This window comes from Panthera tigris, chromosome B4 (assembly GCF_018350195.1).
Source record: "Panthera tigris isolate Pti1 chromosome B4, P.tigris_Pti1_mat1.1, whole genome shotgun sequence".
NCBI lineage: Eukaryota > Metazoa > Chordata > Mammalia > Carnivora > Felidae > Panthera > Panthera tigris.
Window position 1 is genome coordinate 40,120,227 of NC_056666.1, and position 568,819 is coordinate 40,689,045.

General features: G+C 45.9%; 3 protein-coding genes across 3 annotated transcripts; 1 reads left to right on the top strand and 2 right to left on the bottom strand.

Moving 5' to 3' along the window:
• Window positions 1-47,593: 47,593 nt before the first annotated feature.
• On the bottom strand, window positions 47,594-366,036 carry ANO2 (anoctamin 2). Its single transcript, XM_042993671.1, has 23 exons — window positions 365,997-366,036; window positions 364,905-365,128; window positions 363,368-363,694; window positions 304,383-304,481; window positions 284,346-284,497; window positions 281,361-281,415; window positions 278,843-278,894; window positions 265,320-265,375; window positions 264,127-264,168; window positions 256,801-256,865; window positions 210,065-210,199; window positions 203,580-203,740; window positions 198,631-198,713; window positions 192,286-192,396; window positions 120,269-120,343; window positions 109,534-109,729; window positions 91,747-91,858; window positions 79,374-79,519; window positions 60,710-60,862; window positions 60,296-60,348; window positions 58,216-58,397; window positions 50,387-50,492; window positions 47,594-48,474 (listed from the first exon to the last, which is right to left on the bottom strand). Exons 1-23 carry the CDS (start codon window positions 366,034-366,036, stop codon window positions 48,205-48,207), a joined length of 2,895 nt encoding a protein of 964 aa, XP_042849605.1. The 3' UTR covers window positions 47,594-48,204.
• On the top strand, window positions 339,174-339,562 carry LOC102950397 (60S ribosomal protein L34-like). Its single transcript, XM_042990903.1, is given in 2 exon segments — window positions 339,174-339,252; window positions 339,255-339,562. Coding segments are annotated over 2 exon segments (387 nt in total).
• Window positions 366,037-390,868: 24,832 nt separating the features above from the next.
• VWF (von Willebrand factor) lies at window positions 390,869-528,731 on the bottom strand. Its single transcript, XM_007089645.3, has 52 exons — window positions 528,572-528,731; window positions 527,407-527,461; window positions 525,546-525,710; window positions 516,021-516,123; window positions 515,517-515,725; window positions 507,008-507,132; window positions 493,078-493,294; window positions 491,284-491,406; window positions 490,290-490,401; window positions 489,473-489,519; window positions 480,722-480,858; window positions 480,165-480,303; window positions 478,957-479,057; window positions 475,278-475,473; window positions 474,428-474,643; window positions 470,475-470,715; window positions 464,307-464,401; window positions 460,307-460,467; window positions 452,506-452,609; window positions 451,075-451,213; window positions 448,574-448,708; window positions 446,250-446,396; window positions 443,460-443,600; window positions 443,145-443,258; window positions 441,781-441,937; window positions 440,855-441,013; window positions 440,042-440,177; window positions 436,140-437,518; window positions 433,893-434,009; window positions 433,657-433,797; window positions 433,241-433,384; window positions 431,808-431,972; window positions 430,835-430,878; window positions 430,355-430,532; window positions 425,888-426,108; window positions 424,276-424,468; window positions 423,737-424,078; window positions 421,172-421,371; window positions 414,724-414,826; window positions 414,223-414,297; window positions 412,910-413,014; window positions 411,436-411,641; window positions 408,730-408,879; window positions 404,309-404,419; window positions 403,229-403,409; window positions 402,477-402,517; window positions 401,853-401,969; window positions 395,234-395,332; window positions 394,429-394,557; window positions 393,873-393,912; window positions 391,624-391,721; window positions 390,869-391,191 (listed from the first exon to the last, which is right to left on the bottom strand). Exons 2-52 carry the CDS (start codon window positions 527,459-527,461, stop codon window positions 391,003-391,005), a joined length of 8,442 nt encoding a protein of 2,813 aa, XP_007089707.2. The 5' UTR covers window positions 528,572-528,731; the 3' UTR covers window positions 390,869-391,002.
• Between the last annotated feature and the right edge of the window lie 40,088 nt (window positions 528,732-568,819).

Here is a 568,819-nt window from a genome sequence, read left to right on the forward strand (position 1 = left end):
TGGTCCTCAAGGTAATTAACAGTGTGGTCTCTGGAGCCAGGCAGCTGCAACTCTGACACGAACTCCATCCTGTACTAGCTGTGCAACAGGGGCAAACTAACTCTTCTGATCCCTCCTTTCCACACCTGTAAAATGGAGGGAAAGGTACCCAATAACACAGGATAGTTGTTACAGTGAAAAGTTAGTGAGTTACTGTTGCAGGTAAAGCACTTAGCACAGGGCTGGGCACTTCACAAGTGCCCACTACAGGATAGCTAATGTTTTTATTAAGAGAGTGATGGGGAACACCTGGCTCAGTTGGTTAAGCATCTGACTCTTGGTTTCGGCTCAGGTCATGATCTCACAGTTCATGAGTTCAAGCTCTGCATTGGGCTCTGCACTACAGTGCAGAGCCTACTTGGGATTCTCCCTGTATCTCTCTCTCTCTCTCTCTCTCTCTCTCTCTCTCTGCCCCTCCCCTCTCTCTCTCTCAGAATAAACTTTAAAAATAAGGGTGTGATAGGGAGAATCAGGGAAAACTCATAGTGCGGACAGACCCTGTCCCTGCTCCAGGGGATCTACCCATTCCCCTTCCTTAGGCCCCATTGAAAACTGCACCCTCTGCTCTTCTGCCCTGGGGAACAGCCACACCTCTTGTCTCCCAGTCTCTATCAGGCCCAGTGTGTGAGGTTATATGCCCCAAAAAGGCCAGATGACAAACACTGAGTATTCCAGACAGGCTGTAATCCCCAGCCCATCCCTGCTTGACGAGAGCTCACTGCAAAACCTGACCCATCAACCACTAGAAAGGCAGGCCCGCTGCTTCTTCCAAGAAGTCTTTCTGGCTTTTACTCTCTTTCGTTGAATTCTGGTCATAGCCTGTATCTGCTCTAACCCTGGACCCAGTTTATTCAAGAGTTGTCCCTTACTGTCATGTATAGTGTTTCTGAAACTGTGCATTAAAATCAAATATTCACAAGCATGATCATAGACTTACATGGCCTAGGTGAGCATTTTCCTAAGGATCTAAAAAAGAATGTAACATCTTGATTACACCTCACCTTTTTTTGCAATATTTTGCAATATGCTACCCATATTTTGAACATATTTGCTAATTTGTTTCCTTTACAATGCTACATGCACAATGAAATGTCAATATGAAAAAAAAAAAAATGGTGTCTTAGGGACTAGACACCAGTCTAGGTATTTGGGATATATCTTTCATGGGTGGAGACAGATAATAAAAAGGGCACATAATAAATAAGTCAGTGTGTTAGATGGTGCTGTCATGGGGAGTGGGAGAGAGAAAGCAGAACAGAGTAAAAAGAGGTCCCAGAAGGCAGGGGAGGGTGGGCAGGAGGGTCCAGAAGCCTCATTGATATGCCGAGCTCTGAGCAAAGACTTGCAAGGTTGGTGAGGGTGAGCTCCCTGCGGAAGGTCAGGGGAGGAGCATTCTGGGTAGAAGGCCTACAATGGGAACACATCTGGCTTCCACTGGAACACTGTGCGTCGTCTTAATCGGGGTGAGCTCCTAAGGGTCGTTTCTTTGCTCTTCCTTGAACATGCCCCACGATGCCTCTCTGTCTCATCTGTTATGTTTGGGAGACTCACGTGTCCTTCCCCTAATCTCCGCGGCTCTATTTTTACAAAGCAGTAAGTTCAAAATTGAATTAAATATGTAAAATAACTGCACAAACTCTGAAGCAGAGGGTGCGGCGGACCCTGAACTGCGGGCTGGCACGCTGCGCCCCCACGTGGAAGCTTGCGAGGTTTGGCCCCTAGGCGTGGAAGCTCCAGTCTGGCACTCGGAAGGAAGTCCGTGGGTTATCAGTGCACGGTGACCAAACGTGCATGCTGAGTACAAGAGAAATTTATGAAAGTCAAGGACTTCTTGCTGCATTAAAGAACGGCAGGGCAGAAACAGGGTGTGGGGGAGGGGTGCTCGATGCTGGTGGAATGTGGGCCACACCCACGCTCCTCTCAGAGTCAGGGAGGACTTTCCTGTCCTTGAACCAGAGAGCAGACAGTCCCCCTGAGGCAGCTGTGTGTGTGTGGGGCGGGGTGCTGGGGTTCTGGGAGGGGGTGTGGTGCCAAGGAGGGTGCCCTGCTGGATGGCCCGCGATGCAAAAGTGCACTTTGTACTTCTTGGCAGAGGTCCTTGTGTTTACTGGATAGGCATGGCTTTCTTCTCCACCAGCATGCTCAGGGCCAAGACCTTCTGGGGCACCCAGGCCGCAGTTCCCAGAGGCTTAAGGACAGGCTGTGGGACATGTGGACGTCTGGGCTGGTGAGCCTGGGAATCGGGGAGGGGGTGTCTGTGCAGGGAATCTGGCCCACCCCAGTCATAAATGCCATCCTCTTAGGGACATGCAGGAGTATTTTATTGTTTCATTGAAAACTGAGCCCCCAGTGCAGCTGTTCCTCCCAGGAATTCCAGGGGGCAGGGATGGTGCGGGAAGTGGGGAGAGGGCTCACTTGTCAAATACATGAGATCTTGTTACTGGGGTTGGGGGAAATTGGATGCGGTTCCAGGGCTCAAATCTTTCTTGCCCCACACACCAGGGCGCTGGCTCCACTAAAGGCGATCAAGGCACAAGGGCCGTGTGTTTATTCCCCATCAGGCGAGCAAATGGTTTCTGAGCCAATTCTGACAGCCTGTTTTCAAATAGGAAAAGGGTTTTAAGAAAAAAAAAAAACTCTTTGTTTAGAGACCAAAACCTGGTCCCTGTTAGAGGTGACAGTTCAGGCTATGCTGCAGACAGGACCTTCCCCTGCCGGTTGGCTCACGGAAGGTCTTGCACTAGCTGGTCTGTCTGCCTGGAATGCTCTTTCCTTGGATTTCCACTTGCCATTGCCTTCTTGTCTTTCAGATGGCAACTTTAAAGGTCACCTTTCCAAGGATACCTTCCCTGCGCTCCGTCTCTGTCCTGCCGTACCCCCTCCTGGCACCTGTCTCCGCCTGGTATTCTTGTGCCCACGAGAATACAAGCACCTTGAGAACAGGGTCTGTCTCTTCTTTCTGCTGCGACATTATTAGCACCTGTAAGAATACCCAGCACATGGCAGACATTCAAGAAATATACTTTATTATGTGAAATAAGCATTTTGTTTCGATGAAGAGATGGAGAGAATATAACACGGTAGAGCAGAGGAGAAGATAAGGAGAGGGACTTGAATCAGGAACGAAAAATAATACTGATTTTTTTTTTCTTCAAAGGTCACCTGCTCCTTGAGATCAGATGCCCTTTTGATTCCTGCCAGGCTGCTCAGAGGCACCGGATGGTGTCCTGATGTCATCTTCACTTGATGGTGACATCAAGACCCCAGTTTTGTCTCCCTTTGTCAATCACACCCCTATCCTATAGGGTCCTGAAATCCCTTTCTCATTTCTAAAATGCTTTCCTGAAACCTAATGACTTTAACTTCCTCCCTCACTTTGGAATGGGTTGTCATTTCACATTACAAAAGCTAAAAAAAGAAAAAAAGGAAACAAAAACCCCACTTCCAGTCCCTCCAAACACACCTGGATTCTCCTGGAGCCAGCAGTAGTTGTGTGACCTTGATCAAATCACTTCCCTCTCTGGGCCTCAGTTTTCTCTTAAGGAAGGGGAAGTTAGAAAGTAGTGAGTTTCTGATGCCCATGCCCAGATAACATCCACAAAGAGGGCTGCTTCTTCAATGAAAGCCTCACTTCCTAGCATCTCAGCATCTCTGGGAATTATAGGAAGCAGAGGACATCCTTCCTGGTGCCCGGACCCCCTGCCTACTACCCCCTGCATCTGTCTTTCCTTGGACACACAACGCATCATGAGGACCCAATATATTTGACAAGAAACAAGAAGCAGAGTTGCCTCCCTGCAAAAATGGCCCCAGTTCTCCACACCCTACCCTGTATCCAACTCCTTTGCAATGCGAGTTCATATTTTTCTCATCTAGACGTGGTGCCTGTGTTCCTTAAATCTGGACTGGCTTTGTGGCCGCTTTGGCCAAAACAATGCCCTAGAAGTATCGATCAGTAAATCTGGAGCATTTTCAAGAGGCTTTGCACAATTCCTTTCTCCTTCCTGGACTCCTGGAGCTGCCATGCTAGGCTAGCCTATTGGAGGGTGGGACACATGAATGACCCCATGCCACCATCAGAAGAACTGACTAGCCAAGCCCGGCAAACATCAGCCAAGATTAGCCAAGCCCGATTCTGATCAGCAGAATCATGCACCTGACCCACAGACTTGTGAGTGATGATAAATGGTCCTTGCACGGTGGCTGATAGATGATACACCGAGACTCATCCCCCACAGCATCCCAACTCTCCCTAGTGTTGCACCCTTGGCCATCCTTGTACATGAGCTTCCCTTTCTGCCTCTGCAATGACTGCTTTATTTCTTAAAAATACAATTTCCCACCCCAGAGTTCAGCTTTATGTATAAAGGCATACAGACAACTGTCTACATGATGTAATTTTATTTTTCAAGGTCTCGGAAAAACTGAGTGGCATAGAGTATCAGCCACTTGGACCAGCCATGGTATCTGAAGCTATGGTCTGAGGAATCCGTCTCTTGAATTACCATAGAGATTTTGCACATCATGTAGATGAACACACAGCCCACCTCGGTCTCAGTGGCAGGAGCTCGCAGGTGAGGAGGGAATGAGATGCAGGAATTACTACTTCTGTGGTTGGGAAGGGCTCCTGTCAGGGCTGTAGATTTGGCTGGGTGTCCCAGTAAAGGCCTCCATAGGGTCACTGGAACTAAGCAGGCCGAAAAAGCAGGAGTGCTCATAGCTTTGCTGTGGATTGACCCTGTTTTGGTACAAGCATTCCATTTCCCTTCTGAGTTTAATTACCATTTGTTAGAAGTCTAACCTAAAGCAGGTAGATACTGGGCTAAGCCCAGGAGATGACAAAAATAAATAAAGCAGAGTCCTTGGCCTTAAGGAGCTTGCTAGTTCATAATCAGAAAAGCCCTAGGAGTATATGCCAATATATCACTAGGTTCAGATTTAGTTCTTCCTTCTAAAAGTCTGGCGATAAAGCCAAATCAATGATCAGCAATTAGGAAGATCAATTAGTAGGACATTTGTATTACTTTTGAGTTTAGAGTTCTTTAAATTATACTCAAACTGCATTTCTCTATGCATATGCTATTAATACTCAGAGGCAAACTCTTGATTTCCAGCCCTCTCCCAAAACCCATCTCCCACATCTTTACCCACCTCTGTAAGTGATTCCTCTGTTCATCTACTTGCTCAGGCCAAAAATAGAGGGGCATCATGTATAAACAAAGCAAAACCATATATATTTGTGTATAAAATCTATTATTCTTCCTTTTGCACTGTATCTTATCCACTGTAAGTGCCATAATTCTTGGCTCCTTGGTGGCTCAGTCAGTTAGGCATCTTACTCTTGATACCTGCTCAGGTTGTGATCTCATGGTGGTGAGATCGAACCTGGAGTCGGGCTCTGCACTGAGCGTGGAGCCTGATTGGGATTCTCTCTCTTTCTCTCTCTGTCCCTCTCCTGCTCTCTCAGAGGAAATAAATAAATGTAAAAAAATAAAAATGAATAAATGCTATAACTCTACCCTCACAATGTACACCAAAGCCAGCCACTCCCCACTATCTCCACCACTACCACCCTGGTACAAGCCATCAACACCTGTCCCCTGGACTTCCGCACAAATCTAACTGGTCTTCCTACTTCCATCTTCTCTTACTCTTACCTCCATCCTTACTTACTCTTGTAACCAGAGGGCCAAAAGATCCCATTCAAACAAAAGTCCAACTATGTTAGTTCTCAACTCAAAACCCCCCAGTGACTTCCAACCACACTTACAATAAAATCCAAACTTCTCATCAGAGCCTACCAGTTCCCAGATAACCTGGCCCTGACTACCTCTCTTACCACATCCCCCCATCATTCTCCCCCTAGAGCCAGCCCTGCTCTAGTCACTTGGGCAGTACTGCTTTTCCTTACGTCTGCCAAATATTCCTACCTCAGGGCCTTTGCACTACCTGTTCCCTCTGCCTGGGACCCTGCTGACCCAGCTTTCTTCATGGACTGTTTTTTATGACATTTCCATCTCTACTCAATTTCTACCTCTTCAGAAAGAACTCCCTTGATCACCAGCGCTAAAACCCACCATCCCCACTACCCATTCCTCTTCTGCAATGCCCTTCATTTGCTATCCCTTTGAACAGTGTTTACCACCATATTAATGTTGTATTTGTACTTGTTTACTTCCTGATTGGATGCTGAATGTGGGCCACCTGGCACAGCGGTCCCAACTGCCTTGCGTCTCTCCATATCCCAGCACCATGAATAGTACCTTGTCCTTCCTAACTGCACGATAGGCATTTATGGAATGGATGCCCATGGGTTCACATTCATTCTTTTAATCTTTCTAGATGTTTTGATTTGTGAAATAGTCATTAACTGAATGGGCAAGTCTCCAGCATAACTCAAACATTACTCTTGGAATTCAGAAGGTGTGAATTAAATCCCATTGCCTCTCTGTTTGTTTTTCTTTCTTCAAATCATGCCTTCCTCCCTCCCTTCCTAAGAGACACTGTCATTACTTCCATTTTACCAAGGAGGTAAGTCAGCCTTAGTCTTTGCTTCCTCAATAGGGCGAGCCTCTAGAAGACAAATTCTGTCCCAAAATTGTGGCCAGAGAAAGTCACTCTGAGACTCCCTTCTAAGGCACCACTTTGTGTCCTCAACACCTGCAACACGGGAAGGGCCCCTTGCCCAGGAGCTGCCTCTGTCCAGCTATCCCCGCCCCTCATAGGGCGGGCTGAGACTTGCTTGTGTCTGGGAACAAGCACCAGGCATGTGGGTCTCTGGTTTCTAGGAGCACTGCCAGTCTCCAGGAGCCCCAAGGCTATGCTCTCCAGCGCCTTCCTGTCAGGGGCAAATAACCAGTTGTTAATGTCTTCCTGGGCGTATGCGCTTGATGTCGTCACAAGGATCTCTGCAATTGGCACAGGCTGGGGTGCAGACACCCAAGGCCTTCAAGCTGATAGCTGCATGGGGTCATTTTCAATTAGAGGATGAGTTAGAAAAGAACAAAAAGTCTAGTGTGGAATCTCCTCCTGAAGTCTGCCTGCCTGAGGCCTGGGGACTCCCAGGTGGAGGACGAACAGCCCAAGCCAGCAGTGTGGCCCACGAAGGAAGCGGGGGACACAGCTTGTGCAATCCTGCCCTGGCACGGGCTGCGCTTCCAAACAGGAAAAGAAAGCACAGGTGCCTCCATAGGCTAGCTGTCTCCTGGACAGCCTCCCGTTTTCCAAGTCCTCCTTCCAACGACAGACTCCACACAGCACAGGGCAGTGGGCAAGAACTCTGGAGTCATACAGAATCGAATTTGAACCCTGGTTTTGCTACCTGCTAGCTGTGCAACCTTGGGCAAATTCCTTGACCTTGCTGTATTAGCCAGGACTCCAGCAGGAAGCAAAGGAACAGTCAAATTGGATAATTTGAAGAGAATTGTATTAAGGGATGAGAGATGGTGCAGCATGCCTGGGCTGGGAACAGTGGGGCACCGTCCAGGGCGGACCGGACGAGTGTGAGCATGTGAAGGGACACCGAACAACTCAGAAATCAGACAATATCTTAAAGCAATAGCTTTTCAAATTAAGGTCAACATAGAAAATCCATGGTAAGGGGTGCCTGGGTGGTTCAATCAGTTAAGCATCTGACTCTTGATTTGGGCTCAGGTCATGATCTCATGGTTTGTGAGTTGGAGCCCCATGTTGGGCTCTGTGCTGACAGTGCAGAGCCAGCTTGGGATTCTCTCTCTTCCTCTCTCTCTGCCCCTCCCCCAGTTGTACGTGCACATGCTCTCTCTCTATCTCTCTCAAAAATAAGTAAATGAGCATTTTTAAAAAACCCATAGTGAACAAAATATCAAAATCCCTAAATAAAACCAAGCTCCAGCGATGCCATGCTGAGCCATGATGAAAGACCAAGGCAGAAGGAAATGTGCACACCTATAGATACATGTCTCTGTGTATTTATAATGGTTAAGTTTTCCCAGAGCATATTGTTTTTAAAATACTGAAAATTAAAAGTAAGTAGATATAACTCAGCATTCTTTGAAACTTAAATATTTTATTCACATCAAACCAGATTGCATCATATTTTTACTTCCCTGGCTTAAAATGAAAGCAACTTCATCAGTAATGTTTTCAGAGCCTACTTGTTGATTTATGTCATTTTCAATTCAGAGAATTACTGTGTTTGACAGTATCTGCTAAACAAGTGACTATTTTAAATAACTTTCAGTTAATTTCAGCTCACCAAAATGTCTCTTGCAGGGCAACACTAACTGGGATGGCTTAAAATAAAATTCTCAGGGGGAACCTGGGTGGCTCAGTTGGTTAAACATCCAACTCTTGATTTTGGCTCAGGTCATGATCTCATGGTTTGTGTGAATTTGAGCCCCACATTGGGCTCTGCACTGACAGTGTGGAGATTGCTTGAGATTCTCTCTCTCTCTCTCTCTCTCTCCCTCCCCCATTTGCTCGCATGCGTGCTCACTCTCTCTCTCTCTCAAAATAAATAAATAAATATTTAAAAAAAAGTTCAAGGCCACTGTTCCAAATTTGGAAAAGACTGCACTATGCAAAATGTTTGAATCAGTTTTAGAAGATCCAAATACAATGCCAATACAAATTTCATATTGTCAATGATTGATATATTATGTTAGTTAAAACTATCCCAGATGAAATTTCTATAATGCTCATATCATCAGTATGTTTAAGAACTAAACCAATGACTTCCTTTTGTAAATCAGATCCTGTTATGGAAAATTACTTTTTATAGTTAAAAATTTGAAATCCAAAGATTCATTGTAGATAACTTTCATATCTCCATTTCAAATATAGAAGTAAGACATCTAAAATTTTAAGTTCTATTTAATATGCACTGACCTCATCCTAACTGATAGTCTGATCTGTGATGCATACATTTCCAATTTCCTTAGTTCTTATTTCCTTTCTTCCTAAATTCAGAAAGCATGTTTATATGTGCTGATAAAGTCTTATATTCGTCAAACATATATCCCAAGTCATTTCCTCTTATTTGTTGTAACTCACAACTCTCAATTAAAAATAAGATAAGCCAAGAAATAGATTTTCGAAATATTAATGATGAGCTTCTTCCATTCAAACTTGGGAAATAAAATTAGAATACATTCAGTGTGGTGTATAAATAAAATATTTAAAATATATGAAAATAACATGAGTTTTGATACATCCACTTCTCAATTTTTCAGTATTTTTCAGCTAATGTTCTAGAAAAAATAACCATTAAAAACAATATAAAAGTATGTATATAAGGGCCCTTAGTTCTCCTGAGACCTCAGGCTCCAATGTGGCTGTGTAGGACACGACCATGCCCATCCCCTGGCCTGGAGGGGAAAGTTAGGAGGGGCTTCCTGGAAGCTGCAGATAGAGTGGACAGGACTAATTGACAGGAGCTGGGACCTCAACAAGGAAAAGCGAGGAAAGCATCCCAACCTCCTTCTCCTCTGACATCTCCTGCCGGTGTTCTGCATGGACTGGACCCAACTACGTGCTGGTGGGCAAGGGAGCCCATTGGTGTGGTCCTTGTGTGCCCCTGTGGGTCAGCCCTGTAGCATAGGATGGAGAAGAGGTTGGAAGGGGCATGTGGAAAGTCTATAGGACATTCTTTCCTTCTCAGTGTATTTGCTCCAAAATACAAGGTTTTCATATGGGAAAAATAAGAATGTGTATAAATTGCCCAAGTTTTGGCAGCCCCAATCCTTGAGCCAATATTAGAGCTGTAGTGGAAGTAACCACTGCTGGCAGCAGAGCAAGGAACTTCCAGATCACAGAGGGGTAGTGGTAGGGTCCTGAGGCCACACGGGACTACATAGCAGGACTGGCCCCAGAGGATCAGCCTTGCCTTTGGAGAAACACAGTGATTGGATGGCCTCTGTTTCCTCCACAGAGTCTGATGGTGATAGAACATACCTATCTTACAGGATTTTGATAGATAATGCATGTGAAAGCATTTTGTAAACTCTGAAACCTGCTGATTTTTCAGTTAGGGTAGAAGGGCTGATGCTTTTTTCATCCTCAAAACAAAAAAACACATAAAAGCCATGTGGACATATTGTCTTCTTTACTGTGAAATCAGATGCAGAAAATATTTCCCTTACTTTAGGATGCCATGTGAATTGTCCATGTTTGACAGAATACTAGCATCCAGAAGTAAGGAATTAAAAGATTCCAGTACCAACTTTCTCCTGTGTTACTGAGATGTTTTGAATCCGTGCCCCCTCGTTGTTCCTCAACCTCCCTGCATGCCAAGGAGGAGCTTTGGTGCTCAAGTAAGTGTTTTATGCTTTGGAGAAGAGAAGTGAGTGAGTCACCTTGACAATTCAAGGCTTTGTCAGCCTGAGTGGCCTGTTCTAAGAGGAATATGTATTCTATGGTAGAGTTCAAAAATAATGAGGAAGTGGGCACATCTAAAATGTTCCAAAATTGGAATGGCACAGAAGATTATTTTCGATGGCCTATTCTCCTGGAGGCAAAATGAGTTGGAAAGATCACATAATTGGACCCCCGAGGCGGAGCCCAATCCCAGTCTCCCTGGACAGGATCAGAGGAGAGTAGAAAGTACATGCCTGCCCCCACCCCCTGTTTACAGATGAAAGATGGGATGCACAGCTGCGATGTGACCTCAGGGCCCAGCACCATGGCCACAGGCACACCTATACATAGGAATACCCAGCAAGCTGAGGGGGGGGGTGGCAATAGGGATGGGATCGTGTGATAGCCAGAGGACCCCTCAGGGGTCTGTCCAGTCCTGCCGTGCTTGGCTCTGACCCTGAGCCAGCCACCTCACCCCTCAGCCTCATTCTTCAGTTGTGTGATGAGGGAATAGGGGTGGGCCAGGGTTACTATAGTCTGGGTGTTTGGAAGAATACCTGGGAGTTTTTAAAAATACATTCTCTTGGACTTTTGCCCCTAGAGATTCTGAGTCAGTAGACTTGTAGCACAATCCCAGAGTCTATAATTTTTCAGATACCTACAGTGGCTTTGAGAAGAAGCCAAACTTGGGAACCATGAGTCCCCATGGTCCCCTGGATCCCACCAGCCCTTTTAGTGTGTGGGTAGAAGCTATAGAGACAGTAGGTTTGGAGCATAATGTCATGGAAAGCATGGAGGGAGAGAGCTTCCCTGGCTAGGGATGGGGCAGGGATGACTACAGTAGGTGCAAAGGCCCGGACCTCTTTTAGCCTACGTTGAGTCCTGGGTGGGTTTTACTGTTATCACCATGTGAAATCAGCACACTTTCCTGACTATTTCCTTGCCTCAGATACCACAATTTCCCATATCACCCCCATAAAATCCAACCTTAATTGATCTAAAAAGGTTATAATAATAGCAAACCCCAAACACTACATTTACCTTCTTGATCTTTGCTGGCGATTCCTCTGCATCCTGAAAATAACTTGCAAGGCACTGTGCCCGGTTCTAGATTCCTCCTCAGACTGGCTGTTTGGTAGATAAGCAGGTGCCTCCAGGGGCCGCATCTTTTCACGAGGAGTGGTCAGCCGGCCACACAGTAAGAGCTGGCAGTAGAGGAGCCAACAGGAGACTGGTCCAAGTGACTAGTGCCACAGAGGCAAGCAGAGACCCAGATAGTGGGTCTGGGTGTTGGGGGTATGGCAATGGAATGACCCTACCAGGCAGGGCAGGCCATGGGCCTGAAGCTGGGGTAGGGGCTGGATGCCACAGAGCCCCCAGAGGCACTAAGATGGCTTAAACATGAAGCCTGAGGCACACATGAGCTGGGCTGTATCCCAGAGAGAAGGTAGGGACAGAACCTCCAAGCAGCAGGCAGTGCTAGGTGGTCCACAGTCCCAGGTGCTCCACCCAGAGCCCTGGGCAATGGCTGGACACTAGGTTCCAAGGCTGGGCAGGAATGTAGGGGAGGATGGGGGGGGACTAGTAAGAGGGGCTACCCATCACCAGTCTTACCTTATGCCAGCTACTATGCCACATTCCTTTAGACCTTATGACACTCGGAAGTCATCTGATCCCCATTTTACAGGGGGGGAAACTGAGACTTATAGAGTGTCAAGGACATGGCTGATGGGTGGCAGAGTTGGTATTTAACCCGGTTCTGTGTGACTACCAAGCCTGTGCTCTTTGCCAGGAGGCCAATCAGAAGCCGGGAAGAGGAGGCCGGTTGAAACCAGTCCATGGAATGTGCCCCAGAAAGAGTCGGTGTGAGGGGTGAGGACCACGCAGGTGCTCACTGGATCCCCACAGCCTTCCAGACCCTGGGCAAGGTTGGTTACACCGAAGGCTGGGAGGTTGGGTGAGGGGCCGGGTTGGCACTGGCTCTCTATTCTCTCTCCAGCAACCTTGGTGGGTAGGTCACCAAGGGAACGGAGGTCAGAGCCAGGGTGAGGGCATAGGACAATAGATTCATCCAGCCCAACCAGTCTGCAAGAAAACTGAGGCCCAAGAGCTGCCCAAGACTCCACCTGGCATCCGTCAACAACCCAGTGTCTGCAGGGAATTTTATAGTAAAGACAAGTGTGGTCTGCAATGAACCTAGATACAAGGAGGTTTCTGGAAAAGAGCAATCATGACAATGTTGTTGAGAGGTGATCAAGGCCTCCAAGTTGGAGAAGGACATGCCTGGCAAATAGACAGAGGGAAGACATTTTGGATTGGGGCAAGAATGGTGTGTGGGATGGCTCGGAGCTGGTGCAACACCTGTGCTGAATTCGGGCAGAGTGGTTCAAATCCCAGGCTGCCACTTGACCAGTGGGGTGGCCATGGGCCAATCCATGAGTTATCCGGGTCTCCACTTGCCTCCCATAATGATGGCAGGAATAACACAAACCTCTAGAGATTGTGGTTTTGAGGAATAAGATCACGTGTGTAAAGCATTCAGCAGAGTGCTCAGCCTGTGCTGGGGCACCAGGAACGGAGTTACACCTGGGTAATTGCTGATGGTACCAAAATTCCTGGTAGCTAAAATGGGAGGAGAGAGGAGGCACGATGATGCTGAGGGGGGAGTTGACGTGAGGTCACCTCAAGACTCAGCTGACCATAACTGATATCACAGACGAGGGGCCTGGGGGCTGCCCCACAGAACACAGAGGGAGCAGAGCACAGGGCTGGTGGCCAGGTTTGCAGAACTTGGTTTTAAAACCCAAGAGCACATGGTTGATGGTGCTGCCTGGGGTTGTGGCTGCTCTGTGCTGAGGGGCTTGGGATACCCACCTGCCTAGGCTCCTTGGACAGCTTCCAGAATGCCAGGCAGCCAGACGTGAGGTCATGTGTTTACTATAGGGAGCGTGCAGCTGGGGTGGAGAGGAGGGAAGGGAGGGGGCAGCAAGGCAGGAGCCGGCTGCTCCTGTGTTTCTGTTGAGAGAAACTGGATCAGAGGCCCTTACGCAAAGCATGCATTGGTGGAGGGGTGGGAGGGAAGGGTCCTGCATCCCTGCCCTCCCCACCCCTACCCTTGTTTCCTTTACACTGTCCTGGGCCCGGAGCTTGGTGGCAGGTGTTGGTACAGGTCTGACAGGCACCCCTTAAGAGCACAGCCTGCTCAGGTCACCTTTCAGTCACTGCCCCAACACCTCAGGCAATTGAAACTCCCCAGGAAATGGCTCTGGTGGAGAGGAGAATGTGAGCCCTCACCCACAAAAGCCACTGGATGGGGTTATAAAGGGAGGTTAATGAAGTCAGAGCACTGGAAGGGCTTCAGAGGCCATCTGACCCAGGCCTCACACTTCACAAATGGGGAAACTGAGGCCCAGAGAAAGGAAGTAGACTTCTCCAACAACATGAGAAATTAGAGGTTGTCAAAGGCTGAAAAATGCTACCCCTCCTCCCAGAAGATATGCACGTCCTAAGATATGGAACCTGTGAATGTTGCCTGATAATGAGCCAGGGGAGTCTTTGCAGAAGTGATCAAAACAAAGATTTTGAGATGGAGAGATTATACTGGATTCCCTGGATAGACCCTAAATGCAATTACATATATCCTGATAAGAGAGAGGCAGAGGGAGACTTGATAGAGCCCATGTCAGGGAGAAGGCGATGTGAAGATGAGCAGAGAGAGAGAGAAGATGCTGACCCTAAAGAGGAGAGGGATGTACCTGCAAATCACCAGACCCTGGAAGACCCCAGAACAGATTCTCCCCCACAGCCTCCAGAAGGAGGCAGCCTTGCAGACACATTGATTTGGGCCTGGCGAAACTGATTCCGGACCTCTGGGCCCAGAACTGGGAGACCACACATTTCTGTTGTCTTAAGCCCCTGAGTTGTGATTTGTTACAGCAGCCACCAGAAACGAGTGAACTAAAGTGACCAGGCTCCACCCCTGGGACCGTACTTTTGCCTATCGTCGGCTGCAAGGACAGAGGAGGGATGATGGGGGCCGGGGAGGCGGGGGACCCAGTTTTCATCAGGAGCTCTCCCCAGTCCTGCTGTGTGCCAAGGAATAGGGACAGAGACACACTACTTGGGCAGGCAGGCCAGCAAGCGTGTTCACTCTGTCCTGCGTGTGAGCAGAAAACCAGCCAGAGCAGGATGGAGGCAGGGCCCCAGACCAGCCTCCTGCTGCTAACCAGGCTTTAATGCTGTCTAAACACAATTTGGGATATTTACAGTTGAAATTGCTACTGTGTGGCACTGAGCATTTGGAGTCTCACTCGCCGTCTCCCTGCAGCCCAAGAGGGAGCTCCTGGGATTGATTAGGAGGAGAGCCATTTGGGGAAAGAAGTGTTAGAGCTGGGTAGCATTCCCTCCCTGCAGGCCGAGGTGGTCATGAAAGAGTCTTGCTTCTGCAGAGCAAGACAGGCCAGAAGGCTGGGCCCAAACTCCAATGCAGAGCCACTGTGCATTCCACTAGAGAAAAAGGCAGCAGCTCATCTGAAAATCCGGGAGGTGGGTGCAGATGATTGGGAATCCAGTCTGCTCTGGCAGCCTGGAGACCCACGGCTTTGGGTGAGGTGCTGGGCCTCCTGGAGGTTGTAACAGTTAAATGGGGAAGTGTCTGTGAAAGGGCTTTTGTGAGCTGCTAGAGGTCCCGACTCCCAGGGATTGTTAATTCTAACCCCTTAGCTCTACTGGTTTTCTTAATCGGGTCCTACTGCACCCTGGTCAAGAAGGCCCAATTGGAGGAGGGAAGGCTGTGATGCCACAGTACGCCTGACCCAGGGCCAGTCCATCCCACCCCTGAAAAATAGCAGAGCAAACATTACCATAGGGCACACACATACACATTTTCAAGGACCTGGGGGATGGGACAAGCTTGGGTTCTTGAAAGCCCTCAGTCTGGCAGGGGACACTAAATGCGTACATGGGAAATGACCTTAAAAGAAGGCAACACATCTAAAAGTGCCAAGTGACACAGCCCAGACAGATGCAAAAATGCTGAAAGCCCACGTAGCTGGAACCCAGGGACAAGGCTGGCCTGAGGTGTACCTGGCACTCCCCTGCAGCCTGGTACTAAGAGCTTCGAGGCCCAGTGCCAGACCCCCGTGCATGCCAAGGAGTGGGAAGAGGATGGGGCCATCTGGGAGAAGTGTGGCTTGGGGCAAAAGGCAGGAAGGGCATCTTCCCTTGTGTTACTGGGGTGACATGGAAAAAAGGAGATTCTGGGTCAGGAACACTGTGGTCCCATGAGCCTGGCAGAGGCTGGCAGTACCCAGGACAGGGATTCTGGTAGGAGGACCTGTGAACATAGCAGTAGGTGGGTGGGAGGGAGTAAGTAGGCTGAGCCTTGTCCAGGAGGAGCCTTGTCAGGGGAACAAGGGCTCTCCTGAAGTGCCACCTCACCGGGACAGAGTTCCGTGTAAGTGCCACTGAGAGTCGGAAGCCCAGCCACAGGCATAAGGTCTGGACATGACCAAAATTCCATGTTCTAGGACCTACACAGAGAGTGAAAGCTGGGGTCTCATAGAGGCAAGTCCGAGTTCTGCCACAGCGATCAGGCAGAACCCCCAGTACAGGCTGTTTAGGAGCAGGAGGTCTCTGGACAGGTGGACTTGCCGGGCTGTGAGTGTGCAGCACTAAGTAGAGAAGAGAGAGCCAATCACCTTCCTCGGATGGTGGTAGCCTGTGACTGTGCACAGCTCCCACCACTGCTGTTTTCATTTATTCCTCTATGTCCTCGATCCGCAATCCTCTCGCCACCCCCTTGATGCGTTTGATACAAATCCTTAATAGAAATGGACTCTAAAACACATTTTAAATACATTGTGTTTGTGTGTTTAATCTACACAAATGACATCATGCTGTGGACTTTCCGCCGTTTCCTCTCTTTTTTAACTTAAAAGTACGTTTTTAAGATCTGCCCATGCTGCTAAGTCTTAGTGTTCCATGGAGCACCCCCACCCCTTTTCACTTAGCCGGACCCCTGGGGATGAGTCCTAGCCTACACCTGACTGTGCTCATGTCCTGTCGTGACCGGGCTTCAGTCACTACGTAAAGGCAGACTCTCTTAAACATTCCAGGTTTGTCTCCAGAACCTCGGCACCAGCAGCACAGGCAGGAAGCCAGACTGGTCCTCACCCTTGTCCTTACCATCATTGTTGACACTCTGATGAAAGCAAGTTCAGGGTTTTGTGGTAGTTAAGAGTCTGGGTTCAGATCTTCATTCCATCACTTACTAGTTATATGACCTTGGGTAAGACACTTCTCTATGCCTCTGTTTTTGCTTCTGTAAGATGGGGATAGTGATACCATTACTTCATGGCATTAATATGAGGAGTAAATGAGCTAGTAAAAGTGTGGTGCATATTTAAGTGTTTAGTAATTACTACATTACTAGTACACTACTTGCTGCTATTAGTATTAGAACTTCTAGTGAGATTTATCATCTCTTTATATACTTGTTGGCCACTTGCGTTTCCCCCTATTGTGGATTGCCTATTCATACTTTTTCCCCCCATTATTCCATTGGGAACCTATGTATTTCCTGCTTATTTGAGTTTGCTGAACATCCTAGATTTTTTATTTTTGTAAACACCTCCCAATTTGTTACTGATTTATTATCCTTGACAGTGATGTCTTTTGTTGAACAAAAATTCTGATAAAAGTCAGATGTATCATTTTTTAAATTTTTTTGTGGTTTGTGCTTTTGGAGTTTCATTTAATAAATACTTTCCTACAGGAAAATTGAAAATATATTATTTCTTTCTTTTATTGTGTTATAATTTTACTTTTCATATGTAGATCATTAGTCTTTCAAAAAATCACATTTATGCTTGGTAAGGTAGGTATAGAATTTATTTTCCTCCAATATAATTCTTTTCTTCATGATTTTGTAGTTATTCATACATATATATTCAGGAAAGGAATATATATGAATATAATGAGTGTTTTTAGCACCGATTTCTATTGCATTGATCTCCTTGGTATCCCTGCACCAAAATCACCTTGCTTTTATCATTACATCATGATAGGTTCATAGTATTTTCATATTTTATGAGTAAGATGACTATCCTTAGTTTCTCTTTACGAAGTTTAATCAGCAATTTGTGAATCTATATTCTTTGATACACATTTGGAACAAGTTTATGTCTCCAAAAAAAATCCTTATGATATTTAAATTGGAATTAAAATGACTTTGTAGATTTCTCTGGAGAGAATTGAAATATTTACAATGTTAGATTGACCATTCATTAATAAGATACATTTCTTCATTTATTTCTGCTTCATTTTTATTTTCTATTTCCTTTAATTCTTTGGGTTTACTCAATTTCTCTTTTTCTACCTTCTTGAGTTGGAAACTTAGCTCATTTGTTTTTGTTCTTTCTTGCTTTGTGATCAATGTATTTAAAGCTGTAAAATTCTCTCAAAGAAGTGATTTAGTTGTGCCCTACATATTTTGACACATGGCACTTTTATTCTGTTCAGTTAAGTACTTCATACTTTCCCCTCTGATTTCCTCTTTAACCAAAGCGTTATTCAATAGCATGCTCTTTAGTTTCCAGGCATACGGATTTTTAAAAACTATCCTTTTGTTATGAAGTCTTCACTATATAGCATTATAGTCAGAGTATGGTTTGTGCAATGCTTGTTCTTGGGAATTTATTGAGGCTCCTTTTGTCACTCAAGTTTAATGCTGACTTTTGTGAATATTCCATGTGTTCTTGAAAAGCGTGTGCAGTTTATATTTATTAGGTGTGAAATATATATGTATTAGTTCAGGCTTATTCATTGCATAGTTGTATAATTCATATCTAGCATATCTTTTCTTTTCTTTTTTTGTCAGTTTCGTTGATTAGTTTCATGATGGAATGTGTTAAAATCACCAGCTACAATAAATGATTGATCTATTTATCTCAAAAGTTAAGTCTCAGTTTTTATTTTATATGTTACAAGGCTTTATTATTAGGCTCATACATGTTTGTGCTCACTGTATTATCTTTGTCTATTCATTTTACTGATGTATAGTATTTTTCTTTGTCCCTTTGGATGAAGTTTACCTCAAAATGCATTTTGTCTGAAAAAACTTGGTTATGTGTTTGGTACATATTTTCTTGGTATATGTATTTCCATAACTTTGTTTTTATATATTGAGTATATGCAAAGGATACTTTTAACACAAATAAAAGTGTGTCAAAATCAGTAAATATGAACATCAGCCACTGTTCAGCTCAAGTGGTAGAACATTAGCCCCTGTGTGCTTCTTCCTGATCCCATCATGTTCCCTTTACCCCCAGAGGTAACCTGAATTTTTGTCTGCCATTTCTTCACTTTTCTTTTTTTTAATGTTTATTTATTCATTTTGAGACAGAGAGAAAGAACACACCAGCAGGGGAGGGGGAGAGAGAGAGAGTGACAGAGAATCCCAAGCAGACTTCATGCCGTCAGCACAGAGCCTAATGTGGGGCTTGAACTGATGAACTGTGAGATCATGACCTGAGCCAAAGCCGAGTTGGTTGCTTAATCAACTGAGCCAACCCAGGTGCCCCTTCACTTTTCTTTATGTTTTCACACATTCGTATATCCCTACATAGTAAATCATCCCATTTTTCATGCTTTCTAACTTTGTATGAATGAAATAATATGGCATATATCTTTCTGTGACTTTTTTTTTGGGGGGGGGACAGAGAGAGACAGAGCATGAACGGGGGAGGGTCAGAGAGAGAGGGAGACACAGAATCGGAAACAGGCTCCAGGCTCCGAGCCATCAGCCCAGGGCCTGACGCGGGGCTCGAACTCACGGACCGCGAGATCGTGACCTGGCTGAAGTCGGACGCTTAACCGACTGCGCCACCCAGGCGCCCCTCTGTGACTTTTTTTTTTAACTCAACATTACTTTTGTGACTCATCCATGATGATGTGCAAAATACTAATTCGTTAATTTTCACTTTTTGATAGTATTCCACATTCACAATATGATTTATATATAATATATGCATATAAAATATAGATCAAAATTTATGTACTTATGTTCTTAATACTTTCTAGTTTTTAGTTTTTTATTGCTATGTCAAGCATTGCTGCCATGAATATTCTCTCTCTCTGTCTCTCTCTCTCTCTCTCCTGATATATAAATGCAAGAGTTCTATCTTGATTGTGAATTGTTGGGCTGGTTAGGGTTTGGATTGGAATTGCTAGGTATGCAATTCAACAAAGATATGCATATCCTCAAAATTATGTAAATATTAGAATTCCTCACCCTAATATCCACATATTTTGACATATCTTTTCTGATCCTTTTTTTTTTCTTTCTATGCTTTCTTTTGCAAAATTTCTTTTGGAAAATTTCTGAGACATTAGTCCTCTCTTTAGCTGTTTAATTTGCTGTTTAGTTCATCCATTGAGTTCTGTTTTAATTGTTACATTTTTTAGTTTCTACAAGTTCTGTTTGATTCATTTTAAAATTTCTTTGGCTTCTTTGATAGTCTTGGTCCTTACTAATTTTTTCAAGCCTCGATTTTATCTCCTAAAGTGTAGCAAAGGTATTTATTTTATTTCTATATCTGATTATGCCAATATCCAAAGCATTAACGGGTGTGCTCTTTTTTCTGGGTCTACAGATTAATAAAGGGAGAGGATATCAGTTTGCTCTGTGAAATTACAACAGAGGAATACACACACTTCTGGAATGGGGTTCTAGCTATGGAGGTGGAAGGGCTAATCCCAGCAGCCAAGCTTGAATAGAGACCCAAGTCCCCAAGTCAGAATTTCCTGTCCCTCTCTCTTTCTATCTACTCCCCCTCCATGATATGTACCTTGAAAAGCACAAAATGGGCAGGTCATTTATCTCATGCCACTGGGCCATGGCGTTCTCATCTTCTGATGGATAACCCAGGAAGAAATGATATTAATACAGTGTGGGATTAATATCCTTTTCTATTTGTAGCCACATGTGGAAGAAGTTTGTCACCTTCATGCTGAATGCATCCTACCAGTATCCTTAGAGCCACATAGAGAAATATTACATTCTTAACCTCCACTTGCGAAGGCAGACAGGCAGCAGACAGAATCAGAGCTGGGAGAGAAGAGGATTTTGTAGAGGGGAGCCCATCCTAAATGAGAATCATAAGCAAACCTTATTAACTACCCAACAGTTACTTCTCCTTTATCCCTCCCGAAGAAACCCTGACATTTCTCAGGTATCCACTTCCAGAAGACAGAGACTTCAGGGGAGGCTGTGTTGGTTTCTTCATTCTTAAGGAGAGAAGCAAGAAAGAGCTGGCCATTGTTCTTCCATTGGACATTATCATGTGTGGATGAGATGCCTGGGACTGCCATAGCCAACTTGTGACCTTGAGGGGAATCAGCCTGAAGATGAAGCCACCCTGTGGAAGAGGACAGAGGAAGAGAACCACAGGAGTGAGGAACCAGAGCCCTGACCTATTAAGCTGGCTCTGCTTGTGTCTTCTCATATGAGATATGAATGAGATATCTCATTTAAGATATGATTGCTTAAAACTTGAATCAAGGTCATCCATAATTTGTAACCAAAACATCCTAAATGAATCCAAGGTAAGAGAGAGCATTTCAAAACTATAGTCACAGAATAGAAAAGAGCTAGGAGGGTGTCTAATGCCCCCCAAACCTCTCATGGAAGAAGGCTGAGACCTGGGTCCATGCTAACTCCTGTAAGGGCAGTGACTGGAAATTCAGGCCTCTTTGTCCTGAATCACAGCCATTTTATCAATGACTGACTGGCCAACTAGCATTTGCCACAGTTCCCAAGAAGTAGACACCTATTTATTCCTGTTCCAAATCCCATTTTTATTGGAATTTACCCTATTCCATGTGATTCTGATGGGATTGTCAATCCAGAGGCACCATCAGAGGGAGAAACATGTGGCCTATGCTAGCCAACAAGACTTTGTTCTTACTCTGACCAGTATGTTTGGGGATGAACATGTGACCCCAAGTCTGGCCAGTCAGAATACTTTTCAAGCATTGTTGAACTGTTGCATGTTCTAGGAGGGACACGGGCCAAACCCTTTTCCCTCCCCTCAGGATTTTAGGAGACACCTGAGATTCTTTACATGACTGTCTTTTAGACCTGAAATGAAATGCCACTTTGCTGACACTCCAAGATAAAGGAATCTAACCAAGTAGTGGATCTCCTCATGCTGCTCTATTTTCTTCATGGTTTTTTCCATTATCTAGTTTTTTTTTTTTTAATTTATTGTTTGGTCTCCTTTTACATTCTCTCACACCCCCCACCATCATCAAGAATTTGGTAATTTCATGAAAGCAAGAACCTTGTTTGTATTGTTCTTTGCTGTATTTTCAGTGCCCAGAACAGAGCCTGGCACAAAATAGATGTTCAATAAATGTTCATTGTGGTAGACAGTAGTATTCTCTAAAATATTTGCTCCCTTCAGTACCAGATCCTTCCCTGTGGGTCCCTTTATGAGGTTTATCCCTATAGGAATGTATTTCCCACCACCGCTGATACCATACTTGACCTATTTTGGCCAATAGAAACCATTATTGGTATTTGACTAATGCAGGCTGAAGTGATATATACTACCACGGAGCAGAAGCTTAAAGAACTAATGGACAGTTTTATTACTGCTTTTTTACTCCTTCACAAGACCAAGAAAGATGGCACATTCTCAATGTGACCCAGTAATGAAGTCTGTGTCTTTCTTACCCTATGAAGGATGTATAACTTGAGTAACAAATAAACTTTTGTAAATTTAAGACACTGAGATTTGGAAAGTAGTTGTTACTGCAGCAAAATCTAGGTAAAACTGATTAATACATTAGTTAAATCAATTAATAAGCTAATAAATTATTTTTCCTTGAACTAGTTTTTATACAGTATTTATTTTATCTTATACAGTAAAAGTTACATTTTTGGCTTCCAGTTCTATGACTTTTAGCCCTTGAAAAAATTTGTGTAACCACATCACAATCAGGTTACAAAACAATCCCATAACTTCCTCAACCCCCGTAAACTTCTTCCATGGTCACAGTCTCTCCAACTCAAACCTCAGAAACTACTGACCTGTTCTTCATCACTATCATTTTTTCTTTTCAAGAATATCATATTAAGGCAATCACACAGTAAGTAATGTTTTGATACTGTCTCTTTCACTCAGCATAATGCTTTTGACATTGATCCAAGTTGTTGCATGTATAAATAGTGCATTCCTTTTTATTGCTGAGTAGTATTTCATTGTGTGGATACACCAGTTATCTGTTTATCCAGCTGAGCAAACATTTGAATTGAAGGATGTTTGACTCCTTCCAATTTTTGATGGTTATGAATAGAGCTGCTATAAGCATTCATGTACAAGAGTGGGATTGCTGGACCCTATGATAAGGACATGTTTAATGTTATAAGAAACTACCAAAGTATTTTCCAGAGTACCTATACTATTTGCATTCCAGCCAGCAAACGTATGAGAGCTGTTCATACATCTTACCAGTTGTCCCACATCTCCATCAGCACTTATCATTGTCAGTATTTTTATTTTAGCTATTCTAATATGTATGCAGTGGTATCTAATTATGGTTTTTATTTGCATTTTTCTAATGGCTAAAGGTATGGAACATCTTTTCATGTGCTTATATTCCACCTGTATCTCCTCTTTGCTGTCTGTTCAAGTCTTCTGCGCATTTTCTTTTTTTAAATCATTTTATTTGCTGTATTTATCATAAATGTGCTCTTTAATCCCCATTCTCTATATCTCCCATCCCCCCCACACACACACACCTCCCCTCTGCTAATCATCAGTTTTTTCTCTACACTGAAGAGTCTATTTCTTGGTTTGCCTCTCTCTCTCTCTCCTTTTTTTTCCTTTTCTCGTTTGCTTTGTTTCTTAAGTTTCACATGTGAGTGACTTAATATGGTATCTGTCTTTCTCTGACTGACTTATTTCACTTACCATTATACTTTCTAGCTCTATGTTATTATAAATGGCAAGATTTCATTCTTTTTATGGCTGAATAATATTCCTATATATATATATATATATAGAGAGAGAGAGAGAGAGAGAGAGAGGCAAACCTCCACACTCCAAAGTGTGAGGAGAGACATCATCTTATCCATCATTGTACCTTCAGGGCCAAGGATAGTATTTTCTCATTATGTATCTATGCTTTTATTACTTGGTCCTTGCCTTTATAGACAAGCCATTCAAGTTGGAGACAGGGGAGGGAACTTTCAGGCCTCAGAAGCTCCAAATTAGGGATATTCTGTTTTTTTTTTTTAATATATGAAATTTATTGTCAAATTGGTTTCCATACAGCACCCAGTGCTCATCCCAAAAGTGCCCTCCTCAATACCCATCACCCACCCTACCCTCCCTCCCACCCCCCATCAACCCTCAGTTTGTTCTCAGTTTTTAACAGTCTCTTATGCTTTGGCTCTCTCCCACTCTAACCTCTTTTTTTTTTTCCCCCTTCCCCTCCCCCATGGGTTTCTGTTAAGTTTCTCAGGATCCACATAAGAGTGAAACCATATGGTATCTGTTTTCTCTGTATGGCTTATTTCACTTAGCATCACACTCTCCAGTTCCATCCATGTTGCTACAAAAGGCCATATTTCATTTTTTCTCATTGCCACGTAGTATTCCATTGTGTATATAAACCACAATTTCTTTATCCATTCATCAGTTGATGGACATTTAGGCTCTTTCCGTAATTTGGCTATTGTTGAGAGTGCTGCTATAAACATTGGGGTTCAAGTGCCCCTATGCATCAGTACTCCTGTATCCCTTGGATAAATTCCTAGCAGTGCTATTGCTGGGTCATAGGGTAGGTCTATTTTTAATTTTCTGAGGAACCTCCACACTGCTTTCCAGAGCGGCTGCACCAATTTGCATTCCCACCAACAGTGCAAGAGGGTTCCTGTTTCTCCACATCCTCTCCAGCATCTATAGTCTCCTGATATGTTCATTTTGGCCACTCTCACTGGCGTGAGGTGGTATCTGAGTGTGGTTTTGATTTGTATTTCCCTGATAAGGAGCGACGTTGAACATCTTTTCATGTGCCTGTTGGCCATCCGGATGTCTTCTTTAGAAAAGTGTCTATTCATGTTTTCTGCCCATTTCTTCACTGGGTTATTTGTTTTTCGGGTGTGGAGTTTGATGAGCTCTTTATAGATTTTGGATACTAGCCCTTTGTCCAATGTGTCATTTGCAAATATCTTTTCCCATTCCGTTGGTTGCCTTTTAGTTTTGTTGGTTGTTTCCTTTGCTGTGCAGAAGCTTTTTATCTTATAAGGTCCCAGTAATTCACTTTTGCTTTTAATTCCCTTGCCTTTGGGGATGTGCCGAGTAAGAGATTGCTACAGCTGAGGTCAGAGAGGTCTTTTCCTGCTTTCTCCTCTAAGGTTTTGATGGTTTCCTGTCTCACATTCAGGTCCTTTATCCATTTTGAGTTTATTTTTGTGAATGGTGTGAGAAAGTGGTCTAGTTTCAACCTTCTGCATGTTGCTGTCCAGTTCTCCCAGCACCATTTGTTAAAAAGACTGTCTTTTTTCCATTGGATGTTCTTTCCTGCTTTGTCAAAGATGAGTTGGCCATACGTTTGTGGGTCTAGTTCTGGGGTTTCTATTCTATTCCATTGGTCTATGGGTCTGTTTTTATGCCAATACCATGCTGTCTTGATGATGACAGCTTTGTAGTAGAGGCTAAAGTCTGGGATTGTGATGCCTCCTGCTTTGGTCTTCTTCTTCAAAATTACTTTGGCTATTCGGGGCCTTTTGTGGTTCCATATGAATGTTAGGATTGCTTGTTCTAGTTTCGAGAAGAATGCTGGTGCAATTTTGATTGGGATTGCATTGAATGTGTAGATAGCTTTGGGTAGTATTGACATTTTGACAATATTTATTCTTCCAATCCATGAGCAGGGAATGTCTTTCCATTTCTTTATATCTTCTTCAATTACCTGCATAAGCTTTCTATAGTTTTCAGCATACAGATCTTTTACATCTTTGGTTAGATTTATTCCTAGGTATTTTATGCTTCTTGGTGCAATTGTGAATGGGATCAGTTTCTTCATTTGTCTTTCTGTTGCTTCATTGTTAGTGTATAAGAATCTTGATCAATTCTTAACACTCCACTCTGCCATCTGTTTTATGTCCTCTGACCTAACCTATCTCATTAAAATGAAAGAACAGCAAAGTGGCTCTCCAGGTGTTTTTAGACCAAGGAGTCTTGCCAATGTGGCTAGAGAATTAACAAAGTTTTCTGGGCTACTCTGAAGCTCCTATCTCTTTATGTGGGGACCTGACAATTTACTAATTTTCAGCTGATGGTACTTTATTTTGTTTTTCTTAGTAGAGTGAAGTTTTTGGAGATAAAAAAGAAGCTCAAATCTTCTGTGAATAACAGATGGGGAAAGATGAGAAAGTTCAGGAAGGTAATCCGTGCCAGTGTGGTCCCAGGTGGAAGGAGGATGCCAGGGCTGGGAGATTAGGTGTAGGAATAAGGAGCCCATTGACCCAGCCAATCACCTGTGAGAGGAGACAGCTCCAGGTGACTTCACTGTGGTGTGGGGAAGACTAGTTTCAGATGATAGGTAGCTAGTCTCCCTTCCTACTGACACCAGGTAACCCAGTTTTATGGCAGGAACAAAGGATCAGAGTTTGACATGGAAGAAAGTGTTCCTGAAATTAATATTGATAGTTTACTGCTGGGTCAGGAACATAAACACATTTATGCATGCTTGTGTATATATACACACACACACGCAAGACCCAACACAACATATATCTGTCTCTTCCAAATGGTTTAGAGAAGAGTTTTGAGTGAGGTGGTATAGAGAAGGGTCTGGAGCCATGGATCACTCTGGCAGTCTGTTAAGCCCATAGCCACTTCTCAGAATAATGTTTTTTAAAAACTTAGAATACCATAAAACACATACTATTACAAATTAAACCAATGGTATTGAAACACAGATATCAAAATATGACAAAAACATGATGAAATGCCTTTAGTAATGCAATAAATAACAACATACTGCAGTAATTCCAAAAACTACCATTATTCCAAAGCAGTAATGAGTACGATGGTATTTCATGACATCTGTAACAACTAGGACATGATATGAAACTATGCATTCTGTTGGTGACAAAGTCACTAGAACCACTATTAGTAATGTGATTTGGCACCTATACTCAAAATGGATGTGCTACAATTCAGTTAGAGGTTAGTAAAATAAACATATATTTTTTTCCCATCCAAGCTCTTGGGTGAATTCTATCCAAACATATCTTGGAAGTCACTGAATCTTGGATAAGAACCCTTCTTTCAGAGATAGGCCACTGACTTAAAAGAAAGAGATGTAGCATCTTCTTGGGATCCCATCCTGCCCTGTCGATTCAGATCTAAATGACCCAGTTACTCGGTGTTTGACTCAAAGAAGCAAACTGTGTACCTGCTTTGTTGTTCTGCCCCATTGTGCCAGGGAACCAGACTGGGCTTTGAATATGCATAATCTGGGGTAGTGCTTGTCACTTCTCCCAGATCATCACAGAAGGCCTAGTGGCACAGATGGGGCCTGCTCTGTGCCCTCCAACTCAGCAGCCTGGAGCCATCTCAGCAAGAGCAATGGCACCAATTCCTGCCCTCACCCCTTTCTCCAGCCCATGCCCGAATCTATGTGCCCCACCTACTCATGCATCCTTGAAGCTGCATGTCCATCTGAAGACCACCACACCCCTGAAGTGACATGAGAAAAAAAAGGGGGAGGGAACCAAGTCAGTAAGCCTAATGTGTGTGGGGCAGTATGGCAAGCACTTTGCATACATACCCTGTCAACACAGCCCTGTGACATGGGTGATATTACCCCATCTTGCAGATGAGAACACAGAGACCCTGAGAGGTTAAGTGAGTTGCATCATTTGAGGCCCAGATTGGTGGAAGCCTCATTTCCCAACATAATGCACAGAGTCCCCAGATTGAGATCACACCATCTCTTTGAAATAGTTCATTTCTCCCATGGGTAACTCTGATCCCACATAGTTTTTCCTTATACTGAGCTTTAGTCTGAGGGTTGGTTGGTACTAATTATTAATTTTATTTAATGACAGACTGTTCATTTATTCATTCATTTAACAATGTCATTGAGTTCCTACCAGTTGTAGGCACTAGAGATGCAGCAGAAAGAAAAACAAATCCTTTCCCTCTTGAAATTCACATTCCAGTAAAGAGAAAAGCTATCAAAATAAGTAAATATCAGGTATATCAGATTATTGAGAGAACTCTGGAGAATGACACGGGAGATACAGGTGATCACGATGGGCTCCTCGGAGGAAAGGAAATTCCAGCCAAGGTTAGTCCCAAGAGTAAGGTGACGACTCACATGCAGGGGAGCATCCACACTGGAATGCCTGGCACACATCAGTAGAGCTTAGCATGGCAGGAGTGGAGTGAACAGGAAGAAAATGTGGCAGGAGCGTTGCTGATGTTCAGCTAACATATACCGATATGGCAGTACTGATGATGAAGATACTGAAAACCTTCTAACCTGGTTGGTAAACAACCTCACTTCCAAACTCTCAAGTACCACCTCAGCGTTACTCTAGCCCCATAGACCTGCCCTCCCTCTTGGAACTCCTCGAATCCAGCAACTAGGGGATAATGCCTGGCAGAGCAGGGAATCATCAGGCCCTTCCTCCAGTCCTGTGGTGGGCACCAGCTCAGACTGGTCAGTGCCCACATGGGCACCCTTTTGTGCCATTTAATAGTCTGAATATCACCCTGTGACACAAAGTTGAAGAAAGAGCAGGGTCCAGATCAGGTAGTTAAGACTTTATTTACTTTGGATGGGAAGGGAGCCCCCTTTGTAGTTCTGAGCAGAGGAAAGGCATGGGCAGTTGACAGGTTTAAATACCTGACCTGACTGCAAGGTGGAGAATGCTGAAAACAGATTGTTAAGAAAGCAAGGTCTGAGGCAGGGAGCCCAGGAGACTATGGTCACAATCCTGCAGAGGTGGCAATAGTTTGGTGTGGTGCAGCTGGCAAGAAGTGGTCTGATTCCAGACATAGTTTTAAAGATCTGACAAATGTGGGTCATGAAAGAGGGAGAGGGGGTAAGGATGATGCCAAAGGTTTTGATCCGAGCAGCTGGAAGAATGGAGTTTCCATCACCAGAGATGAGGAAGACTGTGGGTGGCACTCGGATGAAAGACTGACTCTTTGGACTAAGACACCAGGGGGTTGAGACCACGAAAGGTTTTTAACCTGAGCAATTGGAAAGCAGAATCTCTATATATTGGGATGGAAATCCTGCAAGAGGAATCTGGTTTGGGAGATAGTAAGTGTGAGATAATATTAGATATTCATATAATCCAATATGCAGTTAGAGATCGATGTTTGCAATTTGCATTTAAAACCCAACACTACATAAGAAATAATGATGTAAGGGTAGGGAAAGGGAAAAGTAAGATCCAAGGAGTAAACTCTGGGACAGATGTAAAACAAACAAAACAAAACTAAGGAAAGAAACAGTGAAGCAGGGGGAAGATCCAGAGGGAGGGGTGCCCTGTAGCCCCGTGAGGAACAGCATCAAGGAGAATGTAACCATCTGTAGCAGGTGCTGTGGGTTCTCAACAAGATAAAGACTGAGAATATCTCTGGATGGCGCAGCATGGAGGTGTTTGGAAGTGGCAACAAAAGCCAGATGGTGAGGGCTCAAGGGGGAATAGGAGAACATTCCTCCCAGTGGAGACCACTGAGATTTAAAAGTCTTTTGAGGAATTTTGCTCTAAAGGAGAGCAGGTAAATGGAACAGTAATTGGAGGGAGACGTTTTTCTGTTTTTGTCTTAATATGGGAGATATTACAGCTTGTTTGTGCTGATGGGAATGATCCCAGAGAAATAGGTGCAGGAGGGGCCCGGACAGGAGAGTGCTGGAGGGCAGATGTGCAAGCTCAAGGCCAGCAGGCTGGAGGGCAGAGGTCCGCCTCTAATGGCTCCTACCTTCTCAGTGAGAGAGAGAGGGTGAGGAGGGATCCACTGACGATCTGCAGGGAGAAAAGAGACAATGAAATAGTTACCCAGCAAAGCGGGAGAGTGAATGGCCTGGGAGAAGATGTCACCAAGCAGCAAGAAGCATTGCCACCCTCCATAGGCTTGGGAGGACTGAACCATTCCGTTTCCAGTTTCTTTGAGGAGACCATTTGAGTCTCATACAGAAAGAACGGAGGGTGAAGCAGAGAGCTTCCCAGGTGGTGTCCAGAGCTCCTTGAAGACAAGGACAGGCCGTGCCTCTAGCACCTCCACAGGCTGAGGGCACAATGTAGAGCAGCACTCACTGCTGCTGCTGATGGTTGATGACCCCCTGTCCTAAAGTACCTCAGCCACCAATTGCCAGTGTCTGCAACCCTGATTTAAAGCTTCCTTTTTATCTGAACATTTTATGATTATAATAAAGCACACCTTCAAGAAGGTACATAAATCTGAAGCACATGAAACCACCACTCAAGTCAAAGGCATAGAACATTCCAGGCACTGAGAAGACTCCTTCCTGGCCTCAGAAGCTTCTCTCTTGCTCTCCCAGTCAGTGACTTCCAAAATAACCCATACTCTTGTTTTTTATAAATTTTTTTTGCCTGTTTTCGAACCCTGTATAAATGGATTCATACTTTGAATATTTTTTACATATGGCTTTTTTTGCTCAATATTATGTCTGCAAGATTCGTGTTGTTGCTTATAGTAGAGTTTGTATTTTTTCTCTGCTGCATTGTATCCATTGTATGTGAATTTATCACAGTCTATTTATAGTCCATGTACTATTGATGGGCATGAAATTTGTTTCCAGTTTGGGGCTATTACAAATAATGTTGTTATGAGCATTCTTTTATAGTTTTTCTTTTCACAAGTATATGCATATCTGCCAGTTATATTTGTAGGTGTGGACCCTGGTGGGTCCTTGGGAATGTGTGTGTTAGCTTTCAGACAAACAGCACACAATTTCCCAAAGTAGTTACACCAATTTGGGTTATACAGCTACAGTAATTCCTTCTCTTGAGCCTTAGATATTTTTCCAGTCTTTAGAAGCTCCTTCTTAGATCCCTTTTATTTCTTTTTTTTAATGTTTATTTATTTATGAGAGAGAGAGAGAGAGGCAGAGCACGAACAGGGGAGGGGCAGAGAAAAAGGGAGACACAGAATCAGAAGCAGGCTCCAGGCTCCAAGCTGTCAGCACAGAGTCTGACGTGGGGCTTGAACTGATGAACCGTGAGATCATGACCAGAGCCAAAGTTGGACACTTAACTGACTGAGCCACCCAGGTGCCCTTCCTTTTGTTTCTTCTTAAGAAGAGAAACGATTTAAGTCTGGGAAGTGAACATCGTATACATGCTTACCTGGGACCAGGAATAGAATATTGATGGTTCTGGGTGACAGTGGGGAGAAGCTCAGGATCAGCTGTGGTTGGGATGGGGAAGTGAGAGGGCATTAGAGTGAAGCTGTCATGATCGGCCAAGGCTGGCCCTGTACAGAAGCAAGCAGACCCTCTTCTGGGTCTGGAGGGCCTGCAGCATCCAAGGACATGGAGCCCTAGCACACTCACCGCACCCCCATTACCCTCTCACCCACTCGTGTGCTTTATATCCCTTCTCCTTATGATCCACTCTGATTCATTACCAATGTTATGCCTTTTGGAGGGGCGGGGGGGGGCAGGGATGGCTCAAATGTTTTTTGGAAAGCTGCATAATGCAAATAGTGTCTTAAATTATGAAGCTGTATTAAATTTTTTGTAATCAAGGATCTGGCAAAAAATCAAAGATTATAGAATCTCCTTCAGTGACAGGCCAGGATCTCCCATGAGTAGGTCTGTAGGAGAGCAAGTCGGGTGAGCACATGATCTCTCTAGGTTATTGTGAGTCCGAAGGGAAAAGAGAGTGGGAAGGAGCAGGAGATTGGCACATGAAGGAAACAGAGAGAGTCAGAATACCTTAAGGAACAAATTCAATCATTTCAACTTAAGCTCCAACTCTGTAGATCTCCGTGTAAATCCCGTTGTATGTCCTTGGCTCTAGAATGGAGTCCCAGAAAATGCTATTCAGGGATTATCTGACTGATTTCCTTACAGGATAGAAGAGCTAAGAAAGCACCAGCTGCTGTAATAAGTAAATCCCAACATGTCAGTAGCTTGACACAATAAGGTATACTTCTGCCTCCCATAACAGTCCAGTGTAAGTGTCCTGATTAGAAAGATTCCAGCTCAGGGACTCAGACTCCTTCTGTTTGTGGCTCTGCATCCAACATGTGGATGGAGATAGCAGTGGAGAAGGCACACTCTCTCTTGTAAAAGACTTTCAGGTCATTCACATTCATCCACTAGTGAGAATTGGTTATCTAGCCACACCAGAATGCAATAGGAAACATGGACATCTGGTCTATCGTGGCCATCTCTGGGACAAACTCATAGCTTTTGTCTGATTTATGCAGATCCACTTCATTATGTCAAATGTCCTTTTCTCTATTCTATGTTTTAGTATCAGGGCCCAGATCATGTCTGATACTTTTCTGAGCCACCAGCCCCCAGCATACTGGAGGAACTCTGTAACTGATGAATGATTGATTGATTGCTTTTAGCCCCTTCTAGAGTTTTACAAAGGACCAAGCCCTAATTCTTATTTTGTTTGTTGTCTACTTACACCTCCTACTTCCTGAACAACCATAACCTCCCCACCCCTTTTTCTATCTGTAGAAAAACAATCATTCTCCTTGACTCAGTTCAAATGGTGCCTCAACAGCTAATCCTTCCCCGTCTACCAAAGTTTTTTGTTCACAAATTTAGCACTTGACACTGCTTCTTGAGAATGTTGTGCTCTCAAGTGCATCTAACAAATTGCCCTTCTAAATTCTAGTATTTCCATGCCTCTGAATCCCTCTTAACACTTTGTTCTGAAACAGGCAAGGAGAAAATTCTCAGTGTAAGCTTGCCAACTAGTGGGTCAACAAGATGAGATTCTCACACTCCCCCAAAATATCCCCTGGACCAACTGCCTTGTACCTGCCTGTATCAGCACATAACTCAATAAAAGCTGAACTCTTTTACACAGTCAGGCAGTGCAGACAGCAATATTAGAATGCAGCTTCACCTCTACCTCACTCCCCTTATCTCCTCCTTGTCATCACAAGTGAAACTCACAAAAAAACATCTGAGCAGAGAGAAAATTTGGAAGAAAGGAATATATGATCCCTGTGGCATGAGCTTAAGTGTGTGTAAATGTTGTGGTAGGGAAAAAGGCAGAATCCTAGGGAAAGTGCCTTCCACACCCAGTCTGCTGAGTGTCAGAGGGAATCAGCTGGCCCCAGGATCAGTTGTCTCTGAGGTTGGGGAGAAGGCAAAGAGCACACATCAGATCCTCTCCCCAGGGGTCTTCTTATCTAGGCAGGGTTGGGTCATATAGTTTCCTGGCTAAAACCATGAGGCAATGTGCTTTGGGAGAGGAAACATTGGATATGGTGGTCAAGGAGGCCAGCTCTCTACTTACTGTAATGAGGTAGGCCCTTACACTTCATCTGTGAAATGGACATGATAACTTTCTGCCACCATCAGATCCACAGAGGCATGGAAAAGCAGCTTCCATGATCCAGTGATCAAACTTGCCAACAAAGGGCTTTACACTAAGTATAACCAATAAGTATATTCCAAACAAATATCCCAGAGTATTATAATCAACTCTCCCAAGACCTCAGCATCCTGAAGCCACAGATTACAAACACTGAAAGGAACTTGTAAAGTTGGGCTAGCCACCTTCTTCTAGAACTACCTTCTCATTTTCTAGATGACCTATGTTTCATTCCTAAACACTCAGATCAATTGCTGGAAACTGACTAAGCCCTGGACAATAAGCTGTAAACCTAAGTTATAGAGTGGGGCTTCCAGAAAGCTCCTAAGAAAAGTAAGCCCTTTTAATCCTTTTTTACTTAGGATACAGTGATGGCTGGAGCAGAGGCCATTGCAGCTCTGAGATGACCTTGAGGAGAGAAGCCTGCATGAGTCCTCTGGATCCTGCAAAGGAAGCCTTGTGTTTGTTCTGGCCATCTGCCAGCCATGCCCCTCCCCTTGCAACAAGGAATGTCCTCTTCTGGACCACTTTGCTAATATTCAAGACCCCAGAATTTTCAGACTAAATCATCCCAAGCCCACTCCCAGGGCAATGTGTCCTCTTCTGTGGATCTGTCCTCCCAAGCATGGAATATGTCACCAGTGTTGGCACCCCTAAGTGTCTGGATGCATGGTGGTCAAGAAGGCCTCTCTGAGGAAGTAATGATTGAACAGTGACTTGAATAAAGTAAGGGGACAAGGAATGTGAGAACCTCAGGCACAGGAACCTCAAGTACAGAGGCTTTAGGTGAGAAAAGACTCATGTGTTTCATGAAGCTGTGGGACCTGACTCTCTGGAAAGTGGCACCACAACGTTCACCTCAGAACCCATGAAAGCCAGTCTGTGCCACCAGGGTGTACCTCATGGCAGCTGTGTAATTCCATCTCCTAAAAACAATTTGAGTCAGGTAAATTCTGAATTTAAGTTCTACATAAATTAGTCTTTTGCCCCTTTCAAATGTTCTGTACACCATTCTCACATTTACCAAGGCTGTAATGACACCAGCTTGTGGTTGGCCACCTCTGGCCATGGGCAATATGGCACCAGAAGGCTGGTCTGTATTATCTGTTCCAGTTGCCATTCTCATTCTTGGAACATGGTTTCCTTTCATCTTGGACTAATTTCTTCCAGGCCCTGGGCTCTTTTGCCCATTTGGTCTTTGACATACCCGTCTGGGATGAGTTTGATATGGTTCCTGGCCTGGAGGCAGGGGGATGAAGGAGGTGACCTCCAGAGGAATCCACAAGCCACAGGAATTATCAGTGTGTGTCTGAGTCATGTCACCACCAACTAGGCCAGAGTTTGGCCCATTTTAGCATTTGAGAGTTCTTTCTCAGCAGGAGGGAGAGAAGGGAAGGAAATGAATTAAGAGTAGGCAGGGAGAATTGTGTGAGCGCTGTCCTCTCCTGCAAAAGATTTATTGCACGGAGAAGATAGCAGGTGTTCATTAAACTAGGTTTCTTTGTGTTTAAATCTATTATCTGGTGTTGAGAAAACACAAGTTGCTTTCAATGCAAATGCATCTTAGCCACTCAAGTCGCCCTTGGAAAGGATGCCAGCTGACTCAGAGTACATTCACCAGGATATAATAAAGGCAGAGACTCTTCAGGGCTTTGGGGATGTGATGCAGGGCCAGCTGTGATTAATACACGTCCTGAGATTGGATTAGAAATGATAATTAACTCTTCCTTTAGGAAGAGACTAGGATTTGGGGAGGCACAGGAGGGACACGAAGAATTGGAGACATAAAAAACCTTGACTTCACTACAGTCTCTTCAGGAAATCTGGAAGGTCCAATGTTTCTTGATAAGATTTCCACAGAGAAGCCAACTTGATAGACGCCAAAGGTTTTCCCGTCTTGGATTTCACTTACGTTCTGGAGCGAAGGCAAAGGTAGGCAGCTACCCGCTTGTTTCCTTTGGAATGAACTCAGGCAAATTCCTCAGGGTTTGTTTATGTTGGCTGTCTGCAGGGACTTAAGAGCCTAGAGGCAAGAGAGGGCAACCTCCACTCAGAGTATCTGAGCAAATTCCAGTGATCTTAAGCTTCTGGAAGGAAGTTTCTGGGTGGGGTGGGGTGGGGTGGGGTGGGGTGGAGGGCAAATGGAAAGTGAGGAGACTTCCAGGACTAGACACCCAGGAATTGGTACTTCTTTGCAGAGATATTCAAACATTTTATACTTGGAACAGTCTGGACAACTACAGAGTGCTGAAGTCCCTTGGCGTGACAAGCATCGCTCCTTTATTTACTTCCAGGATCATAGGGAGGACCAGGAGGCCTCCAGGGAGTAGCTGAGGTGGCCTGGAGGTACCCTTGGGGGAACTTTGGGTCAGGAGCAGGCAGAGGCTATTTATAATCTCGTAGAAAATTATATGAATATTTTAGTCCTCAGTCTGGACTTGCTTGTGTGTCAGTGAAGTATGGGCTCTGCTCCTCTGCAATGTGGCTGTGGAGAGTGCAGCAATGAGACATGGAAAGGGAAGGGAAGTGGTGGGTTATTGTTGCTTTCCAATGAAATCCTCCTTGCTGACCACCTTCTAAATACCTACTCCAGTCCCACATTGCTTCTTACCTGCCACCCTCCTTCCTTACAGCAACCAACCTTCACTGAGTGCAGACTATGTGTCCAGAGACTATGCAAGGCTTTGGATCCTAGAGATATTAACATGTGCCCTTTTTCCTTCAGGGAAGTCAAGCCCACGGGTGAGTTGTACCTATCCTAACACCAGGCCCACTGCTGCACAAGCACATTTGTAGTGGTTTTGTGACAGAAGAGTGAGGAGTTGGGGACTGGAGAGAGGTCTGTCTGAAAAACAGTGTAGAGAAAAAGCTGACCCTTTGGTGTGGGCACCCTTGAATGGGAACCAAAGGTCAGGTGTAAAACCATGGGTTTTCTGGCAGCACACCAGAAATGAGCATTCCAGATGTAGCAAAAGCCTAGGAAAAGAACATGGGAATATATAAGAGACCACAACAGATTGGTTTGGCAAAAGTAGAAAGTTTATATAATTAAATAATGGGTGGGGGGTGGGGGGAAGGCTGGAGAAAAAACCTAATGGCAGCATGGCAGAAGAAATAGCATAGTCTTTAAGAGACACCTGGTTGGCACCTGGGTGGCTTAGCCAGTTGAGTTCTGCTCAGGTCATGAACTCACAGTTAGTGAGTTCAACCCACATTGGGCTCGCTGCTGTCAGCATGGAGCCCGCTTTGGATCTTCTGTCCCTTTCTCTCTCTTCCCCTCCCTTGTTCATGCTATCTCTCTTTCAAAAATAAACAAATATTAAAAAAAAAAAAAAGACCTGGGTTTACTTGTGGCTCATGAATGTATTAGCTAGGTGTCCTTAAGTTAATTAGAGAGTGTCTTAGGGCACCAGGTTTTTTATCCATTAATGGGATCATTGTTATGGGTCTTTGTGAGGATTACAAATAATGACTCCAATGTGCCCGGTCCAAAATAGTCTTAATGAGTGGTTGTTCCATATGTGCATATCCATCCCCCTCACTTTCCCTAAACCCCTTTGGATCCCAGACCCACCATGTGTACGTAATCCCCCTTGCAGAGTAAAGGAGGTAATTGTAAAGTGTTTGTGGAGGGAGGTGGTGGAATGGTAAGCCTGGGCCAGGTGGCCACGACCATGGTGGGCCAGGAGTCTCCTGACCTGTCCTAAGAAGTGTCATGGAAGGGCATGCCCAGGGACGAGGGATGAGGTTGATGTAAGCTTGCAGGAGGATCCCTGGGCATGAGAACTGAGGGAAGGGCAGAGAGCTCAGCCTGGTGAGAATGGCATAGGTGAAGAGAAAGGTCAGGCCCTGTCTGGGCACCCCATAGAATCATGGGGCATGTGGAGGGTCAGGCAGCTGGGAGCCACAGCCTGTCTGACCATTGCTCCTGCTCAAACAGTACGGATCACGTAACTTGAGGAGTCCAGTTAGATACTCAGTGAAGCTTTGCAGCCTCTGTTGTTGTAGTAGTTGAATGAATTGATAATCCTCGTGTTGTCCATTACCTGACACCCCCTGCATGTACTTTCTCACCCCTCTCACCCTCCCTACTTTAATCCCCTTGTGTATATAATAACAGCTTCAAATCTCTCTTCAGAGTGGGTAATCTATAAAGAAATAGACATATCTTCTCTTTTTAAAAATCTCTTTACCAGTGAGACATGCTTTTATCTGATCCCTTGCTTTCCAAATGGCATGCCACTGCCCACATGCCTCACCTATAAGGGGCAGAGAAATGGCTACATAATATCTTTCCAATATAAACTCTGATGTGAGTGAGCACTCTTCAATGTGCATCTGATTCTTCATTTCTGACCTTACTGAAAATAGATTCAAGAATGCAGACTTGCACTGATAGACGGTAGACACTTTTCAGAAAGCCCATTCTTGGTTGCCAGTTCTCTGAAAGTCCTTTGGGATTTTCTGATTTCGTGATCCTGGAAAATAATTGCCTCCATGTGGCATCCTGAACAGGAGATAGTGTAACGAGAGTCACCATGTTGGATTCTAGATGTGCCGTGATGCTATGAAGTAATCATCCAAAGATCAGTAGAAAAGCCAGTTTTCTTCTGAGGGGATTTCAGTCTTGATGATGAAGCATTTCAATCCAGAAGTCTACCCTGCTCCCACAATAAACTCTCTTTTCTTTGGTAGACGTTTATAAGGAACCACTCAAGGAAACCACAAAAACCATGAAAAATTAGTTTAGATTAATGCATTTTCTGAAAATCATGGCCTAGCGACTGAAGCTTATACTTGGGTATCACTTGATATGTTTCTAATGGAGTTGGTGCAATGTTTTCAGAAAACCACGACATACTTATTCGACGTCAAAGCAAGGCATTTGTTTTAAAAGCCAAGGCACATTAACAGGAGTGGGGAATAAAGACAATAATTCTTTAGTGCATCCTGGCTAGTGACATTGCATTTGAGGTCTCCCTCAATAGTTTACTCATCTGGAAACCCAGCCTGGAATGGAGTTTAGCAAACGTGCTGATGTCAAGAATGCTAACCAGCCAGTGCCGGGTACTCTGCAGAGATCATCCCAGCACGCAAATACTCCATTTCCTGGCATCTGTGCCACCCTCTTGGAACCTGGACATTAGGTTTATTGTTGGCCACAATAGTCTTTACCAATGGGTTTTATACTGGGCATATATTTGTCTTAGTCATTGATGATGATGTTTTTCTTCTTAGAAATGTAGGTGTTTGTTACAATATCACTCCTTGATATAAATCTCATGATCTGCAGTCCTGAGAAGGATGCAGGGCAGGTATCATTTCTATGCTCCAGATGGAGAAAGAGCTCAGAGAAGTTGGAGTTCGCCCCACTAAGAGAGTGGGCTCTAGAACCAAGTCTGGCTCCAAAACAGAGTGCATTTTCCATTAGAGTACATTGTCTCAGCATCATATGAGTCTCTGTCCCCCAAAAGGCTTTACCCAAACACAGACAACTGAGAAATGTGCCTTCTTGCTTCTCACCAATGAGTGGTTTGGAGGGGTGGCAGACTGCAATTCATTCCAGCTTGGCCACTTCCTCACTTTGTACTCTCTAGCAGAGGCAACACTTCTTTGAGCCTTGAATTCTGCATCTGTGTGTGACAGAGTGCCAGAATCCCCTGCCGTGACCCCACATACCATCTCTGCCAGGTAAGATTAGAGGCTCTAGATTCAGTGAAGGCTGACACAAAGATTTCCTTCTGTGTGACAAGGGATTCCACAGAGTGGAAGGAGACTAGAAGCTTCTGTAGCCTTAGAGAGGCAAACCCTTAGATTCAGCTTGGGCTAGAGGCAAGATTTTTCAACCCTCCAAGACCCCCAACTGAAAATCCCAAATTGGCATTTATCAGAGTGGATCAGTGTGGCAAGAAAGACCCCAGGGCCTTAGACGGGATGTCCCTGTGTGGAAGTGGTGTTCTCGGTGGTGAACTTGACTTAATGCCAAGATCCAGCCATTCCTGGGGAAGGGCCGAGCCTGGTACATATGTGATGAGGCTGAAAGCCCTTGGGGATCCAGCCCCCTGTGGCACAGTGAGGCCATACCTTGTAGCAAGTGTAGGCCATGACTTTGTTATGATCAGAAATCTGTTCAGCCAGGGTGCCCATGTTGAGAGGCAAATTCTCCAATGGCGCCCTTTGTGCACGTTAGCCAAAGAGGAGAGAATACACCTCTGTCATCCCTTTAAGGGGTCCCTGAAAGCCCCCTTGGGGTGGAGTATGCTCTGGGAACTTGGAGGAATCAAAGGTAAGTGGCCTCAGGAAGGAGATATCGATGGTCTCTCATTCTAGCTTTATTAAAAATTATGTGGGCACTCAAGTGATTAATGGGGAAAACAGAGACATGCAACTGAGTGTGGCAGTGTGACTCACCTGGTTAAGTGTAAGATGGGGAATAAAAACACTTTGAAGGAGGTTGTAAAGATTAAGCAAGGTGATGAGTGTACAGTTCTTATCACGACTGGCTCCTAGTGAATGCTCCTTGGGTGGTGATTATCATTACTGTCACTATGAGTACTGTCACTATGATTATGTGACTCCACGGGCCTCAGGCAGAGCACCCGGGGCCAATGGACTTCTGAGGGAGGTGTCATGATGCCGAAGAAACACAGGCTGGAGTTTGAACCCCAGGATTAAAGCCCCCATAGCTTCAGTTTCAGAGGCCAGTGATAAGAGGCAACTTTAGAGTGAGATTCCTTCCAAGGGAGCCCAGGATCTATGGAAAGACTTCTGAAATGTATGGAAAAGTGTTTCATATCTTAGAGCTTATATATGAAAGAAACTTGAGAGAAGCGTTCCCAAATTTGGCAATAGTCTTAACATTCAGATGAAATCACCAATAAGCTGTGGAACTGAAAACAACTTTCTAGGTTCTTATTTTCTATCAGAAATAAAAAGCATGGTCCAAGGCGCTTTAAGGGCCATAGGCTTCCATGCAGATATGCCAAGTCCAAGAACCACACCACTCACAACCAGTCACAAAAATGGCACAGGAATGGCATTAAGAAACCCCACTTAGAAAGATATTAATCTCTTGGGTAAGCCCCGAGTTCTTGAGGAATGTGCACTTTGCCAAGAAGCACAAGAAGGGCCTGAAGAAGGTTCAGGACAACAATGCCAAGGCCAAGAGTGCATGTGTCGAGGCTATCAAGGCCCGCAACAAGATCAAAGAGGTCAAGCCCAAGATCCCAAAGGGAGGAACCACAAGTTTGCCTATATCGCTCATCCCATGCTGGGGAAACGTGGTCATGCCTGCATCGCCAAGGGTCTCAGGCTCTGTGGCCCAAAGTCTAAGGCCAAGGCTCAAACCAAGACAGCTCTGGCTCCAGCTCCTGCTGTGGCTCAGGCTCCCAAAGGTGCACAGGACCACCCCCACCTCCGCTGCCCCTCCGCCACCAAAGGCTCCAGCATAGAGGCTTCTGTCTGCCAGCGTGAGGACAGAGGGACTGGCATGACCCCTTGGCTTCTATCTGCAGGGGTTGGTGTCCTCCTGTCCCATTGGTACAAATACACCTGTGTGTGGCAGGATCTGTCTAAAAAAAAAAAAAGCAAAAGCAAATGTTGATTGACTTTGCTAGGGGAAAGAGTGAATTACCTTTCTCTTTCCTAATTGAAAACCTTGTTATGAAAAGCAATCAAAAAGCACATGACTAAAGATGTTGAGGGAGCAGTACTGTAATATAAAGGCAAGCAAGTCAGTTCATTAATAAAAAATAAAACCATTTGTCATAGATTTTGTCATGTTTCTGGTTTAGACTAAAATTTGTATTTTGGAACTTTTCTTTTCATGCTAAATATTCACTTTTGTACCTGATTTTATTTTATAATTTTGAGTATGTTTTCTTGAAGAGGATCCCTAAAATTGTAGAAGCTTCTGGGCCCACAAAACCAGGATCTGCCCAATGTTAATCACACTACTTTTAACATAACGATATTGAAAAGTACTCTACATATGCTGCACATCGACGCAGAGAGGAGTTTCAGGGAGCTTTCTGGAAGGAGGTGGAACCATTGAGAAGACAGATAAAGAAGGAAAACCTTGCTCTGTGAAAAGATACTGAGTGATCAAAAGAGACAGGTGGAGTACAGTGAAGTCAGAGGTGAGGCAGTTGAGAAAATTTAAAGGGTTAAGGCAGACACTGAGAAAAGTTTCTGAGTGTAGTAGGAATGAGGCCCATAGAAAAGGGTGGAAGAGGCCTATTTTAGGGGCCTCATCTGTTTCTCAACTAGCAGCTTCACTCAGACCAAGCAGATGTGGTTCTTGATAGAAGTTGACACATGCTCTCTGAAGAATTAGATGCAGGCCAACCAGAGTCCATCATGCTGGGAGAAAACTAGGAGCAGGTTATTATGTGGGACCCTTGTCAAAAGTCTGCCTCCTTCCCTTAGGGCCTATGGCTTCATTCCCCTAATTGAGGAAGACATCTTGGCTTGGAAGCCTCAGTCCTCAGCTCCTTACTCTGTTAGACAGACAGGAAGTGAGACAAAGGTGGGGCAATAAAACATGAAGGTTCCTGAACTCATATGTAGAGCTGTCTTTTTGAATTCCCATCTGGCTTTCACCTTGCACTTCCTTTCTGCAGATAAAGCTGCATGTGCCATGGGAAGTGCAGAAGAATAAGTGGGTTCAACTGCCTGTGAGTCCTGGTGAGGCATCTGTCTTCTAGCCTGGTTTGGAAGGGGTCTGGTTCTTGGGGCACTGCCATTTCCTGCTGTACAGAACAGGGAAGGGGAGCAAGAGGTTAGCCAGATGTGTAAATAGGGCTGCATTCTGAAGAAACATCTGCTCTGTCTTCCAGAACTTGCGGCTAAGCCTTCAAGGGTGGGTTCTGCTCTCTGGCGCCCTCTGCTGTGGCTGAGCAGAACGGATACTACTGTGGGTTGGGACAAGAGTAGAAATTCCAAGAAACTCTTCCCTGGGCTGAATTGGGTTAGGTTATCCAAGACACAGATGGCCAGGGCTTGGGTTGTGAAAGGCGAGTAGAATGGTAACACGGAAGATAAGACTGACTATGCTCTTCATGTTTGCCGTACCATGGTGATCCTGTAGAACTGTACATGTCAACACATGGATGTGAATGGATGTTAGTGCTTGTCCAGTCCAACCTCTTCATTTACTAGCAAGGAGCATATCTTGGAAAATACATGCAGCAGGTAAAGGTCTGGCCATCAGTAGAACAGGAAATTCAGAAGAGTAGGTATGGGGGGATGAGGAGACATCTTCACCTCTCCCAGATTATCCATGAAGGATCATACAAGTGAGAGCTTGGAAACTGCTAGAATAATATGTTTGAGATTATAGGTGGGTTGCTTCTGAGGGGAGGAGGCAAAAAATAACATGGTACTCCAGGAAGGGCATGCTTCTGAAATATGGAGGATCAGGACTAGAAGAAACATGCTGAGAAAAAGATGGTGGCCATGAAGATAAAACACTGGAAAGGTGATCCAAACCTTCAGTGTTTCCTTAAAGTAATCAAAACAGTTGGAATGGCTACACTAGACTCTGTTCCTGTACTAGAAGAGTACCTTCCAGAGCCGAGAAAGAAGTGATATGCAGACTGAATGTGGCCACAACATTTCAGGCCTGTTAAATAATGAAACCCGCATCAAGGCACATTCCGGTGAAATTTTTGAATTCCAAGAATACATTTTAAAACCCTATATGCACGAAGGCAGGAGGAAAAAAGAAAGGTACAAAGGAATATCGATCAGGCTTATGCCAGAGGTTTTCCCTCTGAAACCCTGGAAGACCATGAATTAATTGCCACAGCCATAATGTTTTGCAAGAAAGGATGGTGACCCAAGAAAGGTAAATCCAGCCAAATCACCCTTCCAACAAAAGCAAATGCTCCATGTCTTTGGTCAGGTCCCCTGGGATGGGAACTGCATACCTGGCCTGCAGGAGGTTGACTGGGAAGTGTGTTCCAGAAGCACACCTGCCGAAGTGGTGGGCAGGGGGAGGGGTGAGGTAAGCAGACCAGGGCAGCCAGAAGAGCTGAGCTGCAATACATTTTGGCCAATTCCATATGGAGCTCTGGAGCTGAGGAAGCCCTTTAGAATTATCTCGAATTGAGCCAAGGGGGGGCCTCCTCCACCTACAGAGATGAGAGGCTGCCCCCAGCAGAAAAGTGGCCCTGGTCCAGGCAGCCTCCTTTCACTTAGAGCAGTTGTGAGAGGGGCTTCAAACTGTGACCATCAGAAGCTAGGGAGTGAGCACCTCAATCCTGAAGGGATCTGGGTAGAATCTTTAACACCACATTGTTAAAAAAAACATATTACCTGAAGGTATACTCTGGACACCTAAGGGAAGACTGTGGCAATATAAAAAGACAGGAGCATTTTCCTAAATTATTTTTAACCTCAAACCCTATTTGGCTACATATTTCAAACAACCATGGGGCACACTGGTCCCTGAGTTTTCCCAACTCATTCTTGTCCTTACTTCTAGAATGCCTTCCACAGCCAGGTGGAATCTCCTACCACAATTTATGTCCGCTTAGAAAAGCACCTGGTAAGTTTCTCTCCCGTGTTTCTTAACAAGGATTCATCTGTTTACAAGGTTAGAACGTTATTTTGGGTGCATTAGCAAACCCAAAGGCTTTCATTCGCCTGGCAGAAAAGCAAAGTTCCATATGGCAAAACAACAGCCATTTTATTGAGTTAATGATGATTTTCTGCACCTTTAAAATCCTTGCCGAGAATAGCACCTTTCCCCCACCCCCAAGCAGTATTGTCCTAGACAGGGCTGCTCTGGAAAGGCTATGAGAGGGGAGAGAGGGAAGGGAAGTCCACCTTTTATTCCATGCTCTTTTCTTTACAATGAGTACATCAAGGAAATAGCCATCAAGATTATTTATGTAGGGGCACCTGGGTGGCTCACTCAGTTAAGCATCTAACTCTTGATTTCAGCTCCAGTCATGATGTCACAATTGTGAGATTAAGCCCAGCGTCAGTCTCCATGCTGACAGCGTGGAGCCTGCTTGGGATTCTTTCTCTCCCTCCCTCTCTCTCTCTGCCCCTCCCCTGTTCACTATCTCTCTCTCAAAATAAATAAACATTTTTTTAAAAAGATTATTTCAGTAAATCAGCCATCAAGCGGATTCCATTTCTTTTTATTCTTAGTAAGGAAAAAACTGATGAACCCAATGGTAAATACTGTTTGCTGCCATGACCTCCATCTAGAGCTTATGGCTGTTTCTCTTGGAGTTAAAAATTCAGATGATTTAAACTATTTTATTTACATTTTACATTTTTTTTTTTGCATTTTCTAAATCTTCAATGAGTATATGTCACTTTTATACTAAACAAAATAGATGCTATTCCAGATCAATGTAAGTGACCACACATGAGACCACAAATGAAGTCAAAGTAAACTCAGACATTAACTGTTATTATTTCTAGAGAAAAGGTGTAGGAAAAGGAGTGATATTTTTTTCATTTCTTCAGTGTTACAGATGTTTGCTCATAATTAATTTTCTTTTGTATTTTACAGTGAAATGTCAAAGTTTATAATTTCCTTAAAGAGCAGAGGGTGGGGGGTGCTGTTTGGCTCAGTCGGTTAAGCATCCAACTTCATCTCATGTCATAATCTCACATGAGTTCAAGCCCCGAGTCAGGCTCTGTGCTGACAGCTCAGAGCCTGGAGCCTGCTTCTGATTCTGTGTCTCCCTCTCTCTCTCTGCCCCTCCCCCACTTGTGCTCTGTCTCACTGTCAGAAATGAATAAATGTTTAAAAAAATAAAAAAAGCAGAGGGTAGGTTTCATTGTTTGTTTTAAATTAGGACTGGGGATGACTGGGTGGCTCAGCTGGTTAAGGGTCTGACTCTTGATTTTGGCTCAGGTCATGATCTCATGGTTCATGGGATTGAGTTCCAAGTTGGGCTCTGTGTTGAGTGTGGAGCTTACTTGGGATTCTCTCTCTCCCTCTCTCTGTTGCTTCCCTGCTTGCGCACTCTCTCTCACTCTACCTCTTTCTCTCTCTCTCTCTCTCTCTCAAAATAAGTAAGTAAACATTAAAAATAAATAAATTAGGATGCACCTACCATCTCTCTACCCAGACTAACAAATCCTTTGGAAAGTTCTTAGCCTACATCCCAGTTGCTGCCCTGTTGGGCAGGCACTTCTGGTGGTCACGCTGGTAAGGCAGGTGCTGAGATGATCTTAGCCTGGGGATGGGGGCAAATCACAAAATTCCTAATTCATTTGTAGTGAGAGAGAGGGAGAAAGTGGAGTCCTTTCAGGGTGGAAATGTATATCTGGGCAGATGGAATCTCCCTTCCTCTCCATCTAGATCTCCCTGGGAGGTGCTGTCTGGCCTAATCACTAGAGTGTGGGCTTTGGCCACCACAGGCTTCCACACCCAATCTGCAATCCCTTAACAGGAAGGGGTGGGGCAGGAAACAAAACAAAAACGCCCATTATGCAATGGAAATTAAAATGGAGCCTCTACCCCTGCTACCAATCCCCTCTACCTTGCTTGACTTTTTTTCTCCATAGCACTTATTACCCCCTAAGACACTATACAGTTTATTTTCATTGTTTATTGTGTCATCCTGACTCACCTACAAGAAGGCAGGAATCATTGTGTTGAGTGATGTATCCCAAGTGCCCAATATGGAGCCTAGTACATGGTAGTTGTTCGGTACATACTTTTGAATAACATTCAAGACAACTGAGGGGCGCCTGGGTGACTCAGTCAATCGAGTGACCGACTTCAGCTCAGGTCATGATCTCAAGGTCCACGAGTCTGAGCCCCGCGTCGGGCTCGTGGTTACAGTTTGGAGCCTGGAGCCTGCTTAGGATTCTGTCTCCCCCTCTCTCTCTGCCCCTCCTCCACTCTCTCTTTCTCAAAAATAAATAAACATTAAAAAATTGACAACAAACTTATGGGATAAAGGGATTGATAAGCTACATTAAGCAGAAGAAGAAAGCAAGATAGCATATACTGCATATTTGCAACCAAAAATACAGATGCGCTTGAGAGGGAATGACAGTCTGGAAGGAAACACAGCAATTGTTGATGTTGATTACAAATTTGAGGACTGTGAGTGATTTCATTTTCTTCTTCTTTGTGTGTGTGTGTGTGTGTGTGTGTGTGTGTGTGTGTTTGAGAACAGGGGAGAGAGAGTGTGCATGGCAGAGAAGCAGGGGGAGAGAGAGAGAGAGAGAGAGAGACAGAGAGAGAGAGAGAGAGAGAGAGAGAGAGAGAGAATCCTAAGCAGGCTCTATGCCCAGTGTGGAGCCCAATTCGAGGCTTGATCCCACAATCCTGGGATCATCACCTGAGCCAAAATCAAGAGTTGGATGCTTAACCTACTGAGCCACCCAGGTGCCCCTTGTTTTTTAGATCATCTGACTCTTGGTGTGCAAGTTCCACCTCTCTGATCACACAAAAGTGTGTACTTGAAAAAAGGAAAAGAGGTGGGGTCCTGAGCCAGCCACAGTCCATGCAATGTGGGTGTCTTGGTGCTGGAGGTGGCCCCTGACCATCAGAATGGACCATCACTGCTTGCAGGAAATACCAACCCCACCCACACCCATAGGAGTCCTGGGGACATCCTCCTCCTTTTTATGGGCCTGGAATCTCCCTGTCATTTGTGCCCCTGAAGTGAAATTTTTCTCTTATTGGCCACTTCCCTCCCCGCTGAGTTAGCTGAAGCCTGTTGTAAGATGATGCAGTGTTTTGGTAATACTGTAGTTTGAATCTAGGCTAACATGGTAAGTTTGAACATTAAAGCGTGAAGTGGTTAAAATTTATTGTAGGACTACTGGTATGTGAGCGGCGTGGGACAGGATTGTCTGCTGCTCCTTCTAAAGCTGTATCTATGCCCTGGAGTCCCCATGAAAGAAGGAGCTACTTTCCAGAGCAAGAGTTGGCAGGGCAGTGCAATCCTGCACGTGGCCAGGAGGACACAGAAGCCATGGGGAGCGGCAAGGATGACCAGCCCGGCACCCCAGGCCCTTGAATTACCAGGTGTGCTGAAACATGAGAACACTCATGTCTTCTCTGGAGTGTGGCCCTCCTCAAAGCTTCTATGCAGACACTGAGAATGACCTGGGAGGAACTGGGGCCGGGTCCCGAGGAAGAGGACGGTGCAACAGGTTTCTGGACAGTGTGTGGGGCTGAAGTGTGCAAAGGACGGTGATGAATGGTGTTTGGCCTTTGCTTCCAACTCTACTTGAAAATCTGGCCCCCCAGCTCTGGGAGGAAAGATGTAACCTCAGAACCATCTCGGGTCTGTCACTGATTTGTATATAAAATGGTAAGCCCCTTACCTCTCCAGCTTTCACATTTCCTGCCTCCTTTATCCCTTGTATTTCTCCAGAGCCCTTATTACTAGCTAAAATCCTGTCTCTCCCCAGAAAGTGAGCTCCATGAGTCAGATATTTTATCTCTTCTACTCTGCTTATCTCTCATCTCAGAGACCATCTGGGAAGCAGTTGGTCCTCAATAAATATTGGTATGAAGTGACAGAAAGAGAGAGAGCCACAGACAAGGAGACGCATCTTTATAAAGAATGTTTTGATTTATTTTATTACTTTAAATCTGAACCTGCATAAAGTGATGGTTAGTTCACAAGCTCAAAGCATCCCCATGACATGGAGACAAGCTCAGGTTGGGACCTCTGCCACTCACCATCAAGTCCTGTGGCCACAGCCATCAGCCCTGTGACTTAATTTGTACCCACTGAGGCTGTGACAGTCCCAGCTGCAAGCGACTCAGAGGGGTCTGCTTGGGGAGCTGGTGGGAAGGGGAGAGGGATCGCTCAGGAGGGGGGCTTGCTCCTCTCACAGACTGTGACCACGTGAGAGGGGACACCTGAGGAAACGCAAGGAAGGTGCATGGCGCCTGGGAGCTCTGGGGTAGAGATACCCAGTTCTTGCACCGGGTGACTCAAAATGGGGTGCTGATCCCCCAAAAGGATACAAAGAGGACCTAAAAGGAACTTAAGCTTGAAGTTTCTGAGAAGCAGCTCCAGTTCTCTTCCTGCTTGTGCTTGCTCGCTCGCTCGCTCTAACCCCTCTTTCTTTGCACAAATGCACCTTTGCAAAGACCCCCCTGAGGCCGGGCCCTGGCAGACGCCAGCCAGCCCTCCCATGCAGGTGCACAGGCATGCTCCGTGAGGTCCCCTGCCACTGTGGCAGCCCCCGTGGTGGGGTCGACTCGCTCACACGTTGGTGTGCTGTGAGGCAGAAGATGCAATGCTGCCTGGCTGGCTTCGGCCCGAGGGTGCCGAGCTGGCCGCCCGGCTCCTGCTCCGACGCCCCCCTCCCAGGCTCCTTGGGGCTGGCTCATCCGTCAGCTTGAGTTTCTCGTGCTCCTCCTTCAGGAAGAAGTCCACCAACAGGCCCTTTTCTTTCTTGATCTGGTCGCTGATGTCCGTGGGGATATCTGGGATCATCCAATCCACGAGGACACTCAGGAACATCACGAGGTTCTGCCAAAAAGAAAGGAGAAGGGTTGCGAGGAGAGGCCCAGCCCAGTGGGTCAGAGTGAGGGTCTCAGCAGCGGGGCTGGCAGTGTGATGCCATGGTGGCAGTGGTGGAGAGCACAGATCCAGGGGCAGGATACCTCCGTGTTCCTCTGGCTCTTCTGCTTACTGGCAGGTGGTCTTAACCAATGAGCAGAAGTGTCTGTCCCGCAGGGTGCCCATGGAGAAAGTGGAACAGTAACAGCACCTGCCTCCCAGAGTTGTTGCAAGGATTAAGTAAGTCAATACCTTGCACTCAGTGGAGCTTGAGAAGTGTCACCTATTGCTTTTTCCCCTCCAGTTCTTCCCGCCTGGCTTCTCAGCCTCCAGGTCCCCTGCTCCAGAGCCTTCTAGGAAATGGGCACAGAGCCTGCTGGCCTCTCCAGGGCTTCTGCTGGGCCAGCGGCTCCTCTCTTGCTTCCTGCTTGCCTTCTGTCCTCCATATCAGAGCCAGTCCTTTGGTTTCTGTGCTGAATTCTGGTTTCAGCAAACCTCACACTCATCCTGCTCTCTCTTCCTGCTAAGGTAAGTCACACTGGCCCAGCTAGGGTCCCTGCCCCTAGCTTCCCCTTCTCCTTTCTAAGCTTCTGTGCACACTTGGAATTGGCTTCCTTCTTCCACCTGTGGAGCCCCATCCCTTCCCTTGGAAACACAGGTAAGACAGGACTACCTTACCCTGCAGCATTTTCCACTGAAGCGGTAAATATATCACAACAGTGCCAGCATGGCCCGATCCCCACCCAGTTCCCAGGCCATGCTCTGCCCAGTATGCTGCTCCAGTGGTGGCCTTCTCTGCCTGCCAATCACGTGCTTGCTCTGAGATCTGGGCACAAGATCATAAGGGTATGGCTGTCTTCCAGGCTCCAAACCTAGTCCCACCTTGACCTTGAACCTCGCTTGCACCCAGGGGCCCAGAGGAGGGCCCCGGGACCAGCTGCTGTTTCCAGAGGCTCCTGGGTGCATTCGTGCTCTAAAGCTGCTTCAAGTCACACTCTTCTCTTAAGCCAACTTTCACATTGCCAACAAATGTTACAGGTGAGCTGTGGGAAAGCCAGGGGACACCTGCAGGGGGGCATCGGAGTGGTTTTTCTAACAGACCGCCCCATCTCCCCAGAGGAAGAATGGCTATCTTCTTTAGGTGAAAGACTAGCCGAGGGGCTTCTCCACTTCCTGGGCCAGGGGCAAAGCCAGATATCTTAGAGCCCTCCAGAGATCTGCCTTCAGGGAATACAAAAGCCTGAGGGAGTGGAAGAGAAAAGGATCTTGAAGGCCGGCAGGACCCCAAGTGGGAGCTGGGGCCACGCACTTGGCGGATCTCTGCCGTGCAACCGGAGCTGCGGCCATTGTCAGAGATAGCAATCACGGGGCTCGAGTTTGCTATTCACCGAGGCATGGCCGGATGGCTCTGGGGCCCTCTCCGCCAGATGTCTCAGGGGCTGAGGCACTCTAACAAAGGAGGGAGCCAGCCGAGAGCTAGAAGAATGATTCAGAACTTGAGCCCTTTCTTGGGCTGCAGAGACCAGGCGGGACTGTTTGTCTGCATCGGGGATGAGATTCTGGTTTCCACTGCTCTTCTCACTTCCTGTCTTGTCTTACGTCTGAACGGGACTCTATCTCCACCCTGCAACTTACTCCACATCTGTCTTGTAACCTTACTCTGTGCTCTATTCTCTTGCTGCAAATCCATCCATGAATGGAAGCCCTCTCAAGAGTGCTTCCTGCTTCCTCTGGGGAGGCACTCACTTCTGCCTGCCACATGCAGACATCCCTAGGTCACAGCGCCATTAAAACCTGCAGATGAGGAGCAGGTGAAGAGCCATGTGGTCTTTACCCCTGCAGCCTGGATTCTAACTGGCTACTCTTTATCTGAACAACTCACCTGGAAGATTATGACAAAAGCCAGACGGGCAGACAGAATGGACCAGTACTGTTTGGAAAACTCATATGGGTTCGGGGCCCACGGCGGCTCTCGGTAATCCTTAAACCTGCCCAGAGAGAAATGTGGTGTTAAGATTGGGATAAGGTAGAGGGTGCTTCTCCAGGGGGAAACCTCAAGGTTGAGAGCAGCAGGCAAGCCCTTGCCTCCCCAATTTGGGAAGTAGCAGGAAGCAGGGAGGAACAAATGTCTGTGGAACTTAAGCCATGTGGACAGATCATAACGTGGTCAGTAGAAGAGAATACTGACCAACCGTGGAATAAACCAACAAGTGTCCATGGAATAAAAGTACCAAAGTCCAAAACAACCAGTCTTGGCCTTGATATGTCTTTTTCCAACACTCTCTCCAACAGCCCCCACAGCTTCCTCTGGTGTCTGGATTCTTCTTCCAGAGGAGCCCAAGGCAGTGGATCCATGTTGGCTCCATGAGCTTGAGAAGGGAGGGGAGATGCCCAGAAACCTTGGACAGTTCTCTGCAGTCCAGGGGCTCAGGGAGAACACAAGCACCTGTGGACAATCCTAGGCTTCCTTTCTGGCTAGCTGTTTCAGGACCACAGCCATAGAGGGGCTGGCCTTGCTTGGTAGCTGCATTCTTGCACCCCAAGGAAGGCTGACTCAGACCAAGCTCAAGGCTGAGTGAATTTGTGGGGGGGTGGCAGTAATAGTTGCTATTGGTCAGTATCTTCTTCTACTGACCATATTTATGATCTGTCCATGTGGATTAAGAAACAAAATGTCAGGAGTACCTTAGTGGCTCAGTCAGTTAAGCATCCAACTCTTGATTTCAGCTCAGGTCATGATCTCATGGTCAGTTGTGAGGCAGAACCTGGCATTGGGTTCTGAGCTGGGCAGGGAGCCTGCTTGAGATTCTCTCCCCCCCCCCCATCCCCCCAACGCGTGTGCACGCACATGCTCTCTCTCTCTCTCTCTCAAAAAAAGGAAAAGAAAAGAAAAAGAAAGGAAAGGAAAGAAAAGAAACACAATGTCAGTGCGTGATGTAAACTCGTGCCTCTTTCTCAGACCCGTGGAACCATCTAGGGCTTTTCCTCACCGCTGCCTTTTCACCCCCATTCTGTGATGACTCATGTTAAAAATGGCTCATTTTTTCAGACTCACTTTTTTCTAAGCCTGGAAAAGTGACAAGAGCTGGTACCAGAAGAATTATAACGCTTCGTGGAACTGTTTTCTCCCTGGAATTCAATAGATCTTTAACGTTGAGTAAAAGCAAAACAAGCCCCGGGCTGGGGGAAGGAGTAGGGTGGCATGAGGCCACCAAGTGGGGTGCATGGCTGCCAAGGAAGGCAGGGGCAGGCAGGGTACTCTGCCCGAGGAGGGGCCACAAAGGAACATGCAGAATGTGCCAATCCCTGAGCAAGGAGCTTTACTGGAAGTTTTCCCCATTGGATCTCCACCACAACATCCTTGGGCAGGCACTGATATCCACATGACACAGGAGGAAACTGAGGCTCAGGGAAAGTCAATTACTTGCCAAGGTCTCTCTCATGGCCAGCAAGAAGCAGAGTCAAGGTGAGACCCCAAGTCTGGCTGAAGGCAGGCCTTTTCTCTATTGTCACAAAGCACCTCACCAACAGCTGCGGTTTGAGGCGGGGGATTCAGAAATGGGTGCTTTCTGTCCCTTCCCTGCCCTGAACAAGCCAGCTGCCCTAAAAGATCCAGGAAAAAGCACGGTGGCTTCCCACTGTCCAAGGAGAGATGCAAGAAGAAGAGAAGGAAAAAAAGAGGAAGAGGAAAAGAGATACACACACACACACACACACACACACACACACACACACACCCCAGAAAGAAAAAGGCACAGCGGCAGAGTCAGCAACAGAGACAGAGGCTGATACTAAGCAGTCAACTAGGGTTGGGCAGGAGGCCAGGAGCTGCCCCTTCCCCACCCCCACTTCCCACAGCTGATCACAGCTGTTGCAGGCTCACTTTGCCATCCGGATGAAAAGCAAAGCTAACTGCAGCCCAGCAAAACACCACAGGATTCAGCATATCCATCCATGGCTGAGGACAGAAGCACGGCCAACCCCAGATTATGCTTGTTGACGGGAGACAGGGAGAGCATGGCTTAAAGGACAGGGACACTTTGGAGTGGGAAAAACCCCGGCTCGCCCGCCCTCCTGCTGCTCCCCCCACCAAAGGATCTCACGGCAAAAGGGGATTTCTCTACTCTTCCCAAGACCTCAGGAGGTGGGACATATGCCCATTTTGTACCACAGGCACATCCCTCCCCAGGTCCAGCCCATCCCTCCTGCTACAATCAAAGTCTGTTTGTCTTGTTCTCTAGCTCCATCTAGGAAGGGACAGCTGCTCACTGGCCTTGGTGTAGGGGCCACTGCTCACCCCTCTTTTTCCCAGTCTGAAAAGAATCCCTAAATAATCTAATTCTGGTCCCACTTCTGCTCCTCACTCACCACAGCTTTTGGAAATGTCACTTTGCCCTCCTCGAGTGTCCAAGACGTTTTTAAAAGCTAACAAGTACATCCATTTAATCAAAGATCTGAGGAAAGACTAACACAGATATTTCCAGAAAGCTTTACTTGGAAATACCCCTACGCCAATGGGCTAGAGGGAGCCCTGTTGGGAATGACAGGACAAACTACCCACAGACAAGAACAAGACACAATTTAATGAGTTCTGCATCTGTTCACGTTTCCCTTTCCAAAGCTAACTTTAAAAAAAAAAACTGTGACCTACATTACTAAGAAATACATTACATTAATTTTACATTAATGCACACATAAGTACATGTCAAGGCAATAAAAACTACACAAAACATGCTTACCCTGGCTGTGTGCACTGATATTTTCTGATTCTATCCTATCCTATCTTATCCTATTCTAGTCTTTCAAATGCTGACCATGATCTGCTAAGATGATTTCATAACCTGCTAATGAACAATGACTCATAGTTTGAAAAATATGATTTCAGTAAGCCTCTGCCACCAGGTAAATGATTGGTTGTTTACATTCCAATAGAAGTTCAGATTTCATAATTGTTTAAAGTGGCATCCTAAGAAGTCAAGCTTATCAAATGTTTTCCCTGAGCAAGAAGAAGACGCTAATTAAACAAGGAGATAATTAAGACTAGAAATGGCCACAAAAAATGGACTTAACTGCGTCCACAGCAGTGACGGTTGTCTGCTAGGTCTGTTTGGCTTCTAAGCCCAGGGCACGGCACTGGCAAAGGCATGGGCTTTGGAGTCACCAGGTGAGGGCTTGATGTCTTCTCTACCACTTTAGTTCTATGTCCTCTAAAAAGTTACCTGATGTGCTGATGGCCATGATGCTGGTCTATGGAGTAGCCTCAATGCTCCAGCTCCCAGGTGGCACGTAATGAGGAGGAAAGGTCAATGAGGAGCACCCGACAGCACCTGGCCTATCAGGTACATGCCCAATACACACTAGCTATTCTTTCTCCCTCCACTGAAGGCACATTATGGAATACGCCTCTTTCTTTAAGAGGACAGAGCACATGTGCCCCTCTTCCCGGCTCCCCCTGGCATTCCAGGGGGATTTCTGAGCACTCGGGCGCAGATGCTCCAAGTTTCCCATCGTGCTGATATGAATGAGAAAGTCAGCCACTGCCACATCTGCAAGGGGCTTCTCTCAGGATCTCTGTCCAGGGAAATGGCACAAAATAGGTAAGCCTCAGGCCTGTGGGAAGTAGAACTTCTGCTCTGTTCCCATCAGCTCAAAGGCCTTCCCAAACCAGATACTTCACCCCGGTTGAGGGAGTACGTCTCCCAAAGTCCCTGTGAGTGGCCAAGCACTGGGTGACCTCCATAGCGGGTCATCTCCTGCACCTGCTGGCTGGGACTTAAGCTCGGAAGTATGATTTTAGGAGCCATTCCTTTCTCACCCTCACCCCTCCAAGGCTCTCCTTATTCTGAGCCTTAACATTGTTTTTGAGAGTTCCCTGGAGTCTCATAATAATGAGAGGCTTGTAATTACAAACAACTAGAGTGTCTAATGAGCTAGTGTGCCCTGGGAGTGGCTCTGTCACTTACTAACTGTAAGACCCCATGAAACGTATTTCCTACCTCTGAACCTCAGCATTCTGATCTGTTAAGTGGGGCTAGTGAAATGTGCTGAGTACAGAGAAGTGCTCCAGCTCTCTCCCACCAGCCACAAATAAATGAACACATGTGCGCGTACATTAAATGTTAAAGGAAAGCACAGTGAAAATTAAGTAAGACAATGCATGTGAATGTGATTTCTGGAGGCTTCCACAGAGAATAAACAGGATGGTTTCGACAATGACTGGGGTGGGGGCTAAGGAGAGAGTCTTTTCCTTTTGTGTATATACCTATGTATACAGAATTACTTCTATGATAGCAAAAAAGTTCATAATTTCAAAAGAATATAATTAACGGTGATATTCTGTTCCGTGCATTTTTATACTAAGCTTTCAGGACCTAAATTATAGTGTTAACTGAGACAGACTCACACACAGTAAGTGAAACTGGTACAAAAATCATTATATCTTAGCTTTAAGTTACTTTAAGATTATATCGAGATTGTTCTAACGCTATGAAAAATCACATTGAGTTGTATTTATACACTACCTAAAGAAAGAAGGTTCCCATGAATTCAAAATGTATTTCACTATTATAAAACAAAGCCATGAAACACCCTAAAGGTTCTATGAGTTCACTTGATGATGATGCATGGAGAAATGTCTGAGAAAGACTCACACAAAGGTGTGACTGAGATTACTGTTGGAAAAGTGCCCAGGACTGGGCAGAGGTTAGGGTGGAGGTAGGACAGAGTTAGAGATGTTGCTTGTAATGTTTAGAGTTTTTATAGACTCTATAGAACAGATTAATATATTACATGTATCATGAAATACTAATTTTTTAGGAACAGAAAAGAATCTTTGGAGATTATTAATTCCAAGTTCCCATTTTTATAGATGGGGAAACTGAGATGTGGAGAAGGAAGAGAGACTCCTGGCTCAGATGTCCCCCCACCATCCTCACTTGCAGGAGTGACCAGTGACCATGACACCTGCCACAATTCATCATAATACAAAATCACCGTGGGCAGGAAGAGGACATACCGAAGTAACAGAGGAGTTAGACATCAACACTCAGGAATGGCTTTTTCCAAAAATGAGGTTTTAGTTACACTATGAATCAATTAGTAAATACATCTCTCAACTCCAACCACGGTATGTTAATTGTTTTAATAGTCCCGATGGAAATTAATGTCATATTAATGCTAAACACAATTACATACAATATTTTCATACCATCTGAGCTACTTCAAACTGCCTTCCGAAACTGGCCTTTGACAAGGGAAAACACTATAGGCAATTAGGAACTAATGAGAACCACGTTAATCCAGTGGTTGATAAAGATCAGGAAAGGCAACACCCGGAAAAGCTGAGTCTCCCTCTGGTTTCAGCGAGGAACAGATGAGAGGCAGCCATGTACTGAAGAGAACTTGCCTCTTCAAAGACTTTTCACATGACTTTGGGATATGAAAGAACTCGGGCCCTGCAAAGAAACCTAGCAGGGGCCACCAAGGATGCTGTTTCTGGATGTTCAGCACCTCTAAGCAGACCCATTGGGTTGGCCATGCCCAAGTAGGCTCCCCAAGCTCCCGGACCCAGATCCCCAGCCAGGCTCTCTCCCATACTGACCCTCTGCTCCCTTCCAGTGGAGCCAGAAGCCTGAGCCACCACCCACCGTACAGGACATGGTAGCCCTTCAACCCTGTCGATAGCCACTAATCATGCCTGCTTCCTGACGTCGCCGGACTGTTTCTGGAGCAGCCCCCTGCTGGAGCAGCTAGAGGCCTGAAGAAAATGTTGCTCCAAAAATGCTGGGAATGCATCTCAAATGGGCAGCTGGAGACTTGTCCTAACTTTTACTGCTATTTTTAAGATACCTCTATCCCTGGCGAGGCTGGGCTGGAGCCCGAGACCTCAGTTTTATTTGACCACATTTATCTCCAGAGGTCACTGAAAGCTAAGAATAAGAAGGGTCATAGAGTTCCCAACACTATTTGCCAGAAAACCAGGGCAAACTTTTCATTTCCCACCACGGAAGCAGTTTTAAACATTGGCTTTGGGGCTAGCTCTAGGGTTGTCTCTGTTTCTCACAATCTCTCTCTCCTTCTCTCCTTGTCTCTCATCCTCTCTCCCTCCCTCTCTTCCTCCCCATCCTGCCCCCCCAACTCTCCTTCATTTCTATTTTGTACAGCCACTGACGACTCCTGGCTTACAAAGACATCAGCAGGTTAAGCCACCACTCCCAAACTCCTGGGCCAGACAAGTTCACATAGCATGCAGTGAGTAGAGCATTCCGAGGCAGAGATTTCCATCAACAATTATTACCCATCTAGGAAAGGTAGCCCTAAAGTACACCTATGTGATATGCTGTATCTAGATAATATGCTGACGCCACTCTCTGGACACCTGCTTACACTGTAGAGTAGAGCATCTCTTTATTGCACATGTAACCCACTGCTCTTCACACTGCAGCCAGAGAGAACACTAATGAGAAGTAGGATCTCATCCCTGCTCCCTGTGGCTCCCCACTGCCCTAAGATGAAGTCCACACACCTCCATATGCCCACCACATTCTTCACGGTCTGGCTTCTGTTTTTTCTTCCCACCTCACCTCTCAGAGCCTATCCTCTACTCGAGCTCCCACCACCGAGCACTGAGTAGCCCATCTACCGGGATACATCATTCTCCCTACCATTATTTTAATTGATGTGATTGGAATAAAATTCATCATATTTACCATAAAATTGGATTCTCTTAGCATCTTCCCCATCCCTGTCAATGGACCCACCATGCCCGGTCCTCTGACTTCAGCCCAATCTTGGGAGGTATCTTTGCCTTGGGCTCCCTCTTCTGTCCCTTGTCACCAATGCTGTCAGGTATTCTAGTAAACAGCTCATCTTCTCACTTCCCCTTCCGCCACTCTGGTCTATGTTCACCAAGGTTCATGGCTGGTGACGGCAGCAACTCAGCCACCCTCCTGGAGTTATCCCAATTCTAGTCCATCCTTCTCTCTGAGACTAGATTAATTCTCCTACACATACACTTTATCTATCATTCCTGGCTCTAAAAAGGTAACTTCCTATTACATCATGTTACAATGCCTGCAGTATTTCAAGACTTCCCATTACCTACTTCATCTACCTATTCAAATTCAACAATGCTTTGGCTTATACTATCCTAGGAGTTTTGATATATTGTATTTCCTATATTATTCCTTACTGTGATCTTCTAAGCACTCTCCTTGCTAATTACATCACCTAGCCCCTAAGTGTTCATCTAACACCCCAAATTCATCCCCACCCCATGACTTAGCCCATGCCGACTCCCCACCTAGCATACTCTTTCTGTCTTAAGACTCCTCAGGCCCTACAGGAAGCCTACCCTTCCCATTCTAGCCCCCACCGATCTTTCTCTCTTCTGAACACCCACAGTGCTCATGTTCCACACTAGATATAATCCCTGAATAGCCTGCTATGTCTTATCCACTCTGTTTATTTCTTCCAACCAGCCCATAAACCTCTTCATGGTAAGGACAAGGCTATATACTTCTTTGCTCCATAGTGTCTAGCAAAAGGCACTCAAACATTTATTGATGCACTGAAATTGATTTATAGTTATTCGGAAGGTTCAGGGCAGGGGAAAGATGGAGAGGAGAGTGATATCAATCTAGATCTTCCAGATAATTACTTGGATATACCACATCCGGTCATCTGCTGCCCTCCTCCTCCCGAGTTCTTTACCTGCAGAACTGAACTTCCTGGTCAAACTGTGAGTTTTCTGGTTGTGTTCCCTCCTTCAGCTGGCTGACGTTGAAAAAGGAGAGGGTGTGGTTGACAAAGCCGTGCAGGGTCCCGTTGTGACTATAGGCATACTGGTACACGAGACGGGGGATGAAGTCAGAGGTGATGGCAATGACAAAAGCCTGCAGGACAGAGCACACGCACTTGAGGAGTGGTCAGGACGGATGCTATCAGGTGGAACAGGGTCCTTCTGGCTGACAGACTGCTGCCCCTTGGGTTCCCCATCCAGAGGCACTGCTCTGGCTGATACAGAAGTCCTTATCTCTGAGCTCCCGCGGCTTTTCCATCTTTGCTATGTGTAAGGGAATCCACAGACAGTGGCTGTCAGGAGGGTGAATTACAATCCCTGATGCAAAGGATGCTAAGCCAGTGTGGATCATTTGGTTCTGGAGAGAATGAGCCACCTCTGGTCTGAATTGACACTGGTGTTAGCCAAGTCAAAGCAGAGTAGAAGATATTCTGAGAAAATTACTGACGTTGATTAGAGTGTCACTTAAGTGCAATGTGCAAGGACACTGAATGGCCATGTACATCTGCCTCTGAGTGACACCAGAAAACCAGGAATACCAAGGATATGGGTCCACAGTTCCCCCAATTTGACCATTGCCTCTTGACACTTTTCAGCACAGCATGTAACGCAAGTTGTTCTTTCAACCAAAGAAAGCAGCGAGTCTTGCCCGATCGAACCACACGTACCTAACATACTATCTGGCATATTTAAGTGTTCTATAAATGTCTACGGAGCAAACTAAACACCAAGTGAGTGATTGCATGTTTGAATGTGGAGGTACTTTCTGCAAAGAAAACCTTAAATCTTTTTGGCAGGTGTTTATACTGTATTCTGCACTAACAATTAAAGCCCTTTTAAAAATGTAGTTTAGGCGTTGTTTTCTAAATGTATACATGAGTGCGGATGGCCATACCATATTTGAGAATGAGTAATGTGCTTACAATCACCACAGCTACAACTTACTGAGCACTTGCTACATGTCCTTTCATCTTCCCATTTAATTTCCAGAATGATCCTATTTGGTGGGTAATCTTATGCTCTCTCATGTTTACAGATAGGTAAAGAAGACAGAAACCCAGGGAAGTAAGATTTCTTGTCATTCTGTCATATGATAGAAAGTACCTAGAACGCAGGGCCTCTTTTCCAGTAGACACAACCCCAAAGGGGCTACTGATCTGTTTTCAAATTGCACCTCATTTCTCAGCCACAAGATGTGCGCTTCCTACATTGAACATTCACAGTGCAGTGAGCTGATTCTCTCTGCCTTTCCTCCTGCCTCTCCAGGCCTTTAATGTGTTCTTAATAGGCAACCAAGTCACAGAATCAATGTTTCTCTCCCAGGGGAAAATGGGTGGTGGCTTTCTTGGGAGGTGCCAAGCTGGGGGTCTTTTCTTGGGAGGTAGGACAGGAGGCCCTGCCTAGCCACCATCCATACAAAAGGCAGAAGCAAAAGTTGCTATTGGCTTGGGCCCATCAGGATTTCCTCTGAAATGTGGACATGTCTGGCAAGGCAGTTAAAGAGGTCACAACAGGTAGGACCCCTCTTCTTGCATGTCCTATCTTAACCTACGCGGTGCCAGAGTCCATGGGAATAATTAGGACTTCGCATTGACAGCTTGGAGGAACCGTAATTAGGAACCACTGCCCGGGCAATGCTCCAGGTATTGTTTAGCTCAGGAGGAGAAAAAGAAAGGAAAGAGATGGATAGATATGCGGAATTCTTTCCTCATTATTCTTGGCTCCGAGGAAAGATCAGATTTTGACTCTTAAGGCCACGGTATGCACTCTGGTGGGTAATTACCTTCCTTTCTCTCTGTGAAATTAACGATATGGTAGCGCGGCTCTGGCCAATGGCACCACGTATGCACTACTAACCAGGGGGCTGCCTTTAACAAAGCTCCAGAAGGAAAAGGCTGGGAGGTAACGAGGGCTGGTATGCTGCTCTGAAGACCTCAGCTCCTGTGGAAAGCCCTTCCCACAGGGCTAGGGTGTCACGAATTTAACACTTACGTTGCTGATAACAGAGAACTTGCCGATTCCAGAGAGAATGTCAAACCAAATCCCTGTAAGACAGAAAGAAGGGCATCTGGCTCATTCCCACTCTTGGCCTGGTGACAACAAGGCTGCAGCTCAGGGTGATGCTCCACAGGCACATTACCAGTGGAGGTTTGCTAGGTCCCCCAGAAATGGGCTTGCCTACAAAGCCTTAGGTGTCCCCCTCCACCGTCTGGAAAGCAGGGGGACAAGTAGGGGTGGATAAAGGTCTCCCAGAGCCTGAAGATATGAGGATGAGGACCTCCAAGGGCTTCCCCCAGCCCTCTTGATTCCAGACGTGGTGTGATGGTGGTGGCAGGTCATGGCAGGGAGACTGAGGGGACAGACAGAGGCAGAGGGCCTGCCATGGTCTCTAAGCAGGGGACATACCAATATCTTTGGTTCTCACGGCATCTGGCCGTCTCAGCTCAGTCACAAACTTCTTTGCATCAAGCCGCACTTCAATGACATTGTTGAGGAGGGCAAACACAGGTGCCAGAGGGAAGGAGGCCACAAAGAGGGTGACAAAGCCAAACTGGATGACTACGAGAGAGAAGAGGAGGAGAAGCATCGCTGGGAAGTAAGAGCTAGATAAACTTTGCCTTGCAGCTATGGCCCCTTGGCTTTTTCTTATGGGGTCTCTTTCCCACCTTGATCTCCCAGGCTCCCTTTTTCTCCTGCCCACAGTCATGGGTCTTTCTCTCTCAGTATCTGCAGGCCCACCAGCCAAGGCTGTCACCCAGGAGCAAAGCTCTGCATTAGGCACAGTGAGAAGACGTGAGAAAAGGAATCTTTCCTTTCCATCACTCTATGTCCAGTCACTAATCCTGGTCCTCTAACTCACAGGTTGATCACCTTTCTCAGCAAGGGTCCAGAGAGTAAATATTTTTGTATTTGCAGGCCACATAGTCTTGTCACAATGACTTAACTCCGCCATTGTAGAGTGAAAGCAGCTAGAGACAAAACGTAGACAAATGGGCTTCCAATAAAACTTTATTTACAAAGGCAGTACATAAACTGAGCTGGATTTGGCCCATGGGACATAGTTTGCCATCCCCTGATGTAACATAAAAAAAATCACCTCCCAAATTTGGCCTCTTCTTTCCATACCCATTGTCCCTGCCTTTATTTAGAAAGTTTATTCATTCATCACACATTTATTGAGAGCTCACTGAGGGTCAGGCACCTTGCCAAGTATTTAAGGAGGCGAAGGTCTGGTCCTACTTTCAGGGAGCTGGGTGTTAAAGCAGAAGAGAGAAATGTACACAAAGATGTGCTGCAAGATTTTATGTGTGCCAAGAGAGCCTCCATATCAAACACCTAAGCTTAGTCCTGAAAGGTGGGCCTGGATTAAAGAGAGCATCCCAAGCCATGGAAGCAGTGTGAGCAAAGGAAAGGAGGCAGGTTGTGCCAATCAGATGGCCATGTGGAGCCCAGCTCCTCATCCCTTCCACCTGGACAATTTCAACAGCCTCCTAACTGCTTCCCTTGTCACCAGTCTTCCCAGAACCTCCAGCAGTCTGATCCTGTCACTTACCTCCTCCCGAAAATGTCTGCTGGCTCCCTTGTGTTCACTGGGTATAGGCCAAATTACTCATGTTGGGATGCAAGTACCTTATAATCTGCTCCCGACCACCCTCCAGCCCTGTCTCTCAACATCTCCCCCCAGCCATCATGGCTGTGGCTTCTGGCACTGAGCTTCTGCCCCTCCGGATCCTCTCTGATCCTGTCAGGTGCTCCTATACACTTGTGGACAAGCACTCGTTCACCAGCTAGCAATGTCCATGCACCCTCGAGACAGTTCAAATACCATCTCTTTGGAGAAGCCTGCTCCTCCTGCTCTATCCTTGCGCCACCACCTTTGTGCCTGCCTCTGTTATGGCCATCGTCATGTACTATTGTGATTGATCTACTCACATGTCTTCCTTTCCCACTAGAAAGGCAAGGGCTCTGTCCAACCCTAGGGGCTCAGCACCCACAGTCCTGAGCCCCAGGAAAACCAGTCTAATAGGACACCCGTACATACCAAGGGCAAGTTATTTACTTTTCTGTGTCTTAGTAACTTCAACTATAAATTGAGGATGATAATACCCACCTAGGTTGTCACAAAGGTAAATGATACTGTACAAATAAAGTGCTTAGAACAATGTCTGGCACCTAATAATTGTTCAGTAATATTACCTGTTACGTATATTTTTACTCTTGTTGGAATAAATATCAATACTTACAGATGGCTGCCATGTATATTGCACACTTACATGTTAAACAGACACAAACTTTTTTTAAAAAATGTTTATTTATTTATTTTTGAGAGAGAGAGAACACAAGCAGGTAAGGAGCAGAAAGAGAGAGAGGGAAACAGAATCTGAAGTAGGCTCCAGGCTCTGAGCTGTCAGCGAAGATCGTGGAACAGGGCTCGAACCCACGAACTGTGAGATCATGACCTGAGCTTAAGTAGGACGCTTAACCGACTGAGCCACCCACGTGCCCCTAAACAGACACAAATTTAAGCACTAACTGAGAGTCAGGAGGCCTAACCTCTAGCCCTGGATATGTTTCTCACTAGCCGTATGTCTCTGGGCAATTTACTCTATTTCAATGGACTTCAGTATCCCCATTGATAAATTCCAAAGAGACTGGCTTAAATTCCTTTCAGGTCTGATTTGTAACAATGCTGTGGTTCTCATTCTCTCGGACAAGCTTCAAGATTCTAGAATATCCAAATAAAGAATGAAAAACAGGATCCAAACTAAAAAAATAATAAAAAAAAGAAAAAAATAAACGTTCACAGAGGGATATGCCTAAACTCGGTCGAAGTTTCGAGAAAGAGAACATGCGTGGAACTTCACCCAGCACACCTGCTTTTGATTTGGCAGCTTGATCGGACCCACAGTTGTGGTTTATTGCTCTTGCTGATACAAGTCTGTCACTGCCATGGCCCTTGATGCCCAGTGGATTCTCAGCTGGCCCTGGGAGACCGGCAGGTGCCAGTTGGTGGCAAGATGCACCAGAAGGCTCGGATTTGTTAAGGTTGGGCCCTTGGAAGGATGACTGCCAAGCTGGCTGGCCAAAGGGGTTGGGGTGGTGGGGAGGGAAAGAGGAATCTTCAAAAACAAGCTCTGGGAGCCAGTTCAAAATGCAGGGTCTATGGCATCTTTTAAATCAGGCTTTGCTGAGGAATTCGCTTTAGAGTTGGGGGTGGGGGTGGGGGCAGAGAGAGTGGAATTAACAAGGAAAGCAAAACAGATGTTAGACTAGTTTTCTAAAACCTGTAAAATGCATGTCTGTATTTAAGTGCATATATATGAACCTGTCTTTATTTATGGACTTCTAAATTGGTCTTCTTGATTCTAATGAGCTCAGTTCTACAGGGCAAATGTTCTTCGTCTTGTAAGTGACTTCCTCTCACAGAACTGTGTAAACTCTCCAAAGCCCCAACAAGGGCCAGGCAAGGAGACTGACAGGAAAAGGAAGGGGCAGGTTACTTCTGAGTGACTATAAATGTAGACAGCCTGCCCTCACCATACTCCTAGCAGCAGCACTACACATCCAGTGTCTTCTGGGCTATAGGAAAATAGGACTCTCTACTTACTCTCCTTTCCTTCACGTCATCTCCAGAGGCAGATATGAGACCTCTCCCAGGGGTTGCCCTGACAGTTTGCTTTCTTACCTTCATAAGCTCTCCAGACACACAGGCTCCCTTCGATTTCTCTTCTGTTGGCACAAAGGACTGCCAGTGGCAGCTCAGTGCTATCAGTGCTCATGAATTACCTCAAGCCCATGATATGGTTCTTGTCTTTCTCCTTGCCATGTAAGCCTGTGTGTCCAGCACTGGATAGCCTCAAGGGGTTGGGCTCAGCACAGGCCAGTGGAGCTGTCCCCCTTCCAGTGTTACCTGGGGTACTTAGGCTGAGAGAAGCCACTCTCTGTAGATGCTCCATTTCTGCAGGTGCTGCCTGCTTGGATGGGGCATACTACACATATCTAGGAATCAACCCAAAGAGGCAGAAACAAATAGGAAGCTTTGGTTTATCTCGGGGAGAAAAAAATATATCAAACTATAGCCTTCTAGCATACAAATTCCAAATCCAAGACTTTTTTCTTTTTAGTCAAAGGCCTAACTGCTGTATCAGATGGGCGTCCTTCTGGGTTCACTTCAGAGGACACGATGATACCGGCCTTCACCAACACCAAGATTTGCTTCTAAAAACAGCCAGCCTCCACTGGGAGAAGAACAACGCCAGGAACCCTCATTGCACTACATAATAGAAGCCAGCTTGGCTTGACCAACAACAGATTAAACCTGGCCAAGCCAATTACGGAGGAATCCATAAGTTGATTTTCAACTAAATCTTTACAAAGCCTGCTGTGAAGTGCTCCAGAAATGCTGAGCTGGAAGCAGAAAGATTGGAAACATTCCGAGGCCCAAACTCCATCAGTTTTCTCATCTCAGTCTCTAGGACCTTTTAAAATAACCACCAGCCCTATACTACCTAGTGCTGGAGACAATTAAAATCTTGGCCTTGGTTACCTGGGCTTAGGTTAAAATAACAAGGAGGAGTGTATTAAATTAAACAAGATGGCTTCCAGCAAGGACATTCCAGGACAATGTGCTTAAAGAAGAAAAATAGTACATTAGGTAGAATAGATTGGCCAGGATTGGTGGAAAAGCTCTTGATGGAACATAGTTTTTACTCATTTATTTAAAATTCTTCAGTGAAAATATCCACCCTCCCCTTACACATGCGCACATGTGTACACACACACACACACACACACACACACACACACACACACAGATCCTTGTCATGGCATTCAAAACCCTTTGTGATCTAACCCTAATTTATTTTTACACACACATCTCCTCACCCATGCTCTGTGCTCAGCATTAACACTTAGCTGGTATGCTTGAAGACCAACTTTGCCTGCTTTCCAACCATTTCAAAACCATTTGTACTTCTTCAAACTCACCATGTTTTCCATGTCTCTGAGCCTTCGTACATCCTGCTACTCTCTGTAATTATCCTTCTCTTTTTGTCTGCTGAATGAATCACCATCTACATTTCAGATCCAACTCACATCTAACCTTCTCTATGGAGACTCTCCTACACCCCAGTCCTACCTCCTCACCCACCTCCTCACTCCATAAAGTCTTGTTCTATTTGTCTGTCTAACTTGCTCCCTAGATGGGAAACCCCTTGAGACCATGGCCATATCTGATTCATTTCTGAGTCCCCACAATTTTGTGTGGTGCCTATCCCACAACAGATGTTCAGAGATTATTTATTTCATAAATACAAACTTCCCTTTTTTACCAGCTGTAAACACAAAACAGATACAAAAAGAGGCAGCTTCTAAACTGTGGGAATGGAAGTCACTGCACTTAGTGATGGTGAGGTGAGATGGGGCATAAATGCTAACACCTCCACACAGCAGTTTTTAGTGCTATAAACTTGCACAGGGGACTTTGAGGAAAGTGGTGTAAAACCAGTCAGTTAGGAGAGTCTAAATCTAATGAAAATAATTATAGCATTTTCCCCCTCAACTCTCGATAGCTTAGTAAAAGCAACACAGTCTGCTTAAGGGGATTAAAACCTGGGGGCTTGAGAATTTTCCCTTTTATGAACCACTAACAAGAAGCAATGCAAGGAAATTATCGAGGGACACACTGATGTGAGCTTGTCTTCTCACTCAGGAAGCAGTTACTAAAAACTACAAACAGCCCATTAACATAAGCGCTTACGTGAAAACACAGTAAGGGTACGTCATCACTGTTGATTTCATCAGCCCCTATTTCAAGGCTGCAACCCAGTGATGCCCTCCTCCTGAGGGCAAGGGAAGCCAACTGTGCTCAGCACTGAGAGTATCTGTTGTAAAAAAGAATTGCAAATGTTGGTTGATGATTAAATAGAAAGAGATGCTGAGAAGGGCGTGAGCTGGTTCTCAGCCTGGGCCTGTACTGCTTAGGAAAACAGTTAAAAGCCCTGAAAGAATATAAGAAGGTTCTCAATGCCCATCATTCACCATTCATTCACCCATCCAGCAATCATTTATTGAGCACATTCTATACATTGGGCACCATGTTTGTTGCTAGGAAACAAAGATGAACAGATTACTATGTCATCCTTCCAAGAGCTCACAGTATGCAGTGGAGAAGCTGGCCATGAAAACAAACACTGCTGGTGTCACAGAGTTGAACTCCAATGGCAGCATTAATAGAGCACCAGGGCAGGAATAACTCACATTCACCAGCAGATCCACGAAGGCTTCACAGATTCACAACCACTGGGCTTGACTTGAAGAACAAAGTAAAAGAGGCATTTGAAGGTTGGCTATACGGTTGGTAGTTAAGATCTATCCTGAAAATCCACAGATCTGGGGCGCCTGGGTGGCTCAGTCAGTTAAGGGTCCAACTTCAGCTCAGGTCATGATCTCACGGTTGGTGAGTTCAAGCCCCACATCGGGCTCTGTGCTGACAGCTCAGAGGCTGGAACCTACTTGGATTCTGTGTCTCCCTCTCTCTCTTTGCTCCTTCCCCACTCACACTGTCTCTCTCTCTCAAAAATAAATAAACATTAAAAAAATTGTTTAAAAAAAAAGAAAATCCACAGATCCAAGTTTACAAATGAACTACTTAGGAAATAAAGACAGTCAGTGGAATTCCTTTGCAGTATGTATGGAGTCACTTGGGGTTTATACAGTGGATCAGGCTCAATTCAGAAACTCTGGAAGTCATAACAGGAAGGAACAGGTTTGAAGCAACAGCTTAAATATTAAGAGTTTACTGCATACAGATCAATGCAACATTGGGACAGATCAGCAAGGCATATTTTCTTTTCTTTGTGATTAAGGGAGACCCAATCCCCACTTTGCCTTCACCCCCACACAAATTCTGAAATACTAGTTTCTTCAGATGGGGAAAGAAGATCCAGTGACTTTTGAGAGTCCTGCTCTTCAACAATTCAGAGTCTAGCTATAACAGCAGAACTCTGGGTGATAGTATGATGCAGGCCAGTCCATTAGCAGCTCTCTTCCCTCCTTGGGAGCAGAGGCTAGGGTCAAGGGAGCCTTCAGAGATGAAGTGTGCTGACGACCACAGAAAAGGGCAGGAGAATGTGACTCTCAGCCACAGGGGGCTTAAAGGCCTGGACACTATGGTCTTCTGGAAAAATCTGCCCATTGTTCCCCTTCCATATCCTTTAAGCAAAACTCCAAGCGCTCAGACTTCATGGAGCTTCAACCAACATTTCTTAAACATCTACCATGTGTAGGCACCATGCTCTCTGGTTCATAAAATAATATTTAGTGTCAAGTATTATTATTATTTCCATTTTTCAAGTAAGAAAACTGAGTCTCAGATGAAATAATTTTCCCAGGGCCACTTACCTAGCAATTGATTAAGATGGGAAACAAAGATAGTTTCTGATGCCAACATAATTCAATATCCTTTCCTCACACAAAAATGTAAATATTAGGCCCTGTGTCCACTCTCACATCTCTTAGGTTTCCTTTATTGGATCTTCTCCAATCTGATTTCTAATATTCTTGTCAGACAATGAACCAGCATCTGTGCTGATATTTTCACTCTCCAAAGCACCTTCACTCACATGTCTTGTATGACTGGTGCACTAGAGCTGTCCCTGCTGTTGTCCGTGTCATTACTCCTGTCTGGCCTGAATTTGTGCCCCCTCAAAAAAATGACATCAGTGGATCTAGTTCAGCATCTTAAAACAAGAGAGAACTGAGTTGGTGAGATCTACTGATTTATTTCTGATTTTCAAAGAACAGCCTTGTGAATTTCCAATAAATGTTTATTGTGAACAAATGAATGACCTGGCTTACTCATGCTTGTTTACTTTATCCACCTGCAAAACGGGAATGTGAAGGCCAGTTACTCATTCCTTCCTCTCATCCATCCATCCATCCATCTGTCAATCCTCCCATATACCTTTTTGGGCCATGGAAACACAGTCAGTGAGGCAGAAGGGCAATGAAACTAGGCATGATTGGAAAGAAGTTCCCAAGTAACAAATGAATAAGAACCTTTTTCCTTTATTCTTTTCCCCTTTCATCTTCCCAAAGGGCTGTAAAAAAGTCAACAAAAGGAACACATAGTGAGGTTTATGGAATTTTAGAAAAAAGGAAGTGACAGAGAAAGGAGGGAGAAACAAATATGCAAACTCTAAGGACCTATTATGGGGCCACAGCTGAGCAACAGAGTTCACTCTGAGCTTCCTGGGTGTTCCAGAAAGAAGAGAAATGATAAAGTGATGGTGTTCTCCGTAAGATTTAACCTTAAAGACTGCCTTCCATTCATTCATTCACTCATTTCATAAGCACTGACTGGGCATCTTCTGTTCACCAGAAGCCTTCTGTAGTACACTTAGGGGTATCATATCCAAATATACTCTTGTCTTTTCTTTTAAGTATGTATGGAGAGAGGGACTCCTAGTACAGAAAGTGACAATCAATGTACACTTCAAAGAGAGAGAGAGAGAGAGAGAGAGAGAGAGAGAGAGAGACAGAGAGAGAGAGAGAGAGAGAGAGAGAGAGAGAGAGAACATGAACTGTGACTCACCCTACTTCCCAGAAATACTGGAATGACACCCTGGATACTGCCTGAACTGTGTTTAAATGCCATTTGGAGAAGATGGCAGGTGCCTGATTGTCCAGTGAGATGACTCAGTTTGTATAAACAGGATGGTTCAGGGAAAGGAATTTCCTGATTCTCTGAGCCATTGCCTCGTAGCACACAATCTTGGAGTTCTGTGACAAAATGATCGAGCTTCAGTGCTGATGCTTGTACAGATACTCTGGAATATTTCATCACTTACAGCTAAGGCACCCCTGGGACTAGTTTTATATATCCAGCCCGTTAGAAACTTGGAAATTACCCAGTGTGGTCTCTATTATCCATGACCAAAGAATATCAGAATATGGAAGGGATCCTGGGTGTCACCGAAGTCACTGCTCTATTGGAAGCTTTCTACTCTTTCTTTAGTAAGGGGCTACCTTTACCTGGTCATTTCCAGGGGAGGATACTCAGGGAGGTATGGAGCCAGCTCTTCCCATTGCTCGTTATTCTCTGTCTCAGTTGCAAGTCACTGAGACTTCGGGCCATTTGTTACAAAGCTTTATCATAGCTGTAGCTGACTATTACATAGAATATTTTGCCTGAACTACACAGATGATTAACAAGTCTACCAATTTGTATGGCCTTAGGAAGCCTGCCTTTGGGAGGATACCATTCCCTAATCATAAGCACTTGAAAATAAGGATTCTTGGCCCCTGGTTGGGGGAAGTCAGGGGTAGATTGTGCCAGCTAAATCAACACAGCCAGAGGGGCTGGAGAGCTCTGATGAACAATGATGTCTGTGGAGTCCAATTGTCACTCTGTCTTCAAGGTCCAACACTACAGAATCACCTCTTTCATTCTATATTCCTCTTCTTTCCTTTTCAAACATTCATTGAGCACCTACTGTATGCCAGGCCTGGTGGTTAGGTGCTATGAATGAATAAAACACAAATCCTGACCTCAAGAAGCTCCCTTCACAGTTTCATGAATATGAACATAGGCCACTGGTCTTCAATTGTATCACTTATTTATCTGATATACTGGCAATAAACTTGATCGAGAGATTCTTTGGGAACTTATAGAATTAAATTTGGGCCCACGTTCTTAAATGCCAAAGCTACTCTACACAAGTGGAACTATGGCAAGTAACAGAGAACTAACGTTGCCTGCAGCCTTAAAGCAACTCAGGAATTTCCTCCCATTGGCCCTGAGGAAAACTCCACAATGGGGCTGTGAGGGGCCTGTGGCCAAAAAGCTTTGAAGCCCCATTTTGGGGTTGGGGACAGTGATGATTAATGTCACAGCCTGCTCCTGGGCCAGCATTCTTTCCTCCCCTCAGAGATGGGGGTGGGCGACTACCCTTGAAGTCCTTTTTAGTAAGCTCTTCAGGAAAAGGGTTTGATATTGGAGATTCCCTCGAAAGCTTGCTGTTCTCCTCACAGGTTTCTCCAGCTTAATCCCTCACTCTCAGGTTTCTCTTTGTCTGGGGCTGGCCCATCCCCACCACCAGTGCCGCCCAGAGGTAGCTCCCTACCGCCAGTGCCCCCTCCACAGGCTGACTCTCAGCAAGCCCCCCATGCCACCCCCCAACTCCCAGCTTCCCCTTCACCTCATGGCCCCTCCCCCATGCCTGCTGGGCCCCGGTTCCAGTTCAATTTAGAAAAATGTAAATATAATACATCTCTCTCTGCTGCCTCCCTCAACTGATGACGTGCCTCACCATTACAACTGACAGGCTCAGAGTGGGCTCAGCGCACTTCCTGTCTGCATGGGTGGTCCTGGGGATCACGGGGAAGGAAGCCGACAGCTGAGAGCGGGGCCAGGGATCACCATGTCAGGCACACCAGAGGGAGTGGGCAGCTTTGGTTTCACTGCTCTCATTTTTGTTCAAAGCCCAAGACAAGGGCCTTTCTGGAATTAGGAGGTCTAGCCCACTGGGAAGGAAGAAGGATACCTCACCCTACCCCTATCCCTCCGCTAAAGCCCAAGTTCCCATAAGTCCTCATGAAAGTCTCTTACACAATGATCCAGGAAGGGGCTCTGGCTTCAGTCCCACTAACGGGTCTGTGGGGCAACCTGAGGCAACTTGCATCACTCCCTGGGCCTCTTGGCTTCAACATACACTGTCTAAGATGGATATGTGAACTGGGATGCCAGCACTGGAAGAGACCCTGGAGGTTACCTGGTCCAGTGGTTTGAAACTCTTTATTCTTGTCAAGACACTCAGTGAAAAATGATTACGTGCACCATTCACTTCCATTGGGGTGGCCAGGTTTTGTGCATGCTGAAACTTTCTTTGTTCTCTCATTCAAAAATAATCTAGAAATGTGAGAAAGTGAGGGTGATGTTGCCTCTGCTTTACCTTATATTTTTAAACTATATTATCAGTAGGAGCACCTAAGTTGTGATATATTACACGTTTGGTTGTGACTGCAGACCAGTGGGTCAGGTCTCTGCAAGGAAAAACTCACCATCTGGTCTAATTCCCTCTAATGTGGAGGAGGAAAGTGAGGTTCAGAGAGATGATAGGAGGTGCTCAAGGTCACACGTGCACTTAAAGGCAGAACTGGATTCACATCCACTTCTCACCGGACACCCTGGGAAGTTGGGAAGGAGAGAGATTGCTTGCTCTGTCCTACAGTGATCATCTGAAGAGAAAAGCACGCTTCATTCTGAAGACAAAGGTGCAGAGAAATCAGAACCAGTGATATGATCACCACCACCAAAGCTTAATTATCCACAGAGATGGCAGAAACTATTGCCTCCAACAAGGTTTTGACATTTGTGGACTTGGGTCTTCTCTCTAGGCAAGCTTTCCCAGGGCTGCTACCTATGAGCAGCATGGAAGGGTTCATATTACGCCTTCTCTTATTTCCTTGGCTTACTCACTGGAAAGGAGTACATAATAGGCCTGGGCTGGGGGAGGGGAGAAGGCCAAAGCAAAGGGGAGGAGGGAGAGGGGAGACAGGAAAGGAGGAGGAGGGCAGAGAAAGAGAAACAGGGAAAACCCCCAATTCTTGGTAATCCACTCAGTGGATTATCAGCCCATTAATACGTGAGAACTGACAGTAGCATTGCTAGAAGTAAGTTGTTTCAGCCTAGATAAGAGAAAGGCAGAGCCAGATAAGTGATACCCTCCTGTTCAGTCACTCCTTTACAGGGTTTTTTGGTGTGTTTTCAGTGCCCATGCTGTGTGCAAGGCCCTGTGGCTCCAGGAACCTGCCACCTAGGAAATCAGTTACCAAGAAGTATCAGAGGCATTACTGTCTTAGGAGGCAGCTTGTCTGAAATCCTGGGGTGGGAGTAGGGACAGCTAAAATCCTGAGGAATGGGAGAGAAGGGGAGGGGAAAGAGGAGCAGGAAGGGAGGGGGATGGGAGGGAAGCTGTTTTGGGAAGGAGATGATAGCAGAGTAAGAAAGCAAAGGGGATTCCAGGGCAGGGAGGAAGGAGTGAAATGAAGGCTATAAGTGATAAATTGTCTGTTGGGGTCCATTTTGGCTGGACCCAAGAATACGTAAGAGGGCCTAGGGTTAAATGATGAAACAATGTCCCACGAACGCCTTGGGAAAGATATGGGAACGCTGGAAGTTTTAGAACAACGGATGGCAAGACCAATGCTAACCTTCGTAAGAAGAAACAGGGCAGTGGAGAGATGGTGGTGGTTGCAAGGGGCTGTGTTGAGGGTGTGGCAGGAAAAAAACTACCAGGTGTAGGAGATTAAGAGGCTGAGCAGAAGAAGCAGCCTCCAGAGATATCCCAGAGGAATGATGGGAGCCTGGATGGGAGGTGTGTGGAGACAGAAGAGTGAATGAGCAGCGATGTTGAGATTTCTCAGCTAGGGGCCTGGAGGGAGGGGGAACCATACGTGTGGTTGGGAAGACAGGAAATGGTCACACAGGAGCTGAGTCTCTGGACAGAAGAGCTGAGAAATGTCTCCCCCTGGCCTGTCTGTTGTCTCAAAACAAGCCTGAGGTAGTGGGTGGGAGATGAGTCGCTTGTTTCCAGGCCAGAGTTTGTTCTGCCTCAGTACATGGGTTCCAAACCCAAGGAAGTTTGGTCAGTTGGCAATTATGAGCCAGAACAAAGAAGAGAATGGACAATTCTCTGTAATACACCTCTGCTCCATCAAATGGAAGCTTGAAAGGGCTAGCCTCTCTGAAGAAAGCACAGTCAGCTGCATTGTGTATGTGTGTGTGTGTGTGTGTGTGTGTGTGTGTGTGTGTGTGTGACAACAAGGCCCTTTCATGTAACCTTCTGCCCCTGTCACTCTGCCGCTAGACCCTGAGGTCCTGGAGGGCCCGGGGCCCACTTACTGCCTCTGTGCCCCCAGTGCCTGGCACAGGTCCTGGAGCAGCAATGCTCCCAGGGACAGCCGAGGAGGGGGCACCGAAGAGGGAAGACGTGAAATCCGAGTTGAGCTTAAATCCAAGTCTGAGAGAGAGCATTCCACTCTGTCCGTTTTGGCTAATGACTTGATCCCTGAAGGCAAAGGAACAAATTAAAGCCAGAAGTGACTTTTCTTTAAGGGAAGCCCTGATAATAAATGTGGTTCACTTTGGTCTTGGGAGATGAAAATTGCTGCATATAAAAAATATATATAAATATGTCCACAGTGAAAAGGGAGGCCAGCCCAAATATCGTGGGATAGAAAGAAGCAGGGCCTCTATTTCTCTGCCACTGAAGGAAGGGAGCTAAAGTGCCATTCATTCAAGACACATTTTATTGAGGTCTTACTTACTACATTCCAGGAATAGTGCCAAGTGGTGAGACTAGGGAGGGATAAGGGGGCCCCTGCCCCCACAAACTCACATTTTTTCCTCTACCAAAGCAGGTGTAGGAGAAGAGAGGAGCCATTGATGGAAGAAATTGCTTCCAAGAGACAGGTTAGAGCTTGAGCAACTCAGCAAGAACTTGCTGCAGGCAGGTGAACTAGCACAGGCAAACCCAGACCTGGTGGTGGCAGATAAGCAGGTGTTCATGCGCAGAGCCAGCACAAGGAGCACGAGGATGCTCTTATAAGCTATACGTGCAGGACACTGGAACTTTCACTTAAGGGAACTCTATCACATTGAAGGATTTTACATACAAAAGAGAACATGCTCTGGACTGTACCTTAGCAAAGCCATTTTAAAAAGGAAATGGGAAAGAGGGAAAAAGGAGGCAGGGGACAAGTTAGGACGCATTTGGAGTCATGCAAAGGAGGTGGGCACTTGCCATTATAAAATAAGTAAGTCAAGCAGATGAAAAGTACAGCATAGGGAACACAGTCAATAATAAAAAAAGAAGTGGAAGAAGAAGAAAAAGGAGGAAGGGCGAGGGCTTGAGTGGGGATGCAAAATTCTTAGTAGAGGCAAAGCCAGTGAGGGAAGGAGCCATGAATATAAAAGGCCCTGGATCATACTGATCCTCTCCTCAGCAGGCGTTGATGCGAAGCCAGATAGGAATCTTGGAGAAGAAGACAAGGTCTGTGCCAATGCAGTGATGCTCCTTCTGAACCCAGAAGTTCAAGTCTGCAATTTCAGGAGGGCGCTGCAATCTTTGGGACCTACCCCATGCGTTTCCACCTGCTGGATGACTCTTACAAGTCTTGGTGGACAGCCCTTGGCCCTCCAAAGTCATGACCTGGTCTTCACTCCAAATGAATGAGTAAGTAAATATCCAAGCTCAATGCACCTCCCTTTCTACTAAAGTTTGACAGGATGTAAACTCATGACCAAGAAAAATGAGGTTTCCTCTAACAACTATGTGAATGACAGAAAAAATTCATCTTGTCACCCACATTAAAGGCCTAGGGGATAGGCCTATTTAAGAAGCTGAAGGAAGGCTCTAGGGGGAGAATTGAATTCCTGAGTCAGGAAGACAATAGTGATTATTTTTTAGAAGACTGGAGGAACAAAAGTTTGCGGGTTTTAGATAAACAGATGACAAAAGGAGCCCATTTGCGATGCCAGACTTGACAAGGAGAACCCTAAGGGCTTAGATTCTCTGAAAAGACAAACATCTTGGAGTGTTTACCTCTCAGACTTCTGAGTGTGATTTTTAGATTTGCCTTGGAGTCTGGTACCCACAGTCTTTCAACATTACTGCCCAACCCTATACTAATGGGTCAATACATTGAGGGCTCACTACATTGAGGGCTTTAAATTGTTTTTAGTCAATTCCTAGATTAAAGGGAAAGAAATTGGACTCTTGACAAGAACAGTGGCAACTCATATCCATAGACAGCCTATGTGGACCAAGCACTGTTTTTTAACTATGTTATTTTCATTACCTACTTCTCAGAACCATCCTGTAAGGTAGGTGCTATTATCATCAAATCTACTTTCCAGATGGGGAAACTGAGCCTGGCTGACTTTATGCATCAGCCCAGAGTCATGTAACTAGCCATAGCAGGCCTGGGACTGGAAGTCTGGTGGTTTGACTCCAGAGCCCACCCCTACCCTCACTTAGCCTATGTTGCTAAATGGCGTAATGTTTGGTAAAGTTTAGTCTGCAGTCTGGTCTTTGATTGTACATGGGAACAAATATTCTCTTCACAAGGGTCAAGAGTATATTCCAGAGACAAAAGGAATAAAAGGACTCTAAGCCAGAAACATAGCTCTTGCACCTATATAAACTATGAAATAAAATAATCACATCTTTGAAGTGGCTGACAGCTTGGCAAAATGGCCTAAAGAATGCTGGGAGTGAGTTTCTGTGGAACCCAGCTTGGAAAACCCATGTGTGATTCATGCTTCCTCCTCTAGAGAAGCCTGAATCAGTATCAACTGCATTGTTGACTGAATCAATATCATCCTGAACTGTTGAAGGCTCTGTCCTTGTTTCCAAACTTGTTACTCCCTTTATATGTTTAACACATATCTGATGAATGAAATAATGAATGAATGAGTGAATGAGTGCGCCTGTGTTTCTTCTTCCTTCCTTAGTCTTTCTTACTACCTCCCTTCCACACTTGCTGCCTATCTCCTCAAGGGAAACAGAGTCACAGCACTGGCTAAGATTTTACAACTGCTCCCTACAGCCTGATGTGAAACGCAAATTTGTCTCATCTTCAGACAAATTAACGTACCAGGTCTTTATCTAAGCCCTATCTACCCAAAAACCACCGTTTGCTATGTCAATGCTTACTTGTGGCCAGGAGACTCTTTGAACTTGTGAGTCCTTTTCCTTGGAATGCTCTCCCTTACTCTTATCATTAATATGTAGACTGTCAGAACCAGAAGGACCTCAGGAATCAAGCCCGACCTCCTACCTACGGCTGGAAATCTCTTCAAAACATCCTTGACCCACCCACAATCAACCAAGCCCCGCTTTGAAAATGATCCTTCATTTGCCACTTAAAGTTGTTAAAAGCTAACCTCTGTTAAGAAAACTTCCCTCACTAATTAAGAAATCATTCATTCATTTACTCATATTTGTTTATCAGACACACTGAGTGTCTGTTATATGCCAGGAAATGTGCTGGGTCATGGAGGCCATGAAGATGAATAAGCCATGATTCCTACACACTGTTCTTTAGAATCTAATAGTCTGGGTCTGCAGAACAGATATGTGACCAGTATTATCATAATTCTGGAAGATACACCATCAGTGTGTGTACCTATATGTAATGGGACAGAAAGGCAAATAATTAATTATTCCTCTCAGAAGGAATGGGGCTTGATCTAGGGAGACTTCACAGGGAAAGCACCATGAAAAGCTAAGTTTTGAAGGAGGAGAAGTCTGGAATATTCAAATCAACAAAGTGGAATGAGGTGGCCACAGGGGGCTGAGCATCTCAAACTTACTGTGCACTGATAATTCCTTCATATCACATTACTTCAGGCTACTAAATAATTTGTATTCACTGGAAGAGTATTTTGTACACTGCCTGTGGCTCGGTGAATTGGTCTAATCCTTTTAGAAAGGAATACATAAAATAAATAAATAAATAAAGAACTATACAATGGCCATAACTTAGATCTAGTAATCACATCTGTGGGAATCTACCTTGAGGAAATCATTAGCAAATATGGAAAGGATTATATGCATGGAGATAATATATATTAGATTACCAAAATAGGGGAAGAATCAGAAAGTGAGTCTCCAATGTGTTTCACTGGAAAATCAGCAAATGAACTACAGTACATTTATTAGAGGGGTCATTTATTATGCAGCTCTTAGTTTTGGATATTATATGACAACTTGGAAATATTTATTCATCTAATGCTAACTGGAAAATAGCAACAAATGTGTGTATGTGATCACAACTTTATTTTAAAAATCATATACATAACAAAAAGGGTCTAAGAAGAAATGGCACCAAAATGCTAGTAAACATTGGGCTGAAATGAGGTAAGTCTGGGAGACATTTTCCCTTCTTTTCTCTATTTTCAAGCCTTCTGTTATATGGTTGTTTTGTTCCCTTATAACCTGTAAGTAGTTTTGTGTGTGCGTGCACGTGTGTGTGTGTGTGTGTGTGTGTGTGTGTGTGTGTGTTTTGTTTAATCTACAGAATGAATTTCACTCTCTACAATCGTGGTATAAACTTCTTCCAGAAGCCACTAAATCTTCTAGTTCTCGCTGTTTTTTCCCCTCTTCTCATTACTTTGTAAAGTGCCCATGTCTGAACACATAGTGGATGTCCATTCAGTGATAAGGTGGCTGACAAAGTTCAGCCTATATCCCTGCACGTGGCTTTCCTAGGGTTCAAGACCATTAAGAGAATCAGCAATACTCGACAAACCTGGCTTTTATATGTGTTAGATGTTCTTCTTAGCACTTTTCAGATACTAATTCATTAAATACAACAATCCTACGAGGTAGATATTATTATTAATATCTTTTTTTTTTTTTACAGCTAAAGCAAACTGACACACATAAAAAGTTAGCCACTTAACCAAAGCTGTCCAAATACTTGGGTCACAGAGCCAGGATTTGAACCCAGAGAGTAGAGCTCAAGTGTCTCTGCTCTTAAGGATTCACAAGAGGAACCTTTGAAAGAGCCAGCTATCTAGACAGACAGGTAGACAGGCCAGGAAGACCTACATGGATAGCTGGGTGGTGGGGGTAGGGGAGTAACGTTGGAGGGTGGGGGTTGGGAGCCATATTTAATGTAAGCCCCTTCCCAAATGGAAGTCTCAGCTTCTGGTAGCAATTTCTGTCTGATAGAATGGCAGACATTGGGTGGCATCTGGAGTATGAGTGATCACCTCTGTGTAAAAACCTGGCTCAGTGCTGGAGAGGGATCAGAGATAGTACTTAGATAAAGGAAAAAGCATAAGGGAGCTACATATTTCCATAAACTGTGTCTTGATATTTTCCTACCCTATAGCTCCCAAAACAGATATAACTGTTTCTCTTCTGATAAGTTTGTTTAGATTATAAAGTACAAATTTTTCCTGGAATTTTAGATACCTCAGAACTAGAACAGACATTTTATGGCCATCTAATCTAGACCCTGTCCATCCCTCTGCCCTTAACATACATATACACATTCTTATAAACAGAAGAGGAGAAATATCCACTAGAAATAATAAGCAAGGGACCCAGTGCACAAAAAGGTATCTGTGACCCCCCTATTGCGAGTGATTAACCAAAGGAGGCAGGAGCCATTATGCAAACACAATAACAGGTCCAATGACAAAGTTCCAAGTGATTCTTCTGATGGGTCCCACTGATGTTTCTCCATATACATTCTGGATTGAATAAATGTTTAGATGATATGGCTGACCTCTTGGTCCTATGTTTTTAATTCAACAGTTTCAAATCTTATGAAGAGGCTTCTCAAATATCTACCCCAATGAAAGGTCAGGATTATTCACAAGAAACCAAGAGTCTGAAGGCAGCTTATCTAAGTTGGGACATTTATCATGGAGATTTCATGGCTTCCAAACCACATCTGAAATGACTGTGTTCTACCAGCCTGTACTACCCGCACTCCTACTTTCAAGCCTTATCCAAGAACAAGGAGAGGCTCTCTCACTAGAAATATACCTCTCATCCCCTACACAAATCATCCCAACTTTTTAAGAGAAAATCTGACATGTTACCCAGCCCCACTTGAGTAGAGTAGCGGACTCTTCTATATTCTCCATGTTAAAGATGCTATGTGTCCTTACTCTTCCTGATGACAATCTATTCTTAAATTTCAGACTTCACTATTTCCTTTTCAGCTTTATCAATGCCAGAAACCATGGTAAAATACCTGAGAGACCAAACTTCTCATATCATAGATGAGGAGAGGAAGCCCAAGAAGAAAAGGATATTACCCTAGTGTCAAGGTGGTGACAGAGTTGCTCTCGGTTCTCATTCCAGGACTCCTTTTGCCCTACCCACCCTCAACTTCCATGTGGCACTGAAGGTGACACTGTGTAGCCATGAAGCCCAGGAAGAAGCAGAGACTGCCCCAGTCATTTCCCTACCCTCTTCCCTAGCCCTTTTTGCAGACCCCTTGTGTGAACCTGCCCCCAGTAAAAGGAAAGATAATAGGATCTTACTCATCTCCATGTACTCTGGAGTCAGTCCAGTGTATGGCTCCAAGCTGTAGTCTAGGTCCCACTGCTCTGGATGCTTTGAGTGGGCTGAGTCAGTTTCTCCAGGTTCTGTCTCATCTTTCAGCTTCCGAAATAGTTTCTTTAGTTTCCTGGAAAAGAAATGGACCAGTCACTAAAAGCCTTTGGAAGACAGAGTTAGTTATACAGACAGAAGGAGGAGAAAAACTAAGGCTTTGTGACACTGCAGTTATCTCTGCTCCAAGGACACACAGAAGGACACTAAAAAGACTACTTTTCTCTTAAAGACAACCTGGGGTTTTTCTTTTTTCTTTAAAAAAAAAAAAATTTTTTTTTAATGTTTATTTATTTTTGAGACAGAGAGAGACAGAGCATGAGCAGGGGAGGGGCAGAGAGAGGGAGATACAGAATCTGAAACAGGCTCCAGGCTCTGAGCTGTCAGCACAGAGCCCGACGCGGGGCTTGAACTCACAAACTGTGAGATCATGACCTGAGCTGAAGTCGGACGCTTAACCGACTGAGCCACCCAGGCGCCCCAACCTGGGGTTTTTCAACAGGATAAGGAAAGGTTCCCCCCAAAAAGGGTCAAAACCTTGGTCAAAACCAAAAAGGGTCAGTTTCAAAACCAAAGAAACTGAATTCTTCCTACTGTTTGATGAGCAGTAAAAGAGTTGGCCCTTCTTGCCAAATGCTGAGATCATCCTATTGTCTAACAGGTGATCTATCCACCCTCTTCATGGGGAAGAGAGGATGCCTAGAAAGTACTAGAAAGATGCTTTCCTCCAAGCTCAAACATTTTCAGGTCTTAATAACATAAACAGTACCATATTTTTCATTAAATCCAAACTAAATGTTGTCAACTACTCTTATGGGTTGAAGTGAGTCCCCCAAGATTCACCTGTTGAAGCACTAATCCCAGATGTGCCTGCATTTGACTACAGGGCTTTTAGTAGGTAATTAAGATTAAGTGAGGTCATAAAGCTGGGGTATTAATCCAATAGGACTGGTAGATTTATAAGAAAAGGAAGAGACAGTGATCTTTCTCTCTCCACCATGTGAGGAAGGACACAGTAAGAAGATGATTATTGCAAGCCAAGAAGAGGGCCCTCATTAGAAACCAAACTCTACCAATTCTTGATCTTCGACTTTCCAGCATCCAGAACTGTGAGAAATAAATTCCTGTTGTTTATGCCACCCAGTCTATGATATTTTGTTATGGAAGCCCAAGGAGACTAAGTCAACCAAGATAATAATGGCCCAGCCTCTCAGTGCTTGGATGAGAATTGAGTGAAACAATGTCTATATGATCCTTAGCATAATATCTGGACATAGTAAGCATTCAATAGGTAATTAATATTTTTATTTTTAATATTAAATGCTAAAATATGCCTGAGGATATGGTCTTTTCATACTTCCCATTAACGCACAATCATAGGGAATGAAATTAGGTAAAGGAACAAGGTACCAATTCTGCTAATCAATCTAAGAAAAAGTTTCTAGGAGATAGTTGGGAGGAGAATTAATAGCAGAACAGTCAGAATCATATACTTGAAAAGTTAAAGGGATTTTGAAGTCCATGCTCCATTCAATGCAGGAATTCCCCCCACATTCCCTACACAAGATGATTTAACCCCTGTGTTTCCAGAAGAACATTCTCAATATCATTAGGTATAGCATTCCATTGTTAGAAAGTGCTTCTCACAGTTAGTGGAAATATAATGGTTCAAAACAATGTTTTGATCAGTGTCTTGTCTACTACCATTTGTCATCAAGAAGATGTAGTATAGTAGTGTAGTGTAGTGGGTAGAAGTCTGATCTTTGATGTCAGAAAATAATTGTTTAAAACCCAGTTTCACAACTCACCAGCTATATTTTCTTGGTCAAGCTATTAAAACTCCATAAGATTTAATTTTCTTATCTATGAGAAAATAAATATCAGCTACCCCATAGGGTCAGTTAAGGAGATAATCTCTGTAACATGCTTAGCTTAGGGCTTGGTACATGCTAAGAGCTCAATAAATATATTTATCCTTGTCCCTGTCATCACCATCATCATTATCACCATCACCATCACAGAAGGATTTAAAGAATGAATTGAGATCCATAGAAGCAACAGTAAAATACAGTATTTCATAATAAAAGAGCAAGCAAGAATTCTGTGATAATAAGAAATTGAGAAAAATCTAGGTGAAGCCTAAAGATTCTGAAGCCAAATAGTTTGGACTGGCTGAGACCCTGTCTGTAGGTCAGGGCAAAAGGAGAGGTGAAGAAAAAAAAAAAATCAAAGAGAGAAAAAAAGAAAAAGAAAAAAGAGAGAAGGAGGGAAGGATGGAGGAAGGGACAGTCTGGAATCAGAACTAAAATTGAGACTTTTCCTCCAGATAGCAGTAATCAGAAAACGTGGCCAAATTTTTAGTAAAGAATAATCAGTGGTTTTAATTAAATATGGAAAATTGAGCACGTGTATATATCTCTTTTCCTTCTGAAACGTGACTAAAATGATAGCGAATGAATTTTAGAATGAACAAAACCACAAGGTTAAAGAAAACAGTCATGAATACAGCAGTGTATAAGAGATGTTAATAAATATCTTAGAAGACAGACAGTGGGTAAAGGGGTTAGCAAAGCTGTGATGGCTGAACACCAAGTGCCTGCAGTGAAAAGCAGCAGAGAAAAAAAGCAAGCCCTCTCATGCTGGAATCTCAAAAAGGTTCAGAAGTTTTAGGCACTAGGTACTGCTAAAGGCAGGCAATAGTGATTGGTCAAGGCACTGCTTAAGGAGGAAGAGTAGACCCTAGTGTCTCTGCCCAACCGTATTGCCCAGGTGACTGACTACCACTTCTCCCACAGGAGGATTAAGAAGTTTATTAATTAATCAGCAGGATTAAGAAGTTTATTCAGAGGAAAAAATGAACTGGGGAAATTATAGATCCGAAATGAGTCCAATAAAATGATCGGAAGTAAAAAAATCAATAAACTCACAGAAAAAAATAGAAAAGAAATAAATAGACAATAGGAAAGAAAAGATAAGACAATAGGAAAGAAAAAATAGGAAAGAAAATAAATAGACAATAGGAAAGAAAAAATAAGAAACTCCAACATTTAATCAGAAAGAGAAGACAGAGAAAATGGTGAGGAAAGCATAAAGAAATATAAGAAAATGTCCTGAGCTGAAAGATATGAATTTTCTGATTGGAAGGACCTACTCAGCATAATGATGAAAAAAAGGACTTCCACCAAAGCCCATCACCATGAGATTTCACAACTCTAGGAACAATGAACATGATTCTAAAAGCTTCCATGACTAGAGAGACAAACAGATTCTCTAAAAATTATTTGGAACAAAAAGATATTAGAATTCTCAACATCAGTCCTTGACATTAGAAAGCCCCAGGGAAATTTATTAATATTGAGAAGGCAAATGATTTTTAGCAAGGGATTTTATACCTAGCCAAAGTATACATCAAGTGCAAAGGCAGAAGAAAAAATGTAAAACATGCCTTTAAAAACAAGGTTTTTAAAAAGATATCCATGCATCCACTCTTGTGAAGTTCCTGGAGGATGAATTTCACCAACCAGTGATATAAAACAAGAAAGGTAACAATGGAATCCAGCAAACAAGAAATTACAGAAAAAGGAAGTGCTAGATCTAACTGGGATTCACAGCTATATAGAAGGTTCAGTGAACAGTTTTGGTTTGAACAGGAGAATGAAGATTCCCAGAGGATGGTCTCCAAGAAAAAACAAGACATCTGATGTGTTAAATGAGGCCATATAGCTGGGAAAATGGACACTTAAGTACTGCCAATAATGTGTAGTAAGTATCATGAAGGGAGAAATTTAGGTAATTATGACAAAATAAAACAAAGAAAACTAACCTGACCTGAAGCAGGGGATGTTTTCCCCAAGGAAGAGATGCATAAACCAACTAAATGATAAAAGATGGCAGAAGCGTAGGAAAGGGAGAGTGGCATGATGGGTGAAGATGTGTTCTAGGCAGACGAGATCATCTGTGCAGCGGCCAAAGGCAAATAAGAGAACAGCTCAGAGAAGGGACTGAATGGAGCTCCACATGCTCGGAGCATGGAGTAGGAGAGGAAAAGTGAGGAAAGAGAAGAGCAAGAAGGCAGCACAAGTCTATGGCATGGAAAGTTAGCCATGTTAGGCAGTGGCCCAGGTGACAGATTATGGCAGCAGAGTCCAGGGTAATTGCAGTGGACATGAGAAGGAGGAGGCAGACTGAGACAGGCTCAGGAAGCAGACTTAAGAAGCTGTGGTGACCTGTACGTGGGAAGGAGAGGAACCAAGGACCATTTTGGGGTCTTCAGGCTTGCGTGTGGATGGTGGTACAGTTTGCTGAGACAAGGAACACTAGAGAAGAGGCCCTTTTGATGAGGGGGAGGCAGGCGTGTCAAGGCAGAGGATCCCACAGGACAAGTAAGTAGGGATGTCTAGTAAGCATTTTATACATGTGTCTAGAGCCCTGAAAACAGATTTGGGTGGAAGCTAACAATAATGAGAATCATCCTGGAGAGAGCAACCAAAACCATAGCAATGAGCCCCACCTGTGGATGGAGCACAGGGAAGGAATACCAACAGTCCAGGGATGGGGAGAGGGAGAGGAGCTTTCCAAGGGCAGGAAAGCAGAAGTCACAGGAACAGAAGGCCAACTGCTAGACCATGTAGCAAAGAAGGGAAGGGCAGAAGGGGAGCTTCAGGAATGACACTGCAGTCACTGTGTAATACACTGTGGGCATGTCGAAGACGATGAGGGGAAAAACAACCCACAAGTAATTCTTACGAACCCTTCCTTCCCAGAAGCTGCCCTTCTGGAGATCTCAGTGACCATTAAAAAAATTAATAAAGAAGGTCCCTCAAGAATAGGATTTAACAGGAATCCTGCAAATTGTATACCATACAGATGGGCTGTTTGGAAAACTTCAGATTACGATTCCGGCTGTACGATGCACTCACTCGTTAAAATAACTCCTTTGATGTTACCCCCTTGTCCTTTTCATCCGCTCTGCTATTTTTCCATCCCTTTTTAATGACAGGTCCGAGAAACTGTCTGGAAGTCTTGGAGCCTTTCCTTTGCTTGTGCCCCATGGGCTCATCCCAAGACCATGGTGATTGTCTGTCACACCTTAGGCCTTCCCACTGCAGGAATCTGGGGCCTAGGCAGCTCCGTATGCCTCAAGCCTCATTAAAGAAGGCAGGACTAAGCCCTAAATGAGCCAAACAAGATGAACACAGCAACCTCTGAGCTATGATTCCTCTCCTTGACACCTGACAAGGTTCAAATTTGTTCCTTAAACTTCTGATTCATGGCCAGATTCCACTGTCTTTGAGAACACAGACCTCCTTTGCCTGTGATGGCTTTAAAGAGAGACTGTTTTATGTCTTGAAATGTAATATTTATCACATTTACTGAAAAAAGAAAGCATAAAGTTTATAGAATCTTACTGGCCGTGTCCAGGGTACATTACAACTATTGGGGGATGTGATCTGGTGTTTTTAGTAAGAATAGGGATGGGAAGACATTTTGCTAGTGGAAGTATTGATCTATTTGCTCTGTCTCAGACTTAGCCCAGGAAAGAATCTGGCATTTGGAAAAGGTAGGCATTTTACCTTTTGTTAAAAAAAACACCCATCTTTCTGAATGACAAAAGGCTCATTTCCAACTTTCCTTCAAGGAAGACTGGAACTAAGTTTGAGAGAAAATTATAGTGAGAAGTCAGGATGTGGGGTGGCACGTTTTAGGGGCACCATCTGATTCATACCAAAAATCTATATTGCACAAACACATATGGGAAAGGCAGGGTGTGGGGGGCAGCAGTGAGGGAACAGAAACCCCTGATAGGGGACTCAGGTAATAAATAGCACAAGATCAGATTCTGCCATACCGCCCACCATGTCTGAAGTCATCTCAGATGGAGCTGCCGATGAGCATTGTTCTGGGGCCTGTAATGTTTAAAACCATCCAGTTCCTCTCTGGAAAGCATCTGTCACAACTGTGTCAGGCCCCAGGAGCCTGGGGTTGCTAAGTGGGGATAGTTCAAGGCCAGATCACGCAACCCAGTTTTATTTATTATCATGTCCTCAATTAGTCACAGAGCTGCCTTTAAAGAGCCTAGTGCCCCCAGTTTTATGGCCTCCCTTTGAAGCACTTTGTGTTTCCATCCCCAGGGTCTCTGAATCAGGCCTAGCCAAGGTGGGACTGCTGCCGTCTGGTGGAAGGTGCCTGGAGGGAGCTGGGCTTCTGCACGGCCCTGTCTGGGACACCTGCCAGATTTAGGGGCAGCAAAAGAGAGCCTGAGAGAGTTGGTGGAGCTTATCCAGGTCCCAAAGGGCAGCTGTACAGTAACCATGGACATGCCTAGTATCCGTGCCAGCCTTGTGGAAGCCTGTGGGATTAAGAAGTGATAATATTGCTCTAAAGCAACGTTTCCCAAGCAACAGTCACATTCCAACAGCAGTTCATTTGACACCTTTGGAGGTCCTTACACTTGGCCCTCATCTCATTAGATGCTCCCGTTCAGCTCATTTCCTGCTCCTGTTCAGCCCCTCTGATGGCGGTTAAGGAGAAAACCCCAGTCTGCTGCTGGCATGTCTTTAACAACTCCCCAGTGCCCGTGCAGCTTCCTTTAGAACAAAGAGAATGCGGATCTTAAGCTAATGTCATTGGTTGTTTAATAATGTTTACTTCTGACTGTATTTCTTTCTACTGTGATTTGCCGTTCACAGTAGCTGATAGTGTTCATGTTCCATTTTCAGAAATGTAATGAATTTAAATAAAACATGAGTTGCTTTAGAGGAAATTAATATGCAACAGTCACTTAGGTAGTTATGAGAAAAAAACTTAAAGGTTAGTTCACAAATCACTAAAGATTGGACACGGTGTCTTACAAGAAGCCTACTAGAGTATACAATTCTCAAGGGCATTACAATTGTGGTTATGGTATGTTTGTAAGACACACACACACACACACACACACACACACACACACACACAGAATCTACTAAGAATGTTGCATCCTTCACCCTCAGGGAGAGAGGTAACTGACTACCTGGCTTACTGATAAAGGTCACTTAGATAGTCTCTAATATTTTAAAACTTTCTTTGGAAGAATCTTAGAAAACTACTTCCAGAAGTAGATGATAAACATCTTCTAATTGTATAATCTCATGTTTTTTTACCCCCAATATTCTTAACTAGTATAATCACCTACCTAACTCCTCAGCCTTGCTTCTGTTTTTAAAAATCAAATCGGGTATCTAAGACTACTATTTACCTCCCTTGGGGAAAGAATTTGATGTAGGCTCTGAAGGTACATGACTCAAAGGCCATCAGGCCCTGAACAGAAGAGAAAAACAGTGCTCCTGACTTGGTCTTTTTAATCTCACTCTTGGGCTTGCAACAGTCACAAAGCGTCACTTACAAACATAAAGCTAATGACATTCAGTAACACCTTGGCTGCCTGGAGCCCCTAAGAACGGTTCTTCCTTTCTCGGATTTCATATGCTCTATTTTCAAGATAGCTGAGCATTTATCCAACCTTTATTTGTACATAAGCCAGGTTGCATGAAAATCTTTCTAGAATAACTTTAACAAGGTCACACAGTGAGTATACTACAATGGCTCAATTTAAACCCAGATCTGTTGGACAATCTCTGTCTTACTGAAATGTGCTACCCCCTCCAAAGAATTCAAGACCAATGGGTCTTATTCTTATCATTTATACCTCTTTTTCCTGTCAGGTCAACTGTCATATCTCTTTTGACTTGGAAAGACTCCTTTTTATTTTCTTGCTTATTTCATGTTTCTCAACTGTGTCATTCATATAAGGATATCTCCAGGTGCTTGAACTCTGGATTGGATGGGGTCTAATTTATTGAGAGTGGGTTCTGAGCAAGGAGGGGAAAATCCAAAAATCACCATCATAGTGATTTCATGTAACTGAACTCAAAATAGAACCTGTAAAATTACAAGAACTTTGGAGACAGAAGACTCCAGGGCTTGGTAGAAGGATTTCTGCTCTACATCCTCAGGGATTAATTACATATTTATTATTATAATTAACTATATATCTTATGTAGTTCATATATATATTATAATTAACTACACAGTTATATTGTATGTGTCCTTTAGCAACCTAGAAACTGAAATGAGGAACAATGTTTTGAAACAGAAGTAACTTGTATTTGGAAGCAGCAGTGCCCAGTTTTATTGAGTAGAGGACATGGTCACAGAATGTCACAGCTGAAATGAGAACACCTTGGAGATGATTCTAATGCCATTATTTTCATCAGGAGATGAGGAGAGCAAGACTTAGAGAAGTGATTTGTCCCCAGCTTCATAAGTCACTGTATAATTTCCATCAATTAATTAAAGTGTGGCATATTAAACACATATCAAGCATAAACAAGAAAATTTAGCCTTTGAGGCAAACAGCCATGTGTTAACTTCATCTGTTATGAAGTAGATGGGTGGGGGACATGCCAATACACTGTCCAAACATATGCCTGAGCTCTTGCCTCTCTTCTATCTATAAAAGGCCTCTGGTCCAGAGTAAATGGGCTAAGTAGTAGAGCAGATGTCCAGGCATAAATAAATCTCATGCCTGCAAGCTGTATACAATTCCATCCAGAGCAGAATAATGATACACTGGAAGGACAGGTGTCTTTCCCAGATGTCTGAAGGAGAATGGACACTTTCTTTTGTAGCAGCAGTGGAGGGGCTGGTCCCTTGGCTTCAAAGGAGCCAGATGTGGCTTTGGTACATCTTTTCTTGGTCTGTATATTTTCTGGATGTTTCTCCACAACAAATGTAGTCTCTCTCTGAGATGGTAAGCTCCTAGGGAACAGTGACCATGTGTCTTACCAGCTTTGCTTGACTATCACCGAATGACTGTCAACCAGAAAGCTGGAGATGGGGCACAGTTTCAGAGGGCTGGGTTTCTCAAAATTGATGATTTCCGGACTGGTGACCAGAGGCTGGCTGCAGCAGGGAGGTGAAACAAGATGTCCAGACACCAACATTCTTGCCAGTCCTCATACCAGAAAAACACACATCCAAGAGCCTTCTGAGATTGTGTCAGTGTGAGGACAGAAAAGCACCCTAAGCATTCAGCCTAAGTAATGGTATGAGAACACCAAAAAGCAATAGAAATGTGTGGTGGTGGTGGTGGTGGTGGTGGCGGCAGTAAGGGGAGGGGGGAGGGGTTACATTTTTCTTTGACCTGAAGGTAGATTTTCACTTACTGCATTTTCTTTCCTTTTAGATCTAGTGCCTACAAGTCTGTGTTTATTTTCAAGTTGATCTCAATGCAACACTTAAGGGAAAGAAGTCCTTCTGTGAAATCTGTATAAAACCATGTGGGAGGAGAGAGAAGATCCACATGCAAATCCAGCCTGAGCTTCACCAGCTCTGCACCCTTCCCTCCTCCAAGACCACATGTGTCTAAAGTATTACGTAGTATTTCCCCCTTTCGTATTCATTTCTACCCACCACAATGAAAGTCTACATTACTTATTCAGTGGGAGGACAGCGAGCATTAAAAATATTTTACACTTTGAGGTCCGAGATACCTGAGTCCTGGCTCTGCCACTTAGTCATTACATTACTTAAGCAAGTGCTTAATCTTTCAGAGCCTCAAACCTCCCCAATCAGATGGGTAGACAAGCCTCGTGGGAGGGGCCCTGCCTCATGGGGAAAACTATTGGCAAGTGGGCAGAGGAGTAAATAACCAGGCTCTCTGAAGGGAGGAGGCAGGGAGCATCCTGCTGAAACTCTGGCCCTGCTGGGCTAGGCCCTGGTGGCAAGTGAGGAGATAAGAAGAATTCATTACATACGGGACTCCGATCTCAAAGATGTTATTCTGGATCAGCTGCTTCCCCAACATGATGATGCTGAGCTGAATGCAGAGCTCCATGAGGCAGCCTCCCGGAGCACACTGCCCAGAAGAGAAGATAACAGTAGATGTGGTTAAGACCAAGGGGAGCTCAGAGAAGCAAGGGCAAAAAGTAAAGCGTGCGAAATGGGGTAAGGGTGAGGCTGAGGCCAGGGGGGCGCCTACAAACCACCAGCCAGCCATGGATCACTGGTGGCTATACTTGCCTCTTCCATGCGGTAGCCATCAAATACATAAACGTAGCTTCCAGGTCTGCCCACGAACCTGAAATCCACAAGCATGGGAGAGTTAGGGAAGGAGAAAGGCAGGGTTGCTTGTAGGCATGGCCTTCAGAGTGGAACAGCCACCACCTGCCGTCCTCTTTGAAAGTAGGGGCTAAATCACCTAGGACCCTCACCTGTACCACCCAGGGTTCCAGGGAATAGGGGCCAAGGCTGGAGCTGGTGTGGGGCTGGGAAGGTCACATGTGTGGGTGTGCATGTGTGACAATCTCTGAGCCTAAACACCACAAGGTTTGCATGATATCTAAGTGTACTTTCTGTGCACCTTCTTCCCCCAACTAATGCCAAGAATTGAGTTCTGATTGCAGCTCCTCAGTGAGAGCTTTTGATTTCCCAGGAAATGAAGCGGGAGACAGGCCAAAGTTGCAAGTACAGATTCCTGGGGTCCGAAAAGAAAAATCCAGACTCCTAACTGAAAGCATCTGAAGGAATGGAAGCAGCCTGCCTCATGCTTCTTCCAAGTAGGGTCTATTTTACTGGGGGACAAGAGGATGGGGCAGGTGGGGGGGAAGCAGAGAGGTAAAAGCCAATCATGGAACCAGACAGGTAATGAGAAGATTCCTTTTCACTTGTAATGTCAGCCCCTCATCCACATGTTGAAATCCTACCCATCTATTTAAGGCTCAGCTCAAATCTTTCCTTCTCTGTGAAGTCTTCTTACTGTCTCTGTTCACAATTACGTATTTCCCCATCACTTTCTTAACACTTCTCTTATGGTATTTACTGCAGTGTGCTGTTGACAAGACCATCTTTTTCAATCTGCCACAAATTTACCTAAGGGTCGGGACCCTATTTTTTGGCCTGGAATTTCCATGTATAAAATTTGCTATGGATATTAAATCTAGAGACAAAGCACCAGTGGAGTATATACCCATTAATACAGACAGTCTCTCTACTACTATAATTTCATAAGAGTCAAGAGCAGAGATCCCAGGAAGGACGCTGTGGTTTTGGTCAAAAAACATTTATAAGAAACTATCAAATATGTACAAGAACAGTTCTTGCTATCAATGCCTGCTTGATGAGATTTTAGTGATAGGAAAGCTTCCTGACAAAGTTAATCATTACTGGGAAATCTCCTTATAGGTAGCCAAGTGATCTAACCATGAAAAGTATTCATCAGAAGTCATTTTACATCCAGACAGGTTATATAATAAAGAATCTGACTGGCCTTTATTGTTGGTTCTTGGGAAAGCCTCTACATCCTTAGAATTTCTTGGTTGGAGTCTCTTTGTTATTCATGGTGGCCTCTTGGGACTATACCTAAATTTATGCTAATGAGATCACTCAGGATGGGGGAGGCTGTGCCAGAAAAACCAACTATGTGATTAGAGGGTTGAACCTTTGATCCATGTAATAGCAGCCTGACCTCAGGGAGAGAAGGAGGACTGGAGGTTGAGCTCAGTCACATGGTGAATGATCTAACCAATCATACCTACCTACATACCACAACCTTACAAATTCTGGCCACTGAGGCTTGGATGAGCTTCATGGTTGGTGGTACACATCAACGTGCCAGGAAACTGATCCATCTTGAGGACATGGAAGCTTCTATTTAAGACCTTGCTAAATCTCACCCTATGTGCCTCTCCCATTTGCTGGTTTGGATTTGTACCCCCTTTCTATCGTAAAACTGTAATTTTAAGTGCAACACATTCCTGAGTTCTGTGAGTCATTCTAGAGAATTATCAAACCTGAGGAGTTAGTGGTCGTAGCCAGTGGGTACCAATCACGAGTGGCATAGGAACCCCAGGGCCTGCAGCTAGTGTCTGGAGTGAGCAGTCTCGTGGAAGATCATGCCCTTACTTCGTGAAGTATGTGCTAACTCAGGGTAGCTAGTGTCAGAAATGCATTGAAAGACTTCCAAGTCACTCACCAGACCTGAAATTTCCTCCTACCTCATCCTCAAAGTTGGGATGCCCAGATTATTCCAAGACTCACCCTCTGGGGCCCAGGGTCAAATCCCTGCTGTTTCCCTGGTTACCTGAATCTGAAGATTCTAATCCAAAACGATGTGGTGCGAATGCCATTGCTTCAGGAATGACAAGGTGGGGGCAGAAGTGGGGAATAGGACTGAGGGTGTGAATGGGCAGTAGGGACAAGCTGACTCTAGCAGGGGCCCCTGTCTTAGTGACAAGTCACCACGTGTGACACCATTATACTCACCGCCCCTTGAAAAAGGCCACATAGAAGATAGGCGAGTAGGCATTGACAAACTTTAGCAAGAAAGCTTTGAGTATCAGGCGCTCTTCAAAAGTCTGTTCTGTTTTTGGAACCTCTGAAAGATAAGAGCAAAGATGCTAAGACTGAGAGGCATATTTTTCACCTCTTCAGAGTTTTAATCCCTATTACATAAGCCATTGGTCTCTTGGCTCTTACTGCTTCAGGGTAGAAACCAAGAGACCTGTCTCTCTAGCACAGCAGAACTGAAGTCATCTGGGAGTCCCAAATGGTTTACCAGATACTATGAGGCTACAGAAGGCCAAGGGTACATATAATCATCACCTTTCTCCTTCCACTTCCCTCCTCTTACCCATTCTAGCAATGGTCTCTTACCATACCCCTCTGAGGGGGATCTTGGCTGGCAGAACTTTCTCCAACCACCCTCTCTTCATCGAGGGGTAGTCAGCTTTTCCCTGTGTGATTGCTGCTTCCATAAGATTTTATCTGAACAAAATCCCTGACGAAAAAGGCTTGTTAACCAATGAACAACAGTCAATAGGCAGCAAAGACTTGTCTTGGGTACCATGACATTGTTCCTCTTTTCTGCCTCCTCCATTTCTAGCAGGACAGCCTGGATCTGTGCGCTCTCTGGATAGGCTGAGACACTTCGCATGCACTCACTCAAATGATGAAGGATCATCAGATAAGTGAAATAAGCACAAGCCTAATAATGTCTCAAACTCGGGGGTCACAGGCCCATTGAGTTCTATGAGGTCCAAGCAGAGGAGCCAGCTGATAATCCCCAAAGGGGCCTGAGAAATACTGAACAGAAAACCTCACTGATGCCTTTGGAAGACCCGAGACCCATGGGATGCTCGGTGGACAACTAGGCAGAGTGTTTGATGGGGATTTCATAGACTGTGACAAATGGCTTGGCAAAGATAGGAGGTTAAAGGGCCACATTTCAGGGGCAGAAAGAAAGCACCAGCCCTGTATCATGTGCACTGATAAGTATCGCCTGAAAGCGTGCTGAGCACAGGGCCAAAGTACCAGGACCATGCCAGCCAGGAGGTTCCGTGTTCAGATGAGGCTGACACACGGACCCACCTGACTTGTCTGCCCACCTGACTCACACATAGCTTTTGTCAGAATCTTTGGAAAAGTGGACATAAAACTCTGTTCCCTCCCCTGGAATTCCTTTCCCTGGGCCCTCCTCTCATGTACAAATCCTTCATATCCTTTACCATTCAGATCAGATGTTGCCTATAATCTCCTTCCTGAAGCCTTCCCAGATGATGTCAGATGGTAGAAATCTCTTTTTCCCCTGCAGTATTTTAGATTTCTCTGTATTAATTACCCACATCCAAGCCCTTTGAAAATCACAACAGTAGTTTTAATTAATCTTCTGTCTTACTTGGGGTGGCCCTCTGTGTCAAGAAGTAAGCAGTTTGGGAGTAAGTGGCTTATTTGGAAAGTGCTCCCAGGAAGCTTGGGGTAGTTAGACAGGAGTGGGGAAGACAGCACGGATGTGTTCACGAACAATTTAATACAGCAGGCTATCAGGGCTCAGTCCCACTGGGGGGTCTTCTTAGAGACTGTGAAACCCCCCTCATAACTATTACACTGAGGAGTGAGAGCAAGTGGAGCCCCTACCTGGTTGAAGGTTACTGCTGGACTTGACTCCCTAGCACTTCCACCTTGTCCTATGCATGGGCTGAGCATGCTCACAACCAGAGAACACCTGCATGCAGGGAGCTGCAGTGACCTCCTGGGTGGTCAGAGGGATCATGCGCTATGCAGGAGTGTCTGCTCTGATCTGCTCCACACCCATTGCATACGTCTGCTATCTCACGTCATCCCTACCTACTTGTGTTGGGGTGGGGGGGGGGGGGGAGACAGTACATCTCACTGTTATAAATAAAGGCAGCTCAGATCCAGAGAGATTAGAGCCTTGCTCAAGATCACACAGCCACAGTGGCTCTTATGGGTTACATAAGAGTTAAGGTTTTGAACTCATATCTGCCTGTCTTCAAAGACAATTTTTACTCTGCCGCACTGTGAAATCAAGATCTTTGATTACTGTTTACATCGCACATCCTCTGTCACCTCCCCACCCTCCACCCACAGTCTAACATGATATATACCTAGGAAATATCTGTGACTGTTCAGTCCACATTAATTGAACACCCGCCATATGATGCCAGGATGAATAAAGACTTCACACTCCTCAAAGAGCTTAATTTAGCAAGGTCTCTGTGAAAACCTTTTGCAAACTGCTAAGTCTTTTCAAGATTGAATCTATGAGTGGCAAGGTATCATTTCCTCTCAGGTCATGGCGGAAGGGGATCTTAGGGAAAGAATGCTGTATTTCCATGATCTGTTTTCCCACACAGCACAGTGCGCCCCTCATTCATTTGCAATCTTAGAACACAATCCTGAGGATAAGAGACAGTGCCCAACATCATCGGTGTGGTCCAAGCACAAGCAGAAACCTACTAAAGAGACAGTCACAGGCATATGTGAGCTCTTGGGGATGAATGGCCCTGGGAGGGGCCTTGAGAATGGAAAAGCTTAGAGATGCAGGTAGTGATCACAATTGTGATCTGGCCTTGACTTCTCTCTAGGCTGAAAGAGCCTTGGGAGATGAGAGCTACTCATTGTCTAGTCATGTCCTAGCCCCCATGAGCCCTAAGAAACATGACATCATCCCTAGGCAGACAGTGACACGGAAAACCAGCTCATTCTCCGAGTGCCTCATCATCCTGAAGCCTACTTGAGCTTGCTTATGCTTACGAACAGTCCTAGAGGCCCTGGCAGGCCATGCCGAACCTACAGAGCACCCAGTCACGCTATTCTGGGCTTCGCTGTGTGTTGAGGGGAGTGACTATTTGATTGTGTTACTCCAGAGGTGGCTGTAGGGGCAGATTTTTGCATCAGACACACCTGATTTCAAATGCAGAGCATAATTAGAGGTCTGAACTTCTATAAAAAGAATAATGACATCCGCCCAACAGGGTTGCCCTGAAAACTGCATAGGATTCTTAGAAAGCCCTCAGCCTAGTGCTTGGCAAGTGCCAGACCTCAATCAAGGATAGCTCCTGTTGTCCTAAAGTGTTCTCTTCTTGCATCACCTCCTCCAAGCTGGCAGCCCTGCTTTCTGCAGCATGGTTGGGCCATCCGTGGCCAGGTGTTTGTGCACATGTCTTAGCCCCAAAGGTTCTGGGCCTCCTTTCCATGTTGTTTAATGAGCACTTTCTACCAATCAACGGGGAGGATAGTGAGGAGGTGATCCTGCTGGCACATAGCGGGGAAAATCTAATCGAAACAGCCTGTCCTCACCTCTGCAGAAGTCTACCACCCAAGCTTCCCAAAGTTCTCCAGACAACTATGAAAATAAACATTGCCAGGGAATCTGGAGACACTGTCCTCATTTTATAGGAGATGAAGTTGGAAAAGTCTACCGTGCTATCCCTCAGCTGGCAGACAGCTTGGTAGTTTTCTCCTTCCTTCCACACCTGGAGGGACATGGCATTGCCCATGAGACAGAAGTCCGGGCCAGTCCCACACTGCCTTGCCCAATAAGCATTTGGATAATGATCTGTGTTCACCATTTACAGTGAACACTGCCTCAGCTGCTATTTCTTCTTTAGTTTATGTACATCAGCAAAGCCCCTCAGATATTTAAACCGTAAGGCCTTTTCTGTTCCTGCTACAAATTCTGCCTGACAAAGAGGCCAGTGCATCCCTGTTTGATTTATGCTTCTCAAGTCTTCCCTGGGCTCAAGATCCACATCCCTTTCTTCCGTCTGATTCCTATTCTCCTTGACAAAAGAAAAAAATGCTGAGGCCCAGGAAATGCTTACCATCAATTTCTAAGGTTACTTTCCATTTTAAGATCTCATAACCATAGGGATGCCTGGGTGGCTCAGTCTGTTAAATGTCTGACTTTAGCTCAGGTCATGATCTCATGGTTCGTGGGTGCAGGTACCGTGTTGGGCTCTGTGCTGACAGCTCAGAGCCTGGAGCCTGCTTCAGATTCTCCCTCTCTCTTTCTCTCTCTCTGTGCTCCTCCCTGGTTTGTGCTCTCTCTCTCAAAAATAAATAAACATTAAAAAAAAAAGATCTCATAACTGTGAACCCCCATATGACTGTTAACCCTCACTTTCCCAAGCCCCATGCCACCCTCCCCTTGCCATGCATGGTTTGGGTGGCAAAACAATGAGCATAGTCAGATACACCTTCTGGTAGGCCACAGCTATCACTAGATGTACTCTTCTAAGCATATTTATTGAAAGAATGAATAAATGAATGAATGAATGAATGACATGAAAAAATATGATTTGGAATAGTGAAAAAATATTTATCATTTATTAAAAATTCCCTGTCATATTCCAAGGACCACTGTTTGTGTGTATGGAGTCACAAGAAAGACGGATCTGCTTAATTTCAATTTCAATTTAATTTAATCGATTTAAATTTCCCTACCTTATCCTATCCACAAGATAAGAGCTGGGGATATTGGGGTTAGATGCAGGGCCATGCCCATGCCACGCGAGGGGCAGGGAGGGACAGGAGGTGAGGTGCTCTCTGCCAAAGAAGAAATGTAAGTGATGGGGGAGGGGCAGAGGCACCCAGCAGAAATGTTCATTAACTTCCCTGTCATTTGTAGTGGGATCCCATCATTAGCCTCTCCACAGAATCTTTAGCAAAGATGCATTAAAACCTGCTTTCTTCACCAGTGTTGAAAGAATTCTGGGTTTGTTCTTAGGGGAGGGATATGCCAAAGGACTCAGTCCTGCTTCAACATGGCCACAGGTCATGAACAGAGACCACCATGTGCCCTGTTGTGTTACAGAGGAGAAAGAGACACAGAGAGAAGGAAGGAGGGAAAGGGAAAGAAGGAAGGAGGAGGGAGAGATGGACAGAAGAAAGGAAGGAAGGAGGGAGGGAAGGGGGGAGGAGAGAGAGGGATGGAGGGAGAGAGGAAAAGTAAGGAGGAGGAGAGAGGAGGGGAAGGGAGGAAAGAGGACGGAAGGGAGACAGGAAAGAGGAGGGGAAGGGAAGGGAGGGAAGGAGGGATGGAGGGAGGGGAGGAAGGAAGCAAAGGCTTTCAGTAGGATTTTGAGCCTTTGCCCCATTTACCTAAGGCAGCCAATTTAACAGTAACAACCACTTCTTGTCTCTCATTTTAAAATAGTTTGGGTATAAGAAAATTAAAACTGATGTCACCCCAAAATAAGTATTCAGGTCTAAGGAGCTGAAAATTTGGAAAACTTGTCATGTAAATGTGGCTAGAAGGGGATTAAGAATGAGGAACAGAGAGGCATGTGTCTTTGATTTTCTTTTATAATCTCCTTTGAACTCTTTGTACTCAGATCTCCCAATCCTTGCAGGAATTTCCTCCAAGTTCTGGGGAAAGAGAATCTGATCCTTTCAGGATGTTTTACTCCAACTGGAAATGAGTGGCTCCTTTCCTCCATACTGATAAATCATGGGCCTAGTTATTATTTATTAGTTTTATTTCTGAAAACAGCCTTTGCTTGCACCTTTAGGGCCATGAGCCATCATAAATAATGGGCATTTCCAATAAACAATCTAAATCCACTTGATAGGCCACTAAATCAGCTGGATGCCCCCACCTCAGAGAAGCTCTGCAGCCATGTAATGTGCTTCACAGAGCCTTCCAGGGAAGGCTCCCAGGGAATACCTTCCAGGGATGGAGATAAGTGGGGTGGGGTTGGGGGTGGGGATGGGAGTATTAAAGCCCTGAAGCTCCAGTTAGACTATTGGATCTGTCTCAGTAGTCAACACTAGGAACCTCATCTGTCTATGACAGAGACTATATGACTCAAGAAACAGAACAAGTTTTCCCAGGGTCCACTTGGGATGGGATGGTGTCTTCAGCCCAAGCAGAACAATTTGTACTGCAGGCCACTGGGCAGGATCCCATCATAAGACACAGACCTCTGGAGTGGTCTGAATCTAAGACCATGAGAAAACAGCCCAGCCTTATGCTTCATAAAACTCCAAGCCCAGTGCCTTTAGGCTACAATCGCTACAGGGAGGTGAAGTAGGGAGTCAACACAGAGAGAGTGTGGGTAAGTAGAAGGCAACCCTTCTCTGTCATTATATGCTCCTGAAATCCCATATCCCCCAGAAAGTCACCCCAGGTTGACTGGAGGCCTTCTGAGGGTTTTGCCTCCTCCCAACCTGTTGAAGCAGATTTCCAACAGAGGGCAGACTCTATCCAGGACCAGGAAGGGCAACCACATGGAATTCCTGTGCAGAGCCATTACCCAGCCCCCCTTTTTGTTAAGTGTTAAACCTCTGGAGTGTTGTGTCATGAAAAAATATGAGTACAAATGACCCAGCTGTAAACTGCCTTGGAAAATAATTAGTATGAAAGCCCAAGTTAGTCCCAGGGGGCCAGCTCAGAATCCAAAGTCCCCAGGCTCCATCCTAATCATATGGAAACAGTATGGCCAGCAAGAGGATGCCAGCTGCAGAACCTGAATTTTCGAAAAGCAGCTCGGGGTAACTGGAGCCCCCAGCAACCCAGCCAGCAGATATAGAATGATGGTGACAAAAGGAAATGAGATGTCCAAGTGTATGTTTCAGGCAGTACCAGCCCCAGCACTGCTCTGGGCAGAAGGAAGGAGGGCCTGAACTTGTGTGGCTGAGTCAGAAAGCAGAGGTGCCTGCCCCTCTCCCCGCCTCTCCCCCAGGGCAGATCCAGCTTCTGCAAACAGCTACATTTTCTGACAGCCCTACCACCTGGCCTTCCGTCTGTTTGTGTGCGTGTGTGTGTGTGTGTGTGTGTGTGTGTGTGTGTTGGGGGCAGGGGCAGAGGTAGGTGTGTCTCAGCCTCCAATGTGATGCTGTTGCCTTGTTTGTGTCATCGGAAAGGAATCACCTTAGGAGAAACCAGCCAGCTGGGTAATTAAGCAGCCAGAGTATTGCCTAAGGGAGCTGAGAGCCCCAGAACTAGAGATTAAGGAAGGGCACTCCTGAGATATGCCTGAACCCTAGAGAATTCCTTAGTGCAAGGGATCCCTCCCTTAGAGTCAGGAAGATGACTTTTGATCCCAGACTAAGGGACGTGAGATCTGCTGTGCTGTCTAGCAGCCTAGCCCAAAGTGACAGCATCACAGGGCATCTCATTTTAAAAAAAGAAGGAGACTAGGGGCGCCTGGGTGGCTCAGTCGGTTGGGTGGCTGACTTCAGCTCGGATCATGATCTTGCATTTTGTGAGTTTGAGCCCCATGTCGGGTTCTGTGCTGACAGCTTGGAGCCTGGAGCCTGCTTTGGATTCTGTGTCTCCCTCTCTCTCTGCCCCTCTCCTGCTCATGCTCTGTCTCTCTCTGTCTCTCAAAAATAAATAAAGATTTAAAAAAATTGTTTTTAATTAAAAAAAAAAAGGAGACTAAATAGGACGGGAGCATCTGGGAGGGGGAAGAGGAAGAGAGAGAGACTGATTAATACTGTTATGGGCCAATCAGGAAAACCCCATGCTCAGTGCCCACTATGTGCCGGGCACTATACGGGCACTTGCCATGGATTCCCCATGTGATTGCTATCACTGCCCTGTGAGGACTGTCTCCCCATGGCAATGACAGGAGTGGGGAGACAACAGGTAGGTGTGCCTGGTTTGTGGCCATCGACACTCCCACGAAACCAGTGGGTCATCTTGCAAACACACACAGGTCTGGAAAAGCCCGGTGAGAAGGAAGGGAGTCATTCCACCTTAGCCCATCTCCTCATGCCTTTCCAGGGAAGGCAGCTCAGAAGGAATGCTTTTATCTTTTTCATCCTTCCCTAGTTCCACAAATGTTTATCAAGTGACTATTGTGTGCCAGGCATCAGGCACTGGGAATACAGTGGTGGCCAAAACCAATAAGCTCCCTGCCATGAGGAGATTACAGTCTAGAAGAGGGGCATAGATTAATGAGACCATTCTGGAGAGCAATGAGGATAAAAGGCAGGGAGATGAGAAGAAAAGGGGGCAGGAAGGCGGTTTTAGTCAGAGTGGTCAAGAAGGGCCTCTGGAGAGCTGACCTCTCAGCTGAGGCCCCAGGGATGTGGTGGAGGGAGCACGGACGAGCTGGGGAGGAGCCACGGGTGGTAACCACAGGGAAGGGCAGCAGACAGGAGAGACCTACAGATGTGTAGAGAATGAAAAGACCCCAAGGACTGAACATTCTGAGCAAGGAGAAAGCATTTATTAGGCAGTAGAACTGGAGGAGAAGGCAGGGGCAGGTCAATGGGACTTCACAGGCCACAGAAGGGACTTAAACCTCACTGGAAGCACAATGGGAAGTCGCCTTGAGGTTTTGCACAGGGGAGGGACATAGCGAGATTATATTTTAAAAATATCACAGAAGATGGGCTGTGTATATGTGTGTCAAGAGGGAGATAGGTATGGAAGCAGAGAGACAAATGAGGAGTGCACAGCGGTCCAGGCAAGAGATGGCCAATATTAGGATGGAACCTGTGAACTGTGATCAGATCTGGGGTATATTTGAAGGTGGAGTGGACAATACTTAACAGACTGGACTCTAGGTTTGAAAAGAAAGAGAGAAAGAGAGAAAGAGAGAAAGGGGGGGAGAGAGAGAGAGAGAGAGAGAGAGAGAGAGAGAGTGAGTTCGGGTCCAGGATGACACTTGGGTTCTAGTACAAGCATCTGAGTGGTTGGTGGTTCCACTTCCTGAGAGGGGAAAAAAGTGGGTGAGAACTAACAGGTTTGGAGGGAAAATTAAGAATTCAAAGTTGGACACATGGAGTCCTTGGACCTCTGTGCTTCTGTCCTCCCTGGGCCGTGCTCCCAGTGGGATGGAGCACTGCATGAACTGTACCATCCTTCAAAGGTACCCAGCTAGCTTCAAGGAACCAGAGCCTTGAGCAAGTCATGGCCCCAGGTGGAGGGCACACCCTGTGATATCCCAAGTGCTTCCTGCTTCTGGTCTTTTTCTATTGTCTGTGACACAACTCACAAGGCTGTAACAGAAGAACACAGGAAGACCTTGGGCCGGAAGGACTTTTCTGTCCCAGTGTTCCCAGATAAGGGATTTATTTTTCTGCACCTCACTGTCCTCATTCCTAAGATGGGACCTTCCTTAAACATTTCTTGTAGAGTCTGAGGGAGATAAAGTATGGAAAGCACCAAGCATAGAGTAAGGGCTCCAACATTTGCTTTTATTATTTTATGTACCAAAGCACTCTAGCAGACATTTAATTTCTACACCTGCCTCCTCTTTAGTGAGACAGGTACCTGCAGGTTACCTAAAAATCTTGACAGAGTCCTCTTAGAAGGTCGGGGTGGGCGTCACTTGGGTTGGTGAAGGCCCCTAGAGTCACCAGGGTAACCTCTCTCTGAGGGAGATTCAAAGGGATAGTATCAGATCTACTGTGTTTTGAAGGTTAAGAAGACAAGCTGTATGTCCTGGAGCCTACAGGATGGATGGCATCCTGGAGATGGGGGTAGAGGCATAGACGGGTGTCCTGAAAGCAGGTGACCCTGACGGCTGCAGCCCCTTGACTGAGCTCACTCTAGAGGGGAGGATCATCCTCCCTGAAGAGCAATGGCCTGCCCGGGACCTGCAACCCGGAGGGACCCTCTCAGCAATGGCCCAGACTCTTCTGTCAGATGGGACAGGGCCAGCATCCAACAGCAATGCTGTGTAGCAATGAGAGGAGGGCTGGCCATAGTGCAGGTCTGACTTCCCTGTTTAAATGTGGATGTTGGCCTGACTGCCTCTATGAGTCAAGATCCCATCAGGAAGCAGAACTCCCCTCACTGGTTCAAAGGAAGTGACCCTAATGAAGGTATTACTTACTACAGTGAGGGGGCAAGGAGAAGAAATGGTGTCACTGGAGCCCAAGAAGGGCCATGAGGGAGGACTCATCCTGTAGAATCTGTGGATACATGCAGGTTTTTTTTAAGCTTTTTAAATGTTTATTTATTTATTTTTTGAGAAAGAGTGTGTGTGTGTGAGCGGAGGAGGGCCAGAGAGAGAGGGAGAGAATCCCAAGCAGTCTCCGCACTGTCGGTGCAGAGCCTGATGTGGGGCTTGAACCCATGAACCATGAGATTATGACCTGAGCCAAAATCAAGAGTCAGACACTGAACCAACTGAGCCACCCAGGCACCCAGAAAGGGTGCATTTTTGTCAGAGATGAGGGAGAAGCAGGGAAGAACTACCCCCAATTCTCCCTTGTGCCTGCTAAGCTTCCTTCTGCTCTTCCATGGCTTCCTATCGAAGTCAGAGCAGGGGGCCCCAGTGATACCATCGGCAGAGCCTCAGGGATGCAGGACATGGTGCAAAAGGGTGGAGAAGGGGTCTGGAGAGAAAACAAGGCAAACAGAGAATGCCCACCATACTCCGTTCTCTTCTTGTGGCTTAAGTCTTGAGTCTGGGTTCTTAGAAACTCAAAGAAAGGGAGAGAAATATATCGGACTTCCCACTAACAGGAGATATGAGTGCTTCAGTGACTAACTGGAAAAAGGAGAGAGATGTGTTCATAGTTACCGTTCAAATTTGGGAGGAAATTCTTGCCAGTTATATGAAACTATTATAAGTAGCATGATGCTAATAATAGTTTCATATAACTGGCATGGATTGTTCCACGAACTTGGGCTATAACCATGATCAGGTCTTTTTTATTATTAGCAGCAGCCTCCCGTGATCCAGGACCCTCCCAGACAACATTTACAATACTTCATGCCCGCAGCACCGAGGGGGCCCTCAGACAATGGCAGAATCCACTTTCGCCACACCCTTCCCCTGGCCTCACAGATGGGCAGGCAGGAGGCTCTTCCTCCCCAGTTGCCTGAGGCCACCCAGAGAGTCAGGAGCTCAAATACAACCCCACAGACCTGACTCAGGCCGGATTTCAAATTACCAGCACTACAGCCCCCCACCCCCAAACCCCCGCCCCGTCCTCGGGAAGACACGGGTCCTGGCCTGCACGCACCCACCCGCATCCACACGTGTCCTCGCTGTGGAGGTACCTTCCTGAGCAGACTCGGTCTGCAGCAAAGCCCACTCCCCTTGTCCCAGGGCTCCGAGCCAACAAAGCCAGCACGTCCCCCCTAACTCTGAAAACACACGTTGCCCATATTTGATGGAAAATTAGATCCATCCATGTATGTCCAAAATGTTTCTCTTTAAAGAATTTCTGATGTCCTGGCAGCCTTTGGTAGCAAGCTTTGTCTCCTTTTTTTCCTTTCTTCCCTCTTTTCTCTTTAGTAGTGATACATTGGCTTTTCCTGATGGTAGCTTAGAACTGGATTTTAGACTGAGCCATTTCAATTCCTCAGAAAAAAGCTTTTTTAGAAAATTTAATAAAGCATGAGGGACCCCAAAGTCTGTGAACCTGCGCAGGTGTCCTGATGCACGCAGACCTAGGAGGCAGGTGACGATGCGCTCAGAGTTTGCTCCCTCCAAGTCTCCCTGATCGTCTCAGAGACCCCTACCACCTGCCACTCACATGGGTCGGGGCATTGCCTTTTAAACCTTCTGGAGCCTCTGGTGTGCTTTCTTTGGCTTTCTCCACACATCTAAAGTTCCCTGAGGAACCAGGACCGCTATATATTACCAGACAGTAGAGCATCACAGTCTTAGAGTTGAGGCCTGACTCACCACCTCCCAGCCCCATGACCTTGGGCCTGTTAGCTGTTTATCTCTGTGTCTCAGTCTTCTCCACTCTAAAATGGGAGTGTTAAGAGTCCTGATGCCTTTGGGGCTTGTTTTGAGGATTAAATATACTGATAAATAGAAAGTGCTTACAGCAGCTCTTGGCATGCTCTAATACACATACATACACATACTCACACATGCCACTAACCAGATGCTCCTGGGTCAAGTTCCTAAGCGTCTTCAGGCTTCCCAGAAGTAAAATGAAAGCCATGACCAGTTCCCAGCTCTACGGTGACGATTCTGTGGGATGATGTATGTACAATGTCTACCAGTGCCTGGCACATGGCAGGTGCCCCCAAAAGTCCTTCACCCCATCCCTCCTTTTGTTCCCTTCCTAGCCCCACTTCAGTGGCCCCGGGGCAGCAACACTCAGAAGCACGGCATCGTCAGTATTTAAACAACTCAAGAGCACAGCCATTTTCCTACAACTTGGAGACTCTGACTTGGCACACCACCATCCTTTGAGCACCTGCAAGATGCCCAACCCCAAAACTAGGAGAGGCTCACCACAGAGTTAAGGGTGAACCACACAGCTCCACACACAGCCAGCGCTGCGCACACAGTTTTGAAAGGGAGAGGAAGAGAAGGTGGTGGTGGAAGAGCTAGAGATCGAGAATGATCCTGATAAAAAACAAGCTGCTGACATCTTGGTTATTAAGGCTAGAAGCCTGCTGGCAGCCCTGCCCCTCTCACAGCTGGAGTGCGGACATGCTCCCCATCTGGGCCGAGCCTGACCCATGCCTATGTTGGTCACGAGAAGACCCTACAGTTTTCAGGAGCTCTGGACATCCTGCTCCCCATGTGTGGGTTCAGAAGCTCGCTGCCTCAAAGGCACCGTCTATCCCTGTGCCAAGGAAAAAGCATGGTCTGCATGCTTGTGCACCCCACCCCTGGCCAGAATTCATATGTTGAAAACCTAATCCCCCTTGTGATGGTATTCAGAGGTGGGGCCTTTGGAAGGTGCTCAGGCCATGAAGGGGGATCCCTCAGAAGTGAGTGGGGTGCCCTTGTAAAAGAGGCTCCAGAGGGGCCCCTAGTGCCTCTGCCATATGAAGACACAGCCATAGGACCTGGGGGAGGACCCTTCCCCAGCCCTGTTGACATCCTGAGCTCAGACTTCCAGCCTCCAGAGCATGAGAAACACATTTCTGCTGTTGACACCCACTATGTGGTATTCTGTGATAGCAGCTGGACAGGCTAGGACCAAAGCATGCCTTGAGCTACTACTCAAGGGTCTACTTGGTGACCCTTGTCACCTTGCCTCATACCCTGGCCTCCCATGACATCTGAGCCCGGTCTGATTTTCCTGGACATCTGGGGTCCTGATGTCCTGCCCAGCTATTGCTTGTTTCCCATCCCAGGAACCAGACCCTTTCCTATAAACCACCACCTGGAACCCCTTCAGGAATGAACAGATCACTGGGGACCGTACTGTCCCACCTATTCATTGGGATCCTCACAAACTAATTACTGATGCTTGCTGAAGGGGGTTACCCACCTTGCAGAGCAGACTCTGGCCACCAAGGCCCCAAGCTTCACTCATTTTCCCCTAGCAACCCCATCCCATCACCTAGGTCCCAGCTCAGTCTCTGCCCCACCATTGCCATACAGCCACCAGCTCACAGTGTGCCTTGCACCCGAGCCTGTGACCGCTGTTACCATGGCAGCCAGGGAGGCAATTACTGTGTCTTTATCTACCACTGCTGAGCCAACTCTTAACATATTCTGGAGTCTGTCACAAATATTTGTGGCCAGAAGGGACCTCAGATGGGCCTGATGTCTGGGCCTGTTGGGAGATGCTCCCAAGAAATCGGTCTTCACCACCCAGCCTTTGCAGGAAACACTTGGGAACTCGCTGGGGTTGTTTACACCAGCTGTTTGCACCTGGTGAGCAAGGCGGTAGTCATATGCTCCTCAGCAATCAGGAGATCTGAGGCAAAAGGCCAGACGGGTATTAAAGCCAGCGTGAGAATGGCACAGGAAACCCCTAAGCCTGGCAGAATCCTCATTCCATTAGGTGGCCTTATTCACAACTTTTTGACCCCATGCAGGCCTGGGGGGACTCTGCAGTCATACCTCTGCCTGAAGGTGCACAGGTCACCCCTGCTGTGCACGACCACCTCAGTGAGTGGGTTAGTGTGCACACTCTTTGCCATTAAGGACACTTTAAGTCTTCTGATAGCTTTGTTGCATCTTTCAGTGACTGTCCCATCAAGCCAACTTCACATTTACCTTATTCATCTCAATGTTTCTGCAAATCCTTTTGAAGGTAGGAAATAACAAATGCATACATGCTCATGGTAGCTTCCACTGTGGTTTGCAGGATGCCTAGCCTATGGGCATTCCCCAGAAAAAATTTTTTTGAATGCATAAACGAAGACAGAGATAACTGCATCAGCAAACTCACAGATCTCCTGTGAGGCAGGCACTATGGGGGACATAAAAGGAAATATAAGACCGAGGAGCTATTCTCCAAGGCTTTGTAGCCTGGCTGGAGCCAGCAGCAGAGACCCTTGCTGTCCATGGAGTGTCCACACACTTCTACACATCTTCCCACTGCTTCACAATTAGGCTGCTTCCAGCCAGTGTGCTGTGAGCAGAAGTGAGAGATGGCGTGTTTCACAGCCTCCCTGGTGTCCATGTGGCCTCCATCAGTCTGGGTCCAGAGCCCCTGCCCTGCTGCACTGGACATGGAGCGTGAGCAAGAACAGGTAAACAACTCCAAATTATGCACCTGAGATTTTAAGATAGATTTATCACCCTGGCAGAGTCTCGTCTACCCTAAGACTGGGAAACCCACACACAAGGGCCCCGAATGCTAGTTTATATCTGACCCAAGGGCAAATGGAAGTTGTCTGTGGGGGCATGGAGTGGTGCTCCCCTCCCCCAGCCCAAGGAGAAAGTTTGAAAAGACTGACTGGGTGGGGATTTCCAAGCAGGAGACCCATAGACAGAGGCTAAAGACAAGGGCATAGTCCTTAGGCTGTGACAACAGTCCCCACAGAGGTGATGATCAGTGGACAGGAAGGAGGGAAATAATGAAGGAAAGATCAATAAAACTGGTTCCAGAAAAGCTCCCTGTTTGCCCAATGCCACATATCTGGGGATGGGAGGGAGAAGGAGTCAGGCCCAGAACTCAAAGGTTCCTTCCACTGGGCTCCCGAATTCAGTGGCCCTTCCACTATACAAAAACACCTGTCTGACCCTCTGAGAACATCCAGTCCAAGGCAGACAAGAGCAGCAACCTAGGACGAGGCCCACATGGGTTCCTGCATGGAGACCCAATACACCACTTTGGTCCAGACAGTAAGAAACTCACACCGACAGAGCGCAAAAGGTATTTGCAGTTCAGAGGGACAATCTGAGTTTGAGCCTTAGTAAAATGAGGATATAATACTCTCCTTGCTGACCGCACACAGTTTCTGTGAGGATGAAATGGGATAACAGAACTCTTTTAAGTTGAAAGTCGCTTTATGAGTATCGCTATCACAAAGAACAAAAGGTACTTGCCAGGATTTCATCTCCTTTCCAGAGCACAGACTTCCTTACCAGCCACTGGTTGCACAGCGTGGGGGAGCCTGAACTTTGTGGGTGAGGGAGAAAGCGCTGTTAGGAACAGTGGATGTACCTTCACAGTGTGGATGGTGTTTTATGGCCCAATGCAAAGAGAATTTGCCCTGCGTTGTAGACAGGAGGTGCTCACTAAACCCTGGTCAGTGAGGTTCTGACTGTGGACCACGCTCTATCTTCTAGCCCTACCACTCTCTAAAGCCATGGAACACAAGTGAAACAAAGTAATGCAAATGGGCAGCAGGAAGACATTTCTGCACCATCGCCGATTTCCTGTTCCTCTCTTCCCTACTTCCTGCCCACACACTCATTAATCTCCTTTACATTAGGCCTTCCTGCCTCTCTCTTCTCTGTGGCATCCTATGTCCCTGCCAGGATAGTTCTGCAAACATACAGCTCCAATCATGTTGCATTCTTCAGAAAGTCCCCCAGTGGTATGGGGCCAGAGCCACTGAGGGGGATGGGGGACGTTTCTTTCCACTCCTGATGCTTCCCCGATGTGGAAGGAGTGTGTTATTTGTAATGCCCTAACTTGTCTCCCCCACCTCATCCTTTACCCTCTTGGGGGACAGAAGCTTATCTCATTAGTCAGCCTGGAGGGTGACACCAGCATGCCTCATCTGTCCACCCCCTCTGCCCTTCCTCTGGGGAGAAAAGGGTCTATGCCCTGCCCCTCCACATCCTAAGACTTGCCTGGCTTCCCTGCCCTCCGTTGCTGGCCACTGGGAGGGACGTCTGTCTGTAATCCTGTATTAGGAAGCCTATCTGGCTCTCCTGCTAAGCTGTTTCCTCCCATGTAGCCTATTTTAGCTTTAAAAGTGAAGTCTCAGCTTTTGCCTACATCTTACTTTTTAGCATATTCAATGATTAGGGCTGAAAGATAGGTACTTTTTATTGGATGACTCTTCGAACTCCAGCAAACACTTTCCCATGTCTATGAAAATTAGCAGCATCCTTGGCCTGGCATTCAAGGTCTTCTACAGAAAAATCAGGTCTGGGTCAATGCTCTGGGCCTAGTTTCTCACTCTGCTATGCCCTGGACATGCTGCAGACCCTAGAGGAACCACCACACTGGACTCCTGTAGCATCCTGGACATGCTTCGTGTTTCCTTCTTCCGTACGCTGAGCTCTCTGCCCCCTCGGCTCCCCTGGCACCAAAGCTGTGCCCATTGTACAAGCCTAGCCCCTGTGCACTCCCCCCCTGTGCCTTTTCTGACCCTGAGGGGTCTAATTTCTCCTTTCACTGCCAGACTTCTTATTCTGTTTCCTCTGCCAGGAACCTCTTCTCCTCCTGCCCGCTTCCCCCTCCCTCTGCACCTATGTGTCTATATACCACTTATCTGTGAGCAATCCAACTTGATGCCCTTATACCTCAGAAGCCCTCCAGGATGCTCCCCCTAAGTACTTCTATAGAATCTCACATACCACTAAACACCCTGAAGCAACATTCTCTGCTGACTCTTCTCCAGAAACCTATGAAGGAACACGGACGGGTAACACTTACTAATGTGCACATGCCTAAAGAAAGCAGAACCTCCATTCCAGATGGTACCTCTACATCCACATGGAGACCAAAAGTCAATGCCCACTGTGAGTAGAGGCCAAGCCAGGGAAAGGCACTGAAAGAATCCCTTTAACTGGAATTAGTGAAACCTTTCTGGAATGTTCTGATCCTCCAGGGAAGGCTCTCTTGACAAGGGGGTTATCCTGTCAAGTGTCTAGCTTTTAACTAGTCAGTGAATTAAAGACATCTAATTATTAGTTCAATTTTTCTGAGGATAGTCAGAAGCTGACAGCCCTAGTCCCCAGATTCCACCAGGGAAAGAGGTGCATGTCCCAAGGCCACCCAGGATAAGTACCATGAGGAAAGGGTCTCAGTTCTCAGCTCTCCCCTGTCTAATAAGCGCAAATGCCAAAAAATGGTGCTCAGGCAACAGCAGGTTGTGGCTCAAATGACACGTCTGAATACTGAGGCCACCACATTTTTCTCACTGGCTTGAAGCTTGGGAAGTCTGATATGCCTCTTTGAAGTCTGCTCAGTGTGTGGGGAATGTGTGGATTTTCTGGGGCCTCAGCAATATGGGGATAGATGAGACCCTCCAGGGCTCAAGTATCAAGAGCTTTCTCCACTCTGTAAACACTCCTGGGAAAATGAGGAAAGGCTAAAACTCTGTAATTTGTTACAGGAAGTGTTGAACCCATCTTGCTTCTTAGGTTAGGCTAAAAAGAATAGGTCCCATGAATGATTCTTTGGCGACAATGAGGCAATCAACTTGGGCTGGAAGACTACTGATAGAGAATGCCCTAAGGAGGATTTCTGGCTGAGGGGAGGCCCCTGGCAGGCCCTGCAAGTACGCAACTTCTTTGGTACTTCCTCATTTCTCCAACTGAAATGCACTCTACAAAGCATTTTGTTTCTGTTCTTTTTTCCGTTTTCAGTCACCACCACCAAAAACCTCGCATGTGTTGAGCCAACTTCGTTCAAGGGGGCCTAGGGCAGACATGGGATTTGGTGACACAGTACCGATTTTGGTGAGCCATGTGGCCACAGCACCATAGATCTCGTCCAGGATGAGGATGACCACAAGGTTGATGATGACTGCTGTGGCTGTCACTGTCACCCGGACGTTGGAGCGTGTAGCCTTGTTGAGAGACAGGGCTGCTGCAGTTGTTATGCGATACACGATGACCCCAAAGACGATGGAAAATGTCAGGGCAATCTGTTTGAGAGACAGGGAGAGTTACGGCTCAGCAGACAAGTACTGGGCAGCTATTATTTGGTCGGCCAACAGTCCTCTTCGCTACGTCAGGTACTATTAATCTGGAGTCCACCAGTAGGCAACAAGGGGGCGGCACACCCTCTAAACTCTCGTGCAAATTCTATGGAGGGGTGCACTGTCCATGGAGACTGTCTTCCATTTACGAAATGCCAAATGGTCTCTAATACATACAAACCCCTAAGGATGAAAACACTGGACGCTGAGGTGCGTACAACACACGTGATGTTATTTCTTTCATTAGGGGGTTTCCAGTTGACCACGGAGGAGAGCTGAACTCTTACAGTGAATGAGACCTGAGAGGTACTGCATGCTCTGTGAAGGGGCTGAGAGTACAGAGGAACAAGCAGATCAGGGGAATAATGGGATGTAAACTGGGCTCTCGGTGAAAGGAAACAGGGAGCCATGGAAGGTGTCTGAGCTGAGAAGCGGTGAGTCAGCTTCATGCGGTGTGTGTGGGAAAGCTGCCCAAAGAAGAATAAAGAGAGATAAACCAGGCATGAGATTTGTAGACTCTTGGTCCTCAGGGTGAACAAAATATCACTGTAAGATTTCTCTGCCGGGCAATAATAGAGGACTCGGATTTCTCCTTTGGTGCAGAAATCTCCGGCTGTTAGGCTGAAAGGAAAGCTTACCAGTCGCTTGACCTCCAAGGGCCCCCCATTTCCTCTTTCTAGAACCTAAGAATAATAACTCACTCTCCCAGACCAGGCCCTCTCCTCTCCCATCAGAGCCAGGGAGGACCATTTCCATGAAGCAGAAGGATGTCAGGGGAAGAAAGTGCCCTGCATAAGCTCTCAGGGCAGAGGAAGGAGATTGAACGTCTAGGTGTGTAACCTGCTCAGAGCAAAACTCTAATTTGCGTCAGTCAAGTGAAGTCTTCTTAGAATTCTTTCTGCACAGGAGGCTGTTCAGGTAGTATTTCCTCTGGGATCAGGGGATGGCGGGGGCAGGAGGGGGGTGGTTGGCGTTGGCTGGGGACAGCAAAGATTCCCTCTGAAAATACAAAGTATCCTGGACTACACGTTCCCTCCCTAGAAAGGAGGGGAGGAGAGAGGGGGTAGCAGGGGTGGGGGGGGGCGCTCTGGTTCAAGCAATGCTTTGCAAGCTGTGTATGACACCGGTGGGCGAATGGGGAATGGGTTCCAGATGTGTCAAGGTATGAACGACTTCAGGCCTCTGGGGGGCGCTTGGGGCTGCCGGAGCTGGGGGTGTGCTGGTGGCAGCCTCAGCTGTTACCCCCGCACGCTGTACAAATATCAGCATTTGCCCTGTGGGCCACAGTGTGAAAAAGGAGGCCTCCCTAAGGCAGGCAGGATGGCAACGTTCTCTGGGTAGAGGGCGTGTGTGCGTGCATGTGCGCACGCACATGTGTGTATGTCAGGGTGGAGAAGAGGTTACATGGGAATGACACCGTGTGGGAGACCCTCATTAGAGGGAGTGGGAGCGGCAGAAGCCCCAGCCTCCAGGACGACGGAGGAATGGGCGCCGTGTAAGTAGGAAAGGCTGGACATGACATCACCGCTCTCCAACAATGTAGACATTTTCACTTCCCGTTCCTCCGGGACTGTCACTGCCAGACAGTAAGGGCCTGGAAAACGTGGTGTGAGATTCTTTTCCCCCGAAATCACTTTTGCAGCAAAAGGCCAGTGATGGAAGTATTGATGAGGCGGGGGAGGCCAGGGCATCAAAGACTGAGTGTGTGTGAGCATTCTGGAGGATTCTGGGGGAATGACTGGGGGGAAAACAATGGCAAAAACATCCTTTGCTTTGGGTCCTGGGGGTGGGGCATGGAGGAATGAGGGGGAAGGAGATCGGCTTCTATTCTTCTCCAAGAGGCCCAGCTGCTAAACTGGGGAAGGAAGAAAATTCTTTATTGCTACCCGGAGTGTGATCCATGGACCTGCTGCATGGGCCAGGAGCTCGGTCAACATGCAGCATCTCCAGGATAGCTCCAGATCCAGTGGCTCAGGATCCGCACTTGAACGAGACTCCTATCCAAGTTCTAGAGGCACTGCTCTACTCACTTGTCCCAGCCTCCTGTCCTCCTGGGCCCTACCTCCAACACACCCCTCCCCAGCCCTCTGGTGCTGTTCTGTGCAATCCTAGATTCTCAGCTCCTGATTTTCCCTTCCACTACAGCAACCAGGTCTGAAGCTGTCCTTCAGTGTCCCTGCAGGCTCCTCAGGACTCCTCAAGCTAGATGAGCCTGGAGGACACCAGCCCAGTCCTGTGACCAGTTTGCAGATGAGGAAACAGGCATGAAAAGTGAAGTGATTTGCTCAAGGTCACAAGGCGTGGCCTACAACCCTAGCCTCTGGAATCCTGATGGGAGTTAAAGGATATTAGCATTCAGGGGTCATCCACGTCCAGCCTCTAATTTCATATGTAAGGAAACTGAGGCCCAAGAAGCAGCAATGTGATCGGTCCAGGGTCTGGACAGCTCCTGGCAAAGCTGGGATGCTAATGGCGGTGCCCTCTCGATTGCGTTATTCAGTACACATCTACCTGAGCACTTATCCTTATAACAATCATGTAAAACATGCCTTTTGTGGATGGCATTTACTGACTGTCCAGGATCTGAACCCTGCTCTGTGGCTCCCACGTCTACAATCTCATCCTATCCTGATGTTAGAAAGCAGGTCCTCTAGAGTAGTACTAAATCCAGCACTGTTTTCACCACTGTGGCTGCAGTGTTGATGTTGCTTAGTAAATTCAGGAAATATGTGCTGGGGATATTTCATGTTTATGAGCAGTCTCCCCCCAAATAGGCCAAAAGTGGGGACTTGTCTTGGACTGCATTCTGTGCCTCATGCCCTTTCACAGCGGTGCCTTACTGCAGAACCTACTTGGTAAAGATTTGCTGGTCCCTGGCTCTAGGACCCTAGCTCTCCAGAACATGGGAACATCACCATGGTCCCCATTGCTTTTGGTGTTCTGATCCCATAGCTTTACTTGTGGACACAGCCAAACTGCAACAGAACCCAGGCTATGGAGTCCAGAGTCCTATTTAATGCTATGAGACATAGGAAGGAGAGACGGTCTGGTCCCCATGCTCCAGGTCTTACATTCACAATCACGGTGGAGAAAACCACTGCACATGTATAAGGATGAGCCTAATAGCAGGCGGACAGAGTACAGGCTCAGTTCATGAGCTTCATATGTGCCAAGCAGAGCACAGGGGGATTAGTCAGAGAAAATCCCACAGAAGTAGCTTTGGGACAGTTTCCTACGAGAAAGGTTTGGAGAAAAGAATACAAAAAACAAAACAAAACAAAACAAAAATGTAGAAACAGATAAGTCAGAAGCAATCTTGGCTGAACCAGTGGAAGAATAGCCAGTCTGAGGCAGGGCACGTAATAGTAGCTCAATTTTAAAACACACACACACTATCGACTTTATCATTGACAAATAGATCGTCTCTGGCAACTTATTAATGATTAATTACCTTACTTTCTCATTCAGTCACTCATAAAATATGTCTTGAGTACCTTCTACATGCCAGTCACCATTCTAAGTGTCAGGGATATAGTAGTGAGCAGACTGCCCAGGAGTGTCTGCCCTCGTGGCACTGATCTTCTAGTGGGGAAAGACAGACAACAAACTACTAAAATGCATCAAACAGAGAGTATATCTGGTTAGGAAAGGCATAGGTGAGGAGGTGATATTTCAGGAAGGCCCTAAAGAGGGAAATCGGAGGGAAGGGGCTGTCAGGCAGAGGGTGGCCAAAGGAGAATAAAAGGGGGAGGTGGGTGTGGAGGGGAGGAGGGTCATTCCTGTGGTACAAGGATGCTGGCTTCTACATCCCATGAGATGCAGGGCCTTAAGAGAGTTTTGAGCAGAGAAGTGACATGATTTGATCCAGATTTTAAAAAGATCAGTAAGCTGATGATTTTTTTTTTAAAGTAGGCTCTACACCCACCATGGGGTTTGAACTTACGATCCTAAGATCAAGAGTCACATGCTCTATCAGCTGAGCCAGCGAACAACCTCAGCAGGCTGACTAATCTGTAGGGGCACAATTGGGGGGCCACCACAATAAGGCAGGTGATGGAGGAGGGTTTCTGGGGGCTGGTCCCCAACACACAAGTGGAAGTAAATGACTGCCTTGGGCATGAAGAAAAGCTCAGGCACCTAGCTCTAGAGCCAGGACACTGCTTCTGATAATCCCCTCCCACATAAAAAGAAAACAAAAGAGCTTTAATTCAAAAAGGAAAAACACTGTTGTAGCTCAACACATTGGGTTGGAGAAGAAAGAGAAAATTCACCTTGTCCCACGCTGGCCTCTGTCACAGCTGGGGAAGAGGAACATAGCAGCAGGGCACTGTCTTATTCTCAACCATCCCATGAAAAATATCCCCAGCTGATCTGGCAGACTGGCATCCCTGAAACCCTCCCCACAGCCGTGGTCCTGACCTCTCCTGCCAACGTTTAGTCACAGGGGGTGGAGGAGAGAAGGACGTTCAGTACTCACATGTGTTGCAGTATGTGCCTTTGGCTTTACCCTAATTCCATAACCAAACCCCACTTTTTTAGAAACATCACCCTGCCCCTTTATGTGCCACTCCACACCTTGTTCTAGGGCTGTGCCAAGCCCTTTTCTTTAGAAGACAGAGTTGTTTTTTTTTTTCAATGAAAAAAAAATAAGGAAAAGTTAGCATAAAATAAAGATTTTTAAAAATCTAATAGGTATGAGACTATGTAATTTATTGTCCAACCCATAATACTTTTGAAAGTAAGAAGGAGTGCTATTGATCTTTATTTCTGTCAACCCAAGCACGCCTGACTGTAAAGGGGTGATCTTTAAAGGGGTCCTGCCCTATTTCTACCACTCTCCTCCTAGCTCCTGTTCACGTAGTCCAGTTCTGGGCACTGGCTGATGACAGGTGGGGGACCCCAGGCATAGAGAGACACAACAATTAGTTCTCAGTTCCAATATAGAATCTCCCATTTGTATCGAGATGTGGAGTCAGTCGGGTGGGGTTGGGAAAAGGAAGATCAAAGATATAATTATATATTACTTCCAAACAACACAGAAAAAACTCCACACCAGTTAGGAGGTCTCCATGGAATTAAAAAAAAAATTAGAACTTTGGGGAGATGACCCACCATTGAGCCAGTTTTCAGTACCGGCAAACCTCAAGAGTGTTGCGGGTTTGGTTCTAGACCACCGCAATAAAGCAAGTTATTATGGTGAAGAAAGTCAAATGAATTGTTTGGTTTCCCAGTACATATAAAAGTTACGTTTGTACTATATTGTAATCTATTAAGTATGCGGTAGCATTATGTCTAAAAACAACCCATCATACGTACTCTGATTAACAAATACTTTCCTGCTAAAAAGTGCTAACCATCTGAGCTTTCAGTCAGTTGTAATCACTGATCACAGATCACCGTAACAAATATAATAATAATGAAAAGGTTTGAAACAATGCAAGAATTGCCAAGCTGTGACATAGAGACCAGAAGTGAACAAACGCTTTGGGAAAATGGTGCCAAGAGATTTGTTCAAAGCAGGCTGCCACAAACCTTCAACTATAAAAAATGTAACACCTGCAAAGTGCAATAAAGCACAATAAAACAAAGGTATGCCTTCATTTGTCCGTGGTGGTGAGGTAACCTGTTTGTTGTTGACACTGATGCTGATGATACCAGCTCCTCTCTCAGACAGTAGACAAGCTTCTATTTTCAGTGCTCTCCTTGCCTGACTGATCACTGGCATGTGACATAATTGATTGCCCTCCCCTTGCAATACTTTCTTGGTTTCCACAACTCCCTACAATCCTTTGGCTGTTACTTTTAATCTTGTCTTTTGGATCCTCCTCATGCTCCCAAACTTGCACATGGCAGTGTCTTGGGACTCAACCCTTGGACTTTCCTCTGTTGATGCTCAGCCTCCTGGTAATCTCATACAATTTCATGGCTGTAAATACCACCAGTACCATCTGATGAGGAGTCCTCTGAACTGCAAATTTATATCCATCATGAAGGCAACTCCAGAATTCCTCCCTATCCCAGTAAGGGATAACTCCAGCTTTTTTGATTGCTCAGGATAAGAACCTTAAAGTCATGGTGGACTTCCCTCTGTTTGCATCCTATGATGAAATTCTTTTGGATTCACCTTTTCTCCAAGTATAAGCAGTGCCACTTGCATGGCTCTGATTCTTGGCTTTCTGTTTTTTCCACTGGTCTAATTATATCCTGGCAACAATGCCACACCATCATATTTATTACTGTTTTATAATAAGTGTTCATTTGGTATATTCTTAGTCTTTGTCCTTCCATATAAATTGTCAGGGAGAAAATAAAAAGACCTAACACTGTTATGGTTCCATTAATGGCCACCCAACTTATATGCTATTATTACTGTGTACACTGTAATTCTACCTTATTTACTTTTATTTTAATGTTTATTTATTTTTCAAAAAGACAGAAAGACAGAGTGCAAGCTGGGGAGGGGCAGAGAGAGGGAGACACAGAATCTGAAGCAGGCTCCAGGCTCTGAGCTTTCAGCACAGAGCCTAATGTGGGGCTCGAACTCATGAACCATGAGATCATGACCTGAGCTGAAGGCAGACGCTTAACTGACTGAGCCACCCAGGCACCCCGATTCTACCTTATTTTTAACCCTATGAGACACCATCATTATTGTTTTCACAGCCAAGGTACGCATAGGCTTTCCCACATATTTACCACTTTGTTCTTCACTTCTTAAAACTCTAATTCTCCATATGGGATCACATCTGAAGTACATTCTTAGGATTACCTTTAGTGAAAGAAACAGTTGGTGGCAAACCTCAGTTTTTGTTTCGCTATAAATATCTTTATCCTAATACTTCTATATTGTATTTCTCCTGGGTAAAGAATTCTGGATCATCAAGTGTTTTCTTTTCAGCACAGGAAGACAGCATGTCAGTATATTCTGACTTCCAACTGCTATGTGAAATCAATGGCTAATTGGACAGTCTCTTCACTGAAGGTAATCTTTTGATTTCTGAACATATTTGAGATTTTTCTTGTGTCTTATATATTCTATGATTTCATTGTGATGAATGTAAACGTAGATTTCATTTTTCCTGCTTGAATTTCATTGGGATTCTTTCTTTCTTTCTTTCTTTCTTTCTTTCTTTCTTTCTTTCTTTCTTTCTTTCTTTTGGAGAGAGAGAGAGAGACAGAGAGAGAGAGACAGAGAGACAGAGAGAGAGAGAGAGAGAGAGAGCGCACAAGTGGGGGAGAGGCAGAGAGAGAAGGAGACACAGAATCCAAAGCAGGCTCCAGGCTCGGAGCTGTCAGCACAGAGCCCGACGTGGGGCTCGAAGTCACAAACCGTGAGATCAAGACCTGAGCTGAAGTCAGACGCTTAACTGACTGAGCCACACTGGGATTCTTCAATCTCCAAATTGGAATTCTGTTAGCAGAATTAGCCAGTTAGGTGACCATCGGTTAGTGTATCTTGTTCATTACTATTCTCGCTCCTTTTGCAGCAGTGCAATTAAATACATGTTAAATTTTCTCAGTCTGTTTCCAAATCTATTAATTTCTCTTTTGAATTCTCAATCTTTTGTCTCCCTATGCTGCATTATGGATAATTTTTTCTAACCTGTGCTGTACTTCACAAATTATCTCTTTAGCTATGTTTAATTTGTTGTTAATCCCATCCATGGTGTGTATATATATGTAATATTATGTTTATGTACATTTATATACTCCTGTTCATATTCATATCATATATGTTCATTATTAAATATTTATATATTCATATTTATCAATATATATTCATTTCTAGAAGATTATTGGCTGCTTTTCAAATCTTTAGGTCATTTTTAAAATAGTTTCTTATTTTTGGCAGATATTTTCAACCTGGCTGTCTTAACCTGTGACCTTTAGTCTTTTCTGTCTATCCCCACTGGTTCTCTTTCAGAGTGCTTCAGCTTCTTGTGCAATTGATTGTTTTTAACTGTGTTCTCTTTTTGGTCCTGGAAAAATTCTGGGGGATTTTTTGAGGACTGGTGTAAATATGCTTTCCTACAGAGAATCTGTGTTGGCTTCTGCCAGGCACCTGGAAGGGCTGCCTGTCCTCGACCAAGTTTACAGCCCGAGGTTCCCTGGGTCTCTCAAGTGACAAACTATGCTGTAAGTCCACGATGGGGATCATCCATGACCACTTCTCAGAGACAAGGTTTTGTTCCTCTTTTCTCCCTGTTCTACTTAGAACCAGAGCAGTGTTCTCTACAGTCACACGAGTTGGGAGGGGGTGGGTTTAGTTCTATTTTACATTTATTCTGAGAGTGTGGTTCCTTGTGGAGTTCCAGTTTAACTTGGTGAGAACTTCCTGTTAGCATCCCCACTTTGAGTGAGCCATATCTTCTGATTTCTATCCTCCTTGCCCCATAAAACCACCAAAACCAAAGCCCAAGTTTGTCTACATGGGAAAATGTCCTCAAAGTAAAAGCAGTATTAATGCCCAGGTATTTGTTTCTTGGTTATCAGTTTCCCCTAGATGGATCCATATTAGGAATAGCCTGGTATTGGGGTGCCTGGCTGGCTCAGTCAGTTAAGCATCCAACTGGTTCAGGTCATGATCTCACGGTTCAAAAGTTCAAGCCCCACATAGGGCTCTGTGCTGACAGCTCAGGGCCTAGAGCCTGCTTCAGATTCTGTGTCTCAATATCTCTCTGCCCCTCCCCTGCTCACACACTCGCTCTCTCTCTCTCAAAAAAAAAAATAAATAAACATTAAAAATTAAAAAGAAAGGAATCGCCTAGTATTCTTTACTAACCTATCAGCCCCCCAAGCCTTTAGGAAGAATGAAAAAATACATCCATCCAGTATTTTTTGTTATTTTCAGCAAGATGGGGTGCTACTAATATCCTAACCTACCACTACTGGAGATAGAAGTCTATTTTACTTATCAATTTTCTTATTTATATATGTATTTGCCATCTGTAAACTCCTTAAAGGAGGGATTATTTTACTTTCTACTCTATCCCCAGTGCCTAAGAACAGTGTCAAGCACATAGATGGCACCCATTAAATATATTTTTAATACTGTTTTATAAAGATTTTACTTTAAGTAATCTCTGCACCCAACGTGGGGCTCGAACTCACAACCCCAAGATCAAGAGTCGCACACTCCACCAACTGAGCCAGCCAGGTGCCTCCCCCACCTGCCCAGTTAAACATTTCTTGAATGAATGAATAAACTTGGTGATGACAATATGCATACTGTGGGAGGCTCTGAAATGCAAAACTAAACTTTGTATCATTCCTGTGTAACACCCTGCAACTTGCCACATATTCTTGAATAAATTCTATATGCCTTGCTCTTGTTAAGGTAACAGATGCAGACTTCTAAGTCTTGGCGAGGCACCCATCGCCTCTGTACTTCAGAAGATCTGTACATCATCTCTGTACTGCTCTGTGAAATGAGGAGCAGGAATAGGTGGTGCCTAGGATCCCTTCTCTTTTTCAATTTCTGAGATTAAGACATGGCTCCTGTCCCCAGTGATCACAGTGACCATAATAATGGCAATAATAATCTCAGATCAGGGCCAGAGTTGCCAGAGTCACCAGAAAATAATTATGATTTCAGTCCCAGAATAAGCAATCCCTCCCCAAACCCACAACTAATGCTTAGAAATGCTTAGAAATGCTCTAAGGACCCAACTCTCCTTTGTAAAACGGAAGTTCCAGTCTTGAACACTAGAAGGAATGTACACAGAAGGGGGGGGGGGGCAGGTGTCTCAGTGACCCAAGCTGAGCCCTTCTGAGCTTCACCTTCCTGAGGTCTTCTTGCTCCACTCACATCCTGGCTCCCAAGAATGACCAGCTACCACTTTTCTGATCTGACTTGAGCCTGAATCACAGACCTATTCCTGGTCTTTGCTGACATAGCTGAGACCATCTGGGTCTTCTGAAAAGGTTCTTCCAAACTCTAAGGGAGAACATAGGGAAGTAAACATGCAACTCTAGTAAACATGGCAAGGCTGAAGAATGAGGCTCACAGAGCCAAAGCTGGCTGTCTTCTGTGGTTTCCAGGCTCTGTTCTCTTCGACAAACCATCAGGGAGAGCCAGCCAGCCCACAGCCCCAACAGGCTGCCACAATTCTGCAGCCAGTTTACCGGGATTACTTCTTCCAAGGTCTTGGTCTGTCTCAATGCGGAAGGCACCACATCACAACCCACCCCCGGAAGTTCCGATTTCAAATACCTGGGCTCAAGGCTGGGAAGACAGAGCCCCCTTCTGTAGCCACTGAAAGCCACTGACCCCCATCCCAGGTCCAAGGGAATCACCTTTCCCTCTTCAGATGGCGGTAGTGGCCTCGCTATCAGGTAAGATCTTCCCTGTTTAGACAGGACTGTGGCTTCATCTTTACTAGTCCTCGTTATCCCCACAGCATACTAGAATAACCCACCCATACCATTTGCTCTACAGGATCTACATGCCTAAGTTACAGGCAGGTGTTCCATCAAGGAAATTACCATGAACAAGATGGAGGCGAAGTTCATCAAGTAACCTGGGAAACGATCTTTCCAGGTCAGCTTATCTTCATCATCCTGTGGAAACAGGAGAGTACAATCAGAAGGCACAAACAGATATATCGATTTTCTTTCAAATTTGCACCAATTTGCATATTTAGTCATTCATTACTCTAGATAGGTGTTTTCCTAGTCTCTGATAGCCACAACAGCCCTCCTAATTCTGTGATCTCTGCATAGCCTGGAAAAACCAAGGCGAAATGAGGACAAGAGTTGACCCTTGCCTCAAACTGAGCTGACATTTTAGTTATCAGCTGTGTGATCTCAGACACAAGTCTTGACATTTCTGACCTGCTATTTCTTCATCTGTAAAATGGGCGCGGTCATGACACCCATTCTGCCTAATGCACAGGATGGTTTTATTTACTTTGTTTCATTTTAAAGAGAAATATGTGAATGTAATAAAGCAACGGACAGATGACAGACAGAACCCGACCCAAAGAGCAGCATCCCCAAATAGATCATTCTTTAAATAAAACATCAACCATTCACTGTAGATCCTAGTAAGTGTACAAATTACCCACAACTGCCGTTCTTCAAAGAACCTGCACGTGTGATCGTTTGTTTCCTCCGAAAGGACTATGTTCTGCCCCCAGTCACAAAAGCAAACATTTTGAGGCAGAGGTTGGGCTGATGCCTTGCAGTCAATCTGTCTGCGAACCCCACCTTTCCTTCTCAGACTGGATCCAGGTCACCCAGGCCACTCTCCTGACCACAGTCATCCACCTTGGACAAACTCTGGGGGCCCGCATTGGCAGGGCGATGCCAGCAAGGTATGGATGTAAGACATCTCTACCAATTAGCTGCCACTTAACTTCTGCCCGGGCACTTGATTTCTCCAAGCTGCCGTTCTATAAGATTAGAATTGGTGCAGTGTCCTGCCTACTACCAAGGTTGTGGGGAAAACCCTCTAAAGCCACATTGGTGAAGATGCCCTGGAACAGCAAAGCGCTCCATGCTGGTGAGGCAGGAGTCCCCCTGCGTCTCTGCAATATGTCTGAGTCAAACTCAGCAAGTGAACGGTCCAGGGCCTCCTGCTCTATTTTCTCTTCCCTCCTCCCTCTTATTTCAGAACACACCTGCTTTGACTCTAGCAACAGTGCCATCTAGCCTGTGAGAGCTTGTACTGTAGGCTAAGGGCCCTCCTGGCCTAAAAGACTTCTTTCTAAAGACAAGTGGGTGCCCACCGTGTGCAGACCCTGGTGCCAGGCGTGGTGGGAAGACAGAAGAAAGTAGATATGGTCACTGCCCTGGGAGGCTCACAGTCAGATGACACAGAAGGGACACCCACACCAAAAAGCTTCAGGAAGCACTTGCCATTTGGGAGAGAGGGTTATCTGAGGAGTGAGGCTGTGGGCAACTTGAAAAAGGAATGGTGTGTGTCTTCCTCACGGCACATTGAAACTGAGCACAGGGCTGAACTGGCTCAATAAATTGGGGGTGGAAGTGAGGGTTAGGGCAGAAGCCATTCAGTGATTAGCAGTCATTCCCAGATGACATAAGTAAGTGACACTCATATTTCATAGATGGCATGACACAATCCAGGCTCTAGACACTGAGCCCAGCAGACTTTCCATCACACAGTGAGAACAGGTAACTACCGGTCAGACCATTCTGAACAGGTGGGAGCTTGTAAACTTACTACTATTAGGACTGGAACAAGACGTGTTCATATTCTAAATTAGGCCAACATTAAGAGGCAGTTAGCATTCCTTTACTTTTCTCCTTCAGTGTCAATTCTTAGTTTTACTCACACCAGTGATATTTGAGATTTTGATGAGGAAAAGTGAGGATGAGTAAGATAGTAATATCACACCAGATTACCATGCATCTTAGATTGATTAGCCAGCCTGTGGTGAGGGCCAAGCGGCATGCACCCACACACAGAGGTAAGAACTCTCAGCACCTCCCTCCTCTTTTAACAATGGAGATGACAACACTTGTCCCACCTAAGTGGCAGAGGCATTGTGCAGATCAGGAGTGAATGCCTCATGAGAGCTTTGTAAGCTATAAGGCGGTAGCAGACAAAAGTAAGATCTCATCAGCTTTATGGTTATGTCAAAGGTATCAAAGGATTAGGAAGCACTTAGCTAATGTCCCCATTGTTAAGATACAAGGCTAGCTGTCTTCTGTGTTTGTTTCTTTGTCTCTGTCTTGGGTCTTTGTCTCCGGGTTATGGCTCCTACTTCCAAGTCTCCAAATAGCAAACAGCTCAGCCACAATACTCACTTGAAACCAACAAAGTGCCCTTTGGAAATGGGAGCACTGACAGTGTAGCAGGTGAGAATACTATGTAAACAAAATCTTTCCAGAGCAGGTTTGAAAAGCGGCCAATCATCCTTGAGTTGTATTTTCATTTTTAATTAAGGTATAATTTACATAGAGCAAAATTCCCCTCATTAGTGTGCAGTTCCATGAGTTGTGATAAACATAGACTGCTGTGTAGCCACAGCACAATGAGGACAAGGAATAATTACAATTCACTCAATACCCCCCCCCCCCCCCCGCCCAAACCCCAGGTCCCTTTGGAGTCCATCTCCCCGATCTCCAGCTCCTGGCATGGCCTGCCATGTGTCCCTTTAGTTTTTGCCTTTTCCAGAATGCCGTATAAGTAAACTAGAGAGTATGGAGCCTTTGGGCCTGACTTCCTTCACTCATCACATGGCAGCTGAGACTCATCCATGTGGCATTCCCAGAAGTCTGCTCCTTTTCATTGCTGAATAGTGTTTCATTGTATGGACGTGCCATGGTCCACCTACCAATCAGCAGCAGAGAGGTGTTTGGACTGTTTCCACCTTCTTATGATTATGAATAAAGTCATTGTAAGTACTGGTGTACTGGTTTTGGTGCGAGAATAGGTTCTCATTTTACTTAGGTAACTACCAAGTCATGGGCTTGCTAAGTCATAGGGTAAGTCTAGAAACGAGACTGAGAACAGTGATAACTGTACAAGACACCTTCTGTGAAGATGAAATGAGGTAACACATGGGAATTTGTATGGGTCCGTGCCTGGCACACAGCTAGAACCCAGTATTTGCTACCTAATATCATTACCATCATTATTATGGCTTCATCTACCATGGACCTTGGCCATGACTGAAACATATCAGGTTAAGTTTCCTTGTCAAAGTAGCAAAGGAACCCCAATTCACTTTGGGCAATACTTCCTATAGCTCAGACCCAGGGACAACTCTTCCTGTTCCAGAGCTACACAACCATCCTGTGTGGCCTCATTCTGCCATTTTGGTGCCACTCTGCCCTCAGACATAGCTGCCCAATGTTCCCTCTGCTGAGTGAGTGCTCAAGAACTCTCAAAAACATCTACTTTAGAAACAGAGGTCCCACCAACTTTACCATATTCTCTCTTTTTAGTTCTGTCTCCAAAAATAGTTCCTTCTCCAGGAACCCTTCATAGCCTGACCAGAGTAAGGCCAGCTTTTGAGTACATGTCCCTCCTTTCACTGAGCCTGAGCACCCCCACCCCCAACTGGTCTTGGTCCCCAGAGCCCCAGCACACACAGCCTCTTGGGCTGAGCCCAGTTCCTGCCCCTCAGCCCTGTGGACTTGCCCATGACTGATGCCCAGAGCCATCTAGAGACTCTAGAGATAAAGACTTTTAGGGACAGGGCCTCAATCGAGGAGGGAAGTCTTGGCAAAGGAGCATGAGGCAGTCACATGGCACAGCACCTAAGTCTACAGGCATGCCTGAAGCCCAGGGCTGAATGCAGTGTAATTTGTGGCTAAAATGGAAAACATTCTTTAATCCTCCCACTGCTTGGTTTACCCAGCAGACATAGAAAAACAGACTCTGGCTCCCTGTCTCCTGTCCTGAGGTCCAGCCTGCTTACTCTGCCCTCTTGGCTCCCCACACAGCTTGCTGCTTCACTTTCTCTTGTTTCTCAGCCTGCTGCCTTGGCCTTCCTGGGTTCCAATGCTGGGCTGAGATCTTCTCTCTCCCTGACCCTGGTCCCCACCGTTCCACTGTGTGCTCTGCCCAGATTCAGAATGGAGACAGCCCCTCCCTACTCACTCTCTCAAGGGAACACTCTTCTGCACTGACCCCCTGGCAGGCCTCCTTGCCTGTAAAAGGAGGGAGTCTGGGCTGAAGCCATTAGCCCCTCCACTAGTAATATATGTGAGGCCTTAAGATATAACCTCAGCTATAACATCACACAAAGGCCTTAAGCCGAATGGCCATGGACTTAGAATATGTCTAAACCCTGTGCCAGACTCCAAGGCTGACCTGATCTGGGGTCTGGCTCCTCTCGAACTTCATTTCTTACCATTTAATCCCTTGCTTACTCCATTTCAGCCCCTTGGTTTCCTTCTTGCTCACTGAACACCCCAGCTGGTTTCTACCCCAAGACTTTTGTCAGACTCCTCGCTGACCTCTTTACCCAGCTAGGCCCTCTGCTCACACTCCTGTTCTCAGTCCTAGCACCCCTCCCGCCATGAGGTCTGTCCCAGTGCTCCAGTCCATCCCCTGGCCCTTTCCATTCTCGATCACATCTCTTCACTATCTGAAGTTATCTTGCTTGTTTATCTCCTCTCTGTCTCCCTCAGGAAAACAGAAGCTCCACGAGGACAGGCAGTTTCTGTGTCTACTTCTGCACTGGATCTCCGGAGCTGTGGTCAGCCTGGCCCATGGAGTTCACGTGCAAGTAGGACTCAGTGAGTGAATATCAGCTTGCAAACAACAGCCTAGCTCATTCTGGTAGCGCTCTGTGCTCACAAGGTTGGGACCAAGTATTTAATCTTGGAGTGCGACAAATTTAGTGCCACATTAAGAGGAGCCCACAAAACAATGCTGTGCCACTGCCTCGAGTTACACACCAGTGCCAAGACCTAAGGGGGAAATGCAAATGGTTCATGGTGACCTTTCAACATTTAAAAAAAACAGTCAAGCACGTGTCCCACGGGCACGCGCCATTGAGGACAGCTTTTCTCACGCTAAACAATACAGGGAAGAGTTTTAGCCTGTGACTGATAACCAGAGGTGTTCTGACCCATCTTCCTGCCTCCAGGCTAGGAGGCCACAAGCCATCCTGTGCTCATCAGGAAGATCTCTGTGACAGAGACCCTGCAGCCACACTTAGCTCCTCCTGGTTGTATCTTGTCCCTTTGGGTCACATATTATATCTTACTGTACCCTACAAGCCTCTAGCTTCAGTTTGGACCCTTTCCTGATGTTCTAGCCCACAGAAGACAGAACTGATCTGTAGAACATTTGCTTACAAACTGGAAGTTCTTCATGAAATCCCCCCTTATTCTTGCTTTCTTCAGGCTCCATACTCATCATTCTTATTTTTTTCTACCAAACACGTATGGTTCTGCATTCCCGTCTGTATCTACTCCCTCTGTACCATGATGGCCCTATAGGTGGGTATCCATAGCTCACAGTGCTGGGGTCGGCAGGGGGCTGGGAAGTAGGTCCTGAGCCTTAGAAACTGGACAGGAGAGGGTTGGGGGCTCATCCCCCAGCAGATAGATGCTCAGGGCAAAGAGAAGATGGGCGCTGCTATGCAGGCATGAGGTTGGAATGGGACACCCATGGTGATGTCACTGGCTCCCACATTAGCTAATCATCACAACCACTTGGGGAGCGTTTGAAACTACACCAGTTCCTGGCCAGGCCCCAGATCTACTTAATCAGAATCTTAGGGGTGAAAGAATCAGTTTTTGAAAATGCTTCATGGGTGACGCTGTAGATCAGCCCAATTTGGGAACTACTCTTCAAGACTCACCCCTCCCTTGCTGTTTTGCTCCAGGGCCCATATTCCTGTGGCTTGCCCCACTGTGAACAGTCTCGGAGAGGAGCTCACAGCGTGGAAGCAAGCTTGGAGACAATTCCCTCATAAGAAGAGTGTCCACACAGAATGTGTCATGTCAGCTGCCCTGCTGGCCCAGACAACTTGCCAACTGGCTCCCATCCACACCCTCCCCGCCCACCCGCAGGCTGACTGCAGAGATGGAGCAGGCACACATCACACTCGAGTGTGGGGATAAATTTCAGATCTACTGCACTGTGTTGGCAAGAACCCAGAGGAGAACGCACGCCCTAGGCATCAGCCATGCTTGGAAGGCCAGTAGCTGAGGCCTGGTGTGGTTTGCAAACCATTCGTTGGACATGTCAGAGAAGACTTAGCAGCTGATTACCTGGCTTCATTTGCAAAGTTTACCTTGCATTTTTGTGAACTTATTGAGCTTTAAAATTCCCCACTAGGTGCAGAGCAGCTTAATAGACACCATATTAGGGGATGGTCCCTGCCCTCCATTCAAAAGCAGAGGTGACAGGCTTCTCAGCATGGGGGAAAAAAATGACATTCGGAACTGTGTTGGTAACTTTTATTTAAAGACTGCGCCCTTTGAAAGATTTCAGGTGCAAATGAGTAAATAATGAACTTTACTCTTCTGAGTAAGGGCACTTTGTTCATGGTTTTAGTAACAACATCAATAAATTCTGGCCTCAAGCCAGGGACAGGGGTGTTACTCTCACACCACAGTTAGACTGTTAGATTGCATACATTTAAACTGGTGCTTGTAACTAGGTCTGCATGAGAAACAATTGTTCAGGAACTTGCAACAAGAGTACACTGGCAAAAAGACACTGTAATTAACTCTCACTGTGGAATTTAGTGACACTGAACTTGAGCCTGCAATGTTTGTTTGTTGGTTTGGTTTCAGATTTTGTTAACTAGTAGACAACAGTGGTTAGTTGCTAATCCTCTTCATTAAAAACAGAGGTCAGAGCAAATGGAAAGGAACCCCAGCAAGGAAAATTGGGTAAGACACCCAGAAGCACTTCCTAGATCTTCCTCAAACTTGGGGGGGGGGGCAGTCAAGGAAGGTGTCTTCCATTATGCTTCAGGAGAACAGTAATCTCCAACCCTGGCCCTGGCACCTCCTTGTAGACACACCCAGAGCCACTAAAACACATCCTGTTCTGAAATTAAAAAGTGAAATAATCCACACAAGGGATGTCTCCCTCCATATGGACTGTGGGTAAGGTGAGAGCCTGCCCCAGCCATGCATGCTTTTTCTTTGGGTTTGGTGCCCTCTGTGACCAGGAGTTGGCTCTGTCCTGTTAGGCTGAGGATATCCTGGACAGAGCCACAGGACCATAACAGAAGGCAGTGTCCTTGGCATGCCTCACTAGGCTCTGGCACAGACAGGGGAGTGAAGCAAACGACAGGAAGAAAATCTAGAAAGGGGAGGAAATGGAGGAGGAAGGGAGAGGATTGTTGCTTGTGGTTGAATGCACAGGTGGTCTCTGCCCAGCTTCCTCTGTTGCTAGTAACACCACAGGGCCCAGGACGGGGCTCTGCCCACAGAGGGCTACTGGGTGGACTAAGTGTGTGCAGATCCCAGCACAGGAGGGCAATTGGAGCTTCTGCACTGACTGCCACCAGGCCATGTGGTGAGGAAGGGAAGGATCTGGGGCCTGCTGCTATCAGCAGACCCCCTGTACTGCTGCACCTCCTGCTCTCGTCTCACCCATATAGAGACCTTGTCATCAGCCCCTCTAGCTCCCAGTCAGTACTGAGTTCAAAGGATTTGCTTTTGACACTCAAGAAAGGTTATGACACATTAATAGGCTGGTGGGGTCAGGCCTCTCGGATGCCACTGGTGCAGTAGCCCTAGCTGCCAGACTATTGACAGAAGGTGCTAACGAGTCCTTTTACAATCATTTAGTGAGCATCTACTTTGTGCACAGACTGTGCTGTGCTCTAAGAGTCTTAATGTCATTACAGAGACAGATGGGTAAACACTTACAGTGCAGTGGAGTAGTCGTTGGGATGTGGCCATGCCCAGGATGCCATGGAAGCATGGGGGAAGTGCTCCTAACTTTTATGTCTTCGGAAAGACTCGGGAAAATGCATGAATGAGTGCTTGTATATGTATGTGTGCATACACGCACACGCACACGTATACACAATCAAGTTTTGTGGTCTGGGAGCGCCCCAGAATAGTAACTCTGCTTAACTAAGGTAGTGGTCCAAGACTGACTGTTCTATCCATCCATCCATCCATCCGTCCACCCATCCACCCACCACTCATCTCTCCATCCATCCACCCACACATCTATCCACCCACTCACCTGTCCACCCATCCACCAACTCACTCATCCATCTATCCATCCATCTATCCATCCATCCATCCATCCATCCATCCATCCATCCACCTACCCATCCATCCATCCACCTACTCATCCTTTACTGTGTGCTTACCATTGGTCTACCCACCCATCCATCCATCCATCTACCCACCTACCCCACCCATCCATCCATCTACCCACTCACCCATCCATCCATCTGCCACTCATCCATCTATCCACCCATCTATCTCTCCACCCACCCACCCTTCTATCCACCCGCTCACTCATCCATCCATCCACCCACTTACCCGTCCACCCATCCACCAACTCACTCATCTATCCATCCATCCACCCACCCACCTACCCACCTACCCTCCCATCCACTCACCCACCCACCCACCATCCTTTACTGTGTGCTTACTATGTTACAAGCATTTTTCAGGATTCTTTATATATCTGATCTCATTTATTCCTCACAATAAGTTTATGAGATAGGAATTTTTAGACCTATTTTACACCTGAGAAAATTAGGACCCAAGAAGATTACTTACTTGATCAGGGTCATGCTAGTACATTCATAAGTCGCTGAGCTGGAATTTTAATCTAGATGTGAATGATTTTAAGTCAGTGTTCTTTTTTATCTTTCCTGCATTCCATACACTGTGTCCTTCAGAACACTGGATGTTCCACATGCACAACCTCTCTCTCTTTTAGGATATGTAATAGGCCAATGAATACCAGAGGCTCTGAGAAGACCTGAAGTATCTCCACCTAAGCCAGCATTCCCAGACCCAGCTGACCATGAAACTTCTTTGGCGGCCAACTACCAGTCCCATGGCTTTTTGACAAAAGTTGCTTTATACCCTTTCTGATCTAGGATTACAACCTAGGACTTCTGCCCCCACCCCCCACCCCCCCGGCAAGGTATTTTTTTTTCTTCAGCCAGCAAATAATGATTTGACCTTATGCCAATCAACAACCCATCCCTTGCATCTTGAAGATGTTTTTCTCCAACGGGCCTTCCACCTCTATTCTCTCCCCTGAGCTGCATGGCTTTTCCACGAAACACAGAGGGTAAACGACCTCATGGAAATGAGGGGTTTGATCTGCAAGTGTGGGCTGCACATACACTGGAACCTTCTCAACCTGTCTCCTGGCTCTGGGTCTCAAACTGTGACTGGCCTGGGGCAAGCACCCATCTTCCTGGTTATTCTAGCCTCATACCTTCCACTGCAGGTACTACTGTTAGGCTGGCAGGATAATGACCTCGCTTTCAACGCTCGGCCTCTCAATTGCCAACTTCAGCATTAGAGAGATCTATCTGTACTTAAGTGTCTCTTTCCATCCTGCTCATAGTTCTCTTCCTGAAAAAGAGACAGACTGGCAGGACCAAGCCAGACATGCATGCTCCATGCCCAGAAGAGATTTAACTCACTGCCTCAGAAAGAGGGACTGGGCCCTGCCTCTCCCCACCTGCAGCCAAGAACCAGAAGCCAAGGCTGACACAGTGTTGTGTCCACCTGGGGGAAGCCCCTCCACTCTGCACCCTGCCCCACATCCCTGTTCCGCCACCTCTGACCCAGAGAGTCAACACACGTCACCTCCCTGCACTCCAAGCCCTGACTCACTGAATTGTTGGGCAATGACTGCCCAGAAATCTGCAGCCTCAGCTGCTCCAACCAGGCTCCCTGCTCTGTACCACAGGGTACAGCCACCTCCCTATATCACAGGCTAAGGGTTTTGTTTTGTTTTTTTTCCAATGAGCTCAAGTCACCCCATCTCAATCTCCTGGGAGTTGGCTCCCAGGTCATGCACAGGGCATCCCTTTACTTAGGGAACAAAATGCACAGCTTCACATAAGAGCCTGCCCTCTTCTGACCTCTCCACCACTCACTCCTCCACCTCCAGACCCTGGCAAAGGGCAGCCAGGGTTCTCTGGGATCCTGCATGAGCTAAATCAGAATTTATGGAGGATGCATTATGTTTTGATTTTTTTCTGATATAACAGTGAAGACTGAGGCAGAGGAGGGAAGAGAAATCTACCTCCTTGAAAATGGCAAGTAACCTGGAAGGAAGCCCCTGGGCAACAGATGCCTGATAGAAACAAGGAGTCTCCTCCATCACTCTTGCTTTCTTGCCCTTATTTCCATTCATTTCACTACATCTTCAACAAATACTTCTGGGAAAGGAGGGAAAACAAAAGTGAAGGAAAGAGAGTTTCAAATTACTCCTGTTGACTTCTCTCTCTCCTTTTTTTCCTTTTCTTTTTTGAGAGAGATAGAGAGTGTGCCCATGTAAGCAGGAAGGGGGGCAGAGAGAGAATGAAGGAAGGAGGGAAGGAGGGAGGGAAGGGGGAGAGGGGGGAGAGAGAGAGAGAGAGAGAGAGAGAGAGAGAGAGAGAGAGAATATGAATGAATGAATCCCAAGCAGACTCCACACTCAGCATGGAGCCAGACAGGGGGCTCGATCTTACCACTGTGAGATCATGACCTGAGCCAAAATCAAGAGTTGGACCCTTAACCGACTGAGCCACCAGGTGCCCCTCTCCCTCCTTCCTGAGTGTGGGGAGGAAAGCATCAGGCAGCTACCCCAGGGCTGCCCTAGAGTGGATGGATGGCTCACATTACCACTGGTTTGTGCTGAGGAAGCACTCCTGAAGTGAGGTTCTAGCCCCAGCTCTGCCATTTACTTGCTGTGTGCCATTCAGGAGCCAGAAGGAAAGGAAAAAGACATTCAAATTCCTCACTACTGAATTTTACCTTGAAAAAGTAAACTAATTTTCTGAACTATGCTCACTACTATATCCATCTCCTTTCTTCTCCCAAAGCTTCAGGCTCCCCCGCAAAGCTGGCCACTGGTATTTCAGCAGATGAAGACTCTTTGGTAGTTGTGCAGTAAATAATTAACCTTAACCAAAAAGAGGTCTGATCTTTGCCCTCGGCTGCTTAGAATGCCATGGCTGATGGGAGCATCTTTGTCTGGAATATTTGGCCACCAAACTGTATGATAATGTGATTTATGGTGAGGTCTTTGGGCCACACGGCATCAGTTCTACCCCAACACAGGCTGGAGACTAAGGATCAGCCATGCAGGTGGTATATATGACCAAGCCCCAATAAAAACTCTAGACACCAAAGCTCTGGTTTGCCTGATGGGCATTACTTTGTGAGTACTGTCACACACTGATGCTGAGAAAGTGACACTGCCCTGACCACATGGGGAGAGGATGCTCCAAGTTCCGTGTTTGGTGCTTTCTTGGACTCTACACTATGTACTTCATCCCTTGGCTGCCTTCAAGCTACGTCCTTTCCTTGGAATATACTATGCCATCAATATAACAGCTTTCAGTGAGTTCTGTGAGTCCTTCCAGCAACTCACCAAAGGGAGGTATAGGGACCGCCAGACTTGTGATCTGTGTCAGAGCTGAGGGTGGTCTGTGCAGACGAAGGCTCCTAACTCTGAAGTGAGCTAACTCTTTATAGTTGGCCTCAACTTTTATGGTAGATAATACTGAGTAACGGATTGGCAGATGGTACTTCTACTGGTGGAGCAATTCCTCCTGTAGTGGTCTGGGAAACGTACCCAGTAAGGGCTCTTGCTTCATGAAAAGATTACAGGGATTGCCTTAAATGTAATAGTCAGCTTTTAGAATCAGATAAATGCAAACACACACTGCCACAGTGCCAGGGTTGCAGAATTTCTGGCAGTCTTGGTAATCCTTCATGGAGACAGTGCTTGGGAGCTACACAGCCTTCCTTGCTGTGCCCTTGGCCCTCGGTTCATGCTGTCAACATACACTCATTGCATTCTGTTCTGATTTTCTGTGTGTTTCCGTGCATATCAGACTGTGAGCCCCCTGAGAGCCGAGACCATGTCTTGCTCATCTGCTTTCTGGGGATCAAGGCAAAGGTTACACTCTAAGTGTCTGATGAATTAATTGAACTGGGTTTGCTGATCCTTCAAGACAGTAAGCAGTTGTGTCCAAGGATGTGTGGTTATTATAGCCCCATAACCAGTTTCTCTTTAAACTGTGAGCCCACATAAAATTTTACAAGTCTCCCGTTCCTCTCTAAGAAGATAGCCAAAAGGAAAAATCAACACGGAGGCAGCAGCATGGAGCTAGGAGCACACACGTGGGATGTGGGAGACCAGGGACCTGGTGACAGCCTCATAATCCCTGGTGGCTACATGACCTTAGACAAGTCACTTGACCTACCACAAGGTCTTCTCACTGTGAGGCAGCAAAAAATAGCGTGGCATCTGGCCACCTCCCCTCCACCCACAGAGGTGCCAAGAGGTAATAATTCTAAAGCTCATACTATCACAAGTTCAGATTCCACAGATATTTTTTAAGCACTTAATACCTGTTAGGGACTCTAGAAGGCACTTCACCATTGTTTCTTTCCCTTGAGTGCCCCTGTTCCAGTGTTGGAGGGTAATAGTGGGGAAGAAGCCATGAATGGAGGTAGAGATGGCAGAAGCTGGCTGTGAGATGATAATTATTGAAGCTGGGTAAGGGGATCTGAAGGTTCACTCCACTGTCTCCTCCATTTCTGTGTATGTCTGAAATGTTCTAGTAACGCATGCATTTAAAACAATCCTCTTGACAACAATGTGAGGCGAGTCTTCCTGGTCCCACTTGACCCATGGGGAACTGAGGCAGAACTGAGGAAATGGGCGGGTTCTACAGGATGCTAAAAGCAGAGCTGGTTCTGAGACCACAGGTTGCTACTTCTTTGCATTCTCCCACACCCCCAGCTGCCCATCTCTGGGGAGGTGACTGTCCTGCACAGCAGGCGCCTGCTCACTCAGAACCACACTTGCCCTCAGAAACAGGTTCTTTGAAGGTACAGGTTTGCTTCCAAGGGAGGCATATGACTGCAAAACAGTGGAGACATGAGAAAAAAATCCACCTTCCCCTCCTATGCCAGGGACCCCCTTCCACATTTCATTTGAGAAATTCAAGGAATATGGAGACTCCTCAAAGTCACAATCATCATCGGCAAACATTTGCTGAGCCCCCAAGAGCACTGAGTAGCCAACCCTGGAGGCTCCAAAAGTGCTATAGCACACAGGCCTGCACCTCAGCAACTGCCTCAAATCTGCTGGCAATGATACTTTTAAATTTATTAGCAAACAGTACAAAGAGACAAAAATATCATCACAATAGTCGTCACCTTCAAAAGGATTTGCTCTAGAATGGAGAGAGGACTGCCCATCTCTTCTGCAAAGGAAGGAACTGTGTGTGTTTGTGTGTGTGTGTGTGTTTGTGTGTGCTTTTTTGTACGTGCATGTGTGTGTGTCAGGGAAGAGGGGATAGATGGAGCTGAGCAAAAAGAAACACACTTCTCAAAAGCCACACTAGGAACATGGCCATCTGCAGTGCCAGAGTTGGCTGCAGCTTGCGTTTGTTTGGAAGTTCAACACTGGGATCTACACAATTTTCCCTAAATAGCCCCTTGGAAGGAAGAACAACATAGCACAAGTAACACCAACAGTACTCGAAAGCATGGAGACACGCTCAACCATTTTCTTTACTCTGACCATATTTTGCCAAGGCTCACGTCCTAGAAATCTCTCCCTCTCCATTACAGGGAAGTCACCAGATGGGCTGTGTTTTCTCACCCCACGTTTTAACTTTTTCTCAAGCTCTTGCAGCAACACACTGGTTGGCCAAGCAGAATACACCAAGGAGCTTGGGAAACATTGCCCAGTCACTTCTGCCACCTCAGAAACTCCCACCGTGCCTGTCACAGGACATCCATTGCACACGTCACTGTGCATTGCACTGCTTGGGTATCTCTTCCTGGTGGGTCGGGGGGGGTGGTTATGGCTGGAAAGGACAGCCCCTAAATGCTTCCTCCACACTTCCTCTCTAAATCAGGCGACTTTTCAAGCTATGGCTGGATTCCCCATACTCCAGATTCTCTGTGGCATCTCCTGGGCTTTCCACAGAACCAAGAGGCAATCAGCAGACCAGAAGCTAAACCCATGACCAGGCCGCCCGCCCATCCTCCCATCCAAGGATATGTAAAAATGTATCAACTTTATGACGCTGGGGAAAAAAACCAAGTCCAACTCCGTAATTGTGGTCCACTCACAAGGCGCACTGTATTGTCAGTGCATTCTCTGGGAGGCTAGGCTGTTCATGCCTCACGGAGGCAGGTGCTGTGAAGAATAACAGGGGCCTTGCAGTGTTCTACATTCTGTGCCCTTCTAATGATCTGGATTTAAAAAGCATAGTCCTTGGATTGAAGAATCAAGTTCTTCAAGTAAATGCTGCCTGGCTCATTTTCTTTCAAGTTAGATTTGGGCCTAGTGTGGATGGTCCCTGGATGTCAGTACCTGGTGTAAGGGAGTCAGCTTCCTATATGTGTGTGGTGTGGTGTGTGTCTGTGTGTGTGTGTGTCCATGAGCTCCTGCTAAGGAAGCAGAGAAAGTAGCAGACACCCAATACATCGAAAACTTCTGCCAAATGACCTCACAATGACGAATAACATCCACCTTGGGCAAGAGTCTAGAAGTGAACAATTTCAAAGAGAATTCCACGCACTTAGAAAGAGCCAATATTAGTATCTTAGAGCAGATAATGCCATAACTTCCCTTTTGTTTGGAACTTCTATGTAATACCGCTTCTGGACTTCAGGAAGGCTTTTTTATGAATTTAATTTTTAAATAGGTAATGTGCTCCAGTGGTTCAAAACACCCCAGCGTATCCATGGTAAAGGGTCTTCCTCTTATCCAAGTCCACACCTGCCTGGCTCTCATTCCCCAGATGCAACCACTATTACGAATTTCCTGACTACACTTACGGGATGACTTATGAATACAGGAGTACAAATGTGTGTGTGCGTTTACTTGCGTTTTCTCCCTCTTTTACACAAAAGGAGGCACGCCATGCACCCTGTTCAGTACCTTTGGTGAAGCCTGAGAAAAGCTATACTAACTCTGAGGACAAGCTGGAGAAATGGGGAGCGGATGGCGCTGTGCAGTGGTGGAGACGTGGCACAGAACCAGAAATGGAAGCTAGTTCTGTTGACTTTCTGTCTTGGGTCCTTTCCACTGTGCTGCCTTCCCGTTGCACTGTCTCCTGGATCTGCTATTTGCTCACTGTTAAAAAACAGACAACAGGCCCAAAATGGAGTCTCTTGTGCTACGCCCATGTCACCAAACTGAGACTTAATACCTAACCCAACTGCAGTTTCAGCCTCTCCCAGGAATGCGATCTTAACCAGTCAGTCTGGAATTTCCTGATCAGCACTAGTGAGATAATCCACCTGACAGACCCCTGCCTTCCCCCCAAAGATCTTGCTTTAAACAATCCACTTTTCGCTAATAACTTCCTTGTTCTGTCCCCTTCAGCCTAGAAGAGCCTCTCATTTTGTACAGCTCTTTGGAACTCCTTTCTACCTGGCAGATTAGATGCTAGATGCTACCTGATTCATAAGGCACTGAATAAAGCCAACAGGGTTTTTTAAATTTACTCCGCTCAATTTTGTCTTTTAATACCATGTAAAGGAGTATCTCTTAAGCCCCAGCAAGCCTCTCAGAAGCAGTTTGTCCACTTCTTTAAGTGGCTTAAAATCTCCCCTGGCAATCTTGCACATACTACTCATTTGTTTAATAAACCTTTTCCTCATAGATGATGCAAAGATCAATTCTGAGCCCTTATCTCTTCAAATGATTAAATGGCCTCACCACATGGAAGCCCCAGCCCGGTGCTCGGCACATAGTAGCTACTTCATAAAATAAGTATTAGCAGAATCTGATTGATTACCAAACTCCAATTTAATGGGATCTGCAGTAATCCAGAGACAGAGAACTGGCTCCTTTCAGAGCCAGACCAATGATGGTTTACTCTGGCGACAAAAGCCTTCCTCGAGCCTGAGGTCACTTCCTACCCTCCCGCCAGAGAATCGGAAATAGTGGTTTTCTTCATTTTCAGAATTCATTTAAGAACCCCGTGGATTCTAATGGTTACCTACTGGCAATGTTCAGGCCCACCCCTGGACAAAGCTGAGCTGGAAGGCCAGGCAGGTCAAGGGGGGGTGAAATGGCAGCACCAAATTTGGGGCAGGGATGAGAAATTCTCTCCCAGGGCCACCTTTACTGTCCTTCCTGGCTTCCCCCCACTTCACCCCTGACCTGCCCTTGCCCATCAGACCAACTCTGGTCTTCCATCAGACTGATGATCTCAGGAAGTCACATTTCTTTACTGCTGGCTTCAGTCATGTACGAGAGAGGGTGACCCCCTGGAGAAAACAATATTTACTCAGAGATTCCAAAAGTGAAGGAGGACTCCCAGGAAATTAGTTGTTGCTTTTGTTGGAGACCGCGACCACTCTCCACTCACCACTATAAGTAATTATAAACTTGCGGTAGCTAGTGAGCACAGGAAAGGAGAGCAAAGTAAAACTTCCATTGGCTGGTAATTTTCTGAATTAATCTGCAAGGTACATGTCTTTTCCAGGCCACCAGAGAATCTCAGGTCAAGTCCCCAAACAGTGCACTGGGCTCTCATCCTAATTTTCCCTTAGGGAGCCAACACAGTCATTACCTCCACATAAACATGTCACCCCTCCCCACACACAGCCCTGGGAAATCTCTCCCAGCCAGCCACAAGTGAAGGAACTTAACAGCTCTGGCAAGCAGCACTGTCTCAAATACAGAAAATGGCTGGCACGAGGCTCCCTCCAGGGTCACAGCCTTCTGTTGGCACCGGTGGCCACGTATTCCTAGAAGAAGCGCTCTCTGGGAAAGGTGCAGAGCTGCCGGCTCTTCCACCACACCCAGACTGCAGCGGTGACAAGTGCTGGGTTTGAATCCCGCCTCTCACACTGGGTTCTGAATCATTGTTTTAGTTGCCCGAGCCGCAGTTTTCCTCATCTGTAAACCTCTGCCTCCTGGAGGAGTTATAAGGACTAAGTGAAAGTATCCTAGCAAAATATTGAGCAGAGCACCTGGGTAGGCTGGTAGTGCTAGATAAATGTGACTTATCTAACATCATGACTGTGGCTCTCAAAACAACACCACCCCCTACCCCCACTGCCTACTTCCACTCTGCTCCCTGGGTTTCAATTCTCTCCCTCCAAGCTTTCTCCCACATCGTGTTCCGGTCCTCATTTCCTCCTGTTCCCCGTCAGCCATCTTCTGTTCCCAGACATTGGGAGAGTGTCTCCCTACCAGCTCTTAGTCAATAATAACAATAATAAATCATCCCAATAACAACAAGAGGGACAGTAGGCAGGTGACACCTGCATATGCTGGGTGCCGAGAAGGGCTCTGTATAGGCCCTCTCACTCTGTCTTCATCATACCACCTCACTCGCTCACCACAAGCCTGTGGGTTGGGGTCAGTATGCCAGCTTTAAAGCTCAGGGGTAAAAGGTCAAGCTGCCCAAGGTCAGTCTGCAACCTTACTAGAATGTAAGCTGAATGACAGCACAGGGTGTCTGCTGTGTCTACGTCCATGTTCCTAAAACCTAGGAGAGTTCCTGCCCTTCAACAAATATTAGTTGGATACATGAATGAGTGAATGAATGGGTAGATGGATGGATGGATGGATGGATGGATGGATGGAAGGTAGGAAGGAAGGTAGGAAGGAAGGAAGGGAGGGGCTGGAATCTGAGTCTCTGGTCAGTGTGAGTCCACGTCCAGATATGACACTCTTCCTGCTACCTCTCTATGTATATCCTATTCATCCTTAGGAGACCAGCTTCTTCCAAAAGTTTTCTGCCAGCTACAGCCCACTACTTTCGGTCCTTTTCTAGTGTGTTTGTAACATGCAAAGTCTCCACCACACAATGCAGGGCTTCGTAAACACTCTAAGGGCAAGGGCTACTTATTCACTAGACCTCTTGGTCTCATAAATCAGGCACTTAAGAAACACCTCCTGGTTGAATGGCATCTTTCAGGGGAAAGGCTGCCAGTCATCACCTCCTCTAGATCCCTCCATCTCCAAATGCTAGCCTTTCTAATAGGAAAGACGAAGTGAACTGAGTCTTACTCCTGATGTTTTTCGAGGAACTACATTTGCCTTTGGTCTCTTGCCCCAGTATGTCACCACCATTCTGGCGAGTTCTTAAAGCTGCTCTAACAATGGGCTGTAGCAGTAACTCTGCCCCAGGTGCCAGGAGTCCTGGTCCCAAGTCCCAGCTCTAATGTTACTTGCTATAAGAACTTCTCCATTCTGGAACCCAGTTTTCTGATCTGTAAAATAAAGGTGTCCACAATCTCTACATTCTCATCTGCTTTGACTATCCATGCAACTCATGTGCCCACCCTATCCTCAGGGCCACAGAGAGCAGGACAGGTCTACTTGCAGCTGAACAGCCCTTCTAAGGTGGGAGGTCCGTGTCCCACCTCCCCCTTCCCTGTGGTCTGCACCATGATTTCCCTCTAGACCGCTCCTCAACAGAGGGCTCCTGGACCAGGAGCCACATCACTTCTGCCATGATGGCACACTGTGTACCACTCTGCTCCCCTTCCTCACAGGGCCCCTCTCCTTACTAGAGACCAGACACACTGCTCTTCCCTGTCACAGGGGCAAGAGGTGACAAGAGGAAGGCAGGGTTCTTAGCAAGAGTTGCCAACAACCTCCCCTGAAGGTAAAGAAGCTCTCTGAGCACCATGGTAAGAAATACACTTTGGAAAGGCATCAGCCACTGAAAGGGGATCTCTCAGATAGACAGGAATGAAAAGAACATTCGGTCATGGCTTGGCCAAGAAACAAACATGCTGGGCAATTGTCTCGTGCCGACAAAGAATGAACAACAAAAGGATGAGACTGCTTGCTTTTAGAAGCATCAAGCCAACTAACCAGGTGAAACGTGGCTCCCTGTTCACAATAATTATTGGGTGAAAAACTGAGGTTACAAAGTGTGCAGTACATCCCATTTTACATACAGACAAAGATGCACGAAAGCACACAAAGATCCAAAGCAAATATACTAAAATGTTGACAGGGATCACATTAGGAATGACGCTTTTAAAAAGCATTTGCTTTAGGCGTGCCTGGGTGGCTCAGTCGGTTGGGCGTCCAACTTCGGCTCAGGTCATGATCTCGTGGTTCATGAGTTCAAGCCCCACATTGGGTTCTGTGCTGACAGTTCAGAGCCTGGAGCCTGCTTCAGATTCTGTGTCTCCCTCTCTCTCTGCACCTCCCCTGGTTGTGCTCTCTCTCTCTCTCTCTGTCAAAAATAAATAAACATTAAAAAACAGCATTTGCTTTTAAAAAAAATACTTCTTTGTAATTTCTAATTTACCTGCAGTAAACAAGCATTGTTCTGTAAGGAGAAAAAAAATACTAAGTTATTGTAAATGTCATCTCATCCTAAGATTTTGAAAATAAAAACGCTAAAAGTAAAAGGTTCTTCCCTTTTAAAATGTACTGCAGAACTGACCCCAGATTGAACAGAAGGAAGTGCATGAGCTTGAGGAACTAGAGAAAAGATAGAGGTTCTCAGGACTCAGGAGGGGCACGAGGCAGGGAAAGGGGAAAGGCTCCAGGAGACACTTGGGGTCAGAGGGGTGGTGCTAGGAAGGCCCCCGGAACCCACCCGAAAGGAGAGTAAGTCATGGAAGACAAATCCTGTTCACACACAAGTCAGACCTACAGGAAACAAGTGGGAAGTGCAAACCAACAAGCCACATCCTGTTTCAGAACAGAAGCAAAGACAACATTACTCTACTTCTTGATGTTTGGAGATTCAAGAAGGTATCATCCTTTCAACACGTATTTACCTTTTATTAGTTATTAATTATTGTCCTTTTATTGGTTATTACTTATTATTCTGTTAGCATCATCCATTATCCCTCTCTACCCTCCTCTCCTCCCCCCTTAGCAAAAGGGGACTTTGCAGACAGAAGAAGGAGAGATGTTCTGGTTTTTCCGAGGCCCTGGTTAGGTACCCCTGGTGTGCTTGGGATCCTCTCTCTGACTCTCTCTCTCTTTTCCTCTCTCTGCCTCTCTCTCAAAATAAATAAATAAATTTAAAACTTCTTCTGCTGAAGATGAGCAGGAGGGAAGATCAGCTAGAGGTAGGGAAGAAAACCCACCCCAGGAAAAGAGTGAGACTATGGACACATTGCTTTCTTCCCTGAAGCCATCAAAGGCTTTGGGTCCCGACTCCTTGTTGAGAAGTTCCACTCCTCAGGCTCAGTTCGGAGATAGTGGCCCCTGGGTAATTGAAGTTGGCAGATTTTGACATGTATTTCCTGGGGGTGACCTTGAAGATGTTCTGATTCTAATTTAGAAAGACTCTCAGTTTGGAACACTAGCTGCATAGCTAGATCCCTATACCTCCAGCTCTACCAGATGTGACAGGATCATTTATGTTAGGAATTTGAAGGGCTGTCCAACCAGAGCTTTGGACTAGTGCCTCAGGTTGGCTCCAAGTCCACCTATGCTTAAGCCAAAACCTTCAGGGCACCAACTGGGTGGCGAGGGTGTCTCTAGGCTCTGAGTTAGGAGGCCAAATTGTCAGTTTCCTGGGACATATCCGGGACCACAGTCTCTGTATAAAGAGACACATCAAGGTGAACGCTGGGGACTGAGGTTAACATTTTCCAACACATTTACTGGAACACAATGCTGATATGGAGTGAATGCCATCTTCTTCTGAATTACACGGAATTGGACTGGTAATTGGTTAAGTAAAAATATCCAAGAGTGTTGACAAGTGAGATAATGAAGCAAGGTCCTTGATAGTGTGCCACAGTCCTTTGCTTTTTCCTGGTCAATATTTTCATCAATGATCTGGATTAAAGACAGAGACAGTAAGCTTAAACTGTGCAAATATCACCAGGCTGGAAAGAACAGATAACACACTGGTTGTCAGTAGGAGTACCCATGAAGATCTCAGTTGCCTAGCAAGAGTAGCTGAAATTCACAAGTTGGGTTTGAATCTGACAATTGTAAGGACCTATATTTAGGTTCAAAAAAGCATATGGGTGAGCACAGCCCATGCCAATGTCAGCTCATCTGAACAAGACTTAGGAATCTGAGCTCAGCATAAGCCAAAAGCGTGAGGCAGCCTCTAAAACTTACATTATACTGACAGATGTATAACTTTTGAAACTAATCCAATAAGTCCAACTCTGTCTACTTTTGGAGCTCTTCTCTGGCACCTTATTAAAAGGGACACTCACAAATAGGAGAGGTGACCAGAATAGGAAAAGATCTGGAAACAGTGTCAAGTAGGGGATGGGTGAAATAGATGGCATGCTTTGCGAGGAATGGAAAACACTCAAGCGAGGCAGGACAGCCACCTTCAATTATCAGAAGAACTGCCTTGTGAAGATGGCTCTGCCTCTGCTGTGTGCACCTGGGGAGCAGCACTAGGACCCACTGGTGGAAATCGTGGGATTCCTGATCAAAAGGTGGAACAGGCTGCATTATGAAGTAGTAAATCTCCATCCCTAGGAGCATTAAAGCAGAGGCTAAATAAGCACCTATCAGAGACATGGTAGAACTTATTGGAACCCTCGTAACTCTGGGGCTCTGTGAATTCAGGGCCACATAATGATGCAAGAAAAAATCCCAGGTAATGAGGAAAAGCAAACAGGGGATATGTCATGGCTAGCCACCTGCTGGAATTCTGGTCACGAGGATTAATGGGAGGTGACTCACAGGTGGTCTCAGGGTAAAGGATACAGACAAGGTTAAGCTCTTATAAAGACGAGCCTCTGGATGAGAGAACTGCTCTGCAGTGAAAAATGGAAAAGCTTTTTGCACGAGGCTCAAGCTGAGACACACCTGGAGTGGAGGAGGTACCCGTTACTTGTCCAAGGACCTGGTACCATTGCCACCAGCCACAGGACCTGCACTAAAGACTTTGCAACAGGGCACTACCTTGTGCTATGTGTGGAAGGGCAATCTCTAAGCTGGAAAGACACTTCAGATAAACTCAGAACAGATAGCATCCCTATTAACAGATCTGGGGTGGAGTCAGTGTGGCAGCCATGGGACTTCCAGGAGATCACTTCCCCTCTCTACCCTTGGCGTTCTCTTCAGTGAAGGGAGGGGAGGGCTACAGATATGTCTGACTAGTCACTTCCACCTCTCACATTTGCTACGACTTTCATGGATTTTGTGACTTTTGGTTCAGTGACATCAAGGTCATAGCACACATGGGAGGGACGGAGTGCCCAAGGTGTAATCAATTTCCCATAAGGATGAGGCCAAAGCAGGGTGTCCTTGGGGAAAAGCTCCATAAGGACAGCGTTCAGAGTTGCGGCTGACCCCGCCCCGCTTTCCCACTCCCATCCCTGGGAATAATGCTTAAAGTGCAAGTCCCACTAAAAGTTAATGAACAAATCCCCCACTGATGTTGCAGTCGCTTCCACCCGGGAGGAAATTTACTCTCTTCCTCTAACCTTTTCCTTCCTTATTCAGCTTCATATCCTCTTCTTACTCCCTCGAGCCCATTACTACTTATGGCCCCTGTGGCTATTTTTCGAGTCAAAAAGCTATTTATTAAGCTCTTACATCTCTTCCTTGACAACCCTTATTCTCCCTCATTTCCCTGTTCAATCCACAAACCTACACTTCCTTTGACTAACCCCCAGGAACACAGAAGGATCAGTCTTGGCAAGTTTCCTTCCTGGATCCAGAGGTTAAGCATAGACTGTGCTGGGAAACAGAGGGGTAGAAGGCATAACTGGACAAAATTATGGAAAAGGAGGTCCATTGTTTTACTTAAATTATTCAAAAAGTGATATTCATGCTTTCTCTTTAATGAATTTTCTTTTTTTCTGAGGAAGAAGGGAGGAAACATGCATAGAGATAAGTTCAATGGTTCTTGAATTCTTTATCCTAAGACCTGTGTTTTTCTTTCTGGCTTCCTATCCCACAGTTTTGGATCCTTAAATTTTTTCAACTCCTATATTCACCCAAACCAGAAAGTAGGTTGGGAATTCTGGTCTTTTGAGATTTTAAGAGATAAATGAGTAATCTACAAGGGAAACTATTATGGTCTTGAGTTATCGACTGTATATTCTCTCTCTCTCTCTCTCTCTCTCTCTCTCTCTCTCTCTGTTTCTCTTTCTCTCAGCGGGGCTAGGCAAAGGGAAGGAATATGGAAGGTCAGTCATAACAATGAGGGATAGAGGCCTAGGTAGTGGTGGGTTGGGGGTGAAGAGAACCATGCTCACAGCAGCCACAGGCACAGGAAAGAGGCAAGGCTAAGAGGTCCTGCAGTTCATGCTGTTCAGCTCCAATGCCCTGGGAACTTACTGTGTCCAGCTCAGGTAATGTCCTACAGGCCAAGAAATACTATGTTAGGCACTGAAGAGCCTGTGTTTGTGAACGCAGTTAGGTAAGAAAGCAGGCAACACATAAGGACTGGCCATCTCTTTCCCTGGATGTTAAAGATTTATTGAATTCTGCTATGTGGCTACTGCCATGCCAACTATGATGGGAAATGAAATGATAAACTATGGTTCTCTACCTTCAAGGAGCTAATCATCTGGTTGATACCATATTTGGATACCCAACAAAGATCACTCACCTGAGTGGAATGAGTGAAATGTGGTCTTATTTGGAGGCAAATGGAGAGACAAGAAAACATTGGCAGTTTTTCTTTTCCACACTGAGATGTCTATACTTATCAGGAGAAAGCAGAGAAGAATGGTGACCTCTAGGACCCTGTAGCACTGAGGGCTATGATGATATAGCCAGTGTCCCCTAGGGCCACCCCCTCTCTGCAGTGTTCTTGGACCTGTCTCTATTCTGTGCATTCTAAAAGCATATCCTGACCCTGGGCTGTGAGAAACACTACCTCCAGCTGTCTGCCTTATTATCATCATAAGCCTTCTCTCATGGCCCTCTCTCTATGTGAGCCTATAATTAAAGTCAGAAGACACAGCTCAGGCAAGATCCTGAACTATCTTATTTTGGGGAAAAAAAAATCAAGAAGTGGAGGAAAGATTCAGATGTCTCTCCCACTCTCTCTGAACTGTCAGAGATCTGTAAAAGATTAAAAAATCTAAAGGGAATGCAATGTATACCATCTTCCCTCAACAGACTTTAATCTGGTTGAGGAGACAAGGCTCAGACAAGTGAGGACTTAAACACTAAACAAATAATAACAGACTTAAACAGGCAAGTCGGGGGTCCACAGAGTCAATTCTGTGTTGGCCACATACAGTGGAATTTTCTGGACAACCTAAATTTTAACAACCGGATCAATCGTTATGTCCTATGTCTTGATTTTCAGTTTAGAAAACAGAGTCACCATGATTGTATGCCAAAGAGTCAAAAAGATACTATGTGTAAGAGAACTTCAGAAGAGGGAGGGGGAAGATCTCAGTGCAGGCAGAAGAGGTCAGAGATGGCTTCATGGGGGAGGCCATGACAGGGACCTGGAAATGGTCCCCATCCTCCAAGTGAGTGCACCCACTAGTCCGGCCCTTCCAAGGTTTGGCCTCGCAGCTGTCTTGCCTCCGCTCCTACCTTCATCTCTCTTGAATCTGCTCCACTTGGGCCCTCCCTCTGCCCCCATGTGGGATAGTGTTCACCATCTATAATTCACTGTGGCAGGTGTGTTCAGGGACAGGAAGGCATGGAGACAGGAGACTATAAACAACTGTCCTCACCACCACTCCGGTCACACTCAAAGCTTAGGCAGGCCCAGTATCTGCCCTGGGGCCCTTCATGCCAGGTGTCCCTCCCACCCCACCCCTCACCAGGCCCTAGGGCTCCTCGGCTCACAATGTGGCACCAAGATCTGGCAGTAAACAGCTCCACCAGAAATACCAGCTGCTCTTGGGTTTTTAGCACCTGGGTCACTGCCAACAGTGGGACCACTGCTCCCCTAAGGGATCAGAGCACCAATTCACAAATATTCACTGAGTTTGGGCCACGGGCTAGACACAGACACTATGATAATAAAACAGAGAAGGCCTTTGCCATTGAGGAGTTGATAATCCAGTGGGGAAATAGCCAAGTAAGAAGAAATTAGTTTACAAAGTCTGAGCACTACACAGGGAGCTGTCCCTCTTTGGGGGCCACGGAAGTTCCACGCGGTGTTCTTGGTTGAAAGTGGGTCAGCTTCCACCTGGGAATACCATTCCCCCAAAAGAGTACAACTTCTTCCCAACTACTCTGGTTGCCTTGGCCCTAGTATTCAGCATTGCTTGAAACACCACTTCTTCTAGGAAGCCTTTCCTACTAACCATATTCCATCCTAAATCTCTATATCCCTCGAAGGTTGTAAGATACAGCATGGCACACCCATCTGCTGATATTTTTGGTGCCTCCTTCCCACGTAGTTAATGCTGGTTCCATTCTAACCATTACCCACTTCAGAATAAGGTCCAGAGTGTTTACTCATTTTAATCTTCCCCCTGGAAGTCCTAGAGAGCCTGGTGCTTTAACAATGGTTCAAGGCCCAGGTTTTGGAGTCATGGGTCTTTGGTGCAAATTCTGGCTCCACTACTTATTAGCCTAGGAGATTAGGCACATTACCTATTTCTGTGAGCCTCCATTTTATCCCTTATACAATGTATGAAATTAACCAACTCCAAGAGTAGCAATTAAATAAGGTAACAGCAATTAAATAAGGTAATATAGGAGAAAGGTCTAGTTCTGCGTCATGTACATGGCATGTTCTCAAGAAGTCAGGGTTCTTTGGTGACAGATCTGTACACAGTGGAGACTCAGTATGAGTCGGAGACTGCCTGTGCCCATCTTTGCATGGTTATGAGGAATCAACTCTCTCTACTCTTGGGCTGGCCAGTGGTAGAAGAGACAGAGAAGGCCCCAAGCATCTACTAAGCCACCCCGGAAAGGGGCCTGACCTTCAGAGTAAGGCCTGCACGGCTGTCTGAACTTGGTCAATTAGCAGAGGACTGGGGTCAAGAGCCATAGGAAAGCTGGGGGCTTACAGGGTACCAATGATACTCTTGGCATGTCCCCAGGAGTCTCCGTGAACATGGAAAGGATCATAGGAGCGAGGGCTGGTGATAGTCCACCCCTCCCAGTCAGGTCAAGTTCCTTCCTTCATCACCATCTACTCCCTCACCACTCACCTCCACCCAACCACAACAGAGAAGAGAGGTCTCAAGGGAGAGCTGAGGGCAGGATAGGACAACTGCCCGTGGCGGCCTTCTCACTCCAGCCTGGCTTCTGCAAATAGCTCTGCCCACAGAGGACTTGGCCATTTCCCCAATCCTTCTGCTGGAGCAGCACCCCCCTCAAGTGGCAGCAGAGATAATTCTATTGAGACTGTCTTCTTCTCATCTGGAAAACAGACAGTTTTGGTATCAGGCAGAGAGGGGCCGGCCCCACAGACAAGGTGGGGCAGCCTCTACATAGCAAGCCAGTGGGCAGACTCCCGCAGGATCAGGTCCTGGGGCAGCTCTCTGGAATGGCAAGGTTTCACTCCCCCTCTCCTGGCAGAGCTCTCCACTGCCTGCTCACTGCACTCCAAGAAATGAAAAGCATATATGTGTTCTCATAAGCCATCAGCCAAATCTGTTGACCCCTACAGAACCACTACCTACATTGTCTGCACATACATACACACACACAAAATCTTTCTTAAACACTCATCAACTTGCAGTGCTAACTAGGTACCATGGACAGGAATTTCCAGAGCTCTCCTTATGGATTTCAATATAAAATGTCTACATTCCTTCTTTATTTCCCAAATACTTACTAAGCACTTACTATGTGTCAGATTAATGAAGAGACAAAGACAAATTAGACATGGTCCATCCCCTTTAAGGGGTACAGAGTCTAGAAGGGGAAACAGATCTATACCATTAAACTGTGCCACAAAGGCAGTCAACTGTTACTTGTAGTAAAATAGAAGTCCATTTAAATGCTATGGGAGCACAAAGGGGGAGCGGTTGGTTTTCTTGAAGGTCTAGGGGCATCTTAAGGGAAGGCTGGGGGCCTTTACACTAAAGGGCCCCATGGGCCCTCTGGGAGGCTAGTGTGTGGCACCTAAACCTGGCAGCAAGCAGTCCACCTGAGGACACTGGCAGGGTCACTGTCAGTGTGGGAATGGTTTTCTGATGGTTTGTAATGCCAATTTAATTATTCTCTTTAGTTTCTTCCTTGTGCAAACAGTGGAAATACAATGCCCCAACCCTGTTCCCTTGCCTCATGTGCATCTACCATGGCCCACTCAGTGTTTCTGGAAAACTGGGTGTTCTGCAAAGATATTCCTGATGGCCAGGATGAAACATCCAAATTTGAGTAAAGGAGGCTGAAGGAAAGTGTGGGTGTGCACGCATTCATCTGAACGTGTACAGAGGGAAACAACGGGTGACGGGTAAGTGCAGGATGGAGAAGAAACTGAAGAAAAAGAGGAAGGCCAGCTAGAAAAGGTTGAAAATCATCTGAAGCAACATACTTGGCATATCTTTGGCTGAGAATAGTTGATAAACAGTGCTTCAAACAACTGAGTTAAGCTAGGTTACAAATGGTTGCACAAGGCACTGCTTCCACCTATTCCAATGATGCACAGTTCATGTTCCACATTCTTTAGTGATTTGCCTTTTGCACTGGACCCTCAGCTCAAAGGGCCTATCCTGTCCACCACCTAACCCTGTGCCTGGCTGAGAACAGTTGCCAAATAAAAATGAATGAATGACCTTTCTTGAATATGAGCAAAAGAAAACGAGAGTTCGGAGAGCCCCACACCAGGAAGACTGTCCCACAGGAGGGATTTTTTGAAACCCCAGGATATACCTCCAATGAAGTGTGTGCAATTACCTTACTGAAGAAACTCTGTGAAATGGAGTTGGCATCCACAAGTCTGGGCTGGTCAGGCGGGATCTTGCATGGAGGCTGGGGGACGCGCCCCCCCCCCCACATATTTTGGATGCTGGGGCTTGATGCTGAATGCTAGCAGCATGCAAGGTGTCCCCTGCACGAGGCCATGTTTTCTGAGAACTTGGAGTGCTGCACAAATACCCAACATCTGTGAATTTCCACAGTACCTTTCTCTAAGGAATTCCACACACTTACAGACATGATCTCATCCATCCTCTCTTTCCCTCTGAGGCAGGGAGGGGACCAACATGATTATCTCTGTTACACATGTGAGGGGACAGACACAGAGAAGGAAAGAAACTTTCCCAAGGTTACACAGCAAATACAGGACTTTTGAAAAGGATACCAGGTGGTCTGGCCCCATGCCCCCCATTGGTTCCCTCTCCTGCCTTTGCCTTGACATTATACTGAGAGTTAGAAGCATTAGGGAAAGGTACATATTATGAGGACTGTTGTATTATCATCATGAATGTCCGGTGAAATCCAGTAAGACCACTAAAAAATAGTATTAGTCATCGCTACAAACCCTCTTCTCCTTCCAGGTTCCTACTTCAATGATTAGGACCTTGTGGGGGAACAGAAATAAATAAAACACAGGAACAACAACAGTGGTGAGGAAGAGGCCAAAATTCTACCCCTGGATCAGGGCCTGAGCAATGGGCTGAGCCCATCAGCTCCCATGGGAGTGGGGATGGCTTTGGAACATTCAGTGCTTTGGGAAATCATGAAGGGAAGGAAGTCTGGCCTGAATAAGAGCCCAAGAAGCAAAGACCGGCTAAGTGTCACAAGAGGCCTGGAGCAAGGACAATCCTTCACAAGGAGGACCAGTCACCCCTCTCTGCTTTAATCAGAGGGTTCTCTTAATTAACACAAAGCCCTGGCTATATCATTGACAAGGATTTTCTTACAATCTTTAAAGCCCCAGCTGCCCCTAAACAAAGGCTTGACTCCTCTACTCCCTTTTGAGGGAGGATTAAAGTACTGACTAATCTAATCCCATCTGTACCTACTCAAATCCCTGGGAGCCTAGATCTAAAGGTTTTAGACCCAGAAGGTGAAAATCTCAATTAGGCATGCTGCTTTATCCAAACCTAGGAGACAATGGCACACAGTTTAATCCAGATTCGCCTATTACTCTGCAAATAGGTCAAAGGGTAATAGGGCCCAGTGGCGGCTGGTTCATCCAAGGCTAGCATTCTTCTACACAATCCCTGTTCTTTAGCTCCATTAAAAAGAAAATCCTGACCCATGGGAGCACCCCTCCCTTGTCAGAGGTTTTTGAGCACCAGGAACACCCCATGTCTCCTACCTAACTCGTATTTCTATTTCAGATGATCAGTACACCAGTCTCCTAAGTCCCTATCCTGCTGTCCAGTCTGGAGGCACAGGAAGTGCCAGTCTTAAAGGGCCAAGGCCTCAAATCAGGGATTTGCCCTCTCAGGTCGTGTAATGGAGATGCAGAGAGCAAAGACAAAGTGAGAGCCACAGGGTGTACTGATTAGGAAGGCAACTAATGATCCTAGAGAGATCTGTTTCAGAAGATTTGGGGAGGGACACAGATGGCAAGGTTATTAAAGGGCAAATAGGATGAATGGAGGCCAAGGTGGGAACTTCCAGAAGAATGGCAGTAAGAGAAACTGACATCAAGGATACTTAAAGGGAGGGGGGGGTACATATTTGACGGGGGATTTGTAAGAGAGCAGGACTTTGACTTGGTTTTAGGGGAAGAACAGGAGATAATTTAGAGATTACAAATGTGAAAGAAAAAAGATCATTTTTGAGTAAAAGCCCAGGACTGGACAGGGAGAGATGGGGTCATGAGCATAGAGACAGGCTTTTTGCGGGAGGTGGGAACTGGCTTCATTTCAGTACCTTCTTCGTGGAACCCAGAATCTGTTCTGCGGGCCTGGCCTCTCAGGTCCTCACAAGGTGTAACCTCCAGGGCCAGGCCCCGGCTCACCAATGCTGACCGAGGTCTTTGCTCCTAAGCTCTCATGGACTCTGGTTTGCTCCCATGACTGGCTCTTCCCTTTCCTCCAGACCCAGCTGGGATCTCTGCGTTCAGCTGCCCTGCACCTTGAGACTTGCTCCCCTTCAAGCCAACTGTGACACACAAGCAGGTGGACTGAGACTCCTGCAGGGGTGCCCATGGCAATGGGCAGGTTTAAGGAGAGAAGCTTGGCCTGCTGCGGTCTCTTCTTTTTCTTGTGGCCTAGCTTAGGGTGTGACCTTGTGGAGTTGCCAGCCCGGCGTCTGGCACATAGTATACACTCAAGAAATAATTGCTGAACTTAAGCCTGCTTTGTATTCTTCTTCCCTTCTTGGAGGCTGCTAATGGAAAATGATTTTTCCTAAGCAAGGCAGCTAAAATGTTGCTTGTGTAAGATGCTGACATAAGACAGACGCCCGACGTGCGCAGTGTGTGAGCTTCGTTGTGACATGTTTAAGTCTCAGACCGCTTGCGGAAAGCAGCTCTCCATACGCCCTGCACAACCAGACGCAGCAGGGCAAAGTCAATTCTAAAATTACCCAGGCACTTTCTGCTTTGAGAATCGACTGGCTGGCTGGACCTATGGAGGAAGTCACTCCTTAACACAGGCACTCGCGACAGAATGAATGCATGGGACTGATGGAGACATGAAGGCAAAGGTGACAAGGGGCTCAAACCACCCTGAATCCAGTCCCGAAACAGCCAGGATTGAAGCCCACAGCTTTGGAACCGCCTGCCTCCCTGCCTCACTATTTTCTCACTCAGGATTCCCCTGAAACAACATACTTAAAAAAAAAAAAAAAAAAAAAAAAAAGCCAAATAAGAGTGAGTGCTCTGAATGAGGGAATCCACAGTTGCTACTGACTTTGGATCTCCAGGAGGAAAACGAGGCAGCCAAAGCTCTTGGCCAGCTTCATGTTAACATAAGTTGGCCAGCTCTGCAGATTCCTGAAAGTCTACATCCTCCGCGGGGTGAAATTCTCCTTTGCTCTGTGCCTGGTCTGTTCTAGCTCAAGCCGGGACATCAGCCAAGTCACCCCAGGGCAAGAGTTTCCAAGGTAGCTGCCCGAGGTTTCCTCCTGTCCTGGTGTTACCCTGTCATGTGAAAACAGGAGCTGGGAGCTGGGGTGGGGGGTGGGAGGGCACGACTCCTACCCTGGGAAAGAGGGTCCCTCACTCTGGGCCTCAATTGGCTCAAAGGTTCAGGCAGAATCACACCAACGTTCATTATACTTGGAACAAGTTGCCCCCATTCTCGGCATAAAAATGAAGCTGGAAACCTAACGAAAATCAGAAATTAGACCTAAAATTAATTTTAGAAGCTCTATTGACCAGCCAGCAGGCAATTATTGAATGAACACCTACTAAGTCTCTGCACTACTGCAGAGAGAGAGAGAGAGCACACGGCAGTGACAAGTCACAGACTCCCCATCTCTGTGATCACTTCAACAGCACATGTGCGAACACTGGAATGACAGACTCCCCACCTTCCGCGAGCTGACGTAAAGAGGGGATAGGCATCAAAGTGGTAAGAAATAAATGAGTGAGACTGTTTGGGGTACTGTCAGGTGCTAAAGGAAAATCACCCAGGTGAAGGCAGAAGGGCCATGACAGCTAGGGCTGGCAAAGAACTCTCCAGAGAGTGATGAGGAGAGCAGACAGCTGAACAGAACACTGAGAAAGAACCTCCCAGCAAACCAAAGGCCCTAAGATGGATATGAACTATTATTATTTCAGGGACCAAAAAAAAAAAAAAAAAAAAAAAAAAGAGCGAATGCAACTTGAATGTTAAACAAGGTGAAGCTTGGAAGGAGAGAGGGAGATGGGGACCAGATCTTGCAGGGTCTTACAGACACAATGGGGGAGGCCTCTGGTGGGTTTTATGTGGGTGACATCATCTGATCTATACTTCAGAAAGCTCATCCCGGCTAACATGTGAGGCTAGACTACAAGGGAATGAGTCCCCCAGACAGTGCAGATGGGTAGTTCTTGCAATAACCCAGGCCCAGTGATGGGGGTTTGGACTAGGTTTGCAGGAGTGAGAAGGGTGAGGGGCGTTCAGGTGAAGGATATATTTCAGTACTAGAGCCAAAGGTACTTACTGTGGAGCATCTATACAGTGTACAACAGAACAAAAAGAATCAAGGATGATTTCTAAGTTTTTGTCTGCCTGATTTTTTTTTATGTAAGTTATTCAAAAAAGACACATGCTTAAACTGGAGATTTGAGATATCTTGTTCAGCCATTAACTTGTTAGCTGGCTGACATCTGGTTGATACTGAATGCTGAATTCAAGGAGATGCATTGACTCCTGGATTCACTTAAGCCCCTCCACTATGACATGGCTCAAAGATCCCAGGGGCAGGCCAAGATAGGGCTCTAATGCAATCAACTACGTTTGGGTCCTGGCAGCGGACCTACACTCACGTGTAGGGTGCTGTGTTCCCCCCAAGCAGTTTTACGCAGAAGCCCAGCATCCCAAGTTGGCCTGGGTTTTAGCAAGATGTCCGTGGCCTTGGTGGGTCTGCGAGTGATAACAAGAGGCCATTTCCTAGGTGCCCATTCCCAGACCAGAAGGTCATGAGGCGGCCCGGGTGAGAGCAGAGTTGGCCAGGGAATGGGAAAATGAACTGAGAAAGGAGGAAAATGAAAACGGGCACTGCTGAGCGCCAGTCACACATCCACGTTGGTGTAATGGCAGCGCGGGGGGAAGCAATCGGTGACCCCTCCCTTCCCGAGGAATCTCCCTCACGTGACCCTCTGGGACTCCTCCTCCCATATTACTTGTCACTTCTCAGAGACTTTGTTTGGGCCTTATTATCCCAGTCTCTAAACCCCAGACAGGCCCCGGCTCAGTGCTTGGGCATCTCTCTTCTCTACCTGTACTCACCGATTTGGTGAGCTCAAAGATTCTCACCACTGAGAAAGCATCTTAGTGCCACCACACTGTCCAGCCTGGGTCTGTGCCTGGCATCGAGTGGGGCCTCAATCCACACGTGTTGTTGTTCCCATGCACACTGCCTTCTACAAGTGTGCTTCTACTTAGTTCTCTCCAGATCCTATGGGGCCGGTCTTCTCACGCCCCACTTTACAGATGAGGAAAATGTGCCCTGAAAATATCGAAGGGACTTCTCTCATCTCTACAGGGACCATAATAGCTGTCACCATGCAACATGTTCGCCACTAAATTCCAGATATCCTCCCTGACCAATATCCTTCTGGGTACTCAGGCCAAAATCTTATAGTCATCCTTGATTTCATTCTTTCCCTCACATCTCATGCTCACTCCATCAACAAATACTGAGGGATTTGCCTTTGAAATAGAGCCAGAATAAGAATACTTATCACCACCCCCATGGCTATCCCCCTAGTTCAGGCCACTGTTTTCTCCCCTGGGACTACCACAATAGCCTTCTACTGGTTCCCTGCTCTGCCCTTGCCCCCAGTAGTCTAGTTTCCACAAAGCAACCAGGGTGAACATTCAAAAATGTTAGTGGACTATGTCAGTCCTTGCTCAGAGTCCCTGTGACTTATCATTTCATCCAGAGTAAATCCAGGGGCCTTGAAAGGTCCACAGTCTCTACATGATCCATCTCAAGCTACCATCCTGCCTTTCCCTCCAGCTGCTTCCTCTCTCAAGAGCTCTCACTGGCCCCCTCACTGCCCCTTGAGCACAACAAACCTGTTCTACATCAGGACCTCTGCACTCGCTGCTCCCTCTGCCTGGAACCCTTCACCCTCACCACCTCTTGGCTTGCTCCTTCACTTGCGTCATTTAAGCTCAAGTGCCACTGTGCCAGAGAGGCCACTTCTGACCACCTTACCTGCCTCTTCAATCTATCCCTTTACTCTGCTTTATCTTCAAAGGGCATATTGCTACTGAACACATGAGATGTTTACTTGTTCACTAGTTTATTGTCTGTCTCCCACTACTAGACTGCAAACCCCCTGAGGGCACGGATTTTTGTCCCTTTTTTTCACTGCCACATCCCTAGAGCCTGGATCTGTGTCTGGCATAGAGTGGGGCCTCACTCAACATGTGCTGTTGTTCCCACATACCAGGCACTTTACAAGTGCACCTTCACTTAATCCTCTCAAGATACTACAAGGTCAGTCTTATGGTGACCCTCTTTATAGATGAGGAAAATGAGAGGACAATAAGCCATCCCGTCCAATATTGACAGAGCCAGAGGGTGGCAGATACGGGACTTGAAACAGCCCCATTTGGTTCTAAAGCTCTCTCCACTATGAAAGAATGTGCCCCAAAGCTAACACCAACCCCCAAAGCTTCTAGGATCTCTGCTTTAGTGCCTTAGTCGAAGGCTTTACTCAAGAGATAGTCAGACAGAGAGACAGAGACATAGGGGCAGAAAGAGAAAGAGAGAGACAGAAGGACAGAAAGTCAGATGGAGGTAGTGGATTCTCCTTGGGAAAGGCTGAGTTGTTCAGATCTACAAGTACAGTGGTGAGCCTGGCTTTCCAGGACAATGCTGGGATTGCTGAACTCCCCACCAACCTCACACAGAGCTTACAGAGGGGTGAGCATTAGGGGAACAGATTTTTCCTTACTTGCCATTAACTAATGGGCAAATCCCTTCCTCTGTTCTAGCCTCAATTTCCCATCTGTAAAACAAAGGGGATGGCCTGATCATGGTTCCAAAACCTGGCTATATATCAGAATCAGCCTGGAGTTGTGTGAAGCACATGGCATTCAATACTTTATTCCTAGAGACAAACCAAGAAACAGACTCTTAACTATAGAGAACAAACTGATGGTTACCAGAGGTGTGTGGGGGGGAGGGTGGGGGGGGGTGGTTAAAATAGGTGATGGGGATTAAGGAGTGCACTTGTGATGAGTACCAGGTGATGTACATAAGTGTTGAATCACTATATTGTACACCTGAAATTAATATAACACTGTATGTTAACTATACTGGAATTAAAATTAAAAAAAAAAACTTCACAAAAAAATAAGTTTTGAAAAAGAAACAAAACAAAACCCAAAACACTTTATTCCCAGAGGGATTTTGATTAGTGTGAATCTTTGGTGGGCAGGAAAATATGTATTTTTAACAAGAGTTTAACATCAGATCTGGGTGTGAGGCAGCACCACGAAACAACTGAGAGCTTGGTCCCTGAGATCAGAGGCTGCATGAATCCAATCCTGACTTCGAGACTTTAGGACTTAATTTCTCTGAGGCCCAGCCAGTTTCCTCACCAGAGAACCGGGGACAATAATATGAATGCTGTCAAGGCCTGGTATGAAGATTAAGTGCATTGGTATTAATTGGGTAGAACAGTTGGTATTTGTAAAGTCCATACTTAAGTGCTATGTAAGTGTCTGCTGAATAATAGTTAGGCAGCTCGGCTGCTGCCAGCCATGGACAGCCTCTAATGGGTTTTTCTGGTTTTGATATTCTACAATTCCCCGCCCCACTACTCCTAAGAAGGAAAAGGGGACTGGCCCTCATTAAACTCTTGTCTTTCAGTGGAGAGCACTCAAGCACCACTCCTGACTCACTACTGAATCAGCCTAATGTGCATTAGGCCCTTTTAATGACAACTTTGAACAACGTGTCAGATCAGGCAAGGTTATTGACATTGACATAGAATCACTGTATTGCCAAGTTGAAAAGGATCTTAAGATCATTGGTCAGCATTCTTTTCAAGCACATATGGAACTTTTACAAAAAATAATAATACTAATAACACATTCCAGGTCACAAAGCAAATCTCAAAAGTACCGCCAAAACCAGTATCATTTATGCCACATTTTCTAAACAAAACTCAAGCAAATTAGAAATAGCCCAGATACCAACATCCCCACCCCTACATCAGAAGAAATATAAAACATACTTTAAAATGTAGAAATAACTCATGGAATAAAGAATTCAAAATAGAATTTTTCAAATATGAGGGCAGGGCTTTGGTGTTTTGTCCACTGATGAATTCATAGAACCCAGAATAGTGCCTGGCATATATGTGTTTGTGGAATTAGGGAGGAATGAGTAAATGAACAAGTTAAATGATAATAAATTTATATGCTTTATTATAAAAGAAATAATACTGGGAATTAGTGAGTTAAACATTAACAGCAAAGAACAACAGAGTTAAACTCAAAGAAAGGAAAAAGGAAGCAAGAAGTAATAGAAGGCAGGAATAAATGAAATAGAAGACAAACAATTCTAGAAAGGGTAAATTAAACCAAAATCTGTTTTTTTAAAAGAGTAATAAAATAAATATCTTGCATACTGATCATACTTTTAAAAAGAAAGATGACATAAACAATATATGGAATCATAAAGGCAGGAATATGATAGCAAATGGAACAAAGATTAAGGACTTCAAAAGACAATTCTATGAAGAATTTTATACCAATAAATTTGAAAATATGTACAAAATGGACAACTTCCTAGGAAAATATAATTTAACAACACAATCAAGAAGAGGATAAAAATCTGAATAGAACAGAGACAATTCTATGAAGAATTTTATACCAATAAATTTGAAAATATGTACAAAATGGACAACTTCCTAGGAAAATATAATTTAACAACACAATCAAGAAGAGGATAAAAATCTGAATAGAACAGAACCAGTAAAAAAAAAAAAAATAATAAATTCCATAATTAAAAAGCCACCCACAAATACCCAGAAGGTGAGCCAGATGTTTTTACACTGAGTTTTATCAGACTTTGGAGAAACAAATAATTTTGCCCTTTGATAATATATGGCAGAAAATAAAAAAGAAGGAACAGTTTAAACTAATGACATGCAGTTTTTATAATCTTGGCACCAAAACCAGACACACAGTACAAGAAAAAGAATTAGTGGTCCAACCTCACTAAGAAACATAGAGGCAAATATCCTAAATCAAATATGGCAACATATTAAAATAAGTACATAATGGCCACATGGGCTTCTACTGGGAGTGCATGCACAATTTAACTTCAGTGTCCGGTCACTGAAGCTCCTTACATTCAAAGGTTAAAGGAGAAATGCCACATGATTATTGGGTTGGTATTGAAAAAGCATTTGAAATTTGAATCTTAAGTATCGTGGCAAAATAGGAACAGAAGAGAACTTCTTTTATCTGATAAATGGTCTTGACAAAAAACAACCACAGCAAGTTTCCTATTGGTGAATAAAATATTAAAAGCATTCCATTGAAAATCAGAAACAAAATAAAATAAAAGCCTACATTTTTAGTGAACATGGTACTAAAGAACAACGGCCACAGAGTAGAAAACAAATAAAATACAAAAATTAAAACAGAAAAAAAATAGAATTGTCATTGTTTGCAGAAAATGTGACTATCTACTGAACAGAAAATGGAAGAGGCACTCCCATTTCTGACAGCATGGTAAACAAAATGTGAAGCAGATCTCTTCCAAGTATGGAAAACACACTAATTCTTGTGAAAATATATGAAACATCTTTAAGTATGCCTGAACTGGCGCTCCAATAAGGAAACAATTCCAAATAAATGTACCAATCCACCAGTTCTCAGTGAATAGGCAACTACTAACAATCAAAAATTGTTAGAACTACATGAGAAATTGACAAATTTCAGTATTTAACTGTCATTAAATTCCAATCCTTTTCTCATTGCTTTTCAACCCTTGAGTTTTTTGGAAGACATTTTCTTTTCCATTTTAAAGATATGGGGGTAGTTTTGATAACCCTTAGAAATCATTTCTGAATTTACTGCACTGTGTTCAGGAAATGTGATCTTTGTAATACGAATTCTGTAAAAACACGTTCAGACCTGCCTCCTGCTTGAGACATGGTCAATTTTCCGTCACCGGGGAGATTTCAACTTAGCGCACTCAGTAGCTGACAACGCAAGAAGGCAAAACTTCAGCAGGTTACAGAAAATCTGAAAACCACAGTTGGCACACTTGATCTAAGAAATTAAACAATACATACCAGAGCCACGTTTCACAAGTTCTATCAACCAAAATAATGTCAATGTTCATCAAAGAATGCCATAGTCATGGTAAAAACAAGTCACAGACTGGAAGAAGACATTTTCAATGCATACGACACATAAAGATAGTATCTACAATATATAAAAAAAATCCTATAAATCAACAGGCAAACAATTCAACAGGAAAATGAGCAAACGAAAACAACAAAAAATTCACATGGATGATAAGCCTAGGAAGAGATGCTCATTCTTATCAGTAACCCAGGATGTGTAAAATAAAGCCATCATATAGAAAACCATGAAAATTGGTCCCTGCTGCACTCTATACATAAAAATAAATTCCAGGTAGCTTAAGACTCATTTAAGATTCATGTAGAAAAGTAATCTTTAAAAAAGTTTAGGGAAAAAATGGAATATCTTTATGATCTTACAGGGTAGAGAACAATTTCTTCAGCAAAACACAAAGAGGCACAATCCAAAAAAAAAAAAAAAAGAATCTGACTAAATTTAAATTTAAGACTAATGAAACACCACTTAATAATTAGCAATTGGCAAAATTTTTATTCTGCTATCGGGAAGTGCTTGTAGGGATGCACACATTAGTGGCAGCAGAAATCAGTTCAGTCGTCTTAGAGAACAATTTGATTATATCCCGCAAAGATGTGTTTCCTGTAGGAGTAAGTAATTCCATTCCTAGAGAAATTCCTACATAAATGTTCCCAGATACATGTGTAAGAGGATTCATAACTGCATTGCAGGTGGTAGAAAATAAGACATCAGCCTCAGTGGATACATAAATGCCAGTATACTAATCTAAGGAATATGGTAATTCAGTTTCAATGATACTAGAGGTACATATCTCAAAATGATCTCTCTGAAAACCAATGCTGAGCAAAAAAGCAAGTAACAAAATCATATGTGTAGTATGATACTATTGAGATAAAGTTTACAAACATGCAAAAAAATACAGTATAGTATTTGTATGCATGTATGTTAAGTATAAAAGCACACAAATATCCATGAAAACAGTAAACACAAATTTCAGGAGATTAGTAACCTCTAGGAAAAGAAGGAGCAAGAATGTAAGAGCAAGGGCTTCAATTATATTCATAATGACATTTAATAAATCTGAAGCAAATATGGCAAAACGTCCTTTACAACAAAACGTCCTTTATGACAAAGCATGCTTTATGAAAAAGCTGCGTCACAGTTACATAGGTACTCATTAGCTTACTCTTTAAATTCTTCAGTGTGCTCAAAGTATTTCACAACTTTAAAAGCATAGTATCAGTTTCCTCTAGCCACAAAGGCAGAAAATCCTCATTGAATGTTTCTGGTGATTATCCATGTTACCTTCATGCGATCACTTCCAGAAGTGGAGAGCTCACTACAACAGAAGATTACTTATTCGGAATACCCAGGATCTGACCTGACAAGGGTGTGTGCTGTTTTTGAAATTTTTCAGTCTTAGATCCAAAAGAGCAAAAAGATTGGGGGAAAAGAGCGGGGGATGGGGGGCACTTATTGCATATAATACATTTGCAGAATTGCAATTAAATATTTCAGAGGATTAGCCTCTTGCCAGAATACATAAATGTCTGAGATCCCTCGTGACTCCTGCATTATCAAGATTGCCATCATCGATCACAACCTATATCTGCCCCTGTCCATGTGCTTTCTGTGACATCACCAACCAGTCATTCCCACTCAGCAGGTCACACTTACCATGTGCTATGACAGCAGCTTCTTCTTTACTTTTTATAAGGCATGATTTTTAAATGGGCAGGCATAAAATAATGCTCTTTTTAGAACAATCCTGTCATTGGAAGCTTCTGGTATTTACAAAGTTCTCAAAAAAACCCAGCCTTTTAACTGAACTTTGTGATGCAGCCAATTCTGTTGGTGGGCAGATTTGACTGTTAAAAAAGTTCTTCCCCGAGGAATCTGAAATCTGTCTTCCCTGAAACTTTTACCACTTGGACTTGATTCTGCCCTTGGAAACCCCCCGAGTGAGCTTCTCTAGCAAGAGTAAATGTGTGTATGTGTATGAGTGTGTGTGTGTGTGTGTGTGTGTGTGTGTGTGTGTGTGCGTATGTGTGTGTGTGTGTGTGTATTATACAACCTATCCTATACATGTTTTCAAATGCACCCCATGTTTCCTATGTTTTTAAAAGAAATCTATTTCTGAGTCTACCAAGATTCAGATATGAGGGAACTGTAGGCAAAGAAACCCTAGCTTATAACAAGAATTATTTGAATAATGCACAGACGTTAAGGTAGTTATGTTTTTAAAACTCACCTACTTAAAGTAATTGAAATTGGAATATCAATTGCCTGTCACTTCTGGGAAAATCATACCTGTGGTTAAGAAACATAATTTCGCTAACAGATTGTTCATCATTATGGCTTTTATACAGTTGGAATCCAACAAAGTTTCATTGAAAAAAATTATGACACTTTATTTTCTTAAGAGCTGGTGATTTATGAGGACCACTTTAGTAGGCATATAGGGCATGCTTTATTTGGGAATGGAGATTCTGTGATGATATTTGCTTGTCAGGGGTGGACTCTGGGTGTGTAATAGGTAGATAGTTGTCTTATGAACTATTATAACTTTAATAGAGGGAGAATCAAATGTTGGTTAATGTCCTCTGCCCACGGTAAGAGAGAGGGAAGCAGGGGCGGGGGGGGGGGAGGGGGAAGAAAGAAAGAAAGGAAGAAAAAGAGGAGGACGGAGAGAAAAAACCTATCTTAAATAAACAGTGAAGAGACAAGGGTGCCAGACCTCTAACCCCAGGCTCCCCAGCCAAGAACCACAGTGTGGTTTCCCCTCTTCACCCTCCAGCATCCTATCAGTCTGTTCACACGATGGGAGGGCCAGGCAGAGCCCTCAACCAAATGTGACCATCTATGGAGCTGGTCCTCCAGAGGGGCATACAATACAAGGTCACTTCTGGGTACCCCAATTCATGCACTATTACATCTGCTTAATCCATGCCTAATACTATATAAACAACTATAAATTCTTACAAATTCGGACTCTATTGTTTTTGGCCACTCTGTGGCTTCCTAAATAGATATTAAAGGAATTCTCCAAAGCCTATGATAACTGTTGGTTTTTCCTCTTAAGTCCTGGTGTTTTGGATTGTCTAGTCCAGCCCTGAGCAGAGGTCTGTGTTTAATTTAAGATGATTTCTACTGTCTGAATCCCAACTGCGTTGGATGGTTCCAGCTCCCTTCTTTCTATTCTACCCATTTAAGATCACAAGCCCCTATAGCTCCTTCCAAGAGTCAAATGCTGCCAGGTCAATGAGGTTCCCAAAGCCTTTTGGCTTGCGAAGGAGAGAGTACCTTTGGCCTTGCTCAAGGGTTCAGCCTGGCCCTAGACTGACACTGTGCCCCACGCTTTCTGAGGGAGAACCCGGATGCCATGGGAAGAAGGGTGGCCTGGGGGTCAGGGACACTGTGTTCTATTCTGGCTCGGTTACTGCCTGGCCAGTTATATGACCCTGGAAATACTCCTGAACCTAACTTTCCAATTCATAAAGCAATTTTATACACATTAGCTACCTCATCTGCTCCTCACAAAAACTCTACCAATAGGACAAATATTATCCCTTATGTCTCTGTTGAACACCCTGCAGGGGCTGCTCATCTCACTCAGAATAAAAAACAATGGCCCTGCGGTGGCCAACAAGGCCCTACAGGATCCTGTCTCCAGCCACTTCTCAGACCTCATCCCTCCCACTGTCCCTTTGCTCTGTCACTGTCACACTGGCCTCCTGATTGTTCCTCAAACACATCAAGAGGATTCCTACCCTAGGGCCTTTGCATTTACTATTTTCTCTACCTGTATGCTCTCTCCCCAGATATCCATACTATTTGCTTTCTTACTTCATGATGATGTCTGTTCACATGTTACTTTCTCAGAGAGATCTTCCTTGTCCACCCTATTAAAAAAAAAAAAAAACAGTACCTTTCCCTCCACCTCCTGCCCCATCTCTCTCTGTCCCTGTACCCTGCTTTATCTTTCTTTGGAGCGTTCATCACCCTTTGATACACTACGTATTTGATACACTACGTAAATACGTAATGGAGTTTGTCTCCATTGTCTGTCCTTCAACCACCAAATTGAAAGCTGCTTGAAAACAGGCACTTTGCCTTTGCTCACTGCTGTAATCCCATGATTGAGAACAGTGCCCGGCACATAGTACACATTCAAGAAATATTTGAGTTAATGGTGTTACTCCTAAGTTACATGTGAGGGAGATGAGAGTCAGAGAGGGTGAGTAACCTGCTCAAGGATGCTAAACTAGTAACCATAGCAATGCTCCTTTCTTTCCTTGAAAGTTGGAAGACCAGAGCTCCACTGCCAACTCCTGCACTTCCTGGCCAGGTGACCTTGCCCACTCTGGATCTGAAATTTCATTTAACAATACAGCTTATCTAATTTGTGGAGCTTTACAATGTGCATAACTCATTAGGTTTAGATCCTGTTTGTTCTTTACAGTCATTCCAGCCTCTGGTTCAGATAGGATGGGTGTCGATCCTAGTAGTTCAGGGAAATCAAATGCTTCCCCCCAAATTGATCCTGCTAGGAAGTGGCAGAACCAAGCCTGACCTGGTTCAGAGCTCTGAGGTCTTCTGCAGACCTAATGTGTTCCCAGCATTTCCCCCCAGACGATGCTCAATCAACTTTTACGCACATGAGTCTGCTGATCCATGTATCTTCAGGGCTTAGCTTTGAAAGTTTCTCCACCACTTCCAGCCTTCCCAGCTTGACACTGGTTTCTCCTTCCTCTGAACAGACGGCATATACGGAATTCACACCATGCTACATGATGCTGCTAAACTGTCTTGAGTTAATTTTATTCTAAATGATATATGCTAAATAATAACATATTTATCGACAAAGACATCCCGATTCTATGTCCATGTTTCAAATACCATCTGGAATGTCAGATTTCTATCACTAGCCCAGATTTCTCTTCTGAGCTCTAGATCCAACTGCTGAAATGAACTCTCCACACAGATGTTCTTATAAACACCTTGATTCAGTATGTCCAAAACTGAACTCATCATCCTTCCCCTGAATGTTTCTCTTCCTGTCTTCCCCACCTTAGTAGATAAAATCACCACCTCCCAGCTGTTCACATGAGACACCTGCATGTGGGTCTTCCCTGTTTTCCTAACCAAACCTGGTGAATTTCACCTGCTCTGTATCTGGACTTGTGTCTACTCCTAATTCCTTGGCCTAAAAGCTACTGTCCTCACTGATGTCCCAGCACATGGAGTTACTTCCCCAGGACTCCATACAGTAGCCAGAGTATTTTAAAATGCAACTCTCACCATGGAGTGTCCCTGCTTTTAAAATCTTTCAGTGACTTCCCACGGGTCTTAAGAATAAGGCCAAACCCTTAGCCAGGCGTCCAAAGCTCCTTTAGTCCCATGTGAGCCCCTGCTCTCAACAAAACATTCCATAGTGCAGGCATCCTTTTCCTTGACTACTAAGCAAGTTGCCTGTTTACTTATACAGTGGTTCAGGGTATGTGCCCTGGAGTCAGACTGCCCGGGTGTCAAGGGTCACGTTGGTCACCCAACACCCTGTGACCTTAGACACATTACTTAAACTCTATCTCAATTTCCCTATCTGTAATATGGAGATAATCAAGGTACATACCTTGTAAGCTCCATGCTGTAAAAAATTAAAAGTGCTTCAAAGAGAGCCTGGCACTTAGTAAGGCACATAAGATACATTAGTTCTTCTTAGCTCTTTCTTCCCTCTTTGACTCATCAACTTAAGCTCAGCTTTTCAGTTTTCGTTAAATATCAATTCATCAGCAAAGCTTCCTCAACTCTTCAGAGTAGGCTAGTTTCTCCTGTTATGTGGTCCCATTCCATTTGTGTCACTGAATGAAAGTATGATGCAATGATTTCCTTAAAGTATGTCTTTTCCATAAACTGTAAGCTTCACAAAGACAGAGATCAAGTCTGTCTCATTCACTTTCCCATCCACAGCAACTTGCAGTGTCTGGCACAGAGCAGGTGCTCAATAAAATATTTACTGAATAAGTGATTCAATAAATAGCACTTGGGATCATTCGTAAACCTATCTACTTTGATTCTTCCAAAAGCCTCCACTTAGTTCAATTAACTAAATGTATTGACCCCCACCCACAAAGGTTGCTGGTGTTCCCCAAATCCATTCTCCTTTCTCAGGGTGTTGTTAAAGCTCCTGCTTTTAGCTGAGTCTGTGCATGTCCAAAAGAAAAGCTATACCCCCTGGCCTCCCTTTCCATGAGGAATGGCTGTTGCCTAAATTCTGGCTCATGGAATATGAGTATAAATCACATGCACAACTTCTGGGTCATGCCTTTAAAAGGAAAGAGGTTGCCCTCTCTTTTGACAGTCCCTCTTCTCCTAAGCATATTCTTGATCAAAATATTTTTAATTTCAGCTCTTTCCATGTACTTAAATCTCTCCACTGCTATGCCCATTGATCCCAGGAAGGGATCAATACTAAGCTGGACTCAGGTTCCATTCAAGCAAGAGTTTGGCAACCAACCAGAGGCCTCCAGGAAAGCTATGAGTGGGCTTGAAACTCCTCCCCTGCATCCCCATCCACTGAGCTTAGCTCAGCTTCTTTATTCACTCATGGTTCTGCATTCATATATAATTTGACCAATCTCTCTGGGAATCTATATTTTCTACAAGCAACACATTTAGGGTAAATGAGTGACCCACAACATCATCACTTCCCTCCCTCTTTGTTCTCTTTGTACTATCAGGGTGATCTGACTGTGAGAAATTCTGGGGATGCCCAAACCTCAATAGAGAGGTAGGGGTGCAGCTCTAGTGCCTTTAGCTGGTAGCTATAGCTCATGCCCCAGCCTAACTGTTCTGTAAGGACAGGAAGCATCATGGGCCAATCATGGGCCAGCTGGTACGGGCCATGGAAGAAAATACAGAAAGAAAGGGATGGAGTGCATGAGGATCCAGGGGTCTGGGAAAGTGGTGGGAACTGGAAAAGTTACCCAGTGAGAGTGAGAATGGTGTTGGAGGAAGGGCCTTGACATCTGCTGCTCTGGGTGCTGCTCTGGGCAGTTGGGGTGAGGATTCAGTAGTGGAGGAGACATAATGACCAGGAGGCTGGTAGGGAGGCGGTGAATGAAGAAAGGTTTAACTAAGCAGAGGTGATAAGTTGAAAGTGAGACCAGTGTGACTAGCAGCTCTGCCTGAAGATGGGAGATCCTTCATGAAAGCCCAAGATTACAGAGGCTTAGATTCTAGAATGCCGGGCCATTCTGTAACAGGTGATTACTGCGGAGAGAAAGGACAGGTCCCAGCTGCTGCAAGAGCTCCTCAGAGAGCGAATGGTGTAGTTTGCTCTGCACAGAGAAGGGGGCCTGGCACCCAGGACTCTTCTCTGTCCGTGACATAGGGCAGAGATGACCGAGAATACTTAAGCCTTTTGTAAATAGTTTACACAGCACTGAGAATTAGCTGCATCCTCCCTTTTCCAAAAGAACAGTTTGATTTTATAGGTTCTTTCACATAAACAGTCTTGTTAATGTGGGTTTGGAAGGGAGACCTCAGAGAGAGAAGGCAGTGGTTAAACAGGAGCTAGAAGCCTCTTGCCAAATTATTTTCATATTTGCCTCCTGTAACCAAAGATGAAAACCCTCTGAACAGTTAAGATTCATGTTCCCAAAGGGCTATAAGAGTCACAGAATGGGCTTATTTATCCAGGCCTATGGATAAATATATGGCACGCAGTAGGGCCCCATTAATGATCATTGTAGACTGATTTGGTAGACGGGATTTTGGACTCCTAGGGCAAATTCTAACCACAAGTGGATAAAGGAAATCAAAAAGTCAGGAGTTATGTTTTAACAATACTGTTTAAAGAAAAAACAAACAAACAAACAAACAAAGGCCTGGAGAATAAAAGCTGCCGCTCTCATAAATGTAGCATACTTGAATTTACTGACCAATTTCCCAAGACTTGCTCCTTCCTCAAAAGCCAAGCTCGCATTTGAAATATAGGAAATCCTGGCAATGCCTATATGTATTGATAAATGTTAAAGTGCTTCCTCTCAGCCATTTGGTGACTTTAAAAAATGTGCACATAGTCATCATACATGAGAAAATACACATTAGAATGTACATGAACTTGTTTGGGCTCCCCCTATGATTTGTGATATCCCAAGGTTCCCCTCTGGATATTCCTTGAAATCAGTTAGCCTAAAAATTCACTTCTGCCTTCTCCACATCCTCGTCAACATTGATTGTTGCCTAGTTGTTAATTTTAGCCATTCTGACAGGTGTGAGGTGATATCTCAGTGTGGTTTTGATTTGTATCTCCCTGATGATGAGTGATGTTGAGCATCTTTTCAGGTGTCTGTTAGCCATCTGGATGTCTTCTTTGGAAAAGTGTTCATGTATTCCGCCCATTTCTTCACTGGATTATTTGTGGGGTTTTTTGGGTGTTGAGTTTGGTAAGTTCTTTATAGATTTTGGATACTAACCCTTTATCTGATATGTCATTTGCAAATATCTTCTTCCATTCTGTTGGTTATCCACACAAAACTGCAGAAACAAGTTCCTTGAGCTGTAAGGGCTTTGCAGGGATGATACCATCCAACCTCCTGCTTCCAAGCATGCCTACATCAGCCCAAACTAAAGATAAGTGCTTAAGAACAGCCTTTAGATAGCTATTTCTTAAATGTAATGAAGTGTCATGCTGAGATGCAGCCAGGTCCTGTGCTAGAAGTCAAAGATACAAGGTCAAACAGAAGACCTGCCCTCCAAGAGATTTAATCTGGAAGGTAAGAATATCAGTCAATGCTTTAAAACCCTATGTAAGAGTCCCTCCTAAAAGGAGTGAGTTGAACTGTGACTCCCAAAACTGTACGTCCAAGTCCTAACCCCTGGAACCTGTGAATGTGACTTTATTTGGAAAAAGGGCCTTTGCAAATGTAACTTAGCAAAAGATCTTAAGATGAGCTCATCTTGGATTTAGTGTGGGGACCTAAATCCAATGACTAGTATCCTTATAAGAGACAGGAGGAGAGAAGACACAGACACAGGGGTGAAGGCCAAGTGAAGACAGAGGCAGAGACTGGAGAGATGCGGCTACAAGCCAAGGAATGCCTGGAGCCACCAGAAGCTGGACAAGGCAAGGATGGGTTCTCCCTTAGGGCCTTCAGAGGGAGTGTGACCCTGCAAAAACCTTTACTTTGGACTTTTGGCCTCTAGAACCATGAGAGAATAAATCTCTGTTGTTTTAAGCCACCCCGCTTACAGTAATTTGTCATAAGAATCCTAGGATATAAATCTGAAGGCCAACAGCTAAGTCCATCAGGGAGTGAGAGATGGCCTCCCAGGAGAGATGACATTAGCCCTAAGTTTTCTAGATGAGGAGGAGCATGTTGGATTAAAACATGGAAAGCATTTTCCAAGCAAAGAGACTTGCATGTCCAAAGTCACTGAGGCATGATTCAGCAAGAGGTACTCAGAGAACTGCAAGTAGTTGGGAAATATTTGGCAGAATGGCTTCATATGGGACAGCGGGAGAAGCTGTTGGAGTGGTGGGTCATGTAGGGCCTTGTGGGTAAAGCCAAGAAGCTTGAAAATAATCCTGAACACTATGGAGAGCATTAGAGGATTTTAAACAAGGGAGTGTCATAATTAGATTTGCATTCTGGATGGATCCCTCTGACACAGCTGGAAGGGGGCCTGACAAGGGGTGGGAGACCAGTCAGGGGGTCACTGAAGAAGTCTAGGCAAGATGTGATGAGGGCCTGAACTCAGAGGACAAAGAAGGGATAAATCTAGGACATTAAGTACGCCCTGGCAGACAGATATGGGGATGAAGAGAAAAGAGTAACTGAGGATGGCTCCAAAGTTTCTGGCTTACACAACTAAGTCTTTCAAAATTGGTGTCATCTAACAAGCATACAACACATGCATTTATTCTTGTTTTCATTTTTCACTTATTTTTTAACCCAAGGATACAGACATTAGATGAACTTCTTTAGTGTTAGAAGGTCTCTTTGTGTCTCAAGCTACTTTAAACATTTCCTTCCAGAAAGCAGCCGGTCAAAGCCACAGTTTCCATTTGGGGAAACTCGGCAGGTGGCTGAGGGGAATGCTAAGTCCCCCCGACCCTGTGTGCCAACATTATAATCAGCACTGCGACAACACATGAATTAAATAGCTAAGAGGGGTCAGTGCAGGGAGGGAAGGTTTATGGAGCTTCCTGGAAGAAATATGGAAGATGACACATGGTGGGCTCTTGGGAACTGGGAGCTCCCAGCTTGTTTACAGAGCAGTTGTTACCAAGTCCTCTCTGGCATGACTCACACTGGCAGCCCCACCAACTTCCATATTTCAAGTTGCCAGACTCCTCTGCTAGTTCCAAAACAAGGAAAACTCAGAGTGAATCCTTCTTCCACCATCTACCATCCATGACATTGGCTAAAAAAGCCTGGGCAAAGGGGGTGTTCCCAGCTACACCCTTCCCCTCAGGGCTCAGCTGGCCCAGAGACACTAGTCTCATTTACTTGGGGAGCCACTTCAGGTCCTCCTTCTGTCTGCCAGCTCCTAGCTTCTGCCAAAGAAAGGAGACACAGGGAGAGATGCTAAAGCCGGAAGAAACAAGATCCAGTATCAGGATCTGGCCCAGAGCCTGCAGACTTTGAGCAACCTCCCTGCTCTGCTTAGGCCTGCCAAGATTCCGGCCCATTCCTTCGACTTTCCCACATGCGGATTATCTGCCACTCTATCAGATCACTCTGGAGTGACCTTTGTTTGGCAAAAGTTCAGAGGACACAGTCATTTTAGCCAAATTCCCATTAGTCCTCCAGCTCTGCTATTATGTCCACATCTCTGAGTCCAAACGAAGGAACCTCAGATAAGGACTCACCCCACTTCCTGCCATCCAAACAGGGATTAAACAAGAACAGAGGAGGCAGGGAGGCTGGCTCTGGGACTTGCAGTAGACCTGAGGCCATGGCAAGTTGTACACCAGGCCCAAGAAACATTAGCCAACCCCCAAGTCTCACGAGCTTGGTGGTACTGCCAGCTTTGTTTCCTGCCTGGACCTCCAGAGAGCTAGAAGTAGCCCCAAACACTCCATTTATGTGAAGAAGCTAAAAATTATGGAGACTGGGGTTATAATACAGCATTCATTGTTATCTATGAATAGGGGTAACTACAGACATTCCTTTGCTCCTGCTCCTTCTTCTCCTTTCTCTTTATTCTCCTCCTTCTTCTGCTTCCTTTTAAAGAGGTCTACTTATTTTAACCTGGATTTTTAGAATTTCAAGGGTGCCCAGTTTAGAATCACAGCATGAACTACTTAGGAACCTCTATCCTAAACTATGTATGACTGGAAAAGCAAAGACAGGGAAAAGCACAAATTCCAAATTCAGAGCCCTATTAGATCAGTTTGGGCTAATGCTACATTTTCCTGGTTTACCAAAGGGTGTGAAGGTGTGCCTAAGTACTATGGGGAGAGAAAGTGACTACTGATGGAAAGTTCAGTCAAATGAAAAATGGTACTAAAGAAAGAGCATCATATTAAGGTATTTATCAAGGGCTCTTCTGTGGATTAACAATATTTTCCATAGGTCAACAGTCTGTGTGTGTACATGTTGTAAAGCTGGAAAAAAAATCGGCATCTCAACAACAAGAAAATCCTTCCCCTTCTCGGAAGTCAGAGTGACCCTACTTGCCCTCTAAATTGTTTCCAGAAGTTTAAGTTATCATTTCATACTTTCTTGGTTGATCATTTACCAACCGGGACACATTTCCTCTTGGAACTAAAACCATAGCTCACAATTTGTCCCACTGATTTCCCTGCCAAAAATCAGCCTTAGTTCAAATGATAAAATATCTTTACTGGAGAAGCACTCATGATCCATCTATTGCCCCCACAAGCATTTTTCCACATTAATGATGGAGTCGGAAGATGTAGACAGTTCTAGGATTTGATACAAGTTACCCACCCATTCCCAGGATGTGATAAATGGCTCCCTGGCCAGCACTGACCCCCAGAGTCGAAGATAATGACCCACCTATGCTCCAGAACATCTGCTCTTCCCACTGCACATGCAAAAAGAACAAAAGCCTCCTGCTTTCCCAGAAGGGGCACCCAAGTCAATGGGAAAGTTCTAGGACATGAATTAAGTGACCTGACCCACCATCTCTCACAGTGAAAACTGAGCGGTGGCAAGAGAGGCAATTACACTCAAGCTGCTTCTACGTACCAGTCGCAGGTCAAGGGCTAGCTCTATGTAGTTCCTCCAACAAGTTCACAAGCATGTGCAATTAGGAACCCAGTAACTGAATAAAGATCTTAAGCTTCTAGTGATCTCTCCTATTAATATAACCTCTTGAAATAATCCAAACCATCCTCCCACTGACATAATAAGTACAAATAAGTATAAATAAGTAATAATGAATACAAGTAAGTAATAATAAGTACAATACTAAAGGCTAAGGACTAAGAAAACTATAATACATTCATATGATATATTAATCCAAATAACCCAAAATCTATGAAAAGAAATGAGTGTGTTCATCATATGCTAACCACAAGTTAAGGGCTAAGAAAAATATAATACATTCACATGATAACATATTGGACATTGTAATGATGCTCTTGAACTCTATTTAACAAGACTGGGAACTTCTCATGTTCTAAGATGAAGTAAAGAAATGATGATGGGGCACCTGGGGGGCTCAGTTGGTTAAGCATGAGACTCTTGGTTTTTCAGCTCAGGTCATGATCTCGCAGTTTGTGAGATCGAGCCCCGTGTTGCGCTCTGTTCTGACAGTGTGGAGCCTGCTTGGGATGTTCTCTCTCTCTCTCTCTCTCTCTCTCTCTCTCTCTCTCTCTCCCCCCCCTTCTCCCTCCCTCCCTCCCTCCAAATAAGTAAACTTTAAAAACCCATGATAGAAAATTAAATATGTAGAATGATTTTTAACTCCATGACAATATACATTAAAATGGGGTTTACAAGAGTTTTTCTGGGAGATGAAATAATGATTTACTTTCCTTCATTATATATTACTTCCCTTTTTCAATTTTCTACACTTAGCACGTTTTACTTTTATATACTGAAAAAATAATCGTTTGACAATGCCATGGATTTAGGGGGCTGGTGATGAGGATGCCAAAGAAGGATGTGCTGAGCTGGAAGGTGGCCAGGCATCACCAGAATTATTGTGCTGATTGCTGACTCCCATTCTGACACTCCAATCGCTGGGCGTGGAAGGGTCCAGAGTGGTCCCTGGCTCCACCCCGCATCCTGCAGTCCAAACCCTCTGGTTATGAGCAAGTTCTTTCATGACTCACTATAGGCCCCTGCACTGGTCACTTCCCTTAAAACAATCCAGCTGGCAAAGAGCACACAGTGGTGTTAGGAGGATTAATTCATTCATGTTTATAGACGAGCTCTCTGGGATTCTTGGATGGGAGTCACTTCATGCTAAGGAGTGAGAATATTCGGCGGAGTACATTTCCAGGGCAAACTTCCTGCTGCAGTTCTCTAAACTTGATGCAGATGCCCAAATTCAGAACAAAATTTATGTAAGTTGGCTGGCAGACCACACACCATTAAAATAAAAAGGAACTGGATGTCAAATATCTACAGCCAACTGAACACCATCACGTCTGTCCTTCCTGAGGAACCATGAGGCTCTTTCCAACTCTGGCCCACTGATGAGCAGGACTGCTTGGCCCTGGGTGAGTGGCAAAGCTTCCAAGGTTATGTATATCTCCACCACAGGGATGTAAGTGGCCAAAAGGTGCCATGAAAATCGGTACAGGCCCACCGGCCCTAGACCAAGCAAAAAGAAAGCCAGTGTGCGGAAAATCCTTCATGTGGCATCATAATATTGGGAAAGCATAGTATTTTTGAAGAAAAGCAACAGCAGCAGCTCCCCAGATGAGGATTTGACTCTGGAAAAATCTGTGGATGAAGAATGACTCGTGGAACAGACCGCCCTTTTGCCCAGGCCAGCACTTAGTTCTGGCTGTGCTGCAGCCAGCTTCTGACAGTAGCAGATAAATGGTTATGAGAGCTATGTGGGAACCGTGCAGAGGCCTCAGGAGCTCCTCAGGGATATTTTTCCGTCTCCCACCTCCCACCAGTTGGAGGACAAAGCATGCTCATTTTCAGAGAAAATGGAATGCCCAAGTTAGCCCAGAAGATCTGGAATTGCATTTCAAGGTCGTTTTGTAACCACATCTCAAGGGCTTTAGCTGACAAGATACAGAAATAAGATAGGTCCCACAGGGGTGGGTTTTGGACATCTTCTTTCAAAGAAGCGTGATTTACAGAGAAGACAGGTACAGAAGGCAAGTTAAATCAAGGATCGCCTCCTCGCTCCCCGCATCACCCTGCCTCAATCTCTGAAACCCGAACACAGTGTAAGACAAGTAACTAAATTAACATCCTGTGCTTATCTTTCCCACAAAGGGATCCAACTCCTTTCTCTCTGGGGTTGGCACACCCACTGACCCAATTCCAATGTATATTTTCCCTTGAACTGCATATCTGGCCTGCCTGCAACAGGAGGATGCCATTCTCCTAGCAGGTAGTAGCCTGTGAATATTAAATACACCTATCAATCTGGTCTTAGATATTAAAGGAAAAGAGAGAACATGGATCATTGTGTTCTTAGGTATTTTATGGATTAAGTCAGCTATTAAGTGAACCTCCAACTCAGAAGAAGTAACCAAGGAAAGCAGAGACTGGCATTGGCTTTGCTCTAAACTTGGTGCACATTAATCATGAAAGCCTCACTTAGGTTGCCCCGTCTGAAAGAACAGGAGACTACATGGACATACTTCTCTCCGAGAAGATTGGAAGAACAAATGAGGTAACCACTAAAGGCATGGGGAGCCCTCGGTGGGGGCAAATTAGCATGAATCAGATCACTATTACTAGCAAATAGAATGCTGACATTTGGTTTTATTGAACAGATAAAAGCTGATATGTGTACATGGTAAAAGGCTGAGAGAGCGAGAAAAACCCAGCATGTTCCATGTTTTGAAAGGAAAGAAACCTACCTCACTGAAACAGAGTAAACACCAAGCCTTGGTAAGCCTGACACAGAAAAAAGAGCTTTTTATTTAAGATGTCGTGTTTCCTCAATGACTGCCATGATGGGAGCAGAAGATGTAGAACAAAAGGCACAAGAAATAGCCCCAAGACACCTCAGAATGGGGCAGGGGGTGGTGGAAGGGTATGGAGTATGTCCCCCATCATATCATCTATCCTATCCCAAAATGGAGTCCATGGAAATTCCTTAGAAATTCCAGAGGCCACTTTGGAGATGACAAACCCAATAGTCATATGAAAGACCTGTGAAATAGGGGGGTGGAGGCATACATTTATGTCAGATAAAGGGTTAAGACTAGGGACTGGTCCTTTTCCTGTTTCCTCTCAGATCTGCCCATCCTTTGCTCTAATATGTAATATAGGGGCAGTGGTCCCTGAAGTCCCATTTCCAAGACTCTCTCACCAACTGGCTTCAGACTAGACTCAGCCAAGGCAAGAACTGGTGGCAGATTGGCAGGTGGATGGAAAGAAGAATCCTGAGTACTGCTCCCTTCCCTCTATCTGCTTCATGCAGTGGCTGCACCTCCACCATACTTTCAGCACCCCGCCATACTGCCCTTCCTCCGATGACCCCATCTCCCACCATGCAGCTTCCACCACTGTTCCGGTGCCCAGGCAGCCCAGCCCTGTGCTCTGGTTACACCATCTTCTACCTTGGCTCCCCAGCTCCTGCTGCCACTCTTATCTCTGAGTTGCTTCACCACCCCTGTTTAGCTTGTCAGCGATTCACGTATCTAACGAACTTTCCCTGTATTAAATTCCCTCTGCTGACCTCCTGGGCTTCCCAAGTTTCTGACTGGATCTTGACCAATACATTTTAGGACCTAGAAGCTCTATACTGTTGGTGTCTACCTCAGACCTCCAGGAGCTTTACTACAGAGTGGGGAGGTCCAAATTCCAACTGCCAGCACCTGTATCTCTTTGCCTGAAGACTTGTCTTGGTAGTTTGAGTCTTTTCTGTTCACGTGTATCTTCAGGGCAGGTCAGAAGTGCAGGGGAATTTTCACTCACACACACACACACACACACACACACACACACACACACATACACAACCTCCCTCAATGGTGACCCATGGGAGCTTCCTGCCCACTCAGGCAGTAAAACTGCCAAGTGCCTGTTCTAGCTCAGCTCCCAGAATTTCCCAACAGAAACAGCTCCAGTTGTCCACAGCAGTAACCCGATTGACAAGACACCCTTTATTGGCTGCCTTCTTTCCTCTGTCACTTGCCCACTCCACTACTGGGGTTTCCACCTCTCGAATAAATTTTGCACCTGAATCCTTGGCTCCAGGTCTGCATCTGGGGCCACCTAAAGTAGGACCCTGTTTTCTTGTCTTCCTAGTTCCTTATTCTTCATGGAAGTGTAGAAAGTCATGTCCAGGAAGAACGCTGTGCTGCAGACGCTCTGAATGAGAAGTGCTTTCTCACCAGCTGGAGCATGGCTGAGCAGGCCATGGTGCTAGGGGGGAGAGGGGAGGTTCCAGAAACCTCATCTAGCCTGGGTAACAACTGGTAGAAGAGCACTGTCTTGAGACCTCTGTTTTCTCTGTCCACAAAAGAGCAATCCCACCTGCTTTCTCCAAGAGCTTTCTTTCTGACAATCATGTCAAAAGAATCACAGGGAGCCAGAATACCTCCTGACCCTGGAGGAATTTTTTAAACCGACACTTGATTTTCTGGCACGTGACGGGGAAGACGGCAAAGGAACCTGAAGGGCTTATGTGTGCTTCCAGTGAATTCTAGGGAAGTGAAATAATGACCTTGGCCCAGACAGCAAAAGACAAATTTAATTTACATGCTTCAGGCCGTATATGGAAAAATCATTTAGACTGAAAAAAGAAAAGTCCAAACTGCAAGTCAATAGTGGCAAACATCACACATCCCGACGGTATGTGCTGGCCTCCATTTGCTACTCTGCCGTTCCAACATTCTCCATCGTTGCACATATTTGGGCCTTGTGTTTTCCATGAGGGTCTGGTCTGAAATACCATCCTGAATTTGCCCAGCCTCAGCTCAGAGGCTAGAGCCACCGCTTCTCCTCCCGCAGCGCGCTCTTACTTCAAGGGCTGACCCATCTCTCTGGCTTCTCCTCCATCACACAGTCCTCGGGACTCTCCTTATTTGTAACTTCTTAATTTAGACCAGGGCCAGTGGAAATGTATACAATGAGAGCATAGGGAAGGTCTTATTTTAGCCAGCACTTCTGATGCTGAGAATGGACTGTCAGTTGAAGAGGGCCAGAGCCCCCGTATGATAGCCTGGGCCACCCGAGGAGTCTCTCTTTGGGATGAGTAATTCCCATGCTCCACAAAGGGATATGTTTATGGACACATTCTGTGCTTCTCTGGCATCCCTCTCCACGAAGCCCAAACCACCCTGGAGACTGTAAGTAAAGCAAGGTCTTCTGGATAAGATGTCGCATTTATTTTTAAACCCAAGGATTTAAAGGGATGTCCATAATCAGAAACCCTCAGTCCCCTCCTGACACACAGACACACACAGACACACACACGCACACACACACACACACAATGAGAGACAGACGAGGAAACAGAGACAGAGGCAGACACACAGAGAGACCGTCCTAGAGCAGATATACTCTGTGGCCCAAGAGTGTAATCAGTGGGAGACGTAAGAGCAAGTGTAGAAGAAGTCAGTCCACCTGGCACTTTTCTAGCGCACACTTTGCCACAGAATGTTGCCACCCCCAAATAAATTCCTGCAGCTTTAAAGTTTATTCACTTATTTTGAGAGAGACAAGTGAGAGGGAGAGAGGACAAGCAGGGGATGGGCAGAGAGATACAGGGAAAGAGAGAATCCCAAGGAGGCTCTGCACTGTCAGTGTGGAGCCTGAGGTGGAGCTCAAACTCATGAACCGTGAGATCATGACCTGAACAGAAATCAAGAGTCAGAGGCTTAACCGATTGAGCCACCCAGGCGCCCCAAATTCCTGCAACTTTAAAACTCATTACTTATCTCTTTAAGATGTTCTGCTTTTGGCTGTATACTTCACTCTGAAATCTCTAAAAAACTCAGGAAGTTCTTTATGCAGCAGTTCCCAAACTTTCTCAGTTCGTGGTACCCTTAATGTCTACGTAATTTTTACACAAATGCCCTAGGCTAAAAGAAACCCTTGGCAGTTCCAGAGTAGTTGAGTCCAAAGAACCTAGTGAGCGTTTTTGTACTAACAAGTTTAGTAGCCATTTGGGGGAAAATACACACAAATGGAAAGAAAAAATATTTTATTTCATTCTTAGCCTTAACTGCTTACTAAAAGGATGTGCTCACCTGTTGGACACTATCCAACTTCACCAATCTTGGAATCAGACTGGATATGACCACTATCACTTCCTGGTTCTATGATGGCTTTGTGCGGAACTGGTATCATAAGCACTGAGAGCTTGACCTCACTAAGACAGGATGACATTGAAAGGCTTATCATATGTGTTAACACTGACACAGCCAAGGGGGTAGTTCATGTGGTGTCTGTCTGACAGACATCAAGTATTTCTGGGCTTCCCTCAAAAATGTTTATAAATTCTACACCTCTGTGAGTTCACTGTGGAACTCTGGGGGGGTGTCTTGGGCACAGTTTGGAAAACACAGCCTTCCTGCTTCAACCTTTGTCAACACAATGAAACTATCTGTCCATGACTTTCTCCTAAATGTGTGTGTGTGTGTGTGTGTGTGTGTGTGTGTGTGTGTAAACAAACCCATAACCAAAACAAATACAAGTGCATACATGAATCAAAGTGCCCAAGGCAAGGTCTGGAAGTGTACAAACCACACTATATCTGTAGCTACCTCTAGGGAGACAGACAACATTTGGAGGAGGTGCGAATGAGGGAGCCCTTCATTTTATCTCCCATGTGGAACTTTTCTTGACGAGAATGCTTTCATATATAATAACTATAAACAAAAAAAAACCCCACAATTGTAATGTACCCAAACACAAAAACTTTACCTACAATACCACTTCAGATAGGGCTAATTTTGTGCAGAGAGGGGTGAGTCCCAAACTCCAGTGGAGGGACTTAGTCACTAAAGGACTCAAACAGGCTTTGTCATACACTGATAGGCGAACACTTCTCATTTACTTCTCCTTACAACATTTCCCTCTTGAGGAGAATTCACTTTCCATAACACTGATTCTCAAGGGTAGTAGTCAGGAACAGGACTGTGGGCTTTTCCACACTACTCCCTCCATGCACCTTCCCAGAGTCTAACTGTTCACACTCTACTCACATCATGATGCTATAGAGGGGAAGGCCACTGTCCTTTGTTAGTTTGGAGCTGCTGCCTGGCAATGACCATATTTCCCAGCCTGCCTTTCCTCTAGGTGGAGCCAGGGGACAAGGTCCCACCAATGAGGGAAAGGGATGCAGAACCCTGAAATTCCAAATTTGAGTCCTTAACTATTCCTAAGAAGACATCTCCATTCTATAGTCAAACAGATGGACTCCCCAGTCCCTTGCTACATCCATTTCTCTGCACCTTTGCTTATCCATTTCCCTTGGCAAGACTGGCCTAGGGAGGAAGGGACCATAGGTGAGAAACAGAAGCCTCTCCTTGAGAGATGGCACAAAGACAGTGAGATCCAGGGGAAGTGGATGGTGAGAAGCAGAAATAGATGAGCCAGAGCTGGAAACAATGAATCAAAGATACAAGAAAATAACAATCAATCAGTAACCATATAAAATAAAATGAATAAAATAAAATAAAGTAAATAAAAGTACATGAAATTGTCAGGGGGGCGGCCTTCAGTAACAATTCAACTCCGTAAGCTGTGTTTCACCCATGGAGCTACATCGTACACAGTGACCTGTTTCATTGCCCTTATTATCAAACATGAGAAATTCCAGGGGAGCAAGGATAAATGACTTGGATTTCAGAGCTGACCAGCCCTTGGTCAGTTGGTCCTTATCAGTTTAAGTAAGGGCTGGTCTGAGAAGCAAGAAGACTGACTCCTCCAGAAGGAGCGTGGGATAGAAGCAGCCTCTTTCCTGACAGTCCTCAGTTCATGCAGAAGCACAGGTGAGACTGAAGGCCCAGAATGGTGCCAGCATTTAGAACTCAGCCGTAATAGTGAGAGGCTATGAAACACCCAGGTAATAATGAAGATTAGTGACTGCGGGCACCAATGCAAATACGAGGCTTTCAACAATGGACCCAGGCTCGAGCCTCACCTTAGCTCTTCGTGATGTGACTCTTTGGCAAACTGAGTCATTTTCTGTCCCCATTGTATCCCTGTGCCGATGGGGAACCTTCTTAACCCCTAAGAAGAGTCTGAGAGAATTACTTAGATCTCTCTCTCTCTTTTTTTTTTTTTTTTTTTGACCCTCAAATGGTCATATAGTGCCTTCAAAGAGGGCCTGAGGGAACTTCACTCTGTTCCACGGAACATTCTCACGGACCACCAAGGGCCTCTGTGGAAAGTCTGGGCCATACCCCCTTGGCCCGGACAGCCCCGACCCTCCCTGGGCCCCTCTTCCCCCCCCCTGAGCTGACAGTCCTGAGCTTCCTGGTGCTGTTGTCCCAGCCTCCTCGTCAAAGGCCCTACAATTATGCATAATTTATTCCACATGTTTTGTCTGTTGCGCCTGCCAGAGGCATCTGTCATAAATGTTTCAATACTTTAACTTTAGATGAGTTTTCTTTTGAAATAATTGTCCCCAGAGTGGTGCACTGAACAGTAAATTAACACCCATCTATCCCCAGGCCTCCTTTTGGCACATGTTCTAGCTTCGACGCTCCCCATAAAACATTCAGTAACTGTAGCATCGCAGGCAGCGCCTGGCCACCACGGGAGCACAGGTGGCGCGCCCGCACCGGGTAAACAGCTGGGTGACAAGTCCTGTGAGGTAAACTCTGGGGACCGGTTAGATAGGAGTTTGCTTTAGAGTCTTCTCAGTGGTTTGTTTTACAGGAGAACATGCTTTTAGGTCTCACATTTGCCACCTCCCAGCTTGCTACACATTCCTTGTTCCTTGACATGAAAATACATTTCCCCTCCTCTCTGAAGCCATCGGTTATCTGATCCCATTTGTGTCATGCCAGTGACAACCCCCTCACATCCCGCCCCATCACACACACACTCTGTCTCTCCTACACACACATACTACCACACACTCTCACACATGCTCACACAAACATTCACAACTCATGAGCAGTCTGAACAACTGATCTTCCGGGTACTCATTATTAGTGGTGGGCGTTATTGTGCTTTTTGCCAAATTTTTATTTCTGCGCCCCAGTAGCTTCTTAACTCCCCAAAGTAAGGGCCTGGCTAGGAAGGAGCTGTGGCTCATCAGCTACAATGAGTAAGGGTGTGCTGACTTACTGACTGAACCCATGTTCCAGTGCTTTGCCACTTGCTCTCAGATCCACTCAGCCATTCCCTTCCTCTGCTTGGGTACTGACCCCTGAAAACGATATTCCCCAGAAGAAGTGAACAACTGACTTTGAGTTGGGTTTGGCCAATGGGGGGCACTGGTGGGAGACTGGAGGGTAGGGGGGGAGATCCAGGGTATTTCTCCTCCACTGTCTCCTCCAAGGCATCTCCAGAAGTAGCTGCACCTCCTGCAGGGTTCCAGCCCCCACTGGGTGGTCGTGGCACCTGGCCTCTGGTAATCCCACCTCCCTCTTTGTGTTTGCAGTCCTAAGAATGGCAGCAATTCCCTGAAGCTGCCAATCTCTGGGCTTCCTGTTTCCTGCTTCCTCTACCTGCCCAGTTCTAACACCTCTGTAATTAGGTCCTCCTATTGTTTTCCCTCAACTGGCATGTGCTCTGCTTTCTGAGTGTACTCTAGCTAATACAAAGCTTATTGAAAGAAAAGGAGGCATAGGCTAGAATTAGAAGGGGCTGAGTGAAAGGTCAGAGGGATGACAGGAAAGATCGGGACTGCTCCCCAATCCCGCCATCCACAGCATCTTGCCATACTCAGCTTCAAGCCTTATCATCCTGCACAGAGAAAAACCTTGCCCTGGAGGAAAACTTGAGGAAACCTCCAAATTGGTCCAGGACAGACTAGTCCAGAAGAGATTCAAACTGATTTAGGGGGCTGGGGTAGAAAGAGAAAGAGAGCCTATTCTTTTATTAAAAGTATCAGACTCTAGATTCTTCCTTGGAAACACAACATATATATATGTTTATGTTCCTGAATTTTTCCTACTGTCTGTTGAACCTCCTGCTGTAAACTGAGCTAATTCTACTCATGGTTGTCTTCAGTGGAAACAGAGCATCACGCCATGAGCATTTACACAAAACTATTAAAGAAAAAGTAGGTTAGCAAGTTTGTCTCATTCCAGTCTTTGCAATGAATACCCTTGTCCTTCTTGCCTTAATATAAGGAAGAAAAAGCAAGCATGACTTTTTAGTCATGTTTGAGGATCTGTTGAGGGAAAACATTCGAAGGACAGAGAAGCACAGTGGTCAAGAGCATTGCTCTGGAGTCAGACTGCCTGGCTCATACTCTGATTCTGCCACATATTAGCTTTGAGCAAGTTGTTCATTTCTTTAATCCTCAGCCTTTTCACATTTATAAATTGGAGATAATAATGGTTTTGAGACCTATATGAAATAAAACATGTAAAGCCTTAAATATTACTCAGAATTTTATTATTATTACTATCCTCACTATGCCTATACCCTTGAAAATCATGAGAATATATGTAAGAAGCCTACAACAGACCCAGTTCAGACCAAAAGACACCTGCAGATTGAAAGGGTGGAGATGGAGAAACATTTATCATGCAAATGGATGTCAAAAGAGAGCTGGAATAGCAACACTTATATTGGATGAACTAGACTTTAAAACTAAGATTGTAACAAGAGCTAAAGAAGGGCATTATATAATCATAAGGGGAAAATCCAACAAGAAGATCTAACAACTGTAAGTATTTATGCACCTAACATGGGAGTACCCAAATATATAAAACAATTAAAAACAAACATAAGAGACTCTTAAAAACTGAGAACAAACTGAGGGTTGATGGGGGGTGGGAGGGAGGGGGGTGGGTGATGGGTATTGAGGAGGGCACCTTTTGGGATGACCACTGGGTGTTGTATGGAAACCAATTTGACAATAAATTTCATATTTAAAAAAAACATAAAGGAACTCATTGATAATAACACAATAATAGTAGGGGTCTTTAACACCCCACTTACATCAATGGACAGATCATGTAAACAAAATAAACAAGGATGGGGCGGCTGGGTGGCTCAGCCGGTTAAGCGTCCAACTTCGGCTCAGGTCATGATCTCACGGTCCGTGAGTTCGAGCCCCACGTCGGGCTCTGTGCTGACAGCTCAGAGCCTGGAGCCCGTTTCAGATTCTGTGTCTCCCTCTCTCTCTGCCCCTCCCCTGTTCATGCTCTGTCTCTCTCTGTCTCAAAAATAAATAAACGTTAAAAAAATTGTTTTAAATAAATAAACAAGGATCAATGGCTTTGAATGACACAGTGTACCAGATGGATTTCACAGATATATTCAGAACACTCCATCCTAAAACAGCAGAATACACATTCTTTTCAAGTGCACATGGAACATTCTGCAGAATAGATCACATATTAGTTCACAAAACAGGCCTCAACAAATACAAAAATGTTGAAATCATACCATGCCTCTTTTCTGCCCACAATACTATGAAAATAGTCAAACACAAGAAAAAATTTGGAAAGACCAAAAATACATGGAGGTTAAACAACATGCTACTAAACAATGAATGGGTCAACCAGAAAATCAAAGAAGAAATTTAAAAATATATGGAAACAAATTAAAATGAAAACAAAATTGTCCAAAACGTTTGAGATGCAGCAAAAGAAGTTCTGAGGCAAGTATATAGCAATACAGGCTTACTTCAAGAAGCAAGAAAACTCTCAAATAAACAATATACCCTTACATGTAAAGGAGCTAGAAAAAGAAAATAAAGCCTAAAGCCAGCAGAAGAAAAGAAATAAAAATATAAGAGCAGAAATAAATGATATAGAAACTAAAAAAAAAAAAAACAAACAAACAATAGAACAGATCAATGAAACCAGGAAGCTGGTTATTTGAAAAAATTAATAAAAGTGATAAATCTCTAGCCAAATTTATCAAAAATAAAAGATAAAGGACCCAAATAAATAAAATCACAAGTAAAACAACAAATGAGAGAGGAGAAATAACAACTAACAGCACAGAAATACAATTATAAGAGAATATTATGAAAAACTATATGTCAATTAATTGGACAACCTGGAAGAAATGGACAAATTTCTAGTAACATATACACAAGAAAAACTGAAACAAAAGAAACAGACAACTTGAACAGACTGATAACCAGCAGAGAAATTTAATCAGTAATCAAAATACTCCCAAAAAACAAAAATCCAGGGCCAGATGGCTTCACAGGTGAACTCTACCACACATTTAAAGTTAAGGGGTGCCTGGATGCCTCAGTAGGTTGAGTGGCCGACTTCAGCTCAGGTCACGATCTCACAGTTTGTGAGTTCGAGCCCCGCATCTGGCTCTGTGCTGACAGCTCAGAGCCTGGAGCGTGCTTCTGATTCTGTCTCCCTCTCTCTCTGCCCCTCCCCCATTCATGCTGTGTCTCTCTCTGTCTCAGAAATAAATAAACATTAAAAAAATTTTTTTTAAATAATAATAAAGTTAATACCTATTCTTCTCAAACTATTCTAAAAAATGAAAAAAGAAGGAAAACTTCCAAATTCATTCTATGCAGTCAGCATTACCCTGATACCAAAACCAGATAAAGTCTCCACTAAAAAAGAGAACTACAGGCCAATATCCCCGATAAACATGGATGTAAAAATTCTCCATAAAATACTAGCAAATAGAAACCAACAGTACATTAAAAAAAAATCACCCATCACAATCAAGTGAGAATTATTTCTGGGTTGCAAGGGTGAGTCAATATTTGCAAATCTACCAACATGATACACCACATGAATAAAAGAAAGGATAAGGACCATATGATCCTCTCAACAGATGCAGAAAAAACAGCTGACAAAGCACAATATCCATTCATGATACAAACCCTCAACAAAGTACGTTTAGAGGGAACACCTCAGCATAATAAAGGCCGTAAATGAAAAACCCACAGCTATTATCATCCTCAATAGGGAAAAACTGAGAGCTTTTCCTTTATGGTCTGGAACAAGACAGAGATGTCCACTTTTACCACTATTATTTAACATAGTTCTGAAAGTCTTAACCACAGCAGACAACAAAAAGAAATAAAAGACATCCATATCAGCAAGGAAGAAGTAAAACTTTCACTATTTGCAGATGACATGATACTACATACAGAAAACCCAAAAGACTCCACCAAAAAACTGTTGAGCTAATAAACAAATTCAGTGGAATCACAGGATACAAAACCAATATATAGAAATCTTCTGCATTTCTGTATACCAATAATGAAACAATAGAAAAAGAAATTAAGGTATCAACCCTACTTACAACTGCACCAAAAACAGTAAGATACCTATGAATAAACCTAACCAATGAGGCAAAAGACCTGTACTCTGAAAACCATAAAACACTGATGAAAGAAATTTAAGATAACATAAAGAAATGGAAAAACATTCCATGCTCATGGACTAAAAGAACAAATATTGTTAAAATGTCTATAGTATCCAAAGCAATCTACACATTTAATGGAATCTCTATTAAAATACCAATAGCATTTTTCACAGAGCTAGAACAAACAATCCTAAAATTTATATGGAACCACAAAAGACCCCAAATAGCCAAAGGAACCTTGAAAAAGAAAAGCAAAGCTAGAGGCATCACAATTCCAGACGTCAACTTATCTAACAAAGCTGTAGAAATCATGACAGTATGGTATTGGCATAAAAACAGACGTATAGATTAATAGATCATAAAACCCAGAAATGAAACCACAATTATATGGTCAATTAATCTTCAACAAAGCAGGAAAGAATATTCAATGGGAAAAAGACAACCTCTCCAACAAATGATGTTGGCAAAACTGGACAGCAACATGGAAAAGAAGGAAACTGGACCATGTTCTTATATCATACACAAAAATAAATGGAAAACCGATTAAAGACCTAAATGTAAGACCTGAGGGGTGCCTGGGTGGCTCAGTCAGTTAAGCATCCAACTTCGGTTCAGGGCATGATTTCACAGTTTGTGAGTTTGAGTCCCATGTCGGGCTCTGTGCTGACAGCTGAGAGCCCGGAGCCTGCTTCAGATTCGGTGTCTCTCTCTCTCTCTCTCTCTGCTCCTCCCCAGCTCTCGCTCTGTCTGTCTGTCTCTCTCTCTCAAAAAGAAATTTAAAAATTTAAAAATTAAAAAAAATCTAAATGTAAGACCTGATACCATAAAAATCCTAGAGGAGAACACAGGCAGTAACCTCTTTGACATCTGCTGTAGCAACTTCCTTCTAAATATGTCTTCTGAAGCAAGGGAAATAAAAGCAAAAATAAACTATTGGGACTTCATCAAAATAAAAAGCTTCTGCACAATGAGAAAACAATCACTAAAACAAAAAGGCAATCTATGGAATGGGAGAAGATATTTGCAAATGACATATCTGATAAAGGATTAGTATCCAAAATATATAAAGAACTTCTAAAACTCAACACCCCAAAGATGAATAATCCAATTAAAAATTGGGCAAAAGATGGGGCACCTGGGTGGCTCAGTCAGTTGAGCATTCAACTATTGGTTTTGGTTCAGGTCATGATCTTATAATTTGTGAGTTCAAGCCCACATCATACTCCATGCTGACAGTGTGGAGCCTGCTTGAGATTCTCTCTTTCTCCCTCTATCCCTCCCCCACTTGCTCTATCTCTCTCTCAAAAATAAATAAACTTAAAAAAAATTTTTTTAATGGGCAAAAGACATGAAAAGACATTTTTCCAGAGAAGACATAACAAATGGCCAACAGACACATAAAAAGATGCTCAACATCACTGTTCATCAGGGAAATACAAATCAAAATGAGATATCACTTCACACCTGTCAGAATGGCTAAAATAAAAAATGCAAGAACAACAAGTGTTGTCGAGGATGTGGAGAAAAAGGAACCCTCTGGCACTGTTGGTGGGAATGCAAACTGGTGCAGCCACTCTGGAAAACAGTATGGAGGTTCTTCAAAAAGTTAAAAATAGAACTATCCTGGGGCACCTGGATGGCTTAGTTGGTTAAGAATATGACTTTGGCTCAAATCATGATCTCACAGTTTGTGAGCCCAAGCCCCACATAGGGCTCTGTGCTGACAGCTTGGAACCTGGAGCCTGCATCAGAATCTGTGTCTCCCTCTCTCTCTGCTCATGTTCTGTCTCTCTTTCTCTCAAAAATAAATAAACATTAAAAAAAAAACCAGAACTACCCTATGATCCAGCAATTGCACTACTAGGTTATTTACCCAAAGGATACAAAAATGCGGGGGCGCCTGGGTGGCTCAGTCGGTTGAGCGTCTGACTTCGGCTCAGGTCGTGATCTCAGGGTCTGTGAGTTCAAGCCCCGCGTCGGGCTCTGTGCCGACAGCTCAGAGCCTGGAGCCTGGTTTGGATTCTGTGTCTCCCTCTCTCTCTGACCCTCCCCCATTCATGTTCTGTCTCTCTCTGTCTCAAAAAAATTAAGGTTAAAAAAAAATTAAAAACAAAGGACACAAAAATGCTAATTCAAAGGGATACATGCACCCTGATGCATATAGCAGCATTATCTACAATAGCCAAAATATGGAAATAGCCCAAGAGTCCATCAACTGATGAATGGATAAAGAAGAGGTGGTATATATACCACACATACACACACACACACACACACACACAGAGGAATATTACTGAGCTATAAAAAAGAATTAAATCTTGCCATTTGCAAAGACATGGATGGAGCTACAGAGTATTATGCTAAGCAAAATAAGTCAGAGAAAGACAAATACCATATGATTTCACTCATATGTGGAATTTAAGAAACAAAACAAATGAGCAAAGGGGGAAAAAAGAGAGAGGGAGAGGCAAACCAAGAAACAGACTCTTATCTATAGAAAACAAACTGATGGTTACCAGAGGGGAGGTGGGCAGGGGGAGGGGTTAAGTAGGTGATAGGGATTAAGGAGGACACTTGAGCACCAGGTGTTGTATGGAAGTGTGGAATCACTATATTATACTCCTGAAGTTAATATTACACTGTTGTTAACTAACTGGAATTAAAGTAAAACTTTTTAAAAAGGCATATTTAAAAAACAGATGTAAGAATATCCAAATTAACACCACCTAAGACAAATAAGAGACAGTCTATGCCCCAAAGTTATGGGCTAACGGCCAACATCATCTCTCACATAAACAAAGAAAGTCACCAACTCTCAGAACCACAGAGGCTATAACTCAATCTTCCCATGTGACAGCCGAAGCAGAAAAGACCCAGAGAAAAGCTCAACTACCTGATGAAAGTACCATGACCCAGCCAGCCAGCCTTGGGCCATACCACACTGTCTCTCCCGAATGTGGACATGTAGTTACCACCTCATTACAGTATAGAATGTTTCATTTCAAATAAACATCGTGTTTATGTGATGTAAATTGTTTTCTGGGAAGCCTTACAAAGAGAGAACAAAAAAGCAATGGGCCACAGCTAACATCACACTTAATGGTGAAAGACTAATTTTTTTTTCTCCTAAGATCAAGATCAAGAACAAGACAAGGAAGTCTGTTCTCCTCACTTCTATTCAACATTGTACAAGAGATTGTAGTCAGAGCAATTAGCTAGAAAAAAAGAGATAGAGACAAATAAAATGCATCCAGATTGGGAAAGGAAGAAGTAAAACTATCTCTATTCACAGATAACATGATCTTATACATAGAAAATCATAAGGAGTTCACTAAAAACTATTAGAATTAAAAAATGAGTTCACCAAAGTTGTGGGATACAAAATCAATTATATTTCTATATGCTAGCAATGAATAATGCAAAACAGAAATTAAGAACGATTCGCAATAGCATCAAAAAGAATAAAATAATTACAAACAAATTTAACAAAATATGTACAAGACTTCTACACTGAAAATATAAAACATTGTTGAAAGGAACTAAATAAGATCTAAGTAAATAGAAAGATACATCACGCTCATAGATTATAAGAATAGTGTGGGGCGCCTGGGTAGCTCATTCGGTTAAATGTCCGACTTTGGCTCAGGTCAAGATCTCATGGTCTATGGGTTCGAGCCCCACATCAGGCTCTGTGCTGACAGCTCAGAGCCTGGAGCCTTTTCAGTTTCTGTGTCTCCCTCTCTCTCCCTCTCCCTACCCTGCTCTCTCGCTCTTTCTCTCTCTCTCTCTCTCTCAAAAATAAATAAACACTAAAAATTAAAAAAAAAAGACTTAATAGTATTATGATGGCAATATTCCTAAATTAACCTATAGATTCAACTCAGTTCCTATCACAAATCCTAACATGTGTTTTTTACAGAAATTGATAAGCTGGTTATGAAATTCATATGGAAATGCAAGGCACCCAGAATCATCAAAACAATTTTGAAAAAGAAGCACAAAGTCAAAGTCACATTCCCAATTTCAAAACTTATTACACAAGTGTAGTAATCAAGACAATGTGGCACTGGCATAAAGATAGACACATGGGTTAACAGAATACAATTGAGTGTCCAGAAACAAATTCTTACATTTATATTGAATAGATTTTTGATGAGGATGTCAATATAATTCAGTAGAGATAATAGTCTTTCAACAAATAGTGCTAGACAATTGAATATCCACATGCAAAAACAAACAAAAAACAAGAATTTGGACACCTTAGTTAGTTAACTAATACATAAAAATTAACTCAAAATGGATCATACACCTAAAAATATAAGAGCCAACACAAAAATCCCTTGGAAGAAAACCTAGGAGTATATGTCTATGACCTTGAACTAGGCAATGATTTCTTGGATATGATACAAAAGCACCAGTGACAAAAGGAAATACATATAATTTGAATTACAACAAAACTTTTTGTGCTTTGAATTGTATCATCAATAAAATTAAAAAACAATATCCATTCAACAGGAGAAAATATTTGTAAATCATATTATATATTGGATTGGTATTTAGATTATTAAATAACTCTTACAACATGATCCTAAGAGAACAATTTAAAAAATGGGCAAAGAGGGCACTTGGGTGGCACAGTCAGTTAAATGTCCAACTCTTGATTTCGGCTCAGGTCAGGATCTCACAGTACATGAGATCAAGCCCCGCTTTGGGTTCTGCACTGACAACGTGGAGCCTGCTTGGGATTCTCTCTCCCTCTCTCTCTGTCCCTCCCCCCACTCTCTCTTTCTCAAAATAAATAAATAAATACATACATACATACATACATACATAAATACATAAATAAATAAATAAATAAATAAATAAATAAATAAATAAACAAACTTAAAAAAAATAAAAATAAAATAAAAAGTAAAAAATGGGCAAAGGATTTGAATAGGCATTTCTCCAAAGAAGGCATACAAACAGCCAACAAGTACATGAAAAGATGTTCAACATTATTAGTCATTAGAGATATGCTAATTAAAACCACAGTGAAATGCCACTTCACACAACTAGGATAGATAAAATAAAAAAGATAATAGCAAGTGTTGCTGAGATGTGGAGAAACCATACATTGTATGGTTAGACTGTAAAATGGTACAGTTACTTTGGGAAATAGTATGGCAGGTCTTCAACTTGTTAAATATGGAGCTACTGTGTGACCCAATTATTCCACTCTTACCTATAAATCCAAGAGAAATGAAAACATGCATCCACACAAAAACTTGTACACACATATTCATAGCACCATTATTGATAACAGCCCAAAGGTGGAAGCCATCCAAGTGGCTTTATCATACCAATTGATAAAGGAGGTATATCTAAACTATGTAATATTACTTGGCAATAAAAAAGTATGAAATACTGATGTAGCTAAAACATGGATGAATCATGAAAACATTTTTCCAAGTGAAAGCAGCTAAATACTACATTTTTTTCATGATACCATTGACATGAAAACCCAAAATAGGCAAATTATTTTTTATTGTATTTTTTTTATTTATTTTGAAAGAGAGAAACAGAGAAGAGAGAGAGAGAAAGTGTGCATGCGGGAGGGTCAGAGAGAGAGGAGAAGAGAGAGAATCCCAAACAGGCTCTGCACTGTCAGCATGGAGCCCGATGCAGAGCTTGAACTCATGAATTGTGAGATCATGACCTGAGCTGAAACCAAGAGTCAGATACTTCACTGACTGAGCCACCCAGGGGCCCCAGAATAGGCAAATCTATAGAAAAAGAAAGTAGATTAGTTGTTTTTCCAGAGTTTAGTAACTACTAGGTATAGGGTTTCTTTTTGGGGTGATAAAAATATTTGAGGGGTGCCCGGGTGGCTCAGTTGGTTAAGCATCTTACTCTTGATTTCGGCTCAGGTCATAATCTCACGGTTTGTAAGTCCCAGCTCCACATCAGGTTCAGCACTGACAGTGTGGAGCCTACTTTGGATTCTCTCTCTCCCTCTCTCTGCCCCTTCCCTGTGTGCTCGCTTGCTCTCTCTCATCAAGTAAATAAATAAACCTTAAAAAAATATTTTAAACTTAGATGGTAGAAATGCTGCACAAATCTGTGAATATACTAAAAGCTATTGAATCGTACATTTTATGTGGGTGAATTTTATGGTCTGAGGACTAAATCTCAATAAAGAGGTCTTTAAAAATGGGGTTGATATCTTCAAAATTAAATAAAAAAGCAATAGGCCTTGGGGATCGGGTGAAGCTAAGTTTGACTACCAGCTTCCCCACACACATTATATGGTCTTGGGCAAATTCCCATACTGCTCTGGGTCTCAATAAGTGGTAGCTTATCATCCAACTGGAAGGAAAGTAAAGAGAGGTGAGGATATGCAGACTCGGGGTCACAGTCAAGGCAGAGCCAAGAGGATCCTCTGGGATGACAAGAGGCATATCCAAGACCACCAGCTAAATTTTGGTTCTTTGTCCCTGTCTATTCCCCAGCAGAAGGGGCCTTTCCTAAATATCCCACACATGAGAGGGTCTCCAGAGCCATGTTATACAGTGGGTATTGACCTCAACTCTTCCAGTAGGCAAGAGCAGCATCCCTCCCATCAGACAGCAACACGTGCTCCTCCCTTCATCTCCCATCTTTGGCTAGACTTACAGCAGGAACAGAAGATTTACAGTATTAACAGAATGGAGGGAACAGAAGAAGGATGTTGACAATCACATTCCAAGCCATTTTCTTCTCTCACTGCTCAATCAGGAAGGTCATTTTCTCCCCAGTGCCCATAAGACATTAGATGCTTTGAGCTTTGCATTCTCAACAGTGTAATGGAAATAGATGTTGAATGCTAAAACATAAACATATGTATCATTCATAATGCATTCAGATGTTTTTCAATTATTCATGGTTCCTGAAAGTTATGTGACCTATCATGCATATATATCCAAGCAAAGTTTATATTAGAACCACAGTCTCAATGTACGCAATTCCAGCTCCTTGGCATTCCCGTCCATGGAATTAAAATTAAATGAGTCAGTGGTCAATAAAAGTTACATGTGATTTCCATAAAATTATCCATTGTATATTGCTCTAGGGTGGAGAAAGAAGGTTGCATGGAGTTGCTAAAGCTGAGAACACAGACTTCTTGCTTTCTGATGAGGGTGGTGGTGATGATTAGTCTGTCCTAAGAATGAATTCATTATTTCCCTGAATAATTGGTGGTCTTGGACTTACTTTTTGTCTAGGAAAAAAAAAAATAATAACTCAGAGAGCCATGCTCTTTCTCTTCTAAGTCCTGTTTTCTTTAAGGAAGAAAGAAAGAAAAGAGAGAAAGAAAGAAAGGAAGAAAGAAAGAAAGAAGAAAAAAGCCAGTGTTCTGGCCTCAAAAACACCACATTCTTCTGTTTTGGTGCTTGAATAAATTTGCATGTTAACATGAATGGTTCCAACTTTAAGAATGTAAAATTAAATGAAATTTGAATTCAAAGCCAAGATGGAGAAAAGACACATGCAAAAACAACAGATTTCCAATCTTGTTGATTTTTTTCAGGAACCAGATTAGGAAAGACATAAACACACACACACACACACACACACACACACACACACAGTTTCAAAGAAGGGTGGCACTCAGAGAAGACAGGCACTGCCAAAGAGGAGCCCCCCACACTGTACCCCCAGCTCACACACACTATGCGTATTTACAGATCACAGCACAGATTCTGAAGCTCTGTTTTAATGTCTGAATGCCACCGTAAAACTCAGAAATAGGACTCGGAAGACATGTTCACCATCACATTCCTACTTGTGAAAGCCCACCCAGATAAAATGAAATGTAAGGAACTTTATATGAGTAGCTCAAGTGAACACATGCATGAATTTGCCTCGGCTGGCCCTAAGAGCCATGTCTTGCTTGGACTTCTTCACTGCACTCGAAGGGCAGTATTGCATGTAGTGGTTAGATGCACAGACCGTCAGAGATGTACAGAATCCCAGATCTACTCACCATTTACTGGCTGGGTGATTTCTGGCAACTGACTTAAGCTATGAACATAACTTTTGTCATTAGTTTTCATTTGCCTAATAAGAATGCCAGCATCATAAATTTACCATGAAAATAAGATAATATAATGCACTTAGAATGGCATCTAGCCTAGAGCAAGCATTCGACAAGGGTTAACTGCCATTGTGCTAGTTAGTATGGTGGTAGTTATCATTATTAGGTATTTAGGTGATTCAGTCCTGCACTGAAACTGTTTCTTTCTTCTCCAACCTACTCTCCCATTTTGGCCAGACACCACCATCCAGAAAGAGAGACAAATCAAGTCATGGCAAAAGCCTGCTCTTGAGTGCAGGTCAACGGAATGTGTCATGAATCATCCCCTCCTGTCCCACTCCTGTCAACCTCTTCTCACAGCCCAGTCTCTGATGAAGGCATTCCAAATGAAATGACAAAGCACCTTCAGAAACGAAGAAGATGGCGAGCAACAAGCACCAGCAACTTACCTCATCTTCATCCTCAGCCATATTGGTGCCCAATTTCTGGACCACCGACTTGCCACTTGCCTTTAACATTTTCTCTCGAACTTTGGTTTCATACTCAGGCCGGGAGTGTTCCTAAAACCCAAGAGTCAAAGAGTAGTAAGTAAGCAGGCAGAAGAGCCCCTGGCCTGTGGGTGATAATCAGACACTACGAGTACGGTATAAAGTCAGGACTTAGGATCGAATGCTATTTGGATATGAACACCACACACGATCACAAGGAGTCTAGACCAGGAACACAATGTGGGGGAGAGGGAAGGAACACACAATAGTTGTTACCACACTGGAAACCAAACCTGGGCACGTTCCTGGGGATGGCGCCAGTGTTGAGAAAGGAGAGAGGAAACATTAACTGGGCAGCTGATACAAACAGAAGCATCTGGTTGTCCTACTAACTATCCTCATACCTCAAACTTTAAGTTTCAATGAGCCAAATCCCAGCCAGAGAAACAGATGTGCCCCACAGCTGGGAGTTAGGGCAACAGCAAAACTTCCTGCTCCATTATTCTGCAAGCTAAAATGGCGACCAATAAACATCAAAGCTAAAGATGGCCACAGGGAATCTTAAAACTCACTTGCCTGAACCTGTTTCCTGTACAACCTAGGTGACTAACTCATTGGCAAGTACACCAATGCTCAAGAGATATCACTGAGCCATTCAGCAATATAAACCTGAATAGTGAGTCACTAGGCAGGGGAAAGAGACTAACTAATCAAGAGGACTACGGTCAAACCAATGCAGATGCTGAAGCAGGAAGATGCAGGACTTACTTCAAAGAGAATTTAACAGTGTACACCTGGCCTCATTGGCAGGTCTTCCCTACAGCGTCCAAGGACAAATATCTACAGGTGTGAGGACTTCATGTTCCCGCATCATTTATCGATAACTTGTAGGCAAGGGTTCAGGCACTGGCTCAGAGTTGACCCAGAGTACACACATTTCTTTACCACTGCTCAGACGTCAGAGATTCCAAAAGCCAAACAAGCTAGGCTCCTGACCAGTCTTTGGCTTTCCCAGGACATTCATAACATTGGAGAGGAGAAACCATGCATGTGACTTATAAGCATAACCAGTGCAACAGGGGGTGATGCTATTGAAGGGTTTTAAGGCACCCTGTCATTGCCAATCTCCAAGGATGCATCAGCCCCGTCCCTTCCAGGACTTCTCTGCGGCAGCATGCCTGGGGGAATCTCCTTCCTCTTGAATAGCCTAGAGTTGCATAGTTTGTACCACAGATAGTTCTCAATTATGTATATTTCTTTTATTTTTTCCTAGCTGTTTTGCATGTGAGAGTCTCCTAATATGAGGATCTGCTACCAAAACTGTCTTATTTTGTATTTTTCACAGTAATTAGCACTATGCAGAGCACCCGGGAATCTCTAAATGCTTGTGAAGCTCACTGATTTTGTCTCTCACCTTCATCCATTCTCTACCACATCATTTCCTAATGTGTGTGCCAAAAGAGTTTTAGCTAAAAAGGGATTTCAGGGTCTAAGAGATTGGAAAAGCCCATACAAGGTATCACCTGAGAGTCACAATGAGCATATTAGAAGCTCTGAAAAGTTTTACTGTGAAGACACTTGCTTAATTTTTTTAAAGCCACCATTTCTTACAAAAAAACCCTTTGCTCCAAAAATTAACATCCTATAGGAATACTTTGAGAAATGGGGTTTGAAATTGTCCTCCATGGCCTCTGAAATCTGGCCACTTTTTATCTATATTATTTCCATGGAAGATTTTTTTATTTTTTTAATGTTTATTTCTGAGAGAGAGAGAGCAAGCATGGGAGGTAGAGGGGCAGAGAGAGAAGGAGACATAGAATCTGAAGCAGGCTCCAGGCTCTGAGCTGTCAGCACAGAGCCTGATGTGGGGCTTGAACTCATGGAGTACAAGATCATGATCTGAGCTGAAGTCAGATGCTTAACCGACTGAGCCACCCAGGTGCCCCTCCATGGAAGATTTTAATTAAAAAACCATAGCAATATCCTTTTGGTGAGTACCATAATGTGGATTCTAACCCCCCGCAAGCTAGAGTTGTTTCTACCTTTCATACCCTGAAAAGGGGCTGAGGAACTTTCCCTACTTGACTAGGAGGCTGCTCTCAACCTGCCTCTGACTTTCCAAAGATGTGTCACGCCATCAGGCATGTCTCTGCATTCCTCTAGTGGTGGCTATGGCTCACCTCACCCCACACTGGGCCCCCATTCAGAACCCCTCCTCCGTTTGGAACAAGCCGAGCATTCTTGGTGCATAAACAGAAGTCCAAGACTCTCAAAGCAGAGTTAGGCTGCTCTGCATCTAGCTGAGGCAGGTCAGACAAGGATCTCTCTGTTGGTAGCCAAGAAGGTCAGGTGAGGTTACAGAATTCTTCAAAGGCAGAGGGCTGGACAACTGAGCTCATGGCCAGAGCAGAATCTAGTCCCTGTGAGGGTTGCTCCAATGCACCCAGCCATGGATAGGTCCTTCTTATTTCTGATGTTCCCCATACACGGCCTCTCTGGATTGGTGGTCTGATGTAAAATCATCACAAACATATAACTCCTCCCACCAAGACTCCGGGAAATATTTCCCAAGGCTACTTCCACCTGGTTGGTCTCCTCAGGAACTGGCTGAAGGATGGCACCAGGCCAACTCAGGACCAGCCTTCTCTGAGATGATCTAAAGAGGTAAATCCAGAGATATGTTCAACAAGTGCCTTCATCAAAGAGTTCCCAAGCTCCTACTGTGCTCTGAGCCTTTTTCCAAGCTCTGAGGTCACAATGGGTCCCTCCTCTCGAGGAGCTTATCTTCAAGTGGAGGAAGGTGACAGTAAGCAAACACACACACACATAAGAAACCAGCAGATAGGGATAAGAACAATGGAAGAAATAAAATAGGATGGCTGCTTTAGAATGGGGATTCTGAGAAGGCCAGTCAGAGGACGGTAATGTTTTGGTATGGAAAAGTCAAGAAAAGATAGGCCATGTGGAGACTGCAGCATTCTAGGCAGAGGTGACAGCCAGTGCAAAGACTAGAACGAGCATGGGAAAGAATGAAGGTCTACATGGCTGGAAGGTCTGAGCAAGGAGGAGAATGACATGTGCTGAGGTCAGAAAAGGCAGGTAGAGGATTTTGCTTCCTATGTGATAGGAAACCAGCTGGGTCATCTAAAGCTTGATATGACAGATGATGGATGGGAGAGAGATTGAGGGGAGGATATCTGTGTTCAGACAAGGCCACACTCTCTAAGAGGAACACCTGGTGTCTGACAGAAGCTAATGAGGCAAATGAGGCCCACTGAGCTGAAGATCATCCCACCTCACAGGGAAAGACTCTTGAGATCTTGCAGGCCTCCCTTCAACAAGAACAGAATCCAAAGTAAATCCCTTGAGGTGCCCCTGCTGGTTCCACAGGGAAGTCCCTCAGGCAGGGGACACACTGACCCAAGAAGTTGGCTCTTGGGTTTGGTTTTTCACGTCCTTCCCTGCCCTGAAAGAAAGCAGTCTCTAGCCTCCTTCCACTTCTCCCTGGTTTACAACCTAGACTTGAGGCATCCCACTTGTTTAACCCTTCCTGGGGTGGCCCACATGGTGGGTTCCCCCCAGGTGGGAAGGACAGAGGGGAAATGAGCCTTTGTCCCGGTGAGTTAACCACTCTCCTCTCCCCTGAGGAGGTAAGTGTTTCCTAGTGAAGACCACGGGGAAGCATAACATCTTAGGACTACAGACAGCTGACCATGGGAATATTCCTGATTCCTAGAGATACAATCTGGTTAAAATAGAAATAACTTCTAATCATGACCTCCAAGGGCCCCTGCCTCCCACTCCCCAATGCCCAAGTCATACCCGCCATCCTCTTGCTCCTCGCCTGAATGCAGGTTAAACCTGCCCACGACACTTCAGATAAGGAATCTTGTAAAGTCATAAACACCTTCCTATCCTGCCCTCCATGACTTCCCATGACCTACAGGAGATGCACAGCAGCCATCAGTAACCACCCCGACCTGAGTGCATGCCTATATTTGTTGCTTTGTCCACCACTACATCCCCAAACCTGTTCCCACAGCCAACTGCACCTTCCCATCATCTCACTGTTTCTGATCTATACCCCTAGCTTCCCGGATCAAGACTTCTGCCTGCTGTTTCCTCCTGTGGGTACCCTTTCTTCCCTTTGAAATTTTCTTCAATGGAATTTGGCCAGTCTTCAAAACTCTGATAAAAACAAAACAAATTTTTAAAAAGGCATTTCTTTTTCTGGCTACATTAGCCAAAAGGAATTTCTATCACATATTTACCATTGCGTTCTAAATATTAGAGACCAGACAGCACCCTAGTTGAATAGAACCCTTTGGAGATGCTCAGAGACCACCCGACATAATTCCATATTGCATATCAAAACTTGGTACATAGTTGGTGCTTACTGGGTATGTTCAGACTGAACTGAACTTAAAGTGTGTTTGATATCCTAGTTTGAAATATAAACACATTAAAGGAAAAGACAAGGTTGTCCTCCCTTCCTCTCAGCCATGCCTGGCCCTGGGCTTGCACACTCAAGGCACACCAACCATGCTGTAGAACCAACCTGCCTTGCAGTAACCTCACCCATCAGGAGTGACCAGAGCCTATGAGGACCACCTCATTGTGGTAAACCCAGTCTTGGCCAGACCACTCTCACCCTGCACATGAGTTCCTGAAATCATGTACCTCCCATGAAGTTACCACTGCTCGCTGGGTTCATCAGAAAACAGGAAACATGGCTACTAAAGAAAATGGATCATATGGCCACCCCTGGCAGGGGCCTGTGACTGAGATTTTGAGGGAACTGAGTCACAACCAATGCCTTCCTCTGTGTGAATGTGTTTATACCTCCTAACAGAGACTTGCTGGCATCCTCAGCTCTACTTAGCCCACACACTTAGCTGGTCTCTGGCCCCAGGCAGGCTTGGATGCCAGGATGTTTCTTCTTCTCTTCTTTGGAGACATGCTAGGCCCTTCATTAGGAGAGTGGGAGCTCCCGCCACCACTACCCCCACACCTGGCCATAACTCCCCTGTCTCTCTCTCTGCTGAAGCAACTGGAACCAACAGGATAAGGATGTCCCAATCAGGTCACACCCACAGTCCCACTTCTACAGCTCTTTTATTGGAAGCACTCATTTGGGCATTCTCCCCCAAGAAAGGCAATTGCCTTCATTATTCTCTGTTGCTTATCTTCCTCATTTGTATCCTCTCTGAAGGTAGAATCCACATGCACATTCCCTGATTTGCCATGGAACCCATGATGCCGTCAGTCCCCGGGCATATGTTCAACGCACAGGACTGGAATACAGTGAGCCCATGTACTCAGTGCATGGTAATGGAATGCCCACCTGCCCAATTATAGCATCAAGGAGAAGAAATGATGTCATGCTACAGACATAGGGACTCACAAAGATCCCAAGTGTAAGGCGAGGCACATCAATTACTATGGGAGAATACAGAAAAGGCCTGCTCTCCATGTAGCCGCCATAATGCTTGTGGCCAGCCTTTGCATGTGGGTACTCAGGCAAATGCAAGTGTCCCTTGATCTTTCTAGACACCGTTCCCAGTACCTCATCAACAATGTCCACGATATCAGGAGTGCCTACCCAATATTCACATTTACTGTTCAGTCACTGGTAGTGTGTGGAAACAGATAAGAACTGTGAGCAACCATGCACATACTACTCATTGCCAGTTTGCCAACATCAGGACTGTGGACCTGGTTCTCATAAGAGCCCAGGGGGACGGCTGATTTGTTTTCAGTCTTTTCAATATCATCTGTCCATAAAACTAGACTCCAGAAGGGCCTATCCTTTGCCCTTAGCTCATCCTCTAGTTTCACACATGCTGTACTGGCTTATAATAGTTCAGTGGTTCTTCTTCCACAGGCATCAAAGGCAATCAGCATATGGCACCCACACCTCTCCCTTGACCCTCAGTAGGCTTACATATGCATGCTCTGGGCTACATGAGAGTGATTCCTACCCTTTGGCTTCATGCACACTAGCAGCCATGACATGAGAGACAGAAATTAAATCTCAAAAGTTAAGTTAAATCCCAAAGCTACCATAAGGCTTTTCTCTTATACCACCTCTTTTTCCATCTGACTACCTATCAGGTCCAATGTTTTATAGCTCAAGAGAAGAGTGGAGATTTGAACTCTTGGCCTCAGTGCCTATCAACCACAGCTAAGACCATGGAGCCAATGGATTGATGTGGCAGCAAATGTTAAGTGGTCATCTCACTCAAGGAGATCTATTTCCAGGGTGAAACCAAGAAAGGACCCAGAGAAGTATGCAAGGAAACTCACTTCTTCCTCTTCTATCCCAGTCAGGTCCCAGAAGTAGCCCAGTCGCATCTGCAATCTCTTCCAATTTTCAAGAAACATGGTAGCTTAAAAAGAGAGAAAAAGTTCTATTAATTTTAAAGGGAAGATTTTGAGTACCCTTTAGGTTCCCCAAAGGAGGTGAAGGATAAACATACTGATTTCAAATTTAGGGACTCTCTTTAAAGCACTTATTCCCTTCTTTCTACTTCTAGCTGGAACTGATCAAAACATTCCACATCCCTGACTGTTCACTCCATATATTTAAAGGGAGATACACATGCACACATGCTTGCGTGCGCCTTTCCCACTTCTAGATTATGAGGAGAGGGTAAACACAGACCTCAAGACATGAAGGAGGGAGGGAAGGATGAAGAAAATAAGACGGGAAGGGTCTGTAGTCTTTCTTGACAAGCCTCATCTTGCCTCCACACACATTCTTTCTTCCTGCACCTTCCTCAGCTGGCTCTCACTCTCCATCTTTCCTTCCGTCCCCAGCACCCCTTCCCTTCTCTGGGCCCCACTCATCCCAACCTGAGGTCATGTAACAGTCTCCTAACTGACCCCAGTCTCAGCCTTCTGAGCCCCCCTGCATGTGGCTCATGGAGCAATCTCCCCTAAGTGACGTTCACCCATTCCTCCATTTGTTCGGCAAGTAGCTGCTGTGCGCCTCCCACACCTGCATGCCGGTAGGTCTGCCTGCTCCAGCCGCAGCCCCTTAAAGGGATAGCCCAACACGCCCCAGGGAGAACCAACACCCATGGGCTTGTGACACGAGGACTGAACACCTAACACCTGCTGATGGAGCAAGCTGGTACTCTCTTTTGATAACTGAAACTAAGAGACACGAAGAGAAGCAGACATGGGACGAGCCATGCAGCACCTGAACAGAGGAAGGGCCATGGTTTCCGGTAGCTCCTCCAGCTCCAGTTCCCCAGACACCTGGCTGCCTGTCATTACCTGCATCCATGAGCTTGCTTCTTGCTTTCTTACAACAAATCTCTTGTTATCTGAGCAAGCTTGAACCAATTTCCAATCTTGCAAAAAGAACCAGGCCTAAGATCATCTGTAACATATACAACACTGTTCTAGACATCATGAGGGAGATCAGGGGAAACTAACGTGGATTTGCTCTCAAACTGTTTATAGTCTATGGGGAGAGACTGTCAATAACTAAAATACAAGGCATGGAGTGAGCAGGGCCTAAAGAACAGCACAGATAAGAGCTGTGGACATGCAGCGGAGGGAGCGCTAGCTGCCAGAGAAACCACCTGAGTGGAGTCGAAAACAATGGCATTTGGGCTGTGAAGAAGGGGTGGGGAGAGGGCAGATGCCCACTCTCCCCCATCTAAACTTTCAATGGCTCCTTATTGCCTAGTTCTTCTCTCTGGATGGGGGGGATCCTGTATATGCGGCCCAACCCATCTGTCTGAATCCATTCCCTCGGTTTGTCAACACACAACCTCACACTTGCACTGCTGCTAAGTCATCTCCTTGTTACCCTCCTCGCCCCCAACTCATGCACACTGTCCCACTCTCCTATGGTGCCCTCCACTGTCTACCCTCATCCTCTGCTGAACCACTCAAGCCCCACCTCACCCATAGGATCAGGCTTGGGACACCCTCTCCTCCACACTCCTAATTGTCCTTCAGGTCTGGTGCCCTGGACAAAAAGGAAAGTGACACTCCCTGAGGCCACCCCCTCACCTGGACACCAAGCATGGGAAGAGCCTGGGCGCCTGTTGCTGCACCATGCAGAGCAGTGCAGTAACAGGGCCATAAATTTCCTCAGCTCTTAGCTGCCTGTCTACCAAGGGCACAGCACAGAACTAAGCAGAACACCTACAGACCAGCTGAATGTGCAGTTGCTAAAGGCTATGTTTGTTTTACTTGGCATCTACATTACAGTGCATGGGTTCATGCAGTTTCTCCTGTGGATTTGAGGCTTCTTAATGTCAGTGCATCGTGACCTCCCAACCCTGGCATTGGCCTGGGGATGCCCTGAGAACAAGGTGGAGAGGAGGGCGTCCCTCCTTTTCCTACGCTCTTCTCAGCGCCTAAGGAGGGCTCTGCATACAGTGGGACTCAGAGTGCTTCCTGACTGCCATCTCTATGAAGCAGACAAGTCTGACCATGTGAACAGAGGAGAGGGGCAAAGAAGTCACCGCAGAGGAGCCATGAGGACAAGGGAGGACTGTCATAACGACGAAGAGCGGCTCACAGCTCCTGGTGTGTATTACACGCCAGGGACTATGTCAAGTGCTCCACACATATCTCATTCACTTCTCACGGGAACACTACAGGGTAAGTATCCCTTCACCCACCTCACAGATGAGCATAATGAGGCCTAAAGGTTAAGAGCCTTGCTCCAGGTATACAACACCTTAGTTAAGAGTGCCGACTTTGGTGGGGCACCTGGATGGCTCAGTCGGTTGAGCATCAGTGAGTTCAAGCCCCCCATCGGACTCCCTGCTGTCACTCACCAACCCCCCCCCCGCCCCCCGCCAAGCCTGCTTTGGATCCTCTGTCTCCCCTTCTCTCTGCCCCTCCTCTGGCTGTGCTCGCTCTCTCAAAAATAAATAAAACTTAAGAACAAAACAAAAAACAAAACAAAACAGAGTGCTGACTTTTGTGACCAGGAGCCAGATCCACGCTGTCTGGCCATGGACCCTCAGCTGGTAAGGGGCAGAACTGAGACACACACATCTAGGACTGCCTGGCTCTTAAGACAGTGTCCTTAACTTCTATTCAGAACAGAGTTCAGAAACCCTGTCCCGTTACTTCCCTTTTCAATAGAGCTTCATTCACTTTCCAAAGTTCCCTGGAGTCTGAAGCCGGACGACAGAGGAACCAGGAGCTGGGCCTGAAGACTCCCACAGACCCAGACCCTGCCAAACTAGCACCTTCCACGCAGCCCTGGCTCAGCAGCCCCCACTCCTGCTCCACTGACAGAGAATCTCTCTGCAAAGTGCCACTTCTCCCCAGCCTTCCTCCTGGCAGGTTGGGCCCCAGCCCAGGCCCACCCAGCACAGCATCACTGATCATAATAATCATGGTAATGAGAGGCAGTACTATTATTTTTAATTGTAATTTGCAGGCAATTGTGCCCAGAGGCTCTTGGCTGCTGCAACCAAATACACAATCACATAAAACACAGCAAGGCTGTTAAAAAACACAACCGAACCCCACGCTATGCCAGGAAGCTCTGACGCATCCCACCCTTCCTGCTTTCCCCGCACGGCCACAGGAGGGGGAGGGAGAGGAGCGGGGGCGGGGGTGGGGGCAGTAAATTATGGCAGATCCCTGGGGTGGGGGGGGGTGAGAGGCATCTGTTAATTACAGCTATTGAGGAAAGAGGAGAGGTAGTTGTTGGGGCTTGAGAGTGGGAAAGTACAATTGAAAACCAAGTTTGTCTATGACAAGGGATTACGGATCCTAGGAAAAGTCTGTAAGGGATCATGGGTCTGGCGTTATTAAGCTTTCGCTATTCAGTCATGGGCATCTCTTAAGACAAATTGGTGGGAATTAGGACTGTAATATATCAAAAACTAAATATGTGTTCCAGGTTCCAAATGAATTCCAGTGAATTTGGGGGTAGTTATGAGATGCTATGCTTGACAAGGAGCCACAGAGCTGCAGCCCAAGATGCCCCAGTCAACAAGCTTCAGCTTCAGCCAGTTCTACTGAACCCGTCCTGTGAACCATTCCAGGGCCAAATGGTACTAAGTGCCACTTCCTCCTACTCCCTGTCCCTACTTCTGTGGGCTGACTACTGCCCATGTGCTCCTGGGTACTGGCTATTCCACCTGAGAACAGAAAATAGAGTGTCCCCTGGAAATGTTTCTTGGTGACCTAGTAATATGGCGGTCTTTCCAGTCTGGTTCTATCTCCACCCAAGTAGAGGTCCCTACAGGGAATAGAGAACGCTTGTGTTCGGTACTCCCAACACAGTACTGACAACAGACCTCTCCCTGTCCCCTCTTCACTCTTTTGGGAATGTGTGACTCATGGTCCCATCCTGGCATGTCCTTCAGGCGCCATGGAGTCAGTGATAATCAAGTATCCTTTGCAGAAGGATCATGGCCCTGCTGCTCTGCAATCCAATGGGGAAGCTAAGGGCTTGTGTATCCAACAATGAGGAAAAAGTAAAAGTCAGGTAGTTACTCAAGATGGACTGAAATGTGTTGACTCTGTTCCTTGTATGATACACGTGGGTGTGTCTTCTTGGAAATGTCCAGTTACCACAGGGTTATTATTCCAGGTTATTCCATTCCAGTTTGTGAAGAGAAGTGTGTGTGTGTGTGTGTGTGTGTGGTCAGATGGCTATGGCCCAGAGAAAGTTTATTACCCTAATACTCTGGGGGTAAGGGAGGAGAAGGAAAATGATGAAACTATCTGTTCTTTACAAATCCCTTTGGTGGAAATACTGACAATACTTCTCTGGCATTAAGTAAAATCTCTAACATCTACACTCATGGTATCCTGGAAATTGCACTGAACCTGGAGTCAGGAGACCAGGTTTAGGCCCATCTTGACCACCAGCTACCTTGGTGACCATGGCAGTCACCCCACCACTCTGAGTGTTATACTGAATATCTATGACTTTACATATCTTAGTAGATAAACCTGGAGCACCTTACAGGTGTGCTAGGGGTTTTCAAACATGCATTGGTTCAAATTCTGAATAGATCATATGTGAGATTAAAACAAGATTAACATCCTATATGCTTTTAAAATATATATAAAGCCATGGAGGGTACTCCTAGGTCTATTCACATGTATAAGAGAGAAAGCTACTGTCCCTAAAATACTTATTGAGGTATAAGTATTAAATACTAAAGGACGTAAATCAAAGGGTATGGGCTTCAGAGCATGGTCACTGTAACCACTTAAAGATATTACCAATATAAGCAAGGCTCATGGTGACCACTTACCCCACAGAGCCATGAAGATGGAGAAGAAGACGGTGGCAGGGTTGTCAAACAGGTGGCTCGCCTTTGCTGTACCACAGGCTGAGCTGAGGTTCCAGTAATCACAGGACTTGTCACACAGGGGACACATGGTGAAGGCATTCTGCTGGTCACACATCTCTTTGCTGCAGTTGAGAGAGGCTGCTGGGTCAAGTGGAAGTCAAGGAGGACCCACCCCAAGAAAATCATCCTGAAAACATCTCCCACTTCCAAATCCATGGCTAAGCTTATCAACTCCATAGGTGAGGTGTGTTAGAGATGCTGGAATTGGATTCTTTGCCATGAGAGTTTTACTTCTGCATTTTGTCAAAGAAACAGATGGGCCACTTCTGAGGTGCGGATCCCCCTGTCACTAGGAGTGTCCTAATTAGTGAGCATCTGTCAGAGATGTTGTACACTGAGTGATGCCTTATAAAGTCCCCTCAAAATGTGCTGCATCTATGAGGTTGGTGGGGAGCACCGATGACTCTGAATCCATCACCTGCCTGAAGTCCGATTCCACCACCATCATATCAAGCCCAGGTTGTCTTCTTAAACCCTTATGGCTGCCCCAAACAGGTGTGGGACTGGTCATGGGGAGAAGCAAACCAAGAATCTGGCTGGATCAACACAAGCTCTTACTTCTTTCTAAAGAAGAAGCCACGGGAAGAAGAATGGAGTCAGAGCTGGGCTGGAAGTCTCTAAGTGCATCAGCTGCACGCCCATTTGTAGGATGGGGATTAATACCCTCAGTATAATAAGAATGATCAAAACTATGAAATGGGGGATGCCTCAGTCAGTTAAGCATCCAACTCTTGATGTCGGCTCTGTTCATGATCTTGTGGTTCGTGAGTTCAAGCCCCACATCAGGCTCTGCACTGTGTCAGCATGGAGCCTGCTTGGGATTCTTTCTCCCTTTCTCTCTGCCCCTGCCCCACTTGTTCTCTCTCTCCCTCTCTCTCTTTCCCTCTCTCTCTCTTAAAATAAATAAATAAACTTAAAAAAATTATTTAAAAAAAAACATGAAATGGGATTAGGGAGAATGCAAGAATAAGGTAAATTCTTCCAAAGTCTAGATTCTATGATACTTGTAGAGAGAAACACGAGTCAAATAACCACTGGTTAAATTCTAAGCTATCCATTCTATTTAATGGACTAATGAATATAGTTGAAATTCCATTCACTCTTTAGGTGATTAGCTAGATCCAATAAATTCAGGCTCATATGAATGCTTGCAAATAAGAACCAAAGAACTACCAGCCCTAATTGGCTTCCCCAGTGTCCTTCCACACTACATATTGGTAGGAAAATGAATGAACTCATCACTCTGGTGTGTAATATTTCCCCAGGGGGAATGGGTAGATGGTTAAACTCATTGTTTGGGGGAAAAGGGTGGAGAACTCGAGATTTCATGAAAATGAAGCATTGGCTGTTCTCAGAGAGCAGCTGGAGACACAGTCTTAGCGAGGTAGGAGGTACTACACTAAAAACCACAGCTGTGTTTCCTCTGGAAAGAGGCAGCAGAGGGCACTATAGAGTATGGCTGACAAGAGGGAGGCCATTGCCACAGTGAGCTGGCTGGCATCCTGTGTGCTAAATCAAGTGCTTACATGAAACCTGGAAGTCAAGGGATGCCTGGATCCAGCTCCCTTCCACGAAGAAGTTGAAGGATTTCCCCGAGGGCTGTCACAGTCTGTCAAGTCCCAGCTTTCAGGCTTGTTTTTAATGAGCCATTAAGCCCACAACAAGGAAAGGCCTTCTGTGTGAGAGAATGGAAACTCTAAGTCTGAATAAATCCTCATTCCTCCATTGACTCGCTGTGAAGCTGTCCATTGGCAAGTGTCAATAGGAGTGAGTCACTCACATAGACAATATTAAATAATATCTTAATAGTAAGTTTAGCCATGCAGGTTTTACTTGGGCACATTGTTTTTTTTTTAAGTTTTCTTTTTTTGTAATGTTTGTTTACTTTTGAGAGAGAGACAGAGACAGAGTGTGAGCAGGGGAAGGGCAGAGAGAGGAGACACAGAATCCGAAGCAGGCTCCAGGCTCTGAGCTGTCAGCACAGTGCCCGACATGGGGCTCAAACTCACAAGCCATGAGATCATGACCTGAGCCGAAGTCAGACACTTAACCGACTGAGTCACCCAGATACCCCACACTTGGGTAAATTCTTATTGGTAACTGGAGAGCAAGGTTTATTCTAAGTCTTCTGGGTCAGACAAGTGTCCACTGTATCACTGAGGAGTTGTTATTTTCAGAGATGAGACTACCCTCTTAGAAAACAGATTCACACAGAAAACTGTTAGTCTGTATAAACTATAGTAAAGAGCTGTGCTTTTAAGCCATGTTTGAGAACATATAAGTTCCTCAGTGCTGTCCTTAAGTATGTGTGTCAGGGACATCACTTTGTTGTTTGGGATTTTTTTTTTTTACACATAGACTTGGGGGAGGGATAATCCTAGTCAACCCAATTCTAATCAAACCCGGTCAATGCTTTAAAAAAAAAAAAGGTCAGGAATGAACACAGTGTCAGCAACCAGCTTGGTGCAAAGCACTTTGAAACTTAAGTGCTGTGTCACCAATCATTTGTACAAAATGGCAGCCATTGTAACATGGAGACTTCTCAAATCATTTAAATTTGAAGTCAGAATGCTTTATAGGTATTGGGTTGTTTTGTTTGTCTGTTGGATGCAAGCAATTTGAACAGAATTCTGGAGAAATTCTGCCTTAGGAGGATATTAAAATGACTTTGTATTCTCTGAGAGAGGCCGTCTCTCTAGACAAACTGAAAAGACAACTAGAAAGATGAGGGAAGCTCACTAGAACTGAAATCACATCTGGGTTATTCACCAGCTGCATAATCCACAGATTTCTTGTTAGATGCAAATGTGACTATAACTCATATTTCTTCAATCTATCATTTTCTCTAGAAAGCATAAAAGGGCTGATAAATGGTCTGGCAATCAGCTGAACCAGGACCCCAAGGTGAGTGGTGTTCTTAATCAGTAGTAACTCATTGCTCACAAATTAGGTGATACAGGGCTGTGCTAGCATGAAGGGAAGAGGTGCAATACGGCATTTATTCAAGAAATTCAGACACAACATTGCTATTAAGGACTCAGACCTAAAGTAACCATTTTTTTTCAACATGGTTTAGATCAATCAGATTTTTTTTTTTAAATGTCCCAGTCTTTCCTATGCATGTAAGCAAATGCCTAATAAATGGAATCAATCCCTTGGTTAGTAAAGTACTATAGACAAGTCATGTACACATGGAACCATTTATTACTCATAAGTGATATTTGTATCTCACATATCAAAGTTGTGGGTGATAAAAGGTACCATTCAAAGTTCCACATAATGTAAATTTTCTGCTTTTGATATTATACTATAGTTACATGAGACACAACCAGTGGGGGGAACAGGATGAAGGATACTGTGGGTCCTTTGTACTATCTTCCTATTAGTCTATAATGTTTTCAAAATAAAACATTTTTTAAATGATACATAGATAATAAATTCCAGGCTTAATGTCAAAATACTCTAAAGTAATCCCAGGAATTACTTCTGCAAGTTTTTAATCATGCTTAGGAGTAGCTGACAGACACAGATCCCAGAAGAATATGAATTTGTTTAGATTCAGTATTGGGACTTAAAGACTATCCTTTTGTTGATTGAGAGTGGTATTTCATGAGTTTTCGTCAAGCCCAAAGAGCTTGGATTTCTGATGGATACACAATTATGATTAAAGAGCAGTTCTTTTAAAAAATTCTTCATAATTTGTTATCATTTACATCTTCCTTATTTATCACCATACCCACCTTGAGTATGCAAAACCAATAACCAAAATTTCAATTTTATAACAGTCAATTTCAAACTTTTGGACTGTGACCTACAGTTTAAAAAAAATCTTTTAATCAGATTCCAGTATACAAATACATACTCTCTCCCCTATAAACATACTTAGATAACTAAATAAAATCTTATAAAACAATACCTATACTTCCTTCTTATGATGAATACTAATATTATATTTCACTCTACTCTATCCTGTCTTTTTCTGGTTCACTTAAAACATAGCCATTCAACTGATTCTTTAATCCACTAGTGGGTTGCTATACATAGTTTCTGAAACATTACACACTCTTACAGGTAATAAGATACACCTGCAGTGATAACAATGATATTTTACATGACTATATACCTGCATATACACAAGCACATGTGTATAGATATAGATTTTTCAGCATGTGTAGACCATGATAATTTCCAGCTAAAATGGTCACTGTCTCATGTATTCCCAGATGGGAAACCAGGGCAAAGGTTCTAAAACCCAACATTAACCAGGACGCTGATGCCCACCCCCCTTCTCCTACACTGGCATTGGCTCTCTATGCACAGTATGGAGTTTTCCAGTTTGGATCAATCTGAGGCCCAGCTCTCTAGGGATCAAACTCAGTAAAGGGAAACATGGGAGCCATGTTTCCTGAGAAAGCACCAGGCAAGGCCAGCTGAAGCTACTTGGCTACCAAGGAAGATATAAGCCCTCTGGGGGACTTCACATCTTAGCGGAAAAAGCAAAGATGGGAGCAGGAGGCAGCAGAGGTCAAACTGCAACCCTGACAATTATTAGTTGTTGAAGTTGGACAAGTTAGGTGACCATACTTAGCATCAGATGAAAATAATAACAGTTTACAACCATTGATCTCTACAGGATCAAAAAAACTAATGCATGAAAACCACCCAGCACCATGCCTGGCACAAGGTAGGCATCTAGTAAGTATCCATTCTCCCCTTGTGCTCCATGGCCTGAAGAAAGCAGAACCTCTGCTATGTATCTCGTGTGACAAAGGTCCCAGAACTCCCAGTCAAGAACGCCAGACAGTTGGTCCTGGAGTTTTACACACAAAAATATCCAAACCCTTGTCTCTTATCTCAAGGTATTTTGCTTTATTCTAACCACGGGCAATGCCTATTCCAGCTTCTCTAGTTTACAAGACCATTCCTATAGACAGACATGGTGGAAAGAAGAGCTACCTGGTTCCTGCCATTGGTGAAACCTTTTCCTCAAAGGAGCACAGCTCTTGGCCCTTTCTCCAGAATGGCCACTACTTCCTCCAACTACAGTAGATACCCACAGTCTGCCCGGTGTCCTCATCCACCTGGCTACTGAGGGAACGTCCTGCTGGTACAGCGTGATCTCGGCTCACAGCCACAATTGCTGGCCCAGGGCCCTCTGCCTAACCCAAAGTGAGCCAACAGGCCTTTTTCATTCAGGACCAATCAAGTAGAAAGCTCTAAGTTGTAATACCCATGAGCTATTAGTAGGACTGTTTACATCCAATGGAGAAAATCTGTAGTGAAACAAATATGAGAAAGAACCAGAGACAGGAGATAAACAGGAGTCCCTATTTCCATTGTCTCTTAGGCTAGCCACATGCCTGACACTAGGTTCCCCCGACACACCCCAGAACCCTTATGATAAATTCGTTTTGTTGTTGTTGTGTTTTTTTTTTTTTGCTTCAGCTAGTTCATGTTGCACGTCTATCACTTGCAACTGAAAAAGTATTAAAATACACTAACCCACTAACTATGCTTCGCTTTTCAAGGACAGTGCTGCAGATGGCAAGAGATTTAAATTTGAAATATAAGTGTCTCTCATGTCGCTTGTACTTTATTTCCACAGACGTTGACCCTTTCAACAACTATTTATTAATATTCTACTATGTGCCAAACACTGTCTCCTTGAATCCTCACAACAACATCACGAGGTACGAGTTATTACCACCATTTACAGCCAAGGGAAGGAAGACTCAGGGAGTGAACTACCCAGTCCTACAGCTAATACATAATGCTGTCCATCCTAAAGGATGCTATTTTTAAGTGCTTATATTCTTTGTAGTCTCTCTTTTCACCAGAAGGACCAGCCTTTATTCTATCTTTGGCTTTCCAAGAGCCTCACCATGGGGCCTATCACCTTCAGTTTCCAACTTCCTGAACCAGAGGCTGAGCCCTCCTTTCCAGAACTGCCTGCTTCCATGGTCAGCCTCACAGTGTTTGACCATATAAACATGCAATCGCCACCCAACACCGCTCAACATCTCCTGACTTGGGTCTTTATAGAAAACCAGAGAAAAGAATAAGTCATGAAGTTGAGGGGGAAACGCATTTCTCAGGCATGATTTTTTTTCATCAGGTATAATTCATTTGCCCATATCAGACTTAGGCCCTGGAGAAGAGCTTAAGTAGGAGAGAAAGGGAGCCACCCCAGCACAGCTCTGAAGCCATTCCCAGACTCTGTAGTTCCCAGATCTGTCTCTGGAGGGAAGTTGCATGTGCGGTAAGGGGAGGAGAGAATAGAGGGTAAGAACTTTGGAAAGAAGCGTGTGAAATGTACTCGCAACTGGGATGAATCGCCAAACTACTGCCATGTGGGAACTGAGCCCTCTTCTTTAAAACCGTCTCACCTGGGAATATCTTCTTCGATTGTTGCACATCCATAAAGAAACACGATCACCCCGATTACAGAAGATGGGATGAGGAATGATGTATATAATCCCAGCCAGGCAAAATACAGTCCAATTTTTTCTCCAAAATACTTTCTGTAAAAGAAAGAAAATCACAACACATAGTAAGAACACCATATACATTCCACATTTCTGTTTGTTCTAACCTGACAATGGGTTGGCATAAAGGAAAAGAGATGGAAGTTAGATAGCGAAACAGGGACCTCGGCACAAAGATCAACGGGTCTCTTCTGATATGAATTACGTTCCCTTGGAATCACACACACACACACACACACACACACACACACACACACACACCTGCCCTGGCTATTCCTGTGCCATAGCTGCAGGAAGGAATCCAGCCCTAACAGCAAGCTGAGAATATGCCGTAAGTTTTGGCATCTTTACTGGACAAACATGAAGGACACATCATCATCTCATAAGTACTGCAACCCACAAAAAAACCACACCTTTTCAGAACTTGCTTATATGAACAAAACACACAAAGTATATAGTTGGGCATGTATACTTGTGTACACAAACCATAAAACCCATAGAAAAAGGACTAGATGCATTTTGGTAAAATATTAGCAGTGGTTTCTCTAGCTGACAGGATGATGGGTGGCTTTTTATTTATTTTTCATCATTCTGCATTTAAAAAAAATTTTTTTAACATTTATTCATTTTTTGAGAGACAGAGCATGAGTGGGGGAGGGGCAGAGAGAGACAGGGCGACACAGAATCCGAAGCAGGCTCCAGGCTCCGAGCTGTCAGCACAGAGCCCAATGTGGGGCTCGAACCCACAAACTGTGAGATCATGACCTGAGCCGAAGTCTGACGCTTAACCGACTGAGCCACCCAGGCACCCCTTATCATTCTGCATTTTTAAACTACTTTGTTAATGAATTATTTTCATTAAAAAAAAAAATCTTTTTAAAGAGAAAATTAACCAGCCATTATCTTTTTGATCCCCATTCAGGAATGTAGTAAATTATCACACCAAGTCTCTAAAAAGGGATTTTTTTTCCTTTAAACAAATATTGGTTACGGATACCTGATGAGAAAACTACAAGTAGATTTTACTTCTTGAGAGCCTCTGACATAAAACTCAGGAGGGACAAGGGAGTGCAGCCCAGTCTTTGATGTGAGAACGAAAGAACAACAACAGACAACAGAATCTATTTCTCTACCACCAGAGGTGCTGACTGCAAGGACATGGGGCTTCCACCCTAATGGCAAGAGAAATCTGGATAATCTGTGACATCAAACTTCCCTTGAAGTTTCCATCAGGGAGTGGAAGCTGCAAGGTAATCATGTGAACTGAATTGAAAAAACAAAAGCAAAAACAACAACGACAAGCCCCTCCCAGGAAAGATGGGACATGTGAACACTTTCAGATTTGGCAGAGCATGGGAAGAAAAGGCAGACACCATAAAAGTGGGCACAAAGAAATAGATATAATTTTTTAAACCTTAAAGGTTGAGTATAGGTTAGCATGACATGTTAGAAAAAATGGCAGCTCTAGACACAAGAGGGCTTTGCGCTCACTCATAAGATCCTAGCCAAGAACCGCCACTCGGTACTCAGGACGACGGTAATGGGCAAGGTCAGAAACTGGAAAGGGCCTCCTTAGTTGCAGAGAGGCATGAAAGCACACCATCTCCCAGGACCATCTCTTATTCAAATCACTGAGTGACAAGGATCAGCAGTCTGCAGTGAGGGAGGGGCAGGAGAGAGACCCCCCCTGCGGCAAAGGACTGCTGACAGCTGACGTGGAAAGGGGACAATGAGGACAAACTGTCAGCACTTCCAGGGCCCACATGAAGCAGCACATGGTAATAGCATCCCACTGCTGAAGGAATGTGAAGCCTGTCGTATGCTGCAGATGACTCTCACAACAACAAAACCCAAGCCGTGCCCAACCTCTGACTAGGTTGACTCTGCTCCCCTCATGACAGAAGAGGTATAAGCCCATTTCAGTTTTTCTTATTTTTTTTTAGATTTATTTATTTTTTTGAGAGAGAAATAGAGAGACAGAGAGCACACAAGAGCACACAGGCGGGGGAAGAGCAGAGAGAGTGAAGGAGAGTCCCAAGCAAGGCTCCATGCTGTCACCACAGAGTCCGACATGGGGCTAGATCTCACAAACCATGAGATCATGAACTGAACTGAAATCAGAAGTCAGCTGTTAAACCGACTGAGCAACCCAGGTGCCCCAAGTCCATTTCTAGGTGTAAATACCACTTACCTCAGTTTCTATGTCCTTTCATACACAATGTTCAGAAAATTCAATAAAAAAAAATCCTGAGTTACATAAAAAATTAAACATTCACTGTCAAGAAATTAGGAAATCAACAAAACCAAAGTTGCTCTAGATGCCAGAATTATTAGGGACTTTAAAGTAATTATAATTCATTTTTTAAGGAAGAATCTAATGCAAAAGATAGGCAACATGCATGAGAAAATTGGGAATTCCCATAGAGAGACAAAAATACAAAAATGCAAAATGGAATTGCTAGAGGAAAAAAAAGCAATAATGGATATCAGATATGAGAAACATCTTTATTAGAGTGCCTTAGCAGGAGACTAAACACAGCTTAGGAAAAAATGAATAATTCTGAATATAAGTCAACAAATATTATCCAAACTAAGACACAAAGAGAAAGAAAAGAAGAAAAATATAGCAATCAAGAGCCATAGGATAATATCCTAGGGTCTATCATATGTAACTGAAGTCCCAGAAAGATAAAGAGAAAGAGACAGAAGAAACACTTGAATGGATTATGGCTAAAAAAATTTTCCAAAATTAATCGAAAACAATAAAACACAGATCCAAGAACTCCAGAGAACCCCAAGCAGAATAAATATAAAAACAAAAACAGAAACCCACATAGCTAGACAATATCATAATCAAACTTCTGAAAAACAAAGATAGAAAATCTTTAATTAAGCTGGGGTGAGGGTGAGGGTGAGGTGGGGAGGGTATTATATGCAAAGGAACAAAGATAAGATTTACAGTCAATTTCTTGGCAGAAACTATGCAAGCCAGAAGAATAGAGTGTCAACCTTAAAATATGGAAATTAAAAAAAAAAAAACAGTCAAAGCAGAATACAGAATCTTATGTGACATAGTGCTTCCATGGGGGATAAAACTAGTTCTTTGGAAGCCAAAACTATCTTAGGTAGCTTTCAGGTGGTTTTTAGGTCTCCAAAGGGCCACAGTACATAAACAGATACATAGTATATACATGGTATTAAAATTTCATGTAACAATAATGGAATAAAGGCAGAGAAACACTGATACCAAGCAAAAATAGTGATAATGTCTTATGGAGTTTATAACGTATGTAGGAATAGGATAATAATAGCACAAAAGACAGGAGAGAAGAAACCAAGATATACTGTTGGAAGACCCATACCCTGTGTTTGAAAGGGTATAATATTATTACTTTTTTAAAATTTATTGTCAAGTTAGCTAACATACAGTGTATACAGTGTGTTCCTGGTTTTGGGGGTAGATACCCGTGATTCATCACTTCTATACAACACCCAGTGCTCATCCCAACAAGTGCCCTCCTCAATGACTATCACCTGTTCCCCCCATCGCCATCAACCCTCAGTTTGTTCTCTGCATTCAAGAGTCTCTTATGGTTTGTATCCATGTTTTAAACTATTTTTTCCCCTTCCCTTCCCCCATGGACTTCCGTTAAGTTTCTGAAGTTCCACATATGAGTGAAAACATGTGAGATCTGTCTTTCTCTGACTAACTTATGTCACTTAGCATAATATCCTCCAGTTCCATCCACTTTGCCACAAATGGCAGGATTTCATTCTTTCTCATTACCAAGTAATATTCCATTGTATATATAAACCACATCTTTTTTTTTCAATATATGAAATTTATTGTCAAAATGGTTTCCATACAACACCCAGTGCTCATCCCAAAAGGTGCCTTCCTCAATACCCATCACCCACCCTCCCCCCCCCCACCCCCCATCAACCCTCAGTTTGTTCTCAGTTTTTACGAGTCTCTTATCCTTGGGCTCTCTCCCACTCTAACCTCTTTTTTTTTCCTTCCCCTCCCCCATGGGTTTCTGTTAAGTTTCTCAGGATCCACATAAGAGTGAAAACATATGGTATCTGTCTTTCTCTGTATGGCTTATTTCACTTAGCATCACACTCTCCAGTTCCATCCACGTTGCTACAAAGGGCCATATTTTGTTCTTTCTCATTGCCCTGTAGTACTCCATTGTGTATATAAACCACAATTTCTTTATCCATTCATCAGTTGATGGACATTTAGGCTCTTTCCATAATTTGGCTATTGTTGAGAGTGCTGCTATAAACATTGAGGTACAAGTGCCCCTATGCATCAGTACTCCTGTATCCCTTGGATAAATTCCTAGCAGTGCTATTGCTGGGTCATAGGGTAGGTCTATTTTTAATTTTCTGAGGAACCTCCACACTGTTTTCCAGAGTGGCTGCACCAATTTGCATTCCTACCAACAGTGCAAGAGGGTTCCCGTTTCTCCACATCCTCTCCAGCATCTATAGTCTCCTGATTTGTTCATTTTGGCCACTCTGACTGGCGTGAGGTGATATCTGAGTGTGGTTTTGATTTGTATTTCCCTGATGAGGAGCAACGTTGAGCATCTTTTCATGTGCCTGTTGGCCATCCGGATGTCTTCTTTAGAGAAGTGTCTATTCATGTTTTCTGCCCATTTCTTCACTGGGTTATTTGTTTTTCGGGTGTGGAGTTTGGTGAGCTCTTTATAGATTTTGGATACTAGCCCTTTGTCCAATATGTCATTTGCAAATATCTTTTCCCATTCCGTTGGTTGCCTTTTAGTTTTGTTGGTTGTTTCCTTTGCTGTGCAGAAGCTTTTTATCTTCATAAGGTCCCAGTACTTCATTTTTGCTTTTAATTCCCTTGCCTTTGGGGATGTGTCGAGTAAGAGATTGCTACGGCTGAGGTCAGAGAGGTCTTTTCCTGCTTTCTCCTCTAGGGTTTTGATGATAAACCACATCTTCTTTCTCCATTCATCAGTTGATGGACATTTGGGCTCTTTCCATAATTTGGCTATTGTTTATAGTGCTGCTATAAACATTGGGGTACATGTGCCCCTATGAATCAGCACTCCTGTATCCTTTGATAAATTCCTACTAGCACTATTGCTGGGTTGTAGGGTAGCTCTATTTTTAATTTTTTGAGGAACCTCCACACTGTTTTCCAGAGTGACTACACCAGTTTGCATTCCCTCCAACAGTACAAGAGGGTTCCCATTTGTCCACATCCTCACCAACATCTGTTGTTTCCTGAGTTGTTAATTTTAGCTACAAAGCTGTAATCATCAAGACAGTACAGTACTGGCACAAGAACAGACGCATAGATCAATGTAATAGAATAGAGAACCCAGAATTGGATCCACAAATGTATGGCCAACTAATCTTTGACAAAGCAGGAAAGAGTATGCAATGGAAAAAAGACAGTCTCTTTAGCAAATGGTGCTGGGAGAACTGGAGAGCAACATGCAGAAGAATGAAACTGGATCACTTTCTTATGCCATACACAAAAATAAACTCAAAATGGATGAAAAACCTAAATGTGAGACAGGAAACCATCAAAACCGTAAAGGAGAAAACAGGCAACAACTTCTTTCACCTCAGCCACAGCAATTTCTTGCTCAACACATCTCTAAAGGCAAGGGAAATAAAAGCAAACTGAACTACTGGGACTTCATCAAGATAAAAAGCTTCTGTACTACAAAGGAAACAATTAACAAAATTAAAAGGCAACTGACGGAATGGGAGAAGATATTTGCAAATAACATATCAGATAAAGGGTTGGTATCCAAAATCCATAAAGAACTTAGCAAACTCAACACCCCAAAATCAAATAATCCAGTAAAGAAATGGGCAGAATACATGAATAGACACTTTTCCAAAGAAGACATCCAGATGCCAACAGACACATGAAAAGATGCTCAACATCACTCATCATCAGTGAAATGGTATAATATTATTTTAAGGTAGAATGTGATAAATTAAAGATGTTTTCTGGTAAACCCTGGAGAAACCACTAAATTTTTAGGATAGGTATAATTAATAGGCCAAAATGGGAGATGAAATGAAATCATAAAATATATTCATTTGCAAAGAAGGCATGAAAAGAGGAAAAACAGAAATAAACTACAGACAAAACAAATAAAAAACAAAGATGGTAAGATGGTAATTTTAAAATATAGATACATTAATAATAACACTAAATGTAAATGTATAAGAAACCTACTTTAATTATAAAGGCATATGTAGAAGAAAAAGTAAATGAAAAAAGACATACCATGCAAACATGAATCAAAAGGAAGCTGGGACACATAAAGAAGACTTCAGAAAAAAGAACATTACTTGGGATAAAGAGGGGCATTAATTAATGATAATGCGGTCAATTCATTAAGAAGGCCTAATAATCCTAAATGCATACACTAAAATGCATACATCAGCTGCATACATCAAAATACATACAATAAAAACCAATAGAACTAAAAGGATGAATCAACAAATTTTCAAGTATAAATTGGAGATGTTAACACTTCTCTCTCAAGTAATGGAGAGAAAACTAGACATAAAATCAGTAAGAATATAGATGTCACTACACACTAACTTGACTTGACAGTCCACTAAGCAGCTGAAAATACATTCGTTTCAATACACATTCACCAAGATAGTCCATATTCTGAGTCATAAGGCTAATCCAACAAATTTAAAAGGATTGAAGTAATGAAAATTTTATTCCCTGGCCACAATTAAGTTAAACTTTTTAGTTTAGTTGATTTTTGTCAACAGCAGCAAGATATCTGAAAATAACCACAAATACTTGGAAATTAAACAGCACCCTTCTAAATAACCCAAAGAAGGGACAAAGAAGAAATAAAGGGAATTAGAAGGTATTTTCAATTGAGTGAAAAGGAAAACACAACACATCAAAAATTGTGGGACGCTGTTACAGAAATACTTTGCAATTTACAACAATTAATACTTGTATTAACATAAGAAATCTCTGAATCAAAATCATCTAAGCTTGCACTTCAACTAGAAAAAGAAGAACAAATTCAATCCAAAGCAAGAAGAAGAAAATAAATAATAAAGCAGGGACCAGAGGTCAGTGAGGAAGAAAGCAGAAAATCAATAGAGAAAGTCAATGAAACCAAAAGCTGGTTGTTTGACAGGACCCATAAAAGTGATAAATGTTCAGTCAGACTAATCAAGAAGGTGAAAGATAAAACACAAATTACCAACATGGGGAATGAAAGAAGGGACATCACTACAGATCCTATTTTCCATGACCATGTGATACTGTTAGCTGCTTCCTCATGGGTGTGCTCATCTTGCCTCCCCCTCCACTTCACACTGCCCACCTCTGGAAGAAGAGCGAGGAACAGAGAAGGCAGGAGGCACATAAGACATAACAAACACAAACTGCCCTAGTGCTCTTGTCTTGATTGTTTGTATGGCCCCACTTTAAATTCTCACGATATCTTTTCCAGGTGAGAAAACTAAAACTCTCTGGATAGATAGACTTGTCCAAGGTCACATGGCTAGTGCAGAGCAAAGCAAGAGCTTGATCCCTTGTCATCTGACCCCTCCATGTCCATTGCTCTTGCCAGGATAACAACAGAAGCCATAGTGACTGAAATTTATTGAGAACTGATTGTTTGCCAAGCTCTGTTCTAAGAGATTCTAAATAATGTCTTATTTTTCAGTCCTCACAACTCTATGAGGTAGTATGCTATTACCCACCAGTTACAGATGAAGAAACTGATATACAAAAAGATTAGCCACATGCGACTAAAAGATTACTCACATAGCTAGTAAGAAAGCAGAGACAAGATTCAAATCCAGCGGGGCTAACTTGAGATTCTAGCTCTTCACCTCCATAGTATACTGACTTCCAGGAAGGACTTAGAGAAGGAAAGGAAATGGTTGGGCAAGGGGACACACCCAGAGAAAACTTGCTGAGTTGGAGAAGGACAATATATAACTACTTATCCATCCCCCTCCCTTGCCATGTTCTCACTTTTTTTTTTCCAGCTCTGAAGCCAGACCACCACAGCATCCCATCTGAAGCATATTCAGAGACATAAGATTTCCCCAACCACTCTCTTAACCCATATAATCTACAAATGTCTTCTCCTGTTGTTTCCCAAACTTATGCTTAAGAAGCTGATCTGATAAATTAAACTTTACTGGGATACTTCATCACTTCTTCCAGGAAAGGAATTACATTCCAAGCTTTATGGAAACACAATACCTTCACCCCTTAAAGGAAGGGGTAGGGTATTTTGAGGGGCTCTTCTAACTGTTCTACCTAAGCAATTTACTCCTCTTTTTACCATAAAAACACTGCTGGTCAGAGAGGTGGACAGGAAGCCTGAATACAGAGCCCAGATGCCTGGAAAAGGAAGGTGGGAGGGTCAAAAAGCATTAGGGTAAGAACAGATGGAACAAAAAAGGGAAAAAAAATCAATTATGTCATTTAAGGAAAACAGTTTAGTAGAGTCAAAACTTCAGATGCCTTCAGAAGCCAGGCAGGAAGCATAAATGTTTGATGCAGACCAGGCATGACCAATCATAGCATCTCCAGTGGAACACTAGAGGGCTTAGGTCTGTCTTCAGGGACCAGTAACTACTCAGCTCCAGCAGTCCAGGGTGACATGTGAGAAAATGGGACCTGAATTGCCAGAACCTAGATTTTTCAAGAAAAGCTGGAAATCTGCATTTCTCCTAATTTTTCAATGTTGGCAACTAACTCAACTGGAAAAAAATGTGCGAGTCAAACAAAAATATCCAAGGACTGGACAATATCTATGGAATTATCATCTGGTGCCCCCTCTGGTAGAGCAGAGATCCCAGAGCAGGGGCTTGGAGTGGGGAGAGCTGGGCATGAGTGTGCCCTCTTCTGCTTCCTAATTTGGGAAAGTCATCCACTTCTCTAAGCTTAATTTTCTTTCCATTTAAAATACGTTAGTGCGAAAATGAAATGAGTAAGGTATAGGAAGACATGGTGAGCAAGTAATAAATGCTGGAGGACACAGGAAGCAAGTAATAAATGTTACCTATTGTTGATGATGTTATTCTAAAAGTCCACGTGGTCTACTACATTAAAATGAAAAACTTCTCTTCGTCAATGGTACTATTAAGCAAGTAAAGAGACTGGCCAAGGAATAGGGGAACAAAATATTTGTATACATTTATACAACAATAGACTTGTATCCGGAATACATAAAGAATAGATCAATATGAATTAGGAATCCAATAGAAAAATGAGAAAAAAACTTTAAGGAACATTTCATTAAAAAGATACCTAACTGCAGCCTCCAGTGAACTTACCACCAGAAGCACTGCTGACTCCGGTGAACACATTGTCCGAAGTACTGCTGCCTTCAGTGAACCCACTGCCTGAGGCAATGCAGCCTCCAGTGAACCCAGTGCCCACGGCACTGCATCCTCCAGTGAACGCATTGCCCACGGCACTGGAGCCTCCAGTGAAAAGGCTCGCGGCAGTGCATCCTCCAGTGGACCCAGTGCCCACGGCACTGGAGCCTCCAGTGAATACAGTGTCCGCTGCACTGCAGCCTCCAGTGAAACCAGGGCTTGTGACACTGCATCCTCCAGTGAACGCAGTACCCGTGGCACTGGATCTTCCAGTGAACACAGCTCCTGCGGCACTGCATCCTCCAGTGAACCCAGTGCCCGCAGTACTGCATCCTCCAGTGAACACAGTGCCCGCGGCACTGGAGCCTCCAGTGAACACAGTGCCCGCGGAACGGCAAACTGCAGTGAACCTAGTTCCTGCGGCACGGCAGCCTCCAGTGAACCCAGTGCCCGCAGCACTACAGCCTCGATTGAATCCCGTGCCCTCGGCACTGCAGCCTCCATTGAACCCACTGCCAGAAGCACTGCATCCCAGTGAACCCAGTGCCTGTGGCAATGCATCCTGAAGTGAACCCAGCCCGTGGCACTGCACACTCCAGTGAACCCAGTGCCCGCGGGACTGCAGCCTGCAATGAACCCAAGGTCTGCCGACTCTACCCTCCAGTGAAGCCAGTGTCCCCGGCACTGCACCCTCCAGTGAAGCCAGTGCCTGCCGCACTGTACCCTCAAGTGAACCCAGTGCCCGCAGCACTGCAGCATGCAGTGAACCCAGTTCCAGCTTCTATGCAATCTCCAGTGAACCCACTGCCCGCAGCACTGCAGACTCCAGTGAACTTACCACCCGAAGCACTGCTGCCTACAGTGAACACATTGTCCGCAGCACTGCTGCCTTCAGTGAACCCACTGCCCGAGTCAATGCAGCCTCCAGTGTACCCAGTGTCGCGACACTGCAGCCTCCAGTGAAACCAGTGCCCGCGGAACTGCAGCCTCCAGTGAACCCAGTGCCCATGGCACTGCATCCTCCAGTGAAAGCATTGCCTGCTGCACTGGAGCCTCCAGTGAAGAAGGCCCACGGCAGTGCATCCTCCAGTGAACCCAGTGCCCATGGCACTGGAGCCTCCAGTGAACACAGTGTCCGCTGCACTGCACCATGCAGTGCACCCAGTTCCCACTTCTATGCAGCCTCCAATGAACCCAGTGCCCGCAGCACTGAACCATGCAGTGAACCCAGTTCCTGCTTCTATGCAGCCTCCAGTGAACGCACTGCCAGTTAGTGCTGCGTTCAATAAACATGAAAAGGTACTCAACTTCCCTAATGATCAGATTATTGGGGAAATGAAAATGAAATCACAATGCAATATCTCTACCCAGTAAAGAGAATGGTAAAAATGAAAAAGAGGGGAAATACCAAGTTTTGGCCAAATGTAGAGAAACCAAAATGCTCACGCAGTGCAGGTGGGATATACACAGGTGGATCCACTTGGGAAAACTGCTTGGCAGCACCTACTACAGCGGGGCATGGGCATCCCCAGTGATGCAGTAACTCTTCTAACTATATGCTCAACAGAAGTGCAAAGAGAGACCCATACAAGACTCACTATTTATAAGAGCCCCAAGCTGGAAACCACCCTAATGCCTATAAGGAATAAAATGGATAAATATGTTGTGATATACTTGCACAATGGAATATTATGCTGCAGTGAAAATGAACACATTACAAAGAACATGCAACCATATGGATAAATGTCCTCAATACAACAGTGAACAAAAGAGGCCACATACTGAAGAATATATATACTTTATTATTCTATTTATATAAAGTTTAAAAACAAAATAACGGTGCTAGAAGTCCATATAGTAGTGTAATCGTATTTTTCTTTGATCTGGGTACTGGTTGTATGGGTGGGTTCAGTTTGCAAAAATTCAACAAATTATATATATTATATATGCACACCTTTCTATAGGTATAGTATACTTTGATTTTAAAATGGTTTCATTTTTTATTTTATTTTAATTTTTTTTACACATTTATTCCTTTTTGAGAGACAGAGAGAGACAGAGTGCAAGTGGGGGTAGGGGCAGAGAGAGAGGGAGACACAGAATCCAAAGCAGGCTCCAGGATCCGAGCTGTCAGCATGGAGCCTGATGCAGGGCTCGAACCCACAGACCGTGAGATCATGACCTGAGCTGAAGTCGGAGGCTTAACCGACTGAGCCACCCAGGCGACCCTAAAAATGGTTTCATTTTTAATTTTTTTGTTATGTGCAGCTACCCTCTGTCGCCACACCATGCTATTACAATACCATTGGCTATATTTCTTATGCTGTGCCTTTTATACCTGTGAATTATTCATTCCATAACTGGAAGTCTGTACTTCCCATTCCCCTTCACCCATTTTACCCATGCTCCCCTCTGGCAACCATCAGTTCATTCTCTTTGTTTATTCATTTTGTTTTGTTTTGTTTTGTTTTTAGATTCCACATATGGGTGAAATCATATGGCATTTGTCTTTCTTGGTCTGACTTATTTTCCTTAGCATGGTACCCTTTAGGTCCATCCATGTTGTTGCAAATGGCAAAATCTCATGCTTTTCAGTGGCTGTGTAATGTTCCATTATATATAATACCATATCTTCCTATCCATTCACATCTATCAATGGACTCTTAGGTTGCTTCCATATCTTGGCTATTGTAAATAATGCTGCAAAAACACAGGGGTGCATGTATCTTTTTGAATGAGTATTTTCATTTTCTTTGGGTAATTACCTAGTAATGGAGTTACTGGATCATTTGGTATTTCTATTACTAATTTTCTGAGGAACCTCCATAGTGTTTTCCACAGTGGCTGCACTAGTTTGCATTCCAACCAACAGTGCGTGAGGATTCCTTTTTCTCCACATCTTTGCAACAACACTTATTTCTTGTCTTTTTGATTGTAGCCATTCTGACAGGTGTGAGGTGGTATCTCATCGTGGTTTTGATTTGTATTTCCCTGATGATTAATGCTGCTGAGCATCTTTTTATGTGTCTGTTGGCCATCTGTATATCTTCTTTGGAAAAATGTCTATTCAGGCCCTCTGCCCATTTTTTAATCGGGTATTTATTTTTTTGGTGTTGTCTTTGGTCTTTATACATTTTGGATACTAACCCTTTATCAGATGTGTCATTGGCAAATACCTTCTCTAGTTGTCGACTGTTTCCTTCATTTTCCAAAACCTTTTTATTTTTATTTAGTTCCAATAGTTTATTTTTGTTTTTGTTTCCCTTCCCTTTCCCTTGCCTTCCCATGTTTAGAAAAATGTTGCTATGGACAATGTCAGAGAAATTACTGCCCGTGCTGTCTTCTAGGATTTTTATGGTTGCAGATCTCACATTTAGGTCTTTTATGCATTTTGAGTTTATGTATGGTGTTAGAAAGTGGTCTAGTTTCATTCTTTCCAGTTTTCCCAGCACCATTTATTGAAGAGACTCTCTTTTCCTCATTGTATATTCTTGCCTCCTTTTTCATAGATTAATTGACCATATAATCACTGGTCTATTTCTGGGCTCTCTATTCTGTTCAAGTGATCTATGTGTCTATTTTTGTGTCTGTACCATATTGTTTTAGTTACTATAGCTTTGTAGTATATATTGAGATCTGGAATTATGATACCTCCAGCTTTGTTTTCTTTCTCAAGACCAAAAGGATCATTCACCACAATCAAATGGAATTTATTCCAAGGACGCAAGGATGGTTCAATATTTGCAAATCAATCAACATGAATCATCACATCAACAAAATGAAGGATAAAAATCCTATGATCATCTCAGTAGATGCAGAAAAAGAATCTGACAAAATATCAACATTAATTCATGATAAAAACTCTCAACAAAGTAGGGTTAGAGGGAACCTACCTCAACATAATAAAGACCATATATGAAAAATCCACAGCTAACATCTTAATAGAAAAAAACCAGAGCTTTTCCTCTAAGATGAGGAAGAAGATAAGGATATTCATCATAATCTCTTTTATTAAACACAGTACTGGAAGTCCTCACCACACCCATCAGACAAGAAAAAGAAATCAGAGGTATCCATATGGGTAAACAAGTTGTTAACCTGTCACTATTTGCAGATGACATGATACTATATAGAGAAAACCCTAAAGACTCTACCAAAAAATCTACTAGAAATAATAAGTGAATTCAGTAAAGTTTCAGGATACTAAATTAATACCCAGAAATTAGTAGCACTTTTATACACTAATAACAAAGTAGCAGAAACAGAAATTAAGAAAACAATTCCATTTACAATTATACCCAAAAAAAAAAAAAATACCCAAACATAAACTTAACCAAAGAGGCAAAAGACCAGTACTCCAAAAACTATACAACACTGATTAAAGAAACTGGAAGAAGATGTCACAAACAAATAGGAAGATATTACACGCTCATGGACTGGATGAATTAATATTGTTAAAATGTCCATATTAGCCAAAGCAATCTACAGATTGGAAGCAATCCCTATAAAAATACCAACAGCATTTTTCACAAAACTAGAACAAATAATACTAAAGTTTGTATGGAACCACAAAAGACCCCAAATAGCCAAAGCAATCTGAAAATGGTTTTAAAAAGACACCACATGTCCTATAATCTGCAGGCCAACAGATTCCCTGAAGATCATTTTGTCCATTCTCTTGCCTTCAAGCCAGACAGCATTTAATCCACATCTGGTGTATGTATCATTCAGGCTCAGTCTATCACCAGACCTGAACAGGGAGTTCTCACCTTAGTGAAGCAAAAAGGCCAGGCTTACAAAGACAAGGCTTCCAGAACCAGGCTGCCAGCCCTGAAATGCAAGGTCGGCATTCAGTGGGGCAGCCCAAGGCACTGATGGGGTTGAATGCTGCTTGTGTCATTCCCAAGCGATTGGATCCGAAGTGGAGCAGACATGCCAGCAGGGCATGTTTCGGGGGAGCCAGCCCTGTCAGCCAGAGGGAGCGAATTCTGCTCTCAACTGCTGCCAAGCCCACATCAGCCTGACAGCATGGCAAAAGCACAGCACCTTCCTTCCTGGTCTTACGAAAAGCTCAGGCTTTCCCAGCCCCTCAGGAGACAGACTGTGGGCAGGTGCTGGGATGCCAAAGAGAAAGTTTGGAGCCTTTAATTAGAGTTCACAATGGCTGGTTCTTTGGAAGACAGCCTGGAAATTCCCAGCTACAGAAGAAGCCAGGCAAGCCAGCAAAGGCCTTTCCTTGGTGAAACCACGAGATTGGGCCAATTACCAATGCCCCTTTCCTGTATCTTCAGCTCTTGGAAATCATAGCTGATAAGGGGTCAGCACTGGGAGCAAGAGGAGAAATGCAGCATTTATTCAGCATGTACCATATGCCAAGCTCTTGGTTAAGTGCTTTATACACATTATCTCATTTAATGCCTACAAAACCTTACAAGGCAAGCTAAAAACTAGTGTTGGAATTAAGGTTAGATTCAGATGAACAAAAACAGTGAAAGATGACTTGGTTTGGTCAGGTTTTTAAAAAGTCTTTCTTGGGGATAATATTCAGTCAAGTCAAGGTTCAAGCTCCCTGTCAGAATGGTCTTGCCCAGCTCAAAGAGTTTCCCCACCTTTACAAGGTAGTATACAGGTAAGGAGGAAGTAGGTGCATCCTTAGGATGTAAGAGGGGAGGGGACTTCTGGCCAGAAGGCTGTCCGCTGGGAATTTCCTGGTCTAGACCTTGGAGCCCTGCCCTGGTCCCCGCTTCTCAGTAGCTGAGATGGGCTGGATTGGCTCCCAGTATTGTGTGGGCATCCACCAAGGGGTGGCCAGGCCAGCATGGTCCTACTGGGGCATCCACCCCAGGCTTCCTCTTCCTTGTCCCCACTCCAGCCTCTTCAAGTCAGCTAGTTCATGAGAAGCTCTGGATCCCCCAGACTCTATGTGTAGTCTGTGGGATGAAGGGGGTGCTATTTCAGGCTCAGCTATCCCGAGTCAGCTGCCCTGGCAGCAGCATGAACACTGGCCCCATGCTGGATGCTGGGCTTCTCTAAAGGACTTGTAATTTCCTAAGACCACACTCTAAGACAGGAGGTGCAAACCCTGGGCACTAGGATTCACCCCCAAAATATCCAGGTGCTTGCTTCCTCTTGCTTCCACCTCCCTCTCCTACTCCAGAATAGTTTGACCCTAGGGAGGCACCAGAATAATGACCTCTCAACTCCTATTCTCCTACATCTTTCTATTTCTTTCTTACAATGGACTTCCTTCATTGGAAAAGCTGGTTTTCCCTTTCTGTCTGTTGGGAATTTCCCCGTGTCTTATCCCCTCCACGCCTCACCGCAATCCTAGGGAGTACTGCCCCACCCCCTGCAGCTGGGAGAGGTGGGGGTGGGTAGCAGAAAGGTTGCTGGAAAAGCAACCCAAGATGAGAATCTATATCAAAAGGGATTTCAAACATTGTCTATACAGATATACATTATACTCATTAAAGATTGGTGCTTATCAGTTTCTTTTCTTAGGACCCACGATCCTAAGACCTGAAGTACATGGTGCTTCTCTCTAGGGAATACAGACATGCCTGTGAGAAAGAGACCACCATCACAGGACATAAGGTTCTCCAGGCCTCTCCCCCATCCCACCTCCCAGCTTCTGCCTCCTGATCACTAGCCTGGCAATCCAGGGCCTGAACCCATCCCCGGGTGGAGGGGGGGGGGTGTCCCACTGTTGGGGAACTGCAGCTGGATTGTCACCCATCTACCATAGCCGAAAGCAGGAGCCAGGCTGCCTCCAGCTCTGGGAGGCACAGGCCAGCACACACAGTAGGTGGCTCCTCCAATCAACAATGGAGGGCCAGGAGGCTCTCAGTGCTTAGCCATCCCAGAGAGGTCAAGAGAAGACCTCCTTCTGAAAAGAACATTTTGCAAATATGGGGCAAATTCAGAAAGGAGAGTGAAGAATGGGCTAGGCTTCAGGGCTGTAAAAACCGGGCTTGGCTCAAGTCCTGACATTAAGAGACAACACAGATGCCAGCTAATGGGATGGGAGCACTTCAGAAGTTCCAGAGGGGAAAAAATACTCCTTGGAATCAGAGCACCCTAAGTCCATGACACTCTCCTGTGCCACTTCTGTCAATTGTCTCCCTCTCCCCTCCAAGTCCTCTGTTTGAAAACGTTTCCAAATAAAGAACTGTTGTATGAAGCAAGGGAAGCTGCAGGCCCAGGCCCAGGACTCAGAATTGGCTGGGCTGAAGTGGCCCATCACAGGCCCCTCAAGCAGCAGGTGTGTCCAGAGGTGCAAACAGAACAGAAGACCAGGGAGGGCCAGGGACCACAAGATGGAGATGCCAAGCCCAGGGTCAAATAGAGAAGGGAGGTTCAGGTGACGGTAAGTTAGATAAAAAAATCAGGGCTAGGAAAGTGAGTTAAAGTAGGAAAAACAAGGCAGCAAAAACCAAGCTCCAAAGCCAGAGCACTGGCAGGATCTTCTCCAGAACCCAGGAGAAATACTGAAGGCAAGTTCTGATCCTGGCTCTTTCCACACATTTGTGGATTCCCTTCAGCGGCTGGATAGACCTCTGTTAACAGCCATGTCTCCCCAGCCAAAAGGAGAAACAGATCACAAAGTAAAATAAAATACCTCCATCTCTAATTGTCCACTTCATTTCAGGTACTCTGTGGAATGCTTTCATCGTATTCTCCCTTATGTTCCTCACAAGAACCCGGTGAGCGAATACAGGGCTTGGCAAAAATGGTGTCCTTGTGTGAATGAAAAGGTTCCTTCCTCTGGGAATACACAGCCCACATCAGGGCACAAGGCGTGGAAAGAGAGCATGGTGTGGATTCCAGACCCCACTCACACTCTCAGCCAGGGACCTATGGGCAAGGCACAAAATTCACAAGTCTGTGTGCAGTCCTAGAAGTACGCATTATATCCCCATCTAATAGATGACGGGATGGGTATTTAAATGTTAAACACCTCACTCAAGTGCATGAAGCCATTAGGTCGTGGAGCCAACATTCAAACTCTAATCCACTGAGGTCCAAAAACCCCTGATTTCTACTACCACACTAATATCACAAAGCAGAGAGGAGTGCCTTTCAGGAAGCCCTTCCAATAGTTAACAGCAATGGCTGTAGATTCCTAATGACCCTAAAATAGTCAAGAAGCCTCATTCCCCAGTTGTGCGATTTGTCCCCAGTTCATGAGATGGAACTACAGAAAAAAGCAAAATGATTGATATTCTCCCAGCTTGTTGGTTTCCAATCCCACAGTTCCACCAGCTAACCTGACACTTCCCCATGGTGGCTAATAAGAGTCTTGAAGTCAATGCACCCAAAGTGCAACTCTTGGTTTCTCTACCTCTCCTACCACTCTTCAACTGTCCTCCCCAGTCTTCATCATTTGGAGACACAGAACCACAATCCAGGTGCCCAGGACAACACATGGAAAGAAGATCACGGACTCTGTTCACCACACTCCACATCCAATCCATCAGCAGACCCTGCAGACTGTCCTTTCAAAAACCCACCAAATCCAACCATATCTCGCCATTTCCACCACTCACACCCTGGCCTCACTTCGGTAGTCTCTCTCCTGAGTCACTTCCACCCATGCCCTGAAATCTCTTCACTACAAAAAAGGCAGAAGAATCCGTTTAAACATCTCTCAGATTCATTATTCCTCTGCTCAAGGTAATTGTATGACTTCATATCACATGTACAATAAAACCTGAAATTGTTTTCATGACCTGCAGGGTCCTATCTGATCTGGCCCCAACCCCCTCACCCCCTTGAAACAAGTCCAACTTCATGTTTTCCTGCTGCCCCTCCTCTTTGGCTTTGCTCCAGTTCACTCACCCCCTTTTGCTCCTCAAGCACACCACATCTGCTCCCAACTCAGAGTCTTTGCTACAGTTGTGCCCTTGGCCTGGGACACCCCTCCCTCAGACTTTCTCATACTCACTTCCTCAGAAAGGCCTTCTGTGACACACCCATTCCAAATGTCACCCACTCTCTGGCCTTGCTTCATTTTTCTCCATGACACTTCTCATTACCCAACATTATGTGCTAAGTTTATTGGTGTCTTTGTCCATCTCTGCTGCTAGAATGTAAGCTTCACAAGAGCAAAGACATTTTCTGTCCCATTCGCTATTGTTCCCTAGTGCCTGGAATGTGTCTGGTACACAGCAGTGGCTTAATAAGCATTTGATTAGTGGATGAGTAACTCCTCACAATAACCCCTCAGAGTGGTTACTAGGCCTATCCCTCAGCATGAGCTGAGTATGGCTCTGAGAACTGAGAGCCTTGTGTCGTCACATAGCTAATAAGAGAAGAATCTGGACTCCAGCCCAGGGATGCCTGATCTCAAGCCTATGCTGTCCCCATAGCATGTATCCCTTCAGGAATGGAACAGATGATAATGCAGACTGGACCCTCCTGGTTTACTAAGTATTATGAGTTATCTTCTATTAAAAAAAAAAAAAACTGGGGCGCCTGGGTGGCTCAGTCGGTTAAGCGTCCGACTTCGGCTCAGGTCATGATCTCACAGTCTGTGAGCTCGAGCCCCGCGTCAGGCTCTGTGCTGATAGCTCAGAGCCTGGAGCCTGCTTCGAATTCTGTGTCTTCCTCTCACTCTGACCCTCCCCTATTCATGCTCTGTCTCTCTCTGTCTCAAAAATAAATAAATGTTAAAAAAAATTAAAAAGAAAAAAAGAAAAAAAACTGAAAGGAACCCTAAGGCTCATCTGAAACAGAATTCTCCACTCAAAGGTTTACAAAACCCTGCAGCCCTTCCCCCCAGAAGCACATTCACATTGGAGAAGCCAGTGATAGCATCTGTTCCAATTTCTATTTGTAAAAAGGTAATATATAAAATGATTATACATTTTCTGTTTATTAATGAGCAGCATGAGAGCCTCCAAGACATATCAGATGGTGATTAGAGACACACACTCGTGCACAGACCCCCCAGTCATTTAGCACCTGGTGGTTTTGACCATTCTACATTGTTTGCATTTTCACTCTTAAATATAGTTTATTTCTTACCCACAACCAATCTTTTAAAAAAAGATGGAAACATGAAGGATACCGATGTGGAAATATAACATGTTAACGCAGAACAGGAAAATGGCAAGAAAGAAGTCAATAAATTTGCCTCTAGGTGATATTCACACAGATCCATAGATTGCATGCCAAAATTATTAATATGACATAAGATACCCTTATTGCCAAAACTCAATGTTAAAAGGTTGGAGGAGCTATTGTATCCAATTATATTTAATTGGTTTTTCATTTATTGAGGGTTAAAGAATGTCCCCAACTACCGTGTGTCATCTGCAGAGAACTCCTTGTAAATGTAACCTAAAACTTTCTCTTGTAGCTCTTAATTTGGGAATGAAGAATACACATTAAATGCTGAACTCAAAATGCAGATATACCAAATTTCAAGTCAGAAAAGTGTTTTTCTATTTGGGAGCTTTAATATGATGATAAGTTCTAATCTAAGTTTTTACATACATCATTACCCAAACCAAGGATGACATACTCTGCTACTTAAAAATGTATTTGTTGGGACATGTCTTTCTTTTCTTGCATAATTTAATGTGATAACATAAACAGTATGTGCTACCTCTGTCGAAAAAAAGGATAGACTTGCCTTTATGTATAATGAATACTATAAAAGATGAGATGCAATGAATTGTATAGTACAGTACCCATTAATATTTATTTGAAATAAACTACTTTTTCTTAGAATCATTTCTTCATCATATTCCACATAATTTTGACTTAAAAACAATTCCTAGGGGGCGCCTGGGTGGCTCAGTCGGTTGAGCGACTGACTTCGGCTCAGGTCATGATCTCACGGTTTGTTAGTTTGAGCCCCGTGTCGGGCTCTGTGCTGACAGCTCAGAGCCTGGAGCCTGCTTCTGATTCTGTGTCTCCCTCTCTCTCTGCCCCTTCTCCGCTCATGCTCTGTCTCTCTCTGTCTCAGAAATGAATAAACAAAAAAAAATTTTAAACAATTCCTAGGGGCTGCTATGAAGGTGGTCCGTGCAGAGCCACACACCTACCCTCTACCCACCCAGCTCCACAGGGTCTGTGTCCCACGAGGGTGACCTCAGGGGAGAGTCAAGCAGGTCCCCTGGTTCTCTGGCTTCTGGGTTGGCCAGTGGGAGGCATCAGCAGGAAATCAAAGGGTAGGGGAATGGGTTGGCCATGGGGCCACAGCATCCAGCAGGGGCCTCGCCTGCACAGTGGCTTCAGCCACAGCCCACCTCTGCGTTCTGTGACCACAGCCCCCTCCCGCCCCTTTGGGCCTAGAGGTACTAACAGCTCGCCACTATTGCTGATCGACCCCTAGGGTGCCTTCCCATCCTTTCTGGATTTCCTTTAATCAATCACATTTGAGCATGCCACCTCTTTCCTAAATAAATGTAAGGTTCAACAGTCAAAAAAAGCACATGATGAGAGTTAGAGGTTGCTGATCTGTTACAATCCTCTCCTTTTACAGATTAGGGAACAGAGGCTAAAGGATCTCACCAGACTTGTCCTAAAGCCCTGCCAAAAACAAGCCAGAGCCACAATCAGAGACCAGAATTTGACACAGGAGTGATAGAGACCATATAATGTATGGCTATGAGAAGAGCCATGAGTTCATACATATGAATTGCTTGAAACAGCACCTGAGCAGAGTAGATACTCAGAACTGTCAGCTAGCATCATCATCATCATCATCATCATCATCATCGTCGTCGTCGTCGTTGTGTACCAATTCCCAATCCAGTTCAGAAAAAGGGGACATGGACTTAAAAATACACAATCCTTTCAGCATAAAGATCCTAAAATCAATCCTATTACTAGATGGAGAAACCAAAGCCCCAAAAGGTTCTGTCCAAGGCAAGACCCCTGCCACCTTCAGTATGAATGAGAAAGAAGTGCCAAGGCTCGTGACTTGGTGGTGGCATGGAGTGAATTCCAGCCCCCTAATACTCCCTTGACCAGATGCCCTGTTCAGCTCTGCAGAGCTGTCCCAGAATAGTCCCGCTTCAAGGTCCCCCAGCAAGCAGCTGTCACTGTTAAATGAAAATGACCTTCATCTCACTGAGTGGTTACAAATATCCACTGAGGCAGCATAGGAAACATGCTTTCAGAATTCTAAAGCAGAGGGTTCCAGCACAAATTACCATGGCTTCCTTACTCCACATTCTTCCAAAAAGAAAAGGGGCCAGAGATTAGAATAAGAAGAGGCTGAGGAGCTGTTCTGACTTCACTATTCCATAATGTGTGGGGGTGGCAGAAAAAAAAATAAGCCTTTATTCCCGTATGACAAAAAATCATTCTTCAGTGTTCTTCAATATTCTCAAGGGGGAAAGAAAGACCAGCGCTATGATGTGTAACAACCATGCCAAGAAACCTGTTATATTTCATGTTGAAAGGTTGATGAAAAGAAGGTCTTGATTCAAAGCACAGTTTTACTGCAAGTTTATGGGCAACGTTGGTATTGATGTTTTTAAAGAACACCTGCTAGCATGGTGGGACCCCCAGAAAAAGCTCAGTTAGAGAGCCCAGCCCGCCCAAACTATGTCTGCTCTTTACCGAGACACAGGCAGCCCACATTCTTCCCTCAGTGTTCATCCATGTGAAAACCTAACTGGAATCTGTTTTTTTCTTTCTGGTTCAAGGTGCATTTCCCATCTTAAAGATAACTCTGTTTGGGACACCTGGGTGGCTCAGTCAGTTAAGTGTCCAACTCTTGATTTTGGCTCAGGTCACAATCTCATCATTAGGGATTAAGCCCTGTGTCGGGCTCCATGCTGAGCATGGAGCCTGCTCAGGATTCTCTCTCTCCCTTTCTCTCTGCCTCTCCCCCACGCTCACACTCTCTCAAAATAAATAAACTTAAAAAAAAAAAGATAACCCTGTTTGTTCTGCCATTGGGCACTACACCTCTTCTTGGTGATGTCTTCTTTTCCCAAATTTGTTCCCGTCTCATCCACCAGGAAGGGAAGAAAAAGAACATGTATTAAGCACCTACACTGCTTTTTACATACATAAGTAAGTTAGTCCTCACCCTATGAGTTAGAAATTATCCCCCAATTTTCAGATAAGGAAAACCAGCCTCAAAGAAGTCAAATCCCATGCCCCAGATCCACACCCAGTTAGCTACACACCTGAATTTCCAACTGAAATCTATTTTAATAGTCTTTGATCCTTCCTACTGCCCCACTGTGCCAATTCCAAACCCCCTCTTTCCACTGCTAATCGTACCTCCCTCCTCTACCACTAGAATATGATTAATGGATAAGAGAATAGAATCATATTCTCTCTCTCTCTCTCTCTCTCTCTCTCACACACACACACACACACACACACACGCACACACAAACAGATCCTACCAAACAGGAACAATCTCCATTGTCTCATCTTGACCCAGAAGATCACCACATGCCCATATGAGTCATGTTAAAAACTATGGAAGAATAAAAATTAAAAACCTCCTAATTGTTTTTCCAACAGTTAAAATGCATTGTCCTGAGCTCCATAAATTTTTTCTCTAATAGTTTCCTAAATAGTTTTCTCCCTCTAATCTCTCCACGGTGCACCTCCCTGGTCTCTGACAATGTACACTCCCTAAGCTCAAAAGTCCTTCCCAGCTAGTGCCCTTCCCAGTACCTACTGCAGCCTTTGGTGCAGTAAGCAGTAAATGACAGTAATGAACAGAGCAGCATGGGCTCAACAACTAGAAATAAACTAACAACATCTAAACCCCATCCTCACATATAGTGGTTGGGGGTAAAGATTCCTAGACGTTCCAAGACTTCAAGGGAGACGATCAGAATATCCTCCCCCAATCCAATTATTCCTTACTCAGGCCCCACACTGGCAATGAGCACTGTTGGCAGACACAGGTCTTCAGACCTCACCTACATTCTAGAACTTGGTTCCTCTGCATTGCACTGAAGCTTTATCATTAAAATCAATAACACTGAAAATCTGCACAGCACTTTATTGTGAACAAAGTACAGTCACATACTCTATCCCATGCAATCCTCCCAAACACTCTTTGGAAAAAAAAAAAGTAAAGGTCACAGATGGAAACAACTGGCCCAAAGCCAAAGAGCTACAACGGGGGATGCTGGGCCTCAGGCCATGTCTTCTGTCACCATTGTCCGAGCTCTTGCGGCTCTACTACTTTTGTATTATTTCAGTTGTTGTGTCTGGTCTCCCTAGCCTTGCTGTAACACCTCAAGGATTATCCATCTTCTCCCTCCCCACCTGGGCACTGGGCAAAGCTCTGCCCTTTCCCAGCCTTTGGTAAACCCCTGCTGAACGCATGAGTGAAGAGCATATGAAGTGACCTCCTCTTTCTGTCAAGTAATGGCAAGTAGAAGAAAGAAAGCCTCAAGTGATTCACTTTTCAGATGAGTGGCTTTTAGGAATAAAGCAGCACTAGTCTCTGTGACCAGAGTCCTGATTCTCTGGAAGAATCTACCTTTGGGCAGCTTTGGCTATCCCCTCAAGAGCTTTCTCCCAGCATCTTTGACTTACAGACAAGGGATGAAGGGCTCCTTTGAGCTTAGATGCAACCTCAGTCCCAGTGCTTTCTTCTCGTTGGCATACAAATGTTGAAGCCTAGCAGAACTTAAGTCTTCAGTCAAAGGTCACATGCTTTCAGCTCCTTGGTGCAGCTCCTGAGGTGTGTGAGTGCAGATTGATGCCATGACTTCAAGGTCCATCCACTCCAGCTTGTGAGGAGAGGAGCTCCCAACCATGGCAGGCCTCGAAGGACTCAGCTTCCAGATCTTAGGGGAAGGTCATGAATCTCTTCTCCAAACCTCCCTCAAAGTACTTCTGGAACCCCAGACCCATGATAGCAAATACATGAAGGACAACTATCCCCTTTAAAATATATGCAGAAGGGACTGAGGAAGGAAATAATCAGATGGCATGAGCTTGGAAGAAGTAAAAAGGTGGCTGGACAGAAGGAGCTCACAAGGGCCACTGAGCTGTAGCTTGAGGCACTGGCATCAACCAAGAACCCTCAGCACTGCAGAGGATAAAAGGAATGGTCCTTCCATCAGGCAGTGGGGTCGTAGTAGCAAAAATCAGCTAAGGCCTCAGTGAGGCTCCAGAAAGAAGGAAAGATTCAATCATTTGTCTTTCACCTCACGATCAGGATACAGAGGAGACAAGGTCTTAGGGACAAAGGCAGCAAGAGGGAAGAAAAGACAGCAGTGTCCCCATGTCAACATGATCCTCTCAAAACCTGGCAAGTAGTGGCATGGGCTGAGGACCTGCAGAGGCTGCATGGGGCTTGTAAAAGTGGCTCTGAAGTCATCCAAAGGCTCTTCCTCAGCAATGCTGTCTGATTATTTCAGGGCATATGCATCACAAACATATGGATTTGATTGTACCTCCCCACCCCCATCTTCCTCTCCTTGTGCCAGAAAAACACATACAGATTTCAAAATGAAAAGGAAAAAACAAAAGAACGGCCAGGGACCAAAATGCGTAGTATGGTTTTAAGCAAGCTTGGAACATGCTAGGAAAATAATCGTTACTGGTCAACAAATCCAAACAGCAGTGGCACCCAGCCCTGTCATTAACATTGACAGCCAGGAAAGTAACTGCAATTCGGTGGGAGCAGACATGTGGTCTGCCAGAAGGGGCTAGAAATAAATGGCCCCCAAATGTCTGACACTTAAATGGATAAGGTGACGCATCATCTCTCTACAGTCTCCAGACCAATGCATGAGGGTGAGTCCACTTGTGTCCTCAAATTTTATCAAAGGGTCAGTGTCCAGCTGTTCTCCATCTCCACTGGAAATGGAACAAAACTGCTTCCATTAGAGCAGAGGGAACACAATTCAGACATCAAAAGAAATGACCAGTTGTATGTACTTTTACAACAGAGCATATTAATTGCATGCCTATGAATCAATCTATTTACAAATATTTATTGAATGCTTACCCTAAAGTAAGGGTTGCACTGTGTGTCAGACACAAAGCTAGGTGATTTTCAAATATTATTAGCAATCTTCACAACAGCACTCCAAGATGGGTATTGTGAATCCTGTTTTATAGGTGAGGACGGAGCCACAGAGAAGTTAAATGAGCTTCCCAAGATCATAAATCCCGGAAATGGTAGACCGAGGATCAAATTCAAGTTCATCCAATTCTGATTTGTTTTCTCTATTTTCTTCACTTTCAGCTAAGTGCTGAAGGGAATTCTTTGTACCTCCGCACAAAAACGAGCACACTGTTTTATGCCAAGTAGATGGTGAATGAATGAATGAACAAGCACAAACAATAGGTTCTACCACCACCATTCTTATGCCATATTTCATTAATTCAAATGTTCACCTTTAAGTATTACATAAAATAAATGTATATCTTACAATCAGAAGACTCTTGGAATCAATGAAAAAATGATCATCTCAAACTAAGATCAGTGTGACATGAAAGCATAATGAATGATATGGGACAGTGAGCATTAAGTGCCAAATATAGGTAAGTGTCACAGTTCAGACAGAGCAGTACAAAAAGAGTGGAGTTGATTTTAGATATAAAGGCCAAATAAATAAATGAAGGCCAAAGAACCTTGATGAGGATGGGGAACGGTCATTTGAGGCATCTCTCTTAGCAGAATATACAGATCTCTTGGGGTGCCTGGGTGGCTCAATCAGTTAAGCGTCTGCCTTGGTTTCAGCTCAGGTCATGATCTCATGGTTCAGTTTGTGAGTTCAAGCCCCACATGGGGCTCTGCACTGACAGTGTGGAGCCTGCTCAGGATTCTCTCTCCCTCCCTCTCTCTCTGCCCTTCTCCCACTTGTGTGCATGCTCTCTCTCGCTCTCTCTCTCAAAATAAATAAACTTAAAAAAAAAGGAAGAGTACATAGATTTCTTAAAAATAGGGGCCTCATCTGATCTGTTTTGCTCCCCAAGCTCCCAGTTTTGCATTATGTAAGAAAGAATGGTGGGGTCTCCCCTCTGAAGTATCAAAAAATAAAGGAAAGCCCAACAACTCATCGGACATTCCCAGTCTGATGACCTCTGAACACACTTAGATCCAGGATTCCATACCTAAAATGGGAAACCTAATTGGTTGCTCACCTGATGAACTACAGAAACTTACTGTGCAGTGACAGTATCGAATCAAGAACTCACTCAACAGTATTTTGCTTACTCACTTCTCTCTAGCCAAACTTCCTTTTTGCATTTCCACATTTTTTATCACGCCCCCTCTCCCCATACACACACAGACACACACACACACACACACACACACACACACGCATACACACACACTCCTCCCCCACACACACACAGCCATTTGAAGGTAAATTAATCTCCCTTCTCTATTCTCAATTTAAGTAATCTAAATGTCTACTTTCTTCAGGAAATGCTACATGGTGTTAGGGAACAGGGACAGAAAATGGTCACACACCAAGCAGGGCCTTTAATAAGGAGTTTCTCTACTACTTCTCCCTTCAAGATGCCGTCCCAAGAGGTACAAAAACTTAAAAACAATTCTTGCTTGGTGAAAGTAAGGGGTGAAAATCTGATGAGGCACAGGATATTCACAGGGTCTCAAAGACTGTCCTCATAAATTTATTATTAATTACAGAGGAAAACCAGTAACCACACAGTGGAGGAATCTGGCAGACACCACGAAGAACCCAGTGATCAAAGCTAACATCACCATAAAAGGGACACGCAGACAGCACAGGCCTCCTGCGTGATATACTGACAAGGACACACATCGCTTATGTAGGATTCCTACTAAAAATACATGATCTGGATCCAGTCATGAGGAAACGTCAGACTAACCCAAACGGAAAGACCTTCAACAAAATGATCCTTTATTCTTCAAAAATGCCAAAGTCATGAAAGACTAAAACAAGATCACAAATTGAAAAAGACTAAAGAGACATACCAACTCTAAATGGTAATACAGGACATTATGGGGACCAGTGAAACTCCAATATGGATTCTAGAACAGATAATGGCATCAACAGCAATGTTGAAGTCCCTGGTGTTAAAAATTACACTGTAAGAAAAAAATCTACGTTTTTGGAAAACACACACTCAGGTACTTAAGGGATAAAGAGGCATGACGTCTGCCACATTCTCCTAAGTGGTTCAATAAAGATAATGTATTCATAAATGTATAGACAGAGAGAGAATGGCAGAGCACATGCAGCAACATGTGAATGAGTGATGAACCTGAGCGCTGACAATCAGGGAGTCCTTTGTATTACTTTTACAGTTTTCCCGTCCTGTAAATTTGAAATCATTTCAAAATAAAAACCAAGAAACAAATTAAACCAATTTCTCCTCCTTCTACAGGTGTCACTGAGTCCGGGCCCTCGCCTCTAACTAAGCAGCCATGTCTGATTTCTTGGGCTCCACCAGCCACCAGGGAAGGACACAGAGAAACGTCCAGCAACACGTCTTGTCTCTCAACACATTCAGCCTTTCCTTTGGTTTCAGTAGAGACTGCTAGCGAACAACGTGATCACTGAAAGTAATTATCTGAGCATAAAACAATTAGTACGACAACCACAGAGAGAAAGTTAATAGCCACTTACGTGGCTGTTCACTTGTAAACACACCAGCAGTGAAACTCGGCCAAACCCGCGCTCTGCCCTGAGGAATTACGAGTCTTAAATCAAAGTTACAAGGGCAGGGCAGGCAGTAGAGGCTGTGCACATTTTGAGGGAGGCTCCAAAAACAAGCATAAAGATGTTCCTGGAAGCGGTTCTGGAAGGGGAAAAGGAAACCCTGATCACTTCATGAGGTATTGGAACAGGTTGCAAGGGAAGGGGACTGGGCGTCCTTTCCTGGACATCTTTAAAAGAAGGAGAAACTGTCTAGGAAAATATTACAATGTGTAGAATTTACTTCAAAATACTTGATCATATAAAGTGTGAGCGGAGGTGTCTTACTCGGCCACAGCTCTGATGCAGGTGCCAGCCAAGATGGCCCAGGTGTTCAGCTGGCGCTCTCTTCAGGAAGCCCGCTCTCGCAGGTGGTTTCTCTGCCTCGCGCATCTCCATCGACAAGCACAGCTTGGTTAATTAGCATAGAGTGTCAGAAATGGGTTTTCGTGGGTAAAAACAATGGCCTGTTTGTTGACTAGCATAACGAGTGCTAGAAAAGAGCTCTCATTTGGTGAAATTAGAGGTATTCAAATAACGTGGACTGGCTAGACCTATTTCAGACATTTTCCTACCCTTGCTTATAAATATCCAAGGGGGCCTGTACCCCTTGTCCTAGATGCCTTAGGCTAAACCCCTATATGGCCCCATGTCTAGCTGAGTCTCTGGATTCTATTTCCCTGACACTGTTTATAAAGGTGACAAAGTTCTGTCTCTAGAGTTGAGGGGTTTGCCTGGAATCAATCTTTCACGCATGGAGATGGGTCAGAGAATACAAAAGAATGATGACTTGGGACATCCTGAACACGTCGTGAGAGCTATTATTTTTCACACTTGTTAATAAATGTCACTTACTCAAAAACTGCAGGGACTATGGTAAAGAATTATGGGTAGCTAAACTGGCTTAGGTCGGCGTGAAGCAGATGAACAAGGGGTGGCCCTACATAAACACAGGGGCAGAGGCACGGCAGGCTGCGGGTAGGCCTTTTTGTTAATGACCTTCAGCTTAATGCCACTGTGGTCTGAGGAGATATGCCATCTGACCTCAATTCCGAAAAAAATCACTGGAACTTGTTTTAAGGGCTAGAGTACAGCAGGTCAGTAAATGGCCCGTGGGAACACAAAAAGCATGTGTTTGCTGCCATTTGGGTGCAGCGTTCTATAAATATCAATTAGGATAATTTCATTCATTATGTTGTTCAGGTGTACCGCATCTGATCATCTACTTGTTCCCATCAGTTATTGAGAGAATTGAAATCCCTAGATATCACTGTGGCTTTGTCTATTTCTCCTGTTTTGTCAGTTTTTGCTCCCTGTGTATTGTTAGGTACACACAACCATAAATAGGGCCGTTGCATCCTTTTAAGAAGTTGGCTCCTTTATTGATTACAAATATTATCCATATCTCTGATAATACTCCTTACACTGAAGTCTATTTTGTCTGATATTGACATAGACACTTTGGCTTCCTTTTGATTAGCATTTATGTGGTATATCTCCTTTCATCCTTACACTTTAAACCTATCTGTGCCCTTATATTTAAAGTATGTTTCCAGTAGGCACCATATAATTATGTATTGTTTTTAATCCAACCTCACATGTATATTCTATCCCGTTTATACTTGATGTAATTACCAATATGCTTGGATAGAAGTACACCATCTTGCTATTTTATTTTGCACTTGTTCAGAGCCACAGAAGGGCTCACCTCGTTCTTTCAGGGATTACCTGCCCTTTGTCTAATGTCTGGCAACAGTTATTACTTGAATTTTAACTAGGTTTGTAGTTGTTTATGGCACAAAAGCTAGTCCTACAGTAGGTACTCCATCATGACCAGATGTGGAAGTAGGGAATCCGTGTTTAAAAAGTTTCTCAGGTGATTCTGGTGTGCTGCTAGAATTGGGAATCTCTGCTTTAATTCGAGGGTCACACTTTAAATGGGTCACACTTTAAAAGACACAGCAGAAATGTGAACTGCTGGATATAAGACAATAGGGACTGCTGGGGGGTGTGGGGAACCAGACAGCATAGGTTCAGACTAAGAATATTCACACATCTTTTGGACCAAATCTTTTTAAATGCCTCCTGGCTAAAAATCTTCCCTGGGGCCACCAACTTGCACCATCTGTGACTTTTTTTTTAATTAATCAATTTATTTAAATTCAAGTTAGTTAACATACAGTGTAGTACTGGTTTCAGGAGTAGAACCCAGGGGTTCATCCCTTACATAAAACTCCCAGTGATCATCCCAACAGTGCCCTCCTTAATGCCCATCACACATTTAGCCCATCCCCCCATCCATCGCCTCTCCAGCAACCCTCAGTTTGTCCTCTGTATTTAAGAGTCTCTTATGGTTTGCCTCCCTCTCTGTTTTTATCTTATTTTTGTTTCCCTTCCTCTGTGTTCATGTGTTTTGTTTCTTAAATTCCATATATGAGTGAAATCATGTATTTCATGTGACTCTCCTTTAGTGTCAATGTACCTCTTAAAATGGGATGCCCAGAATGGAGCACCATCTTCCATGGAGGACTGACAGCTCAAGGTCAGTGACACCATAACTTTGAATCTTGACTCTGTTATCTTTCAGGGCAACTACTTCTTCCACATGTGTACCAATGGAAAATCTGGTAAGTATGCCTCCCATTCTCAAGGACCCAGAGCCTAGTGACTAGATGGCATAACACAACCCCTTGACTGACGCTGGCCAATCAATGCTATCTCTGTCCTTCATAATCTCTACCCCCAGGAGAACAGAGATCAGAAGCACAGGAAACACCAACAAGTACACCAGCTGTTAGAAAGTATCTTGGCAAAACTCCAGGGTGATGGTAAAGTTGCGATACGTGTGCGGATTTTGTATAAACGTTCCCATGAACACTCCCGCAGCTCACTTGCACAGGTAACAAGTAATGCTGGAAATGGAGAGGTTGGGGCCACTGTAGAGCAAAACTGTGGGGTCACAATTCCTGTCTGGCTTCCACTCAGCAGCCCCAGATCTGCTGTGAATTAGCTGCATGGCCTTGGGCTACTGAGCTGTCTTTCCTAAGCTTCCAATTATTCCTATGAGGTCTCCCTCTCCAAGAAACTTTGCCCCTTCTCCCATCCTGGCACCCTCTCTCCCACCAGAGACTCAATCTATGTCCCATTTCCACAAGGCTTGGCATTGCCCTGGCCCTGACACACTTCTGGGAAAGGTAGTTGGGGAAATTTTATCCCTCAGATAACGTTCTTCAGTCTGATCTTACCAGCTTCCTATTCAAAATCCTTCCACGTCACTTTGATTGAGAGTTTTCACGCTGGCTTTATGATCTGATGCCTGCCTATCTTTCCTGCCTTACATCCCTCCCCACCCTCACATATACCTTTCATTCCTGTGAAACACAGCCTCCTGCAGACCCCTGAATGATTATGTTTTTTCACCACTGTTTGCCTTAATTCATGCCCACCCCCCTCCTCTCTACCCAACTTATGTCATTGTTCATAGCTCAGTCATGCATATTCCAGGCCTCCTCTGATTCAGGAACCCCCTTTTTGTACCTCCTAATTCTGCTGCACATATTCTGTCTGAGCAGTCATCACACATCTGTAGATATTAGCTGGCTCATCTTTTCTCCAAGGTGACTATAAGCCCCTCAAAGGCCTGGATTTTTCATTACTACTGCCTGTACAGTTCCTGCCACAGTATATGTGCTTGAATCACTGAGTGTTTTGAATGATGAGGGCATCAATGATAAGCAAGTCACATCACGGGGGCGGTGGCCTACCTGCCTCACAGGAAGGGCCAGGCCTGCAAACTAAGCCCTTGTCACAGTATCCTGAGCTCAGACTCAGGCTCCTGGGACTATGTCAGAATGTCACACAACCCAGTGTGGACTCTGCAGCCCATGCACTCCCTTCTCCACCCTCTGTCTAAATCCTCTCCCTGAGCAGGCCCAGTTAAATGGAAGAAACCTCTGCTCCCTCTGCTCACAACTGCTTCACAAACAAGAAGGAGCCACACTCCCAGATGTGCTGCCCGAGAGGTGCTCTGGTGCCTGGAATTTAAGAAGTCAGGAAACCTCTGGAAAAACATCAGTTGGAAAATCCATCCACAGCCAGCCCTCTCCAGGCCTCTCTCCTGCCGAGTTTGCTCACTGCTTGAAGTCTACAACCCACTAGTTGTTTACGTTCCTAACCCTGAGTTAGGGGCATCTGCAATTTAATTTGAGCCATGGCTAGACAGGACTGTTCTCTGTTAGAGTTGCAAGAGCATAAGCAACCTTCTAGGCTGAACCCTGTGTGGCATTCTCTGGCACCACCCCTACCCTGAGCCTATAAATACCTTCTATCACTTTCCAAAATCATCTCTGGCAAGCCAAGATGGGGGTCAGTCACCCCCAAACCTGGAAGATGTCACTAGGGGTGAACAGATACAGAGTAGCTGCAACAGACTGGTAAGGAAAGGAGATGGAAGAGGAAAGAACAAAGTGTGATGGCTATTGGAGGAGGGAGAAGGGAAAGTGCAGGGGAACCAGAGAGGTTAGAGGGAGATGCACGCAGCCGCGAAGCCTGAAGATCACTAACTCAGGCCCTGGGAAGGGTTGCAAAGGACACCAGAGAGCCATGATGGGCTCTAAAACACCTTGCCAGGAGTCCGGCTCCAAATGAATAGTAAACAGAGTTGGCCAGGCACACCCACCCCTCCTCGCCACCCACGAAAGTATCTTCACCAACGGAGAAACATGCCAACTCCCCTCTGCCCATGTCCAAGACTCTGAGGACTAAAGGCCAACACTGAGGGAAGGGACAACAGACAGCAAAGAGAGTTCTGGTCAGGGGACCAGACTGTTCCCAGCTCATTCACTAGGGAAGTCTACTTTGCATCTCATCTATCCCCACTGTTCAGTGGTCCCACCAGGTGGCTCACTGGAAATTACTGTCACCTTTCAAAGACACACTACTGCTCTGCCTCTCTGCCCCATGTCACATTCATCACCCACCGTCTACCTATAGAAAACACACCATTGGTTTATGTTATTGGATGTGCACGCAGGCAGATAAGAGCCCCTGTTACAATGGAGAGCAAAGCCCTGAAGGGCAGCATCCCATGGCAACAAGGCAGAGGGCCATCCAGTCTGCTTACACACTCACACACATGCACACACACACGCACATAATTCCCATTCACCAACACCACTGGAACAACTCAAAGCCATTTGGAGCAGCAGCCCCCAAGCCGGGCCTCTGAGCCTTCCCAAAGTCAGTCAGCCCTCATGCCAGGTGTCCTGCCATGCAGCTGCCATCGACCCTCCAGGCCATCAGCCCCTGAGATGCCATGCAGACTTTTCCACTCATCCAAAGCTTCTTAAGTGCTTCTGATACACACCATGTGTCCCAACAGGAAAACACACACTCATCAACTCCACAAAATGCTCCAGATGTGATCAAAGCTGGAGAGGCAAAAGAAAACAGAGATGGGGGTGTTCAGGAAAGGGAAGACGAAGAGAGAAATCCAGGGGTTATGGCAGCAGGGGTACTCTGGGTGGTGATGAGTCCAATGGATTGAGTCTAGAACTGGGGGTCCAGACTCCCAGGCTCCAATCCTTCCTTGCCACAATCAACTTGCCTCATTGTGAGACCTGGGGTCCTGCCCCAGACCAGCTTCAGGCTTAAGATTCTATCTAGAGAGCCTAGAAAGTTGGCCCTGGAGAGGATGTTACAGATCACCCATCCCAACCCCCCTATTGTTAGGTGAGGAAGGCAGCAGGTAAGTCAACCTGCCTGGAACATCTTCCACCACCTCTAACTCCACACACCCTTCTACCTCCCAGCTCACCACTGTCTGTATTAAATATCAGCAGGTTACGGCAGCAAAGATTAATGATTCCTTATCATTAAAGGGATGATGTCCCTCTGCCCCATTAAATCTGTTAGAGGATTTTGGTTCCCTTTTTATAAAGTGAGGCTTTCAAGGACCTCCCCCGCAAATCTAAAATTCCTAAGTCTCCATGATCTTTGGCAATACCCCCTTTAAGGAACCAGATCTGTTTTATTCTAAAAGGTCCTAGAGTCCCCTCACCATACCATCTAAACATCTGACCACATCCGTTCACTATCCCCCACCATCGTCTGGAGGCTCCTTTTAGGAAGCAGCCCCTGTATCTCACCAACAGCCTTCCTCTCTCAAAGTGGCACAAAGTGGTTAAGATAATGGGCTCTGGAGTTGTACTACCTGAGATCTGGAGCAAGTGACTTATCTACTCTGTGTTGCAGTGTCCTCTTCTTGACAATGAGGTTGGTGACTGTGCCAATCTCACAGGGTTACCGTGAAGATCCAAGCAGAGCACGCATACAGAGGGCATGGTGACACAGGTGCACAGTGAGTATAGGGGTCAATGCTATTAGTACTGGTCATCATCATGCCTACTGAGACATCTGCCACTGGGGAACAGGGCCATTACAACCTAGTGAAATCTGTGGGTTAGTTAGGATGTAGAAGGGAGAAAACAGAAAAGAGACTCTAAGCTTAGTGTCATACCACCCAGAACATCTGTCATGTCCTCTTGGAAGGACAGAAGACATCTCAGGAGCAGAAACCGCTCTTCTCCCCAGACCCTCCCAACCCCACCCCTCCATCTTGTCTGGCACAAAATGTGCAATCTCTTTCTAGTGCCCCACAAGGAAGAACTTCAGGTCCTTTAAAAGTAAAAGCCAGCCAGATCATGTTAATGTCGTCCACACAAGTGCACCCACATAAGCCAAACTCTTCAAGGACGTACTCTTTTCCTTAGGATAAAGCCCCAAATCCTCAACCAGCCTACAGGATCCTCTAGGACCTGAGTCCTGCTTCACCCCAGCCTGGTCCCCTATCACTCCCCTCGCTGCAAACCTAATGCACTCTCTTCCAACAGTGGGGCAGTATACACAGTGGTGAAGAGAACTAGCTCTGAAGCCAGACTCAGGAGTTCAAATCTTACCTCTTACTTACTAGCTGTGTGACCCTGAGTGACTTCACAATCTCTTTGTGTTTTAACTTCTCATCTGCGAAAGGACTATAGTGATTCTATCTCAAAGGGCTGTTGTATGTTAGCAAATGCAAAGAGCTTAAGCAGTGCCTAACACACAGGAAGGACCATGTAATATCAGCTATTGCCATTACTCTGCTTACCTTTGCCTGGCTTATCTTTGCTTTCACTCATGTATCAAAACTTAGTTGGGGGCACCTGGGTGGCTCAGTTGGTTAAGCATTTGACTTTGGCTCAGGTCATGAGCTCACAGTTCATGAGTTCGAGCCCTGTATCGGGCTCTGTGCTGATAGCTGAGAGCCTGGAGCTTGCTTTGGATTCTGTGTGTGTGTGTCTCTGCCCCATCCTTGCTCATGCTCTGTCTGTCTCTCTCTTTCAAAAACAAATAAACATTAAAAAATTTTTAAGAAAACTTAGTTCAAAGTCACTTCCTTAGTGAGTCCTTCTCCACCTAGGCTAGATTACCCTACATCTTTATTCCCATCACATTCCATGATCCTCCACTGTAAACCATGCCACATTTAAAATTAACTATATATTATCTGTGTTCCCTACTAGATCACAAGCCCCAGGAGATCAGACTAGTGTGGACCACAGGTTTAGATATTCCCGGGACAGTCCTGGTTTACACTTGCTGTCTCAGTGTGGTAGGTCATATTGGTTTTCAGCCAATATTAACTTCCCAGCAACATAGATTTGTGCTTGGCTATGTGAGTTCTTTGGCCAATGGAACAGTAGCAAATGTGATGTTGGTGATACCTTAAGAGGTGCTATGTGTTTCCATTCCTTTGCTTGTGCTCTTGTGATTCACCATGAGAAGAACATGCCCCAGGTAGCTTCTGATCTAAGGAGAATGTACACAACTATGAAGACCTGAACAGTCTGAGGTCTGGAGCCAAGCCCAGACAACCCGCAGCCTGAAGCAGAGCTTTTCCACTCAACCAACAGATATACAAGCAAGACAAATAAGTGACCGCTGTGAGCAAGACAAATAAGTGACCGCTGTCGTAAGCTACTGACCTTGGGGTACTTTGTTATGCAGCATTACCATGACAATAGTTGACTAGTACACTCAGCATAATTATTAATAGTGCTCACCTTTACTCTTAAAAGTGTTCCAGGTAGATGATAAATAATGTAATCACCCAAAGTCAGCCCATAGCTACCTATCTTTTTGCCATTTTTAACTCCAGTGCCTAAAACAGTGCCTGGCTCAGGGAAGGCGCTCAATGAACCCACTGGATAAAACTGAACTGAATTACAGGATTTCTTAAATCTCTTCCCCAAAAACATGGAGTCTTCTTCCCAACTGCATAGTTAGATGTTAAACACTCAGAGAAGGGCTAATATATTCAAAAGGAGATATGATCTCACAGGATTTGACTGGATGGTGTTAAGCCTTCAGAGAAGGGCTAGTATTCCAAAGAGAGATACGATCTCACAGGATTTGACAAAGAGGGGAAACAGATCATGGAGTAAGCATGGAGGATGAATGAAGTGAAGGGGAACGAAGCTCCACAGGTAAGAGGAATCTCTATCAGGTGCATCAGGTGGGGCTTCCAGGAGGCTGAGTGTCCATGAGTGGGGCAAAGAGACACCCTTAGGATGGTTCTTCTCTCCACTGAGCAGCTTGCCTTCCTGACCAAAGGTTGAGGACTGGGCAGAATATCAACCGAAGGCAATACTGCCATTTTGTTATTGATAAGAGCTGGAAATCAGCCATTGTCTTTACCCTCATCTGGACAAAAATGCCCACATAAAAAGTTGAAAATCCCAGTCCTTTAATCCTCTCTCTGTCACTCTTGTGTTCAGTTGAGTATGGATTCTACGAGAGAAACTGACGCGGTGGAGCCAACAACCCTGAGGCCTAAGCCCTCAAGATGAGTTTTCCTGAGTCCCTTCAATGGGCTGGGTGACCCAAGCTAGGTGCCACATCTTTCAAAGTTTGCATCAACTATTCTGCCAGAGGCAGACAGCAATCCTTGGCGGTCAGCCAACCACTCATATCTTTGAATACCTTAGATAATCTCAAAGGTACTGGAGGACAGCAACCTCCCAGGCAGGGATCTTGAAGCTTTTTGTTTTGCTTTATTTTGTTTCTTGCTTATGTCTGTGACTTCCAGACCCACAAAATGCTGTGGTTTTCCGTTTCTAAAACAGAGGCATGTCCCTCTGCGAAAAGCCTGGGCGTGCCGGGCTAATTAAATTTAGCTATCTTGTGGTTGTTGTTGTAACGTGTGTTCCGCCAATGTTATTCAATGTGTTAAGACGTTTTCTGTTTATGTTGGTTACATACCCATGTGGTGTGGGTGGAGAACATCACTCAAGGGAATATCATTAGCAGGAACAGGGAGCTCAAGGGTTCCAGAGACACGTGGTGAGACAGTGGCTCACGGGATCAAACAGTTGGGCCGTGTCCATGGTAACTTATCCACATGCTAGTCCCTTCCCTCTTGCTAGGGCAAGAGCAGTCCCTCAGATCTACCTGAGGTCCCCGACTTCCGCAGACAGGCTTGCACCTGCCACGGTCAGCCTAGAGGTTTTGCAGAAGAGAAGAGATCCCCCTCTCTCCATCAGGGAGAGAGACTGCACCCGGTCCAAAGGGGCTGGGTGACTTGCCCAAAGTTTCCCAAGAGAGTGGGTGAGAAACTGCCTGCTACCACTTCACAGCTAGGAGTGCACGAGTCCTGAAACCCTCGTGAGCCCTGTTTTGCCACCTGCCTACATTCCAGAGAAGCCATCTGACAGCATCCCCTTTGGTTTTCCACTGTCGTGACTCCTTTGTCTAGGCTCTCTTGCCGCACTCTCTCAAACGTCTCCTCCAACCACTGCCCGTAGCACTGTGCTTTCTTCTCAGCGCTTCCTCAGCCTTGGCCATTCTTGGGTCTCTCCTGACCACAAATGCCTTTATCAGAGTCCTGTAAAGCTCCCGACCATATTTCTTCTCTCCTTCATACCTCTGCTTTCTACTCTAAACTCACCTGCTCCATAAGTTACATGTTTCCCTCACAAACCACACTAAATCCAGGCACTACCCCTTCTAAACCTTCTACCACCTGTTCCTTGCACATCAACATATATCTGGTGTGTCAGCTACCTGCTGGGCACTACTTACAGCTCTGTGACCTCTATCAGCAGCGTTCCATTATGAGCACCTTGTGTCCCAACATAACACTTCAAGCTTCCTGCTCCCCCATTTCTTTTAGTTGTGATGCCACACCCAGGGCAAAGTTCTTCATCCAGTAGACCCATGATGCAAAGACCGTGTTGTTAACAGAGTTCTATTTTGAGAATAATCTTTGATCATCTGGGTTTCTTGCGACCTGACGACATCACACTTATTCTGGTCCCATCTCTGAGGCCCCCTGAGCTTCAGAAACACCATTTCACTCTCACTGGGGAACAAAAAGAAGACATTCCCATGACAAAGGCAGACCTTCCACAAAATCCCACACCTAACAGGAGCCAGGAGCCAGACTCTGGGACAGACTGTGGAAGAGTCTCACCTGGTACACAGTGCGAACCTGCTGGGGTGTCTGGTTGCGAAACCTGCAAATAAGACACAGCAGCACATTGGAGTTGGGCAGGAGCTACTCGATTGACAAGACCAAGAAGTGACAACTAACAACCTGACAACATGGAAGAAGTCAGAACAAAAAGACTGCAAAAAGACTGCAAAAAAAGACTGCTTTTGATTGAGAAATCAAAAGCATGGCGTTCTGGGGTTGCTTAACAGAGGCACAAATGATTCTCTCCAGCTCAACAAGCCAAGAGTGGCCCATCACCCCTGCCATGCCCAGGGGACTGTTCATAACCATGTCACCACTGTAAAGCAGAGGTTGACTATAGCCAGTGAGCTCCACTCACCAGGAGCCCACACTAGTTTTCCCTCAGAGATTAATACCAGATAGCTGGAAACCCAGCTTGCCTGGCGTCCAGTTGGATGGAGCCGTGTGTCACCTTCAGCCACATGCTACAAGGGAAAAAATATAGTTTCTGTAATCAGACAGGTCTGGGTGTGAATCCCAGATGGGCTGCCAGCTCTGTGCCTTGGGAAAGGTCCTTATCTTACTGAGCTCAGTATTCCCATCTATAAAATGGAGGTAAGAATACTCATGTTGCAGGGTCACTGGGAGGCACAGAGCTCACACACACAAAGTGCACAGTTGCAATGCACTGATTTATAATGAGAAAACATAGTCCTATGATTATGCAATATTTGTCAAAACTCTTGAGCTGAAAGGCTATGTAAAGTTCTGCTAGCCTAGGGAATACTATCGTTTTCCTCTAGGGAGCAGATAAATAATAGCTTCGCTTAACCAAACCTATGTCCATCACCGCAGTATTTGTGCAATACTTTATCACAGTCCTCAAACTAATATCACTGGCCAGGTAGGACAGGTGTTATGGTCCCTATTTCATAGCTGAGGAAACTGAGGTTTGGGAGACAGCTTGTCCAGACATTACATCAACTGGAAACAAAGCTGAAGCTAAAATTGAGTTCTTTTCATTCTTAACCCACTGCTCCTCACCTAAGAGAATGTCCCTAAGCAAGCGCCTCAGGACTTAAACACATGCACACTCTATCCATCTTTTAACTTAGTAAGTGGCGGCCTTACTCCTTCTCCATTTCCTTCCTGGATAGGGAGCTCTTATTTGTTTAAGTCTGTCTTCATATGAGTCCTCTCCAAATCTTTGATCACATTACTTTCCCTTCCCTGAAATATTTCCAGCCCGGCTGAGTTTTTTCTTTAGACACAATGACCTCAGTTAGACACATGTGAGGCTTTGCCATGATTTGGTAAGTTATGTGACCCTAAAATGTTTCCTGAGGATTTCCAGGGTCTGTGGGTACTGTGACATATCACATGGATATGTCTAGAAAGAGTTATGGTCACCTCCCAACAATCTTTGCCTGAGGCATGGCTGATACCCCTAAGCCCATCATTGCAGATGACTAGTTTGGGGGTCAATTTCCCCTCATGATCTTTTCCATATGCTAGTTTTCACAGCCTCACAGTTACTTTTTGTAAATTTCTCCATCAGTTTGTCCCTTCATTTCCCAGAAAAGCCTAGTGGTCATCTACAAGCTTAGAGATTTGACTTTGAACTTAAGCTCCCTCAGAACGGGGCCATGCTTAACTCATCTCCATACATCCAGCACCAATGTCTGACATATGGTCAGTGCAAAATATGTGTTGGTTCGACTACACTAGCTAATGTGTGCAGAAGGACCCTGCTCTGAGTACCCCAAGGCCAGTGAGTCCCGAAGAGAAGCATCATGATGATGAGGCTGTTGAAGAGCCCGTGTCACACAAGGACATGCAGAAAGGCCCAGGAGCATTTTATGTAGAAGAAAAAAAAAGTCCAGGGAGCTGAACTAGAATCCGAAGGAGGGAAATAGGCAAAGTTCCTGCTCCGGCTCCATGATCTCCTAGTGACTAGAAATGTCCAGCAGAGAAAACAAGTGACCCCTGAGGCAAGATGCTTTCTACTACAAGAGAAATCAAGCAGAGGCTGGGCATTTGCTGGAATATGCTGTGAGAGCAAGTCTCCATCCTTTCATTCCAGGCCTAGGCACTGGGGTGGCGGCCCCTAAGTGCATTCCTCCTCTGCCGGTATGGTTTGGTCCCAGAGGTTCTGGGTAGCTAAGAGTCTACTGCTCACAAGGGCCCAAGGGGAAAATGGAAAATATAGCTTGCCATGTATTTTTAGAATAACAGCAGCCTCTCTTCTTCCCTGGGAAATTGGACATAAGAGAGTCAAGGAGGCAATAAGCCGTGAGCCAGACAACCTGTTCTTTCCCCGGTTCTGCCCATGGAATTCTGGGTGGCCATGGGGAGTGTGCGTGCGTGCGTGTGTGTGTGTGTGTGGCCTCCTGGTACTTGGGATCCACCATCTGTACCATATGGCTGATACTGTAGGCAGAAAGATTAGAAGTTTGATCTGAAACAGGAGCCACCATCCATGGAAGGCTGTTCTGAGGTTTGGGAGGCCACCCTCGTAAGACCAAGCTGGCCTCCAGGCACAGCCTTGGACTGGAGTGGAGAGCACTGAATTCCAACTCCTTGTCCACAGGTTGACCACAGACCTACTGCTCTCCCTCTGGGGGGGGGGGGGGTTGCACCTGAAGGACAGTGGCTCTCAGTGGGGGAAGCAAGAACCCTGTCCCAGCTACATTTAATAAACAGCCTGGCTTACTTCCTGACCTGTACAATGGGCCAGAATATAACAGCACAGAACATTACAATCCTTGTTTCTGCCTTGCCCCAACCAGCTACTGCCTGCTGCTCTGTGTCTACTCTGTTCCCCCAACCCGGGAGGTAAAGGAAAAATATTCTTCAGGCCCACAAGATACTACTTTTTTCCAGTCTGCAAAAGGTTGCCCCGCCAAATCCAATACTTCAAATGCTGGGACCCATGCAAATACCAAGGTGCTAGCCTTGCACTTCATCTCTCCTTGGTCTCCCCTCCCTTGGATCTAGCCTCACCTCCTTCCAATTCTCTGCTAATTCACAGGGCGGAGCCAGGGACACGGGCTGGACCGGCACAGAGTCTATACAGGTGAGACCTGTAAGTCAACTTTTTGATCTAGGCTCTCACTCAACAGCCATGAGGGATCTAGCTTTGAGTCAGTGGGATTTCCAGCCATCAGTATCAGGCTAAACAGTAAATCCATACAAAGGGCAGCCCAGGCTGGCCATGAATACACATTCATGTCCTTTAACCTCAGTCCTTCAGAAAGTAACATTTCTAATTCAAGTGCCACCTCTTCCAGGAAGCCTTCCCTTATTCTGCTAGTAGCAATTACTCTTCATCTGCTGTCCTGCAGTATTATGTTTGTACTTAAGTTATAATCCTTTTAAGCCCTCACTTCATCCTGCCTTGCACACATCTACCTCCCTACATAATTGCTAGATCTTTAGGGCACAAACCCCACCTTATTCATCTTGCACCTCCCCATGCCTCCTAGCACAGAGACTTGCTCACTGTAAGCATCAGTAAATGCTTACTGCGTTGGACTGAACTGCCTTTATAAATCCCAGAGAAGGATCAAGGAGGAGGCAGCAGTGCTCAGGAAATAATTAATCATGGGTTGATCAACATTTTTTCCTCTCCAGTCCCTCCCCCAAACCAGCTGCGGCCGGTCCTTCCTGAGCCTGGCCTGCTGAGAAGCCTCCTAAGAAAGAATGTGGCTTCCTCTGTCTTCCTTCTGGAGGGATTTGGATGGGTCACATTTCAGGGGGGTAGAAGTAGGGCCCCAAGACCGAGAGGGACAGATCAAATCACACAGCCATCTAGTGGCTGTCCTGGAGAACTCTGGCAAGGACAAGGACCTCCGCCTTGCAGAGGAGGAGGGAAAGGCAATTCCTGTGATGCCAGGGCTCCAGAGAGGCTCCCCATGGGCAGGGCTGGAGAGGGCTGGATTCTAAGATGGCAGAGATGTGCAGCAAGGTGGGGGCACAGGGCCGCTCTTGCTATTCACAGATGAGCCCCAAAGGCTGCGGAGATGGTGTGACCCCATAGAAATCGCTCTCAAGTCATTGTGGAAGTGTTCGTGTCTCAAGACTTTAGGCCAGGACGTTTTGAAGAGAACTCCAGAGCTGCCACATGGACGGGTTCCATGCCCAAGGCCTGATTTCTAGGAAGCCTCACTCATGAAGTGGGCATTAAGTAATGAGTAAGAGTCTGGGTGCCTGGGTGGCTCAGTCGGTTAGGCGTCCAACTTCGGCTCAGGTCATGATCTCACAGTTCGTGAGTTCAAATCCCGCGTCGGACTCTGTGCTGACAGCTCAGGGCCTGGAGCCTGCTTCTGATTCTGTGTCTCCCTCCCCTCAGCAGCTCCCCTGCTCACACTCTGTCTCTCTCTCAAAATAAATAAAGATTTTAAAAAATTTTTAAGTAATGAGTAAGAGTCAATCACTCCTCTCCAGACTGTAATCCTGATTCGGTGTGGCAAACCCGAGGCCGTCCATGCATTATCCTCTTGATGAATTCCCCAAAGTCAATGGACTGCAGTCATGCTAAGCCTGGGAGACTTCTGGACCCCTCTCTTCCTCACAAAGTCATGGGCAAGCAGCGGCATGGGCTTAAAATAAAATTTTTGTATACCAACTTCAACATAGTTAGAAGCTAAGTCAAACTCAGCTTAAAGCCTACTGCTTTGTCTGATCCATACCAAAACCTTCCAGCTAAGAAAATCAGCCTGTGAGCAGACATTAATTTTAGTGAAAAGACAGGTCATGGCCCTAATAGTGGATCACACCTGCACAAATTCAAAAGGCCCCAGGCCTCCAGGTTCCCCGGAAAATAAAGGCTGTTTCCCTCCTGGGATGTTGGGGAGTTAACCTAGAGCAGTATAGACAAAAAAAAATCTACTTTTCTGGCTGTGAGGACCCTCTTATGGCTCCTAAGGGACCAGAAGAGTCATTTCCTTCCAGCTAAGGCATCATTTCATCCATTATCTTGGTCACAAGCTGTGTTTCTACCAGGGCACAAGTGCTGCTGGCTGCAAGTTCTTAGAGAGAGCTACTGAGAGTGGTATCCCTGCTGGATACCTCCCTGGGGAACCTTCCAGGCAATGCTCTCTCTCTCTCTCACACACACACATACACACATACAGCTCAGGCCTGCAGGCCCCACCCAAGCTTTCCAGAGCAAAGACAAGATCCAGGGGTGGAGAGCCCTGTTGGGCTGGGAGAGACCCATTAGCAGTCTCACAGTGCAGCCTGCTGGGCACGAATGAAGGTGCAGCAGGAGGCAGGGGTGAGGGGTGCAGGGAAAGGTAACTTGCCTCCCCTCTGTCAACTTCTAACACCTGGGAAAGGGGCCTCAAACCCCAAATTTTCAGTTTAGGCTTGAAGGCCTTTGAAAGGGGAAAGATAGTACTGGGGCTTTCAAATGCACACAGATCTCCCACCCCCACCGAGTTGTCAACTGGTCGATGCTTTAGAACATTCCAAATAGTTGGCATGAAGGAGGAGCACTGGCGATCCACAGGAGGAACAGAAGATCAGTACTGAAAAGAAGGAGCTGAGTGTCCAAGGAAACAGGCGGGAAATGCCTCCCGTAAGCCTCTGTATGAATTGTCATTTCCAACTTATAGAGGACTTCCTGCTTCCGCCAGCCTTTCAACACAAGCACATGGAGACAATTTCTACATGAGGCCCAAAGAGGGTGTGGTCCACGTTAGTAAGCAGCAATGGAACAACACTGACACAGTGTGGGGGCCAGCCAGGGGCTGGACTATGCACAGGCCGGGTGGGTCCTGACAGGCGGTGGCAGGAAAGATGGAGAAGTTGCTGAAGAGAGATGGCCCTGAAGAAGCACCCACAGGACCTGGTCTCAGAGCAGGGAAGTGGCAGGTGAGAAAGAGGGCCGCCGATAAAGAGGAAAAAGGAGGTGGTTTTGAATCAGGCAAGGTGAGCTGGGCCATTTGCAAGGCAATGTAACAGGAGTCCAGGGTGGTGCCTGCTGGGTGTGGATAGCTGTTTCCCACACCTTGCACCCTCTTTTCTCTCCGTGACCCCTCTCACACCCTGGTCTCGCTTACCTGTCTCTGCTTCCCTGCCTATTACTCTGTTCGCCCCTAATGCCCCTGGCCCTTCCCTCTCTCCCACTACTGTCAATTTCTCCTTCCAGCAGCTCCTTGAAATTGGAGAGTTTCTTATACCACTGGGTGGACAGCAGCCCCCCCCCACAACCCCCATACACCACCCAGTGACCCCCTTCCCTTCCCCCACAGCCAGCCTCAGAGGGATGCCTGAGGCTCCAGCCTTCCTCCCTCCCAGCCAAACCAGCCAAGCCACTGGCCTCACCCAGGAGCTGTGGGAGCTCCCTGAGCCATCTGATGTATGAGGAGCAGTGGACAGCCTCCAGCTCCACAGCACACCATGCCCCGTCTAGACAGATCTGAGCTCTGTGTCCTCAGGAACCGCCAGGCCCCAGAGCAAGGCTTTGCTCCAAAGGTAATTCTTCCCCTGCAGGTGAGGCCGCTTTGGTGGCCAAAACTGAGTGCACATTGGAGCCTTTTTCCACTTAGCTGGCGGCCAGTCACCTGAAGTCTCTGGGGGAAAAGACAAGGCTCTCTGGTAGGGAAAATTCTTATTTTTTCATCATATTTTGTAAAAACGAGTATGTAGCTGGAGAAAACAGGCGACAGAGTGGGTGGCCACTTGGGATGCAAGGAGGAAGATCAAAGCCCACCAAGCATGGAGGAAACAGCCTTGGTGTGGCCCAGAGAACAATCTAGGTGGCCAGTGCTTCAGACAAGGCAGCCAGGGAATGGGAGGTGTGGGGTGAGGAAGCCTCAGTCACAGGCACCCCATGGCCCTGCTCTGCGACCCCAGCGCTTCAGTTAACAGTCTTCAGCTGGAACAAACACCTGCTGTCAAGAGACATCCAAGCAAGCTCCCAGTTCCCTGGGCGGGCCGTCACATCTCTGTGTGGGAGGTGAACCTACCCAAGCTGCGGCCCCCAGGCTGCTTTCTTCTTCCAAGAAGAAGCTGGAATCCCTCCCTCTGGACACAATCCTTCTGGCTGCTGCCCCCCTCACAATCCCAGCCCAGGGCAATTAGCCAGGAACACTCTCTGTGTTTACTGGCTGATTAATTAGCTCATTAGAAGAGCCACAAGTGACCGTGTGGCAGTGAGTCCATTATGGCAGTCATGAGGCCAAAAGTTCCCATCTTTTCCAAATGGGCCTGTGCTACCAAATCTCCTCACAGATCCCTCAGTTCAGCCTCCCAATTTATTATTCTTTTTTTTTTTTTTTTTTTTTTTTTTTTTCAGTTTACGATAACCAGGATCCCGATGACCATGGAGGGAACGTGGCTTGCCCAAAGAAGCCACAGCCCACAATGGCAGGCCCGGCCTCCACTCTCAGCTCAGTGCTTTCCCGCTTCACAGTGCTGCCTCCCAACATTCCAGCTGGGAATGAAGCTGGGCTCAGACAGCCCACTGAGACTCCAGAGTCCTCAACCCACTTGAGGCTAGTCAGACCCACAGCATTCTAGTACGTTCTCTCAAAGGACTTTCACTAATGTTCTGCAGAAGCTAGGGACACTCTCAAGGTACCAAGACATCATTTGAGGGGCAGCATTGAAGGGAGGGATTCCAGTCTCTTCTCCCTTCTAATGTGAAGAAGCCATAAAGAGCTGACATTCCCTGTCAGAAGAGCCAGTTTATTCCTCACGTGATTAGTCAGGTCTTCCCTTCTCTTGGTCAACACCATGGCCACTTGGGCATAACCCAAGATCTGCTTCACCCTATCCTCCAGGATGAATCTGAAGGACAATAGTAAGAGTGATAGCTGCATACACACACACACACACACACACACACACACACACACACAGGCAGGGAAAGAGAGACTATATGCTGAGAGACAGAAGTCATGGTATATCAATGAACATTAACTGCTGCCCCACACAGACCCCATTCCCCTCCCTGCCCTGAGCTGCTTCCTCATGCATCAGACATAGAGCAGGACAATCATAGCCTAGAAAAACAGATCCCTCTCCTTGGCCAACAGACTGCCAGGGGTTAAGAGGGTTGACAGGTGCCTCTCAGAATCTGCATCTCTAGGGTCCTTCCAAGAGTGCCCCCCAGATCTTACCTGATGAGGTCAATAGGTTGAAATTTATAAAACACTCCGTAGCGTGCCCATTCTTGATACAGCAGCTAAACAAGAAAAACAGGGAAACAGATAAGAGGTGCAGGGGGACAACTGTTCACCTGTTTGTCCACCCTAGCAAGTCAAAATTTTAGCGCCCCAAACCACCCTAGCAAATCAAAATTGAATCCCCAAAGTTCAGCTTCTAGGAAAATTCTCACGAGATCCACCAGAAAGATATCCAAAGGCAGGAGGCTACAGAGGCTGACTTCCTCTTTGGCTATAGGAGGCTATAGAGGTGACCTTTATCACACTCTGGGGCAGTGCTTGACAATCATAACCCCACCTTCTTTATTCCCTTGCTTTGCTTCATCCAGGAAAATGAGTCCTGGCTTGCTTTCATTCACTCATTTAACGTATTTATTGAACATCCACTACGTGCCAGATGCTGGATATAGCTATAAACCAAACAAAATCACTGTTGTCATGGAGCTTACACCCTGATGTGTGGAAACAAACAGAAACACACCAACATGTAAGATTTATAAATGCTTGGGGCACCTGGGTGGCTCAGTTGGTTAAGCATCTGACTCTTGGTTTCAGCTTGGGTCATGATCTCATGATGTGTGAGTTCGAGCCCTGTGTCGGGCTCTGTGCTGACAGCACAGAGCCTGCTTGGGATTCTCTCTCTCCCTCTCTCTCTCTCTCTCTGCCTCTCCTCGCCTCCCCTGCTTGCACACATGCTCACTCTCTCACTCTCTCTCTCTCTCAAAATAAATAAGTAAACTTTAAAAAAATAGATTTATAAATGGCTTTAGGAAAAGCAAATTGAGGCAAAGGAATAGAATACAAAGGGCAGTGGAGTGGAGTAGGATGCTATTTTAGATAGATGGCAAGGGAAGGCCTCTCTGAAGTGACCTCTGAGCTGAGGAAGTGAGGGAATATGCCAGGCAGAAAAGTGCTCTCCTGTGCAAAGGCCCTGAGGACAGTGCATGCGTTATATCCTAGGGAAAACAGGGAAGCCTGTTTGCACTTCCGGGGCAGTGTGACTGTGAGGCAAAAAATGAGAGATAATGTCAGAAAGTACTGAGGTGGCAGATCACTCATGGGCTTGTAGGCCATGCCCAAACCTTTGGACTTTGAAGGAAGCCAGGAGGGGAGATTTGCCGGAGTAGGGAGAAACAGCCTGCCTTGACTACAGACCTCCCACTCCGGCTGCTGTGTGGAGAAGAGACTAAGAGCTGGCATAGGAGTAGGGGGTCTACCACAGCGGTCCAGAAGAGATCATGGTGGCCTTTGCCACAGAGGCAGTGGGGGAAGTAATGAGAAGTGGTTGATTCCACTTTATATTTTAAATGTAGAGTAAGATTTACTGTTAGATTGGATGTGGAATGAGAGATGGAGAACCTGGCCTGAGCTGCTGAGTGAATGGTGACTCCATGCGCTATGGTGGGGAGACTGTGGGAAGAACCAGTCAGCAAGGCAGAACCAGTTCCGTTTGGGACGTGCTAATCCAAGATGCCCTTCTGGCATCCACATGGGGCTACTGAGTAAGCAGCTGGACGTAAGCTTCTGGAGTTCAAAGGAGAGTCCATCTCCTTTACAAAGAAGATGTACATTTGGGAGGTGTCAGGCCAGAGATGACTTATAAGGTCATTAAACTAAGGATCTAACCACCAAGGAAGAGGAAGTAGGTAAGGAAGAGGCGTGACATCAGGGCCCCAGTGCAGCAATGGTCAGAGAGCAAGGAGATGATGAACAGCACAGGAGACAGCAGAGCAGCCGGGAATGTGCTAGACGTGTGTGGTGTCCTGGAAACCAAGGGACAACTGGTTTCAAAACGAAGAAAATGACCAGCTGTGCCAAACACTGCTGATGGGTCAGGTCAGATAAGAATGGAGCAGTGACCTCCGGACTCGGTGACTGTAAGGTCACGCATGACCTTGACAAGAGGGGTTTCTGTGGAGCTGTGGGGGCAACACCTGAGTGTACCACATTCTAGAAGTTAACAAAACCTAGGTGTCAATCCCAGCAGCAAACCGCATTTTGGTTTCAAACACTTCGCCGGTGAGCTTCACAGCTCATCCGCCTGGAAATGAAGTGATCTGGTAATGAACCGTTATTAGACGTCATCTACATACCCAAGCCGAATAGATATTAGCGTGTAACTGAATTATACGTCTAGCATTGACAAATCAAGCTAGACGTCAAGCTTTGACAATACACTGGCCATCCTGTTAATGTTCTTTATTCTCCTTACACATCACACGTCCTTACACATGACACAGAATTCATAAGGAATTCTGTCAAGGAGACCCTGCTCTAACTAGGTATTTTAGATATCCAGTTGTATGTTAGGAAGCCATCCTTTTCACCTGAGAACCTTTAAAGACATGCTTTTTAAGTAAACTGACATAAGAACTGGCATTCCTCCTTAATGGGTAAAGACTTCTATCATCATCATACCTCCCAACCACTACAGAACAGAACCCGAAACCACATGGACCCTGACAGAGCAGCCTTAGTCACCGCCACTTGCAGAGGAGGAAACCCACACACGAAAAGCGATGCAGCGCCATGACCAGCAGAGCAGGATGTGAATCCGTGAGTTTGGATGCCGCTCACTCCGGGCAGGTGGTGTCTAACCTAATCTCACTGTTCCTATTACACCACCTCCTCCCCTTTGTCCGGGGAGCTACTACTGCCCTGGGTCTTTATTCCCTCTCATAGTGCAATCCCTGCACTCACCAGCACCTGGCTGTCATCATCTGTGGCCCAAAGGGAGGCCGACGTGCGTCAGGAGGTAAGAGCAAGGACTCCCCTGAGGGCTGTGGGTCGTCACTGCCTGCGTCCCGGTTCTGACCTCCAGAGCAGATTCCTCTCCGAGTCACATATCAAGCCAAAGCCTGAGCCTGAGAACAGCCATCTGCTACTGCCCTGGAGGGAAAAACTAAAAACACTCCAAGAACCAGTATGGCACAGTTGGCTTGGGCCCAAACTGACAGCCAAGCTCACAAGCCTTGCCCCTGGTGGGATATCGAGCATGCTGCAAGAAACATCTGGAGGTCCCTTTCTCAGCGTGGCACCCTCGGAGCACAAAGCTAGATTCAGTTTGTGAGGATGAGCCAAGAGAGCTGTGTGAGCCCCGTGCAGATGGGCAGGATGGACACAGAGGACATCACGGGGCAGCCCCTGCAATGGAGCTCCAGCTACTGGACACCAAGCCTGGGAAGTGACGCAGCAGTGAGGGCCGAATGCCCACGTGGCTCTGTCCAGGCTGGCTCAAGCGCTGCAGACCCTTCACCATCTCTACAAATGTTCACTCACACATACTTAGAGACCAAGTGAGTCTTACATACTAAAGCCCAGGTTACGGGGTCCCAGAGCAGACTGGCAGTTAGGGTGGAGGGAGGCGTGCTCTGGAGTCTGCCCCCTAGGGATTAGCGTGGTGGAGGAAGGTGCAGGAAGACATCCACAGTATCTCGTAACAATCCCTTTACATGTGCAGAGTCTAGATCCTTCTAATGCAGCTTTTAGTAAATCCACTTTCTCCCTCAGAGCTACACCACGTCCTCTTCACGACTGACCAAGCCTGCAAATAGATTCGGGAAGGTCCGCAGCTCCCTCTCAATGGACGGTACCTTATTTCAGAGGCCCGGGTGTCGGCCTGACCCTAAACCTTTACAGCAGGAAGCAACGACCCACAGGGGCCACCCTGCCTGAAGGATCAGGGCATTCAAGCAGCCCATGGGCTCCCTGGGGATCACACTTGACAGCGGGTCAGTTGGTTTTAGTATTTCATGAGACTGTAAAGGAACCCGACTGTTAAAACCATTTGCAATGCCAGAGAATGGCAAGATGCTTGAGACTCGAGGCCCTCTCGAGCTCCTCCAAGAGCCAGGCTTGCAACAGGAAGAAAGATGCCAGCTGCAGCCCACCGAAAGGTGGTGATGGAACAGAGAAAACTCAATGGAAGAGAATGGAATTCTACTCCCAGATCCTGCAATGACCTGTTTGAATTTTTAGTGACTCACTTCAACTATCTCGGTCTTCTCCAGTAGCAAAATTAGTGCAGGAGGAGAAAAATCAATCCTCAAGTGACACCCAGGACAAAAGTACCTTTCTGGTCAGAAAAACAGACTGACTCTCTTCACACACCTTTTAGTGGGTCACTTTATAACCGTCCACTAGAGAAAACAATCATCTGCAAAAGCTGGAAAATACAAGACCCAGGGTTTAAAAACTGCTAAGGAGAATCACATTCCAGTGATGTACCTTAGGCACCCCTGTAAGTGGGTGAGGAAGCTGCGGGAGCTGGCAGGGCTAAGGCGGCCCTCATTAGATGATTATGGTCACTTCCCTGGAATGCTTAGGAAAACCAGGCAGGTCCAGCTAATGTGGAATTAGGTGGCTACTGGCAGCCAGGGGAGACCCATCCACATCCATGCTGCTCTCTCTTCCTGCTGCCCTGCTTTCTAGAAAGGTGTAAAATGCGGGGTGCCTGGGTAGCTCAGTTAAACATCCAACTCTAGGTTTTAGCTCAGGTCATGATTTCATGGTTTGTGAGTTTGAGCCCCAAGTCAGGCTCTGGGCTGACAGTGTGGAGCCTGCTTGGGATTCTCTCTCTCTCTCTCTCTCTCTCTCTCTCTCTCTCTCTCTGCCCCTCCCCAGCTTGCTCTCTAAGTAAATAAATAAAAACTTTTAAAAAAGAAAAAAAAGGTGGGAAACCCCTGTTCTTCAGAGGCAGGCTGTGTCTTGTTAATTAGCCTCCAGGAACAGGGAGAGAGAGACTTCCAGCCCCTGGCTGGGGCTGAGTCATCGAAACTGCACAACTGCACAAGGCAAGCTGGAAGGGAAGAAGACTGCACTCTCGGGGGCCTCTGGTCTTTCCTGGGATCTGCCCATGAGGAGCCTGGGCCTCAAGGAGATCATGGGAACAGGCACGAATTGCAGGGAAGAGTAAAAGAGAACATCTAGATACCGGCAGGATGGGCAGCTTGGGGTGCCCTTGCAAATCACCCCTAAAGGCCCCCAGAGGGGTGACCCCACTGCAGTGCCTAACCCTTCACACCCCCCAGCAACAGATGCAACGGTTCTCCCTGGCACCCAACCAAAATCCTTCCTGCAGGTCTCTCCAAGAACACTAGACTATTATAATGCAATTAAAACGAATCAATATGCTGCATGTATTCAGAGGTTTGGACTCTTTCTTCCTTAGGATACTTTTAGGCCCCACTCATACAGTACTGAAACTGCGGGAACAAACCCAGCACAGCGCTGAGAATTCCCGCTACCATACAAGAAGACCCTGTGTACCTGGCTATAAAGCACAGGCTGCAATTTGGACACCAGGGTTTTAGTCCTGACTCGACAATCATTTATGGCCATTGGAACCATCTCCTCACCTTGCTGGGTATCAGTTTCCCAACCCAAATGGACAGAAAAAAAGCTTCCCCTCTCTCACGGATTCCCTTATCCCAACCCCAGCAAAGCCAATATCCCTAACCATGACCGTGGCAGAGGAAAATAAGGACTGGCCAGCAAACCCAAGGCAAAGCCACAAGAAAGGGGCCTCCTGTCTTTTGAAGACAGCTACCTTTGACATCCGCTGTGGGAATTACCCACCAAGGTGCGGTTCCATCCGACCTGGTCTCTCCCTGCCTCCCAGATTCTACCCATTCTGACGGTTGGGCTGTGCACTGGGAATAATTCTGTTGGCCTACCCGAAAGATTCCTGAAAGGAAAAATTTTTGTTGTGTCGTGTTGTTAATGCTAACATAACATCATTCCAAAGACGAACAGACATATATTTTAGATAGTCTACAATTTGCTCCCCTCTGCCTCTGTTCAGGTAACAGAGGTCTGGCTGATTTCTGCCAGGAGTTGCTGTGTGTTCCCGGTCTCTGGAATGTTCCTGTAGAGTGCTCCACCTTGACCGGCTGGGGTCACCACCCACTCAGCAGGAGGATCCTTAGGTGGGCAGCAGTGGTGAGCACTCTTTAAAGGGGAGGAAGGTGAAATGAGAAAGCAGGAGGGCAGAAAACGGTTGGGGTGAGCTAGGTGAGATGAGGGGAGAAATGCTTCCTCCTTTTCCTTTAACTCTGATCCGGGACTTTTCAGGAAATTAAACACCGAGACTATTAGCATCAGATAGAAAACAGATGAGGTTAAGACATCGCAATACTACAGCAGATTCCCTGGGCAGGCAGAGAGGGGACATGTGTAAGCAATCACAGCAGTATTTCTGGAAAAGACCTTTTATGTTTTTAATACTTAACACTTCATAACAGGGACTAATAGGCAGGATAAAAAGAAGGCTGCTCAAAAGGCAACTTGGGGGATGAATAATTTTCCAGACAACAGAGCTGGGGGGAGGGAAACTCCTCGGGCTTCAATTCCTCAGCCCTCCCACCTCTGCCCTCCCTCCTCTGCTCACCAGAGTTGCTGATGGTTGGGGGAAGCTGGGCAGGAGGATGGCATGAAGGGGTTGACAGCCAGATGGGGCAGTCCCCACTAAAGAGGCGGGTGATCGTTAGAGCGCCGCACCATGGTGAGGGAGGGTGGCACACCCACACAGAAGAACCGGATCTGGGTGGAGAGCCTGGAGAGAGGGGTAGGGGCAGGTACTGTCTGTGATTGGTGCAGGAGGAGTCCTTCCAAAGGGACCTTTTCCTTCCCCTAACTATAACCTCTGATTCCTAGCTGCCTGGAATATACAGCACGACTGATCCTCCTTCTCCCTCACATCTCTCATCTCTAACTTGGGAATGGCTATTCCCCACTTGTCTGACTAGAGAATAAGAAGAATAAGTTAAAGATGACACCCGCCCCCCCCCAAAAAAAAAAACAGCCATAATGGCACGGATAGTAATACACTTATTCAGCAGGGACATTGGATTGGAGAGTCAGAGGTGTTCCAAGCCTCCTCCCTTTAATTGTGGCAGTGTCATCATGGGCAAGGTGCTCACTCTCTCTGGGTCTCAGTTTTCCCACCTATAAATTAAGGAATTTGGATGCCCAGTGTTTCTCAGCTGAGGCCCTTTCATCATCGGAGGTGGGACAATGCTTCTGGGCGGGACTGCTGGATAGACTTCAGGATGGTGAGCACTGTGGGCTGTCCAAGCACTGAATGCCAGTATGAGCACCCCATACACACAGTCATGTCAATGACCAGAAATGGCCCTCACGTTTCCAATGCCTGGGGGGTAGGGGGCTGTGGAAGAGCTGCTGAAAAATATTTAATCAGGTAAACAGGACATTTGGGGCCAGCCCCACACCCACCCACAGTCTCCTGTGCCCAAGCACTCAGTGTGGCCCAGGCCGGCTTACCTTTCTGTCATTCGTGTCATCCCCTGGGCTGTCATATTCACCCTGTAAGACAGGAGGGATGGCTGCATCAAGCCAAGGGAACTATCAAAAACAGAGAAAGGATTTTCTTTTCCATCTTCTAGCGTCACCCCTTTCTGTCATTCCCTTTGGGGGAAAGTCAAAAGCCTGACACGGTAAGGAGCCAATGTTCAGTTTTGTTAGTCATCAACATTTGCCATGTTTCCTCTGGACGGCTTCTCGCACAAAGATGCTCCCCTCCTAGGCGTCTGCCATCAGCCTGTGCCTCCTCAGAGCAAACACAATGGCAGAGGCCATGGCCAGCAAACGGTGTGAACTCGCCCTGCACCAGGGCACAGCGCCCCCTGTCCACAAGCAGCAAAACCAAACAGCATATTTGCCCACAGCCAAGGTATGGGGGTGGGAGACTGCCATCTGGAAACTCCTTCGGGTACTCAGAGGCCCCACCTCCGCAGTCTCATTGGGCATGACTGTGTGACCCGTGGGAAAGAAGTGACCGGTCAAGGAGCAGTACAGTCGTGAGGGCACCTAGGTCAGGGGCCAGGCAAGTTCTTCACAAAGCGTCTTGAAGAAATGTCATCGCACTGTATCATGGGATGTTTATAACACGACTCTCAGTCGAGGAAAGCTTTACTTACAAGTCCGTCTGTTTTCTCTACTGAACCAAACAACAGCAAAAGCAATTTTGAGAGATTGGCTTCAACATTGTTAAATATGTTTTTTTTTTTAAAAACCTGATACTTAATATATATTTGCCTATTAAGGATGAGGAATTTCACACCCACACAAAACAATCACACACAAAATATCACCTTCAGACTTTTTCAGGGTCTGACCGCCCAGGATGTGTGTTACCTGGGCCTTCGACTCTCCTTCCACCGCCACCCACCCACCTTCACCACCAACCCCTCCCATCATACACTGGCATGCCACGTCTGCCTTCCCAAAACCACCACAGGGCATGTGGGGAACGCTCCCACCAAAGCCGGCTCATCCCGCCATTGAGACAATACCCGGAGAGGCAGTTGTGGGGATTCCTGTCCACCCCAAGGAGGCTGGATTCGGCCCAGGTGTCTGAGCGGCGTGATTCCCTCATGCCTCGCCTGCTGTGTACTCGGCCACCGTGTCCCCTGCGTTGCACAGCCGTTTGCAGACTGCGCGGAAAGGATACTTACGTCATGAAGAGGGTAGGCAGCCTCATAGATGTTGTTGGCGATCAGAGAGTTAATGCCTGTGGAAGAAAGGAAGATGAAAATGGCAACTGTAGGGCAGGAGTTTCTCGACCTCACCTCTGTCTGTTGGAAACAGGCACTGCGTGCTCCTCTGTCACCCCTCAATCTACAAGTTTCTGTGGAGCTTTAGTTCTTAGCCTAAGAACAATATTTTTACTTCCCAAAAACAAAGTTATGTTTCAGTATCAAATATACTCTCTCAAACCTCATGCTTCCCCTTTTCTCCTGCCCCCGGACCACCGCAAAGTCTCTGCCACCATCATCAGGTGACACTACCTGTGTTCAGTGACAGCACAGGAATGACTATGGATTTTACTGTCATATGACCAGGAAAAGTATATGTCATAGCATCCCACAGCACGTTATCAGAACTCATTTCTGGTGCCTTCCCATTCCGTCCCAGAGCAGTGCTGGTCTGCCTGGACCATTCCCTCCCGGAGGTAGAGGACTGTAGAGCAGTGGTTCTCAAAGTGTGGTCTGGGGAACCCTGGGGGCCCCCATGACCCTTTCAGGATGCTCCGAAGGTCAAAACTAATTTTATAATAGCACTAGGACATTTTTTGCTTTTTCTCTCCTATTCTCTCATGAGTGTACAGTGGGATTTTGTGACATGGGGTGGCATCATCCCCCTGACAGCAAATGGAATGTGTGTTTGTGTATCCTTGTGCTTTAAAAATCTCCTCAGTTTTGGGGTGCCCGGGTGGCTCTGTCGGTTAAGCGTCCGACTTCAGCTGAGGTCATGATCTTAGAGTGTGTGAGTTTGAGCCCTGCATCAGGCTCTGTGCTGACAGCTCAGAGTCTAGAGCCTACTTTGGATTCTGTGTCTCCCTCTCTCTTTGCCTCTCCCTCACTCGCTGTCTCTCTCTCAAAAATAAACATTAAAAATTGTTTTTTAATTTCTCAGTTTTAATTTCTAATACAATAAATATTGACTGACATAACCCCACCAAAACAAAAGCCCTTTGGATGCTCTCAATAATTTTTAAAAAGTGTAATGGTTTTCTGAGATCACAAAGTTTGAGAACCACACACGAGATTCACTTTTTAATCCCGACAGTATTTCACACCACATGCACATAGCAGACCCTACGAAATATATGCTAAATGAGTCAATGACTCTGTCCCTATAACTCTGGTATAGTCACAACAGAGAACTTTCTGCTCAGGACAAAGGCACTGTTATTTACTTGTTTCATTCATGGTTTTATTCAGAGACTATAAGATGGTCTGTATGTTCTGACTCAGGATAGTCTGTCCTGGGTCACTGGCTCCCATATAGGAGACATTATATCCCACCAACCCTAAGTACCGACGACCCTACCATGCGAGGATACACGTGTAATCACGGAGGGGGAGAAGGAGGGGTAAGCTCTGGTTCATGGGGATTTCCCTTGTCTCAAACACACATTCTGCTCTGAACCATTCTTTCCAGAGAGACTACAGACAGTTGTGAGATGAGAAGAAAACTGGTTTGGGAGGAAAACATGTATCATGTGCAAATGCTAAGTAATGTGCATTTGCATGGCTCTGGATAAATGACAAGGATGGATAACAAATCTAGACAACATTTTCCACCTCCCCTTCCCAAGCGATACCCCACCCACATACTCAGAGACCACAGAGGCTCTCAAACAATCCTCTCTCCTCATCGGCCTCCTCTTCTTCAAACCCTGCCCCTATTCGCCTCATTTTTAGGACCCTGGAATCCAGGAGGACCAGCCATAGGCCCCACGTAGAAGCAGAGGCCCTTGGGAGACTGCAGGGGGCGCTCTGGGAAGCGACCACTCTTGCAGTGAGTTGAGAGCCGCTGCATCACCAAAGGACCAGTCCTCTCCTGATTTTAAGTTTCCTCCTTGGCATGAACATAAACCACCCGAAATAACTTTGGGGGCTGGGGGGGAATAGACAGTGGGTAAAAGGGAGTGCGGACGGGGAGGGGTGCCTGGGGGGTGCTGAATGAGCTGCAGATCTGTCTTACTCACAAGACTACAATTTCACTCTGAGCATCATTAATCAGTTCAAGAGCCATAACCACAGCAATGTGAAGCCACCCTACAATAATCAAGGGGAGGAGTCCCAAGTGAGGAGTGGGGTGGGGGATGTTCCAAAGCTACAAAAGGGCTGTCCACATGGATAGAGGCTGAAGCATCACAGGCGGATGGAGCTCTAAACTAGACCGCACCCTGTGCACTACCCTGACCCAATCAATCCCTGCACTCACACCCATGGTAACCACAGCAGCAACATACACCCTGAAGACAGCCCCCAGCCTGCCTGGAAAAAGTTAAACAGGTGTTGAAATCTCTGCTGTGCTGGGCACTGAGCACAGCAGCCGAGTGTCTGACAGCATTAAGCTGACCACTTGGACTCAGGGGTCCTGCTGCCAGATCCTCAGGAGGATCTAAATCACTGGAGGTCTCAAATAAAGCTTCCCTTGCACCACGTGCCTGGAACAGGCAGCTCACTTCACTTGTGGGATGTTGTCTGCCCCTTGTTGTGTGTCTCCTGAAGGCTTACAAGGTACCCAAGGTCAGAGAGCATTCTCCCCTCACCTGTATCTCTCATGGCACCTAGTACACTGCTGGGAACACAGAAGGGATAATGGTGGGTAAGAGTAACCAGCCCCATGGCTAAACGTATCGCAGTATCTCTTCCCATTTATCACAGGCACCATCTTCTTCACTACTCCAATTTTCTATGGCAACCTATGCTGATGAAGAACCTTTAAACTCTAGTCAATTAGTCCATTTCCTAGAGAGGAAACCCAACCAATGGTTCTTTGTCTTGGGGCCAATACAATTCAGTTCATCACACCTGAGTTGTCCCAACCCAGATAACCAGAGCCCCAAAATGCTGTACATGATGTGTCTCTGTCCTCCAGGGCTGTGTACCTCCTTTTTCCAGAGGGCATCAGACGGGCGATTCCAACCAGTGGCTGCTACACAGGGAGGCAACAGCACATAAAAGAAAAAGAATGGGGAGGGTGGGGGAAGCAAGTTGAAAATAACTATTCAGCCACAACTTCACCCAAGAATGGGAACTGCTTTGGCCTCTTGGGTCACCCACAGACTTCAGAAACCAAGATCCTACCCCCAAACAAGCATGGAAATCAGTTTGAAAGAAGAAGAAAATAATCAAACGTTTTTTAAAAAGGAGTCTCTGCTTTGAAAACTGAAATTCTGAATTTTTTCCTCTCTTTTCAGCAAAAATGAGCTAATTGGTTCCATCATGCACCATTCCATCTGGCCATAATGGCAAAGCTTTCTTCTTCAGGATCACATCTAGTCTTTCCTCTCTGCTCTAGACCCAGGGAGACAGAGAAAGAGAGACCTAACCACTCATCCCACTGCCCCCAGAAGCAGGGCCAGCAAGACGGAGAAAGCACAGAGGACACTGTCCTGTCCCTCTCCCCACAAAGAGAAGCAGTGTCTCGGCTCAAACACAGCACAGCTCACTAGGGACCCCCTCACTGATCCGTACGGTCCCTTTGAGTCACTAGGTTCTTCATATTTCTTGTTTTTAGAACTATGATCCCTAAAGGAAAGGGCTCATGCTTCCCCTCTGCCCAACGCCAACCACAGCTCTACACAGACTGACCCGGCCAGGCCTGGCAACGCTGTCCCTTGGCATCATCCATCCAGAGGGTCAGGGCCAAGGAACAAAGCAGGGTGGGCTCAAGCTCCAGGACTGGTACCTAAAACATACACTTGGAACACAAAACCCGAGGCCTAGCATTTAGCTTCCAGGACATCTCTGGCTTCCCGGACACAAAGGATCAACCAAAGCACAGTTTATGGTAGGCCTCCCAAAGAGAGCCTCATTAAATCTGTGAGTGCCGCTGGGTGATGGGGACTGCGGCTCTATTCCCTCCAGGCCAAACTCAAAGAAAACTTTCATCCAGCGGGACAGGTACTTAGAGGGATGGGGCTGAACTCTTGAAAACCCATTTGGTTTTGATTCCCCCCAGAACAGGGACCAGTCCGCCCGGCATCTGCTTTCATCCCCCTACTCCAGCCGGACGTAAATCTAAACCAGAGGCCCCAGACGGTGCATTTAACAGAGACTATATTTACCCATCACCAAATTGTCTTGACGTGTGCTTAATTACTTAAATGCCTTTAATCCCAAGCCTTTTCTTCTAACAAAATATAAACCAGTTCAGCTGGATGAATGATAAACCAGATGTTTACAACACACAACACAGTCTGGCTTTGGTCAAAATAATTAAGACATCGTCTCCTGAGTGGGGAGGAGAGAGTCCCAAAGCGTACATTTGTTGAAATGCTCTGACACCAAAATGTCTATGAAAATGTAGTCCCATCAATCTGTAATTTTCTGTCCAAGAAAAGGCAGCAACAACTTCCATACGAAAGGAGTAGAAAAGGTGTCTCTCTCTCCCTCTGACGTGGTCAAGGGGGCTTGTGACTCTCTCCACAGTAAAGTGTGCTTTAAAAGGCATATAGCCAACAATACTGCAGTAATGCTGTATGGTGACAGAGGGCAACTGCGCTTATCATGGTAAGCACTGGACCACGTGCACAACTGTTGAATCACGATGTTGTACACCTGAAACTAATAGAACGCTGTATGTTAATGACACTTCAATTTTTTAAAAAAGGCATTCCATGAAAGGGTGAATTTGCAGAGCCCTGGCAGGTGACCTTACATGATGTTGATTAAGGAGGCATCGTGGCGCTAAGGAGGCACCACCAAGTTTCGCCAGGCCAAGCCCACTCACACTACCACCACCATGCAGAACCCAAATTCATGAATATATTCGGTCTCGGAACACTGTGCACATTCGTCCATAATCCCTTCACTTCCAGAGGTGAATAAGAGGGAAAGAAGGTTACAGAAGGCACAGAAGAAACCCCCACAAATATAAATTAGACCATCACCAAATGCCAATCCACCCATACTTTTTTAAGGTCAGTAACCCTTTCTTTACCTTATTATACTTGTTTTTACCCTCCTGCCCATCCTTCCGCCACAGGACAAAAAAGGAAAAAAAGAAAGTCCACAAGGCCCTACTGCTGGCTAGGACAAAAGGGACTGAATGCTAAATGTCCATATGACAAATGTTAGAAAAGTAACAGCAACAATTAGGCCCTTCACAAAGATGACCTGGTTATCATTGGGTACTTCAGAAAACCAGTGGCCACATCCCCAGAGGACAGAGCACTCTGCATGATTCTTTCCAATTCCCGGATGTGAATAGAAGCCTGTGGCAGCCAGCCCAAAGTCATCTTTATCTAACTTTAGAGTTCCTAAGAATCACCTCGGTAGCTTGTTAGAAATGCAGCTTTTGGAGCCCTGCCCCCACCCCCCCAGCCGCCACACACACACACACACACACACACACACACACACACACACACACAGTCTGACTCGGCAAATCCTGTGTGGGATTTGGAGAGCCAGGGCTTTCCGAGGTACACCAGGGGTTTGGGATGCCAATGGACCATGGCCACACCTAAGCAATGTCACCCAGGGCTTCAGGCAAAGGAATGATGTAGGAATGCAATCTTTTCTCCCAACCATGCTAGCCAGTGGTCCTGAATCCTCCCTGCCCTTACCTCCCCCTCATTGTCTTCTCCCATGGTCTTTGAGGTCCGTAAACATCATACCACCTCAAGTCCTGGCTATGGCCCAGGACCTGCTCAGTGTGACTTTATAGAAGAGCCAGTCCCCTCTCTAAGCCCAGCTGGCTCTTTTTTTTTTTTTTTTAATGTTTATTTTTGAGAGAGAGAGAGAGAGAGAGAGAGAGAGACAGAGATAGAGACCATGAGCAGGGGAGGGGCAGAGAGAGAGGGAGACACAGAATCCAGAGCAGGTTCCAGGCTCTGAGCTGTCAGCCCAGAGCCCGACACAGGGCTTGACCCCACAAACTGAGAGATCATGACTGAGCTAAAGTCGGATGCTTAACCGACTGAGCCACTCAGGCGCTCCAAGCCCAGCTGGCTCTTATGGAAAGGAGACCATGTTGTTCCTTTGAATCAAAGTCTATGAAATGCTGGACCTGGAATTAGAAGCTTCAAGCACACTGTGGGGTCTCTATGTTACAAGGGGAGAAAGAAATGGGTCCAGTGAGGGAATGTGACTTGACCTAAGTTTCTCAATTTGCTCGTCCCAGAACTGAAATGCCACCTGCTTCTCCAGTCTTGCTGGGCATGTGCCTATCCTCCTTTTGCTCCTTCTAGATACACACTCACCCCTTCTCTATCTGACATGAATGGGCTCCCTTGCTCTCTGGCTTTCCATTGGGTTCAGCAGGTCAGAGGGAATTGGGACCCCTGACCTCCTCCCTGAATAGTCACCTGCTTGTCCCAATGGGTCTCCTCTACTCAGTTCTGTCCATCCATGTTCCAGTAACCTTTCTCTCACCTCATGGATCTGAAGCTAGGAACAGCTTTACTGCTCTAATTCCAGGCATCCCCAACTCCCTATCCACACCTTTATAAATGGTATCTCAATATTTCTACCTTAAATTATCCTATTTTGAGAGTGTTATTTGTTCCTGTTGGGACCCTGATTCTCGGGAGTGGCTTCCATCATGTCTCCTGTATTATTTGCTCTCCTTGCATGCATCTGTCTTTCCAGACAGCCACGTGGCAGCCTATTTCCTCTTCTCCTCAAATATTACCTCATATGTAAGCCCCATAAGAGCAGGGATTTGTGTCTGTTGTGTCTGGTTGATTCACTACTCTATTCTTTAGATATGAATGACACATGGTAGATGCTCAATAAATATCCATTGAGTAAATGAATGGATGCTACACTGGGAAGACCTCAGCTTCCATTTCTCTGTGAAACCTTTCCCAGATAACTTCATCCATTTATTCATTAATTTAATTGAACTTAATTTAATTAATTTAAAGAGAACTGAAGAAGAGCCAGGGCACCTGGGTTCTAAATCTGGCTCTAAATCTCTGATCTTGGGCACCCTGTTAATTTCTCAGTTGTGAAATTACGTAATATTTGCTGACCCTACTTTGCACGGTGGCTTCAAGGATCACATGAGAAATAAGTGTGAAAGTGCACATGTGCAAGGGGTCCTTATTATTCTGGTTACAATAATACCTTATGTGTTCAGAGAGCTCTTATCTGCTTATCTCAGTTGTCACAACAGAGAGCCCAGAAGAAAGAAAAAGTACCTCAATCTCACAAAACCCATTCTCTAATGTTGCATGCCGTAACCACAGCAGAATCCTCAGACCCTCCCTCAATGCATTTTCTCTCTTTGCTCCAAATTCTAATAAGCTGCTTTTTCTGTCTCCCAAACAGCAAAGTAAAACTGAAACAGCAGAATTCAGAGAAGGAGGTTACCAGAGTCAAAAATTCAAGATATCACAGAGTATGGGGCAAAGAACCCTAACAATACTTTGGGAATCCTCGAGGAAACATTTTAAAAATTGATGGTATTTTTTTTAATTTTTATGTAATATTTATTTATTTTTGAGAGACAAAGTGAGAGACAGAACATGAACATGGGAGGGGCAGAGATCGGGAGACAGAATCTGAAGCAAGCTCCAGGCTCTGAGCTGTCAGCACAGAGCCCGACACAGGCTCGAACTCACAAACTGTGAGATCATGACCTGAGCCGAAGTCGGACGCTCACCCGACTGAGCCACCCTCAAAACTTCTGTTCTTAGTGATGATCCTGAACCATCCAAAAAAAGTTACATATGCATTTATATAGAAGATATACCTTGATCTATTCTACATAAGAAAGCAGAGAATAGCATGAGAGATTTTAGAAAAATTTCTGTACCAAAAGATGTTGCTGAGGATATTAAGAGCTAAACCACTAACCATACTCCCCTTTCACTTGGTTCAAGGTCAAATTTGCAGCCCCAACTGTAGGAACTACAGGCCCTTATGGTTTAAATATTTGTATTCCATTTCCCCCCTAGTATTGACATTCTATTTTAATTTGTGTTTTTCCTGGTTCTTATTTCTTTATTTATTTATATTATGCTGTTTTATTGTTTTTCTTGTAAGCCACCTCAGAAATTTTGTGGAACAAGACGGGAATATAAATAATTCCATACATGCAACTCATATACAGCTTCATGCTTTGCAAAACTAGGCTCTCAAAAAAAAAAAAAAAAGTATTTTCTACAAAGAAAAAAGTGATAATACTAAATGACCAGGAGTGTGTCTGAGTTACTATTATCTTTAGTATATTTTCCAGCTTTGATTCCAGTCTTTCTTATTTTTGCCATCTTCTAATTCCCTTTGTAATTGGGTACAATGGCAAAGGAATGAAGCTTTGTGAACTGGCCACAATAATGACCATATAAAAAGTAATTCCAGGGGTGAAGGATCAAGAAAAATACCTTGGAAAACAATTCCAAGCACTGTCCTGTTCTCCCTGTTCTCTTCTTTTTATGAGGCAGATTCCTCTGGAGGAATCTAAGTCAATTCTAGTCATTTGTGCTTCTCTATAAAACCAGAGAGAAGGGCAATAAAATCAAAATTTACCCCATGGCTCAAAGGGCCATATTATCTTGAGGCCTCTGAGTGTCATTACATTCCTCATTTTTTCTGATCTTCTAAGTAAGATGGTACATTGCCCAAAGAGCTTAAGGGGAACTTGACTTTCCAACACAGAAGACAAACAACTTGAAAATCAGCCTGGGGGTTCTCTTCTGCTGGGAAGCAGAGAAGTTCAGTCATATGTCCCTTGTTACAAAGCTAGTAAATCAGCAGCAGCTACTGCTGAACTAACAGACTTTTGGATGGGGGTTAGGGCTTCAATGTTATGGATCGGGGGGTGGGGGGACACAAACATAAAGTTCATAACAGGTAACTATTAAGAGGTTTGGATTTTATCTAAGGGAAATGTGGATCTATTTTGTCATTTCAAGCAGACCAGTGAAATAATCAGACCAGAAATAATCAGACCAGTGCATATCTGATTATTAGCTCACATGGGCTGTTAATTTTACGTTATAGGTTAAAAATGGGTAAAACTAGGGTTAAGAAGACCTTTTAGTGGTTGGGATAATAAATTCAAGAAAAAACACAGTTGATATAGAGTAGGATAATGGCTGTAAAGACTCAAATTGTGTCTAGGGGCACCTGGGTGGCTCAGTCTATTGGGCAACCGACTTCGGCTGAAGTCATGATCTCACAGTCCATGGTTTTGAGCCCTGCGTCGGGCTCTGTGCTGACAGCTCAGAGCCTGGAGCCTGCTTTGGATTCTGTGTCCCCCTTTCTCTCTGCACCTTCCTGGTTGCACTCTGTCTCTCTCTCTCTCCAAAATAAATAAATATTAAAAAAATACATAAAAAGAGTCAAATTGTGCCTATTTCATAGATGTTCACAAGACCAACCCAATAGCACTTTGTTACAGTTCCAGGCTTGAGAAATTAAGAACTAAAGTTCACTGAAATTTGGGGTACATGGATGAGAGCTGGGTTGTCCCCCCAAAGGGAAGTCTGTATTTTTTTGGTTTATGTTGTGCTTGAGGTTCCTTCAGAGCATCTGCATGAAGACACAGAGTGTGTAGTTAGACATTTTGTTCTGAGAATCTAGAGAAAATATAATTCATCACTTCATTTTTATAATGCCCATGCTTAAAGTACAGAAATCAACAATGGGTTCCCCCCACACACAACTGGTAAAATCTGCCAGATATTTATTTTTTATTTTTTAAAATTTTTTTAATATGAAATTTATTGTCAAATTGGTTTCCATACAACACTCAGCGCTCATCCCAACAGGTGCCCTCCTCAATGCCCATCACCCACTTTCCCCTCCCTCCCACGCCCCATCAACCCTCATTTTATTCTCAGTTTTTAAGAGTCTCTTATAGTTTGGCTAACAATAGGGCTTTAAAATTTATTTGTATAGTGAGTTGTTTAAAGTTTAACTTAAATTATATTAAAATAGCACTAAAGAAGAGGCTTTATAATATGTTAACCTCAGTTTTCCTTCATTTTCATCATTTTGTAAGTGCAGGAAAACTGAGGCTAACAGACACAATACAGCCTACCAAAATCTAACCAAATTTAGTAGAGACAGAACTTGAACTCATTTCTCCACGTTTCCACCTAGCAGAAGTACCTGGGAGTTTTAGGACCTAAGGTTCAATATATGTTAAAAGAAGGTAGGCTCTCCCTTCCAAGTCAAATGCCTATGAATCAGTGGCCAGATGGCTACTGCTTCTGTAGTAACAGACTTTAAAGATTCAACCTAATTCCACCTCTAGTTCACAGCATCCCAAAGGTATTGGATATAAGATTTGGAGCAAAGAAACCCAAGTTCTAGACCCATCTGACAATGACTCAGTATGTGACCCTGGACAAGTCACATGTCATCTCTGTCCCCATTTGTAGAATTACTGACATGCCAACTTTCCCCTGAGCTATGAAATGAATACTGGATAACTTATGTTGATACTTAGACACACACACATGGAAGTTAATTGCTTCCACCTCTGTGTTCCCTCTGCACTCTGTACATGTCTCTATAGTTGTACCTAGCAGATTAGCTCATAATTATTTATTTACATGACTGCCTGCATAGCTAAACTAAGAGCCCTCAAGGGTAGAAATTAGGTCAAATTCATCTTGGCATCTCTCAGTTTCTATAACATCATTTGACACAGACAAGGTGCTCAATAAATGTTTTCTGAATGACAAAAAAGAAATTTTTGAAAACTACTCAACACAACAAAATTCTTAAGAAGTTTGATTTGAGACATCACCAAAAAATTCATATCCTCAAATGAAAAAGAAAAAAACTTCAGTGTTAAAGTAGAGGATCCCTAATGGCCTTTTGACAACCCAGAGACGATCTCTCAAAATAAACTTCAGTTTTCAAGGACTTCCTAGTTTACAAGACAAACTAACAGCTCAGTCTTCCCAAAGACTCTGCAAGATAGATGTTACTATCCCACTTTACATCCAAGGAAACTGAGTTGCAGAGAATTTATTTGTCCATAGTTACAATTACCAGCAATCGCTGTGGGCTAACAGGCTAGGCATGTTTAATTAATTTGCTAAACCAAATTCATGGACTAGAATGTGCAAGGCAGACAGCTAGGTGCACTGGGGCATAGGAGATGATTCAACACACTTCAAGGACTGTTTGGGAGCCTAGGCCATGGACATAGCAATCAGCAAGAAAGAGACTGAATTTGGTGGGAGTTCCAAGGACAGGGTATTGGAAGAACCCATGGGACAGCCATGTTTGGTCTGGGGATGGGCATGGGGGGATGGGGGGAGGACATTCAGGTGAAGGGAACCATGTGAGCAAAAACAGAGAAGACAGTGGTCACAATAACAGGAAGAGAAGCAGGAGAGAGAGGAAGAGAGGGGGAATTAGAAATGGACATTTGATATACTGATTTTAAGGTTCTGGTGAACATCTCAGTGGAGATATCCATCTGTCAGTTGGAAATGTTGGGCTAGAATTAGTGAGAGAAGTGGGAAATAGAAATACATGGTTCCTAGTCATCTGTATACAGAGAAAAGTAAGGAGGCCAAGGGAATACGGAGAAGAAAACATCTAAAATCTAGGAGAAGGAAGAAGAACCAAAGAAAGTGTGGTCCATAAGGCAGAAATAGAATGGCAGCAGAGGGGCACCTGGGTGGCTCAAGTATTAAGCATCCCACTCTTGACCTCGGCTCTGGTCATGATCTCATAGTTCATGGGATCAAGCCCTACATTGGGCTCTGTGCTGTCAGTGCAAAGCCTGCTTGGGATTCTCTCTCTCCCTCTCTCTTGCCCCTCCCCTGCTCATACTCACTCTCTCTCTCTATAGATATAGATATAGATATAGATATAGATATAGATATAGATATAGATATCTCAAATATGTGTGTGTGTGTGTGTGTGTGTATATATATATATATATATATATATATATATATATATATTTTTTTTTTTTTTTTAAGAGTGGCAGCAGATTAGTACAGCAGTAGCACCTTCCTGGATATCAACTCTCAGAGGATGAAGGTCCATAAAGAAGGTGTGGAAGGATGTGTAGGAGGTTAAAGAAGAGGAAGACTAAGAAAAAGGCCATGAAATGTGGGAATTGGAAGTCACCTATGACATCTGAGGGAGCAGGTTTGGTCAAATTGAGGATGGTCTGACAGGATAAAAGGCAGATTAATGGAGCTGAGGAGTGAACTGGTCAAGAAGTGAGGTAAATTCAAGAATTTTGATAGAAGTCATGAGAAAATATAAAATACATTCTGAGATCTCTTGACTCTTCTGGTTGTCCTTGGAACCAAGGAAAAATGGCTGCTCCAAGTGGGGGCTTCAGTCCTTCCATGGAATCAAGCTGGGCTAATTAATTACCTCCCTCACTCATGTCCTGGCCTCATCAGCACCATGTTCCAGACAAACAACATCACATGCAAGACTTGACTTTAAAAAACTAGAGTGTTATTTGGGATTTTGTACAAGATGAATACATCAGCGCAACCCGTCATCATAAATTGCCCCCTCGAGAAGTTCTGCACAAGACTAAAGGCACTATCACTATATAAAACCTGTTCTAGTTCCTTCTCCAGGACCACTCCCTTGGTATTAAGGCAGCTTATGAGTCCCCCCGCAATACTCTCCAATGCTACCTTTATTATCATTAGCACTGTTGTGATTTCTTGGCTTGATTGACTACATTATTCACTAGACTTGTCTCTAAATGACTTTGAACTCTTTAACTCAAGGCTGCCTCAAAAACCAAAGATTTGCCACCCCAGAGTGTATTTTGAAGGAATTTCTCTCAAAGGTTTCAAAAGCCATTCTGAGTGCTGGTAGCAGCTCTGGAAAGAGCTCTGGCCTGCAGAGTGATTCCTGTGGAAAGGACGCGTGCTTGTGCTCATAAGCTCCCATCTCCACCTCAGCCATTTTGTGTCTTCCGCAAAGTCCTCCAGCATCAGTTGGCCTGCCCTATGGGCTCCCAAATGCTGACATTCCTACTGCAAAGACTAATACCCTCAAGTTTCAAAAACAAATCACTAAGGGAACAGATTCAGCCACATTTGGTGACAGGAACGCTCAACTCAGGAGCTGCACCTTCAGACTAACGTGTGACCTCTGAAAAGTCACCCTGCGGGAGGTTGGCTCCTTCACACATAAAGGGAGAAGGCTGCACTAAAGGGTCTCCGAGATGCCTTTCTTCTTAAAAACTAAATAAATAAACTAAACCTGCCATGTTTGGGTGATTATTAAAACCTTGTATAGGTTGTGGAGACAGGGATGAAGGTCTGGGAGAAGTTACAGCAATCTGGGGAATGCCCCTGCCCCCACAAGATGGGGTGCTGCTGCTCCTGGAGAGCAAGCAGGACCCCTGGCCCCGAGTGCAAACAGCCTCCCCTACTCCGTGGGGGTGTCTGTTTGTTCTGTTCTTCGTTGCCCCCCATACCCTGCAGCAAGCTGCAGAGAGGACAGCTCTGGCACCGTGGCAGCCCATCAGCACTGGGCCCGTGGGCGGCAGAGGGGGTCCTTACCCATTGTGTTGTTAGCCCGAGAACAGGCTGTGCGCTTCAGGATCTCATGCACCTGAAACAGACAAGAGCAGGGCTGTGAGCACCATGACCGTGTGTGCCACCATGGGAGGGGGCGGGCAGGGGACCAGGCAACTGGACCCACTTCCAGAGAGGGGGAAGCGAAGCATATGCCAAGCTCATGCACTGCACATCAAACCTGTTCGAACTTGAGTGCTTTGAGGAAGCAAAGAACCTAAGTCCCTCGCACGCACACTATCCCCTTCGCCCTACCCCGAAAACATAAAGGCTATATATGGACTGCAGTTACAGGAGGTAAGGAAAACATGCCAGGGAGCCCAGACCCACATGCTTCAGGAGGCCTTGGGAGGGAGTGTTGGGGCCAGAACGTCCAGGGAAGGGGAAGAGGAGGGTGTCCTGTCCGCCAACCCTGAGTAACGCCACGCTGGGGAAAGCCCGGGATGAGCAGGCTGCTGAATCCAGTTCCAGGCCCAGCTCCTAGCCAAGGGGTCCTGAGCAAACCTCCCTGAGGGCCCTGACAGTCCCTGGCCTTCTCTGTAATGGAGCTGACTCACAGAGCTGTTCTAAGAAAACATGAAAGTGCTTTGTAAACTCATAGAGGGCCACATACATCTTGCTCATTGTTACTATTATTTCTCTGTTTTTTTCCTGAGTCCTCATCTTGTCTCCCCAGTCAGACACTTCCTCAAGACCCCTTGTCTCGGAGCACTTCTGGGGCACATACCAGGCTCTCAGCCCAATGATGACTGTATGGCGAAATAGGCCAACAGAGCCCTGGACGTGGGACTTGCAGGGAAATGTCTCTCACATGTGAGGGAGGGCTGCAGAGGAAATAGTGAATGGCCAGCTAGTGCCCTCCAAAGGGTCCCAAGACTGTGCCCAACTATAAAGAGGTCCCCAGCAAGGAAGTCTGCTCTGGGACAAATAGCTGGGGTGCTAGGACACCTACAAAGAAGGGGCACAGGGATGCCGTATACAGATATAAGCAAGTTCCTCAGACAATAGTCCAGGGCAGAGTAGACCCCAAGACAAAACTCAAAAGGCTCTTTTCTACCCCTTCTCACTATGCAGGGGGGGACTAGGGAAAGGGAGAAGCTTCCAGAATGAGAGCTGAATGAGAGAAGCATGTTCCTGCATCATCATTCACACTCCCATATTCCAGCCACAGACCTAGAGTGAGTGGAAAATAAATAACTTCCAGCACTATGGTGCCCAAGAATGTTTAATTCACTTATAATACTGTGCAGTAATTTGACAGCAATAATAATTAGGAACAGCATTTATATGACACTGACTATTTTACAAGTACTTTGCAATTATTTGGTAATCTCCACAACACCCTATAACTCCCCCATAGACATGAGACCCAAGCCACAGGGCGATTTAAACAGCTTGTAATAGCATCAACAAAAAAATGGGAAGTTTATGCCTTTTTCCATAGGATGATAAATCATGTACCCATTTTAACCTTCCTAAAACACTAGCCTAAGGAACCTGAGGTGTTTTCTTCCCAACCTGTGAGCAAAGAGTCAGGGAGGGCCATGTTTTCAGTGTGCCTTAGAAATGTTTTGTAGCTTCCTCTAATCACCTGTCACTTCTCATCCTTCTGATCACCCTGCTGACTTGGAGTCCTTCTACTACCTGACCCTTACTTCTCCTCTGTTGAAACTTAAGTTCTTTCCTAGGGTACAATGGAAACACACTGCCATTGTTTCCACTGTGGCATAAATAAGTGAACAGCTTTTCTTGGGTCCCTCTTTTTCTCCTCTGTCTATACACTGAATGCTCTCCAGGCAGATAGAGAATAAATGGACCAGAGCATGGAGACACACTACAGCTCAGATGGAGGCCACGGGCACAGGCCATACACAGATTTTCATCAGAATCCATCATCCTGCAAAACCAAAACCTTGATTTCAAAAGGCAAAAAAAAAAAAAAAAAAAAAAAAAAATAGTAGAAGAACGGCTACGGTCATGAATTTTGGCTTTCTATTGAATGGGCTGGAAATTTTATTCTTGAACAAACTGGCTAGTTCTAGCATCCCCTGTGATATAAATGCACAACACTCCTTAGAGGGTAAAAGAAACACAGTAGTCCCGCAATGGGTCCTCATTCAGACACTAGTGATCTGTATGAATTTTTTCAATCCACTGCCTCTTAGAGCCTCAGTTTCCCCAACTGTCAAGCAAGGGGGTCACCTGATTAGCTGAAAGACCCCACCAGCTCAGACATTTCCTGTTTTTGTGATTCCAAATGGCCAAGGTGGAAAATCCTAAAGAGAAGAGACTTCTCTCAGCCTCTAAGTGAGGGGGGCTGTTTGCTATTCCTTTTGCCACTAAGATTGGGAAGCTCCTGGATCCGCCCCTTGGTTGCTAGGCAACCCCAGGAAAAGGATGATGGGAGGTAGCAGGAAGAGCAAGAGAAGGCCCTGCCACACTGGGTACCCAGCCTTCCCCTTATTTCCAGAACCCACCACCCATAGTTGACCTGTGTACTTACAATGCGGCTACGGGTGGCATTATCAAAGAAGGTGTCCTTGTCCTGGATGTTGTACCTGGAGACACCAAGAAAACAGAAGGTCAACTCATTTTATGACCCTTGTCCTGAGACCACTGTCACCCCAGGCCAGAGCAAACCTTGAGAAAGCAACACAGCAAGATGTGTGAGACACACATACTCACACATGCTCACACACACACACATGGTGTTTATAATTTTTTTTGACCTAGTAATTGTGAGAACTGATCACAGAAATGAATCCTAGGAAATATAAATTCAATAGAAGAAAAAAGTTCCATAAATAAAAATGTTTGTTGCAAAGTTACTGACAATAAGGATAGTGGACATAAAATGAAATTCCAAAATCAACAGGGTGGATTATCATGTGGTCACTGAAAATTATAATTATGAGAACATCCTAAGTAGAAAATTTTAGACTGTGATAGGAAAATATTATACTATGATATGTTTTAAACATGAAAGTATGTAGAAAGGATTCCTGTGTATGGACAAAGAGAGTAAACAATATAACAACCACCAGAAAGAGTATAGTTTCCTGGTGCTGGGATGATAAGGCTTCGTTTTTCAAACTTTCATTTAATATTGTCACTACTGTCACATCAGTTAGCTACCGAACTCTTAATTATGGAAGGCCCACGTGTGTTCTCCACTTCACACTGTGACCTTTTCGCTAAAAAGAACACCTGTGTAGATCTGACTGTGCTCAGGGTGAAGATGTCTGGAATGTGCTCCCAGCTCCCCCGGAGCCCCCGTCACTTGGGCGCATGTGTTTCCTAATAACCGATGAAGAGCAGAACATGATAGTAGGTAGACCATTGCTCTAACAATTCAGAGGATGGAGAGCTTATTTTGGGCAGGAAGAACAGAAGATTCTTCCAGATGGAGGTGTCTAGGAACTGGATTTGAAGGGTCACAGGCACTGAATGAATGGAGATGCATGGGAGATGGCGGTTCAGATGCCAGCACCAGCATGCAGACCCAAGGAAGGGGAAGCATGGAAGAGACACAGAGCACCAAAAAAACCCAAAAAACAAAAAACAAAAAACCCCAGCAGCCAGTAGGTCAATGTGCCAGTCCCAGTCCCAGTTCAGCCACTTAATGCTGTGTGAACTTGAACAGACCCCTGACCTTAGTTTCCTCTCTATGAGACACCATTATATCTGAATGGCCACCTCATGAGGCAGGGTGACATTGTGACTTATGCTAAATACATCTTTTAGTCTTCATCCAGGGCTCGTGACTCACAGCTCCCAAATTCCTTGGAATTTTCTGAACAATAAGGGCAATGGGAACATGTTTTGTCATAATACTTGGTCTCCTGTCCTCAGTTCCTGAAATCATTTTCAGAGCCATAAAGGTGAAATGGGTGTCTTATTATTCCTAACAAGCCTCTTTCAGTCACAACTAGGCTTTTATCAATGAGGTGATTTTCAGAAATTCCCTAAAGGTGGAAGGGAGGTGGGGGAGAGAGAGCTGATTGCCAGAGGAACCAACCTTGAATAGAGGGTGGAACTTTCAGTCCCACCCCTGATTTCTGGGGAGGTGAGAGGGGTTAGAGGTTAAATCAGTAGCCAATGGCCCGTGATTTAATCAATCATGGCTACATAAGGAAGCCTCTAGAAAAACCCCAAAGGAGAGGGCTTGCAGAGTACCCAGGCTGGGGAACTAGGATGCTTCCATGTGCCCCCATGGCGGGCCCCAAGCTCCACAAAGACACAAGCACCTTCATTCAGAACCTCACTTTATGTATCTCTTCATCTGGCCATTGATTCATATCCTTTGTAATAAATTAGTAATCTAGTGAGTAAATCAGTTTTCTGAGTTCTGTAAGCTCCTCTAGCAAGTTAATCAAACCTGAAGAGGAGGTCATGGGAACCTCTGATCTACAGCCAGCCAGTCAGAAGCACAGGGAACACCTTGGACTTGTGATTGGCATCTGAGGTGGAGGGCAGTCTTGTTGCACTGAGCCCTCAACCTGGGAAATGTAATGCTCTCCAAGGGTAGGTAGTGTCAGAACTGTGTGGAATTGCAGGATGTCAAGGAATTCCTTGATGGATGGGAAGACCGGCACACACATTGGAATTGGTGACCAGAATTGGGACCAGAATTGGGGCCAGAATCATGAGGGGAATAATGATTCAATGAGAAAATACATGCAGAACGAACAGTAAATACATGTGTATGGAATTATTATCTAATACGGCAAAAAATGGGTAGGAGATGTTATCCAATCAACAGCAGAAACACAGCTTTGGGAATGCCATCTCCCCAAAAAGGACAGATTCTTCTATCTCCTCTACCTATCCTTGGCCCTTGCTTTCCCTCTCTTAATCCTGACACTCTTATTCTCCCATCAGCACCTACAACAGAACTCATGCTTGCCTGCTCCATCTCTCACTTCCCAACCATGACTCATTCTTCCAAAGGTTTCCCAAATGACCATCCCTGTGAAGAGCTCTTATCCCACCCCCCTCCCTAGGGGGGATCTAGGTGGGCATCTCTTCAGAGTCAGTGAGTACATGAGTATGCAGATGTGAATACAAAAATCCAGAAACTTTATCCTCCTTCTTTCTGGTTTATCACAATATATTGAAACCCTATTAGACTAGGAACTGGGCAGAATGGTTTCCTCACAGAAGGCAAACAGGTATCTGACCATTTTCTCACTGAACCCCAAAGTTTATGGCTCTGTGCTCCATGATTTTCCATCCATCATGCAACATGACTAAAATGGCGGGTGCTCCATGAGCCACTGGACACATGTTGGGGAGCTCTTTGGGATAATCTCATTTAGGGAAGGGGATTCAGAAAGCAGATGCAGGGAACATTTCACCATGAGAGCATGCCTCCTCCCCTATCTCCCAGGCTGTGGGGCACTCACTGTGGGAGCTGAGACACTGAGTGGTGTTTGATTTCCCTTCCCATCCCCTGCCACATCCCTACCCCAACAGCTCCCATACTTACAGATACATTTTCTCCCTGGAGAATGGGTAGGAGAGATTTTTCATCTTGTTGTTACTGTGCTCTGGAACTCTAGGTTTCAGGGGTGAGCTCAGCTTCTGCAGAAGCTCGTTGAACTTCTTCGCGATGCTGCCTTCTGATTTGATCTCATACATCTACAAAAGGGAAAGCCATAGGCCTAAAAAGGAGACCGCATCCAACCAAGAGAAGAATGACTACAACCACAGCTGCACGGGGCACCAAACCCCCAGCGAGGGACACTCTGGAAAGAGGAGGAGACTGGGAGAGACAAGTGGAGCCCTCCCTTCCCTGCTGCTTTCACAAAGGTGTGGGCTCTCGACCCCGTCTCGGTCATCTCTGCAGATGGAGTAACCAGTGCAGAGAAACCAGCGAGGAGGCCAAATTTGCTATATGACTTTGTTACATCATCTTAAGAGAAACAGAAGACCTACTATGTGACAGTTGCCATACTAAGTGCTCCACACAAATTAGCTCCAATACACACAGAAACCCAGCTCAGTAAATACTACTCTCATACTATAAGGAGGAAATTAAGGCTCAGAAAGGTGCAATGAGCCAACAAAGGTCACAGATAGTAACTGAGTGACAGCTTGGATTTAACTCATGTCAACCTAGTCAAAGTCTGTACTCTGCAACTACACCATGCCCCACATCACTTTCTTTGTGTGTTCCTCTTGGGAATTAGCTGATAAATGAGTCTGTTTTCAAAGTACTAAACCTCTAGAAAATACCTGCCTTGAGTAAGATACAGAGTTAGTATCAAGATAATTATTGATATATATATAGTACACATAGCTTTTTATAACGCATAGGGTGTTTTTGCATACATTACAGATCTTGTTCTTTTTAATTGATAGATGTAGTCCTCGAGACATGGAGGCTGCACTTACAGCAGAGCTGTGACAGATTGAAGGTGGCCACAAATTTCTTATACAAATTTTCCTTTCAAGAAGCACTATTCTGTTCCCACCCTCTTAAATCTGAGTGGGCTCTGTAGATGCTTAACCAGTACAGCAGAAGGGACACTCTGCTGGTTGCATCCTCTAGAAGACAGGCAGCTTCTGTTTGGTTTGCCTTTGTCTCAAAGTCCGGAGCCACCAGGAAGAAGTCCATGGGAAGGTAAGAGGGTTCGCTCAGAAAGACAAAGGACTTAAGCTGGACCCGGCCTTTCAGCTGCCTGGCCATGCATCAGCCATATGAAGGAAGTCTTCTTGGACCTTCCTGTCCAGGTCAACCCCCAGCTAAATTCCACCAAGGGACACAACTCAATACCACATGAGTGGAAGAATCATCCAGCCCAGCTCTGCTCAAGTTCCTAACCATAAACTCATAAGAAAGGAAAAAGTGACTATGTTTTCAGCTACTACATTTGAGCCCATTTGTCACGTTGTGCTAGAAAACCAGAACAAGGGCCAACATCCAGATCTTCTAACTTGAAAGCTGATTTTCTTCTCTATCATGACATCCATCCAGTGGCTTAAATCTAGAGAGGCAGTAAAACAGGTATGAAATACAAGGTAGACAGGGTTAAATGCCGCAAAAGCCACACAAAGTATTCGAGGGTTCAAAGAAAGGAGACAGCACATCCAATTGAGGAATCAGAAACATGTTTCATTGGGGAATAGCATTTTTGTTGAGCTTTCACAGAAAGGTAACTTTCTCTTGCTATCATTTTGTTCTTTAATAAAATAATAAATTAGGGGGAGGGGAAGAACGTCCCCAATCTAACAACTGAAATAGAACCATGGTTTATTTATTTCTTCTAACAAGTTTTTTGATGCATTTTGATTTTATTTCAATTACAAAATTAACACAGTTCTAGTAAACAAGCAAACCCAAACCATAAAAGTACATTAACTGTATGTGAACAGTTCAATTTCATTTCCAGCCGAATCCCACCATCCTTTCCAGAGGAAATCTCTATTAACAATTTGGAGTACGTTTCATCCTAACTTTTTCCACACACATTCCTTTCTAAATCCAACTATGATCCTGTTTCATGTATGGTTCCACAATTTGCCTGTTTCATTTAGCAATATATCACAGATATATTACCTTTCCAGGTCAGTTCACATAGAACTACCTTAATGAATGTGTAATATTACACAGCAGACATGAATCCTAATTTGTTTAGTCATTCCCCTATTGATGGGCATTTGTTTCATTTTCTACACATGCTTTATCTTGTTTGATCACACTTCTATTAACATTACCTTATGAATAGTTTGAATGAATAAGGCTTGAACAGATGCAGGCAAAGACATTCTAGACAAACAAGAAAGTAGAAAAGTTCAAGCTGGATTGAAGAAGGGTTACATGGCCTGATTTCTTTGGAGTACCCAGACAGTGTAAACCAGGTAATAACTGGAGTATCTGAATCCCCTGGCAAAGACTGTGTTCTTGACTATTCTACTCTACTGCTCTGTTTGCTAAAATGTGAGTTATCATGGGGGGAAAAAACAGTGTGCCACTTATAATCATGCCTCCATTGTCATTAAGTTCTTAAGCATCCTGCCAAGTCTCTCCGCACACACTGGTCACTGCAATGCAAAGAGCTCATCCCTCAGGAATCTTTGAGCCTGGAGGGACAGGGACAGAGCAATGGCCCCCTCATGCAGTCCCAGAACACATCTCACAGGTCATTTGGGGCAGGTGCTGACCAGGTACGTGTCCTGCACAGAGATTGCAATGTGCTAATCATACCCATCACCATGTGTCTTTCAATGGCATGTGCATGGAAATTAAAGTTTCCAAACAGGAGGGAAGCTGATGGACTCTGTCTTCCAGATGCCTTGGAATGACAGGCTCAGACCCACCAGCGTATTTCTTCTTTGTCCACTTCTCTCCATTACTACCTTCCCAGACTCTCCTAGTCTGAGAAGCCTTCAACCTCCCTATGAAAAAGCCTTCAATGGTTATATTGCTCTAATGATAAAGAACAAAGTTCTTAACACAGCCCATGGGACCCCACAGGAGTCCCCATAGTCCCCTGCTCACTGCACCCAACTGCTGGCCCTCTTGCAGTTTTCCCAACATTCTGAGCCCTCGACACTCTGCATCTACTCCCTGCCCCCCACCGCCAACTCTGTTCACACTTGATGCCTCCCTTAATCGTCACTTCCTAAAGAAAGTCCTTCCTGGCTTCCAGACAAGGTCAAGTCATACCTTCACAGTATTTCATGGGCCCAAATTCCTCTCCTTCGTAGCACTTACTGCAGTTGTAATTTTACATTCACTTGAATGATTATTTGATTAATGTCCAGCTGCCTTACCAAACCATGATCTCCATGAAGGCAGGATACCATCCAAACTGTTTCCTGTCTTTGAATGAATGAATGAATGAATGAATGAATGAATGAATGATAAATTTGGGGGGAAACCAGCATTGATGATGGCAGTTGCTGCCACTGGAGGAGCCCAGGCTGGGGACGGAACAGCCACAAGGTAACAGGCCTGGTAGAAATAAATGGGATTGGAGAGTCAAGCTAAAATACTAAAGACTCTGGCTGGCTGAACAGCTTCCCTCCCTGTCCCCACCAACTGCAAAGGCACTTGGGAGCCCAGCCTCGGCAGAGGCCAGGAATGCCCGTATTCAACAGGTACAGATGAATAACCCAGCAACTGTGTCAGGGCTTTGTTCTGGCAGAAGGTTAGCTGAGAACCTCCACGTAGTTCTTCACCCTCACCCTGGCAGTGGGTCTGGTAGAGCTCACTTAGAGAAACGGGCTAAAAGGAGTAGACACCTATGGTATGTCTTCAGAGGGACCAGGCATGGGCTCAAGATACCTTTTGACTGTTTCTTGATGGGGGTACTCCAAATCACTGAAAGCAATATCATCCGCCTCCAGGAAAAATGTAAAACATGGAGGAGAGTCTCACCAGAAACATCAAAGTAACATCCACTCCACAGCACTGACCAAGACCCCACACGGTCATGTCCAGGCTGAAAGATCTGATCGACTTACATTGGAAAGAGATTTCCCAGACTTCAGGGACTCGTGGGGGATGGAGCCAGACATGTACTCACAATAAAACACAGGTGGGTGAACCCATGGCACAATGCCAGGGACACATAAGCTCACAGGACAAAGGACCCTGCTCCTGCCTGAGCATTGTACCTATTCCTGAAACTTCTTCCCTTCCTTTTCATCTGGACTACTCCTACTTCTCCTTCACCACTAGGCTTAAGGATCAACTTGCCCAGAAAAACTTCCTTGGCTGCTCACTTCTCGTCATGCATCTTCAGTACCCTGTGAACAAATGCCTGCGTCATGAAGTTTATCATGTTCTTCTCTAATTCTTGGCTCACTTGCCTGTCTCCCTAACTGACTATAGACTTCTGGAGAGCAGGGACCAAACCCTGTGTGCCTGGTCCACAGCAGGAACACAATAACATCTACTGAGTGAATGACCTGGGTCCTGGTCCTTGCTGACACCAAGGAGCTGTGTGACTTTAGGCAAATCACTCTCCCTCTCAGGTTCTTCACCTCTAAAGAGAGAACTAGGGAATACCCACTTCCCACTACAATGGAGTAAAATGGACCCGATTTACCCTATCAGAAACAACCAAGACACCCAGACGAAAACAAACAAACAAAAAAAACATGAAATAATGATTGCTGTGTTCTCCCAAAACTCATATTTTGAAATCCTTAGTGCCCAATATGATGATATTAGAAGGTGGGGCCTTTGGGAAGTGATTCAATCATGAGGGGGGAGCCCCTTCTGCCACGTGAGGACACAGTGAGAAGTACCAGCTAGGAACGAGGAAGAGGTCCTTCACCTGACCACAATGGCACCCTGGTCTAAGACTTCCAGCCTCCAGAACCCTGAGAAAGAATTCCACGCCCACTTTCTTGTTTATAAGCCACCCCGTCCATGGTATTCCATTATAGCAGCCCCAATGGATAGAGACTGTGGTTTTCAAGATACTGGCTATCAAGCAACAAAGTTCCTAGGAGACAGGAAACAAGCAAGATGGCTCCTGGGATGGCTCCATCTCACTGCCTTGACAGAGGGTCTCAGCCAAGGGGCAGGAAGGGAAGACAAGTGGGGCCCATTGAACCCCTGAGCTGAGGAGACAGAGCTGGAAGTCTGGGGAGGCCAAGGCAAATGGAGTTCACAGGACAGGGTAGCCCAGAGGAAAGAGCTTCACAAGGAGCTCCAGAGAGCTGCAGAAGGTCCCCTGTGACCATTTGACCACACAGGTGCGAGGGACCTAGCTGAGCCTGGAGAAAGAACCATCTAAAAGGACTGAAAATAGCACCTCTTCCCATCAGGCAGAATGGAAAATCTCATCATCCACAGGACACTGGGAAGAGTACTCAGGTTGACTCGGTAGTGGGGGATCATTAGCCCTAGACCATGCACTGCTCCAGATCCACTTCAAAAATCATAAAAGAAAGAACTGGACTAAATGCCTTGGAAAGTCCTGTCCAACAGTGTACAGCTTTAAACATTTAATGAAAAAGAAACACTTGTGATGTTTCTATGTTTCAACATCATGGGCACCCCCTAGATGCAGGCACTGAGCTTGGTGGTTGATTTGCCAAGTGCTGAAGAAGCACAAAGCTGGTGATGACCCTTCCAAAACAGAATGCTTTGCAATGTGCCCAGCACTTCCGTAGGCACCACTTCATTGGGCCCCATGAACACTCTGCAAGTGTGCTTGCCAAGTAGCATTAGCATCGCTACCTTACAGACAGGAAAACAGACTCAGACGCAAGGAATTGCCAGAGTCGCTGGTGAAACCAGGTCTGAAACCCAGGTTTCCTGACTCTCCCCCTCCCCATCCAGGCTCTTTCCTTCAACCTTTGATCCGTGGAAGGGCCCCATGATCCCCCAAGAAGGAAGCAGGCTGGAGTTCCCTTTCGGTCCCACCAAACCCAATAAGCCAGGCTCTTTCTTCTCTTGTGTCCAGCAGGATCCAGGCAAGGCACCCCGACCCTCTTTATTGTCATTAATATGCTCAGCGGCAGCCTCGTTATTACTGTTATTCTTGGACATCAGAGAATTATGAACATCCTCAGAAATGGCAAGACACATGTTGGCCAGCTGTTCCCCATTATGCCCTCCCTGGGTACATGATACGCCTTTCATGTGCTTAAAATCATAAATAATTTTTAAAGTATGTTGCTCTTATTTTTTATTCCAGGGCTCAAATGTGGTTCTCATAAAAGCTCACTTTGGCCTCATTGTCATAGTCTAAGAGGTTTACCGAGATCCCTTCTTTTCTTACTTCTTTCTCCCCCCACTTGTCTCCCTCTGCCTCTCCCCTCCAGAGGGGCACAGCACTGTGGTCTCAGGACTGATTTGTTTCCTTCCTGCGTTGGAATCATGTTTCCTCCTGGGATGCAAGGAACCAAGGCTATGGTGATGTCTATCATGAACAGATACATAATACTGTCCCCATTCTACAGATAAAGAAACCAAGGCACAGAAAGTTTTACTAACATGCCCAGTACCATACAAACATGAAGAGGTCCAATGACCCCAGAGATCAAGGAGAAGGTACAACAATAAGAGCTATAAATGATATAATCTTGATCATCTGTGAGTCACTCACCTGTAGTGACCTAAGAAGGCCTCTCCTTACAACTCATAGGAAAAGTCAGTGGGAAGAGCACAAACCAGGCATCAAGATGGACAGTGAGCCCAGCTGTGAGCATGTGTGTCTGCTTATATCCCATGACCCCAAAAGTCTGCCTCTTTTCATCTATTTATGCTTTCCTCTGCTCCTCCTAGTCACTAGATAATTGAAGGTCAACTGTTACAACTGATGACATCTCATTCGCCTTAAGGCTAGGGCTTGAAGATCAGCATCACACCCACTTCCTGACCTTTAATGTCAAAAGGCTCGGGCACACTGAGAAGTCAGTGTGGAGCATGGCACCACAAGCCACTAGCCGACAAGGGCAGAAGGCTCTGGACTAAAGAAGTTATGAGAAAGGGAAGCTATAGATGCAGCAGAATTTGCCCCCGTGTTCTTATCCCGCGTGCCGGTGCCTGAGAGGGCAGAGGGAGGGATACACACGCACACGTACACACGCATGCGTGCACACTCTGTACCAGATTCAAGGACTCCCACACATAAGCATTTACCTGTGTGTGTGAGTGTTAAGCTATTCACCAAAATGCCAACAGCACCAGAATCCCCAAGACCAGCCGCATCCTAGATCCCACAGGGAGACTCTGTGTGACACCAACAACAGAAGCTGACCAGTCTCTTCATCCCTACCTATGCTTACGGGTAAATTTCCTGTCTGAAGCAATACTGAGCCTGGAAAGTGATACTACAAAATGCACATTCTCCTTTGTCTAGCTCTATATTCATTTATGGTTTTTAATTCCGTTTTGGTATGTACTCTACACATGAATGAATGTTTGCTGACTTTAAAAATATGGGATAAAATCCAAACTACTTACATGGCTGACAAATCCCCTATAAGCTGCTCCTCCTGCCTCCCACTATATGCATAATGGCCTCCTCTCAGTTCCCCACACAGGCTGGGGTTTCCTTACCTTGGGGCTGGATGACCTGTCCTTCCCTCTCCTGGGAAGGTTCTCACCTGTCCTCCCCACCTGCCAAACCCCAACCTGGCCCTCAAGTCTAAGCTCAAATGGCGCTTTCCCTCACCCTCCCTCCACCACCACCCACCCCCCCCGCCTAAATTAGTTTCCTCTGGTTGTCTCTGTCCACCCCGCTCTTTTTCTTCTGTGGGTGCCTCCCAGCTCATACAGCTCTCTAACTTCTGAGTCTTCACCATGCCGAAGCCAATGGAGCCAAGACCAGTGTGGTCACCACTGAATCACCTGCCCTCAGCAGAGTATAGTGATACTCAATAGGTATCCATTGGATGGATGGATGGATGGATGGATGGATGGATGGATGGATGGACAGACAGACGGACAGACGGACAGATGGGTGGATGCATGGGTGAGTGGGTGTGTGGATGGGTGGGTAGATGAAAAATGGGCTTCCAAAAGGCTAGGACCCCCTATATACAACCTAGCCCCATTCCAGCTACAGTTAGACTTTTCCCAAATGTTTTTTGGCAACTGAAGGGGCAACTGAAAACCCAGAGCAGGAATGGATAATATGGTACATGTGCTGCCAGCCCCACCCATGTAGACAGCCCTTTGGGATGACAGGAATCCTTCTTAGTGCCCTCAAATGGGCCTCAGAGCCCACTCAGCATCAGTCTGTATCCAGTTGCCACCACAGATTAGGTCTGGTATGTATGACCCATTCTTTCATTCATTAACACATATTGGTTTCATGCCTGCTCTATTCCAACACATATTGGTTTCATGCCTGCTCTATTCCATGCCCGTTCTAGGTGCTACCTGTATCACAAAGCCAAATCCTTGCCCTCATGGAGCTTCCAGTGTAGTGTGGACACAGATAATCAAACAAGAACACAAATACATGACTCAGGAGCCGGTGGTACTGTTAGGAAGGAAAAACAAGAGAAGGGCATAGAGAGTTGCCGGGAGCATGCCTCACGGAGGGTGGACAGGGAGGACTGCCCGAGGAGGGGACATATGAACAGAAATCCCAGTGAAGTGAGGGAGTGAATTCTGTGGGTAGATAGAGGTCTTCCAGGCAGAGGGAAGAGCAATCAGAGAGTCCTTGAGATAGAAAAAGGCTTGGCATTCTGGAGGAAGAACAAGGCCAGTGAGGCTGGAGCAGAGCCAGCAAGTAGGAAGATGTAGGAAATAAATTTCTGTATCAGAGGCGGCAGATGTGGCATCCATTCAGAGTCCCTGACATAGACATTATCATTCCTGGCCCCTCTCTGATCAATGGCGCTTTAATGCCTACTGCAGGAACCACAAAACACCCTCAGGTTGGACCCTGCCCCAGCCATGGCACACAGCCACTCTGCCTTTATACCCAAGTGTACATCCTTGGGCTTTTGTTGGCGCAGTGCTGGTAAATGTTTACCAACTAGTGGAGAGGCTGTTGATTTATAACATTTGTGGATTTCTATGGTATAAACAGTGCCCACCATGGCCATTTTCAAGCTACCAATAGTTTAACCACTACCTTGCAAAATTCCTGAAAAAGTAACAATCAGATCTCGACAGGTGTTATGAGCCAACATGTCACTTACTCCAGTTCTTACTGGGTAAGAAGAGCTCCGCCCATGAGCCCCAGGTGCCAGAAGCTGACTGCCTCTGCCTGCTTCTCCACCTCTCCCCTTCTGCTTACTCTTTCCCATACACCCTCAGGAGCAGCCATGGCCAAGCTGGAAGAGCACCCACATATCCCAGTTACTCAGGACAGTCCTGGCATAATCACTGGGAGCTATTCCACCCTCAAAGAGCCCCACTTTGGGTGATAAATTCAATGGTCAACCTATCCACTGCCCTCCAGCACCAGGTCCCAGCCAACCCCAGTATGGCACATGTTACCCCAGTTCAGAAAGACATGACTCTAGGCTTTAACAAAAGAAAGCCACCACTTCTATTTCCATTTTTTTTTAACATTTATTTATTTTTGAGACAGAGAGAGAGCATGAACAGGGGAGAGTCAGAGAGAGAGGGAGACACAGAATCTAAAACAGGCTCCAGGCTCTGAGCTGTCAGCACAGAGCCCGATGCGGGGCTCGAATTCACGGACCGCGAGATCATGACCTGAGCCAAAGTTGGATGCTTAACCGACTGAGCCACCCAGGCGCCCCTATTTCCATTTTTTTAACCATGAATCTTAAAATAACTTACTACAACAATTCAAAAACACTTCCCATAACATTTTCATATATTCTTCACCATTTTTGAGCCCTGAGTCAGACTTATCCACTAACAGACCAACACTAGGTCTGCCAGGTCCATATGGTCTCACCAGGCCCATATGCATGTCTAGAACATGGCCATATGCCATCTCAGTTCCTCACTCAAACCACAGCACTTAGGTGGCATCAATTATTTTATTTATATTTTTGAAAATGAGAAGCATTACCTAAAACAAAAAGGAATAAAAAGCCAAAGGAATAAAAAGCTGCACTCTTTCCAGCCTATTTAAATACCAATCAAAGAGCATGCACCGAAAAGCCCATAAAGATATCAAATATAAACCCTACCCTTTCAGCTGTACCTCCATTAAAAACAAATGTCTGGGACCAGAAAATGGCAACATGGGACAAGGCCTCACCTACAGCCAACCCTATGTAAACACCAACAGTTCTGGTTCATTTAAAAATTACTGCTGATAATAATAAAAAGAAATCTGCCCTGAAAGGCATCTTGAAGGCTGAGTAGACAGTGACCCTTCTCCCTGTGACCAGGAATCTACAAGTTCTCCATCCTCAGCAAAGCTCATTGGGTTTTTCCTGCTTTTTACTTTCTGGTCACCAGAGAGGATTCACTAAACTATCAAAATAGCCCCAAAGAGTAATTAGCTCACCACCTGATGAAGGATGGAGTTGGTCTGAATGAGGAGGGAAAAGAATGTTCTGGAAGATCACATGAACTATACACAGCTGTGAGCTAAAAGTCCTGCTATTACATTGTAGATCACAGCTGCGAGAAGACCCTGGGGCTGAGGGAGCAAGGATAATCTGGCATCAATCAGCCAATCAATCTGGTATTTACTGAGCATCTATTATTTATGTAACACGAAACTAGAGTTTGCAGGGAATACACAGGAAACACAAACTATAGTTCTCAGAGGGGGAGTGGGGATGTGGCACCTTGGGAGACACAAGAGTAAGGCACCCTAAGAAATAAAGGAAAAACTAACAAATGAGAAAAATCCTGACTATAGGGTGACTAAGAATCCACTTAAGGAATAAAGGAGGGTCTATGAGGGAAGTGAGATTTGGGCTGGGATGCAAAGAATGTGTTTCTTTATTGTTTATTGTGTATTTAGAGAAGATGGGGAGATCATTCTAGGACCAGAGGCAAATATTTAAAGCATGTGAAAAGTTTCCAGGCCCTGGAAGAGAGAGTAAAGTACTCTCCTTTTGACAAGAGTCTAAATCAGGGAGCTCAATGTAGGCTCCACAGAGAGACATGGGCAAGAGAACTCAGAGAAAACCCAGTGACATTACCAGGCTCGAGGACAAAGGGCAGCCCCAGATACAGAGTAGGGATCCACATGCTAAGTGTACTACCTCATTCAGCACACAGCTTGAAGAAGTGACAGATGTGGGACAATTTTACTCTGAGATATTTGGACACAATCAGAGTGTGAATGACCCCACAGGAGTCCCTCAGCTAACATCAACAATGGGGAAAGAATGAACAAATTCATTAACTGTCACTTGGCTGATGTGTGGACCCCAATATTTTAAAGCTATGACAGAGAAGTTAGGGTCCAACCTCCATACTTTACAGATGAGAAAGCTATCATCCAGGACTGCTAAGTAACTCATTGTTCCAGTCCCAGGCAATGACAAGAGAAAACTTCTGATGTGTTACCTGTCCCAGCCCAGAGGTATGTAATCTGAGATGGAGTTTCCCAGGGTATGTTCTGCAGATCACTGGTTCCCCAGGATTCCTAGGAACATACCTATGAATAACCTATGAGTGTTCAGAGGAAAAGAGTTAAAGTGGAACCTCTTAGACTAAGAGTCTTCTTAGAACTTTTAATTGGTCAGAAAAACTTAATAATTAGTGTTTCTAAAGTCTGTTAGACCATGAACTATTTTTATTTTTATTATTTTTTGATTTGAGAGACAGAGAACAAGTGAGAGGGGTAGGGAGAGAGAGAGAAAGTCTTAAGCAGGCTTCACACTCAGCACAGAGACTGACGCAAGGCTCAATCCCATGACCCTGGGATCATGACCTGAGCCAAAATCAAGAGTCAGATGCTCAACCAACTGAACCACCCAGGCACCCCAGACCATGATTTTTTTTAAAAAAACAAAAGACCACTGGTTCTAGAGTATAGGCTCTGAGAAATGATGTTCTAGACCATGCTAGCCCAAGCTTCAATTTGGACGTTTCAGTAAAGTGAAGTAGGAGCACAGCTTTGCAGTCAGAAAGAAATGAGTCTAACCCCTTCATTCCAGGTGACCTTAGGGAAGCTTATTAACCTCTCTGAACCTGTTTCCTCATCTGTAAAATGGAGCTAAAGCTAGTCTTACCACATATTGTTGTGAGGATAAAAACAAAAAGCATGTAATGCTCTTATCAAAGAACACAGCGCATAAGAAGCATTAGCTACATTTAAAACTCAATTTAATTATTTATCAACTTATATCTCTGGTTATAAGTTCTTTTATTTTCAGATATTTTGAGTGATATCATTGATAGTGGTTTGACTACCTTTCTCCTCAAAGCCAACCATAAGAATTATGAAATATGGGCAACCTTTAAAACACGCTAACAGACTTTATCCTTATTTACCCCTTATCAAGGCAGAAAGAAGCTTTCACCTAATCAAACCAACAATTATCTTTGGGATCAGAAGTATAAGTGGGGAAATAATTGCTGAATTGAAAAGCAGCTCTTAGCCACACTGGGTCTCCTTCCACTATGTGTGCTAAGATGAGCCCCTTCCAGTCTCTTCGGATTTCATTAAAGCAAAAGCAGAACGTGAAACAGACACAGACATGGTGAGGTCATGAAGGAGGATGCTTGCACAAAGGCTCCTCCAGAGGAGTCCACAGCCCAGCATCAAGGAATGAACAAGGCTACTTCAAGCAACCTTAGAAAATGCCAAATGGATTCCTGGGATACAGAGCAAACCCACAAGCCTACCTGAGACCCAGGTCTTGGATCATTGGCTTGTTGCTTTCTGCCCAGAGGAAGAGTATACTCATTCCCCAGGGCTTTCATAACAAACTACCACAAAGTGGGTGGCCTGAAACAGCAGAAATGTATGCTCTCACAGATGTGAAAGCCACAAGTCTGGAATTGGGCTGCCAACAGGCCTCCACCCCCTCTGAAGGCTCTAAGGGGAAAACCTTCCTTAGGTTCTGAGGGCCCCAAGCATTCACCTTGGCTTGGAGCTGCATTCCTCCATTCACAGCCTTTGTCTTCACCTGGTCTTCTTCCCTGTGTGTCTGTGGATCTCAATTATCTTTCAGCCAATAATTGGATTTGGGCCCACCCAACATCCAGGATGATCTTGAGATCCTTACCTAATTCTATCTGCAAAGACCCTTTTTCCAAATAAGATCGCATTCATAAGTTCCACAGTTAGGGCTTGGATACCTATTTTTGGACACACTATTCATACCACTACAAAAAAAGGATTATGGACCTTAAAAAAAGCACAAGCACTTGTGATGGCTAATTGTATGTGTCAACTTGACTGGCCACGGGGTGCCCAGATATTCGGCCAGCATTATTCTGAGTGTGTTTGGAGGATGGTTTTTGGATGAGATTAACAATTTGAATGGATACACTGAGTAAAGCAGTTTGCCCCCCTAATGTGGTGGCCCTCCATCCAATCAGTTGAAGGCCTCAATAGAACACAAAGGTTGACTAAGAGGGAACTTCTCCTGCCTGCTTGTTTGAGCTGGGACATTGATTTTTTTTTTTTTTTCCTGCCCTCAGACTGGAACTGAAATGGGCTCTTGTTGGGTCTCCAACCTGATGGGCATTTGGACTGGAACTTATACCATTAGCTCTCTTGGGTACCATAATCAGCTTACCATAATCACTTGGAACAATTCCTCATAATAAATATAACACACACACACACACACACACACACACACACACACACGTCTTATTGGTTCTATTTCTCTGGAGGAACCTGATTAATATAAGCCTCACCTCTAGATAATTAAGAAGCAAGAAGTGCTGTGGTCCTGACTGGGCAGAGTACCTGAAGCTGGCTGGACACCATAAGCCAGAGGGAGAGTCTTCCCGTGGAGCTTTTGCAAAACCACAGTTACCAAATCAGAATCTCTAGAGAGGCAGTAGCAGGTATCCGAGAACAACTTCTAATAATTTATAAGGCTTAATGGAATTAATATCTTCCTCTAAGGGGCCATTGAGGCTAACCAAAATGCCAAGTTTCTTTGCTTTTAAGATGAAATTCTAATAGTTCAGTGTGGTAACACCAATTTCTTAATGGCATTTATATATTTTTTCAGTTAATGAAAATCAAATGATGAACTATTCTTTAATAAATGCAGTTTGGTAGATAAAAGAGATCTCAAACCAAGGATTCCATGGAGAGACTTAAAAGATGAATGCTATTTCTGCCCTTTTCTCTTTGGATCATTGACTCACCAGAAATTTCCACACATTACTTTGTACTACAATCCACCTTGCACTGCAGTTTAACACGGCAATGTCAGCTTTTATCCAAAAGCAGTTAAAAGATTCCTATGCAAAGAACATTCCAGCACTTTATATGAACTCATTACTAAAAATACGTCCCTTATATTGTTTCTGTCCTTTACATTGCAATTATACTTTAACCACAGGAAAAAGTTTGGGTCCTCTGACAAAACAGATGCTCATCTCCATGGATTACATGAACCACAGTCCTTCCTTCCTTGGCTACCAGGAAGCTCAAAGGGAAATATGTCACACTTGCATTAATCACTCTTATTTTTTTCATTTCTACTGTCATCATTTCCCCTGCACTTCCTTACTGTCCCCCAATCACAGGGTTCTTTTCTATTTACCCTTTGTTAAAAAATGATCCCTTTGTATTTATGATTTTGCTTGTAACCCATCACAAATCCTGTTTTGCAAAATAGGGTAAGATATGAATCAACCCCAGGTTCAGGGGGGCAGAGCCAATAGTGAAACTCAAGTCTCCTTTTGCCACATCTGCTGTCTATCCCTGGAAATGGGCGCCTTCAAGACCTCCCTCCTGCACTGCGGGGCTGAGCAGTCTTCCTGCTGACTCTCCCAGGGACTGCGCCACAGGTCTCACACATGCAACCATTATGTTTAGGGACACCCCAAGGAGCCATGCTCTAGGAAACAGAAATCCCCCAGCACACAGTGCAAAGGCCATCTGTTCCCGCCTCTCCCCAGACTCTATGTCTGGGCTTCTGGCTGCCGTCGCAGGTTTAAGGAACTAGGTCCAGTTTCCCCCAACGCTGCAGATGCTGGCTGTGAAGGGAAACAGCAGGAAAGAGTCGGCGGATTCATTGCCGACTGTGCCGCCCTATTCACATCACGTGTGAACAACAACGACAACAGTAAAAGTACCCGCTATCATGTGTTGTGTGTGCCTCTATGCTAGACATCCGATATCATCACCACTCCTTTCAACAACCTGCCACGACATTTATTACTCCTGTTTTGGAGATGAGGCTTGCTCTAAGCCTGCTTTCCTAAAAAGATACAACTTGCTGGAAGTTAACAGCATCTCCTTGCCTGCGAAGGACTCATAAGCTAAAGTCCTCATAGACTTCAGGGAACAGCAAAAGTAGCCCCTGCAATATCAGTCTCTCTACTCAAAAACAGCTACATAAATTTTGACAGACTGGACAAAAGTGATTTTCACCCACCCCAGGCATATCACTTCTTCCAAATTTGGTGGATTCTGACTAGATTAATATGACCTCATGGACAAGAATGGACTCTGTTAACTCCCCCTTGTCTGTTTCCACCCTTGTCTCTGTTGCAGGAAGCACTTGGAGAGTCAGTGAACGTAAGGGGTAAAAGAGGGGGGAATGTTCGTTTATATGGACAAAAGGCGAATGAGGGAGAAACATAAATGTTGAGCGCAATCTAGAAGGCCCATTTTGGTAATGAGCAGAGGTGAGAAAGGCACCCATTTCAAACCTTCCCAGGCTGCCCCGGGGCCAAAGGCCAGGCCTCCCCACCCCCTTCCTGTGCACGGAGGTTGAGTGTCCCTCACAAAATGCTGGCTCTTCTGTTGTTGTTCTTGGAAAACAAATGTTTCCTTCCAAGATCCCCCTCCTGGTTAATATCTGTGTTCAGGACTCTGAGTCCCTAGACGCGTTACTATGGATTTGTCCAGGTTTAGAGATCTTGATTTCGCGATTTCCTCCCCATCTTCCTGGTCTCTCCAGACCCTGCTGAGTTATGATACAAACCTCCACTGGCCCGGAGGATGCTCAACTGATCCCACACTGTGCCTCAGCCTTCCTCCACGTTCCCCCCACCACCAGGATGTGGCTCTCTGCAAACGTAGTTTATTCTCACCGTAGTCACTTCCCAAACCCACTAAAACAGGAGGAAAACGCCAGTGGCCCCCATACTAACCTTGCACAGATTTCCCTGCCTCATCCTCCCTGTCCATGCCTCTGGGTATAGCCCCCACCTCCACCCCTGTGATCAGGTTCTGTCAGACTGATTTTGAAAAACATGCATCCTACCCTGCCTACCAAGTTATACCTCCTCTCCTGCTTATGACATCCCCTGTGAGGTCAGCCACTGCATCCTATGACTACAAAGAAGATCAGGGCCATGTGGCTGGACCCACAGAAGGATGACACACAGTCCACCTGTGTCAAGTATGGGACCCAGAAACTTTGGGGAGAAGTTCCTTCTGTTATATCTGCAGCCTTCCAGGAGCCACCACCTGGCTTTGCTCTCCCCAGATTCCTTGCCCCATCGTATTTACATATAGATCTGTGCTGTGCTAATGAGTTGCCATTTGAGATAGTGTTTTACTCATGCTTTGATGTCTGCGTATGTTTATTCCTGATGAGCCCTTTGTAAACTCTCTGAGAGCATGGATTATTTCTGTGCCCTTCAGTGTCTCTCCAAAGACCCCCTACAGTGGGTCTTCCATCAGTGTTGGCTGCAGTGAAGCTGGCTGGGTCGGGGAAGGGCTAGGAATCGAGAATGCACATAAAAATATTTGAGCACACAGACACAATGATAAACTCCTACACTTCCATAGCACCAGTTAGGAGTTAGAGTCTTACAACACCCTTTTAAGAAAAAATAGGGCATGTACTATTATAGCCTATATCATAGATGAGGAAACTGGGGCTCTGGAAGACGAAGTGACATCCCCAAATCACACTGCAAATAAACATGGAACCAAGGCTAGAAGTCTGGTCTTCTAGACCCTACCACAGTGTCTACCACCCTCAGCCTCTAAAAGGAAAAGGAAGGGGGTGGGGACAGCCTGACTGTGCATCAATCAATGAATGGATACAGAAGATGTAGTATGTGTACACAGTGGAATCTTACTCAGCCATGAGAAAAAAAGAATTCCTGCCATTTGCAACATAGATGAACCTTGAGCACACCATGCTAAGTGCAATGAAAGCAGAGGAAAAAAAAACTGTACTATGTAATATCACTTATATGTGGAATCTAAGAAGCCAAACCTATAAAAACAGAGAGTAAAATGGTGGTTGCCAGGGAATGGGGTGGGGGGATAAAACAGCTGCTGTTTAAAGGGTACAAACCAGTAACAAGTAGTAAATAAGCCATAGAGATTTCAGGCACAGTAGAGTGAATATAGACAACAACGTTGTACTACAACCAGAGACTAGAACTTAATTATTCCAACCGCCAAAAAGAAAGAATAATTATGTAACAGTGATACAGGTGCTAATTACCTCTACAATGGCAATCATATTACAGTATATAAATGTGTCCAATTTACATGTTGTATGCCTTATATTTACACAAGGTTATGTCAAATATATTTGATTTCTTTTAAAATGCAAAAAAAAAAAAAAAAAGACAAAGAAGGAGGGAAACTCAGAGATGGCTGCACTGTAATATGTCCTTGCCCTAATCATTCCAACTACAAATTCAAGTGCAGGTACTACCCAAACTATAGATGGTAGTTCCAACAGGCTAAGCGTATGGGGACACATGACTCTGCAGGAAAATAGGTCATTTAAGCAGATCTATGCTCTCAAAGGTATGAGCCTATGCAAGGACAAGCAGAGACCAGGGGCAGGCATTACTTGGGGGCTGAGTCTGGGAATGAGGAGGAGAGGAAGGTGGTAGAGAAACGAGAGGTATGGTAGGATGTCCCAAGAACAGAGAGGGAGGCAAGGAAAAGGCACCAGGAGAGAGAGGTACAAGGGAGAGGGAAGAAGGATGGCAAGGAGAGCAAAGAAGAGACAAAAAGGGGAAAGAAGAAGGATACACACTTCTTCTGTGTCTCTGGCTTCCCTGCTATTAGGAGCATCCTGGGAGATAGAAGCCATAGCATGGGCTTTGGAGTTTTGCTCACCTTCTTTCCAAGGATCAGCCAGCAGAGAGAAAGTTAGAAGCCAGAAGAAAGAGAAGTGAAACGGTTAGCCAGGTTGTGACACCACCAGAGGGAAGCAGAAGCCTCCATCCAAGACTGATACTTGAGGCATGTTGCCAGCAAACCAGGAAATCCTCTAATCATCTATGGAGGAGGAGTGGAGGTCCACAATAAAGATGGCGCCTGCGTTCGAGGACAATGGGATTAGGAGCAAGAGGTCCAAAACTAGGAGACAATGCAGCAGTGCAAATGAAGGGACAAAGGCCCTGGTATGGTCCTTGTGAAAACAAGACACTCAGGCAGGTGACCCCAAAACATTTACTTCTTTTGGCAGAATATCTGTAGCTGATATTCACGTCTGTTTGTTCATTGTTTGTCATGTGTCCACCTGCCACGAAGGTATCGTCTGTCTTAATAAACCTATAAAAACAGAACCCACAGACTTTACCCTCTTGAGTAGGGGATTCATGAGGGTAGCAAACATGTTGGTATTTGGTGAGTGAATTTTGATGGGGACGGTCGATCTATTGGTAGGGAAGACGGTATAAGCATAGACAATGACGTTGATCAAAATGGTGCTGCTGACTCTGAGGATAGTGATGAGAGTGAAGACGGTGATAAGGCAGGTGGTAACAGTGGCAGTGCAGAAAGCAACAGACATGGAGTTCTGTTCCTGATGGGGGTAGAAATTCTGGTGATGGTGGTCAGAATGAGGAAAATGATCTCTGCAAAGTTAGGTCACCACTTATGAAATACTTTGTGTGTGTGTGTGTGTGTGTGTGTGTGTGTGTGTGTGTGTGTATGTGTGTGTGTGTGTGAGAGAGAGAGAGAGAGAGAGAGAGAGAGAGAGAGAGAGAGAGAGAGAGAAGGAGACAGAGACAAAGAAACCGAGAAAGAGAAAGAGAGATACCATCTATAAATCACTCATTAGACTAGAGTAGCATGTGCCCCAGAACCCTTCCTAGAGAAACATCACAAGTGGCCAAAGTCAACAGCCACTGTTTTCTCCTAAAATGCCTAACAACAACAACAAAAAAAAGAATAGTAAATCTGTGGACACTTTTCCTTTCTCTTTGGAAATGTTCACTGGATTTTGTTATACATGGAGACGCTCACCTAGGAATTCCCTGGGGGAATTTTGAAATTATACATAAACTATACTAACTGAAAGGAACCTCAAAACTCATCTGAACTGTGTGGTTCTCAACCCAAATATACATCAGAACCTCCTGAGGATTTTTTTCTTCACAATATTGGTGCCAAAACCTCATTCCATACCAACCACCTGAATCAACATCCCAGAGTTGGGAGGCTGGCATGATATTCCAAAAACATTCCTCAGATGGTTTTCTTTTAATCAACTCTCCTGATTAAGAACCTTCTATTTTACAGAGGAGACCAGCAAAAGCCACCACACAATACTTAGTGGTAGAGTCACAACCAGAATAGGGATCTTTGCAGCAAGTTCGGAGCTATTCTCCCTGCATGCTGTCTACCCAGTCCGCATGGCTTGCTGTCTGCTCTCATTGCTACATCTGGTCTTAAAAAAAAAAAAAAAAAAAAAAAAAAAAAAAATGCCTGGGAGTGTCAGGACCTCAAGAAGAGGGAGAGAGGAAGTATAACAGAGAAACCAAGAATCTGGACCAGAACAATGTCTGGCTTCCCGTGAGGCACATCCCAGGGGGAGCTCCAAGGTGAAGGGACATCCCAAACCCGGCCCCTCTCTGCACCCCAACTTGCTTTCCCACCCCACCCACATCACTGCCCCATACTTAGGGTCCCTGGGGAGGCAAGAGCAATTGCAACTCCACAAACCCTCATTCCCCAAACCCTGGCCTTGTTCCCACACTATTGCCAGCCAGCCCACCCTCCAGAGGCCCCCAAACCCAGAAGAAACATGCTCATACTTTCTTGGTGGGGACTTTGATCTTCAAGAACTCTGCCTCTCTGGCCAGCACCTGCCACGGGGCGTGTATCCGGACAAAGATGGATCCCTGGCTTTTACTCTGCAAGGTACAAAGGAAGAAGAAATGGAAACACTTAGAAAGACATAGCTTAAATTCCTGTTTCCCTAGCTCTCCCAAACTAGAAGCCCCGACCTGGCATTTCTTCAGTTTCTGGTGTTTGTTCTCTTTAACAAAACACCAGGGTCCTGTCCCCTCCTGCCCCTATCTAGTCACCAGCTCTGTTCCAGAAGGGCCCTCATCAAAAACCACAGGGTAATGTTCCCAAAGTGTGGTCCCTGGAGGCTTGGTGGCTCCAGAAGAAAAGAAGAATTAAAACAAGTATGTTCCCAAGATTTGAAACATAAGCAATTACGATTTTTGCAAAAACCCTATTATAGTCTTCATAACAAGTACGGAGTTTACCTTTGCTAGCATTCAGTGAACAGCCTGCAACTCACCCCATTCACATATTTGTGCTCTATCATGCTGGGTCATAGCCTCAAATGACAAAAGTGGCTCACCTAAGCCCCAAAGTAAGGATACAAATAATAATGTAAACACGGGCGCCTGGGTGGCTCAGTTGGTTAAGCGTCTGACTTCGGCTTAGGTCATAATCTCACAGTTCATGGGTTCAAGTCCCACATCAGGCTCTGTGCTGACAGCTCAGAGCCTGGAGCCTGCTTCGGATTCTGTGTCTCCCTTTCTCTCTGCCCCTTCCCAGCTCGCTCGCTCTCTCTCTCTCTCTCTCTCTCAAAAATAAATAAACATTAAAAAAATTTAACAATAATTATAATGTAAACAGTACAATGTAAAATGACATCATCAACATAAACCATGAACAGGGCTCCAGTGTGAATGTGGAATATGAATCTATGACTCCGGACAAGGAATTCCATGAGTATATAGACTTCACCCAAAAAATATAAAGGAAAGGAAATGCAGTGATGAGCATCTGAAATTTAGGTCATATTGATTTAGTAATCCATTTGGCCCTGGCCGCAGTGTGTGTGATAAAAACTGGTCAGGGGGTCCCTGAGTGGCTCAGTTGGTTAAGCGTCCGACTTCGGCTCAGGTCATGATCTCACAGTTTGTGGGTTTGAGCCCCGCATCAGGCTCTATGCTGACAGTAAGAAGCCTGCTTGGGATTCTGTCTCTCCGTCTCCCTCTCCCTCCTTCTCTCTCTCTCTCTCTCTCTCTCTCTCTCTCTCTATCTCTCTCTCTCTCGTTCTGCCCCTCCCCTGCTAGCTCTCTCTTTCTCTCTCTCTCTCTCAATAATAAATAATAAACATTAAAAAATTTTTGGTCAAATTATGATGTCAAGCCATAAGTTTCTCCCCATCTTCAAATAAAACCTCAAATTTTTTTCAAAACAAACACAAAAAGAAAACAACTACCTCTGACCTTAATTCAATTAGTTTTGTCACTAAAGAATGAAAGGAAACCAAAACAAGTCAGAAAAATGGGCAAAAGCCCCATTATTGGTGAGAAGCTTCTAAAACCACCTGCAGAGTTCATCACAAACGCGGTGTTCGCAGAGAAAGCAGAGCAAGCAGGCAGCACCATGCCTTCATTGGATGACTGTCGGAGATCACCTAAAACCCGTGCACCGTGGTGGGAAGATGCTGGTGTGCTGGCCAGCCTGCTACTGATGTCAGGGGGCAGCGTGGGAATCAGGTCCTAGTGAGTGTGCTCCACAGACAGACGTGCTTGTAGCTTCTTGACCCCCCAGGCCCCCTGAGGCTTCTACTGAATTACGGTGTATTTTGTGAAGCAGGAAGCACGGAGACCAGTACTGAGAAGACACCAACTCTGCATGCGACAAAGGTATTCCCGCTCACGTAAAAGGTGTCCCCTTTGAAAATCCTTCCCCAGCTTCATTCATAAAGACCAGCTGGTGTTCATCAATCCATTCTCTGGTCTTGGTTTTGTGCTGAAGATAACAGTGGAAGCCATTCACATCCAGCCTCTTACCATCGGCTTTTCCAGTGTGCTAGGCAGAGAAACAGGTAGCAAACCAGAAGACTGCTCTCCCCATTGAAGTATATGGACTACTGACGGTGCTCACAGGACAATGGAGAAGATAAAGAGACACTTTATGGTGTTCAGAATGCAAGTGAAGACTATCTCTATGATTCTGAACTGTGGGCGCACAATACATCCAGTAATTCACATACCCAGAACCTACTCCCCACTTCGGGGATGAAAGCTTATGATTTAAAAAAGGAGAAGAAGGAAGAAGAAATGAAGATTTTGTATGAAGACTGAACCACGGTATGAAAGTCTTGGAGGGTCCAGAGTTTGCAAACACCTGAAAATAAGAGCCATGGCCGTGATGCGTATATACTGAGTGCATATCATGTGCCAGCACAGAGCCAAACAGTCATGTGTTTTAGAACAAAGAAGATGTACGGCCACACCGTCAGGCAGGGACTATCACTGTCTCTCTTTTACAGTTGAGGAAATCAAGACAGGGAAAATTTAAATAATTTGTCCAAAGTTACACAGATAGTGTGACAAAAAGGTATTCGGATCAAAGCAGTCTATGCCCTACCTGATGACTTTCTTGGCCATGGAGGCAGACATAACACACTACTGGGCAAAGTGAACAGCCACCTCCAAGAGCTGTAGCAGAGCATAAAGACACACTTTTCAGACTAAAGTCAAATCAAAGGATGGATAAGGAGTATACAAGGCAGTCCTAAGATAAACACTCAACCTTCCGGCTTCCATGGATGACATAGTTCTGACCAAACACTGGCAGTGGCTTTCAGCAAGGAATCTCCTCAATTTCCATGTCTGTCTGTGGTTACACTATCCAGGAGTACTAGACAGAGTTATCAATCACTTGCTGCTACTTCGAACTGTAATTTAAGCTTTTCTAACTTAGTGAAAATGAAGGGTAAGAAAGGAAACCACCTGGGAAGCTGACCTGCACCCCCAGCTCTCCATCATGGCCCCAGAAAAGATGTTTGTGGTGAAAGGCAGTGAACAGTACCATCCTTCTTACTGAGATGAAATCATGACTATTATTGATTTTAATACATGATGTTTTGTCTTTATTTTTAAATTGCGAAAAATGGTTTTTTGGTTTTTGGTTTTTGGTTTTTTGTTTTTTGTTTTTTTAGAGAGAGAAAGAGAGAGCGCAAGCAAACAGAGGGAGCAGAGAGAGAGACTCCTAAGCAGACTCCACACTCAGCACAGGGCCCAATGTGGGGCTCGATCCCACAACCCTGGGATCATGACCTGAGCCAAAATCAAGAGTCGGACGCTCAACCTATTGAGCCACCCAGGCGCTCCTGTGATAAATGCTTTTTTTGAAAGTTTGCATAGAATTGGTAGCTCAAGTGTGCACTGAAGTGGCTACAGATGTTCAAAGTTTGAGGAAGGAATGAGAAAGCAAGGGTCAAATCTCATGACCTTGGTGGCAGACTGCTAGCTGTCCCCTGAAAGCCATTATCATCTCCTTCATCCACTTTAAAACTAAGTGTATAGCCATCCAGAATCAAGTCTGTATCTCTCCTGCAGTTAGATGTAACCATAATACTAATCATGAAGCAGCTGCCGGCCACCCTCTTCAAAGACAGTGTGCAGGTTCATCGTCCTCCCTACCCTTGACCTGCTGCCTGGAACATGGAGACAAGCATCTCAGACCTTGAGGTCAAAGTCAAGGCCAGAAACAGCAAAGTATCAAGAGAAAAGCCGAGTCCTAACCTCTCAGAGTGTTGTAACTGCCCTGGCTGTCCCGGGGATTTTTACGTGAGACATAAAACTGTTGAGCCCTTGTGATTTTAGAGGATCTATTAATTGCAGCTCAACCTGTTTGCTCATTGCCTCCAGCAAAGCATACTTCATTCTCCTCAACTGGAACTTGTTTTAAATGAAGATAAAGGCTGGTATGCAATCATGTGGTGCTAACATCTAGTCATGACCCTTTCAACCCAGGCAATACTGTTACCTTCTCCTAAAAAAGAAAATCACACAGGGTGCCTGGGTGGCTAGGTCACTTAAGGGTCCGACTTCGGCTCAGGTCATGATCTCATCATGGTTTGTGAGTTCAAGCCCCTCATCGGGCTCTGTGCTGATAGCTCAGAGCCTGGAGCCTGCTTCAGATTCTGTGTCTCCCTCTTTCCCTGCCCCTCCCCCACTCACACTCGGTCTCTCTCTCAAAAATAAATGTTAAGAAAAAATTTTTTTTAATTAAAAAAACAAGAAGAAGAAAAGAAAATCATGGGAGCTGATGTGAAACATTAGCTCGTGTGACTGGCCATGTCTCCTGAAGAAAAACAAATACTTGAAAATCCCTGAGCAGAACCATCCCCAAATGCAGAAGCTCTCTTTACTAACCCAGGAATCTAAAATTGGAGATAAATATAGATTGAGCTTTAAATTAAAAAAATGGTTCCCTTCTTCTCCAGGCTCAATTGACTTCCATTCTTCCCCATATTTGAATTCTCTCAAGCACAGCAAGGGAGTGGAAAGAGCTTGGGCTTCAGATAAAAACAGATTAAGACTGGAATCCTGGATTTTATAGCTGGAGGACGTTGGACAAGGCACTGAACCAAAGGAGCCTCAGTTTCTTTATCTGAATAAGGATGAGAAATGTTGCAGGTCTGTTGTGAGGATTGAAGACAGTGTGTGAGGTCCCTGCCCCAGGGCCTGGCACACAGGCCATCTGAGACGTATCTATGGGCCATGACCATGGTGATTCCCTCCACCCAACTGAAATGACAGCTTTCTGACTGCAGGGACAGCATCTAGTGCTTCTTTTGTGTTCCTCAAGCACTTCCCACAGGGCTGGACACATAGGAGATCTTCCCTGAATCTCTGCACTCAATAGAAAAACTCAGGGAAAACCAGTTCCTGTTCCATTAAAATTGTGACTAAGTAATCCTTGTTTACTGCCCTTGAACTTTTAAAATTATCTACAGGATTTTCAAAATGTCCCATGTGTCCTAAAGGAATTCACAGGTTGAAAATAGAGCACATCTCCAGACTTTGAGGACAATGTCGGAAAACATGACTCTGAAATCAACACAAAATTCAACATAAACAGTGTATAAGAGCTTGCCTACCATGGCATATAACCCATCTCTGGAAGATATTTTATAAACATATCATCAATGCGACCAGAGGGACTCCCAAATCACATCAGGCAACCAAAATTCAAGTTCATGTAAAACAATCTACAACATGTAATTTGGTTCTGGTCATCAGACAAAGAAGAACCAGTGTCCAAAGACTTCTCTGAGCAAGCACAAGCACATCCATCTTGGGGACGCAACTATCCCAGAGGCAAGAAACGTGAAATATACAACAGAGCCATAAAATCTCTCCAGCTCAGCTGCAATGTCTTGTGCCACTCCTTTCACTATGGTTCTGTTTTCATAAAACCCTACAAATTCTGTCTGTCCAGCTCCCGGGTGAAGATGACTGCATCTCCCTCTTTCTCTGGTCAAAGGAAATGAATAGTATATGTAGGGCTCAATACCATCCATACTTTCAGGCATCCACTGGGGGCTTTGGAAGGTAGCCCCATGGATAAGGGGGCCTCCTGTACTCTTCAGTCATAACCTGAATTTTGGTTTTCTAGGTCTCTTTTAAGTTGTGCTGTCACTTGGTTTCCTAGACCTAGTCACCACTAACTACATTAATGGAGCACAGAGTTCACCAAGCAAAGCAGGTCCCCATCTCTAACCAGTGCCTTGCTTAATCGGCCAGTTTCCCACCCTCTCCCTCCTCCCTTCTTCTCTAAAGTTGCCTAGACAGCAGGCCCAATCAAATGCACCTTCTCTAAGGCACACAGTACCTCTGCCCTCTCCCTGGACTCCAGCCACATAGCCCTTCCCACTGTTCACCAACTGCTCCAGCCAGTGTCCCACTTCAGAACCTGCTTGTAAGCTATTTCCTCCTCTGCAAAGTCCTCCCCACCCTCAGACCTAGCCAACTCCTAACTGGTTCTCAGCTAAACATTCCTTCCTCCAGAAGACCTTTTCTGAACCCAGGATTATGCCTGGTCCCCCCTCTTGCCTGCATGGCTCCTGTCCTTGTCCTTCATAGCAATGGCCGACATTGCAATCACGGTGAGTAGGTGTTTAATGCTTGCCTTCCTGACAGACCTTAAGCTCTATGAAGACAAAGAATGTGTCTATCTTGTTGACTGCTTTGTCCTAAGCAGCCAACACAGTACTGACATACGGTAAACACTCACTAAATAAATATCTACTGTAACTTCAACATGCATAGATACCTAGTTCTGCTTAGATCTGTGATTAATTTTTTTAAAGTTTACCTATTTATTTTGAGAGAGAAAGAGAGAGAGAATGAACAGGGGAGGGGCAGGGAGAGAGATTGAGAGAGAGAGAATCCCAAGCAGACTCTGTGCTCCATGCACAGAGCCTTGATGCGGGGCTTGATCCCACAAACCATGAGATCACGAACTGAGCTGAAATCAAGAGTCCGAGGCTTAACTGACTGAGCCACCCAGGCGCCCCATCCTGTGATTAATTTCTAAAAATTGGGGGCGCCTGGGTGGCGCAGTCGGTTAAGCGTCCGACTTCAGCCAGGTCACGATCTCGCGGTCTGTGAGTTCGAGCCCCGCGTCAGGCTCTGGGCTGATGGCTCGGAGCCTGGAGCCTGTTTCCGATTCTGTGTCTCCCTCTCTCTCTGCCCCTCCCCCGTTCATGCTCTGTCTCTCTCTGTCCGAAAAATAAATAAAAAACGTTGAAAAAAAAATTTAAAAAAAAAAAAAAATTTCTAAAAATTGGCTACCACAGCCCAGAAAGTAACTGGTGACCTTTGGCCAACCACATTTAAATCTGGTTCTATTCTAAGAGAATAATTCAATTACCCTTAACTGTCATTTCTGAACTGTTTTCTCATGTTAACAACCCAAGTTATTCAAGATTCCACTTGACCAGGAAACTTATGAAGACCTTGCAGGAGGACCTCTCCATTCCTAACAGGAGCCCCCAGCCCTCACTCATTTGCAGACCACTGCTTCCTTTCCTGGAGGCCTAACCCATCTGCACACATTCATCTGGTGCTCATAAAACACAATCTGAACTGAGCTGGGACCACATAATACCTGGAACCTCTCTACCTGATAGCATTAAAGGGTACTGTAGTATTAAGGAAAACAATCAGGGATACCTTGGAAAATAAAAGGGACATCAAATGTAAAAGTCTTTGGTATCTTTACTTGCCAAGTATCAGACTTCCATGGTACCATTCAACATCCTCAGCAGAGGATGCATCCAAAGCAGAGCCAGCTGATGGGCATGTGGTGAATTTCAGAAGAATGCGCTGATTTGGCCAAAGTACTCTGGAGATAAAGAGGCCTCCAAAGATAGCTAACGTATCTTTCTCAAGTAACAAATGAAGACCTAGAACTCAGGAGACTCCGCTGCTTGGACATGGACATACAGCCAGTTAGTAGCAAAGCCAGGAATGAAATCCAAGTCTCCTGACACTCCATCCCATAATCCCCGTGTGGGATGGCAGCACACGTCCCCAGGGGCTCCGATGTGTCTGAGGTCAATCCTGAGCCTCTCCCTTCACAAGAAATCGGGCAAATGAGGGATGGAGGAACAGCAGTGTTAGAGGAGGGAACTGTACCCCCAGCCACCTTCCTCCAGTGTTCCCACCACTGCTCAAGGCCCTTGGCAGGGACCAGAGACCGAGCACTCCTATTGAGATTATCCATATTGTTTATGTCTTGCTGTTGTTATCCAAAGATTGCACGTGGCTTTGCAAGACCACGTCTTCCCTCTAGAGAAACAAGAATGAATGGGAGGCAGCCCTAGCCAAACACTGGAAACCGATACTCCACAAGCCTCCTTCCCACGCAGTCCTGCCAAGCCACCTCAACGCTGACCCCAGACGCCTGAGTGTACTCTGGTCCCGAGCCCTGCTGTGAGCTGAGAACATCAGCTGCAGCACATCGTGGCCCACGAATGGGGCTGCCAGAGGAAGGGTGGGGAGATGAGCATGTAGACATGGAGAGGGACAAAGCAGGGACAGACTTATCTAAGATATCACCAACCTAGGCCATCTTGGATCAGCAGGGACCACAGGCATATGGTCCCACAGTGAGGGTGAGAGAAGCCCTCTGTGATTCCCACGTTCTCAAATCACCACAGCTGATGTGCATACACTAGAGGAGTTCTACCAGGTGGTGCTGAGACCGGGACTGGGGCAGCCATCACCACAGACTAAAGAGGAGTGTGGAGAAGTGGCCCTGAGACTTTTGAAATGTGAGCAGGAAATGAGGGGGTCCTCACAACTGCTCCATCTGAGGAACACCACGGTCTACCTGTGTCACTGTTAAGACCAAAGTCTTCACTTGCCTTCAGCCATCCGGAACTTCCAACCTATGGTCAGGGAGTGGGCTCTGGCCTGACTTCCTGGAGACCCAGGGACTTAGAATTGAGCACAAGTAAGAATGTCCTGGCTGGAGGAGGAGAGACGAAAGCTTGCCTTTCTGAGAAGCCATGGATGAGAGCAAGGGAACCCCCTCTTAAACCCTAGCCTCTCCAGACCAAGGTGGGGATGGGTCAGTGATCAACAAAGGCAAAGGGTAGGACTGAATGCCCACCTAACCCTGTCCCAGAAACCCAAAATATACCTGTGGCATGTCCCCTCTTACAGAAAAGACTTCACCTAGTCCCCAACCAAAGATTCAGGACAACCTCGCCAGGGTCCTATGGAAATTACAATTCAGCCAATCTTGTCCTTTACTGAAAGCAGCCATCCCCAAAGTTCCTGGAAGGGGAAGAGACACTCTATGGCAGGAGGATCTCTAGGGTCAGCTACCAAAATGGACAGGTGCCCAGAAGCGATTATCTCTGGACCCATACTGTAGTGTCTACTGTGTGTATCACCTATTACTGCACTCCAGACAGGAGCCCTCTAGAAAACCTCTGCTCAAAGCCCAGGTGAAGATGAAGCAGTGAGAGGGAACCTAGGAGAGCCAAGGAGTCAGACCCTCTTACACACCAAGGGCTGAGAGAACCTGTTCTCCCACCAACCCCTGAGTAGAGGCCCCCAAGGGCAATACAGCACCCTGGAAGGAGTATCACATGAATAGAGTGTGAATAAGTGTTCTCTGGGTCTCATTCTACTTCAAAAATACTGCAAAAGAAATGGGGGGAAATCTTCACCATACATGACACGACATGGGAAGGCTGTGGGTACTTGGGCCTGAGGACCCAGTCCTGGAGCTTGGCTCTGTCACACCAGCTGCGCCATTTATGACAAGTCACCAAAGCTCTTTTTTTTTTTTTGAGTTTATTTATTTTGAGAGAGAGAGTGAGAGAGAGAGAGCACACACATGTACATGTGAGATGTAGGGGCAGAGAGAGAGGGAGAGAGAGAGAATCCCAAGCAGACTCCACACTAGTGAGGGGCCTGACATGGAGCTCGATCTCACAAACCATAAGATCATGACCTGAACTGAAACCAAGAGTCGGATGCTTAACCAACTGGGCCACCCAGGGGCCCCATCACCAAAGCTCTTGAAACTCAGAGACAATGTTAAAATAATTGTAAAAATTAATAATAATACTACCTGGAGGAGAAAAGGATGAACTATACAATGACACACGTAGAATCTTCTGCGGAGTAGATAGGTTTGTTACCTCAATTCTGATGATGGCTTCACAGGTGTGTACACACATCAGAACTCAATAGATTTGATACTTTAAATATCTGTGGTTTATCACAGGTCAGTTGCCATGTATAAAGTAACAAGCTAAACAGAATCCATCAGCCAGGGACCAAATTTCTACAAAAATAGAGGACAAAAATGCATCAGCCCCTAAGATGCTGGCAGAAAGGACAGGGCCTCTTGCAAAAACTAAGGAAGACTGGCAGGGTTGGGGGTGGGGCTGATGACCAGGTTGCAGGGACACATGGCCAGCCCCAGACAGAGGGGGAAAGGTCACAGATAAACCATAAGGAAAGACCGGACAAAAATGCTGCCCTTTCCTATTCGTCACAGTGAAACTATTTTGGACAGTCGACATCCCGCAAGTGGAATCAGATGCTGCAGAAGGCTAGCTCTCAGCGGTGTGTGGGCTTCCCACTCACCCCCAGCAGGACGCTGAGAGCATTTCAGTGCCCAGAGGAAGGAAGAGCAGATGCACAGAGGTGGGCAACAGGGCCCCCCGTTGGGTGGCCGATACAAACTCAGACCGGGGATGATCAATAGGTCCTGGGTGGGCTGACACAGTCCCAGTTTACTTCTCTTGCCTCATCATCCCATCCTATACAGCACTGTAGCATTATCAAAAATGCTCCAGATCGGACAGTAAATCCTGGGGTCACCCTGTGATCAGCAACAAGCACCACTAAATTCAACAGCCATCAGACCTTTGGGCAGCAGTGCCCAGGATCTCCTTCCTGACCTTCCTTCCTTTGACCCTGTGATAAATGTCCCACTCAGAGAGAAGTATTTCCAGGCATTTAAAAGCCCACTGTATTACCTCTGAAAGTACCCTATCATTAATATCCCTCCTAACTCAAAACTTATGTGATTCTTTGATTTTGATACTTTTCTTCCTCCTTGAAGACACTTCTATAAAACATTCAAGCTATCATTAATTAACTCCTCTCCGTCCCAAAGATGTGCCCTTGTCTTCTCTTAGCGGTGACTCACCTCTCCCCTAAGGAACAGCTCCACTATTTTCTGTGATTCAGTCATCTCAACATAGTTCAATTGAACAAGTATTTATTGGACAACAACCGTGTGCTCTGCAATGTGCTAAGAATTAAGGGCATACAGAAGAAATATAAGCTATCATGCCATCACACGGCTTTCAGACTCTTTGGAAACCAGATGAACGATATCTAACACATAAAACAGATGAATAACATCATAACTAGGCAGTAATTAATGTCCAAATAGACAGGACAACTAGTGAATGTTCACTTGATTCTTGCTTCCCTTTCACTCATCAGTAATGCCAGACTTCTGCTCTGAAAGCAATTCTTCTCCTGGATCTCAGCCTATGTTTTCAGTGACCTGATCCTATCACCAACTCCAGGGATGAGCCCAATTAGCCTGAGCCAATCAGCATATCCCTCCCCTAGGCCAAAACAATTGGTTCTGGAATATGTTTGTAATGCAGTCAGAACCAATACGATGTGAGGAAATGTTGGCCAGGGGTTCTGGAGAAAGCAGCTTTCTCTTTCTGGCACAAAACTCTGGGGAGAATAGTGGAAGTCAATCTGCTCCATAAGGGGAAGACTGGGTCAGCCAAGGGACCACTGAGTAAACAGAAGATGAAGTAGAACCTGCAGAAGGTTAAGCAGAGAGATGGAGAAGTAGGGAGTCCTTGGGGACATCATCTGAGCTGCCAGATCAAGCTTCACCAAATTCACTTATGAGCTTTCTGATTACATGAGCTCATCAATTCCCTTTGTTGTTTAAGCCAGTTTGAGTCCGGTTTTCTGTCAGTGCAACCAAGAGTTCTCACTGCTGTGAGAAACCAGTGAAAGAGCTGCGTCTGGGCTAGAGGAGCCAGAGAGGATGCCTTGGAGAACAGGGAGCTTGAGTCATACTGTGAACACGATATGATGGGATTTACATATGCGAAGCGTTCTGGGTGGCACAGAAGAGAAGAGACAGGCAGACAAAGGTACAAGGAGGAATGTGTGCAGTGTGTGGAGACCAGCCTGCCTACAGTGAGGTGGAAGCTAGGGAGCCAGAGGGCTGAGCTGTGGGCTGTGCTGGCCACACTGCTCACTATGTTACTGCTGCCCGTGAACCTAATGACAGCGACCTGGACGGATCAACCCTGTAAGGTCACCTAGATTCATTATATCTTCAACAGGAGAGAGAAGAGTAAGCGTCCCGCTTTTCAGGGAACCCTGAGAAAATGCCTTCCTCCTTTCTCCAGTGGCGCTCAAGTTGGGAATTTCTTCCTATTCTCCAGTGAGCCCAAGAAATACAATAGGTGGGCAGTGACTGCCCATCCGCTCTGCAGTTGGTCTAGACTGTGGTCAATAGAATAAAGGAACAAGCCTCCTTTGTGCCACTGTGATCTTCTGCAGGTCAGGGGAAGCAGGCTTCGTAAAGGCAGGGCTCTGGCTTTATTCTAGGGGCCATTCATCCTTCATAACAGAGATCTTATATAGGAGGCAGGGTAGACTTTGAACATGTACAAAGAAGCTGTAAAACCTTCCACAACACTAGTTTATGCTTTATTCGGGTAAAGAACCCTTTCTTCAAATAGTTCAAAGGACTACCCTGGTTGAGCTGCGGAGGACCAGAACATCACCTGCTCAGCCATCTTTGGCCCTGATATAGTCTCTGTGCCACCTTTATGCAAACCACAAGAGGTGTACATTCCCCTTGGAAATGGGTGAAAGCTTCTGATTGTCACACTGACTAGGGAGCGCCACTGTCATTTAGTAGATGGAAGAAGGGATGCCAAATATGCTTCAATGTTTTAGAAAGCCCCGCATGAGAAAAATTCTCTTTCCTGAAATAAACAGTGCTCTGTCAAGAACCACAACCCTAGAGCTCAAGGACCTGTAGTCGAAAACCAGCATGCTGCCGGCAGATTGATCAGACCAGACACAGAAGCGGGCGTTAGCAAATTATCGCACCAGTTGCCTGCCCCCACCCCACCAGACCCAGACTTAAGACATATTAAGGTAGAGCTTAATGAAATTAATTTATGAATAAAGGCTATTAAATTAACCAAGATCTAGATCTTGGATCTGATACTGAGGAGCTGATGAGGGACACTCAGGAAACGACCCATCATGGTGATGATTAAGAACAGAGGAGTTGACTATTTTGTGGGCTTCAAAAAATACTCAGAACCAGCCCGTCTGCTAAGAATGCTACGAAAATAATCCATTAGCCTAGAGTGGTCTGGGGGCCAGAGGATGAAGTAGATGGGGTCTCTGGGAAGCAGGGTATATTTAAGGAAGAGTCCAGAGAGACTCTGCCTACATCCCAGATCTTTCATATGCCCCTGTGTGACAATGGATATGGTAATGTAGTTTCTCTGAGACATGCTTCTCTTGTTGGTAAAACAGAAAAATGATCATCTGAAGCAGCAGCGCCCTCACAGAGCTCCTGTGAAGACTAGCAATGACACAAGAAAGGTACCTCTCATGACACCTGGCACATAACACCAACAGCAATTGAATTTTGCAGATGGTGTCTTTAGGCCAGAGGAATTTGAATTGAGGGGGTTTGTGCAATCCGGTTTCCAGCATCCTCCCTCTTTTCCCAGAAAAACCTGGCTCCTGGCTCCTAGGGCATTTTTTCCCCTATATGAAGCAAGAGACCAGTTTGGAACATGTACCCTCCATGCAGCCAAAACAGGCTTTTCCACAGCCGTGGGAGCACACTGCCGTGGGGCTGGCCCTGCCTGAGACCACCCGTCCCTCCCTGTGGCCTCCAGTTGGGAAGAAAAGGGGTCATCAGCCATGCTAATTAAATCTACAGATGATAACAAACTGGGCGGAGCTGCAAACAGCACCAGAGAGGATGGGGAAATAAATGAGAAGGGACTTGGGGAGTTTAGAAAATATGGGACAGGAAATAACAAAATGAGATTCAATGCAGAAGAATGTGAATAACTAACTGGGGGGAATAATCAGAAACATAGACACTGGTGGGGGGAGGGCTGGGAAAAGGCTGGGAGATGAGGAGTTAGGCAGGTGACAGGTGGCAAGTGGGAGAATGGGTAGCAAGAGGTGAGTGACAAGGAAGGGATGGAAGCCTAGTGGTGAGGCCACACGGATAAGGGGCTGGTGTCAGCTGAGCCGGTGCCCCAGCTCCCACCGGGCTGGGCGATGCAGCATTCTCCAAGGCTCACTTCCAAAGGCAGTCCTCCATGCAAGCTGCAACTCAAGTCACACCTGCTCCAAGAAGCACTTCCGGACTCTTAAAGCAAGGGACACTGGTCTCCTCACATGTCACTCATCTGTGACATGCATCACCATGTCTGACTGTAGGCATCTCTGACTTCCTTGCCTCCAGGGCGACAAAGACCCAACTCTGGAGCTCACTGGCTCCTCCTGAAGCCATGTGCTAAGCCACTAAGCCCATAGTAGGTTTGCAACAAAAAGGGGGAGGAGGCAGTGACATCATCTCAACACAACAAAGGGAAGAATTTCTCTCCTCTTCATGGGTCAAGATGATTTCTGAGGCTTCTCTGTCTTTATCCCTATCCTGGTGCAATTAGCCTAGATCATGGTGTCCCGGAATCAAACACGTGTTGTCTGTTTAGCCCTTTTTCAGGCCAGAATACAAACCAGAGGTCACTCAGGGTCCAGGGAAAAGAGGACGAATAATGGGTTTGGGGAACACGATGAAGCATACACCCCAGCCTCGGCTGACAATTGATGATGACTCTTCTGATTTGGCTGTGATGCAGGCAGTGGCTTCGTAAAACTACAGGGGTTTCCCTGAGGCACTTGCCTCCTTTACGCAGAAGCTTCCATGCTCAACAGCAATTGGGAGAACAACATGTAACTCATTCTCTGGGAACCTAAGTGAGGCTCTGCAGAGAAGTCATCGCTGCTGGGGGCCACTGTCAAGTCAAGCTCTTAGAAGAAAGGCAGGAGTCCCTCATTAAATCCAAGAACACCACTGTTCTCACTAAACATGTGTGTTTCAAGGGATAAAAGGAGCAAACACCAAAAATTTACTTTGAAGCTAAGCCTACTCTGGCATCAGGGACAACTGGAGGGGAAAGTCAAGAACCAAACATGCAAAAAATCTGCCTCTGAGAAGCTGGGGGAAGGGAGTATTTTTAGAGCATCTTCTCGGCATAGCAGGTTTACCGTATCCCAACCCAGCAGGATCCTCCACTATTGCGAGGTCTCTGCGGAAAGCAAGCCCCCCCGTCTTTCCTGCTCTCCCGGACCCACGCTATTCCAGCACCACTTCCCCCCAAGGACGAGCAGTGGGAGAGACTAGGCATGAGCTGATGACACAGAGCTCCAGGTCCTGGTGCCAGCTGTGCACTTGTACCTTAGGGACGTCACACCCGCGCCTCTCTGGGCCTCTGCTTTCTGCTTACCTGTACAACAATAAGGTTGAACTCAGAAGGTTCCCTTGCACTGACAGATCTTTGACTCCATGAAAGGTGGGAGTTTTCTTAGCAATTCATCCTGAAGCACGGGCCTTTCAGTCATTCTACCGCAAAAGTAAGTTGATGGGCTGCAAAGCCCCCCATCCTCCCAGGGGTAAACTAGAGCACAGAGTCACAAAAACTACCACCGCCTAAACAGAGTATTTCTTCTGTCTTCTTTCCCCAAGGCTCCCAACCCTATTCTCATATTCCAAAACTTGAAAGGGTCAAAGGTCCAACTCGGGAGAAGGCACCTCTCTGCTGGAAGAAAAATACAGCAGACATCAGCCAGCAAGAGTACTTACCAAACGTTAGTACTTACCCTAACCAAGTCGGCCCTGTACAGTTGTAAAGGCCATGTAATGCACAAAGATGTCACATTACTAGGGGGTCCTAACCATAGAGAAGTTATCTTAGAGTTGACAGTTTTCTGACACATGGCAGTAAAGTGTCTTGATCTAACAAAATCATGTTAAAACAATTTTTTTTTATTTTTTAAATTTTTTTAATGTTTACCTAGTTTTGAGAGAGAGAGAGAGAGAGAGAGAGAGAGGGAATGCAAGCACAAGCAGGGAAGAGGCAGAAAGAGAGAGAGGGAGACACAGAATCCAAAGCAGGCTCCAGGCTCTCAGCTGTCAGCACAAAGCCCAAAGCAGGGCTCCAACTCACGAACCATGTGATCATGGCCTGAGTCAAAGTCAGACACTTAACCTATTCAGCCACCCAGGCGCCCCTTAAAACAATTTTTACAAGAATGGAAGCAAGGCATCTTGAGGAAGGGAGACCTTTTTCTAATTGGCACAAAGATACCATATGGACTAGCTGTGGCCCCCGTCTTAACCCTGGATGTTGGCCCACAGGAAAACAACCAGAGAGGGGACAGGAGAGCTCAGTGTCCCTTCCAGTGCCCCAAAGCAAAACCTGCTCTCAAGAATCAATAATCTGGAAAAGTCTTCACAGTTGTAAATGACCGGTAGGTCAAAGCAGACCTAATATATATATATATATAATAATATATTATTAATATATTAATATATTAATATATATATATATATATTAAAGGATCAAGCAAGGCAATAATTTCTTTTTTTTTTTTTTTTTTTTGCAAGGCAATAATTTCTTAAAGACTGGGTGCATGCCTTCCCCCATCAAGTCCCAAGGCACCCAACACAATGCTTATAGCAAAGTAAGCACCCCAACAGCTCACTGGAATGAAGGGAACCAATGGAGGAATGGAGAACCTACTAGTGGGTAATCAAAGAATCCAGGACTCCTATGTCCTAGCCTACAAAGAAACCATGGCTGGGTAGGAAACCCAACACACTCCACTTCAAGTCCCTTCAATAAGTCCTGCACACAGGACATGCTCAGGGAGCTTCATGGGCGTCTCTGAAACCAGAGAAAGTTAGAGATACACAATCTTCTAAGTTCATTTTATTCATCCCTGCAACCAAGAGAATCAGAGAAGCAGTCCAGAAAATAGTCTCAGGATGTCCATCAGCCTTAACAAGGTTCAGGTAAATGAGACAGGAATAAAATACGTCTGCTGTCCTCCCTCTCCTGATACCCAGCTGTTTCAGAGCGCTCTCCATTGGACCCTCCACCTGCCTCTGTCTTGCTCTGAAGGGTCTGTGCCTTGAGCATTCCCTCATCCTGGCTCACCTGCCACTTAACCCACATCCTGTCCAGCTAAGGGAGGCCCTGGATGTCCTGAAGGAGCTCACAGTCTAACCCCGGATTCCCATGCTGTGAGATTACCAAGAGACTGATTTGTCAGTCTATGACAAGGCAACCCCCAGAGGCACTAAAGCCTGGGGTAGATCTGCTCCCACAATGCTGAACTGTGACAGGGGCTTGAACACCTTCTGCTACCAGTGACTCACAGCAGGCATGAAGGCCCATGGGGAGGCTGATGAGGGAGAAGACAAAAGTCCAGGGGTATCTCTAAAGAGGCTCAAAAATCATGCCACCTAGTTGATGGTTACACAGTTCTGTGAATATACTAAAAATGACTGGGGAAGCTTTTAGGGTATTAGAATTCCATTTCCATTTTTTTCAAATCATGCTACCTAGACCTCCACTTCTGCCCACAAAGAGGACCAGCCCTGTTAGGACTCTGGAAGAGCCTCCTGGATAGTGCTTCCCCAAGAAAAGGATGTGCCCATGGTCCTGGGAGAAGACAGGAAAAGAAATGGGTCCAGAATCTGATGGCCCTACTATTCCTTCGGTATGACTTTGGTGGTGATCTAACTACTCTGATCCCTGGCCCACAGAGTGGAAGAAATGGCAACCTTCACAAGACTGCTATGAGGAGCCGGTGTGAAGAAGTGTGGGAGACACCGTCTACGGGCATACGCATGGCAGGTACACATCTTTGTATTTCCTTTGGTGATAGGAACCACTGCACTTGGGCCTTTTCTTTTTCTCAATATTTGGTAACCTGGGCAGGTCAGCGAGGCTACTATATGTGACCAACTTCTATACTGCTGCAAATAAAAAAGACAGGGGGTGAGGACTGGGGAGGTTACAGGTCCTGCCAGGGTCGGAACTGTAATTTTTGCTCGAAAGTGCTGAAAGCAGTTTTCTTTGTCTCTCTCATGATACCTGGTGTCCCTGGGCTCCTGAATTCTGGCCTGTGTCCTCTGGCTCTATCACTGAGCTGCCCAAGCCTCTGACTGTGGACAACTTTTATGTTGCTGTACAGATGACAAATCTGGGACTGCGTGGGCAAACACTGGCCAAGTCATTTTGCACCGCATGGCTGTTGCATTCCCCTCCCCATCCATGCCCCTGACCTGTCTCTGACTCACTGGAGGGACCATGGCTGGCACCCGTCCAGCACGCTGGGGGGAAGCCAAGGGGAGTCTGCTCAAAGACTCAAAGAGGCTGGGAAGAGCAGGTCCTAGCAATGAGGGATGGGCCGAGCTGGAGCATCATCTCTGGCTGCTCTTCTAGCCATTCCGTCAACACATCGGGACAAATGAGGTGTTTCTGTCAATCACCGAAGATGCATGGCATCCCGACTGAATCCTCCCTGAGCTGATGCGGCTGCTTGGGAGACATTCAGCATCTAAAGAAGCTCCTTGTCCAGGCACGGTGAAGTGTTCTAGAGGAAAGGCTCTGCAGGTGGCCAGAGCATATGTGACAATCTGCATGGGGAGCTGTAAAGCATATCAGGGCTCAGTGACAGCCTCACAGCCTTCTTGAGGGGACTCTCAGCCCCGGGGACACCAGCTATGGCCGTGAAGCAGTAACATGGCCCTACTCCCACTCCGACCGAGGGATACCCACGGAAGCCCAGACTTCACACCCACACGTGGGAAGATGGGAATAAAGTCCTCAAGGCTCACTTCTTCCACACACAGCCATGGAGACCCCAGTCTGAACAAGGAGGGGCTCACAGACAGAAACCCTACCCAGACCCTGCCCTCAAGTAGCATAGGGAACCCTCCAAGAGGCTAGAAAAAAGGCCTGAAAGTCTAAGGGCTGAAGAAAAGTCAAGAGAGAGGGACAGCTAGGAGGAGTCTGGGCTTCCCAGTCCTTTCTCCTAAAGAGCCAGGTTATTCAGTCAGTGTCCCGGGGCTCAGGTCACAAATGGCAGAGAGAAAAGAGACTTCCACCTGACCTGCCATTCACCAGCTGGGTAAGCTTGGACTAGACACCTCAATCCCCTTCCCTTCCCTTCACTTGTGCAATGAATGGTGGAGGCAGACCTGTGAGGACCCTTGCAGGTCCAGGGCTATGTGCTTCTTCGATGCTTTACACTGAGTCACTTTTATTACCACAGCATGGCCTGCAGTCCATGTAATCCTCTGTGGTCACAGCCTCCTGTCCTTGCTTAACCCCCAGCTTTGGCCTCTCCTTGACCCTGGCTTCTGTGTGCACCTGTAAAAGTGTACCTGTGGGCACACAGCTCCCTCCCAACCCTTCATGCCTCCTGCCCGCCTGCCCTGTTTTCTGACTTTATACCTCCCTGTCAAAACCTCAATCGTGGCTCCAAAGTTCTCCCCCAGCCAGCTCCTCAGGTCACCTTTCCCTGACTGTGTTTGTAGCTGCACAAACAAAACTTCGGAAAGCCCCTAAGAATAGGGTCCATGTCTATTTTCTATTCAGAACTCTCACCTGCTGAGCCATCATCTAGGTCAGGGGGCAGCAAGCTTTTCCTGTAAAAGGGCAAACACTCAATATTTCAAAGTTTCGCAGGCCCCATTGTCTCTGTCACAACTACTCAACTCTGCTGATGTGCAAAAGCAGTCATAGTCAATACATAAATAAGTGACTGCAGCTGAATTTCAGTACAATCTTATTCACAAAAATAGGTGGTAAGCTGGATTTGGTCTGCATGCCACAGTTTGCCAATGATTAATCTAGGGCAGGTCTAACTGATAGACACACCTCCGCTTGGCCCTTCTCTCAACACTGTGATTGTCTATTCAAAGCTGGCACTATGGGTTTTTTTTGATGTTTATGTATTTTGAGAGGAGGAGTGTGAGCCCATGCACATGCGCAGGGGAGGGGCAGAGAGAGAGAGAGAGAGAGAGAGAGAGAGAGAGAGAGAAGCAGTGCAGAGCCCAACACAGGGCTCTATCTCACAAACCATGAGATCATGACCTGAGCTGAAATCAAGAGTGGGACACCCAACCTACAGAGCCACCCAGGCGCCCCAAACTTTTCATCTTTTAACTGCTGGATCCCAGTCTAATACTGTGCCTCATATATACTATATATGTATATCCAATAAATGTCCTATTACCTCCCTGATATAATGGCACATGTTTCACATCTCATGACCTAGGGAGATCATCTCTAGGACAGACCCATGAGATATCAAGAGGCAGACAAGCCCCAATGTGAGGATGGCCCAGAGCCGAAACCCAGCCACACAAGTTTGTACAGCGCCTGCCAGGGAATGTAGGGGAGGGCAAGCTGGCCTGCTGGCCTCAGCACGGCTCTTGGAGGGAACTCCATTCTGCTACATCAAAGGGCGCACCTCTTGATCAAAAGTTTGGACCAGACACACTGCCTCCTGGATCTTCCTCCACCCCCTCCCACACTAACTAACCCCGACTAATAGCCCTCCAGGGACCGGGATCAACCATGGAAGGCAGACATCTGTGGGAGCTTCCAGGGCCTTTCATCTGAACCCATAGCAGATGCCTAGCGTCTACCACCAACACATTCATTATGCTGCACAGGTAAGACGGAGCATCCAGACCCATCAGGCCATTTGACTCGAGATATCCTTGTGACAGACTGGGAGGATCCTCATTCTACAGAAGACCAGACTGAGCTCAGAGAGGCTGTGACTTGCTCAAAATCACGGCAGTAAGTGGCAGAACTGGTCCCAGGGCTTCAACATGATGTGAGCACTACGAAAAGCTGATGTGACCAAGGCTGCATCTAGAACAGCAGAGAGGAGGACTCTTTTCTCACTGATGCATTTCAAGGGAGCAGAGGGACAGACAAACAAGAGCCCATTCAGGGGAGAGACATGAGAAAAGAAGAACTCAAGACCACATCCAATGAAAAATGGAGGAAGGTGTCTGAGTAGAGAAGGCAAGGGTATGGGTGAGGGATCACGATATTCGGCCACCTGAGAAAGAAGTAAATGTCCCTCATAGTCCACTGCCTGGCCATGCCCCTCCTCCCCTCCCCCCAAAAAAGAGATAGACAAACCAAGAAACAGACTCTCATCTATTGAGAACAAACTGATGGTTGCTGGACATTAGGTGGGCAGGGGGACAGGTGAAAGAGGTGATGGGGATTAAGCAGTGCACTTGCTGTGATGAGCACCGGTGCTGTATGGAAGTGGTGAATCGCCATATTGTACACCTGAAACTAACTGTATGTTAACTAACTGTAACTTAAATAAAAACTTTAAGAATCATGTTCTAACATACGATGAGGTTCTTAGAGCATTATTTTAATTATTTCACCAGCCTTTTGGAATAAAATAAGGCAGTAAATAAACATTCCTTCATCAATTGCCATCTTGAAGTGAAGAGAGAATGGTTATTATCGTGGGTTGAATAGTGTCCTCTAAAAATCCACTTCTACCTTAAACTCCAGAATATGACCTTATTTGGAAATAGGTCACTGCAGATACAGTCAGTTAAGATGAAGTCATACTGCATGAGGGTGGGCCCTAAATCCAACGACTGGTGTCTCTGTAAGAAGAGGAAGGGACACAAAGAGAAAAAAAGACAATGTGAAAATGGAGGCAGAGACTGGAGTAATGCGGCCATGAGCCAAGGAATGCCATGATTGCTGGCAACCACCAGAAGCTAGGAGAGGGTCATGGGCCAGTCCTCCCTCAGAGCCTCCAGAACTTACAAACCTGCTTGATTGTGGGCTCTGGCCTCCAAAACTGTGAAAGAATAAGCTTCTGTTGTTTTCAACCAACAAGTCTCGGGTAATTATTTATGGCAGCCTTAAAAAACAAATACAGTTATGGACTTAGAAATATTAGGGTGCCTGGGTGGCTCAGTGGTTAAGCATCCAACTTCGGCTCAGGTCATGATCTCGCAGTTTGTGAGTTTGAGCCCCGCGTCAGGCTCTGTGCTGACAGCTCAGAGCTCAGATTCTGTGTCTCCCTCTCTCTCTGCCCTTCTCCCACTCACTCTCGCTCTCTCTCTCTTTCTCTCAAAAATAAATATTAAAAATGTTTTTTTAAAAAGAGAAATATTATCAGGCTGAGCAATTCACAGGTAGCAGTACAACATGGTGGTTAAGAGCACACAACATGAGGCCAAACCACCTGGGTTCACATCTGCAGCCAATGCGACCAGCTGTGCAACCTGGGGCAAGTTATGTAACTTTCCTGTGCCTCAGTCTCCCCTTCTACAAAATAATGAAAGTATCGACCTCCTAAGACCATTGTATGGATTTAGTGCATTAGTACATGTAAAGCACGAAGAACAGAGTTTCTGTTAGGGAACAAACCTTATAAATTTTCGCTATTACAATCAGCTAAAGCAGACTGGGGAATCTGAGTTTTATATTTTATTATAATCGCTACTCTAACAGTAGACAGTAATTAGGAGTCTCCACCTAATAAAGTGGAAAGCACTGTACCAACCAAATTATGTTTGATGTACTTTCTAATTCTTACAATGAGACTGTAAGAGAAGTAGAATAATCCTCACTTTATACGTGAAGAAACTGAGGCTCAAGAAGGTTGAGTAACTTGTTCAGGCCCACATCGTAAGAAGGGATGCAATTAAGATTTATACTCAGGTCTATGTGACTTTAATGCCTTTTCATAATATCACACTGGCCCCTTGGGCAGGGACCAATTCAGTTCCCTACTATATTACCAGCCCTAGCACCATGCCTGGGTAATAGTACCTGTGCCCCAAACACTCGACTGCCCTGAATACTGGCATTAGTGACTTTCTCTTAAGCTCAGCCCACATGGCATAGAAGCAAGTACCCAACACCAACAAAGCTAGACAGCAATCCCCAAACGAACCGGGATGGGAACGTCAAATTCCCACACTGACCTATATAGCATCCTATGTGGACACACAAACTTCCTGAAAATGTGTCTTTTGTTACTTAGAGAAGCCAGGGAAGGTGGCACTGAGATTCAGCACTCCCCTGAAGGAACACGCTGCCTACTAACTTTACTAAGATTTCAATTTTCCATGGAAAATGGAGCAGGAAGAAAAGCTGTACTCTCTAAAATTTTATTCTAAAGCAGAGTGCTACTCCTGTTCTACTCAAGTCTATCTTAACATTTTATTGGAGAGAAGAAAGTGGAAATGGCCACTGAGAACATTAACCCTGGGACTGCTGGCATAACCACAAGCTTGAAGGGTCTGTAAGGATGGAACAAATCATTACAACATTTTCAAGGAGCAAGAAAAGTGGGAAGGAGGAAACCTAGGGGGTCAAGGAAGACTTCACAGAAGAACAGGCCTGAGCTAAGACCCATATCTTAGGGGAGGAAAGACCATGCCAGGTGGAGGAAAGAACGTGGGCAAAAGCCTGGAGGCAAGAGGCAGCGTAGCAAGTGTTTGGTGTGGCCGGAGTCTAGGGTGTGTGTCTGGGGTCGAGTCATTGAACAGACCTACTGGAGATAAAGTGAAGACATGGGCAAGCGGCTAATCACAGAAACCTGCTATAACATGTGTGAGGAGTGTGAAGTTGATCTTAGGTGCTTAGAAGCCACTGAAAGATTGTAAAGGGATTGACTTGATCAGATTTGTATGGAAAAGACCACCTCGATACAGCATGAAGATGGTTTGGAGCAGGCAATCTGGGGATCAGTTGGGAGATACTGCAATAATGTAAGAGTGGGGGCCAGGTACCGAGTGCTGGAATCAGAATGGTGGCACTGGGAAAGGAGAGGTGGAAACGGATATGGGAAACAGGACTGACGTGAGTTGGTCTCTAAGTGGATGTGAGGGAAGGGAGACATCTAGGGAGGCTTCCAGATTCTGACATGGTTGAGAAGGAGAATGGTTAGAACAACCCCCAAGATAGAATCAAGAAGGTTACAGGACTGACAGAGAAGATGTTAAGTTCATCTACGAACATGTGGAGTCTGAGACATCCAGGCACGTGTGGTCAGGAGACAGGCAGGAGAGCCCGGAACACATGGGCTAAGTTACGTAAGAGCATTTGAGAATCATCATATGCATGTAAATAATAACTTAGCCACAGTGACATGGGTGAAACATTCCAGAAAGAGTGTTTAAAGAGAGGAGTAAAAGAAAAAGGAGAAAAGGAGATGAAGATGAAACTCTAAGAACACTGCTACTTCAACGGAAGATAAGGGGGGGGGGGGTGCGGGGGGTGAAGCACATGAGAGGGAATAACAAGGATGCCCAGAGAAGCACAGAAAATGTAGGTACAAATCATGTTACAGACCCTGGAACCTTCGTAAGAGAAAATACCAAATTGGAAGTGGTCAACTGTGTCAAATGCAAAAGAATGATCAAGTAAAAACAGGACTGAAATGATCTTTGATTTCGCTGAATGGAAATATTAAACAAAATTAAATAATATAGAGCACATTAACATAGTTCCTAAAATTTAGCAGACACTTGCTAAATAGCATTTGGATGGATGGACAGATGGATGGATGGAAGCACTTCATACTGACCACCCCGACCTGAACTCACTGTCTGCATCATGGGTTGTATTTGCGATGGTTTCTTCCAGAGCCACAGAGACAAAAGTGACCTCACGGCATCTCTTCCAGGCTAAGTTATATAGTCATCTACCTATATCTCTACACAAAAAAGAACTGTCCAGTCCACAGAATAACAAGAAAAAAATTCATAGCTATTTTACCAAGAAGAGTCTTCCAAAGGTCATTCCATCTATCCCCCTGCCTCTGGCAGCATGTCAAGAACAATTTTTAACTCACGCCATCAGTAACATACAGAAACCCACATATGCATGCATCCAAATCAGACTTGCCAGAAGGAAGGGAGGAGTAGGCTTGCGTCTACCCTACCACCTCTTGCATCTGGCGGGGGGAACGGAAAAACTCGTCATCAGCATAGCTGCTGCCCCTGGAGCCAACAGCACAACCGTAGAGCCAAGTCTCTGTGAAATGCATCAGATCAAACTCAATGATCAATAATAAAATCAACAGCCTTCGCAAAGCCAAAGGGGTTGAAATTCAGAAGGGGCAATCCTGTAATTTCTCCTGGGGCCATACAGCACACTCATTTTTGTGAGATTTACAGCTTTAACCAATTCTCCGGATGCAGGACAATGTTACAGAAGTCAAACCTTCTGACTAGGTGAGAGGCCAGGGTCAGGGGAATAATGATATAACAATCAGAGAGGCTCATGGACCCCTAGACCCCCTACTCCCACCAGCTCTAACAAGAGAAATCCAAACTGCTTATGAGGGTTAACCAATCAAACCAGAAAATCCAACAGCCATACAGTTCAGCTGGAAGAATGTTCCTTTATTAAACAAACAATGTGTCTGGAACACTTTTGGTCTCATTGTTCCATTCCAGGCTGGAGACTGAAGCTATAGAAATAAATTAGCAATTTCAATAATGCTCATCCTGGGCTGACTCTGCTGGCAAATTGAGACTCTTCCTGGCAGGGGCCAAGAACTGAGTTAACTCTTGCAGGCTATGGTTTGGGGGTGGGGGGTGGCAGCTGGAGAGGCATAGAAAAGAGATCTCAAATTGTAAACCACTAGTGAAAGAGGAAGACTGGATAGCACTGAGAAGAAAGGTGCTGCCTCTTCTTCAGGGATCTTTAAGAATGGAAAGGAGCAGGCAAAAACCTCTCTGGATTGAGACTGTATGCCAGCAATACCAGTAGACCCTGACCCATATCCACTCAGTCAGCACAACCCATCACCTCTCCTAGGGTCTGAAAGAAATAACGCCTCTCCCCAACTCAAGCTTCCATCAGTGGGCCAGGTACACCAGGAGAAGGTGGACGTACTCCCGCGAGGCTGTGGTCTGCATTTTACAAACGAGAAAGTCTAGAGTGATTTCTGGGGACCACTTGACTTCAGAACCTTCTGCTGTGCTCCATCTTCTCCACTTCTCAGGGAAGCGAATTTGGAGAGCCATGGCCCTTAAATGACACCTTCAAACAGCAAGGCCAGGATCTGGATGCCTCCCCACAGGCATGGAGTAGGGGCTGTGCCAGCTTTGGGTCGTGGCCCACCGGCTGGACAGAGGACAAGAGGACATTCACAGCTTGGTCAGACATCAGAGGGACTGGTGGCCAGAGGACTAGCCATGTGACAGGTCTTCTTTTCCAAGGTTCAGAGGAAACCGACATCAAAGCTAGGAGAGGCATTAGCTGGGTGGTCTGAGAGAGCAATTAGGGAACAGGAAAGGAATGGAGAAAGGAGAGCAGAGCGCCTGGTCGCCCACATCCCCAAACAGCGCTCTCTTTGTCTTCCTGACACAAAGTCCAGCAGCAGACAAAGGCCCCAAGAGAAAAGGCCACGACCTTGCTACAACTAGGCTCAGGGGGCATTGCGACCCACAAAGCCATGCAGTGCCGTCCACTGGAGAGATGACAGACAAAGGGAAAATTCTCAAGAAGAGAATGAGGTTAAGAGCTGGAAAGGGATGCTCCCAGGTGCCTCAGTCAGCTGAATGCCTGACTCTTGATTTCGGCTCAGGTTGTGATACCAGGGTTGGGGGACTGAGCCCCGTGTCAGGCCCCATGCCGACCATGGAGCCTGCTTAGGATTCTCTCTCTCTTTCCCCTGCTCATGTTCCCCGCCCCCCCCCCACCTCTCTCTCTCTCAATAAAAAAATACAACAAAATACCCATAATTTTAAAAGAGCAAGAAGGGGAGATGAGAGCAAAGAGGGGTGCTTGTGGGCAGAGATGCCTCCCTGTGGCTTTCCTGCTAGGAAAGGATCCTTAAGGCGTGTCAAGCACTCACCATACGCCCTCCTGGAAACCACTAAGGCCACCACCTGTGTGTTGGCCTCAAATCTCAGAGTGGCTCGGTTCCCCTCCTCCGGCTTCCTGTCACCAGCTAGGATGCTGAAAACTAAGATCAGTTAAATAACTGAGGCTCACACATACAGCCCACACTCACTGCAGTGCAATTTAACCTAGAAAGAAGATTCACATGCCCCAGGGGTAGGTCCACATACTCTACCTATAAAATAGACCTGGAGAAGACGGGTGCCCCAGAGCTTACACACAAACTTACAACAGCTCTGTGCAAGCACTCATAGAAATGTCACTTAGTGGTTTGTTTCATATGCATCCTGAGTAATTTCTCTTGCTCAGTCATCAATGCCATCAAATAGCACAAAGACTTGAGTGGATTTGTACCTGCATACGTCTGCTCAGCCGTCTGATCTCTGACTGTTCTGCAGGACTCTTCTCTGAGTTTGGAGAAGAGGGCCCCTCAGGGAAGCAGGGAGAGCGCTGGGCCAGGAGCTCAGGTCTTCACCTCAAGCCCCTGCTTTTCTACTAGCTAGAATTGAGGCCTTCGCAAGACACATCGTCTTGCCAGGCCTTGGTTTTTCCATGGAAGCAGGAGGTTGAATGCAGTGACTAATGTCACAGGTCATTTCTAGCTGTAACATTTTCTGGGCTTATTTAATGCACTTGAAACAGTGCCAAGTATTTATAATGAACAACTATAATAGCAAACGTTCCTTGACCTGGTCAAAAGGTTTGAGCTCGGTAACACTGTGCCAATGTCCGGAAAACTGGTTGAAGCTGTAAATGTCACAAACCTGAGCATACCATATTGGCCTGGGAGAAATCACAGGATTGCTCTCTCTGCACGTCAACCCCTATGTGGCAGACACCTCTTGAAACCCTTCTGGTGCATTATCTAACTTACTTACACCTCACACCAGCCTTGGCGAGCGTATCTTATAATCAGCATTTGACAGAGAAACAGAGGTACAGAACAGTTTAAAATGTGGCCCAAGGTCACACAACTAGTAAAAACTGGAGATCTCAAACCCCAGGCATCTATCTCCAGACCCTGAACACCGAACCCTGACATTCTGTGGCTGCACCGGCAGTGAATGAAGGGAAGGGCATTTTGGAAAATTTTTTTTTTTAACGTTTATTTATTTTTGAGACAGAGAGAGACAGAGCATGAACAGGGGAGGGGCAGAGAGAGAGGGAGACACAGAATCTGAAACAGGCTCCAGGCTCTGAGCGGTCAGCCCAGAGCCCGACGCGGAGCTCGAACTCACGGACTGTGAGATGGGAAGGGCATTTTGAATCTGGGCCTCTTCCCAGCCAAGGTGCCCAGCAACACTAGACTGTGGCCACAGTGGGCAGTGATTCTAGCTGCTGCCAGCAGGGTGCTGTAAAATTCATGAGAGCAGAGGATGCAATTACTGGCATCTGGTCAGAACACAAGGGCAGCTTCAGTTTCGGACATGTCGTCCCACCCCATCTACCTGAGCAGTCTCTTCTGCAGACAGCGTGAATGCCAGCCAAGTGCAGACCTGAAAGCCTGCCCTTCTGCCCCCTTGCCCAGCTCTCCTTCCCGCTGCTCTAATTGCAAATATCTCCTGATGAAAAGCAATCACAGCATGATGGCAAGGTAGCCTGAAGGCAAAGTCAGCTCACTAAGGCCCCGAGGCCATCTCTGTCCTGACCCAGGACATTCCACACTTTCTGCACCATTCCAGATGTGGTGGACAGGCCATGGCAACACAAAAGCCAGGAAACTCTTCCTGGGGGCCAGGTGACAGTGTCCAGCCTACTTCGGGAAGGTGTTTCCACCTTGCCTAATAGTCTCCTTTGGAGGAAACAGCAATTGCTTAAGCCCTTCTCTCCAACCTGTGACCTAAGAAAACACACTGGGCCTGCAGATAGCTCTGGATCATCTGGACGGAAAATGGACCAAACAGAAGAGAGAGGAAGCCAGCAGGCAGACCTGAAACCCACTCTCTTCCCCCAGCATGGTGAAGGACATGGTGAAGGACAAACAGCCCCAGGGCAGGGCTACATGGATGAAGAGCAGAGAGGACCCAGAGCAGGATGCACCAACTTCCCATCCGCCACCATCAGAACCATGTTCAAAAATCTGGTTCCGATTTGCTGCAGCCATCCATTGCCTGATTCTACCAGAAAGCACTACATTCTTGTTCTGCTATTTCATCTCCCTCTGGTCCAGCCTGCTCTGGCCCCGTGTCAGATTAATATTCCTATTCCGTGGAAGCCGGACGAAATTTCCTCTGGTGGGGTTGACCTCTCCAGTTGGCCCCGGCTGCCCGGAAGCTTACAAAGCCAGTGGCAGCCACCACCCCTTCCCCAGTGCTGGGATCCGGAAGCATAAACACTCGGGGCGGCCTCGGACTCACACACAAACTTATTAGGAAAGAGTGAGGCTTTACAAGGTGTCAGACCTTTCACCAAGCCTTCAGGTTGGGAGACCTGAGCTCGGGCTTTTGCAGGGAGAGAATAACTGAAGGGGAAATGCCCTAAAGGCACAGACCAGGCTATGTCTGAAGGTCGTGCTTACTGACTAATGACCAAGGCTCGGCAAAGGGAGGTGGCCGTAAGCAAGTACAGTAATACTTAATATTTACAGAGCAACTTACCGCATGTCAGGCACTGTGCTACGTAAGGGTTTTAAATGCATCATCTCATTTAATTCTCTCGACAAACCCAGAAACGACACACAATTCTTTTTCCCATTTCACAGATGGAAAAAAAGGTGAGCCTAAGAAAGGTTTGGTAACGTGCCCAGGGTGTCAGTAAGTGGCAGAGTGAGGCCTGAACTCACTCTGTCCAAATCCAGAGTCCCAGTCCTTAATCACTGAGCACACTACCAGCAGGGTCTGAGTTCTTTGGATCATCCCGTAGACCCATTCAATCCTTAATGAGCAAGAACAGGGATCATTTTGAGGGCTGTGCAGGGGCTAATTAAGACCCTGGGCCAGGACAGTCCTGCCTGCATCTGCCTTACAGACCCTGACTGTGAATCAACACATACACAAGAAATGGGAGTCTGTCAAGGCAGACTCCAGCCAAAGCCAGAGCAAACTTTCCTGTGTCCGTCTTTCTGGAGATGTAGACCGTTGCCCCTCTCCATGAGCAGGGATCACCAGAAGAAAACCACAGATCCTATCACCCAGTAGATGCCTGCAGTGGGCCAAGAGGACTCTGAATAGAGTCCTGACCTGGGACTCAGGACCTGCATTTGAGGAGGAGAGGCCCTTCCCAGCCTGCAAACCGAAGCTGCCCTGACCCTCCCAAGCAAGTTTAAAAGCAAACAGGAAAAGCAGGTGTTCAAAGAGCATCTGTACACTCATGGTCACAGCAGCATTACGCACACTAGCTGAAAGGTGGAAGCCACCCATGTGACCATTGACAGACCATGGATATACATACGGTGGACTATTATTCAGCCTTAAAAAGAAGGGAATTCTGCCACAGCCTACAACAGGGATGACCTTGAAGACATTGTGCCAAGTGAAATAAAAGGACGCAAAAGAACAAATACTGTATGACTCCCCTTATATAAGGTACCTAGAGTAGTTAAGTCCAAAGAGACAGAAAATAGAGAACAGTGGTTGCCAGGGATTGGGGATTGAGGGGAGTGGGGAGTTAGTGTTTAATGGGGACAGAGTCTCATCTGGGGAAGATGAACAAGTTCTGGGCGTGAATGTGGTGGTGGTTACCCAACAATGCGAATGTACTTTATGCCACTGAACTGTATGCTTAAAAATGGCCAGCATGGCACACTTTATGTTATTTAAAATTGTGTGTATAATCTTATGTATGTATAGATATTTAAACTATGTGTATTTCACCACAATTGCAAAAAAAAAATTATAATGTGATGTCTCTTGAATCTAATAGCCATTAAAAATTTGGCTTGAGGCATGCCTGGGTGGCTTAGTCGGCTAAGTGTCCAACTCTTGATTTCGGCTCAGGTCATGATCTCATGGTTTGGGGGATCAAGCCCCTCGTCAGGCTCCACGTGGAGCCTGCTTGGGATTCTCTGTCTCCCTCTCTCTCTGCCCCTCCCTGCTCATGCTGTCTGTCTGTCTCTCTCTCTCAAAATAAATAAACTTTAAAAAATTTGGCTTGGATCTTAAAAAAAAAAAAAGTCAAAAAGGAATAAGTAATTCACAAAATCCACAGAGAGCTACGTTCACTAGCCTCAAACCCCAATGAAATGTTAAGGATAGATTCACTGAAATCCAGGAAAGTGAAAGTTAAATCTTCCAACATTGAATTATTTAAGGAGGTAACCCTACCTGACACAGCAGCATCCTCAGTAAAAATGTATGATTCGAGGCAGATCATTCACGAATGGGCTGGGACCAACCCTGAGAACCCACTGCTTCCCCAGTGAAGACTTTGATCCTGGGGACCGGCCCATTCCCCGGCTCTGTGGCAGTCCCTTCCCACCAGTGTCCAGGGAAAAGGGGGCGCCTGTCTCCTGGAGGCCCAACTAGCCATATCACTGAGTCACAACTGGTTTTCTCTCTTCAGCCATTCTCTTAGTCATTCACTAATGCTTCATGTGCACCTTCTGCATGCCAAGCATGGGGTGGGCGGGGGGGGGGGGCAGGGCAGAGCTCCAGAAGCAGAGAAGCAGGGAGCATGAAGGGAGCAGGGGAACTAACGTTTTGGAACATTGCAACATGCCATGCACACCTCTAAGCTCTCCACAGGCATCATCTCCTGCACGCCTCACACAAGCTCTGTGGGGCACATACGGCTGATATGGCTTCTTTTTTTTTTTTTTTTCCTTTGATGTAAATGCCAACTCTTCATGAGAGAGACAAAGCTTCTGGCACTTACACAAGGATTTGAATCTAGACTTGTCTGGCCCCTGAGTCAGGGTGCTTAGCCATGATTCTGCCCTGCTCATGAGGAGATACAGACATTAATGTCCCATGACCACTGCCCTCAAGGAGGGCACACGCTGCCGGGAACAGCAGGACAGGAGCAGTTGTAGTCCAAGAAGAAACTTGCTCAAATGTGGGTCAGCATAAGAGCACCCGGCAGCCTCAACAAGAGTCAAGACACCTACACGCAGATGGGACTCGTAGACGCTAAATGTCTTGTGTCTTTATCTCCTTCCCCTGCTGACGGCTTTCCTGGGAACCAGGACCATGTGTCCTCCTCTCCATAGCCCCTCCTTCCCGGTGCCACACTGAGAGTGACAGAGTTGGGGTGTGCTGGCCACCAAATGGACAATCAACCCAGGAATGACAAAGTGGGGTTCCCAAGGAGAGGGAAAATGAGGCCTTTTTAGGTCAGGGCCTGATGAGAAGTAAAGTCTTCTTAAAGGGGGGCCGTGCCTGGTTTGTAGGGTTTCACTTGGTGAAGCTACCCTCCAAGGCTCTTTACTGCCTCCTGGTGGCCTGGAGGACTCTGTGGCAGTTGTGCGAATAATGCCCTGGGGCTAAGAGTTCAGACAAGATAGATAATCATAGGCAGTGTGTCTGTGGACAAGCAAAAGCAGGTACACAGACGGAAAACAGGACTCATCGGGTCTATGCCTTCTCTGGTCTGTGGCCCCTGGGGCTTAAGATTCCACTCTTTTTAATTTTCTGCCCAGACCTGCAACTTGGGGAAAACAGTTCTGCCCAGAGGTGGTAATTCCCACCTGTACTGAGTCCTTGGCAGCATGGAAAATCTCCCCCCAGGGGCCTGGGGAAAGTGGCAAGGCCTCTTGTGGCTGCACAGCTCATTCCTCTAGGATGACAGCCGCTCTAGACGCTAGCAACCTCGATGCTGGCGCACTAGCCAGAGGAGAATGTGCTTCCAGCTGGTCACACTGGAACAGCATCGGGTAACAGAGTAAGACCCTGTCTTAAACCCTGCGGGGCCCCCCAGAGGTGGGCCTTGCACCCAGAGCCCAAGGCAGACGTGTACATGTCAGAACAGATAAACAGACTGCTCTTTTTATAAGGTATTCATATACCTGATCTGGAGTTAATTATTTTTGAGTGGCTCTTTCAGGATTTTCCTAAAAGCACATATTAAAAGTGAGAGAGAATCCAACCCAGAAAGAGTCCAACCCAGCAAGCACTTCTCAAGCCCTGTGTTAAGGACCAGGGAGTGCAAGTGGATTTCTTTTTTCTAAAATTCCCATTCTTGTGATACACATTCAAGCAATATATACCTTTTCTTTGATTTAAAACATACATACACGAAAAGGCTGGTGCCCGTATCTGACTACACCAGGTCAGATTTCATCACTGCCAGGATGGCATGGACAAGTGGGGCTCTTCCTTTGCCAATCAGCTTTTCATGAGATGAAAATTTAGTTCCTCTGACCGCCTTTCCTACACTCAAAGATACAGCCCACAAACAAAGAAATTCAAGAGTTACTAGATGTTCCATGACATTCTGCTTGAAAAATTTATACCTAAAGCCGATATCTTAATACTGGAAATTCCCCATGACAACATTTCCACAAGTCTTGAGTTCTACAAACTTGTAAAGCTCTATAAACTTGTAAAGTATCAACCATAGTTCCCATTTGGCCATCTAATAGATAATAAAATCTGTAATGTTTTATTTCTCTTAATCTCATCTGCTCAACCAAGGGATTTCCACTGTCCTTTCTCTTGCAGCTTATTGAAAATAAACCATTGGGTACTTAATGTTATTAAAATGAAGTAACTTGATGTACAGTCTACTCTGGATAAAAAGTTTTCCCATGATTATTTACGGATAGGCTGTATCAGTGGTTCTCAAAATGTGGTTCTGGGACAAGCAGCATCAGCAGCTTCTGGGAGCTTGTTAGGGGTGCAAATTCTCCAGCTCTGAGACTAATGGAATCAGAGAAACTCTCAGCGTAGGGGCCAGAAAGCTGTGCTCTAAACAAGCCTTCCAGGAGTCTCAGTTCCAGGTAAGAGGACGTAAGCATGTTCCCTGCATCTTTTCTTCTGAACACAGCTACGAAACCTGAACAGAAGGTATGGAGCAGCAACTCGAGAATTCTGAAAGATAAACAGTAGTAGGCAGACTGAGGAACTAGGGAGCTCTTCAAACTAACACCAAACTGGTGTTTTTCTCCTTCGGTATCCCCCCGCTTAGAGCCAAGGCAGTCCAAAAGCCAGAGGTGGGCACCACCAGCCCGGCAGAGAGCCCCAAGAGAAGCCCTCTAGTGTTGGCTTGAGAAATTTAAAAAAAAAAAAAAAGGGAACCTCAACACTCAGAGAGAAGGGAAGCAAACCCCCATTTTTTTTTCTTTTCTCTGTGCTTTTGCACCCTAGCCCACAGGCCTCTAGAAGTCTAAGGGAAAGGAACCTTCTCCCCTGAACAGAGGGGCTGTGCCCCCAAGAGGGTGGAGCAAACCCCTGTTGCTGTTTCTCTCTCTCTCTGTTCTCCCACCGCTTGACCCAGATACAGATGCAATTGTGAGAAATATGCGGCAGAAGAGGGTAAGCAAATCCCAAGGTTTCTGGAGAAAAGGTGACAAAGGGGACGTTGGAAAACTGGAAGGTACAAAAAGATCACGGAGAGGGAGGAGCACAGCAAACTGTCCCCATAAAGCTGTTCATGAACTCCTTCACTCACCCCTGGGCTGTAGGCACATACATCTGACCCTAAACAGTAGGCTACATAAAGACTGAACTACGTGGTAGACCGCTGCCCATGTTCCAAACTAGCCACCTGGGAGCATCTGCGGGACAGATCCAAACAGCACAAGGCTTTGAAAATGAAACTGATATTGAAACCACGGTCCACAGAGGACTGGTCAGAACTTGCAGCCTCCCAGGCAGATCAAGTGCCTGCTAAAACACAAATAGGATTTAAACAGGACCCAACATCTAATAATATTGAAAATGTCCTTGACGCGCTCAGAAATTATTGAGCACACAAAGAAACAGAAAATGATTTTATGGGAAAAGGCAACAGATGCCAACTCCAACACAGCAAAGATACTAAATACCTGGCAAACACCTTTAAGCTACTTTAAGTAGCTATTATAAAAATGCCTCAGAAAGGGACACTCTTGAAATAAATAGAAAATTTCAGCCAAAAAAAAAAACAAAAACAAAAAACCAGAAGACATAAAAATGAACCCAATAGAAGTTCCAGGAAAAAAAAATACAATAATCAAAATCAAAAGCTCATTGATGGGCTCAATAGCAGAATGAGGGTGACAGAAGAAAGAGAATCCTTCAAAAAACCAATAGAAATGATCCAGTCTGGCTCTCTTCCAGGGTGATGGCATCCATAAGCATTCAGAATGGTCCAGCATTTGACATGTCATCATAGGCTGTCCTACAAAGCAGCCTCTAACAAAACTAGGCTATCCTGAACCCCTGGTAAAGAATCGTTTACCTTTATACCAAGGAGATCAAGAAAGCCCTAAAATCTGCATGTGACGTGTATCCAGGCCAACTTCAAGGAGTCTGCGCTGGGAGACCTAAAGTTCTTATGAGGTTGTCTAAAACAAGAAAACATGTCAGCGGGGTCCATGATGGTTCCATGCGTGCTAAGTGTGTTCATGACAGGATCAAGTGTGCTTTCCTTACTGAGGAGCAGAAAATCATGGTGAAAATGTTGAAGCCACAAGCACAGAGTCAGAAAGCTACATTTTACAATGAATCTCTTTTGAGTAATAAAAAAAATTAAATTAAAAAGAAATTATCCAATCTGAACAACAGAGAGAAAAAATAATTGAAAACAACAAACAGGACCTCAGAGACCTATAGGACATTACCAAAACGATCTAACATTAATGCCACCAAACCTCCCAGAAAGACAAAAGAGTGAGTTCAGTGCCGAAAAGAAATTTTTTTAATAACTGAAAACTTCCTCCCAAATCTGGTGAAAGAAACGTACAGATTCCAGAAGCCCAGAAAATCTCAAACAGAATAAATCCAAAGAAATCCATCCTCACACATATCATAATCAATTGTTGACAAAACTAATGACAAAGATAAAAAAAATACTAAAGGTAAACAGAAAACAACTATCTGAATGAGTACAGATTTCTCACCAGGAAACGAGAAGGCCAGAAAACAGCAGAAGAACATTTTGTAAATACAGACCGAAAAGAACAATTAACCCAGAATTCTCTATCCTGTGGAAATGTCATTCGCAAATGAAGGTTAAAATAAAGGGCTCTCAGATGAAAGAAAACAATATCACTTCCTGCCAACAATAAAAGCACTGCTAAAGGCAAGTCCTCAGACAGAAGGGAAACTTAGAACATCAGGAATGAAGAAAGACCCACAAAAATGGTAAATATCTGAGTAAATGAAATACACCATTCTATCCTTCTTGATTTTTAAAAATATGTTTAGTAGTTAAAATAAAAACTATAACATTTCTGACACATTTTTCAATAGATGTCACTGTAGTTACATAAGAAAATGACGAGACAAAGCAGGAAGGGACTTATGAGATGGTAAGGTTTGTGTACTCACCTTGAAGTGGTAAAACACTGATTCTGAATAGACTATAAAAACATAAGCATATCTACTGTAATTCCTAGAGCAACCGCTAATCAAAACATACAGAGAAACATAGTCCTAAATAAGCTCTTCAGGTGACTCTGATAATGCTCAAATTTGAGAACAAATGGACCACCTCCATATACAAACACACAAGAAAGATCTTTCAATCTAATTGACATCCTGATTAGTAGTCCCTATGACACTGTATCTCCAGCTTTAAGAGATACAGGGGATGATTTCGACCTAAAAAAAGTTCTAAAGTGATTATCAGGAGAATCATAGGACATAAGCAATGAACAAATAAATAAGCCTGTTTGTCAATTCCCCAGCAGGGTAAAAGGGGCAGCTCTTTCCCACCCCTGGACTAGTAATCAAGGCTGGAGACTGGACATCTGGTTTTTGAGAATCACCAATGGTCCTTGTGAGGGGAGTCTGATGGAAAAAACTGAGGGCCTTGCTGCCTACCAGTTGTGGTGGGAGGAATTCACTTGGCATTTCTGTGCCTTCGTCTTCCCCTCCTTTGAAGCTCTACCATTCTATATGTCAAAATGAAGATGAAAAGAGTAACACCGAAGATGAGGAGTGCTTCACAGAAACCTAGGAGGGTTGACAACCAACACTTCGTAGGGATATTACCTGTTTCTTAAGAGAACAAACAAACTGACAGAAATAAACTGGGTAATTCTCTCAGCTTCCTAGTGAATTAGAGAAATAGCCCCAATTAATTATTTTGGGCAACTGAATTTCAAAGAAATCCCTTGCCTGAAGCCCCAACTGGAGGGGATCTGAGTACATAAGGAAGGTAGGATAATAAAACATTCTGGGTTAAAAAAATAATTCAAGAAGACAACGACAAGAGGAAAAACTCTGATTGAGATAATCCAGGATTTCAAGCTCTGAAGAAAATTCTAAGTGGAGATATAAATTCAGGAGTTCTCTTAACATGAAGACGGCAGCAGAAATGTTGGAAATAAATCATCATGGGAGTAACTGTAAAATGAGAAAAGGGAGCCTAGAAATGACATTCAAAGCAGCCCAACATTTAAATAATAACCCTGGGGCAGCCTGGGTGGCTTATTCGGTTGAGTGTTTGACTCTTGATTTCACTAGGTCATGATCCCAGGGTCGTGGGATCAAGCCCTGCATCAGGCTCTACACTTGGGATTCTCTCTCTCTCTCCTTCTGCCCCTCCTCTGCTCATACACATGTGCGCACTCTCTCTCAAATTAAAAACATAAAAGCAAAAATCAAAAAGTATTAAAATAATAATCCAGCAGAATAACCCAGCCAAGAAGACTGAGAGGAGGTGGCCAGAGAAGTCAGAGGGAAATCAGGAAAGCATGGCATCGGCTTAGATAGTGTTTCAAACAGGAAGGAAAGGTCAGCTCTTCTGAATGTTGCTATAAGGTTAAGGAAGCTGAGAACTAAAATATCTGTTACGTTTTAGCACCAACCATAAGGGGACAGTCATCTATGGCCCATAGGGGCCATTTGGGGCACAGTGGCAGGAACAGAAGTCAGACTGAAGGAGCTTGCTTAAGATAAAAAGATTAAAAAAAAAAAAAAACCCAGAAAATGTAAAAAAAAAAAAAACAAAAACAAAAAACTCTGAAAGGCTGTGAAATACCTAACATAAAGTGCAATGTTTACAACAAGGAGGTATTAGCACAAATACAGTCGAACAGAACCACAGAATAAAATAGAGAATCCAGAAGCAGCCACACACACTTGTTTGATGACATGGAACACTGCAGAGCCACAGGAAAGGACGGTTCTTTCAACAAACATTGTTGGGTCAATCAGACATCCATGTGGAGAAAAAAATTAATCTTGACTCACAAACATGCCACACACATAAGAAAAAAATCAACTTTATGTGGACTACAGTCCAAAAGTGAATTGTTAACCAATAAAGTTCTGGAAGATAACATTAAAAAATATATTCACAACTTGTACTTTAAAGGTGATGATTTCTCAAACAGAACACAAAAAACACTAATCATAAGGAAAAGATCAATAAATTAGACTAGAATAAAATTAAGAAACTCTATCCACCAAAAGGCACAAATGAAGAAGGAAAGGAATACCACAGAGTGGAAAAAAGATATTTGGAAAACAGATACTCAGCACAAGACTCATACCAAGAACATATGAAGAACTCCTTCAAATCAATGAGAAAAAGGCAGACAATTCATCTCTTAAAATGCTGAAAGACATGAACAAGCACTTCACAAAAGAGAATATCCAATGGCTAGGGAAAAAATACATGTGAAAGGTTTTCATCTCATTAGCCATCAGAAAATGAAAATTAAAACCACACTCAGACACCACTATGTATGTAGCAAGAATGGCTAAAGTTAAAATGACTGACAACGCCAGGAGTTGCCAAGTATGCGGAGAAACTGGAACTCCTGTACACCGCTAATGGAGAGTATAAATTAACACAAAAACTTTGGAAACTGGTCAGTTGTGTCTACTAAAGTTAAACAAACATATATACCATATGACCCAGCACTTCCCCCCACAAAGAATACCGATCAGAAGTACATTCACCAAGGGGCGCCTGAGTGGCTCAGTCGGTTGAGCATCTGACTCTTGATTTTGGCTCAGGTCATGATCCCAGGGTCATGGGATCAAGTCCCACATTGGGCGACACAAGATTCTCTCTCTCTTTCTCCCTCTGCCCCTTCCCCCATGCATTCACCAAAAGATTTGTAAAAGAACAGTCAAAGCAACACTATTCATAGCTTAAAGCAGAAAACAATGTCCACTGACAGGAGACTGAGTAAGTAAATTGTGGTACACTCGAATGAAATAAATACCCTTATAGTAGTGAATAAACCACCACTACACATAACACAGATGAGCATCACATACTTAATGTTGAGGGGGAAAAAAAATGAGGCACTAAGTATATACCAAATGATTCCATTTACATAAAGTTCAAAAACAGGCAACACTCATGCCTGAACACAGAAGTAGTTATGGTGACCTTTGGACAGGGGCCCGTGACTGGGCAGAGGCCCAAGGGGGGTTCTGGAGAGCTGGAAATGTTATATTTCTTCATCTGGGTGGTGTTACACACATGGATCCACTTGGTGATAATTCATCAAGTCCTACACTTACCATTTGTGCACGTACGCTTTTCTGATATATGTTACACTTCAACAGGAAGGTTTCTTTAAGCCTGGCTGTGAAGAAGAGGAGCGAGCAGGTGATAACTGGAGGGGTAACAGGGTTGAAAGAGGGGTTCCCAAAGACAGGGGGAAAAAAGGGTGGGCATGTAAAAGCAAGCGGCAGCCAAGAAGCTTGCTGTCTCTTGCTAGGGTGGGAGAGACTCCCCCTGTTCTCTGCCTGAGCTGGGACTTCACATTCTGCCCTTGTGTGCCTGTGCATGAGAGACACACAGTAGACTACTTAAAACAACCCCTTTGGATGGTGCTTCCAGGTTAGAAGCCAGCAAATCTCTCTTTAACAGTCATTTCTTTTTTTAGAGAGAGAGAGAAAGGGAAGAAGGGAGGGAGTCCAGGCACCAAGCAGGGGAGGGGCAGTGGGGAGGGAGTGAGGGAAGGGGAGAGGGAGAGAGAGAGAGAGGGAAAGGGAGAGAAGGAGACAGGGAGACAGGGAGAGAGAGAGAGAGAGAGAGAGAGGGAGAGAGGATCTTAAACAGACTCCATATTCAGTGAGGAGCCAGATGCAGGGTTCAATCCCACAACTCTAGGATCATGACCTGAGCCAAAACAAAAGAGTCGGACGCTCAACTGACTGAGCCTCCCAGGCTCCCCTAACAGTCATTTCTGATCACAGCTCAGAGGATTACAGACTTCATGTTATTAGGAATTCTAACAACTCAGCCAACTAGCCAAGTCGCATGAGTTCCATCTTCAGAGAAGGAAAAAGATACATGCAGTGGGTTAGCAGCTATCCCCCAAAATCACTTGGTCCCTCAAAGACCATGGATCCTGGGACCTTCAGTCAGGTAGGTCCACAGAACCCATGAGAATAAGGTGGCAGCACGTGTCATGGAAAGTGCATAGCACTGAAATGGAGCTTCGTTTCATCTCTGAGAGCCTCAGTTTCTATAAAATAGGAATAATTTCACAATAACTACTACCCCACAATAACTTTAAGAGAATATGAATATATACTCGGGTGACCACACAAATGCTTGTTCCCAGGGCACCTGGGTGGCTCTGAACATCTGACTTTGGCTCAGGTCATGATCTCGCAGGTTCGTGAGTTCAACCCCCACATCAGGCTCACTGCTGTCAGCCTGTCAAAGCAGAGCCCGCTTCGGATCCTCTGACCCCCCTTCCTTAGTTGTGCTCTCCCAAAAATGAATAAATATTTAAAAAACAACAACAAAACAAAACAAAACAAAACAAAACAAAACAAAACAAAAAACGAATGCCTGTTCCCTTTCTCCTCCCCCTTCCCGAGGGGAGTGGAAGGTTTTCAGAAAAGAAAACCAGCTCTGCCTTGCAAAGAGTTCCCACACACCAGGGATGCAAAGGTCTCTAGGGTTCCAGACGCATGTTCTTGAGACCACGCAGTCTCCTGATGCGATGTATGCCAAGAGCTAATCCCTCTCCCTCTGCAGTCCTCCTTCAGCCCATCCACACGGGTTTCTGTGTTTCTACATGGCTTGGGTGTGTGTGCTTTTCCTAGACTGGGAAGGAGGGAGACACGGCAGCACAGTGTGTGTGTGTCTGTGTTTCAAGCTGCAGCTGTTTATTTCCCCAGTTGAATTTTAAAATCACTCCAAATTCATCAGCATCTTCTGAGGAAGCCTCCTAAACAGCAACATGTTCAAAACTCAGAAGCTGTCCGGGGATAGGGAGAAAGAGCACTGGGACAGGGAGCAGGATGCAGGAGTTCTGTCTTTAACAGCTTTCTCCCCACCCCCACCCCCACCGCCCCAGCCAACCCCCTTCCCAGGTCACTCAAGTTCTGACAATCTTGGAGCAGCCATCCCACTCACCCTCATTCACACTCCTGGACCTCAATTTAATCATGGTAAACCGAGAGCCCTGGGAGGCTAGAGAGGTACCACTGCACCCAACATCACCTTCTAGCTCTGGGTCAAGGTAAAGAGTGAGGCAAGATATAGCAGGAGGAAGACAAGGTTGTTTGGACAGGCATCTGTTTCTGAGCCCCTCCTCACTGAGAGAGACTTAACTTTCCATGCTTAGTAGTGAGTACCCATCTAGAGAGCAGAGGACAATTTGTAACACTTCTGGGAATTGGAGAAAGTTACCAAACTTCCATGGGCCTCCACCTGTAAAATGAGACGAGCATTAAAGACTCTCAAAGGTCCCTTGCAACTCTGACATTCTGAGTCATTGGGGTTTACAATAAAATAAAATAAACCCTCCCTTTTCTAAAAAAAAAAAAAAATGGGGGGAGCATTCACTCTTCTTCTGCATTTAACTTGTGGCCCCTGCCATCCTGGCCCAGGCCCCTACCTGGACAGGAAATGGCCCCAACCCCCTCATCCAGCGGGACTTGGTGGCTTCATCTGCTGAGTATTTAATTAGAACTGGTGATGGCTGTTTGGACAGAGCCAAGGCCAAGAGGGCAGGAAGGCGTCCCCTTGTTCTCGGCTCAGGAGACTAAGAGAAAGCGGAACAGCTGGGACAGGTCTCGGGGTAGGTCGTCCCCCTGCTGGCAGCGCTCGATGGCTTTCTGTGTTCATCAATTCAGATGTCCTCCTGGGGAGAGCCTTGACTTCAGAGGGGTGGGGCCCCTCTCAGCAGAAGAACCGGCTCTCCCCAGCCCAGAGCCCGCTCCATTGGTGGTTTGCTTTCCGAGGGCTGCACGCAGCCCAGCAAGCCCGTGCGGTACAGGCTGCAAAAGGGACCTGGAGATGTTAGCAAACCCAGGCAGGAAGTAACAACGAGCAGATTCAACCTGGAAAAATGTGGCTGCTGCATCTGGGGACAAATAATCAGAAACACAAATACTCAGGTGGGAGGGAGATGCCTGGAACAGGAAGCGGCCAGACAGCATTTGGACAGGAGCTTGCAATGTGATCTAGTGACAAAGAAATTGCTGGGGGATTCACGAGCTGGATGCACGGAGGTGATACCCCAACAAGAACAAGGAAGGAACAGGGGCGGGGCCGAGCAGCTGTACTGCGCCTCTCTAGAGGCCAGGACTAGGTGGACCAAGGGACTGAGATGGCAGCAAGAGAGGTTTAAGTCAGACTCTAGAAAGAACCTTGTCCCTAAAGTATAGGGAGATATTATCTGAAACGATGGAGAAGTCTCTAGGAAGATGTTTGAAGGACAGGGACACGAGAAGCCTGTTCCAGAGGCAGGGGCGTGGACAAGATGACCTCCAGATATCTCATGCAGCCCACCGAGGAAAATGTGAATCTTCAGGAAACAGTGAGCTGACCTGCTTATTGGTGTCACAGGACACAGAGGATGGAGCAACCCAAACCAGCCAAAAACACTGAAATTCAAGATCTGGGAAAAGTCATACGACTGTCCTGAGTCTGAGACAAAGCTGGGAAAAGAGCTCCAATCTGCAGATTGTCAGACTCTCTCCTCCTCAGGCCCAAAAGGAAGATATTTTCCAATCTTCCCACTGGCTCCACTGCCTGGGACATGGGAGCTTCAAAATGAGGCTCTGGAGACACAAGGCATGTACATGAGACCCAGCGGGGCCAATCAAATGCATGCCATCTGACCGGCTCCTTCACCAACACATGGTTGCTCTAGAGGGAGTTAGGTTAGACACCAAGAAGAACTTCCCTCTTGAGTTCTACGATACTGCACAAGCAAGCAAAAGAGCCAGTTTATATTCTCTCTTCCTCTGGTAGGATAAGAGGCTAGAATGTGCTTGGAGCTATACAGTGCATAGCTGTTCTCAGCAAAGCACAGCAAGAAAGGTACGGTGTGCCTCCCTTCAAACTTGAGATTTGAAAGTCCAGATTTAGAAAGCAGAAAAATTGCACTGATTTTTCACTTTAAAAATGGACTTACTGGGGCACCTTGGTGATGTGGTCAGTTAAGCATCCGACTCTTGATCTCGGCTCAGGTCGTGATCTCACAGTTCGGGAGTTCGAGCCCTGCATGAGGCTTTGGGTTTCTGTCTCTCCCTCTCCCCCATTTGTGTGTATGTGTACTCTCTGTCTCTCTGTCTCTCTCTCTCTCTTTCTCTCCCTCTCTCTCAAAATAAATAAATTTTAAAAATTTTAACTGGACTTACTATAACAAGTTACATTAAAATGCTTAAAGTTCAATGAGGATTTTAAAATCAGGCTAGACTGCTAGCCCAAACCAGGGCACAAAGATTAAAGATCTAGTCACAGGCCCGGGAATGTGAAGGTCTGTATGATTCCAGGTGAGCCTTCCTGGCGACCAGTCAGCCTTCTGGAAGGTATTTATTTGATACTGGGTCTTAGCTTTTGAGAGAGATTTCCAGAGACTCCAGAAAGAAGAAAAGAAAAAAAAAAGCCTTTTAAAGAGGGGCTGGCTCCTCAGGGCATTGGGACAACAGGCAGGTGTTAGAGTCTCCTGCTGGTCCATGAAGCCAGACCAGAAGACAGATGGATGTCATCTGGATGGGAGACTACATCTCATGTACAGACAGGTCAGCCTAGAGGTCAGCAAAAGACAGAAGTGTTTTAGGGATCTCTGGATCTGAGATCAAGGAACTAGAGTAACAAGGAAACTGAATCTCGGCATATGCCAGGCACGGCTCTCAGCACTTTGGGGTATGTCATCTCACTGAATCACCTGTTTCCTTGACAAATATTAAGTACCCACAATGTGCCAGATGTTTCTTCAAAACAACTCGAAGAGATCCAATTAGAAAACTAAAGTGACAGGAGACATCATACGGCTTGCCCAAGCTTATACATCGCTTAGTGGCTGAGCTGGGATTCAGATGCAGTCTGGCATTCCAACTCTGCTTACATCAGAACTTTCTCCCTCAGGAAACCTTCCAGCCCTGCCCTCCCTGGTTCCAAGCAAGATAGTTAGAATGTGTATCTACATACATATGCCAACGAGGTCTGTGCAATTTGCCATCACCCAAACCAGTGAAGCTGAGGGGTGGTGCAGATAAACCACAGCCCTTTGGTCCTGGAGGGTGTTACACTCTGGGTCTGAGGGAGGGAGATCCTAGCATATCTGTCTGATTCAGCTTGGCTTAGGCTAAGATTAATGACTGAATTAGCTTTCATTTCCTGAGCATCCTAACAGCAGGAGGGAATGACCCAGAATGCAGGAGGCTGTGAGCAGATTAACCACTCACCCTCCATAAGTAGCCACACATGGAATAAACCTGCACATTTACAGGGGCCATCCTGCATGACCCTGAAAAAACTGTCTGCCTTCTGTTTCTTCATTAAACACTGACCTCCCCAGATGTACTGACCATGTCCTTCATCCCAGATCAGAACAGAAGCCTTCGCGCTTAAAGGGCATTCCATCCCAAATGGTGCCTGGCTGTTACAGCATTAGGCTGTAAGGTAAGCGGCTTAGGACAGCTGGGGTAAAGGAAGGAGGGAGGCCGGTCTGGGGCCATGGTCCTTGAAAAAAAGAAAGAGCCAGTATGGTGTGATTTCCAGAGCCTTGCTCCACCTGCTGGTGCCCAAAAGCCTGAAGCTTTGATCCCTATTCAAGTGTAGCGGCTTCAAAGCAGGGTTACATGAAGGGTCTGAAGGAAAGACTGGACAGTCCACATAAAGGATGTAGAATGATGGAGAAACCAGACGGGGAGAAGCCACAGAAAATGCACAGAAAAAGCACGCTCAAGACCAACGCCTCCTGGTCCCCCATACCCACTCTGGTGCCTGAAGGCAGGAAAGGGCAGCACACACACCTAGGGATCATCCCAACCCTGCTCCACAGAGAAGCTTCCAGCCCGGCTCAATGTCCTCCCTGCTAGGGTCCCGAGAAGCTCCGGATGCCACACTGCCCCGATGCCCCACAGCACCCCACGTGCTCTCCAGCTCTTGCTGTGTCCCTCCCCAGCCTCACCCTCCTGGCAAACCCTGCTGCCTCTCGCCCCTGCCTACTGGCTCCACGCCCATCTAATGGCCTCAGGGCCAGCCCTGAGCAGATGGATTCCTTTTTTTTTTTTTTAATATTCTTTATGATTATTTATTTACTTTTGAGAGAGAGAGAGAGAGAGGGATGCTACCCACAAGTAGGGGAGAGGCAGAGAGAGAGACACACAGAATGTGAAGCAGGCTCCAGGCTCTGCACTATCAGCACAGAGCCCAACATGGGGCTCGAACTTACGAACCGTGAGACCATGACCTGAGCCGAAGTTGGACTCTTAACTGACTGAGCCACCCAGGCACCCTTGAGCAGACCAATTCTTGCCACAAACACAAATTACAAACCTTGTAACTAAAAGGTGTCCACAGGATGCAACTGTTCCCCAACCCACAACCTCCCCAGACAGACAGGATGGAAGACAGGTGTGCCCAACAGGGAGCAAAGAGGTAAGCAGAATAATCTCAAGTCCAGAGGCTACCTTTTCCTCTCCTGAACCTGCTTTAGCTGCTGGCAATCCCAGTGGTGAGAATATGGCCACCCTCTCCTCACACCAAGCTCAGATGACAGAAGCGTTATCCCTGGACGGGTGGGACACCACAGTGACCGAGAGCTCAGACTCCGGGTCTGTCTGTATCCCTCCCTGACACTAGCTGTTGGACCCTGACCAAGTTAGGTAACTTCAGTTTCCTTATCTACAAAAGAGGGGGCAGTAGTGGTAAATACTACAGAGGGTTGTTACCAGGACTAAATGAGTTACTTGATATATCTAGCACAGAAGTCATTGTGCTCATTAAGAATAACTTGGAAGGCAGCAGCAAGATGCCCAGGGAGGGAATGGTCCAGATTCCCATGGCAGGAGGGAGAGAACAGGTACCCCCCCACCCCAACACCGGCAACACTGAGACCAACAGTGACTGAATGAAAGTGGGGTCCTGATGCCAGAGGGGCCTTCGGAGCATGGCCATGGGTCACATGGGCAGCTCCTGCCACAGTGTCCACAGCAAACAGGACCTGTGTCTTTTTCTAGAGGACTGGATAATCATATCACAGAGAGTAGCCTGGCATAAACACAACCACCGCCAAGGGCTTCAACACAGTGGTCTGTGGCATTGTGGGAGGTGCCCACCAGAGGAGAGCTAGAGGCTGCTAGAAGAAAGAAGAGGGAGACAGCTAGAGAGGAAGGAGGATGGAAAGACAGAAAAGGACAGCTGATAACCCCTGGGGCTCAGGGCACCAAACCCCCCTCAACACTGGGCCCAAGGGCAGCCTGTAAGGGCTCAGGCGTACCCACAAGTCTCCTGACCACCCACCTCTCCTCAGGGTGGGTGGCTCTGAGGGGGAGGCAGCCTGCTGTCACATTTTCTTCCCTGGTTGGGGAAGGAGGTGAGGGAACCAAGAAGGAGAAACAGGAACTGGGAGGGGACTCCCCAGGAAGAGTGAAGGGACAGGTTCCCGGCTGGAAGAGGGGCGGGGCTGGGTTGCAGAGAGCGCCCCATCTCTGGAAAGCCTTCCCTGCCAAGCCTAACTCTTGTGGATCTCTTCCTCCCCTCAGCTCTACAGTGTACTTTCTCGCTACACATTGTGCTTTGAATCAATTCAACAAACACTGTTGAGCACTTACTATGTGCCAGACATTGTTCAAAAGAACAAAGAAAGAATGAAACACAGTCCCTGTTCTCAAAGTCTTCAGTCAATCCAGGAACAAGTGAAGCTCAGAGGCTATACTAAGTGCTTGGGTGATGTTGCCCAAGTACAGAATAAGGAGCATCAAACAGTGAACAGACACAACAGAGCATCAAATAGCATTTTTAAATAGTGCAAAAGTGAGCCTCTTTCTAACTTTCCTGCAAAGATAAAGTCTCAGATGCCAACACACCTTTAACCTCTCCAACACTAGCTAAGCCTCCTTCTCAAGGAAGAGTGAGCAGTACCCCCCACCCCCAATGGCCTAAGATCTTCCACAGCTGCTGCATCCAGCCAGAAATGAATGACGTTATTTGGTTTTTTCTGTGGTTTATTTTTGCATTACTGTCTATTTCTTGGCCGGTGATACTGGTTCTCTATGATAAGGATATGGTATTTCCTTTTAAAATAAATTTAAGGGGCATCTGGGTGGTTCAGCCAGTTAAGTGTCTGATCTTTCATTTCAGCTCAGGTCATGATCTCATGGTTTGTGAGTTCGAGGCCAGTGTCGGGTTCTGTGCTGACAGTGCAAGGCTTACTTGGGATTCTATCTCTCCCTCTCCCTCTCTCTCTCTCTCTGCCCCTCCCCTGCTGGCACTGTCTCTCTCAAAATAAATAAATAAACAAACATAATTTTTTTTTTTTTTTAACAGGGCACCTAGGTAGCTCAGTTGGTTAAGCATCCGACTCTTTAATACCAGCTCAGGTCATGATCTCACAGCTCATGAGTTCAAGCCCGGCATCGGGCTCCAAGCTGTTAGTGCGAGCCTGCTTGGGATTCCCTCTTTCTTCCTCTCTCTTTGCCCCTCCCATCACCGCATGCTTGCTCTCTCTCTGTCTCAAAATAAATAAATAAACTTTAAACAAATTTAAATAAAATAAAATAAATTTAAGTTTAAAAAGTGAGCCAACTTAGCAAAAACAATTCAGCAAATAAGAGTAGAAAGAGTAAACTCCTGACACTGGTCAGCAGTGGTATTCAGGATCACGACCACGGTATTCAGAACCGGTGCTGTGAGACTCTCCAGCCCAGAAGAGATGCAGTGAGCACATGTGCCTGCATGAGGAGGTCTCGTTTCCCGGCTCGACAGTAAACTTCCCGCACCTCCTCCTCCCTTTGGGGATACCTTCATGCGTTCAGAACATGGACAGAAAATTCAGCTCAGCTCACAGGGAGGGTAAAAAATTGGAAAATTAAAGCAGAAACGTGGACAGGTGGGAGAGCCAACTCGGGCCCACTGGCAAAGAGGAAACCCCACATGATCCCTACAAAGGATGGTGAAAACAAGGACACTTCATTTTCTGACAGCCTACAGTTTAGGAAGTATGTTCACCTGTGGAGGGTGCTGGCTACCCATCTCAAATAAGAAAAGAGACCCAGCATGGCTGACAAACGTGCACGAAAGCACACATCAGTGAGTCCCATTTGTGGCCCTCCACACACAAAGTTCTCCCCACTACATTCTGCTGCCGGACAAGTCCAGGTGACCTGCACGAAGTAACTCCTACTGACGGCCACTGGTCTTCTAAAATGTTCCGCTAGCAGAGCTGGGACACCCAGGCCGTGCTCACAGGCCATGGTGTGAGCTGGTCCGAATGCACCCCCTCAACTCCACGGCGCACAGTGAGAACAGTACATAGCAACACACACAATGCCGTAACCGTGGGCGGGTGGTCTGGCAGGGAGCCAACCACGAACCCACACAAACTCTGAGGGCTCTGGGGCTTCAGCTCCAAAGCCTTCAGGTTCCTGTGTCTGCACTTAACAAAGAAAACTCAACAGACCAACAGACCCATCAAATTCCACTCCTTCTGACTTCCTGTTCCTGAAAAGGTGCTAAAACGCCACAGGCCCTCTCTGCAGCCAGGGAAGCCTCGACCCTCTGAGGGCCTGTGGATGAGCTAAGTGTAAGTTCCCTGGGCTGGACGAGTTCAGAGGGAGGGAGAAACACAGCTTTAGCTAAAACATTCACAGCCAGAGATACTCCACCCTTTGACACCTGACAGCAATGGAGGGATCCCCAAGTGGAAACTCAACGAGACAGTTACAAGAATGCCAGTGGTCACCTGGCCCCTTGGACTGCTGAGCTGGATGGGGAGTCCAGCTACTATCCACGGTGGGCTGGGGTGCAGCAGATGAGAACCCCAAACCAGCGATGATCAAGGGATGGTGAACACATTCCAGAAGATATCACAATGCACCCAGGATTTCCTGGAAGCCACTGGACCAAAAATGGCAATCTCTATGAATCTTGCTGGGGAGATTCACAACACTCTTGCCTTAGCTGACCTCCAAGCCAAGAGGGATGGAGGGATGAGGGAAGGTAGGGTCTCCACAGAGCACTGTCTATTCCAAAAGACAATGACACAGCTAACAACCCTACCATCTCTTCATCCTTTTGCTTCCAAGGTACTGTCACTTCGTCCTCCTCACAGTCACGATGCACAGAACAGGGGAGGCTGGGAACACATCAGGGGCACTGTTGCTTTTGTTTGCAGCCTGATGTAAACATGAGAGGCAGAGAAGCCATCATCCTGCTCAGACTCACCAATCTACTCGCCCTTTGCTCATCCAGAACAAGGGTCAGCCTTCTTAGCAGACTGCATCACCAGGTGCCATATGTTGACAACTGCCTGAATCCACAGGGGCTGTGGAGCCCCATAAGAGCTATTACAACACCCTTCATAAAAGTCCTTCAAACATTCAAACCAAGACCAATTTTAGTGGAAGGACTCACAGGATGGGCAACAAACACCCACAACCAAACCTAAGTTGCAAAATTAAACATGATCGGCCAATTCTAAGTTTTCCTAACATTAATATTCTTGTACTTCTCATCCACTTCCTCTGCCCTCAACAAGTACTTACTGGCAGACAAGGAGTAACAGCCACCAAAGGTTTAAGGAAAAGAACAATTTTAAATTGAGAAAATCATCTTTATCACTGTAATTTTCCAGTAAATTGAAAAAACAGTAGCAATTTTTATGTTAGCATAGACTACATCAGTCTAAGTCATGGAAAGCGAGCACTCTCAAGTACATCGTTTGAGAATCCCTGATGATGCCCAACCTTCTCCTTTTCCAGATGGGGAAGTCAAGGTCCAGAAAGAAACCAGCTGGTGGTAGAACAGAACCTAGAACGCAGGTCTCTGGTACTCAGCCCAACCCTCTTTCCTCTCCATGTCCTTCCTGAGTTCAAGCATATTATGGACTAAACCACATACTTCCAAATGCAATTAACCACGCAGGCCCCAAGTAGCAGCGGCAGCAGCAGGGAGGGGCTCAGGGGATGTCACAAGTGTGTTCTGTTCACATGCCCCTCAAATCATGCCCCTGCCTCAGGGCTCCCCAGGAACCTTCTCTGAACCAGACAGTCTCCAGACAGCAGCTGGTGGGCATCCCCATGTGGCCTCCATGTGGGGAGGGATCCCCACAGCAGCCAGACAGGACCACCACTCACTGCCTGAAGCTTCTCCTCAGTCTTAGAGGTTATGTTCACGGTTTCATAACCTTTTTTGGGCCTTGGAGCCCTAAGATGATCAGCTAAAGACCAGCTATAGACCCCTTCTCAGAATATTTTTAGATGTGTAAAATAATTATACAGAATAATGAGGAGACTAAGTATATAGAAATATAGTTATTAAAATATTTAAGGGGCGCCTGGATGGCTCAGATGGTTAAGTGTCTGACTTTAGCTCAGGTCATGATCTCACAGTTCATGAGTTCGAGCCCCACATTGGGCACAGCAGAGAGCCCTCTTCGGATCCTCTGTCCCCTCTCTCTCCAGCCCCCTTCACTGGGTCTCTCTCCTTCTCTCTCTCTCAAAATAAATAAATAAACTTATAAAAAAAGTATTTAAGCATAAACTCATGATATAATCATATACCTGTTTCTTTATCAACACAATAAATAGCAAGACCTAGCAGCACAACCCAAAACTGTCATAATTTCAATTTTTTTAATGTTTACTTATTTTTGAGAGAAACAGAGCATGAGTGGGGGAGGGGAAGAGAGAGAGTTGGACACAGAAACCAAAGCAGGCTCCAGGCTCTGAACTGTCAGCACAGAGCCTGACACGGGCCCGAACCCACGAACTGCAAGATCATGACCTGAGCCGAAGTCGGACATTTAGCCGACTGAGCCACCCAGGCACCCCTAAACTGGGCATGAGGATCCGTGCTTTTGGACCTTTGTGCAACAACTATATCATGCAACAGAAATCCATGTATGATTTCTATCAGCGACAAACTCACAGGAACTCGTAGTAATGTAGCTTTGTGCCTGTGTCCTTAATTGAAGTAAACACTAAGTTCCAGTTAAGTGTTGGTGAAAATAAAGTACAACTTTCTAGCATCCAGGTTTATGAATTCTGCCCCTGAATTCTATTCACAAAACTCCCAAGGTTTCAGAGCTCCCGATGCTGCCTCAGAGCCCCAGGGTCATCAGATATGAGGCACTGGGGCACCCAGATGAGCTGACCTAGGGTGGCTGGGAGACCCTGCCTGCAGGAAGAAGGAGACACTTAAGGCTGAAGTGGCCCCAGAACCAACCTCACCACATGCCAAGCATCAGATACAACTACCAGGTGTCTCCAGACCTGGAAGGCTCAAAGAAAGACACTTCCACATGCAACACCCACTTCAGCAAAACTTCTAACTTGCACAGCATCTACCAGCAGCTCAGCGTGCAGAGGGTGAATCCTGCCCAGAGACTTGATAAGAATAGAAGACTCAGCCCCCTCACTTCTGTAAGGACCCAAGCATCGGGGAAGAGAAAGGGAAGGTGAGCCAGCTGAGAGCTTCCAAGCAGAGGGAGGACTTGGGGTCACCCAGACCATCTGTCACTCTCCTGGTACCCTCTCTTACTGCTCTTTTAGATAGACTTTAGGTGACTCTCTGCAATCAGGTCAGCATCCCCTAATAGACTACAAGGTCCTTGAAGGCAAGGACCACATCTTAGTCACATGTTTCATCAGCTCCCAGGATGTGGCACCTGTAGGCGCTCAGTCAACATGTGCTAAATGAGAGGCAGGAGAGGGTGGCAGGGACAGAGTCTGGCAGGCCTCCCCTGGAGCTGATCCCTTGCGTGTCTTTACAGTTGAAGTGACTGCTCAAGCAGCCTCTGGTCCACAAAGACCTCGAACTTATCAACTGACAAACGGAGGGTGGCCTTCCTTCTCCATGCCTGTCTCAGGGCCCAAACCATCTAGCACTGCCCTGAAGAGGCAAGATTAATTAGCAGGATAGAGACCAACTTTTCCGTGACCAAGTGCAGAGGCACATGTAAATGATAGCAGAAAGCACAAGGGATACTCAAAATATGTAACAACCGGCACCGTGTCTGAAGTCAGAACAGGCACTGGCCAAGGACCCTGGTGCGACAGGTCAAACCAGGAGCACCGGTCAGACCCCAGCCCTGCGGGAAGACAGTAACTCAGCTCCAAGGAAGACAGAGCTACCAGAAGGAAGTCAGTCCCCCTTGACCTGCTTGTCGGCACAGACTCTCTATCATCAGTGTTTCATTTATGTAAGACATTACCTAGCAGTGTGACCTTATACAAGCCATGTCCTCCCAACTTTAGGCCCTGTTCTCTGACGGAATTGAAAGAAATGATCCAAAGCCCTTCCAGCTCTAATATCCTATGATTGCATTTTCTCATATATCACCGGCTGCACCTGGTAACAGAAAGCCAGCAAGACACACAGCCAGCTAAGGTGGCACACAGGCCAGAGGCCCTCAGCCAGGCCAGTCACTGACCCTTTCCCTCTGTCCTGTGCGGTGGGACTGGCAAATCAAAGGCTGGACACTCCTTCCAGCCCCTTTGGAGGAATTCTAGAGACCTCTAGAAGCCCTGGTCAACAGATGGAAGACACCAGACATGAAGGACATGAGAGAGGGCCACACCCGAGCTCCTGTCCTCTGCTGCCGAAACCCCTGGCCTGCTTTTCACCAGACCCACTGCCCGAACTCTTTCACGACCCGGACGGTGCTCGCCTCCGGATGGGCGACTGTGTAGACTAAATGTCACCCCTGGAGAGTCATTTTAAGAGAACAGGGGGAGCAGTTGCAAGGCACAGGTCTGCTCCTCACCAGCCTGACGCCGGCTCGGACAAGGGACAACGGCTGCTTGCACCACCTCAGCAGGGTCGCCATTAGCATCGAGCAAGAATACTGAGTGTCCATTTTTGTTAACTCTTTGGAAAAGGAAACATCTACCCAGTTTTGGGAGGCCTGACTTCCCCTCCTCACTTTTCTCTGTACTCCACCCCCAGGCTGCCGAGAGGCCTCCCCCTCGGAGATGAGATCCAACCAGCCCTGTGGAGGCTCTGCTCTGCTCAGCTGTGCAGCCCCAGGGGCAGGGGTTGCTGGGGCCCGTCTTTGTTGTGTCCCCTGAAGATCCCTTAGGGTAGGAGAGAGAGGCAGGTGAGAAGCCTAAGGCTCCCTCGTGCGGCTTCAGGGTGGGGCACGAGGGACAGGAACACACGCAAAGCCAGGGGAAAATCACCACATTTTCCTCAGTCATTAGCACAAGTCAACAGCAGTGTGACCGCTACCCACACCCGGGGGAGCGCAGCAGCCATCACCGAGAAACAGCACGGACTGGGGCGTCATTAGTTCCACATTTGTATTTTGCCTGTGTTCGCAGGAGACTCTCCTCTCGGAATTCTGAGGAAGGAAGACTAGGAAAGTGCTATCGAGGGCTCGGCAGGCATCTCTGGTGCAACAAAGACCCCAGACCCTCAGATGGAGTTCGAACCTCAGTTGGATCTCGAAGTAGGTGCACCGTGACGGAGCCACTAGCCTCTTAGCCTGGTTCCTCATTTCCTTCAAAAGATGAAGATAACAGCCGCCTGGCAGGATAGTCCCAAAGACGAAATGAGGGAGCACAAGTGAAAGTTAGATCCACGTTAGGAGGCACACTGAAGGCATTCAGGAAATTGGGTTCCTCCCTTTAAACCACAGACTAATGATAGAGAGCAAATTTCCCAAAGTCACCCCAGCTCCATCCAGGGGCCTAGGAGGACGCACTGTTTAATCGGAAGTATAAAAACTCTTCTGAAAAGGAAGTGGGAACAGGAGGTGATGACAAAGGTCAAGAAACAGTGGCCTCTGGCTTTAAGAAAGTGAGAAGACATTCTGATATTCTTGGCCCACATCTTTTCCCCTAAATCAGCCTTCCTGGGAGATCTTGACATCCTACACCCCAGACGTCCCCCAGCCCATTTCTCTGGCTCCATGCAGTAATTTGAGTTAGATATCAGACATCCAGGGCTCTAAGGTGAACAGTCAGGTGTCAGGGTCATTCTAAGGCTGATGGGGAGGGATCCCCTCTCTGTAGAGAAGGAAGCGATTTGGTCAGTCCTGGGCTCCCACCTGACACCAAGTCAGAGAGGAGAGCACTACCTCCTGGTGCCTCCCAGCTGGCACCATGCCCCTTCCAGGCCTGGCTGTGCCAGAAGCAGCCCAGGGACCTGTTGGAGATGCCAGACCAGGCTGAATAAAGGCAGCTTCTGCAATCGGTTTTCTGGTGCCCTAATCCCAGGGGAGCTAGCCCCAAGCAAGGCGGCCCCTAGCCTCCCCGTCAATACCCTCTCCTCCATTCCCAGTTTGGAAGGTCCAGCTATCCACACAGAGGGAGTTGTGGGCCGTGCCTGCTAGAATCTCAGGGCCTGCAGGGTGGGTGAGGACCTTTACACCCTAAGTCCACAAATGCCCCCTGCCCCCAGACCTGCCACATGCCTAGCACTGCGCCCAGGGGTTCTGGGATGCCCCCTGGTGCCCCTTGTTCATCTGAGTCTCTGCCTCTGTCCTTCTCGCTGTCTGGGTCAGGGCAGGAGGTTTGGAAAAGGGTAGGAGGAGGTGTGTCACAGAAGGCCTCATTCAGCCCCCCGGCTCCACAGCCCCGTCTGGAGGCCCTGGGTGGGTAAATCCCTCAAATGCTCGCATTACTCGGCAGTGATGCCCGTCTCTAGACAGGTCACCCTCATGAATCCAAATTGGCAGTGAGGCTGCAGGCATCTCTGCCACCCACAGGCATCTCCAGCGCGACGTCTTCAAATGAAATCTAATCAGATGGCTACACGTAAGAAAACATATATGCAAACTGTCACCTGATAAATACTAAACAGCCTTTAAAACATGAACAATGTCCATACATGGAACTACGCCCACTGACTGAAAATGCAGAGCACCAAACAGAGGCATGCACCAAACATCATCCTGTGTAAAATTCACTCAGCCACCAGGGGCGGAAATGACTCCTGTGATAGTCAATCAACTAGAATTTGATGGACACAAAGTTCTTTTGATCTATAAGGCTAAGTGAATAGTTTCTAATGGGTCTCTGATACAAACCCATTTCCTCTCCATTTATCTTAAAATCGAATTGAAACCAGAGCCTAAAAGACAGCAGGGCCCAGACGGGCAGGGGTAGCTGAGCAGATGGGACCACCACACTCACCCTCCAAGCTGCCTTCAGGTGCAGCCAAGCCACGGCCCTGCTCCCGGGAGGTGCCAGCTCCAGGCTGCTAGCTCATGACAAAGACTGAGCATCCTGACGCACAGGAGAGCTCTGCAGGCCCCCATAGGCCCCCAGGAGAGGTGCTCGGGGGCTCCGGCTAATGAAGCTCCAGCCAGTGTTTGGCACCAACATGGCATCACGGGGGAGGGGCGCGAGGCGGAACCAGAGAAGATCAAGGACTGCCGGCCCTGAAGGAGGTGACAATTCCTTCTCAGTCTTGTTGGGGTGACACACGGTAGGAGGCCACGTGGGTGCCCATCATGCTGGGGGAAGTCATCGGGTAACTGTGGTGACGGCAACTTGCTCATCCATTAGGAAAACTGGGTTAGATGTGCGTGCAGAACGCAAAGGATCCCAAAATACAGGGCCGAGAGGGAAAGTCAGGAATAGAATAAGCTGTAAAACAGGGTACCTCCTAGGTAAATTAAAAACATGTACAGTTTCAAGAAACCATCACAGCCAGCGGAGCCTAAGGAGGCAGGATACCTATACGTAATGTGGCATCTGGGATGTGATCCGGCACAGAAAAAGGATAGGAGGTAGAAGCTAAATAAATCTGAATAAAGTAGAGATTTTAGTTAATGATAGTATATCAATACTGGTTCATTAATTGTGATAAAGGTACCATATTAATGCAGGGGCACCGGGATGGCTCAGTCGGTTAAGTGTCGGCTCAAGTCATGATCTCACGGTCGTGAGACTGATCTCCATGCTGGGCGTGGAGTCTGCTTAAGATTCTCCCTCTCCCTCTCTCAAAAAGAAAGAAAGAAAGAAAGAAAGAAAGAAAGAAAGAAAGAAAGAAAGAAAGAAAGAAAGAAAGAAAGGAAGGAAGGAAGGAAGGAAGGAAGGAAGGAAGGAAGGAAGGAAGGAAGGAAGGAAGGAAGGAAGGAAGGAAAGAAAAGAAAAGAAAGTACCATATTAATATAGATGTTAATAGTAGAGGAAACTGGGTACGGAGTATATGGAAACTCTCCGTCCAATTTTTCTGTAAATCTGAAACTGTTCTAAACAATAAAGTCCGCTTTTTAAATGAAAAACTTGCATAAAGCAAGAACAGCGCCAGGGCACTTGCTGGGATGAGCACTGGGTGTTGTATGGAAACCAATTTGACAATAAATTATATTTAATAAAAATTAAAACATTAAAAAAATTTAAAAAGCAAGAACAGCACCATCCACTCCCCCAGGAACATACTGCACTGGAACGACTGCCTGTGGAGGGAACAGGCAAATATCAAGGTGGGTGTTTAAGTACATGACGCGAGGGTCCTCCCTGTACGCCAATGGTGATAATGTGCCACGACTGACAAGTGCCATTAACTTAACACTTTGCATCAGAGGTCCCAAAACTAACAATCATTAATTTTCAGAAAAGAGAGAGAGAGACAAAACTGCAGGAGAGTAGGTCACAAAGGCCACATGAGTGGAGGGGGCTCTGGGTTGCTGAGTGACCTGGAGGGGCCTCGTGAGGCAAAAGAGTTAAACAGGCTTTGAAGCTGGGGTGGGGGGCCGGGGGTGTGGAAGTTGGCGCTTTGTGCTGGTTGCAGACCAGGGATGACCATCCAGGACACGCTCCATGTCCCCATCTAACACTGGTCAGTCCCAAGAGCTATTTCTGGGCCCTCCGAATTCCCAGCCAAAGCCAGGAAAACCTAAATGGAACCTGCTGGTGGGCAGCAAAGCTGGGCAGTGATAGAATAGACGTAAAAGTTGCCAGGGAAGTTATATTTGAATTTCAGATCAGCAAAAAATAATTTTTTTAGTATTAGGTATATCCCAAATATTGCATGGGACATACGTATGCTAAAAACGGATATGCTGTTGATCTGACATTCAAATGTAACTAGCCATCTTGAATCTGCTAATCTGGCAACTCTAATTAATAACAGTAGTGACATGCACTATTACTGTCCTAAGTACTTAATTTACTTGTCTTGTTTTCCTCTTCAAACAACCTCCTGAAGAATACATCACTACCCCCTTTTTACAGACATGGAAACTTGGACGCCAGACCTGGGATGTGAACATCTGTGTAAAGAGCCCACCCTCTTGAGCATGATGCTGTGCCCCAACTAAGTGGCTGAACAAGGCCCAGGCCTCTGCTCCCTGACACCCAGAGACAGGTGTGTCCACAGTGGTGGTACCAAGCTCCTTGCATGGTCTTCAAAACACATTACCACCTGAAAAACTTCCCACCAGACCCAATTCATCAAGTGAACTTTGGGTTTCAAAAAGGGAAAATCAAGGGAGCCCCAATGAGTCCTAAAAGAGTACAATCTTCCTGCATTGGTGGAAAGAACAAGGAGAGAAGCAGTTCCTACTTTGAGGGTCTAGATAGGCAGCACACATCAGCAGGGCAAGGGTCTGAGCCGAGCCGCATGCCATCCCTCCTGGAGACAGAGAAATAGATGAATGACCCCTGGCAGTTCTGTCCAGTTTGGGGACAGTATTAACTTGAGTCCTACAAAACAGGTTTCTAATGAGAATGGCACCCCACCCCTCAGCATGACTCATATTTAAAATAATACTAAGGAACATTTATTGAGCACCTACTATGTATTGCACATTGTGCCAGATGTTTTCACTGCCCATCAATTGCTGGGGCATGTAAACCTACAGTCCAGCAGAGCATTTGCCTAGTTTGCAGATGAGGAACCTGAGATTCAGGGAGATCACTTATTTATTCAACTACATGACTTTACTGTTCAGACTCTGTCCTGAGTGCTGAGGATGCAGAAGTGAACCAAACAAGACCCCTGCCTTCATGAATCTGGTTGGGGCGCAGATAAAAAAACAAATCTATTATGCTGTTTCAGGTAGCAGTGCCAAGTGTGATGAAGAAAAGTAAAGCACGGTCAAGGAACAGAATGATAGGGTGGGAGTATTTTAGCTAGGATGGTCACGAAGATGTCTGGAAAGAGGTGACATTTAGGCAGAGGTCTGAAGTGAGGGACTGAGCATGCCCAGGTCTGCGAAGGGTGCCCAAGGCAGAGGGGACAATCAGCGCAAAGGCCCTGAGGTAAGGGTGACCAACACACAACCAAGATAATGCCAATGGGCTGGAGGAGGTACAGGAAGGTGGGAGGGGTAGAAGATGAGTTCAGAGGGGATGGTTAGGCCAAGTCATCTTTAAAGGATCACTGTGATATGAAGAAATGGATGGATGGATGGATGGATCCAAGAATGGATGGTCGGATGGACAGATGGATATGTAGATAAATGGACTTCCATGGATTCCTTTAGGCTGCTACTGACCAGGGGTGAGAATATATGTAGCTCACAAGTTGATAAAATATGTCCAATGTTCAGTTTCCAATTAATCATCTCCCTCAGAGGGCCTCAGGCAAGCACATTCCTTAGTGAAGTATATGCCCTAGAGAGGAATTTGATCCAAAGTTGCACAGGCAATCTGGGTCTTCATTCCAAGGAAACCATTTAAAGAAACCAAGGCAAGGCAGAAGTGTCTTGCCTCCAATCTCTAGGCCAATGCCCACGGAACAGGCTGGACATCACCATCACTGCCTTCACCACCTGGGACTCCCCTAGGCAGAGGCACCAGCTATACCAATGCTCTTCCTCAAGTCTTTGAACAAGAAAATCTTGTATGCTCATCAGATTTAAAAAAAAAAAAAAAAAAAAAAAACCACGCCACCTGCCAGAACAAAGCCAACACTCCCGGCAGGTGACACTGGTCACCAGGGCCCCAGTCCTGCAAGGCCATCCCATCCCACGACCCTTTACCACCTGCCCAGCCTCACCTCCACATCCTTCTCGAGCTCAAGCCCTGCCTCCATCAGGTTGTGCTCAAACTCCTCCCGCTGTTCCTTCCTCTCCTCCTCCAGGGCATCAAGTGGCCCCAGTTCAATGTCACCGTGGCCACCAGCACGAGGTTCCTTGCCCGTCTCCCCATTGGAGACAATCGCCAGCGAGGGGCCAGGGGAGCCATGGCCAGGGTGCACCCCACGTTTCCGGTAATGGTAGGCGAGCACATAGTCGACCTTCCTCTGGTTGTCATGGAAGTGCATGCGGCTCAGACGGGCCTCCGAGGACACTGGCTCGTTGGCATCCAGGTAGTTATTGATGACCTGGCCAGAGAGAACGGGACAGAGACAGCGAGGTCCAGTGAGGAGGAGTGAGAGACGGAGGAGGCTAACCCTGTGCTCTGGGCCCAGGGCGGTGGACTAGGAGGCAAGGCCCTCAGGCCCAGTGAAAGCCACACAGTGGCCTAAGTCCTTCCACCATACCCAGCCCACTCAGCCCTCCATCCACATGTCCACAGCCTGGACACCGATGCCTTCACTCCTGCCCTGGCATCCGTGCACACATGTATGCTCACACGCACAGACGACACGTGCAGCAGCGAAGCCCTGTGCTTCCGCACCTGCCTGCACACCAGAGCCATGCACCACCCCTGCACACGCACACACAGCATCGACACACAGCACCTCTGCACCAGCTCTCCTGCACCCATCTGTGTACAAGTGCACTCTGGCACACGCAGCCCTCCACATGCACGGTAACACACCCACACACACTCATCTCCTTGCAGATCCGCCGGCCTGCCTGCAAACGCATGCACGCTTACACACACAGATTACTCACTGGCAAGTTCTCTGGATCCATTGGAACAAGGGCCAGTTTCTTGTCACCCGGCCCACCCCAGCCCCACCCCACGGGGATTCACTCTACACTATGCCCCTTCACAGCCCCACATCCTCCTCCTCCTCCTCTGCAGCCACCAGTGGGGACGGCAGCAGGGGGACTGACTTCTGCTCCCGACCAGCCTGGAGGTGGGAGGTTGAGAGAAGAGGAGGGGAAAGAACAAGGCGGAGCAGGCGAGGGACCTGCCTCCCTCCCTTTGGGCGTCTCCCTGTTTATTACTGGTTTGGTACCCAGCTGCCTCTGCAGCCACCTGGGAGGTCACCTGGGCAACCAGATGAAGTGCCAGCCACAGGGGAGAGCCTCAGAGCCACCACGGCAGAGGTCTGGTTCCTCAGACCTGTGAGGGGAGCCAAGGAGTCTGCAGACCAACAGGTGGGCTCACGTGGCCTCACACCTCCCTCTCCCTGTCCTCTGACCACAAGACTCCAGCATAGTTGGGACACTGTGCCACCATGACTTGGAGAGAGAGAGGAAAAGGCCCTAAGAAAAACCCTGGAGATCTCTCTCTCTCTCTCACACACACACACACACACACACACACAAACCCCTGCCCCCCAGGTGGAGAGTGTCTCAGTCAAGAGGCTCCCTTTGGGCCCCCAACAGGGCCAGCCTTTACCCCACCCCAGCACTCACCGAGCTGCCACAGGAGCTCCCTCCACCGGAGGGCGGGCCAGAATCTCGGTCATGGTCAGAACTGCCCTGCGGACCCGGGGCTTGGGAACCGGGAACCTTGAGGTATTGCTGGCCACGTTTGGGGCCCTGGCCACCTCTGGCCACTGCCCGAGGGCTCAGCCGGCGTGGGGAGCCAGGGAGCAGGGGGATATCTGTGAGAGGAAGAGACAAAGGAGGCAAAGCAGCTTCAGGTGACAGAAAACCCAGGACACAGAGAAATTGAGGCACTGATGGGAGGGGAACTGGGATGTCCCTAAGAAAAAGGCCACATCTCCTCACAGCCTTGGTTAGCCAGGGGGGAAGAGGGTCTCAGCCGCTACATACACATGCATGCACACACGCACGCACCCTGGGCATGGAGCCACCAGCAGGAGCCCCTTCAGATGATGGGTGCCATAACCTCTTATAATTCCCAAACAAGAGAAGGTGGCTCCGGCGAGCCAGGGTAAGTGGAACACTCCTTGGAGAGACACCTTGAATTAATGCCAAAGGCTTGAGTTTGGGGGCCTCTCCCAGGGCAGCCAGGCGGCCCTCATGGCCCGAGGAGAGAGCAGAGAGGAAGAGAGACCAACTGTGGGGCCCCTGAGGGCAGGGCCGGGCTCTGACAAAAGCACTGCCTCCAATGCCCTTGAGGGGTTCCCATGCACCTGCTGCCCCCACCGGGGCTTCGGAGCTCCACAGCCCCTTCTGGACCCTCCCCAGAACAGCCCCCGGAACAACCCACAGTGGGAGCAGCAGTGCTATTTCAGGGAACTTCCAGCTTCACCTCTGGAGGGAAAAGACCCAGGCTGGTGACAGAATTGCAGAATGTCACAACTGGAGGGGACTGAAGCATTAAACACTCCGCTTTGCACCAAAAAGCCCCAGGCAGGGGCCATGAGCTAGCTGCCAGGGCCTCGAGGCTGATGAGACTCGATCTGTCCCTGCGTCTGAGAAATACTCTTTCCAGCAAAGCAGCAAACCCAGTGCGCCTGGGCCTAACCCTGAGCTCTGCCACTTGCTCTGAGAATTCTCTGAGCCTGTTTCTTCAACTGCAACATGAGAATCCCACACTTGCAGGGTTGTAGTGAGAATTCGAAGCAGAGATGTACATGCGAAACACCCAGGGTAGTCATCAGCCCATGGGTGGGAATAAAAGGTGTTTATTATAATTATTATTATTTTCATTTTGAGCTCCGTGTAAGAAGAAATCATACCATATACATCCAGCTCAGCCCTCAGCACCTGCTGAATGAATGAAGGAACAAAAAGCACCTGGAAGGAGAGCTTCTGATCAGTGACCAGCTTGTAGAGCAGCCCCTTAGGTGCCCAGCTCTCTGCTGGACAGTTCAGGAGCCCTAGGACACCTGGTCCCTACACTGGAAAATCTTATCATCTCTTTATGAGGACAGACCTGGCAGGTAGGAAGCACAATGAAGACCAGCAGAGGAAAGCTCTCATAATTTACTTCTACACTGTGGGCTCTAGTCCGTATTGTGGAAGACCAGAAAGGCTAGAAGGCTTCCTGAGAACTGAGCCTGAAGCTGGTCTCAAAGGGTGGACAGCTTCTGAAAGGCAGGAGAGAGAACACAGAAAAGCAACAGTGGGTATGCATGCTGGTAGAACGACAGGGGGCAGTTCAAGACATCATGGGAGTGGATTCTCTCCTCGGTCCTTAGTCTCACCTCATCCCTTTCCCCCTGTGCCTTTCTGCATGCTTGCCCGCCATCTGGCCCAGGGCAGCATTGAGAACAGGGCTCTACAGCCCAGAGATGGCTTGAAAACCTTCAGATGCATGTCTAAGGAGCCCAAGACCATACTGATGTATAACTGGGCAGATGACAAAGGTGACGTTCACTCAAGCATCCTTGACAGCCATATTCATATTCACACCTGTGACTCAAGATAGCTCATATTCAGAGTCAGCCCAAAACTTTGGTCAAACCATTACCCAGGAGCCACGGTCTCCTGAAGGTACAACCTGGGGTTTGAGGCTAGCCTTCGGGGCCCCACCAGCCATCCCAGCAGCAACCTCTGCTTGCCTCTGACACACAGACCATGGCTGCATGAGGCCCTGCTTTTATGCCCACCTTTTCTCCCAACCAACGAGAACACAGCATATGGCTGAGTTGTTTCAAATGCAAATGACATACCATGCAGTAATGACACAGAGGTGGAAAGATCCAAGAGAGCTGGCTTACACCATGAAATGAAGGCTGCGGTGGCAGATGGGGGGAGGGGTTGGGGGGATGGGGGGTGGGATGTGAGCGATGTCTGGGCATCAGGAAGAATAGGGCAAGTGAACACGCTCCACAGGAATCCTCTAAGAAGCTGAAAAAAGGTGAATTGGGGTTGATCCGAAGTAAAGGCCATCATACACAGCTTATGGAACATGATACTCATTTGAAAATAATCTTTCCTTCGTTGACCATTTACTTGCCTCTTGGTACACGCCGCCTTGCAAAACAGATCCCTGGGTGTTCAGGATTAGCTGCCTTCTTGGGTTATGGGTGCCCTGAAGGGCATGGCTCACCCACCTCTGGACACCCTGGATGGATTTTCACAAGGCTTGGACCTGGGGCCTCTTTTCTACACTCTTACCCTTTTCTACACTCTTTTTCTACACTCTTACCCTTGCCCTCTATCTGCTCCTATGCCCCTCTATGCCCCCCTAGATACTCTATCTGCTCCTATGGCCTTAATGACCACCTACGTCCCCATAACCCTCAACATTTTACCTTTAACCCTTACTTTCTTCCAGCTTCTGGATCCACACATCCTCCCGCCTACCTGGTATCTCCACTTGGATGCTTCAGAGCCCCTTCAAAACCTCCATCTCCAAAACCAAACTTGCAATCTGCTCTACCAGATGACTCTCTTCCAGGAGTCCCTATGGCTATGAATGCCACCACTACGTTCAGTCCATACACCAGAAATCTACAGGCAGCCTCCAGAGTCTTCTTCCCTCATGCCCCACAGCCAATGTGTCACCACTCCTATGAATTTTGCCCTGAAATATCTCCCAAATCCATCTGTTTTTCACCACCTCCATGACTACCACCTTAGCCCAAACTACCACACTTATTCAGCTGGATAACCCCAGCAGCCTCCCAATAGCGCCTACTCCATGCACCCTTGCTCTCCTTCACCGTTCTCCAAAGGCAGCCAGGGGGTCCTTTCAAAATGTCGACCTCACTATGACACCCACGTGTGTGGAGATTTCTGGTGCTTCCCACCACTCTCAAGCTGTGAGCCCCTGCACAGCCTGGCCCGCTCACGTCTCCACCTCATCTCTCCCCATGTCCCTCTGCGTTTCTGAGCTCCGGCCATACCGCGCTGCTTGCAGTGTCTGGAATGCACCATACTCCCTCCTGGCCCAGGGTCTTACCCGTGCTCCTCCCTCTGGCTACAATGTGCTTCTTCGTCTAGCTGTGGGCCACCTGCTATTTTGGCCATTAGGGAACCAGAAAATCAGAAGTAACACATTCCTGTCTCGAGAAGCCACTGATTAAGGTATAAGACAGAAATAGTCAGATACTACAGGCAAAGCTAATTTGCTTCCACTTCAGACTTGACTTAAATTCCAGAAGCTGAGGTAGTGTAGGGAGGGCTTAGGGGACACACAGACACATGTAAAGTCAGCAGACGAAGGCCTCCAAGCTTTATCCAATGGACTCCACTGGTCAGCAGGGAACTACAGAGAGTGGGGCACTTATTGGCTGGTGTCACTGAATAAAGGTAACCTGTTGGTGGCAGCCCACTGATTGTCTAGTCAAAGGAACTCCTGTGCTCCGAGCTTCTGCCCAGATCTGACCACCCCCAAGTGACTCCCCCATATGGGACTAGCCCATTTTTCAACTATTCACACCCTCATAAACTTCCTGGAGCATTGGGGTGGGGAGAAAGAAAGGCCTTCCTCACCTAGTCAAAGTGTAACCAGATGAAAATGACCAGGGGCCTCCCGCTAAACATGGACAGAGGGCAACCCGAGCTTGGCACCAGACCCTGCCCACATCCACCTCTGTCCCAAGACATTCTCCCCTGCCACCTTCGGAGGGATCTTTTCGAATCACACCGCCCCACTCTCCCACTGAAAGCTTTCCAGTGGCTCCCCACTGCTAGAGTAGAAAACCTTCACCATGAACTGAAAGGTGCTGCATCCATTCTCCAGCCTTGCCTTCACCCTCCTTCCCATTCCCCTCTTTGAGACTAGTCTTTCTAAATATTCTTATCTGCTCCATTTGCCAAGAGGCTGAAGCACAGCGGCACCCAGGGCCATGGGATAAGGGGAGGGAGCTGCACTTGTTGAGGGTGAGGAGGAATTGAAGGGGAGGAGGGCAGTGTTCTGGTCTCGACCTGATGTTTGGAGGACCTGCAGCCTGTCTGAATGGTCCATGGCGGACAGTCTTTTGCAGGCCAGGAATAAGAAAGTCACTAAAAGGCAGGCTGTGATTTGGGACGACATGAACGTCACACAGGGGTGGGCTCTACAGACAACTGAGAAGTGCTAGGTCAACAGCCACACCCTTCTCCATCCCACTCTACAACCCCCCCTCCCAGGACTAGCCAATGGCACTCCACTACACAATGAGCCCCACACTGAGCAGAAGGACCCCTGGTGCCTAGGCCTGGCATTGCCAGAATTTCAGAAAAATAATGTATTTTCTCTGCACATTTTAGTTCCGTGATTGAGAGGAGGGTGTCATTACCATATCTTTCCCTCACAGGGGGAGTGTGATGATATGGTAAAAACGTGAGCTACAGAAAACGTGAGGGATCTTTACCAAATCCTACTCCGGGGCTCAGGGCCCGCCCCCTTCATCTGCACCTGCCCACTCCGATTTCTCTGCTCCATTCCAGTCACTGTGCCCTAAGTCCCCAGAATTCCCTTTCTGTGCCACCCACCTGCCTGCTGACTACTCACCTCCTCCTGGAAGTTCTCCTGGACTAGGCAGCTGTCTATCCCCAATGACTGCAACTTCCTTTCTCATCTGGGACCATCACACACTTTCTAATCCTTTTTTTTTTTAATGTTTATTTTGATTTTGAGAGAGAGAGAGCACAAGCAGGGGAGAGGCAGAGAGAGAGGGAGAGAGAATCCCAAGCAGGCTCCACACTGTTGGCACAGAGCCTGACGTGGGGCCCGAACTCGCAAACCATGAGATCACGACCTGAGCCAAAACCAAGAGTTGGACACTTAAACGACTGAACCACCCAGGCGCCCCTCTTATCCTTTAGAACCCACTATTTCAGGGGTGAACTCTGTCTCTTCTAGAAGGATCCAATTTCCACCACCCAGAAAGGCTGCAGGTACCTCAGGCTGTGCTATAGAAGCAGACAAAGAAGGAGCAGGATCAGAGATCTGCAGGGAAAAGAACAGAGACTATAGGCAGGGAGAGGCCCAAATCTCAATGAAAAAACAGGTATAGCTTGTTTTCAGGGTCCTCCCATGGCCTGCCCTTTCACACGCCTACCCAAGGCCCCACCCCAGCCACGGTCCCCATTCTGTGCTGCACTTTCTCACCCACCACCAGGGTCTTCCAACACCCATTCCCCCATTTAGCTCTTGGCTGTCTTGGCTGAGAAGCTAATACACTGCGAATTACAGGGAGCCCTTGCTGGCAACCCGAGACAAGCGATACAATGAAAGCATTCTGAAAACTCTCAGGGGCTCTGGAGATGCCGCTGGCCCTGCAGGGGTCCAGGGGCAGGGGTCTCACTGTGAGGAATACTCTCTAGTGGTGGGCACTGCTACCCCACGCTGGGTGAGGGGAGAGCTGCCACAGGGAGAGATCCGGACCCTTCGACTCATGCCTCAGCTCTAGGGCAGTTTGGCAAGAACCTTCAGGGTCACAGCCAAGGATCAGAGCAAGGAGGGGCCCCTGAGTTGGGGAGCCGGGCAGGAGCAGGCTGTGGAGAGTCGGGTGGGGGGGGTGGTGAGAAGAGCTCGGGCAGTAGCTGATGGCAGGAAAACCGGAGCAAAGGGACCCGGAGGCACAGTCAAGAGCAAGGCAGCAGCAGCCTGCACAGACGGGGAGCAGGAAGTGGGTTCACCGGGCACGGAGGAGGGTGAGGTGAGTCACCGGGGCCCTAGGAGGTTTCCAGAGCCTCCAAGAAAGAATAGCAGGAGGTGGTTTCCTGTGGGAGCAGGACCTCCAGGCAGCACGGCTCTTCCTCGAAGCTTCCCTCATGGCATTGTTACTGCCTCACTACTAACCATTGGCAGGGCAAGTGTGGGTGCCCCAAAAGACAGGGCCACCTCTCTCACTGGCCTTTCGGGGCCACTGCTTCCAGCAAAGCCAGATAGGGCAGGGCTGCCCTGAGTGGAGATGGTACATCCACGCTCTCCTAGGCCAGGGACAAGACTCCTGGTGGGCCTCAGAGAGACCTGGGCGCCTTCAGGACGCTCACCTGGACCCTCCCCAAGCATCCTGGGACAGATGGACTGCATTTCAGTTAGGGTCAACTTTTTATGCTGAGGTCTTACTCTGTTTTCCTACATGAATCTGACAGGCAAAATCTGAGCCTCCACACTTAAAATCTGGACCTTGCAATGGCCCTGCTGTTCACCCTACTCTCTACCCCAGAGTTCCTGTTAAACAGTACCTTTCTGGGCCTCTGCATGTGGCCAGAGTAACAGAGGGATGATCTTCCAGTGCCCTCTCCCTCTTCGGCTCTGCTTATCTTGACTCAAAAACAGCCCTCTCTCTACCGATGCTCAAACATTCCCTTCCTAATGAAGATACAGCCCCAGTGTGGATCCTTACCTTGAACCTGGATAAGTAAGAGCTAACTGGCCTCCCTGCCACTAAGCTGGCTCCCCGCTGATCCTCAGGTCACAACCTGACCGAGTTACTCCCACTCAGGGGCTTTCATTCTTCTTAGATGAAAACCAAATTGTCTGATATGCACACAGGGCCTTTCATGATCTGGGCCCTGCCTACCTAGCCGAATACCGTTTCATCTCCTAACATCCATCCATGGCCTGCTTACCCTTTCCAGCCTCCTGGCCCCATGCACGCACCACATGCCATGCTCCAACCACACCTGGCCGCTCTTGGGGGGTGGGGGAGCGTACATATATGCCATTGCTCACATCTCTATTCTTCTCAGACCATTTAACCTCCTGGGCGCTGTGTAATACACTGGAAATAGAAGGCTTGCCCTAGATGCTCACAAGGAAGGCAGACTAATAAGGAGAACAGATTAATAAGGAGATTTCAGGAACAAGAGAAAAGCTGAGGCCGGAGTATAAACAAGGAACTACAGTAGCAGAAGCCCGCAGCTCTGCTTAGAGCCAGCAGGCCTCCCAGAGTACGTGACTTTTGAGGAGCATCTAGAAAAGACAAGGAGGCATCTTCCAATGGGCAAGGGAGGAAAGGAGATTCCAGGGAGAAGGGCAATTGTTTGTATGGTCCTTCGCAATCAGCTGCTGGGCTTGCCTGTTTCAGGTCATCAGCCTCCTGAGAACAAGGCATGCGTCCCCCTCGTGTTCCTCTTCCACCCACGTAGTCCCAATAGGTGACCAGCTACGTGGCAGAACTCAGGGCAGGCAAAGAAAGGGCACTTTGGGCTTATAGTACACACTTTTTAACAGGGCCTACGAGGCCCCTTACTATCTTTCCTGCTAATATCAATCATCTCCTGCTAGTCACTCCTCCCTCCCTCCCACCTCCTTCTTCTATCTCCCTCCCTACCTCTCTGTCTCTCTGTCTCTCTCTCTCTCTCTCTCTCTCTCTCTCTCTCTCTCTCTCTCACACACACACACACACACACACACACACAGAATACACACACACATCAGAGAGAATAAACTACCAGCAGCTTCCAGAAGAAGGCGACCTGCTTTTTCTTATCCCTACTATTTGATCTTTGGAATTGTTCTCCCTTTTGCCCCTAAACATCTCTCCTCAACCAAGACTAGTTGGTAAGTCCCTTCCTGACATTTCTCAACCCTTTAAAAAGGCCTTTTAACAAAGATCACTTATAGTCATTGCTCAGAGCCAGAATCCTACAAGTGAAGACCCAGGTCAAGAAAAGCAGCAGCATTTCAGGAAGCGCTTCCCTCAGGGACAGAACCCAGGGACTGGGATCTGGATGAGTTCCTCAAATGAAACCTATTCATGGGCATCTCATCCTACACTGTGGTTGGTTGTGTGGCTGATGACATTAAGGGATAACGTCCCTCCCTCTATGTCAGGAGGAAGCAGCCAGTCTACAACGCAATTGATCAAAACTGCTCTGTTAGCTAATCGTAACCTGTTTCCCAAGTATAATAACATGAAAAGAGCATAACGATGCAATGGTGAGCAAAATGCAAGCCTTCCTCCAGCCCCTCCACACAGATCACACATGTGCTCACATACACACACATGCACACATGCACACCACTTTATGAGGGTGACTGGCTCCTCTCCTGGTCATGCCTGGTGGAGTCTCACCATGTCCCCTATCTTCCTCCACCGTCCACGAACATCTCCTACCTCTCATCTCTTCCTCCTGGTATAACCAAGATTGATGAGCTCTGCCTTATTCTGAGCTCTCCAAAGAAGGTGGGACAGATCTCTGCTGCCCAAAATGGACTGGCTCTGAGGCTAAAGCTTAAGACAGCTCCTGTAATCACAATGCTCTGCTCAGACTGCAGAGGCCTGTGGATCTGGATGAGATATGAGGGATACAGAGAGATTCAGCAGACAAGAGGAACATGGATGCGCCTCAGGATTTTATAAGATATCCCAAATACACATATAATCGATAGGAAATTGCTCAAAAGTTTTCTCTCCGCTACAGTGTGGTTAACTGAAATAAGTAAATTCATATCATATAGACAGCAAGCCTCATGTGCTCAGCGGTGCTCTTCCTGAGGACAGGAACAGTACCCATCTTGTTCGCCCCTGTATGCTTAGCCCCAAACATGAGGACTGGCCCATAATTGGCTTCGGGAGCAGGACAAGTGCCTTCCCACAGCTTGGCAAGGTGGAGCTCAACATCAAGCGTCAGCTAAGATGGTTAACACGAAGTAGAAGCTTAAAGAATTGTTCATGAACACATCTGAGACACCCCTAGGGACTCCCAGAATTGCCAGGTCAGACTTTTAAAAGGACTGGAGATCCCATCGTAACTAGTGGGGGAACAGCTTGAGAGACCCATTTGGTAATTTCTCATGACTCTACCTCTACTAGGCGGCTGTGGTGACCATCCCAAAGACAAACTGCTCTTCCTTAAAACCGGATGCGTCCTCATTTGACTATCAGTGAGGTTATGATCACCACATTCCAAAGGACAGAACCAGGAGGAGTGGTTCTGGAGAAGGAGAAATAGAAGCATACAAGAGCTGCTCTGTGGGGGAGGCAGAGATGGTTGTGGGAAGCCAGACTTAAAAAAAATATTCGCATTCAGGGGCGCCTGGGTGGCTCAGTCGGTTGAGCGTCCAACTTCGGCTCAGGTCATGATTTCACGGTTTGTGAGTTCGAGCCCTGCATCGGGCTATGTGCTGACAGCTCAGAGCCTGGAGCCTGCTTCAGATTCTGTGTCTCCCTCTCTCTCTCTACTATCTTCCACTCGCACTCTGTCTCTCTCTCTCAAAAATAAAATAAACATTAAAAATTTTTTAAAATATTAGCATTCAGCAATTGGGAAAGATGAGGACCAGTGGAGACAGGGACTCCTTCTCAACCCTGGGTACATATTAGAATCACCAAAGAAAGTTAAAATATCGATGTCTGGGCCCCACCTCAAGATTTGGACTTAATTTGTCTGACGTGCTCTATTGTGCCACCAGGGTTGAGATGGCTGGTCTATAGAATCAAAAGTGTGAACAGAGATCTAGTCGCAAGGTCCTGACGTATCAAAGAAAGGCACACTACCTAGACCGTAAATAAAGCAAGCTTAGGTCAAATAAAACAAAGCACCACTTAGCACGGCCAAGATAAACATTTAGAGCTAGAGACCGGTCTTGGCCTGGGTGTTGAAAAAAAATTGGGTGCCACGTGAACCCAGAAGCAAGGGAAGCCTGTTACTGGAGAAGGAAAAGAAAGCTACCATGCTTGGCAACCCATGAGTGTGCTTTGGCCCACTGGCTATAGAAGCAGTGTGTGCTTTAACCAGGGCTAAGACCCTCCATGTATGTGGCCTTGGTGTGGCTCCCCGACTACTAAAGCACACTGTAGAACCTGGATCATAATGCCAGCTTGAGAGCCAAAGGGGATAGGAATGGGTTCTACACAATCCAAGTAAATGCAAATGCTAAATGTCATTAAACGTAGTTAACATGTGCCTGAATGATTTGATAGTTTATGGATGAACTAGAAGTTTGTCTATCTGCCATAACAAACATAAAGGCAAGCAACTTCCTCTAAATTGACACCTTAGAGACACCTGGGCGGCTCAGTCAGTTAAGCCTCCAACTCTTGATTTTGGCTCAGGTCATGATATTGTGGTTTGTGAGTTCAAGGTCCACATCAGGCGGGCTCTGTGCTGACAGTGTGGAGTCTGCTTGGGATTCTCTCTCTCTCCCTCTCTCTCTGTCATTCCCATGCTCCCTCTAATTAAATAAATAAATTTGTTAAAAGGTTTTTTTAATATTTTTAAAAGAAGCAATTGAATCCACTGGCCAACTGTTATCATACCAACTCAGCATTGATTCATTCTTTCATTCACAGCACTAGAACAATCCTAAAATTTGTATGGAACCACAAAAGACCCTGAAGAGCCAAAGCAATCTTGAAAAAGAAAAACAAAACTGGAAGTTTCCAGATTCCAAGTTACATTACAAAGTGGCAGTAATTAAAACACTACGATACTGGCATAAAAATAGACACATAGATCAATGGAATAGAACAGAAAACCCAGAAATAAACCCACAATTGTATGGTCAATCAATCTTCAGCAAAGGAGGAATCAACATACGATGGGAAAAAGTTTCTTCAACGAATGGTGTTGGGGAAACTGAACAGTCACATGCAAAAGAATGAAACTGGACCACTTTCTTTCACTATCACAAAAATAAACTCAAAATGGATTAAAGACCTAAATGTGAGACCTGAAACCATAAAAATCCTTGAAGAGAGCACATGCAGTAATCTCTCTGACATTGGCTGTAGCCACATCTTTCTAGATGTGTCTCCTGAGGCAAAGGAAATAAGAAGCAAAAAATAAACTACTGGAACAACATCAAAATCAGAAGTTTCTGCACAGTGAAGGAAACAATCAACAAAACTAAAAGGCAACCAATGGAATGGGAGAAGATATTTGCAAATGACGTATCCAATAAAGGGTTAGTATCCAAAATATATAAGGAAATGATACAATTCAATACCCAAAAAACAATCCAATTAAAAAATGGGCAGAGCACATGAGCAGACATCTCTCCAAAAAGGACATAGAGATGGCCAACAGACTCATGAAAAGATGCTCAACCTTACTCATCATCAGAGAAAAGCAAATCAAAATCACAATGCAGTATTACTTTATACCTGTCAGAATAGCTAACATCAACAACACAAGAAACAAGTGGTGGCAAGGTTGTGGAGAAAAAGGACCCCTTTGCACTGTTCGTGGGAATGCAAATTGGTGCAGCCACTGTGGAAAACTGTATGGAGGTTCCTCAAAAAGTTAAAAATACAACTACTGTATGATCCAGGAATTACACGACTGGGTATTTACCAAAAAAAAATACAAAAACACTAATTCAAAGAGATACATGCACCCATATGTTTATAGCAGAGTCACTTACCAAACTATGGAAGCAGCCCAAGTGTCCATCATAGACGAATGGACAAAAAAGATGTGGTGTGTGTATGCATGTGTGTGGTCGTGTGTGTATGTATATATATAACGGAATATTATTCACCTACTAAAAAAATGAAGTCTTGCCATTTGCTATGACATGGATGTAGCTAGAGGGTATAACACTAAGCAAAATAAGTCAATCAGGAAAAGACAAATACCATATGATCTCACCCATATGTGGAATTTAAGAAACAAAACAAATGAGCAAAGGAAAAGCAGAGAGAGAGAGAGAGAGAGACAAACCAAGAAACAGACTCTTAACTATAGGGAACAAACTGATGGCTACCAGATGGGAGGTGGGTAGGATGGCGGGGGAGATAGGGGATGGGGATTAAAGAGTACACTTATGATGATTAAATTAAAAGAAACATAATAAATGTTTTAGCAAAGTAATGAGATCACGCTTGCAAACCTTAGCACAGGGCAGATGTTCAGTAAACAGTAGTTCTTATCTCTGTAATTATCAACATCATCATCATCATCTGGGGACTCTGGCATCAGACAGACAAAAATAAATTTAAAAATTCATTCCTTCGTTCAAAAACCATTTAATAAGCATTTACCACCCCCGTCCTTCCCTAGATGCTGAAACTTGGAAGACCGCAGAGCCTTACACACTGGAGATGCAAGTGTGTAAATCTATATATTTAATACAGGAAAATAAGTGTGACCATGCCACACCAAAATTATCACTTTTGATAAGCCCCTAACACAGAGACCACTGGTTGCTTACCAAAACTCCATGCTCTCCTCTTCTTTCTGGACCTACAGCTAGACTGTATTTTCTAGTCTCCCTTGCTATGGCAGGCTATGAGATGTACCTGTGAGACTGAATTCCAGCCAGAGGAAGTAAACAGAGCAACATGTGCTACTCCCAGACCTAGCCCATAGAAACATTGTGCGCATGCTCCTGCACACCCCTCTGGGCTCCTCTCCCCCTTCAGATAACTGTAGAATAACCCTCAGGGTCACCCTAGAAGTCATAGTTGAAACTGGCTAAGCCTCCATCATGCGGGGCTCCTGAAAAGTTATATGGAGAAGAGCCACCCCAGTAACTTGTTTACCCACCTGAACTATTACTTCAGCAAGAAGTGAACTATTGTGTTTTACTCATTTATTTTTTGGTCTGTTTGTTAGAGCGGCTAGCTGAGCATGACCCTAGCTAGCATAGCACCCTTTGCTAAGAATGCAGATAATAATAAAGAACTCCACTTACAAGTGCAGCAGTTAGCCCACTGAGATACCATTTGAATCAAATACCCACACATCAGAGCCCTGCTCAACAGACCTTTTCCCAAATTTCTCCCAACCTGACAGATTTAACAGCCCCCTCACAATTTCTAAAAATCATGGCGGTGGGAGGGTGGGGGTGCGGTGCAGAAGATACTCAAAGATAGGGACTGGGTATCATATTTGACCCTCGCTTCAGCCGGCCACATAGTAGGTGCTCAATGAAAGAGTATATTTAAAAACTGAAATGCTGAAAACATGAGCAGAAAGAGTTCTGGGCAAAATAATCTCCCCTATGCTTTGTGCTAAAGAATTCTGGAGCTTTGGTAATGTTGAGTTCAAGCACTGTTGAGCAGTAACAAAGGTGATTTTAAAGAAAAGTTGTGGCCTTGCCCACAGGGTGCCCCCATAGTCCAACTCTCCCTTAAGACAAAAATGAAGGCTGGGACCTCAGCTTCTCATTAAAATTAAATAAACACAACAATTTCACTCTTTTCTAAATCATGAGGCTCACTTTTGAATTAATATTAGAGACCCCTGTCATTTCTGGCCCTTGCCCATGACCTACATCTGAAACCATTTGTTAACAAAATACTTTCTGATTAAACACCTGCTGACAAAAACTTATTTCCTTTGCACAGATTCCTTCTCTCCTGTGCTCTGCCCCATTATTCCAGCCATTTTAGCTGCTCCAAGCCTTGGCCTCTGCCTCCTCGGTTCAGTGGGATTTTGCTTCTCTTGGATTCCTGCTCCCTGCACCCCAGTCAATAACATGTCTTTATGGGGCTACATTTGTGACTTTCTGTTCTCAGGGATTCCACTTCCGTGTTGATGTTTTTTCAGTGCCTGAAAATGGTTGGCTTATGTATTTTATCCTGTTGTTCGGCTATTTACAGAAGAGTGTCCACCCCAGTACCAGTTATTTTATGGGCACTAGAAAAATGTTTACAGTAGCCTGTCCCTAAAAACTTCTAAGGCCATGCCCTGAGTAAATCAACAGGGGAGACAGACTTGAGAGGTTGAGTCTTAGTAAGTTAGAGAATCTTGGGAAATACCTGGCATTTTCTACAAATATACCCTAACAAAGCAGAAAACCAAACCTAAATAGGCTCAAAGGAATCAGCCAGTAATTAAACCGCCTGCTAGAGAACTTTTTTAATTTGTTTAACCTTCCTGAGAGAAAGGTAATGTTGTATCATGCACAATGTCCATTTTACCATCAAAACTTACTAGACATGCAAAGAAACAGGAGTAAGTGACCCGTGAAAGACACAAAGCCAGCAATAAAAACCGATCTCAGCCCTCTGGCCTTTTTCACTTTTACTCTATCCCCAACTTCATGGAAGATGGCACCTGCGTTGTCCTCACGGGAAAAGGCTGGTCAAGGCTTCCAGGTCACACAACAGACAGGGCCTGCGCTGGATCTGGCCCTGTCAAGGGGACTGGTGTTTTGTTCTCCTTACTCCTTCCTAGTTCCACTGTTTATGCTTTTAAAATAAACAGGACTTGATCACCAAAAATAAACAAATGAAACACACACACACACACACACACACACACACACACACACACACACCTGTTCTCAAGACAGCCAGACTCATAACCTAGAGATCAAGAGTTGCATGCTCCTCCAACTGAGCCAGCCAGGCGCCCTCCAAAGAAAAGACTTTAAAAGCAGGAAACATAAATATGTATCTAATAAAGATAATAAAGATAAATACAATCTTACTAAGTGGAAGATATGGAAACTGCAAAAGTGCAAAGAAATAGAAAACACACAAAAAAACAAATGTAATTGGTTTCATACTTCCTGATTTCAAAACTATTACAAAGTTACTGTGTAGTACTGGCATAAGGACAGAAAAATAGATCAGTTATTAGATTTGGGATTCTAGGGGCGCCTGGGTGGCTCAGTCGGTTAAGCATCTGACTTCGGCTCAGGTCATGATCTCACAGTTTTTGAGTTTGAGCCCCGCATCAGGCTCTGTGCTGACAGCTCAGAGCCTGGAGCCTGCTTTGGTTTCTGCATCTCGCTCTCTCTCTCTGCCCCTCCCCTGCTTGCTCTCTCTCTCTCTCTCTCTCTCTGTCTCTCAAAAATGAACATTTTTTAAAAAATAAAAAATAAAAAGAATTGAGATTCCAGAAATAAAACCTTGAATTTCAACAAAGGTACCAAGAAATGGGGAAAGAAATGGGGAAATGGTACTGGGACAACTGGATGTCCACACACAAAAGAAGGAAGTTGGACCCTTTCCTCACACAATACACAAAAAAATTAACATTTTAAAAAATGGATCGTAGACCTAAATGCAATAACTAAAACTATAAAACCACTTGACGCTAACACAAGAGTAACCTTTATTAATTGGGTTAAGCAATGGTTTCTTAGCTACTATAATACCAAAAAGTACAAGCAATCAAAGAACAATAGACAAAGTGCCTTCCATCAAAATTTAAAATGTTTCAAAAGACACCATTAATAAAGTGAATATACAACCCAGAGAATTGGGAGGAAATATTTCTAAGTCATATATCAGAATAGGGACTTGTATCCAAAATATATAAAGAACTTTCACAACTCAACAAATAAAAAGACAATTAACCTAATTTGAAAATGAGCAAAGGGCATAAAGAGACATTTCTCCAAGACGAGACGCAAGAAATATTCAACAGCACATGAAAAGATGTTCACCATTATTAGTCATGAAGGAAACACAAATCAAAACTACAATGACATACCACTTCACACCTCTAGGATGGCTCTGATAAAAAAGACAAACAATAACAAGGTTGATGAGGATGTGGAGAAATGAGAACCCTCAGACATTGCTGGTGGGAATGTAAAATAGTACAGCCACTTTGTAAAACAGCCTAGCAATCCCTGAAAAAGTTAGCCAGTCATTCCACTCTAGACACACACACACACACACACACACACACACACACACCCCTGAACTTGAACATTCATTGCAGCATTATTCATAGTAACCAGAAAGTGGAAATCCAAATGTCCGTCAACAGATAAACAAATGTGATATATCCGCAGAAGGGAATATTATTTAGCTATAAAAAGAACGAATACATGTTAATTCTAATACTAATACATGTTACAATATGGCTTAACACTAAAAACAGGCTCAGTTAAAGGGCCCAGACATAAAACACTATACATTATAGGATTCCACTTATATAAAATGTCTAGAATAGGGAAATCCACAGAGACAGAGATTAGATTAGTGGTTTCCTGGACTTAGAGGGAGGGAGGAAAGGTGAATGGCTGTCAGTGAGTATGAGGTTTCTTTTTAGGATGATGAAAATGTTCTAACATTAGACAGCAGTGATGGATGCACAACTCTGTGAATATAATAAAAACTACTGACATATTTTTTTTTAATTTTTTTTTCTTAACGTTTATTTATTTTTGAGACAGAGAGAGACAGAGCATGAACGGGGGAGGGTCAGAGAGAGGGAGACACAGAATCTGAAACAGGCTCCAGGCTCTGAGCTGTCAGCACAGAGCCCGACGCGGGGCCCGAACTCATGGACCGCGAGATCATGACCTGAGCCAGTCGGGCACTTAACCGACTGAGCCACCCAGGCGCCCCCTGACTTATATTTTTAAGGGATGGATTTTATTATATCTCAACAAAGCTGACCTGGAATTATTTTCAAAAAATGGAATTCCTAGAACTAAAAATTACAATAACTAAAAAGAAAAACATCATCAGATGAGCTTAACAGCAAACTGGAGAAGGCAGAGCAAAGATCAGTGAAGCTAAGGCTGGATCAATAGAAATGATCTGATCTAGAAAACAGAGGACTAGAGACTGGAATAAAATTTAACAGAGTTTCAGGAATTGGTGGGACCACAGAGTCTAACATACATGTGATGGGAGCTCCAGTAAAAGAAGAGAATGAAAATAGGGCAGAAAAATAATTGAAGAAATAGTGATTGAAATCATCCCCACAAGTTGATAAAATACAGTAATTTCCACATTCAAGAAGGTCAACAAACTCAAAGTTAAGAAAAATACAAAGAAAATTACACCTGCACACATCATGGTCAAACCACTGAACACCAAAAATAAAAACAAAATATCAAAAGCTACCAGATTATAAAGGTATTCTACATGAATAAAATAAAAATCTGAATTAAGGCTGACTTCTCAGCAGACCCATGGAGACCCACAGAGAACACCTGGAGTGCTCAACGGAATAAACTGTCAACGCATTATTCTATATCCAATGCAAGTATTCTTCCAAAAGGAGAGTGAAATAGACAGCTTTCCATAAAAACACAAGCTGAGCAGGGGCACCTGAGTGGCTCAGTCAGTTAAGCGCCCGACTTCGGCTCAGGTCATGATCTCGCGGTTCCTGAGTTCAAGCCCCACGTCAGGCTCTTTGCTGACAGCTCGGAGCCTGGAGCCTGCTTCAGATTCCCTGTCTCCCTCTCTCTCTCTGCCCCTCCCCTGCTCGCTCTCTCTCTCTCTCTCTCTCTCTCAAAAATAAATAAACATTAAAATATTTTTAAAAAACACACACAAGCTGAGAGAATTTGTCACCAGCAGAACCACACTTCAAGCCACACTAATGGAGGTCCTTCAGGCTCCAGGGAAATGACAACAGATGGAAGCCTAGTAAGTTGTGTCTGGGAAGTCTTGTCTCCCTCCCCCTCGAGGAGAGGAGAAAGAGACTGGCAGCCCCTGGTCTCAATGGACGATGAACCATGGAGCTTTTTATATGCTATAAGCTACTACTTTTCAAATGACAGGTTTAACCCAATGGCTGGTGATCTAAAGGTCTGCCAACAGCATTTTAAAAAATATTAACACCGTGGAGTGGACCAGAAAAGAACAAAACACAAACACCCCTTTAAAAAAGCCAGAAACAATAAATGCTCACGTGATAATAATACGCTTTCCAAAAATCTATTAATGAAACTACAGCTCATTATGTTGGGCAATGTCTTATATAAATAGCACAAATATCACTGTGACATTCTTCCTAACGTTTAATGTTGATGAACTAGAACTGGCCTCCTGCTGTTGGACTATGAAACCTGTGTAACTTATAACTTACTGTCTGTTTTCTGACCTGCCTGTCAGGAAGCTTGCACATAAGTTTTTGTTCAACGATAGTACCTATTCTTAGTCTAGGTTTTATGATATAATACTGTGCTACCAATCCTTCATGATTTCACACTTGTTCATTTATCCTTGTTTTAAGTTTTATTGTTATCTGGATTTTCTTCTTTTGTAAACTATTTGAAGATAAGTAATACATATAAATAGTTATTTGATACAGGCACAAATAAAAAGATTAAAAAGGAATTGAGTGAACAACAATTATCATACTATTTCAAATAAGGGAAATTTTATTCTTACTTATTTGTATTTAAACATTTTTCCCAATGGAAGTATATTATTGCTTTTTTTAAGCTATGTTTAATTAGCTTATGATGAATATCAGGCATCAAGGACTGTTAGAAAATGGGAATTATCCCTATGTCAGTGAATAAGTCAGAAGATACAAAGTATTAAAAAAGAAACCCAAAATGGTATCATTTGCACAGGTGCAGACACACACACACACACACACACACACACACACACACACAAGCACACCCCAGCAAACCAAGACTTAACAGTTTCAACCTATCCCTGAAAAGTCAGTCTGAAACTTCCTGATCAGCACTAGTGAGGTAGTAATCTGTATAATAAAACACTGCCACTCCCTCCCCTGCAAAAAGATGGTTTCCTGGCCTGAAACAATCTGTCTGCATTTGCTGATGACTTCTTGTCCCACCCTCCTTCCTATAAAAAACTTCCATTTTGTATAACTCCTCCAAGCTCCCCTAAACTTGCTAGATGGGATGTTGCTGGATTCATGTATGGTTTAATAAAACTATAATTAACAACTTAATTAAAATAAAATTAGATCTTTGATTTTATTCCGTTGAATTTTTACTTGGGCTAATTGGTATCTATACTTCCTATACTTTCTTGACAACGGGTAGTGTACTTGTGTTTGCCAAACAGGGAAGAAATGACACCAGCTAACGGTGAGAACTGTAATCCTTGAGCAGTATCAGTGAAAGTTAACCTCAATGGAGAGTTGTCAGCCAGACAGACTTAAAAGTTATTTCACTAAAGTTTCTGGAGGAAAAGCAGGGTTGATGAGAGGAGTCCAAAAAAGACCTAAAGTACATCTTGAAATAATTACTGTACAGTCGGGTTAATTTCATTGGTGCGGTCAGAGCAAGTCAATGTCTGACCCCCACTTCCTCCTTCCCGCCACCAACAACAGTGGATAAGGCTGTGAAAGTATTAAGATCATCTTAGGGTGAAGGTTAAGGTCTTGACAGGCAGGTGTTGTGGTTTACTGATCTTTGTAACTCCAACACTGACCATAGCATCTGGCATACAGTCCAGTTGATAGTTGGCCTCCGAACTGACATGAGTCATACTTACGGGGGCATAATATGGTGAGCCAGGTTTGCTAGAGCCCATCAGGACCCTAAGCACACCTTCTTCCCCCAGTGGTCACTAGCTCAGTTTCCCATGTCCCCGTAAACCCTAAATGTGAAACTCAGGTCATCCGTGCTGGTGAAGACACGTCCCCAGTGTAGATCACAGTGGCACATGTCCTTACAAGTTTGGTGATGACAACCAGGCTTCTTGGGCTTGGCCCCACAAAATAAACTAACCATGATGACTCCAGATTGGAAATACAGCTGACTCGAACAACGCAGGGTTAGGGGTGCCAATCCCCTTGGACGATTAAAAATCCGACTGTGACTTTTGACTCCCCCCAAACTTAACTACTAATTGCCTATGGTTCACTGAATGCCTTACCAATAACATAAGGAGTCAATTAACACATTTTGTATATGTATTATATAACGTATTCTTACAACAAAGTAAACTAGACAAAAGAAAATGTTACTAAGAGAATCATAAGAACATATACATTTACAGTACTATACTGTAAGAAATTTGCGTATAAGTGAACACACGCGGCTCAAAGCCGTGTTGTTCAAGGGTCAAGGATGGTGTATAGGCACAGCCCTGCCTGGACTATGATTACTGCATTTACCTAAGAGCCTTGAAAAATTAGCATCTCCCTTAAAGCCCAGTTCCACCCACATTTCCCATCCCTATTTGCACATATCCACACTTCCTTCTAATGACTTCTTATGAACAGAACAAAAGCAACAAGGTGAGGTGCTGGGAAAACAAGTTTGAATTCCAATTTTATCCTTCTGTGATTATTCAGTGGTTGACACAATATAATAGGCATGTTTCTTAACGTCTCTGAGAGTCAGGTTCCTCTTCAATGAAATGGACTTAACATTGACAACAAAGTTGTGAGGCGAAGCACCTAGCGAGCACAGTGTCTGGATATACTGGATACTTGAATGTTAGTCTTCCTTTTCTCCGAAAGCCAAGAACATATGGCCTGAGCTACAAGCCTCTGCTTGGTCTGGCTCACTCTTGCCACTCTCCCACTTCACCTCTCTGTTCCAGGTACTCGGCTTCCCCGCTATTTTTTGGACAGCTCAAGCACACTCCTGCCACAAGGTCTTCCGCCTATATTTGCCTTTGCAAGATCATTCTCCAGATATCTTGCAAGTCTTGCTCCTTCATTGAATGCAATCTCTGTTCAAACTCATCTCCATAGAGAGGCCTTTCCTAAACCACCTGATCACAAATAGAGACTGATTCCATTTTGTAACCAGAGGCAGGATCCATGTCTAGCAGTCAAATTTCTGTTCTCCGTGGGCTCTAGGAACGCCACAAATGGGGTGGGACAAGTTTCTCTCAGCCAGCACAAAGAGTCCACAGAAGGGTGGATTTCCAGAAAATGGGGTCCTCACTTCATTAAATCAAAGACAAGCTTCACTATAGGCTCTATGACTCTGGTCCAGGAGCCCTGGCCCACAATGGATGATGGCAGAGAAGGTACACATGGAAACCAGATCAGAACCTGAGGCTGGTGTTTGGAACCCACCCCTACCCCTCACACAACCACTTCAATCAGCCAGCAAAGTGGCCCAGGTCCCCACATACAGGCAACTCAGAGGGCATTAGAGATTGCTGGAAAGGACCATATTAGGACTTTGCCTCCCAAAATGACAGGTGCATGGCAAGACACAGCGAGTAAAAGGGCCTTGGATGCCCAGCAGCCACTACAGGGTGACAGACAGCTAGGTGGGCCAGGGCTCTGAGGTCGGATCACAAAACAAAGTCCAGGCAAGCAGAGGGACCCAGAGTACCACAGTCCTCTAGGAAAGCCCCTACATTGTCTAAGATCCTCCCTCCACCTGCCACTTGCCTTCGGGCTTAGATCTAACCTTGCTCAATGGGGCCTTTGGTCCTGGACCGGGGTCCACGTGGTTCCCGAGATATCTCTCCACACCGGCTCCCGAGGTCTCAGGACTAGGACCGACGCCTAGTTCTGGTTCACTATTCATGCCAATGGAGGGGGCACCTCCCCACTTCACACCTCTCTCAAGAACCACGAGAACATAATCCCTTTCCAGGCAAGGTGGACCCTGCCCATGTGTCTGCTCAGTATAACTTGGGAGATGCGGCAGAATAACGTCCTCCTCCCACAAAGTCCACCTCCACTTGCTTTTCCTCTAAGAAAAGTCCCCGGGAAAGGCGTGCCTGTGTTTCCCTTCACCCTGAGGTGCAAATGCCCTTTCTGAGCTCAGGTCTGGGTTAGGGTTGGAGGAGTCGTCCTGAAACCGTGAGAACACTCCAGGGAGGCCAAAGTCAAAGTCGCTGGGGATGAATTCGAACCTCTGTCCTCAGCAGACTGCTGGTGAATTAAACCCCAGCTGTCTGCTTGCCCCACATAACCTGAACTAAACATCCAAGGACTCGCATGAGTTGAGGCGAAAACGCACCGGTAGGAATTGGTAATCAACCACCAAAAAGCCGCTGCACCAGTATTATTATAGTAATAATAAGTGTGGGAAATTGCTCAGGCGTCCCTCGCCTCCCCTACCCCGGCGGAAAAGGGACCAGTCTCCAGCACCTCCCTCTCCAGGTTCACGTGGGGTCACCAGTCCCAAAGGCAAGGAGCTAGGATGCCGGCTCCGTCACTCCCAGCCCCTCTCCCTCCTACCATTCGCCGGGACGCCGGGGACCAGGGTCCCCGGCAGGGGAGACTCACCGCGCAGCCCGGGGGCGGCCATGGTGCGGACACACCGGACGCGAAACCCGGACTGGCCCGCGGCGGCGCCGGCGTCTGCACCGGTTTATTCCGCCGCGGGGCTAATTCCATCGAGCTCAGCGGCGCCCGGACGTGCCCGCCCCCCGCCCGCTCCTCCCCCTGCCCTCCCCCCCACCCCGCGCCGCCCGCCGCGCCGCCAGGGTTCGAGCGGGCGCTCCCGGCTGCGCCCCGGGCGCCCCGGCGCCGCGAGCGCCACGTGGGGAAGGAGCGCGCCCGAGGTAGGGGCGAGCCCAGGCCGCGCTGGGGTTCGTGAAGCGGAGGGGCGCGCGGGGCAGACGGCCGCCTGCTCTCCTCCACCCGGGGGAGGTGCCTCCTAACCTGGTTGGGGCGTGAATGTGCAGCCGGATTATCTCGTGCACCGTCTGGCTGATTAGTTTCCAATTCCGCCCCGCCGCCCGGTCCGGGGCACTGCCCGGGTCGGGGTGGGAGGCTCCCTCGCCCAGCTGCCTTCACTCTCACTCGCCCTGGCGACCAGCTGTCCCCACCGTTCCCTAGACTCCACGGGGCGGGAGTAGGGAGGGGAGTAGCGCACAAGAGATAGGACGGGAAGAGGGGCTGCAAGAGGCAGAAGGAGGGGTCGGTCTTAATGGGAGCCTCCCCCCAAGAAGCTTGGGACAGGCGGGAGGAGGGAGACTGTGAAGCGGAGAACGAGAGGAGCGCCATCTCTGCCGCCAGGTTCTGGTGCCCAGCGATGAACTGAGAAGCGAGGGCCCTCTGAAGGGCCAGTGTGGATAATGGAATCTCCACCTCCAAGATGCCCTGAAGCTAAACAAGTTCATTAATGCCAGGAACCCGACAAATGAAATGGTGTTATGTTAAGGTCAAGTATGCTGTTCATTCTTGAGCATGAAGAATGGTTATCTCCTGCACTGATAAGGTAGGCTGGTGGCGATTGCTCCCCACCTGCTGCTAGAGGACAGAGGGGAGCAGACAACACAGAATGAGTCAGGGGCAGCACAGAAGGAGAACCAAAATGTCCCAATCCAGAGCTTTATACTAGCCGCTAGGAATAGTCAGGCTAATGTTAATACAGAACCTCCTCATCCTCAGGCACCCTTCTCAGAGCTTTACCCCTGGAGATCATTTAATAATGACACAACCCTATGAGGCAGTTACTGCTAGTGTGCTGGGCTCAGGGATGAGACTACAGTGTAAAAGGTCAAAGCAACTTGCCTCTAAGAGTCTGCCTGGATCCCCAAGCAGGCAGCCTGCTCAGAGTCCGTGCCCCAACACTTTGCCATTCAGCTTCTTTCTCCCAAACGATGCCTGTCTCCCCTTTCACTCCCAGGGACCCTGTCCCATGTCTCCTCAATGCAAAGAGCACTGGAAACCTTTCTATACAGATCCATTCCCCTTCTTCTCTCCCTCCAGCACTTTCTCAGCCCCTGCATACTCCCTCCTTGCGACGCCACCTAAAAGTCTCCCCTTGGGGGACACTCTGATCTGCTCTGAGAGTGTGTAAGAGAGTCCCTGACCCCAGAGGCAGGCCCTGCCCCACAGTACCTGCCGAGAAAGGGAAACTCCTAAGACACACCCCACTTCCGGTTTCTCTTTTTGCAGCCTTTTTACCTTGTTCCTGACATTTTTTTTTTTAAATCCAAACATACAGTTTTTCTGATTTGGCATTTTTCTTGGTAGTGAACTGCTGTATCTGTAGATATGAAAAGAAGTTCAGGCTACGGAGGCACAGGCAGTTGGAAAATTGACACCTGATGCTGGAGAGGTCACCTCACAGAGAAACTGCTGAGTTTCTCTGTGGCCGATGCTTCCAATAACACCTCATCCCCAGGTAGAGTGTTAGGGAATCAGTAAGAAGAGAGACAGTGATTCCCTGCCCCTGGATCTGGTTTCCTACAGAGACCTCAGAGGCTATTCAAAGTTGGAGACGGGATGGATGGACAGATGACCACCTTTGAATTATTCAGCAGTTATATAAGCCTTCTATCCATTCTTCCTTTCCTCTTCTTACTAAATTCCCCACCAAAACTGCTCAACACAACCCATGCTATTTGCCTGTAATGGATCTTCCCTCCAGGTTATTCCCCACAATATCGGAAGCAGTTGAGTCCTAGAAATATGGGAGTCAGGGGCAGCTGGGTGGCTCAGTTGGTTAAGCATCTGACTTCAGCTCAGGTCATGATCTCCCAGTTCCTGGGTTCGAGTCCCGTGTCAGGCTCTATGCTGATAGCTCAGACCCTGATTCTGTCTCTCTCCCTCTCTCTCTCAGAAATGAAGAAACATTAAAAAAAACTTTTTTAATAAATAAATAAATGTGGGAGTCAATGTTTCCCATGAAAGCAAGGACTGAATCTGTAAGCAACAGGGATGGCGTGGCTCTGGTGGGATGGCCTGGAAGTTCTTGCCTGGGTGTCAAGGCACCTGGGTTCTGAACCTGACCTGCCCCCCAGCAGCTGTGTGACCTTTGGCAAGTCACTGGTGCTCTCTGAGCTGCTTTTATTCCCTGTAAAGGGGCAGGGGAGGGGCACTGGATTAGATGATGCCCATATCCTTTCCAGCTCCACCATCCAGCACTTTAAGTGAATAGAGTCTCTCCTGTGTTAGAAGGATCTGGAGTGAAAATTCTCCACCAAATTCCTGTCACATACCCAGGGCATTTCCTTTATTCTCATGGGTAGTCTCTCCCCAACTAGAGTCTCCACCATCTTGCCAGCATCTTCATGTAAAGCTTTTTCATAAATATTAAGGAGGGACAATCTCTCCCTGAGAGTGACATTACCAGACAGTGATTTGGGGACCAAGTGAAGTTTGGTGTTATCTACACCTTCCACTAAAAGATGTCTGGAGTAGACAGACCCTCAGCTTCCAGCATCCAGCCCAAAAGAAACTCAGCTCTTTCACCCCTCAGGATAAAGTAAATCCCTAATTCTCTGCCACTGATGATAGAGACGCATATTCCCTGCTTTGAGACTTGATTTCCTCCCATGTTTTTTCTTGTCACTTCTTAGGTTATTATATTATTATAGAGCAATTTACAGTTATCCCCAGACTTTCAGCCGTATTTTACCCTCTCAATCCCTTGAGTGAGACTAACATTCCTGTTTTCCAGACAAGGAAATGAAGTCTGAGAACCACTAATGGTCTTGTTTGGGACCACGCAATAGAACAAGGACCATGTGTAGAACCCATGCCTGCCCCCAAGCCTTGGGGTTCATCTGCCATGACCCAGCCTATGCTGGATGGGACCCTGTTCCTGCACCTGCCAGCACACTGTTTCCAGCCCCCTCAGTCCTCAGCACCCCTCCCTCCCACAGGGGCCCCTGAGGGTACACAGGACCTTAGAGAGCCAAGGGCTCAGAGAAAGCCCCTTCACACCTGTTCAAGCTCCTTCACCACAAGGTCAGCCACACTGCCAATAACCATGTCTGTCTTGGCAAGAGCCTGGCTCCAGGGCCCACCCCTCTGCTCTGCTCTGCTCAGAAGCCCCTGGATCCAGAGCTTGGAGACCCTAGTGTTGCTGAGCAAATCCCTTTTACTTTAGGGCACTGGGCAGAGGCCCTCCCCACCCCACAGAGGCAAAGACACCACTTTGTCCCAGAGATTGGCCGTGCCTGGGGCTGGGGCGCTTTCAGATGGAGCCTGTGCTCTCTCCCTCAGAACCAGGTTCAGGGCTCGGGCCCAGCCTACCACTGTCATGTCAGCCTAGAAGACACATTGAACCATCAGCCTTTTGCAAGGTGAGAGATTGGCCTTTATTGTGGGCTCAGGAGAGCACAAGAGCAGAGCACAGAGAGGGCAGAGCAGCACTCCGGCCAGTCAGGTCCAGTGAGGCAGGCGACAGGAGGCGTCCAGGGAGGCAGCCTCACTTGCTGCACTTCCTGGCGGAGCACTTGCACTGCATGGCGTTGAGGACTTCATGGTAGACGAGGGAGCCATTGGTGCAGCGCAGGGGCACCCGCATGGGCTCCGTCCGAGTGGGCGAGCAGCAGGAGCACTGGTCCTGCACATCCTCCATGTCGATGGAGTACAAGGCTTTGCTGGCACATTTACCCTGTGACGGGGCAGAGAGAGGCGAGAGTTGCAATGCTGGAGAGTCCTGCTGCGCGCTTTGTAAAGGTAGATCTCGGGAAAGTCTGGCATATCCACTCTCCTTATGGTACTATTACATCCAAATCCCGCTAGCTGCAATTTCTATGCGTATTCCATCAGGAAACATAATGCCCAGCTCCCCTTAAACAACTCTCCATTCTCTTTAGAGGACTTGAATCTGTCTACAGTTGTTTTTGTTTTTTTTCTTCTTCTAGGGTCAAAAGTTCCCAGGTACTTCAATACAACATTTGCTTAAAAATATATGCTTCTGGTTCCACTCACATCTCCTCCCTGTGAGTATTCCAGGTGCTTCTAATAGGTTACTAGAGATGTGTCCAAACAAGAAGACTCACCCCTCCCCACTTAGGCCTCACTGAAGTCAGGGTCCCCTTACCTCGCAGTAATGAATGTCCACTTCCTCTTCAGACTTACAGTTTCCCACTTTAACATACTGCAGCCTGGCAGTGATATCCTTGCATTCTGTCTCCTCACCTACGGGACAGGAGAGAGATGGGACCTGGGACCTGGGACCTGGCTGGGATTCTGTAGGACACTCTCCAGCCCAGTTCCCTCACTTTACTGGAAATAGGTCAGTTTCACAGTGGCCAGATTACCAAAGCCAGCTGCAAGGAGGGGAGTTAAATTATCCTGGTTCACCTCAGAATCTCCTGGCCCTCCAATCTAGAGATATAGTTATGGCTGGGTTTAACTCACTTAATGGTACAATTTTAACCACTGGAGGAGCCTAGATTCACTGTACTTTGGTGATGTAGATGGATGAGACTTGCTTCTATGTAACTGTAGACTCTAAAAATTATAATGACTGGGGCAGTCTTCTTGTGCTTATAACTATATCCGGAAGCTAATGGGCAATGAAGTAGTCAATAAATATAATTATTATCTATCTGTCTCTGCCTTTGGAAAAGAGGAAAGGCAAATGTCATGGCCACACAAGGGGCTAAGAGGATGCCTGGGAGCCCTGGAGGCCTCCCTTTGGGAATAGCTGTCTCCAGCTCTCTGGCATGGCAGGGATTAGTGGCGCTCAGACCTGAAACTTTACTTGTCCCCACCAATATTTCTAAGATTGAATGCCAGCTCGCCATTCCCCATCGGCACACTGGGAGTTTTCCATTCTTGAATGGCTCCCAAACTAAATCAACCCTAACTACATATTAGCCTGCCTCCCAACTTCCAAATAACTCCATTGTACAGCGAAAGCCTGCCAACCACATTGAAAGAATGAATAAGGAAAACATATTTAGGCCAACATACTATATTCTTTCGCTGTAGGTTTAAATCCTGAGCCTGGCCCCCTCTCCTTATGAAGGGTCTCTGCCTCCTAAAAGTACTGACCAACAAAGGCCTCTTGTTACCTCCCTGCTAGCTTTGCAAATAACAGCCTCTTGACCAAATTCCATTGTGCAAAGTGTGCCCAAAGAGAAGTCATCTTCTCTGATGGTGTCCTGACTTCATATTCTTAAGCTTATGCAGACAGGAATCATAGAAAGACTTGCTTTCAGAGTGTGTTTCTGCAATCTGCAACCTGGTTATGGCAAAGGCAGGGACTGTCAGAGTGAGCCATCGAGAAGAGAATGACTGGGGTGCCAGGATGGCTCAGTTGGTTATGCATCCGACTGTTGATTTCTGCTCAGGTCATGATATCACCACAGTCAGAGATTGAGCCCAGAGTTGGGCTCCACACTGGGTGGATTTCTCTCTCTCCCTCTGATCCTCCCCCCGCTCATATTCTCTCTCAATAAATAAATAAACAAATAAACAAGCAAACAAACAAGCAAGCAAGCATGGAAGGTATTCACACTTTTCACTCTTTCTTTCTTTACCCAATACTGAACACGGTGAACACGGGCCCATGAACCCAAAATAAAACAAAAACAACAAAACAAAACACTAAACTAAAACCAAAAAACATTAGCACAGGCAAGTAATTCTATATTCAGAGAACACAGCACTAACACTAGGATTCTGCATGTTACTTGTGCTCATGAACCCAAGAATGTGTGGGGAGATTGCTGTCTGATAGGCAGCCTTGCAGGGGTCCATCCCCAAAGCTGCTGCTGTGAGCTATGGGCTGACATAACTGCAAGGTCAAGAGCGGCCGAGAGTGAAGAAGGGGAGGTTAATACATGTAGACCAGTCTTGTGAATCCTTGAGAAGATTCTGTGTTCTCTGTGGCTCCCACAGCATATGGTGGGGAGCTGATGTTAGCCAGCTGGTGGCTTCTCTTTCTCTGGGAGGTGGCTGTCTGACACTCAAAGAATAGATGTATATTGAGTGTCTGCTCTGTCAAGATCATGGATCAAGGGTGCCTTCCAGGAGCTCTGGTGGGAAAAATAAGATATGAGCCACCCACACCTCTGGGAGGGGAAAGGCAGATAAGAGGAGAGTAATAGTTAGGAGTTCAGATGAAAAAAGGAAGAAACTGCTTCACAGGCATCTGAATGGTGATCTGAGAAGGAGGCAGTCTAAGAACATTCAGGGAAGGTGGCAGTTTCCTGCAGAACTGAACCTAGCGACTGGCCAATAATTAAGAATTATCTTTCCAGAATAAAGCTTCCTCCAAAGCATAGTCCCTGGACTTGGTCTGACGGATTTCAAGGGACAAGCTAGTGGTCATGTACTTACATGTGTCACAGCAGGTGCCTGGAATTTTCATGATTTTCCCCTAAGAAAACAACAAATTCCCAGATTAGGCACAAATAGTACACAGTGGATGCTGTCGGGTCACTCCAGGCCAATTCCTGGCTTTGGACTCAGCCCCGAGCTTCAGTCTCTAGACATAAACTGTGCAATGCCATCACAAATGTGAGCAGACTGACCCCCCCCCCCCACCTGACCAGCCTGTAACAACTCTGAGTATTCTGGATTCTCTCCCAGTTGGCTCACCAGGACCATCATTCTCAGGGGAGACTAGAAATCATTTGATCTCTCACCTCTCCATCAAACAAGCTCCCCCAAGAAGAAGGTATCTAATGAAAGCATCGTATAGTGCAGAGAGTCTTATCTCTCCAACAGGCTTTGATTTTGAAACCTCAGTGATTTTTTAAACTGGGTCAGGGGTCTCCCTTGGACACTGGGACATCATGTCAGTGGGGACTGCATGCTGTTCAGAGGACTCTGTTCTTAGAGTCAAAGATGGGGCAGTCAAGAGGAAAGCAGAGCCTGAGCTCCAGCTACTCACTCCCTCGGCCAGACACTTGTGTTCATCAAAGGGCGGGCAGCCTGTGACCCTCTTCTCCCAAATGTACTCTCCTCTCTCATTGACCTTGCAGAAGTGACTATCACAGCCATCCTGGAGTGTCTCATCACGCTGAAAGGAAAGAGGGGAAATGGGTAGAGCAAATCCAAAGGCAGTGTTTGTGTTGCAAAGACACTTCAAACCATGACCTTGACACCTTGAAGTTGTTGAAACAGGTTGGAGGACTACGGAACAAGAATGAGACAATATCTATAGTCTCCACACCCAGAGCATATGAGACGAGCCCCAGTATTACAACTTATTTACTGTGAATAGGGCTGCATCAATGCAGAGAATTGCTAAACTCTTCTGACCACCTAGAAGCTTAAAAACATTAAAAGGTAGTGAGGGTAAACTAGCAAATCAACAACAGAACCAGAGATGAACCAGGGCACCACCTCCAAGCCCTAGCAACGAATTCCCGTCTTCATGGATCAGTTTGTTTCACACCTGATTGCCTGTCTAGCCTTACAGACAATAGGCTGGAAGAAATCTTAGAGATCAACCAACTCCAAATCATGGGCCTCACGCCAAGGACACTCATGTCAATAAGAATGAAAAATTTGCTAAATCAGAGAGAAAAATTCTATACCTTCTATGGACTATCCATCTTTTCTCTATAAAATCAGAAATAGGTGGGAAGCCAGTATTGATGCAAACGTAGTCCCTCTTTCTTGGAGAGGAGATCTCCAAGTAGGAAACCCAGTGGTGACTTGAGGGGAAACTCCTGAGTTCAAGTTGCTCCTACCTTCAACATCATGGTCTGGCCTCCTCTTAGCTGGATGGTGCAAGCCACAGGCAGACATCTGCCACAGCATTCATCTTGGTTCTTCTCTTCCTTGTAACCCTGTACCCAGGAGAAAAGCCAGCCTTAGTGAACCTCCCAGAGCACCCCAATCATAAGGAGGCTTACTTTTCCAGCTTCTCATCTCTCCCATCCAGCAGTTTTACCAGGAGTTCAGAAAGTCAACAGCCACCTCTTAGCTAACCTTTGTCAGTTCTCTGTTCTCTAGATGGCATTCCTTCCCTCCACATACGCACCTCTTGCTCAAGTGCTAGCGGCCACACCTATTAAATCAGACCTCTCCCCCGAGCTCCAGACTTACAAATTCAATTGTTCGCCTGACAGTTGTTTATCTTACTGTCTTCTCAAGACTCATATACAAAATGTAACTTGATTTTTGTCCCAAATTTCGTCCTTCTCCTACCTCACCTTACCTTGATAAATGGCTTCACGACCCAGTTGCCCAAATCAGAAATTGGGGAGTCACCCTTGACTTACTTCTTTTTCTCAACCCCCCACTCATCACTGAATCTTGCCCAAAATGCCTCTCTAACTCATCCTCTGCTTGTCATGACCAGTGTCCTCTGTCATCACCTAGTCCAAGCCATCATCATCTACCACTAGACTATGGTAATAGACTTAATTGTTCTTCCTACCTCCACTCTTGACCCTGCACTATAAGTCTCCACACATCTGCCAGAATGACTTTCACTCTGCTGCTTAAAAACCATCCATGGAGTTGTGGTTCTAGTGATGGCAGAGCAGCTTATATCAGACTGGCCCTCTGTAGATCATCAATTCTTGACAAAATATTTGTAAACAACTGTTAAAAGCACTGGATGGCAAAACCAATAACATCTTGTGAATTTATCTCTCACATAGAAGTAAACTATGTGACAACAATAGCACAAAGTATAGGGGGGAGAGTACATCATACACAAAATGTATATTATCAGATCAAAGTAGACTATGGTAAGTCAAGGGTGCATATTGGAATCTCTAGAGCAACTGATATTATCTCTAGCAAAATATTTTCTATCTCCACTTGTGATTTCTTCTTTGGTTCATGGATTATTTTAAAGTATTTTATTTAATTTCCAAATATGGGGAGGAGGCATGTTTCTCAATACCTTTTTGTTACTAATTTCAAGCTAATTTAAATTGTGGTCTTAGAATATACCCTAAATGATATCAAAATCTTGACATGTATTGACCTTTTAATGGTCCAGAATTTGATCCAAATAACTGAAAATTCCATGTGCATTAGAGAAGTATGTGTGCTCTGCAGTTTGAAAATAGAGTAGTCTATTGTTTTCAATTAGGTCGAGTTGGTGGATACAGTTTTCCAAATCTTCTATATCGTTACTGATTTTTTCCTACTTATCCTATAAATTGCTGAAAAAACATTAAAATTACAAAATAAGTTTGTAGACAAGCCTATTTCTCCCTCTAGTTCTGTCCGTTTTTGCTTCATGTATTGGAAACTCTGCTACCAGATACATACACATCTAGGATTCTTATGTCTTCATGATGAATCTACTCTTTTATAATTATGAAAGAATCTTATTTTTGGTAACATTCCTCATTTTATAGCATATTTTGGTATTAATATATCCATCTTAGCTATCTTATTCTTAGCATTGGCTGGCATATCTTTTTTCATCCTTTTCTTTTCAATCTCTTCATCTCTTTAAATAGGAAACACATCTTGGGGCACCTGGCTGGCCCAGTCGGTGGAGAATATGACTCTTGATCTGGGGGTCATGAGTTCAACCCCTATGTTGGATATAGAGCTTACTTCAAAAAATAATAATAATAAATAAATAAACTGAAAGCGCATCTCTTATAAACAGTATACTGATTGAGTCTTGCTTTTCTATCCAAGCCTGACAATCTCCATTTGTTATCAGGATTTTGTTTTGCCCATTTACAATAATTTCAGTAACGAAATTATTGATATGGCTGGGTTTAAATCTACCATTATATTATTCATTTTATTTTTTGTCTTCTCTATTATTTGTTCCATGTTGTTTTTTTTCCATAGTATTTTGGTTTAATCAAGTTGTTTATTTAGAATTTCATTTTCTCTCCCCTATTGGCCTTTTAGTTGCACTTCCTTGACTACTAGTTTAGTGGTTACACAGGCTTGTCCATTTACCAAACCTCATCAAACTATATACTTTATATCTGTGCATTTTATTTTAGGTAAACTATCCCCCCCTGGAAAAAATAAGACTTTCTATGGCTTCCCATTGCATTTAGAATAAAACCCAATCTTCTTAGCATGTTCTACAAGGCCCCACATGGCTCCTTCCTAATTTTCTGACCTTATCTTCTACCACCATCCCCTTGCTTTTAACAATCTACCCCTGTGCATCTCCTAGGACCATGAACATGCCAACCTCCTCACCTGAGAGTCTTTGTGTGTGCTATTCCCTCTCCCTGGAATGTTCTTCCCCAAATTTTGTATGACTAGCTCTTTCTCATCCTTTAGTAATCATTTCAAATATCAGTCCTCAGAGAGGATACAACATACAACATATGCACACACTCTCCATAACACTTAACACAATCTGAAAATTTCATTTGTTCTCCCTGAGAAGCATGTGAATTCCAAACTCAGTTTATGCTGTGTGTCATTGTATCCCAGCACCTGGCCCTTAGTAGGCCTCCTACACTCACTGAGACAAGTTGAGCTGGGAACTCCTTGACAGTGGCTTTAAGTGACAGTCCTTCATTATATCTGCATTGGAAAAAGCAGCAGCTTCCAGACAGCAGGATTTCACAGTCTTTGCAAAAATGCCCCCAGATTTAGCAGTCAACATAGGGCAACCACTTTTTATCTTGCAAAGTAAGAGTATTCTCAACAATGTTAATAAAACAAAAATCAAAAAGCTACCATCAGCTGCTTCATCACTGCATCAAAATTAAAGTTCTTTTAATGCTACCCACCACTCAAAAAAAAAAAAAAAAAACAAAGGAAGAACATAATCTCACAATATTTTTAAAGAATAACTTGATTTATATGAGAAACCAACCACAATGTCATTCTTTTTCAGTCTTTTTCTCATTTTGCCTCATTTAGTGATAACCACTTAGAGATTCATTCATTTGGGCCCCGAGGTTTTCCTCATATGAATCTCTAGCCAGTCAGTTTGGAGCCTCAGACAGAAAACACGGGCTTCTCTGCAATGCCCCCTTGTGCACTGCACATGGGCTCAATGCCCCTATCAGCAGGCAAGGTTAGGAGTCGCTAAGCCTGCTCAGAATGAATTTAAGCAATTTGCTACTCATAAACCAAGCTTCTGAACTCAGTGTGTCATCAGGGATCAGGCCGTGCAGAAAGCCAGTGAGTATAGAGCTCAGCACAGCATCAGAGCTACTGGGCCCATGCCACACAGTCTTCCACACTGGGAAAGACACCGCTGGAGTCTGAGGGCATCAGTTTGTGGTTTACTGTAAGCTTTAAACTGCGTTTTCAGAAGCATACAATACCTTAAAGGTGTAGGACCAAGGTAAAGGAACAGGAAGAAAGAGAATAAACAGTATGAGTGAGTGTGGGTGGTTAGAGTCAGAAGAAGGAGATTAAACAGGGCTTAAATTAGGCAGGATTTCGTGGGAGCATAGATTTGGGTGTTTTTCTTTTCAGTGAGTGTTAGAGAAGAGACTAGGAAACACGCTCTGCTCAGCAGGCCCAAGGAGAGCAAAATGGACAAAATCTTTACAGGAGAAATGAGTAGGCAGGGGACAAAGGGAGGAGGGGACTGCTAAGTGAAGGGACGGGGCGGTGGAGACAAAACCCACACACCAGAGAGGCAGAGGGCACAACTGAGCTAAGAACAGGAAAAAACAGAGGGTGTTATGGTAGGACAAAGAACAGGAAGAAAAGGAGGAGAGGGTGGAAGGTACTAGGAGAGGGGTGATGATTTTGGAGTTGGGAACAAGGGAGGGAGGTGCACAGGGAGCCTGAAAGGACCCACTTACAGGAGTAAACAAGGAAATAGACCTTCTGCATGTCCCCTGTCCTGTAAGGCATAATACAGCTGCACCAGGTAACAGGGCTTGTCCAAGCCCTGCAAGGCTTCCTGGCCATGCCAGGCAGTACTGTGTGTTCCATAGGCAGGCACATGCCATGCATGCACACATGCACACACACACACACACACACACACACACACACACACAGAAGGGCAGTGCTGAATGGGCTTTCCCCAGAACATCCAATCAGAAGCAACTGCCTCCTCTGCCTGCCAGCCAAGTTCCCACCAGCCAGAGTCTAGTCGTGTAGGTCTGAGCAGCCACAAGTCCTGCCCCTGCCCACTCATGCCCCTAACATTGCCCTGCCTGTGTCCCATAGCACTTTCCATAAATTGCATTGGCTGCTCAAAGCCTTCTAGTCTTACCTCTTCTAACTCTTACTTCTATCTGCCAGTCTGGTCCCCATTCCCCTCCCTGGAAGGTCCTCTATTCTACATTCAACTCACTGCTCAAGGTCAGCTCATGGTCGTGCCCCTCCAACTGCCTTCTCAGTGTTCCATGTCAGGGTGACCTCTCTTCCTCATGCTTCCGTCAGGCCTTCACCTGTCAAGTTTCATGTCTACTATACACTAGCACAAACCACCCTCTGCAGGTCTCCTTAAGGTATGAGCACCACCCTTCCCGGGGAGGAAATGGACTCACATCTCCAGTGACACTAACACTTGAGTCTGACGTAGGCAGTTCAAGCACACCTACCTAAACTTTATTGACCACAGCTCCCCACCCTCAGGAGACCTCTCTGACCTTCATGGCAGAGGCATGTGGCAAGATCAGTTAAGGATGCTGAGGTAGAAAGGGGACAACTGAGGCAGTTTTCAGCAAAGGTTGAGAGACACGTAGAAGGAGGACTAATCTAGAAGTTCTCAACGGGGAGGAAGTGGGTACACTGCCATGGGGGATATTAGGATTTGGGAGGAAAGGAGGAAGAGTACCAAAAGGGGCCATGGATTTAAGAATACTGAAACATATGTATCTAGACTGGATTGATTCCACTGCTGGATTTCTATGGATGTAGAGACTTTACTGTACCACCTTCTGGCCACTAGAGGGCGCTGTTAGGGAGTTAGTAGCTCCCCCTCTAGGAAGCACGGCTTCAAGACCGCACTGGTGTGGACCTCTTGCTGCGCCGATTTGTAGGTCAGTGGACATCCAAGGTGGAAGAGATGCCACAAACTCCGTGCAACATTATTTAATTCTCTATTCAAGCCCAGATGTGTTCCAGGGGAGCTGTTACACGTACATACATACACACACCACCCAAAACCTTAGAGAAGCAACTAGGATTTAACAACAGCAACAAAAAGCAAAAATATGTGCCTCGTTAGCTTCATCCTCATTGAGGCAGGAATGTTCTCTGAATCATTCTATCAGATATAGCTGTGTCTCAGGGCGCCTGGGTGGCTCAATTAAGCGTCTGACTTCAGCTCAGGCCGTGATCTCGCGGTTCACAAGTTCGAGCCCCGCATCAGGCCCTGTGCTGACAGCTCAGAGCCTGGAGCCTGCTTCAGATTCTATGTGTCCCTCTCTCTGCTCGTGCCCCTCCCCCGCTCGTGCTCTATCTCTCTCAAAAATAAATAAAAATATTTTTAAAAAAATAGCTGTGTCTCCTATAGACTCATTCGCTCCACATAGATTTTACTAAGCCCCTACTGAGAGTATAACTCTGTGCCAAGGGCCATGAAGAACGGTTCTACAGATGGAGAACACTCTGTATACGGGACCTGCTCCAGCGTCCTTCATCTCTACCCTCCTGATGTTTCCTCCTGCTCTGGCTGGCCACACTCCTCCTCGCAGGAAGGACTCCTTCCTCCCTGGCCTCACCCCAGAGCCTGCCTGCTCCCTTGCACAGTTGAGGGAGGAAGCCTTCCACTTGCACTGCCTGAAAGTGCTATTACTCTATTCTGTGCCTCTGGCTCACAAGAAGCTCATCTGACTCACTGTGTTTTTGAACAAAGCAGGAGCCCCCAGCACAGACGGCAGTTTGAGGAAGAAGCATTAGGTCTAGATCCGTGAGGTGGGGCTGGGTCACAGAGAAGACAAGGAAATGCCGGTTTTCATCTGGCTAACTAGAAATGATTCCACTTCTCAGAATCACCCTCGGAGGGATTCAGAGTGTGCATAGTCATTGTGACCTGGCAGAAACAGGGTGAAATATTTTCAGCCAATTATGCCCAATATTTTCAGCCAATTATGCCCAATAATGAAGGTACAGGATGATGTACATCCGTTTTAAGGAATACTGTATAGAATTTTTCATTTAGTGTCTGATAACTGTTGAATAATTTTTAATGTTTTCAAAGAATGGCAATGATGGCTTCTTAAAATGTTGTGTAAAAAAATAATAAAGAACTGTAAATATGGCATCATAAGTCTTGCAAATATTGTGTTTGCTTAAATTTCCAAAACTAGACTCTTCATTATAGTTGTCAAATATTGTCCATAGTCAGAAAATAACAAAAGCTTTATATACAGACTCCAGTAAGGTCCCATTGCTTGGGTCCCACAAGTACCCAGGCCATCGCCCGGAGCCTGACAGCCCTCTTACCAGGGGGCAGGCCTCACAGGTGGTCTTCCTGCACTCCAGCTTGAATCCAGAGATGGGCCCCACCTGGATGGTGCAGTGGCAGGTCGTGCACACGTCAATCATCAGACTTTTCCCGGGCTGAAACCAGAGGCACCAGGATCAGGCTCCCCAGCACACCGACCCCCCGCCCCTGACCCTCCCATTCACCTCAGCTATCTGCCTTAGGAGAGGGGGCCCGGCCGCCTACACAAGATGAGCCATTGCCCTGATGCTCCTCCTGGGTCCAGGGACCCACTCCATTCCTGCCTTCCACCTCAAGTATGGTGACGGTAAGGCAGAGATTTTATGCCAGAAAGTGAGCCTGAGCAGTGAGAGAGGGAGATGGATTGAAATGTGTGTGATGCCATCAGAGCGCTTCTCTGCACACAGAAGAGATGCTCAGGAGCCCGAGTGGGGGCCGGAAGGTGAGGCCCTACAGAGTCAGCAAGATGGCGGGAGCCTGGCAGCCGGATGCCCTGGAAGCCCTGGAAGCAATGGAAAGTGGGGGATAGGACTCCCTGCTTCCTTTTATTTCCACTTCAAATGACTGAGCTGCCCATCCTTCCCATGGCACCCATACAACTTGCCCTGGAGAAGAAGGCTCACCCCAATGATGGTGCCATTGAGCATGCAGGCCTCCAGTGGCTCTGGGGGAGAGAGAAAGGTGCAGGGTTGATCCCCTCAGGGTCTTCTCCTCCCCATCTGCGCCCCTCTCCTCCATCTGCAGTCCCTCTCACCACCCCACCCCAGGCGCTGTGGGTCCCACAGTAGCCTTACTCCTCTCAGGCCTGCAGAGGAAGGGCAGGCTGCCTGTGTCCTACCACGCCGCCCACAGTAAGAAGATCCTCTCCCTCCTCAGCCTCAAGGGGACAACCTTTTTAAATGGTTCACACTTTAAGTGTGAGTGGGAGGGCACCTGGGCTTCTGAAAGAATGAAACTCTACTCTGGAAACTTTAAGTCCCAAGCTCAAACCACACAAAGAATTCAGAGCAGGTGGTAGAGAGAGATGCTATTTTGTTTGTTGGTGGAGTTGGGGGTGGGAAGTTGGAACACCTTTCCCCAGCAGAGGCAATACAGCGGATGCTTGAGAAGCCTGGTTTGGCAGCTCTACCACTACTAACACACACGGGCAAATAAATGGAGGTGGAATGATATAAATCTACCACTGGGCACAGTGATGACCTTTAGGAAACTATAATATTTCTCTCATCGTATTTGCTTTCCCACAAAAGCATTACGAACAGATACGAGGAGTTTGATCCTGCCCATTTCCCCGAGTTGCTGAAAAGACAAAGAATTCAGGAGTCCTTAATGGAAAGAGAGGCTTGGAGGTGGGGCCCCTGGACGCACGCCTTACCGCAGTGACAGGTGGGGCAACACTCTGACGCCTTACAACTCAGCTGGAAGCCCACAGGGCAGGTAGGGATGTCCAGCTGGGGGCAGGAGACATTTCTCTGTTGCACAAAGACCTCTTCCTTCACTCGGACACACTCATTGATGAGGCAGGGGTTGTCAGGGGAGGCCCAGTGAGAGCCAACCTGTGGTTAGAACATTAGACTTGAGCAAGGTTGGGCTGAGGGCCCAGTGGGGTGTGCTGTTCTCTCAGGGAGCGGATCTGGGCTCTGGGGGTGAGCCCCAGCTTAATATGTAAATCCCACCCACAGGGTAAGGCCCACAGAGGGAGTGAATGGGGCTCATCCCACGTCTTTCAATAAGTCTAGGTCAAAGTCATCCTAAGATTCTAGCTCAGAGCCATGTGTTCTACAGACACAGTCTTCAGCACTGAGTGAGTCCCTTAGGGAAGCCTGGGGACACTCTCCTCCACCCTCAGCCCTGGATGTGAGCTGAGCTCAGAGGCTCTAGGGCACTCTGACCAAGAAGCAGCAGCATGGGTTGACTCAGAGGGGATGTGAAAGGGAAACTCCACTCATTTCCTAGCCAGGAGCTACTTCCCACTTACTCCTACAGGGAGAAAGCAAGAGACTAGGGATGCTAGCATCTGGCCCCTACAGCCCAGCAATCTGTCCCTGGGGCTTCCAGGCCTGTAGATGAGTGGCCCAACTCGTGGCAGAACAGTACTTATAGCCTGTGGAGCTTTGGAGGGCCCACAACACATGCAGGATGGTGAGGCCATCCCATACCAACCACTTGGGGGAAGCTGACCTCAGATCCCCAGGTAAACAGGAGGACACGAATCCCCAAGGAGTTCACAGAACTCTTAGGGAAGGAACTGGGCCTCTCCCCAAATCCACCAAATGGGAAGTCTAAGGCAATCTCAACTATTCCTAAGGGGAAAGTAATCCCAGCCAACATCTGGATAATACCACAGCCAGATGCAACTCCCTATGGGGAAACCAAAAGGTGGAGAATTCAGCACTGGACCACAGAACGGACAACCAAGCTGGTAAGGCACTACCAGCCTGGGCCCCAGACCTACATTCCTCCAGTGAGACTGGAAGTCCCCCCGCAGTGAACCAGTCACCACTTCACAGGCAGTTGGCAAACACCTTCCACAGCACTCGTCTTCATGGAGGACATAAGTGAAGCCCTGGAAAAATACAAAGAACAGCGAGTAAGGACAGCCCAGCAGCAAAAACACAGGTGCTCTTATCTATTCTGTATGTGCACTGAGCCCTGGGGATTTACAGACCAGTTGGAGTGAACATATTCATCTCTGTCATCCACAGCCTCAGGATCATGCTAAGAAGTGGGTAAGAGGCACCAACCACTGAGTCACTAAGCTAGGTCTTATACCAGCTGAAGATACATAACCATGCCCTCTGAAAGCTTCCAATTTCAAACCAAGATGCAGTCCACAGGAGTATTAAAGACAGTCCAAAATCCACTCAGCAGCAGCCACCTGGCCTGATCTTTATCATGGCCAACTCCAGGGCCCCTCATTTACTGGAGGGAATGGTCAGGATGCCTGGGATCTAGTCTCTGCTGTAACAGAGATAATTACCTATACAAGACGAGCACATTGATCCCAAGAACTCTCACCAACATACAGAGTTGGGTTTCCCCTGGCCATTGCTTGATATTACCTAGCAGCTTATGGGGCCCAGTAAGATAAGAAAGTGCACAGATTGGCCTTTCTCAGAAAGGAGAGACCAGTGTCTCTCCAGGGAGACCAGTGTCCTGCAGTCTGCCAGCACATCTTAATGGCCAAAGCATTAGGAACTTGGACTGAAATCTTCTGAAACTCCAAAGCCATATACAAAGAACAGGCAAATCACCGATATGTGTGTTTGTCCCGGGAGCCAAGGAAAGAGAACCCAGGACCACGCTTCATTTTGGAGCTCTGTCCTTGAAAGACAATGAATGACAGCAGCTGTCCAGGGTGGGTGTGGATGCCCAGCCTGCTCTGCTCCACAGGCACACTCATGATGAGCAGGGCCAAGTCAGAAAATGCACACAACGCCGGTGCCTCTCTCTGGGGGAACTCGGGCACTCCAGAGACTTGGCTCAACTTTACACCATCTGCACAGGACCTACTTACATCCCCACCTGCGTCATAGCAGTGCCCACGGAGCTGTCCCCAGTCCTTTATCAGCTGGGATTCTAGACGTTCACGGGGCATCTATGACGTACTAGATACTCTGGAGGAGCCAACAAATTAGGGCGATACAATCTAGACACCATCCACTACAAGCAGAATACACAAAGTGCTGTGAAAGAAACAAAGCCTCAAGGGAGCACAGAAGACAGTCATTAATCCCTTTAGGGACTCGAGTCACTCTTGTGTGCATCCCTCAGAGTGCTGAGTCATGTGGATTTGCATAATCTTCCTGTTTGCTGCTGCCCTCCTCACCTGCAAACGTGGTCATCAGTATGTTAGCTGACTCCCAGACCAGAGGCCTTGTTCTCAAAACCCCACCCCCTTCTTGCACCATGCCACCAAATTTCCTGGCTGCCATCTTTCTAAGATTCCCACCACACCTCCAACATCCCCATTTCTTACTGAGCAACTGGGGTTCAGCCTATATATGTCATCTCTCCTTCTTTTCCCATACTCCTCCGAATCCTATGGCTTATATCTGCTCAAAAGGTACATCTCACACCCTTCTTCTTACTCTTCTCCAGCCTGTTTGCACTGGTTCCCCAACTAAGAATGAAACTAATTTGGGGCACCTGGGTGGCTTAGTCAGTTAAGCATCCTACTTCGGCTCCGGTCATGATCTCATAGTTGGTGGGTTTGGGCCCCATGTTGGGCTCTGTGCCGACAGCCTGGAGCCTGCTTTGAATTCTGTGTCTCCTCTCTCTCTCTCTCTCTCTCTCTGCCCCTCCGCCACTCATGCTCGTCTCTCTCACTCAAAAATAAACATTTTTTTAAAGTATAAAAAAAGAATGGAACTAATTTTTTGAGGAACCTCCATACTGTTTTCCAAGTGGCTGCACCAGTTAGCATTCCCACCATCAGTGCAAAAGTTCCCCTTTCTCTGCATCCTCGCCAACATCTGTTGTTTCCTGAGTCGTTAATGTTAGCCATTCTGACAGGTGTCAGGCAGTATCTCTTTGTGGTTTTGATTTGTATCTCCCTGATGATGAGTGATGTCGAGTATCTTTTCATGTGTATCTGGATGTCTTCTTTGGAAAAATGTCTATTCACGTCTTCTGCCCATTTCTTCACTGGTTATTTGTTTTCTGGGTAATGGGCACTAAGAAGGGCACTTTTGGGGATAAGCACTGGGTATCATATGTAAGAGATGAATCACTGGGTTCTACTCCTGACACCAAGACTACACTTTATGTTAACTGACTTGAATTTAAATTAAAAAAAAAAAAAAAAGAATGGAATTAAGTGCATCTACTATCCACCCAATCTGAAGACAGATATGTCCCTGAAAGTAAATTCCCAATTTATTTAGCATCCCAATCCTTTCTTTTTAAGTTTTTATTTATTTATTTTGAGAGAGGGAGCGCACGCGCGCACGAGCGCACGAGCCTGACATTGGGCTCCAACTCACAAACCCTGAGATTATGACCAGAGCCAAAATCAAGAGCTGGATGTTTAACTGACTGAGCCACCCAGGCACCCCTAACAGCCCAACCCTTGAAGCACAATTGCCATAGCTAAAATGGGAGGTGGGAGGCCTGGAGCTCCGGTGCTTTGTCTCTTTGCTGGATCGAACTGGCTCTTGCATCGCTGGTGTTGCCAAGATACTGGCCTAACAGCGACGCAGGCCAGGAGTCAGGACACTCTACTGGCTTCAAAGGGCTGTAAACTACCTGCAACTTCATTCCTTGTACTAGCCCCCTGCTTCCTATCTGGCAAGTGGTAAGAACAACCCTACCTCTTCTTCCTTCTGGAGGAGAATCATGAGGATAAATAAAATATAATGCATTGTATTTAGTCCCTCAGAACACAGCTCCTAAAGCCACAATTTAGTCTGATTCTGGAGGTGCTCCCAGTTTCATTGTCCCATAATGTGTCTACACAGATTGCTGATTTTTCAGACCACATTTATAATTTGCAGTACAGAAAACATGATCACTGCTGTCCCAATTCAGTTTTTAATTCTTCTTGCAGTAGCCGGCCCCTAAGGCTCCTGTGTGTTGTGGGGCACTCTATTCTTGCCAGTTAAGACTGGTCAGACCCTAGAAAAAAGGGAGCAATGGTTGTGCAGGGAGAATTGTGGGTAAAATTCTGGTTTAGGGCCATTATCATCATCATCATCATCATCATCCCTTTAATGTTATCTGGAGATGATGATGACAAAAAAGCAGACAAGTGCATATATCCTGTGCTTGTCTTCACAATAGCAATGAGGCTAATGCTCTTGATGCTGGTTTGGAAGTGCGTGGTTTGATGATGGAAGGGAGGACCCAAGTGCGAATCCCAAAGTGGGAGAGTCTCCTCAGTCTGTCTGCCTCTGGCAGCAAGACCAGAGGCCTTGCTGGTACTGAGGAGGAGCGGAGTTGCGAGGCACCCTTGGGAGAGGATGATGCGGTGGTATCCAGGTGTGTCCACTGGGAATGCTAAGTTTTGGAAACCCATCAGTCTCCATCTCTTCCCACAGGCCATGAAAGGGGATGGAAACAACTTGCAAGAGAGTGCTGCTGGGGCACCTGGGTGGCTCAGTCGGTTGAGCGTCCGACTTTGGCTCAGGTCATGATCTTGTGGTTCATGAGTTCAGGCCCTGCGTCGGGCTCTACGCGGATAATCTCAGAGCCTGGAGCCTGCTTCGGATTCTGTGTCTCCCTCTCTCTCTCTGCCCTCCCTTGCTCGTGCTCTGTCTCTCTTGCTCTTGAAAATAAAATAAAAAATTTTTTTAAAGTAAAGTAAGAGAGTGCTGCTTAGAGGTCATTTTAATAAAACCAGCACCCAATACGTTTTGTGTATCAGCAGGGGGTTTTGACTGCAAAGAACAGAAGCCACTCAAGCTAGCTAAAATGAAAGCAGGTTTATGGGAAAGGCAGGGAATCTCTCAGAAATGAAACGCAGGAGATGAAAGCAGGCACAGTGGTCATACAGTGTTTCTCTCCATTTGTCCCATGAGCCCCCGTCTCTGCTTCTCTCTGCCCATCAGTTCCAGCTCCTCATTGCCCGCAGGCTGCCTCTGGGAGGAAGTTTTGCTTTCTCATAAATTTTGATTGCACGTGTCTTTATTGAGTCTGGCTGCAGCTCAACATGGCTCTGTAGGTCCAGGGTTCATCCCTGTCTAATCTGACTTATTCAGTGTTTGTTTTCCATAGATTAACTTCTCAGAAAGAAAACTGATGGGCTCAGCTCAGCCTATGAATTGGGTCCTCTGTCCAATTAGTAAAGGGGTTTTCTTGCTCCTTTCTGGGATCCCCCCGCCCCTACCTCCCACCCTGATTGCTCCTGGCAATGCCCAGCCCCTCTGCGCCCCTTACCGACCGGCAGTTGTCCTCACAGGGCTTCTGGGAGCACTGGGCCACGCGCAGACCCATCACAGCATCTTCCATGTCGGTGCAGGTGCACACATCACAGCCCTCCTCCCAGAACTGGCCCACAGGGTAGATGGTGCCTCGGTGGACACACACCTGCAGACACAAGGCTTCTGTGAGCAAGCTCGTTCCATTCGTTCAAACAAGAGGTTAGTAAGCACCTGCTATATATTGGAAGGTGCCGTAGGTGCTAAAAACAGCAATATATAAAGCCAACATGGTCTCTGCCCACCTGGAGGGATGTTTATCAAGTACGTTTCCTCTTCCCTTCCCTGCCCACCAGTCTTAGAGAGCCATGGCTGGCATACCCTGGGAGGGGCCCCTGATGGGTCCTTCTTGGACCACAGGCTCAGAAATAACTCACTGGCTGCCTTAATCCGGTTTTATCACTGCCTTAACTGCATTTCATTCCCTCCCATGTCACGCAGAAAACTGTTCCCTAATCCTCAGACCTAGTAAAGTCGTTGGACTTAGCACCCATCCACACATAGTCCTCTCTTCCCATCAGGAGTGGACTGGAGGTGAGTGGAGGCTATGAATGGGTATTCCCTTGAGGCCCGCACATAACAAGGAGGCACAGAGAATGGGAATACGTTTGAGAGACGAGGGATCCTGCTTGGAAGAACTATAGGCTACAGAAGGGATGTGGGAAATGAAATTACAAAGGTAGATTGGTATCAGAATATGTAAAGCCTGGGATGTACATGCTACACAGTACTCAGACTTTACTCTGTAGGAATGAGGCACTAAGGAATCATGACATTTAATGACAGTTTTGACATTAATCCCAAGTCTTCCCTTTGAAGCCATGAACAGGTCTCCACCCTCATTCACACATAGCCGTACAAGTATTTATAAGCCCTTGTCCTTTAGCTACTCTGTCTTCCAGCTTGTGTATAATGAACTTACGGAATGGAACCCCTGATTCTTCTATCAAGAAGCCTGCTGGAAAATGTTACCACCCAAAAATTCACTTCCAGGAATCTATCTCAAAAGATGCAATGCCCAAAATACAAAATGACAGGTGCTCAAGGCTATTTGTTACAGCATTATTAGTAAATATGTTACTCTGCCATGGTATTTCGTATAACAAAATAGCAAACCAAAAAGGAAGTAAATGCAGGGGCGCCTGGGTGGCTTGGTCGTTTAAGCATCTGACTTCGGCTCAGGTCATGATCTCAAGGTCCGTGAGTTCAAGCCCCGCGTCAGGCTCTGTGCTGACTGCTCAGAGCCTGGAGCCTGTTTCAGATTCTGTGTCTCCCTCTCTCTCTGACCCTCCCCCATTCATGCGCTGTCTCTCTCTGTCTCAAAAATAAATAAATGTTAAAAAAAAAAGGAAGTAAATGCAACCCCTAAAAATGGAAAACACGCTGAAATATCTGATTAACTAGATATTTCCACTAGAGCAGTGGGAAAATCACACAAGGGAAATAATTATTTCAAATAACTTTAAAACCCAGTATTCTGACCATATATCCCTGATAGGCTATATTCCTATGATAAAGAACGTGTTAGCAATAATATTGGCATTGTTATTTTTGAGATTATTATAGGCATATTGTAACAGAAAGCAAATAAGTAATTATGTTAATTATGCTAGGAAACCACAACTTAGAAGTGGTACAAGTATAAATCGAAGAAGTTAAGTAAAACCTTAGAATAGAATTGGAATCCAAAATATCATAATGAATGCATGAGTTTCATCCTCTTTAAAAATACATTTCCACGCTCTATTCACCAAAAAGTATGGAGGCAATGACACCCTGCAAGCAGTAAGCATCCAGGGAAAGATAATTGAGGCCTCTCTTTGGCATTCATTCTGGGACTCGCCCTTAATAATCCAGCCACTGCTACTATGCCCAGGTCTCCCTGTGACAATTCTGGCTCATGATAGCTCATCTTGGTGGATCTGTCCCCATAATACTGCCATTTGCATTTAATAGCTGTACCATCCCTTGACACTTTATTGTATTCCGTTTCTGGACTGTTGTCTTCCATATGCTAGCAAGATCATAAGAGATCATAAGAGAGTCTTACATTTCTCCCATAACACCTAACAAAGCACCAGCTTTGATAGAACATAGTTGTTGCTCGGTAAATATTGGATGGATGGATGGATGGATGGATGGATGGATGGATGGAAGGATGGATGGAAGGATGGATGGATGGATGGAAGGAAGGAAGGAAGGAAGGAAGGATGGATAGATGGAAGGATAGATTGATGGATGGAGGGAAGGAGGGAGGGAGTGAAGGGAGGAAAGGAGGGAGGAAGGAAGGAAAGACTGGTAGACGGATGGTCACATGAATGAATTGATAGCAATTAACAAATAAGTAAACTATACCTAGTCCCTAAATAATTCATGCAATCATATTATTTCCTTAGCTAACCTATAAAATAAGCTCTTTAAAGATAGGGTCCATGTCCTATACCTTGCTTGTAACCTTAGCACCTCGTCATGCTGAGAACATTCTAGGTTCTCTATAAATATCTCCCAAACTAATTAAATGTCTGTTTAGACTGTGATGCAATGCTGGCAGTTCCCCCTCTATTAAAGTGCTCAGTTTGGGCAGGAAAGGAGGCTCAGGTAGGCAAACGTTTCCTAAGGAACAAGTGTTTGGCCATCTTCCCAGCCAGAACTCAGTGGCCCCTACCTTGTCAGGGAAGCAGGTTGTCGTGGTGCAGCCACAGTCATTGGTGACAGTGGAGGCCAGGTACCCCAGTGGGCAGCTCACCGTGGAATTGACGCAGCTGCAAGCACACTCATACTCATCACAGCACTGGGTCTTCCGAAGGGTCGGCGTCCGGTGTGGGGGGCAAGAGGGCGGGGACTCCCTTCTGCACTCGTCCTTCCTGCAGGCTGAGTGATGGGCACAAGGTGAGGCTCCAGTCCCACACGGGGCAGTACACTCAGCCAGGGGTCCTAAGTATTTTAGCTATCATAGAAGATCCCGGGGAACTCCAGATTAATCAGAAACTAAATCCCAGCCCAGGGACTATAAGATGTTCAATCATATCAAAAAGCAGTTAGTCTGCAGAAAAAATAGGAACATTAATCAAAAGGAGAAATGTGAAGCTAGGAATTCTAATGGAGGAGAAGTAGAGGCTGCTTGGTCTCCACTCCATAAAGAAGTAGGGTCCTTCCAGCTTTTGATTCTCAGAGACAGCAGACATTGAGTCTCCAAGACCCAGACAGGTGTGGGCACACCATGCACTGGTAAGCATTCTTTTTTTTTTTAATGTTTATTTATTCATTTTTGAGAGGGGGGCAGAGAGAGAGGGAGAGAGAATCCCAAGAAGGTTCCATGCTATCAGCACAGAGCCCAACGCAGGCCTTGATCTCATGAACCATGAGATCATGACCCTAGCCAAAATCGAGAGTTGGGACGCTTAACCGACTGAGCCACCTGGGCACCCCAACATTCTTATGTGCTGGTAGCTTATGTGACCCATTCGCCACCTCCGTACCTAGAACAGTACCCTACAGTTTCGGGTCCTCCAACAATGTTGAACAAAAAAATGCTAGCAATCCTGTCAAATCCACAGTGTCATTTTATAAATCCCAATCTCATCCCTGTGTCCTCTGCGTCTTTCCAACTTCCTTCAAATAGGATGAGGTCTCCTCCCTCCCTCCAGGCCTTACATCTAGGAGCTCAAGTGAGATTCTAAAACACTTTAGAAACCCACTTTATGGGTATTCTCACAGACTAAATATGGAATTCTGTTCCTTAACATGCCTTGGTTTAGTCCAACTCTGTGGATAAACATACGAGAGGGGATGAATGAATTTGTTTGGGAAGAAGATCCAGTGGTAAGGACAAACCAAGGGACGTTCCCACCCCTCAGGGGTGTCTGGGAGAATGGGAGTGAGTAAAGATTGAATCTGGAGGCCTCTCCATCTGCCCAACTGTCTTCATGCAGCCCAAGAGGGAGGTGCCTGTTGCTGTGCCCACATCCGGTTCACCTGCAAGCAGCACACGGCTGGGGAGATTCAATCCTGGTGTGACCTTAACCCCTCCACTCCAAATGTACCTGAAGCCCAGACTCAATGAACTGGAGTACAGGACGCCTTCCCCTGGCCAGGGGAGAGTGGCCACACCACCCCCTCGTCATCTGCAGAGGCTTTACCACATGTGAAGTTGGGTCTGCACTCGCCGGGATTGGTCAGGGTCATCTGGAGGCCACCTTCACAGGGAGGCACCAGTGGCACATCACAGCTCGACAGGTCACACACTGAGGCCAGGAAAGAGAGATGCCCACTCAGAAGTCAGCAAGGTCACTCACTATTGTGAGTGGCACCTGACATTTCTATTCCTACAGACTTCTGCTTTGGGTGCAGGAGGAGGATGAGGATGAGGACGAGGAGGAGGAGGAGAAGGAGAAGGAGGAAGAGGACTTCCTTCGAGGAGGTATAGGTGGTGATAGAGAAGGGGGGGGAGAGATAGACAGACAGACAGACAGACAGATCTAGAGTCATATTATAAGCTCATGTTGATTCCTCTTGTCACTGCTGGGACTTCCAGATCTCAGCCAAGCCCTCTCAAGCCCTCTGGGCCTTGTCTGGTCTTCTGCAAGGTGGGAAGTCTACCATCCAGGGTCAGTCTCAAGATATCATGAAATAGCAAAGGCAAAGTGTCTGGCACATCATAGAAGCTTAATAACATCCATAAAATGAGGGGCTTGAACTAAATGAGGCCCCAGTTCTCTCTCCTGTTAACATTCTAAGACCTATTTTACGACACAAAGTTTTCTCAAGACACGTCTCCCTCCACGTAGGACTTCTATTTATGCCTGATAAATTTCATCAGCATAAATAAATGTCTCAGATTATTTCATTCTTTTTTAGATCCCTGGGCTGTCTCTTGTTCTGTTTGCTCTCCCTCAAAGATCTGCACCACTGCACATTTGACACGCCTGTACTTTATGTCTTCATCCGTACAATTAATAAACACATTGGACAGGACAGCGGCGGGGCACTGGAGATTTCCTGTCATGTTAACCATAATTCCATCAGCTCTGGATTCGTTTCATTACACTATTTATTCAGCCCATTACTCACCATGCAGTTTGCAAGCCTATAATGAAACCCTTTGACGAATAACTTGCTGAAATCAAGGTGTCCTGTGGGTGGCCTTCTGTGTCTAGTATCCTCAGAATGTTATTAAAAGGCAAATGGGTTACTTTGGCATGGCTTTTTCTTCAGTAAATCTCTGCACCACCCCCGCCAGTGATGACTCCATTCTTTTTTTTAATGCTTTCAAACTTCACATTTAATAATTCACTGCAGAATTTTCCCGGGAAGCTACCTTCCAGAGGTTACTTTTGCCATTTTTTGGAAAATCTAATCACCCCTCATCCACCTCCTTTCAAGTACCCGGTGCCTGAGCGCACGTGCGCCTTTCGGCACCTGCTGGGCGGGTCCCCTGGGGCCGGGCACATACCACACTCATACTCCGGGCAGCACTGCTCTGCACTCTGGCGGAGGCGGGCCACTTCACAGGGTCCGCATGTGGGAGCTGAGGGAGAATGTCACAGAGGTCAGAGAAACCAATAATGTTGCAGCCTGCAGCCTGCAGCCTGCAAAAAGTCACAGACTCCCGTCCCCTGAAAACCAGCATAGGCCCTGCATGGGAGGCCCACCAGGAATCAGGCTGAGGGGCCTCGGAAAATTGAGTCCCCCCAGGGTGTCCTGGTGGCCCCCTCAAATGTGCCTTCCAGGAGACTCTGCATCTGAAGGCCAAGGTGGGGACAGGGGGGCAGGGTTAACCTCTGAGCATATCTACTCCAGGTACAGAAAAGGGGACCCTGAGCCCAGTGAGGTAAAGAAGTGTGGGGCAGGATGAGGAAATGGACGTTTGTATCTGGCCCACCAGGTTTGCAGACAGGTGGCTACGGCCCAAGGGAGTCCTTCCTCCAAGAGCAGCCGGGAGTGGGGAGCTCACCTCTGGCGGTGGGGCAGGGCTGTGTCGTACAGTTGACCTTCCGCCCACTGAGGCACATGCAGATCTGGCAGGGCTGGTGGGATGGGACCCAGGTTTCCAGGAACTGAAGGAAAACACGGTTCAGGGAGGGCCCAGGACACTGGGGGCACAAGGCCTCGGAGGCCATAGAAGTCGGTCCCCCCACCTCTGGCTCAGTCACCCCTCAGAGGGCAGTGCCTGAGCCCGGCCTCCGCACAGTTGAACACACACAGGCTGAAAGGCAGTATGAGGCTCTGGGAGAGGCGGTCCCTGCCACCACACAAACTCCGGGGATGACGAACGACAGACTGCAGAAAACCCTCCAGTGCGGCCATCTCCGGCGGCTGCGCTAAAACTAAGCAAGGTGAGAATATGAGGATTCCCGTGCCACGCGGCTGGCCATTTCCCCAGAGTTGGGGTGTAGCTTGAGAAACAGACTCCATTTACTTGTGAAATTGGCAAGACATGGATGGGGCAGGAAGAGCAGAGGGGAGGGCAGCAAGACTCTGAGACTCGTCACGCCGTTAGGACTGGGAGCGGCTGAGACCAGAGGGCAGTCTCTCAGATGAGGGTTCCCGCAGCCCGTGAAGCAGCTTTCCCAGAGTTGGCAGGCGGCCCCACTGCAGGAGGGCCGTGAGGTCAGGGAGACCTGAACTCCTACGTGGGCCTCGCTCCCTGGGCTGGTTTCCCGCCCACGAAAGGGAGGGCACTCAGGCCTCCTCACAGGACGGCTATGGCAGGGCAGACTGTGACCAGCACGGACAGGGACCGGACCACAGAGCCGGGAGCAGGCATCCCTCTACACTCAGCCAGTGAGTCACATTCAGAGTTAAAATGAAATTCACCTTAAATTACCTGCCCCTGAATTAACACACTCTTATCCAGTAGCTCAAAGACCTCTAACAAATTCCCAGGTCAAGAAGGTTTTATTTATTCCATCTGCTTCCATGGCCAGCAATCAGTCAGCCGAGAAGAAGGGAGATCAGAGGTCTTCAAGGAAAACACCCTTCCCCCAAGCTGCCGGTCCTCCTCCAGGAGTAACCCTCTTACCTGTGACCCTTAACACCTTCCCTTCACTCAGTAAGTAATAACAGCCAACATCTAAAGAGCATATGCTATATACCATGGTTTTATGTACTTTATATAAATGACTTATTTTTTTATTTTTTAATGTTTTTATTTATTTTGTTAAGCTTATTTATTTTGAAAGAGACAGGAACAGCGTGAGTGGGGAGGGGCGGTGGGGGGGGGGGTGGGGAGGAGAGAGAGAAAATCCCAAGCAGGCTTCACGCTGTCAGTGCAGAGCCTGATGCGGGGCTAGAACTCACGAACCGTGAGATGATGACCTGAGCCGAAACCAAGAGTCAGACAATCGACTGAGTCACCCAGGCGCTCCTATAAATGCCTCATTTAATCCTCACTGCAGCCCTCTAGTGAGGATATTTTTACCATCCCCACTTGTCAAAGGAGAAAGCTGGCACCTGCTTAGGATCACACCATCACAGCTGCAGAGCTTGGATTTGAACCCAGAACCCATCTTTTTAACACCATGCTCTACTGCCTCCCACCAAGAACTAGCATTAAATAGGTTCAAGATAATCTTTCTAAGAACTTAACATTTATTCACTTTATATTCCTTACAATACCCCTATCAGGTAAGTACTGGCATTATCTACACTTACAAACGATGAAATGGAGACACAGACAAGGAACTTGACCAGGTGCTACATCCCAGGATTTGAACCTGGCATTCTGGCCCCAGACACCACATACTTTCTATACTAACTACAGCTGCCTCTCTCTTTGATAATCACAGTGCCTGCCATGGGCAGGTCACACTGCCAGGGGGCGCTGCAGGAGTGGTGGGGACCAAATACACACACGCTTCCAGCCTCAAATGGCTGACACTCAAATTGAGGAAATAAGACTCACCGATGAAAAGTTGAATGAGATAAAAGAACTGTGATACATTCACAGCATGGCATGTGACTCAGCCATGGAAACAAACTATGGAAACATGCAACATGGATCTCCAAGGTATCATGCTGAGTGAAAGAAGACAGGCAAAAAAGGAGCACCCCTTGCATGATTCCATTTATGGAAAATTCCAGAAAATGTAAACGAATCTATAGTGACAGAAAGCAGAGCAGTGGCTGCCTGGGGGTGGGAGATGGGGGTTGGGGATGTATTAAAAAGAGGCATAAGGAAACTTTTGGGGCTGATGGCAATGTTGATTATCTCGATTGTGGTGATGGGTGTGTGCATACGTCAAAACTCATCAAATTGTACACTTTACATAGGTACTGTTGACTGCATGTAAACTATACCTCAATAAAGCTGCTTTTAAAAATGAGAAATAGAAGAGCCACAGCAGTGCAAAAGAAATGTTCACAGACGCTGGGGTGCTCCAGGAAGGCCCCACAAAGATGCACCTGTGCTGAGTGGGAAGGACCCGGGCAGAGAAAAGGAAAAGGGATTCCAGGTGGGAACAGAAGACAGAACGTCCTTGCAGTCACCAGACAACCGTAGAGGCCTTCACTGTCGGCTCCAGGGGGCTGTGTTTAACTTGGAGGATAACTGCAGCCCTGAAGCTCTGTGAGCAGGACCCTGCCTCAAAGAGAAGAGTGTCAAATATGGACAGCCCTGGTGAGAGTGAGCAGGATGGAAAAGGGAGGGACTAGCACAGGAAACCAGGGCTCTCCTAGGGGCTGGGAAGGTCCCAGGAGGCACAGGGTGCTGGCCTCAGAGGCCTGGGAATGGAAGGAGGAGGGGGACCTCTCACATCTCCCTAGGCCTCTCTCTCTGTTCTGCCTCTTTCCTGCTTTTTGCACTGATGGGGATGCAAAGAAAATGGCAAATCAAGGGATCTAAGTTTACACATTTAAATGGCACAGGTGATGAAAGAAGAAATGAGAAGATCATATTTTTTATATGTCTTGGGGTTTTTCCCCTTATTTTTTTTAATTTTTAATAGTTTTTTTTTAAGTTTATTTATTTTTTTAGAGAGAGAGACAGAGTGCAAGCAGGAGAAGGACAGAGAAAGAGAGAGGGAGACACAGAATCCGAAGCAGTCTCCAGGCTCCGAGCTGTCAGCACAGAGCCTGATGTGGGGCTCAAACTCACAAACCACAAAATCATCACCTGAGCCAAAGTCAGACACCTAACCAACTGAGCCACCCAGGCGCCCCTCCTCTTTTTAAATGTGAACTTTAGATATCTAAAGTCAAGAATAAATAATACAACTTTCCCATGATCCTGAGAGTGGACAACACCACAATAGATGACCAAAAATCAGGGGTTAAACCTCCTTTTCCAGAGATTTTCATTTCCCCAGGAAGCTTTAATGAGGCGTGCTGGAGGCAGAGGACAGAGTCTATGGCTCCTGAAAAAGATCTTTCTGGCTAATGCTTAACTAAAAGCACCAGCAGCCCCCACAGCTGCCCAACCTGTCCGGTTATGCAGCAAACACGGCACCAGGGGGCACTCTTGCACCAGAACAGGCCAACTCCAGCCAGTCCTGTCTCACCGACAGGGTTCCAGGGTGGGGCGTGACTATTTCCAGGAGAGAACAGGCATGTGAGCCAGCTGGTAAGAGAAAACTCAAGTCTTCAAAGCCCCAGGTCAGAGAAGGGACACAGCAAGTCACCGTGCACCATCCACCACAGCCAAGGACCTGAGAGGAGATGCAGGTAAAATGTAAGCACTGGGCTGCCACAGAACAGCCGAGACCAGGGGGGAAACGCAGGCTCCAGGAGCTCCGTCCGGGGCGATGGAGGCAGTCCTTGCTGCCCCGCACAGCCCCCAACCACAGAGGGACAGCTGGTGCTAGGCCCTGGATCCCCTCTGAGCCGGCCACAAAGGCTCACGTGTTTACACTGCGTTTTGTAAAATAAACAAGAGCTATGGAAACTGGTAAATATTTTGCCCTTCCGAAGTTACCACCAGAGATTTATACCCTGGATTATTTCCCTGAAGAAAAGTTGTCTAGGCTTTATTTTTCTGTTAAAGAAATTTCATTTCGTGGAAATGTCCTTCATGTTAGATTTTTATTCTTTCCCTGCTTTGCATGGAAAAATGGAAATTGCAAAAGGAGCCTGATAGGATATTTGTTTTCATCCATTTAAACTATATTTTCTGAAATAAACTGAAACTGGCTTTGTTCCCTTCATAGTTTTTGATTAACTAATTTTAATGTCCCTTGGTTCTGAAATATATTTGAGAGACTGTTTCTGTGTCTAAAATATTGCACTATTTGGAAGCATTCTTCACACAACTCAAATGCATATTCCAAGGTGTTGGGCAGAAGGTGAGGGGACCAGTGAGGAGAAATAGAGTCAGAGGGGGTGGGTGGAGACACTAAGATAAAGTTCACAAGCTTCTAGCTCTCCACACCCTACAGCATAAGGACAGTCACAGAGCCAGAACTGCTTTGCAAACTTGAGCTTCCTTCTCATCACAGAATGCCAAAGAAGAGGGTAGGGCCCATTTCTGCCTCCCTCTGAGAGTACCTTACCACTAACAGCAAATCTGGCCTGAAACTACCACCAGGTGCTGGCACCACACATAAATGGCTCATAACCTTCAAACCCAGCAGGAGGGCATCCAGGAGCCGTGCAGATCAGGGACAGCAAGGTAAGGTTTTATTTACTTGTTTTGGAGAGTAAGATGATACAGGTAGTTACTTCAGTCGGCAAGGTCAAATACAGCAATACAGGATGAGTGGTCCATCTTCACCCTCCTAACTCATCTACTTCACGATGAGAACAAATGGGGTCCACTCAGATAAAGCCCAGTGAGAAAACAGAGCAGATGAGAGCCATCCAGTAATAGCTGGATGATCGCCCACGCATACTTGAAAACATAATTAGCTCGAAGTGTAGCTCGCAGTTCCAAGGGGATCAATGGCAGGGCTAGAACATTATGGGATGACCTAGTGTGGTGGATAGGAATCCCAGCATAAGCTCCTCATGCCATCTGAGCCTCAGTGTCCTCACCTATTCAATGGTACGTGTAATAATGACCCTATGGGGTTTGGGGGAGAATCAAGGGAAATGGTCCATTTCCTGTCTTACAATGTCAGGGAGAGAATAGTGTAGTTATTGAAATTATTGTTTTCGTCATTCTCTAGATTGGTCAGCTAGCTCTACCATGAGTTCTCTGAGCTGTGATTAAATCTAGTAAGTCACCTCAGCTGGTTCACTCAGTGATAAAAGTCCTCCCTGGTAACGATGGAGATGTTAGATCTTGGGTGTAGTCCCTGATCAGAGAATACACTCTCCTTTGCTGGAAGCCAGATCTGTTCTCCCTGTACCATGCTCTGTAGTGTCACTATCAGAGATGAAGGACAGGACCACTGCACACATTCACATGTGCACAGACAGACACTACCCAGATACTACAAATGTACATTTTGTCACCTTTGAAGACATGACCACCATCTCAGGCCAAGATGGGGGAGACTCTGGTAAATATTCTTTCAAAATGGACTCGATAAATTCTAAGGGGCTAAAAGAATTAATTACTCAATTAATTACTCAATTACTCAATTCCCAAGCAAATAAGCCCAAAGAAGACCTAGCAAAAATGCGTTTTCATACATCGGAAAGAGCACGCTCTTTGGAGCCAGAGTTTTAAATACTGAGTCTAATTCTCACCTCCATCATTTACAAGCCGTGTCCATGGGCAAAGTAAGCTCTTTAAGCCTTGGTTTTCTCTTAAAATGTTTGTTAAGTCTTTATAAGATGATGTAAGACATCCCAGTGTGTTCTGTGGAACCCTGATCCAAGAGGATGCCATACACACACAGACACACATTCGCTCACTTGGCCACACACACAAGTTCCATGGTCAGATAAGTTTGAGAAGCAAAATCCCTCCTAACCACTGGCACTATACATTAGTGCATGAAAAGCTCTACTGAGTCCTACAATAAAGAAACCTCTTTAGCTAGTGCTCTTTAAGCTCTCTTGACCACAGGTAACTGTTAATACCCTGCAAAACACACCTTGAAATAATGCTGAGATAATGAATATAGAGTGCTTAGTACAATGCAAGGTATACAATATATCTTCATAATAGCAGACATCACCATGTAAAATATTCTCTCCCCATCCCCTTCTGGGTTCCTATAGCTTTCCCCTTACGTGAATATAATGACGATAACAGTAGGAGTACTTGTAGTAATATGTTGTTAATACTCTGGGGGGTTTTCACACAGCTGCTATATGACAGACCCAGGATTTGAACCGAGATGTATCTGGCTCCAAAGCCATTATGCCAAACTGCTTCCCTATCCTTCAATGATCCTCTTAAGAGTTGACCCTTGCTGCCACAGTTTGGGGGGTGGTGTGGACAATCACTGGTGAACACTTCACCCTACTGACCCGAGACAGAAGCAGCCCCACAGGAGGTAAAAGGCCAGGGCTCCTACCTGGTGCCGCACTCCATCCTCACTGACACACTGGGTACAGGCCTCCTCAGGGACACAGCTACCTTCCAGCAGGACTTGATGTGGGGGGCAGAAGCAGCCTTCTGAGGGATGGTCCCCACAGGAGCTCGTATTGCCCTCACAGAGCCGGGGGCAGCCACGCTCACAGTGGTTGTACACCAGGGATGGTGGGCATGACATAGCTACAAACAGAGAATGAGGTCACACTCAGCCCACACCAGCAGGGAAACAGAGGCACAGCTGATTCAAAGAGGTTGATGATCTGACAAATGTGCTGGGGCGGAAATGACTATTTCCACCCATTTTTATTCTCTCCGTTTTCCATAGAAATAGACCTTTAAGCTAGACACACGACCACAGCATAAAGACTACATTCCCCGACCTCCCTTGCAGCTTAACGTAGTCATGTCACTAAGTCCTGATTTTTTTTTCAAGGAGAATCACTTAATTCAGTACCATTCAAACTTTTTTGACAATGAATATAGTAAGAAATACATTTTACATCATAGACCAGGAATAGATAGATAGATATCAAGTAAGTTTCACAGAATACTGCATAGAATGTGCTCTATTTTCTATCCTATTCTATTCCATTTTTTTAACTTTTTTTGTTTCAAATTTTTATTTAAATTGTAGTTAGCTAACATATAATGTAATATTGGTTTCAGGACTAGAATTTAGTGATTCATCATTTACACATAACACCCAGGGCTCATATCAACAAGCGCCCTCCTTAAGGCCCATCACCCATTTAGCCCACCCCCCCCCCACCTCCCCTCCAGCAACCCTCAGTTTGTTCTCTATAGTTAAGTCTGTTATGGTTTGCTTCCCTCTTTTTCTTTTCCCTTCCCATGTTCTTCTATTTTGTTTCATAAATTCCACATGTAAGTGAAATCATATGGTATTTGTCTTTCTCTGACTGACTTCTTTCACATAGCATAATACGCTCTAGCTCTATCCACATCATTGTGAGTGGCAAGATTTCATTTTTTTTTTTGATGGCTGACAAATATTCCATTATATATATACATACCACATCTTTTTTTCCCTTTTTTTTTCTTCGAAGATTTTATTTAAATTCAAGTTAGTTAACATATAGTATAGTATTGGTTTCAGGAGGAATCTTTTTAAAAAGACATCTCTCCATATCCTTTGTCCTTTTTCCCTTCTTCCCTCATGCTGCCATTTGGAACCTGGATGTGATAGCTAGAGCTCCATCTTTAACCATAGGGAAAAAACACGCCCAAGTGAGAACAGAGCAAAAAACTAGAGCCCAGTTTGAGACCCAGGAAGAGCTGGAGCCACCTCCCTCTGATCAGTTGTGTGACAGAATTTTCCTTGTCTGTTACTTGAGTCAAACTTAGCCCTAACTGATGATGTTAGCCTGCATATCCTCGGGAAGTCTTGTGGGTCTTTCTTTTAAATATAGGTGTGTTTATTCCTTTAAAAAAATCCTCTTAAATTAAATAAGGAATCCACAGCTGTGAAGAGTTGCCTGGAGAAAAGCTACAAGATGATTCACTTGTCCGACTCTGGCCCTGCTCAACCCCTTCCTAATGTTCTCATGGTGCCAAGGCAGGGGGCAGGACTGTCTAAGGATTTAGAGCACCAAGCATTTTCCTGTGAATGCACAATAAGTATCCAGGGGTAGACAAAGAAATTAGTATGTAGAAAAGGACTGTAGCTAACTCAGAAACTATCATTTGCTCCTTGATCTACAGGCAGGTTGAAAGGAGACACTACCATCTAATGGACTCAGAGCACCAGGGCTGGAAGGAACCCAGGGGTTGTCTAGGCCCATGATCCTATTCTGAGATGCAGAAAGCAAGGTCCAGATAGAGAACAGCTGGTCACCTGCTGAGCTGGGACTAGGGTGCCCAAGTCCTCCAGCCACAGGTGAGATCTGTAACGGCTCTAGGATAATAAACTCCGAGACTCTGAGATGTTTGCATATATTGATTTCCCTCCAGAAAAAGTCAGGGATCATATTCAGTAACTGAGGATGCTGAAGTTCAGTGTTCTTGTCACTCCAGCACCCCCTGAGGCATCTGATTCATCATGGTACCCCCCACATGTTAAATGATAAATGCCAAGTCCAAGTAGGGGAACTGAACTTGAGGAGGTATCTACACTAGCAATCCCGTGGTATCTGTTATTAAGACATGTCTTAATATTCAGTGGCAAAATCCACTCACACTTCAAAACCCTGCTCAAGCATGGCTTACTCTGAGCGTTTGCTAAACCTGGTGGAATTTCAAACTCAATATGGCTGGTCATTCTGTACTTTGCTGATGCCTATAGGTGTCTGATACATTAAAGTCACATCTGTCTGAACTGTAGAAATGCTTTCATTTGCACAGAAATCCTGCACTCAAATGAGTTAAACATCTACCATCTTATTTGATCCTAAATGGGATCCTCCATAATAGGAAAAGCAGGGACTTTTATCTTTATCACCTAGAAAAAGAATCTGAGGCTCCAAGAGGTTGAGCAAGCCCATGATTAGTTGGTCTTCACGACTTCAGGAGGATGCACGTGGAGACTCACCACAGAAATTACTCCTCCTCCAGTCAACACAGACTCCTTTGGTCCGACAGAGGTGGGCATACAGGGCAATCGCCTCACACACTTGTTCCTGGTGGCAACTGTCCTGCTGGCACATGGCGTAAAAGGTGGCTGGTGCCAGGAGCTGGTGGCATTCGGCAAACAGGGCTGAGAGGAGGAGCTGGCAGTGGGAACTGCTGGAGACAGGACACTGTTCCTCGGGAACAGGCTGGCACGTCTTCCCTGGCTGCTGTACCGTCCATTCCTGGATGAGCACCTTCCAGTCTGTGGTGACCGTGCCATCCCTCAGCATGAAGTCATTGGCCCCGTTCTCGTCGCAGATCCCTATACAAATGAGGAAAGACAAGATTGTTAGCCCTGGGTGCCCACCTACTGATGCTAGAGACCTGGCCGTTCTCCATCCCGACCAGCGTCTGAAACTTATAACCAACCGGACCCAGAAGCACAAGCAGCCAAAAGTTCCGAGACTAGAGCGAAGGTTTATAAATGCAAAGTGGGGACAGTCAGGAGAATGTTCTCACCACAGAGACCATACATCTTCGAAGCAAAGGTCTTGGGGCTGAGCTGCAGCTGGAACTCATTGTTTTGTGGAGTGAATGTGAAGATGTGGCCAAGATGGTTGAATCTCATCTCATACATGATGGTGCCATAGACATTGACTTCTATGTCCCCACCCACATATGGGACAGAGACCAGTCTTCCATTCACTGTCAGCTGCCCAAAGAAGAAAATGACTCATCAGTGGTCATCACAATAAAGAATCTTAGAATTTCATCTTCGTTTCTTCCTGAGGTTACTGATAGTCCCTATGCTTCTGCCACATTCAACTCCAGTGTCATCCACAAACTCTGATATCTGACAGCAGCTTTTCTAAGATGAAGGGGCTTTGCAGAGCTTGATGGGAGAACAGAGCATTAAAATCCTATACAGATGGCCTGAAAGCCCAGGGGTTAAAGCCAGCCTTGAGTCTGTGTACATTCAACAGGGAAGGGCAACCCCTTCCAGAAACACTGAGAAAGTTGCCTTTTGTCAGTTCATCAGGGTGGTGTCTCCAGGAGCATCTCACAGGACTATGTTAAGTTCATTTATGTATGTATGTATGTATGTATGTATGTATGTATGTATGTATGTATGTATATATGTGTATTTTTGGTCACCAGCTCTTTGGAGGCCCCATTATACATCATATCAAACATACTAAAAGTCCCAGGGTGAATATAATTTTTGCTGTTAAAGGTTTTGGAAGGCTTTTTATCCTTTTGATTTTAAAATTTTGGACTTGAGCTACTCATTTAATATAGGACTAGCTATGATTTTTCAGCAATGAATGTGCATATTCAGAAATTCTTACAAAATGAGAAGAAGGTTACTACAAGTTACTTTCACATAATGAAATATTTGTGTTGTTTTTTTTTTTTTAACATTTATTTATTTTTGAGACAGAGAGAGACAGAGCATGAACAGGGGAGGGTCAGAGAGAGAGGGAGACACAGAATCTGAAACAGGCTCCAGGCTCTGAGCTGTCAGCACAGAGCCTGACGCGGGGCTCGAACTCACGGCCCACGAGATCATGACCTGAGCCGAAGTCGGACACTGAACCGACTGAGCCACCCAGGCGCCCCGAAATATTTGTGATTTCTAAATGAACAAGAAGTTGTCATATGTAGCCTTTTGTAAACAAACATTTATTTTTATCAGTGTTGCAGCTTTCCTCTCAAATTTTGGAGCCATACGTTTTGATCAGGCCCTAAATATTTTCAAAGGCCCTAATGTAGATCCTAAATATTCTCCTTTGGAAAACGCACAGGTCCTATGCACTGGGCTCATCATGCCTGCTGGGTAAACAGCTCTGGTGTCTCTCCCAATTTTCTGCCAGCACCAGAAACCAGCACTAGATTTGTAATGTAATGCTACCTAAAATGGATCCTTTCTTCCAAATCTGGGCCCAGAACAACATGAAATCATGCCACAAGGGAGATGAAAATAAGCTTCTCCTAAGAAGGTGGTGCTCTGCTGGTGGGGCAGAAGCTGGTGTGTCCCTAACAGACACACCAGCTAAAACCAAGTGCCACCAGAGGCTTCTTGGGGGTTCTGTTGCTGCCTTGCATGGGACCCACAGAAAGCACCTCTCACCTGCATGTCACTGTGGAGCTCAACTGAGAGGCCGTCATGTTTCACCTCAATGGACTTCATGCAGGCCTGCCTCGTCTCAGGGATGCAGGCACCATTATGGAGAATCACCTCCAGGTCCTGCTCCTTGTTTTGAAAGAGGACATAGGAACAGCTGCCAGTTAGCTTGAAATTCTGTCCATCAAAGGTCACAATGTGCCGGGTAGAGCTGCCCATGCACACACCTGAACAGGGGAGAGCAAAGGATGGATGTGACATTATCCAAACTCCCACACATGCAAAGAGGCAGATGTTACCATGTTGCAAACAGATAAATAGAGTTGAGCTCAGAACGAGCCCTTTGAGGTTATGTAGTCTAACTTCCTCCTTTTTACAGATTAGGAATCTGAAATTATGAGAGGTAGAGAGAGCGGCTTAGCTAAGTAACACTTGGCCATTAAATATTTTTCTAGAGAAGGTTTAGAAGGACAAGTATCACAAAAAAACATGGAAAATTATACAACCATACTTCCAAAAAATGTTAACGTGTAAAGTGAATGATCTCTACAGGGATGCTTTGGCTCAGGAAACAAAGTTAAGTTTCAGGGTTGTTATGACTTGTTGAAATCATGAGGATCTAAGCATATCATGAGCTTATGAGCTCATTGTAAAGAAAGTTCACCTAAAGACACATGTGTCCTCTCAGCTGCCAAGTTTCTAATTGTACAAGTGGCCATGTTGACTTGATCCCTTAAGAGATGATCACACGAGAGAAATATTTCTGAAGCCAAAACAAATGATTGGGTCTCCACACTCCCTCATTTGCCACTCATTCATTCACACGATCAGCAAATTCTCAAGGGTCCTGTTAAAACACCACTTGGAAACACTCATCATCTTGCATCTGCATAAGATGGTTCTGTAAAACCCTCCCATGGAAGGCACCACTGCCATGCATGATTTGAAAGCTAATCTTAGACCTAAAGGAAGTTGGAGATGAGCTTTCCAGAGCATCTGTGACCACAGCTATGGTGGTGGGTAAATAAAAGCCCAAGGACTGAGAGGCAGGCTCAGTGGTCTGTGAGGCTGCACTGATGTCCCTAGCTCATACCAGGTCCAGGCAACCTCCACCTGCATCCGTGGCCTATGCGTCAAGCAGCACAGCCACTAACAAATGAAGAGGCTGGATGCACCATCTGTCAGAGCTGAGCAGCCTGCCTGGAGCTCTTCGACTCAAAATCCCCTGAGGCCCAGAGCAGTCAGTCACTCCCGAGGGGCACTTGATGCCCATGCAGCAAGTGGTTCCCAACACTCCAGCTATGGAAAGTGTCACGTCTTCAGGAGATCAGCCCCTCTGCTATGAGGATGTCACAAGTCACAGGTAAAGAAGTATTAGCTCACACGTGGCAAGCTAGTGAGAATGGCTCTGCCCAGCGTCACATAAACTGTTACCATGAAGTGGGTGCTTCAGAGCCAGAGAAACTCAAGACTGAATTCTGTTCCACCCTGTGCTTATACTGTGACCTTGGATAAATTACTTCACTTCTGTGGTCCTCTCCTATGCCCTCTGCTGTCTTTGAACTGGTAGGGAGGATTTCTGGACTATGTTTTTAAGCAAAAAAGGCAAAGCTTATTTGTGAAGAAGGATGAACCTGAAATGAACGAGACTGGTTACCTGCAGGGAACATAAGTGGAAACTAGTAGAAAGCACGGAGGGATGGGAAGAGTGGAGAGACACTCTGAATAAACCTTTCTGTACATTCTCACATTTGGGGCAATGTTAGTAATTCACGTACAAGAACAAATGAATAAACTCAACAAGGATGGGGATGAGGGAAACCCAAAATGAAACACAAACAGAAACAAATTGAAATCATGGTAATAAATAACATAACTACACTGTTAGGGGAGAAACTAATCTAAATAATACAGGTGGGGTAGGCGGGAATGTACTATGTACTAAAGGCAAAAGACAAAAAGAATTGCATATGAATACTGTACTCTAGTTAGATTTGTTTTTCATCCAGGCATTGGTTAGCAATTCTGAAACTACTTTATGTGTATTCTGGGATTAAGCCAACATATAAATATATCGTGGATAATGAGAGCCAGACTCCTTACTGTGTGAGAGAGGGAGGTAGACATGTCAAAAGGACACAAGAGTCAAATTGAAAGGGTTCCCATTAGCCACATCTGAGACCATCAACCAAGAAAATAAATGATGCTAGTAATTGATTATACCCCACAGAATAAAATAAGAACCAATGAGCCCATGTTGATACAAATAATTAACTGAATTAATCAATGACAGAGAAGGAAAAATTCTTCCTTTCAATGGAATTCCAACTAGTAAATGCGGAGGGGATGATGGAAATCAAAAATCACTATCTGGCAAACACAATAAAAACTGTTTCAGGTGAGGATCATCAATGCATGGTAAACTTAGTGGGTAAAAGTATATTTCCAGAGTTTCAAAATATCTCTGTATATGATCATTATTAATTACGAGGAGGAAAACGGTAATTTTACAGTGGAAAAATCTGGTAAATATCACCTAAACCAAGTGATCAAACTTAACGTCACCTGTAATGAGACAAATTGATATCCTGTGTCTCCTCTTGACAAACAAAAAAGATACAGCATGTCTTCCGGGGTATTCTTAACAAAATGTGTAACCTAAATCTAACCCAAATTGAGGGACATTCTACAAAATTACTAGCCAGAACTCTTCAAAAATGTCAAGGTCATAAAAATCAAAGAAATACTTAGGATCTGTTGTAGATTGAAGGAGACTACAGAAACATGACGACTTAATGTCATGTGGGATTCTGAATTGAATCCTACCTCTGAACAAAGGACATGAGTGGGACAGCTGATAAAAACTGAGTAAGATGTTTACAGGTGTACTTTATGGATGTTAATTCCTGATTTTGATCATTATACTGTGATTATATAAGATACACCAAGCTGGGTGAAGATACTCAGGAATTCTTTGTATCATTTGTACAGCTTTTTTTGTAAACCTGAAATTGTCCAAAATAAAAAGTTTTAAATATTTTTAATTTTAAAATGTTTTAAATGCTTAAAAAAATAGCCCAAATCTAGTTTTATTGCTTCTGATAAAAGAGAGTATAAAGAGTCAAGGTTATAAAAGGAGTCAAGAGGGGTATTGAGGGACTGGATTTAAGAAGACATTTGTTTGTACAGAGTTCCTATTGCATTGTGGGTCTCACACCCCCAGGTGCCCCACTAGGGACAACCAAGCCTTGTGAACAGGACTTTCAAGAGGCCACTCCCAGAGATGGGTTTGTGTATCATGCAGTTACAGGGACCCTGGACCAGTGTCTGAAACTTAACCTGAAGAATGTGAAAGAAAGAAGCTATTACTATTGCCCAGATGTGGCTTGCTGCTGTTTGGGGAAGCAGGCACACTCCACTCCCTGGCAAGGAGAAGCAGCAGGCAGCCCAATGATACAGAATCCTTCTGCACCCCAAGATTGAGTACCAGAGGAATAGAGCAGGGGAGCCTCTGAGAGCTGGCAAGGTAAAGTGGTCACCTTAAACATCTGCCAGGCCAGAGAGCACAGAGCCCTCTCACAGAAGCACCAGTCACGGGAGAACCTTCTTCAGAAGGTTCCCCAAGCTGGGGGAGAGGCAGAACACACCCCTTTCTTGGGGGCAGGCAGCACAAACTGGGAGTAGGGAGCTGTTTTAACTCTAACTCAAGGTTAAGGTTTTGGTGATTACACAGGAGTGGGCACCTAATTACCAAGTTGAGCCTTTGTTTTATAACTTAAAGTAACCATAGAACTCTTTATGAATAAACAGAGATGACACAGGTCTGGTAGCATTCTCATCCAGTCCAGGGAGACAATTTATCCTACTAAATAAACTGTCAAGGGAGGCCGAGGAATAAAATACAGTTTTGGTTTTATCCCACTGGTTGTGTCTATTTAACACAGGAATTATATGCCAGGTACGTATTACCTATGCAGCCATTTCTCCCAACCATGAGGCGGGGGCTAACCCTCCCCCACGGATGAATGCCCTCCACAGGGCTGCATAAGATGGAGTTTACTATGTCCTCCTCATAAACGAGGCCACTGTGACGATGTACCATGGCACCCAACTCCCATCCAGCTCCAGGTGTGAGTGAAGAGTTTTCTGGGGGCGTCCCTCTCACTGTTCTACTTCTACAGCATAGACTTCTAATGACTTGCCAACAGCCAAGTTGAGAAAGAAACAATCAATTCTTCCTTCTGGTTATGCATTATCTGGGGAGGTGCTTTCCAAAGACACAGGAGGAGAACACCGATCCCTGGGACTGAATGAACATACATCCAAAAGACACAAGAGGGAGGGAACATGGGTGAAAGTAGCATTCTACATGTAGTGAGGAGGGAAAGGGGCTTCTGGTCTACCTCTCTGCACAGCCACACTAAAAGCACTGCCCCTGCAACACCACCCAGGCTGATGAAGCATCGGACTCACAGGGGCAGGTCCAGCGGCAGCCACAAGTCTCCTCCACCCTGAGAGGGGGCTGGCTGTTGGGACATGATGGCCTCGGGCCTCGGTCACAGTTGACTCGATGACTCTTCAGCAAGGTCTGGCCATCTGGCAGGCAAGTAACTGTGTGACACTGGTCTGGCAGGGTCCAGATGTCCCCGGGCTACAGAAGAAAGAAGCAGATTCAGGCAGGTACAGGATGAGCCAGTCCTGCGCTAAGCCCATCAACTGGGCAACTGACCCCCTCTGAGGACACAGAGACTAGGACTTGGACATGGGCCCAAGCAGCAAGGATGCAGAACACAAGATTTACAGGTGGAACGTCCCCACACATCCACACACATGCACAAAAGCAGGATATAAGAGGGAGAACTGGACCAAGACCAAAGGAGGAAAAAGGGGGAACAAGCACCCCAAATACTCATTCTTATCTTTCTTTCAAAGCCAGCGCTGAAAGGAACTCACTCTCTTCTCATTCCCTTCCTCATCCACGCAAACTCCAAGGAACCCTGAAACAGACACAATTAAGATCTGAGTTCCGATTCCCAACCTGCAGCAGAAGCCATCACAAAGTCTGTGTGGCCCCAGGGCTAGTCCCGGAAGGGGACTTCACTCTGCAAAAAGGGTCTGACCAGGTTTGACTGTGAGTATATGCAGGTCCACCAGGTTAAGAGGTGGTCACCCTGTGGCTCTTCAGGCATGCTCTGTGGTTCTCAATAACTATGGTGATAACAACAGTAAGAACACAGCAATCTCTACAGGGCATGAAGCTTCTCAGGCCAGAAACTCCTTTTCCCATTTCATGTGTAGATCAGTGCCTAGTGAGGAGTTGGGGAGGAAATGAGGCAAGGTCCCAGAAATTCGAAAGAGACCTTTAAGAGTCCTTCCAGGAGAGCTATCTTCCAGCAGGAAAGGGCAATAACTCTAGTAGGTTTTGACTCAGAGCTAATCACATTAGGAAAATAAATAAAATCAGGTAAAAAGAATTATATATGATAAAAATAAAAATTCTAACCTAAGTCAGTTTAAGCCATGGCACTTTGATATTAGATTCTACATTACTGTTTTTCTAAGGCCCTATATACTCAGGCTGAGGGTGAATATAGGACATGGGGAAGAAGACCATGGTCTGCAGGCTGCTGGGGTTCCCTGCATCTGTCTTCCACTTCTTTGTTCAAGATCACTCTGCGCCAGCAAGCATGGGTTGTCTCTGCTAAAGTCTTGATGGACAGTTAGGATGGAAGGAGGGCTTTACACAGAGAACTTTCTGGTGGTCCCTCGGATGTTTTTAGTACAAACTTTCCATGAACAGAAACTTAAAGGTCCTGGTCTATGTAACAATCTTCATTCAAGGCCAGATCTTGTGCATGCATACCTTTGGGTCTCTAGAATGGGGTTTTTCCTTTTGAGGGGGTATGAAAGGCATTACAAGACTCACCAGAGCATAGCTTGTGGAAGAAGGAATTTCCTAGGGTGACCATGGTGGGAAGGTCTTCGATTCGCTGGAGCTTCACCACATTGGAGCTGGCCTTTGGGCCTGCCAAGATCCTCAGCTGGGCCTCATCATACCGATCCCCAATTCCAATGGGGATCACTGTCACTCCTGGGGTTAGCAGAGGAACGAGAAAGGGTCTGTGTTAACCTGCTTTGGTCAGGTGGGCCCAAAGTGGACTGACCTGAACCTATCCCCAGCATCTGTACAGAGCCTCATGCTTCCTAGATGGGTCACATAAAGTGACCCCATGAGCAAATATTCAGTCAGTCAACCAGTTTTAATGACACCACCCTGTGTCAGGTACTATTCTAAGCAATGGGGATACAGTGAGCCAAGCAGATGAAGTCCCTGTCTTTGTGGACCTTGCACCTGGCAAAGACAGTCCAAAAAAACACACATATAAGGAAATCTCTAGTATTTCAGACGTGGGTAAGTGCTTAGGAAAAAACAAAATGAGATATGAGGATGGGAGTGCCCAGGGTAGAAGTGGGAATTACTGTTTCATGCAAGGTGGCTGGATAAGCATTTGATGACATTTGAGCAGAGACCTGAGGTGAGGACAGAAGAAGCCAAGAGGATGTCCCAAGCAGAGTGAACAAAGAGTGAAGAGGCTCTGAGCAGCAGTCTGAATGTGTGCTCCAGGGTGGCTGGAGCAGACCAAACACGAGAGGAAGTGGGTCACAGACCATGCAAATCTTCACAGCCCACACAAGGACATAACATGTTCTCTGAACGAAAGGGGAAGCCAGTCAAGACTTTGGGGCAGAGGAGTGACATGGGCTGACCAGTCTTTAAAGGGTGGCTACAGCCACCATGTTGTTTATGAACTACAGGGGACAAGGATGGCAGTTGGGATTCCATCAGAAAGTTATTACAGGGGCGCCTGGTGGCTTAGTCGGTTAAGTGTCTGACTCTAGATTTCGGCTCAGGTCATCATCTCATCAATCATTAACCCATTAGGCAGGTACTGGAAAAGAGCTTGGCACATGTGAAGGTCTGATGGTTCTCACCACCCCATAATGAGTCCCTCTGGCCTCAGACGTGGTGAGGTGGTGAGACTGGGGACAGGGCAAGGACACCACACCACTTCCAAAAGGAAAGGTGTGGAGGTCTGACCCAGCCCCAGCCCTGGACACAAAGGGAAGCACTAAAAGTGACAGTTGACAGCAAGCAGACAAATGAAGGACAAATGCATATTTATTACTGTTTGGTTTCTAAGTAACACAGGGATTGGTCCACTTCCTGCTGTTTGGAACCAGGCCACGGGTGGCTATTAAGCATTCACAACCATCAGGCCATCCAAAAGCAATCCCGCCAGCTGCTTTCAATCTTCTAGCAGGTTAGGAGAGTCTCGGGATTGCACACTGGACACTTACGGTTGGACCTGGCTGCATCGGCTGCAGCGTCCACCGAATCCATGGAGACACCCATGACCAGGATGACCACCACCTTCGAGGCTCCAGGCCTGGCACCGTGGACTTCTGAGGTGACATATCGCACAGCAAAGCCCAAAGCATCCCCTGAGAATGGAGAACAGTCCACAACAAGTCAGTCCTGACGGCAGGAAATGCTGGGCATCCTGTCTCATGGCAGATCCTTAGGTCAACCAAACAGAAGGATTCAGAGATGGAGAAACACACAAATCAGATCCGGAAGAGCATCCAGGCCCACACTTTACAGGGAGGGAAACTAGCCTAAAGAGCAAAGTGACTGGCCGAGGTCACTTAGTTACATATGCCAAGAATTAAGACCAGACGAAGCTCCTGCCTCCCAGCCCATAGCACCAGGTTACCAATTCGGTTGGGGCCTCCCTCCTGCTGCATGAGGTCCACGAGGCTCAGCAAATGGACTTTCTCATAGGCCACATTCCACGGCACGTCGATGGTGGTGATGCTTCCATACTGCAGCACTGACACCTGAGTGAGCCGAGGCCCTAACAGGAAAGACAACGTGGAAATCGCACTCTGGATCAGGTGGAGCCCCAGAAAGAGCTCCTTCCCAACCTGCTCCAACAGGTGCATCGCTCACCTATGTTGGCTTTTGAAATGAAAGCCTTCGCAAAACTCTTCATTTCACCAAAATAAGAAGCTGGCAAGCTGGAGGAGCCATCCAGGAGGAGGATCACATCCAGGGGCTGGCTACAGTCTGCAAAGACACCAAGAGGGTGGGCACCCAAGTGAGCACACCAGGCCCACTGTAGCAGACACAGCATCCAAGAACATGCAGGATGCCACCCACCATGAGGAACCATGAAGGGGAGGGTGCCTCCACCGGTCCTGCATGATGGTTAACATGGGCCGGGAAAGGGGGAAGGGAACCCAGAAGTGCCCCAGGGTGGCAGACATTGGGAAGACTCCAAATCCACCCAAAGGCAGTTTAAATGCCTATAGATGAGAGCAAGATGCATCTGCTCCCTCAGTAACTGGAGGCTGCAACTCTTCTAGAATTGAGCAAAATATTGAAGAATAAGAGGGAGATGGCCAAAGGAAATGGGAGTGGCAGCATGGGGCTAGAGGGCGACTTCCATGCTCTCAAGTCTTATGGGCTGGTGAACGTGCTATAAGGTATTCCAACTATAAATGACCAGTGTGCATGGTAATGTTTGGGCACAGAGTCATGATCACAGCACAGAAACAACCTCTGGCCTGAAGGCCATTCCAGATTTGATCAGATAATGCTATTACCGTTCTCCTCAGCAGAAATATCACAAGAATTTAAATAAACCTGTGGCTCTGGTTAAAACAAAAACAAAGGCACTTAAAACAAGTGTGAGAATTAAGAGATATTAACTAAGAGACACTTACTCTGGTGTTAGTGTTTCATTTTCTTTGGGCAAATACCCAATAGTGGGATGACTGGATCATGTGGTAATTCTGTTTTTAATCTTTTGAGTAACCTCCATACTATTTTCCACCAATTTGCATTCCACCCACAGTGCACAAGGGTTCCTTTTTCTCCACATCCTCGAGAAGATATGTGCACCCTATGTTTACTGCAACATTATTTACAATAGCTAAGACATGGAACCAACCCAAGTGTCCTTCCATAAATGAATGGATAAAGAAGATGTGGTGTATATACATACATACATACACATGCACACAATGGAATATTATTCAGCGATAAAAAAAGAATGAAATAGTGACATTTGCAACAACATGGATGGAGCTAGAGCGTAGACCTAATGCTAAGTGAAATAAGTCAAAGAAAGACAAATACCATATGATTTTACTCATCTTTGGACTTCAAGAAACGAAACAAATGAACAAAGGAAAAAGAGACAAACAAACAAAAAAATACATGCACACAAAAAGACTTAAATACAGAGAAAAAAACTGTAGTTGGTTACCAGAGAGGGGGTGGGTGGGGGATGGGTGAAATAGATAAAGGGGATTAAGAGTACACTCATTGTGATGAGCACTGAGAAATGGATAGAATTGTTCAATCATTGTGTTGTACACCTGAAACTAACATTGTATGTTAATTACACTTAATTAAAAAAAAAAACAATCAAGTTCTTTGGGGAAAAAAAGAAATCAGTTATTCTGGGATGGTCCCAAACACACCAAGGACTGTCTTAAACATTCCTGTGCTCTAGAACTAGGAGCTGATTAGACATTAGTATCAGTTAAGAAGGAGGCAACAATAGCAGTAGCAACCAGTTTTTGAGCACTTGGCTATGTCCTGGGTACTGCCCTAAGCATTTTACAAGTACTATTGTCATCCCCACTTTTTTTCACAGATAAGGAAACATATACACAGAGGTATTTGCTCAAAATTGCCCAAAACCATTACAAAAATAAATTGCCCCAAATCACCCAGCTAGTAAGCGGCAGAGTTGAATTTCAAACTAATGCAGTCTGGTTCCAGAATCTGAGGATGCAACCCTCCACCTGTCACCCAACTTCTGGCCTTGCCCCAAAGAACACCAGTTACTTAGAGTAATTTTACCCATCCAGTGCGGTCAAAGCTGAGAGTCCCCAGACTGAACAGGTTATCTCCAAAGCAAGGAGTGGGATTAGGTGGGGATGAGGCTGTGGGATAAACCAAAACTTGTATTTTTTTTACTCTACATCATTGGTATTGTTTATATTTTAACAATAGCCTTGTATAACCTTTGAATTTATAAGCTCCTTTCCCCAAAAGGCTCGTACTCTAAAGGCGAGGGTTTGACTGAAGATACAGAGCAGAAAAGCAGGATTAGTACCCAAGAACTGCATCCCCGCCAGCTCTCAGCTCTCAGCAGCTCTCTCACCAGGCCAGGTGCCCGCATACCTGGGGTGGGGGAGAGGGTAGGGATCTGCAGCCCGTCTCCAGAGCAGCACCTCTGCAGCACCAGATCAGGAGCCTCTTGGGGGAGCACGCCAAAGTCCTGGATGAGGATGGGGGCATTGGGCCAGCTGAGCTGCTCCAGCTCCGGCAGGTTGGCATGAGGGCCCACTCCGATGGGTACCACCTGGATGTCTCCAGGCATCCGCTTGATCTCATCGGAGGCGGGGTTTCCAGTGACCATGTAGACCAGGTTAGGTGCCTGCTCCCGGTCCCCCTGGCTGGCTGAGAAGCTGTGTTCAGACAGGTACTGCAGGGCCAGTCCAGTGTTGGTCCTATTGCCACCCCGGTATCGGATCTCCCGCACCTGCTGCAGGACCTCACCCTTGGACTGGGCCTCCCTGAAGGTGTACTCCACGGTCACCATGTACGAGTACTGCAGCACTGTGATGTGGATGCCGTCCTGGCCCACATCCATGCGCCGAATCACCTCCTCCATGAACTCCCTGCTCTTGTTAAAGTTGGCCTCACCAATTTTGTCGGACCCTTCCAGGACAAACACCACGTCCAGAACCGTGGGGTTCCTTTTGGGTCCCGAGGATGAAACCCCCATGAGCCCTGGACCCACAGTGACTGGTACCATAGGGGGATGCTGGGTAGGGGCAGGCGCTTCGGGGGCAAGGTCACAGAGGTAGTTGATAATTTTATCCCTTTGCTGCTCCAGCTCGTCCACACCACTGAGCACAAAGGCCTTGTTCTCGGGGGCCTGCTTCTCAATGGTGTGGATCTGCCTGAGGTTGGCATGGGGCCCGATGCCCACCGGGATCATGATGACTTTCTTCTTCTTCAGGGCCTGCACGTAACGGATCAAATTCCGGCCCAGCCTCTGGGGCTCCTGGCTGGCCATCAGGAGCAGGGCAATGCGGGATGCTTCAGGGCGATCAATCTTGCCAAAGATCTGGAACAGAGTGTACTTCAAGACCTCGCTGGTGGAGGCCACCTCACTGCCTGCATACTTCACCTGGCTGGCAATGCGCCGTAGCTCCGAGGGTCGCTTCCGGTCCTTGAGCTGGATGTAGGCGTGGGAGCCGTCATGATACTCCACCACGGCCACGCGGATCCGCTTCTGGGAGATGTGCAGACGCTCCATCATGCCCACCACAAAGGCCTTCAGCACTTCGAACTCAGCCTCGGACAGCTTGGAGGAGCCGTCTAGCAGGAAAACCAGGTCCAGAAGCCTGCTGCAATAGAAGTCGTGGAGGGGCGGCTCCGGGGTGTCCTCCACGTATGGGGTGGTGGCTCTGACCGGGCCTTCTGTGGGGGGCACCACTAGGCCTCCAGACTCCCTGCAGGCCTCACAGGTGAGGTTGACACCATCACAATGACTGCGGTAGAGAGAGAAAACCAGGAGTGGTTCAGGAAAAACTTTTGGGCACTCCTCAGCCTTATTTAGAACCATCCCACATATATTCCCATAGAACTGCCTGCCTGGCCTGCCTGAACTGAGGTCCCATGAATCACTCCCCACCTAAGTGACACAGCATTCTTTAACATATGTCCCCAAATAGCACCTCTACACATGCAGCAATAGGCCTCCCTTTATTCTAGAAGCCAAAGCTTTAATCCATCATAGCACCTGAGGAAGAACCTTTCTTGCTTCTAGGATATCCACACTGCCACTCAAAGTTGATGTCTTTTCAACCTACATCTCTAATAGCATAAATATTTAATTATAATCCAAACCTTCTTCCAAGTGTCTCCAAAGACAAATAATGCTCTAAAAGAATGATGCTGACCAAGACTGGTAAAGGTCCTATTGAAGATAAAGGCTTTACAGTATTTTCTGTGACAATTTAAGCTGTATGAATTTTGTATAATATGTTGGGCCTCAAGAAAAAGAGAAAAAAGTGGATTAAAAACGTTTTGGAAAGATGAATAAAGATTCAAAATCCCAACTTTATCCCAGAACAAAGTTGGGAATGTCCAAGATGTTAGGGGAAAAGACAGTGGCTTGTTCATTCATTCCTCCAAGGGCCATGCGGTGAACACCTGTCATGTGCCAGGGAGAGGCTAGGCCCTGTACCCAGCCCCAAGCACAAGTCTGCAGCAGAGCCCTTACCCTCATACAAATTCCTGCACTACCAAACCAAGTTCCCAGACCCTTCTGGTCACTCCTCACCAGCGTCCTAGAGATGGCAAGGTATACCAAACCACAGGTGAAATCAAGCTGCCCCATGGTGGAGACCCACAGAGGTTGGGACCATCCCCTATACGTACTCTCCGCCTTTGAGGCCACTTGCCCTCAGCAACCCCAGTAAAGCTGAGAGGCAGCAGTTCCCTGAGCCTTGAGAAACGTCCCCTGTGCCTTGCCTCTCATGCAATGTCCCCAGCCTGTTTTGGAATTATTGCACACAGCTGTCTGAAGCCACAGTGTGTACCCTGGTAGCTGCCCTCGCCATGGGACAGCAGAGGGAGGCCGGGAGAGGGCTCCAAGCTCTCATGCCTGTGTGGCTCAGAACCCCAAGTCAGTGTCAGCTTCTCCCCTTTTTCATTCCTTACGGTCTCCATTTCAGCATGGGGAAGGTGGGCAGGCAGAATCGTACTTGGAAGTTAATTCTTACTTCCCCCATGGTCCACACGATTTATTGCTTCAATTCTTGGTTAACAATGCGTGAGTGCCATACTCTCTAGTTTCCTGTGTCTGCTAGAAAATTAACCCCCGACACTGTTCCCCTTGTTTGTACAGATGGCAGTGGTGGGATCTGACTCTGGCAGCTGTGGCCACAGCCCTTCCCCAGAAAATGTAAGTTCTCAAGTTCAAGTTCCCACAAGGCTCGATCAGTGTCAGGGCGTGGTGTTAAACACATCAACATCTGAACACATGTTCCCTACTTGGGAGCAGAGCTTCAGAAAGTTCAGAGCTCACCCTGAGGACTCCTTCTCACCTCCCCAAAGTCCAGTTCCCAGAGGTAATCCAAGTGAGAACCCAGGGTGCAGTGATAGTGTCTTCCCTCCCAACTACAAAAGCCCCATCCTGGGACCTTGGCTGTGGCCCCAAGGTGTCTATGTCACACTGAGGGGTCGGGGCTCTGAGTAAAAAGCAATTTGACTTCCATAGGTATCTGTCTTTGGACTAGATGTGATCTCCAGGGACAATAATGTGAGAAATAAGGGAGAGGATTCATTTTCAAAAGTACCAAATAAAAGTTGTATTGTCTAACAATGAGTTTACAACCTACTGGAAATACGTACAACTGACCCTCACAATGGAGTCCCAAACGCTTAGATACTTCACTTCCTAGGTCTTCCCCTCTCCATTTCTCAGGCTTATTTTTGCAGGCTTGGCAATGAGCATGCACCAAAGAAAACAGGGAGGAGGGACTGAAAGGTCTCTGTGTCACCTCAGGGAATGAACATTTGTTCCTACCAGACTACTTTTTGCCCTTCATGTGCATAGGAGACATCCAGGTAAGGCTGTAACCTCTGTAGTACTCAAACCAATGAAGAATTGGGGGAGGGACTTCTGCTAGGAGATAAATTGTCTGTGTAACTGCCCCGAGTGCTCCTGTCCATCAGATACCCACTCTTGCAAGAAGGTTGATTAAAACCTCGCTTCTTTGTGCTCTGAGTCTCTGCGTCCCTCCTTTCATTGGGTCAATGGGCTTATTTCTAACAGTAAGAGACTATATCCTTCCACAAGATGGAAGAAACGAAAATACTTCAGTCTCTCAAGAAGTGTTTTCTGGGGACGCAATGTAGTCTGTCCTTAAAGAGAGAGAAGCAAAGTCTAGAAATAAAACAAAACAAACACTCAACCTCTCAACTAACATAGCAAGCTCCTCCCCAAACCTACGTCTCTGAAGAGGCCCCAGAAAACATCACTTCAAACACCAGAGGGTCTGTTTTACCAAATTTGGCAGTGCTCAGGGTCATTGGGGTTCAAGGTGATTTTCTTCCCTGAGGCCAAGCGACGACCAGCCACCTCACACACAGGACAGTCTTTGGGGTCGATGCAGGTCTGCAAAAGCTCATCCAGGATTTTCCCTGCATGACAAACCCCCCATTAGGAAGAAAACTCTCACCTTTCCCACAAGGAAGACTCGCTTTTTAGCTAAAGGAGCCTCTACCAGAAGCTAGCTCTGCCCGCCTCCCTCAAGGACCACCTCACCACTTAGAAAGCAACTCTCTTTCTTTGGGCCTGGTGTATCCCTCTGTAAGACTGGGAGGGGATATTCCTTCCCCCTAACTCACCATGCCCAAGCCTCAGGACAAATGAAATCTTATCTCCAAGGCTGTTTTCACTCCACCAAAGAATATATTTGATTACTCTAGATCTGTGCTATCCAATAGAGTGGCCAGTAACCACAGGCAGCTAGTAAAATTTCAAGGTAAACCGACACTAAATAAAATTGAAACTTCAATTCCTTAGACACAGGAGCTACCTTTCCACAGAACTTTCCCACCATTCCAGAAAGTTCTATCAGAAAGTGCTCTCAATGGTAAGCCCATAAATAGGCAGACACAAGCACGGTACAGGAGCTGAACTTGACAAAAATCATAGCTGGCCTGGCTTGGATGAAAGGGCACCTGGAAGCAGAACCCAGGGTGGTAAGGACAGGGACAGGACACCACGGGGTGAAGTTGAGCACCATCAGGAAGCACCTTTCCTGACAGCCCAGCCCCGCCCTCCAACCCTTCCTGACCCAGGACAGTTGACTTACCCGGAGGGCAGTGTGCATGGCAGCCTTCCACACACTGCACCGGGCATGCCAGTGGCTCAGGATGCTGGCACGTGATGGGACAGGCCAGGGCACAGCTGTTATAGCGCCATTCACACTCATACCCGTTCTCATGGAGATTCCTCTCCTCGCAGCTCTGGGCTGTGTAGATAGAACATGAGCAGGCACCCTGTACCACCCGAGAAGATGGGAGGGCACCAAAGTCCCCAAAGAGATGGTAGTGAGACCCATGGTGGTGACAGCCCTGGGGGAAGTGATGATGCCGGTGGGGAACTAAGCAGCGTGTGAGTCACCAGTATTAGAGGCTGCCCAGGTTTTAAACCACCTAAGCCAGGAACCTAATGGTTCTGAATCTGTTCTCCATATAAAAACATTCAGCTGCTCCCACCCAAGGAAGACTCTCTATAAATAATGTATGCATTGATCACTCACATTGGCAAATATAATAGCATCTAATTAAAGATACTGAATTTAATTAAAATATTGACTTCCTTCTTCTTTTCATCACTGTTTCATCTTCTCCCTCTTCTGGAATTTCTCTATGTATTAATGCCTTCAATCACTGTCCCCTCTTCCTACTCACTCACATCAATGTCTTTTTTTTTTAAGTTTATTTCTTTTGAGAGAGAGAAAGAGCGAGCATGGGGGAGGGGAAAAGAAAGAGGGGGAGATAGAATCCCAAATAGGTGGCAAGATCATGACCTGAGCTGAAATCAAGAGTCGGATGCTCAACTGACTGAACCAACCAGGCATGCCCATCAATGTCTTAACTCCCTTCAACCCTCAGCCATCTGTCCCCATACAGGAGCTCTATGTTCTCTCCCACGAAGGAGTCCTCCCACACCCCACTTAGGGGTGTTAAAGTCTAGATCCATGAGAGATGGTGTCTGAGGGACATCAGGACTCACGACACAATGTGGCTGTCCTCCAGGCCACCACCTTGCCGTGCTGGGCACACACGTGGGCGTAGGCAGCAATGGTGTCACAGAAGCAGGCACAGTCCCCAATGGACTCACAGGAGCAAGTGTCATAGATGCAAACATCCAGGAATGGGTCAGGGTCCACCTGCAAGGGAGTCTCAGGGTAGCCTAGGTCTGGGCAGAATTCAGGAACCCTGGCTCTTGGTCTGGGGGAAAATATTCTGGTGATCAGAGTAGGGCAACTGGGGCTCCAGGGTAGAAGGAGAAATGCTGGTCAGTGGCCCCAACAGGGAGTGGGTACAAAGGCATACTAATTCCTAGTCCTAATCTGGATTCCAACAAGAAAAGCTGAATAGAGGAGTGTTGCTGGCCTTTCATAGGATGTGATATGCCTTAGAATTTTTCAGAACGTTCTCTTCTATCCATCGTCCCACATACCTGCTCAGCCAGCCAGCCATTCCCATAACCCACACTCAACCTCACAGGTGTTAGCTGTTTCTCATAAACACATACATGCTGGTTGCCTTCTTCCTTTGCCTCAAAACGAAGGAAGGAACACATCAGGACTGCTCATGCTGCCTCACTGGGGCGCTGTGGGGCTATTCCGCTGGACTGTAGGACCGGCCTTCGCCTCCCAGACTCCGCCCCCCAAGCTTCCCACTCACTACCCACATTAGATCTCAGTAACCCCTTCTCACCTTCCCTGCCCGCTCCCACACACTGCTGCACACACTGGCCTTTTCCAAGGTAGTTGTGGTAGAAATGAATTCAGACATTAAGCGCATCATTGTTTCCAACACATTCCAACAATCCTGATCTCCCTGGCTGCCTCACTATCTTCCTTCCTCCAACCGAGATGCCCAGGGTGTCCACCCAACTAGCCAACCCTAGGTACTCTCTGAAGTATCCTCAGGAACTAAAAGTCACTGGATAGATAAAAGGATTGCTAAGACTGGTTTCATACATGTGGTGCTACAGAGCGCATGCGTGTGTACGTGGCTGTGTGCGTGCACATATACATATATACACGTGTACCCACACAGAGACCCACATACATGTGCACACAAGTTCTAAGACCGAGGCCAAAAGAGAAGCATTGGCAGATGCCCAGAAGAGCTCTGCCTTGCGTAGAAGAAAAATGGTTCGCCAGGAATTGCTCTCCTCATACACTGTCCTTTATGCATTCTGTTTCCCAGCCTGAAGCTGAGAAAGGGAGTAAAAAGGTGACTTGATAGAGACCAATTCAAAGCCTCCAAGGTTGTGTCCACAATTAGAAGCTCATGCTCCAAGTGCCCAAGCCACTCGGCCAACCCTTAGCAGTCTTCTGCCTCCAATGACCCCACAGCCCTCACCAGCCTGTTGCAGTCCTGGAAAATATCACTGGTGAGGATCCTGCAGGAGGAATCCACCATTGTCTGCTTCATGACGTTGCTGTGACAGGTAGCAGGGGATGAGTCCAGTGGTACCTGGGGAATAGGCAAGAGGACACAGATGGACCAAAACACAGCCCAGAAGGATCCAAGAGACCCTCCTCTGGAGCCATGCCTCCACTGAAGTTCATACCACCCCCCCTCCACCCCACCCCCCTCCAACCCCCATAAAACTGATGGGGACGTTCCAGGAAGCACGCTTCTTGGGCTCAGTCCACACAGAGACCCCAGACATACTTTCCTGGTGTCGGCACACCGCGGGCTCACTTTCCAGGAATTCCCAAAGTCCACGGGATCTTCTTCTACTTGGAGGCTGCTGGTGGTGAAGTCATTGTTCTGGATGCCATCAAAATTCCCACATAGACCACACACTTTCTCCTAACAGACAAGATGAGATCATGAGCACTGTAAACCTTGGAGCAAACTCTCTTACTCGGGGAAAGGAGAGTTCTGGGCAGCAAAGAAGGCAGGTTCATCAGAAGAAGGAGAGGCTGGAAAAAGGACAGGGACGGAGACCCAGAAGCAGACCAGGATAATCGGCAAAGCCTTGTCCTTGCCAAGGTTTTTCCAGGCTTCCTCATGTCCCCCATCTTCCAGTTAAACACAGGTCATTCACAGAGAGAGACAACCTGCTCCAGTATAAACCATCACTCTCCCCAGCAACAGGCTGAGCAGAAAGAGGAGCCAGTTCAACATCACATCAATGAGAGTGTACAGATCCAAAGAGGGAACGTTCTAGTCATACTTTACTGTGGACAGTGTAATAACGCAAGCCCATTACCTGGACAACTGCAGCCTGTCCAGAACAGTCTGGCTAGGATTCTGCTGTGTGTCAAATGCCACCAGGGTTGACATAATATCTTATTTGTCTCTGTGTTCACCTATCATGTATACAACATGCAAGCATGGGCAGCTACGAGTCCTGAACAAGTGATTGCTGAATGAATGGAAACCATCACATAAAAACTATGTAAAGAACTAGAAATATCTAGCCTGGAAAACAAAGCGTATTATGCTCTTACAACATACTTAGAGCCCTGTCTTGAGATGTGACTTGCTCTCTTTTGTTTCAATACAGAGAATCTATTTGGTACAAGGATGAACTTACTGGGAAACATATAAGAAGAGTGTTCACATAATTGGACGAAAGGCCTACTCATAGTAGGCCCCTCATAGTACGGCCCCTGCCCTTATTAACTACCATTCACTCCAGTCCCTCTTCTCCAGCCACAGTGGCCTCCTTGTTCAAATACCCCAAAGGCCATCCACTGTAGGGCCTTTGAACATGCTATTCCAACAGCTTAAATTCTTTTGTCTGGATATTTATATGATTCACTCCCTCCCTTCCCTGAAGACTCTGCTCATGTTACCTTTTCAGACAGGTCTCATCAGACCAACCAATCTAAAATAATAGCCCCATTAGAATACAATCTCCACCAGGGTTGTGTCAGGCAACACCGTGCCCCCCCTGCAAAGATGTCCATGCCCTAATCCACACATGGCAAGAGGAACTTTGCTGATGTGATTAGGTTAAGGATCTCAGGATGGGAAGGTTGTCCTGGACAATCTAAGTGGGCCCGGTATAATCATAGGGTCTTACAAGGTGCACGGGAGGAGTCAGAGAAGGATGAGCTGGCAGAAGCAGAGAGATATTGGAAGATGCTGTGCTGTTTGTTTTGAAGATGGAGGATGGGACCATGAGCCAAGGAATGCAAGCAGGCCCCAGAAGCTAGACAAGGCAAGGAAACGGATTCTCCCCTAAAGCCTCCAGGAGAATGCAGCCCTTCATACTTTTGACCTCCAGAACCCTCAGATAATAAATTTATGTTCCTGGGGTACCTGGGTGGCTCAGTCGGTTGAGCGTCTGACTTCTGCTCAGGTCGTGATCTCATAGTTTGTGGGTTCAAGCCCCACATCAGGCTTTGTGTTGGCAGAGCGGAGCCTGCTTTGGATTCTCTGTCTTCCTTTCTCTCTGCCCCTCCCCCACTTGTGTGCATGCTCACACTCTCTATCTCTCTCTGTCATAAGTAAATAAACATTAAATTTAAAAATAAAATAAATTTATGTTGTTGTTTTAAATTACTAAGTTTGGTAATATGTTATAGCAGCAATAGGAAACTAAGACAAGGGTTTACATACACACACGCACACATACACACACATATATATTCCCATGTACACACATACGCATATACATACGCATATTCATACCCATATTTATATACATATACATACGTGCATATACATTTGTAATTTTTTCCCTGCTGTAGCCACAGTGCCTAGAACAGGGCTTGATACATAATAGAGCTTAGTAAGGATTTGTTGAATAAATGAATGAGTGAATTGTTACTGTGTTCAGGAAGTAGAGTGGGCACCACAGGAAATAAGGGCAGTGCAGCCTCACTTCAGTACAGCCGAAATGAATGGTGCTGTCAGAGATGCTACTGAGGCTAAATCAGCCACCAGAGTAGACAGAATACTTGTCCCACACTTGTCAGTTAGAAAAACAAAGTCCAAACAAACTGTTGGAACCTGGACACAAATGGCGTAACTTTCTCTAAACTAGGTTGTCAGCAGTTCTACAAATAGCTCTCAGAATGTACTGGTCTATGGTTCAAATGGCAAGGCAACACCCCAGAATGTTTCACAGTGTTTTAACAATATGGCGCGTGATCAGTATGCCTCTTTAGGTCAAGAAACCTTAAGAAAAGCTATTGCCTCATCTTTCACTTCCTTCTTTGGGGGATATAAACTGCATGCCTAGCAAGGCCACTCAAGGAATGGTTTGCTGGGTTGGGGCCAGCCACAGTCCTTCCTACATGCAGCTGGTTTCCAGAAACAGCCAAGGCTGACTCTACACCTTGAATCAATGGTCTTATTTGTCTGGGAAAGGAGACCAGACGAGATGACCAGCCACTTTCCCCCATGGCAGTGGCAGGGCCAGTGGGCTGCTGCTCAGAAAGCTGAGAAAGGTGCAAACAGCAAGTCACAGACAAGAGGAAGAGGAAGCAGAGAAGAGCCACTAACCTGGTATGTCTGCTTTAGAGCCACGGAGATGCTCAGGCGGTGGTCCCAGATCACAGAGAGTGCCTTGCCCAGCAGCAGAATGACATAGTGACCAGACTCCACCACCTCAAAGTGGGTCTCATCCATCATGGGCTTCATCACATTCACCTGAAGGATGACAAAGCACGAGAAAAGGGAGTGAAGGGCAGACATGAGAGACCCGCTCCACCCCACACCCCTGCCTGTCTCCAGAACTACAAGTCATTTGCCCCACCTGGTCAGAGCATGCCCCCTTGGGGCCCACACCCTGCCTGGATGTTTCTGCGTCAGTCTTGCCTATCACTGGCCAAGAATCCTATGACTAAGGGATCATAGCAGAGATGGCAGAAAAATCGTAATTATAAGATCAAAAATACAATGAAACCTACCAGTGGAAGATATCCATCACCTCACAAAAATAATTTTTTACATTTGATCATTAAATGCACGAGGTCTCCTAATCAGGTTTTAACATGGCAGTGATTTTAGGGGCGCCTGGGTGGCTCAGTCGGTTGAGCGTCTGACTTCCACTCAGGTCGTGATCTCATGATTTGTGAGTTCGAGCCCCGTGTTAGGCTCTGCTGACAGCTCCGAGCCTGGAGCCTGCTTCAGATTTTGTGTCTCCCTTTCTCTTTCTCCCCCTCCCCACTCGTACTCTGTCTCTCTCTCTCTCAAAAATAAACATTAAATTTTTTTTTAAAAACCATGGCAATGATTTTAAATATCGCTAGGCAATTCATTTAAAAATCTATCCATTTATATAAATGAGCACTAGACTCTTCCCTTTCCTTCCCCCATCTCCTGCTCCCCAGAGTCCCTGTCATCAGGAGTCAGCTGACAGAGAACAGAGAGACTGAAAAGCTCAGCGATGGTGGCAGGAATCATGGATTTCAGTTTCCAGAAGGACTCCAACCTGGACCCTAAACTTGGCAGAACTGTTGCCTGTGCGAGCCCTCAGAGCCCAGCTCAGTGTGCTTGGCTGACTATCTAATTCATAAAACTGAAGTAGTTGCGAAGCACCTGTCACCCTTTGCCAAGGTTCTCCTTCGTGACACACACGTGCAGAGCTAATCATAAGTGCTCACCTCCTATCCGACATCACCATTGTCATCTGTCCTTTGACACAGAGTTGACACTGCTGACCCACAGCCAGTAATGGGAAATTCACTCCCCATCTCCTGATATCGGTGGTGCATGTTCCCAAGAAGTGAGGGATGCGGGCTGAGACCATGGAATAAAATGATGATACCAGGAAAGGTTTGAGCCCAGGCCCTGTTCTCCCTAGTACAAGATATTCAGACCAACAGAAGCAAAACTATGGTCTCCAGGCTACCTGGAGCTCCAGATGCAGATTCTGGGGTCCCTCTCAGACCTATGAGAATCTCAGGGTGGACCCCGGAATCAGGATCTTAAATCAGATGCCAGGTGGTTCTTCTGTACTCTTCTGAGAACCACTTCATAAACTCTTAGTATACAAGGACTAAATATGTTCACTGCTCTTTTGAACTCTTTTGAAAAGATTTTATCTGAAAAGAACTGAAAAACATACAGTAAAAATCCCCAAAACATCATTACTTCCCAAAATAAATGTTTAAGTGTGTGTAAATGTAATATATATCTATATATTTTAGTGCATATATGATAGATATGTATATATAATATATGTACATGTGTGCATATATATTATATATGTACATATATGTATTGTGTAGTAATGATACCCACGTATATCATATGACAGATATGTATATATGTATATATTATGTATATGTGTGTATGTGTGCATGTGTATATATGATGTATATGCATATGATATGTGTATACATGATATTTATGTATATACACTACATATGGGTGTGCATATGCACATATATAAGTACATATGTGTATACATTAGTATATGTGTATATGTGTGTATATGTGGTGTGTGTATATATATTCCTATCTATATATTTCATAAATATATACACACACATACATATGTATATGAAAGGGAAAGGCCTCCTGCCCTCCAATCTCCACCCCACCCTCCTGATTCTTCCTACACTTTTGTGGATTCAGTCCCACATTTATGTCCACTCACATATCTGAACTTTATTTTACTAAAATGGGATCGTGTTATCCATGATCACCTGCAACTTGTTCTTCTCATAGAATATATGAAGGTCAGACGATACGGCTCTACCTCATGCTCACTGTACGGTATTCTGTCACACAAGTTCTAAACAGCGCTTGATACATGCTCTTAATCAGCTGACAGAAGAACAGAGGGGTGTGAGCGTAGAGGGGATGAGGCTGCCACTCACCTCCCCATCAAACAGTTCAATCTCGCCTCCTCCCACCAGGATGGTGATCCGCTTCTTGCATTTCACTGACGGGTAGCTGCACCCCTCATTTGCCACCAAGATCCGGAAGGTGCCAGGGTTACTGCCACAGTAATCCTGGGGAAAGGGAGAGAAATATTATCCCTGCTACCTCTCCCCAGATCAGAATATTGGCATCTCACCATCTCAGACCATCGAAGGATATGTGTTAAAGGATGTTACCGTGTCCATGCATGGGCGTGTGTGAGACAGATAGAGAGGGAATGAGATAGAGAGGGAGAGAGAATGACTTTAGGGGCAGAAGGGACAGGTGTGTCATCTTCAGCCATTACCTATGAACCAGAGTCAGTGAGCACAAGGTAGAGAAGCAGGGAGAGGGGGAAGGGAGAGGGGGAAGGGAGAGGGGGAAGGGAGAGGGAGAAGTGGCATGTGATATGCTTTGCTGAACACATCAGCCTAAATACCCCTACCTAGAACCTGTTAGTGCTTAGTCTCACCCAGCTAACTAGGACAGTTTGACCACATGGTACTTTGTGGCTCTAAATTCTAGCTGAATCCCTCTGGACTGCCGGCCCAGAAACGTAACCAGAGGTCGTCTGACACAGCTCCACAGATGCTAAGATACCACCTCTGGCTGGAAATAGAGGATGACGGAGTGCTGGTCCTTGCCGGCAATTTCATAGAAAATTAACAAAAAGGGACACACTTCTAGCAAATACCTCCCCATGGTGGCTATAGCTGTGGTATGGTAGGAGGAAAAAAGGACAGAAAAACTAGGTGTGAGCCTTGCTCTGCCAGTTATTGGATACACTGAGCAAGTCACTTACCTCTCTGACACACCCGCGCACACACACAGACACAGACACACACAATCAGCCCCTCTAAAACACAGGATCAGCCAACTTAGTGGGGATTGTTAGGTTAAATGGATCTATGTTGAGTCAATGGGATGGTGAAGGACAAAAGAGGGAACAAAGGTGCAGGTGCTTTATAAATGGTTCTTGTCACCAGCTGAGATTTTGCTAAAAAGAGTTAAGTCTTGATGATACCTCCCAAAGGAAGAAGGGAGAAAGGGGAGGATCTGGGACAATGTATCAGAAGGAGACAACAGAACTGGCTGTGATGGAAGACAAGCAACCCACAAAGGGGGACAATTTGAAAGGGACACTAAAACTGGCCCTCTTGGGAAAGCTCTGCCTGGGCAGGGAAAGCCGGGGAGCAGTGGATCTGACCAGCTGCTTCTCATTGCGCAGAATCAGTCTAGTCGTGTTTTCTGGATGCACACTTGCATTTGATACTGGCTGGGTGGTTGAATGCCAGAGCTGGTGTCACCTCATCTTTTGTTACCAAGGTTGGGAGACAGATAATCAAAAGACGAGCTGCCATATGTAATCTGTAGGAATGCTCCAGAGGGGGATACACCCCAGGTTCCTAAGTGTCAGTAAAACCATGTCATCATGTGCATGCCCTGTCTCTCTAGCACACTGCATGCCTCTCTGGGGCCAGACTGGGTCATGGGAGGTAGGAGGCTCCATTAGTTGGTGCCACTGCTCACTCCCAGCATGCTCTGTGCACAGCCTCTCAGTGCTGCTGCTCGTTCTGCCCCACTCCCAGCATGCTCTACAGGTACCCTCACTGCCTGACTCATGGGCCCTGCAGCTCTGTCTCTGAGGCTGAGGCTCCTACCAGTTTGTGGTCCTCCCTTCAGACCACACCAAGTCCCTACTCCTCCTCCTGAGAATGGAGACAGTGAGACCACATTTGTTTAAAGCTTCATAGAGTCGAGCTGCGTCATCCCTCATGAGAAAAGCACTTATACCTCCTTGCTTACTCACTTTGGTGTCAACCAGCAAAAGAAGTTTACAGGAATCCACCCAGTGGGGAGAGAAAGGCAGAGAGGCCAGTGCCCTCACTCACCACCTAGGATTTCCTGGGCAGTATGACTTTTCTGTGATGCCCTTTCTGAATTGCACTAGGTTAGAAATGGAAATGGTAGAGAACGCAATAGGATCATAGGGTGGGAAGCCAACTCCAGGGATCACTCCAACCAGCCCCCTGTTCTGGGCCTCCCACCAGGGCACTGGTGGTGAGGGTGAGAGGGGCTCGATCCAGCCTGGGATCCCGCCCTCCCCACTGCGCATCCTCACCGAGGCTGTGCCTGCCAAAAAGAACAGATGTGTGTTTCTAATTCCATTTGGTACTACCTTAGGCTGGTGGTAGCCTTGCCCCCACACCACTCCCAGTCAACAAATGAGCTTCTTCCCTATTCTCGTACGTCTCCATGTAAGCTGAAGGAAGATGGTCCACGGCTCTGGGTTTCAGGCACCTCTTTTAGGGGCTGGAAAATTGCTCCAGTGGAAACCAGCCCCAGAACTGTTTCTACAGACAGAACAGTAGAATCTGATCTGGAAACCCCCAAAGGGCAGTCAGCATCTCCCAGCCTCCTAGAGACAGACAGCAGGCCCTCCCTCCCTCGCTCTCACCTGCACCAGAACATACTGGCACTCTCCAGGGAACAGATATTTGAGCCCGTCGAAGGTGAGGTAGTGCGCCATGCCGATGGCAGAGCACGTGGCGTCACACACATGGTCCGTGCAGTTCCACTTCCGGTCCCGACAGACACTAGGAATAATAATGGCCAGGATGACCAGTGGGTACTGTGGTGTGAGGGGCCCTTCTGGGCCCTGGGGAATGAAAGACAATGAAGGAATGCATATCACTCTGGGGTGCCACCCAACCCTCCAGGAAGCCTCTAGAAGTGGAGGACTGGCTGCCTGTGGGGTGGGATGGGGAAGGGCAGTTTGCAGTCATAAACTGTCATATTTCTTTTAAGTCGGCTTCATGCCCAATGTGGGCTCAAACTCATGGCCCCAAGATCAAGAGTCGCATGCTTTTCCAACTGAGCCAGCCAGGCGCCCCATAAACTGTCACATTTTTAGAGCACAGGGCCAAGGGGGAGAAAGGGAAGGCCATGCTGCTCTCCTGCTTCAAGGGGGAAGTGAGGCAAAGAGGGAAACAGGTCATCCAAGGTGATGGGCAGCCAGGGGAAGAAGCCCAGTTCCTCTGTAGACCACCTGCTATGGATCTGCTGAGGTTCAGCCTCCCTGGAAGATGCCTGAGAGTGGCTATGGGGTCTCTACAGAACAGAGACACTGAAGTTGAGAGCCTTCTGACACTAACAGGGAGAAAAAGACACAACGGCAAGAAAGTTCTGAGTTGGGAAAATAGTGATCAACCGTGAACTTCTGCCAGGAGAGGTTTTGTGTGTACAGAGCTATGTTTCAATCCACAGTGATGTGTCCACTACCACAACACTCATCCCCCCACCCCACCCCATAACCAGAGCTGACATCAGAGAGCCCACTCTGTGCATCAGAGGTGGCAAGCTCAGACCTCAGGCCCAAAAGACAGCTAAGCGCCTTCCGGGTCCCAGCCCTTCCTGCCTCTGTTCCTGGAGACCTTCCTCTAAAGCTGTCACAGGCAGGGTGAGTGAACAGAGAAAAGGGCTAGTGAATGGCGGGCACAGAGAAGGAAGAAGAGAACCAGCCATGCCACGCACACTTGCAGAATGCTTAGGGGGCAGTATAAGGCCAGGGAAGGACCCTCCAAAGTCCATGCCTTTTGGCAGCTTGGTCACACATGCCATGACCAAAGTCATGGGCCAAAGTCCATCTTGGAAACACTACTCTCCAGGACAGGGTCGATGCAGGGTGAGCACAGGAGAGGATAAAGATTCTCCCCACTTTGTAGTTCGAGAAACAGAGACACAGAGAAAAGGAAAAGAACAACCATGTTCCCACAGGGTGCGGAGGCAAGTGCCAGAGTCCTGTGGTCACGTCAGCCACTGTGACCCCACTCCCGCTCACCCCACCCCAAAGGCGCAGGCCCCAGGAAAGCCTCTCCCAGGGCCTCACCAAGTGTTGCAGTCAATTTTCACCATTTCTCCTGGGGCGTATTCTCTGCCTTGGTGGAAGCAGGGACACCTTTCCAGGGCCACACATCTGTTTTCATGCCGGACCTAAGGGAGAGGAATCCAAATGTCTTAGGGGCCATAATGAGTGATGTAGACCCTGCTGAGAAGATGGCCTTGGCCACAGGCCAGTCCAGGGAACCCATGCCCACCCAGGCTGGGGCTCAGCAAACACGGGCCCCCATCCACACACTGATCCCCCCAGCTCAGCTAGAGACACTCCGACCACCCTCTGCCCTCACACCCTGCTGGGACAGTGGCAAAGACTCTGTAGTAACATGTGGCAGAAGCCCTTGGATGTGCATCTCCTTAGACCCAGTAACACCACGCAGAGGATGTCTCCAAACCAAACAGGTTTACGGACAAAGGTTAATGTAGAATCATTTATCATTGCAAAATATGGAAACAACCAACTGTTCAACAATAGGAAAATGATTAACTCCATTAAGGAATCCCCAGGTAATGGTATCCTTTGTAGCTATTAAAATGGCCCTTTGGAAAACTCTTATATGATGTGAGAAATACTGACACTATTAATTTTTAAAACAGGGAAAGACTGTACTTACATACAGTCCATATAAATATATATATATACATACAGACATATATATATATACATACATACATATACATACGCATACACACACACACACACAATCCAAAATATGCCACAAAAAGACTAGAAGGAAATACAGAAGTTCCATCCAGATAGAAGCCTGAGACAGAGAAATAGGGGATTTTTATTTTCTTTTTTGGTTTTTAAATTTTTTTCCAAATGTTCATCAATAAGCATATATTATGTTTACAGTGGAAATGATGGAAAATATGTTTAATAAAACTTAAATGCATTTAGCCCCTGGAGATGAAGGCTGCATACTGCCCATAGGCAGGGATGGACCAAAGCCAGAGTCTGGGGCTTGTTCAAGCCCCACATACCTGCTCCTCGCCTAGTCCCCTGGGATTCTGATACACCCTCCATGGGGGTATGCTCTGTTTCCCTGCCCTCAACCCAAGAAGAAAGTACTATGTGAACATGTTGTACTCCTCAGGCCTGTAGGGGTCAGAGGGAAGAAAGAACTAAGACCCACTGGCCACAGTGGGCTCAGAAGGAACTCTCCAAACCTACTCTGACCCCAGCACGTAGATATGCTTCTGTCCCAGCCCTGTAGGACAGCCCTGGATGTCTGCTCTGGTGTGGGCTATGGGTAATCTAAAAGAGCCATGGGTCACCTTCAGGTGAAGGGACCACAGCACATTGGTTCCAGAGATACCTAAGGGGTGAGAAGTTCCTGGTTCAGGATCCATGAATTCCAGTTACTCCCCGGACAAGCCTGAGTTCCCTGGGCTTGGAACTGAACAAAGCCCTGGTAATGGGGCAGTCCTGGCCTAAACAAAGAGCTTTCATGTTGGGGACCATAGGCTAAAGTAGTGTCTGTGTGTGTGTGTGTGTGTGTGTGTGTGTGTGTGTGTGTGTGTTAGAACAGGATCGGAAGAATAACCTCCAATTAACCACCACCTTCACCCAACCCCAAGTCCTCAAGACCTAAGTGAAGGGGGAGGGTGGGAGCACAGAGTAGGAGGAAGAGGCAGGTCAGCCAAGCCCTGTTATCGGAAGACAAGGAGCTTAGGCACCCAGTAGGGAAGATGACAGCTTGGCAGGATCAGGGAGGAGGCAACAAATGTCTCTCTACCACAGTCTTCAGAAACTATCACAGTTAGGGTTCATTCTCACATCCCCCCCTCAAAGCGTCATCACTTCTAACTTAAGTCCAAGGCCTGCCACCTAATGGCTACTCTAAGAAAGACCGATACATTTACTGGGGAAGCTTGACATGCTCTCCAACACCCACACCTACAGCTGATGGAGACCAGACAGTAAGTCTCCTTGTTGGAAACGTAATGTGAGACAAAAGTGATGAGGATGCACAGAGGTGGATTCCAGGAAGCAGAGCCCTGCTCACCTCACTCCACAGAATCACTCAGCAGAACGTGCACTGCTTCTCTGCCTTTAAGCAGGCTGGCTGGAGGGCTCCCATGCCTCTTGGTCTGCATGCTGGATGTTTCTACCTCTCTCCAGGATATTCAGCCCATTGACAAAGAGTCTTGCACCCCCATGGCTCAGGTAGCCCCTCCCCTGGCCCAGGGGTGAGTCCCAGCCCTCCTCCAATGGACGTAAACTCAAACCCCAGCTTGGTCATGAGATAAAGCCACAAGTGCCCCCTTCCTCCTTTTGCACTCTCACTGACAAGCCATATGGCTCTCTCCGCCCTGACTTATTGATGGATTACAGGATTAAAACAGGACCTTCATACTGGATGGGGACTGCTATAAAGGCAACAGAGGTGTGGGGTTAGATTCATAAGTCACAGCTGGAGAGGGGACAAAGCATAACCTTAAAAGGAAAGGAGAGAGTTCTCGTGCCACACCTCAGTACCAGCTCTGACTTGGGAGAGATCAAATAACACCAGCCCAGCAAAAAAACACCCAGAGAGCCCTAAAGCATTAAAGAAATCCCTAGAGATAGAGAGATAAAGGCACAACTCAGGGGATGAACAAGATCAAGATGAGGACTACTCAGACACGTAGGGTAAGCCAGGATAGTGGTCCCTACCTAACTGGACTTTGTGGAAACTCACTTGAACATCGTATTTAAAATGACAAGAACCCAGGGCACATGGGTGGCTCTGTCAACTGAGCATCCAACTTCAGCTCAGGTCATGATCTCACAGTTTGTGAGTTCAAGCCCCGCATCAGGCTCTGTGCTGACAGCTCAGAGCCTGGAGCCTGCTTTGGTTTCTGCATCTCCCTCTCTCTCTGCCCCTCCCCTGCTCACACTCTGTCTCTCTCTGTCTCTCAAAAATGAATAAACGTTAAAAAAAATTTTTTTAATGAAGAGAACCATCTCTGCCTCGTGTTTGTCCCTCTGGGACGCCAGAGGATAATAAGGTAAAGTTGACAAACGGCCAAGACTTCAGAAGCAAACAAGCAGAAATTATTGTCACTCTCCATCAACTTGGGACATCCTGAGTAAGAATGGCTCATGCCAAGAACATGGTACTAGGTCTTGGTCAGCCACAAGAAAAATTATGAAGTAGAAAATAAGTGATTTTGTCACTCTTCTCTGAAAAGGCTTCATCTTCCCTGACCCAACCCTCATACATAAACACCATACAGACCCATGCTCCAAAATCTTTTTTTGCCTTCCAACTCTCTCTCTCTTTTGTTCCCATTAATACCTCCAGATCAGTGCAGCTGAATTCAACTAGATATTTGGCTAGGAAGAAAGAATCTGATTAAATAATTCATACTAAGGCGTGAATGGCTTCCTATGAGGATTTATAAGGCCGTATGCTTTTCTAAAACCCATGCTTGTTAGCCAGAATGAATTCATGCTCCTCATACTTCAGTAAGCCTAATTAGGTGACAAATCGCATAAGGGGTAGGAGATATTTTTGAGACAGAATGGCTTTCTTGGGCCTTTTAAAATGACATCTCGTAGGATATACAGTGCCCACATGTGAGGCTGACCCTGAACGGGCCCCAGAGCCAAGCTCTGCATTTCAAAAAGCAATGCCAGAGTCTTTTGAGTCTTCCTATTGGGCCAGTGATAAAGCCAGGCATCAAAGGACCAGGGAAATGAACATGCTTCCCAGCTACCAAGAGGTTTCCTACTAGCAGAACTAGTAGGAACTAGTAGCTTGGAAAGTGTAACTACTAGATTTTGGAGGATAAGTGAGTGTCTCCCAGATGGGGGTGCCAAACTTTCCAAGACCACCTCACGGGAGGGAGGGAGGCAAGTAGGGCTGAAGGAGCCCAGTCTAGGACTCAGGAGACGAGGATTTCCAGCCTTCAATGGTTCCTATCTTTGCTCAGATTCCTGGGGGATAGAAGGGTTGAAATCCTGGGTCTTTAGGGCTCCTCCTCACTCTACACCGGATGATGCTCCTGGAGAGGAGAGGATTACCACTACCTCGGGGCTGGAAGGAGGGAGCTGGGCAGTGGGTTGTGCTCTGCTGCCACCTTGCTGTGACAGTGGGGAACATTCTGACAAAGGCAAGAAGTTCACTCCAGAATTTCTGAACTAAAGAAAAATATGGGAATCTTTCCAGTGCAACATCCTTATTTTACTGATCTAGTGGGCCTCTGGGTGTGGATACAGAGGTCTTAGAATTGCTCCCATTGTGTGCTAATTTCCTACAGCATATCTCTCTGTTCACAGGATTCACGGTTTTCCCCCACAAACTTCTTATTACAGTGGTCATTAAACTACCACTTACTAAGCAACTTCCATGTCCCTGTCACTGTCACCCCCAGTCCTCCCAACAGCCCTTTAACCCAGTTTTAGAGCTGAGTAAATCTCAGGAGCCAGGATTCACACCTAGAAGTATGGGACTCCAATCCAATGTCCAATGTCTTTTCCATACCATCTACCAGGGCGTTGACCACTTATAAAAAACACCCCCCACACACACTTTGTTCCATGAAAGGAGGCATATGTACCAGGACTGGTAATATGGCCCAGAAAACCTGGCTGTAAGCAGGTGCCAAGCTTGAAAGAAACTACAGAGAGGGGGACTCCCAACCTGTTCCCAACATTTTCAGACAGTTGCTGCTGGCCTTACAGTGGACACTGAGAGATGCCCTGTAAGGGGAGAGGCAATCTTCAACCCAGAGCAGTGCTGCTCAAAGCTCAGTCCAGGGCCAGTATGGGTCTATGATGATGCAAATACACAAACTGGATAGGTGTTTGGAAAATCGTATGGCAATTGAGTAATACATCATCTGTGGAATCTAATAAAAATGGGGGAGGGACTCATATTTTGCATGTCATTACTTTTTGTTTCTTTTTTTCTGATCATTCTTTTCTATTGTATTTACAAAAGCTTTGGTCCACAACAGATGGAAATTTTAAGAAAACAGGCCCTTTATGGATCTCTCCTGTGGAAAGCAGGAGGTGAGCAGAGCCTCTGAGACTGCGCCTCGGTTATTTCTGAAAAGACTTAAAGCTATCCCTACAATTCTGTAGCCCTTTCACCTATAACCCCTTTGGGCCCATAACAGGAATTATATGTCCATGTCACAGATGAGGCAACTGAGGCTCAGAGAAAGAATGAATGTTCACCCAAGGGCGAGCGAGACCTGAACAGAGGGCTTGGCCCTCTGCCTTGTTCCTACTCGGGTGCTCTTTCTACTCTCACAGATCTGCCCCCAGCAAAGAGCTACTTCCTCACCCCACCTCCCACCGCCCTCTTCCAAGTCCCCAGAATGTAGAATCCCCGACCTCTTCCCCCAAAACCCTCAGTCACACACCACATCCTCACCATCTCCCACAGGGGACAGGCCACACAGAGAAACACCCCTGGGTAGGATGTCTACACCGTCACATGGGCCCAAACAGGGTGTTTCCAGCTCCTTTGTCTTTGTGTTACAGCCAGGAACACGTGTCCCATGCAGCAGCCAGCACACTACGCACTTCATAAATCATGGGCTTTGCTGCTCTGTAGAATCTGGCCTCAACGATTTGCACCTTAGTCGGCATCGTAATGAAGCAGTTGTGAAAATAAGCCAATCTCTTACACTCTGAGCTTTTGAGTTTAGAATCCCTTGCGGTTGAGGTTAGAGTCACCCCCTTATGGGACAGACATCCACAGACTGTCCTCAGAGCGCATGCCAGAGGCTTCGGGAATGCAAACGAGCTCCTGACTGTGTGTCCACATCCTGAACTTGAGGTCTTGCTCTCCATTGGGGGTTTGGGACCATAACGCAAGTACTGTGCTTATTATCTCAGATGATCTGCACTGTTTTCATTGAAAAAAACAAAAGGTTCATTTAGAAGAGTCTCTGATGCTGACATAATCCCCTGAGGGATGCCCCTTTTCTTGCCAGAGCCTTCTCTGATGTCTGGAGAATTTCCCCTCCAGGTACAGTGAAGGAACAGTCAAAATGAGAATCCTTTAGGATAAAAAGAGCAATACAGAAGCCTCCTCTCCCCTGGCCTATTTCTTGTCCTTACCCAGCTCTGAGTTTCCCCTCCTTGAATAGCCACCTTCTGTGAAGGCATCAAACAAGACCATCCAGGTTGGGGGTGCTCCCAACCTGGTGCCAATCTCTAGCTCCCCCATTAGAAAACAGTTTAGAATCATCAGAGGCTAAAGCAGAGGGGAACACCCAGGGGGGAATGAACAGGTAGTCTCTCTGTCTTGGAGGAGGGCTGGAGGGAAAGGAGACAAATCATCTGCCCTGCACACACCCCAATGCACAGCCTTCCTGTGGGCTACCGATGATGAGTCCCCGTTGCATCTATAGAACGTTGGCATCTCCCATCGGCCAGAACCCTGACCTTCAAGTCAAGGCCTGGGCATCACTGATACCCTTTACAACCATATGAGAGCCATCCCGCCCCCTCCCACTTCGGCGTCCACAACTCCTGCCCCAGACACACACTGCTCACTTTGGGTATGGGGAACTGGAGTCAGAGAAAGCAAGAAGACCTGATGCTTTTGAAAGAGAAGAACCCAGAAGTTGCTTCTTTCAGGGTGACAAGAATAACAGGTCTACAGCATTCCCTCCTTATCCACAGGGATGCATTCCAAGACCCCCAGGGGATGCTTAAAATCGCAGATAATACCGAGCCCCATATATACTCTTTTTTTCCCTATATACACATACCTATGATAAAGTTTAATTTATAAATCGGCACAGTAAGAGATTAACAACAATAAATAAAACAGTTATAACATATGCTGCAGTAAAAGTTCTATGAATGTGGTCTCTCTAAGTACCTTACTGTACTGTACTCACTCACCCTTCTCGTGATGACATGAGATGACAAAATGCCTAAGGGATGAGATGGAGTAAAGTCAATGACACAGGCTTTGACACAAAGCATGAGGCTGATATTGACCTTGTGACAAGATGTCAGAAGGAAGAGCATCTGCTCCTGGACCACAGTTAACTGTGGGTAACTGACACCTTGGAAAACAAAACCACGGATGGGGGGACTACTGTCATATGTTTGCACTACACCGGCCGACAACCAGACTTGGGGGGAAGGTAAGGGGCAGGGGCCCGCTCACACCACTGCCGCCAGCAGCAATCTGGAGCCAGGTAGTTGCAAACCAGCATGCCTTGGACTCTGCAAGGCATCCAAGGAACCGCTGGCCGCAGATTGGGTATTTGAAGCCCCAGCCCCAGAATCATGGAATGTCAAGAGCTGGCCAAGACTGTGACCCACTCTACAGATGAGGAAAACAAGGCTCAGCAAGGGGAAGGGACTTGGGCTGGTCCTTGCTGGTGAAGGGGCAGCAACATCAACATCTCTTGAAATAGAAAGTTATATGTATATATGCAAATCACATGCAAATACATGTGTGCTCTTTCCTCTGAGTAAGTAGAATGCGGCCCTTGGGAAAATTCCAGGGGAAATGCCTGTTGTCACTTGTAAGTATTTTCTGGAAATACTTGCTTTGCTTCCTCCGGCACCTCTGTGCCCTAAGTTCCTGTGTTTTTGTCAGATCTCATCAGGATGGACTCTAGACACTTTCCCACCATCTCCCTTCCTGACTTTGGCGGCTGAGTCAGCCACAGAAGGCACTCCCCCACCCCTGACCCCATCACCACTTCCGCCCCCATTACCATTCTTGTTTGGCTCCTATTTTTTCCTCTCTCTGCCCCAGAGCCACCTCATGTGTGCCCGCCTGCAGGGAAACGCCAGGCTGCCCACCTCTGTGGCTGTGGTGGCTTACCATGCCCGGGGGACAGAGGCAGCCGGACACGCAGCCCGTGCTCATGCACTGCAGGTCGTAGTTCTGGCAGGTCTTGGCACACTCGAGCCCTTCAGCCCTCGGGTTGTCAGCAGGGCACACCAACTTGACCATGGGGGGCCGACAGGACAGGCTCCTTTTGCCTTGGAAGTAGAAAAACCAAAGAGGCGACCGTGAAGGATGAATCTACCTTCCACACTGTCCTTGGTCCCCCCAGGTGCAGCCACTCACTTCCAGAGACCCAACTGCCCCCTCCCTGGGATGACCTGACCTCCAGCAGGTCCAACACTGAGCCAGGTTCCCCAAGTGGGACTAGATGGCCACCTCATCTATTCATCTGAGCCCCAGACCTTTGCCTACGTTGAAGGCACCTCTCTGGCTCTCCACAACCCTATGACTGCCCACGTTCCTCATCCCCTTGAGCCTGCCATAGCAGGTTGCATTAAATCGGGAGGCACTGCAGAAATGTCCAGACCTAGGCTTTATAGGACCTGCATTTGGGTGATAAAAAGTAACCTTTGGGGGCCCCAAGGGGACCATTCCTAAAATGGTCATGCTAATTTAGTTACAAAAAACTTAAGGGGAGATTTCTATGTCATTTTCTTTTCTTTTCTTTTCAATTTTTTTTAACATTTATTTAAGACAGAGACAGAGCATGAACGGGGGAGGGTCAGAGAGAGAGGGAGACACAGAATCTGAAACAGGCTCCAGGCTCTGAGCGGTCAGCACAGAGCCTGACACGGGGCTCGAACTCACGGACCACAAGATCATGACCTGAGCTGAAGTCGGACGCTTAACCGACTGAGCCACCCAGGTGCCCCTATGTCATTTTCTGCCCAGCCACTGGCCACTCCAGCCGCTCTATTTAAATCTGCTACACTCTGTCCCTTGACACCCTTCCCCGCCCTGCCTGCTTTGTCAAGCCTCCATCGGATGGCCTCCAATACCACCCTCTGATATACTGTCTGTTTTACTTATTTGTTGATTGCCCACCCATTGCCAACTAGAATACCAGAATAAATGTTCCGTGAAAGCAGGGGTTGTGTCTCCTTTGTTCAGGATGTATCATATTTCCTGACAGTTGGGAGGTATCAATGGCTGATTGAATAAATGATAACATCAGATGATTGATACAGCACTTTCCTTTCAAAAACCCAGATGCACTTCACAGCATTTCTATCTTACTGCATAGAGCACTTACTGTCTCCTGTGAACAGGTTCCAACCTTATTTTTTTTTAATTTTTTAATGTTTATTTATTTTTAAGAGAGAGAAAGACAGAGCATGAGCTGGGGAGGGGCAGAGAGACAGGGAGACACAGAATCCAAAGCAGGATCCAGGCTCTGAGCTGTCAACACAGAGCCCAACGCAGGGCTCGAACTCACCAACTGTGAGATCATGACCTGAGCCGAAGTCAGATGCTTAACCAACTGAACCACGTTGGCACCCCCCAGTCTTAATTTTATATGGAAACTTTTGTTAGGAAACTGAAACCCTAAAAGGTCAAGTGGCTCTTCCAAATCGTACAAAATTCTAGGAGCTTCTTGACTTCACAAAAGATGACCGCTTCCAGGAACTATCAGCTAGAAAAAAGCCAAGAGAGGGCAGGGACATGAGCAATCGGCAAAGAGAGGAGGAGAAGGATTTAGTGACCCTGAGATCCGCTACAGACTAAATGTGCCCCCGTAAATTCATGTGTTGACCCCAAAGGTAGTTGTGATAGGAAATGAGCCCTTTGGGAAGTGATGAGGCCACGAGGGTAGAGCCCTCACGAATTGGATTTGTGCCCTGATGAAGACAACCCATGGAGCTCCGAGCCCTTCTTGCCCTGTGAGGACACAGGAGAAGTCTGCAAACTTTACCTGACCTTGCTGGCACCCTAATCTTGGACTTCCAGCCTCCATATATAAATACATTCCTGTATTTCTCATAGTTAAGCCACCTAGTCTGTGGTGTTTTGTTAGAGCCACCTGAACAGAAAAAGACAAGGTCACAAGTTCTGATTTCAACTTGTGAGCCACTCACATGCTTAGGATCTTGTCCCAGCTCAAGGCTGAGAGATGCTCCCCAATCAGTCATACAGGGCAGCCTGACTTCTCACCAGGACAAACTGGAAAGCCAATGCATGGCACACATCTGTGTCACTTGGAGAGATGGCGTCTTGAGGGAAGCAGAAGGCAGAGAGAGGTGGTCAAGCCAGATGTTGAAAATAGCTCATTTATCTGCCTAATAGCATCCCTCTCCCTCCTACTGGGACAGTCCTTTCTAAGCAAGGATCCATCTGGAAGCCAATTAGTTTTCCCTGATCCATAAGTGTGAATATGGTCCCCTCAAAGCTAGGTCAGCCCCTTCTCCCTTCTGTGCCTTGTCCTTCAACAGTGTAGCAACTATTAGGACCTTCAAACTGAGAACAATATGCCCAAACTCTCCTCTTTCACATCCATCTGAGAAGCTTTCTAAACAGGTACCCTTGTCATTAAAGACCTAAATGTGAGACCTGAAACCATAAAAAATCCTTGAAGAGAGCACAAGCAGTAATCTTGCTGACATTGGCTGAAGCAACATTTTTCTAGATAAATCTCCTGAGACAAAGGAAATAAAATAAAAAAATAAACTATTTGGACTACATCAAAACAAAAAACTTCTGCACAGTGAAACAATCAATAAAACTAAAAGACAACCTACAGAATTGGACAAGATATTTGCAAATGACATATCTGATAAAGAGTTAGTATACAAAATATACAAAGAACTGATACAACTGAACATCCAAAAAATAAGTAATCCAGTTAAAAAATAGGCAGAAGACATTCTGCAAAGAAGACCTATTTCTCCAAAGAGGACACCCAGATGGCCAACAGACACATGAAAAGATGCTCAACATCACTCATCATCAGGGAAATGAAAACAAAAACCACAATGCACTAACACCATACACCTGTCAGAATGGCTAAAACCAACAATGCAAGAAACAATAAGTGTTGGCAAGGAGGTGAGAAAAAAGAACACTCGTACACTGTTGATGGGAATGCAGACTGGTGCAGCCACTGTGGAAAACAGTATGGCGGTTCCTCAAAAAGCTAAAAATAGAACTACCCTACAATCCAAGAATCACACTACTGGGTATTTACCCAAAAATTACAAAAACACTAATTCAAAGGGATACATGCACATCTGCCTTTAAATAGCATTGTTTATAATAGCCAAACTACAGAAGCAGCCTAAGTGTCCACGGATAAATCGTTGAATAAAGGAGATGTGATATATATATCCAACGGAACATTATTCAGTCATAAAAAAGAATGAAATTTTGTCATTTACAATGACATGGATGGAGCTAGAGAGTACAATCATAAGCAAAATAAGCCAGTCAGGGAAAGACAAATACTATATGATTTCACTCATATATGGGATTTAAGAAATAAAACAAATGAGCAAAGGGGGGTGGAAATGAGAGAAACAAACCAAGAAACAGATTATTAACTACAAAAAACAAATGGATGGTTACCAGAGGGGAGGTGTGTGGGGGGATGGGGGAACTAGGGGATTAAAGAGAGTACACTTATCCTGAGAAAAAAAAATAAATAAAATAAAACAATTAGATAGATAAGCAGATAGATAGACAGACAGACAGACATCCTTGTAAGTATGTCCCTGAGTAAAAAGAGGCTGACGAAGGGGGGTGGTCTTCACCACAATAAAGGTGACCAACTTACAGCTACTCACTGGGTTAAGGTCACCATGGGCAAAACAGAGGTCTCACTGAATCCATCTTGCAGATAACTCAATTTTTCCCCTGAAATAAAATTCCTCCCTGCCTCAATAATTTGGATGCACACATGCAAAGGCATGTCAAGACCTGAAAACCACTCACATGAACATAAAAATGGTGTCAACCCTGACATGTGCCTGAATGCACAGGCACATCAGACAGAGCAGCCCAGCGGCGAGGTGAAGAGCCCTTCCAGGGGGACAGTACTCACTGCGGTGAGACAGGGGGCTGCTGAGGAAAGTGTCAGGCAGCAGGCTTCCTGGGGCTCCACTCGTGGTACAGTGCATGAAGCCATCCTCACAGTAGCTGCAGAGAGGAAAGTCAGAACCCAGCTTCGTAAGAGCGGCTATGCTTGCTGGCTCCTTTTCCTCACCTCCCACTCACCGTCTCCCCGTCCAAGTCAAGGTAGTCCCATAACTCATCTGAAACACAGCCCGCTAAGGCCACTCACCCTCTCTATGTCACCAAACCCAGTGGAACGTCTTCAGTTCTTTCCTTACCCGATCCCTTTCGACATTATTCACCACTGTGACTATCCTGTTCTTCTAGGACAAGAAACAAATCTCTCCTGGTTTTCCTCCTACTTTTCTAGTTGCTCTTTCAGGCTCACCCCTCTGCTGGCTGCACCCTGGGCTCTCATTCTAGGCTGCCATCCATACACTCAGCTTCTATGACAGAGACGACTCACAAATTTACACCAGCAGCTGGGATCTCTCCTTTGAACCCAAGATCCATGTATGCAAGTGCCCACATGATAGCCATCTTGGCATAACAAAGACTTCAAACTCAGTATGCCCAAAACTGAAGTCATGATCCCACCACCAAAGCCAGTCCCCCGCCAGGGCTCTGATTCATTGTATGATACCACCAACCATCCAGTTTCACAAACCAGCAAACGAGGGGTCAGCCCTGATACTGCCTTCTTCCCAACCCCCACGTCTGACCATCACCAAGCCCTTGGACCTTGTCTCCTAAACGTCTCTGGCATTCACATCCACTTCTCTACCTTCACTGCCATAAGCTGCCACCACCTGTCACCTGGACAAGGCAGAAGCTCCTAACTGACTGATGTCTCTGCACCTATTCTTGCCTCTCTCCAAAACACACTCCTCCTGGCAGCCCAAGGGTTTTCCAAAGCCTAAATATGATTATGTCACCTCCCTGCTGGGACTCCTTTGTAGCTTCCCCTCAAGAGGCCTTAGGAAAGAGACCAAATCCCTCAGATGGCCTCCCTGGCCGCATGCGATCTGACTCCTGCCTACCTTTTCTCTAGCCCATTTCAAGGATTCATAAACCACGTACTTCTCTTTCTTCCACACTTGTGACTCTGCATGTATTGGAGTTATTATTTGGTTAACATCTCTCTGTGTCACTGGACTATAAGATCAAAGACGGTAGAAGTTGTGACCGGTTTTGCTCATTATCTGTTCAGCAGGCAGCATAAGGCTCTGCATAAAGTATCCAATATTTTTTTTACATATTCTTTTATTCCTCTCCTCCGATCCCAATCCCCTCCCCTAACACGGGCAATTATTTTTATGACATGTAGTCTCCTAAAGCGCCCCCGAGGATCCCCACTTCCTGGTGTTCAAACTCTTGTGTCATCTCCGTTGCACCAAGGTTGATCTGTGTGCCGACAGTATGTGGCAGCAGTGACATACCATGTGTCACTTGAGATTAGGCTATAAAAGACTGCAGCTCCTGTCCTGGTGCTCTCTTGGATTACTCACTCCGGGGAACCACTTCACGAGCAGCCCAATGCAGAGGCCCACATGGCGAGGAACTGAATGAAGCCTTCTGCCAAGAGCTGTGTGAATGAGCTGGGAATGGAGCCTCCAGAGCCAGGCAAGTCTCCAGATGACTCAGCCTGCAGCCCTGGTCAACAGTTTGACTCCAACCTCATGAGCAAACCTAGTCACCCAGCCAAGCTGCTCCGGGAGTCCTGCTCCTTAGAAACCGTGTGACACTGGGGCGCCTGGGTGGCGCAGTCGGTTAAGCGTCCGACTTCAGCCAGGTCACGATCTCGAGGTCCGTGAGTTCGAGCCCCGCGTCAGGCTCTGGGCTGATGGCTCGGAGCCTGGAGCCTGTTTCCGATTCTGTGTCTCCCTCTCTCTCTGCCCCTCCCCTGTTCATGCTCTGTCTCTCTCTGTCCCAAAAATAAATAAAAAACGTTGAAAAAAAAAAAAAAAAAAAAAGAAACCGTGTGACATTATACATGTCCTTTCTTTCAAGCTGTTAAATTTGGGGTTAATTTTTTTATGCAGCAATAGATACAGAAAACTAATACAATCTTATTCTGTTCAGTGTAGACCTGCCTGCATATATTCTCATAAAATATGTATTTCTTTCGCATGCCTGTATGTTTAACTTGTATAAGTGGTACTATCTCATATATCACAGTGTTTTGTCGTTTTCTTTACTACCACGTGTTCAAGATTGAACCCTGCTAATACATACCTACTTTCCCGGTGCTTCTAAGGCTGCATGATCCTCTACTGTGTGCATCCACTGCCTTTTCCCCATGCACCCTCCCAGGGATGGACACAGACCTCAAACAAAGCTGTGACTAACATCTTCATACATGTGCCCTTAAGAGCCTGTGTGAGAGTTTCTTTAGTGTATATGCCTGAGAGCAGGACTGTGGGCATATCAGGTGTGGGTATCTAATTTGCATAAATCATGCCAACTGCTTTCCTGGGCACCAGGAGCAATGCACCTTCCAGATTAAAGAAGGCCAGGAGACTGGAGAAAGGAGAGGTAGGCAGGGGTCAGATCACATGGGGCCTGGGAGGCCATCATAGGGATTTGGTCTCTATCCTAAGGCCTACTGAGGGGAAGCTATTAAGGATTCCAAGCAGGGATACGACATAATCAGATTTAGGTTTGGGAAAGATACTGGGGTGTCTGAACAGGTGTATGTCCTAACAGTAGCAGAGCGGGGGCCCCATATTCCACAGTCCTGCCGACACTTGGCATTACCCAGATTTCAAATTTTTCCACTCTAGTAGATATGAAGTAATACTCGTTGTTGTGATTTGTATTTCTCTAATAGTAATGATTTTAAATGATTTTTAATGTGGCTGCTGTTCAATGAAAATTTATTAAATGAGCAAAAGAGAATCAGCCCTTCCCTCTCTGGGCACATGCAGAAACTGCACCCTCTGGTTTTTAACTAACACCTGATTTTAAAATATCCTCATGTCATGGTCTGTCTGTCATTTGGACATGACCCAAAAGCTTAATTTTATTTTTAGAAAGAAGAAAAGAGAAGAAAAACCTTGTAGGTAGGATTATAATCAACTCCTGGCCCAGAACCTGGCTTGCAATAGTGTAAGTGCTCTATCATGATGCCTGTCTGGTGACCAAACAGCCTAAAGATACTTCTAGACACGTGTTTGTACCTTCCTACTACCTCTTGTGGGCATCACCAGCATTTGCTCCATGGGGCTCACTCTTCAGTGTGCGGGGATAAAAATAAAGAGCCACAAAACAAGCCCCAAGTTCCTGATGGTTCCCATTCTCCATGAAATCCAGTTTTCTAAATGAAGTGGAGAGACAGGACAGACAATAGCTTTCAGCCCTGGTGCCCAAAGGAGAGCCCGGGAACATATCATGGAGAGGTCACTGATGTGCAAATCCTGAAGAAAGCCTGAAGCCAGGGCTATTCCCCAGCTCTGCTCACCCAGGGCCCTCTGCACCTCATCTCCCCACCTTCCCTGTGCCTCCAATATGGTAAAATGACCAGGGACACGTGCTGCCCTCCAAGTCACCCCAGCCTCCTACCCTCTGGCTTCTTTCCTCACCACACTACTGCAACATGGGAGCCACTATGACCTTCCGATTGCCAAATTCAACAGCCTCCTCTCCATGTAATATGAAGAGTCTAAGAGTCCCTGGGTTCTATCACTGGCTAGATGATTTGGGAAAGTGATAATCTCCCTAAGCCTCAAATTCCTTACTAAGAAAAGTGATGCTTGCCTTCTAACGGCATTGTTTTAAGGTCCCAGAGAGAAACACCCTGAAAATCATAGCTGGACAACCGGAGTAAAACGACTGCTTGGGTGAAGGCCCAATGCTCAGACCAACAGATGTTGTCACTCTCCTGCTCTCCTCACCTCCACCATATGGCCCGGCATTCGCTGTGCCTTTTTGCTTGCCTTTTTCCTTTGGCCTCTCTCATAGGATCCTCTTTCTGCTCCCCTGGCCCTCTGAACATGCCCCCAAGCTCTGAACTCAGTTTCCTTTTCTGCCCCTCAATCCACTTCCTTCGTGGGCCCGGCTGCCCCTACAGCCATACAGAACACCTCCACGCAAATCTTGTCCAGCCTCCACCTCTCACTCGAGTCCCACACCCACCCTTCCAGTGACTGTTTCCCCTCACTCACCAGCATGCGTTCTTGGCAACTCAGCCATCCGGGCTAAGACCAAATTCATGATCCTCCCCCTACCCACAAGGAGCCCTCTTGTTGTTCCTGCACTCCCGGGCACTCCAGTCCAGAACCCCAGGGCCGTCTTCAGCCAACCTCATCCCCCTACATGTCCCCCCAGTCTGTTTACTTCCTGGGGTCTCTGGCCTCTGTCCCCTTGCTCTATCTCCACTGCTAGTATTGGCCCGGGGCCTTAGCACGTTTTGACCAGACTGTGTCAACTTCTTCCCACAACTGATCTCCCTGCCTCCACACCTCATGCAGCTTCCAGAACCCACTCCTTAAAGCTATGCTTTGACCTATTTGCTCTTTCAAAACCTCTGAGGTCCTCCCTGCCTACTGCTCCAGTCCCCCCTCCCCATCTTTCGAAGATGCCCAACATCCTCCCAGGTTTATCTTCCCTTCATGCAACATATGCCCCCCCCAGAGGACTTACCTTGGTGACTGGTGAGTACTCCCTGTGTGTTTTGGGCCCTGGGCCTCGGCTCCACCCCAAAGCCCTCCTCCACAGGCCCGGCCCACGCCCACTGCTAGAATCTTCCTCAAACCCAAAGCTACCTCCTGCACTGGGTCTTCTCCAGCTCCTCCCAAGTGGAAGCAATCTGACCTTTTCTGAGTGAGTAGAGATTTTTATGTCTACAAAATGGCGAGCCTACCAAATATGATTGTTATTTCATCTCCGTAAACATTGACTATGCCTATTTTCTGCCATGAGTGTGTTGGGTGCTGGGAATCAGGACCTAAGATGTGGTCTCTACTCTTGGGGAGGTCACAGTCCAGAGGGGGATACAACGCATTTTGCTTAAATCCAAGTCCAATGACAACCATTCTTTCCATCCAAGCATAACCAACCTGCTCTGGGCATAAGAGATGGCGAAGGACCACAAACTTATCTCACTAAGTGAGGAGGAAAAGCTTCATACCACACACAGTGTGCAGACCTTGTTTGGATTCTGATTTGAACAAACCAATTATATATAAAAAGACATTTTGAGACAGTCAAGAAAGCTAACATGGATGGAATATTAGGTGTTATCAGGAATCATTGTTAGTGCTTATCTGAACAATGGTATTATGGTTAGATCGGGTTTTTTAAGTGCTTATCTGTTAGAAACACATACTGAAATATTTTCAGATGAAATGATGTAATATCTGAGATTTTCTTTATTCCAGCCAAAAGGGGGAGGAGGGAATAGATAAAACAAGAATGGCAAAGTGCTGATAATCACTGAATCTGGGGACAGATGCCTTAGGGCTCCTCACTCTATTCTCTCTACTTTTATGTCTGAAATATTCCACAGGACATTTTAACTGGTCTCCCTAGTAAACCATCAGCTTCTTTGGGGCACACACTGTGTCTTGTTCTCCTTCAGATCACCAATCTCTAAGCCAGCACCCAGGCCAGAGCAGGTGACAAGGAAATGTCATAAATTTCTCCTGTGACCGTGACAGCCCCTCTGAAACGGACCAGGACAGAGGGCCGGGGCAAAGGGCCAAAAGAAGCAAGTGTGATTGGAGCTATTTTTCAGGGAAGTATGTAAAGCAAGTCAGGGTAGCAATGAACCACTGAGGTGAGGCTGCCTTAGTCTATTTTCTGCTGGTTCAAATGCCCCCGCCTGGGAACACTGCCAGGGGGCTACAGGGGAGGGGACAGGGAGCCCTCCCATTTCCTGTTCTCAAAAAGGGAAACTAAGACCTACTGCAGGGAAATGGGGCTCAACACGTGAGAGTTGGCAATGAAGCTGAAACAGTCCTCCTGCCAGCCATGAGTAAGGAAGCCACTCCAGCTGGGTGAAATCCCAGCTTTCCTTCTGACTTGCCGTGCAAGTCTGGGCAAGGCACTTTCTTCCCTGGGCCTCAGTTTCCCACCCACAAAATGAAGGATTTGGAGGAGCATTTTCCTCTCAAGCCCTGCCATTCCTGAGGTCCCCGGTCCTGCTGCATGCACTTACCACGTGGTGTGATGGTCTGAGAAGATGTCTTCAGGCTGGAAGATCTCGCCGTCATAGTAACAGGGGCACTGGGCCTTGGGCACACAGTCTCCCCTCTCATCCAGGTACAGCCCTGCGGGGCAGAAGCAGCCTTCCAGGCAGATCTCATTGCAGTCCTCATCCGGGTAAGAAAGGGAGCGACAGGTCATGTTGCAAGGGGTCCCACACTGCAGGTACACCTGGCCCTGTGGGCAGCTCAGCGCTGGGAGAGAGGCAAGGGAAAGGAAGGCCTCAGTGGAAACATGCAGATGACAAGGACTGTCTTTCTAGGACCTGTAACCCCAATTGTATCTGTACAATCACTACCTTCCTTTCCTACCAGGAGCAAAACTGTATTGTCATGCTCACAAATGCCTATGATAATAATGAATGCACACGGTTTCCCCTCTGCTGAACTAGGGGGATCCTGCTTTAGTGGTCTCTGAATCCTTGAAGTCTGGGACATGTAGAAATCAGGTGGATTTTGACACTGTGAATATTAAAAAGAACTGGGCATGACAGGCAAGGGCATTTCTCCTGGGATGATGATAATTGAGCATCTACTGAATATCCTGCTTTTCACCAGCTTCTGTGCCTTTTACGCCTCCCATTGAATTAGATCTCATAGCCCTCTTCTTACGAGTAAGAAAACTCAAACATAAGCTAAGTAATTTGTCAAGGTCATGCCTCCCAGGAAGAAGCAGAGGCAGGATTTAAACCCAGCTCTCTATGACCAAGAGCTCATGCTCTTAACCATTATGCTCTACAAAGGAAACAATCCCTTAGGAGCCATGCTTTTGAGGACAGCCACAAAGTGCGGGGATACTCTTGTGCCTGCCTCAGCCAGGTGGGCAGCCCTGTCTCCTCCCCTTCTTCACTCTCCCTGGCCTCTTCCCACAGAGAAACAGCACAGCAGACAAGACCCAAGAGGACGTGTGCCAAAGCAGCAATACAGGGAAGTGGACAGGCTCTGTCTCCCAAATTCCTGGGTTCGAGCCTTGGTTCTGCCATTAGTTAGTTACGCTGTGACCTTGAGCAGTTTCCTCACTGGAATAGACTAACACCCACCTGGATTGTTGTCAAGGTTAAGGGAGCTAACAAGTTCAGAGTAATGCCTGGCACATGGTAAATGCTCACGGCTGTTTTATCATGATGATGACTGCGGAAACACAGCCCCAGCTCAGGGGGCTCCAGATGGGAGGGGTATTCCAGATGAAGGCCCAGGCCTAAGAAGACCTAGCACTCCTGGATTCTGGCCAACACCGTGAGCACCCCGATGAGGAAACCCTTTACTGGGGGCGTGGGAAGTGCTTTGCCCTTTCTAAAGGCTTTCTTCTTGCTAATCAGCTCCTATCCAAGAAATGACCACCTCACTCTGAGGACACTCCTGCTGGGACCATTAGAAACCTTGCCCTCTCTGTTAGAATCCATTTCTACAGTGGACACCCACTGGCAAAATGTGTCACAGAAAGTGTAAAAGGAAGCCCTGGCCGTGAACCTCAGACATGGGGGTGAGAACACCTGGAGAGCCCCTGTAGGCTTCCCCTCCTGCACCTGCTCAGGGTTTAGTATTTGAGGGGATCTGAGAAGGGAGGGGGCTCCGTAACCATATTAGACATGGGTTTTTCTCTGAACCGGCAGAGAGATTGGGTCAGTGGATGAGTATTGAGAGCAGGGTGTGTTAAGATGGGGTGTTTTGGGCAATTAAAATGCAACTCTCTTTCAATCCATTGAACCTGTGATATTAAGGGTACATTCATTCACCTATTAAGGAGCAGCTGGAGCAGAGAGCTTTTTCTCTCTGACAGATGTCTCTAGAACTGGCTTCGAGCCGTATTGAATTTCTCCTCTGGGCTTCCTCCCCAGAAGGAGCAGTGGCCACCTCAGTTTAACAGACGTTTCTCATGCTCCCACTGTGTGCCAGGGGCTGTGCTAGGCTCATGGAGGCAGAAGTGGTTAAGACTTGATCCCCATCTACAAGAAGCCTATGCTCTTTTCTTCCCAAAGGAAATGTAACCAAGTAACAAGCAAAACAAAGCATGCTTCTCCCAATCTCCTCACAGCATGATCACTCCTTGCTTCATGAGCATCCCCAGCTGATGGGGGCTCTTCTTAAGGATGGAGTTAGTGGTGTAGGGAGCTCTGTTCATTTCTCAGGGAGAAAATGAGGTACAGGATGGAGTCAGGAACCCAGGAGTCTTGCCCACCCTCCTCGGGGCTCAGGCCTCCAGGACCATTTGGCCAGCCTCTTCGCTGGTTCACCTCCACATAAGCCCATAGAGACAGAAAACTTCCCACCACCCGTACATTTTCTGCCTCCAAATTCAGTCCCTGCTCCCACAGTCTCAGCCTGTTCCCTTTTGTTCTGTTCTCAGGAGGTGAAGGACAGCAGCTTTCATGAGATTACAGAACGTGCCGGTAAGCCCTCAGTGATCTGGGAGAACGTCCTAAATGAGGAAATCCTTCAGATGCTGTAGCACACTGATAATGCAGTATTTCTAATATTGGTGGACAACCAAAGCATAGTCATGAACAGCATGCCATTTCCTCATTACTTTGCCCAGTTTCTAAACAGCAAACCCTGATGAGGAAACTGAGGTGTGGAGGGGGAGATGATGGGCTCAAGGCCGCAGGGCGGGGAAGTCACCCGCAAGTTCCAGCAAGGCCTCAGACTCTGCTCTTCCGGCTGCTGGCCATGGCTCTGGCATCCCCGACCCAGAGGGACAGGGAGGCACAACTGCATGCATGCATACATGTGGTCCCTTTCATCCTCACTTCTGTCTCTGCTCCTCTTTTTTTAGGACACTGCTTAGACGTGAAACATGAGTTGGCTCATTAGACCCCAATAGTGACACTTCTAGAGCCCTGTACCTAAGCTTCTTCAAATACGTGATATATATTAGGACCTTTCTCCGCCTCTCATAGCTCCTATTTCCCTGCTTCTGCCAGGACCACGGGCATATTAGTCTCCACGCACATCTACTTCACCCTAAAAATCAGAATATTCACGACACCTCATCCTCCCAGAATATCCTCATTTCCATGCATCACTACTGCTATCCGCCTGGGAACAACTCTTTTCTGCCAAGATGGTGACTTTTTAAAGCCTGGTCGAGTACACCACCTCCAGAAAGCCTTCCTTGATTGATTGCCTCTGCCTTAATCTCATTATCCTTTTACTCAGTGTGACAGTCACCTAGCACGGAGGCAGTTTCTACACCACTGGCATTGCCTGACCATGCTGGGCACTCGGCACATGTTCCCCGTGCAGCACCACCAACAACAGAGTGAGCACAATCTAGCTGTTCGAGGGTCCAGAATGTGGAGCAGATACCAGCCGTGGTGGCAGAAATCTAACATGGCAGAGTGAGACTCCAAAGTCAGCTGGGGACATTGATGTCATTCAACTTTACATAACTCTATCAATGCCAGAGATGTGGGCCAGGAGTCTACTGATCATCTGGCTGGAGTTACAAGCAAAGGATCCGCAGGTGCATTCCCCACACCTGAGTGCAGAGACCCATTGGGATCTGGGACTCCCTCATTCCTCCACCTGGCCATACATGTATGCAACACTAGGTGGCAGCAGCCACATGAAATCTCTGCTTCCCAGGAACTCCAAGGTTCTAGACCACCACCAGGCAGAGGGATGCAACTCGCCCTCCAGGAACAGGCTAGAGTAATCACACTGTCCTGTGAGAGAGCCAGTCCCCACCGCCTGTCCTGCAGAAGTTGGGAGGGGGGGGGGGGGAGGAGAGGGAGGCTGCAAATAAACAGTTCTCGCTACCCATGCTTGCCAAATGCGCTTGGGCCCGGTTCTGAAAGCAATAATGCAGAGACACTGCCGTGAAAAGAACGAGCCGCACGCAGGACATCCGAGGAGAACTGTGCGGGGTTGGGCTGTGCGAGAGCTGGCGGACAGGGAGGGCACCCACCACAGAAGCTGGGCTCCCGCCACCCGATGTGCACGCCTCTCCGGGCACAGGCTGCGGCGTAGTTGGCCACGGCGCTGCAGAGACAGTCTTTGCCGTCGGAGCAGGAGCAGACGTCATAGCGGCAGTTCTGCACGTAGGGCAGAGGGCTCACGACGCGGTGGCAGGCCTCGAACTTGGAGGACGTCAACAGAGCGCACGACTGCTCCGCAAACCTGGCTGTGGCGGGAGAGAGAGCAGCACACGGGCTTGGCCGGGGCCCCGCCCCCGCCCTCGCAGCTCCCGCCCCTGGACGGCAGTGACCAATCCCACTCTGAAATCCCCCACCCGGCTTCCCCCTCGGCAGCACGCGCTGCAAAGCGACTGGAAATCACTGTGATTTTTCTCCTGCAACCAATAAACTTTACGTTTGGTTTAAATACATAATAAATTGCATTTCCAGAGCACACCACCCACGGACAGACGGGAGAAATAGTTCCACGATGGGCTGGGTAAGAGAGGGAAATGAATGCAGGGCTGAAATGATGTCACAGATCAACCTGCAAATGGCCACCCCAGTGCATTTATCCTCCGATAATTTAATTCTGTGTGGCTGCTGCTCCAACAGACTGCGAAGGTCCAGGGACAGGAAACATGTACTATTCTCGTCTTTCCCAGGGTTCCGCCCACGGAGGGTGCACAATCAAGGGCCGTAGAAGAATAAATGATCCAGATGCAGATAATCAAATGCTGATGGTAAAAGCCAAGTGCCCCTGTCCCCCAAAAGTGGGGGCACTGGTGCCATGGAATGCACTGGAACCCGGGAGACACCTCAGGGCTCCGCGAGGCCCCCCTGCCCCCCAGGCTTACGTACTCAGGCGCGGGTTGAGGCTGCACGGATCACTGTGCTGCTTCTGCAGGTCTTCACAGTCCCCGTGCAGCTTCCAGGCGTTCCCGAAGTCCTCCACCAGGGGCTCGGCCAGGCCAGCGGGCGTGAGGAAGTCGTCACCCCTGTTGCCATTGTAATTCCCACACAGGCCGCACGTCTTCCCCGCATAGATGGGGGACAGCTGCAGGGAGAGGCAGACTACCCTGGAGCCGTGGTGGCCAAAGCAGCCACAGCTTCCAGTCACTAATGAGATAGTTGTAATCAAAAAGAGCTCCCCGGGGTGAAAAATAAATACGAACTTAATAAACCGTAGCCGAGTCCAAGGCTATAGAGGGAAGAAAAGCTAACTGTAGTGTAGGTTTACCACCAGCAATATCCCTGCTCTTAAATCAGCCCCAGAGAGCAGTCTTGCCAGGGGGCATTTTAGAGATCTAGCCATTTAAAGATGGCAACACTGAGTCCCAGAGAGGAAAATGACTGGCCTAAGGTCAGAGGTGGTGGCAGAGCTAGAAGTAGTAGCCAGGTTGAGCCCTAGTCCAGAGGGCTCTATGCCACCCTCGCCTGTCAGAGGAGACGCGGTAGCCCTGACACCCACGGAATCAAGTGCAAAGTCAGCACCCCTTTACTGAACACTTATATCGGTCACACGTGTGGGTGAAGCAGGCTGAATCCATTATGGTCCAAGTAGTCCCAGTGACAAAGAACAACACCTTCCCATCTCAATTTGACTCAGCCGCTGAGTGTCATTGGGAAGAAAGGACCATGACCAAGGAGGACTCTAGGTGGTGTGATCAGAGGAGGTAGGGTCAGCAAGGAATCTGAGGCAGCCCACTATGGGTGACCAGGATGGTTCTGGAGGTCAAACTCTAGGCCATCAGCATGTGGCTTGTTCTCCATCCTTCTGAGCCCAAAGTGCATACTCACAGACAAGCTGGGGAGTTAAACCTGCCTTTCACACTTTACAGCTTGGGGCAGCTGCTGGTTTCTACTGAGACGGCCCTGATTCAAAGATGGAACCAGGTCTGGGACCCCAGAATCCTGACTCCTGCTCTGCATGTAATTAACACAGCCAGATGACCTCCCTGTGTTGAAACCATCATGCACTAGAACTGAGCTCCTACGGACATCTCTTGGAGCCCCTTTCAGCTTCCAGCTATGACTTCACAGGATGCAAGATGAACAATCTAGTGGAAGGTTCCGGACCCATATAAAATGTACCCAAGGAAATGCCATTAGAAGAGAATAAAGTAACGTTTCCCTGTTTGCCTTACAAATTTCAAGTTTGGCCACACTAGGCACCCAGGCCTTCCCTGACCTATTTTTTTTTTTTAATTAAATTTTATTTTTGTGAGAGAGAGAGAGAGACAGAGTACGAGTGGGGCAGGGGCAGAGAGACAGGGGGACAGAGAATCCGAAGCAGGCTCCAGGCTCTGTGCTGACAGCTCAGCGGGACTTGAACTCATGAACCATGAGATCATGACCTGAGCTGTAGATGCTTAACTGACTGAGCCACCCAGGTGCCCCCTAACATCCCTATTTAAAATGTAAATGCTCAGACCCTGACACTTTTTGTCCCTTTCTCTGCTTTATTCACCTCCTCAGGATTTCCTTCTAATATACGATATAATTTACTGGTTTGGTTGGTTTATCGTCTGTCTTCCCCCAGTACAACATAAATTAAGTGAGGCAGGGATCCTTGTCTGTGGAATTTCACAGTTGTAGCCTTGTCCTCTAGAATGGTGCCTCTGGACACTCACTAACTATGTGTTGAACAAATGACTGAGCAAGTTCGTGAATGAATGAGGTTCTTCTGAGGGCACAAGCTGAAACGCAATGCCTGCGGTCAAGGCCAGCCCTGACCTGAGCAGCAAAACAGGTGATGTCTTCACTCCCTCCACCTGTGCCTCAGCATCCTCTCTTTCCTCCTCATTCCCAGACCGTGAGTACCCTCATTCCCCCACAAAGTCCCTCTGGTCACCCCCAGGCCTGCTGTCACACTATCCCCACTAAGGCAGTATCTTCCTCTGTCCCCTGGGTCCCCTTGGCTTGTTCCAGAGGTAGGCTCAGCCCTCAGATCAAGAGCACCCTTACTGTGACATGAGAGGTTAGAGAATGTGGTATGGCCAATGGCAGGGTGGGAGGCACCCTTTCTGAAGACCAGGGTGTGGAGGTGAGTTAGTCGGGGGTCAGGAGACCTGAATTTTGATCCTAACTCTGTAACCAAAAGACCATGAGACCCGGGTGAGTTCTTTCTTGCTCCAGAAATGATGGGTTTTATTTCTAACTGTAGAGGAGAGGCTGACAAGAAGCTCTCTGAGATCTTCCTGCGCTATGGTCTTCAACTGAGGTCTTGGGACCCTTTGGGGCATGGAGGTCCCTGAAGCCCTTTCAAGGTGTCCACAAGGCCAAAACTACTTTCCTAATCATACAGAGATGTTATTCAGCTTTTTCCCTCTCATGTTCTTACAAGTGTACGGTGGAATTTTCCAGAGGCTACATGACACGTAATGTTGCAAACGACTGGATGCAGAAGGAGATGCGAGTCTCCAGCTGTCTCCTATTAAGCCAGCCATTAAAGAAATTGGCAGAAATGTAAAACAATAATATTCTTCTCACTCCTTATTTTTCCTTTGGAAAACATAGTTATTTTTCAAAAAAAAATTATTGTTTATGTTAACATGTAGTGGATTTATTATTGTTATTTTTGCTTGGGTTTTTTTCAATTGAAGTGTAATTAGCATGCATTGTTATATTAGTTTCAGGCATATGATATATTGTTATTGTTATTTTTTAAGTGAATTCATAAGTATGTATTTTAATTCTCTAATTTCCAACATGGTAAATATTGACAGATACAACCTCTGTAAAAGATCTTGGGGTGTTCAATAATTTTTAAGAGTACAAAGTCATCTGAAGACCAAGAAATGAGAAGCTCTGGTCCAGCAGGAATGACACTGCCAGAGAGCTGATCCCGCTCCACCACCAATCACGTGCGTAGTCCTGGGCACGTGTCCTGACTCACCTGAGCCTGGGTTCCTTCATTTATAAAAATGGCAGTGGCAACCACACTGCCCATCTGCTCTGGGAAATTTCCAGAGAGGAAGCCCTGTTGAAATCTATGGATTGCTACCCAAATGTGACTCTGGGGCCACGGAGAACACAAGGAAGTGGCCCCCCAGACCACAGACACCCAGGGACGGGGGAGGGATTTGGCAGTTCCCAGGGCAAACTTACTGGGCAGTAGGATGGCTTTCTCCCCCAGGGTGCACAACAGGGGACCTTGGTTGCGAGTTCCAGATGGGCTCTTCCCTTGCTGCCCACAGCGGGCACCCCCTGAGAGACACCCCCTGCTCCCCAGCTTTGTTGCAGCCAGGAGGCTGGGCACCAAAGGCTACCTCCTAGCCCTTCAGGAGCCAGCCCAGTCTGGAGGACCTTGGGGTACCAGAGCCCCAGAAGGGAGAACCCCCAGGGCAAACAAGGGGTGTCCAGACAACAAACACCAGCCTCTCATAAACAAGAGAGGCCTGTTCCTTATTCTGGGGGCGTAGGGCCTGGGGATAGAGGAATTCTTCTCCCACCACATAAAGCCAGAGTTCTGCCAGAGCACAAGAAGAACTTTGTAAGGTCCAGGCTACAGGGAAGCAGTGTTTGGGAGGGCACCTACCATCACCAGCAGCCTCCCACGGCCATCCCAGTCCATCTGTAGGTCCTCCCCATAGCTGAAGCGCACAGATGCCATCACGGTGTGCTGGATGCGGAGGTCACCTGGAACAGAGCAGGGACAGGATTTAGGCTGAGATGGGGAGAGGGCAGGGTGGTGACAGGCAGATGTATAGTGGGAAGAGACGGGGTATCTCACGAAGGACTGTAACAATGAAATCAAGGAGTTGGGGGCAGATGGGGATGTCCATGAGGCTTAACGGGGTCTCAGGAGAAAGGATAATCAGGAGGTAGTACAAATTGGGTGCCGTAGAAAGGTGCCCCTGTACCCTGGCCGTAGCCTGCCATTCACTCCACTGCCACAAGAAGGCGGCAGAGGCTTCTGCATCCTTGGCTTCTGAGGCTCTGCCTCCCATTGAACCCCTGACCCCTGAGTATTCCCCAAGCCCTTCTGGCCTTGCACCCCACTTCTAGGCTGAGTTACTCAGTCGTCATGTCTGAGCGATGCTGTGTGGTTGAATACAGCAGTTCTCACTGGAGACGAGGTAGGAGACATAATCTCTTGCCCTGGAGGAATGTACCTCATGGGGAGACTCAGCATTAAACACAGGTGGACGTGCTGTGGTCAATGCCAGGATAATGGGTCACATGGTCCATGAAGGTCATGGGAAAGAAATAGGAAGGATCTGACAGCCACTTTGAGGGTGAAGGTGGCAATTACGCTGCTCAAAAGGGTGTGGTGCCAACTGGCAAAGTCACTGGACAGGTCAGCTCTTCCCACAGGTCACAGGGTCGCCTGGCTTTGCCCCACGATATCCTCTGGTCTGACCCATCACCAGCCACCCCCTAACCTCTCCACGTCAGCCTCTGCTCCTTTCCCACCTCAAAGGAGAGCTCCAACCACCGTGCCCAACCTTCAACTCGCCCCTTTGGCTCAAGCCAAGTGAAAACCTTCTTGGTCCCCTTTCCCCCTCTGCGCCCTTTCCATGCCAGAGAGCAGCTCCCTTGCCTCCAGCCAGCTTCCTCCACCCATCCTCCTCCTCCTCCAGGAAGCCTTCCTTTCTTGAAAGGATGCATGGCGAGGATAGAGGATACCCACCCCTCCGAAGCTAGCTCTCCTCACAGAAGAGGTGGGCAGTGAGCACTGCTGAGGGGCAGGAGCTCTGTAGGTGAGCTGCACCCGCCCCAGGCCTGGAGGAGGAGGGAGCACACCTTGCAGGAGAGGGATCTGGACGTCCTGGCCATCCATGGAGACTCCTCCCCCATGCTTCAGCTTCACAAGGCTGTTGTGCAGTCTGGGCAGGCGGACAGTGACGGAGCGGGTGCAGACAGCATCAGGGTCATCAGCGCACTGCCAAGAGCGGCACACAGAGCAATGTCACCACCCAGCCCAGTGCCCCAGCCCAGGACCCATTTCCTCAGAGAAAGAGCACAGCCCCACACAGCGTATGGCCTTCTTAGGAGAAGCAGCTCCATTCTCATGGAGCGGTCTCTGTGAGTGGGCCCCTGGAGGTGTGCCAGAACACGGCCCTGAGCCCGACTCCCCACACCCGTTCCCAGTCCTGCTCCAGTCTTTATAAAGAACTCTTGGGCCTATGGTTCCAAAGCCAGTCTGGGACTTCAATCCTCAGCGGGGAGCCCTGTGCCCTCTAGATTTCCCCTCCTTGCTTCAGTCTCTGGAGCATGTACCCCGGCAGCTCACGAAGGAAACGGGACAACCTTGCCCCAACCCCGGTCACAGCTTCCTGACTCGTGGCAGGCAAGCTCACCTGGACAGTCTCTATGACAACAGAGAAGGTGTGGTCCTGGCAGTCCTGCGCCAGCAGATACTGGCAGACCCCACTGAAGGTGAAGTACCTGTTGTCAAAGCTCTTGAAGTGGGATTGTCCTGTGACGAGACACTCCCCTGGAGGGACACAGAGGAGGGAGGTAAGAGCAGGAGGAGGTGCGGAAGCCCCTCGGAGGTGGCAAAGGTGGAATGCACGTGCAACCCAGGCACCCCAAGTGGAAACTCCAGATGTTCTTTCCCCACACCAGTCTGAAAACGTGTTCCACAGGAGGACTCTAACTCGGGTCCCTCTCCTCAGTCCGTGAGAGGTTACAGTAGGATCTTCGGATCGATGTCTCACTTTATGGAAGGGAGGACTAAGGGAAGTGACAGCCACATGCAGTCAGTGGTGGAGCCCAGCCCAGAACCCGCAGCTCCTTGTTCTCAGTTCACTGTGACTCCCAGCCCTTCCCTACAGCCGCCCCACAGGATCTGGCTCTGCTGGGGTCAGGTGTCGCTTGGTCCAGGAACAGGCCCTTCTCTGCACTGGTGTTGGGGGGGCGGGGGCCACAGGGCACAGCCCCACCCATGAGAGTCCCCTAAGGCAAGCAGGTTAAAAGGCCAGCCCAGATGGGGGACAGAGGAGGGGTGAGGTGGGCATTCTCTGAGCTCAGCAGGGCAGAGACCAAGGTGCCATCCTCACCCCGCAGCTGAGGGGTGGCCCTAAGGTCTCCTCGTGGGCAAGTCCCCTGTTGTGACTTCAGTTGGGGCCAATGGGGGGCCAGGAGGCCATCTGCCCATGATCTCACCACCACCCAAGCCAGCTTCCTAGCTCAGGCTGACACATCTGTGGGTGGGTACGAGGACACCCCTTTGTTGCCCCACAACTCGGAGCCCTCAGCTCACTCTCCACCTGAACCCCCTCCATCCTCCCCCAGACCACAATCCAGCCATGCCATTGGCCCAGTGAACCACAGACCAGAGATCACACATCCTGGCAAGTGTCCATGCAGGGGGGACCTCTGCCAATGTCTCCAGTGATTCCCTACAGGCCCCGCCCCAACTCAGGGCAATCCCATCTCCGGGACCCACAATGGACCCATTGAAGCTAAAGTGTGGATCTGGATCTCTTCCCAAATCTCTTTTTATGTATTTCCTCTCATCTGTGCCTTCTACTCTTTAGAAAAATAAATATAGACACACACCATGGCCATTCCATAAAGTAGGGGGCCCTCCTTCCTACTCAGTCACCCTTGACCTCCAAACAGCAGACATCTGTTCTCCACAGCACTAATCCTGTCTAAACCTGAAGTTCCTCTTACAAGGATCTTATAGCCAGTCCCACCTCGACCCATCCCCAGGGGCTGATGCTGGGCTCAGTCGCACGGTCAGTGGGTTCCCAGAGACTGCAGGGAGATCTCTGGTCCCCATCTGCCCAAGACAAGTTCCACAGCAACCACCACCCGCCCCCCCCCCCCCCGCCACCACCTCCTGCCTCTCATGCCTGCATTTTCACTGAAGGGTGCAGCAGGCATAGCTTTGGCCCAGGTGTGGCCCTGCCTTTGGTATGTGTTGGAAGGCAGGGGTAAGGGAGAGTAGCCTCAGGTTACTGAGTGTCCTCTGACTGGTCCCCAGGGCAGCTGACCCTTCCAAAATGGCATGGGCCAGGAAGCTACACTCAGCCCAGAAGAAATTAGGAGAAAATAGGGAGGCCCAGATCATTATCAGCATCACCCTCTGCAATAACAAGAAATATGTGTTTGTTCTTTCTCCCTGATTCCTGACCCAGAGCTCCTAAAGCACTTGGAATATCCTAGGTGACAGCAGCATCTTTTGTTCTAATGAAACCACTCTTGGTGGGCTCCTAGATAGATTCCAGATGGGGGCTAGTCACCAGAAAGACCCAGGCATGATCAAAGAGCTGGAATTTTCGGCCCCCACCCTCCAACCTCCAGAGATGGGAGAGAGGCTGGGGATTAATAACTGACCATGCCTGCATAATAAAACTTCTATTAAAATCCCTAGACAACAGGGTTTGGAAAGTTTCTGGGTTGGTGAATGTCTCCACGTGCAAGAGGGTGGCACACCCCAATTCCATGGGGACAGAAGTTCCTATGCTCAGGATCCTTCCGGACTTTGCCCTATGCACCTCTTCATCTGGCTGTTGATCTGTACCCTTTATAATAGCCTTTATAATAAATAGTAATAGTAAGTAAAGTGTCAGAGTTTTGTGAACCATTCTAGGAAATTACTGAACCTGAAGAAGGCATTGTGGGAGCCCCCAACTTGTAGCCAAGTCAAACAGAAGCGGGTACCATGAGAACCCAGTACTTGTGATTAGCATCTGAAGTGGGGCAGTCTGGTGGCACTGAGCCTTTAATCTGTTGGGTCTGCACTGATTTCAAGTCTTTGTGTCAGAACTGAATTGCAGGACACTCAGTTGGTATCCAGAAAGTCAAAGAATGGGTTGGCTTGGGGGAAAAGCACACAAATTTGGTGTCAGAAGTGTTGTTAGTAGGAACAGATCATGTCCTCCCACTGCACTGACCCCAAAGAAGGGCAAGAGTGAGGGTCACTGTTCGTGGAAGGCAGAACAGAACAGGCAATAAGGTAGGGGCAAGGGTTATCCCAGCTGATGTATGAAATTCCAAATCCACTGGTGTCACAGGAAAGCCTTTCTCAAATGGCTATTTCTCAGAACCCACCATTCTGCAGAGTGATATGGTGCTTTGTGTCAAATGTCTTGACCCTGTGGCAATAAAATGGGTGGGAATTCTTCCCCTGACCTTTCTCTGTTTTCTCAGGAGCGCTCTTATCTAAGTATGAAACTGGACTTGGGTTATCTCTGACAAGGCGAAGGAAAAGAGGGGTCAACGAGAGAATGTACAAACATTCAAAAGCAAAACTTTCAGAGCTAGAATCTAATCCTCCGATCTGATTTCCTGCTCTGCCCCCCGCTGGTCTGTGTTCTGAAGTTTCTCAGGAATCCAAAGCCTAAATATTACATTCAGCTCATTGCCTCGGTACAACTGAGGGATGGAGCTGCAAGGCAGGTAAGCTGGGAACACGGATGAGTGCCAGGTAGCACTCAGCCCTGGGGGCTGGGACATTAGCCAGAACAATGGGCCACGGGGTGCAATGCTCACCCACTCTGCCCAGAGCAGGACAGCCAGGACATGCCCAGTCAGCTGGTCAGCCAGCAAAAGGCAGCTCCCAGCAAAGAGCTAGCCCACCACCAGACAGGCCAGGTGGGCAATAAAAGTTTGGTGAATGGATGAAGAACAGGTGATTCTTAACATAGTACCAAAAGTAGAACAGCCAGGAATTTTCTTTTTAAGCTTTATTTATTTTTGAGAGAGAGAGAGAGACAGAGTGTGAGCGGGGGAGGAACAGAGAGAGAGGAAGACACAGAATCCGAAGCAGGCTGCAGACTCTGAGCTGCCAGCACAGAGCCTGACATGGGGCTTGAACCCACGAACTATGAGATCATGACCTGAGTCGAAGTCGGACGCTTAACTGACTGAGCCACCCCCGCGCCCCTGAACAGCCAGGAATTAAAGCAGACCCACATGAGTAAAGATCCTCCCTGATTTTAAAAAAAAAAAAAAAAAAGGAAAAGATATCTCTCATCTGATGGAAACACATTACCTCTTCTAAAATAAACCCTTTTGTTTGGAGGAAGTGAGCCCTCTAAGGGGCTTCTCTGCTCAGCCCATTCTGCTTCCATGCTTTTCCACGCACCCGACAGAAACGCCAGCCCACAGGCCTTTAGCAAAGGAACACAGACTTCCCCCAACGTTAAGTTTTCACCATAGCCTGCCTCTAAGTCACAATAACATAATCTCCAAATGCACAAGATGCATTTCTAAGTGCTCCGTAGGTACCATCTCATTTACTGCTCCCAGGAGGCAGTCCTCATTATCCCCAGTTCACAGATGAGGAAACTAAAGCACAGAGAGAAACTCGCCCACAGCCCCAAGGTGGTCAGATGGGGATTTGAGCATGAGCATTCTGTCTGCCTCCAGAGCTCAAAGCACTCACACCACCCAACACCTCCTCATGGCTTCACTCCTGCAGTTTCTCATAAGTCTAATTTTGTGAGAGCTAAGCCCGATATCATTCTGATCCTGGGCACACATGGGCCCATGCCAAGGGCCATAGGTACGACTGAGTCTGGATATGGAGACTGAGTGGAAGGGAGCCCCGATTTCTAAAGGGGGTGCACTGGCCTGTCCTGAGAGTGGCCCGGCGTGACTCCAGAAACCCCAGTATTGGCTGGGGCAGGCCCCAGGAGACTTGGCATGAACTCAGGCATTCAGATCTCCCAGGCAAGCCCAGGCACCTAGGAAAGTTTGCTCTCCCTGGACAGGCATTGGCCCTGATCACTCTCTGTTAGCCAATGAGGAAGTCTGTCTTCCTTCCTGAAAGCTTCAGAACAGACAGCTTGAATCCTAAGGTTGACTTACAGGGCTGTGTTAGAATGCATCAGAAATTATCCAGAACCAAATGAGTAACAAGTTACGTCAAGGCCCTCCCCTGTCTCACGGCCAAGCTCAAGGTAGGCCCAGGCTCTGTCTTACCCTCCTGCCCCGCCGGCCCCAGCCACACCCTGCCTCCCACCACCTTTCCCGGGCCAGACACCTCTGCATGTGTGCCTGTGTCTCAGTCCTTCTCTGACTCCACTTAATGAGGCAGTTATGACTGCGAGGATGAAAATGGCTAACATTTATTGAGTGCTTATTGTGCTTGTTGGAAGCTCAAGCAATAGCTTCCATGAGATGAAGCTGCTGTTATCATCCCTGTGTTAGGATGCTGATGAGGAAACTGAGGCTACAAACGATCAGACAGTTTGCTAGAAGTCACCCAGCTAGTAAGTGGTGGGACTGGAATCCCAGCCAGGCTGACTGAGTGCACAGCCCATTCCCTTGGCCCCCTGCAATGCTACCCGTCCATGCACACAGGATGGGCAAATGAGAAGCCCTCCACTCCCACCTTCCCAGCTGCAAGAAAGAACCTTCCACACTCTTCTATCAGGAGTCTGAAATTCTAACCAGAGCTTTATGTGTTTGAGGAATAGTCACTATTAATAGGCATACTCCTTCCTCACTGATCCTAACCAAACATTTATGGTTCAATGGGAGCCAAATTAGCAGAACTTCTCTGGGAAGTGTGTTTTGCAGAGGACGGGAAGGGAAGCTTGAGGTTACAGAAAGGGAAGTCTGCAGACTATGGGGGAAACCACAGTTATGCCTGGAGCTGCCCTAACTCTTAACAGAACAGAGGGATGCAATGAGCAGTGAAGGCCTAAGGAGCATATAACAGAAGTTCCAGCCCCTCTCTATATAGACTGATGCTCTCCTGGGCAACTTCTTCTCCCTCCCACTCCCCATACATATGTGCTGTGCCAGGTAGCCGCTAAGAATCTCCCCCTGCCATGGTCCCACCTCCTATATTCATGTCTTTGTGTGATCCCCTCACCTTGAGTGTAGACTAGACATGTTGACTTGTTTCTAGTAAATATAATACAGCAGAAGTGAAGGATGTCACTTCGGAGATCAGGGTTTTAAAAGACCATGGCTTCTGCCTTGACTGCTCTCCTTCACTCTCTCTGACATCACTCACCCTAGAGGAAGCCAGCTGTCATGTCATGGGGCATCCCCAAGGAGAGGTCCACATAGAGAGACGCTGAGGCCTGCCAACCATCACATGACTAAGCTTCAACGTGTCCTCCTCAGTCCCTATAGAGCCTTCAGATAAGACCATAGCCCAAGTGAACAACTTGACTACAGTTTCTTGAGAAACCTTGGGCCAGACTCAGCCACACCCAGATACTTGACATATGGAAACTCTAAGATAATAAATGTTTGTTGTTTGCTAAGTTGGGGTAATTTGTTACACAATAATAAACAACTAGTACACTCTCATCTTATCTCACAGAATCAAAACCCAGCTCTCTATTTCTAAGGCTTACAATGTCAGCTCTTCCAGGGACTGTGGAAAAGCCACAGCCTACTCTCAGCTATACTAGCAAAGCCAAGTATATCCCCTTCCAGAACCTTTCCATCAGAAGCTCTACCAGCAATCGTCACACTGAGGGTATAAGACAGGCCCACTGCCAGCTGAATCATGGCAAGGAATAGAAATATGCCTATGTGCTATAGGTAAAAACGGAGTGGGAGATGACCAACTAAACTCCAGTACTAGAAAAAGAGGGTCAGAGCTGAGGTTTTGAATATACAGAATGAAAGCTTAGTGATTGTGTTGGCAAAATATCAAACTACCCAGTAGACTCCAGAGTTGGAACTGGTTATCTTCCCATTAAAGCATCAAGAAAATTTCTTTCATCCTCAGCAAAGCTAGCTTCTAAATTTTGAATTGAAGACCAGGGAATTGTATTGTCTGTTCCAGACCAAGCATTCCATCATGTGCACAGTGAGTGTTCCAATCATTGTTGGATGGGTAGATAGATGGATAGATGTATGGATGGTGGATGGATGGATGGATGGATGGATGGATGAATGAATGGATGGTTGGATGGATGAATGGACAGACAGATGGTAGATGGACAGATGGATGGATGAATTGTTGGTTAGATGGATATATGGATGATGTTTGCATGCATGGATGGATGAATGGATGGACGGGTAGGTGGGTAGATGGAGGGATGAATGGATGGTTGATTGGATGGGTGGATGGATGAGTTGATGGGTGGGTGGAAGATGCTCCCTATAGAAAGTGGTAATTAATAATTCTTAATCTGGGGGCACCTGGGTGGCTCAGGTGATTGAGTGTCCGACTTCAGCTCAGGTCATGATCTCGCAGTTAGTGAGTTCAAGCCCCATGTCAGGCTCTGTGCTGACAGCTCAGAGCCTAGAGCCTGCTTTGGATTCTCCCTCCCTCTCTCTCTGCCCTTCCCCCACTCAAGCTCTGTTCTTTCTGTCTCTCAAAAATGAATAAACATTAAAAAAATTTTTTTAAAGAATTCTTAATCTGGTAGTCAATCTGACAAAACACAGTTAAGTAAATTCCTAATTCCATCCATTGTGGCTCACAGATCTTATACAGTGAATGCTTATGATTTAGATATTAAAAGTTTTTTCACAAGTCATTTGCAGCAACCTTTTATCTTTCAAAGGATCCCTTAGGTCTTTCACAGGGTGTGATAATGTTAAATTGGAGCACTGATATCAGTGGCAAGAACAATCTTTTGTCTTTCATGCTTCCTTTAAAAATTGCACAGAAGAGGGGTGCCTGGGTGGCTTAGTCGGTTGAGCATCCAACTTCAGCTCGGGTCATGATCTCGCAGCTTGTGAGCTTGAGCCCCACATCAGGTTCTGTGCTGACAGCTCAGAGCCTGGAGCCTGGTTCAGATTCTGTGTCTCCCTCTCTCCCTGCCCCTCCCCTGCTAGCGCTCTGTCTCCTCTCTCTCTAAAAAATAAACAAACATCAAAAAAAAATTTTTTTATTTTAAATTGCACAGGGGATAAACTGGCTGGTTGGCCATCCGTGAGCCAGAGTAGTTGACCTAGCCCTAGTGCCCACTTTCCATCTAGTTTCAGAATATTTCCAGTATAGTGGACATTGAGTAAGTTCCTAAATGACCCTAAAGCCATAGGCCCCAAATATGATCCTAGTATCCAAGCTCAAGCCCCTGGTAGCCCACCAAAGCCAATGTGGCCTCTTGGGGCCTAAGAGAGGGGAGCCTGTTATCTGGCTATTTGTCTTCAGTTTTTTATTCCACTGTACAAACCATGGGAACCCAAAAAGTAGTATCCAGCATACGATCTGAGGCTGAGCTGGTCTTTAACCAAATGTGGGGTCTCTCCAGAGCTCATGAAGGATGGAAAGACCTTCCTGCAAAGGAATAGATTGATGACCAGGAAGGGGAGTAAAGGGAAGGAGAAACGTAGAAATCAGATAGTTGGAGTATGAGTCCTGTCATTGTCTCTTAGCGGCTGTGTGACACTGAGCAAGTTATATAACCTCTCTGGCTCTGCTTCTTCTTTTGTAAACCTAGAATAAACTGCACCTGCCTCACAGACTCACATGTAAAGCGCCTAGCACAGAGCCTAACACATAGCAAACACCACGTGAGTGAGCACAAAAGGGAAAATTATCAAGTGAAGAGCCAGTGTTATTGGGGAGGGGAGGGGTGAGGCAGAAGGGAGCTTATAATGGGCAAAGTTGCAGCAAATAGAATAGAGTTAGGGCCAGACAGAAGACCAAGTAAAGGGCAGAGATTATACAGCAACTTTTCCTGTAAGGAGATTTTCCAGGGAGGGGATGGAGTAGAAGAAATCATTTGGTGATCTGATTTTCCTAGCTCCTGGGCCATTCTAAGATCTTCCTGTCAGGCATTCCAGAAACTTCTCACTCTGAGCTTAAAGAATTACTGGGCCCTTCTTCCTCTGAATTTCCAAAGAATTTGCATCATCTTTGTTTAGTCAACTGTGACCTCACAGTCCTTACGGCTCATTCAACCATAATCCTTTGAGCAAACAGGTGACCAGAAAACAACAATAAAACCTTAGACCAGGTGCATTCTGCCCTTTCAGCTACACAAGATGTCCCTCTGCTGGCCCATGAGTGGGTTAGCACAGCTGGTATCAGAAACCACAGCAGTAGTCAGGGGGCCACAGCTGTGGTGCAGAGGCCACCTCCTCCCTGCCTTGAGATGTGGCCCTCCCTGTCTGGCAAGGATGACATACCTCTCCATTCAGAGGAGGGAGGGGATAAGCAAAAGGTCACCTACCTGGGCATTCTTCATTGCTGCAGACCCACAGGCTATTTCGGCAAATGCTGTTGGGGAGAGCAGCACAGGTCATGGGTAGTTGTGCAAACACAAGGATACATGAACAGATCAAGAGCTCATCACACAGCCCCCAAAAGGAAGGGATCTGGGAAGAGAAAGGAGCTGGCGTGAGGGGGGATCTTTATGAGGTTAAAGGTGAACAGCACAGGGCTGTGGCCACAGAGGAATCTTGGAGATCATGCCAAGGGGAAGAAGCCCTGATGGAGAGATGGAAGAAGAAAACCTAGGGGACCCAATGTCCCTGAAAATCCACCAGCCACCCAGAAAATTCCTACTCCCCCAACTGCTCCCTACCCCCACACAGCTAGGGGAAGAGAGAACAGGGGGGCTGCTGAAAATGATAACCCAGGACCACGCCAGGCAGCCCATGGGGACTCCTGGGAGACAGCCAAGCAAGGAAATGACAGCAAAGGAAACAGGCCTGGATGTGGAACAAAGGGTTATGTATTCAAGGAGAAAACTGCCTGTGGCGTGGTGACTGTAATACAGTCCTTCTTCAGAGAGAGCCATTAACTAAAGCATAGTTTGGGGGGAAAGCTAGAGATGATGTTTGCACTTAAAGCGTCCTTCCCTCCCTGACCCCCTCCTCTAGGCCCATCCATAACATCATCCTTACTCCTCGTCAACAACTTCTCCACCCTCCCAAACCACCTCATCTCTGCCTCTCCTCCCTCTGCCCAACCAGGTCCTGTCGCACCTGCCACTACCCAGTGCACCCCCTCCCCCACCCCAGCCCACAGCGCACAGCCCCAGCTACCAGGTGTTGCAGTCCTGCGAGAGGGAGGCTCCCGGAGGGTACCGCTTCCCGGCGTGCACACACGAACACTCAGCGCTTTCCACGCAGCGGCCTTCATCCAGGAGCTGTCCCTCTGTGTTCAAGGGCATTGAGGCAAAGACTCAACTTATCATCATTGCTCATCTCCCAACTACAGAATCCCCACGAATGATCACAGCCAAGTGCTTCTTCCAGGAAGCTCAAAGAACCTATCCTGCACTGTTGCTCTCCCACGTTTGTGCAACCTGGGAGAGGGGGATTATGAATCTCCTCTCTACTGCTGAAGAAATGGGGGAAAGGGCTTTGCTCAAGGTCTACCAGTGAGGGGGTCAGGAGTCTAGGCTGAGGGCTTCTCCCCGGAAGCTCCAAAAACTTGTTGTGTGATGGTGACCTTTCACATTAATGCAATGAAAGAGAGGGCATTATTAATCTCCGTTCCACAGGTGAAGAAAGGAGGTGAGAATTTTGTTCAAGGTCTTCCAAGTGGGCAAGTCAGGAGAGTCCAAACACACAGGCCTCACTCTCTGTAATTAAACGGGGTTTTTCACCAAAGCTCAGTCTCTCCCGAGAAAAACTTTCTAGTGCAAAGCTCTCTTTCAGTTGAGCTCACGTGGCAAACCCAGGAGACATTTTAAAAGATCGTTCACTCAGACCGCTTCCCTGACACTTCACTGAGAAAACAAAACCGCAGCTCAGATTGGGTCACATGCTCCCCAAACAAAGTCACTGTTGGAGCCCAGACCATCCTTCTGTTTCCTAGACACACGCGCTTTCATGGATACAGTACAACAGGAAAACATCAATTACAAATAAACGCCGGCTCAATCCTGATCACTCGGTACAAAGACTTTTTAAAAATAAATAAAAGGCTTCTGATTTTAGCAATAGGGAGCAAACACAAGTAGCCTTCATCTGGCTTCCCCAAGCCCAGGGCACTGGCAAGGTCTCGGATTTGTGAATAAAATGAGTTTATTACCAGGGCAGCTGCAGCCGTCCACGCATTGCTCCTGACACACTTCTTTGACGTGCAGGCTCTGGCAAGTTCTGGCGCAAGGGGACACACACTCCTTATACTCCATGCCAGCAGGACATGCCGGTCCTGAAATGGAAAAGCCAGGGGTCTCCCCAGAGCAGCTCCCTCCCAGAGAGACCCTCATATGTACTCAGAGCCTTCATGTTCTTTTGCTGCTCCCCTCTGTCTTCAGGGCCCCAGGGGCCTTCTTCACCCCAATGGCACCCAAATGGCCCACATGCCCTCCAAGACCATCCTGCCAACCACCCTCCCCTGAAGGAACATCTTCCATCTTGTAAGGCCTGGCCAAGACTCAACAGGGTCACCTGGGACCACCACCCCTCCCCCTCGGTCATCTGTTTTCCATGAAGAGCTTGGGATTTTTTTGGTCCCTTTCACCTAAAACCCTCTCAAAGTAATACCAAACTCCTCTAAGCTGAAAATAAATGTCCTCCTGGGGCCAAACAAGAGGTAAATGTGTCCTCCATCACACCCCTCCTCTAAGGGCCCCACTTTCCTCATGAACTTGGCCCCAATCAAAGGCCCCACCCAGCACGGGGTGCACGCCATTCATGCCCACTTTCCCCACGTGGGTGACATTCACTCCACATTTATCTTCCACTGTGCTGCAAGACTGCCTTCAGAGGCTTATCGCCTAAGCATCTGTCCCCTTCCACTGGACCCAGCTCCTCCTGGGCAGGGCCTGGCTCTCTTTAGTCTCTCGACCTTGTGGCTAACTGAGGCTCAGAGCAGCTGAAGAACTGGAACACACCAATGCTCTTTTCTGGGCTTCACAACACCAAACGATTGTCCCCAACCCCTTCTCCTCCAAGATACGTCAGGCATCTCCCCCTACCCTATCTTCAAAAAACTAAAAACTCAGCCGCTCCACCTCACAGAGGAGAAACCAGCTGCTAATTACCCCCTTCTCACACCTCTACAGCAAAGATAAAAGCTCTAATTTATAAACTGAAAAAACACACACTGAGAAACATGTGTGTGGTGTAAATATCCAGCTCCCCACTCTGTCTCTATCAGCTGGGATGACCTGTATGATTATCGCAGACTGTCCATCTGCATGGCTTTTGATCTAGGGAAAGTCCGCAGAGAGAGGAAGCTTCTTACAAGGTAACCAGAGAAGCTCCTACTCAGTTACAATAATGTGGGAATGGTGACAATGACAATGGCGAGGGACCCAGTGAGACTGGGAGATCCAAACCCCGGGCGTCACCAAGTGAGGTGGGTGAGGGGTGGGGGAGGGACAGATAAGCACTGTGGCCAGAGGAAGGAAGGCTGGGTTAATACAAGAGAAGGATGTAATGACAGCCTGCCAGGCTCTCCAAGATCACCCCATGGATAGTTGGGACAACGCCCTATTCCTCGTCAATTCAGACAGACAGGCAGTGAAGATGTGAATTGGGATCAGGATGGCTGAGGGTCCCATGAGGGAAGGAGGATGTTTCTCAAGTCCAGGCAACAGATTTCCCGAGGGAGTCGGGGGGGGGGGGGGGGGAGGGGGAGGCATGGCACAGAACAGAGGCATGGGAAGGTCTTCCCAGCTGCAGCTTTCAAGGGAGGGGACTCCGCCTGCGGGCCAGCCCTCTGTGACCAGGTGGCCCAGGCACTGGAGGCCCTGCAGCACTGGCCTGTTGGGGTGTGGCAAAGGCCCAGGATCTTGACACTGTCCCAGGGCTTCCCTAGTGACACCACAGGACAGACACTACTCATGCCCAGCTGGGAGGGTGGGCGCTGACTTACGGCATGCAGTGTGGTCGGTCCAGCCGTACAAGACCATCCCCTGCTGGGCACAGGCCCGGGCATACTCCAAGAGGGCCACGCATGGGCACCGCAGCCCCTGGGCACACGTGCACAGAGTCTTTTCACACAGGGCCACAAAAGGCTCGGGGTCCACCAGGGGGTGGCAGCGGGCAAACACCGAGGCACTCTTCAGAAGCTGACACTGCTCCCACGGGCCCTGCAGGAATGAGACACCACTTCAGTGCGGAACAGCACCCCGCAGTCCCGGCTTCCTGAATGTGGCTCCACGAAGAACCACTCTCGCCGGGAAAACCGAGGAAGCTCCTTCATTCCTGACATCTAGGAGGTGCTTATCAACATTTGTCAGATTAAAGGGTCCAGCCATCAAAGGCAAAATCCTGAACTCATGCTACAAGAGATGGACGGAGACTCAGGTTATCTCCCAGACTGAGCCCTGAACATGCAGAACCCACAGCACTGACACTTTGAACAGCAGTGACAGGTGGGGTCCTAGGAAAGGAACGAGCAGAGGGAGGGGAGTGAAGGGTGCTGAGCTTGGAGTCGGGCCATCAGGAATGCTGATGAGGGTCTGCTTTGCACTGATCTAGCAGCCCCGTCTCCCCGTCTGGGTCTTCCCCACCATACAGGAGGATATGGCACCAGGAGCTACATAAAGCAGACACTGCTGAGATTTACATTCAGCATATCGGGGTGCAGTACATTTTCCGGGCATTCACCCGGTGATTCCTGGGGCCAGACGGAACCAGCTCCTACCCGCAAAAACAAGCTAGGATTCTAGAAAATGTCCCTGAGATCCTCTGCCAGGCAAGGGCTGTCCTTGGATTTTGCCACCTTGTTGATACCCTCAACCCAACAACACAGGGCAGGTTCAGAATCGTCGTTGACTATTCTAGTAACATGTTAGCACAAACATCCCTATATATTGTACTTGTAAACATCTCTGTGGTCTGTGTCTTAATGATTCTAAATGTACTTTTTTTTTTTTTGCAGTTTAAAACCTCTGAAGTTGGGAGGCACAGCTTTAGAAGCCATTCCCCATGAGCTCCTTCTTTGCTGCAAATAAAATTTTCTTTCTGCGACAAGATAAGATAAAATAAAATAAAATCTCTGAACTTAGTGTGCATCTTACAATCAATAACACACTTCAATTGGCAGCTTTTTTTTTTTTTTTTTGACTTGAGAATGTCTTCTGGACTCTCATCCTACAGAGTTTCATTCAGCCGTCTTAATAACCGCTAAGCCATCTGACCTGGTGTAATAAATCCTTTTTATTCAAATTGTCTAGAGTGGCATCTGTCCTCTGTGTCAGAATATTGATCAAAACAAAACCCAAAGAGAATGTACAGAGCACATAAAAGAATTTGTTTTTAATTTGTTCACACTATTTTCAAAGTAAATCAGGCAACTAACTGAGTTGAACAATCACTGTGGCCCTGATAACAGGCTTCCCAGTGTGATTTCTCCGCCTCTCACTCCCAGTTACTTTCCTTCTCTTTGTTCCTCAGGTTTTCTTTCTTAGTGATACATGGAACAATGACATGTCCTGGACTTGAGACAATACAGTATGGTCACCATAGGTGCTCCCTGCTGGGGCATCAGCTTTTTCATGCATAGACATGCTCTCCGACTGGAGAATTAGTACATGGACTTAAAACCTTCGGCCAAGGGGTGCCTGGCTGGCTCAGTCGGTAGAGTACGCGACTCTTGATCTCAGGGTCGTGAGTTTGAGCCCTTTGTTGGGCATGGAGCCTACTTAAAAATAAATAAATCAATACTTTAAAAAAAAAAAACAGGGGCGCCTGGATGGCTCAGTCAGTTAAGCGGCCGACTCAGCTCAGGTCATGATCTCGCGGTCCGTGAGTTCGAGCCCCGCATCGGGCTCTGTGCTGACAGCTCAGAGCCTGGAGCCTGTTTCAGATTCTGTGTCTCCCTCTCTCTGACCCTCCCCTGTTCATGCTCTGTCTCTCTCTGTCTCAAAAATAAATAAACGTTAAAAAAAATTTTTTTTTAATTAAAAAATAAAAATAAAAATAAAATAAAATAAAATAAAATAAAATAAAATAAAATAAAAAACAACCTTCAGCTAAAAAGAAAGAACTACAAGAGCATCTCAATGGAAGGCTGAGTCCTGAAGGATAAACCAGAGCAAATCAGTGTTCACAAAAGGGACAGTAAAAAAGAGGGAAGAAATGATAGATTTGAAGAGAAGGAAATCCAATCTGCTCAAACTGTACCAAAGGATGGCCAGAGCAAGCCTGTGTAAATCAAGAGCCAGGCTGGGAGGGGGGTCTTTTTTGGCAACGTGGAAAGCCCCGAGGAATAGAAATCTGACCCAACACTGCTCACCATCCGCAAGACCCGCCCTGGCAGCTCCAGGAACAAGCTGTGGTCCCAGGGAAAATCCACATCCTGCCCACAGGGGCCCTGAGCTGGGGCCCCCGCACCCCACCAAGCCTGCACAGAGTCTGCCATCGGAACTAGGCAGCAGGGAGGAATGTCACAGCTGCACCTGATCACACCGGCCCGGGGGGGCAGGAGGGACTCCGAAGGAGGTCCAGGGCCAGCTGGCCCAAGCAGTTGGGTGTGGCTGGTTCCCTCCGCCTGTTAGCAAAGCCGCAGCTGCGAGGGCTGCTGAACTGCGAAGCTGCAGCTGCAGACCTGCCTGCCCGGACAATTAGCAGCCCCACGTCTTGGAAGCCAACCGCTGAGAGCGGCGCTCCCTCCAGGACTCCACTTTTCTGGCTTCCTTCCCATCAGCTTGGAGACTCCACACCCACTGTGCGGCTGAGAGCGTGCTCTGGCTTAAGCCCAGCTCTGCCACTTCCTGGCAGTGGGGACTGAGGCAAATCTCCTTGCCTCGCTAGAGAAGGGTGTCCTTGGGTAACATGGGAATGATACCAACAGGCGCTGCCTCGCAGGTGGTGGGAAGGCACCGCAGTGCCTGGCACTGAGCAAGCAGTCAATGAATGAAGATGGCAGTAGGGTCACCCGTGACCGCTGAGGTCTTGGGTTATGGCATGCCTCCTTCCATTTGCCACCCTGAGCCCTTTACACAGGGAAAACCGAGGTCTCTGAAGACAATGCCAGGAAGAGTCCCTGGACTTGTTATGACTTCACAGCCCCAGATGTGAGTTTTGCCTCTTCCACCTGCTAGCTGTATGACCTTTGGCTATTTGCTTAACCCCTCCTCCTCTACAAAATGGGGATAATAGTAACAGCTCCTATCTGATGAGATGGTAGTGAAGACTGAATGAAATAACCCATGTAAAAGTTTCACCTAATAAATGGCGACTCCATATTATCATCATGGATCTCCTGGTCACCAGAGAATCCTGGTCCCTCCTGTCCCTTCTGCCAATAGGCTTATCCTCCAGAATGGTGGGCAACTCACCAGCAGGACAGAAGGACATCTTTGTCCCTTTCCCCCCATCTCCATCTCCCCAGGCTAAACAAGGATGAATGGTTGCCATGACAACATTATCACACTACTATCATCTTGGAGACTCCGAGGTGAACAGAGGGGCTGCTCTCCTTCATCTGCTATTTGAGAGGCTCATACTCCTCCAGAACAAAGTGGATTTCTTTCAAGTGGGGTGATGGGAGAAGGACCAACTCTTCTTTGCACCAGGCGGGTCTACAACTCTCCTCAGGCTCAGGGGAGGAGGCTGAGGCCTGCGCCCAGTTCTTTCCATTCTGCCATGGAAATGCCCCCGTGGAAATGCCTCAGCGTGCCCCATGAGAAATTTCCCTCAGAAAGTGAGGTTCCTGGACCCTTAAAGGGCAGCCAAGGGTGTCCCAGAGAAGACTGGATGCTCAGGCTCTTGCCTACCTTTCTCCTCACCCACAATTTACAACTAGAGAAAAACCCAAAAAGGCAACTCCATGGGAGTGATAGTGTCATCACCTAGGCTGTAGGACAGGGTCTGGAGCAGCCCAAAGGACATCTCGCACAGGCACAGGGACCAAATACCTAGGGTTCTCACCAGCCAAGCACAGTGTCAACCAGAGGACAGAAGAGACCCAGGAGTCTAGACATCTCCTCCCACTTTGAGAGCGATGTGGGGCAGAGGCCGGCATGACCCATCTCCAGCTGGCCCAAAGATGTCTGTTCCCTGCTCAGAGGAAGAATGGGACCAGTATTTCAGCACATTTCCTGGGAGGTCCCTTGAGGTACTAAATGGTTTATAGAAAGCTGCAGCAAGAAGGGTGTTTTCTAACTATTCGCTTGCAGGATGGGAGTGGATTTCTGCAGAAACAGCCACCTCCCTTCTTAGAACAATGCCTTTGCCCTCTGTGTCTGCACCTGAAAATCTGGCTAGGATTTCTTCCTCAACAGAGACAAAAGGGCAAGTTTGTCTTTCCATCTTGCCCTCCAGTCTTCCTTCGGTCAGCTCTGGCCTGAACTTGGCCTAGTAGGTCATGGTAGCATGACCACCGTCTGAGGGCCCCCAGTGCAGCATGGTGCCTCTCCCCCCAGCCTTCCCCACTCCACCACAGGTAGCCCTGTCAGGCCAGGCCAGGTGCCAAGACAGAAAAAAGTCCAAGATGGAGCCGACTTCGTGTCCTCTCAGATCCTGGGGAGAGACGTCGTCAGGTAGGAGGTGACCAAACCTTCACTCAGCAAGCACTGGTCATGTGGTCTCTAGGTCTCTAGCATATGCCTAAGTCAGGATACAAGGCAAATCTGACGGTGTCCCACCACAGCCTAAAGGGCAAAGTCCTACCTCCTTAGAAAGGCAGTAAGGCCAGGCCTTTTAGGATCTGACTCCAGCTCATTCCCCCTCCCCCCCCATGCCCCTTCTCTCGCATCACCCATGTCCCCAGAGCAAACAGTTATTTCAGAGACCGCCTCGGCACTTGCTCCCACAAACTTGCCCTTCATAAGCCTGCAACACCTTCAAAGAACACAAACCTCCTCGGAGAAAGGCAAGAGAGACAGTCTTTCAGATTTGGAAACTGAGGCATAGAGAGAGTAAAACATTAACTAGGTCAGTGGTTCACAAAGTGTAGTCCAGGAACCTCCTACGGATTCCCAAGATCCTTTCAGGGCTCCATAAGATCAAAAATATTTTTATAATAATACTAAGATGTTATTTGACCTTTATGCTCTCACTCTTTCATGAGTGTCCAGTGGAATTTTCCAGAGGCTACATGGTATGTGATATCACAACAGACTGACTACAGAAGCTGACATGGGAATCCAGCTGATTTCTCTTAAGCCAGATAGGAAAGAGATTTGCAAAACTGTGAAACAATGCCATTTTTCTCTCTCTACATTTTCTGTTGGAATTTATAGTTCTTTTTATTAAAAAGATGGCATCCATGTTAAATATAATGTGTTTATTATTTTTAAGTGAATATGTTTTACATTTCTGTTTTATTGTCTAATATAGTATGTACCAATAGAAAATCCAAATCCATAATCAATAGATAATCCATAGAAAATCTCTTTCCCGGGGTGCCTGGGTGGCTTAGTCAGTTAAGCGTCCAACTTTGGCTCAGGTCATGATCTCGCAGTTCATGAGTTCACGCCCCCCATCGGGCTTTGTGCTGACAGCCCAGAGCCTGGAACCTGCTTCAGATTCTGTGTCTCCCTCTTTCTCTGCCCCTCCCCTGCTCATACTGTCTCTGTCTCTCAAAAATAAATAAACATTAAATACATAAATAAATAGAGAGACAGAAAATCTCTTTCCCATCCTCTATCATTTTTAAGAGTGTCAGCTAAGTAATTTACAAACTGCTGTACCAAGCAGGGCTCAAAGCCTGATTCCATCCCACAGGTCAGTCATCTGTCACCAAACCACCATTTACATGGTTTTCCACACCCTCAATGTGGAAACTGCCACATTGGCGAGCCACACCTCACCAACTGTTTCCTCACAACCAGGTTAGACAACAGTGTAGTACAGCAGATAAAGCACAGGTTTTAGAAGCATGGTTGGACTGCAATCCCAACCCTGTCACTTCCATAGTGTGTGTGTGTGTGTGTGTGTGTGTGTGTGTGTGTGTGTGTGTGTAGGAAAATTATCTTGCCCCTCTGCACCTGTTTCCTCACCTATAAAGAAGGCAGGGTGTAGCAGAGATTGAAAGTTGCCCAGGATCTGTTCTTCCCTTTTTTCTTAGTCATAGAACCTTCAAATTTCAACTGTCTCCTGGGCACGTGCCCGCTGGGAACAAAGATTCTATTTCTTCACCTCCCCAGTTGCCAGGAATGGACATAACTAAGCTTTGCCTAGTAGGACATAAGCAGAAGGGTCATGGGCAACATTCCAGGCAACGTCTCCAAAAGGAGAGGGCGCTTCTTTCTTAGCTCCTTCTCTCCCCACTGCTAGAATATGGTTGTGATGCTTGAGGCATGAACTGCCATCTTGGATCATGAACTGGAAGCTTCACGTCAACAACAACAGAGAAACAAGACAGAAGGACCCTGGATCTCAACACCGTGGTACCCTGTGCTAGCCCTGGACATTCCACCCAAGTTCTCTACACCGAGAAAGAGCAATAAACTTCTACGTTGTGTAAGCCCTTGTTACTTTGGGTGTACAGTCACTCACAGAGGAACCTACTCCTAACACAGACAGCAATACCTATCGAAGCCAGTTGCTGCAAAATAAAACTAAACGAGGTTACACAGGAAAGGCAATCAAGGGCTTAGAACTACTATCATCGGTCTGTTGTCCATACTAGCCACACAGTTCGAAAATGGTTATTCCCCTCAGCTCTCTGCTGAACCATTCTGGCAGAGACATATGATGGTCAGCTCTTTTGCACACTTCCAGCATCTCCCTGGCTCCAGTGCCCAGCATCGGCTACTTCTATCCTCCTTCATCTCTTGTCTGTGGTGCCAGAGGCTGTCAAGAGATATCTAGCCCAGCTCCATCAGCCCATGACTTCATCCTGCCCGGGTGGGTGCGCAGACCCAATTGTAGCCCAACATAATCACATTTTCAGTTCATTAAAGAAGTCCAGGCCTCTTCTCTGGAGATGCCAAGGCGGTTCGAGGGAGGGAGACAGAAAAGAAGCTCATCTCCCCAGTGGCAGACAGCGGGGAAGAGAAAAAGCAGTGGCAAGAGATCTAAAGCTTAGCTATTGTGTTTGTTCCCAAACAGCTGACGAAGGACAAGGGAGGGGGCATTCCTAGGACTGAAGTGAACAAAGAAAGGAGAAGCTAATAAATAAAGTGCAAGATTGTTCACCCAGGCCCTGATCTTTCCAGCCCTGGGGTGGGTGTCCTGTGGCTGCCCCTGGGGGAGGTATGGGGTCGCCTGGCGCCTGAACTGACCCAGAGTAGTGGGTTCAAGAATTCACCCCTGTGGTGGGGCACAGTTTGTCATTGGTCAGCCAGCAAGGATGGATGAGGGGGGGTGGCTGATTCTATTTATATCTTCTGGCTGGCCTGGGATTCCTACCCACATTCCAAGATCTGACTCACAAAGCCCCCGTGAAACTGGTTGATAGGTTTCTACCAAATGGATGTGTTGTTTTGTTTTGTTTTGTTTTGTTTTGTTTTGTTTTGTTTTGTGGAGTTGGACATTTCTCTCTCTGAGGTGATTGGGGTACAGCCCTCATGAGAAGTAGGGTAACTGGATATGTCACAGAAGTCCCTGTATCCCAAAGGACCCTCCTCACCCTGTGCCTTGGTCTTCTGGGAGGCATGTGAGCAATCGTCAGGGATCAGGGCAGGGCTTGGCTGGCTGGGAGAAGGGCCAAGCACCATCCCCAGGTTCCCAGTTTGGGGTCTGTCCAAGCTCCCGGGGGGTGGAACCATTCTACTCATCCTGCTCCCAGTAAGGAAAGATCATCAGCTTTGTGATAGGAGCTGACTCCCTGAGCTAATACCATTCACCATTCTTTTGGTAATTCGTCCTCTACTGACCCAAGATGGCATTTGCATTTTCTCTTTCATGGTTGTTCAATTTGTCTTCTGTGTTTTGTCCCCTGAATAGGACTGCAATCCAACTTTCATAGTTTGGTATCACCCAAGCCACACAAAATACCTCAATAAATATGTTCGAACAGGCACCATCAGATTCTTGCTCATTCTTCTCCTCACCAGAGGGGAAGGAAAAGGGAAAGAAAGCCACTTGTTAAGGGATTTTGAGATTCTTATGTTAGGAAGGCCTTTGAATTGAAAGCTTGAGTACTAAAACCTCATCTGACCCTCCTCAAGGGTTCGTCAAATAAGTATACTAAAAAGTCGTGTTCTGCTTGATTTGAGGGCAATCTCTGAAACCCTGTGGCAGCCTCTGATCTCTGCTATAAGGCTAAACCCCCAAAAGCACCCTGGTCAAGGTCATGCCCATTCCACCACAAGCACATGGGCTCACTGCCACTCTGAGTTATGAGAAGCCTAAGAGTCCTGACGTTGATTTAAAAATTTTCTTCTGCTCCAGACACCTGCCTGAGGCTGCTGCTGCTGCTGGAAAATTCACCACCAGAAGGCTGAGTGATAATGGTGCACTCGGTCTTCTCAAGAAAGACTGGCCATCTTGAGGACCAACTCTGGGGAATACAGAGAAAATCCTTGGAGCCGGAGCCACGAAAGCAACCTCACATGCAGATGGCAGCAGCAAAAGCGGGAGATGGCCTTCCCAGTCTGGGGGAGGTGATCCTGGGGAGGAGGATGGCTGCAGCAACTGCATTTCCCAGCGGAAGTGAGGCCAAGGTCATGACCATCGAATATATTTCCGCAGGTCATACAGTGTACAATGGCAATATGCCACGGGGTTATCGTCCACAATTGTGGACACCACACATGTCCACGTACATTCTATGTACATTTCTAATGATTATTATGGTGATTTCCCAATAGGCAGCGGTAAAGTGCCTTCAGGAAGGGGCACCTTTTTCTAACTAGCAAGAGCATTAGATGGACCAGCTGCAGCCTTGGGCTTCATGCTATAGTGAGCACTGAGGACAAAGACAGGATCCTTTTATAAGATTCAGCCCTTGCAGACAGTACCCAAACTGAAAGAATTAAAAAAAAAAAAAAAAAAGGCAACCTAAGAATGTTTCTAAAATGTTAATTGTGTAGTAGAGTTACCTGAAATCCTCATTAATTATCTGAGCATTTAGAGCTTGGGGCTTCTTACTACTGGGTCTGCCACTCTGAGCTCCAGACTCTAGCAGCCCTGCCTTCTGTTTCTAAAGCTGAAAAAACTGTAAATTTGCATGCAATCAAACAAGCCATTATTCAGTCCCAGTAGAGAGGCGCTGGGTTTTGTTGGCATAACAAGGAAACATTCATCCCCTAGGTATACGTAATATGACCTGCCTCAGAAGAAGCTAACTCCTTGCTACCGGCCTGGAAAGAAGGTACACCCCAGAGAAGTGAGAGAATAGATTCTGGTGGCTCTCAAGAAAAGTTCTTAGGTCAATGCAGTCTTCCCCACAGAACATTCTGCCACCGCAAAATAGTCCTTAGAGCCACAATGGCAAGCACTTGTAAATGATGCCCATTTACCAGACCTGACTTCTGAACCCAGGGGCCCAGGGGACTAAGCGGGCTGTGAACAATTCCTTCCAAAGATGGCACTAATCACCTCCCAGGAGATGAGTCGCTGTGCTTCCCAACCAATGAGAGCACCCCAGACTTGAGTGAACACAACCTGATTGGCTGAGACAAAGTCAGGTCTCCCTTCTCAGGTAAACAACCCTGAAGCTAGTTCTGAGCTTGAAGGAGCTTGTGCCTCAGGAGGTCTGGTGCGTTTGGGGGCCTCAGCCCAGCACTAAGAACTTGGTAACCAATTTCTCAGGCTGCTCCCAGGGCGCTGGTTAGTAAGGACTTTAATGCACCCAGGAGACAAAGTGAGTAGCAAGCCTGCAGCTGGAGCCTCCAAAAGTTGAGGGATTGGCAGGGAGACAAACAAGGCTTCTCATGGATTCTTTGTCCCTCCTTCCCCTTCGTCTCCAGGAGACAAAGTGCCCTGTCTCCCTCCTCAACTCAACCCAGTATCAGGTTCTCCATGTGAAAACCCTGTCTTCACCTCCCACTTCTTATGGACAAATGGGAGTACTCCTTTGTACTCCGAGGGTGGGGGAATATTCATCCAGCACTTACTCTGTGCTGGCCTGTGTTTGCAAAATAAAGTAAGACAAAACCCATGCCCTCAAAGAGCCATTCAATATCAGAAGGACTTATGTGGCCCCACCACGACCTCACCACTGCAGCACCCCCTGCCTTAATCCCACCCCTGCCTAGCAAACACTGAAGGGTGGAGAGAGTGAACCACCTGCCAGCCACAAAATGGTAAGTTAGGACATAAAAGACAGAAATGATAAAAACTCTCTCTTTCTGCCCCTCACTGCACATGATCCTTGAGGGCACTCAATCTGAAATTCACTTGGGTTACCAAGCAGCTCTGGAAGAAAATTTGGCTTCTGTCACTTCCCCACCCCTCGATGTGGCTGTGTTCAGACATCTTCTCTCCTTTTTTTTTTTTTTTAACTTTCATTTTTGAGAGAAAGAGAGTGTGAGCGGAGTAGAGGCCAAGAGAGAGAGGGACAGAGGATCCGAAGTAGTCTCTGTTGCAGACAACAGAGAGCCAGAAGCAGGGCTTGAACTCACAAACCTCGAGATCACGACCTGAGCCAAAGTTGGACGCTCAACTGAGCCACCCAGGCGCCCCCAGACACCTTCTCTCTTAACCTCGCACTGGGCTCAGCTCCCCAAAAGGAACGGGGTTACAACTGGGAGGAGGGTGGGGGGAAAATTTAATTTTGGAGTTTATGCTTAAAGTCCTGAGTGTGTCTGGCTTCTTCCCATCCCATAGTACAGATGCTGCAGCAGTGAGCAGACAGCGGGAGCACATCAGGAGCCAATAAATAATGATAATAATAACAAGAACAGCTCATAGGATTGAGCCCCACCGGGCTAAACAGCCTACACATATTCTCTCTCTCTCATCCTGAACTGTGGTCCTGTGCAGCGGCCACTCTTCCTAGGCCTATTTTACTCTGCAGGAGCTGATGCTTGGAGAAGTTCATGTCTCACTCAGAGTTACAGAGCCAGGAAGTGGCCTGACCCCACACCCGTACCTTTAGCATAATGCTGAGGCCCATGGATGAGAATATCAAGGAACTACCAAGGGCAAGGACCAGATATTTCAAAGTTTTCCTGGAAAGAAGAGGAAGCTACTCTCTTCCACACAACCTCGCCCTCCCCTCGAGTGTTAGAACTTGGTCTGCCTCGGTCAGTGGCTGGTATTGGGCTACGTTCCAGGTGCCACGGATGTTCGTGGGCTAGCCAGAAACCTAGCACCATTGAAACACTGGCCACACAAAAAAGAGGCATTGGGAATGTGCTTGTTTATAAATTGGAAATTGTGTTTACAATCTAGGCAGCTGGATAAAACATCGAGTTAGAATGTTTTCCTGTGCTTGACACGGTCCTTGGTTCAGGAGATCAGATTGTTCCACAAAAACAGAAAAGACTCACTGCGTGAGTAACCAGCCAGTAATGAAGCGCACTTCTCTCTCTCTCTCTCTCTCTCTCTCTCTCTCTCTCTCTCTCTCTCTCGTGTGTGTGTGTGTGTGTGTGTGTGTGTGTGTGTGTGTGTTTATTTTGCTTCTGGAGTAGGAGAAAGCTGGAGTTTCTCTACTTTTGTGCAGACTTGGGGAAGATCAGACTTCTGCAAGGGCTGACTGGGGGTTGACACCATGGAGGCTGTCCCAATCTCCAGACACATACCACCGCCTATTCCCACTGAATGTTTATTGCAACTTATTATAAACTGACTTTCTAGCCCAATCCACAGAAACACACAAAGTTTTAGAGCTGAAAGGAACCATAAGAATCCTGGAAGCCAACTCCTGAGGGAAAACTCAAGGGCCACAGGCAGAGATAACAAGCAGCCTGAGGCAATGCAGCCAGAACAAGGGAGGAGGGAGGGGGGTGAAGCCAGAGACAGTGAATTCTGACTCTGAAGCTTGTTAGCTGGTGACTTTGGCAGCTACTTAACCTCCCATGGCTGTGATTTCCTCATCTCCCTGCAGAACTGTACAGGCCCACTGTGGCCTGTCAAGTCCTGTCATGGCTGTGTTCCTGGACAGAAGCAGGGACCACCCTCTTCCTGTGGGATGGAACAGGGTGGTTGCTCCCTGGCTGGGAGATGGTGCTGTTAAGTGGCCGGCTCCACAGGGGTTGTAGGGTACAGCGTAGATGCCCTTCAAAGCCAAGGACTCATCCACTCACGGCCTAGAGGGTTGGCTGGTAAAGACTCACAGCGGAGTCATCTGCAGGCATTGCCCTCAGCCCAAGCCTCCCTGCCCAAAGGAATCCTATATCAAGTGACCAGCGGGTCAGTACAGGCTTGTCTAGCGGGGCCACCCCAGCTTTCAGAGCTCCTTGAAGGATCAGCTGAGGCCCCAGTTGTAACTACATGGCTGTTCACCTTCCCCACGCCCAGCATGGCCTCTCTCTCCCCCTACAGATGCTGCTCCTGACAGGTCCCCAGTCATTCCCTGCACAGGGGGGGTCTGACTTACAACACCTCCAAGAAAACCCCCCAGACAGTGAGCCCCTGCCTCACTAGGACAATCCCTGTGCTGACAAGGGCCCAGCTTCACCCCAGTGACAGGCTGTTTCTCCTCTCTCAGCCCCAGCAGCCCAACTCCAAGGGGAAGTAGGGTCGTCCATCAAGGGAGGTCTTTCCCCACCTAAAGCATCACCCTCCCAACACCCTAACCACCAAGACACAAAGGCTACCACCTGAAGAAGGTAGAGGCAGGATTCAGTCCTGTGCACTCCCTCCCGCCAGACCCCCTCTCCTCCAAGGTGAAGGTTCTGGTAGTGGGGTCCTAAGAGGCAACTCTGAAAGGGAAGAAGCTTCTGAGGAGCTACCATATGATTAGAAATATGAGCTGCAGAGAAAGGGATGGGAGGTACCACCGTCGGTACTGAGACTCAGGGCAGAGGCACACAGACAATAGGAAGCCATGTGACCATAGAGGCAGCCACTGGATTGATGTGGCCACAGGCCAAGGAATGCCACAGCCACCAGACACTGGAACTGGGAGTCTCCCCTAGAGCCTCCCAAGGGAGAGCAGCCCTACTGACACCTTGATCTTGGCCCAAGGAAACCACACTGAGACTTCTGGTCTCCGGAACTATGAGGGAATACATTCCTATTGTTGTAAGCCACGAATTTTAAAATTAATTTGCCATCACACCCAGGCCCTCCTCTTCCCTCAGCTTCCCTAACTATAAAGTAACCCTCTTCTTGCTGATGTGCTGATAAGACCTAGGGGCCTTGTCCTCCTATTTATACTTTAGAACAACCACTTATTGAACACCTAAAAAGGAACTGTTTCCTATCGCAGAATTTCAGACAGGTGGCAGGCAATGGTGGAGATATTTGGGCACAAGAGAAGGCACTGGAGTATAAAACAGAAAAGTCTAGGAGCACCTGGGTGGCTCAGTCAGTTAAGCATCCGACTTCCACTCAGGTCATGATCTCACGGTTTGTGAGTTCGAGCCCCACATCAGGCTCTGTGCTGACAGTTCAGAGCCTGGAACCTGCTTCAGATTCTGTGTCTCCATCTCTCTCTGTCCCTCCCCATTCATGCTCTATCTCTCTGTCTCTCTCTCTCTCTCTCAAAAATAAACTTTTTTTTTTAATTAAAAACAAAAACAGAAAAGTCTATTTGCTCACTATACCCACTCACTGGACAGACATTTTAGAGCTCCAGGCCCAGAGCAGTATTAGACTAGAGCTAACCTGACTCCAGCCATAGTTGGTTTTCAGGAGAAAAGGGGTCCATGGGAACCCCTCTTTGAAGAGTCAGAGGGACCCGCAGAGGTAGGTCCACTCTGCGTCTCAGTGGAGGAGTAGAGAACAGATGATTTTCTGCTTCTCAATTCCAGAAGTCCCACTGCATTCAGACAACATCCAGCCTGGGCTATACCTACCTTCTGCATTTCCTCAGATGAGACGTTGCATGGGCTGCTAGGAGGGGATGCTCGTTTGCACTGTTGTTCCCCACTGCTCAGGGCCCAGGAGTTGGCAAAGTCGTAGGGGTCCGAGGTGAAGGTCCCTGTGGAGAAAGTTTCAAGGAGAATGAAGTCACAGTTAAGACTGACCCAGGACTTCTAAGGGAAAACTCTAGATTTGTCATCACCTGAATCAACCTTCCATTAGATCGGTACATAGGCGTCTGGGTGGGGAGTAACTTCTGTGCAGTGCTCAGCCTAACACCATAGTGCACGGGCACTCAGAGGTCAGTGTTGGGGGGGGGGCTGGGCGGATGGGCACAGTGAGGAAGGTGACATGGAAGACGATGAGGAACATGCCCGTTCACTCTGTCTCCATGCCCTTGTGCACCTTTCCCCTCTGCACCCCCTTATTACCTTGACTCTCTCCGCTCATTCTTTGAGATGTGGCTCCAGAGCCACTTCCTCCAGGAAGCCCTTCTGAACTAGTTCTACTCCCTGCCCCCCACCCCAGCCTGTGCTCCCTCAGCACCACGGCCACCCTTCCATCAAAACCCTCATCCTCCTTTGTGTTGGTATTTCCTTTGTTTATAGTCATACTCCATTCAACTGTGAGCTCCCTAATTCAGGGTACAGGCTGTGTCTCTTATCTCTGAATTCCTAGCCGGGGCATTGTAGACACTTGAAACATTTTTGCAGAATGAAGGTAAGAATGTGACACGGAACCTGAGCCCCCAGTCACCACATCCCCCGTGCTTTCACAGCATCTGTGCCTTGGTCTCATACCAGCCATGCCACCATTGGCTCCCACAACAGAGCGAGGGCCTATAGGCTTACACGACAAAGGAGATACCCAATGTCACTGCTGAGTCTTCACTGCAAACAGACTAATGAAGCATTGAGGCAAGTAGTCCTTTTGCATAGCCAGGTCCAGAAGAGTGAAGCATGTTTCAAGGTCAAATCATATACTCAAGAAAACAAAATAGAAAATCCTGAGGGAAAGAAAAGCAGGACATTGGAAGTATTGTCAGTTGGCATCTGGGGTGGGGTAAGCAGGGAAAATGGCCCCCTCCAAAGATTAATTTCCTAATTCTTGGAACCTATGAATTATCTTATAGGGCAAAAGACGTGATTAAGTTAAGGATCTTGAGAGGAAGAGCTTATCTCGGATTACCTAAGTCAGCCTTAGATGCAATCACATGTATCCTTATAAGAGGAAGGCAGCAGGAGGTGACTGAGAGAGTGAGAGAGAGAGAGAGAGAAAGAGAAAGAGAGAGAGAGAGAGAGAGAGGAAACAATGTTGTTACAGGCAGAGATCGAGATGATGCAGCCACATCAAGGATTGCTCACAGTAGTTGGAAGAAGCAAGGAAGAGATTCTCCCCTAGGGCCTCTGGAGGGAGTAGAGCCCTACCATCACCTTGACTTCAGCCATTTGGCCTCCAGAAATTGTGAGAGATTAGACTTCTGTTGTTTTAAGCCATGGAGAAGCCAAAAGGAAGGGAATTTAAATTTATGGAGTTTATACTATGTGCCAGGCATTATGATAAGTGCTCTCTGGGTTCTGAGTCACCACGTCACACAGGCTTATCTGCTTTCTAACATACCATGAGAACTCCAAAAAACTTCAAATAATTTCATTCTTGTACAGAGGTTATAAAAAACAAATATACTTAAAATTCTTGTTATAGGGGCGCCGGGGTGGCTCAGTCAGTTGAGCGTCCGACTTCAGCTCAGGTCACGATCTCGCGGTCCGTGAGTTCGAGCCCCGCGTCAGGCTATGGGCTGATGGCTCAGAGCCTGGAGCCTGCTTCCGATTCTGTGTCTCCCTCTCTCTCTGCCCCTCCCCCATTCATGCTCTATCTCTCTCTGTCTCAAAAATAAATAAATGTTAAAAAAAATTAAAAAAAAAATTCTTGTTATAAATATGAAGTAATTGAAACCTGATAAAAGGACAAGACAATAAGAAAAAAAAACAATAGAGTTGAAAAAGAACTGCATTTACCTTCTAAAGTTACAAATATAGTCAAGGAAATAGAAAGAAAACTCAACTGATGGGTTAGACATCATCTGGAGATTAGACAGAGTTGAGGGAATTAGGGAACTAGAAGATAGACCTAAGACGTGATGTGCTGATGAGCCAGCCATCTGGAGAAAAGCAAAGCCCTGGTTTTTAGGATTTGCTGATTTCCATGGTGCAAATACTCCAACCATGGCCAACTTCAAGCTACCAACATGACAGTACTGAATGCAGACTTGGAAAAAATGCTCACAATCCGTTCTTAGCAGCCAGCATGAGCGCACCCAAAAAGCAACAGAGAGGAATAGAGAGATAGCAAAATAAAAGTAAGGTAATGAGAAAAAAAAAGGATGCAATACAAATATACAATATACATCTAACAGGAGAGAAAATGACTGGAAGTTTTCTAAATCTGATGGAAAATACAAGTCCTGAGATTCAGGCATCACAGTCTCAAGTAAGATAATAAATATAAAACCCACATCTAGACACAACATAGTAAAATTTCAGAATACAAGAACAAAGAGATGACTTACGTACAAAGATAGAATACTATATGCAATGCAATAACAGTTGGACTGGCAACCTTCTTCTCAACAGCAACAATAGAATGGCATCTTCAAAGCACTGTGAGAAATGACTGATGCCCTAGAATTCTATACCTAGCTAAAGTATCATATAAGAATGCATGGCTGTTTGTTTCAGTTATCACTATTACCACTACCAGACCCTTAATGAAGGAAGTACTAAGGGATATTTTTTAGAAAAATAGAAGTTGAACCTAGAAAAAAAGAATAAGATGCAAGGAGAAATTATGAGCAAAGAACCTGTTAAACATGAGGATATAGCTAAAGAAGCACTGATTGTGTAAATCTATCATAGTAACGTCAAATTTAGTGGTATTCAAACAAGATTGGGAGGTTAGTGAGGTAGTAGGGAAAGAAGTAGCATTTTAAAAAGCAGTAATAATAGAAAGCACAAAATAAGATGGTTAATAGAAGTCCAAATACATCAACACAACTGAATATAAAATGAATGAAAAGAAGCCAAACTTTACATTGAGAAGACAGAAATGATTAATTTACATTAAAATATCAATAATGAGGGGTGCCTGGGTGGTTCAGTCAGTTGAGTGTCTGACTTGATTTTGGCTCTGGTCATGATACCAGGGTCATGGGATCAAGCCCTACATTGGGCTCTGTGCTGACAGCACAGAGCCTGCTTGGGATTCTCTCTCTCTCCTTCTGTCCCTCTCCCTCACTCACGCTTTCTCCCAATACATAAATAAATAAATAAACAATAATGAGATATAGTGAGATACCATTACACATCTATTAAAATAGCTAAGAGAATAATAATAATAATAATAATGTGGCAATTCCAAATGCTGGTAATGACTCAGAGCAACTGGAACTCACACGTTGCTGGGACAAATGCAGAGAACATGGCCAACTTAAGAAACAGTTTGGCAGTTTATCATATTAAACATATGCTCATTATACCACCCACTAATCCCACTCCTAAATATTTTCCCAAAGAAATTAAGTGTACTTCCACACAAAAACCCGTATGTGAATACCACCTCACACTTACTAGGATGGCAACTATCAAACAAAACAAAATAAAACAAAACAAAACAGAAAATAACAAGTGTTGGTGAGGTTGTGAGAATTTGGAATCCTTGCGCACTGTGGGTAGAATGGAAAATGGAACAGCCACTGTAGAAAACAGTATGGCAGCTCCTCAAAGAATTAAGAATAGGGGCATCTGGGTGGCTCAGTTGGTTAACACCCGACTCTTGATTTCAGCTCAGGTCATGATCTCAAGTTTGTGAGATCAAGCCCCACGTTAGGCTCTGCACTGATAGTGTAGAACCTACTTGTGATTCTCTCTATCTCCCTCTCTCTCTTCCCCTTGCCCATTCATGTGTGTGCACTCTCTCAAAATAAATAAATAAACTCAAAAAAATTAATTAAAAAAAGAATTAAAAATAGAATTGCCACATGATCCAGCAATTCCACTTCTGGGTATATACCCAAAAGGATTGAAATCAGGGTCTTGAAAAAATATTTGTACACCCATGTTCATTGCACCATTATCTACTCTAGCTAAACATGAAAACAACCTGTGTCCATCATTGCATAAATAGGGAAGCAAAATGTGGTATATACATACAATGTACATTCTAAATGAAGGAATTATGAGATAAATGGGATTAATAGGTATTAACATCCAGCTACAAAACAAATAAGTCACAAAGACTGTGGGGAATAAGTTTAGGAATTCCCTGAGCTTGCACCAATGGGTTAACAAGTCTTAGGATGAAAGCATCCAAGATTAGGTAAACAGAACTGAACCGACCCCAACACAGTACAAAAGCAGAAACCTGCTTTCACAGGACAGAAGCTCCAGAATAGGTAAACAGGTAAGTGGGGCTATAGACCACTGCAGCAGGGTGAAACTGCCAGGACCTGAGCTAATTAGCAAAAGAAACGTGCCTTGTTGACCCTGAGGTAGCCTGCTCTATCCGTCTTATGCCGTAAGCAAGTTAAGATAAACAGACAGGTGCCTCGTGCCTGCCATAAAGTAAACAACCCTCTGCTAGGCGCTGAGATTTTGTTTTCTACTGACCCAAACCCCTAACACTGCATATCTTCAAAATCCCTTTCTCTCACACACGAGTTAATGTTCATAGTTTCATTGCCTCTTCATGGACATCCATCACATTTGTAAGCCTTCTGATCCTAATAAATATGGAGCAAGGACCCTTACTCAGGACTCTTGTCTCCTCCCAGACATTAGCCTCTCTCACAGTTAATTCTGCATCTTCTCTCTTGCTGGACAAGAGAGAACTCCAGACTCAAAGTCTGCGACAAGAGATGAAAAGTACAGCACAGAGAGTACAGCTAATGAGGTTGCAAAACATGGTTTGGTGGCAGATGGTGACTATAATTATGGTGATGAGCACTGAGTAATGTGGAATCGTTCAATGATTATGCTGTACACCTGAAGCTAATATAACACTGTGTTAATTATACTGCAATAAAAAAGAGACTTATTCCTAAGAGTTTATTATTAATAATAGCAGTACCGCTTCAGAATATCCCATTTCAATGCACAGTGTGAGTATGTAAATATTTTACTTTCCAAGCAAATCTGTAAGTGTATCCCCACTTAATTTCACAACTCTTCATGACTGGCACATCTGTGCTTCTGAAATAAACAGGGCTTAAGCACTTTTGTTAAATTGTTGACAAATAATCCTTTTATGTTCTTGTTCTCAAACCTGTTCTCTAGATGCTGAAATGTGTTAACCAAACAAGGTGCAAATTTAAAACAATGCCGTGTTGAAATAATTGATTTAAATACAAAAAAAAAAAAAAAACCCAGAAATTGTGACATGTGCTACGATGTATGGATGAATCGTAAAGACATTACGCTAAGTGAAATAAGCCAGTCACAAAAAGAGAAATGCTGTGTGACTCCACTTATATGAGGCAGTTGGAGCAGTCAGAATCATAGAGACAGAAAGTAGAATGATGGTTGCCAGGGGCTGGGGAAGAGGAGGAAAGAATGGGAAGTTTGGTTTAATGGGTAGAGGGTTTCAGGTCTGTAAGATAATAAGAGTTCTGGAGATGGATAGTGGTGATTGGTTACACCACAGTGTGAACGTACTTCATGCCACTGAGGTGTGCACTGAAAAATGAGTAAGATAGTAAATGTCATTTTATGTGTGTTTACCACAATTTTTTAAATAGGTAGAGTGGGGCGCCTGGGTGGCTCAGTCAGTTGAGCATCCGACTTTTGATTTCAGCTCAGGTCACGATCCCAGGATCGTGCGATAGAGCCCCACTACAGGCTTCATACTCAGCATAGGGCCTACTTGAGATTCTCTCTCTCTCTCTCTCTCTCTCTCTCTCTCTCTCTCTCTCCCTTCCCCCTCCTTTGCCCTTCCCCTGCATGTGTGCATACTCTCTCTCTCTCTCAAATAAAAAAAAATTCTTTTTAATGGGGAGGGGGGGAACCCTATACATGAATGTTTATAGCAGCTTTATCCATAATTGCCAAACACTACACTTGACAAAATGTCCTTCAACTGGTGAACGGATAAACAAATCGTGGTAGCACTCTTCAATTATAAGCAGGAACAATCTACTGTTACAGAAACAACACAAATGGATCCTTGGGGGGATGATATTAAGTGAAAGAAGCCAGAACTAAAAGGCAAAGTACTCTTGGTACAGTATGAAGAGTTAGAGTTATATAAATTTTGGAAAAATCAGAACTCTAGGAACAGGAGCTACCAGGGCTAGGAGCTGGGGGAGAGCTCAACTACAAAGGAGCACAAGAATTCTGGCAGCAAGGACACTGCTCCATAGTTTATGATGGTTACATGGCTCGACACTTTCACAAAAGCTCATAGACCAGGAAGCATGGGTTTTACTGTATGTAAAGGACACCTTGATAAAATTTAAAAAAAAATAATAAAAAAATAAAAATAGTAATAATAACATAAATAAATAAATAAATAAAAATAAAAATAATAAAACAAAATAAAATAATAAAATAATAAAATAAAAATAAAACAAAATAAAATAATACAATAATAATAAAATAAAATAATAAATAATAATAAAATAAAAACCAGCTATGTGCTTCTTTCATGCAATATATCTGAAACAAAACCACATGGACTGGTTGAGAATACGAAAAAATATCAAGTAAATACCGACTTAAAAAAGGTGAGGTGACTATATATTATTGTCAGACAGACTTTAAGGCATTGTGAAAAATGACGAGTCAGTACATAAAAGGAACAGTTCACTAGAAACATTCAACATTTCTAAAATCTAACTGCAAAGGCCCAAAATAGATAAAGCAGAACTTGACAGAATTACATGAAGAAATTGACAAATTCATCACCATCATAAAAAAATTTAATACACTTCCCTTAGTAATGCGTAGTTGAAGCAGACAAAAAAGTAGTAAATATATAGACTATTTGCATAACACAATTAACAAACTTAATTCAAAAAGTATATATAGAATCCTGCACCAATCAGAGAATGCATTCTTTTGGAACATACATAGAACAATTGCAAAAAAGATCATGTAGGTGGGCACCAACAAGTCTCCCCAAACTTCTTTTTTTTTTTTTTTTTTTTAATTTTTTTTCAACGTTTTTTATTTATTTTTGGGACAGAGAGAGACAGAGCATGAACGGGGGAGGGGCAGAGAGAGAGGGAGACACAGAATCTGAAGCAGGCTCCAGGCTCCGAGCCGTCAGCCCCAGAGCCTGACGCGGGGCTCGAACTCACGGACCGCGAGATCGTGACCTGGCTGAAGTCGGACGCTTAACCGACTGCGCCACCCAGGCGCCCCTCCCCAAACTTCTAAATTAGAAATCAATTTAGTTATAAAAGATAACTTTAGAAAGTCTAAACATCTGGACATTTTGAACACACTTTATAGGTTAAGAAAGAATTCAATGGAAATTAGAAAATCCATAGAACTAAATGAAAATGAAAACATGTTATATATCAAAATTGGTGCAGCTAACATGGCATTTAGAGGAAAACTTACAGCCTTAAATGTACACATTGGACAAAATGTACATATTGGACAATACAAAGTTTGAGAAATTGGTGCTGGAAAAGACAAAAACAAATGATCTCACTATTTTCCAACACATACAGTGAAATGGAAGGAATGGTCAACTGTTCTCTAGACACTTATCCCTTAATCAGAGGGTAGTTGAGTCAGAAGGAAGAAGAATAACTTAATGTACAAATGTTCAGCTTTTGTAAGAGAGCATCACTAATTAAATGTTTATGTAATTGACATTATCTAAAGAAGAGTAAAGATTAGTAATGGTTTCCACATTGTCCATATTACCTTCTATTGCTCATGAACAGACACATAAACTGGCCTTTTTGGACAGCAGGCCGTCCTTTACAGATTTCATCCATAAAGTTCTACTGCACTCATTCAAGTCTCCAAACCATCCAGCATTTACCAACCATCTACCATGTGTAAGCTGCTATGGGGAATTCAAAGTTGAACCAAGTCAGCTTTGAGGAGCTCCAAGATGTGGTTTGCCAGGTGGTCCAGGCAGTGGGGTGGAACGCTAAGAGATAAGGTTGGCAGGAGGGGTACCTGAGTGGCTCAGTCATTTAAGTGTCCAACTCTTGATTTCAGCTCAGGTCATGATCTCATAGTTCGTGAGTTCTAGCCCCGCGTCAGGGGCTTGGGATTCTCTCTCTACCTCTCTCTCTCTCTGCCCCTCCTCTGCTCTTGCTGTCTCTCTCTCTCTCTCTCTCAAAATAAATAAATAAATAAACTTAAAAAAAAAAAGGGTTGGTAGGATAAATATAACATGGCAGGGGAGAAGTCTTAGTGAAGGTTTGTAAGCAGGGAAATTACATGTGTAACCACAACTTGAGGGAAAAGGTATCTTAGAAAAGCTTACCTTCTTGAGTCCTGAAGTCATCCTCAGCAAAGATGTTAAAGTTGCCACAGAGCCCACAGGTCTTGTTGAAGTATCTGTCTGACAGCAGGATTTGAAAATTGCCACTGCCATCAATTCTGGCCACAAAGCCATGGGTCTCACTGGACACCTTGTAGTACCCAGCCTCAGTCTCTAGATACAGCCCGTTGGAGGCGTAGGGCATGGAGATGCTGGAAGGACAAGGATGAACTCAGGAAGTATGCTTCTCATGAATTTCCTGGATGTCCCTCCCACCTTTCAACCCCAGCCCCATGCTCCAGGGTTGGGACCTTGGTGCCAAGTCTCTGAGGACCTAGACCAGGAGTCAGGAGACTGGCCTCTTGCCCAGCCCTGCCACTCACTGTCCCTAGGCACATTGACTTCCTCACTCTGGGCTCCAGTTCCCTCATCTCAAAAAATAAGGAGGACTGCAAGAGGGATCCCCAGGGTCCTTTTTAATTCTGGCATTCCGAGCTTCTGATTTACCTTTGGTCCCCCTGCAGCACAGTACCATTGACAAACAAATGGATGTCAAAAAATTCCCCGAGATACACAGAGAGGCTTACTCTCTTGCCATTTTGGAAGTCCCCTGAAAGAGAAAAAAGTCAGTAGTGGTGATTATTATCAAAAAAATTATATGTTTAATTCTCATCATCTTATACACATCACTAATCTTATCTCAGTGGGAAACTCTCCCCAAGAACTTATCAAATGGGCCACAAAAATCTTCCCCAAAATATCATTTACTCATTCATTTTTCCATTCATCTAAAAATATTTATTGAGTGCCTTCTGGATACATAACCCACTAATAGTCTCTTCTATTTCTCCAAAGAAAACTATGAAAGCATGACCCCTTCTTCTGGGAGCTTATGATCTAAATAAGATAAACAGTCAAAAAGAGAGTAAAAGCAACATTGTGAGTTATTGGTAACAGGTACTCTAGGACAGTATAATGTTCTCTTAAGACAGCCCAAACCAGAATCCCTAGGCTCTTTGTTGAAAACGGAGATTTATGAGTTCATGAAATCAGTTTACTGAATTTGATTTTCTGGGAGAAATTTAGAGATCCTGTCGGCAAAGTGCCTCACTCTGCACGGGAAAGGAAGTCAGGATGCAATAAATGATTGGTATTGCCATTCGAGATGTGTGAATAGGTCAACACATAAGAAAATAGTCTGTGAACAAGGGTTCAGTTGTGAGGGGCAAACACAGAGGCGGCGGGGCGGGGGGGGGGGGGGGGGGGCGCCGTGTCCTAAAAGCAGGAAAGGAAGCAGAAGACCCATTTTCCACAGCACCATGGAGACTAATCCTACCAGGAGGCCCTGAGAACTGAGAACTGGCGGTCTCCAGAGATAACCGACCGGCCACAGGAAGTGAAGGAACCGGAAGTAACAATGTGGAGTCTGAAATCTCAAGCCTTGGAGACTAAGAAATTAATGAAAACAGGGAAGATGAAGGGCAGCAATGAACACAGAGATAGAAAGTGCTGGAGAAAAGGGGGTCAAATACGAGACTCGGTGCCTGAGGGCTCCTGCAGAAATGCGGCAAAGGACCCAGCTGAAAAGGTTAACCTTGGAAATGAGGAAATATTCCCTCGCCTAGAAGAGCGTGAGCTCCAGCCGCTCAGCAAAAGAGGAGGCAAGAATGTCTGCGGAACTAAGTGCAGGAGACGCTGGCAAGAGGTGCTGCTGCCATGGCTTGGGCCACTGACGGTCTTTGGCGGAGGATTTCAGCTGAGGCCTGGGCCAGACCCAGAGGCTGGAGGACCGCGATTAGCTATTACACGCATGCGCGCGCACGCACTCACCAACCAGAAAATAGACTCTTTCTGGTGACACTTCCGTGAGGGAGTCACATGTAAATAACTGGCCTGTTCTAAGAATAGATTCCTGAATGGTACACTGTTAGCAGCTCGGGGTGGGGGGATGGGGGGCCCAGGAAAGGCCCACAGACCACCCACAGACCACAAACCGCATTCTGCAGAGCTCCAGACCAACACTGTCAGGAGGGAAATGAGATCCCAGCCACATCAAAGGGTTTTTGTCCTGTTAGCTTGAGGAGCTTTTGTCCCGGTAGTCTTGCCTGCCCTGCATTTTCACTTAGAGCAGTTTCGCAGCAAGCACATCTTTAAACAGTTAAGCAAACATTCTGGCAGCAAGAAATTAGCCAAAGAAAAATAAACACAACCCCACAGATAAGTGATCAGGCAAATAGAGTCGAACGTTAATGGTAGAATCCCAGTGGTGGGCATACGGGCGTTCACTGTCTTATTCTTTCAATGTTTCTAAACGTTTGGAAATTTGCGTAGTAAAATGTTGAGAAAACAAGCAAATGGGATAGCCCCGCGACAACCTCCGGTTGGCAGTCAGTCCCTCCCCCGAACCATCCATGCCCCTGGGCAGGCGCAGTGGACCAAAAACCAGTTCCCTTCCAGGGTCCGTTCTTGGGGCTGAATCCATGGGACAGGGCAAGCCTCCAGTCACCACCTGCCTGCTGGAGATGGTGGGCAATGAGCCCAAGAAGTCAGAGGCTCCGGCTCCCTTATGACCGCAGAAACCTGTCTCCTCATCAGTACAATTTTCCCTGTCACCCATGCCCAGTGTCACAGAGCAGATGGACGGGGGCTCCTACACCTCCTTCACTGGGTAACTCAACCAGTATGTTGCTTCTGAGCCAAAGACCTCTCCCTCCTGGAAACGAGAAGAGTCCCTTTGTGCCTCTCCTTTGCAGAGTCTCCCTCCCTCTCATGGGGATTCAAAAGGGCTCAGGAGAATAAGTCAACCAGGGAGCAGGGAGCATGTGGCTGGAGGATGAGTAGGGAATGCTTCGCATGCAACCAGGCCGCTTGGGGTGAGCCACTGCCCTGCAGATGCAGATCTGCAACTCTTTAGAGCTTTCAAGGATGTAGAATCCCCCAGTTGCTCGCTCCACAGAGGCCAGGTGCCATAGGAAAGCTAGAGCTCATCATCCCTGGAAGGTTGAAAGGCTCCCACTGTGTGGGGCTACATGGGACCCCCAACCCTTTGCAAGTAAGTGATGAAGGCAGCCTGCCCCCACAGACTGAGGGACTTGGGTCCACCCAGGTGGCTACACTCAGGGTAACTTGCCCGTCATCACAGAACCAGTGAGGGGTGAGAGAGTCAGGACTCAGACCAGGTGCTGGTTTAAGTATTTGAGGGGCTGGGATCACCATGAGGAAGCCAGGGAGCACCTTTCACCACCTGCTGAGCAGAGCATTGGTTGAGGCAGCACCCTGTTCAGGGAAGGTGGGGCTGGCTGCCCAGGACCTTCACTTGTCCAGGGGCCCTGGGAGCCGGGATTGGGATCCTTGGTGAGGACTGAACTGTGAGGAGTCTGCGGAATTCCTGAGCCTGGGGAGCTGGGATTGGGATCCTTGACGAGGCCTGAACTGTGAGGAGTCTGCACAACTCCTGACCCTGGACGGTGAGGGAGGCCCTAAGAGCAGTCACTCCACACCCAAAGCAGCAGGGCAGCAAGGAGATTCTGGAAACTGTGTCCTGGAGAAGACTTCATCACAGAAAAAAACACACAGTAGGACAACGGGGAGGCTCTTGGGGATGGTCAGAACAGGTGGCTTTAAAACACTTTTGCCCCAAAAGCAGAGTAAAAACAGTTTACTGCATGACCCAGAATACACACACTCACACATTTCACACCACTTGCCCTTCCCGTGAGCCAGACCCCCTGACTACTTTCTGAGGTTTTTCTATCCTATTCCATGTAATCTCTTTAAATACTGGTTACACTCATTAAATTATTTTTAAATCCATAGTTATGACTCAGTTTGAAAAACACTGAACTAGACTGACTCCATTTTAGAGTTAGAGAAACTGAAGCCTACGTTTACAACAGGGTCTGTCCTCCCCAGCAATAATGACACTTGGGACCAGACACTTCTTTGTAGTGGGGGCCTTCTGATACATGGTAGGGTGATCAGCAGGATCCCTGACCTCTACTCACTAGATGCCAGTAGCATCTCCCTCCAAGTTGGTACAATCCAAAACGTCTCCAGACACTGCCATATGTCCTCGGTGGGGGGGGAATCACCCTGGGTGAGAACAATTGCTTTACACTGTCATCAAGAGGCAGAACCTGTACACAGGTTTTCTAACTCCAAGGCTAAATCTCCTTTGGAAACACAAAGCTGCCTAACGGGGCATCTGAGTGCTCTGGATTCGGTTAGCCACTGATGCAGAAGAGAACTCTAGATTTTATTTGCTTGTTTTATTTGCTTCCTTCCCTCCCTGCAGAACTCAGGGGAGAATCTGATGACGTGCAGCTATTAGGAAATTGAGCCCAAAAGGGTCTCCCACATTCCACAGACATGCACGTTAGCACTTCCTGTAACCGCTGGGGGAAGGTGGGTGGGGTGTCCACCCCAAGAGGCCAGAGCCAACCATGCAAGCTCTTCCCCAGGGAGGCTCTGTCTCTCATCTGGCCTCTTGAACTCAGTGACCAAGGGACTAGGTGAGGGAGTAAGTCTTCCCCCACAAGGAGTGGGGAGCAGGCTGGCACCTGGAGCCAGCATCAGGTCTGGGTGATTTCCCGGACTTTAGAATGTGGAACTCACTACTATGCATTTCTAACAGACGCTCCACCTCCACTCCTGTGATTCTGATGCAGGTGATCATCTTCCAAACACTGAGAAACCAGGGATCTGGTCTAACAGCACCAGTTACTGATGTGGAAACGAAGGCCCCCCTGCTGAGTAAGTTACTCAGCACGTTGTCTGGTTATTCTATGGCTCTCTCTGGGCTGGCTTGGGAACCAGACCCTGCAGGGTAGCTTAGGAAAAGCAGCCTTTCTGAGCAGAGGGGCGCCAGGACTCCAGTGCTCTCTCTCCCTGGTCCTCGTGCTGGTGGGCTAGGAAACCCCTAGTAGCTTTGGCCTGCCCAGACCTGCCCCACCAAGAGCCAGGATCAAGGAAAGGGCCCTCCCCTTCGCACCAGGTGGTGCTTCACGCTTGGACATAAACAGCTTTACCCAGGATGTGAACAAGGTCCGCAGGCACTGGAGAGGAATGGAAATTTGGGATTTCGAAGCAGGGAAACAGGATGTCATTGGAGAACAATGGGGCAGAGGAGTATATGAGGTTGCTGGCATGCACGTGTAAACTGGAGATGCTGTGTCCAAGCGTGCAGGACGGACCCTGGGGCCTCAGGCTCCTGAAGCAGCTGCACTGACTCACCCCACCCCAGGCCCACCCTCCTCAGATTATGCCTCTCTTCCCAATGCCCCCCATGCCACCAGCACCAAAAACACAAAAAGTAGCCACCCATTCTCTCTGATGATTCGGGGTGGGAATTAAACCAATCTCAGTTAAAGTATGATTAACCCATAATCTGGTTTAGGCCAATTACCCACCAGAAAACTGACATCTGACAAGTTGTTATAATAACCAAGACCCAGGGGTGCCAGGGTGGCTCAGTCATTTGCAGTGTCCGACATTAGCTCGTGTCACGATCTCAAGTTCATGAGTTTGAGCCCCACGTCGGACTCTCTGCTGTAAGCACAGAGCCCACTTCAGATCCTCTGTCCCCCTCTCTCTCCACCCCTCCCTCACTCACATTCTCTCAAAACTAAATTAAACATTAAAAAAAAAAAAAAAGAACAATGACCCAGTGAGGGTGGGGGCAGGGGTCCCAACAAGATATTTGAAACAGAGGCTTAACACAGCCCTGCAGTTTCCCCTTGGCCCTTGAAACCCCAGAAAGGATGGCCAGAAAGGCCAGGCCTCTGACACAAACCCAAGCGATGTTCCCCTGACCTTGACGGAAACGGTCCCAAGGGCCCAGCAGCTCCTGTGTCCACCATGTGTTAAAGGTGACTGCTTTCAATCACTAAGGTTTGGGTAACACTTCTCACTTGTAAATGATTTTTCTCCCTTGATCTTCACTGTATCTCCATTTTAAAGACAAGGAAATGGAGGCTGGGAGACATTGCGCACTTCCCTAAGGACACTCATTGAAGAGGAAGAGCCAAGACAAGGGCTCTGATTTTCTGAGCAGAGGGGCGCTGGGAGCAGAGCCACCTGGTCCTAGAGGATGGAAAACATCCAATCCCCAGAAGTAGATGAGACCAGTGCTGGACAGGACCAGAGTAGTGGGGGGTGGGGTGGGGCTTCCTGGAGGAGGTGACAGTGACTGCACAGAGGCACCCAGGCAGCCTGAGTTTCCCTGTCTTCAAGGCCTACCCTTAGCAGGGAAGAGTCTAGAGTGGGTTTAAGTAGGGGAAGGGGACTTTTCCAACATGCTGCTTGCCTCCCTGAGTCCAGATGAGCTCTGTGCCTGGTCCTAAGATTTCATTACACATTATTTACAAATCCACCTTGAGGGTAGGGAGTCTATAGCAGGAATCAAGACAGCAACTCCCAGTGTCTCCGTAGGGTCCCCCTCCCTGGAAAGTCCCCTGAAGCCCAAAGCCACACAGTGGAAAGGATGTCACTGTGTCTTCTTTTGAAATCTTTCTCCTGTCATTCCTAACCTGCTCCATTCTCACTGATACCCCAGAGTCATCTCAAGTAGGGCATCTGTATGGAACCCCACCACGACTTTTTTTAAGATGCATAGAACAAGGGGTGCCTGACTGACTCAGTTGGTAGAGCATGCGACTCTTAACCTCAGGGTCATGACTTCAAGCCCCACATTGGGTGCAAAGCCTACTTAAAAAAATGGTATGGGTGCCTGGGTGGTTCAGTTGGTTAAACATTCAACTTCAGCTCAGGTCATGATCTCACGGTCCATGAGTTCGAGCGTCACATCAGGCACTAAGCCTGCAACCTGCTTCAGATTCCATGTCTCCCTCAGTCTCTGCCCCTCCCAACTCCCTCTCTCTCTCTCTCTATCTCTCTGTCTCTTCCTCTCTCTCTCAAAAATAAAATAAAAACATGAATTTTTTTCAAAGAACTAAGTACACAAAGAAAGATCAGTAGATGATGTCAATGTCAATTTCATGGTTGTAATATTTGAGAATAATTTTGTACAATGTTACCAATTGCAGGATACTGGGTAAAGGGTACACAGATTTTGTGTGTGTGTGTGTGTGTGTGTGTGTGTGTGTGTGTGTGTGTGTGTTTTACAACTGCATGTGAATCTAATCTCAAAATAAAAAGTTTAACTTAAAAAATAAAAAATAAATCTTACATATTATCCCCAAAACTTTTGGGTTTTATTACAGAGTTACAAGACTCCACAATGGATTTTTTTTTTTTGAGAAACAAGAAAAAGAGAGAGAAACGGTTTTTTCCTTGTGATGAAAATCTTTAAGATCTGTTCTCTTAGAGACTTTCAAATATACCCTACAGCAGTGTTAACCTTAGTCACCATACTGTACTTCCCAAATCCTGGACTGATCTATCTTATAAATGGAAGTTTGTACCTTACCCACCTCTGATAACCACAAATCTGATCTCTTTTTCTAAGAGTTTGGGTTTTGTTTTGTTTTCTTTTTCTTTTCTTTTTTAGATTCTATATAAAAGTGAGATCACACAGTATTTGTCTTTCTCTTTCTGGCTTATTTCATTTAGCATAATCCCTCAAGATCCATCCATGTTGTTGCAAATGCACTATGATTTTTAAGGTAGAGAAACCCACTTAAAGTAAATATTGGACAGGAGGTCCTCAGCCTTCAGCCTCCCAGAGAAGGTGACAGGGTGCTTTTTCTCTGCAGCTGCTCTCCCAAGTTACTCCCCAGCTGCTGCCTCTGAAGCAAAGGGGATCCCCAAGTTCAGTGTTCAAAATGGCTTCCACCATTTGTCATGCCCTGGGGATGTCTGTGGTCCTTTTCACCCCCTGCCTGGTTATCATGGCCAAGACCACCCAGCCTCCTGTCTTTCTCCCTTTCTGACCGTTTTGGCAAAGTAGCAAATTCCTTCTTAATCCTTCAAATTGCACAAGCCTCTATAGTAACTCCTCACTGCTGCTGAATCCGGAAACAAACTCTCCCATCAGTCTGTCAGCCTCATTCCTGCCTCACCTCCCACTATTCTTCAGCCCCATGCTTCTCAAGATTTGGTCCCCAAACCACCACCACCAGCAGCAGCAGCAGCCAGGAACTTGTTAGAAATGGGCCTTTCAGGCCCCACTCCAGATCCACTGATTCCAAAAGCCTGGGCATGGAGCCCAGCAGCCTGTTTTTAACCAGCCCTCCCGGAGATCCTGATGCAAGTTGGAGTTTGAGAACTACTGAACCAGCCACACCGATCTCCCCACTAGGCTGCACTGAAGGAACATGCATTCCTTCCAGCCTCTTCCCTGTGTTCAGGCTATCCCCACTGCACACATCCCCTGCCCTGTCCTCTCTGCCCAACCGAAACTCCTCACCGAAGGCTCCTCACATGCCATGCTTTTCACAAAATCGGCTCTTGGGTACAACAGAGCCCCGTGCTTTGTGGATCCCCATCCCCTCCCTCACCTTCAGTGCTGCCAGAGACCCCGGTCACCCAAGCACCAGAAAACAAAGATGCATAAGGCCTGGTCCTTGCCCGTTGGGGGGGGGGGGTGCTCACAGAGGAGGAAGACAAATGGCAGTCTGGCGAAGTTCAGTGCCCTGAAGTCACACTGTGACAGGGTTTCCAGCAGAGGCAAGGTGGATGGTGACAGCCAAAGAAGCAGGGGAGCCTCATAATTAAGGCAGCTATCAGCTCATGTAGCTCCCAAACAGCCTCGCCCCACACTGAGCACTGAGGGCTGCATCCAACCTGGGAGACCCTGGAGACCGGTGGAGTGACCTCTCCGGGGGCCCTACTGCCTGCATCTCGGCAAGGGTCTGAGTGTTGCCAAAAACTGTCTTTGGCCAAACCAGGATCAGTCTCCTCTGAGCCCTCCTCTCAGTCAGGTCTCCACCTTAGACTCTGTCCTCGGTCTGATCGGTTCAGTTTAGCAAGAATCCTGCTGGGTTAGTTTATCGAAAATCCCCTGGCCTCAATATCTGACCAATTCCTCATGCCCCTCCATCAATACTTATCACCCTGGCCTGACTTTAGCAAGAACCCTGTCACGTTGGCTTAACCAGATGTTACCTTTGATGTTTCCCCTTGGTAATTTTCCATCCACTGACCCCCCACCCCCACCCAGCTGTAAGTCCCCACTCATCCTTGTTATATTTGGAGTAGAGAAGTAGAGCCCCATGTCTCTGCCCCACTGCACCCCCCCCCATTGCAGTGGCCCCTCTTGAATAAAGCTTTCCTCACTGTCTATACCAAGTGTCATGAAAGATTTTGTTTTAACAATGTGGATCTGTCCATTGTCATGTCATCTCCCCGAGGCTATGGACCCCGTCTTTGCTAGGTTTTGTAGCAGACTCACTCACACATCGCACACATCTGATGCATTCTCAGAGTGTGAAGGTCACCAAACCACAATCCCCCATCACTGCCTGCAGCCCCACTCCTGGCCTTGGAGAGTGCCATCTCTCCTTAGTGCAGAGGGAAGTTCCTGAATCCTGACAAACCCAGGATCAAAATCCAGCTCTTCCTTTTACTGTCAACCCTTGGGAGGATCAGACCACCTCTTTGGGCTCGGCACCTGTACCTACACCTCAGAGCCACTGTGGGGTGCAGCGATAACCCAGGGACATACCAGCACTTTCCCAGGAACACAGGAGGTGCTTAACATCAGGTAGGTACTCTGAATTCCACCAAGAACACAGCAATGACCCTTCCCATTTTTCTAGGGACTCTGTGTACTACAAAGCATCTTCTGGTTCACCATTTCTTTTGATGCTTTGGAGCTCCCAAAGTGCTGCCTGGACCCAGAGCAATGGACATGACCACTGGAAAAATATTTGCTCCATCCCACCAGGCTCCCATGGGAGAGACCCAGGGCCAGGCTAAGGGAAGCTCTTGGTCATGGAAGGCCATTTCCATCCATGGTTCCACAAGGATCTGCAAGCTCAGGCCCTGCCAGAAGAATGCCCCTAGAGCCCCACAGTAGGGTTGAGCTTAGCCGACACCTGCTCTGAATCCCTCACTTCAGTGCCCTGGACTCACCAATAAGTGAGAAGGAGTGTTTCTGACAGTCCCCGGCCAGGAGGTAACTGCAGTCTCCCATAAAGCTGTACATGCTTTCATCAAAGGTGTTGATGAAGTCACCTCCAAAGAGGCTGCATCGAGCCATCGACGATCTGCCAACAGTCTCTTTTGCACAAAGGATCCCTGGAGGGAGAGACTACAGGTGAGCACAGCTGGGACCATCCAGCCACTCCAGCCTTGTGCCTGATAAAAATTGGGCTGTAGGGAAGTATTTTCCATCCCAAGCAAGACTAAAGCTGTTGCTTTTGGGGGCGCTTGGATGGCTTAGTCGGTTAAATGTCCAACTCTTGATTTCGGCTCAGGTCGTGATCTCATGGTTAGTGGGTTCAAACCCCATATCGGGCTCTGTGCTGATAGCACGGAGCCTCCTTAGGATTCTCTCTCTCTCTTTCTCTTTCTGTACCCTCCCCCAAAATAAATAAACACTTTAAAAAAAAGTGTTGCTTTTGGCCCTCAAAAATGACCCAGGACTCACAGCAATAACAGAGGAACAGCTTCTCAGAATATCTATTTGTTTTAACGACATTTACTTACTAATTTAAAATGTGATACATGCTTTATCAGAGAAAATTTGGGGAACACAGAAAAAATTCAATCAAGGTAAAATCATCATTAACCAACATTCCTTGATAACTGGACTTAACATTTTAGTTTTATCCTTCTGTTTCACAGCATATGGATATATAATTACAGGTTTTCTACGAATTTGTGATCATCCCGTACAAACTATTTATAACCTGTTTATTTCTCAATGTACTGTAAAGAATTTATCATGCCATTGTGTACCCTTGCAAAACATGTTTTGCAGTGACTATAGCATATTTCACATCTAAATGTATACATTTATCCATTATAATAATATTAACCCTATTATTAGGTGCTTAGCATTTTTCCAAATTTTTTAAAAGATTGTAATGAGCAACCTTTTACATTAATCTACTATATCTTGAACAGTTTACATTCAAACAAATTAGCTGGTGTGTCTAACACACAGAATCTATGGAGTGTTAACTTCTTTAGGGCCATAAGCTAATTCCTCCCAGGAGACCCTCTTAGCACCTTCACACTGCGCATGTGTGTGTGTGTGTGTGTGGTCAGGTGGGGCACCACAATAGTAAATTTTTAAGTTTTCTGGATCCCCTGGCACAGGAACCATCTGGTTGGAAGATGTAGAAGGTATGAAAAATATACATTTTTCCCCCACACTAAACTGTGAGCAACAGGCTGGATTCTGCTGACCTGAGTGATCTAAGTGGGGACAAGCCAGAGTCAGAAAAGGGTCCCTCTCACTATTCGCAGACTCAGTATCTCAGCAAGGGAAGCAAGGCACTGTAGTCCAGTGCGAGTGGTGGTCTAGGACCCAGGAGAACTGACCTCTGACCTTTGCTTTATGTGACTTTGGAGCATTCATTTTTCCTCTCTGACCCTCAGTCTCTTCATCTGTACTATGGGAGATTCCACTAGATGACCTCTACGATCGCTTCTAAAACTAGTCATCTGTCCAAGTCTTGGGTTCCTTCTTCCCCATCCAGCAACCGCATCATAGAAGACTGTTCTGTGTGACCCCTGTGCTTCTTAATTGTCCAGTCAGAGAAGGCATTTGCAGGTAGCTGCTCCTTGAGGAATACAAGTCAGGGGCAGGGGGCTCTGAAGAACCTTCACAGGAAGAATTAACCAGTGACTATGGCAAGCCCAACCCAAGCCTAACACGGGACTTGGCACACAGGTGAACTCCAGACACACCTGCTGATTCCTGGAAGGGAGTTATTCCAAAAGACCCTGAGGCAGGAGTAAAGAATGGAAGCACTTTAGTACCCACCTGGCAAGGTGAAGGCCAGAGCAAGCAGCACTCTCGCAGGTCTGGCAGGAAACATCTGCAGAGAAGCAGGAGAAATGACTGGTGATCACTGCCCTCACAGATCATTGCTGGGATGTATGACTGTCCGTGTGTGAAGTGGGAAGAACAATTTTTTTTAAGCAAGAGAAAAGATTGATCCTTCCCGGCCCCTGTTTGCCCTTGAATATGGAAGACTGGTCCCCAAAAAAGCCCCTGGCCAGGCCCAGGCCCAAGAGTAACAATCACTGTGAGCCAGACCCCAGGCATCCTTCCCCAACCAGCAGTCCCAGAGCCCAGGCAGGCGAGGAACTAGGCCAGCCTGGCCTCTCACTCCCCTGCACTCCTGCAACAGCTAGGAGCCCATGCGTACCTGATTCCCTCCTGCCTTTTAATCCTTCCACGCTCGGCAGCAAGCTGGGGAGAAGCTATCCTATGCTCTGTTCCTACCAGAGGCACCCAGATGTGGAGAATGCTCAACAACCACGTTTGTAGGTCAGTCCCCGGAACTATACCCCTGCTCAGGCAATGTGTGTTGGGCCGAGCTGTTAAATGGACAGGAGTCCAGTAGCCTGGGCCCAGGAAAGGCTCCCATCGTGTGCCCCCCTCCAGAAAGAGAGAATCAACCCTGACTTCAGAGCCCACCCCAATCCCGTAGAGCCCCTGCCACAGCCCTCTCCTCTTGTTAAACAGGTATAGACTCTTATCACCTGAGATTTACTGGGGGTGACTCCTTTCCTACTCAGTGCCTCATCCAACCAAAGAGAGACAAACCCAGTCTGTTATATACCTGCGGAAGTAACACTTGGATGACATCAGATATGGCCACGTCTTGGTCTCAGAACCAGTGACCCTCTAAAACCTCCCAACACACAGGTATGTCAGGCTGCTTTCAGAATACACCCAGAGGTGAGAGCAGAACTCCTTCCAGTCTTGCCTCATCAAGTAGTACAAGCAGTAGCACCACCACGAACAAAAGCAGCCACAGGACTCCCCAGGGACAAGTGGAGAGTGGGCCTTAGGAAGGTCCCTGGCTCCCTCCAAACAATCCCTTCTAGCCCCGGGACAGAGGACCCCGGTTCCCCAGGGTAAGGCCCAGTCCTGATCTTCCTCCCCCAATTGAGCCAGCCCTGTTCCCAAAAGCCCAGACCTTTCCCTGCAAGCGGGGGGCTGCAGGTATCTCCAAGGTCCCTTAGGAAGCCCAGTGCCGCAAGATGGTGCCGCCGGCCTAGGCCATGTTCCCCAGCAGCTGAGGCCGATGGGACTGCTCGCAGCTCTGGACTGTTGCTGTTAAGTGACCCAGGGGCTGCGCACTCCCCGTGGCCAGGGGGAGATAAAGGCCGAGTTGTGACGTCCACCAGCCCCCCCTCCTTTCCCACCACAATAGCTGTGAGCTGCCACAGCAGGGCATTGGCCTCCTGTTAATTACCAGAAGGAAACAATGAACGGAAATGGTATTAGAAATACCTCCAAGCCGATAAGGCTTTGAAGAGTTTGGTGGGAGACCTCGGCCAGCTGCCATAATGGGCTGCCTTGGCCTCCCCACGCCCCCCACACCGCAACCACGATCCTGCCCACACACAGGATTCCATACAGACAGGGGATGACCACGAACGCTGGCCGGCCCAGGGCAGGCTGGCCCAGGCCAGGGAAGAATCCAAACCTGATCAACACAGCTTCTAGATCCGGCTTCCAAGGCCAGACACCGGGGAAGTTTGGAAAAACACCTCAACGTGAGCCAAATTGGTGGCTGTGTTTGGAGAAAGAAGAGAATGATGTTTCCTCTCCGCGCTAAGGTATGAATGCAGTCCCGGCCCTGACAAAAACAGGCCCTTTGACTCACAGCTAGTGTCCAGGGACAAGGTAAGGATGAGGGGCCTGGACACAAGCCCAGGCTTTTGGAAAATGGTGGCCAGGACGGTTTAAGTCTAATCCTCCCCCAAGGACCCTTCCTCCCACCGCTGGAGCCTGACTCCTCCCCGACTTTACACACACCCCACACATACACGCACATCACACCCACAAGCACCACATACATACACCTCACATACAACACACACACACCCCACATGCACACACACCACATACATATACTCACACCCCCACCATACACACATATTACACACATACACCACACAGGTGGATACACATATGTATATCACACATACCATAACATACACATCCTACACACACATACCACACCTACACACCACACATGCACACACATCACATACATCACACACACACACACACACACACACCAACACCACACACACCACATTCACCCCTCACACATCACACACATAGCACATTTACTACCTACCCCAAACACACACACAAAACCACACACACTACACATATCCCATGCACATACACACACGCACGCACACGTATACCCCAGTCGTTCTTCCCAATTTCCCATTCCTAAGAGCCTAATTCTCTGCATCATCTGCTAAACTCATTCCTGCTAAAAGACGTGGCTGATAAAATAGAGGAGGAAGATGACTCTCTCAGCGTGGGGTTCCAGGCATGGAGACAGGCAGCCGAAGACAGATTTAGGTGAAGAAGCCCACATCATTGCTTCTTGTGGATCATTACCACTTGCCCTAAGACTCTGGGAGACCATTAGTCCCCAGCTTCCCCACTTCCCATACCTCATGCTCTACCACTCCCTTTCACACCCAGGAGAGGAGGATGAATGTTCCCAAGAAAGAAAACGGCAGTAGAGGCAGAATTAGTATGATAGAGTAGCAAAGGTACTTAAGGATTTCCATATCTAGCTTGTTTTTTGTTTTGTTTTGTTTTGTTTTATTTTACTTGATAGCTGAAAATCTGCCCACTGTGAAGTATCATTAAATGCCGTGTTAGGGGCACCTGGGTGGCTCAGTCAGTTAAGCGTCAGAGTCTTGATTTCGGCTCAGGTCATGATCTCACAGTTCGTGAGTTCCAGCCCCACATGGGGCTCTGTACTGACCGTGTGGAGGCTTGGAATCCTCTCTCGCTCTCTCTGCCCCTCCCCCGTGCACACACACGCAAGCTCTCTCTCAAAATAATTAAATAAACTTTTTAAATAAATAAATAAATAAATAAATGCCATTTAAATAAGACAAATGCTTTTTGAATGCACAGCTAAACTGGGAGCAAAATAATGAACATCTCCGAGGATCTAGGATCCCCAAGAGCAGGAAGTGGTGCAAGCCTACAGGTTTAGTGAGTCCAGGTACACTCCAGGCTTGAGGCCAGGCATTGCAAGAACAGGAAATGAGGCTCTGGGCCTGACCCAGCCAGACAGCTGGACAAGACTCCTTCATAAAGCTGATATTTGAAGAGAAACCTTCCAAAGGGTGGGCCAGGAAAAATTCCAGCCATCAACATAGAAGATAAGGAGTTTGTCTATCTCCATTGGTTTTGGAGATGGAAAAGTAAAGTCTTTCTCTAGAATTTGTAGCCATAGGCCTACACTCATGCAGGTTTCAGGTTCAAATTGACATGACCACATGGTCCAGGAACTCCCAAGTTGAGAAGTTGACACAGAAGTTAGTTTTAGGCCAGTACCTGGGGCTCCTGGCAGAAACAAATTTTAAAAATCTATCTAAAAAGCTAAACCTTCTGGGGAGCCTGGGTGGCTCAGTCGGTTAAGCAATCGACTTCGTCTCAGGTCGTGACATCTCCACTCCTGAGTTCAAGCTCCACGTCAGGCTCTGTGCTGACAGCTTCAGACTGTGTGTTCCTCTCTCTCTCTCCGCACCTACCCTACTCGAACTCTCTCTCTCTCTCTCTCTCTCTTTCTCTCTCTCTCAAAAATAAATAAACACTAAAAAGATAAACCTTCTGGGGCGCCTAGGTGGCTCAGTCATTTAAGCGTCCGACTTCAGCTCAGGTCATGATCTCATGGTTCATGAATTCAAGTCCCACATCAGGCTCTGAGCTGTCGGCACACTTGGAACCTACTTGGGATTCTGTGTCTCCCTCTCTCTCTCTGCCCCCTCTCCGGCTCATGCTCTGTCTCTCTCTCTCAAAAATAAACAAACATTTAAAAAAATTTTAATAAATAAAAAAATAAGAAAGATAAACCTTCTTCCTAGGTTATCCACAGATATCCGATATCCACAGATAAAGTTCTCTAAGGGATCACTTCACAATCACAAATGTCAAAACACTTGATAAAACAATCCACCGTGAGCAAGAATAGGCAGTCACAACCGAAAGCAGGATTAGATCCTCTAAGAACTTCAGATAATAAAGTGATCACGTAGAGATGAAAAAACCAAAGTGTTTCAAATTATCATAGACTAAAGAACAGGAATTGAGAACACAAAAGAAAAAGACATAATGAGAAGAGAACAGGAAGGCTTGAAAAAGAACTTTAAGAAATGAGAATACATAGTAAATTCATTGAAAACTCCAAATACAAACAAGACATTCCTGAAGAAAACAAACTGCTGGAAGATAGAGCTGAGGAAATTATTCAAAGAAATAAGGAGATGAGAACAATGAGAGATGGGTTAAGAAACAGAATGAGAAAATCCAAAGAGAAATGCTGAGCGACTGTCCTTCAATGTAGATGTCTATATGCCGTGCCTTCGCTTGCATGCCCCCCCGGAAGCAGGCTCTGAGAATTCTAGTGCAGATCATTTATTTGGCAGAGCAGGAAACACCAGAAGGGAAGTGGGGACGTGATATGGGGAAGGGAGAGCAGCCAGCAAAAGATGTTTCTGAAACAGCCGCCACGTGGGCATCTGAGCTTAATCCTGTGAGGAAAGTCTGGAGAAAGGGTGAGTCTCATGCTCAGAATTAACCCACTCTTGGGTCAAGAGAGCACGGGCATTTCTAAACCTACCCGGGTGATTAATTGCCAAGGGCTGCTCCCCAGGGGCACTAACTCCTCCACACTCTGATCCTCAGGCACAATGGTGCTGACTCTGGCAGGCTAGAAGAAACATACAAAGTTCAGAGGGGCATGGGAGAGGCATTCTGCCTAATTAAATTATCTTTCAGAGTTAAGGGAAAGTAGAGACACTTTTGAGAAAAATGACAGTGTGTTTAACATGAAGAGTCCTTTTGGAGGGGCACCTGGATGGCTCGGTTGGTGGCATCCAGCTCTGGCTCAGGTCACCATCTTGTGGTTGTTGGGTTCGAGCCCCCGGGTCAGGCTCTGCGCTGACAGCTCAGAGCCTGGATCCTGCTTCGGATTCTGTGTCTCCCTCTCTCTCAGCCCCTCCCCCGCTTGTGATCTCTCGTAATATTTATTCATAAATAAATAAACTTAAAAAAAGAAAGAAACAAAGAAAGAAGAGTCTTTTCTGAGAGAACTGCTAAAGAAAGTACTTCAGGAAGAAGGAAATTAAACCCAGAAAGAATATTCCAGAAGAAAAGGCAAACCAAGAAATTGGCAAATACAGAGGCAAATAGGAGCAGGCAGTGATTGCATAAAATAGTAACAATCAGGGGCTCCTGGGTGGCTCAGTCAGTGACTTTGAGCCCCACATCAGGCTCTGTGCTGACAGGTGAGATCCTGGAGCCTGCTTCAGATTCTATGTCTCCCTCTCTCTCTCAGCTCTTCCCCCACTCATGCTCTGTCTCTCAAAAATGAATAAACGCTAAAACAAAATTAAAACAAATAGTAACAATCACAATGATTAATTAGAGAGTTAAAAAAAAATAAGATAGAACCAAAATACCAGACAGCAATAGTACCTAAGATGGGGAGTAGGTGAGGAGCACGAGAGTATATTAATGTCCTAGAATTGCTCAGGAGAAAGAAAGACGTAATAACTGTAGACTTGGTTAAACCTACCATGAATACCAAAATTTCAAGAAATGCTATTAAAAGAATAGAATTGAATGTACTTTTCCAAACCAACGAGGAAAAACAAGAAATAAATAAAACTAGATTGACCTAGAAAAAAAAAATAATAAATAAATAACATGAAAAGAGCAGAGCAAATAGCGTAAATTAAGATCGCACACAGGGGCAACTGGGTGGCTCAGTCAGCTGAACCTCTAACTTCAGCTCAGGTAATGATCTCCCGGTTCATGAGTTGGAGCCCCAGGTCAGGCTCTGTGCTGACAGCCCAGAGCCTGGAGCCTGTTTCAGATTCTGTGTCTCCCTCTCTCTCGGCCTCTCCCCTGCTCTGGCTCTGGCTCTCTATCTCTCTATCTCTCTCTTTCAAAATAAATAAACATTGAAGAAACAACTTTTTTAAAGCACACAAAAATCCAAATATTGGTGGGGTGCCTGGGTGGCTCAGTCAGTTAAGTGTTCAACTCTTGGTTTTAGCTCAGGTCAAGATCTCACAGTTCATGAGTTCAAGCCTCACATTGGGCTCCATGCTGACAGTGCAGAGCCTGCTTGGGATTCTCTCTCTCTCTCTCTCCCTCTCTCTGTCCCTCCCCTGCTTGCTCTCTGTCCCAAAACTTAAAAAAAAAATTTTTTTAATCTAAACATTGTTAATCAGCAGTAAAAAGAAAGATTATCAGACTGGATTTCTTTTAAAAGTCACACAATCCAGCAATGTTCAAGAGACAGACCTAAAACATGAAGACACAAGACTGCATGGGGAAAAAAAGCAAAAGGTCATGGTAACCAAGAGAAAGATTGTTATACTACCATCAGACAAAACAGACATAGGATAAAGGTCATCTTTAGACATAAAGAGGATAAAAAGTTGGTGAAAAGATGAACACCCCAGGAAGAGATAATTATAGATTTATGTGCACTTCATGATATAAACTCCAAAAGTATTTTAAAAATTATCGAATTATAAGGCAAAGTGAAAAGGCTTTAGGTAAAAGTAAACCACATTCACTTAAGGAAAGCAAGCAAACAAAATATTAGCCACTAAAATAAAGGAATGTTCTTGACCTAAGAAAGAGCACAAACTTCACAATTACAGTAAATTATAAGCCACTTTCCCTTTAAAAACTGTTAGACAAAGATGTCCCGTATCATCACTGCTAGTCAACATTGAATCAGACATTCAGGCCAGTACAGTAGCAAAACACGAGGACATATATGCAACTTTGATGGGGAAAAGCAAAATAGTTATTTGAAGATAAGATTATCGGTATAGAAAAATTTCAGAGAATTGACATAAAAGAATCTTATTCAGAATTCAGCAGTTTGCTAAAACAAGATGAATTTTCAAAATCTATTATGTTCCTGTATAATTATAAAATGCAATCTTTAAAGTGACTCTGTCAGCAAAAGAAATACTGTAAGGCACTTAAGAATGAATTCCAAGGGCTCCTGGCTGACTCAGTCGGAAAGAGCACATGACTCTTGATCTCGAGGTCATGAGTTCAAGACCCATAGCTGGGTGTAGAGGTTACTAAAAAAAATAAACTTAAAAAGAAAGGAAAAAACAATGGAAAGAAAACAAAGGGAAACAATGTCAGAAATAAAACGAGGGATACTGTTATTAAAAAAAGGATAAATTCCATAAAATCTGTATAATACCATTATGCAGAAAATCATAAATTTTGTTACAAGACATAAAAGAAAACATAATAGGAAGGTACACTGTGTTCATACATACTAAACCACAATAATGTAAACATACCAATTATCCTCAAATTATAAATTAAATGCAACGCCAATCAAAATGTAGCAAGACTTTTCATGAAATTAGACAATCTGATCAAAATCCATATGGAAAGCAAAAGATTAAGAATAGTTCAGACAACTTGAAATTTAAAATTGTCAGTAGGAAATGAACAGTGGCTAGTATGAAAAAGATAAGAAATAACTAGCGTCAGCGAGGATGAGGAGGAAGGGGAACCCTTGTGTGCTGTTGGTGGGAATGTAAATTGGTGTAGCCACTATGGGAGCTTCCTCAAAAACTTAAGAATAGAACTGCCCTGTGACCCAGCAACCTCACTTCTGGGTATTTATTTGAGGGACATGAAAACACTCGCTCAAAAATATATATGCATATTCATTGCATCATTATTTACAATAGTCACGACATAGAAGCAACCTAAGTGTCCATCAATGGATGAATGAATAAAGAAGAGGTAGTATGTACATTTATAGGAATATTTCTCATCCATGAGAAAGAAGGAAATCTCATCCTTGACAACATGGATGGACCTTGTAGGCATTATGGTAAGTGAAATAAGTCTGTCAAAGAAAGACAAATACGATGTGATTTCACTGATATGTGGACTCTAAAAGAAAAACAAAATTTAAAAAGCAAGCTCATGGTTTGGTGGTGGCCAGAGGTGAAAGGGGTAAAAAGATACAAGCTTCCAGTTATCAAATCAATAAGTCATTGGATATAATGTACAACATGGTGATTATAGTTAATAATACTATATTATACATATGAAAGTTGCTGAGAGGGTAGATTTTAAAAGTTCTCATTACCAGGAAAAAAAAAAAATGTAACTATGGGTGGTGTCAGATGTCAACTAGATGTATTGTGGTGATCACTTCACAATATATATAAATATCAAATCATTATATTGTATACTTGAAACTAATATAATTTTACATGTCAAATTCTGTTAATGTTTATTTATTTTTGAGAGAGACAGAGCGTGAGCAGGGAAGGGGCAGACAGGAAGGGAGACACAGAATGCAAAGCAGTCTCCATCCAGGCTCTGAGCTGTCAGCACAGAGCCCAATGTGAGGCTCAAACCCACAAACTGCAAGATCATGACCTGAGCCAAAGTTGGACGCTTAACTGCCTGAGCCACCCAGGAATCCCTCCCTGTATGTAAAATTTTTTAAGTTAAAAAAAAAAAAAATGGACAAACAACCCAGTGGCAGTAGATAAGTGATACAGAAAGACAATTCACAGAAAAGGAAGAAACCCATTTGGCCAGTAAACATATGAAAAACAATTCAACCCCACTGGTCATCAGGAAAATCCAAAATAATACCACAATTAGTTATCTATCCATCAGATTGGCAAGGATGTGGGGCTACTGGAACTCCTGCTTGCTGTTGTTGTGACAAATGGTGTATCACTTTGGAGAAAAATGTGGAAATAGCTATTACATTTAATAGCAATTCCCCATGATCCAGCAATTGTACTCCTAGACATATCCCCTGGAGAAATTTTCATCCACGTGCACAAAGCAATTTGCACAGAATGTTTACCTGCAACAGTGAATGTAGTCACAAAAAATGTGTAAACAACCTAAATATACTTCAACAGCGTGCATGAATAACTTGCGATACATTCATCCTATGAAATGCCAAATAGCAGTGAAAAAATAGTCTGTGCTCTGTGTACCAACATGGATAAATCCCCAAAATAATGGTGAGCAAGAAATAAAAGCAAGTATCAGAGGATCTCTACAGCGAGCTAGCATTTCTGTAAAGTTAAAGACCATGTAAAAGAAAACTGTATACTATTGCTTATAAATATGTTTAATTGCCAATAAACTAAACATACACATGCACGGTGTGATGACCAGTAAATTCAAGATAGTGGCTGCTTCTAGGGGGATCAAAGAAGATGAAATCCAGAGAACAGTACATACAGGGCTATTCCTCTTTGTATATGCTTTATTTATTTCATCATTTCAAAAATATGAGGCAAATATGGAAACATGTTGAGATGGGACCAATCTGGCTGTATTATCTATGTAACTATTATACTATATTATCCTCTTCAGTTTTCTGTAAGGTTGAAATTTTCATTTAAAAGTAAAGCCCTGGGGGCGCCTGGGTGTCTCAGTCAGTTAAGCCTCTGGCTTCAACTCAGGTCATGATCTCAAGGTACGTGAGTTCAAGCCCCGTGTCAGGCTCTGTGCTGACAGCTCTGAGCCTGGAGCCTGCTTTGGATTCTGTGTCTCCTTCTCTCTCTGCCCCTGCCCCACTTGTGCTCTGTCTCTCTCTATCAAAAATAAGTAAATGTAAAAAAAAAAAATTTTTTTTTTAAGTAAAGCCCTGAGGCCAGGGACCTTGGCATATGGTTTTACCCTTACAAGCAGCAAAGTCACTGGCATCCTTGCACACACATTTTTGCACACGTGGCCTATGGCCTTAAAACAAAGTCCTTGCAGTAAAAAAAAAAAAAAAAAAAAAAAAATCACTGGGTCAAAGGCACAAAAATTGTTAAGACTTTTATATATTCTGCCAAGAATTATGCCAATCTACACTTCCAAAGCATTTTATTTTTGTTTTCGTTTTTTTAATGTTTGTTTATTTTTGAGAGAGAGAAACAGAGTGCGAGTGGGGGAGGAGCAGAGAGAGAGGGAGACAGAATCTGAAGCAGACTCCAGGCTCTGAGCTGCCAGCACAGAGCCTGATGCAGGTCTCGAACTCACAAACCGTGAGATCGTGCCCTGAGCTGAAGTCGGACACTTAACTGACTGAGCCACCCAGGTGCCCCCCAGGGCATTTTATTATTATTGTGAACTGAATGTGTGTGTCCTCCAAAATTCATATGTTGAAGCCCTCCCTCTCAATGTGGTGGTATTAGGAGGTGGGCCTTTCCGAAATAATTAGGCTTAGAGGTCAGGAGGATGAGGCCCATGATGGCATTAGTGCCCTAATAAGAAGAGGAAGAGACACGAGAGTTTTCTCTGACATGTGAGGACACAGTGAGAAAGCAACTGTCTGCAAGCCAAGAAGCAGACCATCACCAAGAAATGGATCTCTTGGCACCCTGATCTTGGACCTCCAGCCTCCAGAACCATGAGAAATAATATCTGTTGCTAAGGCCACCCAGGCTGTAGGGGTTTTTTAAATAGCGAAATACCATTAAAAAGCCAGCAGCTTGGGGCACCTGGGTGGCTCAGTTGGTTAAGCATCTGACTTCGGCTTAGGTTATGATCTCACAGTTCATGGGTTCAAGCCCCACGTCAGACTCTGTGCTGACAGCTCAGGGCCTAGAGCCTGCTTCAGATTCTGTGTCTCCCCCTCTCCCTTGGTCCCCCTCCCGCTCACACTCTGTCCATGTCTCTTAAAAATAAATAAACACTAAAAAAAAATTTTTTTAAGTCAGCAGCCTGAACTAAGACAATTCTTTTTTATTATTTGGTAACTTCACTGGCAGATACTGGTATGCGATTATTGTTTGAATATTCATTCCTTTCATTATTAGGAAATATTTTCTACTATTTCCATTTGTATTTCTTCTATTGTGAAGTTCTTGTGTCTTTAGCTCATTTTCAACTGAGATGTTTGTCTTTTCTTGATTATTTGTTTAAGCTCTTTATAGATTAAGAATATTATTGGGGCGCCTGGGTGGCTCAGTCAGTTGAGTGTCTGACTTTGGCTCAGGTCATGATCTTGTGGTCCGTGAGTTCGAGCCCTGCGTTGGGCTCTGTGCTGACAGCTCAGAGCCTGGAGCCTGTTTCAGATTCTGTGTCTCCCTCTCTCTCTGCCCGCCCCCCCCCCCGCCCCGCCCCGTGCTCTGTTTCTCTAACTCTCTCAAGAATAAATTATAAACATTAAAAAAAAATTTTAAAAGAAAGAATATTATTCCATTTTCCTCACATTAGTATGCAAATGTTTTTCTCCGTTCTTCCTGTACCTTTAACCTTTATTTATGAAGGGTTTTTTTGTTTGTTTGTTTTTTATGTGCAGGAGTTTGAGGAATCATTTAATGCTTTTTTGGTGGCGAGGGGGTGCTAGGTACCATAGATCCAAAGTAAAAGTACAAAACACAAAGTGTTGAGAAGGATGCACAGTGAAAAGTCAAACCTCCCTTCCTCCCAGGTGGATGACAATCATCTTACTTCGCTATGAACTGAGGGACTCTTGGGGACATGGGGTTTTTATTACTAAAACTGAGACATTTCTCAGCAAACTGGGACAGTTGGTCACCCTACCGGCCCCCTAATTTCCCTCTCAGAAGCAATACTGGTATGAGTTTCTTGGATAAGACTTCCAGAAATATTACAAAAGTTGTCAACTTGAATCTTCAAATCTGTTGTGGGGACTACGAATCTTAGTCCACAAACTTGCATTCATGGGATATGCCACATCCTTTTATTTGTTTTAAACCAAATTAAATGCAACCTTCTTCAAGGCAAGGTGACACAAAAATCCAAGGGGTGCCATGTGCTCAGAAAGCAAGGTCAAGTTTCTGAAATCTTAGCCCATCCCCTTGCACTTCCTCTTTCCCAAGCCCACACAACTCCTCTAAAGACTAGTGGCCCCCAACTTCCAGGTTCCATGACCTCTGACTCCCCGGGATGCTGCTGCTTCCTCCTGAACCCCAAGACAGTGTAGGCAAGGCAGAAGCAGCCAAAGTACAGAGAAGCCACCAAAGGAAGGCAGCAGAGGGAGTCCCAAAGCCCCTACTTCTTCCTTTTTAGTAGGGCCCTCCTTCTGGGGCCTCGTGCTCCATAGTCAGTGCACTTAACTGCCTCCTGGGCCCTGCTGTGCACCTGTCCACCCTGGCGTCACCGTGTACCCCAGAATGTCTGCTCCTCGCCCACCGGCATCACTCCCAGACGCCTCCTGTGCTTGGCTCACTGGTTCCATTCTCTGAAAGACCTTCCTCTTCTCCCACTCCTCTCTGCTATCATCCTCCACATCCCTCCCTTGCAGAGAGCCACCCAGGTGCCCCATTATAGTCTTAATATTCCAGTCAAGAGTGTTATACTCTGATAAAATAGAAATTCCAGTGTCTTATCTAAATAGGCAGTGCCAGGGCGCCTGGGTGGCTTATTCGGTTGAGTGTCCAGCTTTTGGTTTTGGCTCAGGTCATGATCTCACGGTTCATCAGATCAAGCCCCACATCAGGCTCTGCGCTGACAGTGAGGAGCCTGCTTGGGATTCTCTTTCTCCCTCTCTCTCTGGTCCTCCCCCACTCACACACACTCTCTCCCTTTCTCAATTATATAAAAATTTTTTTAAAAGACTATTTTCTCTAACTACAGGGGAACAGAGATGAATGCAGCTGGGACTCCTGATTGGCCACACAAAGGGCCGCATAAACCACATTGGGGTGGAAGTTACAGCAGCCACAGTGTGAGGAGCACCCGGGGCTGCAGGTGCAGGCTGTGGAGCCCTCAGCCCTCCAACCCCTGACTCCTCTTAGCACACCTAGAATTGGGCCATTTGACATTAAGATCATTACCTACGGAAATCCCAAGTCGTAGACCATGCCACCAAGTTTTACATTTGCCAGTATAAGCCCAGTGACTTTAATTTTACATATTAAATCCAGTTGATCAGTTAATAAATTGGAAAATTGTCCAGGGAGCCTTTTCTGAGTTAATATTTCCACTGAGGTTGTTGGCTTTCCTGGGATTCTATGAAGTTCTTTGTGTATAAAAGCACGCTCTATGAAATGAAAACTGTAGACATTCACCAATGGCCCTGAGCTGCGTGAGTGTTTGAGATACATTTATATATAGCCTGGGGATCTAATCGCATTGGCTTGATGTTTTAACAGTCTGGAGCACGTCCCTCTGCCATGACCTGTGTGACCTCTCCTTCCTCTCCCCTCATACTACTAACAAGATATCTGTTGGCAATTTTTGTATTTTTTTTTTATGAACGTGATATGTTGATGCCTTATCTCCCTAATCAGACCACCAGTTCCATGAGAATGGGAATGGAATTTGGAAAGCAGCCTGCCTTCCCAGACTCCACCCCACCTCCAAACACAGGAGCAGGACCCTTAGCAAAAGTGACCCACCAAACCACTAACCTCCAGTCACCCTGCCTTGCATCCTGGCTGGCTGCCTGCCATGGGATGTGGAGTATGGGATGTATGAGTGCTCCCACTCGAGCCGTGCTCCCTAGGGAGGAGAGCAGCTGTCAGCCTTACACCACAGTGATGAAGTTCTATTCCCAGAGGTTGCTCTGGAGCAATTTCACAAATATAAATACAAGAGGTACACTAAGTGGTTACAAACCGTGATGGAGAGTCAAAGGAAAGGGCACTCACCTTTGTCGGGGATGATGGCCAACCAACACCTTCCCTAGCAGGAATGGATGGAGTTTGAACTGACCTGGGGAGGGTGGGTAGAGTGATATTTTAACAACGTTAATCACTTTTTTATTATTATAAAAGCAGCATATGGTTATAAAGTACGGACAAAAGTATGGACAAATAAAAATAAGAAAATAAAAATCACCCATAATCCTATTACACAGAAACAACCACCATCAATAGTTTAGCATGTTGAAATTAACAACTCAGGAAACAACAGATGTTGGCAAGAATGCAGAAAGAGGGGAACACTTTTGCAAACTGGTGTAGCCACTCTGGAACACGGTGTGGAGGTTCCTCAAAAAATTAAAAATAGAACTACCCTACGACCCAATCATTGCACTACAAAGTATTTATCCAAAGGATACAGGAGTACTGATTCACAGGGGCACATGCACCCCAATGTTTATAGCAGCACTATTGACAATAGCCAAAATATGGAAAGAGCCCAAATGTCCATCGACAATGAATGGGTAAACAAGATGTGGTATATACAATGGAATACTACTGGGTGATCAGAAAGAATGAAATCTTGCCATTTGCAGCAACATGGATGGAACTAGAGGGTATTATGCTAAGTGAAATAAGTCAGGCAAAGACTGACAAATATCATATTATTTCACTCATATGTGGAATTTAAGAAATGCAACAGATGATCATAGGGGAAGAGAAGGAAAAATAAGATATAAATGGAGAGGGAGGAAAACCAGAAGAGACTCTTAAATACAGAGAACAAACAGGGTTGCTAGTGGGGAGTGGGTTGGCAGATGGGCTAAATGCGTGATGGGCATTAAGGAGGGCACTTGCTGGGATGAGCACTGGGTGTTGTATGTAAGTGATGAATCACTAAATTCTACTCCTGAAACCAATACTACACTGTATGTTAACTAATTTGAATTTAATAAATAAACGCAGGGTGCCTGCGTGGCTCAGTTGGTTAAAGTGTCTGACATAGGCTCAGGTCATGATCTCACAGTTCATGGGTTCAAGCCCCATGTCGGGCTCTGTGCTGGCAGCTCAGAGCCTGGAGCCTGCTTTGTATTCTGTGTCTCCCCTCTCTTTGCCCTTCTCCCACTCATGCTCTGTCTCTCAAAAACAAATTTAAAATGTTAATAACAAATTAAAAATAAATAAATGTAAAATTTTTAAAAAAGTTTAAGCATTTTACTTTCCTTTTCAAATATATATATTATATACATACAAAATATAATCTTTTTTTGTTTATTTTTGAGAGACAACAAGAGCCAGGGAGGAGGAGAAAGAGAAGGGGACACAGAATCCAAAGTAGGCTCCAGGCTCTGAGCTGTCAGCACAGAACCCAAATGTGGGACTCAAACTCAGGAACCGTGAGATTATGACCTGAGCCAAAATTGGACAATTAACCGATTGAGCCACCCAGGCACCACTAAGATATAATTTTTAAATAAAATCTCTTTATACAGATAGTTTTATAACCTGGGTTTTTGCTTTTGAATATATCATAAATATTCAATTCACTAACACTTTTGTATTTTTTTCTTTTGTTCACTGAATGTTTCTCTTCATGATATTCCACGATTTATGAAACCAGTTCCATATAGTTGGATATCTATTTAGGTTGGTTCTACTTTTTCTTTTTATTAATAGTGCTACAGTGAACATCTTTGAAGCTGTATCTATGCGCAACCCTCAGGATTATTCCACTGCCTGAAATTCCTATGGAAGTTCTGGATCAATGGTCATCTACATTTTAAGGTCTTTGATGATAAGGTCGAGCAGGATTTCAACAGGTGAAAACGAGGGAAAAGGGCATTTCAGATGCAAAGAAAGAAGTAATAGCAGAGAAGCAGGAAAACTCTGTGCATGTTAAAATACATATGTGACAAAATAGGCTGGTAGTTAAAGCAAATAAACGAGACCTGTAGGAGATAAGAAAAAATGGGAAGACAATCTATCAAGAACCTTGAGCCAGGGTCAGGGGTTTGTGTTGATCTAGTAGCCTCTGGGTAAGACACAGTAGCTGCAGAGGCCATGGATTGTAGAGGAGCCAAATAGACAAAGGGAGACCGATCAGGTGGCTGATGGATGCTTCCAGAAGATACACAATGAGGGCCTAAACGGGGCCCTGGATCTTGAGCAGATACAGCCAGCAGATACCCTTTGACAAAAGGGACTTTGCAAATGTGATTAAATTAAAAAATTGAGATGGGGAGACTATCCTGGATTGTCCAATCTAATCCAAAGGGTTCTTATGTGAGGAGGCAGTAGGGTCAGAGTCAGGGAAGATGTGATTGCAGATGCAGAGTTTGGGGTGGTAGGGGGCCATGAGCCAAGGAACGTGGGCAGACTCTGGAGGCCAGAGTAGGCAAGGAACAGATTCTCCCCCTAGAACCTAGGGAAGGAACACAGCTCTGCTGACACCTTGATTTTGACCCATTTCAGACTTCTGGCTTCCAAAACTAGTAGATACAAATTTGTGTTGTTTTAAGCCATTAAGTTTGTGACCATTTGGTAGAGAACAATAGGAAACTAACACAGACAGAGCTGCACAGCCCTTGCTCCAGGCAGCCTTATTAAATTAGTGTTAAGAGGACAATGGGTGCTATGGGGCTCAAGGAAGTGGGATCCCTGGATCTGATGCTAAGCAGAATTGCACACCTGGGAAGGTGTGACTGTTGAAGGCACTTCCGGGAATGCTGCCCAGAGGCAGGGGGAATGCTGGAGTTGACCTCTGCCTACGTGCAGTAAATTCTCCAGAGTGTAACCAATACAAATGCAAAAGAACCTCCAGAAGGAAAGATTTCCTAGCAGGGCTCGTATTTGCCTTTTCTTTGTGTATTTGGAACATCTCTTCTGTGCAAATTCCACAGGTTAGAGAACTTCCTCTGGGGCAGTTCATGCCAAATGAACAAACACAGTAGACTTTTCAAACCAGGCTCCCAGCTTCCAGCATATACTGCCAGCACCTGAAGGGAAGCCATCCTCCTCTACTTCCTGTCTCCTAGGGACATCTGTGGGGGCGAAATAGTATGCTCACTTCCTTCCTCTACAGTCATCATCATGGTCATGACGTGCCTGCAGTCCAATGTCAAAGGGGTGGCACAACTTCAAACTAATTCTCTCACATTCTTGGTAACTACGACACCACATTATTATTGCCGTAGAGTTAGAGAGTCTCAAACCAGTACATCTGGTGGAGTTTCTGGTCCACACAGCACCAAAGGATTCCTAAACCCAGAACCACTATCCCAGGCCCTGGGGTTCTAGCTTTACGGACAGAAAGTTATAACAATTCTCACATTGTGGACATCTTATAAAATAGCTTCTAAAATACATAAGTCACTAAGTCAATTTCAAAGTCTTTCTTTTTTTTTTTTAATGTTTATTTATTTTTGAGAGAGAGAACAAACAGGGGAGGGGCAGAGAGAAAGAGAGGGAAACACAGAATCTGAAGCAGGCTCCAGGCTCTGTGCTGTCAGCGCGGAGCCTGACACAGGGCTTGAACCCATGAACTGTGAGGTCATGACCTGAGCCCGAAGTCAGACACTTAACCGACTGAGCCACCCAGGTGCCCCTAAAAGCCTTTCTCAAATATCTATAGGTCAAGCAGATCAAACTGGTAAAATAGGAATTTTTTTAAACAATTAAACCTAGTCATTGCATTCTTGAGCATTTAGGCAGGAGAAATGGAAACTTAGGTTATACCAAATCCTGTACATGAATGTTTGTAACAGCTTTATTTGTAATAGTCAAAAACTGGAAACAACTCAGTTGTCCTTCATTGGGTTAATAGTTAAACAAATGGTGGTCCATCCACCTATGAAATACTGGTCAGCAATAAGAAAGAACAAACCACTGATACACATACAAAACCCCAAAAGTTGACATACTGTATGATTCCATTTATGTAACACTCTTGAAATTATAAAATTACAGAAATGGAGAACACATTAGTGGTTACCAAGAGTTAGAGGCAGAAGAGAGGAGTTTGTGAGGTGGGGTACAAAAAGGAGGTGCTTGGGGCGCCTGGGTGGCTGAGTCAGTTAAGCGTCAACTTCAGCTCAGATCATGATCTCACGGTCCATAGGTTCAAGCCCCACGTCAGGCTCTGTGCTGACAGCTCAGAGCCTGGAGCCTGCTTGGATCCTGTGTCTCCTTTTTCTCTCTCTGCCCCTCCGCTGCTTGTGCTCTAATTCTCCTTTTCTCTCTCAAAAATAAAAATAAACATAAAAAAATAATTAAAAAAACAAAAAGGATGGGGCGCCTGGGTGGCTCAGTCAGTTAAGCGGCCGACTTCGGCTCAGGTCATGATCTCGCGGTCCGTGAGTTCAAGCCCCGCGTCGGGCTCTGTGCTGACAGCTCAGAGCCTGGAGCCTGTTTCAGATTCTGTGTCTCCCTCTCTCTGACTCTCCCCCGTTCATGCTCTGTCTCTTTCTGTCTCAAAAATAAATAAATGTTAAAAAATAAATAAATAAATAAAAATAAAAAAACAAAAAGGAGGTGCTTGTGGTTATAAAAGAGCAATGAGAGGGATCTTTGTTGTGATGGCCATATGTTGACATGGTAGTGGAGACACAAACCTACATGTGATAAAATTGTACAGAACTAAATACACACACACACACACACACACACACGAACACAAGTAAAACTACTGAACTCTGAATAAAATGGGTGGGTTGCATCCATGTCAGTTTCCTGGAGGTGATATTTTACTATGGTTTTGCAAGATGTTACCATTAAAGGGAATTGCAATGGATCTCTCTGTACTACTCTTTACAATTGCACATGAATCTATAATTTTCTGAAAATAAAGATTTTAACTAAAAATTGTTTTTAAAAAACAATATATAAGGTTGATCTAATGTATCTGTTTGGAACTTTGCACCAATAATTGGAGAATCCACAGTATCCTCAGGTACACAGAAGATAACAGTCCTGTTTGACCAGGAGTCTTCTGAGTTTAGCACTGAAAGTCCTTCATCCCAGGAACCCCTCAGTCCCAAACAAATAGAGATGGTTAGTCACCCCTACATTTACAAAAATTAATTATGCACAATTTCCAGCACATTTCAGAGAATAAATAGGTAACATGCACTCCATATTCTCTGAGCACACTACAATTTACATTGAAAAGTCAACTTAAAAAATGTTTTTAATCCTCATATATTTGGAAATTTCAAAGCATACTTCCAAATAACTTGGAGGTCAAAAAATAAATCAGAAGAGAAATTTTAAAATACCTCAAACCAAACAATATGAAGATACTCCATATGTACCGATATGCAAAGAATGTAAAGATACAATGGAATGTGTTCTTTCGTGCTCTCAGCTCTTCAAACTAGTGGGAGTATAAATATGGCAACTTGGGAACACATGATGTATCAGACTCCTGTAATGTGTTCAACTCTTGATCCGGTTAAGTCCACTTCTAGGAATTAACTGAAGGAAACTACCTACAATGAGGGCAAAGATCTGCATCCAAGATAGTCACTGCAGCATTGTTTCTAATTGTCAAAATGGAAGTGTAAGCATCCTACATGTCCCAGTTTAGATTAGTCGAATAACTTTTGGCACGCACATGGGATGAATTATCACGTAGCTGGGAAAAACAGTGTTGAAGAACAGTTACAAATGACATGGGGAAATGTTTGTGGAATAATCTTTAAGTGACAGGACAGATGAATATGCATATTCCATGTAATTGCAACTATGTAAAACGTATGGAGGAAAAAACACTAAAGAGATAGGCTAACACAGAGTGTGCTCCTGGCTGGCTCAGTCAGTAGAGTAGGAGACTCTTGATCTTGGGGTCATGGGTTCAAGCCCCACACTGGGTGTTGAGATTACTTAAAAGTAAAATCTTTTTGGGGGTGCCTGGGTGGCTCAGTCGGTTGAGCATCCGACTTTGGCTCAGGTCATGATCTCGTGGTCTGTGAGTTCGAGCCCCGCATCGGGCTCTGGGCTGACAGCTCAGAGCCTGGAGTCTGCTTCATATTCTGGGTCACCCTCTCTCTCCCTCTGCCCTCTCCGGCTTATGCTGTCTCTCCCTGTCTCTCAAAAATAAATAAACACTAAAAAAAAATTTTTTTTTAAAAAGTAAAATCTTTTTTAAAAATATGCTAACATATTTACACTTATCTCTGGATGGCAGGAGGTTGTCATTTTCTTCTTTAAACTTCTCTGTATTTTCCAGTTTTTTCACAATACGCTTATGATAGTGCCTAATGTCTTTAAGATGTTCTGCACTTTTTTAGTGTTAAAAAAAGTGAGGGGAGAAATCAAACACAGAAAGTCATGGAGAATTCAGCTTACAAAGTAAAGTTTCAGAAGAGAGAAGGAGAAAGGAGAAGTCACCTGTGAATTCTGAGGAAAAGGGATATGCTCTTTCTTCACCCAGATTTTCACTTCCTTAGAAAACAATTTTGAAAACAAAACTGCGAAACAAGCACAGTGAAAAGCAGCTTGATTTACCTTTTAATACCTCTTTACAGTGAATCAAACTTATCAATGCCTCTATTTGGAATAGCCCCAAATTGGAAACAACCCGAATGCCCATCAACAGCAGAACGGATAAATGCAATTGTGCTATGTTCACGCGATGGGTTATTATATAGCAGTGAGAAATATCCCCAACCACACACAACAATGTGGATGAATTTCAAAAGTATAATGTTGAGTGAAAGGAGCCAGATTCAGTAAAGTACTTACTGGATATGCCATTTACATAGAACACAAAAATTGGCAGAACAAATCTAAGCTGTTAGAAGTCAGGAGAGTGGTTCCCCTTGGAGGAGGGGGGAGTGACTGGAAAGCAGCATGAGAGGACTTTCTGGGGTGCCGGTGATGTGGAATTTCTGAGCCTGGGTGCTGGTGATGACAGGGAGTGTCTAATTTGTGAGAAAGTACTGAACTGGGTACTTAGGATCTGTGTATTTTCATTATGAATATTGTACATCAATATGAGGCTTTCAAAATGAAAAAAATAATAATAATGGTGCTTGGAAGTGTATTTGGAATTTATCTTCCCTTAATTGGATCAAGGTTCCTGAAAAGCTAGCAGACTTCCTAGAATTTTTATTAATAATTCAAGTCTCCCAAGCAGTGTTCCAGACAGAGTGGCATCTACTAACAGATTTTGTTCTCCTTGTTCTGAAACCCACTTCTTGCTCCAGCGGGCTGTTCTCTGGACCCAGAGGTACTTGCCTGTCCTGATGGACACAGAGGCATTCCTTGCTTACCGTGAACAATTAGTTGCCATCACTTGATATATACAATATATACGGGCAACACGTCATCACAAAGTGGGGCACAGCTTGGCGTAAAGGAAGGGGAAGAAAAGTGCTAACACGGAGCTTATTCAGAGAGGAGACTCTCCTGACTGTTCTCCCTCTTTATGAAGATTCCTAACCCAGGCTCCTATATCCAGAATCCCTGCTACCCACACTCTTCAACATACTCTACAGTTACCAATATTTGTTTGGGATCTGGGCTAGGCTCTGGGAATACAAAGATGAGCAAAAACACATCATTCCCTGACCTCATGGAGCTTATGGTCTAGTGACAAGAACTGACATAAATCTATACAAATTAGAACTGCAAACAGGGATAAGAGCTATGTCAGTAAGATAGTGATGCTGTGGAGGCACACGTGTAAGAGAGGGTTCCAACCTAAACTGATGGGGGCGGAGGATGGAGGGGTTGCCAACTGAGCTGAGTTCTATGTGACGAGTAAGAGAAAAACCAAGCCAAGAAACACTTCAGGCCACGGAACAAGCAGATACAAAGGCCCAGTGGCAGAAGGGAGTTGCCTGCAAAGAAACTGAAAGATGGTTTGCGTGGCTGGAACACAGAGCACGGGCAGAAACATGGTAGGTGATAGGGCTGGAGAGGTATAAATGTGCTGGATGCAACATGAATCCTTTCTGTGCTGCTTGTTAGTTTTCAGGATACCTTCACGGACACGACCTCCTCAGAGCCTTCTACCACCACCATGAGTTAGCAAGAACAGGCGGTGTTGTTCCCAGTTTGCAGATGAGGAAGTAAACGCCCAGTAAAGTGACTTGCCACTAACCACACAGCGAGGGAGAGGAAAAGTCCCTGTTCACCCCTTGCCCTCTGACTCTTGGTCCAGTGCTCTCAGCCAGATACCATCACTGCCTTCCCTTCTGTCTAGTTCAAGCGGAGACTTCCTGCTGGCTCAGCCCTCAAATCCAAAAACAGAGGCATCAGGTTTCACAGGTGGAGGAAGTCTTAGGGCTGGGCACTTTCCCCAGGACTCTCCCAAAGGGCAGACTGCGCTGATGGGTCCCAGAATCTCTGGCTAAGGCCTCTCCGGTTGACTATGAAGCACTGGTTAGAATCCCCTCAGTTGAGACTTCACTGGTAGGAAAGAGCTTTGGGATAGGATGATTTGGCTGGACCAAGCACTCCCTGCTTTTAATTCAGTTAGTCCACAGGTCCAGGCATGTGCTTGGAGACCCAGAAAATGGCTCTGCAAACCAGGCCACGCCCTCTCACCGGAGGCTTTTATGCCCACATTCACGCACCATGGGAACTTGCCTCTTATCTTTTCAGCTTCCTGTAACATAATCATTATCTGCATGAAATGGCTTCTCCCATACTACAAAGCCTTTGTTGATTTAGGAAAAAAACAGGTCTCTTTTTGCTTCCCTAAATTCTTCTGTCCTCCTAAGTTTTCAACCTCTCTCCCTTTCTGTGAAACTGAATTACCTGCTATAATTTGCATGGAAAACTTAATGCGTCCTCAACTATGGGCCTTGAACAAGCTGCCCCCACCTCCTTGAAGTCATTCACGGAGAATGGAGACTCTTGCTCAAAGCAAAGGCCACACTTAGGAACTGCCCTTGGGGCAAGCAAACAGTGAGATTAAATCACCTTGATTTGAATGAAAAGCTGCATATATTTAATCACAGAATCTCAGAAACTGAAGAAGCTTCAGCGTCAGAGTCTCCACCTGCTTAGTACCGGGCCTTGAGAAAGTGCTTAAAAGTCTCTGGCCCTCACCTGCCCCAAAGTCCCAAAGTATCAGCCATTTGTGCACATGATTCTGTGTGTGGGTGTGCTTCACTTCTGTATGCATTTCTAAATCTTGAGCCAATATTAAAAATTCAGGATCTTTTATGCTAAAAGATATGGATTTCTGGCATCACTTGGAAGACTGGCTCATCTTACATCACAGGGCCACATTCTCATAAAGGAAAAATCAGCTGGAAAGGATGGTGTGCTCTAGATAGGCGTGATCCCTCCCACTTTCCAGTCCCTTCCACATGGTATCACGTCTCCAACAATAAAGCCCCAATCCAGTTGCCATTTTTTGCCATACCAAGTGCCTTGTCATTGTGTATAGAGTATAGAAACATTTCTTTGTAGTCATTTCTCTATCAAAGTGAAAAAAATAAGATACACCAAGAAAGCTGAGTTTCAAGAAAACAAGAAACCATATCTCTTTGTGGATGCTAAGAAATATTCCTCTGCATTTGGCTAGCCGGCTGGGACCCCAGTCATCTGAAGGCTTGACTAGGGCTGGAGAGTCTGCTTCCCAGATGGCTCACCCACAAGGCTGGTAAGTTGGTGCTGTTTGTTGTCAGGAGGTCCTAGTGCCTGGATGTGTTAACCTCTCCATAAGGATGTTTAAATGTACTCATGGTATTGTGATTGGCTTCTGCCAGTGCAAGTGATCCAAGAGAAAGCAAAATGAAAGACACACTGTCTTTTATGACCTAACATCAGGAGTCCAACTTTGTTATTTCCACAATATTTTCCACAGGTCAGCCCTTTTTAGTGTTGGAGTAGATATATCAGGGGTGTGAATACTGGGGCAAGACTCATAGGAGTCTATCTTGGAAGCTGGATACCACATAATTCTATGATGTTTATGACAGGCAACCTAAAATTAAGCACATGGAAATATTTGAAGTTGGGATGGCTGTATTAATATCAGACAAAATGGACTTTTGAAAAAAATGTACTATTACAGAGAATGAGATTAAATAATGATAAAAAGTTCAATTTATTAAGAAGATATGATTATCACTAACCTAATAAAATAATAAAATAGACCCACGATATATAAAACAAAAAATTCATAGAACTCAGGGAGGGATTGGGGGCACCTGGTGGCTCAGTTGACTACGCTTCCGACTCTTGATCTCAGCTCAGGTCTTGATCTCAGGGTTGTGAGTTCAAGTCCCACATTGGACTCCATGCTGGGCGTTAAGCCTACTTTAAAAAAAATTGGTTTAGAACTCAGGAAGAGACTGACAAACTCACCATCATGGGGGAGATGACAACATACCTCTCTCTATTACTGTTAGATCAAAGAGACAGAAAAAAAGAAAAGAAGAAATTTGAACAATACAATTAATAAGTTTGATTGGACATATATAGAATTCTATACCCAACAACTAGAGAGGATACACTTAGAACATTTGTAAAAATTTACCAAGTACTAAACCACAAAACAGGTCTCAAAAAATTTCAAGGAATCAATATTAAGATGTTTCTCATATAACATAATTAATTGGAAGTAAATTAAAAAATCTAATTATTTTTTAATTTCCATATGCCTGGAAAAATTTAAGCATACTACTAACTCATGGGTCAGTAAGTCATGCTGCACCCCATGATAATTCATTTTTTAATTATTGTTATTAGTTTAATACAAAAGTTGCACTGGTTCATATGTTTAGGAGCAAGCTTTCTTACCATCAGAGAAAAAGTCTTTAAAAATCTTTGTAAAAGCTGAAAATGTTTCATAACTGACATCCTTTCATGCAAATGGCTGCTGGTTTAGTGACTTCAAGAATTGGTATTTTTTCCACTATGTTAAGGTATCTAGAGAAGCTAAAAATGTGTATCAAGAAACAATGAAGACATTAATCTTATCCCAAGGTAGAAAAATATATATTAATATATTCAATAATATTCATAGTATTATAATATTTGATTATTAATATTTATAATATTAGTATTATTTAAACTATTGATAATATTTAAAATATGTTAGATCATATTTGTAGGTTTAATGAAACTAGTCACTATTGGAAACAAATGCCCTCGAGGACCTATTTCTCAGTGCAAGGCATAAATAAATCCCAGCGGTCAAGGCTATGAATATAATCACTTATCTACAGAGAAGTGACTTACTATAGTACCAATAAAGAGATAGTGACCGAAGCTTAATCACATGGGGGACTATGAGGGAAGCTGGGAAATATCATCTTTAATTATGTTGCCAGGTGAAAGTTGACATTCTGTTCAAGAACTACCAAATAACTATTAGAGAATCATCGGCAGACTCTTCCATGAAGAAAATTATCCCTAATTCAGGACTATGAATCCAACATGACCTTAATGACAAAACCAAATATGAGAAATGAAAAGTGAGAAAAAAAATCACTGGTCAGATTACTCATGAACATAGAGTAAAAAGTAAATGTAAAAAGTCCTAAAAAAAATATTAGCAACCGAGTCCAACAGTATGTAAAAAAGATAATATATTATGACCAAGTTTTATTTATTCCAGAAATTTAGGAGTGGTTTAGCATTAGAAAGTCTATTATTATAGATTATGAAACACCACACTAGCAAATTAAAGGGTAAAAATAGGAATGGCTGCACCAATTTACACTTCCACCAACAGGATACAAGTGTTTCCTATTCTCCACTTTCTGGCCAACACCTGATATCTCTTATCTTTTTGGTAGTAAGCCATTCTAACAGATGTAAGGTGATATCTCATTGTGGTTTTGATTTGCGTTTCCCTGATGAATCATGACGTTGAACATCTTTTTATGTACCTATTTGCAATTTGTAGGTCTTCTTTGGAAAAATATCTATTCAGACATTTTGGTGGGAATGTAAACTGGTGGAAGGTTCCTCAAAAAAAGAAAAAAGAACTGACATATGGTCCAGCAATTCCACTTCTGGACAGTCCAGAGAAAATAAAAACACTGACTTGGAAAGATATATGCACTTTCATGTTCATTGCAGAATTATTTACAATAGCCAAGATATGGAAACAACCCAAGTGTCCATCAGTGAATAAATGGATAAAGAAAATGTTTATTTCAGGAATATTATTCAGCCCTTTAAAAATAAAATCATACCATTCGCAACAATATGGATGGATCTTGAGAGCATTAAGCTAAATGAAATAAGTCAGAGAACAACAAATAAATACCGTATGATCTCACTTATATGTGGAGTCTAAAAAAAAAATAGCTCAGAGAAAGCAAATTGGTGGTTACCAGAAGCAGGGAGTGTGTGTGTGTGTGTGTGGGGGGGGGGGGGGGGGGGGGGGGGGGGGGGGGGGGGGGGGGGGGTGACAATGATCAAAAAGCACAAATTTCCAGTTATAATAAATCATGGGTATGTAATGTACAACATGGTGACTATAGTTAATAATACTACATTTCATATTTGAAAGTTGCCAAGAGCGTAAATCTTAGAAGTTCCTATCACAAGAAAAAAAAATTGGGGCGCCTGGGTGACTCAGTTGGTTAAGCATCTGACTTCGGCTTAGGTCATGATCTCACAGTTTGTGAGTTCAAGCCCCGCGTCAGACTCTGTGCTGACATCTCAGAGCCTGGAGCCTGCTTCAGATTCTGTGTCTCTCTATCTCTCAGCCCCTCCCCTGCTCATGCTCTGTGTCTCTCAATAATAAACATTAAAAAAAAAAAAAAAGAAAAGAAATTTATTAACTATGTATGGTGACTAATGTTAACTAGGCTTTTGGTGGTGATTATTTTGCAATTCATATATATAACAAATCATTTATGTTGTACACCTGAAACTAATATAATGTCAATTATACCTCAATATAAAATAATTAATTAATTAATCTTAGCATCTCATTTGATGCAGAAAAAGCATTTATTTGACAAATTTACTCAGCAAACTGGGAATAGAATAAAATACTTTAAGTTAACTAAGATTAACAAAAACCTCATCATTCTAACGCGAATGTATAAGAAATGTAAAATCATTCCCATTAAAATAACGAGATAGAATGCCCACTCTTACCATATCTGTTTAAACTACTTGGAAACCCTGGCCAATGCAACAAAACAAGGAAAATAAATTCAAGTCATAAAGAATGAAGTCTTTAAAGAAACAAGCTTATCATTAATCACATATAATTGTCTCAAAAATATCTACAAACAAAATATTACAAATCAATGGAAATCTTTTGCAAGGCAACCAAATATAAGATCAATGTTTTAAAATCTACTTCATTTACATACACTAGCAAAAGAAAATACAATTGTAAAAAAAAAGAAACTTATTTAATGTAATTCAGGACTATAAGAACATAATAACAGATTGAACAAAAGATGTTCAATACATGTAGGGAAAAAAATAACAAAATATTATTAGAAGACATTAATTAAGACCTAAATAATTTGAGAGTTATGTTATGAATATTTAGATTCAATATCACAACAACATTAGTTCTCCCCAATTTATATGTAGACCAAATACAATGCCAATCAAAATCTCAACAAACTTTTTAAGGACTTCAACAAGCTGATCTATCTATCAATTGATCAATCGATAGATGGATAGATAAGAGTGCTATTGGCCAAAAATAGACAATATACTCCTTAAGAATGGGATGGGAGGACTTACCCTACAAGATATCAAGACTTATTATAAATCTATTGCATTTTAGACTGAATGGTATTAGTGCAGGTTTAGACAAATTGATCAGAGGACTTGGATTAAGAGCCAAGAAACAGACCCACAGATATACAGAAATTTTATATATGACAAAGTTGACATCATAGATCAACTGGGTAAAGTTGGACTGTTCAATAAATAATATTGGAATAATCAGTTATGCATATGGGAAAGAAAATGAAATTCGATCCCTAGCTCACACCATACTCAATAATCATTCACAGTGGATTAGGAGATTAAATATGAAAGGTGAGGGGTGCCTGGGTAGCTTAGTCAGAAAGTGTCTGACTTCAGCTCAGGTCATGATCTCTCTGTTCATGAGTTTGAGCCCCCACATCGGGCTCTGTGCTGACAGCTCGGAGCCTGTAGCCTGCTTCGGATTCTGTCTCCCTCTCTCTCTGCCCCTCCCCTGCTCATGCTCTGTTTCTCTCTTAGAAATAAATACACATTAAAAAAAATCTTTTTAATATGAAAGGTGAAACTTTAAATTTTTGGGAGGAAAATATCTTTGTGATCACAGAGTAGATTTATTAAGCAAGTAAAAATACTAATCATAAGACAATTAATGTATTTAGCTACATTAAAATGTAAAATTTTTGTTTATCAAAAAACAAGATATAAGCTGGGAGAACATATCCATAAAACATATAACCAATATGGAACTATTACCCAGAATATATAAAGACCTTCTACAAATCATTAAGATAAATAATGCAATTGTGTAATAGCCAAAAGATAAGCATAGGTGTTTCTGGGGTTTTTTCTCTTTTTTTTTTTAGTGTTTATTTATTTCTGAGAGAGAGAGAAAGACAGAGCATGAGCAGGGGAAGGGCAGAGAGAGAGGGAGACACAGAATTCGAAGCAAGCTCCAGGCTCTGAGCTGTCAGCGCAGAGCCTGACGCAGGGCTCGAATCCACGAACTGTGAGCCAAAGTTGAAACTTAACCAACTGAGCCACCCAGGTGCCCCAAGCATAGGTGTTTCAAAGACAAGAAAACCCACCTGGTAAATGAGAATATGGAAAGAAGCTCAATTTTATTAATAATCAAGGAAATTAACTAAGTCCACAATAAAATACCATTTTACATGAACGGGTTTGGCAAAAAATTTAAGTCTGCTACTGCCAAGTGGTTGTTAGAATGTAAACCAATGTGAACTCGTACATACTGCTTATAGGATTATAAGTTGATGTGATCACTCCGAACACCATTTTATTTGATGAAAAGCAATATTATCTAGAACAGCAAAATATCTGCATACAATATGACTCTATTTTCATAAGGTTCAAAAATAAGCAAAAGTAAATACTCTGTGGATATACACATATGTATATGAAGCTGCTCTTAAAAACAAGGAAATAATAAACACGAAATTCAAGACAGTGGGAGGCCGGCCAACAGAGCAGGGAAGGAGGCATGGAGGCAGATGCAACCATGTGATCACGTTCTAATTCTTAGATAAGTTAATGTGTTCAAAGATGTTCATTTTGTAAATTTGCTTCATCACATGCATTTTACATTTATTTTTTATGCATGAAATTTTAAAACAAAACAAAAACTGCCCTCAAAGAGAACCACCACCCCTTTCTTAAGGAACGGATAAGCCTTGTTACAGAGGGTGGAAGACTTAAGTTCTTGAAGCAAAAATTTCCAGCCAAATTTGACCTGGGCTGCTAGATTGGGCTTGAAGCCTGGGCTGGCAAGACACGAAGGTGAATCAAGCCAAGGGTGGAGGGTCGGTCTGTACCCTGGGAAGTAGCAAAGGCTCCTGCCTGGTACCTGCCTGGTGTCACACAGCCCACTAATGGAAACTCAGGGTTCAGGGACCCACTGGTGGTGTGTGAGGAGCCGGGAGGGAAGACGTGAGGACTGATGTGTAGCACCAAGGCTGTCCAGCCAGGCAAGGCTTGGGGCTGCAGCCAGCTCTGGAATGCATTCCAAGACTGATCACAATCTGATTCCTGTTGGAGCAAAGGAACAGGGCCCAGACAGAGCCACCACACAGGTCGAGCTGAGCCTCAGGCAGGAACCAACTAGAATGTCCATCATCTTTGGAGATCAGGGTTCCTGGAAAATATAGGAACCAGGGACTAGACCTGGAAAAAAAAAGGATGAGAGGAAGAAAACCTCACTTTAGGATGGTCCTGAACGTTGTATCCCCTGCACCAGGCAAGAGTACTCCCTGGCCCCTGCGACTCTCTTCCCATCCCACCCTATGAGCCTAAGGCTGATGGCACCATCTCATCTGTCTTACGATGCTGTTTGAGGGCCCTGGACACATGGGCGCTTCCCCAGTTACTGGTCAATGCCTCTAATGCCATCAGTTTCTTAGTTAAAGTTTTCTCCCTCCTTCTACGTTCTTACAGTACCAATGCTGCTTGTAACTGTCCTGTCTCCATCACATGTGGTGATATGGTGATATAATTAAAAATACGTACTTCATCTTAGTCCCAGCTCCTGGCAAGATCCTAAAAGCCTTCTAATTTCCTGAGTGAGGGGGTGATACAATTATAATATTGTTATAATATTTGGTCTTGATCCTTTTGTCATATTTGGTCTTGGTCCTTGGTTCCTGACACCAGAACTTCTATTTTATTCCATTGGTCTATGTGTCTGTTTTTGTGCCAATACCATGCTGTCTTGATGATTACAGCTTTGTAGTAGAGGCTAAAGTCTGGGATTGTGGTGTCTCCTGCTTTGGTCTTCTTCAAAATTACTTTGGCTATTTGGGGTCTTTTGTGGTTCCATATGAATTTTAGAATTGCTTGTTCTAGTTTCGAGAAGAATGCTGGTGCAATTTTGATTGGGATTGCATTGAATGTGTAGATAGCTTTGGGTAGTATTGACATTTTGACAATATTTATTCTTCCAATCTATGAGCAGGGAATGTCTTTCCATTTCTTTATATCTTCTTCAATTACCTTCATAAGCTTTCTATAGTTTTCAGCATACAGATCTTTTACATCTTTGGTTAGATTTATTCCTAGGTATTTTATGCTTCTTGGTGCAATTGTGAATGGGATCAGTTTCTTTATTTGTCTTTCTGTTGCTTCATTGTTAGTGTATAAGAATGCAACTGATTTCTGTACATTGATTTTGTATCCTGCAACTTTGCTGAATTCATGTATCAGTTCTAGCAGACTTTTGGTGGAGTCTATCAGATTTTCCATGTATAATATCATGTCAATGTCATCTGCAAAAAGCGAAAGCTTGACTTCATCTTTGCCAATTTTGATGCCTTTGATTTCCTTTTGTTGTCTGATTGCTGATGCTAGAACTTCCAACACTATGTTAAACAACAGCGGTGAGAGTGGGCATCCCTGTCGTGTTCCTGATCTCAGGGAAAATGCTCTCAGTTTTTCCCCGTTGAGGATGATGTTAGCTGTGGGCTTTTCATAAATGGCTTTTATGATGTTTAAGTATGTTCCTTCTATCCCGACTTTTATAAAAGAAAAGATAAGAACCATATGATCCTGTCAATCGATGCAGAAAAGGACTTTGACAAAATCCAGCACCCTTTCTTAATAAAAATCCTGACACCAGAACTTCTAAGATCGGTGGATTCTCCAGAGTGATAACGGCGCCTTTTTGTATGCTAATGAGGTGACCAGTGGCTGGGTCCCTACAGAGCTTCAGGTTGGGGGCTGGTTACATACAGAAAGACCCAGGCATGATCAGAGGGTTAGGACTTTCAGTCCCACCCCACATCCCTAGGGAGTGGAGAGGGGTCTGAGACTGAGCTAACCACCAATACCCAGTGATTTAATCAGTCGTGCTGTGTAATGGAATTTCCATGAGAACCCTCAACAGTTGAAGCGAGAGAACTTTCAGATTGGAGAACATATCAGGCGTGGAAACTCTATCGTACCTTGCCCTACGCATCTCCTCCATTTGGCTTTCCTGAGTTATATATAATAAATTGGTACATGCAAGGAAAGTGTTTTTCTATGAAGCATGAATTCTGTGATGCATTCTAGCAAATTATCAAGCCAGAGGGCAAGACTGGTCATGGAAACCTCCAGTTTATAGCCTTTTGTTCAGAAGTACAGGAAGCCTGAGACTTGCAATTGGCATCTGAAGTAGGGTCATTTTTGTGAGGCTGAGTCCTTGAGCTTGTGAGATCTCTTGCTAACTCCAGGTAGATTGTGTCACAATCAAATTAAATTGTAGGACACTCAGCTGGTATCAGAGAATTGGTTAGCAGGGGGAAAAAACCCCCACCTACTGGTGTCAGAAGTGTTCTGTGGGTAGAAACAGATCCTAGTGTATGTTCTACTTCATTTTATGATTATATATATGTCCACAGATTGTACTCCCTTTGCTGGGCTATCAGCATTTAAAATTTTTATTTATTTATTTAAAAGTTTAGCCCTTCCTTTTTTTAATTTTTTAAAACGTTTATTCATTTTTGAGAGACAGAGACAGAGCGTGAGTGGGGGAGGGGCAGAGAGAGAGGGAGACACAGAATCTGAAGAAGGCTTCAGGCTCTGAGCTATCAGCACAGAGCCTGATGCGGGGCTTGAACCCATGAACTGTGACCTGAGCCAAAGTCGGATGCTTAACCAACTGAGCCACCCAGGTACCCCTGGGCTATCAGCATTTTAAGGTTGTGCTGTATCTAGCTTCTTCATATTCCCTGTCAGCTTACTTAGAAACTTATGCATAAATATACCAATAAATATTGACAAGTTTTAACTAAGCATTTTAAATCTGGGGAAGAAGAAAGATACTTTAAACTAGTACTTTCAAAAAAAATAATAAAATAAACCATTATTTTCAGCCTCTAACCTTTAGTATAAATTCGTTTTCAGGGTTTTTTAAAGATAGATTTTGATAATTTGAGAGAAAGTTAAGGGGAAAAGATTTAATGAAGAGGTTTCCTGGGCAGCCTTGGCAGCCTGGCTGGCTAGTCAGTTAAGCGTCTGACTCAATTTTGGCTCAGGTCATGATCCCATGGTCATGTGAGCCTAAAGCCTGCTTAAGGTTCTCTCTCTCCATCTCCCTCTACCCTTCCCCAGCTTGCACTCACTCTCACTCTCTCGAAAAAAAAAAAAAGTAAAAAAAAAATTTTCTTGAAGCAAAAGGGGAAAACACTATGTGTCCATTCAGAGCAATGATTATTTTTTTATTATGATTCATTCATACCCTAAGAGACTGTGGAGACCTTAAAAATAACTAGATCTCTATAGACTGACATGGAAAGCTATCAGACATATTAAGTTAAAAAAAAAACTTGCAAAACATTTACAACATGACTCTATTTTTATTCAAAAATAAAACAAAACAAAAATGATATGCTTCTATTTAAAGCAATAAAACTATTCTGTGTGATACTGCAATGGTGGATATAGGTTATTATAAGTTTGTCCAAACTGTAAAATGTGCACACAAAGAATGAACCCTGCTGTAAATTATGGACTCTGGGTGATAACGATGGGTCAACATGGGTTCTTCAGTGGTAACAAATGTACCACCCTGTTGGGATATGTTGATATTCCTGTGTGGGGACAGGAAACATATGGGAAATCTCTTACCTTCTGCCCAATTTTGCTGTGAACCTAAAGCTGCTTTAAAAAGTAACATCTAGGGGCACCTGGGTGGCTCAGTCGGTTAAGCATCCAACTTTGGCTCAGGTCATGATCTCAAGGCTTGTGAGTTCGAGCCCCGCATCGGTCTCTGTGCTGACAGCTCAGAGCCTGGAGCCTCTTCAGAGTCTGTGTCTTTCTCTCTCTCTGCCCCTCCCCCGCTCACACTCTGTCTCTCTCTCTCTCAAAAATAAATAAACATTAAAAAATAATAAAAAAATAAAATAAAAAGTAACATCTAATAAAAAAATATTTAAAGAAAAAGCCGGAAATATATAAAAAATTATATGCATCTGCACTGTGCAAAAGTTCTAAAAGATGCAAACAAAATTGTAAACAGTGATTACCTCTAAGGCCGCATTTATCAAACTCTGACATGCACACAAATTATTAGGACATTGTTAAAAGTGTTTAAAGTTCCTATTGTGATTCAGTAGATCTGTAGTGACGCCCAAGCTCCCAGGCAGTGATAAGGTGGCTTGCAAGAGGGGATTGTTACATTTTCGGGAATTTGGTGACTCAATTATTAAATACAACCATTATTTAAAATTAAATTATATATAAGCTTATAATTAAATGATATTTAACACAGAGACAATAACTACTCAAAAGTCATTTCCTAATTATTTTGTATTTTATTATTATCTGTGCTCTTGAGGTTATACAGACAGACTAGTGTATCTGCATGGTGGATGTGCTATACCATCTACTCTGGGCTACTCTGCCCAATTTTGCATCCAGTGACATCACATTGTGATTCAGTGACATCACATTGTAATTCAGTGACATCACATTGGCAGCATGAAAATGTAGCCATATGTAGCCACGGTGAGAATATTTACACCATGTTAATCAGCTACAGATCAGGGCTTTATTTCCAGAGTCACATGTAAAACATTTACTAGCATCTCCCAGGCAGACCGCACCAGTCTAGGGCTTGGAATTGACGTGGGGAGAAGTTTCAAGAGCAAGAGAGGGGAACCTGCAGAAGAGGGAGACTGTGAACGTTGGATACAAATTTTGGCACACTCAGGTTTCCTGCATTCCTAGCCTGCTAGTGGCATGGAGTGCTTAGTAAGGGTTTGCCAGACAAAGGAACAAATGAATGCCATGAAGAAAAGTTTACGCTGGAAAACACAGGATGACCCCCTTCACTTCTCACAGGGCTGGGGATGAATGAGTTGGGTGTGTGCTCCTGGGGGCCCCTGGCAGGAGAGGCCCAGCACCGGCCCTCTTGCTCCCCTCCCACCTCAACGTTTCCTGTATGATTTTAGTTCCCGTATCTGGGAGCCAGTATTTACTTAACTCTGCCTCCAGAGTTCAGCAATAACTATTCTGCAAGGAAAGGCCAAGGCTGCCCAAAGTTCTGGCCAAGTAAACACACAGCCAGGCCTGGATGCAGACAGCGGGCGCCGCAGCAGACTCCGGCAGCTGGTCTGGAAAAGGCTGGGCCCACACCCCGATCCCTTCTGCCGGCCCACCCACCACCACCCCTGCTCCTGCCCCTCCCCTGCCACCAGAACCCTCTCTCTTATCCCAGCTATCGTTCCTGCCCCTGCCTATCACTCTGCCGACCACCCTGGACATAGTTCCTGACTAATGGAAACATCTATCCCTCCACCTCCTGCCTGATGGCTCCCTGGTCACCAAACTCTCCAGAACGGAGGTCGGAGCAGTGGCCTGACTGGCTTGCTGGGCCATTTGAGTGGACCGAGGCCAAGCACCCCCACCCCATCAGCCTCCAAGGCCCAGATCGATTTGCATTCTCTGGACCCTGGAGGAGGCAGTTCTGCTTCTGTGCTGTCAGAGCAGTTCATCCTGCACTCCCTGCTCCCCATCCAGCAAACATGCTGAGCCCCAACTGTGCCCTGGCATCATTGCAGGCGATGGAGATCCGGAGTGCCAGACGATCCACTCAAAGAGCTTATACTCAGTGGCGAGAGGAAGTCAATGAAAAGTGCCATGGGCTAAACCATCTGTGTGCTTCTGACACTCACATGTCGAAACCCTAAGCCCCACTGTGATGTGCATTTGGCAGAGGGCCTTTGAAAGGTGGTTAGGCTTCGGGTAGGCCATAGGGTGGGGCCCCCAAGATGAGATAGTGGCCTTATAAGAAGAGGAGGAGACAGGAGATCTCTACGTTTGTGTGAATACCAAGGAAGCCCATGTGAGGATAGAAGGCAAACCAGGAAGACAGTCCTCCCCCAGATCTCACTCTGCCGGCACCTGAAACAAATGTAAGTTGGTAATAAATGCCAGGAAGCAAGTGCAGTAGGGTAAGGCAGGCAGCAAGTGATAGGGAGAGTGATATTTATGGAGGGTAGTGAGGAGGTCCTCTCCGAGAAGGTGATGTGAGAGCAGAGGGCTGGATGACGGAAAAGCCATGGGCTATCCAGGGGAAAATATTCAAGGCAAAGAGAGCTGCACACAAATTCCCTGAGGTGGAAACATGCCAGTGGTGCTCATGGCAACCCCATGTGAAGTGAACAAGGGGCAAGACTCGGGGGCCCCATTACCTGGGGTTTTGTGGGCCAATTAAAGGAATGTGAGGTTTACTCTGGAACCATTGGAAACTTCTGAGCAGAGAAGTGACACAAACTGATTTATGTTCTAAGAAGGTCCTTCTGGGTGCTCTGTTGAGAACAGACTATGGGTAAGAGGGTGAGAGGGTAAAAAAGCGTAGAAACCTGCTAGGGAGCTCACAGTGGTAGCTTAGACCAGGATAGTAGGAGTGCAAGCGTGGATTCTGGTTATTTTATCTTTTCTTTCTTTCTTTCTTTCTTTTAAGAGAGAGAGAGAGCAAGCAGGGAAGGGGCAGAGAGAGAGAGAGGGAACAGAGGATCTTCAGGCTCTGTGCTGACAGCAGAGAGCCCGATGTGGGGCTCGAACTCACAAACCATGAGGTCATGGCCTGAGCCGAAGTGAGATGCTCAACTGACTGAGCCACTCAGGCTCCCAGTGATTCTGGTTATATTTTGAAAATAGGTCTGACAAGATGTGCTGATGAATTCCTTGCAGGGTATGATAGAAAGAGAAGGGTTGAGGGTCACCCTGACGTTCATGACCTAAGTGGCTCAAGTCGGCATTATATCATGCCCTGAAGGCAGCAACTGTATGTTATTCTTCCTTGCTGGATCCTCTGGGATATAGAGTGGGTATGATGCATGGCCCACGATAAGGGAGAGATGAAGGGAGCCAGGAAGAGAGGGAGACATGAGGGAACGGGTAGGTGGAGGAAGAGTATTTATGCCATTGATATCCCTAAAGTCTTGCCTGGTGATCAACTCTTCCCAGGATGACCTGAAGATGTCTGGCAGTTTATTTATTTATTTTGAGAGAGTGGAGGAGGGGCAGAGAGAGAAGGAGAGAGAATTTCAAGCAGGCTCCAGGCTGTCAGCTCAGAGCCTGACACAGGGCTTGAACTCACAAACCATGAGATTGTGACCTGAGCCAAGATCAAGAGTTGAACTTGAACCTAGTGAGCCACCCAGGCACCCTTCCAGGGAATTCTTATATCCACCTGCCCTTCCCAGCCCAACACCCATCCTTAAACAAAAACAATGCACTGGCAACTAGCCTGTTGAGAACTGGTTTACCATTTTGATTTCACCATCAGGTTCACCTTCACACAGTTAGGCTATGGATCTAACTGCTGTAACAGGCAATCCAAATAACTGTGATATAAACAAGATAGAAAGCATTTCTCCCTCGTGCACTACTCTGTACATAGTAGTCCAGGCTGCTACAACTCCTCATGGTGGAGACCCGGCACTGTCTATGCTCTGCCATCCCTCGGGTGGGGGTGGGGGACAGGCCATATCTCATGGCCTCAGACAGTTGGTCACCACATCCGGGCTCTGGACAGCCAGGAAGACGAAGGAAAGAGCTGGGTGGGGGAGGGCTGTAGAAGCTAGAGTCCTGCTCTTTAAGGACATGCCCAGAAGCTGCACCTACCACTTCTGTGCACATCCATTGGCCAGAACTTGGCTGTGGGGCCAAAGGGATCTGGGAAAGATCCCTTATTCTGGGAAGTCATGTTTCTAACCCAAATCTAATGACTATGGAAGAAGGGAAGGAGAATGTGGGGACAAGTCACAGTTCTGACGCGTGGGTATCCAAAGCAGTTCCATCTGACCTACACGTCGAGCCCCTGCTCCCTGCGTGAGCCTCCTGGGATAGAGCCCAGCTCAATTCTTTTCATCTGATGTACAGAATTTTTCAACATATGGAGTGTGGTCACCTGTAAAACTGTACTCAATCTTTACCACACCCTGTGAGGTGGGTTGTTTTATCTGACTTTACCCCAAAGAGAACCGGACTTAGAAGGGCAGAAATACTTGCACCAGGTCATGGGCTGATGAACACCCCAGATTTGAGCTCAGACCTTCTCTCCAGATTCCTGGTCCTCCCTCTTCACTAACAGGGCACTTAATGGATAATTACTGTGATGTGCAGGAGAGGTGAGCCCTACCACTAATACCCCCACCACTAGAAGTTTCCAGGAAGGGCACCTGCTAAAGATTCATGTGACATGATAGAACACAGACAATGGTACCATTCTTATTGAAGAGGAAAAATCCACCCACCTCCGCACATCCGTGCATGTGACACAGAGGCAGAGGAGCCAGAACTGAGCAGGCAGGACATCCCCAGTGCAGACAGCCTCCTTGTCTACAGCAGCATCTGGGATTTTTGGCCAGTGGCTTGTGTTACACAGTTGTTGAATACTTTTCATATCATTCCTCGTGAAATCTGTTCTTGGTCTGTCCCGAAGTGTTCTGTCATCTTGGAGAGATTTCTCAGCTTCAAGTTACTCTTCTGTGAAAGAGAAAGAGCCTATCGTACCCCTCCCAGCCACCCCCATTCGGTGAGGAGCCAGCTCTGAAGACATTGGTACAACCAGGAGAGGTGACAGCCAAGTTTCTCCCTGGGCTTCTCTGGGACACCACCTAAGCCCATGGGATCTTCTGCCCCAGCATGTTCCCTCCCATGCCCAAAGCCTGTCCACCCCCATTTCTACTCCTGAAACTTCAGCTCCTCACCCACCAGCCTGCAGATCCAGCCCACTCCTGCAAACTTGGAAGAACTGGCAGAAATCAAAGGCCTTAGAATATCAGAGCAGAAAGGCCTTCAGAGCCTATCTAATCCAGGGGCCACAGTGGCCCTGAGTGGCAGAACCTTGATGAGAACACATGATGTGTGGGACGCTGCCAAAGGCTCTCTGCACATTGCTTTACTTCACTCCGAAGCCACAGCCTGGCTTTGATGCCAGCTCAGTTACCTAGAGCTGTATGGCTTCTGATAAACTAGGCAACCTCTCTGTGCCTCCACGTTCTCATCAGCAAAATTGAGATGATAACGAGAGCTCTACCTAGTAGGGTCGTGATGATGACCTGAGTTACTACAGTTGATTCTTGGCATCCAGGGAAGTGATGTTCTATAAAGTTGCTGCACAGCGAATTAGCAAATATTAAACCGTTGTCCCTGGGGAAGTAGAGGATGGTTAGTTTCCTGCAAGCAGTCACGCTTTCATTTGACGTCTAGTGTTGATTCATTCACATGAACTCACAGCCTACAGTTCTACGACTCATGCCCAGATGAAGCTTATCTAACACATCTTTCATCATAAGGTGCATTACAGACTTCTTGAACGTATAAGCACTGTTCTTTGTTTATTGAAGGATAACTGGTATACAATGCTATATCAGTTTCAGGGTGCTACATATAAATTTGACAATTCTATACGTTACTCAAGGCTCACCATGAGAAGCGTAGTCACCATCTGTCATCATACTTACGACAATATTCTTGACGATATTCCCTATGCTGGACTTTTCACCTCTTCAACATTTACTTTATAACTGCAAGTTTGTACCTTTTAATCCTTTTATCTATTTCATCTGTCTCCCCATCCCCCTCCCCTTTGGCAGCCACCACTTTGTATTTGAGAGTCTCATTCGTTTGCTTGTTTGTTTGTTTGTTCATTTGTTTTGTTTAGATTCCACATATAAATGAAATCACGTATTATTTGTCTTTCCTGTCTGACTTATTTCACCTAGCATAACACCCTCTAGGCCCATCCATATTGTCACATATGGCAAGATGTCATTTTTATGGCTGAGAAATATTCCATTGTGTGTGTATATATACGTATATATATATATACGTATATATACGTATATATATATATGTATGTATATATATATCACCTCTTCTTTACCCGTTCATTTGTCGACGGACGTTTGGGTTGCTTCCATATCTTGGCTATTTTAAGCAATGCTACAATAAACATAGGGGTGTGTATATCCTTTGGAATTAGTGTTTTCATTCTCTTTAGGTAAATACCCAGTTGTGGAATCACTGGATCATGTGGTATTTCTTTTTTTAATTTTTTGAGGAACCTCCTTTCTGTTTTCCACAGTAACTACAAAAATTTACATTTCCACCAACAGTGCACGAGGTTTCCCTTTTCTCCATATCCTTACTAACACTTATTTCTTGTCTTTTTTATTCTAGCCATTCTGACGAGGGTGAGGTGACATCTCATTGTGGTTTTGATTTGCATCACCCTGATGATGAGTGATGTTGAGCATCTTTTCACGTGTCTGTTGGCCATCTGGATGTCATCTTTGGAAAAATGTCTATTTAGGTGCTCTGTCCATTTTTAAATCAAATTGTTTGGGTGTTTTGTTTTTTTTTTTTTGATGTTGAGTTGTAGAAGTTCTTTTGTGTGTGTGTGGATTTTAACCCCCTTATTGGCTATATCATTTGCAAATATCTTCTCCCATTCAGCAGGTTGCCTTTTTATTTTGTTGATGGTTTCCTTTGCTGTGCAGAAGCTTTTTATTTCAGTGTAGTCCCAGTAGTTTATGTTTGCTTTTGTTTCCTTTGCCTGAGGAGACATGTCTAGGAAAATGCTGCTATGGCTGATGTCAAAGAGATTACTACCTGTGTTTTCTTTTAAGTTTTATGGTTTCAGGTCTGACATTTAGGTCTTTAATTCCTTTTGAGTTTGTTTTTGTGTATGATGTAAGACAGTGGTCTTTTGCATGTAGCTGTCCAGTTTTCCCAACATTGGGGGGCATGTTAAATGGTGAAATCACCAACAAAAAGCACCAAAACAAGAAAAACATGGCATCAAATCGGCCATGAAAAGGGCAGTCTCTGCTGAAACAAGCAGGCAGAGCATTGCCTTGCTTGACCTCAGCTGGCAACACATGTACCAGGCGACTCCAATGTTTCACTGGTCTGCACACGTTCTTGACTGACTGTGAAAACCCCCAGAGTACTGATTTGGGGGTTACAAATAAGTGTTAGTAAGGAGGTGAATTTGCAAACGTGGAATCCACAAATAGTGAGGATAAAGTAAATACCGAAAGCCTTTGAGAATAGCGCCTGGTGTATAGGAAGCGTTTAACAAATAGTGTTATTGTGTACACTTTATAACGCCTGTGAGACTGCTATTGCTATTTCCATTTTATAGACGAGGAGAGCGAATGTCTGAGAGGTTGAAGGACTGAGCCCATGTCACATAGTTGGCCACTGATGCATCAGGACTTGAACCCAGGTATAGACCTGGCCTAACTCTTTTTTTATGCCGCCTAGAGCCCGAGGCTTTTGCTCCTTCCATGTGGCCTCTGCACAGGCACACAGGCACTGGCTGAACATGATACACATGCAAGACAGCCCTCCACCCCCCCCCCCCCACCGCTCCCCGCTCCCCGCCCCCCGCCACACACAAACAGAATCTCCTGTGTTTACATGAGAGCTTCCTTTCCCAAACCTCCTTAACTCTGAGACGCCTTAGGGAACAAAGAGGTTGCCAATCTTCCTGCCCAGGCCACTGCATTCCTCCCTTCTGGCGGCAGCCTTCCCTTGCCTTTTCTCCTTCTTCTGCCTCAGTATCTCCCACCCCATGCCAAGGCGGCCTGGCAAAAAGGCTTGGGGACAAGTGGCTGATTATGGATCTTCTCAGCTGGCCTTACCCAGACAAGAACAGAAGTCCCAGGAGAAAGGAGAGGAAGACAGGATGGGGAGGAGGTGGAGACTCCTGGGCCCAATGACCCCCACAAGGCTTTCCACAGAGTAGGGAGCAGAGGGGAGGTCGGGCAGGCAGAGGGGCAGGTGTGAGGGGCATGACTGCCCAGCAGGACAGGCAATGACCGAAGCCCCAGAGCCCACATCCCAGTCGGTCTTCAACAAACCAGCACCCATCTGGACCAGAT

What these genes read in the sequence shown, in the direction of transcription:
- ANO2 (XM_042993671.1), bottom strand. Translation starts at nt 366,036, where the DNA reads ATGTACATCTCTGCTTCGAATTCTCACTACAACCCTGCAA. An exon ending in TCGGGCTAACAACACAATGG is followed by an intron (nt 265,376 to 278,842) that starts GTAAGGACCCCC and finishes TTTCTTCCACAG; the next exon opens with GCATTAACTCTCTGATCGCC. An exon ending in CTTTTGTCATAATCTTCCAG is followed by an intron (nt 48,475 to 50,386) that starts GTGAGTTGTTCA and finishes TCTTTTTGGCAG; the next exon opens with AACCTCGTGATGTTCCTGAG.
- VWF (XM_007089645.3), bottom strand. Translation starts at nt 527,461, where the DNA reads ATGTTTCCTGCCAGACCTGCGAGAGTGCTGCTTGCTCTGGCCTTCACC. An exon ending in CTCTAAAGCAGACATACCAG is followed by an intron (nt 443,601 to 446,249) that starts GTTAGTGGCTCT and finishes CTTGTCTGTTAG; the next exon opens with GAGAAAGTGTGTGGTCTATG. An exon ending in CTTCCACAAGCTATGCTCTG is followed by an intron (nt 430,879 to 431,807) that starts GTGAGTCTTGTA and finishes TGTCTGTTTCAG; the next exon opens with GGTTCCTTGGAGTTTGCGTG.